Source organism: Oryctolagus cuniculus, chromosome Y (assembly GCF_051225735.1).
Source record: "Oryctolagus cuniculus isolate XC-2025 breed Fujian yellow rabbit chromosome Y, ASM5122573v1, whole genome shotgun sequence".
NCBI classification, from domain to species: Eukaryota; Metazoa; Chordata; class Mammalia; order Lagomorpha; family Leporidae; genus Oryctolagus; species Oryctolagus cuniculus.
Genome location: NC_142889.1, coordinates 5,997,263 through 6,573,978, shown reverse-complemented (window position 1 = coordinate 6,573,978; position 576,716 = coordinate 5,997,263). Strand labels below are relative to the sequence as shown.

The 576,716-nt window shown below is 42.2% G+C and overlaps 10 protein-coding genes, 3 long non-coding RNA genes and 4 pseudogenes across 27 annotated transcripts; 9 read left to right on the top strand and 8 right to left on the bottom strand.

Moving 5' to 3' along the window:
* Window positions 1–15,008: 15,008 nt before the first annotated feature.
* Window positions 15,009–52,566, bottom strand: LOC149119170 (ubiquitin-like modifier-activating enzyme 1). The gene is made up of 26 exons (XM_089325123.1): window positions 52,375–52,566; window positions 49,032–49,148; window positions 48,845–48,900; window positions 48,589–48,757; window positions 48,365–48,502; window positions 46,694–46,800; window positions 46,347–46,437; window positions 46,107–46,239; window positions 26,358–26,455; window positions 26,131–26,277; window positions 25,832–26,008; window positions 25,639–25,743; window positions 25,155–25,235; window positions 24,661–24,816; window positions 22,040–22,205; window positions 21,723–21,919; window positions 20,200–20,264; window positions 19,795–19,990; window positions 19,104–19,178; window positions 18,805–18,994; window positions 16,829–16,917; window positions 16,518–16,610; window positions 16,201–16,392; window positions 15,602–15,703; window positions 15,395–15,495; window positions 15,009–15,220 (listed from the first exon to the last, which is right to left on the bottom strand). The coding sequence occupies exons 2-26, from the start codon at window positions 49,146–49,148 to the stop codon at window positions 15,085–15,087; spliced, it is 3,177 nt and encodes a 1,058-aa protein (XP_089181249.1). The 5' UTR covers window positions 52,375–52,566; the 3' UTR covers window positions 15,009–15,084.
* Window positions 52,567–62,904: 10,338 nt separating this feature from the next.
* LOC149119169 (RNA-binding motif protein, X chromosome-like) lies at window positions 62,905–93,651 on the bottom strand. Its single transcript, XM_089325291.1, has 7 exons — window positions 93,634–93,651; window positions 92,500–92,560; window positions 70,154–70,306; window positions 65,578–65,692; window positions 64,062–64,181; window positions 63,898–63,980; window positions 62,905–63,468 (listed from the first exon to the last, which is right to left on the bottom strand). The coding sequence occupies exons 1-7, from the start codon at window positions 93,649–93,651 to the stop codon at window positions 63,164–63,166; spliced, it is 855 nt and encodes a 284-aa protein (XP_089181417.1). The 3' UTR covers window positions 62,905–63,163.
* Window positions 93,652–94,772: 1,121 nt separating this feature from the next.
* Window positions 94,773–95,615, bottom strand: LOC149119168 (PRKR-interacting protein 1 pseudogene; annotated as a pseudogene).
* A 41,035-nt stretch (window positions 95,616–136,650) lies between these two features.
* LOC149119167 (ubiquitin-like modifier-activating enzyme 1) lies at window positions 136,651–174,237 on the bottom strand. 4 transcript variants are annotated; one of them, XM_089325118.1, is made up of 26 exons: window positions 174,008–174,236; window positions 170,662–170,778; window positions 170,475–170,530; window positions 170,219–170,387; window positions 169,995–170,132; window positions 168,321–168,427; window positions 167,974–168,064; window positions 167,734–167,866; window positions 147,984–148,081; window positions 147,757–147,903; window positions 147,458–147,634; window positions 147,265–147,369; window positions 146,751–146,831; window positions 146,257–146,412; window positions 143,685–143,850; window positions 143,368–143,564; window positions 141,847–141,911; window positions 141,442–141,637; window positions 140,751–140,825; window positions 140,452–140,641; window positions 138,478–138,566; window positions 138,167–138,259; window positions 137,850–138,041; window positions 137,253–137,354; window positions 137,046–137,146; window positions 136,651–136,871 (listed from the first exon to the last, which is right to left on the bottom strand). In XM_089325118.1, exons 2-26 carry the CDS (start codon window positions 170,776–170,778, stop codon window positions 136,736–136,738), a joined length of 3,177 nt encoding a protein of 1,058 aa, XP_089181244.1. In that variant the 5' UTR covers window positions 174,008–174,236; the 3' UTR covers window positions 136,651–136,735. The 4 variants fall into 4 exon arrangements, with proteins under 4 accessions (XP_089181244.1, XP_089181247.1, XP_089181246.1 ...); XM_089325121.1 differs by lacking the exon at window positions 137,046–137,146 and having other exon boundaries at window positions 174,008–174,237; XM_089325120.1 differs by lacking the exon at window positions 170,662–170,778 and having other exon boundaries at window positions 174,008–174,237.
* A 10,294-nt stretch (window positions 174,238–184,531) lies between these two features.
* On the bottom strand, window positions 184,532–214,311 carry LOC149119166 (RNA-binding motif protein, X chromosome-like). The gene is made up of 8 exons (XM_089325122.1): window positions 214,203–214,311; window positions 213,316–213,422; window positions 201,415–201,631; window positions 191,794–191,946; window positions 187,207–187,321; window positions 185,689–185,808; window positions 185,525–185,607; window positions 184,532–185,095 (listed from the first exon to the last, which is right to left on the bottom strand). The coding sequence occupies exons 1-8, from the start codon at window positions 214,309–214,311 to the stop codon at window positions 184,791–184,793; spliced, it is 1,209 nt and encodes a 402-aa protein (XP_089181248.1). The 3' UTR covers window positions 184,532–184,790.
* A 938-nt stretch (window positions 214,312–215,249) lies between these two features.
* LOC149119165 (RNA-binding motif protein, X chromosome-like) lies at window positions 215,250–249,277 on the top strand. Its single transcript, XM_089325131.1, has 9 exons — window positions 215,250–215,369; window positions 219,505–219,617; window positions 220,398–220,504; window positions 232,191–232,407; window positions 241,876–242,028; window positions 246,488–246,602; window positions 248,001–248,120; window positions 248,202–248,284; window positions 248,714–249,277. The coding sequence occupies exons 2-9, from the start codon at window positions 219,509–219,511 to the stop codon at window positions 249,016–249,018; spliced, it is 1,209 nt and encodes a 402-aa protein (XP_089181257.1). The 5' UTR covers window positions 215,250–215,369; window positions 219,505–219,508; the 3' UTR covers window positions 249,019–249,277.
* A 7,850-nt stretch (window positions 249,278–257,127) lies between these two features.
* On the bottom strand, window positions 257,128–259,651 carry LOC149119164 (uncharacterized). Its single transcript, XR_016228641.1, has 2 exons — window positions 258,418–259,651; window positions 257,128–258,302 (listed from the first exon to the last, which is right to left on the bottom strand). It is a non-coding gene; the product is annotated as an uncharacterized LOC149119164 (long non-coding RNA).
* On the top strand, window positions 258,301–296,187 carry LOC149119163 (ubiquitin-like modifier-activating enzyme 1). Its single transcript, XM_089325132.1, has 26 exons — window positions 258,301–258,469; window positions 261,706–261,822; window positions 261,954–262,009; window positions 262,097–262,265; window positions 262,352–262,489; window positions 264,056–264,162; window positions 264,419–264,509; window positions 264,617–264,749; window positions 284,769–284,866; window positions 284,947–285,093; window positions 285,216–285,392; window positions 285,481–285,585; window positions 285,992–286,072; window positions 286,411–286,566; window positions 288,991–289,156; window positions 289,277–289,473; window positions 290,930–290,994; window positions 291,204–291,399; window positions 292,016–292,090; window positions 292,200–292,389; window positions 294,280–294,368; window positions 294,587–294,679; window positions 294,805–294,996; window positions 295,494–295,595; window positions 295,702–295,802; window positions 295,977–296,187. The coding sequence occupies exons 2-26, from the start codon at window positions 261,706–261,708 to the stop codon at window positions 296,110–296,112; spliced, it is 3,177 nt and encodes a 1,058-aa protein (XP_089181258.1). The 5' UTR covers window positions 258,301–258,469; the 3' UTR covers window positions 296,113–296,187.
* A 40,998-nt stretch (window positions 296,188–337,185) lies between these two features.
* LOC149119162 (PRKR-interacting protein 1 pseudogene) lies at window positions 337,186–338,031 on the top strand (annotated as a pseudogene).
* A 1,121-nt stretch (window positions 338,032–339,152) lies between these two features.
* LOC149119161 (RNA-binding motif protein, X chromosome-like) lies at window positions 339,153–371,551 on the top strand. Its single transcript, XM_089325290.1, has 7 exons — window positions 339,153–339,170; window positions 340,244–340,304; window positions 364,146–364,298; window positions 368,763–368,877; window positions 370,275–370,394; window positions 370,476–370,558; window positions 370,988–371,551. Exons 1-7 carry the CDS (start codon window positions 339,153–339,155, stop codon window positions 371,290–371,292), a joined length of 855 nt encoding a protein of 284 aa, XP_089181416.1. The 3' UTR covers window positions 371,293–371,551.
* A 7,873-nt stretch (window positions 371,552–379,424) lies between these two features.
* LOC149119160 (uncharacterized) lies at window positions 379,425–381,018 on the bottom strand. Its single transcript, XR_016228640.1, has 2 exons — window positions 380,710–381,018; window positions 379,425–380,594 (listed from the first exon to the last, which is right to left on the bottom strand). It is a non-coding gene; the product is annotated as an uncharacterized LOC149119160 (long non-coding RNA).
* On the top strand, window positions 380,569–414,309 carry LOC149119159 (ubiquitin-like modifier-activating enzyme 1). 7 transcript variants are annotated; one of them, XM_089325125.1, is made up of 26 exons: window positions 380,569–380,761; window positions 383,757–383,873; window positions 384,005–384,060; window positions 384,148–384,316; window positions 384,403–384,540; window positions 386,108–386,214; window positions 386,471–386,561; window positions 386,669–386,801; window positions 402,831–402,928; window positions 403,009–403,155; window positions 403,278–403,454; window positions 403,543–403,647; window positions 404,065–404,139; window positions 404,478–404,633; window positions 407,098–407,263; window positions 407,384–407,580; window positions 409,039–409,103; window positions 409,313–409,508; window positions 410,125–410,199; window positions 410,309–410,498; window positions 412,392–412,480; window positions 412,699–412,791; window positions 412,917–413,108; window positions 413,606–413,707; window positions 413,814–413,914; window positions 414,089–414,309. In XM_089325125.1, the coding sequence occupies exons 2-26, from the start codon at window positions 383,757–383,759 to the stop codon at window positions 414,222–414,224; spliced, it is 3,171 nt and encodes a 1,056-aa protein (XP_089181251.1). In that variant the 5' UTR covers window positions 380,569–380,761; the 3' UTR covers window positions 414,225–414,309. The 7 variants fall into 7 exon arrangements, with proteins under 7 accessions (XP_089181251.1, XP_089181250.1, XP_089181253.1 ...); XM_089325124.1 differs by having other exon boundaries at window positions 404,059–404,139; XM_089325127.1 differs by lacking the exon at window positions 404,065–404,139.
* A 41,003-nt stretch (window positions 414,310–455,312) lies between these two features.
* On the top strand, window positions 455,313–456,158 carry LOC149119158 (PRKR-interacting protein 1 pseudogene; annotated as a pseudogene).
* Window positions 456,159–457,279: 1,121 nt separating this feature from the next.
* Window positions 457,280–489,674, top strand: LOC149119157 (RNA-binding motif protein, X chromosome-like). The gene is made up of 7 exons (XM_089325289.1): window positions 457,280–457,297; window positions 458,371–458,431; window positions 482,273–482,425; window positions 486,886–487,000; window positions 488,398–488,517; window positions 488,599–488,681; window positions 489,111–489,674. Exons 1-7 carry the CDS (start codon window positions 457,280–457,282, stop codon window positions 489,413–489,415), a joined length of 855 nt encoding a protein of 284 aa, XP_089181415.1. The 3' UTR covers window positions 489,416–489,674.
* Window positions 489,675–497,520: 7,846 nt separating this feature from the next.
* LOC149119156 (uncharacterized) lies at window positions 497,521–499,114 on the bottom strand. The gene is made up of 2 exons (XR_016228671.1): window positions 498,806–499,114; window positions 497,521–498,690 (listed from the first exon to the last, which is right to left on the bottom strand). It is a non-coding gene; the product is annotated as an uncharacterized LOC149119156 (long non-coding RNA).
* LOC149119155 (ubiquitin-like modifier-activating enzyme 1) lies at window positions 498,660–532,419 on the top strand. 6 transcript variants are annotated; one of them, XM_089325152.1, is made up of 26 exons: window positions 498,660–498,857; window positions 501,853–501,969; window positions 502,101–502,156; window positions 502,244–502,412; window positions 502,499–502,636; window positions 504,204–504,310; window positions 504,567–504,657; window positions 504,765–504,897; window positions 520,927–521,024; window positions 521,105–521,251; window positions 521,374–521,550; window positions 521,639–521,743; window positions 522,176–522,250; window positions 522,589–522,744; window positions 525,214–525,379; window positions 525,500–525,696; window positions 527,155–527,219; window positions 527,429–527,624; window positions 528,241–528,315; window positions 528,425–528,614; window positions 530,507–530,595; window positions 530,814–530,906; window positions 531,032–531,223; window positions 531,721–531,822; window positions 531,929–532,029; window positions 532,204–532,419. In XM_089325152.1, the coding sequence occupies exons 2-26, from the start codon at window positions 501,853–501,855 to the stop codon at window positions 532,337–532,339; spliced, it is 3,171 nt and encodes a 1,056-aa protein (XP_089181278.1). In that variant the 5' UTR covers window positions 498,660–498,857; the 3' UTR covers window positions 532,340–532,419. The 6 variants fall into 6 exon arrangements, with proteins under 6 accessions (XP_089181278.1, XP_089181277.1, XP_089181279.1 ...); XM_089325151.1 differs by having other exon boundaries at window positions 522,170–522,250; XM_089325153.1 differs by lacking the exon at window positions 522,176–522,250.
* A 41,003-nt stretch (window positions 532,420–573,422) lies between these two features.
* Window positions 573,423–574,268, top strand: LOC149119154 (PRKR-interacting protein 1 pseudogene; annotated as a pseudogene).
* Window positions 574,269–576,716: the final 2,448 nt, after the last annotated feature.

The window sequence follows — 576,716 nt, the reverse complement described above, 5'->3', positions numbered from 1 at the left end:
AAATGTCCTGCCCATTTGTTCTCTATGGCTGTAACTGATGCAAAGAATTTAGCACCTCTCTTATTCTATGTGAATGGTTGCTGATCTGTCCCTGTCCTGGATGAGAGGTGGCCTTTCCCTGTCTCTCTAAGAACCTGTGTGTATTCAGTACCCAGAACCCAATGCCTCCAAGTCCAGTCCAGAAGCATGTTGAAGGGCAATTTGTTGGGGGAGGGTTCCAAGGTGGCAGAGGAGGGAGGAAGCTTACTGATCTAGTCCAGAAGATAGTTTTAAAAAGTGGAGGTAGTGTAGTCTCAGAAAAGAGTTCAGAAAAAAATGGCAAAGGAAACTCTACTTAAATTAGAGGGACACGGTGGACCTACATGGAGGGCATGTGCACCCATGGTTTGGGACTCTGATAGCTGAGAGCCTACACACAAGTGCTAGAAAATGAGGTGAGATGAGACTGCAGTATCCTGAGGCACTGACAAAAAAAGTGTCAGCAAGAGCCTAGAGGGAATAAGGCTCAAAGACCTGTGGGATAAAGTGTATCAGCCTAACTAGAGGAGAGAGAAAAAAATGATGGTATGGACACATTTATCTCTCCCTCTGATCACCTCACAAAGGCATACAAGATGATAGATCACCCACATTTTGTACATATGTTAACAGCTGTGCAAGCCTGTGTCTGTACCTGCAATCAGCTGAGTGGAGACTCCTGACTCTGGTGGGGAGAAATAACATGGGACTAGGAGCTTGTGACTGTGAAGCTTCTGAACTGAGACTGTGAAAAAAAGAAAAAAAAAACTGAGGGTGTGTGGGAGAACTTACAGTGCGGCTGAGATTTTGAGCAGTCTTAGTGGGAGGTGCCACAAGCTAGGGAGTCCTGGTTACCTGGTGAGAGACATTGCAAGGGAATCTTAACTTACACTGAAGACTGAACAGATCCTTTCTGTGGTCCTTAGGACAGAGCAGGCACAGCTCCAGCTGTTGTGGCTGGCTAGAGAGTGAACCAGCAGGTGGAAGACCTCTTTTTCTTTCTCTTTCTTTTCTTTCTTTCTTTCTTTCTTTCTTTCTTTCTTTCTTTCTTTCTTTCTTTCTTTCTTTCTTTCTTTCTTTCTTTCTTTCTCTCTTTCTCTCTCTCTCTCTTTCTTTCTCTCTCTCTCTCTCTCTCTCTTTTCCTCTCCTTCTATGTGTAACTTTGCCTTTCAAATACATACATAATCTTTAAAAAAACACAGAGCATTGTAATTCATGTACTTCTTCAGTCCTCTCTGTAGAATGCACAGTGAAAAATATCACAGGTTCAAGCCCACATTTAGTTTTTGAGCATATGAGTAGGTGTGGCAGATATGACTTCTACACAAATGGCTGGATTCTGGTTCTCAGAAAGTGGGAAAAAATCCTGGCTATTTTCCTCCCAGACTAGATCTGCAAGAAGACTTTGCATGTGGATGAACTTCACTATGGGTCTGCCATCAGCAGCTGCCTCCCCAAATATAGTCTGGCTTCCACCTGTCCTGCCCATCTTCAATAATCACATCAGAACCCTCCCTGGCTTATATACCCTCTCCTTTGTCTGCAGTGAAGTTCCTGTGCTCACAGAACAAGGCTTGTCCCTGAAGCCATTTGGCTCTGTCCCTCCACCCATGTTTCCTCACAAATCCCACCAATGCCAAGGACTCTATAAACCCTGGCTTCAGGACTGTCATATTTTTTTGACTTTTATTTAATAAATATAAATTTCTAAACTACAGCTTTTGGATAATAGTGGCTTTCTGCTGGGATCTCACTCGCAGCAATATTTCATTTAGGTCTTTTTTATTTTTGCCAGAGTGTCTAGGCTTTCCATGCCTAAAATATTCTCATGGCTCTTCAGCCAGATCCAAATGCCTTAAGGGCTGATTCTGAGGCCAGAGTGCTGTTTAGGACATCTGCCATTCTATGAATCTGCTGGGTATCCCACTTCCCATGCTGGATCATTCTCTCCTTTTTAATTCTATCTGTTAGTATTAGCAGACACTACTCTTGTTTACGTGATCCCTTTGACTCTTAATCCTATCATTATGATCAATTGCGAGCTGAAACTGATCACTTGGACTAGTGAGATGGCACTGGTACATGCCACCTTGATGGGATTGTATTGGAATCCCCTGGCACGTTTCTAACTCTACCACTAGGGGCAAGTCAGATTGAGCATGTCCCACATTGTATACCTCCTGCCTCTCTTATTCCCACTGTTATATTTAACAGGGATCACTTTTCAGTTAAATTTAAACAACTAAGAATAATTGTGTGTTAATTAAAGAGTTCAACCAATAGTATTAAGTAAAATTAAAAAAATACTACAAGGGATAAAGTAGCAAGTTTTCATCAACAGTCAGGGCAAGGGCTAATCAAGTCACTATTCCTCATAGTGTCCCTCTCACTTCAACAGGTTTCCTTTTTTGTGCTTGGTTAGTTGTCATCATTCAGGGAGAACATATGATATTTGTCCCTTTGGGACTGGCTCAATTCACTCAGCATGATGTTTTCCAGATTCCTCCATTTTGTTGCAAATGACCGGGTTCCATTTTTTTTTTACTGCTGTATAGTATTCTATAGAGTACATGCCCCATAATTTCTTTATCCAGTCCACTGGTGATGGGCATTTAGGTTGATTCCAGGTCTTAGCTATTGTGAATTGAACTGCAATAAGCATTGAGGTGCAGACAGCCTTTTTATTTGTCAATATAATTTCCTTTGGGTAAATTCCAAGGAGTGGGATGGCTGGGTTGTATGGTAGGGTTATATTCAGGTTTCTGAAGAATCTCCAGACTGAATTCCATAGAGGCTTAACCAGTTTGCATTCCCACCAACAGTGGGTAGGTGTCCCTTTTTCCCCACATCCTCACCAGCATCTGTTGTTGGTAGATTTCTGAATGTGAGCCATTCTAACCGGGGTGAGGTGAAGCCTCATTGTGGTTCTGATTTGCATTTCCCTGAGTGCTAATGATCCTGAACATTTTTTCATGTGCCTGTTGGGCCATTTGGATTTCCTCTTTTGAAAATGTCTATTGAGGTCCTTGGCCCTTCTCGTAAGTGTGTTGTTTGTTTTATTTTTGTGGAGTTTCTTGATCTCTTTGTAGGTTCTGGTTACTAATCTTTTGTCTGCTGCAGAGTTTGCAAATATTTTTTCCCATTCTGTCAGTTGCCTCTTCACTCGCCTGACTGTTTCTTTTGCAGTACAGAAACTTCTCAATCTGAAGTAATCCGAATAGTTGATTTTGGCTTTGACTGCCTGTGCCTCCAGAGTCTTTTCCAAGAAGTCTTTGCCGGTTCCAATATCTTGCAGGGTTTCTCCAATGTTCTCTAATAATTTGATGGTGTTGGGTCATGGATTTAGGTCTTTAATCCGTGTTGAGTGGATTTTTGTGTAAGGTGAAAGGTAAGGGTCTTGCTTCATGCTTCTGCACGTGGAAATCCAATTTTCCCAGCACCATTTGTTGAATTGACTGTCCTTGCTCCAGGAATTGGTTTTAGCTCCTTGATCAAATATGAGTTGGCTGTAGATGTTTGGGTTGATTTCTGGTGTTTCAATTCTGTTCCATTGGTCTATCCATCTGTTTCTGTACCAGTACCATGCTGTTTTGATTACAACTGCCCTGTAGTATGTCCTGAAATCTGGTATTGTGATGCCTCCGGCTTTGTTTTTGTTGTACAAGATTGTGTTAGCTATTCGAGGTCTCCTGTGTCTCCATATGAATTTCAGCATCATTTTATCCAGATCTGAGAAGAAGGTCTTTGGTATCTTGATTGGTATCGCATTGAATCTATAAATTGCTTTTGGGAGAATGGACATTTTGCAGATATTGATTCTTCCAATACTGGGACTTTTTTTTCCAATTTACTGGGAGGTTTTCTTCCTTTACCTTCTTTTGTATTGATATCCATGTTTCTGTGTTTCTGTGTGCAACACATCTTTAAGCATCTTTTGCAGGGCTGGACGAGTGGCGACAAATTCTTTCAATTTCTGTTTGCTATGAAAGGTCTTTATTTCACCTTCATTCACAAATGAGTGATTTGCAGGATATAATATTCTGGGCTGGCAGTTTTTCTCTCTTTGTACCTGTGCTATGTCTCGCCATTCCCTCCTAGCCTGTAGTGTTTCTGATGAGAAGTCAGCTGTGAGTCTGATTGGAGATCCTCTGAGAGTAATCTGACATTTCTGTCTTGCACATTTTAGAATCTTTTCTTTATGTTTCTCTGTGGTGCGTTTGATTACAATGTGTCATGGTGAGGATCTCTTAGGTCATGTTAACTAGGGGTTCTGTGAGCTTCCTGTACTAGGATGTCTCTGTCCTTCTCCAAACCTGGGAAGTTCTCTGCTGGTAGCTCACTGAAAAGGCCTTCTAATCCTTTCTCTCTCTCTCTCCATGCTCCAGGAATTCCTAGACCCAAATGTTGGGTTTTTTGATTCCAACCATTATTTTTTAGATTTCTACTTTCCTCTTTTTTTCTTTGGTTTGACTCTATACTTTCCTGTGCTGTCTTCTAAGTCCTATATTCTCTCTTCTGCTTCACTCATTCTGTTTCTAAGGCTCTTAAATGTGTTTGTCATCTGTTCCATTGCATTCTTCATTTCATTTTGATTTATCTTCGTTGTTTCAATTTCATGTTCTACTAAATCCTGCATTTCATTATGATTCCTCCTTAAGATTTCCTTTCCACGAGAGAGATTTTCTATCCTGTCCAGTATGGATTTCTTTAGCTCATGAATTTGTTTTTGATAACTTCTTAATGTTCTTATTATACATTTTTTGAAATGCGTATCTTGAATTTCTTGCATCCCATCATCTTCATAATCTTGAATTGGAGTGTCATGTTCATTTGGGGGCGTCATAGTGTCTTCCTTGTTCTTGTTTCCTCAGTTTCTGCATTTGTTGCTTGGCCTTGTGGAGATATTCTTTGGTTTCTTCTTTTTTTTTTTTCCTCACTGTGGTGGCTTCTCTCATTATACTGTGACTCCAGATTAAGTGGACTGTCTGCTTTTGGCGGCTCTCTAGAGGCTTGAGCTGGGTGTGGCCAGAGAGCTCTGTTCAGTTCTTCAGGGTTAGGGGTATGCCAAAGGTGACACACCCAGGTTTGGTATGGGAAATTTTCTCTCTCTCTCTCTCTCTCTCTCTCTCTCTCTCTCTCTCTCTCTCTCTCTCTCTCTTCAGAAGGGAAGTAATTCTGCCCAGCTGAGCTCTTCTCTTTGATGGCAATCAGTGCCTGAGCACTAGCCCCAGTGGTTACAATATTCATCTGCTCTGTCCCAAGGACCATGCAAAGGATCTGTGCAGTCCTCAGTGTAAGCTCAGATTCCCCTGCAATGTCTCCCACTGGGTTGCCACAGTTATCGATTTTTTGGTGTCTCCCACAGAGAGTACTCACGTCTCAGGCACACTGTGAGTTCTCCCACACACCCTCAGGTTTGTTTGTTTGTTTGTTTTTTTCACAGTCCCAAATCATAAGCTCCACACTTTCACTAGGTCTTAATCTCCTGTTATTTCTCCTCACCACAGTCCGGTTTTTCTGCTTGGCTGAGGGAGGGCACAGCCCTGAGCTGGTGCAGCTATTATGTATGTCCAAAATGGCACCTGCTGTATTATTTTCCCCACTTTTATAAGAGGAGGGAAAGAGAGAATCATGTCTATACCGGTCTCTTATTTTATTTATTTATTTTTCTCTCCTCTAGTTAGCCTGGTGAACTTTCTCCCATGGGGCTTCAAGCTTCGTTCCCTCTAGGCACTTCTTGCTGCTTTTCCATCAGTGTCTCTGGCTACTGCAGTTTCGCCTCACCTCCCTTTTCAGCGCTGGTATGTAGACTCGGCGGCTGGGGTCCTGAGCCATGGGTGCCCATGCCACCCACGTAGGTCCACTGTGTCCCACTAGTTCCAGAAGAGTTTCTTCTGCAGTTTTTCCCTAACTCTTCCCTGAGACTTCACTATCTCCACTTTTACTAAACCATCTTTTCCTGGACTTTCAGTGTGCCCCCTCCCTATTCTGCCATCTTGGAGTACCTTGGACTGTCATATTTTTGCTGGAAACTTCCATGGTTTGTCCAAGTCTGACATGCAGCTACAAATTCCTGAATGAGGCCAGCTATGGATCTATGCATGACAATGTCCTGTCCATCAGGAGCACACACCAATCCTGACCAGTCATCCTTTGGCACTTCATGTGTGGCCTCAGTAGTCTTACTGAGTCTTGGAAGCCTCCACTCCCTGAACTCTTATTGTATAAAGCCTGTGGAGTCATGTCTTATTTTGTTGCTCATTTTTAAAAAGTTTTTCATGTACTTGAGAGGAGAGAGGATGGGTGGGGGGAGAGGAAGGGAGAGAGAGACAGAGAGAGAGACTGAGATGGAGTGAATCTGTATGTCTGTTTAAATCCCCAAATGTCCACAATGGCTGGAAATGTGTCTGGTTAAAGTCTGGAGACAGATTCTCAATCCAAGTTTTCCACATGGGTAACTGGGACCCAGGTACCTCCCAGGGTGCATTAGTAGGAAGCTGGAATCTTCATTCAGGCACTCCAACGTGAGATGCAGGCGTGTCTGTTTTTTGTTGTTTTGTTTTGTTTTTGAAGAAGTATTTTATTTATTTGAAAGACAGAGAGGTAGAGACAGGAAGAGAGCAAGGTCTTCCTTTCCACTGGTTCACTCCCCAAATGACTGCAATGGCCAGAGCTGAGTTGATCTGAAGCCGAGAGCCTGGAGCTTCTTCCAGGTCTCCACACGGGTGCAGGGACCCAAGGACTTGGGCCATCTTCTCCTGCTTTCCCAGGCCATAGCAGAGAGCTGGATCAGAAAAGGAGCAGCAGGGGCTCAAACTGGTTTCCATATGGGATGCTCGTGCTGCAGGCTGAGGCTCTACCCACTATGCCACAGAACTGGCCCAAGATGCAGGTGTTTTACCCAGTGTCTTCCTCATGCAAAACATTTGCCGGCTATGTTATTTTCAATGATGCAAGTAATTGTATATATTTACAGGGGCAATGTGACCCTTTGATACATGTACAAAGGACATTTTAAAAAAATTAATGGAAATGTCTAGGCATGAATTGCAAAAAATGTTTACACCAGAAAACACTTAAGTTTTTTATTACATTTTGCACAAGCTTTGAGAAGTACCCTTTTATGCAGTGTTAAGTAATGATAAAATCACATGCAGAAAGCACTGAGCCATCCCCACCATCTCCTTCTGAGTTTCCCACATCAGTACATCAGGTGTACAAGGCAGTGACCTTCCTCAAGAGGTCCATCCAGGTTTCCCTATTACTTCAGCAGGTGCACAATGCTCTGAACCATCCCTAGCAGCTTCAACAGCCTCATCTGGATCTCCCAGGCAGGTATAACAGGTGCATAGTAAGAGCCTGTGACATCTGTGCTGGAAACACAGGTGGCGCTCCTGGACACGGGTCAGCTTCCTGTCCTCCTGCTGCACCTCTGTGGAGTCCCCTGTGCAGCTTTGGCGATGGCTCAACGCCTTGTGCACCTGCTACGTACACATATCTTTGAAGCACGAGAGGTAATCAGAAGGCGCACAGCCCATCCCAAGACTTTACCCCATCTCGCATGTTGGACGTAAGAGACAGGCCCCTGACCGGTCGAGGGACCTGCCATTCTCTGCCCCAAACCTGCCTTGCTCAGCCCTCCGAATGAACCTGAGCAGCGCGAGTCTGCGTGCGGGACCCCGCCTGCAGCCAGTTCCTGCCCCGTGATGGACTGGGGACCTGCCGGCCTGCACCCAGAAGCGTCCCCACGGCCCTCCGGCTTTGCCCTGAGTGCTCAGCAGACCTCTCCGTCTGCTCCTAGAGATCGCCCACTTCCAGTCATGAGGACAGCTGTGCCTTGTTCCCGCCCCCTGCCTGCTCCTGATTAGACAGAGGACCTGACCGTCTGCACCCAGAGGCCCTCCGCTTCCTCGACCGCGGTCCGCCCCTGAGGAGAGGAGGGCACTGGCTGGCTGCGCCCAGAACCCCGCCTCGTACCGTGACCCTCCCTGTCCAAGACCACCTGGGGGAATTGCCCGTCTGCCCCAAGAACTCCCACCACGTCCCCTCTCCTGACTGGACAGACCACCAGCCGGTCGGAGCCCACACCCTGCCTTCTTCCCCACCCTGCTTGTCCCTGACCAGAGGGCAGACCTGTCATAGGCCGGCCAAAGCCCGCCACCTTCTCCCCTGGCAGGGCCCGACTGGACGAGGGTGTGCCAGCAGCGAGCACTCCGAAACCGGCTTCGCTCCCTCCCCTGCCTTCCCTGATTGGGCAGCGTGCGTGTCACTCGGCCACGGGGCCAGTAGTCATTGCCCCTTTCATCCCCACCCCCCGCCTTCGTCACTGAGTGCCCTCAGAGGACAGTGGCCCTGCCAATCTGCTCCCGGGACTTAGGAGTCCTCGGAACCCCCTTCCCAGCACCCTGCGGGAGAGAGAGCTGCCTGACGAGCTTGTCTTCACACGGCACCGCCCTCTTCTGCGTCTCTGCTCGCCCTTGATTGGAAGAGGCCCTGCCAATCTGCGCGAGGTCCAGCCCTCCTCCGTCGGCCCCTCCTCTCAGTGCCCCTGACTGGCTGAGACAGCAGCCAGTCTCGGCGCCTCGAGCCACGCCCCTCGCGGCTCCTGACTGGACAGCGGGAAGTGACGTCTGCGCGCACAACGCGGCAGTCGTCCCGCCCATGTCCAGCTCGGAACGGACCGGGCAGCTTCGGGTCTGTGTCCCGCACGTCCCTGGCAGCCCCTGAGCGGGCGCGTACCCTCCTGTCCGTCCGCCAGAACCTCGCCCTGGAGCTTGGCCCTGCCTGCCCTTGTCTGGGAGGAGGAACGCGCAGTAGGAGCCCAGAACCTGTCTTCTGCCACGCTGCCTGCCCGCGCCCAGCACGGGCGGGACAGGCCGCACTGTTCCTCCTCATCCAGCAGAGCCACTCAGGGCCGGGCAGAGGGCGAGGTTCTGAACCTAGACCTGCGCCTCACTCGTCCAGGGAGGCCAGGCAGCCACCGGCGAGGAAGGAGGTGGCGTTCTGCGCGCGCACTGGAAAAAGTCATTAGCGGCAGTGCAGAGGGCGGCAGGAGGCGCACTCGGGCGGCTTCCGGGTCGTGTTAGGGGCAGCAGGAGCGCTGAGGGGCTGGGGTGCTGGCGGGAGACTGACAGATTCTCGGTCCAGTCAGGGGCAGAAGGAGCGCCAAGGGGGTGGGGTTTAGGCGGGAGACTGACAGGTTCCCCGTCCAGTCAGGGGCAGGCAGGGGAGAGAATGAGGTGGGTTTCTTGCAACAGACTGACAGGTTCCCCGTCCAGTCAAGAGCAGGCAGTGGAGCCTAAAGGGGTGGGGTTCTTGCGGCAGACTGACAGTAGGACAGGCAGGGGAAGCAAGGAGGTGGGGTTCTGGCGGGAGACTGACAGGTTCCCGGTCCCGTCAGGGGCAGTCAGGGCAGCCTCAGGGGGTGGGGTTCTAGGCGCAGACAGGCAGGTTCCAGGTCCAGTGAGGGACAGGCAGGGGGTGGACGTTGGGGAGGGGGCGGAAGTTTTGTGGGCTTTATTATCTGGCTGGCATGTTGCCCGTCCACTCACTGGCAGGCATGGGCGGGCCGAGCCCAAACTGGCATCTCCGTCGTCCAATCAAGGGCAGGGAGGGCGGTGAACAGGACAGGACTTCTGGGTCCAGGTTGGCCAGAGCAGCGTCCATTCATGGCGGGCAGGGGAAAAGAGTGGAGGTGTTGTGTGCCAAAATGTGCAGTCAGGGAGACTGCGACTAGGGCCGGGGGAAGAGGGCGGGCTTCATGTTCTGCATGAAAGATCTGTGAGTGAGATCCCAGTGGAAAGAGCAGGTCATCAAAGAAGGAGGTACCTTTCTCTGAAGGGAGGAGAGAACCTCCACTTTGACTACGACCTTGTCTAAATAGGATCAGAGTCGGTGAACTCAAAAGGCTTCCATAGCCTTGGAAACTCATGACAAGAGCCTCGAGTGGTCACTGACGTCAAAAATAAGAGTGTCCGTTTTTAGATCAACAACAGGAATTCACTGTGCAGTTACCCGCATGTTGGACCTCTGTCATTCATGAGGTGTAGTATGAGAATTAACAGTACACCTTCAGACTGCACTTTATGTATTTGTGTGGGTGTAAACAGTTGAAATCTCTACTTAGTATTGAGTTGGTCTTGTGCATATTAAACTCAATTAAAAACTTACCTTAATGAAAAATGGAACCGGAAAAGGTGTAGGAGGTGGGATGGGAGTGGGGTGGAAGGGTGGGAATTGGGGGAAAAACACTATATTCCTAAAAGCTGTACATATGAAATTTGTATTCATTGGAAAAAAAGTCTTCTAAAAAAAAGACAAAAAATATAGCTACGTGAGACTGAATGAGTTAGTGACATTTATGGGCTTCTATGAAGTCATTTACTTAAAATACTGTTGGTTCTGTACCTGAATATTTCAGAGTGTATATTCCAAAGATCGTTTATGCTAATGTTATGGCTTTCAGTGCTTTGCAAAGTATAATTTTGAAAACAGAAATGGAGGCCGGCGCCGCGGCTCACTAGGCTAATCCTCCGCCTTGCAGCACCGGCACACTGGGTTCTAATCCCGGTCTGGGCGCCGGATTCTGTCCCGGTTGCCCCTCTTCCAGGCCAGCTCTCTGCTGTGGCCTGGGAGTGCAGTGGAGGATGGCCCAAGTGCTTGGGCCCTGCACCCCATGGGAGACCAGGAGAAGCACCTGGCTCCTGGCTTTGGATCAGTGTGGTGCACTGTGGCCATTGGAGGGTGAACCAATGGTAAAGGAAGACCTTTCTCTCTCTCTCTCTCTCTCTCACTGTCCACTCTGCCTGTCAAAAAAAAAGAAAAAAAAAAAAAAAGCTGGCGCCGTGGCTCAATAGGCTAATCCTCCACCTTGCGGCGCCGGCACATCGGGTTCTAGTCCCGGTTGGGGCGCCGGATTCTGTCCCGGTTGCCCCTCTTCCAGGCCAGCTCTCTGCTATGGCCAGGGAGTGCAGTGGAGGATGGCCCAGGTGCTTGGGCCCTGCACCCCATGGGAGACCAGGAAAAGCACCTGGCTCCTGGCTCCTGCCATCAGATCAGCGCGGTGCGCCAGCTGCAGCGGCGGCCATTGGAGGGTGAACCAACGGCAAAAGGAAGACCTTTCTCTCTGTCTCTCTCTCACTGTCCACTCTGCCTGTCAAAAATTAAAAAAAAAAAAAAAGAAAAAAAAAAAAAAGAAAGAAAGAAAACAGAAATGGAAATGCTTGCCTTTTGCACCCTACTTAATTCTTCCAAAACTAAAAAAAAATAAAATAAAAATTTAATTATTTTGGTTTTGTGGCAATGTCATTGTTCACATGACTTCAGTAAAAACATGTTCTACCTGCCTGCACCGTGGCTCACTAGGCTAATCCTCCGCCTGTGGCACCAGCAGCCTGGGTTCTAGTCCTGGTCGGGGTGCCGGATCCTGTCCCGGTTGCTCCTCTGCCAGTCCAGCTCTCTGCTGTGGCCCGGGAGGGCAGTGGAGGATGGCCCAAGTGCTTGGGTCCCTGCACCCACATGGGAGACAGGGAGGAAGTACCCGGCTCCTGGCTCCGGATCGGCACAGCGCAAAGTCAACCAACCAACCGACTATAATATGTTTGCGGTTACATTTTAACTCTTGGTTTTTAAGCTGCAAACTTAATGTTGCATTCTTGTTGGCTTTGTTTTATATTTTCATGTTTGAATTGTGTGCTACAAAGTACAATTTTCCAGAATAATGCTGGTCTGACATTTTGGCATAACTTTTACCTACAGAACACACAAAATTAACAGTACCCTCTAGGAAAACTCACTCTAAGCAACCCTATGTTGTGGGAAAACTGGGAAGATGAGTCCAAATTGGTGTTCTAGTATCAGTGAGATATGAGACCAGACAAAATGTTGAAAAGAGAAGCAAAGTTTGAGTAGAGGACAGAGAATCTCTGAGCAAGTGGAGATGGCTTGCTGTCAGGGGTTAGGGTGAGAACTTCTTTGACTTCTGCAAGCTGAGAAGGGGCAGAGTAAGAACCCATCCTCAAACCAGGGTTCCAGCAAAAGGTGGCGTCTGAATGCGATGTGGAAAACTCAAGATAAATAGCTAATTTGTGGGCAGGAGATCACACTTCCCCCTACCCTAATGTAATGTAATGTAAAAATTTCCTCCTCTTTTCTTCTCATCTTGGGAAGGCCTCTACCACAATTTTAAAGTCAGTTAGAAACAAGTCTAATTAGAACATAAAGGACTCTGCCACAGTCCACATGGGAATTACTCTTTCACATGACAAAGAATTAAGATAATCTCTGTCTGCCACATATTCACCTGTAACACCCTCAATAATAGCGGTTACTCTAAACGCTGTAGAGGTTTTCTATCTGCAACAGTTGGGCTGGGCCAAACCTAAGTCACAAGATAGAAATCCCTTCAGAGTAACTGCTATATTCAAATACTTGAACCTTCTTGCAGCTGCCTCCTATAAGTTGCGTCTAAAGCATAGGCAAGACCAACAGGAAGCAGAATTAAATCCTACTCTGATATGGAATGCTGGCAAAAGGTTAGCTGTTTGTGCCACCATTTTTTGGACAATGATGTAGTTTTGGAGGAGATGAGTGTACTCTCCTTGACAGATAGTAGGTTAAATCTCCACTTACAACACCTGCATCCTATATGGGCACCACTTCACATCCCAGCAGTTCTTCTTCCATCCAGCTGCCTGATTTGGCACAGAAAAGTAGTGGAGGATGTCCCAAGAGTTTAGGCCCCTGCGCCTGCCTGGGGAACCTGGAAAAAGCTCCTGGTTCCTGGTTTTTGGATCAAGCTCAGCTCTGGTCGTCACAACCACTTGGGGAACCAGTGGAAACAAGACTTCACTTGTCTCTCCCTCTGTCTATAGCTCTGCCTCTCAAATGAATAAACACACTTACCACGTATCACCATTCATCAGATTGGCCATAAACTGATCACTCAATAAGGGAGAATTTCTTGTCGAACGGCAATCGTACATCATAGCACTTGTTCCTAGGCCCTTTCATACATTTTAATTATATCATCAGTGCTGGTTCTCTAGCTTGTTCCCTGCCAGCTGCAGGGCTTGATCTTATCTACCTATCTCTCCATACTTATTTCCATATATACGTATGGATCCAACTTTCTAGAGAATCCAGACTAACAGTACATCCCCAGCTCTATCATACCAGCTCAGTGTACTAATGGTCTATAAGATGGCTATGAAATACCATCACAGGTTTCTCTTGGGTCAATCTGATATAAGTGCACGCTCATGTGCAGAAAATACAGAAATAAATCCGTGGTACAGAAAATCTAGCAGTGATAACAGAACATTATTTCAGAGCAGACAACAGCAGTAATCATTGAGGGCAAGTAGAGTGAAAATGAAATTTGCACGTGTCTGGGCCTGACGTGAAATTCAATTTCAGAGATGATGATGTCAAACATGGTTATGGGAGTTTGTTGGACTTGGCAACTACAGCAAAGAAATTATGCCACTTGAATGCAAGCCTCAGACACTGTATGTTCAGTGGGCAGAGGCTAGCATCTGTACTGCAGAGCATTAAGTATACAAAAGCACCTATGAGGGGGGCCAGCAGCGTGGCACAGAAGGTTAAAGCCCTGGCCGGGAGCGCTGGCATCCCACATGGGCACTGGTTCTATCGGGCTGCTCCCCTTCCAATCCAGCCCTCTGCTATGGCCTGGGAAAGCCCAAGGGCCCAAGTCGTTGGGGCCCTTTACCTGCGTGGGAGACCTGGAAGGAGCTCCTGGCTCCTGGCTTTGGATTGGTACAGCTCCGGCTGTTGTGGCCATCTGGGGAGTGAACCAGCGGATGGAAGACCTCTCTCTACCTCTGTCTCTACCTCTGTAACTCTTTCAAATAAATAAAAAAATTTAAAAAGCACCTGTGACAAGGAAAAGCTTTCTCCTTGCTAGATCATTGCCTCAATCAAGTTTTTAAAGCACTCCTACCCGGTATCTCTGTGCTGTAAGGAAAACGACATTTAGGGGGAAAAAAGGACATCTAGAACTACAAAGTCAATGAAAGACCAATAATATAATTTACAGGCAAGCACATTATGCTGAGGCCATCGAGCTCGCCCCAAGTTTGTTGATTCAGTTATAGTTTAGAAATGAGACATCATTTTAGAAGCTGTCTGAGGTTTGGGAATACAAATGGAAACTTTGGATAACCTGGGTGGGTGAACAATGTGAAAGTAGTCAAAACTATTGGTTCTTTGAGGATTTTGTAGAATTGTCAAGACGAAAGGGAAAGATTAGGGTTCTTGTGAGGCCAGTGATGAGTCCTGCTGCTACAGATCATCCTAACACAGCTTCATGCTGCCCTGAATGAAGGAAGTCTGGAGATCCTGAAAACAAAACGGTGTTGAGGGAAGTAGGGTACTGGTTCTTCGTATTTCACCAGATTTACACCCTCCTTACATAAGGAAACCATGGTTACACAGGTTTCACTAAGAGTCGACCCATCAAGTACAATGAGGGTAGGATGAAACCTGCATGGCAAAGGCACAGGTGTCAAAGACTTAAAAGGCACATCATATTACAATAGTAAATCCATGTGTAACACATACAAATGTACTTTATTCCTAACAACTTGTTGTCCCTTTGTTACGGATGAGAAATATGGAATATGGGTTACAACCAAAGATTGAGGTGTGATAACCTCTAAATATAATTTATATGTGGTAAACCAGGTGTAAAATCTCTACCTTAGAATCAACAGGGAAGAGGGATTAGATCCTCAGATTTAACCCTGTTAATGGCTTTGCTGGTGTCACCATTTATTTTAGCAGATATGCCAAAATAAAGTTAACATACCGCACACTTCAATCAGTTGTACTTAGTCTGTCCTGTATCTTTGAATTTTCAGAAATTTCCATGTTGTGAGGGTGGAGCTGGACTCTGGATTATTACTTTAACATATGGAAATATGGAGAGAACAAGCATTGGCCCTTACCAAAACAAAGACATATCACATCTGGATCACTTTTTTATTATGAATGCCAATTTCAAACAGTAGAAAGCAGCAAAGAAAAAAAAGGTTCTTTGATCAAAGCTCAAGGAATGATGTAGCGTACATAAGGGACCTCAACGTCCTCGCCACTCTCACTGTTGCAACACAGTTCAAGCACCAGAGCCCGCACATGGTGGCCCAGTTTTCTCTTCGACACACAGCTCACCATTTCTGTCATTCTGAGACAAAAACAAAACAAAACAAAACAAAAACAGAAGGTTAAGGAGGTGAAACAGAAGAGAAGCACATATCGTAGGCAAAGACAAGATGAGAGTCAACTATTGCTTGATACAGCTGGAAATTTAAGACCCCACTGAGCAGGACACCTCCACCCTCCCTAGCTACCAACTCACGGCTGATCTAGCCGTTCCTTCAGCTTGGAGGCAGGCATAAAGAATGAGTAGAGCATGGACACACCCTGGGACAGCATGGTTATTTCCAGTTTGTGCTCTGTCTACAGAGGATGAGAAGGAGGAAGGGGAACGACCATCTGTAAGATTCTGAATTTATACAACTACCAACCCCGTGGGTAGGGGAAATGAAGAAGAAAAGCATCTTACCTTGAAGTATTCTAGGAACTGCCTGAGGGTCATCTCCTCACCATTAGGCTGTAATCCATGTACATCAAAGCGATCCCACAAAGTCCATTCTTGGTTATAATACTTGGAAACAAAGAACAGGGGGAAGGATAGTTGTTATTCCAGATGGTCTGGCCACTATCAGCCAACTTGACATGTTAGGTCAGAGCCACTGAAGTTCTTTATTCCAAGTAGTCTGATAGCCACATCTCAATTTAAGTAACTGTAATTCTTATAATGACCAAATAGTCACATATGACTGAGACCTTGTTACCTCTTCCACTCATTTTCCATCTCGTTTACTTTCCTCCTTTTAATTTCTTACAAGTACCTTGGCAATCTGTTGTTTTTTTTTTTTTTCAAAATGTGTGTCGTGCTCCTACCTTATACACTGAATGAATAAACCAGGGAACACAAAAAGCAGATACCTAGTAACAGAAACTTACATGTGCCATAAGGAATACGGATGACTGCACACACATACACACACACACATACACACTCACACACACATTTTTCACTCATATACATAGTTGGGGTAACATGACATCTCCATACAGGCAGGCCATTACCCTTCTCACCTGGTGATGTGGTGGGGCAACGGGCTCAGAGAAGCTGAAGAATGGCAGAGCCAAGTTCATGAAGCTGTTCTTATAGGACGCAAGCTGTTGGTGTCCCTGCACTACCTTGTACAGCTCCAGACACACAAGGCCAACTACAGCTGATGTGGTTGTCGCAATGGCTGGGATGATCTTTCCTGCAATAAGCTTGCTCTGTGAATCAAGTGTGCCATAGATGTTATTTTTAGAGAAGGCTGAAATCTACACAAGAAGCTAAGTTCAAATTCTAGACTTAGTTAAGCTTGCAAGGGGTGGAAGATTGATCAGACCGCCATTACCTTATGACGGTCTGCAGGGGATATATCATAGTTCTCTGCTCTGAGGTTGGATGCAGCAACAATGAAATCCATATGAAAGTTGCTATCATCATCCTGTTGTGAATGAGGAGGAGGGGGGAGAGGGGAAAGAATAAGCATGAAAAGGATTCTTGGCTACATGGGAGAAGTACATTTCCCACTCCAACTACCTGCTAACCTCCACACCACAAAGGATGACTGGGCCCTGTTGTAGATCCATAATGCTGACAAAGCCTGAGAGCTGAGCCACTGTCAACCTATTTCCCTACCCAGATCAGGGCCCCACCAACAACCTTCTCAAAATTGATGGGATACATCTTGAATCCGCAGAGTTTGTCTGGACTGGGAAGCACGGCCTTGAGCTCCTCTAGATGGCTGTCATCTGCACGAAAAGAGGAGACATGCTTAGTCCCTCTGATCCTAACCCTGTTTCTGAGGTAAAATCAGTAGCCCAGGGTACACAAAGTGTTCATGCATATGATGGACACTTTGGGAAATAGTGAAACAAGAAAAATAGGAGGGAATATTCCCCCAGAGAAAGAGGTACAAAGATGTAGGAAGCATGATAGGAAAATTATCCAGCATAGCCAAGAGGCAGAAGCAACCCAAATTTCTGTCAACAAAATGAAATAATCCATGTAACAGACTCAGTCTTAAAGAGGAAGGAAATTTTGACACATACTTTTAACACACATTAACCTCCTAGGTGTTTTGTCTGTCCATGCATTACTGAAGACATCACAGCCATAAAATAAATAAGACACAAAAGAAAAATAGTATGATTCTACTTTTTATATTCCTAGAATAATAATTTGTGGAAACAGAAAACAGGTATGCTGCCTGAGACAGTGAGGAAGGGGAAAATGAGGAGAAACTGTAACAGGACTTGAATTTTTAGTTAACATTAAAAAGTCTTAGAAAGTGGTTGTACAACAAGAACACATTTAGCATCACTGAACACTCATCATAAACAGGTAATAGTCTCATCAGACTTTGACCATATTAAAAAAAGAGGGAGTGGATAGGATCTTCACAGAAGACAGAAAAGATAAACCATGGATATCGAGGTCTTAAGGAAGAATAACACACACAGATGAGGAGATACAGGGAGGAAACACGAGACTGGAGTTAAAAAAGAAAATGAGTAAGGGAAGGAAGGAAAACTTCCAGACAGTAACAAAGAAGGGAACTATCAAGTCGGATTAATATCAAGAAATTTGAAGGGCAAGATTCAGTGGAAGAATACTAATAGAGATAGGTAACGTACATAAGGCGAGTCAAAAACAAATACATGGAAGGCAGACATGCATGAGAGATACAGATAAATACGTGCACAGAGGAACATAAAGAGGTGGCAATTATAAAGGAAAATAGGGCAGCTGATCTTAAGTCGTGAGATATGTAAAATGGAAGAAACACATTCAGGGTAAGATACTACAGAGAGGGGCCGGCGCCGTGGCTCAATAGGCTAATCCTCCGCCTGCGGCGCCGGCACCCCAGGTTCTAGTCCTGGTCGGGGTGCCGGATTCTGTCCCGGTTGCCCCTCTTCCAGGCCAGCTCTCTGCTGTGGCCCAGGAGTGCAGTGGAGGATGGCCCAAGTGCTTGGGCCCTGCACCCGCATGGGAGACCAGGAGAAGCACCTGGCTGCTGCCTTCGGATCAGCGTGATGTGCTGGCCGCAGCGGCCATTGGAGGGTGAACCAACGGCAAAGGAAGACCTTTCTCTCTGTCTCTCTCTCTCTCTCTCACTGTCCACTCTGCCTATCAAAAATTAAAAAAAAAAAAAGATACTACAGAGAGGAAGACACACAGCATGAGCCACACTGTAGACAGATGGAGATGGGAACTTGAGAATGAGGTGAGAAGACATATGGAGGACAACGTGATAAGGAGGAAAACAGAGAACAAAAAGTTTGGGGTAAATATTTACATGGGGATACAAGAGAAATTGAAGAGATAAAGCAGGTAAGGTATCAAGAAAAGATAACACTGGTTCAGATCATATAGAGAAGCAAAGAACAAAGGCAAACAAAAACCAGAAAAGGGATGATGAACAGCTATTTCTGACATCTATTGTGGTAGGAAGAAAAGAAATGAGACCTCCAACCAGTCATCCTTATTTCACACAGAATAAAAGTAACACCCAAAAAGATGATATGTTAGTAAACCCTATGCCTATAGTCACAGAGAAGGGCCAAGTGGTAAGGCTAGTGAGGAGACATGGGTGGAGAAAGTAGAGTGCAACTCCTGGCCAGCTGGCCAAAACTCACCAAGAGAGACACTGGCACTCTGCAGCTCCTGGTCAGAAACATGAATCCTGACACCAGACTTGGGGATGAATTCAGGTACCTGTAGAGACTGCAGGAGTGTGGCCACAGCAGGTCGGTCTTGAGAGCCCATCAGCCCATACATCTGGGCAAACAGGTTAGCAGCAGCCATCACATAGTCCAGATGTAGGGTCTATGAGAAGGCAAACACACAAAGTCAGTTCTCAGTGGGGAAATCTGCCTGTTTCCTATCTATGCAACTTCCCCTTGACCCAAAGAGATCCCAGGAAGTTGAGACTTACATTGTTGACATCAAATGTAAGTGGATGTGGACAGCGTTTGGGTCCAGACCAGAATGGGGCTCCTGAGCTTGTCAGCTAGGAGAGGAAAGATTTTGGAGGAGTAGAACCTGAGTGTAGAAGACCAGCTGGCAATGCTACCACCTTACTTTGTTCCTGTGAGTCTAGACACTATTCTGGGAAACTTTTTATCAGAATAACAAAAAAATCATAAACTTGTCAATCTGGCAGGCACTATACAAACTAAAGCTTAACATTTATATGTTAACCCTGAAAAAACCCCCATTATATGAGTTATTATTTCTTCTTTACAGATAAAGTTACTGAAATACAAAGAGGAAAATAAATGGCTTGCTCTAATGTCAAGTCCATTGGGTTTCAAACCAACAATGGCTGTTAAACTTGAAACTATGTTAACTATAAAACTTTAGAACTATAAAGCTTTCCCTGATAGTATCTACAATGTGAGATCAGAAACAATACTCCACACCATCAGCCAGGGAAACAGAAATGAAAAACCCCTTTCCTGGTGGAAAAGGAATGAGGCAGAACACGTTTGCAGAACTGCAGCTTGTTTTTCTGAGATACCAATCCTTGGGTTGCCTGTGACTGCTGGATTATCAAAAACCTAGGAGAATTCTCTTGTTTCCCAGAAATGTACTCTGCCCAAAGGTCCAGGAAAGTGCAATAATACCTGGTTGGGAGGGAAGTTGTGGAGTAGCTGCCGGATGTTGTTAGAATACTGGGTGTGCCAGTGGTAGCAAGCCCAAGTCACACAGTCAGCCCATGTATGTGGTCGCTGCAGTACCAGGCTACGCTGTAAGGCCTCCAGCACCTCCACTGGTTGGGTGCCTCCCAGCTGCAAAGTCCGTTCCACAAACTTTGGGTCTCTATAGGGAAGAAGCAAACAGCAAAATTATTCAACAGACCCAGAAGCAGGCTTCTTGAAAATCCCACACTCTCCATGCAAAGCCAGACGTGATTCCCAAAAGGTGTCAAGAGGCTCAAACATAATAAGGTACAGATGTGAGGGAAGCAGACACAAGATTTTTAGGCTGCTGGGCAGGGGCAAGCATCACAGTTCATTTAGGTTACACACGTGAGATACTGGTTGACATTTTCTGCAGGGTGCTTGAAGAGGCCTTCAAATTCATCCCGGGCCCACTGCAGACAAAGCAAACATTACACAGGGACAATGAATAACACAGAGGTTTCTAAATGTATTCGAAAGATTAATCAATGAATCAAGCAAGTTGAAAGAAGCACTTTTGCTCTGTGAGTGCGCAACAGTGAAGTTTCTTAAATGTGGCTCCCCAAATTTACCAACTTCACACCGCTACTTTTTCAATGGCTTATCTATATAGTGGTAATGCAGGTGCTTAGGCATTAAAAGTTACTTGTCACGTCTGTGTACATTACTAGAATACGGGTGTTTTTCCTCAAAAAAAAAAAAAAAAAGGAAAATTCACAGCTAAATATAACAACAACAATCCTCATACAGACCCTGGGACTGGCAAAAAACAAAGCACTTCTGCATATGTACTGCCATTTTATACTTTAAATACGAAATATTTATATAAGACCAGTAAGTACAATCACTTGCAAAGTCATCTGGATCTCTAGCGCCGGAGATTCACTGGAGACTGTAGCTCTTTCCTACTGCCTACTTCATCATTCTAGATAGTAATTTCTATGCTCCATGGACTTGCTACAAAGAAACAACCAAATACATATATATCTAAAGCTTATTCAAAATAGCAAATGCATGTTAAATGTTATAGAAAGGATGAGATACTAATTGTCATGGAAGTTTTATGGATAAGGAATCCGAGGCATGTGGAAGTTTCACAGAAGTCTGAGGTCATATAATGAAAATGTTTTAAAACCTTTCTCATAGATTTCCCTGCATGTTGGACACAAAAGAAAACGTGACCTACTAGAGGTTATATAAACATATAAATACACATGAGAGCCAAAAACTGACAGTCATGAGTACATAAATAAGTATATCCACTCATGCTGAAAGTGCTAAGTTGGGAAGGCAACTTTTTTTTTTCCACAAATAATTCCTCCTAAACAAAGTCTCAAATATTACAGTAAGAAACACTCTAAACACACAATGGTGTGGTTCTTGGGTTGCAGATTAGCATTAGATTATGTGTATCAGTTACTCAGGTGTATTTATTTTCTTCAACTAAATATGCCCTGTTCTATATGTATGGCCATTATGTCAATAGAAACTATTCTGATAAACTAACTGTTGAAACATTTTGAGCAGCAGTTATAGAAATATAAACATATACTTTAACACAAATTTTTCTGTAATAACTTTGTTAACTTTGAAATAACAAAGTTAACAATGAAGTCAATTTTGCTCAGAAACACATTAGTGTTTACACATTCTCACTTTTCAGACGTTTACTGAAACTGTAGTCTTTAACAGAAGATTTTTTAAAGTTAAAAAAAGTTTTAAAAATGAAGTTATTGGTACACATGAAAACTGATTAGCAGAAAGATTTGCTGCACTGAGCCTTACAGTTCTGGAATGTCAAGGGCTTCAAAATCCAGAGGCTATGTCTGAACCTGTCTCTTTTACCTCCCAAAGTCCCCAAGGCTAGTCACCTGCAGAGTGTGTTCAATGGCATTGGGGAAGTTCTTCAGTGTGCAGATGGGGATGGACTTCTCAGGTGGGTCCTGGCTAGAGCTGTAAGATTCCGTCAGGAAGGGAATAACCACTTGCACACTGCCCTTGGTGCCCAGTGTCCCTGACTCCAACAATGGTTTACGGTAGTACACGCAGCGGCGGTCCATGTACAGGCCTTCATGGAGGTAAAGAGGATGTTTCATGAGAACTGGGAGAGGAGTATTAGGACAGGTACACCCCACCCTAATATGCACAATGATGGCTGTGCCCTATCCTCATGTGCCTAGAAACTCACGGGCATCTACATCGTCCAGGGCATTGGCTACACCATCCAGGTTTTCATAGAAGTCGTCGTTGTAGATACACTCAGTGTCAGGGCCTACACGATTCTGGTGGCTTATTACTCTGACGTATGGATTTATCTGACGCACAGATGCCGCAGCTACATCAGACTTTAACTTCTGAATGGGAATGGAGGGAGAAAGCTGTTTGTCATACATTCACACACAACCTTTTAAACAGCTAACCTAACAACTGAGTAAGTGAAGAAAAGCCTTGACTCCAAATTCAAGAACATCACCTGATGTTCTGTGACAATGCCACATGTGACAAATGTGAAATGAGACCAAGAGGGCCCAAAATATATGCCACAAATAGGAAAAAAATTCCTTAGTTTTACATTATTTTACCAACTAATTCCACTTTTTTTTTTCATTTAATGAGACCCAGAATAGAGATGACATCACCTAAATAAAAACAAAGACACACAGGATCTTTTCAAAGCCAAAGCCAAAACCAAGACCTTTTCTTATTTAAAACCCAACACTGGATGATGCAACACTGTGGTGAAGTGTTTTAAAACTGTGGCCTGCAGTGCCAGCATCCCAAATGGGTGCTGGTTCAAGTCCTGGCTGCTCCATTTCCTATACAGCTCTCTGCCATGGCACAGGAAAGCAGGAGAAGGATGACTCAAGTCTCTCGGCCCCTGCAGACCCGGAAGTAGCTCCTGGCCCCTGGGTTCAGATCAGCTCAGCACTGGCCACTGCAGCCATTTGTGGAGTGAACCAGTGGATGAAGGACCCTCTTCTCTCAAACTCTTTCAAATAAACAAAACTAAATCTTTAAAAAAAAAAAACCCTCCACTGGTAATACATTTTTCCTTAGAGAAAAATGAGCTGTCTCTATCATTGCACACCATAAAGTACAGTTTTGCTCAGGTTTTTACCTTTATCTGTTGGCACACTATTATGCTAGACATTCTAATCTACATCCTTCGAGTATCTGAAAAAAATTTCACTTTTTTTAAAGATTTTTTTATTTATTTGAAAGTCAGAGTTACACAGAGAGATGAGAAGGAGAGGGAGAGGGAGAGGGAGAGGGAGAGGGGGAGGGGGAGGGGGAGGGGGAGGGGGAGAGGGAGAGGGAGAGAGAGAGAGAGAGAGAGAGAGAGAGAGAGAGAGAGAGAGAGAGGTGTCTTCCATCCGCTGGTTCACTCCCCAATTGGCCGCAAGGACTGGAGCTGTGCTGATCCAAAGCCAGGAACCAGGAGCTTCCTCCAGGCCTCCCATGGTGGGTGCAGGGGCCCAAGGACTTGGGCCATCTTCTATTGCTTTCCCAGGCCACAGCAGAGAGCTGGATCGGAAGTGGAACAGAGCCGGGTCTTGAACTGGCAACCATATGGGATGCTGGCACTTCAGGCCAGGGTGTTAACACACTGTACCACAGCGCCAGCCCCAAAAATGTCATCTTTCTCATGAAAGATACCTTTGTTTACACTGTAAACCTTCCAAAGACACCTTTGTTTCTTACCACGTCCATACCCTACCTTTTCACGTGTTAATGATATTCTCTGTGACTGTATTTGTTTTTTTAAGTTATCAAACCAAGAAACTTTTTCTATACATTTTCGTATCACATATTTAACTAGAAAGTAGAAAAAAATTAGACCATTTTAAAATCCTTAATAAATCCTACACATAATCTGAATCATCATAAAAATATTTTCCAATGCAAACTTCAGTAACAGGAGCTAAACTCCATTTACCTTTTGGTCAAATATCTTTATGTACTTCTTAATGACAGCTAGATTCTCATTTCTAATGCATTCAACCTGGTATTTTGTTTGAAGGAAAAGGCAGCACAGAAAAATAGTTTGACAGCCTATCAGCATAACTTGCAGGAGTTTAAAACTATATAGCAAACTTAACAAGTCAAAGTGTTTATAAGTTTGGTTTTAAGTAAATCTGGAATCCATATTCAATCAACTTCCATTTTGAATGGATATTTACAACTAGTACATATTCTGTCTCACGATACAGTGGTCATTTGGAAAAGTGTTTCATTGAATTAAAGGAGGATTTCCTGTAGAAGATTAGAAAGTTCCATTCTTTGATAAAATAAGAGTAAAAAAGTCAAATAATGGTCTTAGTGTTCTTAAAATGACTATTATAATCTTGTGGATTCCAAGAGTATTTTACTATTAATTTTCCTATTAGAAAAGGGCAGGAACTTCTTTTTAACATATATTTCAATGTCTAGAACCTACTATGTGGACTGTAAAGTTATAAGACTCTGAGCAGGCAGTAAAATTACTGACTTTCACAACGGCCTTCCATAACCCCAATTTACAGTACCGTATTCAAAATGGCCCAAAACCAACAACGCAGGAGTGGAGAAATTATGAAAACCTATCAATGAAATGACCTAAGTGCTTGATAAATGTTTGCTGAGGTGAAGACTGACCGGCAGACAATTAAATTTGGACACAGGTATGAGGGTATGAGACACACAGAGAGAGGTGTTCTAAGCCACTAGGATGAGAAGAGAGAGAGAGAGAGAGAGAGAGAGAGAGAGAGAGAGAGAGAGAGAGAGAGAGAGAGAGATATGACAGAAACTCATAAACCCCATTCAACTCACTGTGACATCCCAGGGCCGGAAGAGAAACTGTCGGTTCAGATTGGACTTTTCAATGGTATCCATGTCTGTCACTGTAATATTCCCACCCTCCCCACAGCCTAGTCCAATCATGGCAAAGTTCTTGAGCAACTCACAGCCAATGGCACCTGCACCCACCTGGAAGATGGGAAAGAGAGTCTGGTCAAGGTGACTGCAGATAGCAGGAAGCCATTTACCGCTCTGTACTTCCCGTAGAGGTACAAAGATGAAAGAAAGTCATCTATGCCACATATTTAAACCCCCAAATCACAAAAATCTATCATCATCTTAAAAATGGAAGCACTTGAGACCCAAAACAAAGAATATATCATGTTTTCCTTCAATTCACAGAAAGTGAAAAAGTGAATGTGATCAAGCCACAAAAGATCAGAAAGACCCAACTTCTAGAGACAAAAGAAAATCTAAGAGGGGTCAGAAGCTAGTAAGGAAGGTGAAGGTAGTGGGTGTCTACTCACCAGAAAGTACTTCTGCTTGCCTAGTTTCTCTTGTAGGTCTGAGCCAAATACTGCCACCTGCCCATCATAACGGTTCTGATGCTATCAAAAAAGGCAGGAAGGCAGGAAGGCAGGAAGGCAGGAAGGCAGGAAGGCAGGAAGGCAGGCAGGCAGGCAGGCAGGCAGGCAGGCAGGCAGGAAGGAAGACAGAAGGCAGGAAGGAAGGCAGGAAGGCGGGAAGGAAGGCAGAAGGCGGGAAGGCGGGAAGGAGGGAAGGAGGGAGGGAGGGAGGGAGGGAAGGAGGGAGGGAGGGAGGGAGGGAGAGAGGGAGGGAGGGAGGGAGGGAAAGAAAAGAGAAAAGAAAAGAAAAGAAAAGAAAAGAAAAGAAAAGAAAAGAAAAGAAAAGAAAAGAAAAGAAAAGAAAAGAAAAGAACAGAACAGGAAGGTTAAGGAAGAGTGGCTTTAGAGATGCTCACAATGAAGTCGTCACAGAGGACCCACATACCGGGAGACATTTGTCTTCCATGAAGGCTTCTTTGTTTTCAGGAAGGCATTCTAAAGCATCAAAGTACAACCACTGCATGATAGGCATAAACTTGCCAGAGCAGGCCTGGGGAGAAAAGGTTGTCAGTAGTTGAGGCTTGACAAGTGACAAGTAGAGGACACTTCTGGCCATGCCCTTAACCATCCATGCTGACCTTCATGACCTCCTGGGCGGCCAGGCCCCCAATGAAGGCATTTATAGGTGCCAGATTCCCAGCAGCTACATATGCCAACTTGCGAATGAGGTCTTCATCCAGGATGCCCTGCTGTCCTGGGGGCAAGGCTTCAGAATTCACAGTCTGTGCTAAGATCACCAGTTCTGCTGCATCTTCCTGACGAGTCAAAAAAGAACATTTCAGACCACCATAGGAGGATAAGGAGGAAGGAAATTGTAGGCAAATGGAAAAATGACCGCTTTGGTCCAATCCACTGGTTATCTCCCCATCTCATTTACCTCATTATGTGGTCGAGGAGATCGATTGTATTGAGAACAAAACCGATGCAGGGCCTGGAAGCCAATGTGCAGCTGAGCAGGGTGAGAATACTTGGCAAAGTCCATTATCACAAAATCTGGCTCTGCCAATGACGCTACTAAGGATTTCTGTGGAAAGTGGGACATCAGGATCAGAGGCCGGAAAAAACTAGAAAACGCCCAGAAACCTACCATCAACTCATACTCACAAAACTAATCTTCTTAGGTACTTTGACCTGACTGACAATGCCTCCACGAATATACTCAGAGAAGCTGGAGGTATCACATATGCTGAAGGTGTAAGGCCCTAAGGGAAACAAAAAAAGGTGGAGGGGAATATGTTAAGTCATGTAACAACTCTCCCATCTTGCCATCTAGCACCATTAAATTTATTTATTTTTTTTAACTTTTATTTAATGAATGTAAATTTCCAAAGTACGACTGATGGATTACAATGGCTTCCCCCCCATACCGTCCCTCCCACCCACAACCCTCCCCTTTCCCACTCCCTCTCCCCTTCCATTCACATCAAGATTCATTTTCGATTATCTTAATATACAGAAGATCAGCTTAGTATACATTAAGTAAGGATTTCAACGGTTTGCTCCCACACACAAACATAGAGTGAAAAATAATAGATGATTTTTTTAAATGATGATGAAATCAGATCAGACCTATTGTCATGTTTAATCCCAGTGAGAGTCAAGCTGGGAATTGATAATTTCTTTTTTCTTTTCTTTTTTTTTTTACAGAAGATCAGTTTAGTATGCATTAAGTAAAAATTTCAGCAGTTTGCACGCCCATAGAAACACAAAGTGAAATATACTGTTTGAGTACTCATTATAGCATTAAATCTCAATGTACAGCACATTAAGGACAGAGATCCTACATGAGGAGTAAGTGCACAGTGACTCCTGTTGTTGACTTTACCAACTGACACTCCTGTCTATGGCATCAGTAATCTCCCTATGCACCAGTCATGAGTTTCCAAGGCTATGGAAGCCCTCTGAGTTCTCCGACTCTGATCTTGTTTAGACAAGGTCATAGTCAAAGTGGAGGTTCTCTCCTCCCTTCAGAGAAAGGTACCTCCTTCTTTGATGACCTGTTCTTTCCACTGGGATCTCACTCACAGAGATCTTTTGCCAGAGTGTCTTGGCTTTCCATGCCTGAAATACTCTCATGGGCTTTTCAGCCAGATCCGAAAGCCTTTAGGGCTGATTCTGAGGCCAGAGTGCTATTTAGGACATCTGCCATTCTATGAGTCTGCTGAGTATCTCCCTTCCCATGTTGGATCACTCTCCCCTTTATTTATTCTATCGGTTAGTATTAGCAGGTACTAGACTTGTTTATGTGCTCCCTTTGACTCTTAGTCCTTTCATTATGATCAATTGTGAACTCAAATTGATCACTTGGACCAGTGAGATGGCATTGGTACATGCCACCTTCATGGGATTGAATTGCAATCCCCTGGTATGTTTCTAACTCTACCATTTGGGGCAAGTCAGCTTGAGCATGTCCCAAATTATACATCTCTTCCCTCTCGTATTCCCACTCTCATGTTTAACAGGGATCACATTTCAGTTAATTTTCAACACTTAAGAATAACTGTGTGATAATTACAGAATTAAACCAGTCATATTAAGTAGAACAGACCAAAAAAATACTAAGAGGATAATGTATTAAGTTGTTCATTAACAGTCAGGGCTATGCTGATCAAGTCACCGTTTCTCATAGTGTCCATTTCACTTCAGGAGGTTTCCTTTTTGGTGTTCAGTCAGTTGTCACCGATCAGGGAGAACATATGGTATTTGTCCCTTTGGGACTGGCTTACTTCACTCAGCATGATGTGTTCCAGATTCCTCCATTTTGTTGCAAATGACTGGATTTCGTTGTTTCTTACTGCAGTATAGTATTCTAAAGAGTACATATCCCATAATTTCTTTATCCAGTCTACCGTTGATGGGCATTTAGGTTGGTTCCAGGTCCTGGCTATTGTGAATTGTAGCACCATTCAATTTAAAATTAAAAACCAAAATACTTGTAGCGCAGACACTGTAAGCCTCTATTCTTACATTCAGGTATCTAAAACTGTTCCTCTCCTGCCCCAGGTTTAGCTCAACCCCCTCAATGACTCTACTTCTAAATACGATTCTAAAAAAAGCCATGTTTATAGCTCTTCCTTTTCAATTAAAAATTGTGAATACCTTCTATCCTTTTTGTCTACTTGAGTGTAGGAGACTGCAAGCACTCAGATACAAAGAATGAAATCTGTCTTTGATCTCCAGGGGTCTGCTCAGGCTCCTGAGACTCAGAACGTATGAAAGAGATGTCTCTCTCTCCTTCTCCAAACTCTAAGAAAGTGTCATCAACTCTCCACCTGAAACTAGGTAATCTGTTTACCTTTAACCCAGATCCTTGGGAGAGTCACAACAATTAGGAGAGACCTCTCCTTCACACAACTCAAATCTTGAGGACGTGTCTCGACCATGTCTCACACATGTCTCTGACTTTGGGGCTCAACTCAGAATTTTGCCTCTAGTCCAGTCCTCAGACAACTAAAAGGTTTCAGTTCTGATTAATTTAACTTTCTATAATAATTAACGAAGAAACCACGGAAATCAGTTTTTAACCATGAGAAAAGGCAGTACAAAAAAATGATTCCTGTTAAAATAACAAATGCAATTAGCTGCCTGATTATTCCAGCTTGTTGCCAAAGCACAAGAAGTAGGAAGGATCACAGAAACCAGCAAACACCCTCATTTGACAATGAGTTCAGAATTCAGAGACAAGAACATATTGACTTCACAGGACACAGTTCTTGAGGACAGGGAAGCAAATTAAAGAACACCAGCCTTAGAAATATACTACAGACCTGAGTATAAAGCATAAAAAATTAACAAACAAAAAAACTATCAAAGGCCAGGAAAACAACTATAAAAACACTAAGATCTCTTTGTAACTGAAGAATGGTTCTAGGAACTCGATGGATACAAAACTCCCACAGATGTTCAAGTTCTTCATACAAAATGCTGATCATACTTGCACACAAACTCTAACTCACATTAGGACATTAGGACTGCAATATCTAATGCAACACAAGTAGATAGTTACATGTGTTCCTGTATATGCTCAATATACATGCAATTTTTATCATTCACATATTTTTGATCTCTAATCGTTCAATCATGGATGCAGAGGGACAGGACCTTAAAACAGGGGGCAAGCATTTGAAATGGTGGTTGGCCGGCACCGCGGCTCCCTAGGCTAATCCTCTGGAGGCCTTGCGGCGCCGGCACACCGGGTTCTAGTCCCGGTCGGGGCGCCGGATTCTGTCCCGGTTGCCCCTCTTCCAGGCCAGCTCTCTGCTGTGGCCAGGGAGTGCAGTGGAGGATGGCCCAAGTGCTCGGGCCCTGCACCCCATGGGAGACCAGGAAAAGCACCTGGCTCCTGCCATCGGATCAGCACGGTGTGCCGGCCGCAGTGCGCCGTCCGCGGTGGCTATTGGAGGGTGAACCAATGGCAAAGGAAGACCTTTCTCTCTCTCTCTCTCTCTCTCTCTCACTGTCCACTCCGCCTGTCAAAAAAATAAAAATAAAAATAAATAAAAATGAAATGGTGGTTAAGACTGTGCTTCATTAGCCAGCACCTCAAGTTGGCATGCCTACTATGAATTCCAGCTATTACAGTTCTACTCCAGCTTCCTGTTATTGCGCACCGCAGGAGGCAGCAGAAGTGGCTCAAGTCCTCAGGTTCTTGATACATATGAGGGAGTTCCAGACTGAGTTCTAGGATCCTAGCATTAGCCTGGCCCAGGACAGCGGCTGCAGCTGTTTATGGAGTGAAACAGCAGATGAAGTTTGTGTCTGTGGAGGTGGAGGCAAGACGGTGGTATAGCAGTGGGATGTTCCAAGTTGCACAGGGAAAAATGGATAATTAACAAGAAGGAGGAATACAAGCAAGCACAGCAATAATAAAAAGTTTACGCAGAGTGGCTCAGGAGTTCACCAGAGTGTGCACAGGCCCACGTTGCAAAGACAGACAGGTGCCCAAAGTGCAGAAAGGGAACAGTGAGGAGACAGCCACCACTCCCTCAGTGACTCAGGTGAGAGGTTGTGAGCCCACAGAGATGCATACACAGATGAGTGTGGAAATTTGGTGAACAGTAATCGGTGCTCTAAGTGGGAAGAAGGAGAAATTCTGGGGGACGGGCAGAAAGGGTGAACATGCCACGATTCCTCGGTGTCTTACCCCGCCCCCTAACTGGAACTGCAGCTGGCAGGGATAGGCCACATTGGTTGCTTACATTTTCCAGTGTAGGCAGCGGGCTGCACTTTTGCCTCCTGTGCCATGAACCCAAAAATTGTGGGGGCCACCTCATAACACACCCCACCAGAGAACAACAATCACAACAATTCAGAGTGACTTCTCTCCCATCACGCAAGTTACACAGCAAAAAATAAATCTGAAAAACAAACACAAGCTCTTTTTAGTGAACAAAGGAGCAGGGAGACCAGCCCTAGTAGGTGGGGCTTAGTACATCAAAGCCTGGCTACTCTCCTCTTTAAGCTGCCAGAAATAAACAGAGCTCCAGGAGGTGGAGCTGCTTGCTTACACTGGCAACCAGCACAGACACATAGCAGCTCACAGCAGAGGAAAAACAATCTAAAAATTAAATCAATCAGAACACAAACAAATGCCAAAGAACAAAGGAAAAATTCTGAATAAGAGTAAGAAAGAACCAATGAACTTGCCAATGGAGCAATCTAAGTCTTCACAAATAGACAGAAGAAAAAGAAATTGAAGTCATGCTAGGAAAAGAGTTCAGAAAATTGATAAGATTACTTAAGAGCAATCAAAAACAAATTCAAGATCTGAATGAGAAGCACTCCCAAGGAACTGAGATTCTAAAGAGAAGCCAAAATGAAATACTGGAAATGAAAGCTTCAAATTGACCAAATAAAAAATGTCGTGGAATCTCTCAGAAATCAAACATATGAAATAGAAGAGTGAATATGAGAACTGGAAGACAAACTTCTGCAATTAATGCAGTAATACTAAATTAACACAGTAATACTAAACATAAGAAGAACAATTAGAAAATTAAAAATCACAGTTTTAGATTTACAAGACTATATCAAGCAATGTAATGTACAGATAATGAGAGCCCTGGAATGTGTGGAAAGAGAGAATGGATTAAAGGCCTTCTTAATGAAATCCTATCTGGCTGGCACCATGGCTCACTTGACTAATCCTCCACCTGCAGTGCTGGCACCCTGGGTTCTAGTCCCAGTCGGGACGCCGGATTCTGTCCCGGTTCCTCCTCTTCCAGTCCAGCTCTCTGTTGTGGCCCAGGAAGGCAGTGCAAGGATGGCCCAGGTCCTTGGGCCCTGCACCCGCATGGGAGACCAGGAGGAAGCACCTGGCTCCTGGCTTCAGATCGGCGCAGCACGCCAGCCATAGCGGCCATTTGGGGGGTGAACCAATGGAAAAGGAAGACCTTTCTCTCTGTCTCTCTCTCTCACTGTCTAAATCTGCCTGTCAAAAAATAAAGAAATACTATTAGCAAACTCCCACAACATCCAAGTACAAGAAATACATAGAACCCCCAACAGACATGACCAGAAAAAGTATTCACCACGACACACTGTAGCAACACTCAGCTCAGTGAAAGAACAGATCTTTTCTTTTTTTTTTTGACAGGCAGAGTGGACAGTGAGAGAGAGACAGAGAGAAAGGTCTTCCTTTTGCCGTTGGTTCACCCTCCAATGGCCGCTGCGGCCGGTGCATCACGCTGATCCGAAGCCAGGAGCCAGGTGCTTCTCCTGGTCTCCCATGCGGGTGCAGGGCCCAAGGACTTGGGCCATCCTCCACTGCACTCCCGGGCCACAGCAGAGAGCTGGCCTGGAAGAGGGGCAACCAGGACAGAATCCGGCACCCCGACCGGGACTAGAACCCGGGGTGCCGGTGCCGCAAGGCGGAGGATTAGCCTAGGGAGCCGCGGTGCCAGCCAAGAACAGATCTTAAAATGTGCCATAGAGAAACTGATAGATGACACTCTGAGGAATCCAATCAGACTCACCCCCGACTTCTCATCACAAACCTTACAGGCAAGGAGAAGTGGCATGATATATTCCAAGTTTTAAAAGAAAAATACTTCCACCTGAGAATACCGTACCTTGCAAAGCCACCATTTACAGATGAAGGGGAAGTAAAGATTTTCACAACAAACAGAAACTGAAAGAATTTTTATGTTCATGTGCAGCCCTTACAACACTGGCTCAAGTATGTGCTGCACAGAAACACAAAAAAAGGAACTTCACTACAAAGAAGATGAATGTGGAAAACGACCTAGCTAGAATACAAAGAAAAACCAAAATACATAAACAGCTCTACTTAAGGAAAGGTGACAGGAAAAAAGACAGTATTTAACAATAGTCACACTGAATGTAAATGGTATCAACTCTACAGTCAAAAGACACAGACTAGCTGAATGGATTAAAAAGAAAACCCATCTACAGAGAGCGGCAAGATGGCGGAATAGGAAGGGAGCACACTGACAGTCTGGGAAGAGACAGTTTAATAAAAGTGGAGATACTGCAGGTTCAAGGAAGAGTAGGGGAAGAAACAGCAGAGGAAACTCTTCCGGAACTAGTGATTCACGTGGACCTGCGTGGAGGGTGTGGGAGCCCACGGCTCGGGACACCAGCGGCAGAATCAACACACCAGCGCTGGAACACGAGGTGAGCTGAATCTCAATAGCCCGAGACACCTGTGGGAGAGCAGAAGGAGGAGACTAGAGGGAACGAGGCTTGAAACCCCGTGGGAGAAAGTTCACTAGGCAAACTAAACTAAGCAGAAAAACCTAACTCTGGGAGTGGGGTGGGGGGGTGAAATAACAGGAAATTGGGACCTAGTGAATGTGTGGTGCTGATGAACTGAGACTGTGAAACAAGAGATGGTGGGTGAGAGAACTCATGGAATTCACGTGAGTACTCTCCAGAGACACAACAATTTGGTAACCTTGGCAACCCAGTGGGAGACTGCAAGAGAATTTGAGCCCACACTGAGTGCAGAACAGATTCCCTGTGTGGTCCTTGGGAAACAGCTTCCGATCTATGGCTCCTGTGGGTACATCATTCGCCTGCTAACTACCTTCAATTCCACTCAGCTGTGCAGAATTACTTCCCTTCTGAATCCAAAAAAAAAAAAAAGAAAGAAAAGAAAGAGAGATTTACCATGCCTAACCTGGGAGTGTCACCTTTGGCACACCCTTAACCCTGAGGAACAAACAGAGCTCTCAGGCCACACCCAGCTCAAGCCTCTAAGGCTCCATCAAAAGCAGACAGTCCACTTAATACAGTCATAGTATAACAAGAAAAAAACACCACAGCAAGGGAAGAAGAATCCAAAGAGCATCCACAATGCCAAGCAACAAATGCAGAAACTGAGGAAACAAGAACAAGGAAGACATTATGGCACCCCCAAAATGAACAAGACACCCCAATTCAAGATTATGAAGATGATGAGATAGAAGAAATGCAAGATACGGATTTCAAAACATTTATGATAAGAACAATAAGAAGTTTTCAAAAACAACTTCTCGACCTACAGAAATCCTTACTGGACAGGATAGAAAATCTCCTTCGAGAAAATGAAATCTTAAGGAGGAATCAAAATGAAACGAAGCAACTAGTAGAACATGAAATGCTGATAGTGAAGAGAAATCATAATGAAATGAAGAACTCAATAGATCAAACGACAAACACATTAGAGAGCCTTAAAAACAGAGTCAGTGAAACAGAAGAGAGAATATCGGATTTAGAAGACAGAGCACAGGAAAGCATACAGTCAAACCAAAGAAAAGAAAAAATATTGTTGGGAATCTACAGGATACTATTAAAAAAACCAACATTTGGGTTCTAGGAGTTCCTGAAGGCATGGAGAGAGAGAAAGGATTAGAAGGCCTTTTTAGTGAGATACTTGCAGAGAACTTCCCAGGTTTGGAGAAGGTCAGAGACATCTGAGTACAGGAAGCTCACAGAACCCCCAATAAACATGACCAAAAAGAGATCCTCACCATGACACATTGTAATTAAACTCACCACAGTGAAACATAAAGAAATATTCTAAAATGTGCAAGAGAGAAAAAAAAGAATCATCAGAAATTACTACAAGGACTTGTATGCCAGCAAACACGGAAACCTATCAGAAATAGATAGATTCCTGGACACATGCAACCTACCTACATTGAACCATGAGGACATCGAAAACCTAAACAGACCTGTAACAGAGAAAGAAATTGAAACAGTAATAAAGGCCCTCCCAACAAAGCAAAGCCCAGGACCAGATGGATTCACTGCTGAATTCTACCAGACATTTAAAGAAGAACTAACTCCAATTCTTCTCGAACTATTCAGAACACTCGAAAAAGAGGGAATCCTCCCAAATTCTTTCTATGAAGCCAGCAACACCTTAATCCGTAAGCCGGACAAAGATGCAGCATTGAAAGAGAATTACAGACCAATATCCCTGATGAACATAGACGCAAAAATCCTCAATAAAATTCTGGCCAATAGAATGCAACAACACATCAGATAGATCATCCACCCAGACCAAGTGGGATTTATCCCTGGTATGCAGGGATGGTTCAATGTTCGCAAAAACAATCAATGCGATATACCACATTAACAGACTGCAGAAGAAAAACCATATGATTATCTCTAATGACGCAGAGAAAGCATCTGATAAAATACAACGTCCATTCATGATGAAAACTCTAAGCAAATTGGGAATAAAAGGAACATACATCAATACAATCATAGCAATTTATGAAAAACCCACGGCCAGCATCCTATTGAATGGGGAAAAGTTGGAAGCATTTCCACTGAGATCTGGTACCACACAGCGATGCCCACTCTCACCACTGCTATTCAATATAGTTCTGAAAGTTTTAGCCAGAGCCATTAGGTAAGAAAAAGAAATTAAAGGGATACAAATCGGGAAGGAAGAAGTCAAACTATCCCTCTTTGCAGATGATATGATTCTTTATTTAGGGGATCTCTACTAAGAGACTATTGGAACTCATAGAAGAGTTTGGCAGAATAGCAGGATATAAAGTCAATGCACAAAAATCAACAGCCTTTGTATACACAGGCAATGCCACGGCTGAGAAAGAACTTCTAAGATCAATCCCATTCACAATAGCCACAAAAACAATCAAATACCTTGGAATAAGCTTAACCAAGGACGTTAAAGATCTCTACGATGAGAATTACAAAACCTTAAAGAAAGAAATAGAAGAGGATACCAAGAAATGGAAAAATCTTCCATGCTCATGGATTGGAAGAGTCAACATCATCAAAATGTCCCTTCTCCCAAAAGCAATTTATAGATTCAATGCAGTACCAATCAAGATACCAAAGACCTTCTTCTCGGATCTGGAAAAAATGAAGCTGAAATTCATATGGAGACAGTGGAGACCTCGATTAGCTAAAGCAATCTTGTACAACAAAAACAAAGCCAGAGGCATCACAATACCAGACTTCAGGACATACTACAGGGCAGTTGTAATCAAAACAGCATGGTACTGGTTACAACAGCATGGTACTGGTTCAGAAACAGATGGGTAGACCAATGGAACAGAATAGAAACACCAGAAATCAACCCAAACAACTACAGCCAACTTATAGTTGATCAAGGATCTAAAACCAATCCCTGTAGTAAGGACAGTCTATTCAATAAATGATGCTGGGACAACTGGATTTCCACGTGCAGAAGCATGAAGCAAGACCCCTACCTTTCACCTTACAGAAAAATCCACTCAGCATGGATTAAAGACCTAAATCCACGACCCGACACCATCAAATTATTAGAGAACATCGGAGAAACCCTGCAAGATATAGGTACCGGCAAAGGCTTCTTAGAAAAGACCCCGGATGCACGTGCAGTCAAAACCAAAGAATGGGAAAAAATACTTGCAAGCTATGCAACAGATAAAGGATTAGTAACCAGAATCTACAAAGAAATCCAGAAACTCCACAACATCAAAACAAACAACCCACTTAAGAGATGGGCCAAGGACCTAAACACACATTTTTCAAAAGAGGAAATCCAAGTGGCCAACAGGCACATGAAGAAATGTTCAGGATCACTAGCACTCAGGGAAATGCAAATCAGAACCACAATGAGGCTTCACCTCACCCCGGTTAGAATGGCTCACATTCAGAAATCTACCAGCAATAGATGCTGGAGAGGATGTGGGGAAAAGGGACACCTACCCACTGTTGGTGGGAATGCAAACTGGTTAAGCCTCTATGGAAGTCAGTCTGGAGATTCCTCAGAAACCTGAATATAACCCTACCATACAACCCAGCTATCACACTCCTTGGAATTTACCCAAAGGAAATGAAATTGGCAAACTAAAAAGCTGTCTGCAACTTAATGTTTATTGCAGCTCAATTCACAACAGCTAAGATCTAGAATCAACCCAAATGCCCATCAACAGTAGACTGGATAAAGAAATTATGGGACATGTACTCTATAGAATACTATACAGCAGTCAAAACCAATGAAACCCAGTCATTTGCAACAAAATGGAGGAATCTGGAAAACATCATGCTGAGTGAAATAAGCCAGTCCCAAAGGGACAAATATCATATGTTCTCCCTGATCGGCGACAACTGAGCACCAAAAGGGAAACCTGCTGAAGTGAAATGGACACTGTGAGAAACGGTGACTTGAACAGCCCTTGCCCTGACTGTTGATGTACAATGTAATACTTTATCCCTTTTAGTATTTTTTTTTGTTCTAGTACTATTGGTTGAACTCTGTAATTAACACACAATTATTCTTAGGTGTTTAAATTTAACTGAAAAGTGATCCCTGTTAAATATAACAGTGGGAATAAGAGAGGGAGGAGATGTACAATGCGGGACATGCTTAAGCTGACTTGCCCCAAATAGTGGAGTTAGAAATGTGCCAGGGGATTCCAATTCAATCCCATGAAGGTTGCACATACCAATGCCATCTCACTAGTCCAAGTAATCAATTTCAGTTCACAATTGATCACACTGATAAATCTAAGAGTCAAAGGGATCACACAAACAAGGCTAGTGTCTGCTAATACTAACTGATAGAATAAAAAAGGGAGAGAACGATCCAACATGGGAAGTGGGATACCCAGCTGACTCATAGAATGGCAGATGTCCTAAATAGCACTCTGGCCTCAGAATCAATCCTTAAGGTAGTCGGATCTTGCTGAAGAGCCCATGAGAATATTTTAGGTATGGAAAGCCAAACACTCTGGCAAAAAAAAAAAAAAAAAAAAACAAGAAAGAGAGACCTAAATGAAAGATCTCTGCGAGTGAGATCCCAGTGGAAAGAACAGGTCTTCAAAGAAGGAGGTACCTTTCTCGAAGGGAGGAGAAAACTTCCACTTTGACTATGACCCTATCTGAATAAGATCGAAGTCGGCGAACTCAAAGGGCTTCCATAGCCTTGGCAACTCATGACTAGAGCCTAGGGTGATTACTGACGCCATAAACAAGAGTGTCAAATTGTTAAGTCAACAACAGGTGTCACTGTGTACTTACTCCTCATGTGGGATCTCTTTCCTTAATGTGTGTCCAATGTGAAGTAATGTTATAACTAGTACTCAAACAGTATTTTACACTTTCTGTTTCTGTGTGGGCGCAAACTGATGAACTCTTTACTTAACATATACTAAATCAATCTTCTGTATATAAAGAGAATTGAAAATGAATCTTGATATGAACGAAATGGGAGAGGGAGCGGGAGATGGGAGGGTTGTGAGTGGGAGGGAAGTTATGGGGCGGGGGAAGCCATTGTAATCCATAAGCTGTACTCTGGAAATTTATATTGACTAAATAAAGATAAAAAGAAAATGAAAGGCAACCCATCTATCTGTTTTCTTCAGCAATCACACCTCACCAGCAAAGATGCTTGTAGACTGAAAGGGAAAAAAGGTATTCCAAGCTAACAGAAACGAAAAAAGTGGCCATCCTAATATCAGACAAAATAGACTTTAGCACACCAACTATTAAAAAGAGACAAAGAATGACACTACATAATGATTAAAGGATCAATCCAACACAAAGACATTACTATTATAAATCTGTATGCATCTAATTACTGGGCGCCTGGCTATTTGAAAGAATTATTATGGGATCTAAAAGAAGATACAGACTCAAATATCATAGAAATAGGGGACTTCAATACCCCACCTTCAGCAAGGGACAGATCAAACAGACAGAAAATCAACAGGATGGCCGGCGCTGCGGCTCACTAAGGCTAATCCTATGCCTGAGGCGCCAACATCCCGGGTTCTAGTCCCGGTTGGGGCACCGGATTCTGTCCCAGCTGCTCCTCTTCCAGTCCAGCTCTCTGCTGTGGCCTGGGAAGGCAGCAGAAGGTGTCCCAAGTTTTTGGGCCCTGCACCCGCATGGGGGACCAGGAGGAAGCACCTGCCTTCTGGCTTCGGATCGGCGCAGCGTGCCGGCCGTAGAGGCCATTTTGGGGGGTGAACCAATGGAAGGAAGACCTTTCTTTCTGTCTCTCTCTCACTGTCTAACTCTGCCTGTCAAAAAAGGAAAGGAGAGGGGAGGGGAGGGGAGGGGAGGGAAGGAAATCAACAGGGCAACAAACAGAGCTATTTGATACTACAGATCAAACAGACCTAGCAGATATTTACAGAGCCTTCCACCCCACAGCTACAGAGTACACATATTTCTCCCCTGTGCATGCAACTTTCTCTAGGATTGACCATATGCTAGGTCATAAAGCGAGTCTCAGCTAATTCAAAAAAGTTTAAATCGCACCATGTATCTTCTCAGACCACAATGCAATGAAGCTGGAAATCAACAACTTGGGAATCTCTAAAGCATATACAAACACGTGGAGACTGAACAAGATGCTCCTGAACAAACAGTGGGTCGTAGAAGAAATCAAAAGAGAAATCAAAAAATTTCAGGAAGCAAGAAGACAATACAACCTATCTATATTTGTGGGATACAGCAAACGGTAAGAGAAACGTTTATAGCAATAGGTGTCTACTTTAAGAAACTGGAAAGTCACAAAATAAATGAACTCTCTAAGTACCTCAAGGATCTAGAAAAACTACAGCAAACCAAATGCAAAGCTAGTAGGTGAAAAGAAACTATAAAATTAAAGAAGAAATCAACAAAATTGAAACAAAAAATAAGCAAAATGAAGATTTGGTTTTTTGGAAAAATAAACAAAATTGACACAACATAGGCCCAACTAACTGAAAAAGGTGATAAGACTCAAATCGATAAAATTAGAGATGGTAATGGAAATTTAACAACAGACACACCATAAATAAAACCTAAACAGACCCATAACCAGACAGAAATTGAATCAGTAATAAACGCCCTCCCAACAAAGAAGAGCCCAGGGCCAGATAGCTTCATTGCTGAATTCTACCATAAATTTAAAGAAGAACTAAACCCAGTTCTTCTCAAATTATTCAAAACAATTTAAGGGGAAGGAATCCACCCAATAAGCCAATATCACCTTAATTCCTAAACCTAGAAAAGATGCAACAGAGAAAGAAAACTATAGACCAAGCTCCCTGATGAATACAGAAGAAAAAATACTCAATAAAATCCTGGTCAAGGCTGGTGCCGCGGCTCACTAGGCTAGTCCTCCGCCTTGCGGCGCCAGCACACCGGGTTCTAGTCCCAGTCGGGGCGCCGGTTCTGTCCCAGTTGCCGCTCTTCCAGGCCAGCTCTCTGCTGTGGCCAGGGAGTGCAGTGGAGGATGGCCCAAGTCCTTGGGCCCTGCACCCCATGGGAGACCAGGAGAAGCACCTGGCTCCTGGCTTCAGATCAGCGCGGCGCGCCGGCCACAGCACGCCGGCCGCGGCGGCCATTGGAGGGTGAACCAACGGCAAAGGAAGACCTTTCTCTCTGTCTCTCTCTCTCACTGTCCACTCTGCCTGTCCAAAAAAAAAAAAATACTGGTCAAATGAATCCAACTACACATCAGAAAGATCACTCACCCAGACCAAATGGGATTTATCCCTGGTATGCAGGGATGGTTGCACATTTGAAAATCAACCAATATGATAAATCACATTAACAAACTGAGGAACAAAAGCCATTTGATTATCTCAACAGATGCAGAGAAAGCATCTGACAAAATACAACACCCTTTCACGATGAAAGCTGTAAGCAAATTGGGTTTATAAGGAACATTCCTCAACACAAGCAAGGTAATTTATGACAAACCCATGGCCAGCATCACATTGAGGGGGGAATATTTGTAAGCATTCCCACAGAATTCTAGGATGAGAGAGAGATGCCCACTCTCACCACTGCTATTCAATATAACTCTGGAAATTTTAGCCAGAGCTATTAGGCAAGAAAAATTAATCAAGCCGGCGCCATGACTCAATAGGCTAATCCTCCGCCTGTGGCGCCAGCACCCCGGGTTCTAGTCCCAGTTGGGGCGCCGGATTCTGTCCCGGTTGCCCCTCTTCCAGGCCAGCTCTCTGCTGTGGCCCGGGAGTGCAGTGGAGGATGGCCCAAGTCCTTGGGCCCTGCACCGCACGGGAGACCAGGATAAGCAGCTGGCTCCTGCCTTCGGATCAGCGCGGTGTGCCAGCCGCAGCGCGCCAGCCACAGCGGCCACTGGGGGGTGAACCAACCAAAAAGGAAGATCTTTCTCTCTCTCTCACTGTCCACTCTGCCTGTCAAACAAACAAACAAAAAGAAATCGAACAGAAGTTGGGAAGGAGGAAGTCAAACTATCTCTATTTGCAGATAACATGATTCTGTATTTAGGGGATAAGAGACCTTTGGAACTCATAATAGAGTTTTGTAAAGTAGCAGGATACAAAAACAACACCCAGAAATCAACAGCTTTTGTATACACAGACAATGCCATGGCTCAGAAAGAATTTCCAAGGACAACCCTACAAAAGCAATCAAGTACCTTGGAATAAATTTAACCAAGTATTTCAAAGATCTCTACAATGAGAATTACAAAACATTAAAGAACAAAATAGAAGAAGATATAAAAAAAGGAAAAATCTGCCATTCTCGCGTATTGGAAGAGTCAATATCATCAAAATGTCCATTCTGCCAAAAAGCAATTTATATATTCAATGCGATAACCAATCAAAATACCAAAGACATTCTTCTCAGATCTAGAAAAAATAATGCTGAAATCAAATGGGGGAACAGGAGACCTCAAATAGCTAAAGCAATCTTATACAACAAAAACAAAGCTGGAGGCATCACACTACCTGACATCAAGATATGCTACAGGGTAGTTATAATCAAAACAGCCTGGTACTAGACAAAATTGCAACAGAATAGAAACCCCAGAAATCAATCCAAACTTCTACAACCAACTGATATTTGACAAAGGAGCTAAAACTAACCCCTAGTGCAGGGACACTGTCTTCAACAAATGGTGCTGAGAAAACTGGATGCCCACATACAGAAGTATGAAGACCCCTACCTTACACCCTACACAAAAACCCACTCGACATGGATTAAAGATCTAAATCTATGCCACGACACTGTAAAATTAATCAAGAACACTGGGGAAACCCTTCAAGACATTGCAACAGGCAAAGAATTCCTGAAAAAGACCTCAGAGGCACAGGTAGTGAAAGCAAAAATGAACAAATGAGATTACCTCAAATTGAGAAGCTTCTGAACAGCAAAAGAAACAGTCAGGAAAGTGCAGAACAGGAGAAACTATTTGCAGACTATGCAACCAAAAAACAATTAATAAACAGTATCTACAAAGAGATCAAGAAACTCCACAAGAACAAAACAAACACCACAGTTAAGAGAAGGGCCAAGGACTTTAACAGGCATTTTTCAAAATATGAAAATCAAATGGCCAACAGACACAAGAAAAAATGTTCAGGATCTCTAGCTGTCAAGGAAATGCAAATCAAAACCATAATGAGGTTTCACCTCACCCTGTTAGATTGGCTCATGTACAGAAATCAACAAGCAACAATAGGAATGTAAACTGGTAAAGCCACCGTGGAAAACAGTACGGAGATACCTCAAAAATCTGAACACAGACCTACCATATGACCCAGCCATCCCACTCCTGGGAGTTTACCCAAGGACATGAAATCAGTAAACAAAGAGCTATCTGCACCTCCATGTTTATTGCAGCTCAATTCACCATAGCTATGTCATGGAAGCAACCTAAATGTCCATCAACCAAAGTGTGGATAAAGAAATTGTGGGATATGTACACTATGGAATGCATGGCAGTTAAAAAAAAAAAAAAAGGATGAAATCCGTTCCTTTGCAACAAAATGGAGCAAGTTGGGAAACCTCATACTTAGTGAAATAACCCAGTCCCAAAGAAAGGGACAAATACCATATGGTCTCCTTTACTTGGGAGAACAGAACTTCTAAAATAAAAGCTAAAGAAGCAAAAATGACACTTTTAGAATCAGTGACTTGAATAGTCCTTGACCTGACTGTCGAGGGAGAGTTTATTATTTTCACTTTTTATTTTGTGTATTTTTCCTCTGTTTTCTTTCTTTTCCTTTTCTCTTCTTCATACTATCTACTGAACTCTTTATGTAACATAAGAGTTAATCATATGTATTTTAATTCAATTGGAAAAAGATACATGTTAAAAACAAGAGAGGGAATAAGAGAGGGAGGAGGTAGTCTATAATTGTAAAGCAGTACAGTTCTGCATACAGTCATGCAGACTTAACTCCAAGGGTACAGCCTAAAAAATGGACATGGGACTCCAAACACATAAAAATTGGTGGTACAAATGCCATCTTTACTGTTAAAGTGGTCATATTAAATGTTAAAGTCAACATATGGATAGGTTTAAGTGTAAAAGTGATCATATTTGTAACATCAAGTGCCTGGTAATAATCATAGAATTAAAAAGGAAAGAAAGGCAAATATGGGAAGCAGTTCACACAGCAGACTCCTAGAATGACATTCACAGTAAATAACATTGACCTCAGAATCAACCCTTAAGGCTCCCTTGTCTGGCTGAAAGGCCTGTGAGAGAATTTCAGGCATGGAAAGCCAAGACTTTGGCAAAAAACATCCTATATGGAGGATCTCTGTGAAATCTCAGAGGAAAGAAAGGACCATCAAAGAAGGATGTAGGGATGAGAGAACATCCACTTTGCTTATGGCCATGTCCAGATAACGATGTAGTCTATGGTCACAAAAGGCTTCCATAGTCTTGGCAGCCCATGGCAAGAACTTCAGGTGATCACTGATGTCATAAATAAGAGTGTTAATTGTTAAAGGAACGACAGAAGTCACTATGCACTTAATCCCCATGTAGGACCTCTGTCCTTTTTGAGTTGTACTATGAGAATCGGCTGCAAATCTTTTCTCAAACTGTACTCTCTATGCTGTGTGTATGTGTGTGGATGCAACCTGTTGAAATCTATGCTTAACGTGGAGTTGGTCCACTGTATATAAAATCAAACTAAAAATGAACCATAATGAAGAAGTAGATGGGAGACAGAGAGGTGGCGGGATGGGAGTTGGGGTGGGAAGCAGGGGTATAGGGGAGAAGAACCATTATATTCCTGAAGTTCTGTGAAAAAATTCATTCTTTAAATAAAACCTTAAAAAAGATTGCTGTCTGCCTGTCTTTAGCTTTCAACTAAAATGAAATAATTAAAAGCAGTCAGGAAAACTGATTGTTTTTTTTTTCCCTCAATGATAGGATAACTTTTTTTTTTCTTTCTCAATGATAGGATCACATCAAGTTTTCACTAAATGTAAAAGCTCACCTTAGGTGATTCAGTGGAAATGAGATTATCTCTATAAAAATTACAAAATTACTGTAGAAATAAACATATACAAAATTCTACCAAAAGTATGTAATCTTCACAACTGTTTATCAAATGCCATTGTTACCTAATTTCACTGAGTCTTATGACCTGTGACCTTACCATTCATTAAATTTTAAAATTTTGGCCATAAATTCTTTCAGAAACCTTTTTTTGGTCATATTCCACTGTACTGAGCCACAAGTATTTTTCATATGTAGAAATGAAATTTATGTCTCTTTGGTATCTTCCAAGTCTCAACATATTCATTTGTTTTCTAGAGCTTCGTGAATATATAGGATTTATAACACTAACATTAATCTTTTTTAATAAATTTATTGAGAAAATTAATCATATTTAGACCACTAACAGACTGGTAAATGACACAGTAAAATAAAAGAAAAGGAATAAACCAAGAATAAGTGAACTGTGCAGCATGAGATAGTTTAAAAAGGCATTTCTAAAAGTTTCTGGAAAACCAGAATTACCTACTGCATTACAGAGCTCTTTGAAGATAAAAACATTTTAGTTTCAATTACCATGAGATTCTGACATGCTCTTATACACATTTTATCCAAGTCTTTAAGAAGGGATGATGGGGAGCTGGTGTTGTGGCAAACTCAGCTCTCTTCTATGACCTGACCAAAGCAGGGGAAGATGGCACAAGTGCTTCAGCCCTGGCACCTGTGTGGGAGACTTGGAAGAAGCTCCTGGCTCCTGGCTTCGGATCAGCTCAGCTCTGGCCACTGTGGCTATATGGGGCATTAACCAGCAGACAGAAGACGCCCCCACCCACCCACCCATGGCCTTCTGTAACTCTTCCTTTCAAATAAGTACATACATATATTTTTTTTACAGGCAAAGTGGACAGTGAGAGAGAGAGACAAAGACAAAAGTCTTCCTTTTGCCGTTGGTTCACCCTCCAATGGCCGCCGTGGCCAGCTTGCTGCGGCTGGCACACTGCGCTGATCCGAAGGCAGGAGCCAGCTGCTTATCCTGCTCTCCCATGGGGTGCAGGGCCCAAGCACTTGGGCCATCCTCCACTGCACTCCCGGGCCATAGCAGAGAGCTGGCCTGGAAGAGGGGCAACCGGGACAGAATCCGGTGCCCCGACCGGGACTAGAACCCCGTGTGCCGGTGCCACAAGGCGGAGGATTAGCCTATTGAGCCGTGGTGCTGGCTCATACATATTTTTTTAAAATGGGATGATGGATGAAGGGCAGTGAGAAAGCATTATTTTGAAAAACAGAAAAGGCTAGCATTTTTCCAAACATGGCACACAGCAAAAAACTCAGAGATCAATTCAGCAAGTCCCAGGGAAATGACTCATGAAGAAACACATAAAGGTAAATTACCATCATAATGCTTATAATCAGTGGTAGAAAATACAGGCATACTACAAAGGGAAGAAAAGTATGAACAAGAATTACTGAGGAAAACAATGCAGTCAAGTAACCCAGAACAGTTGTTCTGGGTTGAAGCAAAACGACTGTCAACGTACACTTTAAACTCATAAGAAAATTCTTTAAAAAATAACTAAGATAATGGCAATTTCTGACACGAAAAATAATGATCACGTACACATAAATGTTAAAAGGCATTCTTTAGGCATAAAGAAAATATTACCTGATGAAAATATGGGCCCAAAGACAGGCAGGATGAAAACTAAAAATTCTGAGAATTTGGGTGATTTTATTCATTATATTTCTTTGTAAATAATGTATTGCAAAGTTTATGGTACATATAAACAAAAATATTTGATACAAAGATGATAAAAATCAAAGTATTTTAAGGTTCTGTGAATCAACAAAATATCGTAAGCTACACTAAGCACATATTAAGGATATACTACAAATTTAAAGTCAACAATTTAAAAGCAAATGGAATCAAACACTAGTGGCATGCACTCCAAAGTCTCTCGGTAACTTTATAACTTCCTTTTTCTATGATCTCATAGACACCTCTCTAAGTCCCAGCTAAGATTCCAGACTCATTCTTGGCTTTTATTTTAGTTTGAAGTGCAGACATGTTACTACATAGCTTTTGCATTGGCTCACCTACTTTCCCTTTGTTCCAAGCAACCACTTCTCACTTGTGGCCCACCCCTGTGATGGCTATGACATACCCAGAACTTTGATCTCAACAGGATGAATGCCATTCAGTTCACTCATGCCCTGAACTTCCGTGAAGGAGACAAAGTCTCCACTCTCAAATCCATGTCGGGTCTCATCCAGGCATGTAACAATCCCAGGGTTGTCCTATATGGAGAAAGAGTTAAACTTCAGAAGCAGGCTCAACTGCCAGCACAAAGAATGATTTGGTACCGTCCTGCTTATTCTGGAACCCCTAGGATTGGTCTCCTTACCTTCGTGACCATAGAAACCATAGCACTGAGTGGCTGCTCCCCATTAGAATCCATAACAATCATTTCCTTTCCAAAGTCACAGAACAGCTGCCTGTAGAGGGAACCAAAAGGACTGGTGCATGACACCCACGAAAACAGACACTGCAGGTTCTTCAATATACAGTAAGTACTGGCCAAGCAAACTCGGTACACTGGTGACAATTAGGTGGCACCGAATCATGCCATACTGGGAGAATGAATATGTGAAACTGAAAATTCAGATGTCTAAATGGAATCTGAAGGCAATACACGCCTCCCAGTGTGAGTCTGGCAAGTGTTGGAGGAAGGAAGGAAAGATAAAAACTCACCCAAACAGGCCACGTGTGTCTGCTACCACAAGCTTGATGCCATGGTTGTGGCAGAACTCACCCACCTGCAGCTGATCCTCCAAGGGAGTGTTAGTAAGGACCACTACCTGTAAAAAATCATAGGACTGGGCTAAAAACCTGACACTGTAAGTAACAGAGAGAATAAGCACTAAGTTTTCCTCTGGTTAAACTCTCTTCCTCAAACTGTTGTATACTTCCTGTGTGTGTCAGATTCGGGAGGGTAAGAACTGGTGAAACAATATGAACTCTCAGAGACTATGACAAAAAATCAAAGATGACCTGTAAAGAATCTGATGAACAACTATTTCATTTCTTTAACTAATACTCACTACTGCCTGTATTTTTTTGTGCTTGAGGGGTCAAAAAAAAAAAAAAAGCAACAACACTATTCCAGTGAAAACATCTTGCGTTTATCTCCACCAAACCCTATTGCTCCAATACTTAAGAAAATAGTTGTAGGGGCCACTGCCTGTGGTGTTGTAGGTTAAGCCTATGCCTGTGGTGCTGGAATCCCATATGGGCACAGTACGAATCCTAGCTGCTACACTTCTAATCCAGCTCCCAGGCTACGGCCTGGAAAAGAGGTGGAATATAGCTCGAGTGCATGGGCCCCATACCCACACGGGAGACCTGGATGAAACTCCTGGCTTCTGGTTTTGGATCAGCCCAGCTTTGGCAGCTTAAGCCATCGGGGGAGTGAATTAGTGGATGGATAACCTCTCTGTGTGTCCCTCTCTCTCTGTAACTCTGCCTTTCAAACAAATAAATGAATTCTTAAAATACTTATTCAGCCACAATCTATAGGATTTGTTTTTTATTGCCATCATTTATTCACCAGGATAAATTCCAACTCCTACATCAGGGATCCTTGTGCCCTAGTCCTCTAGTATAGAAAATCAGCTATTTAATTTTACTAAAAATTAGGCGCACTATTAAGCCTAAGTCTCATAAATACTCTGTAAGGCCCACATTTCTGTGTATTCACAGGAAATAATAAGGCAGAAGAAGTCAAATGACTTTCTCTAGACCATACTCTAGGCTGGCGCTGCGGCTCACTAGGCTAATCCTCTGCCTTGCAGCGCCGGCACACCGGGTTCTAGTTCCGGTCGGGGCACCGGATTCTGTCCCGGTTGCCCCTCTTCCAGGCCAGCTCTCTGCTATGGCCTGGGAGTGCAGTGGAGGATGGCCCAAGTGCTTGGGCCCTGCACCCCATGGGAGACCAGGAGAAGTACCTGGCTCCTGCCATCGGATCAGCACGGTGTGCCGGCCACAGAGCACCAGCCGCGGCGGCCATTGGAGGGTGAACCAACTGCAAAAGGAAGACTTTTGTCTTTGTCTCTCTCTCTCACTGTCCACTCTGCCTGTCAAAATAAATAAATAAATAAATAAAAATAAAAAAAAATAGACCATACACTAGAAGAGTTCAAGACTTAAACAGTAGCAGTTGAACTACAAAGTTCTACTACAATAATCCACGTACCACAATGTATGGCCATATCTTCCTTTAAATAGATGAAAAAGGACAGCTCGGCTTCTCTTTGCAATAAACCTAAGCAATAAACCTAAGATACCAGGTCACCCTGCTAGGTAAATATTTACTAAAGGAATCAGAACTAACATCTGGAAAAAAGATAAAGGCCTGCATATTACCTGGAAATCTCTAAGGAAGTCCTCAACAAACAGCGGTCCTGTATAGGTGCTGACAGGCACGTAGCTGTTGAGTTCAGCAAGGCGGGGTTGGGATACTTCAGCTCGGTTTTTACCAATATCTTCTTCCCGTAGGTAGTACTACAGTATTAAAAAAGAGAACTGAACTACATGAGGAGTCTAAGGAGTTTGTCTTTCCAATGGTTAAGAAAGCAGAAATGAGGTACCTGAGAAGAGAGATCAGCCCACTGGGCAGTGCCCTGGTCATGCAGGGTAACAGCTTTCACCCCACCAAGGATGATGTTCTTGGCGATCTCAACACCCAGGCCCTGCAGGCCTGACACTAGCACACTGGATGTCTGAAGACGCTTCATTGCTTCATGACCCAGCACATACCTGCCAGATTCAGAGAGGCCTCTGGGTCAAACCATAATCTTGCTGCACCTATTTTCAACACTCATCATTAGCTCTGGACCCACTTACAGCTGGCGGGAGTAAAGACCTTCATCTATGTCTGTTTCAATACTTTTCTGCATTCCCTATGGATGGAGGAGAGAAAAACAGAGTTGGGAAAACAGGCATTAATGGAACATGGAGAGATGGATAAAGGCACTTTCTTCAGATCATGCTACATACCCACTTCTCAGATTTCCATGGAGAAAACACTTACGTTGGTTGGTTCTGAGGGCACTTCCAACGTCACAGGGTAGGTAGGGAAACAGTGAGACTCTAGTGTTGAATCAGGCCCAGAAACACGGCGTTTCTTAGATGAGAGTGAGCTAGACATCTACCAGAAAGCCAGCATAAAACATAAGGTACTTAAGGATGGGATTTTTTGTCAGAAGCAATTCTGGGAAAGAACAGAGCTTTAGTATTAATATACCATCTTTAAAGAAACACAGGACACGCTACTGAGGTTATCCTGAAGGAAAACTGAGGCTGAGTTTAAACAGTGTAGGGCCCAAATTATTAGATTCAAACTTGCTAGATGGAAAGTGAGGCTCAGGGGCCTGCATGGTGGCGCACTAGGTTAATCCTCCACCTGCAGCACCAGCATCTCATGCGGGCGCCAGGTTCTGGTCCCACTTGCTCTTCCTCCAGTTCAGCTCTCTGCTGTGGCCCCGGAGGCCAGTGGAGGATGGCCCAAGTGCTTGGGCCCCTGCGCCCACATGGGAGACCAGGAGAAGCACCTGGCTCCTGGCTTCGGATCTGCGCAGCGTCGGCTGTTGCGGCCGTTTGGGGAGTGAACCAACGGAAGGAAGACCTTTCTCTCTGTCTCTCTCTGTCTCTCTCACTGTCTGTAACTCTACCTGCCAAATAAATAAATAAAAATCTTAAAAAAAAAAGTGAGGCTCAGTTTCACCACTCAGTAATACTGAACCCCATTTTGACTTTTTTAAATTGTTTTTACAAATTTTATTTGAATGTCAGTGAAAGAGAAACATAGAAAATGAGTCTCATGAATGTGAGATATCTCCCTTCCAGTGGTTCCCTTCCCAAATCCCCAAAACAGCCAGAGATGTGCCATGCCAAAGCCAGGAGGCTGAATTGCAATCACAATGACCAGGATTTCAAACAGGCACTCTACTAAGGAATTTGGGTATCCCAAGTAGCAACTAATAATTGTCTCACATGCTGACCAGAAACATAATTTTTTTTTTATTTTTTTTTTATTTTTTTGACAGGCAGAGTGGACAGTGAGAGAGAGAGAGAGAAAGGTCTTCCTTTGCCGTTGGTTCACCCTCCAATGGCCGCCGCGGCCAGCGCGCTGCGGCCGGCGCACCGCGCTGATCCGATGGCAGGAGCCAGGAGCCAGGTGCTTTTCCTGGTCTCCCATGGGGTGCAGGGCCCAAGCACCTGGGCCATCCTCCACTGCACTCCCGGGCCACAGCAGAGAGCTGGCCTGGAAGAGGGGCAACCGGGACAGAATCCGGCACCCCAACCGGGACTAGAACCCGGTGTGCCGGCGCCGCTAGGCGGAGGATTAGCCTAGTGAGCTGCGGCGCCGGCCCCAGAAACATAATTTTAAACTCTGATTTTTAAAGCGATTTATTTATTTATTTTATTTATTCACTTGAAAATCATACTTATAAGCAGGGGAGACAGGGAGAGAGACAGACACATTCTCCATCTGCTGGCTCACTCCCCTCATGCCCCAATGGGAACGGGGCTAGCACAAAGCCAGGAGCTTTATCCATTTCTCCCATATTGTAGCTGGGGCCCAAACACTTGCGCTACCATCTCCTGCTTCTCCAAGGCCATTAACAGGGAGCTGGATTTGAAGTGCAGCAACCTGCACATGGACAAGCATGCACAGGGGATGCCAGCTTTGCAGGTACCAGCTTCTACACCCTTTTAAGAGAACACAGGTGAGGCCGGCGCCGCGGCTCACTAGGCTAATCCTCCGCCTAGCGGCGCCGGCACACCGGGTTCTAGTCCCGGTCGGGGTGCCGGATTCTGTCCCGGTTGCCCCTCTTCCAGGCCAGCTCTCTGCGTGTGGCCAGGGAGTGCAGTGGAGGATGGCCCAGGTGCTTGGGCCCTGCACCCCATGGGAGACCAGGAAAAGCACCTGGCTCCTGGCTCCTGCCATCGGATCAGCGCGGTGCGCCGGTTGCAGCGCAGCGGCCGCGGCGGCCCTTGGAGGGTGAACCAACGGCAAAGGAAGACCTTTCTCTCTGTCTCTCTTTCTCACTGTCCACTCTGCCTGTCAAAAAAATTAAAAAAAAAAAAAAAAAGAGAACACAGGTGGACATCCAGCAGGGGAGCTGAAGGGGGGGGGGGTCTCACAATTAATAACAAATTTGATAGGATCTGTGAGGGAAAAATACTAGTGGGAATGGTATAGACTTCTGATAACTATGAGTCCAAACATGTATTTCTTTGATGTACGGTCTTTGGGGTACATCTTAGGGGAGACACTGAGAGTTTTCTGAAAAGAATTCTGACACCCTGCGGAGAATAGTATTCCATAAAAGTATATCCTGGAAGTGTGCCTCTAAATGGCTAGTGAAGAAGAGTTTCCATTGGAAGGTGATGTAATTTGCATTGTGGAGGTGGGGCCAATATTGGGTGTAGGGGTCTTCCTAACGGTCAGTTCATGGAAGTCTCCAAAGGCAGATTTTGGATTTGACAACTTTCTAAAAACTAATTTAAACGATCCAAATAGAATTTCTGGGCTACACAGAAAGTACAACCAAAAATGAGATCTCAGAGGCAAAGTAAATACGGTCTGCCACAGAGCCTGGTCCTGCTTTAGCTCCTAAGTTAATCTGGGGGTCAAACAGCAAGGGAAGAGATATATCTGAAGGAAAATGTCATATAAAGTTCTACATTGGGGGGAAGCTAAAAAGCAAACTAATCTTCCTTAGAATTTGGTCTCTGTTAGAAGCTGTGGGACAAATACGGGAGGGTCAGGGCGCCTAAGGATTTTAAAGACCCTACAGAGGAAGTAAAGACCACGAAGATTCAAAAGTGAAACGCTACAGGAAACATTCAGATATCAGACGCTAGGACCGGCAGAATATGGTTCCAGGCTCAGAGCAGTAAAGCCTGATACACTAAAACATGAGCCCTGGTATGTGGGTTGATTAAATGCGTGTCAGCTAAATCCCAGAATCAGTTGTGTTTGGGCGCCCCCTCTCCAAAACCTGCTTTCCTTTTCCCCTCCCCCAGTCTGCATTTCCAGGCTCTGTTCCTCCTTTCCAAACTGAACTTCCTCTCCCCCACCTCTGTGGGCACGCCTCCCTGCCTCTCCTCCCCCATTCCCTGCCGCCTGTTCTACTCGTCATTTCCCTCCTCGCTTCCCTCTGCATCTTCTAATTCCTCTACTCCCACTGTTTCTGCTTGTAAGCCCCCTCTCCACGCTGTCCTCCACTCCCTCCCGATTCTCGCTTTCCAACCTGCCCTCAAAAAAGCGTTTGCGCCACAACAGCCCGGCTCAGCGACTACGCAGGCCCTTTCAATGCCCCAACACATCTACTAGCAGTGATAAAGCAAGAAAGGCTGTAAGTTACCAGATGCCGTTTTCTGATTCTTCCGCTGTGGTGGACACCTCAACGAGCCAAGGTCAGTCACACGCTGCCGCCGTCTCCCTACTGCTCCCTGCTGGCTTGACCAGCTAGACTTGGGGCTGTCGCCTTCCACTCCCAAAGCCGTTGAAATTGTTGTCCTCCTTCACTAGGCGCTGAAGAAAGATGGCGACCGCCAAACCGGAAGCTGAGCAATATGTTTGTTGGATTCGGTGACCAGGATGTAGGAGGACCACGCCTCCTTATGAATTATGCATGACGTCATCAACGCCTGCCTAACATTTTTTTTTTATCTTTTATTTAATGACTATAAATTTCCAAAGTACGACTGATGGGTTACAATGGCTTCCCCCCCCCCATACCGTCCCTCCCACCCACAACCCTCCCCTTTCCCACTCCCTCTCCCCTTCCATTCACATCAAGATTCATTTTCGATTATCTTAATATACAGAAGATCAGCTTAGTATACCTTAAGTAAGGATTTCAACAGTTTGCTCCCACACAGAAACATAAAGTGAAAAATAATAGATGATTTTTTTTAAATGATGATGAAATCAGATCAGACCTATTGTCATGTTTAATCCCAGTGAGAGTCAAGTTGGGAATTGATAATTTCTTTCTTTTTTTTTTTTTTTTTTTTTTTTTTACAGAAGATCAGTTTAGTGTACATTAAGTAAAGATTTCAGTCGTTTGCACCCCCATAGAAACACAAAGTGAAATATACTGTTTGAGTACTCGTTATAGCATTAAGCCTCAGTGTACAGCACGTTAAGGACAGAGATCCTACATGAGGAGTAAGTGTACAGTGACTCCTGTTGTTGACTTTACCAATTGACACTCCTGTTTATGGCATCAGTAATCTCCCTATGCACCAGTTATGAGTTTCCAAGGCTATGGAAGCCCCTTGAGTTCTCCGACTCTTATCTTGTTTAGACACGGTCATAGTCAAAGTGGAGGTTCTCTCCTCCCTTCAGAGAAAGGCACCTCCCTCTTTGAAGACCTGTTCTTTCCACTGGGATCTCACTCACAGAGATCTTTTTGCCAGAGTGTCTTGGCTTTCCATGCCTGAAATACTCTCATGGGCTTTTCAGCCAGATCCGAGTGCCTTTAGGGCTGATTCTGAGGCCAGAGTGCTATTTAGGACATCCGCCATTCTATGAGTCTGCTGAGTATCTCACTTCCCATGTTGGATCACTCTCCCCTTTATTTATTCTATCGGTTGGTGTTAGCAGATACTAGACTTGTTTATGTGCTCCCTTTGATTCTTAGTCCTTTCATTATGATCAATTGTGAACTGAAATTGATCCCTTGGAGTAGTGAGATGGCATTGGCACATGCCACCTTGATGGGATTGAATTGGAATCCCCTGGTATGTTTCCAACTCTACCAATTGGGGCAAGTCAGCCCGAGCATGCCCCAAATTATACATCTCTTCCCTCTCTTAGTCCCACTCTTATGTTTAACAGGGATCACATTTCAGTTAATTTTCAACACTTAAGAATAACTGTGTGATAATTACAGAATTAAACCAGTCATATTAAGTAGAACAGACAAAAAAAAATACTATGAGGGATAATGTATTAAGTTGTCCATTAGCAACGCCTAACTAACATAAAAGTGAGAACGAGGATAGCGGTTCTGCCTCATGGCTGGAGTTACTAAAATTGTTAAGACTTAGATATAAATGTATGTTCAGTGACTAACGATAAGATGGTAAGACATAAATAGGTTTTTGGTCACAAATCGTACATCACAGTGGGTAGTAGGGAACTCAGAAATTCAATTTTTAAAAAAAGACAACAAAGGCAAATGGCAAGTAAAGCGGAAGAGATCGACATTTTCCAGAACTGAAAAGCAGTTATTTCTAAATTTTAATTAATAATCTCTGGCCAGGGATTCACGATTTCTTTCAGACTCCTAAAATTATACTTGAGGAGAAACCAATGCCTCATTTCCTCTTCTGTAAAGCTGATAACAGGATGAATTATGGAGTTTGAGATTTAAATGTTGAATGTCATTTATGGAAATAAGAAAATAAAAAGCACATGCATTCTGTGTTGCAAACTCCAAATGTCAAATTTAAAATAATAGTTGATATAAATGTTACATTATTAGATAAGTTATGTGCTAATATAATTTTGAATTAGACATCATGCAAATCTGCAACTTCAGGCTTTTAAGTCACAAAGAATGGGCACACTGATGCAAGACCAGTGTTGTAGTGCAGTGGGTTAACCTGTTGCTTGTAACATTGGCATCCCTGTAACACCAGTGTGTCTCTTTGCTACTTCACACCTACCTTCCTGCTAATGTGCCATTGAGTATATTGTTGTAAAGTTCACCTATGTTGCAGCACTGATTAGTATGTTGTTCATTTACCCATGAAATGATTGCTGAACATCTGGATCCTTTCATCACTTACCTATGGGGAATATTGCTGCTTAAAAATACACTTGCACATGGATCTCTTTAGATAGCTGTTTCCAATTTTTCTATTGATAGAAGTGGAGCTTCTGGGACACATGATAATTTCTATTTTTTACATTGGAGGAACAGCAAAACTATTTTCCACAGAAGGAACCCTACTGGCAATTCCCACTGTTTTTCATACCTTTGTCAGTAATTGTCATTTCTGATTAAAAATGTATATCTATCTGTTATATATTAATGTCAGCCATCGCAAAAAACACCAAACACCTGAGTAAGGGAAAGGGTTTACTGGGGAACACCCTACAGACCGGAGTGAAGGGGCAGCAAAGGAAAAAGAGAGAAAGAGAGTATAAGAGAGAGACAGAGGAGAGAAGATAGAGTAGAGAGATGAGCCAAGAGAGAGGAGAGAGCGCAGGAGAGAAGAGCCAGGAGTGCAGGAGAGCAGAGCCAAGAGAACATGTGTGCAGGAACAGGCCCTTTTAAAACTTTGCCTGAGGGCGGGCAGGGAAGCAGGAGCAGCGAATCCCATTAGGATGGGGGTGGAGCCTGGCTCAGGTAGCTGGGCCATGCGGCCACCTGGCTACAACTGCGCCAGTTTCCTAACACTATCCAATATGTGTGAGGTAATAAAATGGTACTTATTTATAGTTTCCTAATAACTAATGAAAATGACCATTTTTCATATATTTTTCATCACTTTCTTTGTAAAAAAAAAACCTGTATGTCATTTTTTAACTTTTTAAAAAAAAATACTTACTTGTTTATTTGAAAGGCAGAGCCACAGAAAGAGAGACAGAGAGATAAAGAGATCTTCCATCCACTGGCTCACTCACCAAATGGCCACAATGGCTAGGGCTGGGCCAAGCTGAAGCCAGGAGCTGGGAGCTTCTTCTAGGTCTCCCATGTGGGTGCAGGGGCCCAATGACTTGGGTCATCCTCTACTGCTTTCCTAAGAATATTAGATCATAAGTAGAATACCTAGGTCATGAACTGCTGGTTGTACAGTAAGAACACATTTAATATTACTGAACAAACGTAAATGAATATGGGGAAAACATATGGTATCTATCTTTTGGGTACTGGCTTATTTCACTAAGTATAATGCTTTCCAGTTGCATCCATTTTGTTACAAAAGACAGGATTTCAATTTTATGGCTGTGTAGTATTCCATAGTGTATATATACCACATTTTCTTTATCACTGCAGTTTCTGAAGGCCTGTTTCTATAAAGCATTTGAAATAAAAATAGGCCGGCGCTGTGGCTCACTAGGCTAATCCTCCACCTGCAGCGCCGGCACCCTGGGTTCTAGTCCCGGTCAGGGCGCGGGATTCTGTCCCGGTTGCTCCTCTTTCAGTCCAGCCCTCTGCTGTGGCCTGGGAGTGCAGTGGAGGATGGCCCAGGTCCTTGGGCCCTGCACCCACATGGGAGACCAGGAGAAGCACCTGGCTCCTGGCTTTGGATCAGCACGGTGTGCCGGCCACAGCACGCCAGCCGCAGCGGCCACTGGGGGGTGAACCAACCAAAAAGGAAGACCTTTCTCTTCTCTCTGTCTCTCTCTCTCTCTCTCACTGTCCACTCTGCCTGTCAAAAAAAAAAAAAGTACTACAAAAAAAAAAAGAAATAAAAATAAAAATATAGTTATAATATGGGATAAGACAGGTAGTTAGATTAGGGCCATAAACTGGAAAACACACTCCCCACCACACCCTGTGTAACACTACCTTCGTGCCTAAGTCAAATCACTCCCTTCCCAGGATGTACCTCCTTTCACCTGGGACCTGGTAGAGGTGCTAGTTAACCACTCCCCTTTAAACTTTATAAGACAGGGTGTCTAGCTGCAATAAACATGGGGGTGCAGATCACTTTACATTTAAGCACATTTATCTCAATTGCTTTATAAAATTTGCATTTAGAAATTATACCTGGATGACTGAAGGTGCTGGTATTTTATCATACCTCTATCTAAATTAAGGTCAAAATTGCATCTATTCAATATTGAATTCTACTTCTTTTTATGAAACTCTAGCTTTAAATCAGCAACATGAAAACAGACATTGGAAAGTCCACCTTAGGGGCTGTATACTTATTATCCATTGCCATATAATGGGAAAGCTGTTAAAACCAAATTGCAAACCATGTTTGGCAAGTTACAAAACAATATTTTTAAAGGCAGTGATTTTCCTAGATTCAAGAAATTCTTTTAAAACCAATGTCCAGCTACAGCTGAACGAAATTTTCATGTACAAGATTGTTATTTACCTAACACATGTTTTTAGAGTTTAATTGAATTTGAGTTTAGTGTTCCACTGGAGATTGTTCATCATGTTAGGTTTAATAGGGGAGAGCATTCATCAGAGTAGAAGGATACCCCTCTGGTTGGAGAGATTTTTAAAGGGAAGAATCTGATAGGTGACAGAGTAAGGGGCAACTAGGGAAAAGGAGACATGTCTGAAAATAGTAATTAACCAGGTAGGCATGCTGGTTTGAAGGGCTAGTAGTCATTATTATTTCACAGAGATTGGAAGATACCTTAAGAGTAATGTTGTCTTTGAAGGGGGACCTTAGAGCTGAGTCTGCCCATACAGAGAGCAGGGCGTGTTTGAAATTAAGTTTAAAGAGCAGAGCTGCTTGTTGGGGCACTTGTAGAGCACTGCAAGGACTCTGATAAGGAAGGCAGAAGATGCAAGGAAGGCTCTTTGGTGAGGTTTACTGTGTATTTTTTAGCAGTTTAGGCTTTTACGCAGGAGAGAGTGTCAGAACGGAGGAGGGGGGTTTAGGAAGAGAGAGGTAGTTTTCGCTGTTAACCCAGTGCTAATAAATGAAATGTCTAGGAAATGCTCACTACTAGGACCAGGAAATTGAGTTTGTAGGAATTGAGGAGACCTGGCAAGGCCAACTTGACATTCAATTAGGGATAAAACCTATCAAAAGATCTGATAATCACACCTGGCTTGCTCATGACAAAGCAACGAGCTATTAGAAGGGTGAAGATAGGTGATTTGATTACAGTAGATTGTTAGCTCAAGAGGATGGACTCACCACTCCCTTGCTATTCTTATGGTAAAATTGGAACAGAGGGAGGAGTGAAGGTTATTTGGAGGACCTGGGCTAGAGGGTGATGGCATGGAGACAACCTGTTCCTGAACTTGCCTTTGCTTATCCAGGAGGGTGTTAGAGAGGATCATAGATAAGGCAAAGGGAGTAGACAAGGTGGGCAGTAGACCTAAAGGGCTGGTTCTGAGATAAGGTTGGGATTCTTAGGTGGGAGAAAGGAGGTATGGTGAATGAGACAGTGAAGAGCTAGAAAGGGGCTTGGCTAGTAAGGGCTTTGGAAGTAAATAGAACTTGAGCTGAAGAACGTGAGGTATGAAGAGAAGGTTTAGACAGCACGCTTGCCTCAGAATCAGCCCTTACGGCATTCGGACCTGGCTAAAAAGCCCATGAGAGTTTCCCAGGCATGGAAAGACAAGACACTGCAAAAATGACCTAATTGAAAGATCTCTGTGAGTGAGATCCCAGTGGAAAAAACGGGCCATCAAAGAAGGAGGTACCTTCCTCTGAAGGGAGGAGAGAACTTCCACTTTGACTATGGCCTTGTCTAAATAAGGTCACAATTGTGGACTCAAGAGGCTTCCACAGCCTTGGCAGCTCGTGACAAGAGCCTCGGGTGATTACTGACATCACAAATAAGAGTGTCAATTGTTAAATCAAGAACAGGAGTCACTGTGCACTTATTCCCCACATAGGATCTCTGTCCTTAATGTGTCGTACTGAGAATTAACGGTAAAATTAGTCTTCAAACAGTACCCTACACTTTGTGTGTCTGTGTGGGTGCAGTCTGTTGAAATCTTTACCTAGTATATACTAAATTGATGTTCTCTATATAAAGATAATTGAAATGAATCTGATGAAGAATGGGATGGGAGAGGGAGTGGGAGATGGGATGGTTGCGGATGGGACAGTGGTTATGGGGGGGAAAACCACTATAATCCAAAAGTTTTACTTTTCTTTTTTTTTTTTTTTTTTGACAGGCAGAGTGGACAGTGAGAGAGAGAGAGACAGAGAGAAAGGTCTTCCTTTGCCGTTGGTTCACCCTCCAATGGCCGCCGCGGCCAGCGCGATGCGGCCGGCGCACCGTGCTGATGCGATGGCAGGAGCCAGGAGCCAGGTGCTTTTCCTGGTCTCCCATGGGGTGCAGGGCCCAAGCACCTGGGCCATCCTCCACTGCACTCCCGGGCCACAGCAGAGGGCTGGCCTGGAAGAGGGGCAACCGGGACAGAATCCGGCGCCCCGACCGGGACTAGAACCCGGTGTGCCGGCGCCGCTAGGCGGAGGATTAGCCTAGTGAGCCGCGGCGCCGGCCTAAGTTTTACTTTTGAAATTTATATTTATTAAATAAAAGTTTTCTAAAATAAAAAATTATAAAAAAAGGTTTAGAGAAGAGATAGGAGAAAGCTTAGATATACGGAATCTACTTTCACTTTCCCAAACACCCACAGATTCCCGAGTGTCAGAGTCAAATGTGCCATTAAGTGGCCATTTTAACTGGCTGTTGAGGTCATACATGGGCCTCGCCTGATACCAAAAAGAGGCAATGACATTTGAGATTTGGAGGCAATTTAAGAGGGGCTAAATTGTTTAGGAGACAACTGAGAGGAGAATCAGATGGAATGTGGGATGAGGAAGCTCCCATGGCGACCTGTGAGTCAGACTGGTGGTTATCAGGTATCCACAAGATCATGGCTGTCTGAAAGGGAGGGTACAGGAACAGAGAGTTGGGATCATCACCCGTGTAGCCATTGGCGCCTATGGCCTAAAGCCCATGGAAGGCCTACAGTCCATGGATGGCTTAAAGTCCGTGGAAAGGCATAAAGCCCGTGGAGAGGCATAAAGCCTTGGGAGTTGTGGTGCCTGGTACCAGGACTTCAAGACAACACAGAGCAAAACCACAATCCGTGGTAAAAGTCACAGTGGGAGAATTCCCCATTCCCCATCTTTCTTGAGGATTCTGAATGGCAAGTGTGCGGATGGAAATCACAGAACATTTGGTAATGAAGGTAGCCCAAGGAGTGAGTTTTGTGGTTGGCAACAGGCCAGGATCCCAAAGCCTCCCAAATCACCAAGGGGAGAACGAGGTCCACAGAGAACTTGGATCCAAGTCACAGAAGCAATGGAGGGCCACCACAAAACACCAAACATTAAAGTTAAAGGAAAGGTATGTTGCTGGGTGGGAAACAGGCTGGAGGAAGAGGCAGAAAAGGGAGAACGATCAGGAGCACGTGTATGGGCAGCAGGTTTTGTTATAGCCTTAGAGAAGGTAGGCAAATGGAAGCAATGAATCTCATTAGGGTGGAGGTGGAGCTGATGCTTGTGGTTGGGCCATTTGGTCACCTGACATTTAGCAAGCCAGGCTGGGCTTAGGACCAAAGTTTACTATACAAGATGGCAATGGGGTCATAGCCTAAGATGGTGCCTGGGGCTTAGATGGTGCCACGCATAAGACTGCACCATTTTACTAACACCACTTGATGCTCTAATCTGTCATTTAACAATTTTTAAACCTAAGTAGTGTATTAAATTTCTTTTTTTTAATTTTTTTGACAGGCAGAGTGGACAGTGAGAGAGAGAGAGAGAAAGGTCTTCCTTTGCCGTTGGTTCACCCTCCAGTGGCCACCACGGCCGGCGCACCGCGCTGATCTGAAGCCAGGAGCCAGGTGCTTCTCCTGGTCTCCCATGGGGTGCAGGGCCCAAGGACTTGGGCCATCCTCCACTGCACTCCCTGGCCACAGCAGAGAGCTGGCCTGGAAGAGGGGCAACTGGGACAGAATCTGGCACCCCGACCGGGACTAGAACCCGGTGTGCCAGTGCCACAAGGCGGAGGATTAGCCTAGTGAGCCGCGGCGCTGGCCTTAAATTTCTTATATGCTATATGCTTTTTGAGTTTTTACACAAAGAACTGGTATTATGGGGTAGAAGATAGAATTGCTGCCTGCAAAGCCAGCATCCTATAATGGGCACTGATTATTCTATCAGCTGCACCATTTCCAATCCAGTCCCCTGCTAATTAACCTGGAACAACAGCAGAAGATGGTCCAAGTAGTTGAGCACATTTAGTCAAGTGAGAGACCCCTATAAGCTTCCTGGCTTCAACCTGGCCCAGCCCCAGCCATTGTGGACAGTTGGGAAGTTAACTAACAGATGGAAGATCCCTCTCTCTCATTTTCTCCTCCTCTAATTCTGGCTTTTAAATCAATAAACCTTAAAGGAAGTTTTTACATGAATTTCAAATGTTGAAGCCTCTTTATTTCCTATTCATGATCTTCAGCTGAATTTGCTAAAAACCCTAACTGTGCCACATTATTACCAATTTTAAGAACATAAATTTTTATTTAAAATCATTTTCAACTATTTCAAGAATTAATTTGAACTCCTAAATAGCCTTGTACTCCAATATTTCTAAACCTGGCAATACTTATTTTATTAAGAAATGTATTAAACTGAGTTAGTTCAGATTTGATTTAAATGGAAATTAAGGGTTCCAGTAACTCTCATTTCAGTCATTTAGTTCTCTAATTTGGATACAAAAAATATTTTTTTCCAGTTTGTTCAATTTCAGTATGAGTCTTTCCTTTCCTAGCATAGCAGTTAATTGCCTATAACCATCACCCAATTGTCTGGGAAACATTACTGTATCTTTCAATTCCATTTTCCTGCCATGTATCAGGACACACACACACACACAAAAACTTAGTATTAGGACAGTGATTATTTTTTAAGATTTATTTACTTTACTTGAAAGTTAGAGTTACACAGGGAGAGGAGAAGCAGAGAGAGGTCCCCCATCTTCTGGTTCACTCCCCAATTGGCTGCAATGGCCAGAGCTGCACTGATCTGAAGCTCCACCAGGTGCTTCTCCCAGGTCTCCCACATGGGTGCAGGGGCCCAAGGACTTGGGCCATCTTCCACAGCTTTCCCAGGCCACAGCAGAGAGCTGGCTGGGAAGTGGAGCAGCCGGTCTCAATCCAGCTCCTGTATGAGATGCTGGCACTGCAGGCAGCAGCTTTACTTGCTACACCACAGTGCTGGTCCATGGACAATGAGTTTTAAAGCCATTCTGGAGACTTCTCAAACCTTTTTACATGTTTCACTTTTTAAAAAGAGCAACTTAATGATTTGCTTATCCTGCTTAATTAAGGCCATCTTGCCATGAAGAAATTTAATGACACAAATGAAATTTCAAATACAAGGGTACTTTTAAAAAACTCATTAGTTTAGAGTTGGCATTGTAGTACAGGAGGTAGAGCCGCCTCCTGCGATGGCAGGCACCTAATATGGGTGCTGGTTTGAGTCCTGGCTGCTCCACTTCCAGTCCAGCTCCCTGCTCACACATCTGGGAAATCGGCAGAAGATGGTCCAAGTGCTTAGGCCTCTTGCCACCCATGTGGGATACCAAGGTGAAGCTCCGGTTCAGTCCAGCCCGGGTTATTATGGCCACTTGGAGAGTAAATCAGTGGATGTAAAACAGTCTCACCCTCTTTCTTTTCTTTCTTTCTTTCTTTCTTTCTTTCTTTCTTTCTTTCTTTCTTTCTTTCTTTCTTTCTTTCTTTCTTTCTTTCTTTCTGACAGGCAGAGTGTGGACAGTGAGAGAGAAAGAGAGAGAGAGAGACAGACAGAGAGACAGACAGAGAGAGACAGAGAGAAAGGTCTTCCTTTTTGGTTGGTTCGCCCCCCAGTAGCCACTGCGGCCAGAGCGCTGCGGCCGGCACACCGCGCTGATCCGAAGCCAGGAGCCACTCGCCTCTCCTGGTCTCCCAAGGACTTGGGCCATCCTCCATTGCACTCCCAGGCCACAGCAGAGAGCTGGACTGGAAGAAAGGAGCAACCGGGACAGAATCCAGCACCCCAACCGGGTCTAGAACCTGGGGTGCTGGCGCCGCACGTGGAGGATTAGCCTATTGAGCCACGGTGCCGGCTCACCCTCTTTCAAGTAATTATTTCTTTATAATATAAAGATAGTTTAAGGGCTGGTGTAGTGACATACATGCAACAAAGAACAATGCAACGGGACACAGGGTTTTGTGCAAACTTTTATTCTAAGAACTTTTAACAGTACAAACACTCTCAAGAAGAAACGTTTATTTCTCAACAGCGACACTGACATTACTTTAAACAAATCTATCTATATATTGTAAAAGGGAAAAGTCACAGAAGAGAAGTTAATATATGCCCCCTCCTCCAAAACCAAGGTATTTCTTTTAATAGCTAGTACTTACAACACAAGAAAAGTAGCATTTAAATTTTCTGTCTGCAAAGGAAGTTTGGCAAACAAGTGTAATTTTTGTTTTAGTACCTTCTTCGTCCTCCTCTTTCAGACTGGCCTCTCCCCTGACTGCCTCTAGAAGCCCCACAACTTGAACTACCATATGATCCATGAGGAACATAGTACACCCTGTCCAGAGAAGGTGGGAACCCTCGTTCCCGTCTGCTACCACGTGCACGACCAGTTGGATACATGTCACTTCGACTGCTTGAGTAACTGTCCCGATTTCCACCATATCCATCTCGTGTACTGTTACAATCTTCGTAACGATTGTTTCCACTGTAAGTCAGTGGAGGCCCTCGTGCAGATAGTACGCCACGGGAATTCCCTGCAGTTCAATGATCAGAAAGCAAAACTTCAACACTTTTTGGGTATCATTACACCATGATACTGGTTATTAAACAGTTGAGAAAACATTGCTTTTATCTGCCTCTAATGACATCAATTAAGCTGAAGTAGGCAGGGGTCTTAAGTTGAAAGTAACAAATATTTACTTCCTCTGAAAACAGAGTGAATTTTAATGTTTCATGCAGATCCTATACATAACATTGTCACACTCATTATTTTAAAATGTAAAGATTAAACTTCCCAATGGGAGGAAAGATTAACTTTCATTAATAGCAAACTGTTTGGCTCAATATTCTCAATCTAGTCAAGAGACCATAATAGACAATTTACATTTTGTGAGTAAAATTATATTCACCATGTGGCTGGTTTAGCTGAATCTATACTACACAAATCAAAATTGGACACTTACCATAATTGTCAAATGCATCTCTATAAAAGCCTCTACTTGGATGCTCAGAATAATCTCTATTGCGACCATAGCCACCACGGTCACTAGATTTAGGAAAGATTTAATTAATTTAAAAATTACCAATTTCAGTAACATAATTGATAAGCACAGAATTTTCAAGGTACCTATATCCTCTAGAGAAATGTTCATCCCGAGGACTAGAATGGCCATAATCATGGTACACAACGTCTCTAGTTGGAGGACCATAATCCTTGCCTTCTTGGGAACCTGGATAATCTCTGTAACTTAAAAGCAGTGGGTTTTAAAATATTAATTTCTAAAGTACAAAACACAAAAACACTATCTCTTAAACACACACAAAAAATCAGCGAAGTTATTGAACAGTATTCCTTCAAATACTACATACAAATGGGCTAAAAGTACATGACACAACTCCGTAATTCATTAGGAAAATGAAAATGATGACCAAATAAAGACATGTTTCCTATCTACTACAAAGTCTATACTAAAAAAAAAAAATTTGAAAAAGGGGCCAGCTCTGCGGCACAGTGAGTTGTTCCTCTGCCAGTGGCACCGGCATCCCATATAGGTGCCAGTTCTAGTCCCTGCTGCCCCTCTTCCAATCCAGCTCTCTGACATGGCCTGGGATAGCAGTAGAGGATGGTCCAAGTCCTTGGGCCCCTGCACCTGCACAGGAGACCGGCAGGAAACACCTGGCTCCTGGCTTCGGATCAGCCCAGCTCTGGCCACTGCAGCCATCTGGGGAGTGAACCAACAGAAGGAAGACCTTTCTCTTTCTATCTCTCCCTCTCACTGTCTGTAATGCTATCTTTCAAATAAATAAATAAAATCTTTTTAAAAATGGAAAAAAGAGAGGATATAAACACACTGGGATCCTAGAGTATTGGTAATATAAAATAAACTGGTGCAACTGCTATGTTGTAATTTAATGACTCATCAAAAAATTAAACCTAATTATTACTTCCCTCAATAATTGCAGTTATTTATGTATATATCCAAAGTAACTGGAAACAGATACTCAAATATGATTTGAATGATCCTAGGAATATTATGTTAGAAAAGAACTTAAATAGGGTGAGGCTGTGGCACAGAAGGTAAGACCACCGCCTGCAGTGCTGGCATCCCATATGTTAGCACTGCTTTGAGTCCTGGCTGCTCCACTTCTGATCCAGCTCTCTGCTATAGCCTGGCAAAGCAGTAGAAGATGATCCACTTTCTTGGGCCCCTGCATCCAAGAGGGAGACTCAGAATAAGCTTTTGTTCCTGGCTGTGGACCAGCTCAGCTCCGGCTGTTCCAGACATTTGGGGATTGAAACAGTGAATGAGAGATCTCTGTTTCTACTTGTCTGTAACTCTTTCAAATAAATAAAAGAAATAAAATAACATAAGTACCAAATACATGCTATAATGTCAGCGAATCTTAAAAACATGCTAAGGAAAAGGAGACACAAAAGATCACATGAACTATCCTCTATAGATCATACAGATAAAATAAACATGCTATTTGTCAGGGGTTGAGAGGGGGGGGAACTTTGGGATGTAATGTTTAATTGGTAAAGATTTTCTCTGGTGTAAGGCAATATTTTGAGGTCTAAATGGAAGTGGCTCTTACATAATACCAAACTGTTAATTTTAAAATTAAAAACTGATTTCCTTTACCTATCTTTTGCAGCATAACCACCACCTCTTGGTGACACATAGTAATCTCTCCGGGAAGACACTGGCTTTCTACGCGGTAGATCTCCATAATTCTCTCTCCCGCGTGATTCAGGACCTTTAGTTTCAACATCATAACATTAAGTACCTCAAAGAACATTTTTTCCTCTTTACAGAAGTCAAAAATTATTCCAAGACTCCATCAATGCTTTTCTGTTTACCGCTTAAACGTTATTCACATTTTTTTCTTGTTATGTTCCCTCTCTACACAGAAAGTTTAAAATAATGTTACCTTATGTAGACAAAACCTCAAAAATAAGATTACTTACACATTTTCCTTCATTGAATGTCTCCTTCTGTTCCTTTTGCACTTGACTATCCTTCCCTTGCATGTGTCATCATTTCAGTTATCTATCCCTTCTCATCACATCAAATTATTCTTAAAAACTTGTCTTCACTCTTACTGCTTATAATTGTTCATCATACTGGTCCATTATTCCTGTTCTTTTTACTATTCAAATTTCAAACACAAAATTAAACCAAGTAATTACAATTTAGTGTAAAGACTAGTTGAAACAAATCTGTCACTATCCTTTCAACCTGTTTTCTTTTTTTAAAAAGCCTCAGTATACTCCAGTCTTCTTGCTGTTTAACTCATTTGTTTTTACATACCAGCATTGGCAACTTAGTGCAACAAAACCTTTTTGTAAATACAGATGCTTCTCATAATTTAGTTCTAAGTCAAAATCCTCCTTAAGTTAAATATGAATTTAATATATTATATCTCCTGAACATCGCAGCCAGTTACTAACACAACATACTTCTACAGAAATATAAGATCACAGGGGTTACTGGGAACTGCAGCTTACTTTCACTACCCCGTATCAGAGGAGAGTAAAAGATCACCTATCACCAGCCAGGAAAATAGCAAAATTCAAAATTTGAAGTACATAGTTCTTTCACATTATGGTAGAGTGGAAAAATCTGAATTCAGGCTACTGTAAACTTTGGAACTATTTCTTATTTTGTTTTACATAACTGCCTCATTTTCAAAAATTTCACTTTTTTCTGTAGCCACCTCAGTTTTTAAAGGACCTAAGTTATCCTTAACATACTTCTTTCTTTTTTCTTTAGAGTCTTTCAAAATAAAGTTCTGTTATCAATTAATCCTCTTTCCCATTCATTCTCCTAACAAGACTTTGTTATATTTTATGTTTTATACTATATATTCTCTTTGCCTTTGCATATTTTTAAAAGATTTATTTGTCATTTGAAAGAGTTACACAGAGAGAAAAGGAGAGTCAGAGAGAGAGAGAGAGAGAGAGAGAGAGAGAGAGAGAGAGAAAGGTCTTCCATCTGCTGGTTCATTTCCCAACTGGCTGCAATGGCCAAAGCCGCGCTGATGCGAAGCCAGGAGCCGGGAGCTTCTTCCAGGTCTCCCATGTGGGTGCAGGGGCCCAAGGACTTGGGCCATCCTCTACTGCTTTCCCAGGCCATAGCAGAGAGCTGGATTGGAAGTGGAGCAGGCCGGGTCTCGAACCAGCACCACATGAGATGCCAGCACTGCCGGCAGCGGCTTTACCCGCTACGCTACAGTGCCAGCCCCTGCCTTTGCATATTTCTAATGTCTCCCCCTGCCCTGCCCTACCCTGAATGGCTAAAAGTATGTAACTCAGGAAAATTTCTCATAGTTGTATGTATCTTAATATGCCTTCAGGACCAATGATTCTCATAAACAAGCAGCAAATGAAACACCAATTTTAGTGCTTAAAAACTTCTTTAGAAAAGACTTTCTGGGGGCCAACATTGTCTCACAGCACATTTATCTACCACCTGCAAAGTCTGGTTCCCATGTCAGAAAACCAGCTCAATTCCTGGCTACTCTGTTTTTTAATCAGTTTCTTGCTAACGTATCTAGAGAGAAAGCAGAGGATGGCCCGTATTTAGCACCTTGTCACCTATTGTGAGAGATCAGGATGGAGTTTCCTGTTCCTGAATTCTTTCTGGCCCAGCCCTTACTGTTGCAGCCCTTTGGGAAATGAACCACCAGATGGTAATTTGCTACTCTGCCTTTCCAATAAATTATATTAAAATCCAGGGCCGGTGCTATAGATCAGTATGTTAATCCTCCGCCTGCAGTGCTGGCAAGCCATATGGACACCAGTTCTAGTCCCGGCTGCTTCTCTCCCAATCTAGTTCTCTGCTATGGCCTGGGAAAGCAGGAGAAGATGGCCCAATTCCTTTGGGCCCTGCACCTGCATGGGAGAAGACCTGGAAGAAGCTCCTGCTCCTGGCTTCGGATCAGTGCAGCTCCGGCCATTTCAGCCATTTGGGGAGCGAACCAACGGAAGGAAGACCTTTCTCTCTGTCTTTCCCTCTCACTGCCTGTAACTCTACCTCTCCAATAAGTAAATAAAATCTTTAAAAAACATTTTTGCATCTTCATTTATTCCTTTACATATGAAATATATTTTAAATGCTTGTTTTTAAATTAAAAATAAACAATTTTGAAGCAAAAGAACAAACTCTCATCCCCCTCTCCAAATGCCCCACAAAAGCCACAGAGGAAGTTGAAAGAGAGATCTGAATCCAGGTTCCCTACTGTTTGGCAGGAACTCCATTACTTATCAGTCAGCACTACCTTCTGCAGTCTGCATTAACAGGAGGGTGGGACCTGAACTGAAAAATGAACTTAAGTAGTACAATGTGGGACACTATCTTCATTTGCATCTTAACTGTTAGGGTAAATAAGAGCTCCCTACTAATGAATATTAATGACAAAAATGTAAACATTCAAACTATTTACTTCATAGAGTTCATTTTTTATTTTTTATTTCTTAGCTAAGAAAGCCATCTTGCTATTCAATCCATCTTACATACACAAACTCTGCTACCTTTTAACTGAAAAATTATTACAAGCTAAATTTTTTTATTTCCTAAATTATTACCAAGTGGCTAGTTTTATTTTACTGCTAATGAACTAGCTTACCCTTGCATATTAGTAATGTAATGGAATATTCATTTGGGGAAAACTGTACCTTTTAAAGCAAGCAATTTTCTCAAATCTTGTCTTGTGTTAATTCTTATTCCTCAATTCCTAGAGATCAGCGTTTCATGTTTTAAGCACTCACTGGCTAATCCTCTAATGGAAATAGGTTTGCTCCGTATGTATTCTGAAGATGCAGATATCTGTATTCACTGATAACTGTATTCAAGGTAAACTGGATAATGGCAGCATCAAGAACCCACTGTACCAAAGTTTAAAAACAGAACTAGAGATTATACTTCTCTCTTTACATGAAGTAAGATATTATGTTGTTAAGCCTCTTTACTAATAAATGTTCTTACTTCTGCTTTGTAATCCAGGACCTTATTTTAAATCTCCTCCTAAACGTTATCTGTTTTATTTGTTCTCACACCTTTTTTGTGTGCTTTCCTGCTTTTAGTTCACTTCAAATCTCTTCATTAGTCCACCAGTGACAATTACATTAAAGTTCAATCTTTCCGGCTGGCGCCGCGGCTCACTAGGCTAATCCTCCACCTTGCGGCGCCGGCACACCGGGTTCTAGTCCCGGTCGGGGCGCCGGATTCTGTCCCGGTAGCCCCTCTTCCAGACCAGCTCTCTGCTGTGGCCAGGAGTGCAGTGGAGGATGGCCCAAGTGCTTGGGCCCTTCACCCCATGGGAGACCAGGATAAGTACCTGGCTCCTGCCATCGGATCAGCGCGGTGCGCCGGCCGCAGCGCGCAAGCCGCGGCGGCCATTGGAGTGTGAACCAACGGCAAAGGAAGACCTTTCTCTCTGTCTCTCTCTCTCACTGTCCACTCTGCCTGTCCAAAAAAAAAAAAAAAAAAAAGTTCAATCTTTCCTGCACTATTAGATCTTCCATACATTTCACAACTATGCAAGTGACATGAACTGACTCCTTCCTTAACTATTATGTAAATGTTACATAAAATGTCTTCTATTGATTTCTCTGTATTTCCTTGCCATAAGAAATAAATTATCGTTCATGTTTTTCTGTGTTTATTACTAGCCTCACAATCAAAAAGGATGCCTTGAACAGAAATAGTTCTGTGATCTTAGCACTAACAATGTTATGATTGCCAAGTTTCAGTTATTTTATAATTACTTTAAGAACATAAAACCAGCTGTTAAAATATACAACCCAAAGTTAAACATGTGAGACAATTCTCACAGGACATAATTTTCAAGAGAATCTTGAGGAAAAGCAGCCTTACAATCAAAGAATGTTGGAGGGGACTTTTAATAAAATGTAATAGATTCTGTAATGAATTAATGAAGGAATGGTTTTACTACTATGGTCATTAATTACCTATTACATCTATTATGGGTAACTGAATTTATCTCTTCATCCTGAATTTCCAAATTCCAAATTGCAATTCCAATTCCAAATTCCAAATAATAAGATGCAGAAATACATAGGCAAGTAGATAGGCAGATTTACTATTTCTATGTTGCTTCTTAGGTTTAAACATTAATCCAATTTAACTCATTTTCATTCATAAGAAAACAACTTTAGTTCTAAGGAAAGAAAACTTGTTGTTGCATAATATTTACCTCGTCCTCTCACTGCACTATTGCTTCTTGCTGGAACAGAAGGAGCAGATCTTTTAGGAGGAGGACCTCCACTTCTTGAAGATGGACCTCTTTTAACTGCAAAGGGTCCCCTAGAAGAACTCATGTTGACATTATAAGTGTAGCCTCCATCATCTGCATTTAAGCAAAAAAATCTTTTTTATTAAGCAATATCAACATTCTAATGGCCAAATTTGTTGCTTAAAAATGCCTACTAAATAGTATCATAGTCTTGAGAAGTATTCAACTGTCAAAATTTAGTATTTATAGGATAAATTCTGCTTATGGTGGATTAGCTTGAAAATTCTAGAAAAAAAAGTTCAAGTAGCATTTTATACTGGTGTGGAAAAGATTGGGAGAGAATAAGAGAGTGAAAGAAGAGGGCAAAGTCTTACAAACAAAATCCAGTTAAAGTGAAGGTTTTTTGGTATATTAGGAAGAAAATAATTGATCTTTTGCCTGGTATAAAGGAAGTGTTTTCAAAATAGATCAGCATATAAACCAAAACATCCAAACAGAAACCCAGGTCATTCACAAAATCAAAAGATGATGTGTCAGAAAAAAATGCGGCTTTTACACTAATATAACATTATACAATTCTTACAGTTAATTTATGAAACACTCCTACAATCAATCAATTTGGACTTTGCTAAGTTTTAAAGAAATGAACATTAAAATGTAAAAACTTTATCTAACTGGAATCACTCTTAAATATATTCTAATTCCCTGCTATTATCAAATAAATAAATGTATAGTCTCCTGTAAGGTGGTAAAGTTGATTTTCAAGATCAATTTACTTAGAGAAAAAAAAAATCCCAAACTATGGAACTGAAATTTCACATGAAACATCTTCAGTCTTTCATACATCTGATTATAAATATTGGTAGGGTTTTTTTTTTTGGTTTATAATGAATATATTCCTTTTGAGTGTAAAACAACATTTTTTAAATGTAAGGTATACAAACCATGCATTTCATACACACAAATATAGGAACATAATGACTGTTTGCAAACCTAACTGCTCTCACACCCATACTCCTGCTCTTCTTCCTCCTCCTTCTCCTAGTCCCATTCTTATTTTTTGCTAAGATCTATTTTCAATTAACTTTATTCACATAAGATTAACAAATAGTATGAAAAAAACTGTTCCTTAACAGTGAAGACAAGAGCTATTGAAAGTCATTGCAACTGAGAGTGTCAATTTCACCTCTATATATTACTTTCAGGTATTCTATTTGTTACCACAGATCAGGAAAAACATAAGGTACTTATCTTTTTGGGACTGGCTTATTTTACTAAGTATAATGGTTTCCAGTTCTATCCATTTTGTTGCAAACAACAGGATTTCATTTTTATTTTTCCACTGTGTAGTATCCTACAGTGTACATATAGCATTAATTCTTTTTCCAGTCTTCAGCTGACAGACATCTGGCTTGATGCCATATCTTAGCTACTGTGAACTGACCTGCATTGAACATTCTCCAAACTGTCTTCCACTGTGGCTGTACAGTTTTATATTCCCAGCAGTAGTGGATTAGGGCAACTTTTTTCCCCCCACATCCTTAATCAACATTTGTTATTTGTTGATTTTTGAATGAAAGCCTTTGTAACGGGTGAGTTGAAGCACCATTGTGGTTTTGATTTGCATTTTGCTAATGGCCACTGATCCTGAGCACTTTTTCTTCTGTGTGTTGGCTATTTGGATTTCTTCTTCTTTCAAGATTTATTTATTTGAAAGGCAGAGTTACAGAGAAGCACAGGCATAGAGACACAGAGATCTCCCAGCTGCTGGTTCACCCCCTAAATGGCCCCAATATCCAGAGCTTTGGCAATCCAAAGTCAGGATCCAGGTGATTCCACTGGGTCTCCTAAGGCGGCCCAAGGATTTGGACCAACCATCTTCTACTGCTATCCCAGGCCATAGCAGAGAGCTGGATCAGAAGTGGGTCTTGAACCGGCACCCATATAGGATTCCAGCACTGCAGGATGCTTCTTTACCTGTTAACACACAGTGCTGGCCCCTGGATTTTCCCTATTGAGAAGTGTACATTCAAGTTCTTTGCCCATTTCTTAACTAGACTGTTTTACTGTTGTACAGTTTATTGATTTCTCTATATATTCTGGATATTAATCCTTTATCAGCTGCATAGTTTGTAAATATCTTCTCCCATTCTGTCAGTTGCCTCTTCACTTTGCTGGATGTTTCTTTTGCAGTGCAGAAGCTTCTCAATTTGAGCAATTCCATTTATCAATTTGTCTTTGTATTTCTGTGCTTCTGGGGTCATTCCCAAGAAAACTTCACCCATCCCAGGGTCTTTCAGGGTTTCCCCAAGGTTATCTAATAATTTCACAGTACTATGTCATAGATTTAGGTCTTTGAACCATTTTGAGTGTATTTTTGTGTAAGGTGGAAGGTAGGGGTCTTACTTCATACTTCAGCATGTGGAGATCCAGTTTTTCCAACATCAATTGTGTGAGACATTGTTCTCACTCCAGGGATAGATTTTAGCTCCTCTGTCAAAGATAAGTTGGTTGTAGATGTGTGAATTGATTTCTGGAGTTTCTATTCTATTCAATTATCTTATTCATCTGTTTTTATGCCTGTACTAGGCTGTTGTGATTATAAATGCTCTTTATTATGTTTTGAAATCTGGGAATGTGATGCCTCCAGCTTTGTTTTTTGAGATTTCTTGTGTTTCCAAATGAATTCAGCATCGTATTTTTTCTGTATCTGAAAAGAATGCCCTTGTTATCTTGACTGGGATTATGAGAGTCCTAAATCCACACAGGTCCAAGATATCTCCCATACTCTTTCCTGGCATCAAGAAAATAAAAACATTGGTGGCACACTCCTAGAGAGCTTCACCATTCTCATAATCTGTCCTAGCTACAAATCAGGCCTGAGAGACTTTCTGAGCTTCACCATTCCCGCAACTGCTCCCAGTTACAAGTCAGAGATCCTGTGCTTCCAGGTCCCTATTACTGCCACAGCTATAAATGAGGCAGCCCTGATGACTCCTTGTGTCAGGAACACCATCTCATGGTATCTAGTATCCTCTCCAGATGCTCCAGCCCGAATCCCACCTTGTTTTGTTTGGCCACTTCAACTCTCCTCCCACCTAACTCTGAACTCCCTTGACACAAGTTCCCTATAAAACTCCAGCTCTACACATGCACTCTGAGCTCCTCTCCCTCTGATGCTGCTCCTGGAAGTTCTTTGCCCTAATGGAACTTATTGAGGCTCAGCGTGGTCTTGGTTGTCGTTCTTGGTCATGGCTGAAAACACTAACAGGGACACACTGAATCTGTAAATGGCTTTTGGTAGTATGGATATTTTAATGATGTTCATTCTTCCAATCCATGAACATGGTAGTTTCCATTTTTTGTGTCTTTTTCTATTTATTTCTTTAATATTTTGTATTTTTCATTGTAGATATCTTTGATGTCCTTGTTTAAACTTATTCCAAGGTGTTTAATTTATTGTGAATCCATTGTGAATGGTTTTGATCTGAGAAGTTCTTTCTCAGCCATGGCATTATCTGTGTACACAAAGGCTATTTCATTGTATGTCCTGCTACTTTACCAAATAGTTTTTTGCCTTTCAATAGTCTCTTAGTGCAGTCTTTTGAATTCCTTATTTATTGAATCATGTCTGTAAATAAGGATAATTTGACTTCCTCATTCCCAATTTGTATCTCTTTCATGTATTTTTCCTTCCTAAAAGTTCTGGCTAAAACTTCTAGGCCTATATTGAACAGCAACAGAGAGAGTGGGTGCCCTTGTCTGGTTCCAGATCTCAGTGTTGCTTCCAACTTTTCCCCATTCAATAAAATCGCTGGCCCAGGGTTTGTCATAAATTGCCTTGCTTGTGTTGAGGAGTGTTCCCTCTATAAACAACTTGCTTAAGGTGCTTTCTCGACATCTACTGAGATTTTTTTTTTTGTTCTAAGTTTGTTAATGTGTTGTATCATGTTGATTGATTTGTGAATGTGGAACCATCCATGCATTCTGGGGATAAATCCCACTTGGTCTGTGTGAATGGTATTTATGATGTGTTGCTGGATTCAACTGGCTATTATTTTGTTGAGGATTTTTGCATATGTGTTCATCAGGGAAACTGGTATGTAGTTCTCTTTATCTTCTGCAGGTACTGGAATTAAAATGATGTAGGCTGAATGTTTGGGAAGATTCGCTCCCTTTCAATTGTTTTGTATAGCTTGAAAAGAATTCTAGTTAGTTCCACTTTAAATGTTTGGTGGAATTCAGCAGTGAAGCCAACCTATTCTGAGCTTTTCTTTGTTGGGAGGGTATTTATTATTGATTGGATTTTTGTCTTGGTTACTGGTCTGTTTAGGTTTTGTGTATCTTCATGAATCAATTTTGTTAGGTTGTGCATGTCCAGGAATCTATCCATTTCTTCTAGTGGCAAGGCCAAGGCACTTTCAGCTAGCTGACAAGGTCACAGCAGAAGGTCTGTCTCAGCAAGGCATGAGAACAACAGCTAAGGTCCTCTTGGTGGTTTTAGGTTTGTTGGGAATTGCACTCTGTATAAGAAGCTAGAACTTCCTGGTGGTCCTGCTAATGATAGCTGTATTTCTAATGTTAGGGAAGAGCGCTTGGTCTCGTAATCCCCAAAATGTCCATTGCTTTGTAAAATTTTAATCAAGAAGAATGTTGGTATAGGAGAAGGGGTTGATGCTTTATGCAAAGTTGAGTTGTTTGTGGAAAAGAATTAAAAGGCAATAGGCTCCTGGTGTATACTTCCCACTAAAATAAAGGTAAATGTTATTAAAGCTTTAATTCAATACGTGCTACAAATACCAGTATGGTTAGGATGTCAAAACTGAGGAATAGATCTAAGTGAACCTTTAGAAAAGCACAATAAATAAAGAGTTACGGAAAGAACTGCAAAAGAAGGGATACATTTTAAAAAGGGCCTGCTTTGAACACTAGTACTTCAGTAAAGATTAGATTAGGAAGGTAATATTCTAGCTGTGTAGCCAATTTCTGCATAACTTGACAGCACTCGAGGCCTTGGCTCATATGCGCAGCCCATTATCTTGCATCTGTCTGATAGTAACCCATGCTCTGAATATGCCCTTGAAAATCAAAGAAATTGTTACTACATGAGAATGGGTAACAGACTTGTTACTGTAAGGAAAATCATTATGTGACTTATGATATAAAAATAAAGCCTGGTGCTCAAGCGCCAGAGCCATGCCATCAGCCTTGCTGTCCATTTGTCTCTCATTTCTTCCTGTGCTGACCCTATCACACCTTTGGGAACCCCTGGACTGGCTGGTGCAGGACTCCAACTTTCTAGGTTTCCCAATTTGTTGGCATGAAGCTCTTTGTAGTGATTCCTGATTAATGTTTTTTATTTCTGTGGTAATCTGTTATATTTCCTTTTTCTTTTCTAATGTTATTGATTTGGGTCTTCTCTTTTTCTGGTGGGTCAATGGTGTATCAATTTTTATGTTTTCAGTAAAACAGATCTTTATTTTGCTATCTTTTGTAGGTTTGGGTTTCTATTTTTAAAATTTCTTATTTCTTTTCTCATAATTTTGGATTTGCTTTGCTGTTGTTTTTCTAGTCCTTGAGATACACTGATAGCTCATTTATTGGTGCCTTTCCACTTTCATGATGTAGGCACCAATTGCTACAAACTTTCCTCCTCTTAACACTACTTTAGTTATACCCATAATTTCTGATATGTTGTACTGTTGTCTTTTGTTTCCAGAAATTTTTTTGATTTCTCTTTTGATTTCTTCAGTGTTCATTCAGGAACATGTTGTTCAGTCTCCATATTTTTGCATATGGTCTAGAAATTCTTAAGTTGCTGACTTCCAGCTTGATTCCGTTTTGGTCAGAGAAGATGCATGGTAAGACTTCGATTTTTTTTTAATTTGCTGAGACTTGCTTTATGGCCTAGAATATGATCTGTCCTAGAGAAACTTCCTTGTACTGGTGAGACTCTGTATTCTGCAATTGTAGGATGAGAAGTTCTGAAGATAGCCATTAGGTCCATTTGGTTTGTAGTGTCATTAAACTCTACTATTTCATTTCTGATTTTTCTGTCTGATTTCTCTGTCCTTTGCTGAAAATGGGGTACTATAAGTCCCCCATTACTACTGTATTACAGTCTATGCCTCTTTAAATCCATTAATATTTCCTTGTAAAATCCACTTTCCCTGCAGTTGGGTGCATATTACATTTATTATAGTCACATCTCCTGTTGAATTGATCCACCAGTCATTTCATAGTGCCCTTCTTTGTCTCTCTTTTATGTCAAAGCCTACTTTGTCTGATACTAGGATGGCTACACCAGCTCTTTTTTGATTTCTGTTAGCATGAAGTATCTTTTCCTTTCTTTCAGTCTGTTGTATCTTTGTTGGTGTGATGTCTTCTTTGGAGGCAGCAAACAGACGAATGTTATTTTTTAACCATTCAGCCGGTCTATACAAATATTTTATTTATTATTTGAAAGAGTTACAGAGAGGTACAGGCAGAGAGAGACAGACATACAGACAGACAGGTCTTCCATCTGCTGGTCCATCCCAAATGGCTGCAACAGGCAAAGCTGTGCCGATCCAAACCCAAGAGCCAGGAGCTTCTTCTGGGTCTCCCAAGTGGGTGCAGGGGCCGAAAGGCTTGGACAGTCTTCTACTGCTTTTCCAGGCTATAGCAGATAGTTGGCTTGGAAGTGGAGCCACCAGGACTTGAACTAGTGCCCATATAGAATGCTGGCACTGCAGGTAGCAGCTTTGCCTGTTATACCTCAGCAGCAGCTTATAACTGGAGACTTGACGCCTTTTAAATGCAGTGTTAACTATTGGTAAGTATCAATTTTGTCCTCCATTTTGCGTATTCCTACTGTTTAACTTGGATTTTCCTTGGGCTTTAACTGGGAAATATTTTGCCTTCACATTCTTTCACAGTGGTGACCATGTTTCTGTGTTTCTGAGTGTAGCAAATCTCCAAGCATTTTTTTTTTAAGGCTGGGCAGGTGGTGACAAATTTTTCCAATTTCTGTCATGGAAGTCTTTATTATTTCACCTTCATTCATAAGTAAGACCTTTTCAGGGTACAGTACTCTAGGTTGACTTTTTTTTTTTTCTCTTAAGACTTGATTATATCTTGCCATGCTCTCCTGGACTGAAGATTTTCTGATAAGTCAGCTGTGAGTTTTGTGAGTTTAACTGGAGATCATCAAACTAATATGGTATTTCTCGCTTGCAAATTTTAGAATCTTTTCTTTATGTTTTACTTGGAAAGTTCACTACAACACGTCATGCTGAAGATCTTTCTGATTATTTCTATTAGGAGTCTATGTGCTCCCTTTACCTGGACATTTCTTTCTCCTAATTTGGGAAGTTTTCTGTATTTATTTCACTAAAAATGCCTTCTAATTCATTCTCTTTTCATGCCTTCCAAAACTCCAAAGACTTGTATGTTGGGCTATTTCAGAGCATCCCATAAACCTCCAACTTTAATTTTTCTAATTTCTCCTTTTGGTCTTATGTAAAATTTTTAAGAACCTATTGTTAATGCCATTTTTAATGCCTTATTGAATTCTTCTTTGCCAGTACTTCACTTTTTCTTTAATATCTCTGTTTCATGAGAAAATTTTCATTCACATCATATATGGATTTATATAATTCTGGGATTTGCTTCTGATTACATCTGAGTAATCCTTTGACTTTTAAATTCCATTTCTGGCATTTAATCTCTTCATCTTCATTCTAGTACTGAAGTGCTAGTGTTTCCTTGGGGTATCATGTTGTCTTCCTAATTCCTGTTTCTTGAATTGCTGCATTTATGTTCAGGCATTTGTGGAAATACTTGTTGAGTTTTTTTCCTCCTTCTGATGGCTTTTATCTTTGGACTACGCCTCTGTGTGCTTTTTCAGTGCATGCCCAGGGGAGTATGCTGGGTGTGGCCAGGAAGCTCTGTTCAGTGCTCCAGGGTAAAGGGAGCATCCAAAATGACATCCATATTGGGCATGTCAAATCTTTTTCTTTAATCAGGGGGGAAGTTTAATCAGCTCTGTTGGCATAGTCTCATACTCAGCTCCTCTATTCCAAGACCCAGGCTCTAGGCCCAGTGGGTACAATAGTCATCCATGCTGCCACAAGATCCAAATGATCTGTGCAGTCCTCATATTGAGCACAGATCCCACAGGAATGACCCATCAAAGGCAATCAGGGAGCCCTAAGCATATGGAGCCACATACAGCTACTGCCCAGAAACTTAGCCACACCCTACACCCTCCCATACAAACACACTGTTTCCACTGTCCCAGCACAAAAGGCTCCCAGTCATTGGATCCACTCCGCTTTGTTAGTCTATCCCATCCATGGAGAGGTGAAGACACTCCCACAGCCAGCTGCCTATCAGCGTTCTGCCCAGGCTGCCAGAGCCCCAGAGCTTGTGACATGCTGGGAGGCTGGAGCAGCCCACAATCCTAAGTGGGCACCCAGTCCGCATCAGTCCTTCTAGCCAGCCTCAGATGTCTCCTCTGGGCTGGTCCGTGGACTTGTGAACACAAGCTGCTGTAACCGTTACCTACATCTCAAAATGGTGTCTCCCCTCTCTCAGTTAGTTGCAGGGTACTTCTGCTGGGTAGTCAGGTTGGCAGGTATACTGTCCCCCAAATGGCTCTAAGCCAGACTCACACAGGCTCTCCCCACAACTTTATTGCTAGTAGCTCGGACTGCCGCAGTCCAGTCACACCTCACTATCCAAAAAGATGGTGCTGAGGCTCTTGGCTGTTGGTGTCTTGTGTTGTGTCTATTTTCCTGCTTCAGGTCTATAACCCCCATAAAGATCCACTACATGCTATTTCCACCACAGTTTTCTCCATAGCTGTTCCCTGAGATTGCACTCTCTCCACTTTTATTTTTACAACCCTCCCCTATCCTAGAGCAACAAGCTCCCTCCCTGTTCTGCCATTTTGGAATCTCTATTCAATACTGGTTATTAAATCCTTTCTTTTTGAAGAGCAATAAATAAGTAAAACAATAAAACCTGATAATACAGATTTTTTTTAGCACATGGGTAATTTTTAAAATGTTCACGACCCTCCCTTGACTGTGAAAATAAGGCATCTCTGAAAATAGCTTAGGTACCATTTTCAATGATTCAGCCTCTAAAATTAATGAAAGTGTTTTCACTTTTCCAGAGTTAAAGTCACTCCGAGAACTACAGCCCTGGATGCAAACTTCCTCACAACAGACCAACACACAATTCCCTCTATAAAAATGACCATGTATCGGAGCCAAGATGGCGGAATAGTGAGGGCGCGCACCGATAGTCCGGGAAAATTTAGTTTAATAAAAGGGGAGTTACGGTAGCCACAGAAAAAAGAACCAGGAAAAAATTGCACGGGAATCGTGTATCGGAGGACCTACTGGGAGAACAAGGTCGCCCACCGCGCGGAAGCCAAGTCGCGGGACTGAGCCGCAGAAGCCCCAGTGCTCCAAGGGGAGTGCATGCCACACAGACAACAGCGGGGAGACTTGGGACGCTCAGGGCTCCGAGTCCACACATCGGCGCTGGAAGGGGAGGTGAGCTCAATAACCCAAGACATTGGTGGGGAAATGGGGGTCAGAATCTAGAGGGGGGCCGGAAAGTGCAGCAAACTCACTACCGGAAAGAAGGAAAAAAAAAAAGCTTCGGGGGTTTCTCTTCCCCCTAACCTTGCAAAGGTTACAAGGCTGCAAGGCTAGAATTCCCAAGAGACAAAGAGCAGGCCTGCTCTCTGGATTTACATATCAATGGGGGAGAGCTAAGGAACTGAGTCACTACAATTCAGTAGCCTAGGCAACCCAGTGGGAGTCCAGAGGAGCCAAAGACTGGAAGCTAAATACCATCAATTCTGCACAGCCGTGCCCTGCGGTGTTACTTACCCCCTGAATAAATAAAATAAATAAATAAATAAAAAGAGAGAGATTTACCACGCATAACCTGAGGGTGTCACCTTTGCACACCCTTAACCTGGAAGAACCAGGCAGAGCTCTCAGGCCGCACCCATCTCAAGCCTCCAAGGCTCCTCCAACAGCAGGCAGTCCACTTAACACGGACACAGTATAAAAAAAAAAAAAAAGAAAGAAAAAAAAACGCACAGTGACGCAAGAAGAATTAACTATGCCGAGTAACAAACACAGAAATAGAGGGAGCAAGATCAACGATGACACTATGATGCCTCCAAATAAGCAAAACACCCCAAGCCAAGAGTATGAAGATGATGAGATAGAAGAAATGCAAGATACGGATTTCAAAAAATTTATGATAAGAACATTTAGAAGTTTTCAAAAGCAAATCCTTGAACTACAGAAATCCTTAATGGACAAGATTGAAAATCTCTCTCATGAAAACGAAATTTTAAGGAAGAGTCAAAATGAAACTCAGAAACTAGTAGAACAGGAAAGTGTTATAGTGAAGAGAAATCAAAATGAAATGAAGAGCTCAATAGATCAAATGACAAACACATTAGAAAGCCTTAAAAACAGAATGGGTGAAGCAGAAGAGAGAATATCGGACTTAGAAGATAGAGCACAGGAAAACATACAGTCAAACCAAAGAAAAGAAGAGGAAATTAGAAACCTAAAAAATATTGTTGGGAATCTACAGGATACTATTAAAAAAACCAACATTCGAGTTCTAGGAGTTCCTGAAGGCATGGAGAGAGAGAAAGGATTGGAAGGCCTTTTTAGTGAGATACTAGCAGAGAACTTTCCAGGTTTGGAGAAGGACAGAGATATCCTAGTACAGGAAGCTCATAGAACCCCCAATAAACATGACCAAAAGAGATCCTCACCACGACACGTGGTAATTAAACTTACCACAGTGAAACATAAAGAAAAGATCCTAAAATGTGCAAGAGAGAAACGTCAGATTACTCTCAGAGGATCTCCAATCAGACTCACAGCTGACTTCTCATCAGAAACCCTACAAGCTAGGAGGGAATGGCGAGACATAGCACAGGTGCTAAGAGAGAAAAATTGCCAGCCCAGAATATTATATCCTGCCAAGCTCTCATTTGTGAATGAAGGTGAAATAAAGACCTTTCATAGCAAACAGAAATTGAAAGACTTTGTGGCCACTCGTCCGGCCCTGCAAAAGATACTTAAAGATGTGCTACACTCAGAAACACAGAAACACGGTCATCAATATGAAAGAAGGGAAAGGAAGAACACCTACCAGTAAAAGAGCATGGGAAGCTCAAAGCATATACTAGAAAATATTTCCGGGAAAATGGCAGGGCAAAGTCACTACGTATCAATAGTCACATTGAACATTAATGGTCTGAATTCTTCAGTTAAAAGACACCGTTTAGCTGACTGGCTCACAGAACACAACCCAACTATTTGTTGCCTACAAGAAACACATCTCTCTAACAAAGAGGCATGCAGACTGAAAGTGAAAGGTTGGAAAAAGATATTCCATGCCAACAGAAACCAAAAAAAAGCAGGTGTAGCCATATTAATATCAGACAAAATAAACTTTAATACAAAAACTGTTAAGAGAGACAAAGAGGGACACTATATAATGATTAAGGGTTCAATTCAACAGGAAGATGTAACTATTGTAAATGTATATGCACCTAATTACAGGGCACCGGTCTATTTAAAAGATATGTTAAGGGACTTAAAGGGAGATTTAGATTCCAATACAATAGTACTGGGGGACTTCAATACTCCACTCTCAGAAATAGACAGATCATCCGGACAGAAGATCAACAAGGAAACAGCAGATTTAATTGACACTATTGCCCAAATGGATCTAACAGATATCTACAGAACTTTCAACCCTACATCTACAGACTTCACATTCTTCTCAGCAGCGCATGGAACCTTCTCTAGGATTGACCACATACTAGGCCATAAAGCAAGTCTCAGCAAATTTAAAAGAATTAGAATCATACCATGCAGCTTCTCAGACCACAGCGGGATGAAGTTGGAAATTAGCAACTCAGGAAACCCCAGAAAGTATGCAAACACATGGAGATTGAACAACATGCTCCTGAATGAACACTGGGTCATTCAAGAAATCAAAAGAGAAATCAAAAACTTTCTGGAAGTAAATGAAGACAACAACACAACATATCAAAACTTATGGGATACAGCAAAAGCAGTATTGAGAGGCAAATTTATAGCAATAGGTGCCTATACCAAGAAATTGGAAAGGTACCAAATAAATGAGCTTTCAGCGCACCTCAAGGACCTAGAAAAACTGCAGCAAACCAAACCCAAATCTAGTAGGAGAAGAGAAATAATTAAAACCAGAGAAGAAATCAACAGGATTGAATCAAGAAAAACATTACAAAAAATCAGCCAAACGAGGCGCTGGTTTTTTGAAAAAATACACAAAATTGACACCCCACTGGCCCAACTAACTAAAAAAAAGAAGAGAAAAGACCCAAATCAATAAAATCAGAGATGAAAAAGGAAACGTAACAAAAGACACCACAGAAATAAAAAGAATCATCAGAAATTACTACAAGGACTTGTATGCCAGCAAACACGGAAACCTATCAGAAATGGATAGATTCCTGGACACATGCAACCTACCTACATTGAACCATGAGGACATCGAAAACCTAAACAGACCCATAACTGAGACAGAAATTGAAACAGTCATAAAGGCCCTCCCAACAAAGAAAAGCCCAGGACCAGACGGATTCACTGCTGAATTCTACCAGACATTTAAAGAAGAACTAACTCCAATTCTTCTCAAACTATTCAGAACAATTGAAAAAGAGGGAATCCTCCCAAATTCTTTCTATGAAGCCAGCATCACCTTAATCCCTAAGCCAGAGAAAGATGCAGCACTGAAAGAAAATTACAGACCAATATCCCTGATGAACATAGACGCAAAAATCCTCAATAAAATTCTGGCCAATAGAATACAACACCACATCAGGAAAATCATCCACCCAGACCAAGTGGGATTCATCCCTGGTATGCAGGGATGGTTCAACATACGCAAATCAATCAATGTGATTCACCACATTAACAGACTGCAGAAGAAAAACCATATGATTATCTCAATTGATGCAGAGAAAGCATTTGATAAAATTCAACACCCTTTCATGATGAAAACTCTAAGCAAATTGGGTATAGAAGGAACATTCCTCAATATAATCAAAGCAATTTATAAAAAACCCACAGCCAGCATCCTATTGAATGGGGAAAAGTTGGAAGCATTTCCACTGAAATCTGGCACCAGGCAGGGATGCCCACTCTCACCACTGCTATTTAACATAGTTCTGGAAGTTTTAGCCAGAGCCATCAGACAAGAAAAAGAAATCACAGGAATACAAATCAAGAAGGAAGAAGTCAAACCATCCCTCTTTGCAGACGATATGATTCTGTACTTAGAGGATCGAAAGAACTCTACTAAGAGACTATTGGAACTCATAGAGGAGTTTGGCAAAGTGGCAGGATATAAAATCAATGAACAAAAATCAACAGCCTTTGTATACACAAGCAATGCCATGACTGAGAAAGAGCTGCTAAGATCAATCCCATTCACAATAGCTACAAAAACAATCAGATACCTTGGAATAAACTTAACCAAGGACGTTAAAGATCTCTACGATGAAAACTACAAAACCTTAAAGAAAGAAATAGAAGAGGATACCAAAAAATGGAAAAATCTTCCATGCTCATGGATTGGAAGAATCAACATCATCAAAATGTCCATTCTCCCAAAAGCAATTTATAGATTCAATGCAATCCCAATCAAGATACCAAAGACATTCTTCGCAGATCTAGAAAAAATGATGCTGAAATTCATATGCAGACACTGGAGACCTCGAATAGCTAAAGCAATCTTGTACAACAAAAACAAAGCCAGAGGCATCACAATACCAGACTTCAGGACATACTACAGGGCAGTTGTAATCAAAACAGCATGGTACTGGTACAGAAACAGATGGATAGACCAATGCAACAGAATTGAAACACCAGAAATCAACCCAAACATCTACAGCCAACTTATAGTTGATCAAGGATCTAAAACTAATTCCTGGAGCAAGGACAGTCTATTCAATAAATGGTGCTGGGAAAACTGGATTTCCACGTGCAGAAGCATGAAGCAAGACCCCTACCTTACACCTTACACAAAAATCCACTCAGCATGGATTAAAGACCTAAATCTACGTCCTGACACCATTAAGTTATTAGAGAACATTGGAGAAACCCTTCAAGATATTGGCACAGGCAAAGAGTTTCTGGAAAAGACCCAGGAGGCACAGGCAGTCAAAGCCAAAATCAACTATTCGGATTACTTCAGATTGAGAAGTTTCTGTACTGCAAAAGAAACAGTCAGGAGAGTGAAGAGACAACCGACAGAATGGGAAAAACTATTTGCAAACTATGCAACAGATAAAGGGTTAATAACCAGAATCTACAAAGAGATCAAGAAACTCCACAAAAACAAAACCAACAACCCACTTAAGAGATGGGCCAAGGACCTCAATAGACATTTTTCAAAAGAGGAAATCCAAATGGCCAACAGGCACATGAAAAAATGTTCAAGGTCACTAGCAATCAGGGAAATGCAAATCAAAAGCACAATGAGGTTTCACCTCACCCCGGTTAGAATGGCTCACATACAGAAATCTACCAACAACAGATGCTGGCGAGGATGTTGGGAAAAAGGGACACTAACCCACTGTTGGTGGGAATGCAAACTGGTCAAGCCACTATGGAAATCAGTCTGGAGATTCCTCAGAAACCTGAATATAACCCTACCGTTCGACCCAGCCATCCCACTCCTTGGAATTTACCCAAAGGAGTTTAAATTGATAAACAAAAAAGCGGTCTGCACCCTAATGTTTATTGCAGCACAATTCACAATAGCCAAGACCTGGAACCAACCTAAATGCCCATCAACGGTAGACTGGATAAAGAAATTATGGGATATGTATTCTTTAGAGTACTATACCACAGTAAGAAACAACGAAATCCAGTCATTTGCAACAAAATGGAGGAATCTGGAACACATCATGCTGAGTGAAGTAAGCCAGTCCCAAAGGGACAAATACCATATGTTCTCCCTGATCGGTGACAACTGACTGAACACCAAAAAGGAAACCTCCTGAAGTGAAATGGACACTATGAGAAATGGTGACTTGATCAGCATAGCCCTGACTGCTAATGGACAACTTAATACATTATCCCTCATAGTATTTTTTTTGTCTGTTCTACTTAATATGACTGGTTTAATTCTGTAATTATCACACAGTTATTCTTAAGTGTTGAAAATTAACTGAAATGTGATCCCTGTTAAACATAAGAGTGGGAATAAGAGAGGGAAGAGATGTATAATTTGGGGCATGCTCGGGCTGACTTGCCCCAATTGGTAGAGTTGGAAACATACCAGGGGATTCCAATTCAATCCCATCAAGGTGGCATGTGCCAATGCCATCTCACTACTCCAAGTGATCAATTTGAGTTCACAATTGATCATAATGAAAGGACTAAGAGTCAAAGGGAGCACATAAACAAGTCTAGTATCTGCTAACACCAACCGATAGAATAAATAAAGGGGAGAGTGATCCAACATGGGAAGTGAGATACTCAGCAGACTCATAGAATGGCGGATGTCCTAAATAGCACTCTGGCCTCAGAATCAGCCCTAAAGGCACTCGGATCTGGCTGAAAAGCCCATGAGAGTATTTCAGGCATGGAAAGCCAAGACACTCTGGCAAAAAGATCTCTGTGAGTGAGATCCCAGTGGAAAGAACAGGTCTTCAAAGAGGAGGTGCCTTTCTCTGAAGGGAGGAGAGAACCTCCACTTTGACTATGACCGTGTCTAAACAAGATAAGAGTCGGAGAACTCAAGGGGCTTCCATAGCCTTGGAAACTCATAACTGGTGCATAGGGAGATTACTGATGCCATAAACAGGAGTGTCAATTGGTAAAGTCAACAACAGGAGTCACTGTGCACTTACTCCTCATGTAGGATCTCTGTCCTTAACGTGCTGTACACTGAGGCTTAATGCTAAAACGAGTACTCAAACAGTATATTTCACTTTGTGTTTCTATGGGCGTGCAAACGACTGAAATCTTTACTTAATGTACACTAAACTGATCTTCTGTAAAAAAAAAAAAAAAAAAAAAAAGAAAGAAAGAAATTATCAATTCCCAACTTGACTCTCACTGGGATTAAACATGACAATAGGTCTGATCTGATTTCATCATCATTTAAAAAAAATCATCTATTATTTTTCACTTTATGTTTCTGTGTGGGAGCAAACTGTTGAAATCCTTACTTAAGGTATACTAAGCTGATCTTCTGTATATTAAGATAATCGAAAATGAATCTTGATGTGAATGGAAGGGGAGAGGGAGTGGGAAAGGGGAGGGTTGTGGGTGGGAGGGACGGTATGGGGGGGGAAGCCATTGTAATACATGAGACGTACTTTGGAAATTTATATTCATTAAATAAAAGATTAAATAATAATAATAATAATAAAGCCATACAAAGGCAAAAAAAATAAATTAAAAAAAAAGAAGATGATGAGATAGAACAAATGCAAGAAGCAGATCTCAAAAAATTGATAAGAACATTAAGAAGTTCTCAAAAACAAATTCTTGAACTACAGAAATCCTTAATGGACAAGATAGAAAATCTCTCTCGTGAAAATGAAATATTAAGGAGGAATCAAAATGAAACGAAACAACTAGTACAACAGGAAACTGTGATAGTGACTGAAGTGAAGAATTCAATAGATCAAATGAAAAACACAATAGAGAGCCGTACAAACAGAATGGGTGAAGCAGAAGAGAGAATATCGGACTTAGAAGACAGAGCACAGGAAAGGAGACAGTCAGACCAAAGAAAAGAAGAGGAAATTAGAAACCTAAAACATATTGTCGGGAATCTTCAGGATACTATTAAAAAACCCAACATTTGGGTTCTAGGAGTTCCTGAAGGCATGGAGAGGGAGAAAGGATTAGAAGGCCTTTTTAGTGAGATATTAACAGAAAATTTCCCAGGTTTGGAGAAGGACAGAGACATCCTAGTACAGGAAGCTCACAGAACCCCTAATAAACACGACCAAAAGAGATCCTCACCAGGACACGTTGTAATTAAACTCTCCACAGTGAAACATAAAGAAAAGATCCTAAAATGTGCAAGAGAGAAACGTCAGATTACTCTCAGAGGATCTCCAATCAGACTCACAGCTGACTTCTCATCAGAAACTCTACAAGCTAGGAGGGAATGGCGAGATATAGCCCAGGTACTAAGAGAGAACAACTGCCAGCCCAGAATATTATATCCTGCAAATCACTCATTTGTGAATGAAGGTGAAATAAAGACTTTTCATAGCAAACAGAAATTGAAAGAATTTGTTGCCACTCGTCCAGCCCTGCAAAAGATGCTTAAAGATGTGTTACACACAGAAACACAGAAACACGGTCATCAATATGAAAGAAGGTAAAGGAAGGAAACCAAGGAAGGAAACCTCACAGCAAAAGATCACAGGGAATTCAAAGCATATATTAGAACTTATCTTTGGCAAATGGCAGGGCAAAGTTACCACTTATCATTAGTCACATTGAACGTGAATGGCCTGAACTGTCCAGTTAAAAGACACCGATTGGCTGATTGGGTTAAGGAACAAAACCCATCTATTTGCTGCTTACAAGAAACACATCTTTCCAACTAAGATCCATACAGACTGAAAGTGAAAGGCTGGAAAAAGATATACCATGCCAACAGAAATGAAAAAAGAGCGGGCGTAGCCACCTTAATATCGGACAACATAAACTTTACCACAAAAACTGTTAAGAGAGACAAAGAGGGGCACTATATAATGATTAAGGGATCAATACAACAAGAAGATATAACAATTATCAATGTATATGCACCTAACTACAGGGCACCAGTTTATCTAAAAGATTTATTAATGGACTTAAAGGGAGACTTAGACCCCAATACAATAGTACTGGGGGACTTCAATACTCCACTCTCAGAAATAGACAGATCAATAGGACAGAAGATCAACAAGGATACAATAGATTTAAACGACACTATAGCCCACATGGATCTAACAGATATATACAGAACTTTCAATCCTACAGCTAAAGATTTTACATTCTTCTCAGCAGTACATGGAACCTTCTCTAGGATTGACCACATACTAGGCCATAAAGCAAGTCTCAGCAAATTCAAAAGAATTAGAATCATACCATGCAGTTTCTCAAACCATAAAGGAATGAAGTTGGAAATTAGCAACTCAGGAATCCCTAGAGCATACGCAAACACATGGAGATTGAACAACATGCTCCTGAATGAACAATGGGTCATTCAAGAAATCAAAAGAGAAATCAAAAACTTTCTGGAAGTAAATGAGGATAACAGCACAACATACCAAAACTTATGAGACGCAGCAAAAGCAGTGTTAAGAGGAAAGTTTATATCAATAGGTGCCTACATCAAGAATTTGGAAAGGCACCAAATAGATGAGCTTTCAATTCACCTCAAGGATCTAGAAAACCTACAGCAAACCAGACCCAAATCTAGTAGGAGAAGAGAAATAATTAAAATCAGAGAAGAAATCAACAGGATTGAATCAAGAAAAACATTACAAAAAATCAGCCAAACGAGGCGCTGGTTTTTTGAAAAAATACACAAAATTGACACCCCACTGGCCCAACTAACTAAAAAAAGAAGAGAAAAGACCCAAATCAATAAAATCAGAGATGAAAAAGGAAACGTAACAAAAGACACCACAGAAATAAAAAGAATCATCAGAAATTACTACAAGGACTTGTATGCCAGCAAACACGGAAACCTATCAGAAATGGATAGATTCCTGGACACATGCAACCTACCTACATTGAACCATGAGGACATCGAAAACCTAAACAGACCCATAACTGAGACAGAAATTGAAACAGTAATAAAGGCCCTCCCAACAAAGAAAAGCCCAGGACCAGACGGATTCACTGCTGAATTCTACCAGACATTTAAAGAAGAACTAACTCCAATTCTTCTCAAGCTATTCAGAACACTCGAAAAAGAGGGAGTCCTCCCAAATTCTTTCTATGAAGCCAGCATCACCTTAATTCCTAAGCCGGAAAAAGATGCAGCACTGAAAGAGAATTACAGACCAATATCCCTGATGAACATAGATGCAAAACTCCTCAATAAAATTCTCGCCAATAGAATGCAACAACACATCAGAAAGATCATCCACCCAGACCAAGTGGGATTTATCCCTGGTATGCAGGGATGGTTTAATGTGCGCAAGACAATCAATGTGATACACCACATTAACAGACTGCAGAAAAAAAACCATATGATTATCTCAATAGATGCAGAGAAAACATTTGATAAAATGCAACACCCGTTCATGATGAAAACTCTAAGCAAACTGGGTTTGGAAGGAACATTCCTCAATACAATCAAAGCAATCTATGAAAAACCCACAGCCAGCATCCTATTGAATGGGGAAAAGTTGGAAGCATTTCCACTGAGATCTGGTACCAGACAGGGATGTCCACTCTCACCACTGCTATTCAATATAGTACTGGAGGTTCTAGCCAGAGCTATTAGGCAAGAAAAAGAAATTAAAGGGATACAAATTGGGAAGGAAGAACTCAAACTATCCCTCTTTGCAGATGACATGATTCTTTATTTAGGGGACCCAAAGAACTCTACTAAGAGACTATTGGAACTCATAGAAGAGTTTGGCAAAGTAGCAGGGTATAAAATCAATGCACAAAAATCAACAGCCTTTGTATACACAGACAATGCCATGGCTGAGGAAGGACTTCTAAGATCAATCCCATTCACAATAGCTACAAAAACAATCAAATACCTTGGAATAAACTTAACCAAGGACGTTAAAGATCTCTACGATGAAAATTACAAAACCTTAAAGAAAGAAATAGAAGAGGATACCAAGAAATGGAAAAATCTTCCATGCTCATGGATTGGAAGAGTCAACATCATCAAAATGTCCATTCTCCCAAAAGCAATTTATAGATTCAATGCGATACCAATCAAGATACCAAAGACCTTCTTCTCGGATCTGGAAGAAATGGTGCTGAAATTCATATGCAGACACTGGAGACCTCGAATAGCTAAAGCAATCTTGTACAACAAAAACAAAGCCAGAGGCATCACAATACCAGACTTCAGGACATACTACAGGGCAGTTGTAATCAAAACAGCATGGTACTGGTACAGAAACAGATGGATAGACCAATGGAACAGAATTGAAACACCAGAAATCAATCCAAACATCTATAGCCAACTTATAGTTGATCAAGGATCTAAAACTAATTCCTGGAGCAAGGACAGTCTATTCAATAAATGGTGCTGGGAAAACTGGATTTCCACGTGCAGAAGCATGAATCAAGACCCTTACCTTTCACCTTATACAAAAATCCACTCAGCATGGATTAAAGACCTAAATCTATGACCTGACACCATCAAGATACTAGAGAACATTGGAGAAACCCTTCAAGATATTGGCACAGGCAAAGAGTTTCTGGAAAAGACCCGGGAGGCACAGGCAGTCAAAGCCAAAATCAACTATTCGGATTACTTCAGATTGAGAAGTTTCTGTACTGCAAAAGAAACAGTCAGGAGAGTGAAGAGACAACCGACAGAATGGGAAAAACTATTTGCAAACTATGCAACAGATAAAGGGTTAATAACCAGAATCTACAAAGAGATCAAGAAACTCCACAAAAACAAAACCAACAACCCACTTAAGAGATGGGCCAAGGACCTCAATAGACATTTTTCAAAAGAGGAAATCCAAATGGCCAACAGGCACATGAAAAAATGTTCAAGGTCACTAGCAATCAGGGAAATGCAAATCAAAAGCACAATGAGGTTTCACCTCACCCCAGCTAGAATGGCTCACATACTGAAATCTACCAACAACAGATGCTGGCAAGGATGTGGGGGAAAAGGGACACTAACCCACTGTTGGTGGGAATGCAAACTGGTTAAGCCACTATGGAAGTCAGTCTGGAGATTCCTCAGAAACCTGAAGATAATCCTACCATACAACGCAGCCATCCCACTCCTTGGAATTTACCCAAAGGAATTTAAATTGGCAAACAAACAAGCGGTCTGCACCCTAATGTTTATTGCAGCTCAATTCACAATAGCTAAGACCTGGAACCAACCTAAATGCCCATCAACGGTAGACTGGATAAAGAAATTATGGGATATGTACTCTTTAGAATACTATACTGCAGTAAGAAACAACGAAACTTTGGAAATTTATATTCATTAAATAAAAGATAAAAAAAAATCAACAACAGGAGTCACTGTGCACTTACTCCCCATGTAGAACCTCTATCTTTAATGGGTTGCACTATGAGGATTAATGGTAAAACTAGTCTTCAAACAACACTTTATACTATGTGTCTGCAAACTGTTGAAACCTTTATTCAGTATAGAGTTGATCTCCTGTATATAAAGTAAATTTAAAAAGAATCTTAATGAAGAATGGGATGGGAGAGGGAGTAGTAGATGGGATGGTTTGTGAGTGAGAGGATGGTTATGGGGAAGAACCGCTGTAATCGAAAAGTTGTATTTTTGAAATTTATATTTTCTATATAAAATTTTCTATTTAAAAAATCCCTATGCTCAGGCTAAATGGTTTTATAGTCTGCATAAGGAGCCTATCTCCACATACTATCTGGGAGTCTATGAAATGTATTATTTCCATCTTAAAGTGCACTCTAGTTGCTACTTGCTTTCTTTTAGCTTTCTGAGAGTAATGATGATAATGTGGGAGACGCAGCCATTGGCAGTGTCTGAGATCATGAAATGAACTCTTTAGAAGAGATTTCCACTCCCAGGATAGGCAGGGCCTGCATCCATGATCAACAGGAGTAGATACAGAAGATATGATGAGTCTATGCTCTTTAGCATCCCCATAAGATTAAGGCTCATGAATCTCTGAGAGGGAAATTATATGGGAGTGGGCAGGGAGAAAAGATTAGGCTCACAAGCCACACCTCTTACCCCTCATGTACTCTCCCCTATAGCCACCCACTTGTCAACCAGACTATGTAACCACTCCCCTATTGGAAGTGAAGAAGAGCCCTGGTGAGCATTGTGCCCAGCCCTCTCCTGCCGGCCCCATGTTCCATGTTTCTCTTTTCTGCCCTCTCGCTTGCACTCTCTCGCCTGCATGCCCTCTCACTTGCAGACTCTGGTCTGACCCCTGGAAACAACTGATACGGAAATCTCTATTTACCCTTTCTGGCCCACTCCCCCTTTATAAAGACCTCATGTTCCTGTGTATTCTTCTCACTTTACGGATACATCCTAAACCTCACCACGCTGCATGTCTTGCTTGAGCCAGTGCTTGGAATTCATCTCTAAGTAAATGGCAAGAACCTGAAACGTTAAATTTTGGTTAACAGCCCATAACACTTCTGTGGTCTGCTTAATAGAGACCAAGAGGAAGAGGGGTGATCTAGACAGCAGGATCAATGTAGGGTTAGGTGGCAGGCCAATTAATAACTGCTTTACACAGTGATCTCCCATCAAGGAGACCCAACAAGGGCCAGTCAATGTGGAAAGCCCAGGATTTGGACAGTAGGCAGTCCAAACAAAAACCAGCATCTAAAGAGGCCTTTTGGCTCTACCAGGAGCTGGGCCACTGAAAACGGAACTGCCCCTAGGATTGAAGGAATCCGGGATTGCTGCAGACCCTGTTGGCCCTCCCTAAGCTGACAAAGCCCTTCTCTCTGCCCAGCCTTCAAAGTAACCACTGCCATCAGGGAAGGCAGCCTGAGGTTAGTAACATTACATGCAAAACTGACAATTTCCTTTTAGAGATCCTGCTTATTCTATACTGACCTATTCAGGACAGCTCTGTTCCCAGGCCAGCTAGAAAATCAGAATCAACAGAGTGCCTTCCCTGAAAAGGGTCACACTTCCTTTATGATGTGACTTCCAGGACTGCAGGTGAACACCTTTAGCCAACTCTACACCTTCCTCCCAGTCCTCCGGGAAGATCTCTAGATGACATCACTCCAAAGCTCATTTGATTACCTCTGACAACAGGTCATCATCAATCTCTAGCTCTGAAGAGTGTTCATCTGCTTCACTCCAGACCAGACTGACTTCTTCACTCTCACTTTATATCCCAAACTTCGACCAAAAACAGGAGAGTCATCGGTACTAGACTCCACCAGTCTACCTCTGATCTCATCACAGGTTGCTGACTCTGGAGTGATGTATGAAACCTCACACCCACACAGATACCCTTTTTAACTTTCTGTTTGTACTCCATTTTGTAATGCATTGTCACCTCTTGCTAGTGTCTGCGTAGTCCTGGCTCTAATCTTCACCAACCCATACTGGCTGCACTTGTGGTGAAAACTTTCTTAACACTTGTATCTCTTTTGGGCAGGATGCTTTTCTGCTGTCTCCCATGGGAAGTGGGCATGGTTAGCTCCTCTTACCAGGTCTGTCACAGTCATCCCTATAGCCCTGCTATTCACACCATGCCTATTTAATTTGTTCCAAAGTTTCTTACAGAATCACATCAAAGCCATCTCTCAAGATCAGGTTAAGACCATGATGCTAGTCCACCACCTTCTCTCAAAACCCAAAGAGAATTCCAGGAGAGGTGCTAGAGGAAAAACCCCATGGCTCTTCTCAGCAGTAAGTAGCCAGATAGAATCAATGTTCCTCTTCCCTTTTTTACCTTGAGGGTCTGGGATAAAGGACAATAAGGCTCACAAGAATGTCACCCTTCCCTAGTCCCCTTCACGGGAAATCTACTTTCAGTCTCTCTCTCTCTCTGCCCACCCAGAAAATGCCTGGCAAAACTAGATATGCCAAAGGCCTCCAATGCTTCTGGAGAGCCCCTCAGCAACCAGACCAGATAAAAGCTTGGCCCTACATGCACGCTATACATCGTCTCTTCAGAAACCTTCATCACCTCTTTGCTTCAATAAAGCAAGCTGTCTCTGTTGAAGTCAATCTCATTTCTGGGCACACAAAAGCCAGAATCCCAAGTTTTTAAACCTATTAGGTGGCACAGCAAGTTAAACCAGGATCCCATTTAAGTGCAGGGTTGAATCCTCTTTTCATGCTCCTGACCCGTCTCCCTGCCAATACATCCAGGAAAGCAGTGGAAACTGGTCAAAGTCCTCGGGCCCCTGCCACCCACATAGGAGAGCTGGATGCATGCAGTTCCTGGCTCCTTCTGGCTCATCTCTTGCAGTTGTGTCTCATGTGCTGGCATTTAATTTTTTAAGGTTTTCTATTCTTTACCAAATAAGTGCTCCCTTCATGCATATCAGCCTCAATGTCATTGCTGTTCACATGTGAAAAACTTGCCAGCAACAAGTTAGGTGCTTTCTCCTTTCTACAGGAATATAGATCAACTCTGTGAGGTAGTGCCTGAGTATCCCAGAGATAGTTCTCGTCCCAGAGGCTGTAAGCCCATGAAGGCTGGGGGCAGAGCAGTGCTTCCAGTGCTCCCCAACCCGTGAGTCTTCAGGAGAGAGGCTGAGAGGAAGGCCTCCTATCCCTGCTCACTTGGATTTTCTGAACTCTAGTCAGGAATAAGCCGTCCAAGATAGCTACATTGTCATCATCCCATGATGAAGCTTGGCTCATCTTCTTTCTCATCTTTTGTTCCAGAAGCCTCCTCACACAACTAGACTGCAGCTTCTGGGCCCGACTAGCTCATTCTTTTAGATTTTTTCTGCTAAATTTTCATCTTCTTTGCCAATAATTTCTTACCCTTTTAACTTCTGGAGCTTTGTCCAATGCTTTGTTATCTGCTCCGTGGCAGCGATGATATCCTCTTCCACGCTCGCCTGAAACTGCATCTAGTAGTCTTTGCTTCTCAGCCATGGCATCCATGTAGTCGTGTTATTGGTACTCTCTCTAGCATAGATACCTGTACACATAGAACTCTCCACTTCTGGCCTCAGCACTTGGACCCATTACATCTCAGACAAATTCTGGGGAAGGTCGAGGCAATCATTCACTGTTTTTTCTGGAAAGGGGACTGTTCTATTCAGGTTCTGCATGAACTGTTCCAGCCTGAGCTTCTGCTCTTCTGTCACATTCCTGGTGACATCTGGGGCTCTTTCTTGGGCCTTGGTGATCACAGCAAGTAGGCAATTTAGCTCTTCATGACAGCTTTTCCACATGACCCTGAATAAATAAATCTCAAACAAAAATAAAGAACAATTCAAGGCATTTAGTACACCAGGCATGCCATGTAACTGTCCCTTCTGTCTGGTTACAGAGAACTCTCGACCTCCCCAAAAAGGGATTCCACTGCCATGGGAAGTCACCTTCTTTTCCCCAGTCCCTGCCAATCACTAGCCCTGTCTTTGTAGATTTACCTGTTCTGGACATTTCCTATCAAAGGGATCACACAGTAAGGGACCTTTTGTGTCTGACATCTTTCACTGAACATCATGTTTTCAAATATGCCCACACAGTAGTGTGTCGGTGTATACTATTTCACTGCAGGGATGGAACACATTGCACTTACATATGCATACCTGCATGCTTTGGTTGTTCTGTATCTTAGATATTACAAATAAAGCTTTTCATGTCTTAACACTCAATTCTAGAAAACCCTCCATGAAGCTGAAGATTGAAGTAGTATTCCTTTTGGTCTTCATTGCTGTTGAACTCGCAGAAGTCAAATGAGGACAAGACACCAAGCAGCAGCAGTTGTATCCTGGCAACTGAAATTGGTTGATGATCATGGTCTTCTCACAACAAGCCACATTCTGTGGGTCCTGAGTTATGTCCTGGGAGCTGCCACATAGCTGGGTAATGAGAAGGACCCAGGAGGCAGGAGCCAGCCCTTGTCTCCTAGGCTGGTTTCCTGGGATTTGGATTACCCTGTTACTGGCATGCTGTTATGTGTGTCCAGGGTACACCAAGTGTCACTGTGGTAGAGATGAGCTGGGAGAAGGAACTTGGAGAGATGATGGTTTTGGTTATGTTGAGGCAAAACATCTGCGCTCTGGAGCATCTTTAAAGGGGAACTGGGCCCAGCCATACATTTCTCACACTCGGGTGGCTAATGTCCCCCAGAAGTTATTCAGGGACTCAGCATGACTGGCTGAGCTGAATGGAGCTCACAGCCAATTCAAGAAGCCCTGGGCAACTGCATGATATGGGCCAGAGGACTGTGCTGCTCCCAGCTAAGGGTGGGGCCTGGGTCCACCTTTCTTGACCCTCAGTTTCCTCATCTGCCATATTAGGGCATCAGTTGTCTCAGGTTTCTCTCCTACCGCAGGATCCAGAAGATCTTTGGTGATTCTTCCAGTGCCTGGTGGTTTCAGGCATCCTTTGCTCATGACTTCATCACTCCAGTCTCTGACTTACTTCATGTGGGTTCTCCTCTGTGTCCATGTCTCCTTTCTCTTAGGACACTATCATGGGTCTTAAGGACCACCCAAACCCTGGATGACCTCATATAAAGATTATCCAGTCAATTAAGTCTTCAAAGAAGCTGTTTGCAAATAAGTTGCCTTGCATATACACTAAGGATTAGGACATCGAAATCTCCTTTGTGGAATATATCAGTCACTTCAGTTGTCAAAGAGAATATTCCTAAGAGATCTTTAGAGAGATTTCCAGATCCTTCATCTTCAACATCTAGTTGGGAGAACTGTCTTAGATGTAAGCATGCATCACGGCTGGATCTTCCTCAGATTCCCCTTACCTACCCACCAGCATGATAGGGAACTCCCAAGACCTTCCTTCTGATCAACTAATGTTGTCCCTTAATGCACCTGAGGGTGAGGTGTCCAGTGTCAGCTCTGGGCCCACCAGTTTTAAGTGACATTTCTGGGGACACTTGTCCTATGATAGCCAGAAGAAGCATGAACATCCTTACATAATTATACCAGGCATTCTGGACAAGTGCAACTGAGTCTGGAACCCACAGAAACTGTGATCTCTCTTTTTGTACATGTGTGAGTCCTTCGTTTGCCCATAGATTAAGAGGACAGAGAAGTGCCTGACAGTGCAACCCAACCCAGAAGAGGAAGCTGTGTTTGATTTCCTCACCCACTATGGAAACTCACAAATATAAGAGAAACTCCTCTTGCTGTGGCTGAATTGTGTCTTCTTCAAAACTTGTGCATGCAAAACCTAGCCCCCAATACCTTAGGATAAAAACTTAATTGGAAATAGTATTTTTGCAGATTGATAAGATAGAATGAGATCATTTGGAGTTGGGCCAATCCCTAATACAACTTGTTTGGTCTCCTTATCAGAAGAGGAAATTTGGGTACAGGTGAGAATGCCATGGAAGGATAATAGCAGATGGGAGTGGGTGGATGCTTCTATCAGCCAAAGAATGCTAGTGGTTTCCAGAAAAGAAAAAAAAACACACACACAAGAAGCTAGAGAGAGATGTGGAAATAGTCCCTCAGAGTCTCCAGATAGTTGCAACCTGAGAACTCCTTGATCTCATTTTTTCGGTCTCCAGAGTTGTGAGGGAACACATTTCTACTGCACAAGCCAGCTAGGGTGGGTAAACATTTGTCATGACAGTCCCACAGAGTAAAAGCACCAGAAAATGAAGGAAAAATTTCACCAGTGGAACACATAAAGAGGATGAGATTAGAGAAACCATGGGTGTGCTACAACAAAGGTAAGAAGAACCTGGCAGACAAGATGCAACATTCAGAAGATGATATTGTGATAGAAAGAGATGAGGAATTGGCCAATGGGTTCATAAACTCAGTGGGAGAGAGGGAGGGAGGGAGGGAGGGAGGGAGGGAGGGAGGGAGGGAGGGAGGGAGGGAGGGAGAGAGATACAGATGCTCTGCAATTTATGATGGGGTTACACCCTGGTTAAAGCCATTATTAGTTGAAAATATAGGAAGTTGAAGCTTCATTGGATACATTTCACCTACAAAAAATCCCAGTTTGGCCTCCCTTAAATGTGCTCAGAACATAACCTTGTGGTTGGGTAACAACACTGCATGCAGATAGGTATATACATAAGTAGACATCCTATATATGCATCTGTCTATGTACCTATCTGCCTTCCTATCATCTATGAACTACCCACCAATAATTTCCCTACTTACTAATATATTTGCCTATCATCTATGATTTACTCATCTCTATCCACTATTTACCTAGCTGACAATCACACATCTCCTATCATCTATTAATTATTTATCAATCATCTGTCTCTTTACTACTTGTCAATCATCTATCATTAGTTAATTAACAATAAGTTTTCTAATTATTTTACCACCTATTCATCCCTCCATCCCTTTCTACCAATTACCCATCAATCATCTCTCTATCTGCCATTTACCTGTCATTCAACTCTTTATCATCTGATATACCAATCATCTCTCTCCACAATCTACTTATCATTTTTCATCAGTCTACCAACAAATTATGTAGTTATCTATCTTTGATATTTCTATCCATACAATGGGTTTCAAACTTAGATATTCTACCCACTGGGAACACTTGGGAATCCCTGGAAACATTTTTGGTGTCATGCTAGATGAAGGGAAACTTCCAATATCTGGTAGGTGGAGCCCAGGATGGTTGCTTAACACCCTATGCTGCCCAGGATGGTCCCACTACAGAGACACATTTTGTCCTAAATGTCAGCGTTGATGACCTAGAACAACTTTTGGCAAGGACAGCCTTCATTGAACACAAGGAGCTCAGGATTTCATTCAACGAGAGTACATGGAAAGTTCTTGGGGAGAAAATATCACAAGAGAGAAAGATATTCATTGCAAGGAATGGTGATTGTGTAAAAGCAAGTAGTTGTCATTTTCATGGGATGTTGAACAACTCAGGCTGAAAAACATTTTCTTAAAATCACCTGTGCATCCCCCATTGCTTTTTCTCATTGGCTTCTCACCCATGTGACAGATAGGGGGACCTGTCATGGAGGTGGAGATTTTGTCTTGAAGAAGGCTGAGTGAGACATAAGCAGTGACATCCCTAGGGGTCCTGGGCTGAGGTGAAGACAGGGGTCAGATTCAAAGCTAAGGATAGAAGCAAGGACCAGAAGAACTTCCTGATTCATCTAGAACTCTCCTGCTGGTGTCTTCTATTTCTAATCTTATAGATCTCACCAATGGGTTTGGCAATGATCCTTTTGGTAGGACACCCAAGATACCACACCTAAGCTCCATTTCATTCAAATTAACCACTCCAATTCTACCAGAGAAATTGTTGAAGAAATGAGAACACAAGCCACAGACTTGGAAAAGGCATTTGCAAAACACATTTGGATGAAGGTTGTATGCAAAATATACAAAGAGCTCTTGGAATTTACCACCAAAATGAAAGAGCTCAATGCAAAAATGGGTCAAGCACCTCACTAGAAAAGAGATGGGAAAATAAGCATGTGAAATCACATCCTACGCCATACGTCACCACAGAGTTGCTATTCCAGGCCACAGCAGAAAGCTGGATTGGAAGAGGAGCAGCCTGGGCTAGAACCGGCACCCACGGGGGATGCCACGCTTCAGGCCAGGGCGTTAACCCGCTGTGCCACAGTGCCAGCTTGAGCCTGTATCTTTTTAACTGGTGAGTTGAGGCCATTTACATTAAGGTGACTGGATTAGTAACACCTTGGCCCTGTCCTTTTCCTATAAAGATTCCTATTGCTTACTTTTATTTCTTTTGTAATTTTAGGAGGATTTTCTTTCTTTACTTTCTTTCATAATGATGACTCTCTGTGTCTGTGTATAGCGCATACTTAAGCATCTTTGAAGACTGGACAAGTGGTGACAAATTCTTTTAATTTCTATTTGTTCTGGAAGGTCTTTATTTCATTTTCACTCATAAATGAGAGCTTTGCAGGATACAGTTGACAGTTTTTTTTTTCTCTTAAGACTTGCATTATGTCTTGCCAGTCTCTTTTAGCCTGTAGGGATTCTGATGAGAAGTCAGCTATGAGTCTAATTGCAGACTCTCTGAAAGTAATCTGGCATTTCTCTTTTTCACATTCTCTAATTCATGAATTGAAATTTCATTCCGATTGGGAACTCTTGAGATGATTGAAATGTAATCCAACTGTGGTATGTAGACATGGGATCTTTGGGAGGTGAGTGGGATTAAACAAGGTCACCATGTTAGAGGCCCCACAGTTGAATTCTGGTAACTTATGAAGAAAAGGAACCGAAATCAGAAGACACACTCCCTTGCTGAATCTCTACCAGAAGAGTCATTCAGTTTCACTGGGAAAATATTAAATTGAGGGTCAGAGTAGCAGCTGATTCCAAGGTTAGGCCAGGAACTACTATGAATTTGGGACTTCTTGCTGGGCTACAATATAAAGATTATGGTTGGGGGCAGGAAATAGGGACACAGGAGCCAATTTCAAGAGCCTCTGTGGGAATAATATGGGCAATACAGGCTCCAGAGTGATTTAACAAGCCACAGATGATAAAGTATAAGGATATTTACTTGCATATGAATAACCATAGAGGCATCAGTAAGTGGTAGAAATTGAAGGGCTCTTGCTTGTAATAGAATGCAGAGTACCATTTGGTCACAAGGGATTTACAATGCTCCAGGGTTAAAGAGAAGTAGTCAGTATGTGTACCAGTCTCCAAGGGATGCCTTAAATAATTGCTCCAACTTGAGTGACAAAAAGCAAAAGAAATAAATTCCCTCTCCTGCTCAGGAGAGCAGAACTATGAGGTCAAGGTGTGTTCAGGGATATAGTCCCTCGGGAGGGTCCATGGGAAGATCCTTTCTGCTCTTGGATTTTTCAGCTCTTGGTGGCTCCAGGAATCCTTCACTTGTGGCCGGGTGACTAGTCTCCACATTTATCTCATATGACATCTCGTCTGTTTTATGTCTCCTCTTTGTCTTTTTTAACGGCACTGCCACTAGGTTTAGGGCTACCCTAATCCATGATGGCCTCATTTGAAGACCCTAACGCATTTGAGTAATCACTCTATCTAAACTTTGAATAAATCAGAGCTCAGTGCCCAAATGGCTGCCACAATTGCAATTTCCATCTCTTCATGGGCTGCAAGTGACTGTTTTCCTCTGCAGCCTTTCAATGATCAAGGGAGTTGACTGAGTGCTTCCCGGGACTCAGATTAAATGTCTCAGTCCTGGATTTTCAAAATGGATGAAGGACACAAATCTTACCTGATTCCATCAAATTACTAGAGGAGAACATTGGGAAAACTCTGCAAGATGTTGGCATAGGTAAAGACTTTTTGGACAATACCCTAGAAACACAAGCAATCAAAAGAAAAATAGGGTAAGTAGAGTATATCAAGCTAAGAATCTTCTATACTACAAAGGAAACACTCAACAAAGTGCAGAGGCAACTGAAAAATGAGAGAAATTGCAAACTGATAAGCAATTAATATACAGAATCTATAAAAAATTCAAGAAATTCAACAACAATAAAGCAAACAATCCAGTGAGAAATGAGCAAAGAACATGAATTGGCATTTTCCAAAGGATACAATTCACATGCCAAGCAGAAACACAAACACAGAAATGCTCAGGATTACTAGATATCAGCAAAATGCAAATAAAACCAGACTCCAGTTAGAATGACAAAGACAAATAAATGCTGGCTGGGCTGTGAGGAAAAAGGTTTGCTAATCCACTGCCAGTAGGAATAAAAACTAGTACTACCTTTGTCTAAGACAGTATGGAGACTCCCCAGAAAGCTGAAAATAGTTCTACTATATGACGAAGCCATCCCTGTTAGGTCTGGAACAGTTTGGGGTTCTGACCTTTCATACCCCCAGAAAGGAGAGAAGGAAAAAGGAGTGGGAGACTGACCTCAATGGAGACAGTTTGCTTTATTGGAAGCAAAGAGGTTGGTGACAGTCTGTTCTTGTGAAGAGACTGCACCCTGGGCATATTTGGAACTCGGGTTTTATTGGGTTAGCAGAGAATTTGCCACAGAGTGGGGTGTGTGAAGAAGGCAGCTGGTGGAAGAGAAGGGGCTGTTGAAAGTTTCCAAGAATTTCTCCCTTATCAGTTTCATAGCTGCCCTGTGAAGCTTATCTGTGTTTTCATTTGCATTGCAAGGGGTTGAGAAGGGTCTGGTTAGGCATAAAGAATCTCGATAAAACAGAGGAAGTGGGGTGGAGAGGTGAGGAGGAAGAAAGGGAGGAAGGGAAAGGTGCAATAAGTTCTTTATTCCAGCCCCAAGAGGCAAAAAGGAAAAGGGACTTTGATTCCATATGGCTACTTGCTGCTGAGCAGGGGCATTGCGAGTGCTGGGGTTTGCCTCTAGAGCCTGGAATTCTCCTCAAGTGTTGAGGCAAGGGGCTGGCATCCATGAGTGAGGTGGTGGAGTAGCATCATGGTCTTAACTTTGTTTCTAGAGGCAGCTTTGATGTGGTTTTGTAAGAAATTTTGGAACAGGTTAAATAGGTATGGTCTGAATAGCAGAGCCTGTGGGGCCTGGTTAATATGTTGCCATAGAGATGATCTGGGACCTGAAAGGAAGGGAGAGGGCAAGTTGGAGGCAAGGGGGGAGGTGAGATCTCGAGCCTCAGAATGGTTCTGGTTCTTCCAAACATGACTTCAAGGAGACTGAATTGTAGGGGTTTCTGTGGCAGAGCTCTAAGCTTTACGAGGGCTAAGAGTAGTTTTGTCCAATCTAAACTGAGTTTGATGGAAAGTTTGATGAGAGTTTGTTTTAAAGATGATTGAGGCCTATAAGGGAATACGAAATTTCTAAGGGATATTGTAAACCCCCAATGACTTGTGAACCTGGGGGTGGGGGTGAATTTGGGGCCATTATGTGACTGGGGGGATGTGCCAGTTACCATGGAGAGCTGGATGCTCAATGGCCACTTCATGGTCCCCACCCCAGTTGCCACAAAAAGAAGGAAAGTAGGGAGGGGGAGGTTAAGACACACAAAGACCCATTCTCTGTATGGGCCACCAAATGTTAGGAGGTATGGAATAGCTCGGGGTTCTGGCCTTTCATGCCTCCAGAAAGGAGAGATGAAAAAAGGAATTGGAGACTGACCTCAACAGCGACGGGTTTCTTTATTAGAAGCAAAGAGGTTGGGGACAATCTGTTCTTGTGAAAAGACTGTTCTCTGGGTGCATTTGGAACACAGGTTTTACCTGGTTAGCAGGGAATTTGCCACAGGGTGCAGGGTGTGTAGGAGGCAGCTGGCAGAAGGGTAGGGGGCTCTTTGTAGTCTCCAAGAATTACTGCTTATCAGTTTCATAGCTGCCCTGTGAGGCTTATCTGTTTTTCCGTTTGCATTGCAAGGGGTTGAGAAGGGTCTGTTTAGGCACCAAGGACCTCAATAAACCAGACGAAGTGTGTGGTGGGGGGAGCAGAGGAAGAAAAAGAGGAAGGGAAAGGTGTGACAAATCCTTTAGTCCCACTCCTGGGAATCTACCAAAATAGGGTGATATCAGCATATAGAAAGGTTATCTGTACTCCCAACTTTATTGCAGCTTAATTCACAATAGCTAAGAGATGGAATCAACCCAGATGCCCATTACCTGATGACTTAAAAAGAAAATGTGGTATATATACACTATGGACTACTACTCAGCCATAAAAAAAGAATGGAATACTTGAATAGTCTCCGGGAAGAGTTATGGAAAAAATGGCAGAGGAAACTTCCATAATTAGCAGGACATGAAGGACCTACGAGGAGGGAGTGAATGCTCACAGCTTGGGGCTTGAATAGCCGAGAGCCTGAACACCAGCAAGGAAGGAGAGGTGAGATGAGACTGCAGTTGCCCAAGACTCTGGTGGAAAAGCAGTAGGAAGAGCCAGAAGAAATGAGGCGTGAAGCCCCATGGGGGAAAGCGCACTAGCCTAAATAGAGGAGAGAGAAAATATAAAAGGGCCAGTACAGACCCCATTCTCTCTCTCTCCAATCACCTTACAAAGATGTACAAGCTGATAGAGCAGGTGCCATTTTGGACATACATAACAGCTGCACCAGCATGGGGCTGCGCCTGGCAATCAGCCAGAGAGAAAAACCTGACTCTGGTGGGGAATAATAACAGGAGACTAAAAGCAGTGAATGTGGAGAGTGTATGAAATGGGACTGTGAAAAAAAACAGGATGTGTGGGAGAACTCACATTATGGCTGAAATGCGAATAGTCTTGGCAGGAGACACCACAAGCTTGGGTGGCTTCGGCTACCTGGTGAGAGACACTGCAGGGGAATCTGAACTTACACTGAGGACTGCACAGATCCTTTCTGTGGTCCTTGAGACAGAGCAGACGAATATTATACCACTGGGGCTAGCACTCAGGCACTCATTGCCAAAGGAGAGAGAGAGAGAGAGAGAGAGAGAGAGAGAGAGAGAGAGAGAGAGAGAGGAATTTACCATGCCAAACCTGGGTGTGTCACCTTAGGCACACCCTTAAACCTGGAAAACTGAACAGAGATCTCTGGCCTCACCCACCACAAGCCTCTAGAGATTCACGGTAAGCAGACAGACCACTTATCTACAGAGTCATAATACAATGAAAAAAGCAGCAATAGCAGAAAAAAGGAAGAAACCAATGAGCATCTCCATAAATGCCAAACAACGAAAGAAATGACCCAAGAAACAAGAATAAGGAAGCAACATGATGGTCCCAAAAGAACATGACACTTCAATTAAGGATTATGAAGATGATGAGATTGAAGAAATGCAAGAAATGGAACTCAGATATTGATGATAAGAATACTTAGAAGTAATCAGAAGCAAACACACGAACTACTGAAATCCATGCATGACATGAAAAAATTCTCTCATGAAAATGAAATCTTAAGTAGGAACAAAATGAAATGCAGAATTCAATAGAATATGAAATTGAGATATTGAAGAGAAATTGAAAGGAAAAGAAGAATTCAATAGAACAAATAAAAATGCAGTTGAGATTCTTAAAAACAGAATCAGTGAGGCAGAAGACAGAATCTCAGACTTAGAAGACAGAGCACAGGAAAGTATACAGTCAAACCAAAGAGAAGAAGAGGAAATTAGAAATCTAAAAAATAATGTTGAGATTCTATAGGGTACTATTAAAAACCCAACATTTGAGTTCTAGGATTTCCTGAAGGCATGGGAGAGAGAAAGAGTTAGAAGGCCTTTTTAGTGAGATACTAGCAGAGAACTTCCCAGGTTTGGAGAAAGACACGTCCAAGTACAGGAAGCTCCAGAACTCCAAATAGACATGACCAGAAATGATCCTCGCCAGGACACACTGTAATCAAACTCACCACAGTGAAACATAAAGAAAAAGTTTCTAAAATGAGCAAGAATGAAATACCAGATAACTCTCAGAAGATCTTTAATTGGACTCATAGAAACCCTACAGCCTAGGAGGGAGTAGTGAAATACAGCCCACGTCCTAAGAGAAAAAACCTGCCATCCCAGAATATTATACCCTGCAAAGCTCTGATTTGTGAATGAAGGTGAAATAAAGACCTTTCATAGCAAACAGAAATTGAAAGAATTTGTTACCACTCATCCAGCCAGGCAAAAGATGCTTAAAGATGTATTACGCACAGAAACACAGAAACACGGCCATCAGTACGAAAGAATGTAAAGGAAGAAAGTCTCTCAGTAAAAGATCACAGTAAGTTCAATGCATGTATTAGAAATATCTTTGGAAAAAATGCAGGGCAAAGACACTACTTATCAATAGTGACTTTGAATGAAATTTGCCTCATGTCTCCAGTTAAAAGACACAGACTGGCTGAATTCATTAAAAAATAAAACCCATTATTTGCTGCTTATAAGAAACACATCTTTCTAACAAAGGTGATTGCAGACTGGAAGTGAAAGATTTTAAAAAGATGTTCCATGCCAATAGAAACCAAAAAAGAGCTGGTTTAGCCATCTTAATATCAAAAAATCAGACTTTAAGACAAAAACTGTTAAGAGAGACAAAGAGCGTACTATATAGTGATTAAGGGATCAATTCAACAGGAAGATGCAACTATTATAAATGTATATGTACCTAATTACAGGTCACTGGGCTATATAAAAGACATCTTAAGGGGCTTACAGCAAGACTAGACTCTAATACAATAGTATTGGGGGACATCAATACTCCACTATCAGCAATGGGCAGATCAACTGGACTGAAAATCAACAAGGAAACAGCAGATTTAATCAACACTATAGCCCAAATGGATCTAATAGATATCCATAGAACTTTTCATCCTACAGAGAATACACATTCTTCTCAGCAGTACATAAAACTTTCTGTTGGATTGACCATAATGGGATTGACCATCTCTAGGACTGACATACTAGGTCATAAAGAAAGTCTCATCAACTTCAAAAGAATCAAAATCGTAGCATGCATCTTTTCACACCACAATGGGTGAAGCTGGAAATCAACAACTCAGGAATCTCTAGAGCATATGCAGACACATTGAGACTGAACAACATGCTCCTGAATGAACTGTGGGTCATAGAAGAAACCAAAAGAGAAATAAAAAACTTTCTCGAGGCAAATGATGGTAAGAACACAACATATCAAAACTTATGGGATACAGCAAAAGCAGTGTTACAGAGAAAGTAAATAGCAAAAGGTGCCTTAGAGATGGGGCCAGCACCATGGTGCAGTAGCTTAATCCTTGACCTGTGGCACCAGCATGCCATATGGGTGCTGGTTGTAGTCCTGGATGCTTCTCTTCCAATCCAGCTCTCTGCTATGGCATGGGAAAGTAGGAGAAGAAGGCCCAAGTCCTTGGGCTCTGCACCCACATGGGAGACTGGGAAGAAGCACCTGGCTCTTGGCTTCAGATTCGGATAAGTGCAGCTCCAGCCATTGTGGCCACTTGGGGAGTGAATCAACAGAAGGAAGACCTTTCTCTCTGTCTCTCCCACTCACTGTCTGTAATTCTACATCTCAAATAAATAAACAAAATCTTTTCAAAAATTAGAGATGAAAGCGGGAATGTAACAAGAGACACCACTGAAACAAATAGCCATCAGAAACTATTAGGAAGAGTTGTTGCCAACAAACTGGGAAATATAGCAGAAATGGATAGATTGCTGGGTGCATACAACCTACCTAAACTGAACCATGAATAAACAGAAAACATAAACAGACCATTAAACAAGTAAGAAATTGAATCAGTAATAATGGCCCTCCCAACAAAAAAAGCCCAGGAGCGGATGGATTCACTGCTGAAATCTACCAGACATTTAAAGAAGAACTAACTCAAAATCTTCTCCAACTATTCAAAACAATTGAAAGAGACGCTATCCTCCCAAATTCGTTCTATCCCAATTCCTGAACATAAAAAAGATGCAGCAGAGAAAGAGAATTATAGACCAATGTCTCTGATGAACATAGACCCAAAAATCCTCAGAAATTTCTGGCCAACACATTTAACAACAAATCCAGAAAGATCATCCACCAGATGAAATGGGATTCATCCATGGTGTGCATGGATAGTTCAACATTCACGAATCATATTTCTGATACACCACATTAACAGACTGCAGAATAAAAACTATTTGATTATCTCAACAGATGAAGAGAACGCATTTGATAAAATACAACACCATTTCATGATGAAAACTCTAAGCAAATTGGGTTTATAAGGAATATTCCTCAACACAATCAAGGCAATTTATGATAAACTCACGTCCAGCATCGTATTGAATAGGAAAATGTTGGAAGCATTTCCACTGAGATCTGGTACAGACAGGAATGTCTTCTTTCACCATTGCTATTCAATATAGTTCTGGAAGTTTTGGCCAGAGCCATTAGGCAAGAAAAGGAAATTAAAGGGATACAAACTGGGAAGGAAGAAGTCAAACTATCCCTCTTTGCAGGTGATATGATTCTTTACTTAGGGGATCCAAAGAACTCCACTAGGAGAATATTGGAACTCATAGAAAAATTTGGCAAAGTAGTAGGACACAAAATCAATGCACAAAAAACCAACAGTCTTTGTATGCACAGCACTGGTTTATTAAAAGAAATATTAAGGGACTCAAAGGGGGACTTAGATGCCAACACAATAGTACTCGGGGACTTCAACACTCCACTCTCAGAAATAGACAGATCAACAAGACAGAAGATCAACAAGGAAACACCAGATTTAATCGAACAATAGCCCAAATGCATCTTACAGAAATCTATAGAACTTTCAATCGTACTTTTAAAGAATTTATATTCTTCTCAGCAGTGCATGGAACCTATTTTAGGATTGACCACATACTAGGCCATAAAGCAAGTCGCAGCAAAGTCAAAAGAATTAGTATCATACCATGCAGTTTCTCAGACCACAGTGGAATGAAGGTGGAAATTAGAAACTCAGGAATCCCTAGAGAGTATGCAAACACATGAAGACTGAACAACATGCTCCTGAATGAACACTGGGTCATAGAAAAAATCAAAAGAGAATTCCAAAAGTTTCTGGAAGTAAATGAGGATAACAACACAACATATCAAAACTTGTGGGACACAGTGAAAGCAGTGTTGAGAGGAAAGTTTATAGCAATAGGTGCCTACATCAAGAAATTGGAAAATTGGAAAGGCACCAAGTAAATGAGCTTTCAACGGATCTCAAGGATCTGCAAAAACAGCAGCAAAACAGACCCAAATGCAGCAGAAGAGGAATAATTAAAACCAGAGAAGAAATCCACAGGATTGAATCCAAGAAAAATTACAAAAGATCAGCCAGACGAGGAGCTGGTTTTTTGAAAAAATACACAAAATTGACACCCCATTGGCCCAACTAACTAAAAAAAGAAGAGAAAAGACCCAAATCAATAAAATCAGAGATGAAAAAGGAAACATAAAAACAGACACCACAGAAATAAAAAGAATCATCAGAAATTACTACAAGGACTTGTATGCCAGCAAACACGGAAACCTATCAGAAATGGATAGATTCCTGGACACATGCAACCTACCTACATTGAACCATGAGGACATCAAAAACCTAAACAGACCCATACCTGAGACAGAAATTGCAACAGTAATAAAGGACATCCCAACAAAGAAAAGCCCAGGACCAGACGGATTCACTGCTGAATTCTACCAGACATTTAAAGAAGAACTAACTCCAATTCTTCTCAAGCTATTCAGAACACTCAAAAAAGAGGGAGTCCTCCCAAATTCTTTCTATGAAGCCAGCATCTCCTTAATCCGTAAGCCGGACAAAGCTGCAGCATCGAAAGAGAATTACAGACCAATATCCCTGATGAACATAGATGCAAAAATCCTCAATAAAATTCTGGCCAATAGAATGCAACAACACATCAGAAAGATCATCCACCCAGACCAAGTGGGATTTATCCCTGGAATGCAGGGATGGTTTAATGTGCGCAAAACAATCAATGTGACACACCACATTAACAGACTGCAGAAGAAAAACCATATGACTATCTCAATAGATGCCAAGAAAGCATTTGATAAAATGCAACACCCGTTCATGATGAAAACTCTAAGCAGACTGGGTAGGGAAGGAACATTCCTCAAGACAATCATAGCAATTTATGAAAAACCCACAGCCAGCATCCTATTCAATGTGGAATAGTTGGAAGCATTTCCACTGTGATGTGGTACCAGAGAGGGATGCCCACTCCCACCACCGCTATTCAATATAATTCTGGATGTTTTTTCCAGTGCCATTAGGCAAGAAAAAGAAATTAAAGGGATACAAATTGGGAAGGAAGAACTCAAACTATCCCTCTTTGCAGATGATATGATTCTTTATTTAGGGGATCCACAGAAATCTACTAAGAGACTATTGGAACTCATCGAAGAGTTTGGCAAAGTAGCAGGGTATGAAATCAATGCACAAAAATCAACAGCCTTTGTATACACAAGGAATGCCACAGCTGAGAAAGAACTGCTAAGATCAATCCCATTCACAATAGCTACAAAAACAATCAAATACCTTGGAATAAACTTAACCAAGGACGTTAAAGATCTCTACTATGAGAATTAGAATATCTTAAAGGAATAGAAGAGGATACCAAGAAATGGAAAAATCTTCCATGCTCATGGATTGGAAGAATCAATATCATCAAAATGTCCATTCTCCCAAAAGTAATTTGTAGATTCATTGCCATACCAAACAAAATACCAAAGACATATTTCTCAGATCTGGATAAAATGATGGTGAAATTCACATTGAGGCACAGGAGACCTCAAATAACTAAAGCAATCCTGTACAATAAAAACAGATCAGGAGGGCCGGCGCCGCGGCTCACTAGGCTAATCCTCCGCCTTGCGGCGCTGGTACACCGGGTTCTAGTCCCGGTCGGGGCACCAGATTCTGTCCCGGTTGCCCCTCTTCCAGGCCAGCTCTCTGCTGTGGCCAGGGAGTGCAGTGGAGGATGGCCCAGGTGCTTGGGCCCTGCACCCCACGGGAGACCAGGAAAAAAGCACCTGGCTCCTGGCTCCTGCCATCGGATCAGCGCGGTGCACTGGCCGCAGCGTGCCGGCCGTGGCGGCCATTGGAGGGTGAACCAACGGCAAAAGGAAGACCTTTCTCTCTGTCTCTCTCTCACACTGTCCACTCTGCCTGTCAAAAAAAAAAAATAGATCAGGAGGCATCACCATACCACATTTCAAATCTTACTACAGGGCAGTATAATGGTACTGGTACAAAAACAGCAGGGATAGACCAAGGGAACAGGATAGAAACACGAGAAATCAATAAACATCTACAACCAACTTATATTTGATCAAGCAGCTAAAACCAATGCCTGGAGCAATGACAGTTTATTCAACAAATTGTGCTGGGAAAACTGGATTTCCACATGCAGTCATATGAAGCAAGACCCCTACCTTACACTTTACACACACACACACACACACACACACACACACACACACACACCAGTCAACATGGATTAAAGATCTAAAGCTATGACCTGACACCATTAATTTATTAGAGAACATCAGAGAGACCCTGCAAGATACAGGCATAGGCAAATATTACTTGGAAATGTCCACAGAGGGACTGGCAGTCAAAGCCAAAATTAACAACTGGGATTACTTCAAATTGAGAAGTTTCTGTACTGCAAAACAAACTGTCAGTATAGTGCAGGGGTAACATACAGTATGAGAAAAAAGCTTGCAAATTATACAAGTGATAAAGGATTAATAACCAGAATCTACAAAGAGATTAAGAAACTCCTTAACAACAAAACAAACAACCCACTTACGAGATGGGCCAAGGACCTAAATACACATTTTTCTTTTTTCTTTTTTTTTTTTTTGACTGGCAGAGTGGACAGTGAGAGAGAGAGACAGAGAGAAAGGTCTTCCTTTGCCGTTGGTTCACCCTCCAATGGCCGCCGCGGCCGGCGCACCGCGCTGATCCGATGGCAGGAGCCAGGAGCCAGGTGCTTTTCCTGGTCTCCCATGGGGTGCAGGGCCCAAGCACCTGGGCCATCCTCCACTGCACTCCCGGGCCACAGCAGAGGGCTGGCCTGGAAGAGGGGCAACCGGGACAGAATCCGGCGCCCCGACCGGGACTAGAACCTGGTGTGCCGGCACCGCTAGGTGGAGGATTAGCCTAGTGAGCCACGGCGCCGGCCAAAATACACATTTTTCAAAAGAGGAAATCTAAATGGCCAATAGACACATGAAAGAATGCTCAGGATCAGTAGCCATCACGGAAATGCAAATCAAAACCACCATGAGGTTTCACCTCACCCTGGTTAGAATGGCTCACATTCAGAAATCTACCAACAGCAGATGCTGGTGAGGATGTGGGGAAAAAGGGACACCTACCCACTGTTGGTAGGAATGCAAACTGGTTAAGCCATTGTGGAATTCAGATTGGAGATTCCTCAGAAACCTGAATACAGTCCTACCACTGACTGAGAAATCCCATTTTTCAGAGTTTACCCAAAAGAACTTAAGTTGGCAAATAAAATAGCTATCTGTACCCTAATGTTTATTGCAGTCCAATTCACAATAGCTAAGACATGGAATCAACCTAAATGCCTATCAAAGAAGAGTGGATAAAGAAATTATGGGATATGTACTCAATAGAATACTATACAGCGGTAATGAAAAAAATTAAAACCGGGCATTTGCAACAATATGAGTGAATCTGGAAAACATCATGCTGAGTGAAATAAGCCAGTCCCAAAGGGACAAATATATGTTCTCCCTGATCTGTGACAACTGAGCACTAAAAGGAAACTTGTAGAAGTGAAACTGACACTATGAGACACAATTACTTGATCAACTCTTGTCCTGACTGTTGAGGACTTCTTACTATTTTATTCTTTTTAGTATTTTCTCTTCTATTTAATACCATTGTTTGATTCTTTAATTAGCACACAATTATTCTTAGGAGCTTTACTCTAACTGAAAATTAAATCCTGTTAAAAATAAATATGGAGAAGAGAGGAAAGAAATGTAGAGTTCAGCACATGCTCACTCAGACTTACCGCTAATGATAGAGCTACAAACATGCCATTGGACTCCACATCCCATTAAGTTGGCATGTACCAATGCCATCTCACTAGATAAACTGATCATTTTAAATTCTTTTTTTTTTAACAGGCAGAGTGGACAGTGAGAGAGAGAGACAGAGAGAAAGGTCTTCCTTTGCTGTTGGTTCACCCTCCAATGGCTGCCGCGGCCAGCACGCTGTGACTGGCACACCTTCTGATCGATGGCAGGAGCCAGGTATTTATCCTGGTCTCCCATGGGGTGCAGGACCCAAGGACTTGGGCCATCCTCCACTGCACTCCCTGGCCACAGCAAAGAGCTGGCCTGAAAGAGGGGAACCGGGACAGAATCTGGCGCCCCGACTGGGACTAGAACCCGGTGTGCCAGCACCGCACGGCGGAGGATTAGCCTAGTGAGCTGCGGCGCTGGCCTTAAATTCTTAATTGATCATAAAGATAGGATTAAGTATCAAAGGGATTACATAAATAACACCAGTGTCTGCTAATATTAATTGATAGAATTAAAAAGGAGAGAATGATCCAACATAGGAAGCGGGATACCCAGCAGACTCACAGGATGGCAAATGCCCTAAACAGCACACTGGACTCAGAATCAGCCCTTAAGGCATTCAGATCTGGAAAGAGCCCATGAGAGTTTCTCAGGCATGGAAAGCCAAGACACTCTGGCAAAAAAAATGACCTCAATGAAAGATCTGAGTGAGGTCCCAGCAGAAAGAATGGGCCATCAAAGAAGGAGGTACCTTTCTCTGAAGGGAGGAGAGAACTTCCACTTTGATTATGACCTTGTCTAAATAAGGTCAGAGTTGGTGAACTCAAGGGGCTTCCATAGCCTTGGCAGCTCATGACAAGAGCCTCGGGTGATTACTGACATCACAAATAAGATTGTCAATTGTTAAATCAACAACAGTTTACACTGTGCATTTATTCCCAATGTAGAATCTCCATATTTGATGTGTCCTACTATGATAATTAATGGTAAAACTAGTATTCAAACAGTACTGTATACTTTGTGTATCTGTGTGGGTGCAATCTGTTGAAATCTTTACTTAGTATACAGTAAGTTGATCTTCTGTATATAAAGATAGTTAAAAATGAATCCAAATAAGAATGGGATGGGTGAGGTTGTAGGAGAAGGAGTGGTTTTGAGTGGGAAGGTAGTTAAGGGGGGAAAATCTGATATAATCCAAAAGTTATACTTTTGAAACTTATTTTTATTAAATAAAAGTTCCTCTCCAAAAAAAATAAAGAAATTCAAAACACACACAAATACACTTATTCTGTGAAGTACTAAGCCTTTTTGCAGTAATGGAAATTTAAAATATATTATGTCAAAAACTAAAAAAAAAAAAAAAACAGAAAGAAAGAGAGAAGGAAGGATGGTGGGAGATAGAGTATAAGGGAGGATTTATTTTCATAGACTTTTATCTCAAACTCATTTTGAATCTCATAAAAATCAATTATTAAAATTTAAAAAGGGATTGAAGCGGCAAGATGTCCGAATAGGAAGGGAGCACACTGATAGTCCGGGGAGAGACAGTTTAATAAAAGTGGAGATACTGCAGGTTCAAGGAAGAGTAGGGGAAGAAAAAGCAGAAGAAACTCTTCCAGAACGAGTGATTCACAGTGGACCTGCATGGAGAGCGTGGGAGCCCACAGTTCGGGACACCAGCGGCAGACTCAACACACCAGTGCTGGAACATGAGGTGAGCCAAACCTCAATAGCCCGAGACACCGGCAGGCAAGTGGAAAGAGGAGACTAGAGGGAACAACCCCGGGGGGAAAGTTCACCAGGCTAACTAGAAGAGAGAGAGAGAGAGAAAGAGAGAGAGAGAGAGAGAGAGAAAAGTGACTGATATGGACACGGGTTTCTCTCTCTCTGCTCACCTCTCAAAGGCGAGCAAGACAAAGAGCAGGCGACATCTTGGACATACGTCATAGGCAGAGTGACCTCAGGTCTGCACTGGCCCTGAGCCTGGCAGAAAAACCTGACTCTGGGCGGGGTGAATTAACAGATCAGGACCTAGTGAATGTGTGGTGCTACTGAACTGAGACAGTGAAAAAAGAGACTGTGGGGGAGAGAACTCACAGAATTCACGTGAGTACTCTCCAGAGATGCTGCAATTCCGTAACTTTGGCAACCCAGTGGGAGACTGAAGGAGAATTTGAGCCCACTCTGAGGGCAGAACAGATTCCCTGTGTGGTCCTTGGGAAAGAGCTTCCAATCTCTGGCTCCTGTGGGTATATCATTTGCCTGCTAACTACCTCCAACTTCGTTCAGCTCTGTGGAATTATTTCCCTTTTGAATCAAAAAAAGAAAGAAAGAAAGAGAGAGAGAACTACCATGCCTAACCTGGGAGTGTCACCTTTAGCAAACCAGAGCTCTCAGGCCACACCCATCTCAAGCCTCTAAGGCTCTATCAAAAACAGTCCACTTAATCTAGAGTCATAGTATAACAAGAAAAAGCACCACAGTGAAGAAACCAAATATCTCCAATATGCCAAATAACAAATGCAAAAACCAAGGTAATAAAAACAAGGAAGTCACTATGACGCCCCCAAATGAAAAAGACACCCCAATTCAAGATTATGAAGATGATGACATAGAAGAAATGCAAGAAGCAGATCTCAAAAAATTGATAAGAACATTAAGAAGTTCTCAAAAACAAATTCTTGAACTACAGAAATCCTTAATGGACAAGATAGAAAATCTCTCTCATGAAAATGAAATATTAAGGAGGAATCAAAATGAAACGAAACAACTAGTACAACAGGAAACTGTGATAGTGATGAGAAATCATAATGAAATGAAGAATTCAATAGATCAAATGACAAACACATTAGAGAGTCTTAAAAACAGAATGGGTGAAGCAGAAGAATGTCAGACTTAGAAGACAGAGCACAGGAAAGGATACAGTCAGACCAAAGAAAAGAAGAGGAAATTAGAAATCTAAAACATATTGTCGGGAATTTTCAGGATACTATTAAAAAAACCAACATTCGGGTTCTAGGAGTTCCTGAAGGCATGGAGAGAGAGAAAGGATTAGACGGCCTTTTTAGTGAGATACTTGCAGAGAACTTCCCGGGTTTGGAGAAGGACAGAGACATCCGAGTACAGGAAGCTCATAGAACCCCTAGTAAACATGACCAAAAGAGATCCTCACCACGACATATTGTAATTAAACTCACCACAGTGAAACATAAAGAAAAGAACCTAAAATGTGCAAGAGAGAAATGTCAGATTACTCTCAGAGGATCTACAATCAGACTAAAAAAAAAAAAAAAGAAATATCCAATATCCCTGATGAACATAGATGCAAAAATCCTCAATAAAATTCTGGCCAATAGAATGCAACAACACATCAGAAAGATCATCCACCCAGACCAAGTGGGATTTATCCTTGGAATGCAGGGATGGTTTAATGTGCGCAAAACAATCAATGTGACACACCACATTAACAGATTGCAGAAGAAAAACCATATGATTATCTCTAATGACGCAGAGAAAGCATTTGATAAAATACAACACCCTTTCATGATGAAAACTCTAAGCTAACTAGGTATGGAAAGAACATTCCTCAAGACAATCAAAGCAATCTAAGAAAAACCCACAGCCAGCATCATATTCAATGGGGAAAAGTTGGAAGCATTTTCCACTGTGATCTGGCACCAGAAAGGGATGCCCACTCTCACCCCCTGCTATTCAATATAGTTCTGGAATTTCTAGCCAGAGCTATTAGGCAAGAAAAAGAAATTAAAGGGATACAAATTGGGAAGGAAGAACTCAAACCATCCCTCTTTGCAGATGATATGATTCTTTATTTAGGGGACCCAAGGGACTCTACTAAGAGACTATTGGAACTCATAGATGATTTGGCAAAGTAGCAGGGTATAAAATCAATGCACAAAAATCAACAGCTTTTGTGTACACTGGCAATGCCACAGCTGAGGAAGAACTTCTAAGATCAATCCCATTCACAATAGCTACAAAAACAATCAAATACCTTGGAATAATTTTCACCAAGGACGTTAAAGATCTCTACGATGAAAATTACACAACGTTAAAGAAAGAAATAGAAGATGATACTAAAAAATGGAAAAATTTTTCCATGCTCATGGATTGGAAGAATCAATATCATCAAAATGACCCTTCTCCCAAAAGCAATTTATAGATTCAATGCAATACCAATCAAGATACCAAAGACCTTCTTCTCAGATCTGGAAAAAATGATGCTGAAATTCATATGGAGACACAGGAGACCTCGAATAGCTAAAGCAATCTTGTACAACAAAAACAAAGCCGGAGACATCTCAATACCAGATTTCAGGACATACTACAGGGCAGTTGTAATCAAAACAGCATGGTACTGGTACAGAAACAGATCAATAGAACAATGGAACAGAATAGAAAATCCAGAAATCAATCCAAACATCTACAGCCAACTTATATTTGATCAACGATCTAAAACCAATTCCTGGAGCAAGGACAGTCTATTCAATAAATGGTGCTGGGAAATCTGGATTTCCACATGCAGAATCATGAAGCAAGACCCTTACCTTTCACCTTACACAAAAATTCACTCAACATGGATTAAAGACTTAAATCTAAAATATACGACCTGACACCATCAAATTATTAGAGAGCCTTGAAAAAACCCTGCAAGATATAGGTACCGGCAATGACTTCTTTGAAAACACCCCAGAAGCACAGGCAGTCAAAGCCAAAATTAACATTTGGGATTGCATCAAATTGAGAAGTTTCTGTACTGCAAAAGAAACAGTCAGGAAAGTGAAGAGGCAACCGACAGAATGGGACAAAATATTTGCAAACTATGCAACTGATAAAGGGTTGATAACCAGAATCTACAAAGAGATCAAGAAACTCCACAACATCAAAACAAACAACCCACTTAAGAGATGGGCCAAGAACCTCAATAGACATTTTTCAAAAGAGGAAATCCAAATGGCCAACAGACACATGAAAAAATGTTCAAGATCACTAGCAATCAGGGAAATGCAAATCAAAACCACAATGAGGCTTCACCTCACCCCAGTTAGAATGGCTCACCTACAGAAATCTACCAACAATAGATGCTGGAGAGGATGTGGGGAAAAAGGGACACCTACCCACTGTTGGTGGGAATGCAAATTGGTTAAGCCACTATGGAAGTCAGTTTGGAGATTCCTCAGAAACCTGAATATAACCCTACCATTCAACCCAGCCATCCCACTACTTGGAATTTACCCAAAGGAAATGAAATTGGCAAACAAAAAAGCTGTCTGCACATTAATGTTTATTGCAGCTCAATTCACAATAGCTAAGACCTGGAACCAACCCAAATGCCCATCAACAGTAGACTGGATAAAGAAATTATGGGACATGTACTCTATAGAATACTATACAGCAGTCAAAAACAACAAAACCTGGTCATTTGCAACAAGATGGAGGAATCTGGAAAACATCATGCTGAGTGAATTGAGCCAGTCCCAAAGGGACAAATATCATATGTTCTCCCTGATCGGCGACAACTAACTGAGCACCAAAGGGGAAACGTGTTGAAGTGAAATGGACACTATGAGAAACAGTGACTTGATTAGCTCTTGTCCTGACGGTTGATGTACAATGTAATACTTTATCCATTTTAGTATTTTTTTGTTCTAGTACCATTGGTTGAACTCTGTAATTAACACACAATTATTCTTAGGTGTTTAAATTTTAACTGAAAAGTGATCTCTGTTAGGAATTTGGAAAGCATTAAGCTGAGAGAAATAAGCCAGTCCCAAAGGGCCAAATCCCATATGTTCTCCCTGATTGGTGACAACTGACTGTACACCAAAAAGGAAACCTGTTAAAGTGAAACAAACACTATGAGAAACAGTGACTTGATCAGCATAGCCCTGACTGTTGATGAACAACTTAATACGTTATCCCTCTTAGATTTTTTTTGTTCTACTTAATACTTTTGGTTGAATACTGTAATCAATACACAGTTATTCTCAAGTGTTGAAACTTAACTGAAAAGTGATCGCTGTTAAATATAAGAGTGGGAATAAGAAAGGGAGGAGATGTGCAATTTGGGACATGCTCAAACTGACTTACTTCAAACGGTAGAGTTAGAAACATGCCAGGGGATTCCAATTCAATCCCATCAAGGTGGCATGTACCAATGCCATCTCACTAGTCCAAGTGATCAATTTCTGTTCACAATTGATCATAATGAAAGGACTAAGAGCCAAAGGGATCACATAAACAAGAATAGTATCTGTAAATACTAGCTGATAGAATAAAAATGGAGAGAATGATCCAACATGGGAAGCGAGATACACAGCAGACCTATAGAATGGCAGATGTCCTAAACAGCACTCTGGCCTCAGAATCAGCCCTTAAGGCATGTGGATCCAGCTGAAAAGCCCATGAGAGTATTTCAGGCATGGAAAGCCAAGACACTCTGGGGGAAAAACAAAAACCTAAATGAAAGATCTCCACGAGTGAGATCCCAGGGGAAAGAATGAGTCATCAAAGAAGGAGGGACCTTTCTCTGAAGGGAGGAGAGAACTTCCACTTTAATCAAGGCCTTGTCTAAATATGATCAGAGTCGGTGAACTCAGGGGCTTCCATAGCCTTGGCAGCTCATGACAAGAGCCTAGGGTGATTACTGAGGCCATAAACAAGAGTGTCAATTTGTTAAGTCAACAACAGGAGTCACTGTGCACTTACTCCTCATGTAGGATCTCTGTCCTTAATGTGCTGTACATTGAGATTTAATGCTATAACTAGTACTCAAACAGTATTTTTCACTTTATATTTCTGTGTGGGAGCAAACTGTTGAAATCTTTAATTAATGTATGCTAAACTGATCTGTATATAAAGAGAATCGAAAATGAAACTTGATGTGAATGGAAGGGGAGAGGGAGTGGGAAAGGGGAGGGTGGTGGGTGGGATGGACGTTATGGGGGGGAAGCCATTGTAATCCATAAGCTGTACTTTGGAAATTTATATTCATTAAATAAAAGTTAAAAATAAAAAATAAAAAAATTTAAAAAATAAAAAACATTTAAAAAGCACCCACCAGAGGAGACATGAGATTTATTTTCTCCATGACTCAGGTGGTGGGTGGTACTCAAGTCCCCAAGTATAAGGTGGGACTTGAGAGCCTAGTTCTCCACCACCTAGCCACCTTATCTACCCCATGGTGAGGATACAGAATTGTGTCTCTCATGGTCCTCGTAAGGATTGCCTGACATGGAGGAGGAACATTAGAAATGTCCCATGTGCACAGTAGTTTTGTCCCATACTGGCTATTTATCCCCAGTCTGTTGGAAGAATTGGAAAAGGCTGGAAATGTGCCGGTGCTCGAGAATGTTTACTCAAAGATGGCATCATTCTGTACAGGATTTGTAGCCAGCTCTGTGACCTAGTGAGGGACTCTGGGTGTCTATCAGAACGAGGACTCCAGGACCCACAGATATTGCCTCTTTTGGTTAGTATAAGGACCTTAGTCTTGGGAAAAGTTGGAATGCTCTGGGTTGAATTGTGTCCTTCCCAAAGGACACCTTAAAGTCCTCACTCCCACTGCTTATGAGCAGGGTTTTATTTGGAAATAGGATCTTTGCAGATGGAACTAAAATGCAAGGTTAGGATGATGTAAATCTGGCATACAGTGGGATTCTAATCCAAATACTGATGTCTGGCTAAGAAGAGGAGAGTAGGACACAGACACATAGACACAAAAGAGAAGAGACTACCAGACAAGTAATACCAAAGACTGTGGGCAAACACCAGAAGCTGAAGAGGCGTAAGAGAGGGGCTTTCTCAGACTCTGAGAGAAAGCATAGCTTTGCCAACAGTTTGGTTTCAGCCTCCAGAAATGAGAGAGAATACATTTCTGTTGTTTTAAGCCCTCCTCAGCTCTCTGGAGAAATATTAGGAAACACTTTGACTTTTTGTTTCTTCTGTCCATCAATAAGTCAATGTACTCATCCACCTACCCACCCATTCACCAATCCATCCATTCATTCATCCATCTACTCTCCCCATCGATCTGTACACAGCTCACTTATTCACATGTCCTTTCATTTATTCGCCCATTTTTATTTGTTCATTCTCCTACCCACCAATCCATCCACTCATCCATCCATTTACCCACCCCATCCATCCATCCCTTATTCATTCTTCTATCCATTCATTTATTCACTCACCTTTTCATCCATCCTTCCATCCATCCATTTATTCATCTATCCACATACTCATGTACCCATCCATTTCCATGCAGTTATCCACTTAACTATTCAATTATCTATTCACTAATTTCTTCATTATCCATCCACACACAATCAATTCTCACCCATTCCTTCCATTTATTTGACTGTCCATTTATTTATCCATCCAATGATTCATCTATCCAGGCATTATTTATCCATCCACTCAGCCATTCATTTATGAAATTATCTGTTCATTATTTATGTGTATGCATTCATTTCCTAGTCATCTGTCCATGTATTCATTCATCCACCCATTTATTCATCTATCCAGGTATCCATTTATCCATCTATGTATCCTTTCATCCATCCACTCTTTTATTCAATTATCTATTTTTCATTCGTTCATTATTCACCCACACATTTAATTCTTACACAACTAGTCATCCACCTATTTATCTGTCCATTTATCCATCCATCCATTAACCACCCACACATCCATTCATTTATTCCTTATCCAGCCACTCACCCATCCTTCCATCTTCTATTATCCATTCATTCATCCATCCAGCTACTCATTTTCTATGCCAACCACTCATTCACTCATTCATTCATTCATTCATTCATTCATTCATTCATTCATTCATTCATCTATCCCTTTATTATCTCATCCCTGTAATCAGTTACTCATTTATTCATCCATTTAACTCATCTATTCATTCATTAACTATCTATCAATCCATTCATCTATATACCCATCCCTTTATCCACTCATGCACCACTTATTAATTCCTCATTCATTCATTTGTTCATTCACTTATGCATTCATCCATGCAACTAACCATTCAACAAACAGTATGGATCCACAGTAGTTTTTTCTAGTCTCTTACCGACAAAACCACACAAATGTCCTGCCCATTTGTTCTCTATGGCTGTAACTGATGCAAAGAATTTAGCACCTCTCTTATTCTATGTGAATGGTTGCTGATCTGTCCCTGTCCTGGATGAGAGGTGGCCTTTCCCTGTCTCTCTAAGAACCTGTGTGTATTCAGTACCCAGAACCCAATGCCTCCAAGTCCAGTCCAGAAGCATGTTGAAGGGCAATTTGTTGGGGGAGGGTTCCAAGGTGGCAGAGGGGGGAGGAAGCTTACTGATCTAGTCCAGAAGATAGTTTTAAAAAGTGGAGGTAGTGTAGTCTCAGAAAAGAGTTCAGAAAAAAATGGCAAAGGAAACTCTACTTAAATTAGAGGGACACGGTGGACCTACATGGAGGGCATGTGCACCCATGGTTTGGGACTCTGATAGCTGAGAGCCTACACACAAGTGCTAGAAAATGAGGTGAGATGAGACTGCAGTATCCTGAGGCACTGACAAAAAAAGTGTCAGCAAGAGCCTAGAGGGAATAAGGCTCAAAGACCTGTGGGATAAAGTGTACCAGCCTAACTAGAGGAGAGAGAAAAAAATGATGGTATGGACACATTTATCTCTCCCTCTGATCACCTCACAAAGGCATACAAGATGATAGATCACCCACATTTTGTACATATGTTAACAGCTGTGCAAGCCTGTGTCTGTACCTGCAATCAGCTGAGTGGAGACTCCTGACTCTGGTGGGGAGAAATAACATGGGACTAGGAGCTTATGACTGTGAAGCTTCTGAACTGAGACTGTGAAAAAAAGAAAAAAAAAACTGAGGGTGTGTGGGAGAACTTACAGTGCGGCTGAGATTTTGAGCAGTCTTAGTGGGAGGTGCCACAAGCTAGGGAGTCCTGGTTACCTGGTAAGAGACATTGCAAGGGAATCTTAACTTACACTGAAGACTGAACAGATCCTTTCTGTGGTCCTTAGGACAGAGCAGGCACAGCTCCAGCTGTTGTGGCTGGCTAGAGAGTGAACCAGCAGGTGGAAGACCTCTTTTTCTTTCTCTTTCTTTTCTTTCTTTCTTTCTTTCTTTCTTTCTTTCTTTCTTTCTTTCTCTCTTTCTCTCTCTCTCTTTCTCTCTCTCTCTCTCTCTCTCTCTCTCTCTCTCTCTCTCTCTCTCTCTCTCTCTTTTCCTCTCCTTCTATGTGTAACTTTGCCTTTCAAATACATACATAATCTTTAAAAAAACACAGAGCATTGTAATTCATGTACTTCTTCAGTCCTCTCTGTAGAATGCACAGTGAAAAATATCACAGGTTCAAGCCCACATTTAGTTTTTGAGCATATGAGTAGGTGTGGCAGATATGACTTCTACACAAATGGCTGGATTCTGGTTCTCAGAAAGTGGGAAAAAATCCTGGCTATTTTCCTCCCAGACTAGATCTGCAAGAAGACTTTGCATGTGGATGAACTTCACTATGGGTCTGCCATCAGCAGTTGCCTCCCCAAATATAGTCTGGCTTCCACCTGTCCTGCCCATCTTCAATAATCACATCAGAACCCTCCCTGGCTTATATACCCTCTCCTTTGTCTGCAGTGAAGTTCCTGTGCTCACAGAACAAGGCTTGTCCCTGAAGCCATTTGGCTCTGTCCCTCCACCCATGTTTCCTCACAAATCCCACCAATGCCAAGGACTCTATAAACCCTGGCTTCAGGACTGTCATATTTTTTTGACTTTTATTTAATAAATATAAATTTCTAAACTACAGCTTTTGGATAATAGTGGCTTTCTGCTGGGATCTCACTCGCAGCAATATTTCATTTAGGTCTTTTTTATTTTTGCCAGAGTGTCTAGGCTTTCCATGCCTAAAATATTCTCATGGCTCTTCAGCCAGATCCAAATGCCTTAAGGGCTGATTCTGAGGCCAGAGTGCTGTTTAGGACATCTGCCATTCTATGAATCTGCTGGGTATCCCACTTCCCATGCTGGATCATTCTCTCCTTTTTAATTCTATCTGTTAGTATTAGCAGACACTACTCTTGTTTACGTGATCCCTTTGACTCTTAATCCTATCATTATGATCAATTGCGAGCTGAAACTGATCACTTGGACTAGTGAGATGGCACTGGTACATGCCACCTTGATGGGATTGTATTGGAATCCCCTGGCACGTTTCTAACTCTACCACTAGGGGCAAGTCAGATTGAGCATGTCCCACATTGTATACCTCCTGCCTCTCTTATTCCCACTGTTATATTTAACAGGGATCACTTTTCAGTTAAATTTAAACAACTAAGAATAATTGTGTGTTAATTAAAGAGTTCAACCAATAGTATTAAGTAAAATTAAAAAAATACTACAAGGGATAAAGTAGCAAGTTTTCATCAACAGTCAGGGCAAGGGCTAATCAAGTCACTATTCCTCATAGTGTCCCTCTCACTTCAACAGGTTTCCTTTTTTGTGCTTGGTTAGTTGTCATCATTCAGGGAGAACATATGATATTTGTCCCTTTGGGACTGGCTCAATTCACTCAGCATGATGTTTTCCAGATTCCTCCATTTTGTTGCAAATGACCGGGTTCCATTTTTTTTTTTACTGCTGTATAGTATTCTATAGAGTACATGCCCCATAATTTCTTTATCCAGTCCACTGGTGATGGGCATTTAGGTTGATTCCAGGTCTTAGCTATTGTGAATTGAACTGCAATAAGCATTGAGGTGCAGACAGCCTTTTTATTTGTCAATATAATTTCCTTTGGGTAAATTCCAAGGAGTGGGATGGCTGGGTTGTATGGTAGGGTTATATTCAGGTTTCTGAAGAATCTCCAGACTGAATTCCATAGAGGCTTAACCAGTTTGCATTCCCACCAACAGTGGGTAGGTGTCCCTTTTTCCCCACATCCTCACCAGCATCTGTTGTTGGTAGATTTCTGAATGTGAGCCATTCTAACCGGGGTGAGGTGAAGCCTCATTGTGGTTCTGATTTGCATTTCCCTGAGTGCTAATGATCCTGAACATTTTTTCATGTGCCTGTTGGGCCATTTGGATTTCCTCTTTTGAAAATGTCTATTGAGGTCCTTGGCCCTTCTCGTAAGTGTGTTGTTTGTTTTATTTTTGTGGAGTTTCTTGATCTCTTTGTAGGTTCTGGTTACTAATCTTTTGTCTGCTGCAGAGTTTGCAAATATTTTTTCCCATTCTGTCAGTTGCCTCTTCACTCGCCTGACTGTTTCTTTTGCAGTACAGAAACTTCTCAATCTGAAGTAATCCAAATAGTTGATTTTGGCTTTGACTGCCTGTGCCTCCAGAGTCTTTTCCAAGAAGTCTTTGCCGGTTCCAATATCTTGCAGGGTTTCTCCAATGTTCTCTAATAATTTGATGGTGTTGGGTCATGGATTTAGGTCTTTAATCCGTGTTGAGTGGATTTTTGTGTAAGGTGAAAGGTAAGGGTCTTGCTTCATGCTTCTGCACGTGGAAATCCAATTTTCCCAGCACCATTTGTTGAATTGACTGTCCTTGCTCCAGGAATTGGTTTTAGCTCCTTGATCAAATATGAGTTGGCTGTAGATGTTTGGGTTGATTTCTGGTGTTTCAATTCTGTTCCATTGGTCTATCCATCTGTTTCTGTACCAGTACCATGCTGTTTTGATTACAACTGCCCTGTAGTATGTCCTGAAATCTGGTATTGTGATGCCTCCGGCTTTGTTTTTGTTGTACAAGATTGTGTTAGCTATTCGAGGTCTCCTGTGTCTCCATATGAATTTCAGCATCATTTTATCCAGATCTGAGAAGAAGGTCTTTGGTATCTTGATTGGTATCGCATTGAATCTATAAATTGCTTTTGGGAGAATGGACATTTTGCAGATATTGATTCTTCCAATACTGGGACTTTTTTTTCCAATTTACTGGGAGGTTTTCTTCCTTTACCTTCTTTTGTATTGATATCCATGTTTCTGTGTTTCTGTGTGCAACACATCTTTAAGCATCTTTTGCAGGGCTGGACGAGTGGCGACAAATTCTTTCAATTTCTGTTTGCTATGAAAGGTCTTTATTTCACCTTCATTCACAAATGAGTGATTTGCAGGATATAATATTCTGGGCTGGCAGTTTTTCTCTCTTTGTACCTGTGCTATGTCTCGCCATTCCCTCCTAGCCTGTAGTGTTTCTGATGAGAAGTCAGCTGTGAGTCTGATTGGAGATCCTCTGAGAGTAATCTGACATTTCTGTCTTGCACATTTTAGAATCTTTTCTTTATGTTTCTCTGTGGTGAGTTTGATTACAATGTGTCATGGTGAGGATCTCTTAGGTCATGTTAACTAGGGGTTCTGTGAGCTTCCTGTACTAGGATGTCTCTGTCCTTCTCCAAACCTGGGAAGTTCTCTGCTGGTAGCTCACTGAAAAGGCCTTCTAATCCTTTCTCTCTCTCTCTCCATGCTCCAGGAATTCCTAGACCCAAATGTTGGGTTTTTTGATTCCAACCATTATTTTTTAGATTTCTACTTTCCTCTTTTTTTCTTTGGTTTGACTCTATACTTTCCTGTGCTGTCTTCTAAGTCCTATATTCTCTCTTCTGCTTCACTCATTCTGTTTCTAAGGCTCTTAAATGTGTTTGTCATCTGTTCCATTGCATTCTTCATTTCATTTTGATTTATCTTCGTTGTTTCAATTTCATGTTCTACTAAATCCTGCATTTCATTATGATTCCTCCTTAAGATTTCCTTTCCACGAGAGAGATTTTCTATCCTGTCCAGTATGGATTTCTTTAGCTCATGAATTTGTTTTTGATAACTTCTTAATGTTCTTATTATACATTTTTTGAAATGCGTATCTTGAATTTCTTGCATCCCATCATCTTCATAATCTTGAATTGGAGTGTCATGTTCATTTGGGGGCGTCATAGTGTCTTCCTTGTTCTTGTTTCCTCAGTTTCTGCATTTGTTGCTTGGCCTTGTGGAGATATTCTTTGGTTTCTTCTTTTTTTTTTTTTCCTCACTGTGGTGGCTTCTCTCATTATACTGTGACTCCAGATTAAGTGGACTGTCTGCTTTTGGTGGCTCTCTAGAGGCTTGAGCTGGGTGTGGCCAGAGAGCTCTGTTCAGTTCTTCAGGGTTAGGGGTATGCCAAAGGTGACACACCCAGGTTTGGTATGGGAAATTTTCTCTCTCTCTCTCTCTCTCTCTCTCTCTCTCTCTCTCTCTCTCTTCAGAAGGGAAGTAATTCTGCCCAGCTGAGCTCTTCTCTTTGATGGCAATCAGTGCCTGAGCACTAGCCCCAGTGGTTACAATATTCATCTGCTCTGTCCCAAGGACCATGCAAAGGATCTGTGCAGTCCTCAGTGTAAGCTCAGATTCCCCTGCAATGTCTCCCACTGGGTTGCCACAGTTATCGATTTTTTGGTGTCTCCCACAGAGAGTACTCACGTCTCAGGCACACTGTGAGTTCTCCCACACACCCTCAGGTTTGTTTGTTTGTTTGTTTTTTTCACAGTCCCAAATCATAAGCTCCACACTTTCACTAGGTCTTAATCTCCTGTTATTTCTCCTCACCACAGTCCGGTTTTTCTGCTTGGCTGAGGGAGGGCACAGCCCTGAGCTGGTGCAGCTATTATGTATGTCCAAAATGGCACCTGCTGTATTATTTTCCCCACTTTTATAAGAGGAGGGAAAGAGAGAATCATGTCTATACCGGTCTCTTATTTTATTTATTTATTTTTCTCTCCTCTAGTTAGCCTGGTGAACTTTCTCCCATGGGGCTTCAAGCTTCGTTCCCTCTAGGCACTTCTTGCTGCTTTTCCATCAGTGTCTCTGGCTACTGCAGTTTCGCCTCACCTCCCTTTTCAGCGCTGGTATGTAGACTCGGCGGCTGGGGTCCTGAGCCATGGGTGCCCATGCCACCCACGTAGGTCCACTGTGTCCCACTAGTTCCAGAAGAGTTTCTTCTGCAGTTTTTCCCTAACTCTTCCCTGAGACTTCACTATCTCCACTTTTACTAAACCATCTTTTCCTGGACTTTCAGTGTGCCCCCTCCCTATTCTGCCATCTTGGAGTACCTTGGACTGTCATATTTTTGCTGGAAACTTCCATGGTTTGTCCAAGTCTGACATGCAGCTACAAATTCCTGAATGAGGCCAGCTATGGATCTATGCATGACAATGTCCTGTCCATCAGGAGCACACACCAATCCTGACCAGTCATCCTTTGGCACTTCATGTGTGGCCTCAGTAGTCTTACTGAGTCTTGGAAGCCTCCACTCCCTGAACTCTTATTGTATAAAGCCTGTGGAGTCATGTCTTATTTTGTTGCTCATTTTTAAAAAGTTTTTCATGTACTTGAGAGGAGAGAGGATGGGTGGGGGGAGAGGGAGGGAGAGAGAGACAGAGAGAGAGACTGAGATGGAGTGAATCTGTATGTCTGTTTAAATCCCCAAATGTCCACAATGGCTGGAAATGTGTCTGGTTAAAGTCTGGAGACAGATTCTCAATCCAAGTTTTCCACATGGGTAACTGGGACCCAGGTACCTCCCAGGGTGCATTAGTAGGAAGCTGGAATCTTCATTCAGGCACTCCAACGTGAGATGCAGGCGTGTCTGTTTTTTGTTGTTTTGTTTTGTTTTTGAAGAAGTATTTTATTTATTTGAAAGACAGAGAGGTAGAGACAGGAAGAGAGCAAGGTCTTCCTTTCCACTGGTTCACTCCCCAAATGACTGCAATGGCCAGAGCTGAGTTGATCTGAAGCCGAGAGCCTGGAGCTTCTTCCAGGTCTCCACACGGGTGCAGGGACCCAAGGACTTGGGCCATCTTCTCCTGCTTTCCCAGGCCATAGCAGAGAGCTGGATCAGAAAAGGAGCAGCAGGGGCTCAAACTGGTTTCCATATGGGATGCTCGTGCTGCAGGCTGAGGCTCTACCCACTATGCCACAGAACTGGCCCAAGATGCAGGTGTTTTACCCAGTGTCTTCCTCATGCAAAACATTTGCCGGCTATGTTATTTTCAATGATGCAAGTAATTGTATATATTTACAGGGGCAATGTGACCCTTTGATACATGTACAAAGGACATTTTAAAAAAATTAATGGAAATGTCTAGGCATGAATTGCAAAAAATGTTTACACCAGAAAACACTTAAGTTTTTTATTACATTTTGCACAAGCTTTGAGAAGTACCCTTTTATGCAGTGTTAAGTAATGATAAAATCACATGCAGAAAGCACTGAGCCATCCCCACCATCTCCTTCTGAGTTTCCCACATCAGTACATCAGGTGTACAAGGCAGTGACCTTCCTCAAGAGGTCCATCCAGGTTTCCCTATTACTTCAGCAGGTGCACAATGCTCTGAACCATCCCTAGCAGCTTCAACAGCCTCATCTGGATCTCCCAGGCAGGTATAACAGGTGCATAGTAAGAGCCTGTGACATCTGTGCTGGAAACACAGGTGGCGCTCCTGGACACGGGTCAGCTTCCTGTCCTCCTGCTGCACCTCTGTGGAGTCCCCTGTGCAGCTTTGGCGATGGCTCAACGCCTTGTGCACCTGCTACGTACACATATCTTTGAAGCACGAGAGGTAATCAGAAGGCGCACAGCCCATCCCAAGACTTTACCCCATCTCGCATGTTGGACGTAAGAGACAGGCCCCTGACCGGTCGAGGGACCTGCCATTCTCTGCCCCAAACCTGCCTTGCTCAGCCCTCCGAATGAACCTGAGCAGCGCGAGTCTGCGTGCGGGACCCCGCCTGCAGCCAGTTCCTGCCCCGTGATGGACTGGGGACCTGCCGGCCTGCACCCAGAAGCGTCCCCACGGCCCTCCGGCTTTGCCCTGAGTGCTCAGCAGACCTCTCCGTCTGCTCCTAGAGATCGCCCACTTCCAGTCATGAGGACAGCTGTGCCTTGTTCCCGCCCCCTGCCTGCTCCTGATTAGACAGAGGACCTGACCGTCTGCACCCAGAGGCCCTCCGCTTCCTCGACCGCGGTCCGCCCCTGAGGAGAGGAGGGCACTGGCTGGCTGCGCCCAGAACCCCGCCTCGTACCGTGACCCTCCCTGTCCAAGACCACCTGGGGGAATTGCCCGTCTGCCCCAAGAACTCCCACCACGTCCCCTCTCCTGACTGGACAGACCACCAGCCGGTCGGAGCCCACACCCTGCCTTCTTCCCCACCCTGCTTGTCCCTGACCAGAGGGCAGACCTGTCATAGGCCGGCCAAAGCCCGCCACCTTCTCCCCTGGCAGGGCCCGACTGGACGAGGGTGTGCCAGCAGCGAGCACTCCGAAACCGGCTTCGCTCCCTCCCCTGCCTTCCCTGATTGGGCAGCGTGCGTGTCACTCGGCCACGGGGCCAGTAGTCATTGCCCCTTTCATCCCCACCCCCCGCCTTCGTCACTGAGTGCCCTCAGAGGACAGTGGCCCTGCCAATCTGCTCCCGGGACTTAGGAGTCCTCGGAACCCCCTTCCCAGCACCCTGCGGGAGAGAGAGCTGCCTGACGAGCTTGTCTTCACACGGCACCGCCCTCTTCTGCGTCTCTGCTCGCCCTTGATTGGAAGAGGCCCTGCCAATCTGCGCGAGGTCCAGCCCTCCTCCGTCGGCCCCTCCTCTCAGTGCCCCTGACTGGCTGAGACAGCAGCCAGTCTCGGCGCCTCGAGCCACGCCCCTCGCGGCTCCTGACTGGACAGCGGGAAGTGACGTCTGCGCGCACAACGCGGCAGTCGTCCCGCCCATGTCCAGCTCGGAACGGACCGGGCAGCTTCGGGTCTGTGTCCCGCACGTCCCTGGCAGCCCCTGAGCGGGCGCGTACCCTCCTGTCCGTCCGCCAGAACCTCGCCCTGGAGCTTGGCCCTGCCTGCCCTTGTCTGGGAGGAGGAACGCGCAGTAGGAGCCCAGAACCTGTCTTCTGCCACGCTGCCTGCCCGCGCCCAGCACGGGCGGGACAGGCCGCACTGTTCCTCCTCATCCAGCAGAGCCACTCAGGGCCGGGCAGAGGGCGAGGTTCTGAACCTAGACCTGCGCCTCACTCGTCCAGGGAGGCCAGGCAGCCACCGGCGAGGAAGGAGGTGGCGTTCTGCGCGCGCACTGGAAAAAGTCATTAGCGGCAGTGCAGAGGGCGGCAGGAGGCGCACTCGGGCGGCTTCCGGGTCGTGTTAGGGGCAGCAGGAGCGCTGAGGGGCTGGGGTGCTGGCGGGAGACTGACAGATTCTCGGTCCAGTCAGGGGCAGAAGGAGCGCCAAGGGGGTGGGGTTTAGGCGGGAGACTGACAGGTTCCCCGTCCAGTCAGGGGCAGGCAGGGGAGAGAATGAGGTGGGTTTCTTGCAACAGACTGACAGGTTCCCCGTCCAGTCAAGAGCAGGCAGTGGAGCCTAAAGGGGTGGGGTTCTTGCGGCAGACTGACAGTAGGACAGGCAGGGGAAGCAAGGAGGTGGGGTTCTGGCGGGAGACTGACAGGTTCCCGGTCCCGTCAGGGGCAGTCAGGGCAGCCTCAGGGGGTGGGGTTCTAGGCGCAGACAGGCAGGTTCCAGGTCCAGTGAGGGACAGGCAGGGGGTGGACGTTGGGGAGGGGGCGGAAGTTTTGTGGGCTTTATTATCTGGCTGGCATGTTGCCCGTCCACTCACTGGCAGGCATGGGCGGGCCGAGCCCAAACTGGCATCTCCGTCGTCCAATCAAGGGCAGGGAGGGCGGTGAACAGGACAGGACTTCTGGGTCCAGGTTGGCCAGAGCAGCGTCCATTCATGGCGGGCAGGGGAAAAGAGTGGAGGTGTTGTGTGCCAAAATGTGCAGTCAGGGAGACTGCGACTAGGGCCGGGGGAAGAGGGCGGGCTTCATGTTCTGCATGAAAGATCTGTGAGTGAGATCCCAGTGGAAAGAGCAGGTCATCAAAGAAGGAGGTACCTTTCTCTGAAGGGAGGAGAGAACCTCCACTTTGACTACGACCTTGTCTAAATAGGATCAGAGTCGGTGAACTCAAAAGGCTTCCATAGCCTTGGAAACTCATGACAAGAGCCTCGAGTGGTCACTGACGTCAAAAATAAGAGTGTCCGTTTTTAGATCAACAACAGGAATTCACTGTGCAGTTACCCGCATGTTGGACCTCTGTCATTCATGAGGTGTAGTATGAGAATTAACAGTACACCTTCAGACTGCACTTTATGTATTTGTGTGGGTGTAAACAGTTGAAATCTCTACTTAGTATTGAGTTGGTCTTGTGCATATTAAACTCAATTAAAAACTTACCTTAATGAAAAATGGAACCGGAAAAGGTGTAGGAGGTGGGATGGGAGTGGGGTGGAAGGGTGGGAATTGGGGGAAAAACACTATATTCCTAAAAGCTGTACATATGAAATTTGTATTCATTGGAAAAAAAGTCTTCTAAAAAAAAGACAAAAAATATAGCTACGTGAGACTGAATGAGTTAGTGACATTTATGGGCTTCTATGAAGTCATTTACTTAAAATACTGTTGGTTCTGTACCTGAATATTTCAGAGTGTATATTCCAAAGATCGTTTATGCTAATGTTATGGCTTTCAGTGCTTTGCAAAGTATAATTTTGAAAACAGAAATGGAGGCCGGCGCCGCGGCTCACTAGGCTAATCCTCCGCCTTGCAGCACCGGCACACTGGGTTCTAATCCCGGTCTGGGCGCCGGATTCTGTCCCGGTTGCCCCTCTTCCAGGCCAGCTCTCTGCTGTGGCCTGGGAGTGCAGTGGAGGATGGCCCAAGTGCTTGGGCCCTGCACCCCATGGGAGACCAGGAGAAGCACCTGGCTCCTGGCTTTGGATCAGTGTGGTGCACTGTGGCCATTGGAGGGTGAACCAATGGTAAAGGAAGACCTTTCTCTCTCTCTCTCTCTCTCTCACTGTCCACTCTGCCTGTCAAAAAAAAAGAAAAAAAAAAAAAAAGCTGGCGCCGTGGCTCAATAGGCTAATCCTCCACCTTGCGGCGCCGGCACATCGGGTTCTAGTCCCGGTTGGGGCGCCGGATTCTGTCCCGGTTGCCCCTCTTCCAGGCCAGCTCTCTGCTATGGCCAGGGAGTGCAGTGGAGGATGGCCCAGGTGCTTGGGCCCTGCACCCCATGGGAGACCAGGAAAAGCACCTGGCTCCTGGCTCCTGCCATCAGATCAGCGCGGTGCGCCAGCTGCAGCGGCGGCCATTGGAGGGTGAACCAACGGCAAAAGGAAGACCTTTCTCTCTGTCTCTCTCTCACTGTCCACTCTGCCTGTCAAAAATTAAAAAAAAAAAAAAGAAAAAAAAAAAAAAAAGAAAGAAAGAAAACAGAAATGGAAATGCTTGCCTTTTGCACCCTACTTAATTCTTCCAAAACTAAAAAAAAATAAAATAAAAATTTAATTATTTTGGTTTTGTGGCAATGTCATTGTTCACATGACTTCAGTAAAAACATGTTCTACCTGCCTGCACCGTGGCTCACTAGGCTAATCCTCCGCCTGTGGCACCAGCAGCCTGGGTTCTAGTCCTGGTCGGGGTGCCGGATCCTGTCCCGGTTGCTCCTCTGCCAGTCCAGCTCTCTGCTGTGGCCCGGGAGGGCAGTGGAGGATGGCCCAAGTGCTTGGGTCCCTGCACCCACATGGGAGACAGGGAGGAAGTACCCGGCTCCTGGCTCCGGATCGGCACAGCGCAAAGTCAACCAACCAACCGACTATAATATGTTTGCGGTTACATTTTAACTCTTGGTTTTTAAGCTGCAAACTTAATGTTGCATTCTTGTTGGCTTTGTTTTATATTTTCATGTTTGAATTGTGTGCTACAAAGTACAATTTTCCAGAATAATGCTGGTCTGACATTTTGGCATAACTTTTACCTACAGAACACACAAAATTAACAGTACCCTCTAGGAAAACTCACTCTAAGCAACCCTATGTTGTGGGAAAACTGGGAAGATGAGTCCAAATTGGTGTTCTAGTATCAGTGAGATATGAGACCAGACAAAATGTTGAAAAGAGAAGCAAAGTTTGAGTAGAGGACAGAGAATCTCTGAGCAAGTGGAGATGGCTTGCTGTCAGGGGTTAGGGTGAGAACTTCTTTGACTTCTGCAAGCTGAGAAGGGGCAGAGTAAGAACCCATCCTCAAACCAGGGTTCCAGCAAAAGGTGGCGTCTGAATGCGATGTGGAAAACTCAAGATAAATAGCTAATTTGTGGGCAGGAGATCACACTTCCCCCTACCCTAATGTAATGTAATGTAAAAATTTCCTCCTCTTTTCTTCTCATCTTGGGAAGGCCTCTACCACAATTTTAAAGTCAGTTAGAAACAAGTCTAATTAGAACATAAAGGACTCTGCCACAGTCCACATGGGAATTACTCTTTCACATGACAAAGAATTAAGATAATCTCTGTCTGCCACATATTCACCTGTAACACCCTCAATAATAGCGGTTACTCTAAACGCTGTAGAGGTTTTCTATCTGCAACAGTTGGGCTGGGCCAAACCTAAGTCACAAGATAGAAATCCCTTCAGAGTAACTGCTATATTCAAATACTTGAACCTTCTTGCAGCTGCCTCCTATAAGTTGCGTCTAAAGCATAGGCAAGACCAACAGGAAGCAGAATTAAATCCTACTCTGATATGGAATGCTGGCAAAAGGTTAGCTGTTTGTGCCACCATTTTTTGGACAATGATGTAGTTTTGGAGGAGATGAGTGTACTCTCCTTGACAGATAGTAGGTTAAATCTCCACTTACAACACCTGCATCCTATATGGGCACCACTTCACATCCCAGCAGTTCTTCTTCCATCCAGCTGCCTGATTTGGCACAGAAAAGTAGTGGAGGATGTCCCAAGAGTTTAGGCCCCTGCGCCTGCCTGGGGAACCTGGAAAAAGCTCCTGGTTCCTGGTTTTTGGATCAAGCTCAGCTCTGGTCGTCACAACCACTTGGGGAACCAGTGGAAACAAGACTTCACTTGTCTCTCCCTCTGTCTATAGCTCTGCCTCTCAAATGAATAAACACACTTACCACGTATCACCATTCATCAGATTGGCCATAAACTGATCACTCAATAAGGGAGAATTTCTTGTCGAACGGCAATCGTACATCATAGCACTTGTTCCTAGGCCCTTTCATACATTTTAATTATATCATCAGTGCTGGTTCTCTAGCTTGTTCCCTGCCAGCTGCAGGGCTTGATCTTATCTACCTATCTCTCCATACTTATTTCCATATATACGTATGGATCCAACTTTCTAGAGAATCCAGACTAACAGTACATCCCCAGCTCTATCATACCAGCTCAGTGTACTAATGGTCTATAAGATGGCTATGAAATACCATCACAGGTTTCTCTTGGGTCAATCTGATATAAGTGCACGCTCATGTGCAGAAAATACAGAAATAAATCCGTGGTACAGAAAATCTAGCAGTGATAACAGAACATTATTTCAGAGCAGACAACAGCAGTAATCATTGAGGGCAAGTAGAGTGAAAATGAAATTTGCACGTGTCTGGGCCTGACGTGAAATTCAATTTCAGAGATGATGATGTCAAACATGGTTATGGGAGTTTGTTGGACTTGGCAACTACAGCAAAGAAATTATGCCACTTGAATGCAAGCCTCAGACACTGTATGTTCAGTGGGCAGAGGCTAGCATCTGTACTGCAGAGCATTAAGTATACAAAAGCACCTATGAGGGGGGCCAGCAGCGTGGCACAGAAGGTTAAAGCCCTGGCCGGGAGCGCTGGCATCCCACATGGGCACTGGTTCTATCGGGCTGCTCCCCTTCCAATCCAGCCCTCTGCTATGGCCTGGGAAAGCCCAAGGGCCCAAGTCGTTGGAGCCCTTTACCTGCGTGGGAGACCTGGAAGGAGCTCCTGGCTCCTGGCTTTGGATTGGTACAGCTCCGGCTGTTGTGGCCATCTGGGGAGTGAACCAGCGGATGGAAGACCTCTCTCTACCTCTGTCTCTACCTCTGTAACTCTTTCAAATAAATAAAAAAATTTAAAAAGCACCTGTGACAAGGAAAAGCTTTCTCCTTGCTAGATCATTGCCTCAATCAAGTTTTTAAAGCACTCCTACCCGGTATCTCTGTGCTGTAAGGAAAACGACATTTAGGGGGAAAAAAGGACATCTAGAACTACAAAGTCAATGAAAGACCAATAATATAATTTACAGGCAAGCACATTATGCTGAGGCCATCGAGCTCGCCCCAAGTTTGTTGATTCAGTTATAGTTTAGAAATGAGACATCATTTTAGAAGCTGTCTGAGGTTTGGGAATACAAATGGAAACTTTGGATAACCTGGGTGGGTGAACAATGTGAAAGTAGTCAAAACTATTGGTTCTTTGAGGATTTTGTAGAATTGTCAAGACGAAAGGGAAAGATTAGGGTTCTTGTGAGGCCAGTGATGAGTCCTGCTGCTACAGATCATCCTAACACAGCTCCATGCTGCCCTGAATGAAGGAAGTCTGGAGATCCTGAAAACAAAACGGTGTTGAGGGAAGTAGGGTACTGGTTCTTCGTATTTCACCAGATTTACACCCTCCTTACATAAGGAAACCATGGTTACACAGGTTTCACTAAGAGTCGACCCATCAAGTACAATGAGGGTAGGATGAAACCTGCATGGCAAAGGCACAGGTGTCAAAGACTTAAAAGGCACATCATATTACAATAGTAAATCCATGTGTAACACATACAAATGTACTTTATTCCTAACAACTTGTTGTCCCTTTGTTACGGATGAGAAATATGGAATATGGGTTACAACCAAAGATTGAGGTGTGATAACCTCTAAATATAATTTATATGTGGTAAACCAGGTGTAAAATCTCTACCTTAGAATCAACAGGGAAGAGGGATTAGATCCTCAGATTTAACCCTGTTAATGGCTTTGCTGGTGTCACCATTTATTTTAGCAGATATGCCAAAATAAAGTTAACATACCGCACACTTCAATCAGTTGTACTTAGTCTGTCCTGTATCTTTGAATTTTCAGAAATTTCCATGTTGTGAGGGTGGAGCTGGACTCTGGATTATTACTTTAACATATGGAAATATGGAGAGAACAAGCATTGGCCCTTACCAAAACAAAGACATATCACATCTGGATCACTTTTTTATTATGAATGCCAATTTCAAACAGTAGAAAGCAGCAAAGAAAAAAAAGGTTCTTTGATCAAAGCTCAAGGAATGATGTAGCGTACATAAGGGACCTCAACGTCCTCGCCACTCTCACTGTTGCAACACAGTTCAAGCACCAGAGCCCGCACATGGTGGCCCAGTTTTCTCTTCGACACACAGCTCACAATTTCTGTCATTCTGAGACAAAAACAAAACAAAACAAAACAAAAACAGAAGGTTAAGGAGGTGAAACAGAAGAGAAGCACATATCGTAGGCAAAGACAAGATGAGAGTCAACTATTGCTTGATACAGCTGGAAATTTAAGACCCCACTGAGCAGGACACCTCCACCCTCCCTAGCTACCAACTCACGGCTGATCTAGCCGTTCCTTCAGCTTGGAGGCAGGCATAAAGAATGAGTAGAGCATGGACACACCCTGGGACAGCATGGTTATTTCCAGTTTGTGCTCTGTCTACAGAGGATGAGAAGGAGGAAGGGGAACGACCATCTGTAAGATTCTGAATTTATACAACTACCAACCCCGTGGGTAGGGGAAATGAAGAAGAAAAGCATCTTACCTTGAAGTATTCTAGGAACTGCCTGAGGGTCATCTCCTCACCATTAGGCTGTAATCCATGTACATCAAAGCGATCCCACAAAGTCCATTCTTGGTTATAATACTTGGAAACAAAGAACAGGGGGAAGGATAGTTGTTATTCCAGATGGTCTGGCCACTATCAGCCAACTTGACATGTTAGGTCAGAGCCACTGAAGTTCTTTATTCCAAGTAGTCTGATAGCCACATCTCAATTTAAGTAACTGTAATTCTTATAATGACCAAATAGTCACATATGACTGAGACCTTGTTACCTCTTCCACTCATTTTCCATCTCGTTTACTTTCCTCCTTTTAATTTCTTACAAGTACCTTGGCAATCTGTTGTTTTTTTTTTTTCAAAATGTGTGTCGTGCTCCTACCTTGTACACTGAATGAATAAACCAGGGAACACAAAAAGCAGATACCTAGTAACAGAAACTTACATGTGCCATAAGGAATACGGATGACTGCACACACATACACACACACACATACACACTCACACACACATTTTTCACTCATATACATAGTTGGGGTAACATGACATCTCCATACAGGCAGGCCATTACCCTTCTCACCTGGTGATGTGGTGGGGCAACGGGCTCAGAGAAGCTGAAGAATGGCAGAGCCAAGTTCATGAAGCTGTTCTTATAGGACGCAAGCTGTTGGTGTCCCTGCACTACCTTGTACAGCTCCAGACACACAAGGCCAACTACAGCTGATGTGGTTGTCGCAATGGCTGGGATGATCTTTCCTGCAATAAGCTTGCTCTGTGAATCAAGTGTGCCATAGATGTTATTTTTAGAGAAGGCTGAAATCTACACAAGAAGCTAAGTTCAAATTCTAGACTTAAGTAAGCTTGCAAGGGGTGGAAGATTGATCAGACCGCCATTACCTTATGACGGTCTGCAGGGGATATATCATAGTTCTCTGCTCTGAGGTTGGATGCAGCAACAATGAAATCCATATGAAAGTTGCTATCATCATCCTGTTGTGAATGAGGAGGAGGGGGGAGAGGGGAAAGAATAAGCATGAAAAGGATTCTTGGCTACATGGGAGAAGTACATTTCCCACTCCAACTACCTGCTAACCTCCACACCACAAAGGATGACTGGGCCCTGTTGTAGATCCATAATGCTGACAAAGCCTGAGAGCTGAGCCACTGTCAACCTATTTCCCTACCCAGATCAGGGCCCCACCAACAACCTTCTCAAAATTGATGGGATACATCTTGAATCCGCAGAGTTTGTCTGGACTGGGAAGCACGGCCTTGAGCTCCTCTAGATGGCTGTCATCTGCACGAAAAGAGGAGACATGCTTAGTCCCTCTGATCCTAACCGTTTCTGAGGTAAAATCAGTAGCCCAGGGTACACAAAGTGTTCATGCATATGATGGACACTTTGGGAAATAGTGAAACAAGAAAAATAGGAGGGAATATTCCCCCAGAGAAAGAGGTACAAAGATGTAGGAAGCATGATAGGAAAATTATCCAGCATAGCCAAGAGGCAGAAGCAACCCAAATTTCTGTCAACAAAATGAAATAATCCATGTAACAGACTCAGTCTTAAAGAGGAAGGAAATTTTGACACATACTTTTAACACACATTAACCTCCTAGGTGTTTTGTCTGTCCATGCATTACTGAAGACATCACAGCCATAAAATAAATAAGACACAAAAGAAAAATAGTATGATTCTACTTTTTATATTCCTAGAATAATAACTTGTGGAAACAGAAAACAGGTATGCTGCCTGAGACAGTGAGGAAGGGGAAAATGAGGAGAAACTGTAACAGGACTTGAATTTTTAGTTAACATTAAAAAGTCTTAGAAAGTGGTTGTACAACAAGAACACATTTAGCATCACTGAACACTCATCATAAACAGGTAATAGTCTCATCAGACTTTGACCATATTAAAAAAAGAGGGAGTGGATAGGATCTTCACAGAAGACAGAAAAGATAAACCATGGATATCGAGGTCTTAAGGAAGAATAACACACACAGATGAGGAGATACAGGGAGGAAACACGAGACTGGAGTTAAAAAAGAAAATGAGTAAGGGAAGGAAGGAAAACTTCCAGACAGTAACAAAGAAGGGAACTATCAAGTCGGATTAATATCAAGAAATTTGAAGGGCAAGATTCAGTGGAAGAATACTAATAGAGATAGGTAACGTACATAAGGCGAGTCAAAAACAAATACATGGAAGGCAGACATGCATGAGAGATACAGATAAATACGTGCACAGAGGAACATAAAGAGGTGGCAATTATAAAGGAAAATAGGGCAGCTGATCTTAAGTCGTGAGATATGTAAAATGGAAGAAACACATTCAGGGTAAGATACTACAGAGAGGGGCCGGCGCCGTGGCTCAATAGGCTAATCCTCCGCCTGCGGCGCCGGCACCCCAGGTTCTAGTCCTGGTCGGGGTGCCGGATTCTGTCCCGGTTGCCCCTCTTCCAGGCCAGCTCTCTGCTGTGGCCCAGGAGTGCAGTGGAGGATGGCCCAAGTGCTTGGGCCCTGCACCCGCATGGGAGACCAGGAGAAGCACCTGGCTGCTGCCTTCGGATCAGCGTGATGTGCTGGCCGCAGCGGCCATTGGAGGGTGAACCAACGGCAAAGGAAGACCTTTCTCTCTGTCTCTCTCTCTCTCTCTCACTGTCCACTCTGCCTATCAAAAATTAAAAAAAAAAAAAGATACTACAGAGAGGAAGACACACAGCATGAGCCACACTGTAGACAGATGGAGATGGGAACTTGAGAATGAGGTGAGAAGACATATGGAGGACAACGTGATAAGGAGGAAAACAGAGAACAAAAAGTTTGGGGTAAATATTTACATGGGGATACAAGAGAAATTGAAGAGATAAAGCAGGTAAGGTATCAAGAAAAGATAACACTGGTTCAGATCATATAGAGAAGCAAAGAACAAAGGCAAACAAAAACCAGAAAAGGGATGATGAACAGCTATTTCTGACATCTATTGTGGTAGGAAGAAAAGAAATGAGACCTCCAACCAGTCATCCTTATTTCACACAGAATAAAAGTAACACCCAAAAAGATGATATGTTAGTAAACCCTATGCCTATAGTCACAGAGAAGGGCCAAGTGGTAAGGCTAGTGAGGAGACATGGGTGGAGAAAGTAGAGTGCAACTCCTGGCCAGCTGGCCAAAACTCACCAAGAGAGACACTGGCACTCTGCAGCTCCTGGTCAGAAACATGAATCCTGACACCAGACTTGGGGATGAATTCAGGTACCTGTAGAGACTGCAGGAGTGTGGCCACAGCAGGTCGGTCTTGAGAGCCCATCAGCCCATACATCTGGGCAAACAGGTTAGCAGCAGCCATCACATAGTCCAGATGTAGGGTCTATGAGAAGGCAAACACACAAAGTCAGTTCTCAGTGGGGAAATCTGCCTGTTTCCTATCTATGCAACTTCCCCTTGACCCAAAGAGATCCCAGGAAGTTGAGACTTACATTGTTGACATCAAATGTAAGTGGATGTGGACAGCGTTTGGGTCCAGACCAGAATGGGGCTCCTGAGCTTGTCAGCTAGGAGAGGAAAGATTTTGGAGGAGTAGAACCTGAGTGTAGAAGACCAGCTGGCAATGCTACCACCTTACTTTGTTCCTGTGAGTCTAGACACTATTCTGGGAAACTTTTTATCAGAATAACAAAAAAATCATAAACTTGTCAATCTGGCAGGCACTATACAAACTAAAGCTTAACATTTATATGTTAACCCTGAAAAAACCCCCATTATATGAGTTATTATTTCTTCTTTACAGATAAAGTTACTGAAATACAAAGAGGAAAATAAATGGCTTGCTCTAATGTCAAGTCCATTGGGTTTCAAACCAACAATGGCTGTTAAACTTGAAACTATGTTAACTATAAAACTTTAGAACTATAAAGCTTTCCCTGATAGTATCTACAATGTGAGATCAGAAACAATACTCCACACCATCAGCCAGGGAAACAGAAATGAAAAACCCCTTTCCTGGTGGAAAAGGAATGAGGCAGAACACGTTTGCAGAACTGCAGCTTGTTTTTCTGAGATACCAATCCTTGGGTTGCCTGTGACTGCTGGATTATCAAAAACCTAGGAGAATTCTCTTGTTTCCCAGAAATGTACTCTGCCCAAAGGTCCAGGAAAGTGCAATAATACCTGGTTGGGAGGGAAGTTGTGGAGTAGCTGCCGGATGTTGTTAGAATACTGGGTGTGCCAGTGGTAGCAAGCCCAAGTCACACAGTCAGCCCATGTATGTGGTCGCTGCAGTACCAGGCTACGCTGTAAGGCCTCCAGCACCTCCACTGGTTGGGTGCCTCCCAGCTGCAAAGTCCGTTCCACAAACTTTGGGTCTCTATAGGGAAGAAGCAAACAGCAAAATTATTCAACAGACCCAGAAGCAGGCTTCTTGAAAATCCCACACTCTCCATGCAAAGCCAGACGTGATTCCCAAAAGGTGTCAAGAGGCTCAAACATAATAAGGTACAGATGTGAGGGAAGCAGACACAAGATTTTTAGGCTGCTGGGCAGGGGCAAGCATCACAGTTCATTTAGGTTACACACGTGAGATACTGGTTGACATTTTCTGCAGGGTGCTTGAAGAGGCCTTCAAATTCATCCCGGGCCCACTGCAGACAAAGCAAACATTACACAGGGACAATGAATAACACAGAGGTTTCTAAATGTATTCGAAAGATTAATCAATGAATCAAGCAAGTTGAAAGAAGCACTTTTGCTCTGTGAGTGCGCAACAGTGAAGTTTCTTAAATGTGGCTCCCCAAATTTACCAACTTCACACCGCTACTTTTTCAATGGCTTATCTATATAGTGGTAATGCAGGTGCTTAGGCATTAAAAGTTACTTGTCACGTCTGTGTACATTACTAGAATACGGGTGTTTTTCCTCAAAAAAAAAAAAAAAAGGAAAATTCACAGCTAAATATAACAACAACAATCCTCATACAGACCCTGGGACTGGCAAAAAACAAAGCACTTCTGCATATGTACTGCCATTTTATACTTTAAATACGAAATATTTATATAAGACCAGTAAGTACAATCACTTGCAAAGTCATCTGGATCTCTAGCGCCGGAGATTCACTGGAGACTGTAGCTCTTTCCTACTGCCTACTTCATCATTCTAGATAGTAATTTCTATGCTCCATGGACTTGCTACAAAGAAACAACCAAATACATATATATCTAAAGCTTATTCAAAATAGCAAATGCATGTTAAATGTTATAGAAAGGATGAGATACTAATTGTCATGGAAGTTTTATGGATAAGGAATCCGAGGCATGTGGAAGTTTCACAGAAGTCTGAGGTCATATAATGAAAATGTTTTAAAACCTTTCTCATAGATTTCCCTGCATGTTGGACACAAAAGAAAACGTGACCTACTAGAGGTTATATAAACATATAAATACACATGAGAGCCAAAAACTGACAGTCATGAGTACATAAATAAGTATATCCACTCATGCTGAAAGTGCTAAGTTGGGAAGGCAACTTTTTTTTTCCACAAATAATTCCTCCTAAACAAAGTCTCAAATATTACAGTAAGAAACACTCTAAACACACAATGGTGTGGTTCTTGGGTTGCAGATTAGCATTAGATTATGTGTATCAGTTACTCAGGTGTATTTATTTTCTTCAACTAAATATGCCCTGTTCTATATGTATGGCCATTATGTCAATAGAAACTATTCTGATAAACTAACTGTTGAAACATTTTGAGCAGCAGTTATAGAAATATAAATATATACTTTAACACAAATTTTTCTGTAATAACTTTGTTAACTTTGAAATAACAAAGTTAACAATGAAGTCAATTTTGCTCAGAAACACATTAGTGTTTACACATTCTCACTTTTCAGACGTTTACTGAAACTGTAGTCTTTAACAGAAGATTTTTTAAAGTTAAAAAAAGTTTTAAAAATGAAGTTATTGGTACACATGAAAACTGATTAGCAGAAAGATTTGCTGCACTGAGCCTTACAGTTCTGGAATGTCAAGGGCTTCAAAATCCAGAGGCTATGTCTGAACCTGTCTCTTTTACCTCCCAAAGTCCCCAAGGCTAGTCACCTGCAGAGTGTGTTCAATGGCATTGGGGAAGTTCTTCAGTGTGCAGATGGGGATGGACTTCTCAGGTGGGTCCTGGCTAGAGCTGTAAGATTCCGTCAGGAAGGGAATAACCACTTGCACACTGCCCTTGGTGCCCAGTGTCCCTGACTCCAACAATGGTTTACGGTAGTACACGCAGCGGCGGTCCATGTACAGGCCTTCATGGAGGTAAAGAGGATGTTTCATGAGAACTGGGAGAGGAGTATTAGGACAGGTACACCCCACCCTAATATGCACAATGATGGCTGTGCCCTATCCTCATGTGCCTAGAAACTCACGGGCATCTACATTGTCCAGGGCATTGGCTACACCATCCAGGTTTTCATAGAAGTCGTCGTTGTAGATACACTCAGTGTCAGGGCCTACACGATTCTGGTGGCTTATTACTCTGACGTATGGATTTATCTGACGCACAGATGCCGCAGCTACATCAGACTTTAACTTCTGAATGGGAATGGAGGGAGAAAGCTGTTTGTCATACATTCACACACAACCTTTTAAACAGCTAACCTAACAACTGAGTAAGTGAAGAAAAGCCTTGACTCCAAATTCAAGAACATCACCTGATGTTCTGTGACAATGCCACATGTGACAAATGTGAAATGAGACCAAGAGGGCCCAAAATATATGCCACAAATAGGAAAAAAATTCCTTAGTTTTACATTATTTTACCAACTAATTCCACTTTTTTTTTTTCATTTAATGAGACCCAGAATAGAGATGACATCACCTAAATAAAAACAAAGACACACAGGATCTTTTCAAAGCCAAAGCCAAAACCAAGACCTTTTCTTATTTAAAACCCAACACTGGATGATGCAACACTGTGGTGAAGTGTTTTAAAACTGTGGCCTGCAGTGCCAGCATCCCAAATGGGTGCTGGTTCAAGTCCTGGCTGCTCCATTTCCTATACAGCTCTCTGCCATGGCACAGGAAAGCAGGAGAAGGATGACTCAAGTCTCTCGGCCCCTGCAGACCCGGAAGTAGCTCCTGGCCCCTGGGTTCAGATCAGCTCAGCACTGGCCACTGCAGCCATTTGTGGAGTGAACCAGTGGATGAAGGACCCTCTTCTCTCAAACTCTTTCAAATAAACAAAACTAAATCTTTAAAAAAAAAAAACCCTCCACTGGTAATACATTTTTCCTTAGAGAAAAATGAGCTGTCTCTATCATTGCACACCATAAAGTACAGTTTTGCTCAGGTTTTTACCTTTATCTGTTGGCACACTATTATGCTAGACATTCTAATCTACATCCTTCGAGTATCTGAAAAAAATTTCACTTTTTTTAAAGATTTTTTTATTTATTTGAAAGTCAGAGTTACACAGAGAGATGAGAAAGAGAGGGAGAGGGAGAGGGAGAGGGAGAGGGAGAGGGAGAGGGAGAGGGAGAGGGAGAGGGAGAGGGAGAGGGAGAGAGAGAGAGAGAGAGAGGTGTCTTCCATCCGCTGGTTCACTCCCCAATTGGCCGCAAGGACTGGAGCTGTGCTGATCCAAAGCCAGGAACCAGGAGCTTCCTCCAGGCCTCCCATGGTGGGTGCAGGGGCCCAAGGACTTGGGCCATCTTCTATTGCTTTCCCAGGCCACAGCAGAGAGCTGGATCGGAAGTGGAACAGAGCCGGGTCTTGAACTGGCAACCATATGGGATGCTGGCACTTCAGGCCAGGGTGTTAACACACTGTACCACAGCGCCAGCCCCAAAAATGTCATCTTTCTCATGAAAGATACCTTTGTTTACACTGTAAACCTTCCAAAGACACCTTTGTTTCTTACCACGTCCATACCCTACCTTTTCACGTGTTAATGATATTCTCTGTGACTGTATTTGTTTTTTTAAGTTATCAAACCAAGAAACTTTTTCTATACATTTTCATATCACATATTTAACTAGAAAGTAGAAAAAAATTAGACCATTTTAAAATCCTTAATAAATCCTACACATAATCTGAATCATCATAAAAATATTTTCCAATGCAAACTTCAGTAACAGGAGCTAAACTCCATTTACCTTTTGGTCAAATATCTTTATGTACTTCTTAATGACAGCTAGATTCTCATTTCTAATGCATTCAACCTGGTATTTTGTTTGAAGGAAAAGGCAGCACAGAAAAATAGTTTGACAGCCTATCAGCATAACTTGCAGGAGTTTAAAACTATATAGCAAACTTAACAAGTCAAAGTGTTTATAAGTTTGGTTTTAAGTAAATCTGGAATCCATATTCAATCAACTTCCATTTTGAATGGATATTTACAACTAGTACATATTCTGTCTCACGATACAGTGGTCATTTGGAAAAGTGTTTCATTGAATTAAAGGAGGATTTCCTGTAGAAGATTAGAAAGTTCCATTCTTTGATAAAATAAGAGTAAAAAAGTCAAATAATGGTCTTAGTGTTCTTAAAATGACTATTATAATCTTGTGGATTCCAAGAGTATTTTACTATTAATTTTCCTATTAGAAAAGGGCAGGAACTTCTTTTTAACATATATTTCAATGTCTAGAACCTACTATGTGGACTGTAAAGTTATAAGACTCTGAGCAGGCAGTAAAATTACTGACTTTCACAACGGCCTTCCATAACCCCAATTTACAGTACCGTATTCAAAATGGCCCAAAACCAACAACGCAGGAGTGGAGAAATTATGAAAACCTATCAATGAAATGACCTAAGTGCTTGATAAATGTTTGCTGAGGTGAAGACTGACTGGCAGACAATTAAATTTGGACACAGGTATGAGGGTATGAGACACACAGAGAGAGGTGTTCTAAGCCACTAGGATGAGAAGAGAGAGAGAGAGAGAGAGAGAGAGAGAGAGAGATGACAGAAACTCATAAACCCCATTCAACTCACTGTGACATCCCAGGGCCGGAAGAGAAACTGTCGGTTCAGATTGGACTTTTCAATGGTATCCATGTCTGTCACTGTAATATTCCCACCCTCCCCACAGCCTAGTCCAATCATGGCAAAGTTCTTGAGCAACTCACAGCCAATGGCACCTGCACCCACCTGGAAGATGGGAAAGAGAGTCTGGTCAAGGTGACTGCAGATAGCAGGAAGCCATTTACCGCTCTGTACTTCCCGTAGAGGTACAAAGATGAAAGAAAGTCATCTATGCCACATATTTAAACCCCCAAATCACAAAAATCTATCATCATCTTAAAAATGGAAGCACTTGAGACCCAAAACAAAGAATATATCATGTTTTCCTTCAATTCACAGAAAGTGAAAAAGTGAATGTGATCAAGCCACAAAAGATCAGAAAGACCCAACTTCTAGAGACAAAAGAAAATCTAAGAGGGGTCAGAAGCTAGTAAGGAAGGTGAAGGTAGTGGGTGTCTACTCACCAGAAAGTACTTCTGCTTGCCTAGTTTCTCTTGTAGGTCTGAGCCAAATACTGCCACCTGCCCATCATAACGGTTCTGATGCTATCAAAAAAGGCAGGAAGGCAGGAAGGCAGGAAGGCAGGAAGGCAGGAAGGCAGGAAGGCAGGCAGGCAGGCAGGCAGGCAGGCAGGCAGGCAGGAAGGAAGACAGAAGGCAGGAAGGAAGGCAGGAAGGCGGGAAGGAAGGCAGAAGGCGGGAAGGCGGGAAGGAGGGAAGGAGGGAGGGAGGGAGGGAGGGAAGGAGGGAGGGAGGGAGGGAGGGAGAGAGGGAGGGAGGGAGGGAGGGAAAGAAAAGAGAAAAGAAAAGAAAAGAAAAGAAAAGAAAAGAAAAGAAAAGAAAAGAAAAGAAAAGAAAAGAAAAGAAAAGAAAAGAAAAGAAAAGAAAAGAAAAGAAAAGAACAGAACAGAACAGGAAGGTTAAGGAAGAGTGGCTTTAGAGATGCTCACAATGAAGTCGTCACAGAGGACCCACATACCGGGAGACATTTGTCTTCCATGAAGGCTTCTTTGTTTTCAGGAAGGCATTCTAAAGCATCAAAGTACAACCACTGCATGATAGGCATAAACTTGCCAGAGCAGGCCTGGGGAGAAAAGGTTGTCAGTAGTTGAGGCTTGACAAGTGACAAGTAGAGGACACTTCTGGCCATGCCCTTAACCATCCATGCTGACCTTCATGACCTCCTGGGCGGCCAGGCCCCCAATGAAGGCATTTATAGGTGCCAGATTCCCAGCAGCTACATATGCCAACTTGCGAATGAGGTCTTCATCCAGGATGCCCTGCTGTCCTGGGGGCAAGGCTTCAGAATTCACAGTCTGTGCTAAGATCACCAGTTCTGCTGCATCTTCCTGACGAGTCAAAAAAGAACATTTCAGACCACCATAGGAGGATAAGGAGGAAGGAAATTGTAGGCAAATGGAAAAATGACCGCTTTGGTCCAATCCACTGGTTATCTCCCCATCTCATTTACCTCATTATGTGGTCGAGGAGATCGATTGTATTGAGAACAAAACCGATGCAGGGCCTGGAAGCCAATGTGCAGCTGAGCAGGGTGAGAATACTTGGCAAAGTCCATTATCACAAAATCTGGCTCTGCCAATGACGCTACTAAGGATTTCTGTGGAAAGTGGGACATCAGGATCAGAGGCCGGAAAAAACTAGAAAACGCCCAGAAACCTACCATCAACTCATACTCACAAAACTAATCTTCTTAGGTACTTTGACCTGACTGACAATGCCTCCACGAATATACTCAGAGAAGCTGGAGGTATCACATATGCTGAAGGTGTAAGGCCCTAAGGGAAACAAAAAAAGGTGGAGGGGAATATGTTAAGTCATGTAACAACTCTCCCATCTTGCCATCTAGCACCATTAAATTTATTTATTTTTTTTTAACTTTTATTTAATGAATGTAAATTTCCAAAGTACGACTGATGGATTACAATGGCTTCCCCCCCATACCGTCCCTCCCACCCACAACCCTCCCCTTTCCCACTCCCTCTCCCCTTCCATTCACATCAAGATTCATTTTTGATTATCTTAATATACAGAAGATCAGCTTAGTATACATTAAGTAAGGATTTCAACGGTTTGCTCCCACACACAAACATAGAGTGAAAAATAATAGATGATTTTTTTAAATGATGATGAAATCAGATCAGACCTATTGTCATGTTTAATCCCAGTGAGAGTCAAGCTGGGAATTGATAATTTCTTTTTTCTTTTCTTTTTTTTTTTTTACAGAAGATCAGTTTAGTATGCATTAAGTAAAAATTTCAGCAGTTTGCACGCCCATAGAAACACAAAGTGAAATATATTGTTTGAGTACTCATTATAGCATTAAATCTCAATGTACAGCACATTAAGGACAGAGATCCTACATGAGGAGTAAGTGCACAGTGACTCCTGTTGTTGACTTTACCAACTGACACTCCTGTCTATGGCATCAGTAATCTCCCTATGCACCAGTCATGAGTTTCCAAGGCTATGGAAGCCCTCTGAGTTCTCCGACTCTGATCTTGTTTAGACAAGGTCATAGTCAAAGTGGAGGTTCTCTCCTCCCTTCAGAGAAAGGTACCTCCTTCTTTGATGACCTGTTCTTTCCACTGGGATCTCACTCACAGAGATCTTTTGCCAGAGTGTCTTGGCTTTCCATGCCTGAAATACTCTCATGGGCTTTTCAGCCAGATCCGAAAGCCTTTAGGGCTGATTCTGAGGCCAGAGTGCTATTTAGGACATCTGCCATTCTATGAGTCTGCTGAGTATCTCCCTTCCCATGTTGGATCACTCTCCCCTTTATTTATTCTATCGGTTAGTATTAGCAGGTACTAGACTTGTTTATGTGCTCCCTTTGACTCTTAGTCCTTTCATTATGATCAATTGTGAACTCAAATTGATCACTTGGACCAGTGAGATGGCATTGGTACATGCCACCTTCATGGGATTGAATTGCAATCCCCTGGTATGTTTCTAACTCTACCATTTGGGGCAAGTCAGCTTGAGCATGTCCCAAATTATACATCTCTTCCCTCTCGTATTCCCACTCTCATGTTTAACAGGGATCACATTTCAGTTAATTTTCAACACTTAAGAATAACTGTGTGATAATTACAGAATTAAACCAGTCATATTAAGTAGAACAGACCAAAAAAATACTAAGAGGATAATGTATTAAGTTGTTCATTAACAGTCAGGGCTATGCTGATCAAGTCACCGTTTCTCATAGTGTCCATTTCACTTCAGGAGGTTTCCTTTTTGGTGTTCAGTCAGTTGTCACCGATCAGGGAGAACATATGGTATTTGTCCCTTTGGGACTGGCTTACTTCACTCAGCATGATGTGTTCCAGATTCCTCCATTTTGTTGCAAATGACTGGATTTCGTTGTTTCTTACTGCAGTATAGTATTCTAAAGAGTACATATCCCATAATTTCTTTATCCAGTCTACCGCTGATGGGCATTTAGGTTGGTTCCAGGTCCTGGCTATTGTGAATTGTAGCACCATTCAATTTAAAATTAAAAACCAAAATACTTGTAGCGCAGACACTGTAAGCCTCTATTCTTACATTCAGGTATCTAAAACTGTTCCTCTCCTGCCCCAGGTTTAGCTCAACCCCCTCAATGACTCTACTTCTAAATACGATTCTAAAAAAAGCCATGTTTATAGCTCTTCCTTTTCAATTAAAAATTGTGAATACCTTCTATCCTTTTTGTCTACTTGAGTGTAGGAGACTGCAAGCACTCAGATATAAAGAATGAAATCTGTCTTTGATCTCCAGGGGTCTGCTCAGGCTCCTGAGACTCAGAACGTATGAAAGAGATGTCTCTCTCTCCTTCTCCAAACTCTAAGAAAGTGTCATCAACTCTCCACCTGAAACTAGGTAATCTGTATACCTTTAACCCAGATCCTTGGGAGAGTCACAACAATTAGGAGAGACCTCTCCTTCACACAACTCAAATCTTGAGGACGTGTCTCGACCATGTCTCACACATGTCTCTGACTTTGGGGCTCAACTCAGAATTTTGCCTCTAGTCCAGTCCTCAGACAACTAAAAGGTTTCAGTTCTGATTAATTTAACTTTCTATAATAATTAACGAAGAAACCACGGAAATCAGTTTTTAACCATGAGAAAAGGCAGTACAAAAAAATGATTCCTGTTAAAATAACAAATGCAATTAGCTGCCTGATTATTCCAGCTTGTTGCCAAAGCACAAGAAGTAGGAAGGATCACAGAAACCAGCAAACACCCTCATTTGACAATGAGTTCAGAATTCAGAGACAAGAACATATTGACTTCACAGGACACAGTTCTTGAGGACAGGGAAGCAAATTAAAGAACACCAGCCTTAGAAATATACTGCAGACCTGAGTATAAAGCATAAAAAATTAACAAACAAAAAAACTATCAAAGGCCAGGAAAACAACTATAAAAACACTAAGATCTCTTTGTAACTGAAGAATGGTTCTAGGAACTCGATGGATACAAAACTCCCACAGATGTTCAAGTTCTTCATACAAAATGCTGATCATACTTGCACACAAACTCTAACTCACATTAGGACATTAGGACTGCAATATCTAATGCAACACAAGTAGATAGTTACATGTGTTCCTGTATATGCTCAATATACATGCAATTTTTATCATTCACATATTTTTGATCTCTAATCGTTCAATCATGGATGCAGAGGGACAGGACCTTAAAACAGGGGGCAAGCATTTGAAATGGTGGTTGGCCGGCACCGCGGCTCCCTAGGCTAATCCTCTGGAGGCCTTGCGGCGCCGGCACACCGGGTTCTAGTCCCGGTCGGGGCGCCGGATTCTGTCCCGGTTGCCCCTCTTCCAGGCCAGCTCTCTGCTGTGGCCAGGGAGTGCAGTGGAGGATGGCCCAAGTGCTCGGGCCCTGCACCCCATGGGAGACCAGGAAAAGCACCTGGCTCCTGCCATCGGATCAGCACGGTGTGCCGGCCGCAGTGCGCCGTCCGCGGTGGCTATTGGAGGGTGAACCAATGGCAAAGGAAGACCTTTCTCTCTCTCTCTCTCTCTCTCTCACTGTCCACTCCGCCTGTCAAAAAAATAAAAATAAAAATAAATAAAAATGAAATGGTGGTTAAGACTGTGCTTCATTAGCCAGCACCTCAAGTTGGCATGCCTACTATGAATTCCAGCTATTACAGTTCTACTCCAGCTTCCTGTTATTGCGCACCGCAGGAGGCAGCAGAAGTGGCTCAAGTCCTCAGGTTCTTGATACATATGAGGGAGTTCCAGACTGAGTTCTAGGATCCTAGCATTAGCCTGGCCCAGGACAGCGGCTGCAGCTGTTTATGGAGTGAAACAGCAGATGAAGTTTGTGTCTGTGGAGGTGGAGGCAAGACGGTGGTATAGCAGTGGGATGTTCCAAGTTGCACAGGGAAAAATGGATAATTAACAAGAAGGAGGAATACAAGCAAGCACAGCAATAATAAAAAGTTTACGCAGAGTGGCTCAGGAGTTCACCAGAGTGTGCACAGGCCCACGTTGCAAAGACAGACAGGTGCCCAAAGTGCAGAAAGGGAACAGTGAGGAGACAGCCACCACTCCCTCAGTGACTCAGGTGAGAGGTTGTGAGCCCACAGAGATGCATACACAGATGAGTGTGGAAATTTGGTGAACAGTAATCGGTGCTCTAAGTGGGAAGAAGGAGAAATTCTGGGGGACGGGCAGAAAGGGTGAACATGCCACGATTCCTCGGTGTCTTACCCCGCCCCCTAACTGGAACTGCAGCTGGCAGGGATAGGCCACATTGGTTGCTTACATTTTCCAGTGTAGGCAGCGGGCTGCACTTTTGCCTCCTGTGCCATGAACCCAAAAATTGTGGGGGCCACCTCATAACACACCCCACCAGAGAACAACAATCACAACAATTCAGAGTGACTTCTCTCCCATCACGCAAGTTACACAGCAAAAAATAAATCTGAAAAACAAACACAAGCTCTTTTTAGTGAACAAAGGAGCAGGGAGACCAGCCCTAGTAGGTGGGGCTTAGTACATCAAAGCCTGGCTACTCTCCTCTTTAAGCTGCCAGAAATAAACAGAGCTCCAGGAGGTGGAGCTGCTTGCTTACACTGGCAACCAGCACAGACACATAGCAGCTCACAGCAGAGGAAAAACAATCTAAAAATTAAATCAATCAGAACACAAACAAATGCCAAAGAACAAAGGAAAAATTCTGAATAAGAGTAAGAAAGAACCAATGAACTTGCCAATGGAGCAATCTAAGTCTTCACAAATAGACAGAAGAAAAAGAAATTGAAGTCATGCTAGGAAAAGAGTTCAGAAAATTGATAAGATTACTTAAGAGCAATCAAAAACAAATTCAAGATCTGAATGAGAAGCACTCCCAAGGAACTGAGATTCTAAAGAGAAGCCAAAATGAAATACTGGAAATGAAAGCTTCAAATTGACCAAATAAAAAATGTCGTGGAATCTCTCAGAAATCAAACATATGAAATAGAAGAGTGAATATGAGAACTGGAAGACAAACTTCTGCAATTAATGCAGTAATACTAAATTAACACAGTAATACTAAACATAAGAAGAACAATTAGAAAATTAAAAATCACAGTTTTAGATTTACAAGACTATATCAAGCAATGTAATGTACAGATAATGAGAGCCCTGGAATGTGTGGAAAGAGAGAATGGATTAAAGGCCTTCTTAATGAAATCCTATCTGGCTGGCACCATGGCTCACTTGACTAATCCTCCACCTGCAGTGCTGGCACCCTGGGTTCTAGTCCCAGTCGGGACGCCGGATTCTGTCCCGGTTCCTCCTCTTCCAGTCCAGCTCTCTGTTGTGGCCCAGGAAGGCAGTGCAAGGATGGCCCAGGTCCTTGGGCCCTGCACCCGCATGGGAGACCAGGAGGAAGCACCTGGCTCCTGGCTTCAGATCGGCGCAGCACGCCAGCCATAGCGGCCATTTGGGGGGTGAACCAATGGAAAAGGAAGACCTTTCTCTCTGTCTCTCTCTCTCACTGTCTAAATCTGCCTGTCAAAAAATAAAGAAATACTATTAGCAAACTCCCACAACATCCAAGTACAAGAAATACATAGAACCCCCAACAGACATGACCAGAAAAAGTATTCACCACGACACACTGTAGCAACACTCAGCTCAGTGAAAGAACAGATCTTTTCTTTTTTTTTGACAGGCAGAGTGGACAGTGAGAGAGAGACAGAGAGAAAGGTCTTCCTTTTGCCGTTGGTTCACCCTCCAATGGCCGCTGCGGCCGGTGCATCACGCTGATCCGAAGCCAGGAGCCAGGTGCTTCTCCTGGTCTCCCATGCGGGTGCAGGGCCCAAGGACTTGGGCCATCCTCCACTGCACTCCCGGGCCACAGCAGAGAGCTGGCCTGGAAGAGGGGCAACCAGGACAGAATCCGGCACCCCGACCGGGACTAGAACCCGGGGTGCCGGTGCCGCAAGGCGGAGGATTAGCCTAGGGAGCCGCGGTGCCAGCCAAGAACAGATCTTAAAATGTGCCATAGAGAAACTGATAGATGACACTCTGAGGAATCCAATCAGACTCACCCCCGACTTCTCATCACAAACCTTACAGGCAAGGAGAAGTGGCATGATATATTCCAAGTTTTAAAAGAAAAATACTTCCACCTGAGAATACCGTACCTTGCAAAGCCACCATTTACAGATGAAGGGGAAGTAAAGATTTTCACAACAAACAGAAACTGAAAGAATTTTTATGTTCATGTGCAGCCCTTACAACACTGGCTCAAGTATGTGCTGCACAGAAACACAAAAAAAGGAACTTCACTACAAAGAAGATGAATGTGGAAAACGACCTAGCTAGAATACAAAGAAAAACCAAAATACATAAACAGCTCTACTTAAGGAAAGGTGACAGGAAAAAAGACAGTATTTAACAATAGTCACACTGAATGTAAATGGTATCAACTCTACAGTCAAAAGACACAGACTAGCTGAATGGATTAAAAAGAAAACCCATCTACAGAGAGCGGCAAGATGGCGGAATAGGAAGGGAGCACACTGACAGTCTGGGAAGAGACAGTTTAATAAAAGTGGAGATACTGCAGGTTCAAGGAAGAGTAGGGGAAGAAACAGCAGAGGAAACTCTTCCGGAACTAGTGATTCACGTGGACCTGCGTGGAGGGTGTGGGAGCCCACGGCTCGGGACACCAGCGGCAGAATCAACACACCAGCGCTGGAACACGAGGTGAGCTGAATCTCAATAGCCCGAGACACCTGTGGGAGAGCAGAAGGAGGAGACTAGAGGGAACGAGGCTTGAAACCCCGTGGGAGAAAGTTCACTAGGCAAACTAAACTAAGCAGAAAAACCTAACTCTGGGAGTGGGGTGGGGGGGTGAAATAACAGGAAATTGGGACCTAGTGAATGTGTGGTGCTGATGAACTGAGACTGTGAAACAAGAGATGGTGGGTGAGAGAACTCATGGAATTCACGTGAGTACTCTCCAGAGACACAACAATTTGGTAACCTTGGCAACCCAGTGGGAGACTGCAAGAGAATTTGAGCCCACACTGAGTGCAGAACAGATTCCCTGTGTGGTCCTTGGGAAACAGCTTCCGATCTATGGCTCCTGTGGGTACATCATTCGCCTGCTAACTACCTTCAATTCCACTCAGCTGTGCAGAATTACTTCCCTTCTGAATCCAAAAAAAAAAAGAAAGAAAGAAAAGAAAGAGAGATTTACCATGCCTAACCTGGGAGTGTCACCTTTGGCACACCCTTAACCCTGAGGAACAAACAGAGCTCTCAGGCCACACCCAGCTCAAGCCTCTAAGGCTCCATCAAAAGCAGACAGTCCACTTAATACAGTCATAGTATAACAAGAAAAAAACACCACAGCAAGGGAAGAAGAATCCAAAGAGCATCCACAATGCCAAGCAACAAATGCAGAAACTGAGGAAACAAGAACAAGGAAGACATTATGGCACCCCCAAAATGAACAAGACACCCCAATTCAAGATTATGAAGATGATGAGATAGAAGAAATGCAAGATACGGATTTCAAAACATTTATGATAAGAACAATAAGAAGTTTTCAAAAACAACTTCTCGACCTACAGAAATCCTTACTGGACAGGATAGAAAATCTCCTTCGAGAAAATGAAATCTTAAGGAGGAATCAAAATGAAACGAAGCAACTAGTAGAACATGAAATGCTGATAGTGAAGAGAAATCATAATGAAATGAAGAACTCAATAGATCAAACGACAAACACATTAGAGAGCCTTAAAAACAGAGTCAGTGAAGCAGAAGAGAGAATATCGGATTTAGAAGACAGAGCACAGGAAAGCATACAGTCAAACCAAAGAAAAGAAAAAATATTGTTGGGAATCTACAGGATACTATTAAAAAAACCAACATTTGGGTTCTAGGAGTTCCTGAAGGCATGGAGAGAGAGAAAGGATTAGAAGGCCTTTTTAGTGAGATACTTGCAGAGAACTTCCCAGGTTTGGAGAAGGTCAGAGACATCTGAGTACAGGAAGCTCACAGAACCCCCAATAAACATGACCAAAAAGAGATCCTCACCATGACACATTGTAATTAAACTCACCACAGTGAAACATAAAGAAATATTCTAAAATGTGCAAGAGAGAAAAAAAAGAATCATCAGAAATTACTACAAGGACTTGTATGCCAGCAAACACGGAAACCTATCAGAAATAGATAGATTCCTGGACACATGCAACCTACCTACATTGAACCATGAGGACATCGAAAACCTAAACAGACCTGTAACAGAGAAAGAAATTGAAACAGTAATAAAGGCCCTCCCAACAAAGCAAAGCCCAGGACCAGATGGATTCACTGCTGAATTCTACCAGACATTTAAAGAAGAACTAACTCCAATTCTTCTCGAACTATTCAGAACACTCGAAAAAGAGGGAATCCTCCCAAATTCTTTCTATGAAGCCAGCAACACCTTAATCCGTAAGCCGGACAAAGATGCAGCATCGAAAGAGAATTACAGACCAATATCCCTGATGAACATAGACGCAAAAATCCTCAATAAAATTCTGGCCAATAAAATGCAACAACACATCACATAGATCATCCACCCAGACCAAGTGGGATTTATCCCTGGTATGCAGGGATGGTTCAATGTTCGCAAAAACAATCAATGCGATATACCACATTAACAGACTGCAGAAGAAAAACCATATGATTATCTCTAATGACGCAGAGAAAGCATCTGATAAAATACAACGTCCATTCATGATGAAAACTCTAAGCAAATTGGGAATAAAAGGAACATACATCAATACAATCATAGCAATTTATGAAAAACCCACGGCCAGCATCCTATTGAATGGGGAAAAGTTGGAAGCATTTCCACTGAGATCTGGTACCACACAGCGATGCCCACTCTCACCACTGCTATTCAATATAGTTCTGAAAGTTTTAGCCAGAGCCATTAGGTAAGAAAAAGAAATTAAAGGGATACAAATCGGGAAGGAAGAAGTCAAACTATCCCTCTTTGCAGATGATATGATTCTTTATTTAGGGGATCTCTACTAAGAGACTATTGGAACTCATAGAAGAGTTTGGCAGAATAGCAGGATATAAAGTCAATGCACAAAAATCAACAGCCTTTGTATACACAGGCAATGCCACGGCTGAGAAAGAACTGCTAAGATCAATCCCATTCACAATAGCCACAAAAACAATCAAATACCTTGGAATAAGCTTAACCAAGGACGTTAAAGATCTCTACGATGAGAATTACAAAACCTTAAAGAAAGAAATAGAAGAGGATACCAAGAAATGGAAAAATCTTCCATGCTCATGGATTGGAAGAGTCAACATCATCAAAATGTCCCTTCTCCCAAAAGCAATTTATAGATTCAATGCAGTACCAATCAAGATACCAAAGACCTTCTTCTCGGATCTGGAAAAAATGAAGCTGAAATTCATATGGAGACAGTGGAGACCTCGATTAGCTAAAGCAATCTTGTACAACAAAAACAAAGCCAGAGGCATCACAATACCAGACTTCAGGACATACTACAGGGCAGTTGTAATCAAAACAGCATGGTACTGGTTACAACAGCATGGTACTGGTTCAGAAACAGATGGGTAGACCAATGGAACAGAATAGAAACACCAGAAATCAACCCAAACAACTACAGCCAACTTATAGTTGATCAAGGATCTAAAACCAATCCCTGTAGTAAGGACAGTCTATTCAATAAATGATGCTGGGACAACTGGATTTCCACGTGCAGAAGCATGAAGCAAGACCCCTACCTTTCACCTTACAGAAAAATCCACTCAGCATGGATTAAAGACCTAAATCCACGACCCGACACCATCAAATTATTAGAGAACATCGGAGAAACCCTGCAAGATATAGGTACCGGCAAAGGCTTCTTAGAAAAGACCCCGGATGCACGTGCAGTCAAAACCAAAGAATGGGAAAAAATACTTGCAAGCTATGCAACAGATAAAGGATTAGTAACCAGAATCTACAAAGAAATCCAGAAACTCCACAACATCAAAACAAACAACCCACTTAAGAGATGGGCCAAGGACCTAAACACACATTTTTCAAAAGAGGAAATCCAAGTGGCCAACAGGCACATGAAGAAATGTTCAGGATCACTAGCACTCAGGGAAATGCAAATCAGAACCACAATGAGGCTTCACCTCACCCCGGTTAGAATGGCTCACATTCAGAAATCTACCAGCAATAGATGCTGGAGAGGATGTGGGGAAAAGGGACACCTACCCACTGTTGGTGGGAATGCAAACTGGTTAAGCCTCTATGGAAGTCAGTCTGGAGATTCCTCAGAAACCTGAATATAACCCTACCATACAACCCAGCTATCACACTCCTTGGAATTTACCCAAAGGAAATGAAATTGGCAAACTAAAAAGCTGTCTGCAACTTAATGTTTATTGCAGCTCAATTCACAACAGCTAAGATCTAGAATCAACCCAAATGCCCATCAACAGTAGACTGGATAAAGAAATTATGGGACATGTACTCTATAGAATACTATACAGCAGTCAAAACCAATGAAACCCAGTCATTTGCAACAAAATGGAGGAATCTGGAAAACATCATGCTGAGTGAAATAAGCCAGTCCCAAAGGGACAAATATCATATGTTCTCCCTGATCGGCGACAACTGAGCACCAAAAGGGAAACCTGCTGAAGTGAAATGGACACTGTGAGAAACGGTGACTTGAACAGCCCTTGCCCTGACTGTTGATGTACAATGTAATACTTTATCCCTTTTAGTATTTTTTTTTGTTCTAGTACTATTGGTTGAACTCTGTAATTAACACACAATTATTCTTAGGTGTTTAAATTTAACTGAAAAGTGATCCCTGTTAAATATAACAGTGGGAATAAGAGAGGGAGGAGATGTACAATGCGGGACATGCTTAAGCTGACTTGCCCCAAATGGTGGAGTTAGAAATGTGCCAGGGGATTCCAATTCAATCCCATGAAGGTTGCACGTACCAATGCCATCTCACTAGTCCAAGTAATCAATTTCAGTTCACAATTGATCACACTGATAAGTCTAAGAGTCAAAGGGATCACACAAACAAGGCTAGTGTCTGCTAATACTAACTGATAGAATAAAAAAGGGAGAGAACGATCCAACATGGGAAGTGGGATACCCAGCTGACTCATAGAATGGCAGATGTCCTAAATAGCACTCTGGCCTCAGAATCAATCCTTAAGGTAGTCGGATCTTGCTGAAGAGCCCATGAGAATATTTTAGGTATGGAAAGCCAAACACTCTGGCAAAAAAAAAAAAAAAAAAAAAAACAAGAAAGAGAGACCTAAATGAAAGATCTCTGCGAGTGAGATCCCAGTGGAAAGAACAGGTCTTCAAAGAAGGAGGTACCTTTCTCGAAGGGAGGAGAAAACTTCCACTTTGACTATGACCCTATCTGAATAAGATCGAAGTCGGCGAACTCAAAGGGCTTCCATAGCCTTGGCAACTCATGACTAGAGCCTAGGGTGATTACTGACGCCATAAACAAGAGTGTCAAATTGTTAAGTCAACAACAGGTGTCACTGTGTACTTACTCCTCATGTGGGATCTCTTTCCTTAATGTGTGTCCAATGTGAAGTAATGTTATAACTAGTACTCAAACAGTATTTTACACTTTCTGTTTCTGTGTGGGCGCAAACTGATGAACTCTTTACTTAACATATACTAAATCAATCTTCTGTATATAAAGAGAATTGAAAATGAATCTTGATATGAACGAAATGGGAGAGGGAGCGGGAGATGGGAGGGTTGTGAGTGGGAGGGAAGTTATGGGGCGGGGGAAGCCATTGTAATCCATAAGCTGTACTCTGGAAATTTATATTGACTAAATAAAGATAAAAAGAAAATGAAAGGCAACCCATCTATCTGTTTTCTTCAGCAATCACACCTCATCAGCAAAGATGCTTGTAGACTGAAAGGGAAAAAAGGTATTCCAAGCTAACAGAAATGAAAAAAGTGGCCATCCTAATATCAGACAAAATAGACTTTAGCACACCAACTATTAAAAAGAGACAAAGAATGACACTACATAATGATTAAAGGATCAATCCAACACAAAGACATTACTATTATAAATCTGTATGCATCTAATTACTGGGCGCCTGGCTATTTGAAAGAATTATTATGGGATCTAAAAGAAGATACAGACTCAAATATCATAGAAATAGGGGACTTCAATACCCCACCTTCAGCAAGGGACAGATCAAACAGAAAATCAACAGGATGGCCGGCGCTGCGGCTCACTAAGGCTAATCCTATGCCTGAGGCGCCAACATCCCGGGTTCTAGTCCCGGTTGGGGCACCGGATTCTGTCCCAGCTGCTCCTCTTCCAGTCCAGCTCTCTGCTGTGGCCTGGGAAGGCAGCAGAAGGTGTCCCAAGTTTTTGGGCCCTGCACCCGCATGGGGGACCAGGAGGAAGCACCTGCCTTCTGGCTTCGGATCGGCGCAGCGTGCCGGCCGTAGAGGCCATTTTGGGGGGTGAACCAATGGAAGGAAGACCTTTCTTTCTGTCTCTCTCTCACTGTCTAACTCTGCCTGTCAAAAAAGGAAAGGAGAGGGGAGGGGAGGGGAGGGGAGGGAAGGAAATCAACAGGGCAACAAACAGAGCTATTTGATACTACAGATCAAACAGACCTAGCAGATATTTACAGAGCCTTCCACCCCACAGCTACAGAGTACACATATTTCTCCCCTGTGCATGCAACTTTCTCTAGGATTGACCATATGCTAGGTCATAAAGCGAGTCTCAGCTAATTCAAAAAAGTTTAAATCGCACCATGTATCTTCTCAGACCACAATGCAATGAAGCTGGAAATCAACAACTTGGGAATCTCTAAAGCATATACAAACACGTGGAGACTGAACAAGATGCTCCTGAACAAACAGTGGGTCGTAGAAGAAATCAAAAGAGAAATCAAAAAATTTCAGGAAGCAAGAAGACAATACAACCTATCTATATTTGTGGGATACAGCAAACGGTAAGAGAAACGTTTATAGCAATAGGTGTCTACTTTAAGAAACTGGAAAGTCACAAAATAAATGAACTCTCTAAGTACCTCAAGGATCTAGAAAAACTACAGCAAACCAAATGCAAAGCTAGTAGGTGAAAAGAAACTATAAAATTAAAGAAGAAATCAACAAAATTGAAACAAAAAATAAGCAAAATGAAGATTTGGTTTTTTGGAAAAATAAACAAAATTGACACAACATAGGCCCAACTAACTGAAAAAGGTGATAAGACTCAAATCGATAAAATTAGAGATGGTAATGGAAATTTAACAACAGACACACCATAAATAAAACCTAAACAGACCCATAACCAGACAGAAATTGAATCAGTAATAAACGCCCTCCCAACAAAGAAGAGCCCAGGGCCAGATAGCTTCATTGCTGAATTCTACCATAAATTTAAAGAAGAACTAAACCCAGTTCTTCTCAAATTATTCAAAACAATTTAAGGGGAAGGAATCCACCCAATAAGCCAATATCACCTTAATTCCTAAACCTAGAAAAGATGCAACAGAGAAAGAAAACTATAGACCAAGCTCCCTGATGAATACAGAAGAAAAAATACTCAATAAAATCCTGGTCAAGGCTGGTGCCGCGGCTCACTAGGCTAGTCCTCCGCCTTGCGGCGCCAGCACACCGGGTTCTAGTCCCAGTCGGGGCGCCGGTTCTGTCCCAGTTGCCGCTCTTCCAGGCCAGCTCTCTGCTGTGGCCAGGGAGTGCAGTGGAGGATGGCCCAAGTGCTTGGGCCCTGCACCCCATGGGAGACCAGGAGAAGCACCTGGCTCCTGGCTTCAGATCAGCGCGGCGCGCCGGCCACAGCACGCCGGCCGTGGCGGCCATTGGAGGGTGAACCAACGGCAAAGGAAGACCTTTCTCTCTGTCTCTCTCTCTCACTGTCCACTCTGCCTGTCCAAAAAAAAAAAAAAATACTGGTCAAATGAATCCAACTACACATCAGAAAGATCACTCACCCAGACCAAATGGGATTTATCCCTGGTATGCAGGGATGGTTGCACATTTGAAAATCAACCAATATGATAAATCACATTAACAAACTGAGGAACAAAAGCCATTTGATTATCTCAACAGATGCAGAGAAAGCATCTGACAAAATACAACACCCTTTCACGATGAAAGCTGTAAGCAAATTGGGTTTATAAGGAACATTCCTCAACACAAGCAAGGTAATTTATGACAAACCCATGGCCAGCATCACATTGAGGGGGGAATATTTGTAAGCATTCCCACAGAATTCTAGGATGAGAGAGAGATGCCCACTCTCACCACTGCTATTCAATATAACTCTGGAAATTTTAGCCAGAGCTATTAGGCAAGAAAAATTAATCAAGCCGGCGCCATGACTCAATAGGCTAATCCTCCGCCTGTGGCGCCAGCACCCCGGGTTCTAGTCCCAGTTGGGGCGCCGGATTCTGTCCCGGTTGCCCCTCTTCCAGGCCAGCTCTCTGCTGTGGCCCGGGAGTGCAGTGGAGGATGGCCCAAGTCCTTGGGCCCTGCACCGCACGGGAGACCAGGATAAGCAGCTGGCTCCTGCCTTCGGATCAGCGCGGTGTGCCAGCCGCAGCGCGCCAGCCACAGCAGCCACTGGGGGGTGAACCAACCAAAAAGGAAGATCTTTCTCTCTCTCTCACTGTCCACTCTGCCTGTCAAACAAACAAACAAAAAGAAATCGAACAGAAGTTGGGAAGGAGGAAGTCAAACTATCTCTATTTGCAGATAACATGATTCTGTATTTAGGGGATAAGAGACCTTTGGAACTCATAATAGAGTTTTGTAAAGTAGCAGGATACAAAAACAACACCCAGAAATCAACAGCTTTTGTATACACAGACAATGCCATGGCTCAGAAAGAATTTCCAAGGACAACCCTACAAAAGCAATCAAGTACCTTGGAATAAATTTAACCAAGTATTTCAAAGATCTCTACAATGAGAATTACAAAACATTAAAGAACAAAATAGAAGAAGATATAAAAAAAGGAAAAATCTGCCATTCTCGCGTATTGGAAGAGTCAATATCATCAAAATGTCCATTCTGCCAAAAAGCAATTTATATATTCAATGCGATAACCAATCAAAATACCAAAGACATTCTTCTCAGATCTAGAAAAAATAATGCTGAAATCAAATGGGGGAACAGGAGACCTCAAATAGCTAAAGCAATCTTATACAACAAAAACAAAGCTGGAGGCATCACACTACCTGACATCAAGATATGCTACAGGGTAGTTATAATCAAAACAGCCTGGTACTAGACAAAATTGCAACAGAATAGAAACCCCAGAAATCAATCCAAACTTCTACAACCAACTGATATTTGACAAAGGAGCTAAAACTAACCCCTAGTGCAGGGACACTGTCTTCAACAAATGGTGCTGAGAAAACTGGATGCCCACATACAGAAGTATGAAGACCCCTACCTTACACCCTACACAAAAACCCACTCGACATGGATTAAAGATCTAAATCTATGCCACGACACTGTAAAATTAATCAAGAACACTGGGGAAACCCTTCAAGACATTGCATCAGGCAAAGAATTCCTGAAAAAGACCTCAGAGGCACAGGTAGTGAAAGCAAAAATGAACAAATGAGATTACCTCAAATTGAGAAGCTTCTGAACAGCAAAAGAAACAGTCAGGAAAGTGCAGAACAGGAGAAACTATTTGCAGACTATGCAACCAAAAAACAATTAATAAACAGTATCTACAAAGAGATCAAGAAACTCCACAAGAACAAAACAAACACCACAGTTAAGAGAAGGGCCAAGGACTTTAACAGGCATTTTTCAAAATATGAAAATCAAATGGCCAACAGACACAAGAAAAAATGTTCAGGATCTCTAGCTGTCAAGGAAATGCAAATCAAAACCATAATGAGGTTTCACCTCACCCTGTTAGATTGGCTCATGTACAGAAATCAACAAACAACAATAGGAATGTAAACTGGTAAAGCCACCGTGGAAAACAGTACGGAGATACCTCAAAAATCTGAACACAGACCTACCATATGACCCAGCCATCCCACTCCTGGGAGTTTACCCAAGGACATGAAATCAGTAAACAAAGAGCTATCTGCACCTCCATGTTTATTGCAGCTCAATTCACCATAGCTATGTCATGGAAGCAACCTAAATGTCCATCAACCAAAGTGTGCATAAAGAAATTGTGGGATATGTACACTATGGAATGCATGGCAGTTAAAAAAAAAAAAAAAGGATGAAATCCGTTCCTTTGCAACAAAATGGAGCAAGTTGGGAAACCTCATACTTAGTGAAATAACCCAGTCCCAAAGAAAGGGACAAATACCATATGGTCTCCTTTACTTGGGAGAACAGAACTTCTAAAATAAAAGCTAAAGAAGCAAAAATGACACTTTTAGAATCAGTGACTTGAATAGTCCTTGACCTGACTGTCGAGGGAGAGTTTATTATTTTCACTTTTTATTTTGTGTATTTTTCCTCTGTTTTCTTTCTTTTCCTTTTCTCTTCTTCATACTATCTACTGAACTCTTTATGTAACATAAGAGTTAATCATATGTATTTTAATTCAATTGGAAAAAGATACATGTTAAAAACAAGAGAGGGAATAAGAGAGGGAGGAGGTAGTCTATAATTGTAAAGCAGTACAGTTCTGCATACAGTCATGCAGACTTAACTCCAAGGGTACAGCCTAAAAAATGGACATGGGACTCCAAACACATAAAAATTGGTGGTACAAATGCCATCTTTACTGTTAAAGTGGTCATATTAAATGTTAAAGTCAACATATGGATAGGTTTAAGTGTAAAAGTGATCATATTTGTAACATCAAGTGCCTGGTAATAATCATAGAATTAAAAAGGAAAGAAAGGCAAATATGGGAAGCAGTTCACACAGCAGACTCCTAGAATGACATTCACAGTAAATAACATTGACCTCAGAATCAACCCTTAAGGCTCCCTTGTCTGGCTGAAAGGCCTGTGAGAGAATTTCAGGCATGGAAAGCCAAGACTTTGGCAAAAAACATCCTATATGGAGGATCTCTGTGAAATCTCAGAGGAAAGAAAGGACCATCAAAGAAGGATGTAGGGATGAGAGAACATCCACTTTGCTTATGGCCATGTCCAGATAACGATGTAGTCTATGGTCACAAAAGGCTTCCATAGTCTTGGCAGCCCATGGCAAGAACTTCAGGTGATCACTGATGTCATAAATAAGAGTGTTAATTGTTAAAGGAACGACAGAAGTCACTATGCACTTAATCCCCATGTAGGACCTCTGTCCTTTTTGAGTTGTACTATGAGAATCGGCTGCAAATCTTTTCTCAAACTGTACTCTCTATGCTGTGTGTATGTGTGTGGATGCAACCTGTTGAAATCTATGCTTAACGTGGAGTTGGTCCACTGTATATAAAATCAAACTAAAAATGAACCATAATGAAGAAGTAGATGGGAGACAGAGAGGTGGCGGGATGGGAGTTGGGGTGGGAAGCAGGGGTATAGGGGAGAAGAACCATTATATTCCTGAAGTTCTGTGAAAAAATTCATTCTTTAAATAAAACCTTAAAAAAGATTGCTGTCTGCCTGTCTTTAGCTTTCAACTAAAATGAAATAATTAAAAGCAGTCAGGAAAACTGATTGTTTTTTTTTTCCCTCAATGATAGGATAACTTTTTTTTTTTCTTTCTCAATGATAGGATCACATCAAGTTTTCACTAAATGTAAAAGCTCACCTTAGGTGATTCAGTGGAAATGAGATTATCTCTATAAAAATTACAAAATTACTGTAGAAATAAACATATACAAAATTCTACCAAAAGTATGTAATCTTCACAACTGTTTATCAAATGCCATTGTTACCTAATTTCACTGAGTCTTATGACCTGTGACCTTACCATTCATTAAATTTTAAAATTTTGGCCATAAATTCTTTCAGAAACCTTTTTTTGGTCATATTCCACTGTACTGAGCCACAAGTATTTTTCATATGTAGAAATGAAATTTATGTCTCTTTGGTATCTTCCAAGTCTCAACATATTCATTTGTTTTCTAGAGCTTCGTGAATATATAGGATTTATAACACTAACATTAATCTTTTTTAATAAATTTATTGAGAAAATTAATCATATTTAGACCACTAACAGACTGGTAAATGACACAGTAAAATAAAAGAAAAGGAATAAACCAAGAATAAGTGAACTGTGCAGCATGAGATAGTTTAAAAAGGCATTTCTAAAAGTTTCTGGAAAACCAGAATTACCTACTGCATTACAGAGCTCTTTGAAGATAAAAACATTTTAGTTTCAATTACCATGAGATTCTGACATGCTCTTATACACATTTTATCCAAGTCTTTAAGAAGGGATGATGGGGAGCTGGTGTTGTGGCAAACTCAGCTCTCTTCTATGACCTGACCAAAGCAGGGGAAGATGGCACAAGTGCTTCAGCCCTGGCACCTGTGTGGGAGACTTGGAAGAAGCTCCTGGCTCCTGGCTTCGGATCAGCTCAGCTCTGGCCACTGTGGCTATATGGGGCATTAACCAGCAGACAGAAGACGCCCCCACCCACCCACCCATGGCCTTCTGTAACTCTTCCTTTCAAATAAGTACATACATATATTTTTTTTACAGGCAAAGTGGACAGTGAGAGAGAGAGACAAAGACAAAAGTCTTCCTTTTGCCGTTGGTTCACCCTCCAATGGCCGCCGTGGCCAGCTTGCTGCGGCCGGCACACTGCGCTGATCCGAAGGCAGGAGCCAGCTGCTTATCCTGCTCTCCCATGGGGTGCAGGGCCCAAGCACTTGGGCCATCCTCCACTGCACTCCCGGGCCATAGCAGAGAGCTGGCCTGGAAGAGGGGCAACCGGGACAGAATCCGGTGCCCCGACCGGGACTAGAACCCCGTGTGCCGGTGCCACAAGGCGGAGGATTAGCCTATTGAGCCGTGGTGCTGGCTCATACATATTTTTTTAAAATGGGATGATGGATGAAGGGCAGTGAGAAAGCATTATTTTGAAAAACAGAAAAGGCTAGCATTTTTCCAAACATGGCACACAGCAAAAAACTCAGAGATCAATTCAGCAAGTCCCAGGGAAATGACTCATGAAGAAACACATAAAGGTAAATTACCATCATAATGCTTATAATCAGTGGTAGAAAATACAGGCATACTACAAAGGGAAGAAAAGTATGAACAAGAATTACTGAGGAAAACAATGCAGTCAAGTAACCCAGAACAGTTGTTCTGGGTTGAAGCAAAACGACTGTCAACGTACACTTTAAACTCATAAGAAAATTCTTTAAAAAATAACTAAGATAATGGCAATTTCTGACACGAAAAATAATGATCACGTACACATAAATGTTAAAAGGCATTCTTTAGGCATAAAGAAAATATTACCTGATGAAAATATGGGCCCAAAGACAGGCAGGATGAAAACTAAAAATTCTGAGAATTTGGGTGATTTTATTCATTATATTTCTTTGTAAATAATGTATTGCAAAGTTTATGGTACATATAAACAAAAATATTTGATACAAAGATGATAAAAATGAAAGTATTTTAAGGTTCTGTGAATCAACAAAATATCGTAAGCTACACTAAGCACATATTAAGGATATACTACAAATTTAAAGTCAACAATTTAAAAGCAAATGGAATCAAACACTAGTGGCATGCACTCCAAAGTCTCTCGGTAACTTTATAACTTCCTTTTTCTATGATCTCACAGACACCTCTCTAAGTCCCAGCTAAGATTCCAGACTCATTCTTGGCTTTTATTTTAGTTTGAAGTGCAGACATGTTACTACATAGCTTTTGCATTGGCTCACCTACTTTCCCTTTGTTCCAAGCAACCACTTCTCACTTGTGGCCCACCCCTGTGATGGCTATGACATACCCAGAACTTTGATCTCAACAGGATGAATGCCATTCAGTTCACTCATGCCCTGAACTTCCGTGAAGGAGACAAAGTCTCCACTCTCAAATCCATGTCGGGTCTCATCCAGGCATGTAACAATCCCAGGGTTGTCCTATATGGAGAAAGAGTTAAACTTCAGAAGCAGGCTCAACTGCCAGCACAAAGAATGATTTGGTACCGTCCTGCTTATTCTGGAACCCCTAGGATTGGTCTCCTTACCTTCGTGACCATAGAAACCATAGCACTGAGTGGCTGCTCCCCATTAGAATCCCTAACAATCATTTCCTTTCCAAAGTCACAGAACAGCTGCCTGTAGAGGGAACCAAAAGGACTGGTGCATGACACCCACGAAAACAGACACTGCAGGTTCTTCAATATACAGTAAGTACTGGCCAAGCAAACTCGGTACACTGGTGACAATTAGGTGGCACCGAATCATGCCATACTGGGAGAATGAATATGTGAAACTGAAAATTCAGATGTCTAAATGGAATCTGAAGGCAATACACGCCTCCCAGTGTGAGTCTGGCAAGTGTTGGAGGAAGGAAGGAAAGATAAAAACTCACCCAAACAGGCCACGTGTGTCTGCTACCACAAGCTTGATGCCATGGTTGTGGCAGAACTCACCCACCTGCAGCTGATCCTCCAAGGGAGTGTTAGTAAGGACCACTACCTGTAAAAAATCATAGGACTGGGCTAAAAACCTGACACTGTAAGTAACAGAGAGAATAAGCACTAAGTTTTCCTCTGGTTAAACTCTCTTCCTCAAACTGTTGTATACTTCCTGTGTGTGTCAGATTCGGGAGGGTAAGAACTGGTGAAACAATATGAACTCTCAGAGACTATGACAAAAAATCAAAGATGACCTGTAAAGAATCTGATGAACAACTATTTCATTTCTTTAACTAATACTCACTACTGCCTGTATTTTTTTGTGCTTGAGGGGTCAAAAAAAAAAAAAAAAAAGCAACAACACTATTCCAGTGAAAACATCTTGCGTTTATCTCCACCAAACCCTATTGCTCCAATACTTAAGAAAATAGTTGTAGGGGCCACTGCCTGTGGTGTTGTAGGTTAAGCCTATGCCTGTGGTGCTGGAATCCCATATGGGCACAGTACGAATCCTAGCTGCTACACTTCTAATCCAGCTCCCAGGCTACGGCCTGGAAAAGAGGTGGAATATAGCTCGAGTGCATGGGCCCCATACCCACACGGGAGACCTGGATGAAACTCCTGGCTTCTGGTTTTGGATCAGCCCAGCTTTGGCAGCTTAAGCCATCGGGGGAGTGAATTAGTGGATGGATAACCTCTCTGTGTGTCCCTCTCTCTCTGTAACTCTGCCTTTCAAACAAATAAATGAATTCTTAAAATACTTATTCAGCCACAATCTATAGGATTTGTTTTTTATTGCCATCATTTATTCACCAGGATAAATTCCAACTCCTACATCAGGGATCCTTGTGCCCTAGTCCTCTAGTATAGAAAATCAGCTATTTAATTTTACTAAAAATTAGGCGCACTATTAAGCCTAAGTCTCATAAATACTCTGTAAGGCCCACATTTCTGTGTATTCACAGGAAATAATAAGGCAGAAGAAGTCAAATGACTTTCTCTAGACCATACTCTAGGCTGGCGCTGCGGCTCACTAGGCTAATCCTCTGCCTTGCAGCGCCGGCACACCGGGTTCTAGTTCCGGTCGGGGCACCAGATTCTGTCCCGGTTGCCCCTCTTCCAGGCCAGCTCTCTGCTATGGCCTGGGAGTGCAGTGGAGGATGGCCCAAGTGCTTGGGCCCTGCACCCCATGGGAGACCAGGAGAAGTACCTGGCTCCTGCCATCGGATCAGCACGGTGTGCCGGCCACAGAGCACCAGCCGCGGCGGCCATTGGAGGGTGAACCAACTGCAAAAGGAAGACTTTTGTCTTTGTCTCTCTCTCTCACTGTCCACTCTGCCTGTCAAAATAAATAAATAAATAAATAAAAATAAAAAAAAATAGACCATACACTAGAAGAGTTCAAGACTTAAACAGTAGCAGTTGAACTACAAAGTTCTACTACAATAATCCACGTACCACAATGTATGGCCATATCTTCCTTTAAATAGATGAAAAAGGACAGCTCGGCTTCTCTTTGCAATAAACCTAAGCAATAAACCTAAGATACCAGGTCACCCTGCTAGGTAAATATTTACTAAAGGAATCAGAACTAACATCTGGAAAAAAGATAAAGGCCTGCATATTACCTGGAAATCTCTAAGGAAGTCCTCAACAAACAGCGGTCCTGTATAGGTGCTGACAGGCACGTAGCTGTTGAGTTCAGCAAGGCGGGGTTGGGATACTTCAGCTCGGTTTTTACCAATATCTTCTTCCCGTAGGTAGTACTACAGTATTAAAAAAGAGAACTGAACTACATGAGGAGTCTAAGGAGTTTGTCTTTCCAATGGTTAAGAAAGCAGAAATGAGGTACCTGAGAAGAGAGATCAGCCCACTGGGCAGTGCCCTGGTCATGCAGGGTAACAGCTTTCACCCCACCAAGGATGATGTTCTTGGCGATCTCAACACCCAGGCCCTGCAGGCCTGACACTAGCACACTGGATGTCTGAAGACGCTTCATTGCTTCATGACCCAGCACATACCTGCCAGATTCAGAGAGGCCTCTGGGTCAAACCATAATCTTGCTGCACCTATTTTCAACACTCATCATTAGCTCTGGACCCACTTACAGCTGGCGGGAGTAAAGACCTTCATCTATGTCTGTTTCAATACTTTTCTGCATTCCCTATGGATGGAGGAGAGAAAAACAGAGTTGGGAAAACAGGCATTAATGGAACATGGAGAGATGGATAAAGGCACTTTCTTCAGATCATGCTACATACCCACTTCTCAGATTTCCATGGAGAAAACACTTACGTTGGTTGGTTCTGAGGGCACTTCCAACGTCACAGGGTAGGTAGGGAAACAGTGAGACTCTAGTGTTGAATCAGGCCCAGAAACACGGCGTTTCTTAGATGAGAGTGAGCTAGACATCTACCAGAAAGCCAGCATAAAACATAAGGTACTTAAGGATGGGATTTTTTGTCAGAAGCAATTCTGGGAAAGAACAGAGCTTTAGTATTAATATACCATCTTTAAAGAAACACAGGACACGCTACTGAGGTTATCCTGAAGGAAAACTGAGGCTGAGTTTAAACAGTGTAGGGCCCAAATTATTAGATTCAAACTTGCTAGATGGAAAGTGAGGCTCAGGGGCCTGCATGGTGGCGCACTAGGTTAATCCTCCACCTGCAGCACCAGCATCTCATGCGGGCGCCAGGTTCTGGTCCCACTTGCTCTTCCTCCAGTTCAGCTCTCTGCTGTGGCCCCGGAGGCCAGTGGAGGATGGCCCAAGTGCTTGGGCCCCTGCGCCCACATGGGAGACCAGGAGAAGCACCTGGCTCCTGGCTTCGGATCTGCGCAGCGTCGGCTGTTGCGGCCGTTTGGGGAGTGAACCAACGGAAGGAAGACCTTTCTCTCTGTCTCTCTCTGTCTCTCTCACTGTCTTTAGTAACTCTACCTGCCAAATAAATAAATAAAAATCTTAAAAAAAAAAGTGAGGCTCAGTTTCACCACTCAGTAATACTGAACCCCATTTTGACTTTTTTAAATTGTTTTTACAAATTTTATTTGAATGTCAGTGAAAGAGAAACATAGAAAATGAGTCTCATGAATGTGAGATATCTCCCTTCCAGTGGTTCCCTTCCCAAATCCCCAAAACAGCCAGAGATGTGCCATGCCAAAGCCAGGAGGCTGAATTGCAATCACAATGACCAGGATTTCAAACAGGCACTCTACTAAGGAATTTGGGTATCCCAAGTAGCAACTAATAATTGTCTCACATGCTGACCAGAAACATAATTTTTTTTTTATTTTTTTTTATTTTTTTGACAGGCAGAGTGGACAGTGAGAGAGAGAGAGAGAAAGGTCTTCCTTTGCCGTTGGTTCACCCTCCAATGGCCGCCGCGGCCAGCGCGCTGCGGCCGGCGCACCGCGCTGATCCGATGGCAGGAGCCAGGAGCCAGGTGCTTTTCCTGGTCTCCCATGGGGTGCAGGGCCCAAGCACCTGGGCCATCCTCCACTGCACTCCCGGGCCACAGCAGAGAGCTGGCCTGGAAGAGGGGCAACCGGGACAGAATCCGGCGCCCCAACCGGGACTAGAACCCGGTGTGCCGGCGCCGCTAGGCGGAGGATTAGCCTAGTGAGCTGCGGCGCCGGCCCCAGAAACATAATTTTAAACTCTGATTTTTAAAGCGATTTATTTATTTATTTTATTTATTCACTTGAAAATCATACTTATAAGCAGGGGAGACAGGGAGAGAGACAGACACATTCTCCATCTGCTGGCTCACTCCCCTCATGCCCCAATGGGAACGGGGCTAGCACAAAGCCAGGAGCTTTATCCATTTCTCCCATATTGTAGCTGGGGCCCAAACACTTGCGCTACCATCTCCTGCTTCTCCAAGGCCATTAACAGGGAGCTGGATTTGAAGTGCAGCAACCTGCACATGGACAAGCATGCACAGGGGATGCCAGCTTTGCAGGTACCAGCTTCTACACCCTTTTAAGAGAACACAGGTGAGGCCGGCGCCGCGGCTCACTAGGCTAATCCTCCGCCTAGCGGCGCCGGCACACCGGGTTCTAGTCCCGGTCGGGGTGCCGGATTCTGTCCCGGTTGCCCCTCTTCCAGGCCAGCTCTCTGCGTGTGGCCAGGGAGTGCAGTGGAGGATGGCCCAGGTGCTTGGGCCCTGCACCCCATGGGAGACCAGGAAAAGCACCTGGCTCCTGGCTCCTGCCATCGGATCAGCGCGGTGCGCCGGTTGCAGCGCAGCGGCCGCGGCGGCCCTTGGAGGGTGAACCAACGGCAAAGGAAGACCTTTCTCTCTGTCTCTCTTTCTCACTGTCCACTCTGCCTGTCAAAAAAATTAAAAAAAAAAAAAAAAAAGAGAACACAGGTGGACATCCAGCAGGGGAGCTGAAGGGGGGGGGGGTCTCACAATTAATAACAAATTTGATAGGATCTGTGAGGGAAAAATACTAGTGGGAATGGTATAGACTTCTGATAACTATGAGTCCAAACATGTATTTCTTTGATGTACGGTCTTTGGGGTACATCTTAGGGGAGACACTGAGAGTTTTCTGAAAAGAATTCTGACACCCTGCGGAGAATAGTATTCCATAAAAGTATATCCTGGAAGTGTGCCTCTAAATGGCTAGTGAAGAAGAGTTTCCATTGGAAGGTGATGTAATTTGCATTGTGGAGGTGGGGCCAATATTGGGTGTAGGGGTCTTCCTAACGGTCAGTTCATGGAAGTCTCCAAAGGCAGATTTTGGATTTGACAACTTTCTAAAAACTAATTTAAACGATCCAAATAGAATTTCTGGGCTACACAGAAAGTACAACCAAAAATGAGATCTCAGAGGCAAAGTAAATACGGTCTGCCACAGAGCCTGGTCCTGCTTTAGCTCCTAAGTTAATCTGGGGGTCAAACAGCAAGGGAAGAGATATATCTGAAGGAAAATGTCATATAAAGTTCTACATTGGGGGGAAGCTAAAAAGCAAACTAATCTTCCTTAGAATTTGGTCTCTGTTAGAAGCTGTGGGACAAATACGGGAGGGTCAGGGCGCCTAAGGATTTTAAAGACCCTACAGAGGAAGTAAAGACCACGAAGATTCAAAAGTGAAACGCTACAGGAAACATTCAGATATCAGACGCTAGGACCGGCAGAATATGGTTCCAGGCTCAGAGCAGTAAAGCCTGATACACTAAAACATGAGCCCTGGTATGTGGGTTGATTAAATGCGTGTCAGCTAAATCCCAGAATCAGTTGTGTTTGGGCGCCCCCTCTCCAAAACCTGCTTTCCTTTTCCCCTCCCCCAGTCTGCATTTCCAGGCTCTGTTCCTCCTTTCCAAACTGAACTTCCTCTCCCCCACCTCTGTGGGCACGCCTCCCTGCCTCTCCTCCCCCATTCCCTGCCGCCTGTTCTACTCGTCATTTCCCTCCTCGCTTCCCTCTGCATCTTCTAATTCCTCTACTCCCACTGTTTCTGCTTGTAAGCCCCCTCTCCACGCTGTCCTCCACTCCCTCCCGATTCTCGCTTTCCAACCTGCCCTCAAAAAAGCGTTTGCGCCACAACAGCCCGGCTCAGCGACTACGCAGGCCCTTTCAATGCCCCAACACATCTACTAGCAGTGATAAAGCAAGAAAGGCTGTAAGTTACCAGATGCCGTTTTCTGATTCTTCCGCTGTGGTGGACACCTCAACGAGCCAAGGTCAGTCACACGCTGCCGCCGTCTCCCTACTGCTCCCTGCTGGCTTGACCAGCTAGACTTGGGGCTGTCGCCTTCCACTCCCAAAGCCGTTGAAATTGTTGTCCTCCTTCACTAGGCGCTGAAGAAAGATGGCGACCGCCAAACCGGAAGCTGAGCAATATGTTTGTTGGATTCGGTGACCAGGATGTAGGAGGACCACGCCTCCTTATGAATTATGCATGACGTCATCAACGCCTGCCTAACATTTTTTTTTTATCTTTTATTTAATGACTATAAATTTCCAAAGTACGACTCATGGGTTACAATGGCTTCCCCCCCCCCATACCGTCCCTCCCACCCACAACCCTCCCCTTTCCCACTCCCTCTCCCCTTCCATTCACATCAAGATTCATTTTCGATTATCTTAATATACAGAAGATCAGCTTAGTATACCTTAAGTAAGGATTTCAACAGTTTGCTCCCACACAGAAACATAAAGTGAAAAATAATAGATGATTTTTTTTAAATGATGATGAAATCAGATCAGACCTATTGTCATGTTTAATCCCAGTGAGAGTCAAGTTGGGAATTGATAATTTCTTTCTTTTTTTTTTTTTTTTTTTTTTACAGAAGATCAGTTTAGTGTACATTAAGTAAAGATTTCAGTCGTTTGCACCCCCATAGAAACACAAAGTGAAATATACTGTTTGAGTACTCGTTATAGCATTAAGCCTCAGTGTACAGCACGTTAAGGACAGAGATCCTACATGAGGAGTAAGTGCACAGTGACTCCTGTTGTTGACTTTACCAATTGACACTCCTGTTTATGGCATCAGTAATCTCCCTATGCACCAGTTATGAGTTTCCAAGGCTATGGAAGCCCCTTGAGTTCTCCGACTCTTATCTTGTTTAGACACGGTCATAGTCAAAGTGGAGGTTCTCTCCTCCCTTCAGAGAAAGGCACCTCCCTCTTTGAAGACCTGTTCTTTCCACTGGGATCTCACTCACAGAGATCTTTTTGCCAGAGTGTCTTGGCTTTCCATGCCTGAAATACTCTCATGGGCTTTTCAGCCAGATCCGAGTGCCTTTAGGGCTGATTCTGAGGCCAGAGTGCTATTTAGGACATCCGCCATTCTATGAGTCTGCTGAGTATCTCACTTCCCATGTTGGATCACTCTCCCCTTTATTTATTCTATCGGTTGGTGTTAGCAGATACTAGACTTGTTTATGTGCTCCCTTTGATTCTTAGTCCTTTCATTATGATCAATTGTGAACTGAAATTGATCCCTTGGAGTAGTGAGATGGCATTGGCACATGCCACCTTGATGGGATTGAATTGGAATCCCCTGGTATGTTTCCAACTCTACCAATTGGGGCAAGTCAGCCCGAGCATGCCCCAAATTATACATCTCTTCCCTCTCTTAGTCCCACTCTTATGTTTAACAGGGATCACATTTCAGTTAATTTTCAACACTTAAGAATAACTGTGTGATAATTACAGAATTAAACCAGTCATATTAAGTAGAACAGACAAAAAAAAATACTATGAGGGATAATGTATTAAGTTGTCCATTAGCAACGCCTAACTAACATAAAAGTGAGAACGAGGATAGCGGTTCTGCCTCATGGCTGGAGTTACTAAAATTGTTAAGACTTAGATATAAATGTATGTTCAGTGACTAACGATAAGATGGTAAGACATAAATAGGTTTTTGGTCACAAATCGTACATCACAGTGGGTAGTAGGGAACTCAGAAATTCAATTTTTAAAAAAAGACAACAAAGGCAAATGGCAAGTAAAGCGGAAGAGATCGACATTTTCCAGAACTGAAAAGCAGTTATTTCTAAATTTTAATTAATAATCTCTGGCCAGGGATTCACGATTTCTTTCAGACTCCTAAAATTATACTTGAGGAGAAACCAATGCCTCATTTCCTCTTCTGTAAAGCTGATAACAGGATGAATTATGGAGTTTGAGATTTAAATGTTGAATGTCATTTATGGAAATAAGAAAATAAAAAGCACATGCATTCTGTGTTGCAAACTCCAAATGTCAAATTTAAAATAATAGTTGATATAAATGTTACATTATTAGATAAGTTATGTGCTAATATAATTTTGAATTAGACATCATGCAAATCTGCAACTTCAGGCTTTTAAGTCACAAAGAATGGGCACACTGATGCAAGACCAGTGTTGTAGTGCAGTGGGTTAACCTGTTGCTTGTAACATTGGCATCCCTGTAACACCAGTGTGTCTCTTTGCTACTTCACACCTACCTTCCTGCTAATGTGCCATTGAGTATATTGTTGTAAAGTTCACCTATGTTGCAGCACTGATTAGTATGTTGTTCATTTACCCATGAAATGATTGCTGAACATCTGGATCCTTTTCATCACTTACCTATGGGGAATATTGCTGCTTAAAAATACACTTGCACATGGATCTCTTTAGATAGCTGTTTCCAATTTTTCTATTGATAGAAGTGGAGCTTCTGGGACACATGATAATTTCTATTTTTTACATTGGAGGAACAGCAAAACTATTTTCCACAGAAGGAACCCTACTGGCAATTCCCACTGTTTTTCATACCTTTGTCAGTAATTGTCATTTCTGATTAAAAATGTATATCTATCTGTTATATATTAATGTCAGCCATCGCAAAACACACCAAACACCTGAGTAAGGGAAAGGGTTTACTGGGGAACACCCTACAGACCGGAGTGAAGGGGCAGCAAAGGAAAAAGAGAGAAAGAGAGTATAAGAGAGAGACAGAGGAGAGAAGATAGAGTAGAGAGATGAGCCAAGAGAGAGGAGAGAGCGCAGGAGAGAAGAGCCAGGAGTGCAGGAGAGCAGAGCCAAGAGAACATGTGTGCAGGAACAGGCCCTTTTAAAACTTTGCCTGAGGGCGGGCAGGGAAGCAGGAGCAGCGAATCCCATTAGGATGGGGGTGGAGCCTGGCTCAGGTAGCTGGGCCATGCGGCCACCTGGCTACAACTGCGCCAGTTTCCTAACACTATCCAATATGTGTGAGGTAATAAAATGGTACTTATTTATAGTTTCCTAATAACTAATGAAAATGACCATTTTTCATATATTTTTCATCACTTTCTTTGTAAAAAAAAAACCTGTATGTCATTTTTTAACTTTTTAAAAAAAAATACTTACTTGTTTATTTGAAAGGCAGAGCCACAGAAAGAGAGACAGAGAGATAAAGAGATCTTCCATCCACTGGCTCACTCACCAAATGGCCACAATGGCTAGGGCTGGGCCAAGCTGAAGCCAGGAGCTGGGAGCTTCTTCTAGGTCTCCCATGTGGGTGCAGGGGCCCAATGACTTGGGTCATCCTCTACTGCTTTCCTAAGAATATTAGATCATAAGTAGAATACCTAGGTCATGAACTGCTGGTTGTACAGTAAGAACACATTTAATATTACTGAACAAACGTAAATGAATATGGAGAAAACATATGGTATCTATCTTTTGGGTACTGGCTTATTTCACTAAGTATAATGCTTTCCAGTTGCATCCATTTTGTTACAAAAGACAGGATTTCAATTTTATGGCTGTGTAGTATTCCATAGTGTATATATACCACATTTTCTTTATCACTGCAGTTTCTGAAGGCCTGTTTCTATAAAGCATTTGAAATAAAAATAGGCCGGCGCTGTGGCTCACTAGGCTAATCCTCCACCTGCAGCGCCGGCACCCTGGGTTCTAGTCCCGGTCAGGGCGCGGGATTCTGTCCCGGTTGCTCCTCTTTCAGTCCAGCCCTCTGCTGTGGCCTGGGAGTGCAGTGGAGGATGGCCCAGGTCCTTGGGCCCTGCACCCACATGGGAGACCAGGAGAAGCACCTGGCTCCTGGCTTTGGATCAGCACGGTGTGCCGGCCACAGCACGCCAGCCGCAGCGGCCACTGGGGGGTGAACCAACCAAAAAGGAAGACCTTTCTCTTCTCTCTGTCTCTCTCTCTCTCTCTCACTGTCCACTCTGCCTGTCAAAAAAAAAAAAAGTACTACAAAAAAAAAAAGAAATAAAAATAAAAATATAGTTATAATATGGGATAAGACAGGTAGTTAGATTAGGGCCATAAACTGGAAAACACACTCCCCACCACACCCTGTGTAACACTACCTTCGTGCCTAAGTCAAATCACTCCCTTCCCAGGATGTACCTCCTTTCACCTGGGACCTGGTAGAGGTGCTAGTTAACCACTCCCCTTTAAACTTTATAAGACAGGGTGTCTAGCTGCAATAAACATGGGGGTGCAGATCACTTTACATTTAAGCACATTTATCTCAATTGCTTTATAAAATTTGCATTTAGAAATTATACCTGGATGACTGAAGGTGCTGGTATTTTATCATACCTCTATCTAAATTAAGGTCAAAATTGCATCTATTCAATATTGAATTCTACTTCTTTTTATGAAACTCTAGCTTTAAATCAGCAACATGAAAACAGACATTGGAAAGTCCACCTTAGGGGCTGTATACTTATTATCCATTGCCATATAATGGGAAAGCTGTTAAAACCAAATTGCAAACCATGTTTGGCAAGTTACAAAACAATATTTTTAAAGGCAGTGATTTTCCTAGATTCAAGAAATTCTTTTAAAACCAATGTCCAGCTACAGCTGAACGAAATTTTCATGTACAAGATTGTTATTTACCTAACACATGTTTTTAGAGTTTAATTGAATTTGAGTTTAGTGTTCCACTGGAGATTGTTCATCATGTTAGGTTTAATAGGGGAGAGCATTCATCAGAGTAGAAGGATACCCCTCTGGTTGGAGAGATTTTTAAAGGGAAGAATCTGATAGGTGACAGAGTAAGGGGCAACTAGGGAAAAGGAGACATGTCTGAAAATAGTAATTAACCAGGTAGGCATGCTGGTTTGAAGGGCTAGTAGTCATTATTATTTCACAGAGATTGGAAGATACCTTAAGAGTAATGTTGTCTTTGAAGGGGGACCTTAGAGCTGAGTCTGCCCATACAGAGAGCAGGGCGTGTTTGAAATTAAGTTTAAAGAGCAGAGCTGCTTGTTGGGGCACTTGTAGAGCACTGCAAGGACTCTGATAAGGAAGGCAGAAGATGCAAGGAAGGCTCTTTGGTGAGGTTTACTGTGTATTTTTTAGCAGTTTAGGCTTTTACGCAGGAGAGAGTGTCAGAACGGAGGAGGGGGGTTTAGGAAGAGAGAGGTAGTTTTCGCTGTTAACCCAGTGCTAATAAATGAAATGTCTAGGAAATGCTCACTACTAGGACCAGGAAATTGAGTTTGTAGGAATTGAGGAGACCTGGCAAGGCCAACTTGACATTCAATTAGGGATAAAACCTATCAAAAGATCTGATAATCACACCTGGCTTGCTCATGACAAAGCAACGAGCTATTAGAAGGGTGAAGATAGGTGATTTGATTACAGTAGATTGTTAGCTCAAGAGGATGGACTCACCACTCCCTTGCTATTCTTATGGTAAAATTGGAACAGAGGGAGGAGTGAAGGTTATTTGGAGGACCTGGGCTAGAGGGTGATGGCATGGAGACAACCTGTTCCTGAACTTGCCTTTGCTTATCCAGGAGGGTGTTAGAGAGGATCATAGATAAGGCAAAGGGAGTAGACAAGGTGGGCAGTAGACCTAAAGGGCTGGTTCTGAGATAAGGTTGGGATTCTTAGGTGGGAGAAAGGAGGTATGGTGAATGAGACAGTGAAGAGCTAGAAAGGGGCTTGGCTAGTAAGGGCTTTGGAAGTAAATAGAACTTGAGCTGAAGAACGTGAGGTATGAAGAGAAGGTTTAGACAGCACGCTTGCCTCAGAATCAGCCCTTACGGCATTCGGACCTGGCTAAAAAGCCCATGAGAGTTTCCCAGGCATGGAAAGACAAGACACTGCAAAAATGACCTAATTGAAAGATCTCTGTGAGTGAGATCCCAGTGGAAAAAACGGGCCATCAAAGAAGGAGGTACCTTCCTCTGAAGGGAGGAGAGAACTTCCACTTTGACTATGGCCTTGTCTAAATAAGGTCACAATTGTGGACTCAAGAGGCTTCCACAGCCTTGGCAGCTCGTGACAAGAGCCTCGGGTGATTACTGACATCACAAATAAGAGTGTCAATTGTTAAATCAAGAACAGGAGTCACTGTGCACTTATTCCCCACATAGGATCTCTGTCCTTAATGTGTCGTACTGAGAATTAACGGTAAAATTAGTCTTCAAACAGTACCCTACACTTTGTGTGTCTGTGTGGGTGCAGTCTGTTGAAATCTTTACCTAGTATATACTAAATTGATGTTCTCTATATAAAGATAATTGAAATGAATCTGATGAAGAATGGGATGGGAGAGGGAGTGGGAGATGGGATGGTTGCGGATGGGACAGTGGTTATGGGGGGGAAAACCACTATAATCCAAAAGTTTTACTTTTCTTTTTTTTTTTTTTTTTTTTTTGACAGGCAGAGTGGACAGTGAGAGAGAGAGAGACAGAGAGAAAGGTCTTCCTTTGCCGTTGGTTCACCCTCCAATGGCCGCCGCGGCCGGCGCGCTGCGGCCGGCGCACCGCGCTGATCCGATGGCAGGAGCCAGGAGCCAGGTGCTTTTCCTGGTCTCCCATGGGGTGCAGGGCCCAAGCACCTGGGCCATCCTCCACTGCACTCCCGGGCCACAGCAGAGGGCTGGCCTGGAAGAGGGGCAACCGGGACAGAATCCGGCGCCCCGACCGGGACTAGAACCCGGTGTGCCGGCGCCGCTAGGCGGAGGATTAGCCTAGTGAGCCGCGGCGCCGGCCTAAGTTTTACTTTTGAAATTTATATTTATTAAATAAAAGTTTTCTAAAATAAAAAATTATAAAAAAAAGGTTTAGAGAAGAGATAGGAGAAAGCTTAGATATACGGAATCTACTTTCACTTTCCCAAACACCCACAGATTCCCGAGTGTCAGAGTCAAATGTGCCATTAAGTGGCCATTTTAACTGGCTGTTGAGGTCATACATGGGCCTCGCCTGATACCAAAAAGAGGCAATGACATTTGAGATTTGGAGGCAATTTAAGAGGGGCTAAATTGTTTAGGAGACAACTGAGAGGAGAATCAGATGGAATGTGGGATGAGGAAGCTCCCATGGCGACCTGTGAGTCAGACTGGTGGTTATCAGGTATCCACAAGATCATGGCTGTCTGAAAGGGAGGGTACAGGAACAGAGAGTTGGGATCATCACCCGTGTAGCCATTGGCGCCTATGGCCTAAAGCCCATGGAAGGCCTACAGTCCATGGATGGCTTAAAGTCCGTGGAAAGGCATAAAGCCCGTGGAGAGGCATAAAGCCTTGGGAGTTGTGGTGCCTGGTACCAGGACTTCAAGACAACACAGAGCAAAACCACAATCCGTGGTAAAAGTCACAGTGGGAGAATTCCCCATTCCCCATCTTTCTTGAGGATTCTGAATGGCAAGTGTGCGGATGGAAATCACAGAACATTTGGTAATGAAGGTAGCCCAAGGAGTGAGTTTTGTGGTTGGCAACAGGCCAGGATCCCAAAGCCTCCCAAATCACCAAGGGGAGAACGAGGTCCACAGAGAACTTGGATCCAAGTCACAGAAGCAATGGAGGGCCACCACAAAACACCAAACATTAAAGTTAAAGGAAAGGTATGTTGCTGGGTGGGAAACAGGCTGGAGGAAGAGGCAGAAAAGGGAGAACGATCAGGAGCACGTGTATGGGCAGCAGGTTTTGTTATAGCCTTAGAGAAGGTAGGCAAATGGAAGCAATGAATCTCATTAGGGTGGAGGTGGAGCTGATGCTTGTGGTTGGGCCATTTGGTCACCTGACATTTAGCAAGCCAGGCTGGGCTTAGGACCAAAGTTTACTATACAAGATGGCAATGGGGTCATAGCCTAAGATGGTGCCTGGGGCTTAGATGGTGCCACGCATAAGACTGCACCATTTTACTAACACCACTTGATGCTCTAATCTGTCATTTAACAATTTTTAAACCTAAGTAGTGTATTAAATTTCTTTTTTTTAATTTTTTTGACAGGCAGAGTGGACAGTGAGAGAGAGAGAGAGAAAGGTCTTCCTTTGCCGTTGGTTCACCCTCCAGTGGCCACCACGGCCGGCGCACCGCGCTGATCTGAAGCCAGGAGCCAGGTGCTTCTCCTGGTCTCCCATGGGGTGCAGGGCCCAAGGACTTGGGCCATCCTCCACTGCACTCCCTGGCCACAGCAGAGAGCTGGCCTGGAAGAGGGGCAACTGGGACAGAATCTGGCACCCCGACCGGGACTAGAACCCGGTGTGCCAGTGCCACAAGGCGGAGGATTAGCCTAGTGAGCCGCGGCGCTGGCCTTAAATTTCTTATATGCTATATGCTTTTTGAGTTTTTACACAAAGAACTGGTATTATGGGGTAGAAGATAGAATTGCTGCCTGCAAAGCCAGCATCCTATAATGGGCACTGATTATTCTATCAGCTGCACCATTTCCAATCCAGTCCCCTGCTAATTAACCTGGAACAACAGCAGAAGATGGTCCAAGTAGTTGAGCACATTTAGTCAAGTGAGAGACCCCTATAAGCTTCCTGGCTTCAACCTGGCCCAGCCCCAGCCATTGTGGACAGTTGGGAAGTTAACTAACAGATGGAAGATCCCTCTCTCTCATTTTCTCCTCCTCTAATTCTGGCTTTTAAATCAATAAACCTTAAAGGAAGTTTTTACATGAATTTCAAATGTTGAAGCCTCTTTATTTCCTATTCATGATCTTCAGCTGAATTTGCTAAAAACCCTAACTGTGCCACATTATTACCAATTTTAAGAACATAAATTTTTATTTAAAATCATTTTCAACTATTTCAAGAATTAATTTGAACTCCTAAATAGCCTTGTACTCCAATATTTCTAAACCTGGCAATACTTATTTTATTAAGAAATGTATTAAACTGAGTTAGTTCAGATTTGATTTAAATGGAAATTAAGGGTTCCAGTAACTCTCATTTCAGTCATTTAGTTCTCTAATTTGGATACAAAAAATATTTTTTTCCAGTTTGTTCAATTTCAGTATGAGTCTTTCCTTTCCTAGCATAGCAGTTAATTGCCTATAACCATCACCCAATTGTCTGGGAAACATTACTGTATCTTTCAATTCCATTTTCCTGCCATGTATCAGGACACACACACACACACAAAAACTTAGTATTAGGACAGTGATTATTTTTTAAGATTTATTTACTTTACTTGAAAGTTAGAGTTACACAGGGAGAGGAGAAGCAGAGAGAGGTCCCCCATCTTCTGGTTCACTCCCCAATTGGCTGCAATGGCCAGAGCTGCACTGATCTGAAGCTCCACCAGGTGCTTCTCCCAGGTCTCCCACATGGGTGCAGGGGCCCAAGGACTTGGGCCATCTTCCACAGCTTTCCCAGGCCACAGCAGAGAGCTGGCTGGGAAGTGGAGCAGCCGGTCTCAATCCAGCTCCTGTATGAGATGCTGGCACTGCAGGCAGCAGCTTTACTTGCTACACCACAGTGCTGGTCCATGGACAATGAGTTTTAAAGCCATTCTGGAGACTTCTCAAACCTTTTTACATGTTTCACTTTTTAAAAAGAGCAACTTAATGATTTGCTTATCCTGCTTAATTAAGGCCATCTTGCCATGAAGAAATTTAATGACACAAATGAAATTTCAAATACAAGGGTACTTTTAAAAAACTCATTAGTTTAGAGTTGGCATTGTAGTACAGGAGGTAGAGCCGCCTCCTGCGATGGCAGGCACCTAATATGGGTGCTGGTTTGAGTCCTGGCTGCTCCACTTCCAGTCCAGCTCCCTGCTCACACATCTGGGAAATCGGCAGAAGATGGTCCAAGTGCTTAGGCCTCTTGCCACCCATGTGGGATACCAAGGTGAAGCTCCGGTTCAGTCCAGCCCGGGTTATTATGGCCACTTGGAGAGTAAATCAGTGGATGTAAAACAGTCTCACCCTCTTTCTTTTCTTTCTTTCTTTCTTTCTTTCTTTCTTTCTTTCTTTCTTTCTTTCTTTCTTTCTTTCTTTCTTTCTTTCTGACAGGCAGAGTGTGGACAGTGAGAGAGAAAGAGAGAGAGAGAGACAGACAGAGAGACAGACAGAGAGAGACAGAGAGAAAGGTCTTCCTTTTTGGTTGGTTCGCCCCCCAGTAGCCACTGCGGCCAGAGCGCTGCGGCCGGCACACCGCGCTGATCCGAAGCCAGGAGCCACTCGCCTCTCCTGGTCTCCCAAGGACTTGGGCCATCCTCCATTGCACTCCCAGGCCACAGCAGAGAGCTGGACTGGAAGAAAGGAGCAACCGGGACAGAATCCAGCACCCCAACCGGGTCTAGAACCTGGGGTGCTGGCGCCGCACGTGGAGGATTAGCCTATTGAGCCACGGTGCCGGCTCACCCTCTTTCAAGTAATTATTTCTTTATAATATAAAGATAGTTTAAGGGCTGGTGTAGTGACATACATGCAACAAAGAACAATGCAACGGGACACAGGGTTTTGTGCAAACTTTTATTCTAAGAACTTTTAACAGTACAAACACTCTCAAGAAGAAACGTTTATTTCTCAACAGCGACACTGACATTACTTTAAACAAATCTATCTATATATTGTAAAAGGGAAAAGTCACAGAAGAGAAGTTAATATATGCCCCCTCCTCCAAAACCAAGGTATTTCTTTTAATAGCTAGTACTTACAACACAAGAAAAGTAGCATTTAAATTTTCTGTCTGCAAAGGAAGTTTGGCAAACAAGTGTAATTTTTGTTTTAGTACCTTCTTCGTCCTCCTCTTTCAGACTGGCCTCTCCCCTGACTGCCTCTAGAAGCCCCACAACTTGAACTACCATATGATCCATGAGGAACATAGTACACCCTGTCCAGAGAAGGTGGGAACCCTCGTTCCCGTCTGCTACCACGTGCACGACCAGTTGGATACATGTCACTTCGACTGCTTGAGTAACTGTCCCGATTTCCACCATATCCATCTCGTGTACTGTTACAATCTTCGTAACGATTGTTTCCACTGTAAGTCAGTGGAGGCCCTCGTGCAGATAGTACGCCACGGGAATTCCCTGCAGTTCAATGATCAGAAAGCAAAACTTCAACACTTTTTGGGTATCATTACACCATGATACTGGTTATTAAACAGTTGAGAAAACATTGCTTTTATCTGCCTCTAATGACATCAATTAAGCTGAAGTAGGCAGGGGTCTTAAGTTGAAAGTAACAAATATTTACTTCCTCTGAAAACAGAGTGAATTTTAATGTTTCATGCAGATCCTATACATAACATTGTCACACTCATTATTTTAAAATGTAAAGATTAAACTTCCCAATGGGAGGAAAGATTAACTTTCATTAATAGCAAACTGTTTGGCTCAATATTCTCAATCTAGTCAAGAGACCATAATAGACAATTTACATTTTGTGAGTAAAATTATATTCACCATGTGGCTGGTTTAGCTGAATCTATACTACACAAATCAAAATTGGACACTTACCATAATTGTCAAATGCATCTCTATAAAAGCCTCTACTTGGATGCTCAGAATAATCTCTATTGCGACCATAGCCACCACGGTCACTAGATTTAGGAAAGATTTAATTAATTTAAAAATTACCAATTTCAGTAACATAATTGATAAGCACAGAATTTTCAAGGTACCTATATCCTCTAGAGAAATGTTCATCCCGAGGACTAGAATGGCCATAATCATGGTACACAACGTCTCTAGTTGGAGGACCATAATCCTTGCCTTCTTGGGAACCTGGATAATCTCTGTAACTTAAAAGCAGTGGGTTTTAAAATATTAATTTCTAAAGTACAAAACACAAAAACACTATCTCTTAAACACACACAAAAAATCAGCGAAGTTATTGAACAGTATTCCTTCAAATACTACATACAAATGGGCTAAAAGTACATGACACAACTCCGTAATTCATTAGGAAAATGAAAATGATGACCAAATAAAGACATGTTTCCTATCTACTACAAAGTCTATACTAAAAAAAAAAAAAAATTGAAAAAGGGGCCAGCTCTGCGGCACAGTGAGTTGTTCCTCTGCCAGTGGCACCGGCATCCCATATAGGTGCCAGTTCTAGTCCCTGCTGCCCCTCTTCCAATCCAGCTCTCTGACATGGCCTGGGATAGCAGTAGAGGATGGTCCAAGTCCTTGGGCCCCTGCACCTGCACAGGAGACCGGCAGGAAACACCTGGCTCCTGGCTTCGGATCAGCCCAGCTCTGGCCACTGCAGCCATCTGGGGAGTGAACCAACAGAAGGAAGACCTTTCTCTTTCTATCTCTCCCTCTCACTGTCTGTAATGCTATCTTTCAAATAAATAAATAAAATCTTTTTAAAAATGGAAAAAAGAGAGGATATAAACACACTGGGATCCTAGAGTATTGGTAATATAAAATAAACTGGTGCAACTGCTATGTTGTAATTTAATGACTCATCAAAAAATTAAACCTAATTATTACTTCCCTCAATAATTGCAGTTATTTATGTATATATCCAAAGTAACTGGAAACAGATACTCAAATATGATTTGAATGATCCTAGGAATATTATGTTAGAAAAGAACTTAAATAGGGTGAGGCTGTGGCACAGAAGGTAAGACCACCGCCTGCAGTGCTGGCATCCCATATGTTAGCACTGCTTTGAGTCCTGGCTGCTCCACTTCTGATCCAGCTCTCTGCTATAGCCTGGCAAAGCAGTAGAAGATGATCCACTTTCTTGGGCCCCTGCATCCAAGAGGGAGACTCAGAATAAGCTTTTGTTCCTGGCTGTGGACCAGCTCAGCTCCGGCTGTTCCAGACATTTGGGGATTGAAACAGTGAATGAGAGATCTCTGTTTCTACTTGTCTGTAACTCTTTCAAATAAATAAAAGAAATAAAATAACATAAGTACCAAATACATGCTATAATGTCAGCGAATCTTAAAAACATGCTAAGGAAAAGGAGACACAAAAGATCACATGAACTATCCTCTATAGATCATACAGATAAAATAAACATGCTATTTGTCAGGGGTTGAGAGGGGGGGGAACTTTGGGATGTAATGTTTAATTGGTAAAGATTTTCTCTGGTGTAAGGCAATATTTTGAGGTCTAAATGGAAGTGGCTCTTACATAATACCAAACTGTTAATTTTAAAATTAAAAACTGATTTCCTTTACCTATCTTTTGCAGCATAACCACCACCTCTTGGTGACACATAGTAATCTCTCCGGGAAGACACTGGCTTTCTACGCGGTAGATCTCCATAATTCTCTCTCCCGCGTGATTCAGGACCTTTAGTTTCAACATCATAACATTAAGTACCTCAAAGAACATTTTTTCCTCTTTACAGAAGTCAAAAATTATTCCAAGACTCCATCAATGCTTTTCTGTTTACCGCTTAAACGTTATTCACATTTTTTTCTTGTTATGTTCCCTCTCTACACAGAAAGTTTAAAATAATGTTACCTTATGTAGACAAAACCTCAAAAATAAGATTACTTACACATTTTCCTTCATTGAATGTCTCCTTCTGTTCCTTTTGCACTTGACTATCCTTCCCTTGCATGTGTCATCATTTCAGTTATCTATCCCTTCTCATCACATCAAATTATTCTTAAAAACTTGTCTTCACTCTTACTGCTTATAATTGTTCATCATACTGGTCCATTATTCCTGTTCTTTTTACTATTCAAATTTCAAACACAAAATTAAACCAAGTAATTACAATTTAGTGTAAAGACTAGTTGAAACAAATCTGTCACTATCCTTTCAACCTGTTTTCTTTTTTTAAAAAGCCTCAGTATACTCCAGTCTTCTTGCTGTTTAACTCATTTGTTTTTACATACCAGCATTGGCAACTTAGTGCAACAAAACCTTTTTGTAAATACAGATGCTTCTCATAATTTAGTTCTAAGTCAAAATCCTCCTTAAGTTAAATATGAATTTAATATATTATATCTCCTGAACATCGCAGCCAGTTACTAACACAACATACTTCTACAGAAATATAAGATCACAGGGGTTACTGGGAACTGCAGCTTACTTTCACTACCCCGTATCAGAGGAGAGTAAAAGATCACCTATCACCAGCCAGGAAAATAGCAAAATTCAAAATTTGAAGTACATAGTTCTTTCACATTATGGTAGAGTGGAAAAATCTGAATTCAGGCTACTGTAAACTTTGGAACTATTTCTTATTTTGTTTTACATAACTGCCTCATTTTCAAAAATTTCACTTTTTTCTGTAGCCACCTCAGTTTTTAAAGGACCTAAGTTATCCTTAACATACTTCTTTCTTTTTCCTTTAGAGTCTTTCAAAATAAAGTTCTGTTATCAATTAATCCTCTTTCCCATTCATTCTCCTAACAAGACTTTGTTATATTTTATGTTTTATACTATATATTCTCTTTGCCTTTGCATATTTTTAAAAGATTTATTTGTCATTTGAAAGAGTTACACAGAGAGAAAAGGAGAGTCAGAGAGAGAGAGAGAGAGAGAGAGAGAGAGAGAGAGAGAGAGAGAGAGAGAGAAAGGTCTTCCATCTGCTGGTTCATTTCCCAACTGGCTGCAATGGCCAAAGCCGCGCTGATGCGAAGCCAGGAGCCGGGAGCTTCTTCCAGGTCTCCCATGTGGGTGCAGGGGCCCAAGGACTTGGGCCATCCTCTACTGCTTTCCCAGGCCATAGCAGAGAGCTGGATTGGAAGTGGAGCAGGCCGGGTCTCGAACCAGCACCACATGAGATGCCAGCACTGCCGGCAGCGGCTTTACCCGCTACGCTACAGTGCCAGCCCCTGCCTTTGCATATTTCTAATGTCTCCCCCTGCCCTGCCCTACCCTGAATGGCTAAAAGTATGTAACTCAGGAAAATTTCTCATAGTTGTATGTATCTTAATATGCCTTCAGGACCAATGATTCTCATAAACAAGCAGCAAATGAAACACCAATTTTAGTGCTTAAAAACTTCTTTAGAAAAGACTTTCTGGGGGCCAACGTTGTCTCACAGCACATTTATCTACCACCTGCAAAGTCTGGTTCCCATGTCAGAAAACCAGCTCAATTCCTGGCTACTCTGTTTTTTAATCAGTTTCTTGCTAACGTATCTAGAGAGAAAGCAGAGGATGGCCCGTATTTAGCACCTTGTCACCTATTGTGAGAGATCAGGATGGAGTTTCCTGTTCCTGAATTCTTTCTGGCCCAGCCCTTACTGTTGCAGCCCTTTGGGAAATGAACCACCAGATGGTAATTTGCTACTCTGCCTTTCCAATAAATTATATTAAAATCCAGGGCCGGTGCTATAGATCAGTATGTTAATCCTCCGCCTGCAGTGCTGGCAAGCCATATGGACACCAGTTCTAGTCCCGGCTGCTTCTCTCCCAATCTAGTTCTCTGCTATGGCCTGGGAAAGCAGGAGAAGATGGCCCAATTCCTTTGGGCCCTGCACCTGCATGGGAGAAGACCTGGAAGAAGCTCCTGCTCCTGGCTTCGGATCAGTGCAGCTCCGGCCATTTCAGCCATTTGGGGAGCGAACCAACGGAAGGAAGACCTTTCTCTCTGTCTTTCCCTCTCACTGCCTGTAACTCTACCTCTCCAATAAGTAAATAAAATCTTTAAAAAACATTTTTGCATCTTCATTTATTCCTTTACATATGAAATATATTTTAAATGCTTGTTTTTAAATTAAAAATAAACAATTTTGAAGCAAAAGAACAAACTCTCATCCCCCTCTCCAAATGCCCCACAAAAGCCACAGAGGAAGTTGAAAGAGAGATCTGAATCCAGGTTCCCTACTGTTTGGCAGGAACTCCATTACTTATCAGTCAGCACTACCTTCTGCAGTCTGCATTAACAGGAGGGTGGGACCTGAACTGAAAAATGAACTTAAGTAGTACAATGTGGGACACTATCTTCATTTGCATCTTAACTGTTAGGGTAAATAAGAGCTCCCTACTAATGAATATTAATGACAAAAATGTAAACATTCAAACTATTTACTTCATAGAGTTCATTTTTTATTTTTTATTTCTTAGCTAAGAAAGCCATCTTGCTATTCAATCCATCTTACATACACAAACTCTGCTACCTTTTAACTGAAAAATTATTACAAGCTAAATTTTTTTATTTCCTAAATTATTACCAAGTGGCTAGTTTTATTTTACTGCTAATGAACTAGCTTACCCTTGCATATTAGTAATGTAATGGAATATTCATTTGGGGAAAACTGTACCTTTTAAAGCAAGCAATTTTCTCAAATCTTGTCTTGTGTTAATTCTTATTCCTCAATTCCTAGAGATCAGCGTTTCATGTTTTAAGCACTCACTGGCTAATCCTCTAATGGAAATAGGTTTGCTCCGTATGTATTCTGAAGATGCAGATATCTGTATTCACTGATAACTGTATTCAAGGTAAACTGGATAATGGCAGCATCAAGAACCCACTGTACCAAAGTTTAAAAACAGAACTAGAGATTATACTTCTCTCTTTACATGAAGTAAGATATTATGTTGTTAAGCCTCTTTACTAATAAATGTTCTTACTTCTGCTTTGTAATCCAGGACCTTATTTTACATCTCCTCCTAAACGTTATCTGTTTTATTTGTTCTCACACCTTTTTTGTGTGCTTTCCTGCTTTTAGTTCACTTCAAATCTCTTCATTAGTCCACCAGTGACAATTACATTAAAGTTCAATCTTTCCGGCTGGCGCCGCGGCTCACTAGGCTAATCCTCCACCTTGCGGCGCCGGCACACCGGGTTCTAGTCCCGGTCGGGGCGCCGGATTCTGTCCCGGTAGCCCCTCTTCCAGACCAGCTCTCTGCTGTGGCCAGGAGTGCAGTGGAGGATGGCCCAAGTGCTTGGGCCCTTCACCCCATGGGAGACCAGGATAAGTACCTGGCTCCTGCCATCGGATCAGCGCGGTGCGCCGGCCGCAGCGCGCAAGCCGCGGCGGCCATTGGAGGGTGAACCAACGGCAAAGGAAGACCTTTCTCTCTGTCTCTCTCTCTCACTGTCCACTCTGCCTGTCCAAAAAAAAAAAAAAAAAAAGTTCAATCTTTCCTGCACTATTAGATCTTCCATACATTTCACAACTATGCAAGTGACATGAACTGACTCCTTCCTTAACTATTATGTAAATGTTACATAAAATGTCTTCTATTGATTTCTCTGTATTTCCTTGCCATAAGAAATAAATTATCGTTCATGTTTTTCTGTGTTTATTACTAGCCTCACAATCAAAAAGGATGCCTTGAACAGAAATAGTTCTGTGATCTTAGCACTAACAATGTTATGATTGCCAAGTTTCAGTTATTTTATAATTACTTTAAGAACATAAAACCAGCTGTTAAAATATACAACCCAAAGTTAAACATGTGAGACAATTCTCACAGGACATAATTTTCAAGAGAATCTTGAGGAAAAGCAGCCTTACAATCAAAGAATGTTGGAGGGGACTTTTAATAAAATGTAATAGATTCTGTAATGAATTAATGAAGGAATGGTTTTACTACTATGGTCATTAATTACCTATTACATCTATTATGGGTAACTGAATTTATCTCTTCATCCTGAATTTCCAAATTCCAAATTGCAATTCCAATTCCAAATTCCAAATAATAAGATGCAGAAATACATAGGCAAGTAGATAGGCAGATTTACTATTTCTATGTTGCTTCTTAGGTTTAAACATTAATCCAATTTAACTCATTTTCATTCATAAGAAAACAACTTTAGTTCTAAGGAAAGAAAACTTGTTGTTGCATAATATTTACCTCGTCCTCTCACTGCACTATTGCTTCTTGCTGGAACAGAAGGAGCAGATCTTTTAGGAGGAGGACCTCCACTTCTTGAAGATGGACCTCTTTTAACTGCAAAGGGTCCCCTAGAAGAACTCATGTTGACATTATAAGTGTAGCCTCCATCATCTGCATTTAAGCAAAAAAATCTTTTTTATTAAGCAATATCAACATTCTAATGGCCAAATTTGTTGCTTAAAAATGCCTACTAAATAGTATCATAGTCTTGAGAAGTATTCAACTGTCAAAATTTAGTATTTATAGGATAAATTCTGCTTATGGTGGATTAGCTTGAAAATTCTAGAAAAAAAAGTTCAAGTAGCATTTTATACTGGTGTGGAAAAGATTGGGAGAGAATAAGAGAGTGAAAGAAGAGGGCAAAGTCTTACAAACAAAATCCAGTTAAAGTGAAGGTTTTTTGGTATATTAGGAAGAAAATAATTGATCTTTTGCCTGGTATAAAGGAAGTGTTTTCAAAATAGATCAGCATATAAACCAAAACATCCAAACAGAAACCCAGGTCATTCACAAAATCAAAAGATGATGTGTCAGAAAAAAATGCGGCTTTTACACTAATATAACATTATACAATTCTTACAGTTAATTTATGAAACACTCCTACAATCAATCAATTTGGACTTTGCTAAGTTTTAAAGAAATGAACATTAAAATGTAAAAACTTTATCTAACTGGAATCACTCTTAAATATATTCTAATTCCCTGCTATTATCAAATAAATAAATGTATAGTCTCCTGTAAGGTGGTAAAGTTGATTTTCAAGATCAATTTACTTAGAGAAAAAAAAAATCCCAAACTATGGAACTGAAATTTCACATGAAACATCTTCAGTCTTTCATACATCTGATTATAAATATTGGTAGGGTTTTTTTTTTTGGTTTATAATGAATATATTCCTTTTGAGTGTAAAACAACATTTTTTAAATGTAAGGTATACAAACCATGCATTTCATACACACAAATATAGGAACATAATGACTGTTTGCAAACCTAACTGCTCTCACACCCATACTCCTGCTCTTCTTCCTCCTCCTTCTCCTAGTCCCATTCTTATTTTTTGCTAAGATCTATTTTCAATTAACTTTATTCACATAAGATTAACAAATAGTATGAAAAAAACTGTTCCTTAACAGTGAAGACAAGAGCTATTGAAAGTCATTGCAACTGAGAGTGTCAATTTCACCTCTATATATTACTTTCAGGTATTCTATTTGTTACCACAGATCAGGAAAAACATAAGGTACTTATCTTTTTGGGACTGGCTTATTTTACTAAGTATAATGGTTTCCAGTTCTATCCATTTTGTTGCAAACAACAGGATTTCATTTTTATTTTTCCACTGTGTAGTATCCTACAGTGTACATATAGCATTAATTCTTTTTCCAGTCTTCAGCTGACAGACATCTGGCTTGATGCCATATCTTAGCTACTGTGAACTGACCTGCATTGAACATTCTCCAAACTGTCTTCCACTGTGGCTGTACAGTTTTATATTCCCAGCAGTAGTGGATTAGGGCAACTTTTTTCCCCCCACATCCTTAATCAACATTTGTTATTTGTTGATTTTTGAATGAAAGCCTTTGTAACGGGTGAGTTGAAGCACCATTGTGGTTTTGATTTGCATTTTGCTAATGGCCACTGATCCTGAGCACTTTTTCTTCTGTGTGTTGGCTATTTGGATTTCTTCTTCTTTCAAGATTTATTTATTTGAAAGGCAGAGTTACAGAGAAGCACAGGCATAGAGACACAGAGATCTCCCAGCTGCTGGTTCACCCCCTAAATGGCCCCAATATCCAGAGCTTTGGCAATCCAAAGTCAGGATCCAGGTGATTCCACTGGGTCTCCTAAGGCGGCCCAAGGATTTGGACCAACCATCTTCTACTGCTATCCCAGGCCATAGCAGAGAGCTGGATCAGAAGTGGGTCTTGAACCGGCACCCATATAGGATTCCAGCACTGCAGGATGCTTCTTTACCTGTTAACACACAGTGCTGGCCCCTGGATTTTCCCTATTGAGAAGTGTACATTCAAGTTCTTTGCCCATTTCTTAACTAGACTGTTTTACTGTTGTACAGTTTATTGATTTCTCTATATATTCTGGATATTAATCCTTTATCAGCTGCATAGTTTGTAAATATCTTCTCCCATTCTGTCAGTTGCCTCTTCACTTTGCTGGATGTTTCTTTTGCAGTGCAGAAGCTTCTCAATTTGAGCAATTCCATTTATCAATTTGTCTTTGTATTTCTGTGCTTCTGGGGTCATTCCGAAGAAAACTTCACCCATCCCAGGGTCTTTCAGGGTTTCCCCAAGGTTATCTAATAATTTCACAGTACTATGTCATAGATTTAGGTCTTTGAACCATTTTGAGTGTATTTTTGTGTAAGGTGGAAGGTAGGGGTCTTACTTCATACTTCAGCATGTGGAGATCCAGTTTTTCCAACATCAATTGTGTGAGACATTGTTCTCACTCCAGGGATAGATTTTAGCTCCTCTGTCAAAGATAAGTTGGTTGTAGATGTGTGAATTGATTTCTGGAGTTTCTATTCTATTCAATTGTCTTATTCATCTGTTTTTATGCCTGTACTAGGCTGTTGTGATTATAAATGCTCTTTATTATGTTTTGAAATCTGGGAATGTGATGCCTCCAGCTTTGTTTTTTGAGATTTCTTGTGTTTCCAAATGAATTCAGCATCGTATTTTTTCTGTATCTGAAAAGAATGCCCTTGTTATCTTGACTGGGATTATGAGAGTCCTAAATCCACACAGGTCCAAGATATCTCCCATACTCTTTCCTGGCATCAAGAAAATAAAAACATTGGTGCCACACTCCTAGAGAGCTTCACCATTCTCATAATCTGTCCTAGCTACAAATCAGGCCTGAGAGACTTTCTGAGCTTCACCATTCCCGCAACTGCTCCCAGTTACAAGTCAGAGATCCTGTGCTTCCAGGTCCCTATTACTGCCACAGCTATAAATGAGGCAGCCCTGATGACTCCTTGTGTCAGGAACACCATCTCATGGTATCTAGTATCCTCTCCAGATGCTCCAGCCCGAATCCCACCTTGTTTTGTTTGGCCACTTCAACTCTCCTCCCACCTAACTCTGAACTCCCTTGACACAAGTTCCCTATAAAACTCCAGCTCTACACATGCACTCTGAGCTCCTCTCCCTCTGATGCTGCTCCTGGAAGTTCTTTGCCCTAATGGAACTTATTGAGGCTCAGCGTGGTCTTGGTTGTCGTTCTTGGTCATGGCTGAAAACACTAACAGGGACACACTGAATCTGTAAATGGCTTTTGGTAGTATGGATATTTTAATGATGTTCATTCTTCCAATCCATGAACATGGTAGTTTCCATTTTTTGTGTCTTTTTCTATTTATTTCTTTAATATTTTGTATTTTTCATTGTAGATATCTTTGATGTCCTTGTTTAAACTTATTCCAAGGTGTTTAATTTATTGTGAATCCATTGTGAATGGTTTTGATCTGAGAAGTTCTTTCTCAGCCATGGCATTATCTGTGTACACAAAGGCTATTTCATTGTATGTCCTGCTACTTTACCAAATAGTTTTTTGCCTTTCAATAGTCTCTTAGTGCAGTCTTTTGAATTCCTTATTTATTGAATCATGTCTGTAAATAAGGATAATTTGACTTCCTCATTCCCAATTTGTATCTCTTTCATGTATTTTTCCTTCCTAAAAGTTCTGGCTAAAACTTCTAGGCCTATATTGAACAGCAACAGAGAGAGTGGGTGCCCTTGTCTGGTTCCAGATCTCAGTGTTGCTTCCAACTTTTCCCCATTCAATAAAATCGCTGGCCCAGGGTTTGTCATAAATTGCCTTGCTTGTGTTGAGGAGTGTTCCCTCTATAAACAACTTGCTTAAGGTGCTTTCTCGACATCTACTGAGATTTTTTTTTTTGTTCTAAGTTTGTTAATGTGTTGTATCATGTTGATTGATTTGTGAATGTGGAACCATCCATGCATTCTGGGGATAAATCCCACTTGGCCTGTGTGAATGGTATTTATGATGTGTTGCTGGATTCAACTGGCTATTATTTTGTTGAGGATTTTTGCATATGTGTTCATCAGGGAAACTGGTATGTAGTTCTCTTTATCTTCTGCAGGTACTGGAATTAAAATGATGTAGGCTGAATGTTTGGGAAGATTCGCTCCCTTTCAATTGTTTTGTATAGCTTGAAAAGAATTCTAGTTAGTTCCACTTTAAATGTTTGGTGGAATTCAGCAGTGAAGCCAACCTATTCTGAGCTTTTCTTTGTTGGGAGGGTATTTATTATTGATTGGATTTTTGTCTTGGTTACTGGTCTGTTTAGGTTTTGTGTATCTTCATGAATCAATTTTGTTAGGTTGTGCATGTCCAGGAATCTATCCATTTCTTCTAGTGGCAAGGCCAAGGCACTTTCAGCTAGCTGACAAGGTCACAGCAGAAGGTCTGTCTCAGCAAGGCATGAGAACAACAGCTAAGGTCCTCTTGGTGGTTTTAGGTTTGTTGGGAATTGCACTCTGTATAAGAAGCTAGAACTTCCTGGTGGTCCTGCTAATGATAGCTGTATTTCTAATGTTAGGGAAGAGCGCTTGGTCTCGTAATCCCCAAAATGTCCATTGCTTTGTAAAATTTTAATCAAGAAGAATGTTGGTATAGGAGAAGGGGTTGATGCTTTATGCAAAGTTGAGTTGTTTGTGGAAAAGAATTAAAAGGCAATAGGCTCCTGGTGTATACTTCCCACTAAAATAAAGGTAAATGTTATTAAAGCTTTAATTCAATACGTGCTACAAATACCAGTATGGTTAGGATGTCAAAACTGAGGAATAGATCTAAGTGAACCTTTAGAAAAGCACAATAAATAAAGAGTTACGGAAAGAACTGCAAAAGAAGGGATACATTTTAAAAAGGGCCTGCTTTGAACACTAGTACTTCAGTAAAGATTAGATTAGGAAGGTAATATTCTAGCTGTGTAGCCAATTTCTGCATAACTTGACAGCACTCGAGGCCTTGGCTCATATGCGCAGCCCATTATCTTGCATCTGTCTGATAGTAACCCATGCTCTGAATATGCCCTTGAAAATCAAAGAAATTGTTACTACATGAGAATGGATAACAGACTTGTTACTGTAAGGAAAATCATTATGTGACTTATGATATAAAAATAAAGCCTGGTGCTCAAGCGCCAGAGCCATGCCATCAGCCTTGCTGTCCATTTGTCTCTCATTTCTTCCTGTGCTGACCCTATCACACCTTTGGGAACCCCTGGACTGGCTGGTGCAGGACTCCAACTTTCTAGGTTTCCCAATTTGTTGGCATGAAGCTCTTTGTAGTGATTCCTGATTAATGTTTTTTATTTCTGTGGTAATCTGTTATATTTCCTTTTTCTTTTCTAATGTTATTGATTTGGGTCTTCTCTTTTTCTGGTGGGTCAATGGTGTATCAATTTTTATGTTTTCAGTAAAACAGATCTTTATTTTGCTATCTTTTGTAGGTTTGGGTTTCTATTTTTAAAATTTCTTATTTCTTTTCTCATAATTTTGGATTTGCTTTGCTGTTGTTTTTCTAGTCCTTGAGATACACTGATAGCTCATTTATTGGTGCCTTTCCACTTTCATGATGTAGGCACCAATTGCTACAAACTTTCCTCCTCTTAACACTACTTTAGTTATACCCATAATTTCTGATATGTTGTACTGTTGTCTTTTGTTTCCAGAAATTTTTTTGATTTCTCTTTTGATTTCTTCAGTGTTCATTCAGGAACATGTTGTTCAGTCTCCATATTTTTGCATATGGTCTAGAAATTCTTAAGTTGCTGACTTCCAGCTTGATTCCGTTTTGGTCAGAGAAGATGCATGGTAAGACTTCGATTTTTTTTTAATTTGCTGAGACTTGCTTTATGGCCTAGAATATGATCTGTCCTAGAGAAACTTCCTTGTACTGGTGAGACTCTGTATTCTGCAATTGTAGGATGAGAAGTTCTGAAGATAGCCATTAGGTCCATTTGGTTTGTAGTGTCATTAAACTCTACTATTTCATTTCTGATTTTTCTGTCTGATTTCTCTGTCCTTTGCTGAAAATGGGGTACTATAAGTCCCCCATTACTACTGTATTACAGTCTATGCCTCTTTAAATCCATTAATATTTCCTTGTAAAATCCACTTTCCCTGCAGTTGGGTGCATATTACATTTATTATAGTCACATCTCCTGTTGAATTGATCCACCAGTCATTTCATAGTGCCCTTCTTTGTCTCTCTTTTATGTCAAAGCCTACTTTGTCTGATACTAGGATGGCTACACCAGCTCTTTTTTGATTTCTGTTAGCATGAAGTATCTTTTCCTTTCTTTCAGTCTGTTGTATCTTTGTTGGTGTGATGTCTTCTTTGGAGGCAGCAAACAGACGAATGTTATTTTTTAACCATTCAGCCGGTCTATACAAATATTTTATTTATTATTTGAAAGAGTTACAGAGAGGTACAGGCAGAGAGAGACAGACATACAGACAGACAGGTCTTCCATCTGCTGGTCCATCCCAAATGGCTGCAACAGGCAAAGCTGTGCCGATCCAAACCCAAGAGCCAGGAGCTTCTTCTGGGTCTCCCAAGTGGGTGCAGGGGCCGAAAGGCTTGGACAGTCTTCTACTGCTTTTCCAGGCTATAGCAGATAGTTGGCTTGGAAGTGGAGCCACCAGGACTTGAACTAGTGCCCATATAGAATGCTGGCACTGCAGGTAGCAGCTTTGCCTGTTATACCTCAGCAGCAGCTTATAACTGGAGACTTGACGCCTTTTAAATGCAGTGTTAACTATTGGTAAGTATCAATTTTGTCCTCCATTTTGCGTATTCCTACTGTTTAACTTGGATTTTCCTTGGGCTTTAACTGGGAAATATTTTGCCTTCACATTCTTTCACAGTGGTGACCATGTTTCTGTGTTTCTGAGTGTAGCAAATCTCCAAGCATTTTTTTTTTAAGGCTGGGCAGGTGGTGACAAATTTTTCCAATTTCTGTTATGGAAGTCTTTATTATTTCACCTTCATTCATAAGTAAGACCTTTTCAGGGTACAGTACTCTAGGTTGACTTTTTTTTTTCTCTTAAGACTTGATTATATCTTGCCATGCTCTCCTGGACTGAAGATTTTCTGATAAGTCAGCTGTGAGTTTTGTGAGTTTAACTGGAGATCATCAAACTAATATGGTATTTCTCGCTTGCAAATTTTAGAATCTTTTCTTTATGTTTTACTTGGAAAGTTCACTACAACACGTCATGCTGAAGATCTTTCTGATTATTTCTATTAGGAGTCTATGTGCTCCCTTTACCTGGACATTTCTTTCTCCTAATTTGGGAAGTTTTCTGTATTTATTTCACTAAAAATGCCTTCTAATTCATTCTCTTTTCATGCCTTCCAAAACTCCAAAGACTTGTATGTTGGGCTATTTCAGAGCATCCCATAAACCTCCAACTTTAATTTTTCTAATTTCTCCTTTTGGTCTTATGTAAAATTTTTAAGAACCTATTGTTAATGCCATTTTTAATGCCTTATTGAATTCTTCTTTGCCAGTACTTCACTTTTTCTTTAATATCTCTGTTTCATGAGAAAATTTTCATTCACATCATATATGGATTTATATAATTCCGGGATTTGCTTCTGATTACATCTGAGTAATCCTTTGACTTTTAAATTCCATTTCTGGCATTTAATCTCTTCATCTTCATTCTAGTACTGAAGTGCTAGTGTTTCCTTGGGGTATCATGTTGTCTTCCTAATTCCTGTTTCTTGAATTGCTGCATTTATGTTCAGGCATTTGTGGAAATACTTGTTGAGTTTTTTTCCTCCTTCTGATGGCTTTTATCTTTGGACTACGCCTCTGTGTGCTTTTTCAGTGCATGCCCAGGGGAGTATGCTGGGTGTGGCCAGGAAGCTCTGTTCAGTGCTCCAGGGTAAAGGGAGCATCCAAAATGACATCCATATTGGGCATGTCAAATCTTTTTCTTTAATCAGGGGGGAAGTTTAATCAGCTCTGTTGGCATAGTCTCATACTCAGCTCCTCTATTCCAAGACCCAGGCTCTAGGCCCAGTGGGTACAATAGTCATCCATGCTGCCACAAGATCCAAATGATCTGTGCAGTCCTCATATTGAGCACAGATCCCACAGGAATGACCCATCAAAGGCAATCAGGGAGCCCTAAGCATATGGAGCCACATACAGCTACTGCCCAGAAACTTAGCCACACCCTACACCCTCCCATACAAACACACTGTTTCCACTGTCCCAGCACAAAAGGCTCCCAGTCATTGGATCCACTCCGCTTTGTTAGTCTATCCCATCCATGGAGAGGTGAAGACACTCCCACAGCCAGCTGCCTATCAGCGTTCTGTCCAGGCTGCCAGAGCCCCAGAGCTTGTGACATGCTGGGAGGCTGGAGCAGCCCACAATCCTAAATGGGCACCCAGTCCGCATCAATCCTTCTAGCCAGCCTCAGATGTCTCCTCTGGGCTGGTCCGTGGACTTGTGAACACAAGCTGCTGTAACCGTTACCTACATCTCAAAATGGTGTCTCCCCTCTCTCAGTTAGTTGCAGGGTACTTCTGCTGGGTAGTCAGGTTGGCAGGTATACTGTCCCCCAAATGGCTCTAAGCCAGACTCACACAGGCTCTCCCCACAACTTTATTGCTAGTAGCTCGGACTGCCGCAGTCCAGTCACACCTCACCTCACTATCCAAAAAGATGGTGCTGAGGCTCTTGGCTGTTGGTGTCTTGTGTTGTGTCTATTTTCCTGCTTCAGGTCTATAACCCCCATAAAGATCCACTACATGCTATTTCCACCACAGTTTTCTCCATAGCTGTTCCCTGAGATTGCACTCTCTCCACTTTTATTTTTACAACCCTCCCCTATCCTAGAGCAACAAGCTCCCTCCCTGTTCTGCCATTTTGGAATCTCTATTCAATACTGGTTATTAAATCCTTTCTTTTTGAAGAGCAATAAATAAGTAAAACAATAAAACCTGATAATACAGATTTTTTTTAGCACATGGGTAATTTTTAAAATGTTCACGACCCTCCCTTGACTGTGAAAATAAGGCATCTCTGAAAATAGCTTAGGTACCATTTTCAATGATTCAGCCTCTAAAATTAATGAAAGTGTTTTCACTTTTCCAGAGTTAAAGTCACTCCGAGAACTACAGCCCTGGATGCAAACTTCCTCACAACAGACCAACACACAATTCCCTCTATAAAAATGACCATGTATTATTATATTTACATAGATGGTTACATACATATACCTAATAAAAAAAACCTGCTAAATTAATTTTTACATGGAGTTGTTGATCCCAATGTATAAAACTATATGTTTATTTGATCAACAGAAATAAGTTCTGCCAGAAAATTTGGAATCAATTAGCACTTACAATAAACTGAGCTTAGTATGAAATTTATAAAGCTTTTCTGAAAATAATCACAATATTAAAATAATATTTCAGTCACTATTTAATCTTTCTTAGATTTCTATACCATTTAGTAATTTATAAATAATTTTGGTCAAAAAGAAAACAGATTTTCTATAGATTCAAACTTACTGCTTTTCAGTCCCATGGTTGTATCCTTATATTTTAAAACTTTATCCAAGTGTCCTCTATATGATGGATGCCATCTTGTTCCTCCACTTGTTCCCTTTCCATTTTTCATATTTCTTACAGGACCTCTGTTTCTAGGAGGTTGTGGTCTTCGTGTCCCAACACTTTCAAAAGATGGTTTGTTGGCTTGTTCTACTTTAATAGTTTTTCCATCGAAAGACTAAAAAGATCATATATATTATGTATAATATCACACAAATTTTAACATAAATGCTAATTTTATGAATTCACTTCTACTCCAACTCCAGTAACATAACTAGTATCCATCCCATAAGTCATTTTTGCAAACCAAACATTTTCTTCTGAAATGATCATGTACCTCACAAAGCTTACTTGTAAGACATTTTATTAGGACACACATTCTACAAAGTCATCCAAAACATAAATTTGTTATTGAAAATTCTTGAATTTCTCTAGCATTTTAAGACATTTAACACTCTGAAAAGATTAACACCTCAGATATTCTGTAGGTGACAATCCTACATTCTACAGTGCTAAATCACTTTGTCCTTACATTCCCACCAAATAAAAATTTTCAGCGTCCCAGGATAAGCTGTCATTTTCAGTTAACAATTCAAAGTTATTACTTGGTTATGTAACTCACATGCAACATTAATTTTAATTATTTATTGTGTTGAAAAAGTTGAAGGATGATAAATCTCCCAACATTATCTGTAATTCTGTGTTTATAGTTCTTTAATTTTTTCTATAAATGGATCTTGTTTCATCTCATTTCCAATCTTTGCCTCATCCGTTTCACATTAGGTTTTAGAAGTTTCCCTGAAGAAATTCTCGGCAGAGCCAAGATGGCGGAATAGTGAGGGTGCGCAATGACAGTCCGGGAAAAGATAGTTTAATAAAAATGCAATTACTGTAGTTTCAGGGAAAGGCTCGGGAAAAAAAATTGCAGAGGAAACTCTTCTGGATCTAGTGGATGTGACACGGAGGACCTATGAGGAGAGCAAGGATGCCCATGGCTCGGGAGCTCAGCCACAGAGTCTGCGCACCAGCGCTGGAAGGGGAGGTGAGGCGAAACCTCAGTAGCCCAAGACATTGGCAGGGAAAATGGCAGAAAGAGCCTAGAGGGAATGAGGCTTGAAGCCCCGCTGGGGAAAGTTCACCAGGCTAACTGGAGGAGAGAAAAAAATAAATAAATAAAAGGGACCGGCATGGACACGAGCCTCTCTCTCCACTCAGCTTACAAAGCCAAGCAAGACAAAGAGCAGGCGCCATTTTGGACATACGTAAAGCAGCGCCAGCTATCAGCCAAGCAGAAAAACCTGACTCTGGTGGGGAGAAATAACAGGAGGTTAGGACCTAGTGAAGGTATGGAGCTAATGAACTGGGAGTGTGAAAATCTGAGGGTATGGGAGAGAACTCATGGAGTACACAAACTCGGTAACCTTGGCAGCCCAGTGGGAGACTGCCAAGAAATTTGAGAGCACACTGAGGACTGTATAGACCCTTTCTGTTGTCCTTGGGGCAGAGCAGACGAATATTATACCCACAGGGGCCAGATTTCATACATTGACTAGCCTCAGTTCCACTCAGCTGTGCGGAATTACTTCCCTTCTGAGTTAAAAAGAGGGAGGAAGGGAGGGAGAAAGAGAGAGAGAGAAAGCTGAGTGAGTCACCTTTGGCACACCAAACAGAGCTCTCAGGCCACACCCATCTCAAGCCCTAAGGCTCCATCAAAAACAGATAGTCCACTTAATCTAGAGTCATAGTATAACAAGAAAAAGCACCACAGTGAAGAAACCAAATATCTCCAATATGCCAAATAACAAACGCAAAAACCAAGGTAATAAAAACAAGGAAGTCACCATGATGCCCTCAAATGAAAAAGACACCCCAATTCAAGATTATGAAGATGATGAGATAGAACAAATGCAAGAAGCAGATCTCAAAAAATTGATAAGAACATTAAGAAGTTCTCAAAAACAAATTCTTGAACTACAGAAATCCTTAATGGACAAGATAGAAAATCTCTCTCGTGAAAATGAAATATTAAGGAGGAATCAAAATGAAACGAAACAACTAGTACAACAGGAAACTGTGATAGTGACTGAAGTGAAGAATTCAATAGATCAAATGAAAAACACAATAGAGAGCCGTACAAACAGAATGGGTGAAGCAGAAGAGAGAATATCGGACTTAGAAGACAGAGCACAGGAAAGGAGACAGTCAGACCAAAGAAAAGAAGAGGAAATTAGAAACCTAAAACATATTGTCGGGAATCTTCAGGATACTATTAAAAAACCCAACATTTGGGTTCTAGGAGTTCCTGAAGGCATGGAGAGGGAGAAAGGATTAGAAGGCCTTTTTAGTGAGATATTAACAGAAAATTTCCCAGGTTTGGAGAAGGACAGAGACATCCTAGTACAGGAAGCTCACAGAACCCCTAATAAACACGACCAAAAGAGATCCTCACCAGGACACGTTGTAATTAAACTCTCCACAGTGAAACATAAAGAAAAGATCCTAAAATGTGCAAGAGAGAAACGTCAGATTACTCTCAGAGGATCTCCAATCAGACTCACAGCTGACTTCTCATCAGAAACTCTACAAGCTAGGAGGGAATGGCGAGATATAGCCCAGGTACTAAGAGAGAACAACTGCCAGCCCAGAATATTATATCCTGCAAATCACTCATTTGTGAATGAAGGTGAAATAAAGACTTTTCATAGCAAACAGAAATTGAAAGAATTTGTTGCCACTCGTCCAGCCCTGCAAAAGATGCTTAAAGATGTGTTACACACAGAAACACAGAAACACGGTCATCAATATGAAAGAAGGTAAAGGAAGGAAACCAAGGAAGGAAACCTCACAGCAAAAGATCACAGGGAATTCAAAGCATATATTAGAACTTATCTTTGGCAAATGGCAGGGCAAAGTTACCACTTATCATTAGTCACATTGAACGTGAATGGCCTGAACTGTCCAGTTAAAAGACACCGATTGGCTGATTGGGTTAAGGAACAAAACCCTTCTATTTGCTGCTTACAAGAAACACATCTTTCCAACTAAGATCCATACAGACTGAAAGTGAAAGGCTGGAAAAAGATATACCATGCCAACAGAAATGAAAAAAGAGCGGGCGTAGCCACCTTAATATCGGACAACATAAACTTTACCACAAAAACTGTTAAGAGAGACAAAGAGGGGCACTATATAATGATTAAGGGATCAATACAACAAGAAGATATAACAATTATCAATGTATATGCACCTAACTACAGGGCACCAGTTTATCTAAAAGATTTATTAATGGACTTAAAGGGAGACTTAGACCCCAATACAATAGTACTGGGGGACTTCAATACTCCACTCTCAGAAATAGACAGATCAATAGGACAGAAGATCAACAAGGATACAATAGATTTAAACGACACTATAGCCCAAATGGATCTAACAGATATATACAGAACTTTCAATCCTACAGCTAAAGATTTTACATTCTTCTCAGCAGTACATGGAACCTTCTCTAGGATTGACCACATACTAGGCCATAAAGCAAGTCTCAGCAAATTCAAAAGAATTAGAATCATACCATGCAGTTTCTCAAACCATAAAGGAATGAAGTTGGAAATTAGCAACTCAGGAATCCCTAGAGCATACGCAAACACATGGAGATTGAACAACATGCTCCTGAATGAACAATGGGTCATAGAAGAAATCAAAAGAGAAATCAAAAACTTTCTGGAAGTAAATGAGGATAACAGCACAACATACCAAAACTTATGAGACGCAGCAAAAGCAGTGTTAAGAGGAAAGTTTGTATCAATAGGTGCCTACATCAAGAATTTGGAAAGGCACCAAATAGATGAGCTTTCAATTCACCTCAAGGATCTAGAAAACCTACAGCAAACCAGACCCAAATCTAGTAGGAGAAGAGAAATAATTAAAATCAGAGAAGAAATCAACAGGATTGAATCAAGAAAAACATTACAAAAAATCAGCCAAACGAGGCGCTGGTTTTTTGAAAAAATACACAAAATTGACACCCCACTGGCCCAACTAACTAAAAAAAAGAAGAGAAAAGACCCAAATCAATAAAATCAGAGATGAAAAAGGAAACGTAACAAAAGACACCACAGAAATAAAAAGAATCATCAGAAATTACTACAAGGACTTGTATGCCAGCAAACACGGAAACCTATCAGAAATGGATAGATTCCTGGACACATGCAACCTACCTACATTGAACCATGAGGACATCGAAAACCTAAACAGACCCATAACTGAGACAGAAATTGAAACAGTCATAAAGGCCCTCCCAACAAAGAAAAGCCCAGGACCAGACGGATTCACTGCTGAATTCTACCAGACATTTAAAGAACTACTAACTCCAATTCTTCTCAAGCTATTCAGAACACTCGAAAAAGAGGGAGTCCTCCCAAATTCTTTCTATGAAGCCAGCATCACCTTAATTCCTAAGCCGGAAAAAGATGCAGCACTGAAAGAGAATTACAGACCAATATCCCTGATGAACATAGACGCAAAACTCCTCAATAAAATTCTCGCCAATAGAATGCAACAACACATCAGAAAGATCATCCACCCAGACCAAGTGGGATTTATCCCTGGTATGCAGGGATGGTTTAATGTGCGCAAGACAATCAATGTGATACACCACATTAACAGACTGCAGAGGAAAAACCATATGATTATCTCAATAGATGCAGAGAAAACATTTGATAAAATGCAACACCCGTTCATGATGAAAACTCTAAGCAAACTGGGTTTGGAAGGAACATTCCTCAATACAATCAAAGCAATCTATGAAAAACCCACAGCCAACATCCTATTGAATGGGGAAAAGTTGGAAGCATTTCCACTGAGATCTGGTACCAGACAGGGATGTCCACTCTCACCACTGCTATTCAATATAGTACTGGAGGTTCTAGCCAGAGCTATTAGGCAAGAAAAAGAAATTAAAGGGATACAAATTGGGAAGGAAGAACTCAAACTATCCCTCTTCGCAGATGACATGATTCTTTATTTAGGGGACCCAAAGAACTCTACTAAGAGACTATTGGAACTCATAGAAGAGTTTGGCAAAGTAGCAGGGTATAAAATCAATGCACAAAAATCAACAGCCTTTGTATACACAGACAATGCCATGGCTGAGGAAGAACTTCTAAGATCAATCACATTCACAATAGCTACAAAAACAATCAAATACCTTGGAATAAACTTAACCAAGGACGTTAAAGATCTCTACAATGAAAATTACAAAACCTTAAAGAAAGAAATAGAAGAGGTTACCAAGAAATGGAAAAATCTTCCATGCTCATGGATTGGAAGAGTCAACATCATCAAAATGTCCCTTCTCCCAAAAGCAATTTATAGATTCAATGCGATACCAATCAAGATACCAAAGACCTTCTTCTCAGATCTGGAAAAAATGGTGCTGAAATTCATATGCAGACACTGGAGACCTCGAATAGCTAAAGCAATCTTGTACAACAAAAACAAAGCCAGAGGCATCACAATACCAGATTTCAGGACATACTACAGGGCAGTTGTAATCAAAACAGCATGGTACTGGTACAGAAACAGATGGATAGACCAATGGAACAGAATTGAAACACCAGAAATCAATCCAAACATCTACAGCCAACTTATAGTTGATCAAGGATCTAAAACTAATTCCTGGAGCAAGGACAGTCTATTCAATAAATGGTGCTGGGAAAACTGGATTTCCACGTGCAGAAGCATGAATCAAGACCCTTACCTTTCACCTTACACAAAAATCCACTCAGCATGGATTAAAGACCTAAATCTACGACCTGACACCATCAAGATACTAGAGAACATTGGAGAAACCCTTCAAGATATTGGCACAGGCAAAGAGTTTCTGGAAAAGACCCGGGAGGCACAGGCAGTCAAAGCCAAAATCAACTATTCGGATTACTTCAGATTGAGAAGTTTCTGTACTGCAAAAGAAACAGTCAGGAGAGTGAAGAGACAACCAACAGAATGGGAAAAAATATTTGCAAACTCTGCAGCAGACAAAAGATTAGTAACCAGAACCTACAAAGATATCAAGAAACTCCACAAAAACAAAACCAACAACCCACTTAAGAGATGGGCCAAGGACCTCAATAGACATTTTTCAAAAGAGGAAATCCAAATGGCCAACAGACACATGAAAAAATGTTCAAGGTCATTAGCAATCAGGGAAATGCAAATCAAAACCACAATGAGGTTTCACCTCACCCCAGCTAGAATGGCTCACATACTGAAATCTACCAACAACAGATGCTGGCAAGGATGTGGGGAAAAAGGGACACTAACCCACTGTTGGTGGGAATGCAAACTGGTTAAGCCACTATGGAAGTCAGTCTGGAGATTCCTCAGAAACCTGAAGATAATCCTACCATACAACGCAGCCATCCCACTCCTTGGAATTTACCCAAAGGAATTTAAATTGGCAAACAAACAAGCGGTCTGCACCCTAATGTTTATTGCAGCTCAATTCACAATAGCTAAGACCTGGAACCAACCTAAATGCCCATCAACGGCAGACTGGATAAAGAAATTATGGGATATGTACTCTTTAGAATACTATACTGCAGTAAGAAACAACGAAATCCAGTCATTTGCAACAAAATGGAGGAATCTGGAACACATCATGCTGAGTGAAATAAGCCAGTCCCAAAGGGACAAATACCATATGTTCTCCCTGATTGGTGACAACTGACTGAACACCAAAAAGGAAACCTGTTGAAGTGAAATGGACACTATGGGAAACGGTGACTTGATCAGCATAGCCCTGACTGTTAATGAACAACTTAATACATTATCCTTCTTAGTAGTTTTTTTGTCTGTTCTACTTAATATGACTGGTTTAATTCTGTAATTAATACACAGTTATTCTTAAGTGTTGAAAATTAACTGAAATGTGATCCCTGTTAAACATAAGAGTGGGAATACGAGAGGGAAGAGATGTATAATTTGGGACATGCTCAAGCTGACTTGCCCCAAATGGTAGAGTTAGAAACATACCAGGGCATTCCAATTCAATCCCATCAAGGTGGCATGTGCCAATGCCATCTCACTATTCCAAGTGATCAATTTCAGTTCACAATTGATCATAATGAAAGGACTAAGAGTCAAAGGGAGCACATAAACAAGTCTAGTACCTGCTAACACTAACCGATAGAATAAATAAAGGGGAGAGTGATCCAACATGGGAAGGGAGATACTCAGCAGACTCATAGAATGGCAGATGTCCTAAATAGCACTCTGGCCTCAGAATCAGCCCTAAAGGCATTCGGATCTGGCTGAAAAGCCCATGAGAGTATTTCAGGCATGGAAAGCCAAGACACTCCGGCAAAAGATCTCTGTGAGTGAGATCCCAGTGGAAAGAACAGGTCATCAAAGAAGGAGGTACCTTTCTCTGAAGGGAGGAGAGAACCTCCACTTTGACTATGACCTTGTCTAAACAAGATCAGAGTCGGAGAACTCAGAGGGCTTCCATAGCCTTGGAAACTCATGACTGGTGCATAGGGAGATTACTGATGCCATAAACAGGAGTGTCAATTGGTAAAGTCAACAACAGGAGTCACTGTGCACTTACTCCTCATGTAGGATCTCTGTCCTTAATGTGCTGTGCATTGAGATTTAATGCTATAACGAGTACTCAAACAATATATTTCACTTTGTGTTTCTATGGGCGTGCAAACTGCTGAAATTTTTACTTAATGCATACTAAACTGATCTTCTGTAAAAAAAAAAAAGAAAAGAAAAAAGAAATTATCAATTCCCAACTTGACTCTCACTGGGTTTAAACATGACAATAGGTCTGATCTGATTTCATCATCATTTAAAAAAAATCATCTATTATTTTTCACTTTATGTTTCTGTGTGGGAGCAAACTGTTGAAATCCTTACTTAATGTATGCTAAGCTGATCTTCTGTATATTAAGATAATCGAAAATGAATCTTGATGTGAATGGAAGGGGAGAGGTAGTGGGAAAGGGGAGGGTTGTGGGTGGGAGGGACGGTATGGGGGGGAAGCCATTGTAATCCATAAGTCGTACTTTGGAAATTTATATTTGTTAAATAAAAGTTAAAAAAAAAAAACAGAAAGAAAGAAAAATGAAACCCGCTGAAGTGAAATGGACACTATGAGAAACGGTGACTTGATCAGCCCTTGCCCTGACTGTTGATGAACAACTTAATACTTTATGCCTCTCAGTATTTTTTTGTTTGTGCTACTTAATACTATTGGTTTTACTCTGTAATTAATACACAATTATTCTTAAGTGATGGAACTTAACTGAAAAGTGATCCCTGTTAAATATAAGAGTGGGAATAAGAGAGGGAGGAGATGTACAATGTGGGACATGCTCAATCGGACTTGCCCGAAATGGTAGAGTTAGAAATGTGCCAGGGGATTCCAATTCAATACCATCAAGGCGGCATGTACCAATGCCATCTCACTAGTCCAAGTGATCAAGTTTTTTTTTTTTTTTTTTTGACAGGCAGACTAGACAGTGAGAGAGAGAGAGACAGAGAGAAAGGTCTTCCTTTGCCGTTGGTTCACCCTAAAATGGCCGCCGGGCCGGCGCACTGCAGCCGGCGCACCGTGCTGATCCGAAGGCAGGAGCCAGGTGCTTCTCCTGGTCTCCCATGGGGTGCAGGGACCAAGCACTTGGGCCATCCTCCACTGCACTCCCGGGCCATAGCAGAGAGCTGGCCTGGAAGAGGGGCAACCAGGACAGAATCCGGTGCCCCGACCAGGACTAGAACCTGGTGTGCCGGTGTCGCAGGCGGAGGATTAGCCTGTTGGGCCACGGCCCCGGCCCCCAAGTGATCAATTTCTGTTCACAATTGATCATAATGATAGGACTAAGAGTCAAAGGGAGCACATAAACAAGGCTAGTGTCTGAAAATACTAACTGCTAGAATAAAAAAGGGAGAAGACGATCCAACATGGGAAGCAGGATACACAGCAGACTCATAGAATGGCAGATGTCCTAAACAGCACTCTGGCCTCAAAATCAGCCCTTAAGGCATTCAGATCTGGCTCTAGAGCCCATGAGAGTATTTTAGGCATGGAAAGCCTAGACACTGTGGCAAAAAAAAAAAAAACAAAAAAACAAAAAAACAAAAAAACACCTAAATGAAAGATCTCTGCGAGTGAGATCCTAGTGGAATGAACAGGTCATCAAAGAAGGATGTACCTTTCTCTGAAGGGAGGAGAGAACTTCCACTTTGACTATGACCTTGTGTAAATATGATCAGAGTTGGCAAACTCAAAAGGCCTCCATAGCCTTGGCAACTCATGACAAGAGCCGAGGGAGATTACTGACGCCATAAACAAGAGTGTCAATTTGTTAAGTCAACAACAGGAGTCACTGTGCACTTACTCCTCATGTAGGATCTCTGTCCTTAATGTGCTGTACATTGTGATTTAATGTTACACCTAGTACTCAAACAGTATTTTTCACTTTGTGTTTCTGTGTGGGTGCAAACTGTTGAAAGTTTTACTTAATATATGCTAAATCGATCTTCTGTATATAAAGAGAATTGAAAATGAATCTTGATGTGAATGGAAGGGGAGAGTTAGCAGGAGAGGGGAGGGTTGAGGGTGGGAGGGAAGTTATGGGAGGGGAAAAAGCCATTGTTATCCGTAAGCTGTACTCTGGAAAATTATATTCATTAAATAAAAGTTAAAAAAAGAAGTTTCCCTAAAAGATAAATCTTTAATAGTACTTACTTTAATAGTTCTTATAACTCAGAAATGCTTAAATGTCATAATTAATATTGTTATCACTTTCTAGTAATATATTTTTAATGTTTTGGGAATATAATCCTGGTTTTAAATCTGATGGATGGGCCATTATACAGTATTTTTAAGTATTTTTTAAAAGATTTATTTCATTTATTTGAAAGACAGAGTTACAGAGAGAGGTAGAGACAGAGAGAGAGGTCCTGCACCCCCCCTAGTTCACTCCCCAGATGGCTGCAACAGCAGGAGCTACGCCGATCTGAAGCCAGGAGCCAGGAGCTTCTTCTGGGTCACTCACATGTGTGTGGCGCCCAAGGACTTGGGCCATATTCACTGCTATCCTAGGCCATAGCAGAGGGCTAGATCAGAAGAGGAGCAGCCGGGACTCAAACCAGCGCCCATATGGGATGCTGGCGCTTCAGACCGGGGCATCAACTCGCTGCACCACAGCACCACCTCCCCATAATACAGTATTAACAGTTACACAGGCAAGCTTTGGCTTCACTTGCTATATCTATGACCAAATTTCTCCCTAAATTTGTAAATGACTGCTTCCTTCCTAACATTGGGGCCAACTGAATATGGGCACCAGTTTGAGATCCGGCTGCTCTATTTCCAATCCAGCTCTCTACTATGGCCTGGCAAAGCAGTAGAAAAAAGCTGAAGTCTTTGGGCCCCTGCACCAGCTTAGGAGTCCCAGACGAAGCTCCTGGCTCCCGGCTTTGGATCGGCACAGTTCTGGCCATTGCAGCCAACTGGGGAGTGAACCAGTGGATGGAAGACCTCTCTCTCTGTCTCTCTCTCTCTCTCTCTCTCTCTGTCTCTCTGTCTCTCTCTCTCTCCTTCCCTCTCTGTGTAACTCTAACTTTCAAATAAATAAATAAATATTTTAAAAAATAATTCAGTTGAATTTTATCATTTTCTACATAAAAAGTCTTCTCTCCCTTCAAACTCTGAATAATCTATTTTATCATTAACTTTAAATTATACATAAAGTTTATTTTTACTTTAATATTTCTTTTTATTAGCTCTTGTTAGTATCTCTTACTTACTGAAAAATATTTCTCAGTTATTATAATGTTGCCTGACACACAGCGAACAATGTCTGCCTGTTCTTATGCTTGAACACTGAGGGAAAGCATTATCATCAATCATTCACAAATCAAATTTAATTCTATACGTAACAAAATGCCACAAGCCAAATTCAATTTCTGGAATCTACCAATTATCTTATTATGAAATAAAGAAGTTAAAAAGAATACATTGTGAAATAGCTGGAGCTGAACTGTGTATTGTAAGAATAAAACATGCAACATGGAGAAATTCTTACCTGTGATGCAAAAACAAGAGACAAAAATCCTTGTAAATGTAAAAAAGTGGGATTAGGACATAGTATTGTATACTGGGGAAATCTTAAAAGAATACCACAAAACAAGTTGGAGAAAATAATTAAGACAAAAAGGGTCCAGAAGAGAGTAATCTTGATTGCAATATTAATGAAATCATCATTTAATAAAATAACTGATTAGGTCACAAGCTATAGTAGACAACACAATTCCTAGAATTTAAGATTTACAATACAGACTACTGGATCAACCATTACTAAAAATGAATATTTGGGTAAGTCATTTTACAAATGTAATCTAGTTACAGGATTAAGTCTTTTAAGGAAAGAAAAGTCAGGGAGAAGAATTTGAGTGATTTAATCTGGTATCCATGTTAAGAATGACATTACATCCGAATGCCAAGGTCCCGCTCAAACATTGTGTTGGTATTTTTTGCCCACAATGATGGGAAGTAATTTTCCCTGTTAAGATTTTATGCAACAGTAATAGCTTATAAGTGACAACAGTTTTCTATTAACATTAGAGTTTGTTTAATTTTCAGTTTAGGGGCTTTTTGAAGTCTAAAAGGCCTACTCCCATTTATTAGAAATGTTAACATTAAATTAGATTATACGTTGTGTGATACAATATTTCAGATTCCTACTAGCCATACTCCTGAGTATTTAGCTCATACAGCATTATACTACCTTAAAATATTTTTTGTAAATCTAGAAATCCAACACACTAAAGAACAAAACTAAGATATTAGACTCTCACCTTTCCATTCATGTCTTTGGAAGCATCCTTAGCATCTGCAGGGTTTTCAAAAGTAATGAAAGCAAAGCCTCTGGACTTGCTAGTTTCTCGATCCTTGATCAAAAGAACTGCAATATTTATGTAAGTTGTAAGCCTTTTACATGTATATAATTACATACTTTTTGAAATTTTCGTATTTCCAAATTTGTCAATCTTCAGCTTCTCTCAGTTTTATTAATCTGATCTACCAGATACAACATGGTCTCAATTATCTGAAAGTTGTATTTAAAAAAGTGAATGCTTTTAACAGCATTATTTTCTCTTCTAAATATCAACAATTCCTCTGTAGTCCCTCCAATTCATTTCATGCCTTCTCTCAACAGCCTGTATCCTCTTTTTTAAACAGATCTTTTAGAGCAAAATTTCACCTAGTGCAATGGTTAATAGCTTTCCCCATAAAAACAAAAATTTTAAGAAAAAAGAGTCATGTAAGTTTTAAGAACAGTGGAACATAGTTAGTACATACTGACTTTTGGACAGATGGGTATATACGTTGGCTGGCACTGTGGCGTGGCGGGTAAAGCTGCCGCCTGCAGTGCTTGCATCCCCTTATTAGCACTGGTTCAAGTCCTGGCTGCTCCACTTCTGATCCAGCTCTTTGGTATGGCCTGGGAAAAGCAGTAGAAAATGGCCCAAGTGCTTGGGCCCCTAAACTCGTATGGGAGACCTGGAAGAATCTCTTGGCTCCTGGCTTGAAATCTGCATAGCTCTGACCATAGCAGCCATATGGAGAGTGAGCCAGCAGATAGAAGACCTCTCTCCCTGTCTGTCTGTCTGTCTCTCTGCCTCTCTTTCTCTGTGTAACTCTGACTTTCAAGTACATAAATAAATCTTTCAAAAATAGTTACCTTCTGCTATAGGGCCATATTTCCCAAACATCGCTTCAAGAATCTTTTCATTGATGGTTACATTGAGGCCTCCTACAAATAGCTTCCCTGGACGATCTGCTTCCACCATTTTTCTGTAAGTGGTTAAAAACATATATACAGCAAAAATTAAACCAAAAGATCAAATTTTATTCCACAAAGTGATTAAAAAGTGTGCACACTGACATCTTTACTGTTTCTTTTTTTTTTCATTTTCAATTATCTCCTCAGTTGAAAAGCATTCAGCCACAACTCAACTGCAGTAGAACACTAGGAGGCTCCATTTTCCATTTATGAGACCCAAATTAACCTGAGAGCTGTATATTCATACTTTTTATAAAAGCATTTATTTATTTATTTATTTATTTATTTATTTATTTGAAAGTCAGAGTTCCACAGAGAGTAGGAGAGGTAGAGACAGAGAGAGAGGTCTTCCATCCACTGGTTCACTCCACAGATGGAGTGAACAACAACTGGAGCTGTGCTGATCTGAAGTCAGGAGCCAGGAGTTTCTTCCGGATTTCCCACTTGGATGCAGGGGTCCAGAGACCTGGGCTATCTTCTAATCTTTTCTGGACCATAGCAGAGAGCTTGATCATAAGTGGAGCAGCCAGGGCTCAAACCGGCGCCCATATGGGATGGCAGCACGGTAGGTCAGGCGTTAACCCACTATGCCACAGTGTGTGCCCTAAAGTAATAAGCTTTTAAATATTTATATTATAAAGAAACATAAATAAGGATTCCTAAACATTTTATTACATCTGTTCTTTTAATGTTTTCCATTCTTCTTACCAATTATTATTGCACTGAAAGAAAGGAAAAGAAAGGAAAAAACAAAAACAGAAGTAGAGAAAACACTTTAGTGTTCAAATTTTCTTTACCGTTTTTTAAAAAAAATAGAGTTTGGCCCACCATTCTCGTAAGACTCTGCACTCTGCTTTGCCTGCCTTTGCCTGCGGTCTGTACAACGTCTTAGCTGGTCACATCTATTACGCTTCACGGGTCACATCCGGGTTACAAAGAGTCACATCCTGGTTACGCATCTTGCGTTTATGCTTTGCACAGTCGCATTAGACGGTTACTTTCGCTGTGGGTGCTGGTAGCTGAGGAGGAGTCGAAAGCGTTATCGTAGAAAATCAGGACGAGAAGGTAAAAGGTGTAGACAATTATATACAAATCGCAAACTTAAACTTCAGGAGAAAAGAATTCATATCTAAATCACTTGTGAGTAGCTGAAATGTGAAATACAGGCTTTAATTTTTGTCAGTTTTGTTGGAAAATTTTTAGTGTTTTACATTTGTGGATATATGTAGATATACACGTTTGGAAGAGTTTGGTATCAGTCATTTCTTGAAAAATTCTATTTGGAGGTTTTTGTCTAGGCAGTATGATAAATTTAGCGAAATTGCTGATTAGAAAAAGTCGATGTTGGAGTGGATGTGGGTATGGAACGTTTCTGTAGCACTTGGAAATTAATCTTTGTCAGAACTCTGCGATCTTCAAGGCTTTCATTTTTGTTTTTCCCATTATGGAGAAAAGTCGCGAGTGGTTCGCCAGTTTTAAAACGAAGCCGCCATTTTGTCTCATGTATAGTGGGCGGCTTTTCTTTGTGACTAAGAAAGCACGAGCTACATACTTAAAACCTGCGGTTAGCAATTAATAGCTATTTGCCTTGCACATTTCCCCTTCTCTGTAAGTTACATCAATTATTTTAGCCGATATGTGTTTAGGTCTGTGGCCAAAATTAATGTTTGCTTCTGTATGAGTGGTTAACAGTTAAGACGCCATGTATGAAACATGTGAACTAGATATACCATATAGGAATGCCTGTATTTTAACACTGGTCGTGCTTACTTCCCTATTTTAAAGTTTTACGAGGTAGTGCATGACGACTCAGCTAATGGTGACCCTACCTGGACACCCAGAAGCAGTTCTTAGATGCCACCTGACCAGCCCCACCTATTACATTATTTATAATATTAGTTACCATTTCGCTGTTCCCTAGATTTTTTTTTTTTTGACAGGCAGAGTGGACAGTGAGAGAGAGAGACAGAGAGAAAGGTCTTCCTTTGCCGTTGGTTCACCCTCCAATGGCCGCCGCGGCCGGCGCGCTGCGGCCGGCGCGCTGCGGCCGGCGCACCGCGCCGATCCGATGGCAGGAGCCAGGAGCCAGGTGCTTTTCCTGGTCTCCCATGGGGTGCAGGGCCCAAGCACCTGGGCCATCCTCCACTGCACTCCCTGGCCACAGCAGAGGGCTGGCCTGGAAGAGGGGCAACCGGGACAGAATCCAGCGCCCCGACTGGGACTAGAACCCGGTGTGCCGGCGCCGCTAGGCGGAGGATTAGCCTAGTGAGCCGCGGCGCCGGCCTTGTTCCCTAGATTTTTTACATTCCCTTTCTCTGCCTTGCACCTCACGGATTTTTGTAGGATTTTCTGTCTTCTTCCTCCTCCCGATCCTATGGGAGTTCTCTCCGCAACTCCATTACCTAGCCACAGTCCATCTGCCCGCAACCCACTACTCCATAGTTCCCTCTCCTGCTCATGCACATGCCTTCCTCGTGCCCGTCTTTGTCCTGCTCTCAGGCCCCTGCCCCTCATGTGGCTGTCTTGCTCTGAGTTTCCCTCTATCCTTGTTTGCGCATTCCTGCTGTATGTGGTGCTATTCTTTGTTAACTGGTCCCTTCTCATCCCCCACCATCCTCATTGAGCTCATTGAGTAACTCTTTTAGCCTTTGTAAGCTGTACCCATCCCCCACTCCTTTTTTTGCGCGGTAAACTTTCACGTGCTCTGCGGCCTGCGCAGACGTTCTGCCTCCCCGCCCCCTTGCCTTACTTGTTGGTGTACACTGCACCCACACTTCCGGGCACTCTAGCTCACTTGCATACCCACACGTGGTTACTGGGCTGTGCGTGTCTTTACCAGTCGTTACAGTCTTGGCACTATGTCCCCCTCCGTTACTTCTCTCTTACACCTCCCTTCCTGGCCTGAGAATTTGGGCTGTCGCTTTCCCTCTTTCTTGGCCTGCATTTTCAACATTTCTCCCTCCTTGCAGTCTCCCCTCACTCTCCACCCTCCACCGCGTTTTTAAATGGTCTTGCGTGCATTACATTGTCTTGCAGCCATGCACATACTCTTTGTCTCATTCTTTCCTTATGGACCTGTTTGTACACTTTCCCTCTTCCTCACCAGCTCCTTTCCCCTTTGTCTTCTCCCCTTTCATTGGTGTGCACACAATCACATTCTCCCTCCTTCCTAAGTTGTTCACTAACCTTGCTCTCTATTTTCACTCCCTGTTCCTCTCCCTTTCTGTCCTGAGGCACACTCTTCTCATCTCACCTTCCTTGCTCTCCTGCACCATGAGCCTGCTGTCTCATTACTCTTCCATTTTCTTAGCCTTTCCTCCCTAACGCCTTTCTTCCCCCCAATCCTTCTGTTTCCCTCTTCTCTTGTCGTTTGCCTGCATAGGTGTTCTCTTCATCACCCTTATCCCACAGTGCAATAGTGCTTTCTCCTTCTCTCTGTCTCTCTTCATGTGTTGATCTCTATTTCATTTCAGGCCTTTGCCTTCTCACCCTGCTCCATTGCTTGTTCACTGGCACATGCCACTTACCCCCAGACTTCACCTGCCCTTTTGGCTGCTGCTCACACCTTTGCATTTTCTCACAGCCTACCCTCTACCCTGGAGTCTTGCCCACATTCTTCTCCCAGCCCCAGGCCTGTTTTCTTACCCACCTGTTTGATGTCTTTCATTCCCCTTCTGTCCTTCCCTCTTCCTTCTGTACTCCTTGTTTTCCCTTTCCTACTCTCTTTAAGAGGCCTGCACATATGCCTGTTGTGACTCTTTGCCTCTCCTCCTTCTGTTGCTAGCTTATCTGCCTTTATAAAATAACATTTGCTTTAGTAAAAATTTCTCCATTTTGTAACTTAACGTTTAATGTATTGTAAATATTTGGTAAAGAAAATACAAATATAAACCAAATTATTGTGTAACCAAGAAAAATAAAAGTGGATGGGAAAAAATTTGTACAGGGCCTAAGATATTTTTGTGTACCTTTTGTGAAGTTTAGAATATTGTTACATATGTTTACTCTTTTAGAAATCTGTTTTTTTTTTAATTTATTTGATAGAGTTAGACAGTGAGAGAGAGAGAGAGAGAGAAAGGTCTTCCTTCCATTGGTTCACCCCCCAAAAAGCAACTATTGCCAGAGTTACGCTAGTCTGAAGCCAGGAGCTAGGTGCGTCCTCCTGGTCTCCCATGCAGGCGCAGGGGCCCAAGTACTTGGGCCATCCTCCACTGCACTCCCGGCCACAGCAGAGAGCTGGACTGGAAGAGGGGCAACCAGGACCAGAACCTGGTGCCCATATGGGATGCCGGTGCCGCAGGCAGAGGATTAAACAAGCGAACCATGGCCCCAGCCCTTAGAAACCTGGTTGTTTGAAAAATTCTAAATTTCAAAATATTTTTTGAAAAAATGAATATTGTGCCATTTTATACTTGCTTAAAATTAGTTTTCAAAGTATGAGATAATAAATTTATATTCAGATTATTTTATTTTAAATTTTATTTATTTACTTGAAAGAACTACAAGAGAGAGGAGAGACAAAGAGAAAGAGAGGTTTTCCATCTGATGGGTCACTCCCCAATTGGCCACAACAGCCAGAGCCAGGAGCCAGGACCTGCTTCTGGATCTCACACACAGGTGCAGGAGCCCAAGGACTTGGGCCATTTTCCACTGCTTTCCCAGGCCACAGCAAAGAGATGGATGGGAAGTGGAGCAGCTGGGTCTCTAACTAGCACCCATAGGGGATGACAGCCAATCAAGCCTGGGTGTTAACCTGCTGTGCCACAGCGCCAGCCCCTATTCAGATTATTTTAAAACATATATCGACATCATTTGCAGCCTGTGTACCTAGGCTAGTTAAAATTTTTAAACTGACATACCGTGTATTGTAGCTCAAAGCTTTTTTCCATATATTTTTTCACATATATTGTTATTGTTCACTTAAAAATAGCTCAGTCTTCCTTTCCCTGTTGAGCAAATTTCATATTTTAAAGTAAGAAACAGTAAAGATACTCAAACAGTACTTTGTGTTTCTGTGTGGGTGCAAACTGTTGAAATCTTTACTTAATATATACTAAATTGATCTTTATATAAAGATAATTGAAAATAAAAAAAAGAAACAGTAAAGATGTCAGTGTGCACACTTTTTAATCACTTTGTGGAATAAAATTTGATCTTTTGGTTTAATTTTTGCTGTATATATGTTTTTAACCACTTACAGAAAAATGGTGGAAGCAGATCGTCCAGGGAAGCTATTTGTAGGAGGCCTCAATGTAACCATCAATGAAAAGATTCTTGAAGCGATGTTTGGGAAATATGGCCCTATAGCAGAAGGTAACTATTTTTGAAAGATTTATTTATGTACTTGAAAGTCAGAGTTACACAGAGAAAGAGAGGCAGAGAGACAGACAGACAGACAGGGAGAGAGGTCTTCTATCTGCTGGCTCACTCTCCATATGGCTGCTATGGTCAGAGCTATGCAGATTTCAAGCCAGGAGCCAAGAGATTCTTCCAGGTCTCCCATACGAGTTTAGGGGCCCAAGCACTTGGGCCATTTTCTACTGCTTTTCCCAGGCCATACCAAAGAGCTGGATCAGAAGTGGAGCAGCCAGGACTTGAACCAGTGCTAATAAGGGGATGCAAGCACTGCAGGCGGCAGCTTTACCCGCCACGCCACAGTGCCAGCCAACGTATATACCCATCTGTCCAAAAGTCAGTATGTACTAACTATGTTCCACTGTTCTTAAAACTTACATGACTCTTTTTTCTTAAAATTTTTGTTTTTATGGGGAAAGCTATTAACCATTGCACTAGGTGAAATTTTGCTCTAAAAGATCTGTTTAAAAAAGAGGATACAGGCTGTTGAGAGAAGGCATGAAATGAATTGGAGGGACTACAGAGGAATTGTTGATATTTAGAAGAGAAAATAATGCTGTTAAAAGCATTCACTTTTTTAAATACAACTTTCAGATAATTGAGACCATGTTGTATCTGGTAGATCAGATTAATAAAACTGAGAGAAGCTGAAGATTGACAAATTTGGAAATACGAAAATTTCAAAAAGTATGTAATTATATACATGTAAAAGGCTTACAACTTACATAAATATTGCAGTTCTTTTGATCAAGGATCGAGAAACTAGCAAGTCCAGAGGCTTTGCTTTCATTACTTTTGAAAACCCTGCAGATGCTAAGGATGCTTCCAAAGACATGAATGGAAAGGTGAGAGTCTAATATCTTAGTTTTGTTCTTTAGTGTGTTGGATTTCTAGATTTACAAAAAATATTTTAAGGTAGTATAATGCTGTATGAGCTAAATACTCAGGAGTATGGCTAGTAGGAATCTGAAATATTGTATCACACAACGTATAATCTAATTTAATGTTAACATTTCTAATAAATGGGAGTAGGCCTTTTAGACTTCAAAAAGCCCCTAAACTGAAAATTAAACAAACTCTAATGTTAATAGAAAACTGTTGTCACTTATAAGCTATTACTGTTGCATAAAATCTTAACAGGGAAAATTACTTCCCATCATTGTGGGCAAAAAATACCAACACAATGTTTGAGCGGGACCTTGGCATTCGGATGTAATGTCATTCTTAACATGGATACCAGATTAAATCACTCAAATTCTTCTCCCTGACTTTTCTTTCCTTAAAAGACTTAATCCTGTAACTAGATTACATTTGTAAAATGACTTACCCAAATATTCATTTTTAGTAATGGTTGATCCAGTAGTCTGTATTGTAAATCTTAAATTCTAGGAATTGTGTTGTCTACTATAGCTTGTGACCTAATCAGTTATTTTATTAAATGATGATTTCATTAATATTGCAATCAAGATTACTCTCTTCTGGACCCTTTTTGTCTTAATTATTTTCTCCAACTTGTTTTGTGGTATTCTTTTAAGATTTCCCCAGTATACAATACTATGTCCTAATCCCACTTTTTTACATTTACAAGGATTTTTGTCTCTTGTTTTTGCATCACAGGTAAGAATTTCTCCATGTTGCATGTTTTATTCTTACAATACACAGTTCAGCTCCAGCTATTTCACAATGTATTCTTTTTAACTTCTTTATTTCATAATAAGATAATTGGTAGATTCCAGAAATTGAATTTGGCTTGTGGCATTTTGTTACGTATAGAATTAAATTTGATTTGTGAATGATTGATGATAATGCTTTCCCTCAGTGTTCAAGCATAAGAACAGGCAGACATTGTTCGCTGTGTGTCAGGCAACATTATAATAACTGAGAAATATTTTTCAGTAAGTAAGAGATACTAACAAGAGCTAATAAAAAGAAATATTAAAGTAAAAATAAACTTTATGTATAATTTAAAGTTAATGATAAAATAGATTATTCAGAGTTTGAAGGGAGAGAAGACTTTTTATGTAGAAAATGATAAAATTCAACTGAATTATTTTTTAAAATATTTATTTATTTATTTGAAAGTTAGAGTTACACAGAGAGGGAAGGAGAGAGAGAGAGACAGAGAGACAGAGAGAGAGAGAGAGAGAGAGAGAGACAGAGAGAGAGGTCTTCCATCCACTGGTTCACTCCCCAGTTGGCTGCAATGGCCAGAACTGTGCCGATCCAAAGCCGGGAGCCAGGAGCTTCGTCTGGGACTCCTAAGCTGGTGCAGGGGCCCAAAGACTTCAGCTTTTTTCTACTGCTTTGCCAGGCCATAGTAGAGAGCTGGATTGGAAATAGAGCAGCCGGATCTCAAACTGGTGCCCATATTCAGTTGGCCCCAATGTTAGGAAGGAAGCAGTCATTTACAAATTTAGGGAGAAATTTGGTCATAGATATAGCAAGTGAAGCCAAAGCTTGCCTGTGTAACTGTTAATACTGTATTATGGGGAGGTGGTGCTGTGGTGCAGCGAGTTGATGCCCCGGTCTGAAGCGCCAGCATCCCATATGGGCGCTGGTTTGAGTCCCGGCTGCTCCTCTTCTGATCTAGCCCTCTGCTATGGCCTAGGATAGCAGTGAATATGGCCCAAGTCCTTGGGCGCCACACACATGTGAGTGACCCAGAAGAAGCTCCTGGCTCCTGGCTTCAGATCGGCGTAGCTCCTGCTGTTGCAGCCATCTGGGGAGTGAACTAGGGGGGGTGCAGGACCTCTCTCTCTGTCTCTACCTCTCTCTGTAACTCTGTCTTTCAAATAAATGAAATAAATCTTTTAAAAAATACTTAAAAATACTGTATAATGGCCCATCCATCAGATTTAAAACCAGGATTATATTCCCAAAACATTAAAAATATATTACTAGAAAGTGATAACAATATTAATTATGACATTTAAGCATTTCTGAGTTATAAGAACTATTAAAGTAAGTACTATTAAAGATTTATCTTTTAGGGAAACTTCTTTTTTTAACTTTTATTTAATGAATATAATTTTCCAGAGTACAGCTTACGGATAACAATGGCTTTTTCCCCTCCCATAACTTCCCTCCCACCCTCAACCCTCCCCTCTCCTGCTAACTCTCCCCTTCCATTCACATCAAGATTCATTTTCAATTCTCTTTATATACAGAAGATCGATTTAGCATATATTAAGTAAAACTTTCAACAGTTTGCACCCACACAGAAACACAAAGTGAAAAATACTGTTTGAGTACTAGGTGTAACATTAAATCACAATGTACAGCACATTAAGGACAGAGATCCTACATGAGGAGTAAGTGCACAGTGACTCCTGTTGTTGACTTAACAAATTGACACTCTTGTTTATGGCGTCAGTAATCTCCCTCGGCTCTTGTCATGAGTTGCCAAGGCTATGGAGGCCTTTTGAGTTTGCCAACTCTGATCATATTTACACAAGGTCATAGTCAAAGTGGAAGTTCTCTCCTCCCTTCAGAGAAAGGTACATCCTTCTTTGATGACCTGTTCATTCCACTAGGATCTCACTCGCAGAGATCTTTCATTTAGGTGTTTTTTTGTTTTTTTGTTTTTTTGTTTTTTTTTTTTTTGCCACAGTGTCTAGGCTTTCCATGCCTAAAATACTCTCATGGGCTCTAGAGCCAGATCTGAATGCCTTAAGGGCTGATTTTGAGGCCAGAGTGCTGTTTAGGACATCTGCCATTCTATGAGTCTGCTGTGTATCCTGCTTCCCATGTTGGATCGTCTTCTCCCTTTTTTATTCTAGCAGTTAGTATTTTCAGACACTAGCCTTGTTTATGTGCTCCCTTTGACTCTTAGTCCTATCATTATGATCAATTGTGAACAGAAATTGATCACTTGGGGGCCGGGGCCGTGGCCCAACAGGCTAATCCTCCGCCTGCGACACCGGCACACCAGGTTCTAGTCCTGGTCGGGGCACCGGATTCTGTCCCGGTTGCCCCTCTTCCAGGCCAGCTCTCTGCTATGGCCCGGGAGTGCAGTGGAGGATGGCCCAAGTGCTTGGTCCCTGCACCCCATGGGAGACCAGGAGAAGCACCTGGCTCCTGCCTTCGGATCAGCACGGTGCGCCGGCTGCAGTGCGCCGGCCCGGCGGCCATTTTAGGGTGAACCAACGGCAAAGGAAGACCTTTCTCTCTGTCTCTCTCTCTCTCACTGTCTAGTCTGCCTGTCAAAAAAAAAAAAAAAAAAACTTGATCACTTGGACTAGTGAGATGGCATTGGTACATGCCGCCTTGATGGTATTGAATTGGAATCCCCTGGCACATTTCTAACTCTACCATTTCGGGCAAGTCCGATTGAGCATGTCCCACATTGTACATCTCCTCCCTCTCTTATTCCCACTCTTATATTTAACAGGGATCACTTTTCAGTTAAGTTCCATCACTTAAGAATAATTGTGTATTAATTACAGAGTAAAACCAATAGTATTAAGTAGCACAAACAAAAAAATACTGAGAGGCATAAAGTATTAAGTTGTTCATCAACAGTCAGGGCAAGGGCTGATCAAGTCACCGTTTCTCATAGTGTCCATTTCACTTCAGCGGGTTTCATTTTTCTTTCTTTCTGTTTTTTTTTTTTAACTTTTATTTAACAAATATAAATTTCCAAAGTACGACTTATGGATTACAATGGCTTCCCCCCCATACCGTCCCTCCCACCCACAACCCTCCCCTTTCCCACTACCTCTCCCCTTCCATTCACATCAAGATTCATTTTCGATTATCTTAATATACAGAAGATCAGCTTAGCATACATTAAGTAAGGATTTCAACAGTTTGCTCCCACACAGAAACATAAAGTGAAAAATAATAGATGATTTTTTTTAAATGATGATGAAATCAGATCAGACCTATTGTCATGTTTAAACCCAGTGAGAGTCAAGTTGGGAATTGATAATTTCTTTTTTCTTTTCTTTTTTTTTTTTACAGAAGATCAGTTTAGTATGCATTAAGTAAAAATTTCAGCAGTTTGCACGCCCATAGAAACACAAAGTGAAATATATTGTTTGAGTACTCGTTATAGCATTAAATCTCAATGCACAGCACATTAAGGACAGAGATCCTACATGAGGAGTAAGTGCACAGTGACTCCTGTTGTTGACTTTACCAATTGACACTCCTGTTTATGGCATCAGTAATCTCCCTATGCACCAGTCATGAGTTTCCAAGGCTATGGAAGCCCTCTGAGTTCTCCGACTCTGATCTTGTTTAGACAAGGTCATAGTCAAAGTGGAGGTTCTCTCCTCCCTTCAGAGAAAGGTACCTCCTTCTTTGATGACCTGTTCTTTCCACTGGGATCTCACTCACAGAGATCTTTTGCCGGAGTGTCTTGGCTTTCCATGCCTGAAATACTCTCATGGGCTTTTCAGCCAGATCCGAATGCCTTTAGGGCTGATTCTGAGGCCAGAGTGCTATTTAGGACATCTGCCATTCTATGAGTCTGCTGAGTATCTCCCTTCCCATGTTGGATCACTCTCCCCTTTATTTATTCTATCGGTTAGTGTTAGCAGGTACTAGACTTGTTTATGTGCTCCCTTTGACTCTTAGTCCTTTCATTATGATCAATTGTGAACTGAAATTGATCACTTGGAATAGTGAGATGGCATTGGCACATGCCACCTTGATGGGATTGAATTGGAATGCCCTGGTATGTTTCTAACTCTACCATTTGGGGCAAGTCAGCTTGAGCATGTCCCAAATTATACATCTCTTCCCTCTCGTATTCCCACTCTTATGTTTAACAGGGATCACATTTCAGTTAATTTTCAACACTTAAGAATAACTGTGTATTAATTACAGAATTAAACCAGTCATATTAAGTAGAACAGACAAAAAAACTACTAAGAAGGATAATGTATTAAGTTGTTCATTAACAGTCAGGGCTATGCTGATCAAGTCACCGTTTCCCATAGTGTCCATTTCACTTCAACAGGTTTCCTTTTTGGTGTTCAGTCAGTTGTCACCAATCAGGGAGAACATATGGTATTTGTCCCTTTGGGACTGGCTTATTTCACTCAGCATGATGTGTTCCAGATTCCTCCATTTTGTTGCAAATGACTGGATTTCGTTGTTTCTTACTGCAGTATAGTATTCTAAAGAGTACATATCCCATAATTTCTTTATCCAGTCTGCCGTTGATGGGCATTTAGGTTGGTTCCAGGTCTTAGCTATTGTGAATTGAGCTGCAATAAACATTAGGGTGCAGACCGCTTGTTTGTTTGCCAATTTAAATTCCTTTGGGTAAATTCCAAGGAGTGGGATGGCTGCGTTGTATGGTAGGATTATCTTCAGGTTTCTGAGGAATCTCCAGACTGACTTCCATAGTGGCTTAACCAGTTTGCATTCCCACCAACAGTGGGTTAGTGTCCCTTTTTCCCCACATCCTTGCCAGCATCTGTTGTTGGTAGATTTCAGTATGTGAGCCATTCTAGCTGGGGTGAGGTGAAACCTCATTGTGGTTTTGATTTGCATTTCCCTGATTGCTAATGACCTTGAACATTTTTTCATGTGTCTGTTGGCCATTTGGATTTCCTCTTTTGAAAAATGTCTATTGAGGTCCTTGGCCCATCTCTTAAGTGGGTTGTTGGTTTTGTTTTTGTGGAGTTTCTTGATATCTTTGTAGGTTCTGGTTACTAATCTTTTGTCTGCTGCAGAGTTTGCAAATATTTTTTCCCATTCTGTTGGTTGTCTCTTCACTCTCCTGACTGTTTCTTTTGCAGTACAGAAACTTCTCAATCTGAAGTAATCCGAATAGTTGATTTTGGCTTTGACTGCCTGTGCCTCCCGGGTCTTTTCCAGAAACTCTTTGCCTGTGCCAATATCTTGAAGGGTTTCTCCAATGTTCTCTAGTATCTTGATGGTGTCAGGTCGTAGATTTAGGTCTTTAATCCATGCTGAGTGGATTTTTGTGTAAGGTGAAAGGTAAGGGTCTTGATTCATGCTTCTGCACGTGGAAATCCAGTTTTCCCAGCACCATTTATTGAATAGACTGTCCTTGCTCCAGGAATTAGTTTTAGATCCTTGATCAACTATAAGTTGGCTGTAGATGTTTGGATTGATTTCTGGTGTTTCAATTCTGTTCCATTGGTCTATCCATCTGTTTCTGTACCAGTACCATGCTGTTTTGATTACAACTGCCCTGTAGTATGTCCTGAAATCTGGTATTGTGATGCCTCTGGCTTTGTTTTTGTTGTACAAGATTGCTTTAGCTATTCGAGGTCTCCAGTGTCTGCATATGAATTTCAGCACCATTTTTTCCAGATCTGAGAAGAAGGTCTTTGGTATCTTGATTGGTATCGCATTGAATCTATAAATTGCTTTTGGGAGAAGGGACATTTTGATGATGTTGACTCTTCCAATCCATGAGCATGGAAGATTTTTCCATTTCTTGGTAACCTCTTCTATTTCTTTCTTTAAGGTTTTGTAATTTTCATTGTAGAGATCTTTAACGTCCTTGGTTAAGTTTATTCCAAGGTATTTGATTGTTTTTGTAGCTATTGTGAATGTGATTGATCTTAGAAGTTCTTCCTCAGCCATGGCATTGTCTGTGTATACAAAGGCTGTTGATTTTTGTGCATTGATTTTATACCCTGCTACTTTGCCAAACTCTTCTATGAGTTCCAATAGTCTCTTAGTAGAGTTCTTTGGGTCCCCTAAATAAAGAATCATGTCATCTGCGAAGAGGGATAGTTTGAGTTCTTCCTTCCCAATTTGTATCCCTTTAATTTCTTTTTCTTGCCTAATAGCTCTGGCTAGAACCTCCAGTACTATATTGAATAGCAGTGGTGAGAGTGGACATCCCTGTCTGGTACCAGATCTCAGTGGAAATGCTTCCAACTTTTCCCCATTCAATAGGATGTTGGCTGTGGGTTTTTCATAGATTGCTTTGATTGTATTGAGGAATGTTCCTTCCAAACCCAGTTTGCTTAGAGTTTTCATCATGAACGGGTGTTGCATTTTATCAAATGTTTTCTCTGCATCTATTGAGATAATCATATGGTTTTTCCTCTGCAGTCTGTTAATGTGGTGTATCACATTGATTGTCTTGCGCACATTAAACCATCCCTGCATACCAGGGATAAATCCCACTTGGTCTGGGTGGATGATCTTTCTGATGTGTTGTTGCATTCTATTGGCGAGAATTTTATTGAGGAGTTTTGCGTCTATGTTCATCAGGGATATTGGTCTGTAATTCTCTTTCAGTGCTGCATCTTTTTCCGGCTTAGGAATTAAGGTGATGCTGGCTTCATAGAAAGAATTTGGGAGGACTCCCTCTTTTTCGAGTGTTCTGAATAGCTTGAGAAGAATTGGAGTTAGTAGTTCTTTAAATGTCTGGTAGAATTCAGCAGTGAATCCGTCTGGTCCTGGGCTTTTCTTTGTTGGGAGGGCCTTTATGACTGTTTCAATTTCTGTCTCAGTTATGGGTCTGTTTAGGTTTTCGATGTCCTCATGGTTCAATGTAGGTAGGTTGCATGTGTCCAGGAATCTATCCATTTCTGATAGGTTTCCGTGTTTGCTGGCATACAAGTCCTTGTAGTAATTTCTGATGATTCTTTTTATTTCTGTGGTGTCTTTTGTTACGTTTCCTTTTTCATCTCTGATTTTATTGATTTGGGTCTTTTCTCTTCTTTTTTTTAGTTAGTTGGGCCAGTGGGGTGTCAATTTTGTGTATTTTTTCAAAAAACCAGCGCCTCGTTTGGCTGATTTTTTGTAATGTTTTTCTTGATTCAATCCTGTTGATTTCTTCTCTGATTTTAATTATTTCTCTTCTCCTACTAGATTTGGGTCTGGTTTGCTGTAGGTTTTCTAGATCCTTGAGGTGAATTGAAAGCTCATCTATTTGGTGCCTTTCCAAATTCTTGATGTAGGCACCTATTGATACAAACTTTCCTCTTAACACTGCTTTTGCTGCGTCTCATAAGTTTTGGTATGTTGTGCTGTTATCCTCATTTACTTCCAGAAAGTTTTTGATTTCTCTTTTGATTTCTTCTATGACCCATTGTTCATTCAGGAGCATGTTGTTCAATCTCCATGTGTTTGCGTATGCTCTAGGGATTCCTGAGTTGCTAATTTCCAACTTCATTCCTTTATGGTTTGAGAAACTGCATGGTATGATTCTAATTCTTTTGAATTTGCTGAGACTTGCTTTATGGCCTAGTATGTGGTCAATCCTAGAGAAGGTTCCATGTACTGCTGAGAAGAATGTAAAATCTTTAGCTGTAGGATTGAAAGTTCTGTATATATCTGTTAGATCCATTTGGGCTATAGTGTCGTTTAAATCTATTGTATCCTTGTTGATCTTCTGTCCTATTGATCTGTCTATTTCTGAGAGTGGAGTATTGAAGTCCCCCAGTACTATTGTATTGGGGTCTAAGTCTCCCTTTAAGTCCATTAATAAATCTTTTAGATAAACTGGTGCCCTGTAGTTAGGTGCATATACATTGATAATTGTTATATCTTCTTGTTGTATTGATCCCTTAATCATTATATAGTGCCCCTCTTTGTCTCTCTTAACAGTTTTTGTGGTAAAGTTTATGTTGTCCGATATTAAGGTGGCTACGCCCGCTCTTTTTTCATTTCTGTTGGCATGGTATATCTTTTTCCAGCCTTTCACTTTCAGTCTGTATGGATCTTAGTTGGAAAGATGTGTTTCTTGTAAGCAGCAAATAGAAGGGTTTTGTTCCTTAACCCAATCAGCCAATCGGTGTCTTTTAACTGGACAGTTCAGGCCATTCACGTTCAATGTGACTAATGATAAGTGGTAACTTTGCCCTGCCATTTGCCAAAGATAAGTTCTAATATATGCTTTGAATTCCCTGTGATCTTTTGCTGTGAGGTTTCCTTCCTTGGTTTCCTTCCTTTACCTTCTTTCATATTGATGACCGTGTTTCTGTGTTTCTGTGTGTAACACATCTTTAAGCATCTTTTGCAGGGCTGGACGAGTGGCAACAAATTCTTTCAATTTCTGTTTGCTATGAAAAGTCTTTATTTCACCTTCATTCACAAATGAGTGATTTGCAGGATATAATATTCTGGGCTGGCAGTTGTTCTCTCTTAGTACCTGGGCTATATCTCGCCATTCCCTCCTAGCTTGTAGAGTTTCTGATGAGAAGTCAGCTGTGAGTCTGATTGGAGATCCTCTGAGAGTAATCTGACGTTTCTCTCTTGCACATTTTAGGATCTTTTCTTTATGTTTCACTGTGGAGAGTTTAATTACAACGTGTCCTGGTGAGGATCTCTTTTGGTCGTGTTTATTAGGGGTTCTGTGAGCTTCCTGTACTAGGATGTCTCTGTCCTTCTCCAAACCTGGGAAATTTTCTGTTAATATCTCACTAAAAAGGCCTTCTAATCCTTTCTCCCTCTCCATGCCTTCAGGAACTCCTAGAACCCAAATGTTGGGTTTTTTAATAGTATCCTGAAGATTCCCGACAATATGTTTTAGGTTTCTAATTTCCTCTTCTTTTCTTTGGTCTGACTGTCTCCTTTCCTGTGCTCTGTCTTCTAAGTCCGATATTCTCTCTTCTGCTTCACCCATTCTGTTTGTACGGCTCTCTATTGTGTTTTTCATTTGATCTATTGAATTCTTCACTTCAGTCACTATCACAGTTTCCTGTTGTACTAGTTGTTTCGTTTCATTTTGATTCCTCCTTAATATTTCATTTTCACGAGAGAGATTTTCTATCTTGTCCATTAAGGATTTCTGTAGTTCAAGAATTTGTTTTTGAGAACTTCTTAATGTTCTTATCAATTTTTTGAGATCTGCTTCTTGCATTTGTTCTATCTCATCATCTTCATAATCTTGAATTGGGGTGTCTTTTTCATTTGAGGGCATCATGGTGACTTCCTTGTTTTTATTACCTTGGTTTTTGCGTTTGTTATTTGGCATATTGGAGATATTTGGTTTCTTCACTGTGGTGCTTTTTCTTGTTATACTATGACTCTAGATTAAGTGGACTATCTGTTTTTGATGGAGCCTTAGGGCTTGAGATGGGTGTGGCCTGAGAGCTCTGTTTGGTGTGCCAAAGGTGACTCACTCAGCTTTCTCTCTCTCTCTTTCTCCCTCCCTTCCTCCCTCTTTTTAACTCAGAAGGGAAGTAATTCCGCACAGCTGAGTGGAACTGAGGCTAGTCAATGTATGAAATCTGGCCCCTGTGGGTATAATATTCGTCTGCTCTGCCCCAAGGACAACAGAAAGGGTCTATACAGTCCTCAGTGTGCTCTCAAATTTCTTGGCAGTCTCCCACTGGGCTGCCAAGGTTACCGAGTTTGTGTACTCCATGAGTTCTCTCCCATACCCTCAGATTTTCACACTCCCAGTTCATTAGCTCCATACCTTCACTAGGTCCTAACCTCCTGTTATTTCTCCCCACCAGAGTCAGGTTTTTCTGCTTGGCTGATAGCTGGCGCTGCTTTACGTATGTCCAAAATGGCGCCTGCTCTTTGTCTTGCTTGGCTTTGTAAGCTGAGTGGAGAGAGAGGCTCGTGTCCATGCCGGTCCCTTTTATTTATTTATTTTTTTCTCTCCTCCAGTTAGCCTGGTGAACTTTCCCCAGCGGGGCTTCAAGCCTCATTCCCTCTAGGCTCTTTCTGCCATTTTCCCTGCCAATGTCTTGGGCTACTGAGGTTTCGCCTCACCTCCCCTTCCAGCGCTGGTGCGCAGACTCTGTGGCTGAGCTCCCGAGCCATGGGCATCCTTGCTCTCCTCATAGGTCCTCCGTGTCACATCCACTAGATCCAGAAGAGTTTCCTCTGCAATTTTTTTTCCCGAGCCTTTCCCTGAAACTACAGTAATTGCATTTTTATTAAACTATCTTTTCCCGGACTGTCATTGCGCACCCTCACTATTCCGCCATCTTGGCTCTGCCGAGAATTTCTTCAGGGAAACTTCTAAAACCTAATGTGAAACGGATGAGGCAAAGATTGGAAATGAGATGAAACAAGATCCATTTATAGAAAAAATTAAAGAACTATAAACACAGAATTACAGATAATGTTGGGAGATTTATCATCCTTCAACTTTTTCAACACAATAAATAATTAAAATTAATGTTGCATGTGAGTTACATAACCAAGTAATAACTTTGAATTGTTAACTGAAAATGACAGCTTATCCTGGGACGCTGAAAATTTTTATTTGGTGGGAATGTAAGGACAAAGTGATTTAGCACTGTAGAATGTAGGATTGTCACCTACAGAATATCTGAGGTGTTAATCTTTTCAGAGTGTTAAATGTCTTAAAATGCTAGAGAAATTCAAGAATTTTCAATAACAAATTTATGTTTTGGATGACTTTGTAGAATGTGTGTCCTAATAAAATGTCTTACAAGTAAGCTTTGTGAGGTACATGATCATTTCAGAAGAAAATGTTTGGTTTGCAAAAATGACTTATGGGATGGATACTAGTTATGTTACTGGAGTTGGAGTAGAAGTGAATTCATAAAATTAGCATTTATGTTAAAATTTGTGTGATATTATACATAATATATATGATCTTTTTAGTCTTTCGATGGAAAAACTATTAAAGTAGAACAAGCCAACAAACCATCTTTTGAAAGTGTTGGGACACGAAGACCACAACCTCCTAGAAACAGAGGTCCTGTAAGAAATATGAAAAATGGAAAGGGAACAAGTGGAGGAACAAGATGGCATCCATCATATAGAGGACACTTGGATAAAGTTTTAAAATATAAGGATACAACCATGGGACTGAAAAGCAGTAAGTTTGAATCTATAGAAAATCTGTTTTCTTTTTGACCAAAATTATTTATAAATTACTAAATGGTATAGAAATCTAAGAAAGATTAAATAGTGACTGAAATATTATTTTAATATTGTGATTATTTTCAGAAAAGCTTTATAAATTTCATACTAAGCTCAGTTTATTGTAAGTGCTAATTGATTCCAAATTTTCTGGCAGAACTTATTTCTGTTGATCAAATAAACATATAGTTTTATACATTGGGATCAACAACTCCATGTAAAAATTAATTTAGCAGGTTTTTTTTATTAGGTATATGTATGTAACCATCTATGTAAATATAATAATACATGGTCATTTTTATAGAGGGAATTGTGTGTTGGTCTGTTGTGAGGAAGTTTGCATCCAGGGCTGTAGTTCTCGGAGTGACTTTAACTCTGGAAAAGTGAAAACACTTTCATTAATTTTAGAGGCTGAATCATTGAAAATGGTACCTAAGCTATTTTCAGAGATGCCTTATTTTCACAGTCAAGGGAGGGTCGTGAACATTTTAAAAATTACCCATGTGCTAAAAAAAATCTGTATTATCAGGTTTTATTGTTTTACTTATTTATTGCTCTTCAAAAAGAAAGGATTTAATAACCAGTATTGAATAGAGATTCCAAAATGGCAGAACAGGGAGGGAGCTTGTTGCTCTAGGATAGGGGAGGGTTGTAAAAATAAAAGTGGAGAGAGTGCAATCTCAGGGAACAGCTATGGAGAAAACTGTGGTGGAAATAGCATGTAGTGGATCTTTATGGGGGTTATAGACCTGAAGCAGGAAAATAGACACAACACAAGACACCAACAGCCAAGAGCCTCAGCACCATCTTTTTGGATAGTGAGGTGAGGTGTGACTGGACTGCGGCAGTCCGAGCTACTAGCAATAAAGTTGTGGGGAGAGCCTGTGTGAGTCTGGCTTAGAGCCATTTGGGGGACAGTATACCTGCCAACCTGACTACCCAGCAGAAGTACCCTGCAACTAACTGAGAGAGGGGAGACACCATTTTGAGATGTAGGTAACGGTTACAGCAGCTTGTGTTCACAAGTCCACGGACCAGCCCAGAGGAGACATCTGAGGCTGGCTAGAAGGATTGATGCGGACTGGGTGCCCATTTAGGATTGTGGGCTGCTCCAGCCTCCCAGCATGTCACAAGCTCTGGGGCTCTGGCAGCCTGGACAGAACGCTGATAGGCAGCTGGCTGTGGGAGTGTCTTCACCTCTCCATGGATGGGATAGACTAACAAAGCGGAGTGGATCCAATGACTGGGAGCCTTTTGTGCTGGGACAGTGGAAACAGTGTGTTTGTATGGGAGGGTGTAGGGTGTGGCTAAGTTTCTGGGCAGTAGCTGTATGTGGCTCCATATGCTTAGGGCTCCCTGATTGCCTTTGATGGGTCATTCCTGTGGGATCTGTGCTCAATATGAGGACTGCACAGATCATTTGGATCTTGTGGCAGCATGGATGACTATTGTACCCACTGGGCCTAGAGCCTGGGTCTTGGAATAGAGGAGCTGAGTATGAGACTATGCCAACAGAGCTGATTAAACTTCCCCCCTGATTAAAGAAAAAGATTTGACATGCCCAATATGGATGTCATTTTGGATGCTCCCTTTACCCTGGAGCACTGAACAGAGCTTCCTGGCCACACCCAGCATACTCCCCTGGGCATGCACTGAAAAAGCACACAGAGGCGTAGTCCAAAGATAAAAGCCATCAGAAGGAGGAAAAAAACTCAACAAGTATTTCCACAAATGCCTGAACATAAATGCAGCAATTCAAGAAACAGGAATTAGGAAGACAACATGATACCCCAAGGAAACACTAGCACTTCAGTACTAGAATGAAGATGAAGAGATTAAATGCCAGAAATGGAATTTAAAAGTCAAAGGATTACTCAGATGTAATCAGAAGCAAATCCCGGAATTATATAAATCCATATATGATGTGAATGAAAATTTTCTCATGAAACAGAGATATTAAAGAAAAAGTGAAGTACTGGCAAAGAAGAATTCAATAAGGCATTAAAAATGGCATTAACAATAGGTTCTTAAAAATTTTACATAAGACCAAAAGGAGAAATTAGAAAAATTAAAGTTGGAGGTTTATGGGATGCTCTGAAATAGCCCAACATACAAGTCTTTGGAGTTTTGGAAGGCATGAAAAGAGAATGAATTAGAAGGCATTTTTAGTGAAATAAATACAGAAAACTTCCCAAATTAGGAGAAAGAAATGTCCAGGTAAAGGGAGCACATAGACTCCTAATAGAAATAATCAGAAAGATCTTCAGCATGACGTGTTGTAGTGAACTTTCCAAGTAAAACATAAAGAAAAGATTCTAAAATTTGCAAGCGAGAAATACCATATTAGTTTGATGATCTCCAGTTAAACTCACAAAACTCACAGCTGACTTATCAGAAAATCTTCAGTCCAGGAGAGCATGGCAAGATATAATCAAGTCTTAAGAGAAAAAAAAAAGTCAACCTAGAGTACTGTACCCTGAAAAGGTCTTACTTATGAATGAAGGTGAAATAATAAAGACTTCCATAACAGAAATTGGAAAAATTTGTCACCACCTGCCCAGCCTTAAAAAAAAAATGCTTGGAGATTTGCTACACTCAGAAACACAGAAACATGGTCACCACTGTGAAAGAATGTGAAGGCAAAATATTTCCCAGTTAAAGCCCAAGGAAAATCCAAGTTAAACAGTAGGAATACGCAAAATGGAGGACAAAATTGATACTTACCAATAGTTAACACTGCATTTAAAAGGCGTCAAGTCTCCAGTTATAAGCTGCTGCTGAGGTATAACAGGCAAAGCTGCTACCTGCAGTGCCAGCATTCTATATGGGCACTAGTTCAAGTCCTGGTGGCTCCACTTCCAAGCCAACTATCTGCTATAGCCTGGAAAAGCAGTAGAAGACTGTCCAAGCCTTTCGGCCCCTGCACCCACTTGGGAGACCCAGAAGAAGCTCCTGGCTCTTGGGTTTGGATCGGCACAGCTTTGCCTGTTGCAGCCATTTGGGATGGACCAGCAGATGGAAGACCTGTCTGTCTGTATGTCTGTCTCTCTCTGCCTGTACCTCTCTGTAACTCTTTCAAATAATAAATAAAATATTTGTATAGACCGGCTGAATGGTTAAAAAATAACATTCGTCTGTTTGCTGCCTCCAAAGAAGACATCACACCAACAAAGATACAACAGACTGAAAGAAAGGAAAAGATACTTCATGCTAACAGAAATCAAAAAAGAGCTGGTGTAGCCATCCTAGTATCAGACAAAGTAGGCTTTGACATAAAAGAGAGACAAAGAAGGGCACTATGAAATGACTGGTGGATCAATTCAACAGGAGATGTGACTATAATAAATGTAATATGCACCCAACTGCAGGGAAAGTGGATTTTACAAGGAAATATTAATGGATTTAAAGAGGCATAGACTGTAATACAGTAGTAATGGGGGACTTATAGTACCCCATTTTCAGCAAAGGACAGAGAAATCAGACAGAAAAATCAGAAATGAAATAGTAGAGTTTAATGACACTACAAACCAAATGGACCTAATGGCTATCTTCAGAACTTCTCATCCTACAATTGCAGAATACAGAGTCTCACCAGTACAAGGAAGTTTCTCTAGGACAGATCATATTCTAGGCCATAAAGCAAGTCTCAGCAAATTAAAAAAAAATCGAAGTCTTACCATGCATCTTCTCTGACCAAAACGGAATCAAGCTGGAAGTCAGCAACTTAAGAATTTCTAGACCATATGCAAAAATATGGAGACTGAACAACATGTTCCTGAATGAACACTGAAGAAATCAAAAGAGAAATCAAAAAAATTTCTGGAAACAAAAGACAACAGTACAACATATCAGAAATTATGGGTATAACTAAAGTAGTGTTAAGAGGAGGAAAGTTTGTAGCAATTGGTGCCTACATCATGAAAGTGGAAAGGCACCAATAAATGAGCTATCAGTGTATCTCAAGGACTAGAAAAACAACAGCAAAGCAAATCCAAAATTATGAGAAAAGAAATAAGAAATTTTAAAAATAGAAACCCAAACCTACAAAAGATAGCAAAATAAAGATCTGTTTTACTGAAAACATAAAAATTGATACACCATTGACCCACCAGAAAAAGAGAAGACCCAAATCAATAACATTAGAAAAGAAAAAGGAAATATAACAGATTACCACAGAAATAAAAAACATTAATCAGGAATCACTACAAAGAGCTTCATGCCAACAAATTGGGAAACCTAGAAAGTTGGAGTCCTGCACCAGCCAGTCCAGGGGTTCCCAAAGGTGTGATAGGGTCAGCACAGGAAGAAATGAGAGACAAATGGACAGCAAGGCTGATGGCATGGCTCTGGCGCTTGAGCACCAGGCTTTATTTTTATATCATAAGTCACATAATGATTTTCCTTACAGTAACAAGTCTGTTATCCATTCTCATGTAGTAACAATTTCTTTGATTTTCAAGGGCATATTCAGAGCATGGGTTACTATCAGACAGATGCAAGATAATGGGCTGCGCATATGAGCCAAGGCCTCGAGTGCTGTCAAGTTATGCAGAAATTGGCTACACAGCTAGAATATTACCTTCCTAATCTAATCTTTACTGAAGTACTAGTGTTCAAAGCAGGCCCTTTTTAAAATGTATCCCTTCTTTTGCAGTTCTTTCCGTAACTCTTTATTTATTGTGCTTTTCTAAAGGTTCACTTAGATCTATTCCTCAGTTTTGACATCCTAACCATACTGGTATTTGTAGCACGTATTGAATTAAAGCTTTAATAACATTTACCTTTATTTTAGTGGGAAGTATACACCAGGAGCCTATTGCCTTTTAATTCTTTTCCACAAACAACTCAACTTTGCATAAAGCATCAACCCCTTCTCCTATACCAACATTCTTCTTGATTAAAATTTTACAAAGCAATGGACATTTTGGGGATTACGAGACCAAGCGCTCTTCCCTAACATTAGAAATACAGCTATCATTAGCAGGACCACCAGGAAGTTCTAGCTTCTTATACAGAGTGCAATTCCCAACAAACCTAAAACCACCAAGAGGACCTTAGCTGTTGTTCTCATGCCTTGCTGAGACAGACCTTCTGCTGTGACCTTGTCAGCTAGCTGAAAGTGCCTTGGCCTTGCCACTAGAAGAAATGGATAGATTCCTGGACATGCACAACCTAACAAAATTGATTCATGAAGATACACAAAACCTAAACAGACCAGTAACCAAGACAAAAATCCAATCAATAATAAATACCCTCCCAACAAAGAAAAGCTCAGAATAGGTTGGCTTCACTGCTGAATTCCACCAAACATTTAAAGTGGAACTAACTAGAATTCTTTTCAAGCTATACAAAACAATTGAAAGGGAGCGAATCTTCCCAAACATTCAGCCTACATCATTTTAATTCCAGTACCTGCAGAAGATAAAGAGAACTACATACCAGTTTCCCTGATGAACACATATGCAAAAATCCTCAACAAAATAATAGCCAGTTGAATCCAGCAACACATCATAAATACCATTCACACAGGCCAAGTGGGATTTATCCCCAGAATGCATGGATGGTTCCACATTCACAAATCAATCAACATGATACAACACATTAACAAACTTAGAACAAAAAAAAAAATCTCAGTAGATGTCGAGAAAGCACCTTAAGCAAGTTGTTTATAGAGGGAACACTCCTCAACACAAGCAAGGCAATTTATGACAAACCCTGGGCCAGCGATTTTATTGAATGGGGAAAAGTTGGAAGCAACACTGAGATCTGGAACCAGACAAGGGCACCCACTCTCTCTGTTGCTGTTCAATATAGGCCTAGAAGTTTTAGCCAGAACTTTTAGGAAGGAAAAATACATGAAAGAGATACAAATTGGGAATGAGGAAGTCAAATTATCCTTATTTACAGACATGATTCAATAAATAAGGAATTCAAAAGACTGCACTAAGAGACTATTGAAAGGCAAAAAACTATTTGGTAAAGTAGCAGGACATACAATGAAATAGCCTTTGTGTACACAGATAATGCCATGGCTGAGAAAGAACTTCTCAGATCAAAACCATTCACAATGGATTCACAATAAATTAAACACCTTGGAATAAGTTTAAACAAGGACATCAAAGATATCTACAATGAAAAATACAAAATATTAAAGAAATAAATAGAAAAAGACACAAAAAATGGAAACTACCATGTTCATGGATTGGAAGAATGAACATCATTAAAATATCCATACTACCAAAAGCCATTTACAGATTCAGTGTGTCCCTGTTAGTGTTTTCAGCCATGACCAAGAACGACAACCAAGACCACGCTGAGCCTCAATAAGTTCCATTAGGGCAAAGAACTTCCAGGAGCAGCATCAGAGGGAGAGGAGCTCAGAGTGCATGTGTAGAGCTGGAGTTTTATAGGGAACTTGTGTCAAGGGAGTTCAGAGTTAGGTGGGAGGAGAGTTGAAGTGGCCAAACAAAACAAGGTGGGATTCGGGCTGGAGCATCTGGAGAGGATACTAGATACCATGAGATGGTGTTCCTGACACAAGGAGTCATCAGGGCTGCCTCATTTATAGCTGTGGCAGTAATAGGGACCTGGAAGCACAGGATCTCTGACTTGTAACTGGGAGCAGTTGCGGGAATGGTGAAGCTCAGAAAGTCTCTCAGGCCTGATTTGTAGCTAGGACAGATTATGAGAATGGTGAAGCTCTCTAGGAGTGTGGCACCAATGTTTTTATTTTCTTGATGCCAGGAAAGAGTATGGGAGATATCTTGGACCTGTGTGGATTTAGGACTCTCATAATCCCAGTCAAGATAACAAGGGCATTCTTTTCAGATACAGAAAAAATACGATGCTGAATTCATTTGGAAACACAAGAAATCTCAAAAAACAAAGCTGGAGGCATCACATTCCCAGATTTCAAAACATAATAAAGAGCATTTATAATCACAACAGCCTAGTACAGGCATAAAAACAGATGAATAAGACAATTGAATAGAATAGAAACTCCAGAAATCAATTCACACATCTACAACCAACTTATCTTTGACAGAGGAGCTAAAATCTATCCCTGGAGTGAGAACAATGTCTCACACAATTGATGTTGGAAAAACTGGATCTCCACATGCTGAAGTATGAAGTAAGACCCCTACCTTCCACCTTACACAAAAATACACTCAAAATGGTTCAAAGACCTAAATCTATGACATAGTACTGTGAAATTATTAGATAACCTTGGGGAAACCCTGAAAGACCCTGGGATGGGTGAAGTTTTCTTGGGAATGACCCCAGAAGCACAGAAATACAAAGACAAATTGATAAATGGAATTGCTCAAATTGAGAAGCTTCTGCACTGCAAAAGAAACATCCAGCAAAGTGAAGAGGCAACTGACAGAATGGGAGAAGATATTTACAAACTATGCAGCTGATAAAGGATTAATATCCAGAATATATAGAGAAATCAATAAACTGTACAACAGTAAAACAGTCTAGTTAAGAAATGGGCAAAGAACTTGAATGTACACTTCTCAATAGGGAAAATCCAGGGGCCAGCACTGTGTGTTAACAGGTAAAGAAGCATCCTGCAGTGCTGGAATCCTATATGGGTGCCGGTTCAAGACCCACTTCTGATCCAGCTCTCTGCTATGGCCTGGGATAGCAGTAGAAGATGGTTGGTCCAAATCCTTGGGCCGCCTTAGGAGACCCAGTGGAATCACCTGGATCCTGACTTTGGATTGCCAAAGCTCTGGATATTGGGGCCATTTAGGGGGTGAACCAGCAGCTGGGAGATCTCTGTGTCTCTATGCCTGTGCTTCTCTGTAACTCTGCCTTTCAAATAAATAAATCTTGAAAGAAGAAGAAATCCAAATAGCCAACACACAGAAGAAAAAGTGCTCAGGATCAGTGGCCATTAGCAAAATGCAAATCAAAACCACAATGGTGCTTCAACTCACCCGTTACAAAGGCTTTCATTCAAAAATCAACAAATAACAAATGTTGATTAAGGATGTGGGGGGAAAAAAGTTGCCCTAATCCACTACTGCTGGGAATATAAAACTGTACAGCCACAGTGGAAGACAGTTTGGAGAATGTTCAATGCAGGTCAGTTCACAGTAGCTAAGATATGGCATCAAGCCAGATGTCTGTCAGCTGAAGACTGGAAAAAGAATTAATGCTATATGTACACTGTAGGATACTACACAGTGGAAAAATAAAAATGAAATCCTGTTGTTTGCAACAAAATGGATAGAACTGGAAACCATTATACTTAGTAAAATAAGCCAGTCCCAAAAAGATAAGTACCTTATGTTTTTCCTGATCTGTGGTAACAAATAGAATACCTGAAAGTAATATATAGAGGTGAAATTGACACTCTCAGTTGCAATGACTTTCAATAGCTCTTGTCTTCACTGTTAAGGAACAGTTTTTTTCATACTATTTGTTAATCTTATGTGAATAAAGTTAATTGAAAATAGATCTTAGCAAAAAATAAGAATGGGACTAGGAGAAGGAGGAGGAAGAAGAGCAGGAGTATGGGTGTGAGAGCAGTTAGGTTTGCAAACAGTCATTATGTTCCTATATTTGTGTGTATGAAATGCATGGTTTGTATACCTTACATTTAAAAAATGTTGTTTTACACTCAAAAGGAATATATTCATTATAAACCAAAAAAAAAAACCCTACCAATATTTATAATCAGATGTATGAAAGACTGAAGATGTTTCATGTGAAATTTCAGTTCCATAGTTTGGGATTTTTTTTTTCTCTAAGTAAATTGATCTTGAAAATCAACTTTACCACCTTACAGGAGACTATACATTTATTTATTTGATAATAGCAGGGAATTAGAATATATTTAAGAGTGATTCCAGTTAGATAAAGTTTTTACATTTTAATGTTCATTTCTTTAAAACTTAGCAAAGTCCAAATTGATTGATTGTAGGAGTGTTTCATAAATTAACTGTAAGAATTGTATAATGTTATATTAGTGTAAAAGCCGCATTTTTTTCTGACACATCATCTTTTGATTTTGTGAATGACCTGGGTTTCTGTTTGGATGTTTTGGTTTATATGCTGATCTATTTTGAAAACACTTCCTTTATACCAGGCAAAAGATCAATTATTTTCTTCCTAATATACCAAAAAACCTTCACTTTAACTGGATTTTGTTTGTAAGACTTTGCCCTCTTCTTTCACTCTCTTATTCTCTCCCAATCTTTTCCACACCAGTATAAAATGCTACTTGAACTTTTTTTTCTAGAATTTTCAAGCTAATCCACCATAAGCAGAATTTATCCTATAAATACTAAATTTTGACAGTTGAATACTTCTCAAGACTATGATACTATTTAGTAGGCATTTTTAAGCAACAAATTTGGCCATTAGAATGTTGATATTGCTTAATAAAAAAGATTTTTTTGCTTAAATGCAGATGATGGAGGCTACACTTATAATGTCAACATGAGTTCTTCTAGGGGACCCTTTGCAGTTAAAAGAGGTCCATCTTCAAGAAGTGGAGGTCCTCCTCCTAAAAGATCTGCTCCTTCTGTTCCAGCAAGAAGCAATAGTGCAGTGAGAGGACGAGGTAAATATTATGCAACAACAAGTTTTCTTTCCTTAGAACTAAAGTTGTTTTCTTATGAATGAAAATGAGTTAAATTGGATTAATGTTTAAACCTAAGAAGCAACATAGAAATAGTAAATCTGCCTATCTACTTGCCTATGTATTTCTGCATCTTATTATTTGGAATTTGGAATTGGAATTGCAATTTGGAATTTGGAAATTCAGGATGAAGAGATAAATTCAGTTACCCATAATAGATGTAATAGGTAATTAATGACCATAGTAGTAAAACCATTCCTTCATTAATTCATTACAGAATCTATTACATTTTATTAAAAGTCCCCTCCAACATTCTTTGATTGTAAGGCTGCTTTTCCTCAAGATTCTCTTGAAAATTATGTCCTGTGAGAATTGTCTCACATGTTTAACTTTGGGTTGTATATTTTAACAGCTGGTTTTATGTTCTTAAAGTAATTATAAAATAACTGAAACTTGGCAATCATAACATTGTTAGTGCTAAGATCACAGAACTATTTCTGTTCAAGGCATCCTTTTTGATTGTGAGGCTAGTAATAAACACAGAAAAACATGAACGATAATTTATTTCTTATGGCAAGGAAATACAGAGAAATCAATAGAAGACATTTTATGTAACATTTACATAATAGTTAAGGAAGGAGTCAGTTCATGTCACTTGCATAGTTGTGAAATGTATGGAAGATCTAATAGTGCAGGAAAGATTGAACTTTTTTTTTTTTTTTTTTTTGGACAGGCAGAGTGGACAGTGAGAGAGAGAGACAGAGAGAAAGGTCTTCCTTTGCCGTTGGTTCACCCTCCAATGGCCGCCGCGGCTTGCGCGCTGCGGCCGGCGCACCGCGCTGATCCGATGGCAGGAGCCAGGTACTTATCCTGGTCTCCCATGGGGTGAAGGGCCCAAGCACTTGGGCCATCCTCCACTGCACTCCTGGCCACAGCAGAGAGCTGGTCTGGAAGAGGGGCTACCGGGACAGAATCCGGCGCCCCGACCGGGACTAGAACCCGGTGTGCCGGCGCCGCAAGGTGGAGGATTAGCCTAGTGAGCCGCGGCGCCAGCCGGAAAGATTGAACTTTAATGTAATTGTCACTGGTGGACTAATGAAGAGATTTGAAGTGAACTAAAAGCAGGAAAGCACACAAAAAAGGTGTGAGAACAAATAAAACAGATAACGTTTAGGAGGAGATTTAAAATAAGGTCCTGGATTACAAAGCAGAAGTAAGAACATTTATTAGTAAAGAGGCTTAACAACATAATATCTTACTTCATGTAAAGAGAGAAGTATAATCTCTAGTTCTGTTTTTAAACTTTGGTACAGTGGGTTCTTGATGCTGCCATTATCCAGTTTACCTTGAATACAGTTATCAGTGAATACAGATATCTGCATCTTCAGAATACATACGGAGCAAACCTATTTCCATTAGAGGATTAGCCAGTGAGTGCTTAAAACATGAAACGCTGATCTCTAGGAATTGAGGAATAAGAATTAACACAAGACAAGATTTGAGAAAATTGCTTGCTTTAAAAGGTACAGTTTTCCCCAAATGAATATTCCATTACATTACTAATATGCAAGGGTAAGCTAGTTCATTAGCAGTAAAATAAAACTAGCCACTTGGTAATAATTTAGGAAATAAAAAAATTTAGCTTGTAATAATTTTTCAGTTAAAAGGTAGCAGAGTTTGTGTATGTAAGATGGATTGAATAGCAAGATGGCTTTCTTAGCTAAGAAATAAAAAATAAAAAATGAACTCTATGAAGTAAATAGTTTGAATGTTTACATTTTTGTCATTAATATTCATTAGTAGGGAGCTCTTATTTACCCTAACAGTTAAGATGCAAATGAAGATAGTGTCCCACATTGTACTACTTAAGTTCATTTTTCAGTTCAGGTCCCACCCTCCTGTTAATGCAGACTGCAGAAGGTAGTGCTGACTGATAAGTAATGGAGTTCCTGCCAAACAGTAGGGAACCTGGATTCAGATCTCTCTTTCAACTTCCTCTGTGGCTTTTGTGGGGCATTTGGAGAGGGGGATGAGAGTTTGTTCTTTTGCTTCAAAATTGTTTATTTTTAATTTAAAAACAAGCATTTAAAATATATTTCATATGTAAAGGAATAAATGAAGATGCAAAAATGTTTTTTAAAGATTTTATTTACTTATTGGAGAGGTAGAGTTACAGGCAGTGAGAGGGAAAGACAGAGAGAAAGGTCTTCCTTCCGTTGGTTCGCTCCCCAAATGGCTGAAATGGCCGGAGCTGCACTGATCCGAAGCCAGGAGCAGGAGCTTCTTCCAGGTCTTCTCCCATGCAGGTGCAGGGCCCAAAGGAATTGGGCCATCTTCTCCTGCTTTCCCAGGCCATAGCAGAGAACTAGATTGGGAGAGAAGCAGCCGGGACTAGAACTGGTGTCCATATGGCTTGCCAGCACTGCAGGCGGAGGATTAACATACTGATCTATAGCACCGGCCCTGGATTTTAATATAATTTATTGGAAAGGCAGAGTAGCAAATTACCATCTGGTGGTTCATTTCCCAAAGGGCTGCAACAGTAAGGGCTGGGCCAGAAAGAATTCAGGAACAGGAAACTCCATCCTGATCTCTCACAATAGGTGACAAGGTGCTAAATACGGGCCATCCTCTGCTTTCTCTCTAGATACGTTAGCAAGAAACTGATTAAAAAACAGAGTAGCCAGGAATTGAGCTGGTTTTCTGACATGGGAACCAGACTTTGCAGGTGGTAGATAAATGTGCTGTGAGACAACGTTGGCCCCCAGAAAGTCTTTTCTAAAGAAGTTTTTAAGCACTAAAATTGGTGTTTCATTTGCTGCTTGTTTATGAGAATCATTGGTCCTGAAGGCATATTAAGATACATACAACTATGAGAAATTTTCCTGAGTTACATACTTTTAGCCATTCAGGGTAGGGCAGGGCAGGGGGAGACATTAGAAATATGCAAAGGCAGGGGCTGGCACTGTAGCGTAGCGGGTAAAGCCGCTGCCGGCAGTGCTGGCATCTCATGTGGTGCTGGTTCGAGACCCGGCCTGCTCCACTTCCAATCCAGCTCTCTGCTATGGCCTGGGAAAGCAGTAGAGGATGGCCCAAGTCCTTGGGCCCCTGCACCCACATGGGAGACCTGGAAGAAGCTCCCGGCTCCTGGCTTCGCATCAGCGCGGCTTTGGCCATTGCAGCCAGTTGGGAAATGAACCAGCAGATGGAAGACCTTTCTCTCTCTCTCTCTCTCTCTCTCTCTCTCTCTCTCTCTGACTCTCCTTTTCTCTCTGTGTAACTCTTTCAAATGACAAATAAATCTTTTAAAAATATGCAAAGGCAAAGAGAATATATAGTATAAAACATAAAATATAACAAAGTCTTGTTAGGAGAATGAATGGGAAAGAGGATTAATTGATAACAGAACTTTATTTTGAAAGACTCTAAAGGAAAAAGAAAGAAGTATGTTAAGGATAACTTAGGTCCTTTAAAAACTGAGGTGGCTACAGAAAAAAGTGAAATTTTTGAAAATGAGGCAGTTATGTAAAACAAAATAAGAAATAGTTCCAAAGTTTACAGTAGCCTGAATTCAGATTTTTCCACTCTACCATAATGTGAAAGAACTATGTACTTCAAATTTTGAATTTTGCTATTTTCCTGGCTGGTGATAGGTGATCTTTTACTCTCCTCTGATACGGGGTAGTGAAAGTAAGCTGCAGTTCCCAGTAACCCCTGTGATCTTATATTTCTGTAGAAGTATGTTGTGTTAGTAACTGGCTGCGATGTTCAGGAGATATAATATATTAAATTCATATTTAACTTAAGGAGGATTTTGACTTAGAACTAAATTATGAGAAGCATCTGTATTTACAAAAAGGTTTTGTTGCACTAAGTTGCCAATGCTGGTATGTAAAAACAAATGAGTTAAACAGCAAGAAGACTGGAGTATACTGAGGCTTTTTAAAAAAAGAAAACAGGTTGAAAGGATAGTGACAGATTTGTTTCAACTAGTCTTTACACTAAATTGTAATTACTTGGTTTAATTTTGTGTTTGAAATTTGAATAGTAAAAAGAACAGGAATAATGGACCAGTATGATGAACAATTATAAGCAGTAAGAGTGAAGACAAGTTTTTAAGAATAATTTGATGTGATGAGAAGGGATAGATAACTGAAATGATGACACATGCAAGGGAAGGATAGTCAAGTGCAAAAGGAACAGAAGGAGACATTCAATGAAGGAAAATGTGTAAGTAATCTTATTTTTGAGGTTTTGTCTACATAAGGTAACATTATTTTAAACTTTCTGTGTAGAGAGGGAACATAACAAGAAAAAAATGTGAATAACGTTTAAGCGGTAAACAGAAAAGCATTGATGGAGTCTTGGAATAATTTTTGACTTCTGTAAAGAGGAAAAAATGTTCTTTGAGGTACTTAATGTTATGATGTTGAAACTAAAGGTCCTGAATCACGCGGGAGAGAGAATTATGGAGATCTACCGCGTAGAAAGCCAGTGTCTTCCCGGAGAGATTACTATGTGTCACCAAGAGGTGGTGGTTATGCTGCAAAAGATAGGTAAAGGAAATCAGTTTTTAATTTTAAAATTAACAGTTTGGTATTATGTAAGAGCCACTTCCATTTAGACCTCAAAATATTGCCTTACACCAGAGAAAATCTTTACCAATTAAACATTACATTCCAAAGTTCCCCCTCCTCTCAACCCCTGACAAATAGCATGTTTATTTTATCTGTATGATCTATAGAGGATAGTTCATGTGATCTTTTGTGTCTCCTTTTCCTTAGCATGTTTTTAAGATTCGCTGACATTATAGCATGTATTTGGTACTTATGTTATTTTATTTCTTTTATTTATTTGAAAGAGTTACAGACAAGTAGAAACAGAGATCTCTCATTCACTGTTTCAATCCCCAAATGTCTGGAACAGCCGGAGCTGAGCTGGTCCACAGCCAGGAACAAAAGCTTATTCTGAGTCTCCCTCTTGGATGCAGGGGCCCAAGAAAGTGGATCATCTTCTACTGCTTTGCCAGGCTATAGCAGAGAGCTGGATCAGAAGTGGAGCAGCCAGGACTCAAAGCAGTGCTAACATATGGGATGCCAGCACTGCAGGCGGTGGTCTTACCTTCTGTGCCACAGCCTCACCCTATTTAAGTTCTTTTCTAACATAATATTCCTAGGATCATTCAAATCATATTTGAGTATCTGTTTCCAGTTACTTTGGATATATACATAAATAACTGCAATTATTGAGGGAAGTAATAATTAGGTTTAATTTTTTGATGAGTCATTAAATTACAACATAGCAGTTGCACCAGTTTATTTTATATTACCAATACTCTAGGATCCCAGTGTGTTTATATCCTCTCTTTTTTCCATTTTTAAAAAGATTTTATTTATTTATTTGAAAGATAGCATTACAGACAGTGAGAGGGAGAGATAGAAAGAGAAAGGTCTTCCTTCTGTTGGTTCACTCCCCAGATGGCTGCAGTGGCCAGAGCTGGGCTGATCCGAAGCCAGGAGCCAGGTGTTTCCTGCCGGTCTCCTGTGCAGGTGCAGGGGCCCAAGGACTTGGACCATCCTCTACTGCTATCCCAGGCCATGTCAGAGAGCTGGATTGGAAGAGGGGCAGCAGGGACTAGAACTGGCACCTATATGGGATGCCGGTGCCACTGGCAGAGGAACAACTCACTGTGCCGCAGAGCTGGCCCCTTTTTCAATTTTTTTTTTTTTTTAGTATAGACTTTGTAGTAGATAGGAAACATGTCTTTATTTGGTCATCATTTTCATTTTCCTAATGAATTACGGAGTTGTGTCATGTACTTTTAGCCCATTTGTATGTAGTATTTGAAGGAATACTGTTCAATAACTTCGCTGATTTTTTGTGTGTGTTTAAGAGATAGTGTTTTTGTGTTTTGTACTTTAGAAATTAATATTTTAAAACCCACTGCTTTTAAGTTACAGAGATTATCCAGGTTCCCAAGAAGGCAAGGATTATGGTCCTCCAACTAGAGACGTTGTGTACCATGATTATGGCCATTCTAGTCCTCGGGATGAACATTTCTCTAGAGGATATAGGTACCTTGAAAATTCTGTGCTTATCAATTATGTTACTGAAATTGGTAATTTTTAAATTAATTAAATCTTTCCTAAATCTAGTGACCGTGGTGGCTATGGTCGCAATAGAGATTATTCTGAGCATCCAAGTAGAGGCTTTTATAGAGATGCATTTGACAATTATGGTAAGTGTCCAATTTTGATTTGTGTAGTATAGATTCAGCTAAACCAGCCACATGGTGAATATAATTTTACTCACAAAATGTAAATTGTCTATTATGGTCTCTTGACTAGATTGAGAATATTGAGCCAAACAGTTTGCTATTAATGAAAGTTAATCTTTCCTCCCATTGGGAAGTTTAATCTTTACATTTTAAAATAATGAGTGTGACAATGTTATGTATAGGATCTGCATGAAACATTAAAATTCACTCTGTTTTCAGAGGAAGTAAATATTTGTTACTTTCAACTTAAGACCCCTGCCTACTTCAGCTTAATTGATGTTATTAGAGGCAGATAAAAGCAATGTTTTCTCAACTGTTTAATAACCAGTATCATGGTGTAATGATACCCAAAAAGTGTTGAAGTTTTGCTTTCTGATCATTGAACTGCAGGGAATTCCCGTGGCGTACTATCTGCACGAGGGCCTCCACTGACTTACAGTGGAAACAATCGTTACGAAGATTGTAACAGTACACGAGATGGATATGGTGGAAATCGGGACAGTTACTCAAGCAGTCGAAGTGACATGTATCCAACTGGTCGTGCACGTGGTAGCAGACGGGAACGAGGGTTCCCACCTTCTCTGGACAGGGTGTACTATGTTCCTCATGGATCATATGGTAGTTCAAGTTGTGGGGCTTCTAGAGGCAGTCAGGGGAGAGGCCAGTCTGAAAGAGGAGGACGAAGAAGGTACTAAAACAAAAATTACACTTGTTTGCCAAACTTCCTTTGCAGACAGAAAATTTAAATGCTACTTTTCTTGTGTTGTAAGTACTAGCTATTAAAAGAAATACCTTGGTTTTGGAGGAGGGGGCATATATTAACTTCTCTTCTGTGACTTTTCCCTTTTACAATATATAGATAGATTTGTTTAAAGTAATGTCAGTGTCGCTGTTGAGAAATAAACGTTTCTTCTTGAGAGTGTTTGTACTGTTAAAAGTTCTTAGAATAAAAGTTTGCACAAAACCCTGTGTCCCGTTGCATTGTTCTTTGTTGCATGTATGTCACTACACCAGCCCTTAAACTATCTTTATATTATAAAGAAATAATTACTTGAAAGAGGGTGAGCCGGCACCGTGGCTCAATAGGCTAATCCTCCACGTGCGGCGCCAGCACCCCAGGTTCTAGACCCGGTTGGGGTGCTGGATTCTGTCCCGGTTGCTCCTTTCTTCCAGTCCAGCTCTCTGCTGTGGCCTGGGAGTGCAATGGAGGATGGCCCAAGTCCTTGGGAGACCAGGAGAGGCGAGTGGCTCCTGGCTTCGGATCAGCGCGGTGTGCCGGCCGCAGCGCTCTGGCCGCAGTGGCTACTGGGGGGCGAACCAACCAAAAAGGAAGACCTTTCTCTCTGTCTCTCTCTGTCTGTCTCTCTGTCTGTCTCTCTCTCTCTCTTTCTCTCTCACTGTCCACACTCTGCCTGTCAGAAAGAAAGAAAGAAAGAAAGAAAGAAAGAAAGAAAGAAAGAAAGAAAGAAAGAAAGAAAGAAAGAAAGAAAGAAAAGAAAGAGGGTGAGACTGTTTTACATCCACTGATTTACTCTCCAAGTGGCCATAATAACCCGGGCTGGACTGAACCGGAGCTTCACCTTGGTATCCCACATGGGTGGCAAGAGGCCTAAGCACTTGGACCATCTTCTGCCGATTTCCCAGATGTGTGAGCAGGGAGCTGGACTGGAAGTGGAGCAGCCAGGACTCAAACCAGCACCCATATTAGGTGCCTGCCATCGCAGGAGGCGGCTCTACCTCCTGTACTACAATGCCAACTCTAAACTAATGAGTTTTTTAAAAGTACCCTTGTATTTGAAATTTCATTTGTGTCATTAAATTTCTTCATGGCAAGATGGCCTTAATTAAGCAGGATAAGCAAATCATTAAGTTGCTCTTTTTAAAAAGTGAAACATGTAAAAAGGTTTGAGAAGTCTCCAGAATGGCTTTAAAACTCATTGTCCATGGACCAGCACTGTGGTGTAGCAAGTAAAGCTGCTGCCTGCAGTGCCAGCATCTCATACAGGAGCTGGATTGAGACCGGCTGCTCCACTTCCCAGCCAGCTCTCTGCTGTGGCCTGGGAAAGCTGTGGAAGATGGCCCAAGTCCTTGGGCCCCTGCACCCATGTGGGAGACCTGGGAGAAGCACCTGGTGGAGCTTCAGATCAGTGCAGCTCTGGCCATTGCAGCCAATTGGGGAGTGAACCAGAAGATGGGGGACCTCTCTCTGCTTCTCCTCTCCCTGTGTAACTCTAACTTTCAAGTAAAGTAAATAAATCTTAAAAAATAATCACTGTCCTAATACTAAGTTTTTGTGTGTGTGTGTGTGTCCTGATACATGGCAGGAAAATGGAATTGAAAGATACAGTAATGTTTCCCAGACAATTGGGTGATGGTTATAGGCAATTAACTGCTATGCTAGGAAAGGAAAGACTCATACTGAAATTGAACAAACTGGAAAAAAATATTTTTTGTATCCAAATTAGAGAACTAAATGACTGAAATGAGAGTTACTGGAACCCTTAATTTCCATTTAAATCAAATCTGAACTAACTCAGTTTAATACATTTCTTAATAAAATAAGTATTGCCAGGTTTAGAAATATTGGAGTACAAGGCTATTTAGGAGTTCAAATTAATTCTTGAAATAGTTGAAAATGATTTTAAATAAAAATTTATGTTCTTAAAATTGGTAATAATGTGGCACAGTTAGGGTTTTTAGCAAATTCAGCTGAAGATCATGAATAGGAAATAAAGAGGCTTCAACATTTGAAATTCATGTAAAAACTTCCTTTAAGGTTTATTGATTTAAAAGCCAGAATTAGAGGAGGAGAAAATGAGAGAGAGGGATCTTCCATCTGTTAGTTAACTTCCCAACTGTCCACAATGGCTGGGGCTGGGCCAGGTTGAAGCCAGGAAGCTTATAGGGGTCTCTCACTTGACTAAATGTGCTCAACTACTTGGACCATCTTCTGCTGTTGTTCCAGGTTAATTAGCAGGGGACTGGATTGGAAATGGTGCAGCTGATAGAATAATCAGTGCCCATTATAGGATGCTGGCTTTGCAGGCAGCAATTCTATCTTCTACCCCATAATACCAGTTCTTTGTGTAAAAACTCAAAAAGCATATAGCATATAAGAAATTTAAGGCCAGCGCCGCGGCTCACTAGGCTAATCCTCCGCCTTGTGGCACTGGCACACCGGGTTCTAGTCCCGGTCGGGGTGCCAGATTCTGTCCCAGTTGCCCCTCTTCCAGGCCAGCTCTCTGCTGTGGCCAGGGAGTGCAGTGGAGGATGGCCCAAGTCCTTGGGCCCTGCACCCCATGGGAGACCAGGAGAAGCACCTGGCTCCTGGCTTCAGATCAGCGCGGTGCGCCGGCCGTGGTGGCCACTGGAGGGTGAACCAACGGCAAAGGAAGACCTTTCTCTCTCTCTCTCTCACTGTCCACTCTGCCTGTCAAAAAAATTAAAAAAAAGAAATTTAATACACTACTTAGGTTTAAAAATTGTTAAATGACAGATTAGAGCATCAAGTGGTGTTAGTAAAATGGTGCAGTCTTATGCGTGGCACCATCTAAGCCCCAGGCACCATCTTAGGCTATGACCCCATTGCCATCTTGTATAGTAAACTTTGGTCCTAAGCCCAGCCTGGCTTGCTAAATGTCAGGTGACCAAATGGCCCAACCACAAGCATCAGCTCCACCTCCACCCTAATGAGATTCATTGCTTCCATTTGCCTACCTTCTCTAAGGCTATAACAAAACCTGCTGCCCATACACGTGCTCCTGATCGTTCTCCCTTTTCTGCCTCTTCCTCCAGCCTGTTTCCCACCCAGCAACATACCTTTCCTTTAACTTTAATGTTTGGTGTTTTGTGGTGGCCCTCCATTGCTTCTGTGACTTGGATCCAAGTTCTCTGTGGACCTCGTTCTCCCCTTGGTGATTTGGGAGGCTTTGGGATCCTGGCCTGTTGCCAACCACAAAACTCACTCCTTGGGCTACCTTCATTACCAAATGTTCTGTGATTTCCATCCGCACACTTGCCATTCAGAATCCTCAAGAAAGATGGGGAATGGGGAATTCTCCCACTGTGACTTTTACCACGGATTGTGGTTTTGCTCTGTGTTGTCTTGAAGTCCTGGTACCAGGCACCACAACTCCCAAGGCTTTATGCCTCTCCACGGGCTTTATGCCTTTCCACGGACTTTAAGCCATCCATGGACTGTAGGCCTTCCATGGGCTTTAGGCCATAGGCGCCAATGGCTACATGGGTGATGATCCCAACTCTCTGTTCCTGTACCCTCCCTTTCAGACAGCCATGATCTTGTGGATACCTGATAACCACCAGTCTGACTCACAGGTCGCCATGGGAGCTTCCTCATCCCACATTCCATCTGATTCTCCTCTCAGTTGTCTCCTAAACAATTTAGCCCCTCTTAAATTGCCTCCAAATCTCAAATGTCATTGCCTCTTTTTGGTATCAGGCGAGGCCCATGTATGACCTCAACAGCCAGTTAAAATGGCCACTTAATGGCACATTTGACTCTGACACTCGGGAATCTGTGGGTGTTTGGGAAAGTGAAAGTAGATTCCGTATATCTAAGCTTTCTCCTATCTCTTCTCTAAACCTTTTTTTATAATTTTTTATTTTAGAAAACTTTTATTTAATAAATATAAATTTCAAAAGTAAAACTTAGGCCGGCGCCGCGGCTCACTAGGCTAATCCTCCGCCTAGCGGCGCCGGCACACCGGGTTCTAGTCCCGGTCGGGGCGCCGGATTCTGTCCCGGTTGCCCCTCTTCCAGGCCAGCCCTCTGCTGTGGCCCGGGAGTGCAGTGGAGGATGGCCCAGGTGCTTGGGCCCTGCACCCCATGGGAGACCAGGAAAAGCACCTGGCTCCTGGCTCCTGCCATCGGATCAGCGCGGTGCACCGGCCGCATCGCGCTGGCCGCGGCGGCCATTGGAGGGTGAACCAACGGCAAAGGAAGACCTTTCTCTCTGTCTCTCTCTCTCTCACTGTCCACTCTGCCTGTCAAAAAAAAAAAAAAAAAAGAAAAGTAAAACTTTTGGATTATAGTGGTTTTCCCCCCCATAACCACTGTCCCATCCGCAACCATCCCATCTCCCACTCCCTCTCCCATCCCATTCTTCATCAGATTCATTTCAATTATCTTTATATAGAGAACATCAATTTAGTATATACTAGGTAAAGATTTCAACAGACTGCACCCACACAGACACACAAAGTGTAGGGTACTGTTTGAAGACTAATTTTACCGTTAATTCTCAGTACGACACATTAAGGACAGAGATCCTATGTGGGGAATAAGTGCACAGTGACTCCTGTTCTTGATTTAACAATTGACACTCTTATTTGTGATGTCAGTAATCACCCGAGGCTCTTGTCACGAGCTGCCAAGGCTGTGGAAGCCTCTTGAGTCCACAATTGTGACCTTATTTAGACAAGGCCATAGTCAAAGTGGAAGTTCTCTCCTCCCTTCAGAGGAAGGTACCTCCTTCTTTGATGGCCCGTTTTTTCCACTGGGATCTCACTCACAGAGATCTTTCAATTAGGTCATTTTTGCAGTGTCTTGTCTTTCCATGCCTGGGAAACTCTCATGGGCTTTTTAGCCAGGTCCGAATGCCGTAAGGGCTGATTCTGAGGCAAGCGTGCTGTCTAAACCTTCTCTTCATACCTCACGTTCTTCAGCTCAAGTTCTATTTACTTCCAAAGCCCTTACTAGCCAAGCCCCTTTCTAGCTCTTCACTGTCTCATTCACCATACCTCCTTTCTCCCACCTAAGAATCCCAACCTTATCTCAGAACCAGCCCTTTAGGTCTACTGCCCACCTTGTCTACTCCCTTTGCCTTATCTATGATCCTCTCTAACACCCTCCTGGATAAGCAAAGGCAAGTTCAGGAACAGGTTGTCTCCATGCCATCACCCTCTAGCCCAGGTCCTCCAAATAACCTTCACTCCTCCCTCTGTTCCAATTTTACCATAAGAATAGCAAGGGAGTGGTGAGTCCATCCTCTTGAGCTAACAATCTACTGTAATCAAATCACCTATCTTCACCCTTCTAATAGCTCGTTGCTTTGTCATGAGCAAGCCAGGTGTGATTATCAGATCTTTTGATAGGTTTTATCCCTAATTGAATGTCAAGTTGGCCTTGCCAGGTCTCCTCAATTCCTACAAACTCAATTTCCTGGTCCTAGTAGTGAGCATTTCCTAGACATTTCATTTATTAGCACTGGGTTAACAGCGAAAACTACCTCTCTCTTCCTAAACCCCCCTCCTCCGTTCTGACACTCTCTCCTGCGTAAAAGCCTAAACTGCTAAAAAATACACAGTAAACCTCACCAAAGAGCCTTCCTTGCATCTTCTGCCTTCCTTATCAGAGTCCTTGCAGTGCTCTACAAGTGCCCCAACAAGCAGCTCTGCTCTTTAAACTTAATTTCAAACACGCCCTGCTCTCTGTATGGGCAGACTCAGCTCTAAGGTCCCCCTTCAAAGACAACATTACTCTTAAGGTATCTTCCAATCTCTGTGAAATAATAATGACTACTAGCCCTTCAAACCAGCATGCCTACCTGGTTAATTACTATTTTCAGACATGTCTCCTTTTCCCTAGTTGCCCCTTACTCTGTCACCTATCAGATTCTTCCCTTTAAAAATCTCTCCAACCAGAGGGGTATCCTTCTACTCTGATGAATGCTCTCCCCTATTAAACCTAACATGATGAACAATCTCCAGTGGAACACTAAACTCAAATTCAATTAAACTCTAAAAACATGTGTTAGGTAAATAACAATCTTGTACATGAAAATTTCGTTCAGCTGTAGCTGGACATTGGTTTTAAAAGAATTTCTTGAATCTAGGAAAATCACTGCCTTTAAAAATATTGTTTTGTAACTTGCCAAACATGGTTTGCAATTTGGTTTTAACAGCTTTCCCATTATATAGCAATGGATAATAAGTATACAGCCCCTAAGGTGGACTTTCCAATGTCTGTTTTCATGTTGCTGATTTAAAGCTAGAGTTTCATAAAAAGAAGTAGAATTCAATATTGAATAGATGCAATTTTGACCTTAATTTAGATAGAGGTATGATAAAATACCAGCACCTTCAGTCATCCAGGTATAATTTCTAAATGCAAATTTTATAAAGCAATTGAGATAAATGTGCTTAAATGTAAAGTGATCTGCACCCCCATGTTTATTGCAGCTAGACACCCTGTCTTATAAAGTTTAAAGGGGAGTGGTTAACTAGCACCTCTACCAGGTCCCAGGTGAAAGGAGGTACATCCTGGGAAGGGAGTGATTTGACTTAGGCACGAAGGTAGTGTTACACAGGGTGTGGTGGGGAGTGTGTTTTCCAGTTTATGGCCCTAATCTAACTACCTGTCTTATCCCATATTATAACTATATTTTTATTTTTATTTCTTTTTTTTTTTGTAGTACTTTTTTTTTTTTTTGACAGGCAGAGTGGACAGTGAGAGAGAGAGAGAGAGACAGAGAGAAGAGAAAGGTCTTCCTTTTTGGTTGGTTCACCCCCCAGTGGCCGCTGCGGCTGGCGTGCTGTGGCCGGCACACCGTGCTGATCCAAAGCCAGGAGCCAGGTGCTTCTCCTGGTCTCCCATGTGGGTGCAGGGCCCAAGGACCTGGGCCATCCTCCACTGCACTCCCAGGCCACAGCAGAGGGCTGGACTGAAAGAGGAGCAACCGGGACAGAATCCCGCGCCCTGACCGGGACTAGAACCCAGGGTGCCGGCGCTGCAGGTGGAGGATTAGCCTAGTGAGCCACAGCGCCGGCCTATTTTTATTTCAAATGCTTTATAGAAACAGGCCTTCAGAAACTGCAGTGATAAAGAAAATGTGGTATATATACACTATGGAATACTACACAGCCATAAAATTGAAATCCTGTCTTTTGTAACAAAATGGATGCAACTGGAAAGCATTATACTTAGTGAAATAAGCCAGTACCCAAAAGATAGATACCATATGTTTTCTCCATATTCATTTACGTTTGTTCAGTAATATTAAATGTGTTCTTACTGTACAACCAGCAGTTCATGACCTAGGTATTCTACTTATGATCTAATATTCTTAGGAAAGCAGTAGAGGATGACCCAAGTCATTGGGCCCCTGCACCCACATGGGAGACCTAGAAGAAGCTCCCAGCTCCTGGCTTCAGCTTGGCCCAGCCCTAGCCATTGTGGCCATTTGGTGAGTGAGCCAGTGGATGGAAGATCTCTTTATCTCTCTGTCTCTCTTTCTGTGGCTCTGCCTTTCAAATAAACAAGTAAGTATTTTTTTTTAAAAAGTTAAAAAATGACATACAGGTTTTTTTTTTACAAAGAAAGTGATGAAAAATATATGAAAAATGGTCATTTTCATTAGTTATTAGGAAACTATAAATAAGTACCATTTTATTACCTCACACATATTGGATAGTGTTAGGAAACTGGCGCAGTTGTAGCCAGGTGGCCGCATGGCCCAGCTACCTGAGCCAGGCTCCACCCCCATCCTAATGGGATTCGCTGCTCCTGCTTCCCTGCCCGCCCTCAGGCAAAGTTTTAAAAGGGCCTGTTCCTGCACACATGTTCTCTTGGCTCTGCTCTCCTGCACTCCTGGCTCTTCTCTCCTGCGCTCTCTCCTCTCTCTTGGCTCATCTCTCTATCTTCTCTCCTCTGTCTCTCTCTTATACTCTCTTTCTCTCTTTTTCCTTTGCTGCCCCTTCACTCCGGTCTGTAGGGTGTTCCCCAGTAAACCCTTTCCCTTACTCAGGTGTTTGGTGTGTTTTGCGACGGCTGACATTAATATATAACAGATAGATATACATTTTTAATCAGAAATGACAATTACTGACAAAGGTATGAAAAACAGTGGGAATTGCCAGTAGGGTTCCTTCTGTGGAAAATAGTTTTGCTGTTCCTCCAATGTAAAAAATAGAAATTATCATGTGTCCCAGAAGCTCCACTTCTATCAATAGAAAAATTGGAAACAGCTATCTAAAGAGATCCATGTGCAAGTGTATTTTTAAGCAGCAATATTCCCCATAGGTAAGTGATGAAAAGGATCCAGATGTTCAGCAATCATTTCATGGGTAAATGAACAACATACTAATCAGTGCTGCAACATAGGTGAACTTTACAACAATATACTCAATGGCACATTAGCAGGAAGGTAGGTGTGAAGTAGCAAAGAGACACACTGGTGTTACAGGGATGCCAATGTTACAAGCAACAGGTTAACCCACTGCACTACAACACTGGTCTTGCATCAGTGTGCCCATTCTTTGTGACTTAAAAGCCTGAAGTTGCAGATTTGCATGATGTCTAATTCAAAATTATATTAGCACATAACTTATCTAATAATGTAACATTTATATCAACTATTATTTTAAATTTGACATTTGGAGTTTGCAACACAGAATGCATGTGCTTTTTATTTTCTTATTTCCATAAATGACATTCAACATTTAAATCTCAAACTCCATAATTCATCCTGTTATCAGCTTTACAGAAGAGGAAATGAGGCATTGGTTTCTCCTCAAGTATAATTTTAGGAGTCTGAAAGAAATCGTGAATCCCTGGCCAGAGATTATTAATTAAAATTTAGAAATAACTGCTTTTCAGTTCTGGAAAATGTCGATCTCTTCCGCTTTACTTGCCATTTGCCTTTGTTGTCTTTTTTTAAAAATTGAATTTCTGAGTTCCCTACTACCCACTGTGATGTACGATTTGTGACCAAAAACCTATTTATGTCTTACCATCTTATCGTTAGTCACTGAACATACATTTATATCTAAGTCTTAACAATTTTAGTAACTCCAGCCATGAGGCAGAACCGCTATCCTCGTTCTCACTTTTATGTTAGTTAGGCGTTGATGACGTCATGCATAATTCATAAGGAGGCGTGGTCCTCCTACATCCTGGTCACCGAATCCAACAAACATATTGCTCAGCTTCCGGTTTGGCGGTCGCCATCTTTCTTCAGCGCCTAGTGAAGGAGGACAACAATTTCAACGGCTTTGGGAGTGGAAGGCGACAGCCCCAAGTCTAGCTGGTCAAGCCAGCAGGGAGCAGTAGGGAGACGGCGGCAGCGTGTGACTGACCTTGGCTCGTTGAGGTGTCCACCACAGCGGAAGAATCAGAAAACGGCATCTGGTAACTTACAGCCTTTCTTGCTTTATCACTGCTAGTAGATGTGTTGGGGCATTGAAAGGGCCTGCGTAGTCGCTGAGCCGGGCTGTTGTGGCGCAAACGCTTTTTTGAGGGCAGGTTGGAAAGCGAGAATCGGGAGGGAGTGGAGGACAGCGTGGAGAGGGGGCTTACAAGCAGAAACAGTGGGAGTAGAGGAATTAGAAGATGCAGAGGGAAGCGAGGAGGGAAATGACGAGTAGAACAGGCGGCAGGGAATGGGGGAGGAGAGGCAGGGAGGCGTGCCCACAGAGGTGGGGGAGAGGAAGTTCAGTTTGGAAAGGAGGAACAGAGCCTGGAAATGCAGACTGGGGGAGGGGAAAAGGAAAGCAGGTTTTGGAGAGGGGGCGCCCAAACACAACTGATTCTGGGATTTAGCTGACACGCATTTAATCAACCCACATACCAGGGCTCATGTTTTAGTGTATCAGGCTTTACTGCTCTGAGCCTGGAACCATATTCTGCCGGTCCTAGCGTCTGATATCTGAATGTTTCCTGTAGCGTTTCACTTTTGAATCTTCGTGGTCTTTACTTCCTCTGTAGGGTCTTTAAAATCCTTAGGCGCCCTGACCCTCCCGTATTTGTCCCACAGCTTCTAACAGAGACCAAATTCTAAGGAAGATTAGTTTGCTTTTTAGCTTCCCCCCAATGTAGAACTTTATATGACATTTTCCTTCAGATATATCTCTTCCCTTGCTGTTTGACCCCCAGATTAACTTAGGAGCTAAAGCAGGACCAGGCTCTGTGGCAGACCGTATTTACTTTGCCTCTGAGATCTCATTTTTGGTTGTACTTTCTGTGTAGCCCAGAAATTCTATTTGGATCGTTTAAATTAGTTTTTAGAAAGTTGTCAAATCCAAAATCTGCCTTTGGAGACTTCCATGAACTGACCGTTAGGAAGACCCCTACACCCAATATTGGCCCCACCTCCACAATGCAAATTACATCACCTTCCAATGGAAACTCTTCTTCACTAGCCATTTAGAGGCACACTTCCAGGATATACTTTTATGGAATACTATTCTCCGCAGGGTGTCAGAATTCTTTTCAGAAAACTCTCAGTGTCTCCCCTAAGATGTACCCCAAAGACCGTACATCAAAGAAATACATGTTTGGACTCATAGTTATCAGAAGTCTATACCATTCCCACTAGTATTTTTCCCTCACAGATCCTATCAAATTTGTTATTAATTGTGAGACCCCCCCCCCTTCAGCTCCCCTGCTGGATGTCCACCTGTGTTCTCTTTTTTTTTTTTTTTTTTTTAATTTTTTTGACAGGCAGAGTGGACAGTGAGAAAGAGAGACAGAGAGAAAGGTCTTCCTTTGCCGTTGGTTCACCCTCCAAGGGCCGCCGCGGCCGCTGCGCTGCAACCGGCGCACCGCGCTGATCCGATGGCAGGAGCCAGGAGCCAGGTGCTTTTCCTGGTCTCCCATGGGGTGCAGGGCCCAAGCACCTGGGCCATCCTCCACTGCACTCCCTGGCCACACGCAGAGAGCTGGCCTGGAAGAGGGGCAACCGGGACAGAATCCGGCACCCCGACCGGGACTAGAACCCGGTGTGCCGGCGCCGCTAGGCGGAGGATTAGCCTAGTGAGCCGCGGCGCCGGCCTCACCTGTGTTCTCTTAAAAGGGTGTAGAAGCTGGTACCTGCAAAGCTGGCATCCCCTGTGCATGCTTGTCCATGTGCAGGTTGCTGCACTTCAAATCCAGCTCCCTGTTAATGGCCTTGGAGAAGCAGGAGATGGTAGCGCAAGTGTTTGGGCCCCAGCTACAATATGGGAGAAATGGATAAAGCTCCTGGCTTTGTGCTAGCCCCGTTCCCATTGGGGCATGAGGGGAGTGAGCCAGCAGATGGAGAATGTGTCTGTCTCTCTCCCTGTCTCCCCTGCTTATAAGTATGATTTTCAAGTGAATAAATAAAATAAATAAATAAATCGCTTTAAAAATCAGAGTTTAAAATTATGTTTCTGGGGCCGGCGCCGCAGCTCACTAGGCTAATCCTCCGCCTAGCGGCGCCGGCACACCGGGTTCTAGTCCCGGTTGGGGCGCCGGATTCTGTCCCGGTTGCCCCTCTTCCAGGCCAGCTCTCTGCGTGTGGCCAGGGAGTGCAGTGGAGGATGGCCCAGGTGCTTGGGCCCTGCACCCCATGGGAGACCAGGAAAAGCACCTGGCTCCTGGCTCCTGCCATCGGATCAGCGCGGTGCGCCGGCCGCAGCGCGCTGGCCGCGGCGGCCATTGGAGGGTGAACCAACGGCAAAGGAAGACCTTTCTCTCTGTCTCTCTCTCTCACTGTCCACTCTGCCTGTCAAAAAAATAAAAAAAAAATTAAAAAAAAATTATGTTTCTGGTCAACATGTGAGACAATTATTAGTTGCTACTTGGGATACCCAAATTCCTTAGTAGAGTGCCTGTTTGAAATCCTGGTCATTGTGATTGCAATTCAGCCTCCTGGCTTTGGCATGGCACATCTCTGGCTGTTTTGGGGATTTGGGAAGGGAACCACTGGAAGGGAGATATCTCACATTCATGAGACTCATTTTCTATGTTTCTCTTTCACTGACATTCAAATAAAATTTGTAAAAACAATTTAAAAAAGTCAAAATGGGGTTCAGTATTACTGAGTGGTGAAACTGAGCCTCACTTTTTTTTTTAAGATTTTTATTTATTTATTTGGCAGGTAGAGTTACTAAAGACAGTGAGAGAGACAGAGAGAGACAGAGAGAAAGGTCTTCCTTCCGTTGGTTCACTCCCCAAACGGCCGCAACAGCCGACGCTGCGCAGATCCGAAGCCAGGAGCCAGGTGCTTCTCCTGGTCTCCCATGTGGGCGCAGGGGCCCAAGCACTTGGGCCATCCTCCACTGCCCTCCGGGGCCACAGCAGAGAGCTGAACTGGAGGAAGAGCAAGTGGGACCAGAACCTGGCGCCCGCATGAGATGCTGGTGCTGCAGGTGGAGGATTAACCTAGTGCGCCACCATGCAGGCCCCTGAGCCTCACTTTCCATCTAGCAAGTTTGAATCTAATAATTTGGGCCCTACACTGTTTAAACTCAGCCTCAGTTTTCCTTCAGGATAACCTCAGTAGCGTGTCCTGTGTTTCTTTAAAGATGGTATATTAATACTAAAGCTCTGTTCTTTCCCAGAATTGCTTCTGACAAAAAATCCCATCCTTAAGTACCTTATGTTTTATGCTGGCTTTCTGGTAGATGTCTAGCTCACTCTCATCTAAGAAACGCCGTGTTTCTGGGCCTGATTCAACACTAGAGTCTCACTGTTTCCCTACCTACCCTGTGACGTTGGAAGTGCCCTCAGAACCAACCAACGTAAGTGTTTTCTCCATGGAAATCTGAGAAGTGGGTATGTAGCATGATCTGAAGAAAGTGCCTTTATCCATCTCTCCATGTTCCATTAATGCCTGTTTTCCCAACTCTGTTTTTCTCTCCTCCATCCATAGGGAATGCAGAAAAGTATTGAAACAGACATAGATGAAGGTCTTTACTCCCGCCAGCTGTAAGTGGGTCCAGAGCTAATGATGAGTGTTGAAAATAGGTGCAGCAAGATTATGGTTTGACCCAGAGGCCTCTCTGAATCTGGCAGGTATGTGCTGGGTCATGAAGCAATGAAGCGTCTTCAGACATCCAGTGTGCTAGTGTCAGGCCTGCAGGGCCTGGGTGTTGAGATCGCCAAGAACATCATCCTTGGTGGGGTGAAAGCTGTTACCCTGCATGACCAGGGCACTGCCCAGTGGGCTGATCTCTCTTCTCAGGTACCTCATTTCTGCTTTCTTAACCATTGGAAAGACAAACTCCTTAGACTCCTCATGTAGTTCAGTTCTCTTTTTTAATACTGTAGTACTACCTACGGGAAGAAGATATTGGTAAAAACCGAGCTGAAGTATCCCAACCCCGCCTTGCTGAACTCAACAGCTACGTGCCTGTCAGCACCTATACAGGACCGCTGTTTGTTGAGGACTTCCTTAGAGATTTCCAGGTAATATGCAGGCCTTTATCTTTTTTCCAGATGTTAGTTCTGATTCCTTTAGTAAATATTTACCTAGCAGGGTGACCTGGTATCTTAGGTTTATTGCTTAGGTTTATTGCAAAGAGAAGCCGAGCTGTCCTTTTTCATCTATTTAAAGGAAGATATGGCCATACATTGTGGTACGTGGATTATTGTAGTAGAACTTTGTAGTTCAACTGCTACTGTTTAAGTCTTGAACTCTTCTAGTGTATGGTCTATTTTTTTTTATTTTTATTTATTTATTTATTTATTTTGACAGGCAGAGTGGACAGTGAGAGAGAGAGACAAAGACAAAAGTCTTCCTTTTGCAGTTGGTTCACCCTCCAATGGCCGCCGCGGCTGGTGCTCTGTGGCCGGCACACCGTGCTGATCCGATGGCAGGAGCCAGGTACTTCTCCTGGTCTCCCATGGGGTGCAGGGCCCAAGCACTTGGGCCATCCTCCACTGCACTCCCAGGCCATAGCAGAGAGCTGGCCTGGAAGAGGGGCAACCGGGACAGAATCCGGTGCCCCGACCGGAACTAGAACCCGGTGTGCCGGCGCTGCAAGGCAGAGGATTAGCCTAGTGAGCCGCAGCGCCAGCCTAGAGTATGGTCTAGAGAAAGTCATTTGACTTCTTCTGCCTTATTATTTCCTGTGAATACACAGAAATGTGGGCCTTACAGAGTATTTATGAGACTTAGGCTTAATAGTGCGCCTAATTTTTAGTAAAATTAAATAGCTGATTTTCTATACTAGAGGACTAGGGCACAAGGATCCCTGATGTAGGAGTTGGAATTTATCCTGGTGAATAAATGATGGCAATAAAAAACAAATCCTATAGATTGTGGCTGAATAAGTATTTTAAGAATTCATTTATTTGTTTGAAAGGCAGAGTTACAGAGAGAGAGGGACACACAGAGAGGTTATCCATCCACTAATTCACTCCCCCGATGGCTTAAGCTGCCAAAGCTGGGCTGATCCAAAACCAGAAGCCAGGAGTTTCATCCAGGTCTCCCGTGTGGGTATGGGGCCCATGCACTCGAGCTATATTCCACCTCTTTTCCAGGCCGTAGCCTGGGAGCTGGATTAGAAGTGTAGCAGCTAGGATTCGTACTGTGCCCATATGGGATTCCAGCACCACAGGCATAGGCTTAACCTACAACACCACAGGCAGTGGCCCCTACAACTATTTTCTTAAGTATTGGAGCAATAGGGTTTGGTGGAGATAAACGCAAGATGTTTTCACTGGAATAGTGTTGTTGCTTTTTTTTTTTTTTTTTGACCCCTCAAGCACAAAAAAATACAGGCAGTAGTGAGTATTAGTTAAAGAAATGAAATAGTTGTTCATCAGATTCTTTACAGGTCATCTTTGATTTTTTGTCATAGTCTCTGAGAGTTCATATTGTTTCACCAGTTCTTACCCTCCCGAATCTGACACACACAGGAAGTATACAACAGTTTGAGGAAGAGAGTTTAACCAGAGGAAAACTTAGTGCTTATTCTCTCTGTTACTTACAGTGTCAGGTTTTTAGCCCAGTCCTATGATTTTTTACAGGTAGTGGTCCTTACTAACACTCCCTTGGAGGATCAGCTGCAGGTGGGTGAGTTCTGCCACAACCATGGCATCAAGCTTGTGGTAGCAGACACACGTGGCCTGTTTGGGTGAGTTTTTATCTTTCCTTCCTTCCTCCAACACTTGCCAGACTCACACTGGGAGGCGTGTATTGCCTTCAGATTCCATTTAGACATCTGAATTTTCAGTTTCACATATTCATTCTCCCAGTATGGCATGATTCGGTGCCACCTAATTGTCACCAGTGTACCGAGTTTGCTTGGCCAGTACTTACTGTATATTGAAGAACCTGCAGTGTCTGTTTTCGTGGGTGTCATGCACCAGTCCTTTTGGTTCCCTCTACAGGCAGCTGTTCTGTGACTTTGGAAAGGAAATGATTGTTATGGATTCTAATGGGGAGCAGCCACTCAGTGCTATGGTTTCTATGGTCACGAAGGTAAGGAGACCAATCCTAGGGGTTCCAGAATAAGCAGGACGGTACCAAATCATTCTTTGTGCTGGCAGTTGAGCCTGCTTCTGAAGTTTAACTCTTTCTCCATATAGGACAACCCTGGGATTGTTACATGCCTGGATGAGACCCGACATGGATTTGAGAGTGGAGACTTTGTCTCCTTCACGGAAGTTCAGGGCATGAGTGAACTGAATGGCATTCATCCTGTTGAGATCAAAGTTCTGGGTATGTCATAGCCATCACAGGGGTGGGCCACAAGTGAGAAGTGGTTGCTTGGAACAAAGGGAAAGTAGGTGAGCCAATGCAAAAGCTATGTAGTAACATGTCTGCACTTCAAACTAAAATAAAAGCCAAGAATGAGTCTGGAATCTTAGCTGGGACTTAGAGAGGTGTCTGTGAGATCATAGAAAAAGGAAGTTATAAAGTTACCGAGAGACTTTGGAGTGCATGCCACTAGTGTTTGATTCCATTTGCTTTTAAATTGTTGACTTTAAATTTGTAGTATATCCTTAATATGTGCTTAGTGTAGCTTACGATATTTTGTTGATTCACAGAACCTTAAAATACTTTCATTTTTATCATCTTTGTATCAAATATTTTTGTTTATATGTACCATAAACTTTGCAATACATTATTTACAAAGAAATATAATGAATAAAATCACCCAAATTCTCAGAATTTTTAGTTTTCATCCTGCCTGTCTTTGGGCCCATATTTTCATCAGGTAATATTTTCTTTATGCCTAAAGAATGCCTTTTAACATTTATGTGTACGTGATCATTATTTTTCGTGTCAGAAATTGCCATTATCTTAGTTATTTTTTAAAGAATTTTCTTATGAGTTTAAAGTGTACGTTGACAGTCGTTTTGCTTCAACCCAGAACAACTGTTCTGGGTTACTTGACTGCATTGTTTTCCTCAGTAATTCTTGTTCATACTTTTCTTCCCTTTGTAGTATGCCTGTATTTTCTACCACTGATTATAAGCATTATGATGGTAATTTACCTTTATGTGTTTCTTCATGAGTCATTTCCCTGGGACTTGCTGAATTGATCTCTGAGTTTTTTGCTGTGTGCCATGTTTGGAAAAATGCTAGCCTTTTCTGTTTTTCAAAATAATGCTTTCTCACTGCCCTTCATCCATCATCCCATTTTAAAAAAATATGTATGAGCCAGCACCACGGCTCAATAGGCTAATCCTCCGCCTTGTGGCACCGGCACACGGGGTTCTAGTCCCGGTCGGGGCACCGGATTCTGTCCCGGTTGCCCCTCTTCCAGGCCAGCTCTCTGCTATGGCCCGGGAGTGCAGTGGAGGATGGCCCAAGTGCTTGGGCCCTGCACCCCATGGGAGAGCAGGATAAGCAGCTGGCTCCTGCCTTCGGATCAGCGCAGTGTGCCGGCCGCAGCAAGCTGGCCACGGCGGCCATTGGAGGGTGAACCAACGGCAAAAGGAAGACTTTTGTCTTTGTCTCTCTCTCTCACTGTCCACTTTGCCTGTAAAAAAAATATATGTATGTACTTATTTGAAAGGAAGAGTTACAGAAGGCCATGGGTGGGTGGGTGGGGGCGTCTTCTGTCTGCTGGTTAATGCCCCATATAGCCACAGTGGCCAGAGCTGAGCTGATCCGAAGCCAGGAGCCAGGAGCTTCTTCCAAGTCTCCCACACAGGTGCCAGGGCTGAAGCACTTGTGCCATCTTCCCCTGCTTTGGTCAGGTCATAGAAGAGAGCTGAGTTTGCCACAACACCAGCTCCCCATCATCCCTTCTTAAAGACTTGGATAAAATGTGTATAAGAGCATGTCAGAATCTCATGGTAATTGAAACTAAAATGTTTTTATCTTCAAAGAGCTCTGTAATGCAGTAGGTAATTCTGGTTTTCCAGAAACTTTTAGAAATGCCTTTTTAAACTATCTCATGCTGCACAGTTCACTTATTCTTGGTTTATTCCTTTTCTTTTATTTTACTGTGTCATTTACCAGTCTGTTAGTGGTCTAAATATGATTAATTTTCTCAATAAATTTATTAAAAAAGATTAATGTTAGTGTTATAAATCCTATATATTCACGAAGCTCTAGAAAACAAATGAATATGTTGAGACTTGGAAGATACCAAAGAGACATAAATTTCATTTCTACATATGAAAAATACTTGTGGCTCAGTACAGTGGAATATGACCAAAAAAAGGTTTCTGAAAGAATTTATGGCCAAAATTTTAAAATTTAATGAATGGTAAGGTCACAGGTCATAAGACTCAGTGAAATTAGGTAACAATGGCATTTGATAAACAGTTGTGAAGATTACATACTTTTGGTAGAATTTTGTATATGTTTATTTCTACAGTAATTTTGTAATTTTTATAGAGATAATCTCATTTCCACTGAATCACCTAAGGTGAGCTTTTACATTTAGTGAAAACTTGATGTGATCCTATCATTGAGAAAGAAAAAAAAAAAGTTATCCTATCATTGAGGGAAAAAAAAAACAATCAGTTTTCCTGACTGCTTTTAATTATTTCATTTTAGTTGAAAGCTAAAGACAGGCAGACAGCAATCTTTTTTAAGGTTTTATTTAAAGAATGAATTTTTTCACAGAACTTCAGGAATATAATGGTTCTTCTCCCCTATACCCCTGCTTCCCACCCCAACTCCCATCCCGCCACCTCTCTGTCTCCCATCTACTTCTTCATTATGGTTCATTTTTAGTTTGATTTTATATACAGTGGACCAACTCCACGTTAAGCATAGATTTCAACAGGTTGCATCCACACACATACACACAGCATAGAGAGTACAGTTTGAGAAAAGATTTGCAGCCGATTCTCATAGTACAACTCAAAAAGGACAGAGGTCCTACATGGGGATTAAGTGCATAGTGACTTCTGTCGTTCCTTTAACAATTAACACTCTTATTTATGACATCAGTGATCACCTGAAGTTCTTGCCATGGGCTGCCAAGACTATGGAAGCCTTTTGTGACCATAGACTACATCGTTATCTGGACATGGCCATAAGCAAAGTGGATGTTCTCTCATCCCTACATCCTTCTTTGATGGTCCTTTCTTTCCTCTGAGATTTCACAGAGATCCTCCATATAGGATGTTTTTTGCCAAAGTCTTGGCTTTCCATGCCTGAAATTCTCTCACAGGCCTTTCAGCCAGACAAGGGAGCCTTAAGGGTTGATTCTGAGGTCAATGTTATTTACTGTGAATGTCATTCTAGGAGTCTGCTGTGTGAACTGCTTCCCATATTTGCCTTTCTTTCCTTTTTAATTCTATGATTATTACCAGGCACTTGATGTTACAAATATGATCACTTTTACACTTAAACCTATCCATATGTTGACTTTAACATTTAATATGACCACTTTAACAGTAAAGATGGCATTTGTACCACCAATTTTTATGTGTTTGGAGTCCCATGTCCATTTTTTAGGCTGTACCCTTGGAGTTAAGTCTGCATGACTGTATGCAGAACTGTACTGCTTTACAATTATAGACTACCTCCTCCCTCTCTTATTCCCTCTCTTGTTTTTAACATGTATCTTTTTCCAATTGAATTAAAATACATATGATTAACTCTTATGTTACATAAAGAGTTCAGTAGATAGTATGAAGAAGAGAAAAGGAAAAGAAAGAAAACAGAGGAAAAATACACAAAATAAAAAGTGAAAATAATAAACTCTCCCTCGACAGTCAGGTCAAGGACTATTCAAGTCACTGATTCTAAAAGTGTCATTTTTGCTTCTTTAGCTTTTATTTTAGAAGTTCTGTTCTCCCAAGTAAAGGAGACCATATGGTATTTGTCCCTTTCTTTGGGACTGGGTTATTTCACTAAGTATGAGGTTTCCCAACTTGCTCCATTTTGTTGCAAAGGAACGGATTTCATCCTTTTTTTTTTTTTTTAACTGCCATGCATTCCATAGTGTACATATCCCACAATTTCTTTATCCACACTTTGGTTGATGGACATTTAGGTTGCTTCCATGACATAGCTATGGTGAATTGAGCTGCAATAAACATGGAGGTGCAGATAGCTCTTTGTTTACTGATTTCATGTCCTTGGGTAAACTCCCAGGAGTAGGATGGCTGGGTCATATGGTAGGTCTGTGTTCAGATTTTTGAGGTATCTCCGTACTGTTTTCCACGGTGGCTTTACCAGTTTACATTCCTATTGTTGCTTGTTGATTTCTGTACATGAGCCAATCTAACAGGGTGAGGTGAAACCTCATTATGGTTTTGATTTGCATTTCCTTGACAGCTAGAGATCCTGAACATTTTTTCTTGTGTCTGTTGGCCATTTGATTTTCATATTTTGAAAAATGCCTGTTAAAGTCCTTGGCCCTTCTCTTTTTTTTTTTTTTTTTTGACAGGCAGAGTGCACAGTGAGAGAGAGAGACAGAGAGAGAAAGGTCTTCCTTTGCCGCTGGTTCACCCTCCAATGGCCGCCGCTGCAGCCGGCGCACCGCGCTGATCCTGGCAGGAGCCAGGAGCCAGGTGCTTTTTCCTGGTCTCCCATGGGGTGCAGGGCCCAAGCACCTGGGCCATCCTCCACTGCACTCCTTGGCCATAGCAGAGAGCTGGCCTGGAAGAGGGGCAACCGGGACAGAATCCGGCGCCCCAACCGGGACTAGAACCTGGTGTGCCGGCGCCGCAAGGTGGAGGATTAGCCTATTGAGCCACGGCGCTGGCTCATTGGCCCTTCTCTTAACTGTGGTGTTTGTTTTGTTCTTGTGGAGTTTCTTGATCTCTTTGTAGATACTGTTTATTAATTGTTTTTTGGTTGCATAGTCTGCAAATAGTTTCTCCTGTTCTGCACTTTCCTGACTGTTTCTTTTGCTGTTCAGAAGCTTCTCAATTTGAGGTAATCTCATTTGTTCATTTTTGCTTTCACTACCTGTGCCTCTGAGGTCTTTTTCAGGAATTCTTTGCCTGTTGCAATGTCTTGAAGGGTTTCCCCAGTGTTCTTGATTAATTTTACAGTGTCGTGGCATAGATTTAGATCTTTAATCCATGTCGAGTGGGTTTTTGTGTAGGGTGTAAGGTAGGGGTCTTCATACTTCTGTATGTGGGCATCCAGTTTTCTCAGCACCATTTGTTGAAGACAGTGTCCCTGCACTAGGGGTTAGTTTTAGCTCCTTTGTCAAATATCAGTTGGTTGTAGAAGTTTGGATTGATTTCTGGGGTTTCTATTCTGTTGCAATTTTGTCTAGTACCAGGCTGTTTTGATTATAACTACCCTGTAGCATATCTTGATGTCAGGTAGTGTGATGCCTCCAGCTTTGTTTTTGTTGTATAAGATTGCTTTAGCTATTTGAGGTCTCCTGTTCCCCCATTTGATTTCAGCATTATTTTTTCTAGATCTGAGAAGAATGTCTTTGGTATTTTGATTGGTTATCGCATTGAATATATAAATTGCTTTTTGGCAGAATGGACATTTTGATGATATTGACTCTTCCAATACGCGAGAATGGCAGATTTTTCCTTTTTTTATATCTTCTTCTATTTTGTTCTTTAATGTTTTGTAATTCTCATTGTAGAGATCTTTGAAATACTTGGTTAAATTTATTCCAAGGTACTTGATTGCTTTTGTAGGGTTGTCCTTGGAAATTCTTTCTGAGCCATGGCATTGTCTGTGTATACAAAAGCTGTTGATTTCTGGGTGTTGTTTTTGTATCCTGCTACTTTACAAAACTCTATTATGAGTTCCAAAGGTCTCTTATCCCCTAAATACAGAATCATGTTATCTGCAAATAGAGATAGTTTGACTTCCTCCTTCCCAACTTCTGTTCGATTTCTTTTTGTTTGTTTGTTTGACAGGCAGAGTGGACAGTGAGAGAGAGAGAAAGATCTTCCTTTTTGGTTGGTTCACCCCCCAGTGGCCGCTGTGGCTGGCGCGCTGCGGCTGGCACACCGCGCTGATCCGAAGGCAGGAGCCAGCTGCTTATCCTGGTCTCCCGTGCGGTGCAGGGCCCAAGGACTTGGGCCATCCTCCACTGCACTCCCGGGCCACAGCAGAGAGCTGGCCTGGAAGAGGGGCAACCGGGACAGAATCCGGCGCCCCAACTGGGACTAGAACCCGGGGTGCTGGCGCCACAGGCGGAGGATTAGCCTATTGAGTCATGGCGCCGGCTTGATTAATTTTTCTTGCCTAATAGCTCTGGCTAAAATTTCCAGAGTTATATTGAATAGCAGTGGTGAGAGTGGGCATCTCTCTCTCATCCTAGAATTCTGTGGGAATGCTTACAAATATTCCCCCCTCAATGTGATGCTGGCCATGGGTTTGTCATAAATTACCTTGCTTGTGTTGAGGAATGTTCCTTATAAACCCAATTTGCTTACAGCTTTCATCGTGAAAGGGTGTTGTATTTTGTCAGATGCTTTCTCTGCATCTGTTGAGATAATCAAATGGCTTTTGTTCCTCAGTTTGTTAATGTGATTTATCATATTGGTTGATTTTCAAATGTGCAACCATCCCTGCATACCAGGGATAAATCCCATTTGGTCTGGGTGAGTGATCTTTCTGATGTGTAGTTGGATTCATTTGACCAGTATTTTTTTTTTTTTTGGACAGGCAGAGTGGACAGTGAGAGAGAGAGACAGAGAGAAAGGTCTTCCTTTACCGTTGGTTCACCCTCCAATGGCCGCCACGGCCGGCGTGCTGTGGCCGGCGCGCCGCGCTGATCTGAAGCCAGGAGCCAGGTGCTTCTCCTGGTCTCCCATGGGGTGCAGGGCCCAAGCACTTGGGCCATCCTCCACTGCACTCCCTGGCCACAGCAGAGAGCTGGCCTGGAAGAGCGGCAACTGGGACAGAACCGGCGCCCCGACTGGGACTAGAACCCGGTGTGCTGGCGCCGCAAGGCGGAGGACTAGCCTAGTGAGCCGCGGCACCAGCCTTGACCAGGATTTTATTGAGTATTTTTTCTTCTGTATTCATCAGGGAGCTTGGTCTATAGTTTTCTTTCTCTGTTGCATCTTTTCTAGGTTTAGGAATTAAGGTGATATTGGCTTATTGGGTGGATTCCTTCCCCTTAAATTGTTTTGAATAATTTGAGAAGAACTGGGTTTAGTTCTTCTTTAAATTTATGGTAGAATTCAGCAATGAAGCTATCTGGCCCTGGGCTCTTCTTTGTTGGGAGGGCGTTTATTACTGATTCAATTTCTGTCTGGTTATGGGTCTGTTTAGGTTTTATTTATGGTGTGTCTGTTGTTAAATTTCCATTACCATCTCTAATTTTATCGATTTGAGTCTTATCACCTTTTTCAGTTAGTTGGGCCTATGTTGTGTCAATTTTGTTTATTTTTCCAAAAAACCAAATCTTCATTTTGCTTATTTTTTGTTTCAATTTTGTTGATTTCTTCTTTAATTTTATAGTTTCTTTTCACCTACTAGCTTTGCATTTGGTTTGCTGTAGTTTTTCTAGATCCTTGAGGTACTTAGAGAGTTCATTTATTTTGTGACTTTCCAGTTTCTTAAAGTAGACACCTATTGCTATAAACGTTTCTCTTACCGTTTGCTGTATCCCACAAATATAGATAGGTTGTATTGTCTTCTTGCTTCCTGAAATTTTTTGATTTCTCTTTTGATTTCTTCTACGACCCACTGTTTGTTCAGGAGCATCTTGTTCAGTCTCCACGTGTTTGTATATGCTTTAGAGATTCCCAAGTTGTTGATTTCCAGCTTCATTGCATTGTGGTCTGAGAAGATACATGGTGCGATTTAAACTTTTTTGAATTAGCTGAGACTCGCTTTATGACCTAGCATATGGTCAATCCTAGAGAAAGTTGCATGCACAGGGGAGAAATATGTGTACTCTGTAGCTGTGGGGTGGAAGGCTCTGTAAATATCTGCTAGGTCTGTTTGATCTGTAGTATCAAATAGCTCTGTTTGTTGCCCTGTTGATTTCCTTCCCTCCCCTCCCCTCCCCTCCCCTCTCCTTTCCTTTTTTGACAGGCAGAGTTAGACAGTGAGAGAGAGACAGAAAGAAAGGTCTTCCTTCCATTGGTTCACCCCCCAAAATGGCCTCTACGGCCGGCACGCTGCGCCGATCCGAAGCCAGAAGGCAGGTGCTTCCTCCTGGTCCCCCATGCGGGTGCAGGGCCCAAAAACTTGGGACACCTTCTGCTGCCTTCCCAGGCCACAGCAGAGAGCTGGACTGGAAGAGGAGCAGCTGGGACAGAATCCGGTGCCCCAACCGGGACTAGAACCCGGGATGTTGGCGCCTCAGGCATAGGATTAGCCTTAGTGAGCCGCAGCGCCGGCCATCCTGTTGATTTTCTGTCTGTTTGATCTGTCCCTTGCTGAAGGTGGGGTATTGAAGTCCCCTATTTCTATGATATTTGAGTCTGTATCTTCTTTTAGATCCCATAATAATTCTTTCAAATAGCCAGGCGCCCAGTAATTAGATGCATATAGATTTATAATAGTAATGTCTTTGTGTTGGATTGATCCTTTAATCATTATGTAGTGTCATTCTTTGTCTCTTTTTAATAGTTGGTGTGCTAAAGTCTATTTTGTCTGATATTAGGATGGCCACTTTTTTCGTTTCTGTTAGCTTGGAATACCTTTTTTCCCTTTTTTCCCTTTCAGTCTACAAGCATCTTTGCTGGTGAGGTGTGATTCCTGAAGAAAACAGATAGATGGGTTGCCTTTCATTTCCTTTTTATCTTTATTTAGTCAATATAAATTTCCAGAGTACAGCTTATGGATTACAATGGCTTCCCCCGCCCCATAACTTCCCTCCCACTCACAACCCTCCCATCTCCCGCTCCCTCTCCCATTTCGTTCATATCAAGATTCATTTTCAATTCTCTTTATATACAGAAGATTGATTTAGTATATGTTAAGTAAAGAGTTCATCAGTTTGCGCCCACACAAAAACAGAAAGTGTAAAATACTGTTTGAGTACTAGTTATAGCATTACTTCACATTGGACACACATTAAGGAAAGAGATCCCACATGAGGAGTAAGTACACAGTGACACCTGTTGTTGACTTAACAATTTGACACTCTTGTTTATGGCGTCAGTAATCACCCTAGGCTCTAGTCATGAGTTGCCAAGGCTATGGAAGCCTTTTGAGTTCGCCGACTTCGATCTTATTCAGATAGGGTCATAGTCAAAGTGGAAGTTTTCTCCTCCCTTCGAGAAAGGTACCTCCTTCTTTGAAGACCTGTTCTTTCCACTGGGATCTCATTCGCAGAGATCTTTCATTTAGGTCTCTCTTTCTTGTTTTTTTTTTTTTTTTTTTTTTTTTGCCAGAGTGTTTGGCTTTCCATACCTAAAATATTCTCATGGGCTCTTCAGCAAGATCCGACTACCTTAAGGATTGATTCTGAGGCCAGAGTGCTATTTAGGACATCTGCCATTCTATGAGTCAGCTGGGTATCCCACTTCCCATGTTGGATCGTTCTCTCCCTTTTTTATTCTATCAGTTAGTATTAGCAGACACTAGCCTTGTTTGTGTGATCCCTTTGACTCTTAGACTTATCAGTGTGATCAATTGTGAACTGAAATTGATTACTTGGACTAGTGAGATGGCATTGGTACGTGCAACCTTCATGGGATTGAATTGGAATCCCCTGGCACATTTCTAACTCCACCATTTGGGGCAAGTCAGCTTAAGCATGTCCCGCATTGTACATCTCCTCCCTCTCTTATTCCCACTGTTATATTTAACAGGGATCACTTTTCAGTTAAATTTAAACACCTAAGAATAATTGTGTGTTAATTACAGAGTTCAACCAATAGTACTAGAACAAAAAAAAATACTAAAAGGGATAAAGTATTACATTGTACATCAACAGTCAGGGCAAGGGCTGTTCAAGTCACCGTTTCTCACAGTGTCCATTTCACTTCAGCAGGTTTCCCTTTTGGTGCTCAGTTGTCGCCGATCAGGGAGAACATATGATATTTGTCCCTTTGGGACTGGCTTATTTCACTCAGCATGATGTTTTCCAGATTCCTCCATTTTGTTGCAAATGACTGGGTTTCATTGGTTTTGACTGCTGTATAGTATTCTATAGAGTACATGTCCCATAATTTCTTTATCCAGTCTACTGTTGATGGGCATTTGGGTTGATTCTAGATCTTAGCTGTTGTGAATTGAGCTGCAATAAACATTAAGTTGCAGACAGCTTTTTAGTTTGCCAATTTCATTTCCTTTGGGTAAATTCCAAGGAGTGTGATAGCTGGGTTGTATGGTAGGGTTATATTCAGGTTTCTGAGGAATCTCCAGACTGACTTCCATAGAGGCTTAACCAGTTTGCATTCCCACCAACAGTGGGTAGGTGTCCCTTTTCCCCACATCCTCTCCAGCATCTATTGCTGGTAGATTTCTGAATGTGAGCCATTCTAACCGGGGTGAGGTGAAGCCTCATTGTGGTTCTGATTTGCATTTCCCTGAGTGCTAGTGATCCTGAACATTTCTTCATGTGCCTGTTGGCCACTTGGATTTCCTCTTTTGAAAAATGTGTGTTTAGGTCCTTGGCCCATCTCTTAAGTGGGTTGTTTGTTTTGATGTTGTGGAGTTTCTGGATTTCTTTGTAGATTCTGGTTACTAATCCTTTATCTGTTGCATAGCTTGCAAGTATTTTTTCCCATTCTTTGGTTTTGACTGCACGTGCATCCGGGGTCTTTTCTAAGAAGCCTTTGCCGGTACCTATATCTTGCAGGGTTTCTCCGATGTTCTCTAATAATTTGATGGTGTCGGGTCGTGGATTTAGGTCTTTAATCCATGCTGAGTGGATTTTTCTGTAAGGTGAAAGGTAGGGGTCTTGCTTCATGCTTCTGCACGTGGAAATCCAGTTGTCCCAGCATCATTTATTGAATAGACTGTCCTTACTACAGGGATTGGTTTTAGATCCTTGATCAACTATAAGTTGGCTGTAGTTGTTTGGGTTGATTTCTGGTGTTTCTATTCTGTTCCATTGGTCTACCCATCTGTTTCTGAACCAGTACCATGCTGTTGTAACCAGTACCATGCTGTTTTGATTACAACTGCCCTGTAGTATGTCCTGAAGTCTGGTATTGTGATGCCTCTGGCTTTGTTTTTGTTGTACAAGATTGCTTTAGCTAATCGAGGTCTCCACTGTCTCCATATGAATTTCAGCTTCATTTTTTCCAGATCCGAGAAGAAGGTCTTTGGTATCTTGATTGGTACTGCATTGAATCTATAAATTGCTTTTGGGAGAAGGGACATTTTGATGATGTTGACTCTTCCAATCCATGAGCATGGAAGATTTTTCCATTTCTTGGTATCCTCTTCTATTTCTTTCTTTAAGGTTTTGTAATTCTCATCGTAGAGATCTTTAACGTCCTTGGTTAAGCTTATTCCAAGGTATTTGATTGTTTTTGTGGCTATTGTGAATGGGATTGATCTTAGCAGTTCTTTCTCAGCCGTGGCATTGCCTGTGTATACAAAGGCTGTTGATTTTTGTGCATTGACTTTATATCCTGCTATTCTGCCAAACTCTTCTATGAGTTCCAATAGTCTCTTAGTAGAGATCCCCTAAATAAAGAATCATATCATCTGCAAAGAGGGATAGTTTGACTTCTTCCATCCCGATTTGTATCCCTTTAATTTCTTTTTCTTACCTAATGGCTCTGGCTAAAACTTTCAGAACTATATTGAATAGCAGTGGTGAGAGTGGGCATCGCTGTGTGGTACCAGATCTCAGTGGAAATGCTTCCAACTTTTCCCCATTCAATAGGATGCTGGCCGTGGGTTTTTCATAAATTGCTATGATTGTATTGATGTATGTTCCTTTTATTCCCAATTTGCTTAGAGTTTTCATCATGAATGGACGTTGTATTTTATCAGATGCTTTCTCTGCGTCATTAGAGATAATCATATGGTTTTTCTTCTGCAGTCTGTTAATGTGGTATATCGCATTGATTGTTTTTGCGAACATTGAACCATCCCTGCATACCAGGGATAAATCCCACTTGGTCTGGGTGGATGATCTATCTGATGTGTTGTTGCATTCTATTGGCCAGAATTTTATTGAGGATTTTTGCGTCTATGTTCATCAGGGATATTGGTCTGTAATTCTCTTTCAATGCTGCATCTTTGTCCGGCTTACGGATTAAGGAGATGCTGGCTTCATAGAAAGAATTTGGGAGGATTCCCTCTTTTTCGAGTGTTCTGAATAGTTCGAGAAGAATTGGAGTTAGTTCTTCTTTAAATGTCTGGTAGAATTCAGCAGTGAATCCATCTGGTCCTGGGCTTTGCTTTGTTGGGAGGGCCTTTATTACTGTTTCAATTTCTTTCTCTGTTACAGGTCTGTTTAGGTTTTCGATGTCCTCATGGTTCAATGTAGGTAGGTTGCATGTGTCCAGGAATCTATCTATTTCTGATAGGTTTCCGTGTTTGCTGGCATACAAGTCCTTGTAGTAATTTCTGATGATTCTTTTTTTTCTCTCTTGCACATTTTAGAATATTTCTTTATGTTTCACTGTGGTGAGTTTAATTACAATGTGTCATGGTGAGGATCTCTTTTGGTCATGTTTATTGGGGGTTCTGTGAGCTTCCTGTACTCAGATGTCTCTGACCTTCTCCAAACCTGGGAAGTTCTCTGCAAGTATCTCACTAAAAAGGCCTTCTAATCCTTTCTCTCTCTCCATGCCTTCAGGAACTCCTAGAACCCAAATGTTGGTTTTTTTAATAGTATCCTGTAGATTCCCAACAATATTTTTTCTTTTCTTTGGTTTGACTGTATGCTTTCCTGTGCTCTGTCTTCTAAATCCGATATTCTCTCTTCTGCTTCACTGACTCTGTTTTTAAGGCTCTCTAATGTGTTTGTCGTTTGATCTATTGAGTTCTTCATTTCATTATGATTTCTCTTCACTATCAGCATTTCATGTTCTACTAGTTGCTTCGTTTCATTTTGATTCCTCCTTAAGATTTCATTTTCTCGAAGGAGATTTTCTATCCTGTCCAGTAAGGATTTCTGTAGGTCGAGAAGTTGTTTTTGAAAACTTCTTATTGTTCTTATCATAAATGTTTTGAAATCCGTATCTTGCATTTCTTCTATCTCATCATCTTCATAATCTTGAATTGGGGTGTCTTGTTCATTTTGGGGGTGCCATAATGTCTTCCTTGTTCTTGTTTCCTCAGTTTCTGCATTTGTTGCTTGGCATTGTGGATGCTCTTTGGATTCTTCTTCCCTTGCTGTGGTGTTTTTTTCTTGTTATACTATGACTGTATTAAGTGGACTGTCTGCTTTTGATGGAGCCTTAGAGGCTTGAGCTGGGTGTGGCCTGAGAGCTCTGTTTGTTCCTCAGGGTTAAGGGTGTGCCAAAGGTGACACTCCCAGGTTAGGCATGGTAAATCTCTCTTTCTTTTCTTTCTTTTTTTTTTTTTTGGATTCAGAAGGGAAGTAATTCTGCACAGCTGAGTGGAATTGAAGGTAGTTAGCAGGCGAATGATGTACCCACAGGAGCCATAGATCGGAAGCTGTTTCCCAAGGACCACACAGGGAATCTGTTCTGCACTCAGTGTGGGCTCAAATTCTCTTGCAGTCTCCCACTGGGTTGCCAAGGTTACCAAATTGTTGTGTCTCTGGAGAGTACTCACGTGAATTCCATGAGTTCTCTCACCCACCATCTCTTGTTTCACAGTCTCAGTTCATCAGCACCACACATTCACTAGGTCCCAATTTCCTGTTATTTCACCCCCCCACCCCACTCCCAGAGTTAGGTTTTTCTGCTTAGTTTAGTTTGCCTAGTGAACTTTCTCCCACGGGGTTTCAAGCCTCGTTCCCTCTAGTCTCCTCCTTCTGCTCTCCCACAGGTGTCTCGGGCTATTGAGATTCAGCTCACCTCGTGTTCCAGCGCTGGTGTGTTGATTCTGCCGCTGGTGTCCCGAGCCGTGGGCTCCCACACCCTCCACGCAGGTCCACGTGAATCACTAGTTCCGGAAGAGTTTCCTCTGCTGTTTCTTCCCCTACTCTTCCTTGAACCTGCAGTATCTCCACTTTTATTAAACTGTCTCTTCCCAGACTGTCAGTGTGCTCCCTTCCTATTCCGCCATCTTGCCGCTCTCTGTAGATGGGTTTTCTTTTTAATCCATTCAGCTAGTCTGTGTCTTTTGACTGTAGAGTTGATACCATTTACATTCAGTGTGACTATTGTTAAATACTGTCTTTTTTCCTGTCACCTTTCCTTAAGTAGAGCTGTTTATGTATTTTGGTTTTTCTTTGTATTCTAGCTAGGTCGTTTTCCACATTCATCTTCTTTGTAGTGAAGTTCCTTTTTTTGTGTTTCTGTGCAGCACATACTTGAGCCAGTGTTGTAAGGGCTGCACATGAACATAAAAATTCTTTCAGTTTCTGTTTGTTGTGAAAATCTTTACTTCCCCTTCATCTGTAAATGGTGGCTTTGCAAGGTACGGTATTCTCAGGTGGAAGTATTTTTCTTTTAAAACTTGGAATATATCATGCCACTTCTCCTTGCCTGTAAGGTTTGTGATGAGAAGTCGGGGGTGAGTCTGATTGGATTCCTCAGAGTGTCATCTATCAGTTTCTCTATGGCACATTTTAAGATCTGTTCTTGGCTGGCACCGCGGCTCCCTAGGCTAATCCTCCGCCTTGCGGCACCGGCACCCCGGGTTCTAGTCCCGGTCGGGGTGCCGGATTCTGTCCTGGTTGCCCCTCTTCCAGGCCAGCTCTCTGCTGTGGCCCGGGAGTGCAGTGGAGGATGGCCCAAGTCCTTGGGCCCTGCACCCGCATGGGAGACCAGGAGAAGCACCTGGCTCCTGGCTTCGGATCAGCGTGATGCACCGGCCGCAGCGGCCATTGGAGGGTGAACCAACGGCAAAAGGAAGACCTTTCTCTCTGTCTCTCTCTCACTGTCCACTCTGCCTGTCAAAAAAAAAGAAAAGATCTGTTCTTTCACTGAGCTGAGTGTTGCTACAGTGTGTCGTGGTGAATACTTTTTCTGGTCATGTCTGTTGGGGGTTCTATGTATTTCTTGTACTTGGATGTTGTGGGAGTTTGCTAATAGTATTTCTTTATTTTTTGACAGGCAGATTTAGACAGTGAGAGAGAGAGACAGAGAGAAAGGTCTTCCTTTTCCATTGGTTCACCCCCCAAATGGCCGCTATGGCTGGCGTGCTGCGCCGATCTGAAGCCAGGAGCCAGGTGCTTCCTCCTGGTCTCCCATGCGGGTGCAGGGCCCAAGGACCTGGGCCATCCTTGCACTGCCTTCCTGGGCCACAACAGAGAGCTGGACTGGAAGAGGAGGAACCGGGACAGAATCCGGCGTCCCGACTGGGACTAGAACCCAGGGTGCCAGCACTGCAGGTGGAGGATTAGTCAAGTGAGCCATGGTGCCAGCCAGATAGGATTTCATTAAGAAGGCCTTTAATCCATTCTCTCTTTCCACACATTCCAGGGCTCTCATTATCTGTACATTACATTGCTTGATATAGTCTTGTAAATCTAAAACTGTGATTTTTAATTTTCTAATTGTTCTTCTTATGTTTAGTATTACTGTGTTAATTTAGTATTACTGCATTAATTGCAGAAGTTTGTCTTCCAGTTCTCATATTCACTCTTCTATTTCATATGTTTGATTTCTGAGAGATTCCACGACATTTTTTATTTGGTCAATTTGAAGCTTTCATTTCCAGTATTTCATTTTGGCTTCTCTTTAGAATCTCAGTTCCTTGGGAGTGCTTCTCATTCAGATCTTGAATTTGTTTTTGATTGCTCTTAAGTAATCTTATCAATTTTCTGAACTCTTTTCCTAGCATGACTTCAATTTCTTTTTCTTCTGTCTATTTGTGAAGACTTAGATTGCTCCATTGGCAAGTTCATTGGTTCTTTCTTACTCTTATTCAGAATTTTTCCTTTGTTCTTTGGCATTTGTTTGTGTTCTGATTGATTTAATTTTTAGATTGTTTTTCCTCTGCTGTGAGCTGCTATGTGTCTGTGCTGGTTGCCAGTGTAAGCAAGCAGCTCCACCTCCTGGAGCTCTGTTTTATTTCTGGCAGCTTAAAGAGGAGAGTAGCCAGGCTTTGATGTACTAAGCCCCACCTACTAGGGCTGGTCTCCCTGCTCCTTTGTTCACTAAAAAGAGCTTGTGTTTGTTTTTCAGATTTATTTTTTGCTGTGTAACTTGCGTGATGGGAGAGAAGTCACTCTGAATTGTTGTGATTGTTGTTCTCTGGTGGGGTGTGTTATGAGGTGGCCCCCACAATTTTTGGGTTCATGGCACAGGAGGCAAAAGTGCAGCCCGCTGCCTACACTGGAAAATGTAAGCAACCAATGTGGCCTATCCCTGCCAGCTGCAGTTCCAGTTAGGGGGCGGGGTAAGACACCGAGGAATCGTGGCATGTTCACCCTTTCTGCCCGTCCCCCAGAATTTCTCCTTCTTCCCACTTAGAGCACCGATTACTGTTCACCAAATTTCCACACTCATCTGTGTATGCATCTCTGTGGGCTCACAACCTCTCACCTGAGTCACTGAGGGAGTGGTGGCTGTCTCCTCACTGTTCCCTTTCTGCACTTTGGGCACCTGTCTGTCTTTGCAACGTGGGCCTGTGCACACTCTGGTGAACTCCTGAGCCACTCTGCGTAAACTTTTTATTATTGCTGTGCTTGCTTGTATTCCTCCTTCTTGTTAATTATCCATTTTTCCCTGTGCAACTTGGAACATCCCACTGCTATACCACCGTCTTGCCTCCACCTCCACAGACACAAACTTCATCTGCTGTTTCACTCCATAAACAGCTGCAGCCGCTGTCCTGGGCCAGGCTAATGCTAGGATCCTAGAACTCAGTCTGGAACTCCCTCATATGTATCAAGAACCTGAGGACTTGAGCCACTTCTGCTGCCTCCTGCGGTGCGCAATAACAGGAAGCTGGAGTAGAACTGTAATAGCTGGAATTCATAGTAGGCATGCCAACTTGAGGTGCTGGCTAATGAAGCACAGTCTTAACCACCATTTCATTTTTATTTATTTTTATTTTTATTTTTTTGACAGGCGGAGTGGACAGTGAGAGAGAGAGAGAGAGAGAGAGAAAGGTCTTCCTTTGCCATTGGTTCACCCTCCAATAGCCACCGCGGACGGCGCACTGCGGCCGGCACACCGTGCTGATCCGATGGCAGGAGCCAGGTGCTTTTCCTGGTCTCCCATGGGGTGCAGGGCCCGAGCACTTGGGCCATCCTCCACTGCACTCCCTGGCCACAGCAGAGAGCTGGCCTGGAAGAGGGGCAACCGGGACAGAATCCGGCGCCCCGACCGGGACTAGAACCCGGTGTGCCGGCGCCGCAAGGCCTCCAGAGGATTAGCCTAGGGAGCCGCGGTGCTGGCCAACCACCATTTCAAATGCTTGCCCCCTGTTTTAAGGTCCTGTCCCTCTGCATCCATGATTGAACAATTAGAGATCAAAAATATGTGAATGATAAAAATTGCATGTATATTGAGCATATACAGGAACACATGTAACTATCTACTTGTGTTGCATTAGATATTGCAGTCCTAATGTCCTAATGTGAGTTAGAGTTTGTGTGCAAGTATGATCAGCATTTTGTATGAAGAACTTGAACATCTGTGGGAGTTTTGTATCCATCGAGTTCCTAGAACCATTCTTCAGTTACAAAGAGATCTTAGTGTTTTTATAGTTGTTTTCCTGGCCTTTGATAGTTTTTTTGTTTGTTAATTTTTTATGCTTTATACTCAGGTCTGCAGTATATTTCTAAGGCTGGTGTTCTTTAATTTGCTTCCCTGTCCTCAAGAACTGTGTCCTGTGAAGTCAATATGTTCTTGTCTCTGAATTCTGAACTCATTGTCAAATGAGGGTGTTTGCTGGTTTCTGTGATCCTTCCTACTTCTTGTGCTTTGGCAACAAGCTGGAATAATCAGGCAGCTAATTGCATTTGTTATTTTAACAGGAATCATTTTTTTGTACTGCCTTTTCTCATGGTTAAAAACTGATTTCCGTGGTTTCTTCGTTAATTATTATAGAAAGTTAAATTAATCAGAACTGAAACCTTTTAGTTGTCTGAGGACTGGACTAGAGGCAAAATTCTGAGTTGAGCCCCAAAGTCAGAGACATGTGTGAGACATGGTCGAGACACGTCCTCAAGATTTGAGTTGTGTGAAGGAGAGGTCTCTCCTAATTGTTGTGACTCTCCCAAGGATCTGGGTTAAAGGTATACAGATTACCTAGTTTCAGGTGGAGAGTTGATGACACTTTCTTAGAGTTTGGAGAAGGAGAGAGAGACATCTCTTTCATACGTTCTGAGTCTCAGGAGCCTGAGCAGACCCCTGGAGATCAAAGACAGATTTCATTCTTTGTATCTGAGTGCTTGCAGTCTCCTACACTCAAGTAGACAAAAAGGATAGAAGGTATTCACAATTTTTAATTGAAAAGGAAGAGCTATAAACATGGCTTTTTTTAGAATCGTATTTAGAAGTAGAGTCATTGAGGGGGTTGAGCTAAACCTGGGGCAGGAGAGGAACAGTTTTAGATACCTGAATGTAAGAATAGAGGCTTACAGTGTCTGCGCTACAAGTATTTTGGTTTTTAATTTTAAATTGAATGGTGCTACAATTCACAATAGCCAGGACCTGGAACCAACCTAAATGCCCATCAACGGTAGACTGGATAAAGAAATTATGGGATATGTACTCTTTAGAATACTATACTGCAGTAAGAAACAACGAAATCCAGTCATTTGCAACAAAATGGAGGAATCTGGAACACATCATGCTGAGTGAAGTAAGCCAGTCCCAAAGGGACAAATACCATATGTTCTCCCTGATCGGTGACAACTGACTGAACACCAAAAAGGAAACCTCCTGAAGTGAAATGGACACTATGAGAAACGGTGACTTGATCAGCATAGCCCTGACTGTTAATGAACAACTTAATACATTATCCTCTTAGTATTTTTTTGGTCTGTTCTACTTAATATGACTGGTTTAATTCTGTAATTATCACACAGTTATTCTTAAGTGTTGAAAATTAACTGAAATGTGATCCCTGTTAAACATGAGAGTGGGAATACGAGAGGGAAGAGATGTATAATTTGGGACATGCTCAAGCTGACTTGCCCCAAATGGTAGAGTTAGAAACATACCAGGGGATTGCAATTCAATCCCATGAAGGTGGCATGTACCAATGCCATCTCACTGGTCCAAGTGATCAATTTGAGTTCACAATTGATCATAATGAAAGGACTAAGAGTCAAAGGGAGCACATAAACAAGTCTAGTACCTGCTAATACTAACCGATAGAATAAATAAAGGGGAGAGTGATCCAACATGGGAAGGGAGATACTCAGCAGACTCATAGAATGGCAGATGTCCTAAATAGCACTCTGGCCTCAGAATCAGCCCTAAAGGCTTTCGGATCTGGCTGAAAAGCCCATGAGAATATTTTAGGCATGGAAAGCCAAGACACTCTGGCAAAAGATCTCTGTGAGTGAGATCCCAGTGGAAAGAACAGGTCATCAAAGAAGGAGGTACCTTTCTCTGAAGGGAGGAGAGAACCTCCACTTTGACTATGACCTTGTCTAAACAAGATCAGAGTCGGAGAACTCAGAGGGCTTCCATAGCCTTGGAAACTCATGACTGGTGCATAGGGAGATTACTGATGCCATAGACAGGAGTGTCAGTTGGTAAAGTCAACAACAGGAGTCACTGTGCACTTACTCCTCATGTAGGATCTCTGTCCTTAATGTGCTGTACATTGAGATTTAATGCTATAATGAGTACTCAAACAATATATTTCACTTTGTGTTTCTATGGGCGTGCAAACTGCTGAAATTTTTACTTAATGCATACTAAACTGATCTTCTGTAAAAAAAAAAAGAAAAGAAAAAAGAAATTATCAATTCCCAGCTTGACTCTCACTGGGATTAAACATGACAATAGGTCTGATCTGATTTCATCATCATTTAAAAAAATCATCTATTATTTTTCACTCTATGTTTGTGTGTGGGAGCAAACCGTTGAAATCCTTACTTAATGTATACTAAGCTGATCTTCTGTATATTAAGATAATCGAAAATGAATCTTGATGTGAATGGAAGGGGAGAGGGAGTGGGAAAGGGGAGGGTTGTGGGTGGGAGGGACGGTATGGGGGGGCAGCCATTGTAATCCATCAGTCGTACTTTGGAAATTTACATTCATTAAATAAAAGTTAAAAAAAATAAATAAATTTAATGGTGCTAGATGGCAAGATGGGAGAGTTGTTACATGACTTAACATATTCCCCTCCACCTTTTTTTGTTTCCCTTAGGGCCTTACACCTTCAGCATATGTGATACCTCCAGCTTCTCTGAGTATATTCGTGGAGGCATTGTCAGTCAGGTCAAAGTACCTAAGAAGATTAGTTTTGTGAGTATGAGTTGATGGTAGGTTTCTGGGCGTTTTCTAGTTTTTTCCGGCCTCTGATCCTGATGTCCCACTTTCCACAGAAATCCTTAGTAGCGTCATTGGCAGAGCCAGATTTTGTGATAATGGACTTTGCCAAGTATTCTCACCCTGCTCAGCTGCACATTGGCTTCCAGGCCCTGCATCGGTTTTGTTCTCAATACAATCGATCTCCTCGACCACATAATGAGGTAAATGAGATGGGGAGATAACCAGTGGATTGGACCAAAGCGGTCATTTTTCCATTTGCCTACAATTTCCTTCCTCCTTATCCTCCTATGGTGGTCTGAAATGTTCTTTTTTGACTCGTCAGGAAGATGCAGCAGAACTGGTGATCTTAGCACAGACTGTGAATTCTGAAGCCTTGCCCCCAGGACAGCAGGGCATCCTGGATGAAGACCTCATTCGCAAGTTGGCATATGTAGCTGCTGGGAATCTGGCACCTATAAATGCCTTCATTGGGGGCCTGGCCACCCAGGAGGTCATGAAGGTCAGCATGGATGGTTAAGGGCATGGCCAGAAGTGTCCTCTACTTGTCACTTGTCAAGCCTCAACTACTGACAACCTTTTCTCCCCAGGCCTGCTCTGGCAAGTTTATGCCTATCATGCAGTGGTTGTACTTTGATGCTTTAGAATGCCTTCCTGAAAACAAAGAAGCCTTCATGGAAGACAAATGTCTCCCGGTATGTGGGTCCTCTGTGACGACTTCATTGTGAGCATCTCTAAAGCCACTCTTCCTTAACCTTCCTGTTCTTTTCTTTTCTTTTCTTTTCTTTTCTTTTCTTTTCTTTTCTTTTCTTTTCTTTTCTTTTCTTTTCTTTTCTTTTCTTTTCTTTTCTTTTCTCTTTTCTTTCCCTCCCTCCCTCCCTCCCTCTCTCCCTCCCTCCCTCCCTCCCTCCTTCCCTCCCTCCCTCCCTCCCTCCTTCCCTCCTTCCCGCCTTCCCGCCTTCCTGCCTTCCTTCCCGCCTTCCTGCCTTCCTTCCTGCCTTCTGTCTTCCTTCCTGCCTGCCTGCCTTCCTGCCTGCCTGCCTGCCTGCCTTCCTGCCTTCCTGCCTTCCTGCCTTCCTGCCTTCCTTCCTTTTTTGATAGCATCAGAACCGTTATGATGGGCAGGTGGCAGTATTTGGCTCAGACCTACAAGAGAAACTAGGCAAGCAGAAGTACTTTCTGGTGAGTAGACACCCACTACCTTCACCTTCCTTACTAGCTTCTGACCCCTCTTAGATTTTCTTTTGTCTCTAGAAGTTGGGTCTTTCTGATCTTTTGTGGCTTGATCACATTCACTTTTTCACTTTCTGTGAATTGAAGGAAAACATGATATATTCTTTGTTTTGGGTCTCAAGTGCTTCCATTTTTAAGATGATGATAGATTTTTGTGATTTGGGGGTTTAAATATGTGGCATAGATGACTTTCTTTCATCTTTGTACCTCTACGGGAAGTACAGAGCGGTAAATGGCTTCCTGCTATCTGCAGTCACCTTGACCAGACTCTCTTTCCCATCTTCCAGGTGGGTGCAGGTGCCATTGGCTGTGAGTTGCTCAAGAACTTTGCCATGATTGGACTAGGCTGTGGGGAGGGTGGGAATATTACAGTGACAGACATGGATACCATTGAAAAGTCCAATCTGAACCGACAGTTTCTCTTCCGGCCCTGGGATGTCACAGTGAGTTGAATGGGGTTTATGAGTTTCTGTCATATCTCTCTCTCTCTCTCTCTCTCTCTCTCTCTCTCTCTCTCTCTTCTCATCCTAGTGGCTTAGAACACCTCTCTCTGTGTGTCTCATACCCTCATACCTGTGTCCAAATTTAATTGTCTGCTGGTCAGTCTTCACCTCAGCAAACATTTATCAAGCACTTAGGTCATTTCATTGATAGGTTTTCATAATTTCTCCACTCCTGCGTTGTTGGTTTTGGGCCATTTTGAATACGGTACTGTAAATTGGGGTTATGGAAGGCCGTTGTGAAAGTCAGTAATTTTACTGCCTGCTCAGAGTCTTATAACTTTACAGTCCACATAGTAGGTTCTAGACATTGAAATATATGTTAAAAAGAAGTTCCTGCCCTTTTCTAATAGGAAAATTAATAGTAAAATACTCTTGGAATCCACAAGATTATAATAGTCATTTTAAGAACACTAAGACCATTATTTGACTTTTTTACTCTTATTTTATCAAAGAATGGAACTTTCTAATCTTCTACAGGAAATCCTCCTTTAATTCAATGAAACACTTTTCCAAATGACCACTGTATCGTGAGACAGAATATGTACTAGTTGTAAATATCCATTCAAAATGGAAGTTGATTGAATATGGATTCCAGATTTACTTAAAACCAAACTTATAAACACTTTGACTTGTTAAGTTTGCTATATAGTTTTAAACTCCTGCAAGTTATGCTGATAGGCTGTCAAACTATTTTTCTGTGCTGCCTTTTCCTTCAAACAAAATACCAGGTTGAATGCATTAGAAATGAGAATCTAGCTGTCATTAAGAAGTACATAAAGATATTTGACCAAAAGGTAAATGGAGTTTAGCTCCTGTTACTGAAGTTTGCATTGGAAAATATTTTTATGATGATTCAGATTATGTGTAGGATTTATTAAGGATTTTAAAATGGTCTAATTTTTTTCTACTTTCTAGTTAAATATGTGATATGAAAATGTATAGAAAAAGTTTCTTGGTTTGATAACTTAAAAAAACAAATACAGTCACAGAGAATATCATTAACACGTGAAAAGGTAGGGTATGGACGTGGTAAGAAACAAAGGTGTCTTTGGAAGGTTTACAGTGTAAACAAAGGTATCTTTCATGAGAAAGATGACATTTTTGGGGCTGGCGCTGTGGTACAGTGTGTTAACACCCTGGCCTGAAGTGCCAGCATCCCATATGGTTGCCAGTTCAAGACCCGGCTCTGTTCCACTTCCGATCCAGCTCTCTGCTGTGGCCTGGGAAAGCAATAGAAGATGGCCCAAGTCCTTGGGCCCCTGCACCCACCATGGGAGGCCTGGAGGAAGCTCCTGGTTCCTGGCTTTGGATCAGCACAGCTCCAGTCCTTGCGGCCAATTGGGGAGTGAACCAGCGGATGGAAGACACCTCTCTCTCTCTCTCTCCCTCTCCCTCTCCCTCTCCCTCTCCCTCTCCCTCTCCCTCTCCCTCTCCCTCTCCCTCTCCCTCTCCCTCTCCCTCTCCCTCTCCTTCTCATCTCTCTGTGTAACTCTGACTTTCAAATAAATAAAAAAATCTTTAAAAAAAGTGAAATTTTTTTCAGATACTCGAAGGATGTAGATTAGAATGTCTAGCATAATAGTGTGCCAACAGATAAAGGTAAAAACCTGAGCAAAACTGTACTTTATGGTGTGCAATGATAGAGACAGCTCATTTTTCTCTAAGGAAAAATGTATTACCAGTGGAGGGTTTTTTTTTTTTAAAGATTTAGTTTTGTTTATTTGAAAGAGTTTGAGAGAAGAGGGTCCTTCATCCACTGGTTCACTCCACAAATGGCTGCAGTGGCCAGTGCTGAGCTGATCTGAACCCAGGGGCCAGGAGCTACTTCCGGGTCTGCAGGGGCCGAGAGACTTGAGTCATCCTTCTCCTGCTTTCCTGTGCCATGGCAGAGAGCTGTATAGGAAATGGAGCAGCCAGGACTTGAACCAGCACCCATTTGGGATGCTGGCACTGCAGGCCACAGTTTTAAAACACTTCACCACAGTGTTGCATCATCCAGTGTTGGGTTTTAAATAAGAAAAGGTCTTGGTTTTGGCTTTGGCTTTGAAAAGATCCTGTGTGTCTTTGTTTTTATTTAGGTGATGTCATCTCTATTCTGGGTCTCATTAAATGAAAAAAAAAAAGTGGAATTAGTTGGTAAAATAATGTAAAACTAAGGAATTTTTTTCCTATTTGTGGCATATATTTTGGGCCCTCTTGGTCTCATTTCACATTTGTCACATGTGGCATTGTCACAGAACATCAGGTGATGTTCTTGAATTTGGAGTCAAGGCTTTTCTTCACTTACTCAGTTGTTAGGTTAGCTGTTTAAAAGGTTGTGTGTGAATGTATGACAAACAGCTTTCTCCCTCCATTCCCATTCAGAAGTTAAAGTCTGATGTAGCTGCGGCATCTGTGCGTCAGATAAATCCATACGTCAGAGTAATAAGCCACCAGAATCGTGTAGGCCCTGACACTGAGTGTATCTACAACGACGACTTCTATGAAAACCTGGATGGTGTAGCCAATGCCCTGGACAATGTAGATGCCCGTGAGTTTCTAGGCACATGAGGATAGGGCACAGCCATCATTGTGCATATTAGGGTGGGGTGTACCTGTCCTAATACTCCTCTCCCAGTTCTCATGAAACATCCTCTTTACCTCCATGAAGGCCTGTACATGGACCGCCGCTGCGTGTACTACCGTAAACCATTGTTGGAGTCAGGGACACTGGGCACCAAGGGCAGTGTGCAAGTGGTTATTCCCTTCCTGACGGAATCTTACAGCTCTAGCCAGGACCCACCTGAGAAGTCCATCCCCATCTGCACACTGAAGAACTTCCCCAATGCCATTGAACACACTCTGCAGGTGACTAGCCTTGGGGACTTTGGGAGGTAAAAGAGACAGGTTCAGACATAGCCTCTGGATTTTGAAGCCCTTGACATTCCAGAACTGTAAGGCTCAGTGCAGCAAATCTTTCTGCTAATCAGTTTTCATGTGTACCAATAACTTCATTTTTAAAACTTTTTTTAACTTTAAAAAATCTTCTGTTAAAGACTACAGTTTCAGTAAACGTCTGAAAAGTGAGAATGTGTAAACACTAATGTGTTTCTGAGCAAAATTGACTTCATTGTTAACTTTGTTATTTCAAAGTTAACAAAGTTATTACAGAAAAATTTGTGTTAAAGTATATGTTTATATTTCTATAACTGCTGCTCAAAATGTTTCAACAGTTAGTTTATCAGAATAGTTTCTATTGACATAATGGCCATACATATAGAACAGGGCATATTTAGTTGAAGAAAATAAATACACCTGAGTAACTGATACACATAATCTAATGCTAATCTGCAACCCAAGAACCACACCATTGTGTGTTTAGAGTGTTTCTTACTGTAATATTTGAGACTTTGTTTAGGAGGAATTATTTGTGGAAAAAAAAAGTTGCCTTCCCAACTTAGCACTTTCAGCATGAGTGGATATACTTATTTATGTACTCATGACTGTCAGTTTTTGGCTCTCATGTGTATTTATATGTTTATATAACCTCTAGTAGGTCACGTTTTCTTTTGTGTCCAACATGCAGGGAAATCTATGAGAAAGGTTTTAAAACATTTTCATTATATGACCTCAGACTTCTGTGAAACTTCCACATGCCTCGGATTCCTTATCCATAAAACTTCCATGACAATTAGTATCTCATCCTTTCTATAACATTTAACATGCATTTGCTATTTTGAATAAGCTTTAGATATATATGTATTTGGTTGTTTCTTTGTAGCAAGTCCATGGAGCATAGAAATTACTATCTAGAATGATGAAGTAGGCAGTAGGAAAGAGCTACAGTCTCCAGTGAATCTCCGGCGCTAGAGATCCAGATGACTTTGCAAGTGATTGTACTTACTGGTCTTATATAAATATTTCGTATTTAAAGTATAAAATGGCAGTACATATGCAGAAGTGCTTTGTTTTTTGCCAGTCCCAGGGTCTGTATGAGGATTGTTGTTGTTATATTTAGCTGTGAATTTTCCTTTTTTTTTTTTTTTTGAGGAAAAACACCCGTATTCTAGTAATGTACACAGACGTGACAAGTAACTTTTAATGCCTAAGCACCTGCATTACCACTATATAGATAAGCCATTGAAAAAGTAGCGGTGTGAAGTTGGTAAATTTGGGGAGCCACATTTAAGAAACTTCACTGTTGCGCACTCACAGAGCAAAAGTGCTTCTTTCAACTTGCTTGATTCATTGATTAATCTTTCGAATACATTTAGAAACCTCTGTGTTATTCATTGTCCCTGTGTAATGTTTGCTTTGTCTGCAGTGGGCCCGGGATGAATTTGAAGGCCTCTTCAAGCACCCTGCAGAAAATGTCAACCAGTATCTCACGTGTGTAACCTAAATGAACTGTGATGCTTGCCCCTGCCCAGCAGCCTAAAAATCTTGTGTCTGCTTCCCTCACATCTGTACCTTATTATGTTTGAGCCTCTTGACACCTTTTGGGAATCACGTCTGGCTTTGCATGGAGAGTGTGGGATTTTCAAGAAGCCTGCTTCTGGGTCTGTTGAATAATTTTGCTGTTTGCTTCTTCCCTATAGAGACCCAAAGTTTGTGGAACGGACTTTGCAGCTGGGAGGCACCCAACCAGTGGAGGTGCTGGAGGCCTTACAGCGTAGCCTGGTACTGCAGCGACCACATACATGGGCTGACTGTGTGACTTGGGCTTGCTACCACTGGCACACCCAGTATTCTAACAACATCCGGCAGCTACTCCACAACTTCCCTCCCAACCAGGTATTATTGCACTTTCCTGGACCTTTGGGCAGAGTACATTTCTGGGAAACAAGAGAATTCTCCTAGGTTTTTGATAATCCAGCAGTCACAGGCAACCCAAGGATTGGTATCTCAGAAAAACAAGCTGCAGTTCTGCAAACGTGTTCTGCCTCATTCCTTTTCCACCAGGAAAGGGGTTTTTCATTTCTGTTTCCCTGGCTGATGGTGTGGAGTATTGTTTCTGATCTCACATTGTAGATACTATCAGGGAAAGCTTTATAGTTCTAAAGTTTTATAGTTAACATAGTTTCAAGTTTAACAGCCATTGTTGGTTTGAAACCCAATGGACTTGACATTAGAGCAAGCCATTTATTTTCCTCTTTGTATTTCAGTAACTTTATCTGTAAAGAAGAAATAATAACTCATATAATGGGGGTTTTTTCAGGGTTAACATATAAATGTTAAGCTTTAGTTTGTATAGTGCCTGCCAGATTGACAAGTTTATGATTTTTTTGTTATTCTGATAAAAAGTTTCCCAGAATAGTGTCTAGACTCACAGGAACAAAGTAAGGTGGTAGCATTGCCAGCTGGTCTTCTACACTCAGGTTCTACTCCTCCAAAATCTTTCCTCTCCTAGCTGACAAGCTCAGGAGCCCCATTCTGGTCTGGACCCAAACGCTGTCCACATCCACTTACATTTGATGTCAACAATGTAAGTCTCAACTTCCTGGGATCTCTTTGGGTCAAGGGGAAGTTGCATAGATAGGAAACAGGCAGATTTCCCCACTGAGAACTGACTTTGTGTGTTTGCCTTCTCATAGACCCTACATCTGGACTATGTGATGGCTGCTGCTAACCTGTTTGCCCAGATGTATGGGCTGATGGGCTCTCAAGACCGACCTGCTGTGGCCACACTCCTGCAGTCTCTACAGGTACCTGAATTCATCCCCAAGTCTGGTGTCAGGATTCATGTTTCTGACCAGGAGCTGCAGAGTGCCAGTGTCTCTCTTGGTGAGTTTTGGCCAGCTGGCCAGGAGTTGCACTCTACTTTCTCCACCCATGTCTCCTCACTAGCCTTACCACTTGGCCCTTCTCTGTGACTATAGGCATAGGGTTTACTAACATATCATCTTTTTGGGTGTTACTTTTATTCTGTGTGAAATAAGGATGACTGGTTGGAGGTCTCATTTCTTTTCTTCCTACCACAATAGATGTCAGAAATAGCTGTTCATCATCCCTTTTCTGGTTTTTGTTTGCCTTTGTTCTTTGCTTCTCTATATGATCTGAACCAGTGTTATCTTTTCTTGATACCATACCTGCTTTATCTCTTCAATTTCTCTTGTATCCCCATGTAAATATTTACCCCAAACTTTTTGTTCTCTGTTTTCCTCCTTATCACGTTGTCCTCCATATGTCTTCTCACCTCATTCTCAAGTTCCCATCTCCATCTGTCTACAGTGTGGCTCATGCTGTGTGTCTTCCTCTCTGTAGTATCTTTTTTTTTTTTTTTAATTTTTGATAGGCAGAGTGGACAGTGAGAGAGAGAGAGAGAGACAGAGAGAAAGGTCTTCCTTTGCCGTTGGTTCACCCTCCAATGGCCGCTGCGGCCAGCACATCACGCTGATCCGAAGGCAGCAGCCAGGTGCTTCTCCTGGTCTCCCAAGCGGGTGCAGGGCCCAAGCACTTGGGCCATCCTCCACTGCACTCCTGGGCCACAGCAGAGAGCTGGCCTGGAAGAGGGGCAACCGGGACAGAATCCGGCACCCCGACCAGGACTAGAACCTGGGGTGCCGGCGCCGCAGGCGGAGGATTAGCCTATTGAGCCACGGCGCCGGCCCCTCTCTGTAGTATCTTACCCTGAATGTGTTTCTTCCATTTTACATATCTCACGACTTAAGATCAGCTGCCCTATTTTCCTTTATAATTGCCACCTCTTTATGTTCCTCTGTGCACGTATTTATCTGTATCTCTCATGCATGTCTGCCTTCCATGTATTTGTTTTTGACTCGCCTTATGTACGTTACCTATCTCTATTAGTATTCTTCCACTGAATCTTGCCCTTCAAATTTCTTGATATTAATCCGACTTGATAGTTCCCTTCTTTGTTACTGTCTGGAAGTTTTCCTTCCTTCCCTTACTCATTTTCTTTTTTAACTCCAGTCTCGTGTTTCCTCCCCTGTATCTCCTCATCTGTGTGTGTTATTCTTCCTTAAGACCTCGATATCCATGGTTTATCTTTTCTGTCTTCTGTGAAGATCCTATCCACTCCCTCTTTTTTTAATATGGTCAAAGTCTGATGAGACTATTACCTGTTTATGATGAGTGTTCAGTGATGCTAAATGTGTTCTTGTTGTACAACCACTTTCTAAGACTTTTTAATGTTAACTAAAAATTCAAGTCCTGTTACAGTTTCTCCTCATTTTCCCCTTCCTCACTGTCTCAGGCAGCATACCTGTTTTCTGTTTCCACAAGTTATTATTCTAGGAATATAAAAAGTAGAATCATACTATTTTTCTTTTGTGTCTTATTTATTTTATGGCTGTGATGTCTTCAGTAATGCATGGACAGACAAAACACCTAGGAGGTTAATGTGTGTTAAAAGTATGTGTCAAAATTTCCTTCCTCTTTAAGACTGAGTCTGTTACATGGATTATTTCATTTTGTTGACAGAAATTTGGGTTGCTTCTGCCTCTTGGCTATGCTGGATAATTTTCCTATCATGCTTCCTACATCTTTGTACCTCTTTCTCTGGGGGAATATTCCCTCCTATTTTTCTTGTTTCACTATTTCCCAAAGTGTCCATCATATGCATGAACACTTTGTGTACCCTGGGCTACTGATTTTACCTCAGAAACAGGGTTAGGATCAGAGGGACTAAGCATGTCTCCTCTTTTCGTGCAGATGACAGCCATCTAGAGGAGCTCAAGGCCGTGCTTCCCAGTCCAGACAAACTCTGCGGATTCAAGATGTATCCCATCAATTTTGAGAAGGTTGTTGGTGGGGCCCTGATCTGGGTAGGGAAATAGGTTGACAGTGGCTCAGCTCTCAGGCTTTGTCAGCATTATGGATCTACAACAGGGCCCAGTCATCCTTTGTGGTGTGGAGGTTAGCAGGTAGTTGGAGTGGGAAATGTACTTCTCCCATGTAGCCAAGAATCCTTTTCATGCTTATTCTTTCCCCTCTCCCCCCTCCTCCTCATTCACAACAGGATGATGATAGCAACTTTCATATGGATTTCATTGTTGCTGCATCCAACCTCAGAGCAGAGAACTATGATATATCCCCTGCAGACCGTCATAAGGTAATGGCGGTCTGATCAATCTTCCACCCCTTGCAAGCTTACTTAAGTCTGGAATTTGAACTTAGCTTCTTGTGTAGATTTCAGCCTTCTCTAAAAATAACATCTATGGCACACTTGATTCACAGAGCAAGCTTATTGCAGGAAAGATCATCCCAGCCATTGCGACAACCACATCAGCTGTAGTTGGCCTTGTGTGTCTGGAGCTGTACAAGGTAGTGCAGGGACACCAACAGCTTGCGTCCTATAAGAACAGCTTCATGAACTTGGCTCTGCCATTCTTCAGCTTCTCTGAGCCCGTTGCCCCACCGCATCACCAGGTGAGAAGGGTAATGGCCTGCCTGTATGGAGATGTCATGTTACCCCAACTATGTATATGAGTGAAAAATGTGTGTGTGAGTGTGTATGTGTGTGTGTGTATGTGTGTGCAGTCATCCGTATTCCTTATGGCACATGTAAGTTTCTGTTACTAGGTATCTGCTTTTTGTGTTCCCTGGTTTATTCATTCAGTGTACAAGGTAGGAGCACGACACACATTTTGAAAAAAAAAAAAAACAACAGATTGCCAAGGTACTTGTAAGAAATTAAAAGGAGGAAAGTAAACGAGATGGAAAATGAGTGGAAGAGGTAACAAGGTCTCAGTCATATGTGACTATTTGGTCATTATAAGAATTACAGTTACTTAAATTGAGATGTGGCTATCAGACTACTTGGAATAAAGAACTTCAGTGGCTCTGACCTAACATGTCAAGTTGGCTGATAGTGGCCAGACCATCTGGAATAACAACTATCCTTCCCCCTGTTCTTTGTTTCCAAGTATTATAACCAAGAATGGACTTTGTGGGATCGCTTTGATGTACATGGATTACAGCCTAATGGTGAGGAGATGACCCTCAGGCAGTTCCTAGAATACTTCAAGGTAAGATGCTTTTCTTCTTCATTTCCCCTACCCACGGGGTTGGTAGTTGTATAAATTCAGAATCTTACAGATGGTCGTTCCCCTTCCTCCTTCTCATCCTCTGTAGACAGAGCACAAACTGGAAATAACCATGCTGTCCCAGGGTGTGTCCATGCTCTACTCATTCTTTATGCCTGCCTCCAAGCTGAAGGAACGGCTAGATCAGCCGTGAGTTGGTAGCTAGGGAGGGTGGAGGTGTCCTGCTCAGTGGGGTCTTAAATTTCCAGCTGTATCAAGCAATAGTTGACTCTCATCTTGTCTTTGCCTACGATATGTGCTTCTCTTCTGTTTCACCTCCTTAACCTTCTGTTTTTGTTTTGTTTTGTTTTGTTTTTGTCTCAGAATGACAGAAATGGTGAGCTGTGTGTCGAAGAGAAAACTGGGCCACCATGTGCGGGCTCTGGTGCTTGAACTGTGTTGCAACAGTGAGAGTGGCGAGGACGTTGAGGTCCCTTATGTACGCTACATCATTCCTTGAGCTTTGATCAAAGAACCTTTTTTTTCTTTGCTGCTTTCTACTGTTTGAAATTGGCATTCATAATAAAAAAGTGATCCAGATGTGATATGTCTTTGTTTTGGTAAGGGCCAATGCTTGTTCTCTCCATATTTCCATATGTTAAAGTAATAATCCAGAGTCCAGCTCCACCCTCACAACATGGAAATTTCTGAAAATTCAAAGATACAGGACAGACTAAGTACAACTGATTGAAGTGTGCGGTATGTTAACTTTATTTTGGCATATCTGCTAAAATAAATGGTGACACCAGCAAAGCCATTAACAGGGTTAAATCTGAGGATCTAATCCCTCTTCCCTGTTGATTCTAAGGTAGAGATTTTACACCTGGTTTACCACATATAAATTATATTTAGAGGTTATCACACCTCAATCTTTGGTTGTAACCCATATTCCATATTTCTCATCCGTAACAAAGGGACAACAAGTTGTTAGGAATAAAGTACATTTGTATGTGTTACACATGGATTTACTATTGTAATATGATGTGCCTTTTAAGTCTTTGACACCTGTGCCTTTGCCATGCAGGTTTCATCCTACCCTCATTGTACTTGATGGGTCGACTCTTAGTGAAACCTGTGTAACCATGGTTTCCTTATGTAAGGAGGGTGTAAATCTGGTGAAATACGAAGAACCAGTACCCTACTTCCCTCAACACCGTTTTGTTTTCAGGATCTCCAGACTTCCTTCATTCAGGGCAGCATGGAGCTGTGTTAGGATGATCTGTAGCAGCAGGACTCATCACTGGCCTCACAAGAACCCTAATCTTTCCCTTTCGTCTTGACAATTCTACAAAATCCTCAAAGAACCAATAGTTTTGACTACTTTCACATTGTTCACCCACCCAGGTTATCCAAAGTTTCCATTTGTATTCCCAAACCTCAGACAGCTTCTAAAATGATGTCTCATTTCTAAACTATAACTGAATCAACAAACTTGGGGCGAGCTCGATGGCCTCAGCATAATGTGCTTGCCTGTAAATTATATTATTGGTCTTTCATTGACTTTGTAGTTCTAGATGTCCTTTTTTCCCCCTAAATGTCGTTTTCCTTACAGCACAGAGATACCGGGTAGGAGTGCTTTAAAAACTTGATTGAGGCAATGATCTAGCAAGGAGAAAGCTTTTCCTTGTCACAGGTGCTTTTTAAATTTTTTTATTTATTTGAAAGAGTTACAGAGGTAGAGACAGAGGTAGAGAGAGGTCTTCCATCCGCTGGTTCACTCCCCAGATGGCCACAACAGCCGGAGCTGTACCAATCCAAAGCCAGGAGCCAGGAGCTCCTTCCAGGTCTCCCACGCAGGTAAAGGGCCCCAACGACTTGGGCCCTTGGGCTTTCCCAGGCCATAGCAGAGGGCTGGATTGGAAGGGGAGCAGCCCGATAGAACCAGTGCCCATGTGGGATGCCAGCGCTCCCGGCCAGGGCTTTAACCTTCTGTGCCACGCTGCTGGCCCCCCTCATAGGTGCTTTTGTATACTTAATGCTCTGCAGTACAGATGCTAGCCTCTGCCCACTGAACATACAGTGTCTGAGGCTTGCATTCAAGTGGCATAATTTCTTTGCTGTAGTTGCCAAGTCCAACAAACTCCCATAACCATGTTTGACATCATCATCTCTGAAATTGAATTTCACGTCAGGCCCAGACACGTGCAAATTTCATTTTCACTCTACTTGCCCTCAATGATTACTGCTGTTGTCTGCTCTGAAATAATGTTCTGTTATCACTGCTAGATTTTCTGTACCACGGATTTATTTCTGTATTTTCTGCACATGAGCGTGCACTTATATCAGATTGACCCAAGAGAAACCTGTGATGGTATTTCATAGCCATCTTATAGACCATTAGTACACTGAGCTGGTATGATAGAGCTGGGGATGTACTGTTAGTCTGGATTCTCTAGAAAGTTGGATCCATACGTATATATGGAAATAAGTATGGAGAGATAGGTAGATAAGATCAAGCCCTGCAGCTGGCAGGGAACAAGCTAGAGAACCAGCACTGATGATATAATTAAAATGTATGAAAGGGCCTAGGAACAAGTGCTATGATGTACGATTGCCGTTCGACAAGAAATTCTCCCTTATTGAGTGATCAGTTTATGGCCAATCTGATGAATGGTGATACGTGGTAAGTGTGTTTATTCATTTGAGAGGCAGAGCTATAGACAGAGGGAGAGACAAGTGAAGTCTTGTTTCCACTGGTTCCCCAAGTGGTTGTGACGACCAGAGCTGAGCTTGATCCAAAAACCAGGAACCAGGAGCTTTTTCCAGGTTCCCCAGGCAGGCGCAGGGGCCTAAACTCTTGGGACATCCTCCACTACTTTTCTGTGCCAAATCAGGCAGCTGGATGGAAGAAGAACTGCTGGGATGTGAAGTGGTGCCCATATAGGATGCAGGTGTTGTAAGTGGAGATTTAACCTACTATCTGTCAAGGAGAGTACACTCATCTCCTCCAAAACTACATCATTGTCCAAAAAATGGTGGCACAAACAGCTAACCTTTTGCCAGCATTCCATATCAGAGTAGGATTTAATTCTGCTTCCTGTTGGTCTTGCCTATGCTTTAGACGCAACTTATAGGAGGCAGCTGCAAGAAGGTTCAAGTATTTGAATATAGCAGTTACTCTGAAGGGATTTCTATCTTGTGACTTAGGTTTGGCCCAGCCCAACTGTTGCAGATAGAAAACCTCTACAGCGTTTAGAGTAACCGCTATTATTGAGGGTGTTACAGGTGAATATGTGGCAGACAGAGATTATCTTAATTCTTTGTCATGTGAAAGAGTAATTCCCATGTGGACTGTGGCAGAGTCCTTTATGTTCTAATTAGACTTGTTTCTAACTGACTTTAAAATTGTGGTAGAGGCCTTCCCAAGATGAGAAGAAAAGAGGAGGAAATTTTTACATTACATTACATTAGGGTAGGGGGAAGTGTGATCTCCTGCCCACAAATTAGCTATTTATCTTGAGTTTTCCACATCGCATTCAGACGCCACCTTTTGCTGGAACCCTGGTTTGAGGATGGGTTCTTACTCTGCCCCTTCTCAGCTTGCAGAAGTCAAAGAAGTTCTCACCCTAACCCCTGACAGCAAGCCATCTCCACTTGCTCAGAGATTCTCTGTCCTCTACTCAAACTTTGCTTCTCTTTTCAACATTTTGTCTGGTCTCATATCTCACTGATACTAGAACACCAATTTGGACTCATCTTCCCAGTTTTCCCACAACATAGGGTTGCTTAGAGTGAGTTTTCCTAGAGGGTACTGTTAATTTTGTGTGTTCTGTAGGTAAAAGTTATGCCAAAATGTCAGACCAGCATTATTCTGGAAAATTGTACTTTGTAGCACACAATTCAAACATGAAAATATAAAACAAAGCCAACAAGAATGCAACATTAAGTTTGCAGCTTAAAAACCAAGAGTTAAAATGTAACCGCAAACATATTATAGTCGGTTGGTTGGTTGACTTTGCGCTGTGCCGATCCGGAGCCAGGAGCCGGGTACTTCCTCCCTGTCTCCCATGTGGGTGCAGGGACCCAAGCACTTGGGCCATCCTCCACTGCCCTCCCGGGCCACAGCAGAGAGCTGGACTGGCAGAGGAGCAACCGGGACAGGATCCGGCACCCCGACCAGGACTAGAACCCAGGCTGCTGGTGCCACAGGCGGAGGATTAGCCTAGTGAGCCACGGTGCAGGCAGGTAGAACATGTTTTTACTGAAGTCATGTGAACAATGACATTGCCACAAAACCAAAATAATTAAATTTTTATTTTATTTTTTTTAGTTTTGGAAGAATTAAGTAGGGTGCAAAAGGCAAGCATTTCCATTTCTGTTTTCTTTCTTTCTTTTTTTTTCTTTTTTTTTTTTTTTTAAATTTTTGACAGGCAGAGTGGACAGTGAGAGAGAGACAGAGAGAAAGGTCTTCCTTTTGCCGTTGGTTCACCCTCCAATGGCCGCCGCTGCAGCTGGCGCACCGCGCTGATCTGATGGCAGGAGCCAGGAGCCAGGTGCTTTTCCTGGTCTCCCATGGGGTGCAGGGCCCAAGCACCTGGGCCATCCTCCACTGCACTCCCAGGCCATAGCAGAGAGCTGGCCTGGAAGAGGGGCAACCGGGACAGAATCCGGCGCCCCAACCGGGACTAGAACCCGATGTGCCGGCGCCGCAAGGTGGAGGATTAGCCTATTGAGCCACGGCGCCGGCTTTTTTTTTTTTTTTCTTTTTTTTTGACAGGCAGAGTGGACAGTGAGAGAGAGAGAGAGAGAGAGAAAGGTCTTCCTTTACCATTGGTTCACCCTCCAATGGCCACAGTGCACCACACTGATCCAAAGCCAGGAGCCAGGTGCTTCTCCTGGTCTCCCATGGGGTGCAGGGCCCAAGCACTTGGGCCATCCTCCACTGCACTCCCAGGCCACAGCAGAGAGCTGGCCTGGAAGAGGGGCAACCGGGACAGAATCCGGCGCCCAGACCGGGATTAGAACCCAGTGTGCCGGTGCTGCAAGGCGGAGGATTAGCCTAGTGAGCCGCGGCGCCGGCCTCCATTTCTGTTTTCAAAATTATACTTTGCAAAGCACTGAAAGCCATAACATTAGCATAAACGATCTTTGGAATATACACTCTGAAATATTCAGGTACAGAACCAACAGTATTTTAAGTAAATGACTTCATAGAAGCCCATAAATGTCACTAACTCATTCAGTCTCACGTAGCTATATTTTTTGTCTTTTTTTTAGAAGACTTTTTTTCCAATGAATACAAATTTCATATGTACAGCTTTTAGGAATATAGTGTTTTTCCCCCAATTCCCACCCTTCCACCCCACTCCCATCCCACCTCCTACACCTTTTCCGGTTCCATTTTTCATTAAGGTAAGTTTTTAATTGAGTTTAATATGCACAAGACCAACTCAATACTAAGTAGAGATTTCAACTGTTTACACCCACACAAATACATAAAGTGCAGTCTGAAGGTGTACTGTTAATTCTCATACTACACCTCATGAATGACAGAGGTCCAACATGCGGGTAACTGCACAGTGAATTCCTGTTGTTGATCTAAAAACGGACACTCTTATTTTTGACGTCAGTGACCACTCGAGGCTCTTGTCATGAGTTTCCAAGGCTATGGAAGCCTTTTGAGTTCACCGACTCTGATCCTATTTAGACAAGGTCGTAGTCAAAGTGGAGGTTCTCTCCTCCCTTCAGAGAAAGGTACCTCCTTCTTTGATGACCTGCTCTTTCCACTGGGATCTCACTCACAGATCTTTCATGCAGAACATGAAGCCCGCCCTCTTCCCCCGGCCCTAGTCGCAGTCTCCCTGACTGCACATTTTGGCACACAACACCTCCACTCTTTTCCCCTGCCCGCCATGAATGGACGCTGCTCTGGCCAACCTGGACCCAGAAGTCCTGTCCTGTTCACCGCCCTCCCTGCCCTTGATTGGACGACGGAGATGCCAGTTTGGGCTCGGCCCGCCCATGCCTGCCAGTGAGTGGACGGGCAACATGCCAGCCAGATAATAAAGCCCACAAAACTTCCGCCCCCTCCCCAACGTCCACCCCCTGCCTGTCCCTCACTGGACCTGGAACCTGCCTGTCTGCGCCTAGAACCCCACCCCCTGAGGCTGCCCTGACTGCCCCTGACGGGACCGGGAACCTGTCAGTCTCCCGCCAGAACCCCACCTCCTTGCTTCCCCTGCCTGTCCTACTGTCAGTCTGCCGCAAGAACCCCACCCCTTTAGGCTCCACTGCCTGCTCTTGACTGGACGGGGAACCTGTCAGTCTGTTGCAAGAAACCCACCTCATTCTCTCCCCTGCCTGCCCCTGACTGGACGGGGAACCTGTCAGTCTCCCGCCTAAACCCCACCCCCTTGGCGCTCCTTCTGCCCCTGACTGGACCGAGAATCTGTCAGTCTCCCGCCAGCACCCCAGCCCCTCAGCGCTCCTGCTGCCCCTAACACGACCCGGAAGCCGCCCGAGTGCGCCTCCTGCCGCCCTCTGCACTGCCGCTAATGACTTTTTCCAGTGCGCGCGCAGAACGCCACCTCCTTCCTCGCCGGTGGCTGCCTGGCCTCCCTGGACGAGTGAGGCGCAGGTCTAGGTTCAGAACCTCGCCCTCTGCCCGGCCCTGAGTGGCTCTGCTGGATGAGGAGGAACAGTCCGGCCTGTCCCGCCCGTGCTGGGCGCGGGCAGGCAGCGTGGCAGAAGACAGGTTCTGGGCTCCTACTGCGCGTTCCTCCTCCCAGACAAGGGCAGGCAGGGCCAAGCTCCAGGGCGAGGTTCTGGCGGACGGACAGGAGGGTACGCGCCCGCTCAGGGGCTGCCAGGGACGTGCGGGACACAGACCCGAAGCTGCCCGGTCCGTTCCGAGCTGGACATGGGCGGGACGACTGCCGCGTTGTGCGCGCAGACGTCACTTCCCGCGTCCAGTCAGGAGCCGCGAGGGGCGTGGCTCGAGGCGCCGAGACTGGCTGCTGTCTCAGCCAGTCAGGGGCACTGAGAGGAGGGGCCGACGGAGGAGGGCTGGACCTCGCGCAGATTGGCAGGGCCTCTTCCAATCAAGGGCGAGCAGAGACGCAGAAGAGGGCGGTGCCGTGTGAAGACAAGCTCGTCAGGCAGCTCTCTCTCCCGCAGGGTGCTGGGAAGGGGGTTCCGAGGACTCCTAAGTCCCGGGAGCAGATTGGCAGGGCCACTGTCCTCTGAGGGCACTCAGTGACGAAGGCGGGGGGTGGGGATGAAAGGGGCAATGACTACTGGCCCCGTGGCCGAGTGACACGCACGCTGCCCAATCAGGGAAGGCAGGGGAGGGAGCGAAGCCGGTTTCGGAGTGCTCGCTGCTGGCACACCCTCGTCCAGTCGGGCCCTGCCAGGGGAGAAGGTGGCGGGCTTTGGCCGGCCTATGACAGGTCTGCCCTCTGGTCAGGGACAAGCAGGGTGGGGAAGAAGGCAGGGTGTGGGCTCCGACCGGCTGGTGGTCTGTCCAGTCAGGAGAGGGGACGTGGTGGGAGTTCTTGGGGCAGACGGGCAATTCCCCCAGGTGGTCTTGGACAGGGAGGGTCACGGTACGAGGCGGGGTTCTGGGCGCAGCCAGCCAGTGCCCTCCTCTCCTCAGGGGCGGACCGCGGTCGAGGAAGCGGAGGGCCTCTGGGTGCAGACGGTCAGGTCCTCTGTCTAATCAGGAGCAGGCAGGGGGCGGGAACAAGGCACAGCTGTCCTCATGACTGGAAGTGGGCGATCTCTAGGAGCAGACGGAGAGGTCTGCTGAGCACTCAGGGCAAAGCCGGAGGGCCGTGGGGACGCTTCTGGGTGCAGGCCGGCAGGTCCCCAGTCCATCACGGGGCAGGAACTGGCTGCAGGCGGGGTCCCGCACGCAGACTCGCGCTGCTCAGGTTCATTCGGAGGGCTGAGCAAGGCAGGTTTGGGGCAGAGAATGGCAGGTCCCTCGACCGGTCAGGGGCCTGTCTCTTACGTCCAACATGCGAGATGGGGTAAAGTCTTGGGATGGGCTGTGCGCCTTCTGATTACCTCTCGTGCTTCAAAGATATGTGTACGTAGCAGGTGCACAAGGCGTTGAGCCATCGCCAAAGCTGCACAGGGGACTCCACAGAGGTGCAGCAGGAGGACAGGAAGCTGACCCGTGTCCAGGAGCGCCACCTGTGTTTCCAGCACAGATGTCACAGGCTCTTACTATGCACCTGTTATACCTGCCTGGGAGATCCAGATGAGGCTGTTGAAGCTGCTAGGGATGGTTCAGAGCATTGTGCACCTGCTGAAGTAATAGGGAAACCTGGATGGACCTCTTGAGGAAGGTCACTGCCTTGTACACCTGATGTACTGATGTGGGAAACTCAGAAGGAGATGCTGGGGATGGCTCAGTGCTTTCTGCATGTGATTTTATCATTACTTAACACTGCATAAAAGGGTACTTCTCAAAGCTTGTGCAAAATGTAATAAAAAACTTAAGTGTTTTCTGGTGTAAACATTTTTTGCAATTCATGCCTAGACATTTCCATTAATTTTTTTAAAATGTCCTTTGTACATGTATCAAAGGGTCACATTGCCCCTGTAAATATATACAATTACTTGCATCATTGAAAATAACATAGCCGGCAAATGTTTTGCATGAGGAAGACACTGGGTAAAACACCTGCATCTTGGGCCAGTTCTGTGGCATAGTGGGTAGAGCCTCAGCCTGCAGCACGAGCATCCCATATGGAAACCAGTTTGAGCCCCTGCTGCTCCTTTTCTGATCCAGCTCTCTGCTATGGCCTGGGAAAGCAGGAGAAGATGGCCCAAGTCCTTGGGTCCCTGCACCCGTGTGGAGACCTGGAAGAAGCTCCAGGCTCTCGGCTTCAGATCAACTCAGCTCTGGCCATTGCAGTCATTTGGGGAGTGAACCAGTGGAAAGGAAGACCTTGCTCTCTTCCTGTCTCTACCTCTCTGTCTTTCAAATAAATAAAATACTTCTTCAAAAACAAAACAAAACAACAAAAAACAGACACGCCTGCATCTCACGTTGGAGTGCCTGAATGAAGATTCCAGCTTCCTACTAATGCACCCTGGGAGGTACCTGGGTCCCAGTTACCCATGTGGAAAACTTGGATTGAGAATCTGTCTCCAGACTTTAACCAGACACATTTCCAGCCATTGTGGACATTTGGGGATTTAAACAGACATACAGATTCACTCCATCTCAGTCTCTCTCTCTGTCTCTCTCTCCCTCCCTCTCCCCCCACCCATCCTCTCTCCTCTCAAGTACATGAAAAACTTTTTAAAAATGAGCAACAAAATAAGACATGACTCCACAGGCTTTATACAATAAGAGTTCAGGGAGTGGAGGCTTCCAAGACTCAGTAAGACTACTGAGGCCACACATGAAGTGCCAAAGGATGACTGGTCAGGATTGGTGTGTGCTCCTGATGGACAGGACATTGTCATGCATAGATCCATAGCTGGCCTCATTCAGGAATTTGTAGCTGCATGTCAGACTTGGACAAACCATGGAAGTTTCCAGCAAAAATATGACAGTCCAAGGTACTCCAAGATGGCAGAATAGGGAGGGGGCACACTGAAAGTCCAGGAAAAGATGGTTTAGTAAAAGTGGAGATAGTGAAGTCTCAGGGAAGAGTTAGGGAAAAACTGCAGAAGAAACTCTTCTGGAACTAGTGGGACACAGTGGACCTACGTGGGTGGCATGGGCACCCATGGCTCAGGACCCCAGCCGCCGAGTCTACATACCAGCGCTGAAAAGGGAGGTGAGGCGAAACTGCAGTAGCCAGAGACACTGATGGAAAAGCAGCAAGAAGTGCCTAGAGGGAACGAAGCTTGAAGCCCCATGGGAGAAAGTTCACCAGGCTAACTAGAGGAGAGAAAAATAAATAAATAAAATAAGAGACCGGTATAGACATGATTCTCTCTTTCCCTCCTCTTATAAAAGTGGGGAAAATAATACAGCAGGTGCCATTTTGGACATACATAATAGCTGCACCAGCTCAGGGCTGTGCCCTCCCTCAGCCAAGCAGAAAAACCGGACTGTGGTGAGGAGAAATAACAGGAGATTAAGACCTAGTGAAAGTGTGGAGCTTATGATTTGGGACTGTGAAAAAAACAAACAAACAAACAAACCTGAGGGTGTGTGGGAGAACTCACAGTGTGCCTGAGACGTGAGTACTCTCTGTGGGAGACACCAAAAAATCGATAACTGTGGCAACCCAGTGGGAGACATTGCAGGGGAATCTGAGCTTACACTGAGGACTGCACAGATCCTTTGCATGGTCCTTGGGACAGAGCAGATGAATATTGTAACCACTGGGGCTAGTGCTCAGGCACTGATTGCCATCAAAGAGAAGAGCTCAGCTGGGCAGAATTACTTCCCTTCTGAAGAGAGAGAGAGAGAGAGAGAGAGAGAGAGAGAGAGAGAGAGAGAGAAAATTTCCCATACCAAACCTGGGTGTGTCACCTTTGGCATACCCCTAACCCTGAAGAACTGAACAGAGCTCTCTGGCCACACCCAGCTCAAGCCTCTAGAGAGCCGCCAAAAGCAGACAGTCCACTTAATCTGGAGTCACAGTATAATGAGAGAAGCCACCACAGTGAGGAAAAAAAAAAAAAAGAAGAAACCAAAGAATATCTCCACAAGGCCAAGCAACAAATGCAGAAACTGAGGAAACAAGAACAAGGAAGACACTATGACGCCCCCAAATGAACATGACACTCCAATTCAAGATTATGAAGATGATGGGATGCAAGAAATTCAAGATACGCATTTCAAAAAATGTATAATAAGAACATTAAGAAGTTATCAAAAACAAATTCATGAGCTAAAGAAATCCATACTGGACAGGATAGAAAATCTCTCTCGTGGAAAGGAAATCTTAAGGAGGAATCATAATGAAATGCAGGATTTAGTAGAACATGAAATTGAAACAACGAAGATAAATCAAAATGAAATGAAGAATGCAATGGAACAGATGACAAACACATTTAAGAGCCTTAGAAACAGAATGAGTGAAGCAGAAGAGAGAATATAGGACTTAGAAGACAGCACAGGAAAGTATAGAGTCAAACCAAAGAAAAAAAGAGGAAAGTAGAAATCTAAAAAATAATGGTTGGAATCAAAAAACCCAACATTTGGGTCTAGGAATTCCTGGAGCATGGAGAGAGAGAGAGAAAGGATTAGAAGGCCTTTTCAGTGAGCTACCAGCAGAGAACTTCCCAGGTTTGGAGAAGGACAGAGACATCCTAGTACAGGAAGCTCACAGAACCCCTAGTTAACATGACCTAAGAGATCCTCACCATGACACATTGTAATCAAACTCACCACAGAGAAACATAAAGAAAAGATTCTAAAATGTGCAAGACAGAAATGTCAGATTACTCTCAGAGGATCTCCAATCAGACTCACAGCTGACTTCTCATCAGAAACACTACAGGCTAGGAGGGAATGGCGAGACATAGCACAGGTACAAAGAGAGAAAAACTGCCAGCCCAGAATATTATATCCTGCAAATCACTCATTTGTGAATGAAGGTGAAATAAAGACCTTTCATAGCAAACAGAAATTGAAAGAATTTGTCGCCACTCGTCCAGCCCTGCAAAAGATGCTTAAAGATGTGTTGCACACAGAAACACAGAAACATGGATATCAATACAAAAGAAGGTAAAGGAAGAAAACCTCCCAGTAAATTGGAAAAAAAAGTCCCAGTATTGGAAGAATCAATATCTGCAAAATGTCCATTCTCCCAAAAGCAATTTATAGATTCAATGCGATACCAATCAAGATACCAAAGACCTTCTTCTCAGATCTGGATAAAATGATGCTGAAATTCATATGGAGACACAGGAGACCTCGAATAGCTAACACAATCTTGTACAACAAAAACAAAGCCGGAGGCATCACAATACCAGATTTCAGGACATACTACAGGGCAGTTGTAATCAAAACAGCATGGTACTGGTACAGAAACAGATGGATAGACCAATGGAACAGAATTGAAACACCAGAAATCAACCCAAACATCTACAGCCAACTCATATTTGATCAAGGAGCTAAAACCAATTCCTGGAGCAAGGACAGTCAATTCAACAAATGGTGCTGGGAAAATTGGATTTCCACGTGCAGAAGCATGAAGCAAGACCCTTACCTTTCACCTTACACAAAAATCCACTCAACACGGATTAAAGACCTAAATCCATGACCCAACACCATCAAATTATTAGAGAACATTGGAGAAACCCTGCAAGATATTGGAACCGGCAAAGACTTCTTGGAAAAGACTCTGGAGGCACAGGCAGTCAAAGCCAAAATCAACTATTTGGATTACTTCAGATTGAGAAGTTTCTGTACTGCAAAAGAAACAGTCAGGCGAGTGAAGAGGCAACTGACAGAATGGGAAAAAATATTTGCAAACTCTGCAGCAGACAAAAGATTAGTAACCAGAACCTACAAAGAGATCAAGAAACTCCACAAAAATAAAACAAACAACACACTTACGAGAAGGGCCAAGGACCTCAATAGACATTTTCAAAAGAGGAAATCCAAATGGCCCAACAGGCACATGAAAAAATGTTCAGGATCATTAGCACTCAGGGAAATGCAAATCAGAACCACAATGAGGCTTCACCTCACCCCGGTTAGAATGGCTCACATTCAGAAATCTACCAACAACAGATGCTGGTGAGGATGTGGGGAAAAAGGGACACCTACCCACTGTTGGTGGGAATGCAAACTGGTTAAGCCTCTATGGAATTCAGTCTGGAGATTCTTCAGAAACCTGAATATAACCCTACCATACAACCCAGCCATCCCACTCCTTGGAATTTACCCAAAGGAAATTATATTGACAAATAAAAAGGCTGTCTGCACCTCAATGCTTATTGCAGTTCAATTCACAATAGCTAAGACCTGGAATCAACCTAAATGCCCATCACCAGTGGACTGGATAAAGAAATTATGGGGCATGTACTCTATAGAATACTATACAGCAGTAAAAAAAAAATGGAACCCGGTCATTTGCAACAAAATGGAGGAATCTGGAAAACATCATGCTGAGTGAATTGAGCCAGTCCCAAAGGGACAAATATCATATGTTCTCCCTGAATGATGACAACTAACCAAGCACAAAAAAGGAAACCTGTTGAAGTGAGAGGGACACTATGAGGAATAGTGACTTGATTAGCCCTTGCCCTGACTGTTGATGAAAACTTGCTACTTTATCCCTTGTAGTATTTTTTTAATTTTACTTAATACTATTGGTTGAACTCTTTAATTAACACACAATTATTCTTAGTTGTTTAAATTTAACTGAAAAGTGATCCCTGTTAAATATAACAGTGGGAATAAGAGAGGCAGGAGGTATACAATGTGGGACATGCTCAATCTGACTTGCCCCTAGTGGTAGAGTTAGAAACGTGCCAGGGGATTCCAATACAATCCCATCAAGGTGGCATGTACCAGTGCCATCTCACTAGTCCAAGTGATCAGTTTCAGCTCGCAATTGATCATAATGATAGGATTAAGAGTCAAAGGGATCACGTAAACAAGAGTAGTGTCTGCTAATACTAACAGATAGAATTAAAAAGGAGAGAATGATCCAGCATGGGAAGTGGGATACCCAGCAGATTCATAGAATGGCAGATGTCCTAAACAGCACTCTGGCCTCAGAATCAGCCCTTAAGGCATTTGGATCTGGCTGAAGAGCCATGAGAATATTTTAGGCATGGAAAGCCTAGACACTCTGGCAAAAATAAAAAAGACCTAAATGAAATATTGCTGCGAGTGAGATCCCAGCAGAAAGCCACTATTATCCAAAAGCTGTAGTTTAGAAATTTATATTTATTAAATAAAAGTCAAAAAAATATGACAGTCCTGAAGCCAGGGTTTATAGAGTCCTTGGCATTGGTGGGATTTGTGAGGAAACATGGGTGGAGGGACAGAGCCAAATGGCTTCAGGGACAAGCCTTGTTCTGTGAGCACAGGAACTTCACTGCAGACAAAGGAGAGGGTATATAAGCCAGGGAGGGTTCTGATGTGATTATTGAAGATGGGCAGGACAGGTGGAAGCCAGACTATATTTGGGGAGGCAACTGCTGATGGCAGACCCATAGTGAAGTTCATCCACATGCAAAGTCTTCTTGCAGATCTAGTCTGGGAGGAAAATAGCCAGGATTTTTTCCCACTTTCTGAGAACCAGAATCCAGCCATTTGTGTAGAAGTCATATCTGCCACACCTACTCATATGCTCAAAAACTAAATGTGGGCTTGAACCTGTGATATTTTTCACTGTGCATTCTACAGAGAGGACTGAAGAAGTACATGAATTACAATGCTCTGTGTTTTTTTAAAGATTATTTATGTATTTGAAAGGCAAAGTTACACATAGAAGGAGAGGAAAAGAGAGAGAGAGAGAGAGAGAGAGAGAGAAAGAAAGAGAGAGAGAGAAAGAGAGAAAGAAAGAAAGAAAGAAAGAAAGAAAGAAAGAAAGAAAGAAAGAAAAGAAAGAGAAAGAAAAAGAGGTCTTCCACCTGCTGGTTCACTCTCTAGCCAGCCACAACAGCTGGAGCTGTGCCTGCTCTGTCCTAAGGACCACAGAAAGGATCTGTTCAGTCTTCAGTGTAAGTTAAGATTCCCTTGCAATGTCTCTTACCAGGTAACCAGGACTCCCTAGCTTGTGGCACCTCCCACTAAGACTGCTCAAAATCTCAGCCGCACTGTAAGTTCTCCCACACACCCTCAGTTTTTTTTTTTCTTTTTTTCACAGTCTCAGTTCAGAAGCTTCACAGTCATAAGCTCCTAGTCCCATGTTATTTCTCCCCACCAGAGTCAGGAGTCTCCACTCAGCTGATTGCAGGTACAGACACAGGCTTGCACAGCTGTTAACATATGTACAAAATGTGGGTGATCTATCATCTTGTATGCCTTTGTGAGGTGATCAGAGGGAGAGATAAATGTGTCCATACCATCATTTTTTTCTCTCTCCTCTAGTTAGGCTGGTACACTTTATCCCACAGGTCTTTGAGCCTTATTCCCTCTAGGCTCTTGCTGACACTTTTTTTGTCAGTGCCTCAGGATACTGCAGTCTCATCTCACCTCATTTTCTAGCACTTGTGTGTAGGCTCTCAGCTATCAGAGTCCCAAACCATGGGTGCACATGCCCTCCATGTAGGTCCACCGTGTCCCTCTAATTTAAGTAGAGTTTCCTTTGCCATTTTTTTCTGAACTCTTTTCTGAGACTACACTACCTCCACTTTTTAAAACTATCTTCTGGACTAGATCAGTAAGCTTCCTCCCCCCTCTGCCACCTTGGAACCCTCCCCCAACAAATTGCCCTTCAACATGCTTCTGGACTGGACTTGGAGGCATTGGGTTCTGGGTACTGAATACACACAGGTTCTTAGAGAGACAGGGAAAGGCCACCTCTCATCCAGGACAGGGACAGATCAGCAACCATTCACATAGAATAAGAGAGGTGCTAAATTCTTTGCATCAGTTACAGCCATAGAGAACAAATGGGCAGGACATTTGTGTGGTTTTGTCGGTAAGAGACTAGAAAAAACTACTGTGGATCCATACTGTTTGTTGAATGGTTAGTTGCATGGATGAATGCATAAGTGAATGAACAAATGAATGAATGAGGAATTAATAAGTGGTGCATGAGTGGATAAAGGGATGGGTATATAGATGAATGGATTGATAGATAGTTAATGAATGAATAGATGAGTTAAATGGATGAATAAATGAGTAACTGATTACAGGGATGAGATAATAAAGGGATAGATGAATGAATGAATGAATGAATGAATGAATGAGTGAATGAGTGGTTGGCATAGAAAATGAGTAGCTGGATGGATGAATGAATGGATAATAGAAGATGGAAGGATGGGTGAGTGGCTGGATAAGGAATAAATGAATGGATGTGTGGGTGGTTAATGGATGGATGGATAAATGGACAGATAAATAGGTGGATGACTAGTTGTGTAAGAATTAAATGTGTGGGTGAATAATGAACGAATGAAAAATAGATAATTGAATAAAAGAGTGGATGGATGAAAGGATACATAGATGGATAAATGGATACCTGGATAGATGAATAAATGGGTGGATGAATGAATACATGGACAGATGACTAGGAAATGAATGCATACACATAAATAATGAACAGATAATTTCATAAATGAATGGCTGAGTGGATGGATAAATAATGCCTGGATAGATGAATCATTGGATGGATAAATAAATGGACAGTCAAATAAATGGAAGGAATGGGTGAGAATTGATTGTGTGTGGATGGATAATGAAGAAATTAGTGAATAGATAATTGAATAGTTAAGTGGATAACTGCATGGAAATGGATGGGTACATGAGTATGTGGATAGATGAATAAATGGATGGATGGAAGGATGGATGAAAAGGTGAGTGAATAAATGAATGGATAGAAGAATGAATAAGGGATGGATGGATGGGGTGGGTAAATGGATGGATGAGTGGATGGATTGGTGGGTAGGAGAATGAACAAATAAAAATGGGCGAATAAATGAAAGGACATGTGAATAAGTGAGCTGTGTACAGATCGATGGGGAGAGTAGATGGATGAATGAATGGATGGATTGGTGAATGGGTGGGTAGGTGGATGAGTACATTGACTTATTGATGGACAGAAGAAACAAAAAGTCAAAGTGTTTCCTAATATTTCTCCAGAGAGCTGAGGAGGGCTTAAAACAACAGAAATGTATTCTCTCTCATTTCTGGAGGCTGAAACCAAACTGTTGGCAAAGCTATGCTTTCTCTCAGAGTCTGAGAAAGCCCCTCTCTTACGCCTCTTCAGCTTCTGGTGTTTGCCCACAGTCTTTGGTATTACTTGTCTGGTAGTCTCTTCTCTTTTGTGTCTATGTGTCTGTGTCCTACTCTCCTCTTCTTAGCCAGACATCAGTATTTGGATTAGAATCCCACTGTATGCCAGATTTACATCATCCTAACCTTGCATTTTAGTTCCATCTGCAAAGATCCTATTTCCAAATAAAACCCTGCTCATAAGCAGTGGGAGTGAGGACTTTAAGGTGTCCTTTGGGAAGGACACAATTCAACCCAGAGCATTCCAACTTTTCCCAAGACTAAGGTCCTTATACTAACCAAAAGAGGCAATATCTGTGGGTCCTGGAGTCCTCGTTCTGATAGACACCCAGAGTCCCTCACTAGGTCACAGAGCTGGCTACAAATCCTGTACAGAATGATGCCATCTTTGAGTAAACATTCTCGAGCACCGGCACATTTCCAGCCTTTTCCAATTCTTCCAACAGACTGGGGATAAATAGCCAGTATGGGACAAAACTACTGTGCACATGGGACATTTCTAATGTTCCTCCTCCATGTCAGGCAATCCTTACGAGGACCATGAGAGACACAATTCTGTATCCTCACCATGGGGTAGATAAGGTGGCTAGGTGGTGGAGAACTAGGCTCTCAAGTCCCACCTTATACTTGGGGACTTGAGTACCACCCACCACCTGAGTCATGGAGAAAATAAATCTCATGTCTCCTCTGGTGGGTGCTTTTTAAATGTTTTTTATTTTTTAAATTTTTTTATTTTTTATTTTTAACTTTTATTTAATGAATATAAATTTCCAAAGTACAGCTTATGGATTACAATGGCTTCCCCCCCATAACGTCCATCCCACCCACCACCCTCCCCTTTCCCACTCCCTCTCCCCTTCCATTCACATCAAGTTTCATTTTCGATTCTCTTTATATACAGATCAGTTTAGCATACATTAATTAAAGATTTCAACAGTTTGCTCCCACACAGAAATATAAAGTGAAAAATACTGTTTGAGTACTAGTTATAGCATTAAATCTCAATGTACAGCACATTAAGGACAGAGATCCTACATGAGGAGTAAGTGCACAGTGACTCTTGTTGTTGACTTAACAAATTGACACTCTTGTTTATGGCCTCAGTAATCACCCTAGGCTCTTGTCATGAGCTGCCAAGGCTATGGAAGCCCCTGAGTTCACCGACTCTGATCATATTTAGACAAGGCCTTGATCAAAGTGGAAGTTCTCTCCTCCCTTCAGAGAAAGGTACCTCCTTCTTTGATGACTCATTCTTTCCCCTGGGATCTCACTCGTGGAGATCTTTCATTTAGGTTTTTGTTTTTCCCCCAGAGTGTCTTGGCTTTCCATGCCTGAAATACTCTCATGGGCTTTTCAGCCGGACCCACATGCCTTAAGGGCTGATTCTGAGGCCAGAGTGCTGTTTAGGACATCTGCCATTCTATAGGTCTGCTGTGTATCTCGCTTCCCATGTTGGATCATTCTCTCCATTTTTATTCTATCAGCTAGTATTTACAGATACTATTCTTGTTTATGTGATCCCTTTGGCTCTTAGTCCTTTCATTATGATCAATTGTGAACAGAAATTGATCACTTGGACTAGTGAGATGGCATTGGTACATGCCACCTTGATGGGATTGAATTGGAATCCCCTGGCATGTTTCTAACTCTACCGTTTGAAGTAAGTCAGTTTGAGCATGTCCCAAATTGCACATCTCCTCCCTTTCTTATTCCCACTCTTATATTTAACAGCGATCACTTTTCAGTTAAGTTTCAACACTTGAGAATAACTGTGTATTGATTACAGTATTCAACCAAAAGTATTAAGTAGAACAAAAAAAATCTAAGAGGGATAACGTATTAAGTTGTTCATCAACAGTCAGGGCTATGCTGATCAAGTCACTGTTTCTCATAGTGTTTGTTTCACTTTAACAGGTTTCCTTTTTGGTGTACAGTCAGTTGTCACCAATCAGGGAGAACATATGGGATTTGGCCCTTTGGGACTGGCTTATTTCTCTCAGCTTAATGCTTTCCAAATTCCTAACAGAGATCACTTTTCAGTTAAAATTTAAACACCTAAGAATAATTGTGTGTTAATTACAGAGTTCAACCAATGGTACTAGAACAAAAAAATACTAAAATGGATAAAGTATTACATTGTACATCAACTGTCAGGACAAGAGCTAATCAAGTCACTGTTTCTCATAGTGTCCATTTCACTTCAACACGTTTCCCCTTTGGTGCTCAGTTAGTTGTCGCCGATCAGGGAAAACATATGATATTTGTCCCTTTGGGACTGGCTCAATTCACTCAGCATGATGTTTTCCAGATTCCTCCATCTTGTTGCAAATGACCAGGTTTTGTTGTTTTTGACTGCTGTATAGTATTCTATAGAGTACATGTCCCATAATTTCTTTATCCAGTCTACTGTTGATGGGCATTTGGGTTGGTTCCAGGTCTTAGCTATTGTGAATTGAGCTGCAATAAACATTAATGTGCAGACAGCTTTTTTGTTTGCCAATTTCATTTCCTTTGGGTAAATTCCAAGTAGTGGGATGGCTGGGTTGAATGGTAGGGTTATATTCAGGTTTCTGAGGAATCTCCAAACTGACTTCCATAGTGGCTTAACCAATTTGCATTCCCACCAACAGTGGGTAGGTGTCCCTTTTTCCCCACATCCTCTCCAGCATCTATTGTTGGTAGATTTCTGTAGGTGAGCCATTCTAACTGGGGTGAGGTGAAGCCTCATTGTGGTTTTGATTTGCATTTCCCTGATTGCTAGTGATCTTGAACATTTTTTCATGTGTCTGTTGGCCATTTGGATTTCCTCTTTTGAAAAATGTCTATTGAGGTTCTTGGCCCATCTCTTAAGTGGGTTGTTTGTTTTGATGTTGTGGAGTTTCTTGATTTCTTTGTGGATTCTGGTTATCAACCCTTTATCAGTTGCATAGTTTGCAAATATTTTGTCCCATTCTGTCGGTTGCCTCTTCACTTTCCTGACTGTTTCTTTTGCAGTACAGAAACTTCTCAATTTGATGCAATCCCAAATGTTAATTTTGGCTTTGACTGCCTGTGCTTCTGGGGTGTTTTCAAAGAAGTCATTGCCGGTACCTATATCTTGCAGGGTTTTTTCAAGGCTCTCTAATAATTTGATGGTGTCAGGTCGTATATTTTAGATTTAAGTCTTTAATCCATGTTGAGTGAATTTTTGTGTAAGGTGAAAGGTAAGGGTCTTGCTTCATGATTCTGCATGTGGAAATCCAGATTTCCCAGCACCATTTATTGAATAGACTGTCCTTGCTCCAGGAATTGGTTTTAGATCGTTGATCAAATATAAGTTGGCTGTAGATGTTTGGATTGATTTCTGGATTTTCTATTCTGTTCCATTGTTCTATTGATCTGTTTCTGTACCAGTACCATGCTGTTTTGATTACAACTGCCCTGTAGTATGTCCTGAAATCTGGTATTGAGATGTCTCCGGCTTTGTTTTTGTTGTACAAGATTGCTTTAGCTATTCGAGGTCTCCTGTGTCTCCATATGAATTTCAGCATCATTTTTTCCAGATCTGAGAAGAAGGTCTTTGGTATCTTGATTGGTATTGCATTGAATCTATAAATTGCTTTTGGGAGAAGGGTCATTTTGATGATATTGATTCTTCCAATCCATGAGCATGGAAAAATTTTTCCATTTTTTAGTATCCTCTTCTATTTCTTTCTTTAACGTTGTGTAATTTTCATCGTAGAGATCTTTAACGTCCTTGGTGAAAATTATTCCAAGGTATTTGATTGTTTTTGTAGCTATTGTGAATGGGATTGATCTTAGAAGTTCTTCCTCAGCTGTGGCATTGCCAGTGTATACAAAAGCTGTTGATTTTTGTGCATTGATTTTATACCCTGCTACTTTGCCAAATCATCTATGAGTTCCAATAGTCTCTTAGTAGAGTCCCTTGGGTCCCCTAAATAAAGAATCATATCATCTGCAAAGAGGGATGGTTTGAGTTCTTCCTTCCCAATTTGTATCCCTTTAATTTCTTTTTCTTGCCTAATAGCTCTGGCTAGAAATTCCAGAACTATATTGAATAGCAGGGGGTGAGAGTGGGCATCCCTTTCTGGTGCCAGATCACAGTGGAAAATGCTTCCAACTTTTCCCCATTGAATATGATGCTGGCTGTGGGTTTTTCTTAGATTGCTTTGATTGTCTTGAGGAATGTTCTTTCCATACCTAGTTAGCTTAGAGTTTTCATCATGAAAGGGTGTTGTATTTTATCAAATGCTTTCTCTGCGTCATTAGAGATAATCATATGGTTTTTCTTCTGCAATCTGTTAATGTGGTGTGTCACATTGATTGTTTTGCGCACATTAAACCATCCCTGCATTCCAAGGATAAATCCCACTTGGTCTGGGTGGATGATCTTTCTGATGTGTTGTTGCATTCTATTGGCCAGAATTTTATTGAGGATTTTTGCATCTATGTTCATCAGGGATATTGGATATTTCTTTTTTTTTTTTTTTAGTCTGATTGTAGATCCTCTGAGAGTAATCTGACATTTCTCTCTTGCACATTTTAGGTTCTTTTCTTTATGTTTCACTGTGGTGAGTTTAATTACAATATGTCGTGGTGAGGATCTCTTTTGGTCATGTTTACTAGGGGTTCTATGAGCTTCCTGTACTCGGATGTCTCTGTCCTTCTCCAAACCCGGGAAGTTCTCTGCAAGTATCTCACTAAAAAGGCCGTCTAATCCTTTCTCTCTCTCCATGCCTTCAGGAACTCCTAGAACCCGAATGTTGGTTTTTTTAATAGTATCCTGAAAATTCCCGACAATATGTTTTAGATTTCTAATTTCCTCTTCTTTTCTTTGGTCTGACTGTATCCTTTCCTGTGCTCTGTCTTCTAAGTCTGACATTCTTCTGCTTCACCCATTCTGTTTTTAAGACTCTCTAATGTGTTTGTCATTTGATCTATTGAATTCTTCATTTCATTATGATTTCTCATCACTATCACAGTTTCCTGTTGTACTAGTTGTTTCGTTTCATTTTGATTCCTCCTTAATATTTCATTTTCATGAGAGAGATTTTCTATCTTGTCCATTAAGGATTTCTGTAGTTCAAGAATTTGTTTTTGAGAACTTCTTAATGTTCTTATCAATTTTTTGAGATCTGCTTCTTGCATTTCTTCTATGTCATCATCTTCATAATCTTGAATTGGGGTGTCTTTTTCATTTGGGGGCATCATAGTGACTTCCTTGTTTTTATTACCTTGGTTTTTGCATTTGTTATTTGGCATATTGGAGATATTTGGTTTCTTCACTGTGGTGCTTTTTCTTGTTATACTATGACTCTAGATTAAGTGGACTGTTTTTGATAGAGCCTTAGAGGCTTGAGATGGGTGTGGCCTGAGAGCTCTGGTTTGCTAAAGGTGACACTCCCAGGTTAGGCATGGTAGTTCTCTCTCTCTTTCTTTCTTTTTTTGATTCAAAAGGGAAATAATTCCACACAGCTGAACAAAGTTGGAGGTAGTTAGCAGGAAAATGATATACCCACAGGAGCCAGAGATTGGAAGCTCTTTCCCAAGGACCACACAGGGAATCTGTTCTGCCCTCAGAGTGGGCTCAAATTCTCCTTCAGTCTCCCACTGGGTTGCCAAAGTTACGGAATTGCAGCATCTCTGGAGAGTACTCACGTGAATTCCGTGTGTTCTCTCCCCCACAGTCTCTTTTTTCACTGTCTCAGTTCAGTAGCACCACACATTCACTAGGTCCTGATCTGTTAATTCACCCCGCCCAGAGTCAGGTTTTTCTGCCAGGCTCAGGGCCAGTGCAGACCTGAGGTCACTCTGCCTATGACGTATGTCCAAGATGTCGCCTGCTCTTTGTCTTGCTCGCCTTTGAGAGGTGAGCAGAGAGAGAGAAACCCGTGTCCATATCAGTCACTTTTCTCTCTCTCTCTCTCTCTCTCTCTCTCTCTCTCTCTCTCTTCTAGTTAGCCTGGTGAACTTTCCCCCCGGGGTTGTTCCCTCTAGTCTCCTCTTTCCACTTGCCTGCCGGTGTCTCGGGCTATTGAGGTTTGGCTCACCTCATGTTCCAGCACTGGTGTGTTGAGTCTGCCGCTGGTGTCCCGAACTGTGGGCTCCCACGCTCTCCATGCAGGTCCACTGTGAATCACTCGTTCTGGAAGAGTTTCTTCTGCTTTTTCTTCCCCTACTCTTCCTTGAACCTGCAGTATCTCCACTTTTATTAAACTGTCTCTCCCCGGACTATCAGTGTGCTCCCTTCCTATTCGGACATCTTGCCGCTTCAATCCCTTTTTAAATTTTAATAATTGATTTTTATGAGATTCAAAATGAGTTTGAGATAAAAGTCTATGAAAATAAATCCTCCCTTATACTCTATCTCCCACCATCCTTCCTTCTCTCTTTCTTTCTGTTTTTTTTTTTTTTTTTTAGTTTTTGACATAATATATTTTAAATTTCCATTACTGCAAAAAGGCTTAGTACTTCACAGAATAAGTGTATTTGTGTGTGTTTTGAATTTCTTTATTTTTTTTGGAGAGGAACTTTTATTTAATAAAAATAAGTTTCAAAAGTATAACTTTTGGATTATATCAGATTTTCCCCCCTTAACTACCTTCCCACTCAAAACCACTCCTTCTCCTACAACCTCACCCATCCCATTCTTATTTGGATTCATTTTTAACTATCTTTATATACAGAAGATCAACTTACTGTATACTAAGTAAAGATTTCAACAGATTGCACCCACACAGATACACAAAGTATACAGTACTGTTTGAATACTAGTTTTACCATTAATTATCATAGTAGGACACATCAAATATGGAGATTCTACATTGGGAATAAATGCACAGTGTAAACTGTTGTTGATTTAACAATTGACAATCTTATTTGTGATGTCAGTAATCACCCGAGGCTCTTGTCATGAGCTGCCAAGGCTATGGAAGCCCCTTGAGTTCACCAACTCTGACCTTATTTAGACAAGGTCATAATCAAAGTGGAAGTTCTCTCCTCCCTTCAGAGAAAGGTACCTCCTTCTTTGATGGCCCATTCTTTCTGCTGGGACCTCACTCAGATCTTTCATTGAGGTCATTTTTTTTGCCAGAGTGTCTTGGCTTTCCATGCCTGAGAAACTCTTATGGGCTCTTTCCAGATCTGAATGCCTTAAGGGCTGATTCTGAGTCCAGTGTGCTGTTTAGGGCATTTGCCATCCTATGAGTCTGCTGGGTATCCCGCTTCCTATGTTGGATCATTCTCTCCTTTTTAATTCTATCAATTAATATTAGCAGACACTGGTGTTATTTATGTAATCCCTTTGATACTTAATCCTATCTTTATGATCAATTAAGAATTTAAGGCCAGCGCCGCAGCTCACTAGGCTAATCCTCTGCCGTGCGGTGCTGGCACACCGGGTTCTAGTCCCAGTCGGGGCGCCAGATTCTGTCCCGGTTCCCCTCTTTCAGGCCAGCTCTTTGCTGTGGCCAGGGAGTGCAGTGGAGGATGGCCCAAGTCCTTGGGTCCTGCACCCCATGGGAGACCAGGATAAATACCTGGCTCCTGCCATCGATCAGAAGGTGTGCCAGTCACAGCGTGCTGGCCGCGGCAGCCATTGGAGGGTGAACCAACAGCAAAGGAAGACCTTTCTCTCTGTCTCTCTCTCTCACTGTCCACTCTGCCTGTTAAAAAAAAAAAGAATTTAAAATGATCAGTTTATCTAGTGAGATGGCATTGGTACATGCCAACTTAATGGGATGTGGAGTCCAATGGCATGTTTGTAGCTCTATCATTAGCGGTAAGTCTGAGTGAGCATGTGCTGAACTCTACATTTCTTTCCTCTCTTCTCCATATTTATTTTTAACAGGATTTAATTTTCAGTTAGAGTAAAGCTCCTAAGAATAATTGTGTGCTAATTAAAGAATCAAACAATGGTATTAAATAGAAGAGAAAATACTAAAAAGAATAAAATAGTAAGAAGTCCTCAACAGTCAGGACAAGAGTTGATCAAGTAATTGTGTCTCATAGTGTCAGTTTCACTTCTACAAGTTTCCTTTTAGTGCTCAGTTGTCACAGATCAGGGAGAACATATATTTGTCCCTTTGGGACTGGCTTATTTCACTCAGCATGATGTTTTCCAGATTCACTCATATTGTTGCAAATGCCCGGTTTTAATTTTTTTCATTACCGCTGTATAGTATTCTATTGAGTACATATCCCATAATTTCTTTATCCACTCTTCTTTGATAGGCATTTAGGTTGATTCCATGTCTTAGCTATTGTGAATTGGACTGCAATAAACATTAGGGTACAGACAGCTATTTTATTTGCCAACTTAAGTTCTTTTGGGTAAACTCTGAAAAATGGGATTTCTCAGTCAGTGGTAGGACTGTATTCAGGTTTCTGAGGAATCTCCAATCTGAATTCCACAATGGCTTAACCAGTTTGCATTCCTACCAACAGTGGGTAGGTGTCCCTTTTTCCCCACATCCTCACCAGCATCTGTTGTTGGTAGATTTCTGAATGTGAGCCATTCTAACCAGGGTGAGGTGAAACCTCATGGTGGTTTTGATTTGCATTTCCGTGATGGCTACTGATCCTGAGCATTCTTTCATGTGTCTATTGGCCATTTAGATTTCCTCTTTTGAAAAATGTGTATTTTGGCCGGCGCCGTGGCTCACTAGGCTAATCCTCCGCCTAGCGGCGCCGGCACACCGGGTTCTAGTCCCGGTCGGGGCGCCGGATTCTGTCCCGGTTGCCCCTCTTCCAGGCCAGCCCTCTGCTGTGGCCCGGGAGTGCAGTGGAGGATGGCCCAGGTGCTTGGGCCCTGCACCCCATGGGAGACCAGGAAAAGCACCTGGCTCCTGGCTCCTGCCATCGGATCAGCGCGGTGCGCCGGCCGCGGCGGCCATTGGAGGGTGAACCAACGGCAAAGGAAGACCTTTCTCTCTGTCTCTCTCTCTCACTGTCCACTCTGCCAGTCAAAAAAAAAAAAAAAAAAAGAAAAAAGAAAAATGTGTATTTAGGTCCTTGGCCCATCTCGTAAGTGGGTTGTTTGTTTTGTTGTTAAGGAGTTTCTTAATCTCTTTGTAGATTCTGGTTATTAATCCTTTATCACTTGTATAATTTGCAAGCTTTTTTCTCATACTGTATGTTACCCCTGCACTATACTGACAGTTTGTTTTGCAGTACAGAAACTTCTCAATTTGAAGTAATCCCAGTTGTTAATTTTGGCTTTGACTGCCAGTCCCTCTGTGGACATTTCCAAGTAATATTTGCCTATGCCTGTATCTTGCAGGGTCTCTCTGATGTTCTCTAATAAATTAATGGTGTCAGGTCATAGCTTTAGATCTTTAATCCATGTTGACTGGTGTGTGTGTGTGTGTGTGTGTGTGTGTGTGTGTGTGTGTGTGTGTAAAGTGTAAGGTAGGGGTCTTGCTTCATATGACTGCATGTGGAAATCCAGTTTTCCCAGCACAATTTGTTGAATAAACTGTCATTGCTCCAGGCATTGGTTTTAGCTGCTTGATCAAATATAAGTTGGTTGTAGATGTTTATTGATTTCTCGTGTTTCTATCCTGTTCCCTTGGTCTATCCCTGCTGTTTTTGTACCAGTACCATTATACTGCCCTGTAGTAAGATTTGAAATGTGGTATGGTGATGCCTCCTGATCTATTTTTTTTTTTGACAGGCAGAGTGGACAGTGTGAGAGAGAGACAGAGAGAAAGGTCTTCCTTTTTGCCGTTGGTTCACCCTCCAATGGCCGCCACGGCCGGCACGCTGCGGCCGGCGCACCGCGCTGATCCGATGGCAGGAGCCAGGAGCCAGGTGCTTTTTTCCTGGTCTCCCGTGGGGTGCAGGGCCCAAGCACCTGGGCCATCCTCCACTGCACTCCCTGGCCACAGCAGAGAGCTGGCCTGGAAGAGAGGCAACCGGGACAGAATCCGGTGCCCCGACCGGGACTAGAACCCGGTGTACCAGCGCCGCAAGGCGGAGGATTAGCCTAGTGAGCCGCGGCGCCGGCCCTCCTGATCTGTTTTTATTGTACAGGATTGCTTTAGTTATTTGAGGTCTCCTGTGCCTCAATGTGAATTTCACCATCATTTTATCCAGATCTGAGAAATATGTCTTTGGTATTTTGTTTGGTATGGCAATGAATCTACAAATTACTTTTGGGAGAATGGACATTTTGATGATATTGATTCTTCCAATCCATGAGCATGGAAGATTTTTCCATTTCTTGGTATCCTCTTCTATTCCTTTAAGATATTCTAATTCTCATAGTAGAGATCTTTAACGTCCTTGGTTAAGTTTATTCCAAGGTATTTGATTGTTTTTGTAGCTATTGTGAATGGGATTGATCTTAGCAGTTCTTTCTCAGCTGTGGCATTCCTTGTGTATACAAAGGCTGTTGATTTTTGTGCATTGATTTCATACCCTGCTACTTTGCCAAACTCTTCGATGAGTTCCAATAGTCTCTTAGTAGATTTCTGTGGATCCCCTAAATAAAGAATCATATCATCTGCAAAGAGGGATAGTTTGAGTTCTTCCTTCCCAATTTGTATCCCTTTAATTTCTTTTTCTTGCCTAATGGCACTGGAAAAAACATCCAGAATTATATTGAATAGCGGTGGTGGGAGTGGGCATCCCTCTCTGGTACCACATCACAGTGGAAATGCTTCCAACTATTCCACATTGAATAGGATGCTGGCTGTGGGTTTTTCATAAATTGCTATGATTGTCTTGAGGAATGTTCCTTCCCTACCCAGTCTGCTTAGAGTTTTCATCATGAACGGGTGTTGCATTTTATCAAATGCTTTCTTGGCATCTATTGAGATAGTCATATGGTTTTTCTTCTGCAGTCTGTTAATGTGGTGTGTCACATTGATTGTTTTGCGCACATTAAACCATCCCTGCATTCCAGGGATAAATCCCACTTGGTCTGGGTGGATGATCTTTCTGATGTGTTGTTGCATTCTATTGGCCAGAATTTTATTGAGGATTTTTGCATCTATGTTCATCAGGGATATTGGTCTGTAATTCTCTTTCGATGCTGCAGCTTTGTCCGGCTTACGGATTAAGGAGATGCTGGCTTCATAGAAAGAATTTGGGAGGACTCCCTCTTTTTTGAGTGCTCTGAATAGCTTGAGAAGAATTGGAGTTAGTTCTTCTTTAAATGTCTGGTAGAATTCAGCAGTGAATCCGTCTGGTCCTGGGCTTTTCTTTGTTGGGATGTCCTTTATTACTGTTGCAATTTCTGTCTCAGGTATGGGTCTGTTTAGGTTTTTGATGTCCTCATGGTTCAATGTAGGTAGGTTGCATGTGTCCAGGAATCTATCCATTTCTGATAGGTTTCCGTGTTTGCTGGCATACAAGTCCTTGTAGTAATTTCTGATGATTCTTTTTATTTCTGTGGTGTCTGTTTTTATGTTTCCTTTTTCATCTCTGATTTTATTGATTTGGGTCTTTTCTCTTCTTTTTTTAGTTAGTTGGGCCAATGGGGTGTCAATTTTGTGTATTTTTTCAAAAAACCAGCTCCTCGTCTGGCTGATCTTTTGTAATTTTTCTTGGATTCAATCCTGTGGATTTCTTCTCTGGTTTTAATTATTCCTCTTCTGCTGCATTTGGGTCTGTTTTGCTGCTGTTTTTGCAGATCCTTGAGATCCGTTGAAAGCTCATTTACTTGGTGCCTTTCCAATTTTCCAATTTCTTGATGTAGGCACCTATTGCTATAAACTTTCCTCTCAACACTGCTTTCACTGTGTCCCACAAGTTTTGATATGTTGTGTTGTTATCCTCATTTACTTCCAGAAACTTTTGGAATTCTCTTTTGATTTTTTCTATGACCCAGTGTTCATTCAGGAGCATGTTGTTCAGTCTTCATGTGTTTGCATACTCTCTAGGGATTCCTGAGTTTCTAATTTCCACCTTCATTCCACTGTGGTCTGAGAAACTGCATGGTATGATACTAATTCTTTTGACTTTGCTGCGACTTGCTTTATGGCCTAGTATGTGGTCAATCCTAAAATAGGTTCCATGCACTGCTGAGAAGAATATAAATTCTTTAAAAGTACGATTGAAAGTTCTATAGATTTCTGTAAGATGCATTTGGGCTATTGTTCGATTAAATCTGGTGTTTCCTTGTTGATCTTCTGTCTTGTTGATCTGTCTATTTCTGAGAGTGGAGTGTTGAAGTCCCCGAGTACTATTGTGTTGGCATCTAAGTCCCCCTTTGAGTCCCTTAATATTTCTTTTAATAAACCAGTGCTGTGCATACAAAGACTGTTGGTTTTTTGTGCATTGATTTTGTGTCCTACTACTTTGCCAAATTTTTCTATGAGTTCCAATATTCTCCTAGTGGAGTTCTTTGGATCCCCTAAGTAAAGAATCATATCACCTGCAAAGAGGGATAGTTTGACTTCTTCCTTCCCAGTTTGTATCCCTTTAATTTCCTTTTCTTGCCTAATGGCTCTGGCCAAAACTTCCAGAACTATATTGAATAGCAATGGTGAAAGAAGACATTCCTGTCTGTACCAGATCTCAGTGGAAATGCTTCCAACATTTTCCTATTCAATACGATGCTGGACGTGAGTTTATCATAAATTGCCTTGATTGTGTTGAGGAATATTCCTTATAAACCCAATTTGCTTAGAGTTTTCATCATGAAATGGTGTTGTATTTTATCAAATGCGTTCTCTTCATCTGTTGAGATAATCAAATAGTTTTTATTCTGCAGTCTGTTAATGTGGTGTATCAGAAATATGATTCGTGAATGTTGAACTATCCATGCACACCATGGATGAATCCCATTTCATCTGGTGGATGATCTTTCTGGATTTGTTGTTAAATGTGTTGGCCAGAAATTTCTGAGGATTTTTGGGTCTATGTTCATCAGAGACATTGGTCTATAATTCTCTTTCTCTGCTGCATCTTTTTTATGTTCAGGAATTGGGATAGAACGAATTTGGGAGGATAGCGTCTCTTTCAATTGTTTTGAATAGTTGGAGAAGATTTTGAGTTAGTTCTTCTTTAAATGTCTGGTAGATTTCAGCAGTGAATCCATCCGCTCCTGGGCTTTTTTTGTTGGGAGGGCCATTATTACTGATTCAATTTCTTACTTGTTTAATGGTCTGTTTATGTTTTCTGTTTATTCATGGTTCAGTTTAGGTAGGTTGTATGCACCCAGCAATCTATCCATTTCTGCTATATTTCCCAGTTTGTTGGCAACAACTCTTCCTAATAGTTTCTGATGGCTATTTGTTTCAGTGGTGTCTCTTGTTACATTCCCGCTTTCATCTCTAATTTTTGAAAAGATTTTGTTTATTTATTTGAGATGTAGAATTACAGACAGTGAGTGGGAGAGACAGAGAGAAAGGTCTTCCTTCTGTTGATTCACTCCCCAAGTGGCCACAATGGCTGGAGCTGCACTTATCCGAATCTGAAGCCAAGAGCCAGGTGCTTCTTCCCAGTCTCCCATGTGGGTGCAGAGCCCAAGGACTTGGGCCTTCTTCTCCTACTTTCCCATGCCATAGCAGAGAGCTGGATTGGAAGAGAAGCATCCAGGACTACAACCAGCACCCATATGGCATGCTGGTGCCACAGGTCAAGGATTAAGCTACTGCACCATGGTGCTGGCCCCATCTCTAAGGCACCTTTTGCTATTTACTTTCTCTGTAACACTGCTTTTGCTGTATCCCATAAGTTTTGATATGTTGTGTTCTTACCATCATTTGCCTCGAGAAAGTTTTTTATTTCTCTTTTGGTTTCTTCTATGACCCACAGTTCATTCAGGAGCATGTTGTTCAGTCTCAATGTGTCTGCATATGCTCTAGAGATTCCTGAGTTGTTGATTTCCAGCTTCACCCATTGTGGTGTGAAAAGATGCATGCTACGATTTTGATTCTTTTGAAGTTGATGAGACTTTCTTAATGACCTAGTATGTCAGTCCTAGAGATGGTCAATCCCATTATGGTCAATCCAACAGAAAGTTTTATGTACTGCTGAGAAGAATGTGTATTCTCTGTAGGATGAAAAGTTCTATGGATATCTATTAGATCCATTTGGGCTATAGTGTTGATTAAATCTGCTGTTTCCTTGTTGATTTTCAGTCCAGTTGATCTGCCCATTGCTGATAGTGGAGTATTGATGTCCCCCAATACTATTGTATTAGAGTCTAGTCTTGCTGTAAGCCCCTTAAGATGTCTTTTATATAGCCCAGTGACCTGTAATTAGGTACATATACATTTATAATAGTTGCATCTTCCTGTTGAATTGATCCCTTAATCACTATATAGTACGCTCTTTGTCTCTCTTAACAGTTTTTGTCTTAAAGTCTGATTTTTTGATATTAAGATGGCTAAACCAGCTCTTTTTTGGTTTCTATTGGCATGGAACATCTTTTTAAAACCTTTCACTTCCAGTCTGCAATCACCTTTGTTAGAAAGATGTGTTTCTTATAAGCAGCAAATAATGGGTTTTATTTTTTAATGAATTCAGCCAGTCTGTGTCTTTTAACTGGAGACATGAGGCAAATTTCATTCAAAGTCACTATTGATAAGTAGTGTCTTTGCCCTGCATTTTTTCCAAAGATATTTCTAATACATGCATTGAACTTACTGTGATCTTTTACTGAGAGACTTTCTTCCTTTACATTCTTTCGTACTGATGGCCGTGTTTCTGTGTTTCTGTGTGTAATACATCTTTAAGCATCTTTTGCCCAGCTGGATGAGTGGTAACAAATTCTTTCAATTTCTGTTTGCTATGAAAGGTTTTTATTTCACCTTCATTCACAAATCAGAGCTTTGCAGGGTATAATATTCTGGGATGGCAGGTTTTTTCTCTTAGGACGTGGGCTGTATTTCACTACTCCCTCCTAGGCTGTAGGGTTTCTATGAGTCCAATTAAAGATCTTCTGAGAGTTATCTGGTATTTCATTCTTGCTCATTTTAGAAACTTTTTCTTTATGTTTCACTGTAGTGAGTTTGATTACAGTGTGTCCTGGCGAGGATCATTTCTGGTCATGTCTATTTGGAGTTCTGGAGCTTCCTGTACTTGGACGTGTCTTTCTCCAAACCTGGGAAGTTCTCTGCTAGTATCTCACTAAAAAGGCCTTCTAACTCTTTCTCTCTCCCATGCCTTCAGGAAATCCTAGAACTCAAATGTTGGGTTTTTAATAGTACCCTATAGAATCTCAACATTATTTTTTAGATTTCTAATTTCCTCTTCTTTTCTTTGGTTTGACTGTATACTTTCCTGTGCTCTGTCTTCTAAGTCTGATATTCTGTCTTCTGCCTCACTGATTCTGTTTTTAAGAATCTCAACTGCATTTTTATTTGTTCTATTGAATTCTTCTTTTCCTTTCAATTTCTCTTCAATATCTCAATTTCATATTCTATTGAATTCTGCATTTCATTTTGTTCCTACTTAAGATTTCATTTTCATGAGAGAATTTTTTCATGTCATGCATGGATTTCAGTAGTTCGTGTGTTTGCTTCTGATTACTTCTAAGTATTCTTATCATCAATATCTGAGTTCCATTTCTTGCATTTCTTCAATCTCATCATCTTCATAATCCTTAATTGAAGTGTCATGTTCTTTTGGGACCATCATGTTGCTTCCTTATTCTTGTTTCTTGGGTCATTTCTTTCGTTGTTTGGCATTTATGGAGATGCTCATTGGTTTCTTCCTTTTTTCTGCTATTAGCTGCTTTTTTCATTGTATTATGACTCTGTAGATAAGTGGTCTGTCTGCTTACCGTGAATCTCTAGAGGCTTGTGGTGGGTGAGGCCAGAGATCTCTGTTCAGTTTTCCAGGTTTAAGGGTGTGCCTAAGGTGACACACCCAGGTTTGGCATGGTAAATTCCTCTCTCTCTCTCTCTCTCTCTCTCTCTCTCTCTCCTTTGGCAATGAGTGCCTGAGTGCTAGCCCCAGTGGTATAATATTCGTCTGCTCTGTCTCAAGGACCACAGAAAGGATCTGTGCAGTCCTCAGTGTAAGTTCAGATTCCCCTGCAGTGTCTCTCACCAGGTAGCCGAAGCCACCCAAGCTTGTGGTGTCTCCTGCCAAGACTATTCGCATTTCAGCCATAATGTGAGTTCTCCCACACATCCTGTTTTTTTTCACAGTCCCATTTCATACACTCTCCACATTCACTGCTTTTAGTCTCCTGTTATTATTCCCCACCAGAGTCAGGTTTTTCTCTCTGGCTGATTGCCAGGTGCAGCCCCATGCTGGTGCAGCTGTTATGTATGTCCAAAATGGCACCTGCTCTATCAGCTTGTACATCTTTGTAAGGTGATTGGAGAGAGAATGGGGTCTGTACTGGCCCTTTTATATTTTCTCTCTCCTCTATTTAGGCTAGTGCGCTTTCCCCCATGGGGCTTCACGCCTCATTTCTTCTGGCTCTTCCTACTGCTTTTCCACCAGAGTCTTGGGCAACTGCAGTCTCATCTCACCTCTCCTTCCTGTGCTGGTGTTCAGGCTCTCGGCTATTCAAGCCCCAAGCTGTGAGCATTCACTCCCTCCTCGTAGGTCCTTCATGTCCTGCTAATTATGGAAGTTTCCTCTGCCATTTTTTCCATAACTCTTCCCGGAGACTATTCAAGTATTCCATTCTTTTTTTATGGCTGAGTAGTAGTCCATAGTGTATATATACCACATTTTCTTTTTAAGTCATCAGGTAATGGGCATCTGGGTTGATTCCATCTCTTAGCTATTGTGAATTAAGCTGCAATAAAGTTGGGAGTACAGATAACCTTTCTATATGCTGATATCACCCTATTTTGGTAGATTCCCAGGAGTGGGACTAAAGGATTTGTCACACCTTTCCCTTCCTCTTTTTCTTCCTCTGCTCCCCCCACCACACACTTCGTCTGGTTTATTGAGGTCCTTGGTGCCTAAACAGACCCTTCTCAACCCCTTGCAATGCAAACGGAAAAACAGATAAGCCTCACAGGGCAGCTATGAAACTGATAAGCAGTAATTCTTGGAGACTACAAAGAGCCCCCTACCCTTCTGCCAGCTGCCTCCTACACACCCTGCACCCTGTGGCAAATTCCCTGCTAACCAGGTAAAACCTGTGTTCCAAATGCACCCAGAGAACAGTCTTTTCACAAGAACAGATTGTCCCCAACCTCTTTGCTTCTAATAAAGAAACCCGTCGCTGTTGAGGTCAGTCTCCAATTCCTTTTTTCATCTCTCCTTTCTGGAGGCATGAAAGGCCAGAACCCCGAGCTATTCCATACCTCCTAACATTTGGTGGCCCATACAGAGAATGGGTCTTTGTGTGTCTTAACCTCCCCCTCCCTACTTTCCTTCTTTTTGTGGCAACTGGGGTGGGGACCATGAAGTGGCCATTGAGCATCCAGCTCTCCATGGTAACTGGCACATCCCCCCAGTCACATAATGGCCCCAAATTCACCCCCACCCCCAGGTTCACAAGTCATTGGGGGTTTACAATATCCCTTAGAAATTTCGTATTCCCTTATAGGCCTCAATCATCTTTAAAACAAACTCTCATCAAACTTTCCATCAAACTCAGTTTAGATTGGACAAAACTACTCTTAGCCCTCGTAAAGCTTAGAGCTCTGCCACAGAAACCCCTACAATTCAGTCTCCTTGAAGTCATGTTTGGAAGAACCAGTGCCATTCTGGGGCTCGAGATCTCACCTCCCCCCTTGCCTCCAACTTGCCTCTCCCTTCCTTTCAGGTCCCAGATCATCTCTATGGCAACATATTAACCAGGCCCCACAGGCTCTGCTATTCAGACCATACCTATTTAACCTGTTCCAAAATTTCTTACAAAACCACATCAAAGCTGCCTCTAGAAACAAAGTTAAGACCATGATGCTACTCCACCACCTCACTCATGGATGCCAGCCCCTTGCCTCAACACTTGAGGAGAATTCCAGGCTCTAGAGGCAAACCCCAGCACTCGCAATGCCCCTGCTCAGCAGCAAGTAGCCATATGGAATCAAAGTCCCTTTTCCTTTTTGCCTCTTGGGGCTGGAATAAAGAACTTATTGCACCTTTCCCTTCCTCCCTTTCTTCCTCCTCACCTCTCCACCCCACTTCCTCTGTTTTATCGAGATTCTTTATGCCTAACCAGACCCTTCTCAACCCCTTGCAATGCAAATGAAAAAACAGATAAGCTTCACAGGGCAGCTATGAAACTGATAAGGGAGAAATTCTTGGAAACTTTCAACAGCCCCTTCTCTTCCACCAGCTGCCTTCTTCACACACCCCACTCTGTGGCAAATTCTCTGCTAACCCAATAAAACCCGAGTTCCAAATATGCCCAGGGTGCAGTCTCTTCACAAGAACAGACTGTCACCAACCTCTTTGCTTCCAATAAAGCAAACTGTCTCCGTTGAGGTCAGTCTCCCACTCCTTTTTCCTTCTCTCCTTTCTGGGGGTATGAAAGGTCAGAACCCCAAACTGTTCCAGACCTAACAGGGATGGCTTCGTCATATAGTAGAACTATTTTCAGCTTTCTGGGGAGTCTCCATACTGTCTTAGACAAAGGTAGTACTAGTTTTTATTCCTACTGGCAGTGGATTAGCAAACCTTTTTCCTCACAGCCCAGCCAGCATTTATTTGTCTTTGTCATTCTAACTGGAGTCTGGTTTTATTTGCATTTTGCTGATATCTAGTAATCCTGAGCATTTCTGTGTTTGTGTTTCTGCTTGGCATGTGAATTGTATCCTTTGGAAAATGCCAATTCATGTTCTTTGCTCATTTCTCACTGGATTGTTTGCTTTATTGTTGTTGAATTTCTTGAATTTTTTATAGATTCTGTATATTAATTGCTTATCAGTTTGCAATTTCTCTCATTTTTCAGTTGCCTCTGCACTTTGTTGAGTGCTTCCTTTGTAGTATAGAAGATTCTTAGCTTGATATACTCTACTTACCCTATTTTTCTTTTGATTGCTTGTGTTTCTAGGGTATTGTCCAAAAAGTCTTTACCTATGCCAACATCTTGCAGAGTTTTCCCAATGTTCTCCTCTAGTAATTTGATGGAATCAGGTAAGATTTGTGTCCTTCATCCATTTTGAAAATCCAGGACTGAGACATTTAATCTGAGTCCCGGGAAGCACTCAGTCAACTCCCTTGATCATTGAAAGGCTGCAGAGGAAAACAGTCACTTGCAGCCCATGAAGAGATGGAAATTGCAATTGTGGCAGCCATTTGGGCACTGAGCTCTGATTTATTCAAAGTTTAGATAGAGTGATTACTCAAATGCGTTAGGGTCTTCAAATGAGGCCATCATGGATTAGGGTAGCCCTAAACCTAGTGGCAGTGCCGTTAAAAAAGACAAAGAGGAGACATAAAACAGACGAGATGTCATATGAGATAAATGTGGAGACTAGTCACCCGGCCACAAGTGAAGGATTCCTGGAGCCACCAAGAGCTGAAAAATCCAAGAGCAGAAAGGATCTTCCCATGGACCCTCCCGAGGGACTATATCCCTGAACACATCTTGACCTCATAGTTCTGCTCTCCTGAGCAGGAGAGGGAATTTATTTCTTTTGCTTTTTGTCACTCAAGTTGGAGCAATTATTTAAGGCATCCCTTGGAGACTGGTACACATACTGACTACTTCTCTTTAACCCTGGAGCATTGTAAATCCCTTGTGACCAAATGGTACTCTGCATTCTATTACAAGCAAGAGCCCTTCAATTTCTACCACTTACTGATGCCTCTATGGTTATTCATATGCAAGTAAATATCCTTATACTTTATCATCTGTGGCTTGTTAAATCACTCTGGAGCCTGTATTGCCCATATTATTCCCACAGAGGCTCTTGAAATTGGCTCCTGTGTCCCTATTTCCTGCCCCCAACCATAATCTTTATATTGTAGCCCAGCAAGAAGTCCCAAATTCATAGTAGTTCCTGGCCTAACCTTGGAATCAGCTGCTACTCTGACCCTCAATTTAATATTTTCCCAGTGAAACTGAATGACTCTTCTGGTAGAGATTCAGCAAGGGAGTGTGTCTTCTGATTTCGGTTCCTTTTCTTCATAAGTTACCAGAATTCAACTGTGGGGCCTCTAACATGGTGACCTTGTTTAATCCCACTCACCTCCCAAAGATCCCATGTCTACATACCACAGTTGGATTACATTTCAATCATCTCAAGAGTTCCCAATCGGAATGAAATTTCAATTCATGAATTAGAGAATGTGAAAAAGAGAAATGCCAGATTACTTTCAGAGAGTCTGCAATTAGACTCATAGCTGACTTCTCATCAGAATCCCTACAGGCTAAAAGAGACTGGCAAGACATAATGCAAGTCTTAAGAGAAAAAAAAACTGTCAACTGTATCCTGCAAAGCTCTCATTTATGAGTGAAAATGAAATAAAGACCTTCCAGAACAAATAGAAATTAAAAGAATTTGTCACCACTTGTCCAGTCTTCAAAGATGCTTAAGTATGCGCTATACACAGACACAGAGAGTCATCATTATGAAAGAAAGTAAAGAAAGAAAATCCTCCTAAAATTACAAAAGAAATAAAAGTAAGCAATAGGAATCTTTATAGGAAAAGGACAGGGCCAAGGTGTTACTAATCCAGTCACCTTAATGTAAATGGCCTCAACTCACCAGTTAAAAAGATACAGGCTCAAGCTGGCACTGTGGCACAGCGGGTTAACGCCCTGGCCTGAAGCGTGGCATCCCCCGTGGGTGCCGGTTCTAGCCCAGGCTGCTCCTCTTCCAATCCAGCTTTCTGCTGTGGCCTGGAATAGCAACTCTGTGGTGACGTATGGCGTAGGATGTGATTTCACATGCTTATTTTCCCATCTCTTTTCTAGTGAGGTGCTTGACCCATTTTTGCATTGAGCTCTTTCATTTTGGTGGTAAATTCCAAGAGCTCTTTGTATATTTTGCATACAACCTTCATCCAAATGTGTTTTGCAAATGCCTTTTCCAAGTCTGTGGCTTGTGTTCTCATTTCTTCAACAATTTCTCTGGTAGAATTGGAGTGGTTAATTTGAATGAAATGGAGCTTAGGTGTGGTATCTTGGGTGTCCTACCAAAAGGATCATTGCCAAACCCATTGGTGAGATCTATAAGATTAGAAATAGAAGACACCAGCAGGAGAGTTCTAGATGAATCAGGAAGTTCTTCTGGTCCTTGCTTCTATCCTTAGCTTTGAATCTGACCCCTGTCTTCACCTCAGCCCAGGACCCCTAGGGATGTCACTGCTTATGTCTCACTCAGCCTTCTTCAAGACAAAATCTCCACCTCCATGACAGGTCCCCCTATCTGTCACATGGGTGAGAAGCCAATGAGAAAAAGCAATGGGGGATGCACAGGTGATTTTAAGAAAATGTTTTTCAGCCTGAGTTGTTCAACATCCCATGAAAATGACAACTACTTGCTTTTACACAATCACCATTCCTTGCAATGAATATCTTTCTCTCTTGTGATATTTTCTCCCCAAGAACTTTCCATGTACTCTCGTTGAATGAAATCCTGAGCTCCTTGTGTTCAATGAAGGCTGTCCTTGCCAAAAGTTGTTCTAGGTCATCAACGCTGACATTTAGGACAAAATGTGTCTCTGTAGTGGGACCATCCTGGGCAGCATAGGGTGTTAAGCAACCATCCTGGGCTCCACCTACCAGATATTGGAAGTTTCCCTTCATCTAGCATGACACCAAAAATGTTTCCAGGGATTCCCAAGTGTTCCCAGTGGGTAGAATATCTAAGTTTGAAACCCATTGTATGGATAGAAATATCAAAGATAGATAACTACATAATTTGTTGGTAGACTGATGAAAAATGATAAGTAGATTGTGGAGAGAGATGATTGGTATATCAGATGATAAAGAGTTGAATGACAGGTAAATGGCAGATAGAGAGATGATTGATGGGTAATTGGTAGAAAGGGATGGAGGGATGAATAGGTGGTAAAATAATTAGAAAACTTATTGTTAATTAACTAATGATAGATGATTGACAAGTAGTAAAGAGACAGATGATTGATAAATAATTAATAGATGATAGGAGATGTGTGATTGTCAGCTAGGTAAATAGTGGATAGAGATGAGTAAATCATAGATGATAGGCAAATATATTAGTAAGTAGGGAAATTATTGGTGGGTAGTTCATAGATGATAGGAAGGCAGATAGGTACATAGACAGATGCATATATAGGATGTCTACTTATGTATATACCTATCTGCATGCAGTGTTGTTACCCAACCACAAGGTTATGTTCTGAGCACATTTAAGGGAGGCCAAACTGGGATTTTTTGTAGGTGAAATGTATCCAATGAAGCTTCAACTTCCTATATTTTCAACTAATAATGGCTTTAACCAGGGTGTAACCCCATCATAAATTGCAGAGCATCTGTATCTCTCCCTCCCTCCCTCCCTCCCTCCCTCCCTCCCTCCCTCCCTCCCTCCCTCCCTCCCTCCCTCTCTCCCACTGAGTTTATGAACCCATTGGCCAATTCCTCATCTCTTTCTATCACAATATCATCTTCTGAATGTTGCATCTTGTCTGCCAGGTTCTTCTTACCTTTGTTGTAGCACACCCATGGTTTCTCTAATCTCATCCTCTTTATGTGTTCCACTGGTGAAATTTTTCCTTCATTTTCTGGTGCTTTTACTCTGTGGGACTGTCATGACAAATGTTTACCCACCCTAGCTGGCTTGTGCAGTAGAAATGTGTTCCCTCACAACTCTGGAGACCGAAAAAATGAGATCAAGGAGTTCTCAGGTTGCAACTATCTGGAGACTCTGAGGGACTATTTCCACATCTCTCTCTAGCTTCTTGTGTGTGTGTTTTTTTTTCTTTTCTGGAAACCACTAGCATTCTTTGGCTGATAGAAGCATCCACCCACTCCCATCTGCTATTATCCTTCCATGGCATTCTCACCTGTACCCAAATTTCCTCTTCTGATAAGGAGACCAAACAAGTTGTATTAGGGATTGGCCCAACTCCAAATGATCTCATTCTATCTTATCAATCTGCAAAAATACTATTTCCAATTAAGTTTTTATCCTAAGGTATTGGGGGCTAGGTTTTGCATGCACAAGTTTTGAAGAAGACACAATTCAGCCACAGCAAGAGGAGTTTCTCTTATATTTGTGAGTTTCCATAGTGGGTGAGGAAATCAAACACAGCTTCCTCTTCTGGGTTGGGTTGCACTGTCAGGCACTTCTCTGTCCTCTTAATCTATGGGCAAACGAAGGACTCACACATGTACAAAAAGAGAGATCACAGTTTCTGTGGGTTCCAGACTCAGTTGCACTTGTCCAGAATGCCTGGTATAATTATGTAAGGATGTTCATGCTTCTTCTGGCTATCATAGGACAAGTGTCCCCAGAAATGTCACTTAAAACTGGTGGGCCCAGAGCTGACACTGGACACCTCACCCTCAGGTGCATTAAGGGACAACATTAGTTGATCAGAAGGAAGGTCTTGGGAGTTCCCTATCATGCTGGTGGGTAGGTAAGGGGAATCTGAGGAAGATCCAGCCGTGATGCATGCTTACATCTAAGACAGTTCTCCCAACTAGATGTTGAAGATGAAGGATCTGGAAATCTCTCTAAAGATCTCTTAGGAATATTCTCTTTGACAACTGAAGTGACTGATATATTCCACAAAGGAGATTTCGATGTCCTAATCCTTAGTGTATATGCAAGGCAACTTATTTGCAAACAGCTTCTTTGAAGACTTAATTGACTGGATAATCTTTATATGAGGTCATCCAGGGTTTGGGTGGTCCTTAAGACCCATGATAGTGTCCTAAGAGAAAGGAGACATGGACACAGAGGAGAACCCACATGAAGTAAGTCAGAGACTGGAGTGATGAAGTCATGAGCAAAGGATGCCTGAAACCACCAGGCACTGGAAGAATCACCAAAGATCTTCTGGATCCTGCGGTAGGAGAGAAACCTGAGACAACTGATGCCCTAATATGGCAGATGAGGAAACTGAGGGTCAAGAAAGGTGGACCCAGGCCCCACCCTTAGCTGGGAGCAGCACAGTCCTCTGGCCCATATCATGCAGTTGCCCAGGGCTTCTTGAATTGGCTGTGAGCTCCATTCAGCTCAGCCAGTCATGCTGAGTCCCTGAATAACTTCTGGGGGACATTAGCCACCCGAGTGTGAGAAATGTATGGCTGGGCCCAGTTCCCCTTTAAAGATGCTCCAGAGCGCAGATGTTTTGCCTCAACATAACCAAAACCATCATCTCTCCAAGTTCCTTCTCCCAGCTCATCTCTACCACAGTGACACTTGGTGTACCCTGGACACACATAACAGCATGCCAGTAACAGGGTAATCCAAATCCCAGGAAACCAGCCTAGGAGACAAGGGCTGGCTCCTGCCTCCTGGGTCCTTCTCATTACCCAGCTATGTGGCAGCTCCCAGGACATAACTCAGGACCCACAGAATGTGGCTTGTTGTGAGAAGACCATGATCATCAACCAATTTCAGTTGCCAGGATACAACTGCTGCTGCTTGGTGTCTTGTCCTCATTTGACTTCTGCGAGTTCAACAGCAATGAAGACCAAAAGGAATACTACTTCAATCTTCAGCTTCATGGAGGGTTTTCTAGAATTGAGTGTTAAGACATGAAAAGCTTTATTTGTAATATCTAAGATACAGAACAACCAAAGCATGCAGGTATGAATATGTAAGCGCAATGTGTTCCATCCCTGCAGTGAAATAGTATACACCGACACACTACTGTGTGGGCATATTTGAAAACATGATGTTCAGTGAAAGATGTCAGACACAAAAGGTCCCTTACTGTGTGATCCCTTTGATAGGAAATGTCCAGAACAGGTAAATCTACAAAGACAGGGCTAGTGATTGGCAGGGACTGGGGAAAAGAAGGTGACTTCCCATGGCAGTGGAATCCCTTTTTGGGGAGGTCGAGAGTTCTCTGTAACCAGACAGAAGGGACAGTTACATGGCATGCCTGGTGTACTAAATGCCTTGAATTGTTCTTTATTTTTGTTTGAGATTTATTTATTCAGGGTCATGTGGAAAAGCTGTCATGAAGAGCTAAATTGCCTACTTGCTGTGATCACCAAGGCCCAAGAAAGAGCCCCAGATGTCACCAGGAATGTGACAGAAGAGCAGAAGCTCAGGCTGGAACAGTTCATGCAGAACCTGAATAGAACAGTCCCCTTTCCAGAAAAAACAGTGAATGATTGCCTCGACCTTCCCCAGAATTTGTCTGAGATGTAATGGGTCCAAGTGCTGAGGCCAGAAGTGGAGAGTTCTATGTGTACAGGTATCTATGCTAGAGAGAGTACCAATAACACGACTACATGGATGCCATGGCTGAGAAGCAAAGACTACTAGATGCAGTTTCAGGCGAGCGTGGAAGAGGATATCATCGCTGCCACGGAGCAGATAACAAAGCATTGGACAAAGCTCCAGAAGTTAAAAGAGTAAGAAATTATTGGCAAAGAAGATGAAAATTTAGCAGAAAAAATCTAAAAGAATGAGCTAGTCGGGCCCAGAAACCGCAGTCTAGTTGTGTGAGGAGGCTTCTGGAACAAAAGATGAGAAAGAAGAAGATGAGCCAAGCTTCATCATGGGATGATGACAATGTAGCTATCTTGGACGGCTTATTCCTGACTAGAGTTCAGAAAACCCAAGTGAGCAGGGATAGGAGGCCTTCCTCTCAGCCTCTCTCCTGAAGACTCACGGGTTGGGGAGCACTGGAAGCACTGCTCTGCCCCCAGCCTTCATGGGCTTACAGCCTCTGGGACGAGAACTATCTCTGGGATACTCAGGCACTACCTCACAGAGTTGATCTATATTCCTGTAGAAAGGAGAAAGCACCTAACTTGTTGCTGGCAAGTTTTTCACATGTGAACAGCAATGACATTGAGGCTGATATGCATGAAGGGAGCACTTATTTGGTAAAGAATAGAAAACCTTAAAAAATTAAATGCTAGCACATGAGACACAACTGCAAGAGATGAGCCAGAAGGAGCCAGGAACTGCATGCATCCAGCTCTCCTATGTGGGTGGCAGGGGCCCGAGGACTTTGACCAGTTTCCACTGCTTTCCTGGATGTATTGGCAGGGAGACGGGTCAGGAGCATGAAAAGAGGATTCAACCCTGCACTTAAATGGGATCCTGGTTTAACTTGCTGTGCCACCTAATAGGTTTAAAAACTTGGGATTCTGGCTTTTGTGTGCCCAGAAATGAGATTGACTTCAACAGAGACAGCTTGCTTTATTGAAGCAAAGAGGTGATGAAGGTTTCTGAAGAGACGATGTATAGCGTGCATGTAGGGCCAAGCTTTTATCTGGTCTGGTTGCTGAGGGGCTCTCCAGAAGCATTGGAGGCCTTTGGCATATCTAGTTTTGCCAGGCATTTTCTGGGTGGGCAGAGAGAGAGAGAGACTGAAAGTAGATTTCCCGTGAAGGGGACTAGGGAAGGGTGACATTCTTGTGAGCCTTATTGTCCTTTATCCCAGACCCTCAAGGTAAAAAAGGGAAGAGGAACATTGATTCTATCTGGCTACTTACTGCTGAGAAGAGCCATGGGGTTTTTCCTCTAGCACCTCTCCTGGAATTCTCTTTGGGTTTTGAGAGAAGGTGGTGGACTAGCATCATGGTCTTAACCTGATCTTGAGAGATGGCTTTGATGTGATTCTGTAAGAAACTTTGGAACAAATTAAATAGGCATGGTGTGAATAGCAGGGCTATAGGGATGACTGTGACAGACCTGGTAAGAGGAGCTAACCATGCCCACTTCCCATGGGAGACAGCAGAAAAGCATCCTGCCCAAAAGAGATACAAGTGTTAAGAAAGTTTTCACCACAAGTGCAGCCAGTATGGGTTGGTGAAGATTAGAGCCAGGACTACGCAGACACTAGCAAGAGGTGACAATGCATTACAAAATGGAGTACAAACAGAAAGTTAAAAAGGGTATCTGTGTGGGTGTGAGGTTTCATACATCACTCCAGAGTCAGCAACCTGTGATGAGATCAGAGGTAGACTGGTGGAGTCTAGTACCGATGACTCTCCTGTTTTTGGTCGAAGTTTGGGATATAAAGTGAGAGTGAAGAAGTCAGTCTGGTCTGGAGTGAAGCAGATGAACACTCTTCAGAGCTAGAGATTGATGATGACCTGTTGTCAGAGGTAATCAAATGAGCTTTGGAGTGATGTCATCTAGAGATCTTCCCGGAGGACTGGGAGGAAGGTGTAGAGTTGGCTAAAGGTGTTCACCTGCAGTCCTGGAAGTCACATCATAAAGGAAGTGTGACCCTTTTCAGGGAAGGCACTCTGTTGATTCTGATTTTCTAGCTGGCCTGGGAACAGAGCTGTCCTGAATAGGTCAGTATAGAATAAGCAGGATCTCTAAAAGGAAATTGTCAGTTTTGCATGTAATGTTACTAACCTCAGGCTGCCTTCCCTGATGGCAGTGGTTACTTTGAAGGCTGGGCAGAGAGAAGGGCTTTGTCAGCTTAGGGAGGGCCAACAGGGTCTGCAGCAATCCCGGATTCCTTCAATCCTAGGGGCAGTTCCGTTTTCAGTGGCCCAGCTCCTGGTAGAGCCAAAAGGCCTCTTTAGATGCTGGTTTTTGTTTGGACTGCCTACTGTCCAAATCCTGGGCTTTCCACATTGACTGGCCCTTGTTGGGTCTCCTTGATGGGAGATCACTGTGTAAAGCAGTTATTAATTGGCCTGCCACCTAACCCTACATTGATCCTGCTGTCTAGATCACCCCTCTTCCTCTTGGTCTCTATTAAGCAGACCACAGAAGTGTTATGGGCTGTTAACCAAAATTTAACGTTTCAGGTTCTTGCCATTTACTTAGAGATGAATTCCAAGCACTGGCTCAAGCAAGACATGCAGCGTGGTGAGGTTTAGGATGTATCCGTAAAGTGAGAAGAATACACAGGAACATGAGGTCTTTATAAAGGGGGAGTGGGCCAGAAAGGGTAAATAGAGATTTCCGTATCAGTTGTTTCCAGGGGTCAGACCAGAGTCTGCAAGTGAGAGGGCATGCAGGCGAGAGAGTGCAAGCGAGAGGGCAGAAAAGAGAAACATGGAACATGGGGCCGGCAGGAGAGGGCTGGGCACATGCTCACCAGGGCTCTTCTTCACTTCCAATAGGGGAGTGGTTACATAGTCTGGTTGACAAGTGGGTGGCTATAGGGGAGAGTACATGAGGGGTAAGGGGTGTGGCTTGTGAGCCTAATCTTTTCTCCCTGCCCACTCCCATATAATTTCCCTCTCAGAGATTCATGAGCCTTAATCTTATGGGGATGCTAAAGAGCATAGACTCATCATATCTTCTGTATCTACTCCTGTTGATCATGGATGCAGGCCCTGCCTATCCTGGGAGTGGAAATCTCTTCTAAAGAGTTCATTTCATGATCTCAGACACTGCCAATGGCTGCGTCTCCCACATTATCATCATTACTCTCAGAAAGCTAAAAGAAAGCAAGTAGCAACTAGAGTGCACTTTAAGATGGAAATAATACATTTCATAGACTCCCAGATAGTATGTGGAGATAGGCTCCTTATGCAGACTATAAAACCATTTAGCCTGAGCATAGGGATTTTTTAAATAGAAAATTTTATATAGAAAATATAAATTTCAAAAATACAACTTTTCGATTACAGCGGTTCTTCCCCATAACCATCCTCTCACTCACAAACCATCCCATCTACTACTCCCTCTCCCATCCCATTCTTCATTAAGATTCTTTTTAAATTTACTTTATATACAGGAGATCAACTCTATACTGAATAAAGGTTTCAACAGTTTGCAGACACATAGTATAAAGTGTTGTTTGAAGACTAGTTTTACCATTAATCCTCATAGTGCAACCCATTAAAGATAGAGGTTCTACATGGGGAGTAAGTGCACAGTGACTCCTGTTGTTGATTTTTTTTTATCTTTTATTTAATGAATATAAATTTCCAAAGTTTCGTTGTTTCTTACTGCAGTATAGTATTCTAAAGAGTACATATCCCATAATTTCTTTATCCAGTCTACCGTTGATGGGCATTTAGGTTGGTTCCAGGTCTTAGCTATTGTGAATTGAGCTGCAATAAACATTAGGGTGCAGACCGCTTGTTTGTTTGCCAATTTAAATTCCTTTGGGTAAATTCCAAGGAGTGGGATGGCTGCGTTGTATGGTAGGATTATCTTCAGGTTTCTGAGGAATCTCCAGACTGACTTCCATAGTGGCTTAACCAGTTTGCATTCCCACCAACAGTGGGTTAGTGTCCCTTTTTCCCCACATCCTCGCCAGCATCTGTTGTTGGTAGATTTCAGTATGTGAGCCATTCTAGCTGGGGTGAGGTGAAACCTCATTGTGGTTTTGATTTGCATTTCCCTGATTGCTAATGACCTTGAACATTTTTTCATGTGTCTGTTGGCCATTTGGATTTCCTCTTTTGAAAAATGTCTATTGAGGTCCTTGGCCCATCTCTTAAGTGGGTTGTTGGTTTTGTTTTTGTGGAGTTTCTTGATCTCTTTGTAGATTCTGGTTATTAACCCTTTATCTGTTGCATAGTTTGCAAATAGTTTTTCCCATTCTGTCGGTTGTCTCTTCACTCTCCTGACTGTTTCTTTTGCAGTACAGAAACTTCTCAATCTGAAGTAATCCGAATAGTTGATTTTGGCTTTGACTGCCTGTGCCTCCCGGGTCTTTTCCAGAAACTCTTTGCCTGTGCCAATATCTTGAAGGGTTTCTCCAGTGTTCTCTAGTATCTTGATGGTGTCAGGTCATAGATTTAGGTCTTTAATCCATGCTGAGTGGATTTTTGTATAAGGTGAAAGGTAAGGGTCTTGCTTCATGATTCTGCATGTGGAAATCCAGTTTTCCCAGCACCATTTATTGAATAGACTGTCCTTGCTCCAGGAATTAGTTTTAGATCCTTGATCAACTATAAGTTGGCTATAGATGTTTGGATTGATTTCTGGTGTTTCAATTCTGTTCCATTGGTCTATCCATCTGTTTCTGTACCAGTACCATGCTGTTTTGATTACAACTGCCCTGTAGTATGTCCTGAAATCTGGTATTGTGATGCCTCTGGCTTTGTTTTTGTTGTACAAGATTGCTTTAGCATTTCGAGGTCTCCAGTGTCTGCATATGAATTTCAGCACCATTTCTTCCAGATCCGAGAAGAAGGTCTTTGGTATCTTGATTGGTACTGCATTGAATCTATAAATTGCTTTTGGGAGAATGGACATTTTGATGATGTTGACTCTTCCAATCCATGAGCATGGAAGATTTTTCCATTTCTTGGTATCCTCTTCTATTTCTTTCTTTAAGGTTTTGTAATTTTCATCGTAGAGATCTTTAACGTCCTTGGTTAAGTTTATTCCAAGGTATTTGATTGTTTTTGTAGCTATTGTGAATGGGATTGATCTTAGAAGTCCTTCCTCAGCCATGGCATTGTCTGTGTATACAAAGGCTGTTGATTTTTGTGCATTGATTTTATACCCTGCTACTTTGCCAAACTCTTCTATGAGTTCCAATAGTCTCTTAGTAGAGTTCTTTGGGTCCCCTAAATAAAGAATCATGTCATCTGCAAAGAGGGATAGTTTGAGTTCTTCCTTCCCAATTTGTATCCCTTTAATTTCTTTTTCTTGCCTAATAGCTCTGGCTAGAACCTCCAGTACTATATTGAATAGCAGTGGTGAGAGTGGACATCCCTGTCTGGTACCAGATCTCAGTGGAAATGCTTCCAACTTTTCCCCATTCAATAGGATGTTGGCTGTGGGTTTTTCATAGATTGCTTTGATTGTATTGAGGAATGTTCCTTCCAAACCCAGTTTGCTTAGAGTTTTCATCATGAACGGGTGTTGCATTTTATCAAATGTTTTCTCTGCATCTATTGAGATAATCATATGGTTTTTTTTCTGCAGTCTGTTAATGTGGTGTATCACATTGATTGTCTTGCGCACATTAAACCATCCCTGCATACCAGGGATAAATCCCACTTGGTCTGGGTGGATGATCTTTCTGATGTGTTGTTGCATTCTATTGGCCAGAATTTTATTGAGGAGTTTTGCATCTATGTTCATCAGGGATATTGGTCTGTAATTCTCTTTCAGTGCTGCATCTTTTTTCCGGCTTAGGAATTAAGGTGATGCTGGCTTCATAGAAAGAATTTGGGAGGACTCCCTCTTTTTCGAGTGTTCTGAATAGCTTGAGAAGAATTGGAGTTAGTTCTTCTTTAAATGTCTGGTAGAATTCAGCAGTGAATCCGTCTGGTCCTGGGCTTTTCTTTGTTGGGAGGGCCTTTATTACTGTTTCAATTTCTGTCTCAGAAATGGGTCTGTTTAGGTTTTCGATGTCCTCATGGTTCAATGTAGGTAGGTTGCATGTGTCCAGGAATCTATCCATTTCTGATAGGTTTCCGTGTTTGCTGGCATACAAGTCCTTGTAGTAATTTCTGATGATTCTTTTTATTTCTGTGGTGTCTTTTGTTACGTTTCCTTTTTCATCTCTGATTTTATTGATTTGGGTCTTTTCTCTTCTTTTTTTTAGTTAGTTGGGCCAGTGGGGTGTCAATTTTGTGTATTTTTTCAAAAAACCAGCGCCTCGTTTGGCTGATTTTTTGTAATGTTTTTCTTGATTCAATCCTGTTGATTTCTTCTCTGATTTTAATTATTTCTCTTCTCCTACTAGATTTGGGTCTGGTTTGCTGTAGGTTTTCTAGATCCTTGAGGTGAATTGAAAGCTCATCTATTTGGTGCCTTTCCAAATTCTTGATGTAGGCACCTATTGATATAAACTTTCCTCTTAACACTGCTTTTGCTGCGTCTCATAAGTTTTGGTATGTTGTGCTGTTATCCTCATTTACTTCCAGAAAGTTTTTGATTTCTCTTTTGATTTCTTGAATGACCCATTGTTCATTCAGGAGCATGTTGTTCAATCTCCATGTGTTTGCGTATGCTCTAGGGATTCCTGAGTTGCTAATTTCCAACTTCATTCCTTTATGGTTTGAGAAACTGCATGGTATGATTCTAATTCTTTTGAATTTGCTGAGACTTGCTTTATGGCCTAGTATGTGGTCAATCCTAGAGAAGGTTCCATGTACTGCTGAGAAGAATGTAAAATCTTTAGCTGTAGGATTGAAAGTTCTGTATATATCTGTTAGATCCATGTGGGCTATAGTGTCGTTTAAATCTATTGTATCCTTGTTGATCTTCTGTCCTATTGATCTGTCTATTTCTGAGAGTGGAGTATTGAAGTCCCCCAGTACTATTGTATTGGGGTCTAAGTCTCCCTTTAAGTCCATTAATAAATCTTTTAGATAAACTGGTGCCCTGTAGTTAGGTGCATATACATTGATAATTGTTATATCTTCTTGTTGTATTGATCCCTTAATCATTATATAGTGCCCCTCTTTGTCTCTCTTAACAGTTTTTGTGGTAAAGTTTATGTTGTCCGATATTAAGGTGGCTACGCCCGCTCTTTTTTCATTTCTGTTGGCATGGTATATCTTTTTCCAGCCTTTCACTTTCAGTCTGTATGGATCTTAGTTGGAAAGATGTGTTTCTTGTAAGCAGCAAATAGATGGGTTTTGTTCCTTAACCCAATCAGCCAATCGGTGTCTTTTAACTGGACAGTTCAGGCCATTCACGTTCAATGTGACTAATGATAAGTGGTAACTTTGCCCTGCCATTTGCCAAAGATAAGTTCTAATATATGCTTTGAATTCCCTGTGATCTTTTGCTGTGAGGTTTCCTTCCTTGGTTTCCTTCCTTTACCTTCTTTCATATTGATGACCGTGTTTCTGTGTTTCTGTGTGTAACACATCTTTAAGCATCTTTTGCAGGGCTGGACGAGTGGCAACAAATTCTTTCAATTTCTGTTTGCTATGAAAAGTCTTTATTTCACCTTCATTCACAAATGAGTGATTTGCAGGATATAATATTCTGGGCTGGCAGTTGTTCTCTCTTAGTACCTGGGCTATATCTCGCCATTCCCTCCTAGCTTGTAGAGTTTCTGATGAGAAGTCAGCTGTGAGTCTGATTGGAGATCCTCTGAGAGTAATCTGACGTTTCTCTCTTGCACATTTTAGGATCTTTTCTTTATGTTTCACTGTGGAGAGTTTAATTACAACGTGTCCTGGTGAGGATCTCTTTTGGTCGTGTTTATTAGGGGTTCTGTGAGCTTCCTGTACTAGGATGTCTCTGTCCTTCTCCAAACCTGGGAAATTTTCTGTTAATATCTCACTAAAAAGGCCTTCTAATCCTTTCTCCCTCTCCATGCCTTCAGGAACTCCTAGAACCCAAATGTTGGGTTTTTTAATAGTATCCTGAAGATTCCCGACAATATGTTTTAGGTTTCTAATTTCCTCTTCTTTTCTTTGGTCTGACTGTCTCCTTTCCTGTGCTCTGTCTTCTAAGTCCGATATTCTCTCTTCTGCTTCACCCATTCTGTTTGTACGGCTCTCTATTGTGTTTTTCATTTGATCTATTGAATTCTTCACTTCAGTCACTATCACAGTTTCCTGTTGTACTAGTTGTTTCGTTTCATTTTGATTCCTCCTTAATATTTCATTTTCACGAGAGAGATTTTCTATCTTGTCCATTAAGGATTTCTGTAGTTCAAGAATTTGTTTTTGAGAACTTCTTAATGTTCTTATCAATTTTTTGAGATCTGCTTCTTGCATTTGTTCTATCTCATCATCTTCTTTTTTTTTAATTTATTTTTTTTTGCCTTTGTATAACTTTATTATTATTATTATTATTTAATCTTTTATTTAATGAATATAAATTTCCAAAGTACGACTCATGTGTTACAATGGCTTCCCCCCCCATACCGTCCCTCCCACCGACAACCCTCCCCTTTCCCACTCCCTCTCCCCTTCCATTCACATCAAGATTCATTTTCGATTATCTTAATATACAGAAGATCAGCTTAGTATACCTTAAGTAAGGATTTCAACAGTTTGCTCCCACACAGAAACATAAAGTGAAAAATAATAGATGATTTTTTTTTAAATGATGATGAAATCAGATCAGACCTATTGTCATGTTTAATCCCAGTGAGAGTCAAGTTGGGAATTGATAATTTCTTTCTTTCTTTTTTTTTTTTTTTTTTTTTTTTTACAGAAGATCAGTTTAGTGTACATTAAGTAAAGATTTCAGTCGTTTGCACCCCCATAGAAACACAAAGTGAAATATACTGTTTGAGTACTCGTTTTAGCATTAAGCCTCAGTGTACAGCACGTTAAGGACAGAGATCCTACATGAGGAGTAAGTGCACAGTGACTCCTGTTGTTGACTTTACCAATTGACACTCCTGTTTATGGCATCAGTAATCTCCCTATGCACCAGTTATGAGTTTCCAAGGCTATGGAAGCCCCTTGAGTTCTCCGACTCTTATCTTGTTTAGACACGGTCATAGTCAAAGTGGAGGTTCTCTCCTCCCTTCAGAGAAAGGCACCTCCTCTTTGAAGACCTGTTCTTTCCACTGGGATCTCACTCACAGAGATCTTTTTGCCAGAGTGTCTTGGCTTTCCATGCCTGAAATACTCTCATGGGCTTTTCAGCCAGATCCGAGTGCCTTTAGGGCTGATTCTGAGGCCAGAGTGCTATTTAGGACATCCGCCATTCTATGAGTCTGCTGAGTATCTCACTTCCCATGTTGGATCACTCTCCCCTTTATTTATTCTATCGGTTGGTGTTAGCAGGTACTAGACTTGTTTATGTGCTCCCTTTGACTCTTAGTCCTTTCATTATGATCAATTGTGAACTGAAATTGATCCCTTGGAGTAGTGAGATGGCATTGGCACATGCCACCTTGATGGGATTGAATTGGAATCCCCTGGTATGTTTCCAACTCTACCAATTGGGGCAAGTCAGCCCGAGCATGCCCCAAATTATACATCTCTTCCCTCTCTTATTCCCACTCTTATGTTTAACAGGGATCACATTTCAGTTAATTTTCAACACTTAAGAATAACTGTGTGATAATTACAGAATTAAACCAGTCATATTAAGTAGAACAGACAAAAAAAATACTATGAGGGATAATGTATTAAGTTGTCCATTAGCAGTCAGGGCTATGCTGATCAAGTCACCATTTCTCATAGTGTCCATTTCACTTCAGGAGGTTTCCTTTTTGGTGTTCAGTCAGTTGTCACCGATCAGGGAGAACATATGGTATTTGTCCCTTTGGGACTGGCTTACTTCACTCAGCATGATGTGTTCCAGATTCCTCCATTTCGTTGCAAATGACTGGATTTCATTGTTTCTTACTGCGGTATAGTACTCTAAAGAATACATATCCCATAATTTCTTTATCCAGTCTACCGTTGATGGGCATTTAGGTTGGTTCCAGGTCTTGGCTATTGTGAATTGTGCTGCAATAAACATTAGGGTGCAGACCGCTTTTTTTTTTTTTTTATCTTTTATTTAATGAATATAAATTTCCAAAGTACGACTCATGGGTTACAATGGCTTCCCCCCCCATACCGTCCCTCCCACCGACAACCCTCCCCTTTCCCACTCCCTCTCCCCTTCCATTCACATCAAGATTCATTTTCGATTATCTTAATATACAGAAGATCAGCTTAGTATACCTTAAGTAAGTATTTCAACAGTTTGCTCCCACACAGAAACATAAAGTGAAAAATAATAGATGATTTTTTTTAAATGATGATGAAATCAGATCAGACCTATTGTCATGTTTAATCCCAGTGAGAGTCAAGTTGGGAATTGAAAATTTCTTTCTTTTTTTTTTTTTTTTTTTTTTTACAGAAGATCAGTTTAGTGTACATTAAGTAAAGATTTCAGTCGTTTGCACCCCCATAGAAACACAAAGTGAAATATACTGTTTGAGTACTCGTTATAGCATTAAGCCTCAGTGTACAGCACGTTAAGGACAGAGATCCTACATGAGGAGTAAGTGCACAGTGACTCCTGTTGTTGACTTTACCAATTGACACTCCTGTTTATGGCATCAGTAATCTCCCTATGCACCAGTTATGAGTTTCCAAGGCTATGGAAGCCCCTTGAGTTCTCCGACTCTTATCTTGTTTAGACACGGTCATAGTCAAAGTGGAGGTTCTCTCCTCCCTTCAGAGAAAGGCACCTCCCTCTTTGAAGACCTGTTCTTTCCACTGGGATCTCACTCACAGAGATCTTTTTGCCAGAGTGTCTTGGCTTTCCATGCCTGAAATACTCTCATGGGCTTTTCAGCCAGATCCGAGTGCCTTTAGGGCTGATTCTGAGGCCAGAGTGCTATTTAGGACATCCGCCATTCTATGAGTCTGCTGAGTATCTCACTTCCCATGTTGGATCACTCTCCCCTTTATTTATTCTATCGGTTGGTGTTAGCAGATACTAGACTTGTTTATGTGCTCCCTTTGACTCTTAGTCCTTTCATTATGATCAATTGTGAACTGAAATTGATCCCTTGGAGTAGTGAGATGGCATTGGCACATGCCACCTTGATGGGATTGAATTGGAATCCCCTGGTATGTTTCCAACTCTACCAATTGGGGCAAGTCAGCCCGAGCATGCCCCAAATTATACATCTCTTCCCTCTCTTATTCCCACTCTTATGTTTAACAGGGATCACATTTCAGTTAATTTTCAACACTTAAGAATAACTGTGTGATAATTACAGAATTAAACCAGTCATATTAAGTAGAACAGACAAAAAAAATACTATGAGGGATAATGTATTAAGTTGTCCATTAGCAGTCAGGGCTATGCTGATCAAGTCACCATTTCTCATAGTGTCCATTTCACTTCAGGAGGTTTCCTTTTTGGTGTTCAGTCAGTTGTCACCGATCAGGGAGAACATATGGTATTTGTCCCTTTGGGACTGGCTTACTTCACTCAGCATGATGTGTTCCAGATTCCTCCATTTCGTTGCAAATGACTGGATTTCGTTGTTTCTTACTGCGGTATAGTACTCTAAAGAATACATATCCCATAATTTCTTTATCCAGTCTACCGTTGATGGGCATTTAGGTTGGTTCCAGGTCTTGGCTATTGTGAATTGTGCTGCAATAAACATTAGGGTGCAGACCGCTTTTTTGTTTATCAATTTAAACTCCTTTGGGTAAATTCCAAGGAGTGGGATGGCTGGGTCGAACGGTAGGGTTATATTCAGGTTTCTGAGGAATCTCCAGACTGATTTCCATAGTGGCTTGACCAGTTTGCATTCCCACCAACAGTGGGTTAGTGTCCCTTTTTCCCCACATCCTCGCCAGCATCTGTTGTTGGTAGATTTCTGTATGTGAGCCATTCTAACCGGGGTGAGGTGAAACCTCATTGTGCTTTTGATTTGCATTTCCCTGATTGCTAGTGACCTTGAACATTTTTTCATGTGCCTGTTGGCCATTTGGATTTCCTCTTTTGAAAAATGTCTATTGAGGTCCTTGGCCCATCTCTTAAGTGGGTTGTTGGTTTTGTTTTTGTGGAGTTTCTTGATCTCTTTGTAGATTCTGGTTATTAACCCTTTATCTGTTGCATAGTTTGCAAATAGTTTTTCCCATTCTGTCGGTTGTCTCTTCACTCTCCTGACTGTTTCTTTTGCAGTACAGAAACTTCTCAATTTGATGCAATCCCAATAGTTGATTTTGGCTTTGACTGTCTGTGCCTCCCGGATCTTTTCCAGAAATTCTTTGCCTGTGCCAATATCTTGAAGGGTTTCTCCAATGTTCTCTAATAACTTAATGGTGTCAGGACGTAGATTTAGGTCTTTAATCCACGTTGAGTGGATTTTTGTGTAAGGTGTAAGGTAGGGGTCTTGCTTCATGCTTCTGCACGTGGAAATCCAGTTTTCCCAGCACCATTTATTGAATAGACTGTCCTTGCTCCAGGAATTAGTTTTAGATCCTTGATCAACTATAAGTTGGCTGTAGATGTTTGGGTTGATTTCTGGTGTTTCAATTCTGTTGCATTGGTCTATCCATCTGTTTCTGTACCAGTACCATGCTGTTTTGATTACAACTGCCCTGTAGTATGTCCTGAAGTCTGGTATTGTGATGCCTCTGGCTTTGTTTTTGTTGTACAAGATTGCTTTAGCTATTCGAGGTCTCTTGTGCCTCCATATGAATTTCAGCATCATTTTTTCTAGATCTGCGAAGAATGTCTTTGGTATCTTGATTGGGATTGCATTGAATCTATAAATTGCTTTTGGGAGAATGGACATTTTGATGATGTTGATTCTTCCAATCCATGAGCATGGAAGATTTTTCCATTTTTTGGTATCCTCTTCTATTTCTTTCTTTAAGGTTTTGTAGTTTTCATCGTAGAGATCTTTAACGTCCTTGGTTAAGTTTATTCCAAGGTATCTGATTGTTTTTGTAGCTATTGTGAATGGGATTGATCTTAGCAGCTCTTTCTCAGTCATGGCATTGCTTGTGTATACAAAGGCTGTTGATTTTTGTTCATTGATTTTATATCCTGCCACTTTGCCAAACTCCTCTATGAGTTCCAATAGTCTCTTAGTAGAGTTCTTTGGATCCTCTAAGTACAGAATCATATCGTCTGCAAAGAGGGATAGTTTGACTTCTTCCTTCTTGATTTGTATTCCTTTGATTTCTTTTTCTTGTCTGATGGCTCTGGCTGAAACTTCCAGAACTATGTTAAATAGCAGTGGTGAGAGTGGGCATCCCTGCCTGGTGCCAGATTTCAGTGGAAATGCTTCCAACTTTTCCCCATTCAATAGGATGCTGGCTGTGGGTTTTTTATAAATTGCTTTGATTATATTGAGGAATGTTCCTTCTATACCCAATTTGCTTAGAGTTTTCATCATGAAAGGGTGTTGAATTTTATCAAATGCTTTCTCTGCATCAATTGAGATAATCATATGGTTTTTCTTCTGCAGTCTGTTAATGTGGTGAATCACATTGATTGATTTGCGTATGTTGAACCATCCCTGCATACCAGGGATGAATCCCACTTGGTCTGGGTGGATGATTTTCCTGATGTGGTGTTGTATTCTATTGGCCAGAATTTTATTGAGGATTTTTGCGTCTATGTTCATCAGGGATATTGGTCTGTAATTTTCTTTCAGTGCTGCATCTTTCTCTGGCTTAGGGATTAAGGTGATGCTGGCTTCATAGAAAGAATTTGGGAGGATTCCCTCTTTTTCAATTGTTCTGAATAGTTTGAGAAGAATTGGAGTTAGTTCTTCTTTAAATGTCTGGTAGAATTCAGCAGTGAATCCATCTGGTCCTGGGCTTTTCTTTGTTGGGAGGGCCTTTATTACTGTTTCAATTTCTGTTTCAGTTATGGGTCTATTTAGGTTTTCGATGTCTTCATGGTTCAATTTTGGTAGATTGCATGTGTCCAGGAATCTATCCATTTCTGATAGGTTTTCCTGTTTGCTGGCATACAGGTCCTTGTAGTAATTTCTGATGATTCTTTTTATTTCTGTGGTGTCTGTTGTTACGTTTCCTTTTTCATCTCTGATTTTATTGATTTGGGTCTTTTCTCTTCTTTTTTTAGTTAGTTGGGCCAATGGGGTGTCAATTTTGTTTATTTTTTCAAAAAACCAGCTTCTCGCTTGGCTGATTTTTTGTAATGTTTTTTTGGATTCAATCCTGTTAATTTCTTCTCTGGTTTTAATTATTTCTCTTCTCCTACTAGATTTGGGTTTGGTTTGCTGCAGTTTTTCTAGGTCCTTGAGGTGCGCTGAAAGCTCATTTATTTGGTACCTTTCCAATTTCTTGGTATAGGCACCTATTGCTATAAATTTGCCTCTCAATACTGCTTTTGCTGTATCCCATAAGTTTTGATATGTTGTGTTGTTGTCTTCATTTACTTCCAGAAAGTTTTTGATTTCTCTTTTGATTTCTTGAATGACCCAGTGTTCATTCAGGAGCATGTTGTTCAATCTCCATGTGTTTGCATACTTTCTGGGGTTTCCTGAGTTGCTAATTTCCAACTTCATCCCGCTGTGGTCTGAGAAGCTGCATGGTATGATTCTAATTCTTTTAAATTTGCTGAGACTTGCTTTATGGCCTAGTATGTGGTCAATCCTAGAGAAGGTTCCATGCGCTGCTGAGAAGAATGTGAAGTCTGTAGATGTAGGGTTGAAAGTTCTGTAGATATCTGTTAGATCCATTTGGGCAATAGTGTCAATTAAATCTGCTGTTTCCTTGTTGATCTTCTGTCCGGATGATCTGTCTATTTCTGAGAGTGGAGTATTGAAGTCCCCCAGTACTATTGTATTGGAATCTAAATCTCCCTTTAAGTCCCTTAACATATCTTTTAAATAGACCGGTGCCCTGTAATTAGGTGCATATACATTTATAATAGTTACATCTTCCTGTTGAATTGAACCCTTAATCATTATATAGTGTCCCTCTTTGTCTCTCTTAACAGTTTTTGTATTAAAGTTTATTTTGTCTGATATTAATATGGCTACACCTGCTTTTTTTTGGTTTCTGTTGGCATGGAATATCTTTTTCCAACCTTTCACTTTCAGTCTGCATGCCTCTTTGTTAGAGAGATGTGTTTCTTGTAGGCAACAAATAGTTGGGTTGTGTTCTGTGAGCCAGTCAGCTAAACGGTGTCTTTTAACTGAAGAATTCAGACCATTAATGTTCAATGTGACTATTGATACGTAGTGACTTTGCCCTGCCATTTTCCCGGAAATATTTTCTAGTATATGCTTTGAGCTTCCCATGCTCTTTTACTGGTAGGTGTTCTTCCTTTCCCTTCTTTCATATTGATGACCGTGTTTCTGTGTTTCTGAGTGTAGCACATCTTTAAGTATCTTTTGCAGGGCCGGACGAGTGGCCACAAAGTCTTTCAATTTCTGTTTGCTATGAAAGGTCTTTATTTCACCTTCATTCACAAATGAGAGCTTGGCAGGATATAATATTCTGGGCTGGCAATTTTTCTCTCTTAGCACCTGTGCTATGTCTCGCCATTCCCTCCTAGCTTGTAGGGTTTCTGATGAGAAGTCAGCTGTGAGTCTGATTGGAGATCCTCTGAGAGTAATCTGACGTTTCTCTCTTGCACATTTTAGGATCTTTTCTTTATGTTTCACTGTGGTAAGTTTAATTACCACGTGTCGTGGTGAGGATCTCTTTTGGTCATGTTTATTGGGGGTTCTATGAGCTTCCTGTACTAGGATATCTCTGTCCTTCTCCAAACCTGGAAAGTTCTCTGCTAGTATCTCACTAAAAAGGCCTTCCAATCCTTTCTCTCTCTCCATGCCTTCAGGAACTCCTAGAACTCGAATGTTGGTTTTTTTAATAGTATCCTGTAGATTCCCAACAATATTTTTTAGGTTTCTAATTTCCTCTTCTTTTCTTTGGTTTGACTGTATGTTTTCCTGTGCTCTATCTTCTAAGTCCGATATTCTCTCTTCTGCTTCACCCATTCTGTTTTTAAGGCTTTCTAATGTGTTTGTCATTTGATCTATTGAGCTCTTCATTTCATTTTGATTTCTCTTCACTATAACACTTTCCTGTTCTACTAGTTTCTGAGTTTCATTTTGACTCTTCCTTAAAATTTCGTTTTCATGAGAGAGATTTTCAATCTTGTCCATTAAGGATTTCTGTAGTTCAAGGATTTGCTTTTGAAAACTTCTAAATGTTCTTATCATAAATTTTTTGAAATCCGTATCTTGCATTTCTTCTATCTCATCATCTTCATACTCTTGGCTTGGGGTGTTTTGCTTATTTGGAGGCATCATAGTGTCATCGTTGATCTTGCTCCCTCTATTTCTGTGTTTGTTACTCGGCATAGTTAATTCTTCTTGCGTCACTGTGCGTTTTTTTTTCTTTCTTTTTTTTTTTTATACTGTGTCCGTGTTAAGTGGACTGCCTGCTGTTGGAGGAGCCTTGGAGGCTTGAGATGGGTGCGGCCTGAGAGCTCTGCCTGGTTCTTCCAGGTTAAGGGTGTGCAAAGGTGACACCCTCAGGTTATGCGTGGTAAATCTCTCTCTTTTTATTTATTTATTTATTTTATTTATTCAGGGGGTAAGTAACACCGCAGGGCACGGCTGTGCAGAATTGATGGTATTTAGCTTCCAGTCTTTGGCTCCTCTGGACTCCCACTGGGTTGCCTAGGCTACTGAATTGTAGTGACTCAGTTCCTTAGCTCTCCCCCATTGATATGTAAATCCAGAGAGCAGGCCTGCTCTTTGTCTCTTGGGAATTCTAGCCTTGCAGCCTTGTAACCTTTGCAAGGTTAGGGGGAAGAGAAACCCCCGAAGCTTTTTTTTTTCCTTCTTTCCGGTAGTGAGTTTGCTGCACTTTCCGGCCCCCCTCTAGATTCTGACCCCCATTTCCCCACCAATGTCTTGGGTTATTGAGCTCACCTCCCCTTCCAGCGCCGATGTGTGGACTCGGAGCCCTGAGCGTCCCAAGTCTCCCCGCTGTTGTCTGTGTGGCATGCACTCCCCTTGGAGCACTGGGGCTTCTGCGGCTCAGTCCCGCGACTTGGCTTCCGCGCGGTGGGCGACCTTGTTCTCCCAGTAGGTCCTCTGATACACGATTCCCGTGCAATTTTTTCCTGGTTCTTTTTTCTGTGGCTACCGTAACTCCCCTTTTATTAAACTAAATTTTCCCGGACTATCGGTGCGCGCCCTCACTATTCCGCCATCTTGGCTCCGATACATGGTCATTTTTATAGAGGGAATTGTGTGTTGGTCTGTTGTGAGGAAGTTTGCATCCAGGGCTGTAGTTCTCGGAGTGACTTTAACTCTGGAAAAGTGAAAACACTTTCATTAATTTTAGAGGCTGAATCATTGAAAATGGTACCTAAGCTATTTTCAGAGATGCCTTATTTTCACAGTCAAGGGAGGGTCGTGAACATTTTAAAAATTACCCATGTGCTAAAAAAAATCTGTATTATCAGGTTTTATTGTTTTACTTATTTATTGCTCTTCAAAAAGAAAGGATTTAATAACCAGTATTGAATAGAGATTCCAAAATGGCAGAACAGGGAGGGAGCTTGTTGCTCTAGGATAGGGGAGGGTTGTAAAAATAAAAGTGGAGAGAGTGCAATCTCAGGGAACAGCTATGGAGAAAACTGTGGTGGAAATAGCATGTAGTGGATCTTTATGGGGGTTATAGACCTGAAGCAGGAAAATAGACACAACACAAGACACCAACAGCCAAGAGCCTCAGCACCATCTTTTTGGATAGTGAGGTGTGACTGGACTGCGGCAGTCCGAGCTACTAGCAATAAAGTTGTGGGGAGAGCCTGTGTGAGTCTGGCTTAGAGCCATTTGGGGGACAGTATACCTGCCAACCTGACTACCCAGCAGAAGTACCCTGCAACTAACTGAGAGAGGGGAGACACCATTTTGAGATGTAGGTAACGGTTACAGCAGCTTGTGTTCACAAGTCCACGGACCAGCCCAGAGGAGACATCTGAGGCTGGCTAGAAGGATTGATGCGGACTGGGTGCCCACTTAGGATTGTGGGCTGCTCCAGCCTCCCAGCATGTCACAAGCTCTGGGGCTCTGGCAGCCTGGGCAGAACGCTGATAGGCAGCTGGCTGTGGGAGTGTCTTCACCTCTCCATGGATGGGATAGACTAACAAAGCGGAGTGGATCCAATGACTGGGAGCCTTTTGTGCTGGGACAGTGGAAACAGTGTGTTTGTATGGGAGGGTGTAGGGTGTGGCTAAGTTTCTGGGCAGTAGCTGTATGTGGCTCCATATGCTTAGGGCTCCCTGATTGCCTTTGATGGGTCATTCCTGTGGGATCTGTGCTCAATATGAGGACTGCACAGATCATTTGGATCTTGTGGCAGCATGGATGACTATTGTACCCACTGGGCCTAGAGCCTGGGTCTTGGAATAGAGGAGCTGAGTATGAGACTATGCCAACAGAGCTGATTAAACTTCCCCCCTGATTAAAGAAAAAGATTTGACATGCCCAATATGGATGTCATTTTGGATGCTCCCTTTACCCTGGAGCACTGAACAGAGCTTCCTGGCCACACCCAGCATACTCCCCTGGGCATGCACTGAAAAAGCACACAGAGGCGTAGTCCAAAGATAAAAGCCATCAGAAGGAGGAAAAAAACTCAACAAGTATTTCCACAAATGCCTGAACATAAATGCAGCAATTCAAGAAACAGGAATTAGGAAGACAACATGATACCCCAAGGAAACACTAGCACTTCAGTACTAGAATGAAGATGAAGAGATTAAATGCCAGAAATGGAATTTAAAAGTCAAAGGATTACTCAGATGTAATCAGAAGCAAATCCCGGAATTATATAAATCCATATATGATGTGAATGAAAATTTTCTCATGAAACAGAGATATTAAAGAAAAAGTGAAGTACTGGCAAAGAAGAATTCAATAAGGCATTAAAAATGGCATTAACAATAGGTTCTTAAAAATTTTACATAAGACCAAAAGGAGAAATTAGAAAAATTAAAGTTGGAGGTTTATGGGATGCTCTGAAATAGCCCAACATACAAGTCTTTGGAGTTTTGGAAGGCATGAAAAGAGAATGAATTAGAAGGCATTTTTAGTGAAATAAATACAGAAAACTTCCCAAATTAGGAGAAAGAAATGTCCAGGTAAAGGGAGCACATAGACTCCTAATAGAAATAATCAGAAAGATCTTCAGCATGACGTGTTGTAGTGAACTTTCCAAGTAAAACATAAAGAAAAGATTCTAAAATTTGCAAGCGAGAAATACCATATTAGTTTGATGATCTCCAGTTAAACTCACAAAACTCACAGCTGACTTATCAGAAAATCTTCAGTCCAGGAGAGCATGGCAAGATATAATCAAGTCTTAAGAGAAAAAAAAAAAGTCAACCTAGAGTACTGTACCCTGAAAAGGTCTTACTTATGAATGAAGGTGAAATAATAAAGACTTCCATGACAGAAATTGGAAAAATTTGTCACCACCTGCCCAGCCTTAAAAAAAAAATGCTTGGAGATTTGCTACACTCAGAAACACAGAAACATGGTCACCACTGTGAAAGAATGTGAAGGCAAAATATTTCCCAGTTAAAGCCCAAGGAAAATCCAAGTTAAACAGTAGGAATACGCAAAATGGAGGACAAAATTGATACTTACCAATAGTTAACACTGCATTTAAAAGGCGTCAAGTCTCCAGTTATAAGCTGCTGCTGAGGTATAACAGGCAAAGCTGCTACCTGCAGTGCCAGCATTCTATATGGGCACTAGTTCAAGTCCTGGTGGCTCCACTTCCAAGCCAACTATCTGCTATAGCCTGGAAAAGCAGTAGAAGACTGTCCAAGCCTTTCGGCCCCTGCACCCACTTGGGAGACCCAGAAGAAGCTCCTGGCTCTTGGGTTTGGATCGGCACAGCTTTGCCTGTTGCAGCCATTTGGGATGGACCAGCAGATGGAAGACCTGTCTGTCTGTATGTCTGTCTCTCTCTGCCTGTACCTCTCTGTAACTCTTTCAAATAATAAATAAAATATTTGTATAGACCGGCTGAATGGTTAAAAAATAACATTCGTCTGTTTGCTGCCTCCAAAGAAGACATCACACCAACAAAGATACAACAGACTGAAAGAAAGGAAAAGATACTTCATGCTAACAGAAATCAAAAAAGAGCTGGTGTAGCCATCCTAGTATCAGACAAAGTAGGCTTTGACATAAAAGAGAGACAAAGAAGGGCACTATGAAATGACTGGTGGATCAATTCAACAGGAGATGTGACTATAATAAATGTAATATGCACCCAACTGCAGGGAAAGTGGATTTTACAAGGAAATATTAATGGATTTAAAGAGGCATAGACTGTAATACAGTAGTAATGGGGGACTTATAGTACCCCATTTTCAGCAAAGGACAGAGAAATCAGACAGAAAAATCAGAAATGAAATAGTAGAGTTTAATGACACTACAAACCAAATGGACCTAATGGCTATCTTCAGAACTTCTCATCCTACAATTGCAGAATACAGAGTCTCACCAGTACAAGGAAGTTTCTCTAGGACAGATCATATTCTAGGCCATAAAGCAAGTCTCAGCAAATTAAAAAAAAATCGAAGTCTTACCATGCATCTTCTCTGACCAAAACGGAATCAAGCTGGAAGTCAGCAACTTAAGAATTTCTAGACCATATGCAAAAATATGGAGACTGAACAACATGTTCCTGAATGAACACTGAAGAAATCAAAAGAGAAATCAAAAAAATTTCTGGAAACAAAAGACAACAGTACAACATATCAGAAATTATGGGTATAACTAAAGTAGTGTTAAGAGGAGGAAAGTTTGTAGCAATTGGTGCCTACATCATGAAAGTGGAAAGGCACCAATAAATGAGCTATCAGTGTATCTCAAGGACTAGAAAAACAACAGCAAAGCAAATCCAAAATTATGAGAAAAGAAATAAGAAATTTTAAAAATAGAAACCCAAACCTACAAAAGATAGCAAAATAAAGATCTGTTTTACTGAAAACATAAAAATTGATACACCATTGACCCACCAGAAAAAGAGAAGACCCAAATCAATAACATTAGAAAAGAAAAAGGAAATATAACAGATTACCACAGAAATAAAAAACATTAATCAGGAATCACTACAAAGAGCTTCATGCCAACAAATTGGGAAACCTAGAAAGTTGGAGTCCTGCACCAGCCAGTCCAGGGGTTCCCAAAGGTGTGATAGGGTCAGCACAGGAAGAAATGAGAGACAAATGGACAGCAAGGCTGATGGCATGGCTCTGGCGCTTGAGCACCAGGCTTTATTTTTATATCATAAGTCACATAATGATTTTCCTTACAGTAACAAGTCTGTTACCCATTCTCATGTAGTAACAATTTCTTTGATTTTCAAGGGCATATTCAGAGCATGGGTTACTATCAGACAGATGCAAGATAATGGGCTGCGCATATGAGCCAAGGCCTCGAGTGCTGTCAAGTTATGCAGAAATTGGCTACACAGCTAGAATATTACCTTCCTAATCTAATCTTTACTGAAGTACTAGTGTTCAAAGCAGGCCCTTTTTAAAATGTATCCCTTCTTTTGCAGTTCTTTCCGTAACTCTTTATTTATTGTGCTTTTCTAAAGGTTCACTTAGATCTATTCCTCAGTTTTGACATCCTAACCATACTGGTATTTGTAGCACGTATTGAATTAAAGCTTTAATAACATTTACCTTTATTTTAGTGGGAAGTATATACCAGGAGCCTATTGCCTTTTAATTCTTTTCCACAAACAACTCAACTTTGCATAAAGCATCAACCCCTTCTCCTATACCAACATTCTTCTTGATTAAAATTTTACAAAGCAATGGACATTTTGGGGATTACGAGACCAAGCGCTCTTCCCTAACATTAGAAATACAGCTATCATTAGCAGGACCACCAGGAAGTTCTAGCTTCTTATACAGAGTGCAATTCCCAACAAACCTAAAACCACCAAGAGGACCTTAGCTGTTGTTCTCATGCCTTGCTGAGACAGACCTTCTGCTGTGACCTTGTCAGCTAGCTGAAAGTGCCTTGGCCTTGCCACTAGAAGAAATGGATAGATTCCTGGACATGCACAACCTAACAAAATTGATTCATGAAGATACACAAAACCTAAACAGACCAGTAACCAAGACAAAAATCCAATCAATAATAAATACCCTCCCAACAAAGAAAAGCTCAGAATAGGTTGGCTTCACTGCTGAATTCCACCAAACATTTAAAGTGGAACTAACTAGAATTCTTTTCAAGCTATACAAAACAATTGAAAGGGAGCGAATCTTCCCAAACATTCAGCCTACATCATTTTAATTCCAGTACCTGCAGAAGATAAAGAGAACTACATACCAGTTTCCCTGATGAACACATATGCAAAAATCCTCAACAAAATAATAGCCAGTTGAATCCAGCAACACATCATAAATACCATTCACACAGACCAAGTGGGATTTATCCCCAGAATGCATGGATGGTTCCACATTCACAAATCAATCAACATGATACAACACATTAACAAACTTAGAACAAAAAAAAAATCTCAGTAGATGTCGAGAAAGCACCTTAAGCAAGTTGTTTATAGAGGGAACACTCCTCAACACAAGCAAGGCAATTTATGACAAACCCTGGGCCAGCGATTTTATTGAATGGGGAAAAGTTGGAAGCAACACTGAGATCTGGAACCAGACAAGGGCACCCACTCTCTCTGTTGCTGTTCAATATAGGCCTAGAAGTTTTAGCCAGAACTTTTAGGAAGGAAAAATACATGAAAGAGATACAAATTGGGAATGAGGAAGTCAAATTATCCTTATTTACAGACATGATTCAATAAATAAGGAATTCAAAAGACTGCACTAAGAGACTATTGAAAGGCAAAAAACTATTTGGTAAAGTAGCAGGACATACAATGAAATAGCCTTTGTGTACACAGATAATGCCATGGCTGAGAAAGAACTTCTCAGATCAAAACCATTCACAATGGATTCACAATAAATTAAACACCTTGGAATAAGTTTAAACAAGGACATCAAAGATATCTACAATGAAAAATACAAAATATTAAAGAAATAAATAGAAAAAGACACAAAAAATGGAAACTACCATGTTCATGGATTGGAAGAATGAACATCATTAAAATATCCATACTACCAAAAGCCATTTACAGATTCAGTGTGTCCCTGTTAGTGTTTTCAGCCATGACCAAGAACGACAACCAAGACCACGCTGAGCCTCAATAAGTTCCATTAGGGCAAAGAACTTCCAGGAGCAGCATCAGAGGGAGAGGAGCTCAGAGTGCATGTGTAGAGCTGGAGTTTTATAGGGAACTTGTGTCAAGGGAGTTCAGAGTTAGGTGGGAGGAGAGTTGAAGTGGCCAAACAAAACAAGGTGGGATTCGGGCTGGAGCATCTGGAGAGGATACTAGATACCGTGAGATGGTGTTCCTGACACAAGGAGTCATCAGGGCTGCCTCATTTATAGCTGTGGCAGTAATAGGGACCTGGAAGCACAGGATCTCTGACTTGTAACTGGGAGCAGTTGCGGGAATGGTGAAGCTCAGAAAGTCTCTCAGGCCTGATTTGTAGCTAGGACAGATTATGAGAATGGTGAAGCTCTCTAGGAGTGTGCCACCAATGTTTTTATTTTCTTGATGCCAGGAAAGAGTATGGGAGATATCTTGGACCTGTGTGGATTTAGGACTCTCATAATCCCAGTCAAGATAACAAGGGCATTCTTTTCAGATACAGAAAAAATACGATGCTGAATTCATTTGGAAACACAAGAAATCTCAAAAAACAAAGCTGGAGGCATCACATTCCCAGATTTCAAAACATAATAAAGAGCATTTATAATCACAACAGCCTAGTACTGGCATAAAAACAGATGAATAAAACAATTGAATAGAATAGAAACTCCAGAAATCAATTCACACATCTACAACCAACTTATCTTTGACAGAGGAGCTAAAATCTATCCCTGGAGTGAGAACAATGTCTCACACAATTGATGTTGGAAAAACTGGATCTCCACATGCTGAAGTATGAAGTAAGACCCCTACCTTCCACCTTACACAAAAATACACTCAAAATGGTTCAAAGACCTAAATCTATGACATAGTACTGTGAAATTATTAGATAACCTTGGGGAAACCCTGAAAGACCCTGGGATGGGTGAAGTTTTCTTGGGAATGACCCCAGAAGCACAGAAATACAAAGACAAATTGATAAATGGAATTGCTCAAGTTGAGAAGCTTCTGCACTGCAAAAGAAACATCCAGCAAAGTGAAGAGGCAACTGACAGAATGGGAGAAGATATTTACAAACTATGCAGCTGATAAAGGATTAATATCCAGAATATATAGAGAAATCAATAAACTGTACAACAGTAAAACAGTCTAGTTAAGAAATGGGCAAAGAACTTGAATGTACACTTCTCAATAGGGAAAATCCAGGGGCCAGCACTGTGTGTTAACAGGTAAAGAAGCATCCTGCAGTGCTGGAATCCTATATGGGTGCCGGTTCAAGACCCACTTCTGATCCAGCTCTCTGCTATGGCCTGGGATAGCAGTAGAAGATGGTTGGTCCAAATCCTTGGGCCGCCTTAGGAGACCCAGTGGAATCACCTGGATCCTGACTTTGGATTGCCAAAGCTCTGGATATTGGGGCCATTTAGGGGGTGAACCAGCAGCTGGGAGATCTCTGTGTCTCTATGCCTGTGCTTCTCTGTAACTCTGCCTTTCAAATAAATAAATCTTGAAAGAAGAAGAAATCCAAATAGCCAACACACAGAAGAAAAAGTGCTCAGGATCAGTGGCCATTAGCAAAATGCAAATCAAAACCACAATGGTGCTTCAACTCACCCGTTACAAAGGCTTTCATTCAAAAATCAACAAATAACAAATGTTGATTAAGGATGTGGGGGGAAAAAAGTTGCCCTAATCCACTACTGCTGGGAATATAAAACTGTACAGCCACAGTGGAAGACAGTTTGGAGAATGTTCAATGCAGGTCAGTTCACAGTAGCTAAGATATGGCATCAAGCCAGATGTCTGTCAGCTGAAGACTGGAAAAAGAATTAATGCTATATGTACACTGTAGGATACTACACAGTGGAAAAATAAAAATGAAATCCTGTTGTTTGCAACAAAATGGATAGAACTGGAAACCATTATACTTAGTAAAATAAGCCAGTCCCAAAAAGATAAGTACCTTATGTTTTTCCTGATCTGTGGTAACAAATAGAATACCTGAAAGTAATATATAGAGGTGAAATTGACACTCTCAGTTGCAATGACTTTCAATAGCTCTTGTCTTCACTGTTAAGGAACAGTTTTTTTCATACTATTTGTTAATCTTATGTGAATAAAGTTAATTGAAAATAAATCTTAGCAAAAAATAAGAATGGGACTAGGAGAAGGAGGAGGAAGAAGAGCAGGAGTATGGGTGTGAGAGCAGTTAGGTTTGCAAACAGTCATTATGTTCCTATATTTGTGTGTATGAAATGCATGGTTTGTATACCTTACATTTAAAAAATGTTGTTTTACACTCAAAAGGAATATATTCATTATAAACCAAAAAAAAAACCCTACCAATATTTATAATCAGATGTATGAAAGACTGAAGATGTTTCATGTGAAATTTCAGTTCCATAGTTTGGGATTTTTTTTTTCTCTAAGTAAATTGATCTTGAAAATCAACTTTACCACCTTACAGGAGACTATACATTTATTTATTTGATAATAGCAGGGAATTAGAATATATTTAAGAGTGATTCCAGTTAGATAAAGTTTTTACATTTTAATGTTCATTTCTTTAAAACTTAGCAAAGTCCAAATTGATTGATTGTAGGAGTGTTTCATAAATTAACTGTAAGAATTGTATAATGTTATATTAGTGTAAAAGCCGCATTTTTTTCTGACACATCATCTTTTGATTTTGTGAATGACCTGGGTTTCTGTTTGGATGTTTTGGTTTATATGCTGATCTATTTTGAAAACACTTCCTTTATACCAGGCAAAAGATCAATTATTTTCTTCCTAATATACCAAAAAACCTTCACTTTAACTGGATTTTGTTTGTAAGACTTTGCCCTCTTCTTTCACTCTCTTATTCTCTCCCAATCTTTTCCACACCAGTATAAAATGCTACTTGAACTTTTTTTTCTAGAATTTTCAAGCTAATCCACCATAAGCAGAATTTATCCTATAAATACTAAATTTTGACAGTTGAATACTTCTCAAGACTATGATACTATTTAGTAGGCATTTTTAAGCAACAAATTTGGCCATTAGAATGTTGATATTGCTTAATAAAAAAGATTTTTTTGCTTAAATGCAGATGATGGAGGCTACACTTATAATGTCAACATGAGTTCTTCTAGGGGACCCTTTGCAGTTAAAAGAGGTCCATCTTCAAGAAGTGGAGGTCCTCCTCCTAAAAGATCTGCTCCTTCTGTTCCAGCAAGAAGCAATAGTGCAGTGAGAGGACGAGGTAAATATTATGCAACAACAAGTTTTCTTTCCTTAGAACTAAAGTTGTTTTCTTATGAATGAAAATGAGTTAAATTGGATTAATGTTTAAACCTAAGAAGCAACATAGAAATAGTAAATCTGCCTATCTACTTGCCTATGTATTTCTGCATCTTATTATTTGGAATTTGGAATTGGAATTGCAATTTGGAATTTGGAAATTCAGGATGAAGAGATAAATTCAGTTACCCATAATAGATGTAATAGGTAATTAATGACCATAGTAGTAAAACCATTCCTTCATTAATTCATTACAGAATCTATTACATTTTATTAAAAGTCCCCTCCAACATTCTTTGATTGTAAGGCTGCTTTTCCTCAAGATTCTCTTGAAAATTATGTCCTGTGAGAATTGTCTCACATGTTTAACTTTGGGTTGTATATTTTAACAGCTGGTTTTATGTTCTTAAAGTAATTATAAAATAACTGAAACTTGGCAATCATAACATTGTTAGTGCTAAGATCACAGAACTATTTCTGTTCAAGGCATCCTTTTTGATTGTGAGGCTAGTAATAAACACAGAAAAACATGAACGATAATTTATTTCTTATGGCAAGGAAATACAGAGAAATCAATAGAAGACATTTTATGTAACATTTACATAATAGTTAAGGAAGGAGTCAGTTCATGTCACTTGCATAGTTGTGAAACGTATGGAAGATCTAATAGTGCAGGAAAGATTGAACTTTTTTTTTTTTTTTTTTTTTGGACAGGCAGAGTGGACAGTGAGAGAGAGAGACAGAGAGAAAGGTCTTCCTTTGCCGTTGGTTCACCCTCCAATGGCCGCCGCGGCTTGCGCGCTGCGGCCGGCGCACCGCGCTGATCCGATGGCAGGAGCCAGGTACTTATCCTGGTCTCCCATGGGGTGAAGGGCCCAAGCACTTGGGCCATCCTCCACTGCACTCCTGGCCACAGCAGAGAGCTGGTCTGGAAGAGGGGCTACCGGGACAGAATCCGGCGCCCCGACCGGGACTAGAACCCGGTGTGCCGGCGCCGCAAGGTGGAGGATTAGCCTAGTGAGCCGCGGCGCCAGCCGGAAAGATTGAACTTTAATGTAATTGTCACTGGTGGACTAATGAAGAGATTTGAAGTGAACTAAAAGCAGGAAAGCACACAAAAAAGGTGTGAGAACAAATAAAACAGATAACGTTTAGGAGGAGATTTAAAATAAGGTCCTGGATTACAAAGCAGAAGTAAGAACATTTATTAGTAAAGAGGCTTAACAACATAATATCTTACTTCATGTAAAGAGAGAAGTATAATCTCTAGTTCTGTTTTTAAACTTTGGTACAGTGGGTTCTTGATGCTGCCATTATCCAGTTTACCTTGAATACAGTTATCAGTGAATACAGATATCTGCATCTTCAGAATACATACGGAGCAAACCTATTTCCATTAGAGGATTAGCCAGTGAGTGCTTAAAACATGAAACGCTGATCTCTAGGAATTGAGGAATAAGAATTAACACAAGACAAGATTTGAGAAAATTGCTTGCTTTAAAAGGTACAGTTTTCCCCAAATGAATATTCCATTACATTACTAATATGCAAGGGTAAGCTAGTTCATTAGCAGTAAAATAAAACTAGCCACTTGGTAATAATTTAGGAAATAAAAAAATTTAGCTTGTAATAATTTTTCAGTTAAAAGGTAGCAGAGTTTGTGTATGTAAGATGGATTGAATAGCAAGATGGCTTTCTTAGCTAAGAAATAAAAAATAAAAAATGAACTCTATGAAGTAAATAGTTTGAATGTTTACATTTTTGTCATTAATATTCATTAGTAGGGAGCTCTTATTTACCCTAACAGTTAAGATGCAAATGAAGATAGTGTCCCACATTGTACTACTTAAGTTCATTTTTCAGTTCAGGTCCCACCCTCCTGTTAATGCAGACTGCAGAAGGTAGTGCTGACTGATAAGTAATGGAGTTCCTGCCAAACAGTAGGGAACCTGGATTCAGATCTCTCTTTCAACTTCCTCTGTGGCTTTTGTGGGGCATTTGGAGAGGGGGATGAGAGTTTGTTCTTTTGCTTCAAAATTGTTTATTTTTAATTTAAAAACAAGCATTTAAAATATATTTCATATGTAAAGGAATAAATGAAGATGCAAAAATGTTTTTTAAAGATTTTATTTACTTATTGGAGAGGTAGAGTTACAGGCAGTGAGAGGGAAAGACAGAGAGAAAGGTCTTCCTTCCGTTGGTTCGCTCCCCAAATGGCTGAAATGGCCGGAGCTGCACTGATCCGAAGCCAGGAGCAGGAGCTTCTTCCAGGTCTTCTCCCATGCAGGTGCAGGGCCCAAAGGAATTGGGCCATCTTCTCCTGCTTTCCCAGGCCATAGCAGAGAACTAGATTGGGAGAGAAGCAGCCGGGACTAGAACTGGTGTCCATATGGCTTGCCAGCACTGCAGGCGGAGGATTAACATACTGATCTATAGCACCGGCCCTGGATTTTAATATAATTTATTGGAAAGGCAGAGTAGCAAATTACCATCTGGTGGTTCATTTCCCAAAGGGCTGCAACAGTAAGGGCTGGGCCAGAAAGAATTCAGGAACAGGAAACTCCATCCTGATCTCTCACAATAGGTGACAAGGTGCTAAATACGGGCCATCCTCTGCTTTCTCTCTAGATACGTTAGCAAGAAACTGATTAAAAAACAGAGTAGCCAGGAATTGAGCTGGTTTTCTGACATGGGAACCAGACTTTGCAGGTGGTAGATAAATGTGCTGTGAGACAACGTTGGCCCCCAGAAAGTCTTTTCTAAAGAAGTTTTTAAGCACTAAAATTGGTGTTTCATTTGCTGCTTGTTTATGAGAATCATTGGTCCTGAAGGCATATTAAGATACATACAACTATGAGAAATTTTCCTGAGTTACATACTTTTAGCCATTCAGGGTAGGGCAGGGCAGGGGGAGACATTAGAAATATGCAAAGGCAGGGGCTGGCACTGTAGCGTAGCGGGTAAAGCCGCTGCCGGCAGTGCTGGCATCTCATGTGGTGCTGGTTCGAGACCCGGCCTGCTCCACTTCCAATCCAGCTCTCTGCTATGGCCTGGGAAAGCAGTAGAGGATGGCCCAAGTCCTTGGGCCCCTGCACCCACATGGGAGACCTGGAAGAAGCTCCCGGCTCCTGGCTTCGCATCAGCGCGGCTTTGGCCATTGCAGCCAGTTGGGAAATGAACCAGCAGATGGAAGACCTTTCTCTCTCTCTCTCTCTCTCTCTCTCTCTCTCTCTCTCTCTCTGACTCTCCTTTTCTCTCTGTGTAACTCTTTCAAATGACAAATAAATCTTTTAAAAATATGCAAAGGCAAAGAGAATATATAGTATAAAACATAAAATATAACAAAGTCTTGTTAGGAGAATGAATGGGAAAGAGGATTAATTGATAACAGAACTTTATTTTGAAAGACTCTAAAGGAAAAAGAAAGAAGTATGTTAAGGATAACTTAGGTCCTTTAAAAACTGAGGTGGCTACAGAAAAAAGTGAAATTTTTGAAAATGAGGCAGTTATGTAAAACAAAATAAGAAATAGTTCCAAAGTTTACAGTAGCCTGAATTCAGATTTTTCCACTCTACCATAATGTGAAAGAACTATGTACTTCAAATTTTGAATTTTGCTATTTTCCTGGCTGGTGATAGGTGATCTTTTACTCTCCTCTGATACGGGGTAGTGAAAGTAAGCTGCAGTTCCCAGTAAACCCTGTGATCTTATATTTCTGTAGAAGTATGTTGTGTTAGTAACTGGCTGCGATGTTCAGGAGATATAATATATTAAATTCATATTTAACTTAAGGAGGATTTTGACTTAGAACTAAATTATGAGAAGCATCTGTATTTACAAAAAGGTTTTGTTGCACTAAGTTGCCAATGCTGGTATGTAAAAACAAATGAGTTAAACAGCAAGAAGACTGGAGTATACTGAGGCTTTTTAAAAAAAGAAAACAGGTTGAAAGGATAGTGACAGATTTGTTTCAACTAGTCTTTACACTAAATTGTAATTACTTGGTTTAATTTTGTGTTTGAAATTTGAATAGTAAAAAGAACAGGAATAATGGACCAGTATGATGAACAATTATAAGCAGTAAGAGTGAAGACAAGTTTTTAAGAATAATTTGATGTGATGAGAAGGGATAGATAACTGAAATGATGACACATGCAAGGGAAGGATAGTCAAGTGCAAAAGGAACAGAAGGAGACATTCAATGAAGGAAAATGTGTAAGTAATCTTATTTTTGAGGTTTTGTCTACATAAGGTAACATTATTTTAAACTTTCTGTGTAGAGAGGGAACATAACAAGAAAAAAATGTGAATAACGTTTAAGCGGTAAACAGAAAAGCATTGATGGAGTCTTGGAATAATTTTTGACTTCTGTAAAGAGGAAAAAATGTTCTTTGAGGTACTTAATGTTATGATGTTGAAACTAAAGGTCCTGAATCACGCGGGAGAGAGAATTATGGAGATCTACCGCGTAGAAAGCCAGTGTCTTCCCGGAGAGATTACTATGTGTCACCAAGAGGTGGTGGTTATGCTGCAAAAGATAGGTAAAGGAAATCAGTTTTTAATTTTAAAATTAACAGTTTGGTATTATGTAAGAGCCACTTCCATTTAGACCTCAAAATATTGCCTTACACCAGAGAAAATCTTTACCAATTAAACATTACATCCCAAAGTTCCCCCCCCTCTCAACCCCTGACAAATAGCATGTTTATTTTATCTGTATGATCTATAGAGGATAGTTCATGTGATCTTTTGTGTCTCCTTTTCCTTAGCATGTTTTTAAGATTCGCTGACATTATAGCATGTATTTGGTACTTATGTTATTTTATTTCTTTTATTTATTTGAAAGAGTTACAGACAAGTAGAAACAGAGATCTCTCATTCACTGTTTCAATCCCCAAATGTCTGGAACAGCCGGAGCTGAGCTGGTCCACAGCCAGGAACAAAAGCTTATTCTGAGTCTCCCTCTTGGATGCAGGGGCCCAAGAAAGTGGATCATCTTCTACTGCTTTGCCAGGCTATAGCAGAGAGCTGGATCAGAAGTGGAGCAGCCAGGACTCAAAGCAGTGCTAACATATGGGATGCCAGCACTGCAGGCGGTGGTCTTACCTTCTGTGCCACAGCCTCACCCTATTTAAGTTCTTTTCTAACATAATATTCCTAGGATCATTCAAATCATATTTGAGTATCTGTTTCCAGTTACTTTGGATATATACATAAATAACTGCAATTATTGAGGGAAGTAATAATTAGGTTTAATTTTTTGATGAGTCATTAAATTACAACATAGCAGTTGCACCAGTTTATTTTATATTACCAATACTCTAGGATCCCAGTGTGTTTATATCCTCTCTTTTTTCCATTTTTAAAAAGATTTTATTTATTTATTTGAAAGATAGCATTACAGACAGTGAGAGGGAGAGATAGAAAGAGAAAGGTCTTCCTTCTGTTGGTTCACTCCCCAGATGGCTGCAGTGGCCAGAGCTGGGCTGATCCGAAGCCAGGAGCCAGGTGTTTCCTGCCGGTCTCCTGTGCAGGTGCAGGGGCCCAAGGACTTGGACCATCCTCTACTGCTATCCCAGGCCATGTCAGAGAGCTGGATTGGAAGAGGGGCAGCAGGGACTAGAACTGGCACCTATATGGGATGCCGGTGCCACTGGCAGAGGAACAACTCACTGTGCCGCAGAGCTGGCCCCTTTTTCAATTTTTTTTTTTTTTAGTATAGACTTTGTAGTAGATAGGAAACATGTCTTTATTTGGTCATCATTTTCATTTTCCTAATGAATTACGGAGTTGTGTCATGTACTTTTAGCCCATTTGTATGTAGTATTTGAAGGAATACTGTTCAATAACTTCGCTGATTTTTTGTGTGTGTTTAAGAGATAGTGTTTTTGTGTTTTGTACTTTAGAAATTAATATTTTAAAACCCACTGCTTTTAAGTTACAGAGATTATCCAGGTTCCCAAGAAGGCAAGGATTATGGTCCTCCAACTAGAGACGTTGTGTACCATGATTATGGCCATTCTAGTCCTCGGGATGAACATTTCTCTAGAGGATATAGGTACCTTGAAAATTCTGTGCTTATCAATTATGTTACTGAAATTGGTAATTTTTAAATTAATTAAATCTTTCCTAAATCTAGTGACCGTGGTGGCTATGGTCGCAATAGAGATTATTCTGAGCATCCAAGTAGAGGCTTTTATAGAGATGCATTTGACAATTATGGTAAGTGTCCAATTTTGATTTGTGTAGTATAGATTCAGCTAAACCAGCCACATGGTGAATATAATTTTACTCACAAAATGTAAATTGTCTATTATGGTCTCTTGACTAGATTGAGAATATTGAGCCAAACAGTTTGCTATTAATGAAAGTTAATCTTTCCTCCCATTGGGAAGTTTAATCTTTACATTTTAAAATAATGAGTGTGACAATGTTATGTATAGGATCTGCATGAAACATTAAAATTCACTCTGTTTTCAGAGGAAGTAAATATTTGTTACTTTCAACTTAAGACCCCTGCCTACTTCAGCTTAATTGATGTCATTAGAGGCAGATAAAAGCAATGTTTTCTCAACTGTTTAATAACCAGTATCATGGTGTAATGATACCCAAAAAGTGTTGAAGTTTTGCTTTCTGATCATTGAACTGCAGGGAATTCCCGTGGCGTACTATCTGCACGAGGGCCTCCACTGACTTACAGTGGAAACAATCGTTACGAAGATTGTAACAGTACACGAGATGGATATGGTGGAAATCGGGACAGTTACTCAAGCAGTCGAAGTGACATGTATCCAACTGGTCGTGCACGTGGTAGCAGACGGGAACGAGGGTTCCCACCTTCTCTGGACAGGGTGTACTATGTTCCTCATGGATCATATGGTAGTTCAAGTTGTGGGGCTTCTAGAGGCAGTCAGGGGAGAGGCCAGTCTGAAAGAGGAGGACGAAGAAGGTACTAAAACAAAAATTACACTTGTTTGCCAAACTTCCTTTGCAGACAGAAAATTTAAATGCTACTTTTCTTGTGTTGTAAGTACTAGCTATTAAAAGAAATACCTTGGTTTTGGAGGAGGGGGCATATATTAACTTCTCTTCTGTGACTTTTCCCTTTTACAATATATAGATAGATTTGTTTAAAGTAATGTCAGTGTCGCTGTTGAGAAATAAACGTTTCTTCTTGAGAGTGTTTGTACTGTTAAAAGTTCTTAGAATAAAAGTTTGCACAAAACCCTGTGTCCCGTTGCATTGTTCTTTGTTGCATGTATGTCACTACACCAGCCCTTAAACTATCTTTATATTATAAAGAAATAATTACTTGAAAGAGGGTGAGCCGGCACCGTGGCTCAATAGGCTAATCCTCCACGTGCGGCGCCAGCACCCCAGGTTCTAGACCCGGTTGGGGTGCTGGATTCTGTCCCGGTTGCTCCTTTCTTCCAGTCCAGCTCTCTGCTGTGGCCTGGGAGTGCAATGGAGGATGGCCCAAGTCCTTGGGAGACCAGGAGAGGCGAGTGGCTCCTGGCTTCGGATCAGCGCGGTGTGCCGGCCGCAGCGCTCTGGCCGCAGTGGCTACTGGGGGGCGAACCAACCAAAAAGGAAGACCTTTCTCTCTGTCTCTCTCTGTCTGTCTCTCTGTCTGTCTCTCTCTCTCTCTTTCTCTCTCACTGTCCACACTCTGCCTGTCAGAAAGAAAGAAAGAAAGAAAGAAAGAAAGAAAGAAAGAAAGAAAGAAAGAAAGAAAGAAAGAAAGAAAGAAAGAAAGAAAGAAAGAAAAGAAAGAGGGTGAGACTGTTTTACATCCACTGATTTACTCTCCAAGTGGCCATAATAACCCGGGCTGGACTGAACCGGAGCTTCACCTTGGTATCCCACATGGGTGGCAAGAGGCCTAAGCACTTGGACCATCTTCTGCCGATTTCCCAGATGTGTGAGCAGGGAGCTGGACTGGAAGTGGAGCAGCCAGGACTCAAACCAGCACCCATATTAGGTGCCTGCCATCGCAGGAGGCGGCTCTACCTCCTGTACTACAATGCCAACTCTAAACTAATGAGTTTTTTAAAAGTACCCTTGTATTTGAAATTTCATTTGTGTCATTAAATTTCTTCATGGCAAGATGGCCTTAATTAAGCAGGATAAGCAAATCATTAAGTTGCTCTTTTTAAAAAGTGAAACATGTAAAAAGGTTTGAGAAGTCTCCAGAATGGCTTTAAAACTCATTGTCCATGGACCAGCACTGTGGTGTAGCAAGTAAAGCTGCTGCCTGCAGTGCCAGCATCTCATACAGGAGCTGGATTGAGACCGGCTGCTCCACTTCCCAGCCAGCTCTCTGCTGTGGCCTGGGAAAGCTGTGGAAGATGGCCCAAGTCCTTGGGCCCCTGCACCCATGTGGGAGACCTGGGAGAAGCACCTGGTGGAGCTTCAGATCAGTGCAGCTCTGGCCATTGCAGCCAATTGGGGAGTGAACCAGAAGATGGGGGACCTCTCTCTGCTTCTCCTCTCCCTGTGTAACTCTAACTTTCAAGTAAAGTAAATAAATCTTAAAAAATAATCACTGTCCTAATACTAAGTTTTTGTGTGTGTGTGTGTGTCCTGATACATGGCAGGAAAATGGAATTGAAAGATACAGTAATGTTTCCCAGACAATTGGGTGATGGTTATAGGCAATTAACTGCTATGCTAGGAAAGGAAAGACTCATACTGAAATTGAACAAACTGGAAAAAAATATTTTTTGTATCCAAATTAGAGAACTAAATGACTGAAATGAGAGTTACTGGAACCCTTAATTTCCATTTAAATCAAATCTGAACTAACTCAGTTTAATACATTTCTTAATAAAATAAGTATTGCCAGGTTTAGAAATATTGGAGTACAAGGCTATTTAGGAGTTCAAATTAATTCTTGAAATAGTTGAAAATGATTTTAAATAAAAATTTATGTTCTTAAAATTGGTAATAATGTGGCACAGTTAGGGTTTTTAGCAAATTCAGCTGAAGATCATGAATAGGAAATAAAGAGGCTTCAACATTTGAAATTCATGTAAAAACTTCCTTTAAGGTTTATTGATTTAAAAGCCAGAATTAGAGGAGGAGAAAATGAGAGAGAGGGATCTTCCATCTGTTAGTTAACTTCCCAACTGTCCACAATGGCTGGGGCTGGGCCAGGTTGAAGCCAGGAAGCTTATAGGGGTCTCTCACTTGACTAAATGTGCTCAACTACTTGGACCATCTTCTGCTGTTGTTCCAGGTTAATTAGCAGGGGACTGGATTGGAAATGGTGCAGCTGATAGAATAATCAGTGCCCATTATAGGATGCTGGCTTTGCAGGCAGCAATTCTATCTTCTACCCCATAATACCAGTTCTTTGTGTAAAAACTCAAAAAGCATATAGCATATAAGAAATTTAAGGCCAGCGCCGCGGCTCACTAGGCTAATCCTCCGCCTTGTGGCACTGGCACACCGGGTTCTAGTCCCGGTCGGGGTGCCAGATTCTGTCCCAGTTGCCCCTCTTCCAGGCCAGCTCTCTGCTGTGGCCAGGGAGTGCAGTGGAGGATGGCCCAAGTCCTTGGGCCCTGCACCCCATGGGAGACCAGGAGAAGCACCTGGCTCCTGGCTTCAGATCAGCGCGGTGCGCCGGCCGTGGTGGCCACTGGAGGGTGAACCAACGGCAAAGGAAGACCTTTCTCTCTCTCTCTCTCACTGTCCACTCTGCCTGTCAAAAAAATTAAAAAAAAGAAATTTAATACACTACTTAGGTTTAAAAATTGTTAAATGACAGATTAGAGCATCAAGTGGTGTTAGTAAAATGGTGCAGTCTTATGCGTGGCACCATCTAAGCCCCAGGCACCATCTTAGGCTATGACCCCATTGCCATCTTGTATAGTAAACTTTGGTCCTAAGCCCAGCCTGGCTTGCTAAATGTCAGGTGACCAAATGGCCCAACCACAAGCATCAGCTCCACCTCCACCCTAATGAGATTCATTGCTTCCATTTGCCTACCTTCTCTAAGGCTATAACAAAACCTGCTGCCCATACACGTGCTCCTGATCGTTCTCCCTTTTCTGCCTCTTCCTCCAGCCTGTTTCCCACCCAGCAACATACCTTTCCTTTAACTTTAATGTTTGGTGTTTTGTGGTGGCCCTCCATTGCTTCTGTGACTTGGATCCAAGTTCTCTGTGGACCTCGTTCTCCCCTTGGTGATTTGGGAGGCTTTGGGATCCTGGCCTGTTGCCAACCACAAAACTCACTCCTTGGGCTACCTTCATTACCAAATGTTCTGTGATTTCCATCCGCACACTTGCCATTCAGAATCCTCAAGAAAGATGGGGAATGGGGAATTCTCCCACTGTGACTTTTACCACGGATTGTGGTTTTGCTCTGTGTTGTCTTGAAGTCCTGGTACCAGGCACCACAACTCCCAAGGCTTTATGCCTCTCCACGGGCTTTATGCCTTTCCACGGACTTTAAGCCATCCATGGACTGTAGGCCTTCCATGGGCTTTAGGCCATAGGCGCCAATGGCTACATGGGTGATGATCCCAACTCTCTGTTCCTGTACCCTCCCTTTCAGACAGCCATGATCTTGTGGATACCTGATAACCACCAGTCTGACTCACAGGTCGCCATGGGAGCTTCCTCATCCCACATTCCATCTGATTCTCCTCTCAGTTGTCTCCTAAACAATTTAGCCCCTCTTAAATTGCCTCCAAATCTCAAATGTCATTGCCTCTTTTTGGTATCAGGCGAGGCCCATGTATGACCTCAACAGCCAGTTAAAATGGCCACTTAATGGCACATTTGACTCTGACACTCGGGAATCTGTGGGTGTTTGGGAAAGTGAAAGTAGATTCCGTATATCTAAGCTTTCTCCTATCTCTTCTCTAAACCTTTTTTTATAATTTTTTATTTTAGAAAACTTTTATTTAATAAATATAAATTTCAAAAGTAAAACTTAGGCCGGCGCCGCGGCTCACTAGGCTAATCCTCCGCCTAGCGGCGCCGGCACACCGGGTTCTAGTCCCGGTCGGGGCGCCGGATTCTGTCCCGGTTGCCCCTCTTCCAGGCCAGCCCTCTGCTGTGGCCCGGGAGTGCAGTGGAGGATGGCCCAGGTGCTTGGGCCCTGCACCCCATGGGAGACCAGGAAAAGCACCTGGCTCCTGGCTCCTGCCATCGGATCAGCGCGGTGCGCCGGCCGCAGCGCGCCGGCCGCGGCGGCCATTGGAGGGTGAACCAACGGCAAAGGAAGACCTTTCTCTCTGTCTCTCTCTCTCTCACTGTCCACTCTGCCTGTCAAAAAAAAAAAAAAAAAAAAAAGAAAAGTAAAACTTTTGGATTATAGTGGTTTTCCCCCCCATAACCACTGTCCCATCCGCAACCATCCCATCTCCCACTCCCTCTCCCATCCCATTCTTCATCAGATTCATTTCAATTATCTTTATATAGAGAACATCAATTTAGTATATACTAGGTAAAGATTTCAACAGACTGCACCCACACAGACACACAAAGTGTAGGGTACTGTTTGAAGACTAATTTTACCGTTAATTCTCAGTACGACACATTAAGGACAGAGATCCTATGTGGGGAATAAGTGCACAGTGACTCCTGTTCTTGATTTAACAATTGACACTCTTATTTGTGATGTCAGTAATCACCCGAGGCTCTTGTCACGAGCTGCCAAGGCTGTGGAAGCCTCTTGAGTCCACAATTGTGACCTTATTTAGACAAGGCCATAGTCAAAGTGGAAGTTCTCTCCTCCCTTCAGAGGAAGGTACCTCCTTCTTTGATGGCCCGTTTTTTCCACTGGGATCTCACTCACAGAGATCTTTCAATTAGGTCATTTTTGCAGTGTCTTGTCTTTCCATGCCTGGGAAACTCTCATGGGCTTTTTAGCCAGGTCCGAATGCCGTAAGGGCTGATTCTGAGGCAAGCGTGCTGTCTAAACCTTCTCTTCATACCTCACGTTCTTCAGCTCAAGTTCTATTTACTTCCAAAGCCCTTACTAGCCAAGCCCCTTTCTAGCTCTTCACTGTCTCATTCACCATACCTCCTTTCTCCCACCTAAGAATCCCAACCTTATCTCAGAACCAGCCCTTTAGGTCTACTGCCCACCTTGTCTACTCCCTTTGCCTTATCTATGATCCTCTCTAACACCCTCCTGGATAAGCAAAGGCAAGTTCAGGAACAGGTTGTCTCCATGCCATCACCCTCTAGCCCAGGTCCTCCAAATAACCTTCACTCCTCCCTCTGTTCCAATTTTACCATAAGAATAGCAAGGGAGTGGTGAGTCCATCCTCTTGAGCTAACAATCTACTGTAATCAAATCACCTATCTTCACCCTTCTAATAGCTCGTTGCTTTGTCATGAGCAAGCCAGGTGTGATTATCAGATCTTTTGATAGGTTTTATCCCTAATTGAATGTCAAGTTGGCCTTGCCAGGTCTCCTCAATTCCTACAAACTCAATTTCCTGGTCCTAGTAGTGAGCATTTCCTAGACATTTCATTTATTAGCACTGGGTTAACAGCGAAAACTACCTCTCTCTTCCTAAACCCCCCTCCTCCGTTCTGACACTCTCTCCTGCGTAAAAGCCTAAACTGCTAAAAAATACACAGTAAACCTCACCAAAGAGCCTTCCTTGCATCTTCTGCCTTCCTTATCAGAGTCCTTGCAGTGCTCTACAAGTGCCCCAACAAGCAGCTCTGCTCTTTAAACTTAATTTCAAACACGCCCTGCTCTCTGTATGGGCAGACTCAGCTCTAAGGTCCCCCTTCAAAGACAACATTACTCTTAAGGTATCTTCCAATCTCTGTGAAATAATAATGACTACTAGCCCTTCAAACCAGCATGCCTACCTGGTTAATTACTATTTTCAGACATGTCTCCTTTTCCCTAGTTGCCCCTTACTCTGTCACCTATCAGATTCTTCCCTTTAAAAATCTCTCCAACCAGAGGGGTATCCTTCTACTCTGATGAATGCTCTCCCCTATTAAACCTAACATGATGAACAATCTCCAGTGGAACACTAAACTCAAATTCAATTAAACTCTAAAAACATGTGTTAGGTAAATAACAATCTTGTACATGAAAATTTCGTTCAGCTGTAGCTGGACATTGGTTTTAAAAGAATTTCTTGAATCTAGGAAAATCACTGCCTTTAAAAATATTGTTTTGTAACTTGCCAAACATGGTTTGCAATTTGGTTTTAACAGCTTTCCCATTATATAGCAATGGATAATAAGTATACAGCCCCTAAGGTGGACTTTCCAATGTCTGTTTTCATGTTGCTGATTTAAAGCTAGAGTTTCATAAAAAGAAGTAGAATTCAATATTGAATAGATGCAATTTTGACCTTAATTTAGATAGAGGTATGATAAAATACCAGCACCTTCAGTCATCCAGGTATAATTTCTAAATGCAAATTTTATAAAGCAATTGAGATAAATGTGCTTAAATGTAAAGTGATCTGCACCCCCATGTTTATTGCAGCTAGACACCCTGTCTTATAAAGTTTAAAGGGGAGTGGTTAACTAGCACCTCTACCAGGTCCCAGGTGAAAGGAGGTACATCCTGGGAAGGGAGTGATTTGACTTAGGCACGAAGGTAGTGTTACACAGGGTGTGGTGGGGAGTGTGTTTTCCAGTTTATGGCCCTAATCTAACTACCTGTCTTATCCCATATTATAACTATATTTTTATTTTTATTTCTTTTTTTTTTTGTAGTACTTTTTTTTTTTTTGACAGGCAGAGTGGACAGTGAGAGAGAGAGAGAGAGACAGAGAGAAGAGAAAGGTCTTCCTTTTTGGTTGGTTCACCCCCCAGTGGCCGCTGCGGCTGGCGTGCTGTGGCCGGCACACCGTGCTGATCCAAAGCCAGGAGCCAGGTGCTTCTCCTGGTCTCCCATGTGGGTGCAGGGCCCAAGGACCTGGGCCATCCTCCACTGCACTCCCAGGCCACAGCAGAGGGCTGGACTGAAAGAGGAGCAACCGGGACAGAATCCCGCGCCCTGACCGGGACTAGAACCCAGGGTGCCGGCGCTGCAGGTGGAGGATTAGCCTAGTGAGCCACAGCGCCGGCCTATTTTTATTTCAAATGCTTTATAGAAACAGGCCTTCAGAAACTGCAGTGATAAAGAAAATGTGGTATATATACACTATGGAATACTACACAGCCATAAAATTGAAATCCTGTCTTTTGTAACAAAATGGATGCAACTGGAAAGCATTATACTTAGTGAAATAAGCCAGTACCCAAAAGATAGATACCATATGTTTTCTCCATATTCATTTACGTTTGTTCAGTAATATTAAATGTGTTCTTACTGTACAACCAGCAGTTCATGACCTAGGTATTCTACTTATGATCTAATATTCTTAGGAAAGCAGTAGAGGATGACCCAAGTCATTGGGCCCCTGCACCCACATGGGAGACCTAGAAGAAGCTCCCAGCTCCTGGCTTCAGCTTGGCCCAGCCCTAGCCATTGTGGCCATTTGGTGAGTGAGCCAGTGGATGGAAGATCTCTTTATCTCTCTGTCTCTCTTTCTGTGGCTCTGCCTTTCAAATAAACAAGTAAGTATTTTTTTTAAAAAAGTTAAAAAATGACATACAGGTTTTTTTTTACAAAGAAAGTGATGAAAAATATATGAAAAATGGTCATTTTCATTAGTTATTAGGAAACTATAAATAAGTACCATTTTATTACCTCACACATATTGGATAGTGTTAGGAAACTGGCGCAGTTGTAGCCAGGTGGCCGCATGGCCCAGCTACCTGAGCCAGGCTCCACCCCCATCCTAATGGGATTCGCTGCTCCTGCTTCCCTGCCCGCCCTCAGGCAAAGTTTTAAAAGGGCCTGTTCCTGCACACATGTTCTCTTGGCTCTGCTCTCCTGCACTCCTGGCTCTTCTCTCCTGCGCTCTCTCCTCTCTCTTGGCTCATCTCTCTACTCTATCTTCTCTCCTCTGTCTCTCTCTTATACTCTCTTTCTCTCTTTTTCCTTTGCTGCCCCTTCACTCCGGTCTGTAGGGTGTTCCCCAGTAAACCCTTTCCCTTACTCAGGTGTTTGGTGTGTTTTGCGACGGCTGACATTAATATATAACAGATAGATATACATTTTTAATCAGAAATGACAATTACTGACAAAGGTATGAAAAACAGTGGGAATTGCCAGTAGGGTTCCTTCTGTGGAAAATAGTTTTGCTGTTCCTCCAATGTAAAAAATAGAAATTATCATGTGTCCCAGAAGCTCCACTTCTATCAATAGAAAAATTGGAAACAGCTATCTAAAGAGATCCATGTGCAAGTGTATTTTTAAGCAGCAATATTCCCCATAGGTAAGTGATGAAAGGATCCAGATGTTCAGCAATCATTTCATGGGTAAATGAACAACATACTAATCAGTGCTGCAACATAGGTGAACTTTACAACAATATACTCAATGGCACATTAGCAGGAAGGTAGGTGTGAAGTAGCAAAGCGACACATTGGTGTTACAGGGATGCCAATGTTACAAGCAACAGGTTAACCCACTGCACTACAGCACTGGTCTTGCATCAGTGTGCCCATTCTTTGTGACTTAAAAGCCTGAAGTTGCAGATTTGCATGATGTCTAATTCAAAATTATATTAGCACATAACTTATCTAATAATGTAACATTTATATCAACTATTATTTTAAATTTGACATTTGGAGTTTGCAACACAGAATGCATGTGCTTTTTATTTTCTTATTTCCATAAATGACATTCAACATTTAAATCTCAAACTCCATAATTCATCCTGTTATCAGCTTTACAGAAGAGGAAATGAGGCATTGGTTTCTCCTCAAGTATAATTTTAGGAGTCTGAAAGAAATCGTGAATCCCTGGCCAGAGATTATTAATTAAAATTTAGAAATAACTGCTTTTCAGTTCTGGAAAATGTCGATCTCTTCCGCTTTACTTGCCATTTGCCTTTGTTGTCTTTTTTTAAAAATTGAATTTCTGAGTTCCCTACTACCCACTGTGATGTACGATTTGTGACCAAAAACCTATTTATGTCTTACCATCTTATCGTTAGTCACTGAACATACATTTATATCTAAGTCTTAACAATTTTAGTAACTCCAGCCATGAGGCAGAACCGCTATCCTCGTTCTCACTTTTATGTTAGTTAGGCGTTGATGACGTCATGCATAATTCATAAGGAGGCGTGGTCCTCCTACATCCTGGTCACCGAATCCAACAAACATATTGCTCAGCTTCCGGTTTGGCGGTCGCCATCTTTCTTCAGCGCCTAGTGAAGGAGGACAACAATTTCAACGGCTTTGGGAGTGGAAGGCGACAGCCCCAAGTCTAGCTGGTCAAGCCAGCAGGGAGCAGTAGGGAGACGGCGGCAGCGTGTGACTGACCTTGGCTCGTTGAGGTGTCCACCACAGCGGAAGAATCAGAAAACGGCATCTGGTAACTTACAGCCTTTCTTGCTTTATCACTGCTAGTAGATGTGTTGGGGCATTGAAAGGGCCTGCGTAGTCGCTGAGCCGGGCTGTTGTGGCGCAAACGCTTTTTTGAGGGCAGGTTGGAAAGCGAGAATCGGGAGGGAGTGGAGGACAGCGTGGAGAGGGGGCTTACAAGCAGAAACAGTGGGAGTAGAGGAATTAGAAGATGCAGAGGGAAGCGAGGAGGGAAATGACGAGTAGAACAGGCGGCAGGGAATGGGGGAGGAGAGGCAGGGAGGCGTGCCCACAGAGGTGGGGGAGAGGAAGTTCAGTTTGGAAAGGAGGAACAGAGCCTGGAAATGCAGACTGGGGGAGGGGAAAAGGAAAGCAGGTTTTGGAGAGGGGGCGCCCAAACACAACTGATTCTGGGATTTAGCTGACACGCATTTAATCAACCCACATACCAGGGCTCATGTTTTAGTGTATCAGGCTTTACTGCTCTGAGCCTGGAACCATATTCTGCCGGTCCTAGCGTCTGATATCTGAATGTTTCCTGTAGCGTTTCACTTTTGAATCTTCGTGGTCTTTACTTCCTCTGTAGGGTCTTTAAAATCCTTAGGCGCCCTGACCCTCCCGTATTTGTCCCACAGCTTCTAACAGAGACCAAATTCTAAGGAAGATTAGTTTGCTTTTTAGCTTCCCCCCAATGTAGAACTTTATATGACATTTTCCTTCAGATATATCTCTTCCCTTGCTGTTTGACCCCCAGATTAACTTAGGAGCTAAAGCAGGACCAGGCTCTGTGGCAGACCGTATTTACTTTGCCTCTGAGATCTCATTTTTGGTTGTACTTTCTGTGTAGCCCAGAAATTCTATTTGGATCGTTTAAATTAGTTTTTAGAAAGTTGTCAAATCCAAAATCTGCCTTTGGAGACTTCCATGAACTGACCGTTAGGAAGACCCCTACACCCAATATTGGCCCCACCTCCACAATGCAAATTACATCACCTTCCAATGGAAACTCTTCTTCACTAGCCATTTAGAGGCACACTTCCAGGATATACTTTTATGGAATACTATTCTCCGCAGGGTGTCAGAATTCTTTTCAGAAAACTCTCAGTGTCTCCCCTAAGATGTACCCCAAAGACCGTACATCAAAGAAATACATGTTTGGACTCATAGTTATCAGAAGTCTATACCATTCCCACTAGTATTTTTCCCTCACAGATCCTATCAAATTTGTTATTAATTGTGAGACCCCCCCCCCCCTTCAGCTCCCCTGCTGGATGTCCACCTGTGTTCTCTTTTTTTTTTTTTTTTTTTTAATTTTTTTGACAGGCAGAGTGGACAGTGAGAAAGAGAGACAGAGAGAAAGGTCTTCCTTTGCCGTTGGTTCACCCTCCAAGGGCCGCCGCGGCCGCTGCGCTGCAACCGGCGCACCGCGCTGATCCGATGGCAGGAGCCAGGAGCCAGGTGCTTTTCCTGGTCTCCCATGGGGTGCAGGGCCCAAGCACCTGGGCCATCCTCCACTGCACTCCCTGGCCACACGCAGAGAGCTGGCCTGGAAGAGGGGCAACCGGGACAGAATCCGGCACCCCGACCGGGACTAGAACCCGGTGTGCCGGCGCCGCTAGGCGGAGGATTAGCCTAGTGAGCCGCGGCGCCGGCCTCACCTGTGTTCTCTTAAAAGGGTGTAGAAGCTGGTACCTGCAAAGCTGGCATCCCCTGTGCATGCTTGTCCATGTGCAGGTTGCTGCACTTCAAATCCAGCTCCCTGTTAATGGCCTTGGAGAAGCAGGAGATGGTAGCGCAAGTGTTTGGGCCCCAGCTACAATATGGGAGAAATGGATAAAGCTCCTGGCTTTGTGCTAGCCCCGTTCCCATTGGGGCATGAGGGGAGTGAGCCAGCAGATGGAGAATGTGTCTGTCTCTCTCCCTGTCTCCCCTGCTTATAAGTATGATTTTCAAGTGAATAAATAAAATAAATAAATAAATCGCTTTAAAAATCAGAGTTTAAAATTATGTTTCTGGGGCCGGTGCCGCAGCTCACTAGGCTAACCAACGGCAAAGGAAGACCTTTCTCTCTGTCTCTCTCTCTCACTGTCCACTCTGCCTGTCAAAAAAATAAAAAAAAAAATTAAAAAAAAATTATGTTTCTGGTCAACATGTGAGACAATTATTAGTTGCTACTTGGGATACCCAAATTCCTTAGTAGAGTGCCTGTTTGAAATCCTGGTCATTGTGATTGCAATTCAGCCTCCTGGCTTTGGCATGGCACATCTCTGGCTGTTTTGGGGATTTGGGAAGGGAACCACTGGAAGGGAGATATCTCACATTCATGAGACTCATTTTCTATGTTTCTCTTTCACTGACATTCAAATAAAATTTGTAAAAACAATTTAAAAAAGTCAAAATGGGGTTCAGTATTACTGAGTGGTGAAACTGAGCCTCACTTTTTTTTTTTAAGATTTTTATTTATTTATTTGGCAGGTAGAGTTACTAAAGACAGTGAGAGAGAGAGAGAGAGAGAGACAGAGAGAAAGGTCTTCCTTCCGTTGGTTCACTCCCCAAACGGCCGCAACAGCCGACGCTGCGCAGATCCGAAGCCAGGAGCCAGGTGCTTCTCCTGGTCTCCCATGTGGGCGCAGGGGCCCAAGCACTTGGGCCATCCTCCACTGGCCTCCGGGGCCACAGCAGAGAGCTGAACTGGAGGAAGAGCAAGTGGGACCAGAACCTGGCGCCCGCATGAGATGCTGGTGCTGCAGGTGGAGGATTAACCTAGTGCGCCACCATGCAGGCCCCTGAGCCTCACTTTCCATCTAGCAAGTTTGAATCTAATAATTTGGGCCCTACACTGTTTAAACTCAGCCTCAGTTTTCCTTCAGGATAACCTCAGTAGCGTGTCCTGTGTTTCTTTAAAGATGGTATATTAATACTAAAGCTCTGTTCTTTCCCAGAATTGCTTCTGACAAAAAATCCCATCCTTAAGTACCTTATGTTTTATGCTGGCTTTCTGGTAGATGTCTAGCTCACTCTCATCTAAGAAACGCCGTGTTTCTGGGCCTGATTCAACACTAGAGTCTCACTGTTTCCCTACCTACCCTGTGACGTTGGAAGTGCCCTCAGAACCAACCAACGTAAGTGTTTTCTCCATGGAAATCTGAGAAGTGGGTATGTAGCATGATCTGAAGAAAGTGCCTTTATCCATCTCTCCATGTTCCATTAATGCCTGTTTTCCCAACTCTGTTTTTCTCTCCTCCATCCATAGGGAATGCAGAAAAGTATTGAAACAGACATAGATGAAGGTCTTTACTCCCGCCAGCTGTAAGTGGGTCCAGAGCTAATGATGAGTGTTGAAAATAGGTGCAGCAAGATTATGGTTTGACCCAGAGGCCTCTCTGAATCTGGCAGGTATGTGCTGGGTCATGAAGCAATGAAGCGTCTTCAGACATCCAGTGTGCTAGTGTCAGGCCTGCAGGGCCTGGGTGTTGAGATCGCCAAGAACATCATCCTTGGTGGGGTGAAAGCTGTTACCCTGCATGACCAGGGCACTGCCCAGTGGGCTGATCTCTCTTCTCAGGTACCTCATTTCTGCTTTCTTAACCATTGGAAAGACAAACTCCTTAGACTCCTCATGTAGTTCAGTTCTCTTTTTTAATACTGTAGTACTACCTACGGGAAGAAGATATTGGTAAAAACCGAGCTGAAGTATCCCAACCCCGCCTTGCTGAACTCAACAGCTACGTGCCTGTCAGCACCTATACAGGACCGCTGTTTGTTGAGGACTTCCTTAGAGATTTCCAGGTAATATGCAGGCCTTTATCTTTTTTCCAGATGTTAGTTCTGATTCCTTTAGTAAATATTTACCTAGCAGGGTGACCTGGTATCTTAGGTTTATTGCTTAGGTTTATTGCAAAGAGAAGCCGAGCTGTCCTTTTTCATCTATTTAAAGGAAGATATGGCCATACATTGTGGTACGTGGATTATTGTAGTAGAACTTTGTAGTTCAACTGCTACTGTTTAAGTCTTGAACTCTTCTAGTGTATGGTCTATTTTTTTTTATTTTTATTTATTTATTTATTTATTTTGACAGGCAGAGTGGACAGTGAGAGAGAGAGACAAAGACAAAAGTCTTCCTTTTGCAGTTGGTTCACCCTCCAATGGCCGCCGCGGCTGGTGCTCTGTGGCCGGCACACCGTGCTGATCCGATGGCAGGAGCCAGGTACTTCTCCTGGTCTCCCATGGGGTGCAGGGCCCAAGCACTTGGGCCATCCTCCACTGCACTCCCAGGCCATAGCAGAGAGCTGGCCTGGAAGAGGGGCAACCGGGACAGAATCCGGTGCCCCGACCGGAACTAGAACCCGGTGTGCCGGCGCTGCAAGGCAGAGGATTAGCCTAGTGAGCCGCAGCGCCAGCCTAGAGTATGGTCTAGAGAAAGTCATTTGACTTCTTCTGCCTTATTATTTCCTGTGAATACACAGAAATGTGGGCCTTACAGAGTATTTATGAGACTTAGGCTTAATAGTGCGCCTAATTTTTAGTAAAATTAAATAGCTGATTTTCTATACTAGAGGACTAGGGCACAAGGATCCCTGATGTAGGAGTTGGAATTTATCCTGGTGAATAAATGATGGCAATAAAAAACAAATCCTATAGATTGTGGCTGAATAAGTATTTTAAGAATTCATTTATTTGTTTGAAAGGCAGAGTTACAGAGAGAGAGGGACACACAGAGAGGTTATCCATCCACTAATTCACTCCCCCGATGGCTTAAGCTGCCAAAGCTGGGCTGATCCAAAACCAGAAGCCAGGAGTTTCATCCAGGTCTCCCGTGTGGGTATGGGGCCCATGCACTCGAGCTATATTCCACCTCTTTTCCAGGCCGTAGCCTGGGAGCTGGATTAGAAGTGTAGCAGCTAGGATTCGTACTGTGCCCATATGGGATTCCAGCACCACAGGCATAGGCTTAACCTACAACACCACAGGCAGTGGCCCCTACAACTATTTTCTTAAGTATTGGAGCAATAGGGTTTGGTGGAGATAAACGCAAGATGTTTTCACTGGAATAGTGTTGTTGCTTTTTTTTTTTTTTTTTTTGACCCCTCAAGCACAAAAAATACAGGCAGTAGTGAGTATTAGTTAAAGAAATGAAATAGTTGTTCATCAGATTCTTTACAGGTCATCTTTGATTTTTTGTCATAGTCTCTGAGAGTTCATATTGTTTCACCAGTTCTTACCCTCCCGAATCTGACACACACAGGAAGTATACAACAGTTTGAGGAAGAGAGTTTAACCAGAGGAAAACTTAGTGCTTATTCTCTCTGTTACTTACAGTGTCAGGTTTTTAGCCCAGTCCTATGATTTTTTACAGGTAGTGGTCCTTACTAACACTCCCTTGGAGGATCAGCTGCAGGTGGGTGAGTTCTGCCACAACCATGGCATCAAGCTTGTGGTAGCAGACACACGTGGCCTGTTTGGGTGAGTTTTTATCTTTCCTTCCTTCCTCCAACACTTGCCAGACTCACACTGGGAGGCGTGTATTGCCTTCAGATTCCATTTAGACATCTGAATTTTCAGTTTCACATATTCATTCTCCCAGTATGGCATGATTCGGTGCCACCTAATTGTCACCAGTGTACCGAGTTTGCTTGGCCAGTACTTACTGTATATTGAAGAACCTGCAGTGTCTGTTTTCGTGGGTGTCATGCACCAGTCCTTTTGGTTCCCTCTACAGGCAGCTGTTCTGTGACTTTGGAAAGGAAATGATTGTTAGGGATTCTAATGGGGAGCAGCCACTCAGTGCTATGGTTTCTATGGTCACGAAGGTAAGGAGACCAATCCTAGGGGTTCCAGAATAAGCAGGACGGTACCAAATCATTCTTTGTGCTGGCAGTTGAGCCTGCTTCTGAAGTTTAACTCTTTCTCCATATAGGACAACCCTGGGATTGTTACATGCCTGGATGAGACCCGACATGGATTTGAGAGTGGAGACTTTGTCTCCTTCACGGAAGTTCAGGGCATGAGTGAACTGAATGGCATTCATCCTGTTGAGATCAAAGTTCTGGGTATGTCATAGCCATCACAGGGGTGGGCCACAAGTGAGAAGTGGTTGCTTGGAACAAAGGGAAAGTAGGTGAGCCAATGCAAAAGCTATGTAGTAACATGTCTGCACTTCAAACTAAAATAAAAGCCAAGAATGAGTCTGGAATCTTAGCTGGGACTTAGAGAGGTGTCTGTGAGATCATAGAAAAAGGAAGTTATAAAGTTACCGAGAGACTTTGGAGTGCATGCCACTAGTGTTTGATTCCATTTGCTTTTAAATTGTTGACTTTAAATTTGTAGTATATCCTTAATATGTGCTTAGTGTAGCTTACGATATTTTGTTGATTCACAGAACCTTAAAATACTTTCATTTTTATCATCTTTGTATCAAATATTTTTGTTTATATGTACCATAAACTTTGCAATAAATTATTTACAAAGAAATATAATGAATAAAATCACCCAAATTCTCAGAATTTTTAGTTTTCATCCTGCCTGTCTTTGGGCCCATATTTTCATCAGGTAATATTTTCTTTATGCCTAAAGAATGCCTTTTAACATTTATGTGTACGTGATCATTATTTTTCGTGTCAGAAATTGCCATTATCTTAGTTATTTTTTAAAGAATTTTCTTATGAGTTTAAAGTGTACGTTGACAGTCGTTTTGCTTCAACCCAGAACAACTGTTCTGGGTTACTTGACTGCATTGTTTTCCTCAGTAATTCTTGTTCATACTTTTCTTCCCTTTGTAGTATGCCTGTATTTTCTACCACTGATTATAAGCATTATGATGGTAATTTACCTTTATGTGTTTCTTCATGAGTCATTTCCCTGGGACTTGCTGAATTGATCTCTGAGTTTTTTGCTGTGTGCCATGTTTGGAAAAATGCTAGCCTTTTCTGTTTTTCAAAATAATGCTTTCTCACTGCCCTTCATCCATCATCCCATTTTAAAAAAATATGTATGAGCCAGCACCACGGCTCAATAGGCTAATCCTCCGCCTTGTGGCACCGGCACACGGGGTTCTAGTCCCGGTCGGGGCACCGGATTCTGTCCCGGTTGCCCCTCTTCCAGGCCAGCTCTCTGCTATGGCCCGGAAGTGCAGTGGAGGATGGCCCAAGTGCTTGGGCCCTGCACCCCATGGGAGAGCAGGATAAGCAGCTGGCTCCTGCCTTCGGATCAGCGCAGTGTGCCGGCCGCAGCAAGCTGGCCACGGCGGCCATTGGAGGGTGAACCAACGGCAAAAGGAAGACTTTTGTCTTTGTCTCTCTCTCTCACTGTCCACTTTGCCTGTAAAAAAAATATATGTATGTACTTATTTGAAAGGAAGAGTTACAGAAGGCCATGGGTGGGTGGGTGGGGGCGTCTTCTGTCTGCTGGTTAATGCCCCATATAGCCACAGTGGCCAGAGCTGAGCTGATCCGAAGCCAGGAGCCAGGAGCTTCTTCCAAGTCTCCCACACAGGTGCCAGGGCTGAAGCACTTGTGCCATCTTCCCCTGCTTTGGTCAGGTCATAGAAGAGAGCTGAGTTTGCCACAACACCAGCTCCCCATCATCCCTTCTTAAAGACTTGGATAAAATGTGTATAAGAGCATGTCAGAATCTCATGGTAATTGAAACTAAAATGTTTTTATCTTCAAAGAGCTCTGTAATGCAGTAGGTAATTCTGGTTTTCCAGAAACTTTTAGAAATGCCTTTTTAAACTATCTCATGCTGCACGGTTCACTTATTCTTGGTTTATTCCTTTTCTTTTATTTTACTGTGTCATTTACCAGTCTGTTAGTGGTCTAAATATGATTAATTTTCTCAATAAATTTACTAAAAAAGATTAATGTTAGTGTTATAAATCCTATATATTCACGAAGCTCTAGAAAACAAATGAATATGTTGAGACTTGGAAGATACCAAAGAGACATAAATTTCATTTCTACATATGAAAAATACTTGTGGCTCAGTACAGTGGAATATGACCAAAAAAAGGTTTCTGAAAGAATTTATGGCCAAAATTTTAAAATTTAATGAATGGTAAGGTCACAGGTCATAAGACTCAGTGAAATTAGGTAACAATGGCATTTGATAAACAGTTGTGAAGATTACATACTTTTGGTAGAATTTTGTATATGTTTATTTCTACAGTAATTTTGTAATTTTTATAGAGATAATCTCATTTCCACTGAATCACCTAAGGTGAGCTTTTACATTTAGTGAAAACTTGATGTGATCCTATCATTGAGAAAGAAAAAAAAAAAGTTATCCTATCATTGAGGGAAAAAAAAAACAATCAGTTTTCCTGACTGCTTTTAATTATTTCATTTTAGTTGAAAGCTAAAGACAGGCAGACAGCAATCTTTTTTAAGGTTTTATTTAAAGAATGAATTTTTTCACAGAACTTCAGGAATATAATGGTTCTTCTCCCCTATACCCCTGCTTCCCACCCCAACTCCCATCCCGCCACCTCTCTGTCTCCCATCTACTTCTTCATCAGCCGCGCTGATCTGAAGCCAGGAGCCAGGTGCTTCTCCTGGTCTCCCATGGGGTGCAGGGCCCAAGCACTTGGGCCATCCTCCACTGCACTCCCTGGCCACAGCAGAGAGCTGGCCTGGAAGAGGGGCAACTGGGACAGAACCGGCGCCCCGACTGGGACTAGAACCCGGTGTGCTGGCGCCGCAAGGCGGAGGACTAGCCTAGTGAGCCGCGGCACCAGCCTTGACCAGGATTTTATTGAGTATTTTTTCTTCTGTATTCATCAGGGAGCTTGGTCTATAGTTTTCTTTCTCTGTTGCATCTTTTCTAGGTTTAGGAATTAAGGTGATATTGGCTTATTGGGTGGATTCCTTCCCCTTAAATTGTTTTGAATAATTTGAGAAGAACTGGGTTTAGTTCTTCTTTAAATTTATGGTAGAATTCAGCAATGAAGCTATCTGGCCCTGGGCTCTTCTTTGTTGGGAGGGCGTTTATTACTGATTCAATTTCTGTCTGGTTATGGGTCTGTTTAGGTTTTATTTATGGTGTGTCTGTTGTTAAATTTCCATTACCATCTCTAATTTTATCGATTTGAGTCTTATCACCTTTTTCAGTTAGTTGGGCCTATGTTGTGTCAATTTTGTTTATTTTTCCAAAAAACCAAATCTTCATTTTGCTTATTTTTTGTTTCAATTTTGTTGATTTCTTCTTTAATTTTATAGTTTCTTTTCACCTACTAGCTTTGCATTTGGTTTGCTGTAGTTTTTCTAGATCCTTGAGGTACTTAGAGAGTTCATTTATTTTGTGACTTTCCAGTTTCTTAAAGTAGACACCTATTGCTATAAACGTTTCTCTTACCGTTTGCTGTATCCCACAAATATAGATAGGTTGTATTGTCTTCTTGCTTCCTGAAATTTTTTGATTTCTCTTTTGATTTCTTCTACGACCCACTGTTTGTTCAGGAGCATCTTGTTCAGTCTCCACGTGTTTGTATATGCTTTAGAGATTCCCAAGTTGTTGATTTCCAGCTTCATTGCATTGTGGTCTGAGAAGATACATGGTGCGATTTAAACTTTTTCGAATTAGCTGAGACTCGCTTTATGACCTAGCATATGGCCAATCCTAGAGAAAGTTGCATGCACAGGGGAGAAATATGTGTACTCTGTAGCTGTGGGGTGGAAGGCTCTGTAAATATCTGCTAGGTCTGTTTGATCTGTAGTATCAAATAGCTCTGTTTGTTGCCCTGTTGATTTCCTTCCCTCCCCTCCCCTCCCCTCCCCTCTCCTTTCCTTTTTTGACAGGCAGAGTTAGACAGTGAGAGAGAGACAGAAAGAAAGGTCTTCCTTCCATTGGTTCACCCCCCAAAATGGCCTCTACGGCCGGCACGCTGCGCCGATCCGAAGCCAGAAGGCAGGTGCTTCCTCCTGGTCCCCCATGCGGGTGCAGGGCCCAAAAACTTGGGACACCTTCTGCTGCCTTCCCAGGCCACAGCAGAGAGCTGGACTGGAAGAGGAGCAGCTGGGACAGAATCCGGTGCCCCAACCGGGACTAGAACCCGGGATGTTGGCGCCTCAGGCATAGGATTAGCCTTAGTGAGCCGCAGCGCCGGCCATCCTGTTGATTTTCTGTCTGTTTGATCTGTCCCTTGCTGAAGGTGGGGTATTGAAGTCCCCTATTTCTATGATATTTGAGTCTGTATCTTCTTTTAGATCCCATAATAATTCTTTCAAATAGCCAGGCGCCCAGTAATTAGATGCATATAGATTTATAATAGTAATGTCTTTGTGTTGGATTGATCCTTTAATCATTATGTAGTGTCATTCTTTGTCTCTTTTTAATAGTTGGTGTGCTAAAGTCTATTTTGTCTGATATTAGGATGGCCACTTTTTTCGTTTCTGTTAGCTTGGAATACCTTTTTTCCCTTTCAGTCTACAAGCATCTTTGCTGGTGAGGTGTGATTGCTGAAGAAAACAGATAGATGGGTTGCCTTTCATTTTCTTTTTATCTTTATTTAGTCAATATAAATTTCCAGAGTACAGCTTATGGATTACAATGGCTTCCCCCGCCCCATAACTTCCCTCCCACTCACAACCCTCCCATCTCCCGCTCCCTCTCCCATTTCGTTCATATCAAGATTCATTTTCAATTCTCTTTATATACAGAAGATTGATTTAGTATATGTTAAGTAAAGAGTTCATCAGTTTGCGCCCACACAGAAACAGAAAGTGTAAAATACTGTTTGAGTACTAGTTATAACATTACTTCACATTGGACACACATTAAGGAAAGAGATCCCACATGAGGAGTAAGTACACAGTGACACCTGTTGTTGACTTAACAATTTGACACTCTTGTTTATGGCGTCAGTAATCACCCTAGGCTCTAGTCATGAGTTGCCAAGGCTATGGAAGCCCTTTGAGTTCGCCGACTTCGATCTTATTCAGATAGGGTCATAGTCAAAGTGGAAGTTTTCTCCTCCCTTCGAGAAAGGTACCTCCTTCTTTGAAGACCTGTTCTTTCCACTGGGATCTCACTCGCAGAGATCTTTCATTTAGGTCTCTCTTTCTTGTTTTTTTTTTTTTTTTTTTTTTGCCAGAGTGTTTGGCTTTCCATACCTAAAATATTCTCATGGGCTCTTCAGCAAGATCCGACTACCTTAAGGATTGATTCTGAGGCCAGAGTGCTATTTAGGACATCTGCCATTCTATGAGTCAGCTGGGTATCCCACTTCCCATGTTGGATCGTTCTCTCCCTTTTTTATTCTATCAGTTAGTATTAGCAGACACTAGCCTTGTTTGTGTGATCCCTTTGACTCTTAGACTTATCAGTGTGATCAATTGTGAACTGAAATTGATTACTTGGACTAGTGAGATGGCATTGGTACGTGCAACCTTCATGGGATTGAATTGGAATCCCCTGGCACATTTCTAACTCCACCATTTGGGGCAAGTCAGCTTAAGCATGTCCCGCATTGTACATCTCCTCCCTCTCTTATTCCCACTGTTATATTTAACAGGGATCACTTTTCAGTTAAATTTAAACACCTAAGAATAATTGTGTGTTAATTACAGAGTTCAACCAATAGTACTAGAACAAAAAAAAATACTAAAAGGGATAAAGTATTACATTGTACATCAACAGTCAGGGCAAGGGCTGTTCAAGTCACCGTTTCTCACAGTGTCCATTTCACTTCAGCAGGTTTCCCTTTTGGTGCTCAGTTGTCGCCGATCAGGGAGAACATATGATATTTGTCCCTTTGGGACTGGCTTATTTCACTCAGCATGATGTTTTCCAGATTCCTCCATTTTGTTGCAAATGACTGGGTTTCATTGGTTTTGACTGCTGTATAGTATTCTATAGAGTACATGTCCCATAATTTCTTTATCCAGTCTACTGTTGATGGGCATTTGGGTTGATTCTAGATCTTAGCTGTTGTGAATTGAGCTGCAATAAACATTAAGTTGCAGACAGCTTTTTAGTTTGCCAATTTCATTTCCTTTGGGTAAATTCCAAGGAGTGTGATAGCTGGGTTGTATGGTAGGGTTATATTCAGGTTTCTGAGGAATCTCCAGACTGACTTCCATAGAGGCTTAACCAGTTTGCATTCCCACCAACAGTGGGTAGGTGTCCCTTTTCCCCACATCCTCTCCAGCATCTATTGCTGGTAGATTTCTGAATGTGAGCCATTCTAACCGGGGTGAGGTGAAGCCTCATTGTGGTTCTGATTTGCATTTCCCTGAGTGCTAGTGATCCTGAACATTTCTTCATGTGCCTGTTGGCCACTTGGATTTCCTCTTTTGAAAAATGTGTGTTTAGGTCCTTGGCCCATCTCTTAAGTGGGTTGTTTGTTTTGATGTTGTGGAGTTTCTGGATTTCTTTGTAGATTCTGGTTACTAATCCTTTATCTGTTGCATAGCTTGCAAGTATTTTTTCCCATTCTTTGGTTTTGACTGCACGTGCATCCGGGGTCTTTTCTAAGAAGCCTTTGCCGGTACCTATATCTTGCAGGGTTTCTCCGATGTTCTCTAATAATTTGATGGTGTCGGGTCGTGGATTTAGGTCTTTAATCCATGCTGAGTGGATTTTTCTGTAAGGTGAAAGGTAGGGGTCTTGCTTCATGCTTCTGCACGTGGAAATCCAGTTGTCCCAGCATCATTTATTGAATAGACTGTCCTTACTACAGGGATTGGTTTTAGATCCTTGATCAACTATAAGTTGGCTGTAGTTGTTTGGGTTGATTTCTGGTGTTTCTATTCTGTTCCATTGGTCTACCCATCTGTTTCTGAACCAGTACCATGCTGTTGTAACCAGTACCATGCTGTTTTGATTACAACTGCCCTGTAGTATGTCCTGAAGTCTGGTATTGTGATGCCTCTGGCTTTGTTTTTGTTGTACAAGATTGCTTTAGCTAATCGAGGTCTCCACTGTCTCCATATGAATTTCAGCTTCATTTTTTCCAGATCCGAGAAGAAGGTCTTTGGTATCTTGATTGGTACTGCATTGAATCTATAAATTGCTTTTGGGAGAAGGGACATTTTGATGATGTTGACTCTTCCAATCCATGAGCATGGAAGATTTTTCCATTTCTTGGTATCCTCTTCTATTTCTTTCTTTAAGGTTTTGTAATTCTCATCGTAGAGATCTTTAACGTCCTTGGTTAAGCTTATTCCAAGGTATTTGATTGTTTTTGTGGCTATTGTGAATGGGATTGATCTTAGCAGTTCTTTCTCAGCCGTGGCATTGCCTGTGTATACAAAGGCTGTTGATTTTTGTGCATTGACTTTATATCCTGCTATTCTGCCAAACTCTTCTATGAGTTCCAATAGTCTCTTAGTAGAGATCCCCTAAATAAAGAATCATATCATCTGCAAAGAGGGATAGTTTGACTTCTTCCTTCCCGATTTGTATCCCTTTAATTTCTTTTTCTTACCTAATGGCTCTGGCTAAAACTTTCAGAACTATATTGAATAGCAGTGGTGAGAGTGGGCATCGCTGTGTGGTACCAGATCTCAGTGGAAATGCTTCCAACTTTTCCCCATTCAATAGGATGCTGGCCGTGGGTTTTTCATAAATTGCTATGATTGTATTGATGTATGTTCCTTTTATTCCCAATTTGCTTAGAGTTTTCATCATGAATGGACGTTGTATTTTATCAGATGCTTTCTCTGCGTCATTAGAGATAATCATATGGTTTTTCTTCTGCAGTCTGTTAATGTGGTATATCGCATTGATTGTTTTTGCGAACATTGAACCATCCCTGCATACCAGGGATAAATCCCACTTGGTCTGGGTGGATGATCTATCTGATGTGTTGTTGCATTCTATTGGCCAGAATTTTATTGAGGATTTTTGCGTCTATGTTCATCAGGGATATTGGTCTGTAATTCTCTTTCAATGCTGCATCTTTGTCCGGCTTACGGATTAAGGTGTTGCTGGCTTCATAGAAAGAATTTGGGAGGATTCCCTCTTTTTCGAGTGTTCTGAATAGTTCGAGAAGAATTGGAGTTAGTTCTTCTTTAAATGTCTGGTAGAATTCAGCAGTGAATCCATCTGGTCCTGGGCTTTGCTTTGTTGGGAGGGCCTTTATTACTGTTTCAATTTCTTTCTCTGTTACAGGTCTGTTTAGGTTTTCGATGTCCTCATGGTTCAATGTAGGTAGGTTGCATGTGTCCAGGAATCTATCTATTTCTGATAGGTTTCCGTGTTTGCTGGCATACAAGTCCTTGTAGTAATTTCTGATGATTCTTTTTTTTCTCTCTTGCACATTTTAGAATATTTCTTTATGTTTCACTGTGGTGAGTTTAATTACAATGTGTCATGGTGAGGATCTCTTTTTGGTCATGTTTATTGGGGGTTCTGTGAGCTTCCTGTACTCAGATGTCTCTGACCTTCTCCAAACCTGGGAAGTTCTCTGCAAGTATCTCACTAAAAAGGCCTTCTAATCCTTTCTCTCTCTCCATGCCTTCAGGAACTCCTAGAACCCAAATGTTGGTTTTTTTAATAGTATCCTGTAGATTCCCAACAATATTTTTTCTTTTCTTTGGTTTGACTGTATGCTTTCCTGTGCTCTGTCTTCTAAATCCGATATTCTCTCTTCTGTTTCACTGACTCTGTTTTTAAGGCTCTCTAATGTGTTTGTCGTTTGATCTATTGAGTTCTTCATTTCATTATGATTTCTCTTCACTATCAGCATTTCATGTTCTACTAGTTGCTTCGTTTCATTTTGATTCCTCCTTAAGATTTCATTTTCTCGAAGGAGATTTTCTATCCTGTCCAGTAAGGATTTCTGTAGGTCGAGAAGTTGTTTTTGAAAACTTCTTATTGTTCTTATCATAAATGTTTTGAAATCCGTATCTTGCATTTCTTCTATCTCATCATCTTCATAATCTTGAATTGGGGTGTCTTGTTCATTTTGGGGGTGCCATAATGTCTTCCTTGTTCTTGTTTCCTCAGTTTCTGCATTTGTTGCTTGGCATTGTGGATGCTCTTTGGATTCTTCTTCCCTTGCTGTGGTGTTTTTTTCTTGTTATACTATGACTGTATTAAGTGGACTGTCTGCTTTTGATGGAGCCTTAGAGGCTTGAGCTGGGTGTGGCCTGAGAGCTCTGTTTGTTCCTCAGGGTTAAGGGTGTGCCAAAGGTGACACTCCCAGGTTAGGCATGGTAAATCTCTCTTTCTTTTCTTTCTTTTTTTTTTTTTTTTGGATTCAGAAGGGAAGTAATTCTGCACAGCTGAGTGGAATTGAAGGTAGTTAGCAGGCGAATGATGTACCCACAGGAGCCATAGATCGGAAGCTGTTTCCCAAGGACCACACAGGGAATCTGTTCTGCACTCAGTGTGGGCTCAAATTCTCTTGCAGTCTCCCACTGGGTTGCCAAGGTTACCAAATTGTTGTGTCTCTGGAGAGTACTCACGTGAATTCCATGAGTTCTCTCACCCACCATCTCTTGTTTCACAGTCTCAGTTCATCAGCACCACACATTCACTAGGTCCCAATTTCCTGTTATTTCACCCCCCCACCCCACTCCCAGAGTTAGGTTTTTCTGCTTAGTTTAGTTTGCCTAGTGAACTTTCTCCCACGGGGTTTCAAGCCTCGTTCCCTCTAGTCTCCTCCTTCTGCTCTCCCACAGGTGTCTCGGGCTATTGAGATTCAGCTCACCTCGTGTTCCAGCGCTGGTGTGTTGATTCTGCCGCTGGTGTCCCGAGCCGTGGGCTCCCACACCCTCCACGCAGGTCCACGTGAATCACTAGTTCCGGAAGAGTTTCCTCTGCTGTTTCTTCCCCTACTCTTCCTTGAACCTGCAGTATCTCCACTTTTATTAAACTGTCTCTTCCCAGACTGTCAGTGTGCTCCCTTCCTATTCCGCCATCTTGCCGCTCTCTGTAGATGGGTTTTCTTTTTAATCCATTCAGCTAGTCTGTGTCTTTTGACTGTAGAGTTGATACCATTTACATTCAGTGTGACTATTGTTAAATACTGTCTTTTTTCCTGTCACCTTTCCTTAAGTAGAGCTGTTTATGTATTTTGGTTTTTCTTTGTATTCTAGCTAGGTCGTTTTCCACATTCATCTTCTTTGTAGTGAAGTTCCTTTTTTGTGTTTCTGTGCAGCACATACTTGAGCCAGTGTTGTAAGGGCTGCACATGAACATAAAAATTCTTTCAGTTTCTGTTTGTTGTGAAAATCTTTACTTCCCCTTCATCTGTAAATGGTGGCTTTGCAAGGTACGGTATTCTCAGGTGGAAGTATTTTTCTTTTAAAACTTGGAATATATCATGCCACTTCTCCTTGCCTGTAAGGTTTGTGATGAGAAGTCGGGGGTGAGTCTGATTGGATTCCTCAGAGTGTCATCTATCAGTTTCTCTATGGCACATTTTAAGATCTGTTCTTGGCTGGCACCGCGGCTCCCTAGGCTAATCCTCCGCCTTGCGGCACCGGCACCCCGGGTTCTAGTCCCGGTCGGGGTGCCGGATTCTGTCCTGGTTGCCCCTCTTCCAGGCCAGCTCTCTGCTGTGGCCCGGGAGTGCAGTGGAGGATGGCCCAAGTCCTTGGGCCCTGCACCCGCATGGGAGACCAGGAGAAGCACCTGGCTCCTGGCTTCGGATCAGCGTGATGCACCGGCCGCAGCGGCCATTGGAGGGTGAACCAACGGCAAAAGGAAGACCTTTCTCTCTGTCTCTCTCTCACTGTCCACTCTGCCTGTCAAAAAAAAAGAAAAGATCTGTTCTTTCACTGAGCTGAGTGTTGCTACAGTGTGTCGTGGTGAATACTTTTTCTGGTCATGTCTGTTGGGGGTTCTATGTATTTCTTGTACTTGGATGTTGTGGGAGTTTGCTAATAGTATTTCTTTATTTTTTGACAGGCAGATTTAGACAGTGAGAGAGAGAGACAGAGAGAAAGGTCTTCCTTTTCCATTGGTTCACCCCCCAAATGGCCGCTATGGCTGGCGTGCTGCGCCGATCTGAAGCCAGGAGCCAGGTGCTTCCTCCTGGTCTCCCATGCGGGTGCAGGGCCCAAGGACCTGGGCCATCCTTGCACTGCCTTCCTGGGCCACAACAGAGAGCTGGACTGGAAGAGGAGGAACCGGGACAGAATCCGGCGTCCCGACTGGGACTAGAACCCAGGGTGCCAGCACTGCAGGTGGAGGATTAGTCAAGTGAGCCATGGTGCCAGCCAGATAGGATTTCATTAAGAAGGCCTTTAATCCATTCTCTCTTTCCACACATTCCAGGGCTCTCATTATCTGTACATTACATTGCTTGATATAGTCTTGTAAATCTAAAACTGTGATTTTTAATTTTCTAATTGTTCTTCTTATGTTTAGTATTACTGTGTTAATTTAGTATTACTGCATTAATTGCAGAAGTTTGTCTTCCAGTTCTCATATTCACTCTTCTATTTCATATGTTTGATTTCTGAGAGATTCCACGACATTTTTTATTTGGTCAATTTGAAGCTTTCATTTCCAGTATTTCATTTTGGCTTCTCTTTAGAATCTCAGTTCCTTGGGAGTGCTTCTCATTCAGATCTTGAATTTGTTTTTGATTGCTCTTAAGTAATCTTATCAATTTTCTGAACTCTTTTCCTAGCATGACTTCAATTTCTTTTTCTTCTGTCTATTTGTGAAGACTTAGATTGCTCCATTGGCAAGTTCATTGGTTCTTTCTTACTCTTATTCAGAATTTTTCCTTTGTTCTTTGGCATTTGTTTGTGTTCTGATTGATTTAATTTTTAGATTGTTTTTCCTCTGCTGTGAGCTGCTATGTGTCTGTGCTGGTTGCCAGTGTAAGCAAGCAGCTCCACCTCCTGGAGCTCTGTTTATTTCTGGCAGCTTAAAGAGGAGAGTAGCCAGGCTTTGATGTACTAAGCCCCACCTACTAGGGCTGGTCTCCCTGCTCCTTTGTTCACTAAAAAGAGCTTGTGTTTGTTTTTCAGATTTATTTTTTGCTGTGTAACTTGCGTGATGGGAGAGAAGTCACTCTGAATTGTTGTGATTGTTGTTCTCTGGTGGGGTGTGTTATGAGGTGGCCCCCACAATTTTTGGGTTCATGGCACAGGAGGCAAAAGTGCAGCCCGCTGCCTACACTGGAAAATGTAAGCAACCAATGTGGCCTATCCCTGCCAGCTGCAGTTCCAGTTAGGGGGCGGGGTAAGACACCGAGGAATCGTGGCATGTTCACCCTTTCTGCCCGTCCCCCAGAATTTCTCCTTCTTCCCACTTAGAGCACCGATTACTGTTCACCAAATTTCCACACTCATCTGTGTATGCATCTCTGTGGGCTCACAACCTCTCACCTGAGTCACTGAGGGAGTGGTGGCTGTCTCCTCACTGTTCCCTTTCTGCACTTTGGGCACCTGTCTGTCTTTGCAACGTGGGCCTGTGCACACTCTGGTGAACTCCTGAGCCACTCTGCGTAAACTTTTTATTATTGCTGTGCTTGCTTGTATTCCTCCTTCTTGTTAATTATCCATTTTTCCCTGTGCAACTTGGAACATCCCACTGCTATACCACCGTCTTGCCTCCACCTCCACAGACACAAACTTCATCTGCTGTTTCACTCCATAAACAGCTGCAGCCGCTGTCCTGGGCCAGGCTAATGCTAGGATCCTAGAACTCAGTCTGGAACTCCCTCATATGTATCAAGAACCTGAGGACTTGAGCCACTTCTGCTGCCTCCTGCGGTGCGCAATAACAGGAAGCTGGAGTAGAACTGTAATAGCTGGAATTCATAGTAGGCATGCCAACTTGAGGTGCTGGCTAATGAAGCACAGTCTTAACCACCATTTCATTTTTATTTATTTTTATTTTTATTTTTTTGACAGGCGGAGTGGACAGTGAGAGAGAGAGAGAGAGAGAGAGAGAAAGGTCTTCCTTTGCCATTGGTTCACCCTCCAATAGCCACCGCGGACGGCGCACTGCGGCCGGCACACCGTGCTGATCCGATGGCAGGAGCCAGGTGCTTTTCCTGGTCTCCCATGGGGTGCAGGGCCCGAGCACTTGGGCCATCCTCCACTGCACTCCCTGGCCACAGCAGAGAGCTGGCCTGGAAGAGGGGCAACCGGGACAGAATCCGGCGCCCCGACCGGGACTAGAACCCGGTGTGCCGGCGCCGCAAGGCCTCCAGAGGATTAGCCTAGGGAGCCGCGGTGCCGGCCAACCACCATTTCAAATGCTTGCCCCCTGTTTTAAGGTCCTGTCCCTCTGCATCCATGATTGAACGATTAGAGATCAAAAATATGTGAATGATAAAAATTGCATGTATATTGAGCATATACAGGAACACATGTAACTATCTACTTGTGTTGCATTAGATATTGCAGTCCTAATGTCCTAATGTGAGTTAGAGTTTGTGTGCAAGTATGATCAGCATTTTGTATGAAGAACTTGAACATCTGTGGGAGTTTTGTATCCATCGAGTTCCTAGAACCATTCTTCAGTTACAAAGAGATCTTAGTGTTTTTATAGTTGTTTTCCTGGCCTTTGATAGTTTTTTTGTTTGTTAATTTTTTATGCTTTATACTCAGGTCTGTAGTATATTTCTAAGGCTGGTGTTCTTTAATTTGCTTCCCTGTCCTCAAGAACTGTGTCCTGTGAAGTCAATATGTTCTTGTCTCTGAATTCTGAACTCATTGTCAAATGAGGGTGTTTGCTGGTTTCTGTGATCCTTCCTACTTCTTGTGCTTTGGCAACAAGCTGGAATAATCAGGCAGCTAATTGCATTTGTTATTTTAACAGGAATCATTTTTTTGTACTGCCTTTTCTCATGGTTAAAAACTGATTTCCGTGGTTTCTTCGTTAATTATTATAGAAAGTTAAATTAATCAGAACTGAAACCTTTTAGTTGTCTGAGGACTGGACTAGAGGCAAAATTCTGAGTTGAGCCCCAAAGTCAGAGACATGTGTGAGACATGGTCGAGACACGTCCTCAAGATTTGAGTTGTGTGAAGGAGAGGTCTCTCCTAATTGTTGTGACTCTCCCAAGGATCTGGGTTAAAGGTAAACAGATTACCTAGTTTCAGGTGGAGAGTTGATGACACTTTCTTAGAGTTTGGAGAAGGAGAGAGAGACATCTCTTTCATACGTTCTGAGTCTCAGGAGCCTGAGCAGACCCCTGGAGATCAAAGACAGATTTCATTCTTTGTATCTGAGTGCTTGCAGTCTCCTACACTCAAGTAGACAAAAAGGATAGAAGGTATTCACAATTTTTAATTGAAAAGGAAGAGCTATAAACATGGCTTTTTTTAGAATCGTATTTAGAAGTAGAGTCATTGAGGGGGTTGAGCTAAACCTGGGGCAGGAGAGGAACAGTTTTAGATACCTGAATGTAAGAATAGAGGCTTACAGTGTCTGCGCTACAAGTATTTTGGTTTTTAATTTTAAATTGAATGGTGCTACAATTCACAATAGCCAGGACCTGGAACCAACCTAAATGCCCATCAACGGTAGACTGGATAAAGAAATTATGGGATATGTACTCTTTAGAATACTATACTGCAGTAAGAAACAACGAAATCCAGTCATTTGCAACAAAATGGAGGAATCTGGAACACATCATGCTGAGTGAAGTAAGCCAGTCCCAAAGGGACAAATACCATATGTTCTCCCTGATCGGTGACAACTGACTGAACACCAAAAAGGAAACCTCCTGAAGTGAAATGGACACTATGAGAAACGGTGACTTGATCAGCATAGCCCTGACTGTTAATGAACAACTTAATACATTATCCTCTTAGTATTTTTTTGGTCTGTTCTACTTAATATGACTGGTTTAATTCTGTAATTATCACACAGTTATTCTTAAGTGTTGAAAATTAACTGAAATGTGATCCCTGTTAAACATGAGAGTGGGAATACGAGAGGGAAGAGATGTATAATTTGGGACATGCTCAAGCTGACTTGCCCCAAATGGTAGAGTTAGAAACATACCAGGGGATTGCAATTCAATCCCATGAAGGTGGCATGTACCAATGCCATCTCACTGGTCCAAGTGATCAATTTGAGTTCACAATTGATCATAATGAAAGGACTAAGAGTCAAAGGGAGCACATAAACAAGTCTAGTACCTGCTAATACTAACCGATAGAATAAATAAAGGGGAGAGTGATCCAACATGGGAAGTGAGATACTCAGCAGACTCATAGAATGGCAGATGTCCTAAATAGCACTCTGGCCTCAGAATCAGCCCTAAAGGCTTTCGGATCTGGCTGAAAAGCCCATGAGAGTATTTCAGGCATGGAAAGCCAAGACACTCTGGCAAAAGATCTCTGTGAGTGAGATCCCAGTGGAAAGAACAGGTCATCAAAGAAGGAGGTACCTTTCTCTGAAGGGAGGAGAGAACCTCCACTTTGACTATGACCGTGTCTAAACAAGATCAGAGTCGGAGAACTCAGAGGGCTTCCATAGCCTTGGAAACTCATGACTGGTGCATAGGGAGATTACTGATGCCATAGACAGGAGTGTCAGTTGGTAAAGTCAACAACAGGAGTCACTGTGCACTTACTCCTCATGTAGGATCTCTGTCCTTAATGTGCTGTACATTGAGATTTAATGCTATAATGAGTACTCAAACAATATATTTCACTTTGTGTTTCTATGGGCGTGCAAACTGCTGAAATTTTTACTTAATGCATACTAAACTGATCTTCTGTAAAAAAAAAAAGAAAAGAAAAAAGAAATTATCAATTCCCAGCTTGACTCTCACTGGGATTAAACATGACAATAGGTCTGATCTGATTTCATCATCATTTAAAAAAATCATCTATTATTTTTCACTCTATGTTTGTGTGTGGGAGCAAACCGTTGAAATCCTTACTTAATGTATACTAAGCTGATCTTCTGTATATTAAGATAATCGAAAATGAATCTTGATGTGAATGGAAGGGGAGAGGGAGTGGGAAAGGGGAGGGTTGTGGGTGGGAGGGACGGTATGGGGGGGCAGCCATTGTAATCCATCAGTCGTACTTTGGAAATTTACATTCATTAAATAAAAGTTAAAAAAAATAAATAAATTTAATGGTGCTAGATGGCAAGATGGGAGAGTTGTTACATGACTTAACATATTCCCCTCCACCTTTTTTTGTTTCCCTTAGGGCCTTACACCTTCAGCATATGTGATACCTCCAGCTTCTCTGAGTATATTCGTGGAGGCATTGTCAGTCAGGTCAAAGTACCTAAGAAGATTAGTTTTGTGAGTATGAGTTGATGGTAGGTTTCTGGGCGTTTTCTAGTTTTTTCCGGCCTCTGATCCTGATGTCCCACTTTCCACAGAAATCCTTAGTAGCGTCATTGGCAGAGCCAGATTTTGTGATAATGGACTTTGCCAAGTATTCTCACCCTGCTCAGCTGCACATTGGCTTCCAGGCCCTGCATCGGTTTTGTTCTCAATACAATCGATCTCCTCGACCACATAATGAGGTAAATGAGATGGGGAGATAACCAGTGGATTGGACCAAAGCGGTCATTTTTCCATTTGCCTACAATTTCCTTCCTCCTTATCCTCCTATGGTGGTCTGAAATGTTCTTTTTTGACTCGTCAGGAAGATGCAGCAGAACTGGTGATCTTAGCACAGACTGTGAATTCTGAAGCCTTGCCCCCAGGACAGCAGGGCATCCTGGATGAAGACCTCATTCGCAAGTTGGCATATGTAGCTGCTGGGAATCTGGCACCTATAAATGCCTTCATTGGGGGCCTGGCCGCCCAGGAGGTCATGAAGGTCAGCATGGATGGTTAAGGGCATGGCCAGAAGTGTCCTCTACTTGTCACTTGTCAAGCCTCAACTACTGACAACCTTTTCTCCCCAGGCCTGCTCTGGCAAGTTTATGCCTATCATGCAGTGGTTGTACTTTGATGCTTTAGAATGCCTTCCTGAAAACAAAGAAGCCTTCATGGAAGACAAATGTCTCCCGGTATGTGGGTCCTCTGTGACGACTTCATTGTGAGCATCTCTAAAGCCACTCTTCCTTAACCTTCCTGTTCTTTTCTTTTCTTTTCTTTTCTTTTCTTTTCTTTTCTTTTCTTTTCTTTTCTTTTCTTTTCTTTTCTTTTCTTTTCTCTTTTCTTTCCCTCCCTCCCTCCCTCCCTCTCTCCCTCCCTCCCTCCCTCCCTCCTTCCCTCCCTCCCTCCCTCCTTCCCTCCTTCCCGCCTTCCCGCCTTCCTGCCTTCCTTCCCGCCTTCCTGCCTTCCTTCCTGCCTTCTGTCTTCCTTCCTGCCTGCCTGCCTTCCTGCCTGCCTGCCTGCCTGCCTTCCTGCCTTCCTGCCTTCCTGCCTTCCTGCCTTCCTGCCTTCCTGCCTTCCTGCCTTCCTTCCTTTTTTGATAGCATCAGAACCGTTATGATGGGCAGGTGGCAGTATTTGGCTCAGACCTACAAGAGAAACTAGGCAAGCAGAAGTACTTTCTGGTGAGTAGACACCCACTACCTTCACCTTCCTTACTAGCTTCTGACCCCTCTTAGATTTTCTTTTGTCTCTAGAAGTTGGGTCTTTCTGATCTTTTGTGGCTTGATCACATTCACTTTTTCACTTTCTGTGAATTGAAGGAAAACATGATATATTCTTTGTTTTGGGTCTCAAGTGCTTCCATTTTTAAGATGATGATAGATTTTTGTGATTTGGGGGTTTAAATATGTGGCATAGATGACTTTCTTTCATCTTTGTACCTCTACGGGAAGTACAGAGCGGTAAATGGCTTCCTGCTATCTGCAGTCACCTTGACCAGACTCTCTTTCCCATCTTCCAGGTGGGTGCAGGTGCCATTGGCTGTGAGTTGCTCAAGAACTTTGCCATGATTGGACTAGGCTGTGGGGAGGGTGGGAATATTACAGTGACAGACATGGATACCATTGAAAAGTCCAATCTGAACCGACAGTTTCTCTTCCGGCCCTGGGATGTCACAGTGAGTTGAATGGGGTTTATGAGTTTCTGTCATATCTCTCTCTCTCTCTCTCTCTCTCTCTCTCTCTCTCTCTCTCTCTCTCTCTCTCTCTCTCTTCTCATCCTAGTGGCTTAGAACACCTCTCTCTGTGTGTCTCATACCCTCATACCTGTGTCCAAATTTAATTGTCTGCCAGTCAGTCTTCACCTCAGCAAACATTTATCAAGCACTTAGGTCATTTCATTGATAGGTTTTCATAATTTCTCCACTCCTGCGTTGTTGGTTTTGGGCCATTTTGAATACGGTACTGTAAATTGGGGTTATGGAAGGCCGTTGTGAAAGTCAGTAATTTTACTGCCTGCTCAGAGTCTTATAACTTTACAGTCCACATAGTAGGTTCTAGACATTGAAATATATGTTAAAAAGAAGTTCCTGCCCTTTTCTAATAGGAAAATTAATAGTAAAATACTCTTGGAATCCACAAGATTATAATAGTCATTTTAAGAACACTAAGACCATTATTTGACTTTTTTACTCTTATTTTATCAAAGAATGGAACTTTCTAATCTTCTACAGGAAATCCTCCTTTAATTCAATGAAACACTTTTCCAAATGACCACTGTATCGTGAGACAGAATATGTACTAGTTGTAAATATCCATTCAAAATGGAAGTTGATTGAATATGGATTCCAGATTTACTTAAAACCAAACTTATAAACACTTTGACTTGTTAAGTTTGCTATATAGTTTTAAACTCCTGCAAGTTATGCTGATAGGCTGTCAAACTATTTTTCTGTGCTGCCTTTTCCTTCAAACAAAATACCAGGTTGAATGCATTAGAAATGAGAATCTAGCTGTCATTAAGAAGTACATAAAGATATTTGACCAAAAGGTAAATGGAGTTTAGCTCCTGTTACTGAAGTTTGCATTGGAAAATATTTTTATGATGATTCAGATTATGTGTAGGATTTATTAAGGATTTTAAAATGGTCTAATTTTTTTCTACTTTCTAGTTAAATATGTGATACGAAAATGTATAGAAAAAGTTTCTTGGTTTGATAACTTAAAAAAACAAATACAGTCACAGAGAATATCATTAACACGTGAAAAGGTAGGGTATGGACGTGGTAAGAAACAAAGGTGTCTTTGGAAGGTTTACAGTGTAAACAAAGGTATCTTTCATGAGAAAGATGACATTTTTGGGGCTGGCGCTGTGGTACAGTGTGTTAACACCCTGGCCTGAAGTGCCAGCATCCCATATGGTTGCCAGTTCAAGACCCGGCTCTGTTCCACTTCCGATCCAGCTCTCTGCTGTGGCCTGGGAAAGCAATAGAAGATGGCCCAAGTCCTTGGGCCCCTGCACCCACCATGGGAGGCCTGGAGGAAGCTCCTGGTTCCTGGCTTTGGATCAGCACAGCTCCAGTCCTTGCGGCCAATTGGGGAGTGAACCAGCGGATGGAAGACACCTCTCTCTCTCTCTCTCTCTCTCTCTCTCTCTCTCTCTCTCTCTCCCTCTCCCTCTCCCTCTCCCTCTCCCCCTCCCCCTCCCCCTCCCCCTCCCCCTCTCCCTCTCCCTCTCCCTCTCCCTCTCCTTCTCATCTCTCTGTGTAACTCTGACTTTCAAATAAATAAAAAAATCTTTAAAAAAAGTGAAATTTTTTTCAGATACTCGAAGGATGTAGATTAGAATGTCTAGCATAATAGTGTGCCAACAGATAAAGGTAAAAACCTGAGCAAAACTGTACTTTATGGTGTGCAATGATAGAGACAGCTCATTTTTCTCTAAGGAAAAATGTATTACCAGTGGAGGGTTTTTTTTTTTAAAGATTTAGTTTTGTTTATTTGAAAGAGTTTGAGAGAAGAGGGTCCTTCATCCACTGGTTCACTCCACAAATGGCTGCAGTGGCCAGTGCTGAGCTGATCTGAACCCAGGGGCCAGGAGCTACTTCCGGGTCTGCAGGGGCCGAGAGACTTGAGTCATCCTTCTCCTGCTTTCCTGTGCCATGGCAGAGAGCTGTATAGGAAATGGAGCAGCCAGGACTTGAACCAGCACCCATTTGGGATGCTGGCACTGCAGGCCACAGTTTTAAAACACTTCACCACAGTGTTGCATCATCCAGTGTTGGGTTTTAAATAAGAAAAGGTCTTGGTTTTGGCTTTGGCTTTGAAAAGATCCTGTGTGTCTTTGTTTTTATTTAGGTGATGTCATCTCTATTCTGGGTCTCATTAAATGAAAAAAAAAAGTGGAATTAGTTGGTAAAATAATGTAAAACTAAGGAATTTTTTTCCTATTTGTGGCATATATTTTGGGCCCTCTTGGTCTCATTTCACATTTGTCACATGTGGCATTGTCACAGAACATCAGGTGATGTTCTTGAATTTGGAGTCAAGGCTTTTCTTCACTTACTCAGTTGTTAGGTTAGCTGTTTAAAAGGTTGTGTGTGAATGTATGACAAACAGCTTTCTCCCTCCATTCCCATTCAGAAGTTAAAGTCTGATGTAGCTGCGGCATCTGTGCGTCAGATAAATCCATACGTCAGAGTAATAAGCCACCAGAATCGTGTAGGCCCTGACACTGAGTGTATCTACAACGACGACTTCTATGAAAACCTGGATGGTGTAGCCAATGCCCTGGACAATGTAGATGCCCGTGAGTTTCTAGGCACATGAGGATAGGGCACAGCCATCATTGTGCATATTAGGGTGGGGTGTACCTGTCCTAATACTCCTCTCCCAGTTCTCATGAAACATCCTCTTTACCTCCATGAAGGCCTGTACATGGACCGCCGCTGCGTGTACTACCGTAAACCATTGTTGGAGTCAGGGACACTGGGCACCAAGGGCAGTGTGCAAGTGGTTATTCCCTTCCTGACGGAATCTTACAGCTCTAGCCAGGACCCACCTGAGAAGTCCATCCCCATCTGCACACTGAAGAACTTCCCCAATGCCATTGAACACACTCTGCAGGTGACTAGCCTTGGGGACTTTGGGAGGTAAAAGAGACAGGTTCAGACATAGCCTCTGGATTTTGAAGCCCTTGACATTCCAGAACTGTAAGGCTCAGTGCAGCAAATCTTTCTGCTAATCAGTTTTCATGTGTACCAATAACTTCATTTTTAAAACTTTTTTTAACTTTAAAAAATCTTCTGTTAAAGACTACAGTTTCAGTAAACGTCTGAAAAGTGAGAATGTGTAAACACTAATGTGTTTCTGAGCAAAATTGACTTCATTGTTAACTTTGTTATTTCAAAGTTAACAAAGTTATTACAGAAAAATTTGTGTTAAAGTATATATTTATATTTCTATAACTGCTGCTCAAAATGTTTCAACAGTTAGTTTATCAGAATAGTTTCTATTGACATAATGGCCATACATATAGAACAGGGCATATTTAGTTGAAGAAAATAAATACACCTGAGTAACTGATACACATAATCTAATGCTAATCTGCAACCCAAGAACCACACCATTGTGTGTTTAGAGTGTTTCTTACTGTAATATTTGAGACTTTGTTTAGGAGGAATTATTTGTGGAAAAAAAAAAGTTGCCTTCCCAACTTAGCACTTTCAGCATGAGTGGATATACTTATTTATGTACTCATGACTGTCAGTTTTTGGCTCTCATGTGTATTTATATGTTTATATAACCTCTAGTAGGTCACGTTTTCTTTTGTGTCCAACATGCAGGGAAATCTATGAGAAAGGTTTTAAAACATTTTCATTATATGACCTCAGACTTCTGTGAAACTTCCACATGCCTCGGATTCCTTATCCATAAAACTTCCATGACAATTAGTATCTCATCCTTTCTATAACATTTAACATGCATTTGCTATTTTGAATAAGCTTTAGATATATATGTATTTGGTTGTTTCTTTGTAGCAAGTCCATGGAGCATAGAAATTACTATCTAGAATGATGAAGTAGGCAGTAGGAAAGAGCTACAGTCTCCAGTGAATCTCCGGCGCTAGAGATCCAGATGACTTTGCAAGTGATTGTACTTACTGGTCTTATATAAATATTTCGTATTTAAAGTATAAAATGGCAGTACATATGCAGAAGTGCTTTGTTTTTTGCCAGTCCCAGGGTCTGTATGAGGATTGTTGTTGTTATATTTAGCTGTGAATTTTCCTTTTTTTTTTTTTTTTTGAGGAAAAACACCCGTATTCTAGTAATGTACACAGACGTGACAAGTAACTTTTAATGCCTAAGCACCTGCATTACCACTATATAGATAAGCCATTGAAAAAGTAGCGGTGTGAAGTTGGTAAATTTGGGGAGCCACATTTAAGAAACTTCACTGTTGCGCACTCACAGAGCAAAAGTGCTTCTTTCAACTTGCTTGATTCATTGATTAATCTTTCGAATACATTTAGAAACCTCTGTGTTATTCATTGTCCCTGTGTAATGTTTGCTTTGTCTGCAGTGGGCCCGGGATGAATTTGAAGGCCTCTTCAAGCACCCTGCAGAAAATGTCAACCAGTATCTCACGTGTGTAACCTAAATGAACTGTGATGCTTGCCCCTGCCCAGCAGCCTAAAAATCTTGTGTCTGCTTCCCTCACATCTGTACCTTATTATGTTTGAGCCTCTTGACACCTTTTGGGAATCACGTCTGGCTTTGCATGGAGAGTGTGGGATTTTCAAGAAGCCTGCTTCTGGGTCTGTTGAATAATTTTGCTGTTTGCTTCTTCCCTATAGAGACCCAAAGTTTGTGGAACGGACTTTGCAGCTGGGAGGCACCCAACCAGTGGAGGTGCTGGAGGCCTTACAGCGTAGCCTGGTACTGCAGCGACCACATACATGGGCTGACTGTGTGACTTGGGCTTGCTACCACTGGCACACCCAGTATTCTAACAACATCCGGCAGCTACTCCACAACTTCCCTCCCAACCAGGTATTATTGCACTTTCCTGGACCTTTGGGCAGAGTACATTTCTGGGAAACAAGAGAATTCTCCTAGGTTTTTGATAATCCAGCAGTCACAGGCAACCCAAGGATTGGTATCTCAGAAAAACAAGCTGCAGTTCTGCAAACGTGTTCTGCCTCATTCCTTTTCCACCAGGAAAGGGGTTTTTCATTTCTGTTTCCCTGGCTGATGGTGTGGAGTATTGTTTCTGATCTCACATTGTAGATACTATCAGGGAAAGCTTTATAGTTCTAAAGTTTTATAGTTAACATAGTTTCAAGTTTAACAGCCATTGTTGGTTTGAAACCCAATGGACTTGACATTAGAGCAAGCCATTTATTTTCCTCTTTGTATTTCAGTAACTTTATCTGTAAAGAAGAAATAATAACTCATATAATGGGGGTTTTTTCAGGGTTAACATATAAATGTTAAGCTTTAGTTTGTATAGTGCCTGCCAGATTGACAAGTTTATGATTTTTTTGTTATTCTGATAAAAAGTTTCCCAGAATAGTGTCTAGACTCACAGGAACAAAGTAAGGTGGTAGCATTGCCAGCTGGTCTTCTACACTCAGGTTCTACTCCTCCAAAATCTTTCCTCTCCTAGCTGACAAGCTCAGGAGCCCCATTCTGGTCTGGACCCAAACGCTGTCCACATCCACTTATATTTGATGTCAACAATGTAAGTCTCAACTTCCTGGGATCTCTTTGGGTCAAGGGGAAGTTGCATAGATAGGAAACAGGCAGATTTCCCCACTGAGAACTGACTTTGTGTGTTTGCCTTCTCATAGACCCTACATCTGGACTATGTGATGGCTGCTGCTAACCTGTTTGCCCAGATGTATGGGCTGATGGGCTCTCAAGACCGACCTGCTGTGGCCACACTCCTGCAGTCTCTACAGGTACCTGAATTCATCCCCAAGTCTGGTGTCAGGATTCATGTTTCTGACCAGGAGCTGCAGAGTGCCAGTGTCTCTCTTGGTGAGTTTTGGCCAGCTGGCCAGGAGTTGCACTCTACTTTCTCCACCCATGTCTCCTCACTAGCCTTACCACTTGGCCCTTCTCTGTGACTATAGGCATAGGGTTTACTAACATATCATCTTTTTGGGTGTTACTTTTATTCTGTGTGAAATAAGGATGACTGGTTGGAGGTCTCATTTCTTTTCTTCCTACCACAATAGATGTCAGAAATAGCTGTTCATCATCCCTTTTCTGGTTTTTGTTTGCCTTTGTTCTTTGCTTCTCTATATGATCTGAACCAGTGTTATCTTTTCTTGATACCTTACCTGCTTTATCTCTTCAATTTCTCTTGTATCCCCATGTAAATATTTACCCCAAACTTTTTGTTCTCTGTTTTCCTCCTTATCACGTTGTCCTCCATATGTCTTCTCACCTCATTCTCAAGTTCCCATCTCCATCTGTCTACAGTGTGGCTCATGCTGTGTGTCTTCCTCTCTGTAGTATCTTTTTTTTTTTTTTTTTTAATTTTTGATAGGCAGAGTGGACAGTGAGAGAGAGAGAGAGAGACAGAGAGAAAGGTCTTCCTTTGCCGTTGGTTCACCCTCCAATGGCCGCTGCGGCCAGCACATCACGCTGATCCGAAGGCAGCAGCCAGGTGCTTCTCCTGGTCTCCCATGCGGGTGCAGGGCCCAAGCACTTGGGCCATCCTCCACTGCACTCCTGGGCCACAGCAGAGAGCTGGCCTGGAAGAGGGGCAACCGGGACAGAATCCGGCACCCCGACCAGGACTAGAACCTGGGGTGCCGGCGCCGCAGGCGGAGGATTAGCCTATTGAGCCACGGCGCCGGCCCCTCTCTGTAGTATCTTACCCTGAATGTGTTTCTTCCATTTTACATATCTCACGACTTAAGATCAGCTGCCCTATTTTCCTTTATAATTGCCACCTCTTTATGTTCCTCTGTGCACGTATTTATCTGTATCTCTCATGCATGTCTGCCTTCCATGTATTTGTTTTTGACTCGCCTTATGTACGTTACCTATCTCTATTAGTATTCTTCCACTGAATCTTGCCCTTCAAATTTCTTGATATTAATCCGACTTGATAGTTCCCTTCTTTGTTACTGTCTGGAAGTTTTCCTTCCTTCCCTTACTCATTTTCTTTTTTAACTCCAGTCTCGTGTTTCCTCCCCTGTATCTCCTCATCTGTGTGTGTTATTCTTCCTTAAGACCTCGATATCCATGGTTTATCTTTTCTGTCTTCTGTGAAGATCCTATCCACTCCCTCTTTTTTTAATATGGTCAAAGTCTGATGAGACTATTACCTGTTTATGATGAGTGTTCAGTGATGCTAAATGTGTTCTTGTTGTACAACCACTTTCTAAGACTTTTTAATGTTAACTAAAAATTCAAGTCCTGTTACAGTTTCTCCTCATTTTCCCCTTCCTCACTGTCTCAGGCAGCATACCTGTTTTCTGTTTCCACAAGTTATTATTCTAGGAATATAAAAAGTAGAATCATACTATTTTTCTTTTGTGTCTTATTTATTTTATGGCTGTGATGTCTTCAGTAATGCATGGACAGACAAAACACCTAGGAGGTTAATGTGTGTTAAAAGTATGTGTCAAAATTTCCTTCCTCTTTAAGACTGAGTCTGTTACATGGATTATTTCATTTTGTTGACAGAAATTTGGGTTGCTTCTGCCTCTTGGCTATGCTGGATAATTTTCCTATCATGCTTCCTACATCTTTGTACCTCTTTCTCTGGGGGAATATTCCCTCCTATTTTTCTTGTTTCACTATTTCCCAAAGTGTCCATCATATGCATGAACACTTTGTGTACCCTGGGCTACTGATTTTACCTCAGAAACAGGGTTAGGATCAGAGGGACTAAGCATGTCTCCTCTTTTCGTGCAGATGACAGCCATCTAGAGGAGCTCAAGGCCGTGCTTCCCAGTCCAGACAAACTCTGCGGATTCAAGATGTATCCCATCAATTTTGAGAAGGTTGTTGGTGGGGCCCTGATCTGGGTAGGGAAATAGGTTGACAGTGGCTCAGCTCTCAGGCTTTGTCAGCATTATGGATCTACAACAGGGCCCAGTCATCCTTTGTGGTGTGGAGGTTAGCAGGTAGTTGGAGTGGGAAATGTACTTCTCCCATGTAGCCAAGAATCCTTTTCATGCTTATTCTTTCCCCTCTCCCCCCTCCTCCTCATTCACAACAGGATGATGATAGCAACTTTCATATGGATTTCATTGTTGCTGCATCCAACCTCAGAGCAGAGAACTATGATATATCCCCTGCAGACCGTCATAAGGTAATGGCGGTCTGATCAATCTTCCACCCCTTGCAAGCTTACTTAAGTCTAGAATTTGAACTTAGCTTCTTGTGTAGATTTCAGCCTTCTCTAAAAATAACATCTATGGCACACTTGATTCACAGAGCAAGCTTATTGCAGGAAAGATCATCCCAGCCATTGCGACAACCACATCAGCTGTAGTTGGCCTTGTGTGTCTGGAGCTGTACAAGGTAGTGCAGGGACACCAACAGCTTGCGTCCTATAAGAACAGCTTCATGAACTTGGCTCTGCCATTCTTCAGCTTCTCTGAGCCCGTTGCCCCACCACATCACCAGGTGAGAAGGGTAATGGCCTGCCTGTATGGAGATGTCATGTTACCCCAACTATGTATATGAGTGAAAAATGTGTGTGTGAGTGTGTATGTGTGTGTGTGTATGTGTGTGCAGTCATCCGTATTCCTTATGGCACATGTAAGTTTCTGTTACTAGGTATCTGCTTTTTGTGTTCCCTGGTTTATTCATTCAGTGTACAAGGTAGGAGCACGACACACATTTTGAAAAAAAAAAAAAACAACAGATTGCCAAGGTACTTGTAAGAAATTAAAAGGAGGAAAGTAAACGAGATGGAAAATGAGTGGAAGAGGTAACAAGGTCTCAGTCATATGTGACTATTTGGTCATTATAAGAATTACAGTTACTTAAATTGAGATGTGGCTATCAGACTACTTGGAATAAAGAACTTCAGTGGCTCTGACCTAACATGTCAAGTTGGCTGATAGTGGCCAGACCATCTGGAATAACAACTATCCTTCCCCCTGTTCTTTGTTTCCAAGTATTATAACCAAGAATGGACTTTGTGGGATCGCTTTGATGTACATGGATTACAGCCTAATGGTGAGGAGATGACCCTCAGGCAGTTCCTAGAATACTTCAAGGTAAGATGCTTTTCTTCTTCATTTCCCCTACCCACGGGGTTGGTAGTTGTATAAATTCAGAATCTTACAGATGGTCGTTCCCCTTCCTCCTTCTCATCCTCTGTAGACAGAGCACAAACTGGAAATAACCATGCTGTCCCAGGGTGTGTCCATGCTCTACTCATTCTTTATGCCTGCCTCCAAGCTGAAGGAACGGCTAGATCAGCCGTGAGTTGGTAGCTAGGGAGGGTGGAGGTGTCCTGCTCAGTGGGGTCTTAAATTTCCAGCTGTATCAAGCAATAGTTGACTCTCATCTTGTCTTTGCCTACGATATGTGCTTCTCTTCTGTTTCACCTCCTTAACCTTCTGTTTTTGTTTTGTTTTGTTTTGTTTTTGTCTCAGAATGACAGAAATTGTGAGCTGTGTGTCGAAGAGAAAACTGGGCCACCATGTGCGGGCTCTGGTGCTTGAACTGTGTTGCAACAGTGAGAGTGGCGAGGACGTTGAGGTCCCTTATGTACGCTACATCATTCCTTGAGCTTTGATCAAAGAACCTTTTTTTTCTTTGCTGCTTTCTACTGTTTGAAATTGGCATTCATAATAAAAAAGTGATCCAGATGTGATATGTCTTTGTTTTGGTAAGGGCCAATGCTTGTTCTCTCCATATTTCCATATGTTAAAGTAATAATCCAGAGTCCAGCTCCACCCTCACAACATGGAAATTTCTGAAAATTCAAAGATACAGGACAGACTAAGTACAACTGATTGAAGTGTGCGGTATGTTAACTTTATTTTGGCATATCTGCTAAAATAAATGGTGACACCAGCAAAGCCATTAACAGGGTTAAATCTGAGGATCTAATCCCTCTTCCCTGTTGATTCTAAGGTAGAGATTTTACACCTGGTTTACCACATATAAATTATATTTAGAGGTTATCACACCTCAATCTTTGGTTGTAACCCATATTCCATATTTCTCATCCGTAACAAAGGGACAACAAGTTGTTAGGAATAAAGTACATTTGTATGTGTTACACATGGATTTACTATTGTAATATGATGTGCCTTTTAAGTCTTTGACACCTGTGCCTTTGCCATGCAGGTTTCATCCTACCCTCATTGTACTTGATGGGTCGACTCTTAGTGAAACCTGTGTAACCATGGTTTCCTTATGTAAGGAGGGTGTAAATCTGGTGAAATACGAAGAACCAGTACCCTACTTCCCTCAACACCGTTTTGTTTTCAGGATCTCCAGACTTCCTTCATTCAGGGCAGCATGGAGCTGTGTTAGGATGATCTGTAGCAGCAGGACTCATCACTGGCCTCACAAGAACCCTAATCTTTCCCTTTCGTCTTGACAATTCTACAAAATCCTCAAAGAACCAATAGTTTTGACTACTTTCACATTGTTCACCCACCCAGGTTATCCAAAGTTTCCATTTGTATTCCCAAACCTCAGACAGCTTCTAAAATGATGTCTCATTTCTAAACTATAACTGAATCAACAAACTTGGGGCGAGCTCGATGGCCTCAGCATAATGTGCTTGCCTGTAAATTATATTATTGGTCTTTCATTGACTTTGTAGTTCTAGATGTCCTTTTTTCCCCCTAAATGTCGTTTTCCTTACAGCACAGAGATACCGGGTAGGAGTGCTTTAAAAACTTGATTGAGGCAATGATCTAGCAAGGAGAAAGCTTTTCCTTGTCACAGGTGCTTTTTAAATTTTTTTATTTATTTGAAAGAGTTACAGAGGTAGAGACAGAGGTAGAGAGAGGTCTTCCATCCGCTGGTTCACTCCCCAGATGGCCACAACAGCCGGAGCTGTACCAATCCAAAGCCAGGAGCCAGGAGCTCCTTCCAGGTCTCCCACGCAGGTAAAGGGCCCCAACGACTTGGGCCCTTGGGCTTTCCCAGGCCATAGCAGAGGGCTGGATTGGAAGGGGAGCAGCCCGATAGAACCAGTGCCCATGTGGGATGCCAGCGCTCCCGGCCAGGGCTTTAACCTTCTGTGCCACGCTGCTGGCCCCCCTCATAGGTGCTTTTGTATACTTAATGCTCTGCAGTACAGATGCTAGCCTCTGCCCACTGAACATACAGTGTCTGAGGCTTGCATTCAAGTGGCATAATTTCTTTGCTGTAGTTGCCAAGTCCAACAAACTCCCATAACCATGTTTGACATCATCATCTCTGAAATTGAATTTCACGTCAGGCCCAGACACGTGCAAATTTCATTTTCACTCTACTTGCCCTCAATGATTACTGCTGTTGTCTGCTCTGAAATAATGTTCTGTTATCACTGCTAGATTTTCTGTACCACGGATTTATTTCTGTATTTTCTGCACATGAGCGTGCACTTATATCAGATTGACCCAAGAGAAACCTGTGATGGTATTTCATAGCCATCTTATAGACCATTAGTACACTGAGCTGGTATGATAGAGCTGGGGATGTACTGTTAGTCTGGATTCTCTAGAAAGTTGGATCCATACGTATATATGGAAATAAGTATGGAGAGATAGGTAGATAAGATCAAGCCCTGCAGCTGGCAGGGAACAAGCTAGAGAACCAGCACTGATGATATAATTAAAATGTATGAAAGGGCCTAGGAACAAGTGCTATGATGTACGATTGCCGTTCGACAAGAAATTCTCCCTTATTGAGTGATCAGTTTATGGCCAATCTGATGAATGGTGATACGTGGTAAGTGTGTTTATTCATTTGAGAGGCAGAGCTATAGACAGAGGGAGAGACAAGTGAAGTCTTGTTTCCACTGGTTCCCCAAGTGGTTGTGACGACCAGAGCTGAGCTTGATCCAAAAACCAGGAACCAGGAGCTTTTTCCAGGTTCCCCAGGCAGGCGCAGGGGCCTAAACTCTTGGGACATCCTCCACTACTTTTCTGTGCCAAATCAGGCAGCTGGATGGAAGAAGAACTGCTGGGATGTGAAGTGGTGCCCATATAGGATGCAGGTGTTGTAAGTGGAGATTTAACCTACTATCTGTCAAGGAGAGTACACTCATCTCCTCCAAAACTACATCATTGTCCAAAAAATGGTGGCACAAACAGCTAACCTTTTGCCAGCATTCCATATCAGAGTAGGATTTAATTCTGCTTCCTGTTGGTCTTGCCTATGCTTTAGACGCAACTTATAGGAGGCAGCTGCAAGAAGGTTCAAGTATTTGAATATAGCAGTTACTCTGAAGGGATTTCTATCTTGTGACTTAGGTTTGGCCCAGCCCAACTGTTGCAGATAGAAAACCTCTACAGCGTTTAGAGTAACCGCTATTATTGAGGGTGTTACAGGTGAATATGTGGCAGACAGAGATTATCTTAATTCTTTGTCATGTGAAAGAGTAATTCCCATGTGGACTGTGGCAGAGTCCTTTATGTTCTAATTAGACTTGTTTCTAACTGACTTTAAAATTGTGGTAGAGGCCTTCCCAAGATGAGAAGAAAAGAGGAGGAAATTTTTACATTACATTACATTAGGGTAGGGGGAAGTGTGATCTCCTGCCCACAAATTAGCTATTTATCTTGAGTTTTCCACATCACATTCAGACGCCACCTTTTGCTGGAACCCTGGTTTGAGGATGGGTTCTTACTCTGCCCCTTCTCAGCTTGCAGAAGTCAAAGAAGTTCTCACCCTAACCCCTGACAGCAAGCCATCTCCACTTGCTCAGAGATTCTCTGTCCTCTACTCAAACTTTGCTTCTCTTTTCAACATTTTGTCTGGTCTCATATCTCACTGATACTAGAACACCAATTTGGACTCATCTTCCCAGTTTTCCCACAACATAGGGTTGCTTAGAGTGAGTTTTCCTAGAGGGTACTGTTAATTTTGTGTGTTCTGTAGGTAAAAGTTATGCCAAAATGTCAGACCAGCATTATTCTGGAAAATTGTACTTTGTAGCACACAATTCAAACATGAAAATATAAAACAAAGCCAACAAGAATGCAACATTAAGTTTGCAGCTTAAAAACCAAGAGTTAAAATGTAACCGCAAACATATTATAGTCGGTTGGTTGGTTGACTTTGCGCTGTGCCGATCCGGAGCCAGGAGCCGGGTACTTCCTCCCTGTCTCCCATGTGGGTGCAGGGACCCAAGCACTTGGGCCATCCTCCACTGCCCTCCCGGGCCACAGCAGAGAGCTGGACTGGCAGAGGAGCAACCGGGACAGGATCCGGCACCCCGACCAGGACTAGAACCCAGGCTGCTGGTGCCACAGGCGGAGGATTAGCCTAGTGAGCCACGGTGCAGGCAGGTAGAACATGTTTTTACTGAAGTCATGTGAACAATGACATTGCCACAAAACCAAAATAATTAAATTTTTATTTTATTTTTTTTAGTTTTGGAAGAATTAAGTAGGGTGCAAAAGGCAAGCATTTCCATTTCTGTTTTCTTTCTTTCTTTTTTTTTTTTCTTTTTTTTTTTTTTAAATTTTTGACAGGCAGAGTGGACAGTGAGAGAGAGACAGAGAGAAAGGTCTTCCTTTTGCCGTTGGTTCACCCTCCAAGGGCCGCCGCTGCAGCTGGCGCACCGCGCTGATCTGATGGCAGGAGCCAGGAGCCAGGTGCTTTTCCTGGTCTCCCATGGGGTGCAGGGCCCAAGCACTTGGGCCATCCTCCACTGCACTCCCTGGCCATAGCAGAGAGCTGGCCTGGAAGAGGGGCAACCGGGACAGAATCCGGCGCCCCAACCGGGACTAGAACCCGATGTGCCGGCGCCGCAAGGTGGAGGATTAGCCTATTGAGCCACGGCGCCCGCTTCTTTTTTTTTTTTTTTCTTTTTTTTTTGACAGGCAGAGTGGACAGTGAGAGAGAGAGACAGAGAGAAAGGTCTTCCTTTACCATTGGTTCACCCTCCAATGGCCACAGTGCACCACACTGATCCAAAGCCAGGAGCCAGGTGCTTCTCCTGGTCTCCCATGGGGTGCAGGGCCCAAGCACTTGGGCCATCCTCCACTGCACTCCCAGGCCACAGCAGAGAGCTGGCCTGGAAGAGGGGCAACCGGGACAGAATCCGGCGCCCAGACCGGGATTAGAACCCAGTGTGCCGGTGCTGCAAGGCGGAGGATTAGCCTAGTGAGCCGCGGCGCCGGCCTCCATTTCTGTTTTCAAAATTATACTTTGCAAAGCACTGAAAGCCATAACATTAGCATAAACGATCTTTGGAATATACACTCTGAAATATTCAGGTACAGAACCAACAGTATTTTAAGTAAATGACTTCATAGAAGCCCATAAATGTCACTAACTCATTCAGTCTCACGTAGCTATATTTTTTGTCTTTTTTTTAGAAGACTTTTTTTCCAATGAATACAAATTTCATATGTACAGCTTTTAGGAATATAGTGTTTTTCCCCCAATTCCCACCCTTCCACCCCACTCCCATCCCACCTCCTACACCTTTTCCGGTTCCATTTTTCATTAAGGTAAGTTTTTAATTGAGTTTAATATGCACAAGACCAACTCAATACTAAGTAGAGATTTCAACTGTTTACACCCACACAAATACATAAAGTGCAGTCTGAAGGTGTACTGTTAATTCTCATACTACACCTCATGAATGACAGAGGTCCAACATGCGGGTAACTGCACAGTGAATTCCTGTTGTTGATCTAAAAACGGACACTCTTATTTTTGACGTCAGTGACCACTCGAGGCTCTTGTCATGAGTTTCCAAGGCTATGGAAGCCTTTTGAGTTCACCGACTCTGATCCTATTTAGACAAGGTCGTAGTCAAAGTGGAGGTTCTCTCCTCCCTTCAGAGAAAGGTACCTCCTTCTTTGATGACCTGCTCTTTCCACTGGGATCTCACTCACAGATCTTTCATGCAGAACATGAAGCCCGCCCTCTTCCCCCGGCCCTAGTCGCAGTCTCCCTGACTGCACATTTTGGCACACAACACCTCCACTCTTTTCCCCTGCCCGCCATGAATGGACGCTGCTCTGGCCAACCTGGACCCAGAAGTCCTGTCCTGTTCACCGCCCTCCCTGCCCTTGATTGGACGACGGAGATGCCAGTTTGGGCTCGGCCCGCCCATGCCTGCCAGTGAGTGGACGGGCAACATGCCAGCCAGATAATAAAGCCCACAAAACTTCCGCCCCCTCCCCAACGTCCACCCCCTGCCTGTCCCTCACTGGACCTGGAACCTGCCTGTCTGCGCCTAGAACCCCACCCCCTGAGGCTGCCCTGACTGCCCCTGACGGGACCGGGAACCTGTCAGTCTCCCGCCAGAACCCCACCTCCTTGCTTCCCCTGCCTGTCCTACTGTCAGTCTGCCGCAAGAACCCCACCCCTTTAGGCTCCACTGCCTGCTCTTGACTGGACGGGGAACCTGTCAGTCTGTTGCAAGAAACCCACCTCATTCTCTCCCCTGCCTGCCCCTGACTGGACGGGGAACCTGTCAGTCTCCCGCCTAAACCCCACCCCCTTGGCGCTCCTTCTGCCCCTGACTGGACCGAGAATCTGTCAGTCTCCCGCCAGCACCCCAGCCCCTCAGCGCTCCTGCTGCCCCTAACACGACCCGGAAGCCGCCCGAGTGCGCCTCCTGCCGCCCTCTGCACTGCCGCTAATGACTTTTTCCAGTGCGCGCGCAGAACGCCACCTCCTTCCTCGCCGGTGGCTGCCTGGCCTCCCTGGACGAGTGAGGCGCAGGTCTAGGTTCAGAACCTCGCCCTCTGCCCGGCCCTGAGTGGCTCTGCTGGATGAGGAGGAACAGTGCGGCCTGTCCCGCCCGTGCTGGGCGCGGGCAGGCAGCGTGGCAGAAGACAGGTTCTGGGCTCCTACTGCGCGTTCCTCCTCCCAGACAAGGGCAGGCAGGGCCAAGCTCCAGGGCGAGGTTCTGGCGGACGGACAGGCGGGTACGCGCCCGCTCAGGGGCTGCCAGGGACGTGCGGGACACAGACCCGAAGCTGCCCGGTCCGTTCCGAGCTGGACATGGGCGGGACGACTGCCGCGTTGTGCGCGCAGACGTCACTTCCCGCTGTCCAGTCAGGAGCCGCGAGGGGCGTGGCTCGAGGCGCCGAGACTGGCTGCTGTCTCAGCCAGTCAGGGGCACTGAGAGGAGGGGCCGACGGAGGAGGGCTGGACCTCGCGCAGATTGGCAGGGCCTCTTCCAATCAAGGGCGAGCAGAGACGCAGAAGAGGGCGGTGCCGTGTGAAGACAAGCTCGTCAGGCAGCTCTCTCTCCCGCAGGGTGCTGGGAAGGGGGTTCCGAGGACTCCTAAGTCCCGGGAGCAGATTGGCAGGGCCACTGTCCTCTGAGGGCACTCAGTGACGAAGGCGGGGGGTGGGGATGAAAGGGGCAATGACTACTGGCCCCGTGGCCGAGTGACACGCACGCTGCCCAATCAGGGAAGGCAGGGGAGGGAGCGAAGCCGGTTTCGGAGTGCTCGCTGCTGGCACACCCTCGTCCAGTCGGGCCCTGCCAGGGGAGAAGGTGGCGGGCTTTGGCCGGCCTATGACAGGTCTGCCCTCTGGTCAGGGACAAGCAGGGTGGGGAAGAAGGCAGGGTGTGGGCTCCGACCGGCTGGTGGTCTGTCCAGTCAGGAGAGGGGACGTGGTGGGAGTTCTTGGGGCAGACGGGCAATTCCCCCAGGTGGTCTTGGACAGGGAGGGTCACGGTACGAGGCGGGGTTCTGGGCGCAGCCAGCCAGTGCCCTCCTCTCCTCAGGGGCGGACCGCGGTCGAGGAAGCGGAGGGCCTCTGGGTGCAGACGGTCAGGTCCTCTGTCTAATCAGGAGCAGGCAGGGGGCGGGAACAAGGCACAGCTGTCCTCATGACTGGAAGTGGGCGATCTCTAGGAGCAGACGGAGAGGTCTGCTGAGCACTCAGGGCAAAGCCGGAGGGCCGTGGGGACGCTTCTGGGTGCAGGCCGGCAGGTCCCCAGTCCATCACGGGGCAGGAACTGGCTGCAGGCGGGGTCCCGCACGCAGACTCGCGCTGCTCAGGTTCATTCGGAGGGCTGAGCAAGGCAGGTTTGGGGCAGAGAATGGCAGGTCCCTCGACCGGTCAGGGGCCTGTCTCTTACGTCCAACATGCGAGATGGGGTAAAGTCTTGGGATGGGCTGTGCGCCTTCTGATTACCTCTCGTGCTTCAAAGATATGTGTACGTAGCAGGTGCACAAGGCGTTGAGCCATCGCCAAAGCTGCACAGGGGACTCCACAGAGGTGCAGCAGGAGGACAGGAAGCTGACCCGTGTCCAGGAGCGCCACCTGTGTTTCCAGCACAGATGTCACAGGCTCTTACTATGCACCTGTTATACCTGCCTGGGAGATCCAGATGAGGCTGTTGAAGCTGCTAGGGATGGTTCAGAGCATTGTGCACCTGCTGAAGTAATAGGGAAACCTGGATGGACCTCTTGAGGAAGGTCACTGCCTTGTACACCTGATGTACTGATGTGGGAAACTCAGAAGGAGATGCTGGGGATGGCTCAGTGCTTTCTGCATGTGATTTTATCATTACTTAACACTGCATAAAAGGGTACTTCTCAAAGCTTGTGCAAAATGTAATAAAAAACTTAAGTGTTTTCTGGTGTAAACATTTTTTGCAATTCATGCCTAGACATTTCCATTAATTTTTTTAAAATGTCCTTTGTACATGTATCAAAGGGTCACATTGCCCCTGTAAATATATACAATTACTTGCATCATTGAAAATAACATAGCCGGCAAATGTTTTGCATGAGGAAGACACTGGGTAAAACACCTGCATCTTGGGCCAGTTCTGTGGCATAGTGGGTAGAGCCTCAGCCTGCAGCACGAGCATCCCATATGGAAACCAGTTTGAGCCCCTGCTGCTCCTTTTCTGATCCAGCTCTCTGCTATGGCCTGGGAAAGCAGGAGAAGATGGCCCAAGTCCTTGGGTCCCTGCACCCGTGTGGAGACCTGGAAGAAGCTCCAGGCTCTCGGCTTCAGATCAACTCAGCTCTGGCCATTGCAGTCATTTGGGGAGTGAACCAGTGGAAAGGAAGACCTTGCTCTCTTCCTGTCTCTACCTCTCTGTCTTTCAAATAAATAAAATACTTCTTCAAAAACAAAACAAAACAACAAAAAACAGACACGCCTGCATCTCACGTTGGAGTGCCTGAATGAAGATTCCAGCTTCCTACTAATGCACCCTGGGAGGTACCTGGGTCCCAGTTACCCATGTGGAAAACTTGGATTGAGAATCTGTCTCCAGACTTTAACCAGACACATTTCCAGCCATTGTGGACATTTGGGGATTTAAACAGACATACAGATTCACTCCATCTCAGTCTCTCTCTCTGTCTCTCTCTCCCTCCCTCTCCCCCCACCCATCCTCTCTCCTCTCAAGTACATGAAAAACTTTTTAAAAATGAGCAACAAAATAAGACATGACTCCACAGGCTTTATACAATAAGAGTTCAGGGAGTGGAGGCTTCCAAGACTCAGTAAGACTACTGAGGCCACACATGAAGTGCCAAAGGATGACTGGTCAGGATTGGTGTGTGCTCCTGATGGACAGGACATTGTCATGCATAGATCCATAGCTGGCCTCATTCAGGAATTTGTAGCTGCATGTCAGACTTGGACAAACCATGGAAGTTTCCAGCAAAAATATGACAGTCCAAGGTACTCCAAGATGGCAGAATAGGGAGGGGGCACACTGAAAGTCCAGGAAAAGATGGTTTAGTAAAAGTGGAGATAGTGAAGTCTCAGGGAAGAGTTAGGGAAAAACTGCAGAAGAAACTCTTCTGGAACTAGTGGGACACAGTGGACCTACGTGGGTGGCATGGGCACCCATGGCTCAGGACCCCAGCCGCCGAGTCTACATACCAGCGCTGAAAAGGGAGGTGAGGCGAAACTGCAGTAGCCAGAGACACTGATGGAAAAGCAGCAAGAAGTGCCTAGAGGGAACGAAGCTTGAAGCCCCATGGGAGAAAGTTCACCAGGCTAACTAGAGGAGAGAAAAATAAATAAATAAAATAAGAGACCGGTATAGACATGATTCTCTCTTTCCCTCCTCTTATAAAAGTGGGGAAAATAATACAGCAGGTGCAATTTTGGACATACATAATAGCTGCACCAGCTCAGGGCTGTGCCCTCCCTCAGCCAAGCAGAAAAACCGGACTGTGGTGAGGAGAAATAACAGGAGATTAAGACCTAGTGAAAGTGTGGAGCTTATGATTTGGGACTGTGAAAAAAACAAACAAACAAACAAACCTGAGGGTGTGTGGGAGAACTCACAGTGTGCCTGAGACGTGAGTACTCTCTGTGGGAGACACCAAAAAATCGATAACTGTGGCAACCCAGTGGGAGACATTGCAGGGGAATCTGAGCTTACACTGAGGACTGCACAGATCCTTTGCATGGTCCTTGGGACAGAGCAGATGAATATTGTAACCACTGGGGCTAGTGCTCAGGCACTGATTGCCATCAAAGAGAAGAGCTCAGCTGGGCAGAATTACTTCCCTTCTGAAGAGAGAGAGAGAGAGAGAGAGAGAGAGAGAGAGAGAGAGAGAGAGAGAAAATTTCCCATACCAAACCTGGGTGTGTCACCTTTGGCATACCCCTAACCCTGAAGAACTGAACAGAGCTCTCTGGCCACACCCAGCTCAAGCCTCTAGAGAGCCGCCAAAAGCAGACAGTCCACTTAATCTGGAGTCACAGTATAATGAGAGAAGCCACCACAGTGAGGAAAAAAAAAAAAAAAAGAAACCAAAGAATATCTCCACAAGGCCAAGCAACAAATGCAGAAACTGAGGAAACAAGAACAAGGAAGACACTATGACGCCCCCAAATGAACATGACACTCCAATTCAAGATTATGAAGATGATGGGATGCAAGAAATTCAAGATACGCATTTCAAAAAATGTATAATAAGAACATTAAGAAGTTATCAAAAACAAATTCATGAGCTAAAGAAATCCATACTGGACAGGATAGAAAATCTCTCTCGTGGAAAGGAAATCTTAAGGAGGAATCATAATGAAATGCAGGATTTAGTAGAACATGAAATTGAAACAATGAAGATAAATCAAAATGAAATGAAGAATGCAATGGAACAGATGACAAACACATTTAAGAGCCTTAGAAACAGAATGAGTGAAGCAGAAGAGAGAATATAGGACTTAGAAGACAGCACAGGAAAGTATAGAGTCAAACCAAAGAAAAAAAGAGGAAAGTAGAAATCTAAAAAATAATGGTTGGAATCAAAAAACCCAACATTTGGGTCTAGGAATTCCTGGAGCATGGAGAGAGAGAGAGAAAGGATTAGAAGGCCTTTTCAGTGAGCTACCAGCAGAGAACTTCCCAGGTTTGGAGAAGGACAGAGACATCCTAGTACAGGAAGCTCACAGAACCCCTAGTTAACATGACCTAAGAGATCCTCACCATGACACATTGTAATCAAACTCACCACAGAGAAACATAAAGAAAAGATTCTAAAATGTGCAAGACAGAAATGTCAGATTACTCTCAGAGGATCTCCAATCAGACTCACAGCTGACTTCTCATCAGAAACACTACAGGCTAGGAGGGAATGGCGAGACATAGCACAGGTACAAAGAGAGAAAAACTGCCAGCCCAGAATATTATATCCTGCAAATCACTCATTTGTGAATGAAGGTGAAATAAAGACCTTTCATAGCAAACAGAAATTGAAAGAATTTGTCGCCACTCGTCCAGCCCTGCAAAAGATGCTTAAAGATGTGTTGCACACAGAAACACAGAAACATGGATATCAATACAAAAGAAGGTAAAGGAAGAAAACCTCCCAGTAAATTGGAAAAAAAAGTCCCAGTATTGGAAGAATCAATATCTGCAAAATGTCCATTCTCCCAAAAGCAATTTATAGATTCAATGCGATACCAATCAAGATACCAAAGACCTTCTTCTCAGATCTGGATAAAATGATGCTGAAATTCATATGGAGACACAGGAGACCTCGAATAGCTAACACAATCTTGTACAACAAAAACAAAGCCGGAGGCATCACAATACCAGATTTCAGGACATACTACAGGGCAGTTGTAATCAAAACAGCATGGTACTGGTACAGAAACAGATGGATAGACCAATGCAACAGAATTGAAACACCAGAAATCAACCCAAACATCTACAGCCAACTCATATTTGATCAAGGAGCTAAAACCAATTCCTGGAGCAAGGACAGTCAATTCAACAAATGGTGCTGGGAAAATTGGATTTCCACGTGCAGAAGCATGAAGCAAGACCCTTACCTTTCACCTTACACAAAAATCCACTCAACATGGATTAAAGACCTAAATCCATGACCCAACACCATCAAATTATTAGAGAACATTGGAGAAACCCTGCAAGATATTGGAACCGGCAAAGACTTCTTGGAAAAGACTCTGGAGGCACAGGCAGTCAAAGCCAAAATCAACTATTTGGATTACTTCAGATTGAGAAGTTTCTGTACTGCAAAAGAAACAGTCAGGCGAGTGAAGAGGCAACTGACAGAATGGGAAAAAATATTTGCAAACTCTGCAGCAGACAAAAGATTAGTAACCAGAACCTACAAAGAGATCAAGAAACTCCACAAAAATAAAACAAACAACACACTTACGAGAAGGGCCAAGGACCTCAATAGACATTTTCAAAAGAGGAAATCCAAATGGCCCAACAGGCACATGAAAAAATGTTCAGGATCATTAGCACTCAGGGAAATGCAAATCAGAACCACAATGAGGCTTCACCTCACCCCGGTTAGAATGGCTCACATTCAGAAATCTACCAACAACAGATGCTGGTGAGGATGTGGGGAAAAAGGGACACCTACCCACTGTTGGTGGGAATGCAAACTGGTTAAGCCTCTATGGAATTCAGTCTGGAGATTCTTCAGAAACCTGAATATAACCCTACCATACAACCCAGCCATCCCACTCCTTGGAATTTACCCAAAGGAAATTATATTGACAAATAAAAAGGCTGTCTGCACCTCAATGCTTATTGCAGTTCAATTCACAATAGCTAAGACCTGGAATCAACCTAAATGCCCATCACCAGTGGACTGGATAAAGAAATTATGGGGCATGTACTCTATAGAATACTATACAGCAGTAAAAAAAAAAAAATGGAACCCGGTCATTTGCAACAAAATGGAGGAATCTGGAAAACATCATGCTGAGTGAATTGAGCCAGTCCCAAAGGGACAAATATCATATGTTCTCCCTGAATGATGACAACTAACCAAGCACAAAAAAGGAAACCTGTTGAAGTGAGAGGGACACTATGAGGAATAGTGACTTGATTAGCCCTTGCCCTGACTGTTGATGAAAACTTGCTACTTTATCCCTTGTAGTATTTTTTTAATTTTACTTAATACTATTGGTTGAACTCTTTAATTAACACACAATTATTCTTAGTTGTTTAAATTTAACTGAAAAGTGATCCCTGTTAAATATAACAGTGGGAATAAGAGAGGCAGGAGGTATACAATGTGGGACATGCTCAATCTGACTTGCCCCTAGTGGTAGAGTTAGAAACGTGCCAGGGGATTCCAATACAATCCCATCAAGGTGGCATGTACCAGTGCCATCTCACTAGTCCAAGTGATCAGTTTCAGCTCGCAATTGATCATAATGATAGGATTAAGAGTCAAAGGGATCACGTAAACAAGAGTAGTGTCTGCTAATACTAACAGATAGAATTAAAAAGGAGAGAATGATCCAGCATGGGAAGTGGGATACCCAGCAGATTCATAGAATGGCAGATGTCCTAAACAGCACTCTGGCCTCAGAATCAGCCCTTAAGGCATTTGGATCTGGCTGAAGAGCCATGAGAATATTTTAGGCATGGAAAGCCTAGACACTCTGGCAAAAATAAAAAAGACCTAAATGAAATATTGCTGCGAGTGAGATCCCAGCAGAAAGCCACTATTATCCAAAAGCTGTAGTTTAGAAATTTATATTTATTAAATAAAAGTCAAAAAAATATGACAGTCCTGAAGCCAGGGTTTATAGAGTCCTTGGCATTGGTGGGATTTGTGAGGAAACATGGGTGGAGGGACAGAGCCAAATGGCTTCAGGGACAAGCCTTGTTCTGTGAGCACAGGAACTTCACTGCAGACAAAGGAGAGGGTATATAAGCCAGGGAGGGTTCTGATGTGATTATTGAAGATGGGCAGGACAGGTGGAAGCCAGACTATATTTGGGGAGGCAACTGCTGATGGCAGACCCATAGTGAAGTTCATCCACATGCAAAGTCTTCTTGCAGATCTAGTCTGGGAGGAAAATAGCCAGGATTTTTTCCCACTTTCTGAGAACCAGAATCCAGCCATTTGTGTAGAAGTCATATCTGCCACACCTACTCATATGCTCAAAAACTAAATGTGGGCTTGAACCTGTGATATTTTTCACTGTGCATTCTACAGAGAGGCCTGAAGAAGTACATGAATTACAATGCTCTGTGTTTTTTTAAAGATTATGTATGTATTTGAAAGGCAAAGTTACACATAGAAGGAGAGGAAAAGAGAGAGAGAGAGAGAGAGAAAGAAAGAGAGAGAGAGAGAAAGAGAGAAAGAAAGAAAGAAAGAAAGAAAGAAAGAAAGAAAGAAAGAAAGAAAGAAAGAAAGAAAGAAAGAAAAGAAAGAGAAAGAAAAAGAGGTCTTCCACCTGCTGGTTCACTCTCTAGCCAGCCACAACAGCTGGAGCTGTGCCTGCTCTGTCCTAAGGACCACAGAAAGGATCTGTTCAGTCTTCAGTGTAAGTTAAGATTCCCTTGCAATGTCTCTCACCAGGTAACCAGGACTCCCTAGCTTGTGGCACCTCCCACTAAGACTGCTCAAAATCTCAGCCGCACTGTAAGTTCTCCCACACACCCTCAGTTTTTTTTTTCTTTTTTTCACAGTCTCAGTTCAGAAGCTTCACAGTCACAAGCTCCTAGTCCCATGTTATTTCTCCCCACCAGAGTCAGGAGTCTCCACTCAGCTGATTGCAGGTACAGACACAGGCTTGCACAGCTGTTAACATATGTACAAAATGTGGGTGATCTATCATCTTGTATGCCTTTGTGAGGTGATCAGAGGGAGAGATAAATGTGTCCATACCATCATTTTTTTCTCTCTCCTCTAGTTAGGCTGATACACTTTATCCCACAGGTCTTTGAGCCTTATTCCCTCTAGGCTCTTGCTGACACTTTTTTTGTCAGTGCCTCAGGATACTGCAGTCTCATCTCACCTCATTTTCTAGCACTTGTGTGTAGGCTCTCAGCTATCAGAGTCCCAAACCATGGGTGCACATGCCCTCCATGTAGGTCCACCGTGTCCCTCTAATTTAAGTAGAGTTTCCTTTGCCATTTTTTTCTGAACTCTTTTCTGAGACTACACTACCTCCACTTTTTAAAACTATCTTCTGGACTAGATCAGTAAGCTTCCTCCCTCCTCTGCCACCTTGGAACCCTCCCCCAACAAATTGCCCTTCAACATGCTTCTGGACTGGACTTGGAGGCATTGGGTTCTGGGTACTGAATACACACAGGTTCTTAGAGAGACAGGGAAAGGCCACCTCTCATCCAGGACAGGGACAGATCAGCAACCATTCACATAGAATAAGAGAGGTGCTAAATTCTTTGCATCAGTTACAGCCATAGAGAACAAATGGGCAGGACATTTGTGTGGTTTTGTCGGTAAGAGACTAGAAAAAACTACTGTGGATCCATACTGTTTGTTGAATGGTTAGTTGCATGGATGAATGCATAAGTGAATGAACAAATGAATGAATGAGGAATTAATAAGTGGTGCATGAGTGGATAAAGGGATGGGTATATAGATGAATGGATTGATAGATAGTTAATGAATGAATAGATGAGTTAAATGGATGAATAAATGAGTAACTGATTACAGGGATGAGATAATAAAGGGATAGATGAATGAATGAATGAATGAATGAATGAATGAGTGAATGAGTGGTTGGCATAGAAAATGAGTAGCTGGATGGATGAATGAATGGATAATAGAAGATGGAAGGATGGGTGAGTGGCTGGATAAGGAATAAATGAATGGATGTGTGGGTGGTTAATGGATGGATGGATAAATGGACAGATAAATAGGTGGATGACTAGTTGTGTAAGAATTAAATGTGTGGGTGAATAATGAACGAATGAAAAATAGATAATTGAATAAAAGAGTGGATGGATGAAAGGATACATAGATGGATAAATGGATACCTGGATAGATGAATAAATGGGTGGATGAATGAATACATGGACAGATGACTAGGAAATGAATGCATACACATAAATAATGAACAGATAATTTCATAAATGAATGGCTGAGTGGATGGATAAATAATGCCTGGATAGATGAATCATTGGATGGATAAATAAATGGACAGTCAAATAAATGGAAGGAATGGGTGAGAATTGATTGTGTGTGGATGGATAATGAAGAAATTAGTGAATAGATAATTGAATAGTTAAGTGGATAACTGCATGGAAATGGATGGGTACATGAGTATGTGGATAGATGAATAAATGGATGGATGGAAGGATGGATGAAAAGGTGAGTGAATAAATGAATGGATAGAAGAATGAATAAGGGATGGATGGATGGGGTGGGTAAATGGATGGATGAGTGGATGGATTGGTGGGTAGGAGAATGAACAAATAAAAATGGGCGAATAAATGAAAGGACATGTGAATAAGTGAGCTGTGTACAGATCGATGGGGAGAGTAGATGGATGAATGAATGGATGGATTGGTGAATGGGTGGGTAGGTGGATGAGTACATTGACTTATTGATGGACAGAAGAAACAAAAAGTCAAAGTGTTTCCTAATATTTCTCCAGAGAGCTGAGGAGGGCTTAAAACAACAGAAATGTATTCTCTCTCATTTCTGGAGGCTGAAACCAAACTGTTGGCAAAGCTATGCTTTCTCTCAGAGTCTGAGAAAGCCCCTCTCTTACGCCTCTTCAGCTTCTGGTGTTTGCCCACAGTCTTTGGTATTACTTGTCTGGTAGTCTCTTCTCTTTTGTGTCTATGTGTCTGTGTCCTACTCTCCTCTTCTTAGCCAGACATCAGTATTTGGATTAGAATCCCACTGTATGCCAGATTTACATCATCCTAACCTTGCATTTTAGTTCCATCTGCAAAGATCCTATTTCCAAGTAAAACCCTGCTCATAAGCAGTGGGAGTGAGGACTTTAAGGTGTCCTTTGGGAAGGACACAATTCAACCCAGAGCATTCCAACTTTTCCCAAGACTAAGGTCCTTATACTAACCAAAAGAGGCAATATCTGTGGGTCCTGGAGTCCTCGTTCTGATAGACACCCAGAGTCCCTCACTAGGTCACAGAGCTGGCTACAAATCCTGTACAGAATGATGCCATCTTTGAGTAAACATTCTCGAGCACCGGCACATTTCCAGCCTTTTCCAATTCTTCCAACAGACTGGGGATAAATAGCCAGTATGGGACAAAACTACTGTGCACATGGGACATTTCTAATGTTCCTCCTCCATGTCAGGCAATCCTTACGAGGACCATGAGAGACACAATTCTGTATCCTCACCATGGGGTAGATAAGGTGGCTAGGTGGTGGAGAACTAGGCTCTCAAGTCCCACCTTATACTTGGGGACTTGAGTACCACCCACCACCTGAGTCATGGAGAAAATAAATCTCATGTCTCCTCTGGTGGGTGCTTTTTAAATGTTTTTTATTTTTTAAATTTTTTTATTTTTTATTTTTAACTTTTATTTAATGAATATAAATTTCCAAAGTACAGCTTATGGATTACAATGGCTTCCCCCCCATAACGTCCATCCCACCCACCACCCTCCCCTTTCCCACTCCCTCTCCCCTTCCATTCACATCAAGTTTCATTTTCGATTCTCTTTATATACAGATCAGTTTAGCATACATTAATTAAAGATTTCAACAGTTTGCTCCCACACAGAAATATAAAGTGAAAAATACTGTTTGAGTACTAGTTATAGCATTAAATCTCAATGTACAGCACATTAAGGACAGAGATCCTACATGAGGAGTAAGTGCACAGTGACTCCTGTTGTTGACTTAACAAATTGACACTCTTGTTTATGGCCTCAGTAATCACCCTAGGCTCTTGTCATGAGCTGCCAAGGCTATGGAAGCCCCTGAGTTCACCGACTCTGATCATATTTAGACAACGCCTTGATCAAAGTGGAAGTTCTCTCCTCCCTTCAGAGAAAGGTCCCTCCTTCTTTGATGACTCATTCTTTCCCCTGGGATCTCACTCGTGGAGATCTTTCATTTAGGTTTTTGTTTTTCCCCCAGAGTGTCTTGGCTTTCCATGCCTGAAATACTCTCATGGGCTTTTCAGCTGGATCCACATGCCTTAAGGGCTGATTCTGAGGCCAGAGTGCTGTTTAGGACATCTGCCATTCTATAGGTCTGCTGTGTATCTCGCTTCCCATGTTGGATCATTCTCTCCATTTTTATTCTATCAGCTAGTATTTACAGATACTATTCTTGTTTATGTGATCCCTTTGGCTCTTAGTCCTTTCATTATGATCAATTGTGAACAGAAATTGATCACTTGGACTAGTGAGATGGCATTGGTACATGCCACCTTGATGGGATTGAATTGGAATCCCCTGGCATGTTTCTAACTCTACCGTTTGAAGTAAGTCAGTTTGAGCATGTCCCAAATTGCACATCTCCTCCCTTTCTTATTCCCACTCTTATATTTAACAGCGATCACTTTTCAGTTAAGTTTCAACACTTGAGAATAACTGTGTATTGATTACAGTATTCAACCAAAAGTATTAAGTAGAACAAAAAAAATCTAAGAGGGATAACGTATTAAGTTGTTCATCAACAGTCAGGGCTATGCTGATCAAGTCACTGTTTCTCATAGTGTTTGTTTCACTTTAACAGGTTTCCTTTTTGGTGTACAGTCAGTTGTCACCAATCAGGGAGAACATATGGGATTTGGCCCTTTGGGACTGGCTTATTTCTCTCAGCTTAATGCTTTCCAAATTCCTAACAGAGATCACTTTTCAGTTAAAATTTAAACACCTAAGAATAATTGTGTGTTAATTACAGAGTTCAACCAATGGTACTAGAACAAAAAAATACTAAAATGGATAAAGTATTACATTGTACATCAACCGTCAGGACAAGAGCTAATCAAGTCACTGTTTCTCATAGTGTCCATTTCACTTCAACACGTTTCCCCTTTGGTGCTCAGTTAGTTGTCGCCGATCAGGGAGAACATATGATATTTGTCCCTTTGGGACTGGCTCAATTCACTCAGCATGATGTTTTCCAGATTCCTCCATCTTGTTGCAAATGACCAGGTTTTGTTGTTTTTGACTGCTGTATAGTATTCTATAGAGTACATGTCCCATAATTTCTTTATCCAGTCTACTGTTGATGGGCATTTGGGTTGGTTCCAGGTCTTAGCTATTGTGAATTGAGCTGCAATAAACATTAATGTGCAGACAGCTTTTTTGTTTGCCAATTTCATTTCCTTTGGGTAAATTCCAAGTAGTGGGATGGCTGGGTTGAATGGTAGGGTTATATTCAGGTTTCTGAGGAATCTCCAAACTGACTTCCATAGTGGCTTAACCAATTTGCATTCCCACCAACAGTGGGTAGGTGTCCCTTTTTCCCCACATCCTCTCCAGCATCTATTGTTGGTAGATTTCTGTAGGTGAGCCATTCTAACTGGGGTGAGGTGAAGCCTCATTGTGGTTTTGATTTGCATTTCCCTGATTGCTAGTGATCTTGAACATTTTTTCATGTGTCTGTTGGCCATTTGGATTTCCTCTTTTGAAAAATGTCTATTGAGGTTCTTGGCCCATCTCTTAAGTGGGTTGTTTGTTTTGATGTTGTGGAGTTTCTTGATCTCTTTGTAGATTCTGGTTATCAACCCTTTATCAGTTGCATAGTTTGCAAATATTTTGTCCCATTCTGTCGGTTGTCTCTTCACTTTCCTGACTGTTTCTTTTGCAGTACAGAAACTTCTCAATTTGATGCAATCCCAAATGTTAATTTTGGCTTTGACTGCCTGTGCTTCTGGGGTGTTTTCAAAGAAGTCATTGCCGGTACCTATATCTTGCAGGGTTTTTTCAAGGCTCTCTAATAATTTGATGGTGTCAGGTCGTATATTTTAGATTTAAGTCTTTAATCCATGTTGAGTGAATTTTTGTGTAAGGTGAAAGGTAAGGGTCTTGCTTCATGATTCTGCATGTGGAAATCCAGATTTCCCAGCACCATTTATTGAATAGACTGTCCTTGCTCCAGGAATTGGTTTTAGATCGTTGATCAAATATAAGTTGGCTGTAGATGTTTGGATTGATTTCTGGATTTTCTATTCTGTTCCATTGTTCTGTTGATCTGTTTCTGTACCAGTACCATGCTGTTTTGATTACAACTGCCCTGTAGTATGTCCTGAAATCTGGTATTGAGATGTCTCCGGCTTTGTTTTTGTTGTACAAGATTGCTTTAGCTATTCGAGGTCTCCTGTGTCTCCATATGAATTTCAGCATCATTTTTTCCAGATCTGAGAAGAAGGTCTTTGGTATCTTGATTGGTATTGCATTGAATCTATAAATTGCTTTTGGGAGAAGGGTCATTTTGATGATATTGATTCTTCCAATCCATGAGCATGGAAAAATTTTTCCATTTTTTAGTATCCTCTTCTATTTCTTTCTTTAACGTTGTGTAATTTTCATCGTAGAGATCTTTAACGTCCTTGGTGAAAATTATTCCAAGGTATTTGATTGTTTTTGTAGCTATTGTGAATGGGATTGATCTTAGAAGTTCTTCCTCAGCTGTGGCATTGCCAGTGTATACAAAAGCTGTTGATTTTTGTGCATTGATTTTATACCCTGCTACTTTGCCAAATCATCTATGAGTTCCAATAGTCTCTTAGTAGAGTCCCTTGGGTCCCCTAAATAAAGAATCATATCATCTGCAAAGAGGGATGGTTTGAGTTCTTCCTTCCCAATTTGTATCCCTTTAATTTCTTTTTCTTGCCTAATAGCTCTGGCTAGAAATTCCAGAACTATATTGAATAGCAGGGGGTGAGAGTGGGCATCCCTTTCTGGTGCCAGATCACAGTGGAAAATGCTTCCAACTTTTCCCCATTGAATATGATGCTGGCTGTGGGTTTTTCTTAGATTGCTTTGATTGTCTTGAGGAATGTTCTTTCCATACCTAGTTAGCTTAGAGTTTTCATCATGAAAGGGTGTTGTATTTTAGCAAATGCTTTCTCTGCGTCATTAGAGATAATCATATGGTTTTTCTTCTGCAATCTGTTAATGTGGTGTGTCACATTGATTGTTTTGCGCACATTAAACCATCCCTGCATTCCAAGGATAAATCCCACTTGGTCTGGGTGGATGATCTTTCTGATGTGTTGTTGCATTCTATTGGCCAGAATTTTATTGAGGATTTTTGCATCTATGTTCATCAGGGATATTGGATATTTCTTTTTTTTTTTTTTTAGTCTGATTGTAGATCCTCTGAGAGTAATCTGACATTTCTCTCTTGCACATTTTAGGTTCTTTTCTTTATGTTTCACTGTGGTGAGTTTAATTACAATATGTCGTGGTGAGGATCTCTTTTGGTCATGTTTACTAGGGGTTCTATGAGCTTCCTGTACTCGGATGTCTCTGTCCTTCTCCAAACCCGGGAAGTTCTCTGCAAGTATCTCACTAAAAAGGCCGTCTAATCCTTTCTCTCTCTCCATGCCTTCAGGAACTCCTAGAACCCGAATGTTGGTTTTTTTAATAGTATCCTGAAAATTCCCGACAATATGTTTTAGATTTCTAATTTCCTCTTCTTTTCTTTGGTCTGACTGTATCCTTTCCTGTGCTCTGTCTTCTAAGTCTGACATTCTTCTGCTTCACCCATTCTGTTTTTAAGACTCTCTAATGTGTTTGTCATTTGATCTATTGAATTCTTCATTTCATTATGATTTCTCATCACTATCACAGTTTCCTGTTGTACTAGTTGTTTCGTTTCATTTTGATTCCTCCTTAATATTTCATTTTCATGAGAGAGATTTTCTATCTTGTCCATTAAGGATTTCTGTAGTTCAAGAATTTGTTTTTGAGAACTTCTTAATGTTCTTATCAATTTTTTGAGATCTGCTTCTTGCATTTCTTCTATGTCATCATCTTCATAATCTTGAATTGGGGTGTCTTTTTCATTTGGGGGCGTCATAGTGACTTCCTTGTTTTTATTACCTTGGTTTTTGCATTTGTTATTTGGCATATTGGAGATATTTGGTTTCTTCACTGTGGTGCTTTTTCTTGTTATACTATGACTCTAGATTAAGTGGACTGTTTTTGATAGAGCCTTAGAGGCTTGAGATGGGTGTGGCCTGAGAGCTCTGGTTTGCTAAAGGTGACACTCCCAGGTTAGGCATGGTAGTTCTCTCTCTCTTTCTTTCTTTCTTTTTTTGATTCAAAAGGGAAATAATTCCACAGAGCTGAACGAAGTTGGAGGTAGTTAGCAGGCAAATGATATACCCACAGGAGCCAGAGATTGGAAGCTCTTTCCCAAGGACCACACAGGGAATCTGTTCTGCCCTCAGAGTGGGCTCAAATTCTCCTTCAGTCTCCCACTGGGTTGCCAAAGTTACGGAATTGCAGCATCTCTGGAGAGTACTCACGTGAATTCTGTGAGTTCTCTCCCCCACAGTCTCTTTTTTCACTGTCTCAGTTCAGTAGCACCACACATTCACTAGGTCCTGATCTGTTAATTCACCCCGCCCAGAGTCAGGTTTTTCTGCCAGGCTCAGGGCCAGTGCAGACCTGAGGTCACTCTGCCTATGACGTATGTCCAAGATGTCGCCTGCTCTTTGTCTTGCTCGCCTTTGAGAGGTGAGCAGAGAGAGAGAAACCCGTGTCCATATCAGTCACTTTTCTCTCTCTCTCTCTCTCTCTCTCTTTCTCTCTCTCTCTCTCTTCTAGTTAGCCTGGTGAACTTTCCCCCCGGGGTTGTTCCCTCTAGTCTCCTCTTTCCACTTGCCTGCCGGTGTCTCGGGCTATTGAGGTTTGGCTCACCTCATGTTCCAGCACTGGTGTGTTGAGTCTGCCGCTGGTGTCCCGAACTGTGGGCTCCCACGCTCTCCATGCAGGTCCACTGTGAATCACTCGTTCTGGAAGAGTTTCTTCTGCTTTTTCTTCCCCTACTCTTCCTTGAACCTGCAGTATCTCCACTTTTATTAAACTGTCTCTCCCCGGACTATCAGTGTGCTCCCTTCCTATTCGGACATCTTGCCGCTTCAATCCCTTTTTAAATTTTAATAATTGATTTTTATGAGATTCAAAATGAGTTTGAGATAAAAGTCTATGAAAATAAATCCTCCCTTATACTCTATCTCCCACCATCCTTCCTTCTCTCTTTCTTTCTGTTTTTTTTTTTTTTTTTTTAGTTTTTGACATAATATATTTTAAATTTCCATTACTGCAAAAAGGCTTAGTACTTCACAGAATAAGTGTATTTGTGTGTGTTTTGAATTTCTTTATTTTTTTTGGAGAGGAACTTTTATTTAATAAAAATAAGTTTCAAAAGTATAACTTTTGGATTATATCAGATTTTCCCCCCTTAACTACCTTCCCACTCAAAACCACTCCTTCTCCTACAACCTCACCCATCCCATTCTTATTTGGATTCATTTTTAACTATCTTTATATACAGAAGATCAACTTACTGTATACTAAGTAAAGATTTCAACAGATTGCACCCACACAGATACACAAAGTATACAGTACTGTTTGAATACTAGTTTTACCATTAATTATCATAGTAGGACACATCAAATATGGAGATTCTACATTGGGAATAAATGCACAGTGTAAACTGTTGTTGATTTAACAATTGACAATCTTATTTGTGATGTCAGTAATCACCCGAGGCTCTTGTCATGAGCTGCCAAGGCTATGGAAGCCCCTTGAGTTCACCAACTCTGACCTTATTTAGACAAGGTCATAATCAAAGTGGAAGTTCTCTCCTCCCTTCAGAGAAAGGTACCTCCTTCTTTGATGGCCCATTCTTTCTGCTGGGACCTCACTCAGATCTTTCATTGAGGTCATTTTTTTTGCCAGAGTGTCTTGGCTTTCCATGCCTGAGAAACTCTCATGGGCTCTTTCCAGATCTGAATGCCTTAAGGGCTGATTCTGAGTCCAGTGTGCTGTTTAGGGCATTTGCCATCCTGTGAGTCTGCTGGGTATCCCGCTTCCTATGTTGGATCATTCTCTCCTTTTTAATTCTATCAATTAATATTAGCAGACACTGGTGTTATTTATGTAATCCCTTTGATACTTAATCCTATCTTTATGATCAATTAAGAATTTAAGGCCAGCGCCGCAGCTCACTAGGCTAATCCTCCGCCGTGCGGTGCTGGCACACCGGGTTCTAGTCCCAGTCGGGGCGCCAGATTCTGTCCCGGTTCCCCTCTTTCAGGCCAGCTCTTTGCTGTGGCCAGGGAGTGCAGTGGAGGATGGCCCAAGTCCTTGGGTCCTGCACCCCATGGGAGACCAGGATAAATACCTGGCTCCTGCCATCGATCAGAAGGTGTGCCAGTCACAGCGTGCTGGCCGCGGCAGCCATTGGAGGGTGAACCAACAGCAAAGGAAGACCTTTCTCTCTGTCTCTCTCTCTCACTGTCCACTCTGCCTGTTAAAAAAAAAGAATTTAAAATGATCAGTTTATCTAGTGAGATGGCATTGGTACATGCCAACTTAATGGGATGTGGAGTCCAATGGCATGTTTGTAGCTCTATCATTAGCGGTAAGTCTGAGTGAGCATGTGCTGAACTTTACATTTCTTTCCTCTCTTCTCCATATTTATTTTTAACAGGATTTAATTTTCAGTTAGAGTAAAGCTCCTAAGAATAATTGTGTGCTAATTAAAGAATCAAACAATGGTATTAAATAGAAGAGAAAATACTAAAAAGAATAAAATAGTAAGAAGTCCTCAACAGTCAGGACAAGAGTTGATCAAGTAATTGTGTCTCATAGTGTCAGTTTCACTTCTACAAGTTTCCTTTTAGTGCTCAGTTGTCACAGATCAGGGAGAACATATATTTGTCCCTTTGGGACTGGCTTATTTCACTCAGCATGATGTTTTCCAGATTCACTCATATTGTTGCAAATGCCCGGTTTTAATTTTTTTCATTACCGCTGTATAGTATTCTATTGAGTACATATCCCATAATTTCTTTATCCACTCTTCTTTGATAGGCATTTAGGTTGATTCCATGTCTTAGCTATTGTGAATTGGACTGCAATAAACATTAGGGTACAGACAGCTATTTTATTTGCCAACTTAAGTTCTTTTGGGTAAACTCTGAAAAATGGGATTTCTCAGTCAGTGGTAGGACTGTATTCAGGTTTCTGAGGAATCTCCAATCTGAATTCCACAATGGCTTAACCAGTTTGCATTCCTACCAACAGTGGGTAGGTGTCCCTTTTTCCCCACATCCTCACCAGCATCTGTTGTTGGTAGATTTCTGAATGTGAGCCATTCTAACCAGGGTGAGGTGAAACCTCATGGTGGTTTTGATTTGCATTTCCGTGATGGCTACTGATCCTGAGCATTCTTTCATGTGTCTATTGGCCATTTAGATTTCCTCTTTTGAAAAATGTGTATTTTGGCCGGCGCCGTGGCTCACTAGGCTAATCCTCCGCCTAGCGGCGCCGGCACACCGGGTTCTAGTCCCGGTCGGGGCGCCGGATTCTGTCCCGGTTGCCCCTCTTCCAGGCCAGCCCTCTGCTGTGGCCCGGGAGTGCAGTGGAGGATGGCCCAGGTGCTTGGGCCCTGCACCCCATGGGAGACCAGGAAAAGCACCTGGCTCCTGGCTCCTGCCATCGGATCAGCGCGGTGCGCCGGCCGCGGCGGCCATTGGAGGGTGAACCAATGGCAAAGGAAGACCTTTCTCTCTGTCTCTCTCTCTCACTGTCCACTCTGCCAGTCAAAAAAAAAAAAAAAAAGAAAAAAGAAAAATGTGTATTTAGGTCCTTGGCCCATCTCGTAAGTGGGTTGTTTGTTTTGTTGTTAAGGAGTTTCTTAATCTCTTTGTAGATTCTGGTTATTAATCCTTTATCACTTGTATAATTTGCAAGCTTTTTTCTCATACTGTATGTTACCCCTGCACTATACTGACAGTTTGTTTTGCAGTACAGAAACTTCTCAATTTGAAGTAATCCCAGTTGTTAATTTTGGCTTTGACTGCCAGTCCCTCTGTGGACATTTCCAAGTAATATTTGCCTATGCCTGTATCTTGCAGGGTCTCTCTGATGTTCTCTAATAAATTAATGGTGTCAGGTCATAGCTTTAGATCTTTAATCCATGTTGACTGGTGTGTGTGTGTGTGTGTGTGTGTGTGTGTGTGTGTAAAGTGTAAGGTAGGGGTCTTGCTTCATATGACTGCATGTGGAAATCCAGTTTTCCCAGCACAATTTGTTGAATAAACTGTCATTGCTCCAGGCATTGGTTTTAGCTGCTTGATCAAATATAAGTTGGTTGTAGATGTTTATTGATTTCTCGTGTTTCTATCCTGTTCCCTTGGTCTATCCCTGCTGTTTTTGTACCAGTACCATTATACTGCCCTGTAGTAAGATTTGAAATGTGGTATGGTGATGCCTCCTGATCTATTTTTTTTTTTGACAGGCAGAGTGGACAGTGTGAGAGAGAGACAGAGAGAAAGGTCTTCCTTTTGCTGTTGGTTCACCCTCCAATGGCCGCCACGGCCGGCACGCTGCGGCCAGTGCACCGCGCTGATCCGATGGCAGGAGCCAGGAGCCAGGTGCTTTTTTCCTGGTCTCCCATGGGGTGCAGGGCCCAAGCACCTGGGCCATCCTCCACTGCACTCCCTGGCCACAGCAGAGAGCTGGCCTGGAAGAGGGGCAACCGGGACAGAATCCGGTGCCCCGACCGGGACTAGAACCCGGTGTACCAGCGCCGCAAGGCGGAGGATTAGCCTAGTGAGCCGCGGCGCCGGCCCTCCTGATCTGTTTTTATTGTACAGGATTGCTTTAGTTATTTGAGGTCTCCTGTGCCTCAATGTGAATTTCACCATCATTTTATCCAGATCTGAGAAATATGTCTTTGGTATTTTGTTTGGTATGGCAATGAATCTACAAATTACTTTTGGGAGAATGGACATTTTGATGATATTGATTCTTCCAATCCATGAGCATGGAAGATTTTTCCATTTCTTGGTATCCTCTTCTATTCCTTTAAGATATTCTAATTCTCATAGTAGAGATCTTTAACGTCCTTGGTTAAGTTTATTCCAAGGTATTTGATTGTTTTTGTAGCTATTGTGAATGGGATTGATCTTAGCAGTTCTTTCTCAGCTGTGGCATTCCTTGTGTATACAAAGGCTGTTGATTTTTGTGCATTGATTTCATACCCTGCTACTTTGCCAAACTCTTCGATGAGTTCCAATAGTCTCTTAGTAGATTTCTGTGGATCCCCTAAATAAAGAATCATATCATCTGCAAAGAGGGATAGTTTGAGTTCTTCCTTCCCAATTTGTATCCCTTTAATTTCTTTTTCTTGCCTAATGGCACTGGAAAAAACATCCAGAATTATATTGAATAGCGGTGGTGGGAGTGGGCATCCCTCTCTGGTACCACATCACAGTGGAAATGCTTCCAACTATTCCACATTGAATAGGATGCTGGCTGTGGGTTTTTCATAAATTGCTATGATTGTCTTGAGGAATGTTCCTTCCCTACCCAGTCTGCTTAGAGTTTTCATCATGAACGGGTGTTGCATTTTATCAAATGCTTTCTTGGCATCTATTGAGATAGTCATATGGTTTTTCTTCTGCAGTCTGTTAATGTGGTGTGTCACATTGATTGTTTTGCGCACATTAAACCATCCCTGCATTCCAGGGATAAATCCCACTTGGTCTGGGTGGATGATCTTTCTGATGTGTTGTTGCATTCTATTGGCCAGAATTTTATTGAGGATTTTTGCATCTATGTTCATCAGGGATATTGGTCTGTAATTCTCTTTTGATGCTGCAGCTTTGTCCGGCTTACGGATTAAGGAGATGCTGGCTTCATAGAAAGAATTTGGGAGGACTCCCTCTTTTTCGAGTGTTCTGAATAGCTTGAGAAGAATTGGAGTTAGTTCTTCTTTAAATGTCTGGTAGAATTCAGCAGTGAATCCGTCTGGTCCTGGACTTTTCTTTGTTGGGATGTCCTTTATTACTGTTGCAATTTCTGTCTCAGGTATGGGTCTGTTTAGGTTTTCGATGTCCTCATGGTTCAATGTAGGTAGGTTGCATGTGTCCAGGAATCTATCCATTTCTGATAGGTTTCCGTGTTTGCTGGCATACAAGTCCTTGTAGTAATTTCTGATGATTCTTTTTATTTCTGTGGTGTCTGTTTTTATGTTTCCTTTTTCATCTCTGATTTTATTGATTTGAGTCTTTTCTCTTCTTTTTTTAGTTAGTTGGGCCAATGGGGTGTCAATTTTGTGTATTTTTTCAAAAAACCAGCTCCTCGTCTGGCTGATCTTTTGTAATTTTTCTTGGATTCAATCCTGTGGATTTCTTCTCTGGTTTTAATTATTCCTCTTCTGCTGCATTTGGGTCTGTTTTGCTGCTGTTTTTGCAGATCCTTGAGATCCGTTGAAAGCTCATTTACTTGGTGCCTTTCCAATTTTCCAATTTCTTGATGTAGGCACCTATTGCTATAAACTTTCCTCTCAACACTGCTTTCACTGTGTCCCACAAGTTTTGATATGTTGTGTTGTTATCCTCATTTACTTCCAGAAACTTTTGGAATTCTCTTTTGATTTTTTCTATGACCCAGTGTTCATTCAGGAGCATGTTGTTCAGTCTTCATGTGTTTGCATACTCTCTAGGGATTCCTGAGTTTCTAATTTCCACCTTCATTCCACTGTGGTCTGAGAAACTGCATGGTATGATACTAATTCTTTTGACTTTGCTGCGACTTGCTTTATGGCCTAGTATGTGGTCAATCCTAAAATAGGTTCCATGCACTGCTGAGAAGAATATAAATTCTTTAAAAGTACGATTGAAAGTTCTATAGATTTCTGTAAGATGCATTTGGGCTATTGTTCGATTAAATCTGGTGTTTCCTTGTTGATCTTCTGTCTTGTTGATCTGTCTATTTCTGAGAGTGGAGTGTTGAAGTCCCCGAGTACTATTGTGTTGGCATCTAAGTCCCCCTTTGAGTCCCTTAATATTTCTTTTAATAAACCAGTGCTGTGCATACAAAGACTGTTGGTTTTTTGTGCATTGATTTTGTGTCCTACTACTTTGCCAAATTTTTCTATGAGTTCCAATATTCTCCTAGTGGAGTTCTTTGGATCCCCTAAGTAAAGAATCATATCACCTGCAAAGAGGGATAGTTTGACTTCTTCCTTCCCAGTTTGTATCCCTTTAATTTCCTTTTCTTGCCTAATGGCTCTGGCCAAAACTTCCAGAACTATATTGAATAGCAATGGTGAAAGAAGACATTCCTGTCTGTACCAGATCTCAGTGGAAATGCTTCCAACATTTTCCTATTCAATACGATGCTGGACGTGAGTTTATCATAAATTGCCTTGATTGTGTTGAGGAATATTCCTTATAAACCCAATTTGCTTAGAGTTTTCATCATGAAATGGTGTTGTATTTTATCAAATGCGTTCTCTTCATCTGTTGAGATAATCAAATAGTTTTTATTCTGCAGTCTGTTAATGTGGTGTATCAGAAATATGATTCGTGAATGTTGAACTATCCATGCACACCATGGATGAATCCCATTTCATCTGGTGGATGATCTTTCTGGATTTGTTGTTAAATGTGTTGGCCAGAAATTTCTGAGGATTTTTGGGTCTATGTTCATCAGAGACATTGGTCTATAATTCTCTTTCTCTGCTGCATCTTTTTTATGTTCAGGAATTGGGATAGAACGAATTTGGGAGGATAGCGTCTCTTTCAATTGTTTTGAATAGTTGGAGAAGATTTTGAGTTAGTTCTTCTTTAAATGTCTGGTAGATTTCAGCAGTGAATCCATCCGCTCCTGGGCTTTTTTTGTTGGGAGGGCCATTATTACTGATTCAATTTCTTACTTGTTTAATGGTCTGTTTATGTTTTCTGTTTATTCATGGTTCAGTTTAGGTAGGTTGTATGCACCCAGCAATCTATCCATTTCTGCTATATTTCCCAGTTTGTTGGCAACAACTCTTCCTAATAGTTTCTGATGGCTATTTGTTTCAGTGGTGTCTCTTGTTACATTCCCGCTTTCATCTCTAATTTTTGAAAAGATTTTGTTTATTTATTTGAGATGTAGAATTACAGACAGTGAGTGGGAGAGACAGAGAGAAAGGTCTTCCTTCTGTTGATTCACTCCCCAAGTGGCCACAATGGCTGGAGCTGCACTTATCCGAATCTGAAGCCAAGAGCCAGGTGCTTCTTCCCAGTCTCCCATGTGGGTGCAGAGCCCAAGGACTTGGGCCTTCTTCTCCTACTTTCCCATGCCATAGCAGAGAGCTGGATTGGAAGAGAAGCATCCAGGACTACAACCAGCACCCATATGGCATGCTGGTGCCACAGGTCAAGGATTAAGCTACTGCACCATGGTGCTGGCCCCATCTCTAAGGCACCTTTTGCTATTTACTTTCTCTGTAACACTGCTTTTGCTGTATCCCATAAGTTTTGATATGTTGTGTTCTTACCATCATTTGCCTCGAGAAAGTTTTTTATTTCTCTTTTGGTTTCTTCTATGACCCACAGTTCATTCAGGAGCATGTTGTTCAGTCTCAATGTGTCTGCATATGCTCTAGAGATTCCTGAGTTGTTGATTTCCAGCTTCACCCATTGTGGTGTGAAAAGATGCATGCTACGATTTTGATTCTTTTGAAGTTGATGAGACTTTCTTAATGACCTAGTATGTCAGTCCTAGAGATGGTCAATCCCATTATGGTCAATCCAACAGAAAGTTTTATGTACTGCTGAGAAGAATGTGTATTCTCTGTAGGATGAAAAGTTCTATGGATATCTATTAGATCCATTTGGGCTATAGTGTTGATTAAATCTGCTGTTTCCTTGTTGATTTTCAGTCCAGTTGATCTGCCCATTGCTGATAGTGGAGTATTGATGTCCCCCAATACTATTGTATTAGAGTCTAGTCTTGCTGTAAGCCCCTTAAGATGTCTTTTATATAGCCCAGTGACCTGTAATTAGGTACATATACATTTATAATAGTTGCATCTTCCTGTTGAATTGATCCCTTAATCACTATATAGTACGCTCTTTGTCTCTCTTAACAGTTTTTGTCTTAAAGTCTGATTTTTTGATATTAAGATGGCTAAACCAGCTCTTTTTTGGTTTCTATTGGCATGGAACATCTTTTTAAAACCTTTCACTTCCAGTCTGCAATCACCTTTGTTAGAAAGATGTGTTTCTTATAAGCAGCAAATAATGGGTTTTATTTTTTAATGAATTCAGCCAGTCTGTGTCTTTTAACTGGAGACATGAGGCAAATTTCATTCAAAGTCACTATTGATAAGTAGTGTCTTTGCCCTGCATTTTTTCCAAAGATATTTCTAATACATGCATTGAACTTACTGTGATCTTTTACTGAGAGACTTTCTTCCTTTACATTCTTTCGTACTGATGGCCGTGTTTCTGTGTTTCTGTGTGTAATACATCTTTAAGCATCTTTTGCCCAGCTGGATGAGTGGTAACAAATTCTTTCAATTTCTGTTTGCTATGAAAGGTTTTTATTTCACCTTCATTCACAAATCAGAGCTTTGCAGGGTATAATATTCTGGGATGGCAGGTTTTTTCTCTTAGGACGTGGGCTGTATTTCACTACTCCCTCCTAGGCTGTAGGGTTTCTATGAGTCCAATTAAAGATCTTCTGAGAGTTATCTGGTATTTCATTCTTGCTCATTTTAGAAACTTTTTCTTTATGTTTCACTGTAGTGAGTTTGATTACAGTGTGTCCTGGCGAGGATCATTTCTGGTCATGTCTATTTGGAGTTCTGGAGCTTCCTGTACTTGGACGTGTCTTTCTCCAAACCTGGGAAGTTCTCTGCTAGTATCTCACTAAAAAGGCCTTCTAACTCTTTCTCTCTCCCATGCCTTCAGGAAATCCTAGAACTCAAATGTTGGGTTTTTAATAGTACCCTATAGAATCTCAACATTATTTTTTAGATTTCTAATTTCCTCTTCTTTTCTTTGGTTTGACTGTATACTTTCCTGTGCTCTGTCTTCTAAGTCTGATATTCTGTCTTCTGCCTCACTGATTCTGTTTTTAAGAATCTCAACTGCATTTTTATTTGTTCTATTGAATTCTTCTTTTCCTTTCAATTTCTCTTCAATATCTCAATTTCATATTCTATTGAATTCTGCATTTCATTTTGTTCCTACTTAAGATTTCATTTTCATGAGAGAATTTTTTCATGTCATGCATGGATTTCAGTAGTTCGTGTGTTTGCTTCTGATTACTTCTAAGTATTCTTATCATCAATATCTGAGTTCCATTTCTTGCATTTCTTCAATCTCATCATCTTCATAATCCTTAATTGAAGTGTCATGTTCTTTTGGGACCATCATGTTGCTTCCTTATTCTTGTTTCTTGGGTCATTTCTTTCGTTGTTTGGCATTTATGGAGATGCTCATTGGTTTCTTCCTTTTTTCTGCTATTGCTGCTTTTTTCATTGTATTATGACTCTGTAGATAAGTGGTCTGTCTGCTTACCGTGAATCTCTAGAGGCTTGTGGTGGGTGAGGCCAGAGATCTCTGTTCAGTTTTCCAGGTTTAAGGGTGTGCCTAAGGTGACACACCCAGGTTTGGCATGGTAAATTCCTCTCTCTCTCTCTCTCTCTCTCTCTCTCTCTCTCTCTCTCTCTCCTTTGGCAATGAGTGCCTGAGTGCTAGCCCCAGTGGTATAATATTCGTCTGCTCTGTCTCAAGGACCACAGAAAGGATCTGTGCAGTCCTCAGTGTAAGTTCAGATTCCCCTGCAGTGTCTCTCACCAGGTAGCCGAAGCCACCCAAGCTTGTGGTGTCTCCTGCCAAGACTATTCGCATTTCAGCCATAATGTGAGTTCTCCCACACATCCTGTTTTTTTTCACAGTCCCATTTCATACACTCTCCACATTCACTGCTTTTAGTCTCCTGTTATTATTCCCCACCAGAGTCAGGTTTTTCTCTCTGGCTGATTGCCAGGTGCAGCCCCATGCTGGTGCAGCTGTTATGTATGTCCAAAATGGCACCTGCTCTATCAGCTTGTACATCTTTGTAAGGTGATTGGAGAGAGAATGGGGTCTGTACTGGCCCTTTTATATTTTCTCTCTCCTCTATTTAGGCTAGTGCGCTTTCCCCCATGGGGCTTCACGCCTCATTTCTTCTGGCTCTTCCTACTGCTTTTCCACCAGAGTCTTGGGCAACTGCAGTCTCATCTCACCTCTCCTTCCTGTGCTGGTGTTCAGGCTCTCGGCTATTCAAGCCCCAAGCTGTGAGCATTCACTCCCTCCTCGTAGGTCCTTCATGTCCTGCTAATTATGGAAGTTTCCTCTGCCATTTTTTCCATAACTCTTCCCGGAGACTATTCAAGTATTCCATTCTTTTTTTATGGCTGAGTAGTAGTCCATAGTGTATATATACCACATTTTCTTTTTAAGTCATCAGGTAATGGGCATCTGGGTTGATTCCATCTCTTAGCTATTGTGAATTAAGCTGCAATAAAGTTGGGAGTACAGATAACCTTTCTATATGCTGACATCACCCTATTTTGGTAGATTCCCAGGAGTGGGACTAAAGGATTTGTCACACCTTTCCCTTCCTCTTTTTCTTCCTCTGCTCCCCCCACCACACACTTCGTCTGGTTTATTGAGGTCCTTGGTGCCTAAACAGACCCTTCTCAACCCCTTGCAATGCAAACGGAAAAACAGATAAGCCTCACAGGGCAGCTATGAAACTGATAAGCAGTAATTCTTGGAGACTACAAAGAGCCCCCTACCCTTCTGCCAGCTGCCTCCTACACACCCTGCACCCTGTGGCAAATTCCCTGCTAACCAGGTAAAACCTGTGTTCCAAATGCACCCAGAGAACAGTCTTTTCACAAGAACAGATTGTCCCCAACCTCTTTGCTTCTAATAAAGAAACCCGTCGCTGTTGAGGTCAGTCTCCAATTCCTTTTTTCATCTCTCCTTTCTGGAGGCATGAAAGGCCAGAACCCCGAGCTATTCCATACCTCCTAACATTTGGTGGCCCATACAGAGAATGGGTCTTTGTGTGTCTTAACCTCCCCCTCCCTACTTTCCTTCTTTTTGTGGCAACTGGGGTGGGGACCATGAAGTGGCCATTGAGCATCCAGCTCTCCATGGTAACTGGCACATCCCCCCAGTCACATAATGGCCCCAAATTCACCCCCACCCCCAGGTTCACAAGTCATTGGGGGTTTACAATATCCCTTAGAAATTTCGTATTCCCTTATAGGCCTCAATCATCTTTAAAACAAACTCTCATCAAACTTTCCATCAAACTCAGTTTAGATTGGACAAAACTACTCTTAGCCCTCGTAAAGCTTAGAGCTCTGCCACAGAAACCCCTACAATTCAGTCTCCTTGAAGTCATGTTTGGAAGAACCAGTGCCATTCTGGGGCTCGAGATCTCACCTCCCCCCTTGCCTCCAACTTGCCTCTCCCTTCCTTTCAGGTCCCAGATCATCTCTATGGCAACATATTAACCAGGCCCCACAGGCTCTGCTATTCAGACCATACCTATTTAACCTGTTCCAAAATTTCTTACAAAACCACATCAAAGCTGCCTCTAGAAACAAAGTTAAGACCATGATGCTACTCCACCACCTCACTCATGGATGCCAGCCCCTTGCCTCAACACTTGAGGAGAATTCCAGGCTCTAGAGGCAAACCCCAGCACTCGCAATGCCCCTGCTCAGCAGCAAGTAGCCATATGGAATCAAAGTCCCTTTTCCTTTTTGCCTCTTGGGGCTGGAATAAAGAACTTATTGCACCTTTCCCTTCCTCCCTTTCTTCCTCCTCACCTCTCCACCCCACTTCCTCTGTTTTATCGAGATTCTTTATGCCTAACCAGACCCTTCTCAACCCCTTGCAATGCAAATGAAAAAACAGATAAGCTTCACAGGGCAGCTATGAAACTGATAAGGGAGAAATTCTTGGAAACTTTCAACAGCCCCTTCTCTTCCACCAGCTGCCTTCTTCACACACCCCACTCTGTGGCAAATTCTCTGCTAACCCAATAAAACCCGAGTTCCAAATATGCCCAGGGTGCAGTCTCTTCACAAGAACAGACTGTCACCAACCTCTTTGCTTCCAATAAAGCAAACTGTCTCCGTTGAGGTCAGTCTCCCACTCCTTTTTCCTTCTCTCCTTTCTGGGGGTATGAAAGGTCAGAACCCCAAACTGTTCCAGACCTAACAGGGATGGCTTCGTCATATAGTAGAACTATTTTCAGCTTTCTGGGGAGTCTCCATACTGTCTTAGACAAAGGTAGTACTAGTTTTTATTCCTACTGGCAGTGGATTAGCAAACCTTTTTCCTCACAGCCCAGCCAGCATTTATTTGTCTTTGTCATTCTAACTGGAGTCTGGTTTTATTTGCATTTTGCTGATATCTAGTAATCCTGAGCATTTCTGTGTTTGTGTTTCTGCTTGGCATGTGAATTGTATCCTTTGGAAAATGCCAATTCATGTTCTTTGCTCATTTCTCACTGGATTGTTTGCTTTATTGTTGTTGAATTTCTTGAATTTTTTATAGATTCTGTATATTAATTGCTTATCAGTTTGCAATTTCTCTCATTTTTCAGTTGCCTCTGCACTTTGTTGAGTGTTTCCTTTGTAGTATAGAAGATTCTTAGCTTGATATACTCTACTTACCCTATTTTTCTTTTGATTGCTTGTGTTTCTAGGGTATTGTCCAAAAAGTCTTTACCTATGCCAACATCTTGCAGAGTTTTCCCAATGTTCTCCTCTAGTAATTTGATGGAATCAGGTAAGATTTGTGTCCTTCATCCATTTTGAAAATCCAGGACTGAGACATTTAATCTGAGTCCCGGGAAGCACTCAGTCAACTCCCTTGATCATTGAAAGGCTGCAGAGGAAAACAGTCACTTGCAGCCCATGAAGAGATGGAAATTGCAATTGTGGCAGCCATTTGGGCACTGAGCTCTGATTTATTCAAAGTTTAGATAGAGTGATTACTCAAATGCGTTAGGGTCTTCAAATGAGGCCATCATGGATTAGGGTAGCCCTAAACCTAGTGGCAGTGCCGTTAAAAAAGACAAAGAGGAGACATAAAACAGACGAGATGTCATATGAGATAAATGTGGAGACTAGTCACCCGGCCACAAGTGAAGGATTCCTGGAGCCACCAAGAGCTGAAAAATCCAAGAGCAGAAAGGATCTTCCCATGGACCCTCCCGAGGGACTATATCCCTGAACACATCTTGACCTCATAGTTCTGCTCTCCTGAGCAGGAGAGGGAATTTATTTCTTTTGCTTTTTGTCACTCAAGTTGGAGCAATTATTTAAGGCATCCCTTGGAGACTGGTACACATACTGACTACTTCTCTTTAACCCTGGAGCATTGTAAATCCCTTGTGACCAAATGGTACTCTGCATTCTATTACAAGCAAGAGCCCTTCAATTTCTACCACTTACTGATGCCTCTATGGTTATTCATATGCAAGTAAATATCCTTATACTTTATCATCTGTGGCTTGTTAAATCACTCTGGAGCCTGTATTGCCCATATTATTCCCACAGAGGCTCTTGAAATTGGCTCCTGTGTCCCTATTTCCTGCCCCCAACCATAATCTTTATATTGTAGCCCAGCAAGAAGTCCCAAATTCATAGTAGTTCCTGGCCTAACCTTGGAATCAGCTGCTACTCTGACCCTCAATTTAATATTTTCCCAGTGAAACTGAATGACTCTTCTGGTAGAGATTCAGCAAGGGAGTGTGTCTTCTGATTTCGGTTCCTTTTCTTCATAAGTTACCAGAATTCAACTGTGGGGCCTCTAACATGGTGACCTTGTTTAATCCCACTCACCTCCCAAAGATCCCATGTCTACATACCACAGTTGGATTACATTTCAATCATCTCAAGAGTTCCCAATCGGAATGAAATTTCAATTCATGAATTAGAGAATGTGAAAAAGAGAAATGCCAGATTACTTTCAGAGAGTCTGCAATTAGACTCATAGCTGACTTCTCATCAGAATCCCTACAGGCTAAAAGAGACTGGCAAGACATAATGCAAGTCTTAAGAGAAAAAAAAAACTGTCAACTGTATCCTGCAAAGCTCTCATTTATGAGTGAAAATGAAATAAAGACCTTCCAGAACAAATAGAAATTAAAAGAATTTGTCACCACTTGTCCAGTCTTCAAAGATGCTTAAGTATGCGCTATACACAGACACAGAGAGTCATCATTATGAAAGAAAGTAAAGAAAGAAAATCCTCCTAAAATTACAAAAGAAATAAAAGTAAGCAATAGGAATCTTTATAGGAAAAGGACAGGGCCAAGGTGTTACTAATCCAGTCACCTTAATGTAAATGGCCTCAACTCACCAGTTAAAAAGATACAGGCTCAAGCTGGCACTGTGGCACAGCGGGTTAACGCCCTGGCCTGAAGCGTGGCATCCCCCGTGGGTGCCGGTTCTAGCCCAGGCTGCTCCTCTTCCAATCCAGCTTTCTGCTGTGGCCTGGAATAGCAACTCTGTGGTGACGTATGGCGTAGGATGTGATTTCACATGCTTATTTTCCCATCTCTTTTCTAGTGAGGTGCTTGACCCATTTTTGCATTGAGCTCTTTCATTTTGGTGGTAAATTCCAAGAGCTCTTTGTATATTTTGCATACAACCTTCATCCAAATGTGTTTTGCAAATGCCTTTTCCAAGTCTGTGGCTTGTGTTCTCATTTCTTCAACAATTTCTCTGGTAGAATTGGAGTGGTTAATTTGAATGAAATGGAGCTTAGGTGTGGTATCTTGGGTGTCCTACCAAAAGGATCATTGCCAAACCCATTGGTGAGATCTATAAGATTAGAAATAGAAGACACCAGCAGGAGAGTTCTAGATGAATCAGGAAGTTCTTCTGGTCCTTGCTTCTATCCTTAGCTTTGAATCTGACCCCTGTCTTCACCTCAGCCCAGGACCCCTAGGGATGTCACTGCTTATGTCTCACTCAGCCTTCTTCAAGACAAAATCTCCACCTCCATGACAGGTCCCCCTATCTGTCACATGGGTGAGAAGCCAATGAGAAAAAGCAATGGGGGATGCACAGGTGATTTTAAGAAAATGTTTTTCAGCCTGAGTTGTTCAACATCCCATGAAAATGACAACTACTTGCTTTTACACAATCACCATTCCTTGCAATGAATATCTTTCTCTCTTGTGATATTTTCTCCCCAAGAACTTTTCATGTACTCTCGTTGAATGAAATCCTGAGCTCCTTGTGTTCAATGAAGGCTGTCCTTGCCAAAAGTTGTTCTAGGTCATCAACGCTGACATTTAGGACAAAATGTGTCTCTGTAGTGGGACCATCCTGGGCAGCATAGGGTGTTAAGCAACCATCCTGGGCTCCACCTACCAGATATTGGAAGTTTCCCTTCATCTAGCATGACACCAAAAATGTTTCCAGGGATTCCCAAGTGTTCCCAGTGGGTAGAATATCTAAGTTTGAAACCCATTGTATGGATAGAAATATCAAAGATAGATAACTACATAATTTGTTGGTAGACTGATGAAAAATGATAAGTAGATTGTGGAGAGAGATGATTGGTATATCAGATGATAAAGAGTTGAATGACAGGTAAATGGCAGATAGAGAGATGATTGATGGGTAATTGGTAGAAAGGGATGGAGGGATGAATAGGTGGTAAAATAATTAGAAAACTTATTGTTAATTAACTAATGATAGATGATTGACAAGTAGTAAAGAGACAGATGATTGATAAATAATTAATAGATGATAGGAGATGTGTGATTGTCAGCTAGGTAAATAGTGGATAGAGATGAGTAAATCATAGATGATAGGCAAATATATTAGTAAGTAGGGAAATTATTGGTGGGTAGTTCATAGATGATAGGAAGGCAGATAGGTACATAGACAGATGCATATATAGGATGTCTACTTATGTATATACCTATCTGCATGCAGTGTTGTTACCCAACCACAAGGTTATGTTCTGAGCACATTTAAGGGAGGCCAAACTGGGATTTTTTGTAGGTGAAATGTATCCAATGAAGCTTCAACTTCCTATATTTTCAACTAATAATGGCTTTAACCAGGGTGTAACCCCATCATAAATTGCAGAGCATCTGTATCTCTCTCTCTCTCCCTCCCTCCCTCCCTCCCTCCCTCCCTCCCTCCCTCCCTCCCTCTCTCCCACTGAGTTTATGAACCCATTGGCCAATTCCTCATCTCTTTCTATCACAATATCATCTTCTGAATGTTGCATCTTGTCTGCCAGGTTCTTCTTACCTTTGTTGTAGCACACCCATGGTTTCTCTAATCTCATCCTCTTTATGTGTTCCACTGGTGAAATTTTTCCTTCATTTTCTGGTGCTTTTACTCTGTGGGACTGTCATGACAAATGTTTACCCACCCTAGCTGGCTTGTGCAGTAGAAATGTGTTCCCTCACAACTCTGGAGACCGAAAAAATGAGATCAAGGAGTTCTCAGGTTGCAACTATCTGGAGACTCTGAGGGACTATTTCCACATCTCTCTCTAGCTTCTTGTGTGTGTGTTTTTTTTTCTTTTCTGGAAACCACTAGCATTCTTTGGCTGATAGAAGCATCCACCCACTCCCATCTGCTATTATCCTTCCATGGCATTCTCACCTGTACCCAAATTTCCTCTTCTGATAAGGAGACCAAACAAGTTGTATTAGGGATTGGCCCAACTCCAAATGATCTCATTCTATCTTATCAATCTGCAAAAATACTATTTCCAATTAAGTTTTTATCCTAAGGTATTGGGGGCTAGGTTTTGCATGCACAAGTTTTGAAGAAGACACAATTCAGCCACAGCAAGAGGAGTTTCTCTTATATTTGTGAGTTTCCATAGTGGGTGAGGAAATCAAACACAGCTTCCTCTTCTGGGTTGGGTTGCACTGTCAGGCACTTCTCTGTCCTCTTAATCTATGGGCAAACGAAGGACTCACACATGTACAAAAAGAGAGATCACAGTTTCTGTGGGTTCCAGACTCAGTTGCACTTGTCCAGAATGCCTGGTATAATTATGTAAGGATGTTCATGCTTCTTCTGGCTATCATAGGACAAGTGTCCCCAGAAATGTCACTTAAAACTGGTGGGCCCAGAGCTGACACTGGACACCTCACCCTCAGGTGCATTAAGGGACAACATTAGTTGATCAGAAGGAAGGTCTTGGGAGTTCCCTATCATGCTGGTGGGTAGGTAAGGGGAATCTGAGGAAGATCCAGCCGTGATGCATGCTTACATCTAAGACAGTTCTCCCAACTAGATGTTGAAGATGAAGGATCTGGAAATCTCTCTAAAGATCTCTTAGGAATATTCTCTTTGACAACTGAAGTGACTGATATATTCCACAAAGGAGATTTCGATGTCCTAATCCTTAGTGTATATGCAAGGCAACTTATTTGCAAACAGCTTCTTTGAAGACTTAATTGACTGGATAATCTTTATATGAGGTCATCCAGGGTTTGGGTGGTCCTTAAGACCCATGATAGTGTCCTAAGAGAAAGGAGACATGGACACAGAGGAGAACCCACATGAAGTAAGTCAGAGACTGGAGTGATGAAGTCATGAGCAAAGGATGCCTGAAACCACCAGGCACTGGAAGAATCACCAAAGATCTTCTGGATCCTGCGGTAGGAGAGAAACCTGAGACAACTGATGCCCTAATATGGCAGATGAGGAAACTGAGGGTCAAGAAAGGTGGACCCAGGCCCCACCCTTAGCTGGGAGCAGCACAGTCCTCTGGCCCATATCATGCAGTTGCCCAGGGCTTCTTGAATTGGCTGTGAGCTCCATTCAGCTCAGCCAGTCATGCTGAGTCCCTGAATAACTTCTGGGGGACATTAGCCACCCGAGTGTGAGAAATGTATGGCTGGGCCCAGTTCCCCTTTAAAGATGCTCCAGAGCGCAGATGTTTTGCCTCAACATAACCAAAACCATCATCTCTCCAAGTTCCTTCTCCCAGCTCATCTCTACCACAGTGACACTTGGTGTACCCTGGACACACATAACAGCATGCCAGTAACAGGGTAATCCAAATCCCAGGAAACCAGCCTAGGAGACAAGGGCTGGCTCCTGCCTCCTGGGTCCTTCTCATTACCCAGCTATGTGGCAGCTCCCAGGACATAACTCAGGACCCACAGAATGTGGCTTGTTGTGAGAAGACCATGATCATCAACCAATTTCAGTTGCCAGGATACAACTGCTGCTGCTTGGTGTCTTGTCCTCATTTGACTTCTGCGAGTTCAACAGCAATGAAGACCAAAAGGAATACTACTTCAATCTTCAGCTTCATGGAGGGTTTTCTAGAATTGAGTGTTAAGACATGAAAAGCTTTATTTGTAATATCTAAGATACAGAACAACCAAAGCATGCAGGTATGAATATGTAAGCGCAATGTGTTCCATCCCTGCAGTGAAATAGTATACACCGACACACTACTGTGTGGGCATATTTGAAAACATGATGTTCAGTGAAAGATGTCAGACACAAAAGGTCCCTTACTGTGTGATCCCTTTGATAGGAAATGTCCAGAACAGGTAAATCTACAAAGACAGGGCTAGTGATTGGCAGGGACTGGGGAAAAGAAGGTGACTTCCCATGGCAGTGGAATCCCTTTTTGGGGAGGTCGAGAGTTCTCTGTAACCAGACAGAAGGGACAGTTACATGGCATGCCTGGTGTACTAAATGCCTTGAATTGTTCTTTATTTTTGTTTGAGATTTATTTATTCAGGGTCATGTGGAAAAGCTGTCATGAAGAGCTAAATTGCCTACTTGCTGTGATCACCAAGGCCCAAGAAAGAGCCCCAGATGTCACCAGGAATGTGACAGAAGAGCAGAAGCTCAGGCTGGAACAGTTCATGCAGAACCTGAATAGAACAGTCCCCTTTCCAGAAAAAACAGTGAATGATTGCCTCGACCTTCCCCAGAATTTGTCTGAGATGTAATGGGTCCAAGTGCTGAGGCCAGAAGTGGAGAGTTCTATGTGTACAGGTATCTATGCTAGAGAGAGTACCAATAACACGACTACATGGATGCCATGGCTGAGAAGCAAAGACTACTAGATGCAGTTTCAGGCGAGCGTGGAAGAGGATATCATTGCTGCCACGGAGCAGATAACAAAGCATTGGACAAAGCTCCAGAAGTTAAAAGAGTAAGAAATTATTGGCAAAGAAGATGAAAATTTAGCAGAAAAAATCTAAAAGAATGAGCTAGTCGGGCCCAGAAGCCGCAGTCTAGTTGTGTGAGGAGGCTTCTGGAACAAAAGATGAGAAAGAAGAAGATGAGCCAAGCTTCATCATGGGATGATGACAATGTAGCTATCTTGGACGGCTTATTCCTGACTAGAGTTCAGAAAACCCAAGTGAGCAGGGATAGGAGGCCTTCCTCTCAGCCTCTCTCCTGAAGACTCACGGGTTGGGGAGCACTGGAAGCACTGCTCTGCCCCCAGCCTTCATGGGCTTACAGCCTCTGGGATGAGAACTATCTCTGGGATACTCAGGCACTACCTCACAGAGTTGATCTATATTCCTGTAGAAAGGAGAAAGCACCTAACTTGTTGCTGGCAAGTTTTTCACATGTGAACAGCAATGACATTGAGGCTGATATGCATGAAGGGAGCACTTATTTGGTAAAGAATAGAAAACCTTAAAAAATTAAATGCCAGCACATGAGACACAACTGCAAGAGATGAGCCAGAAGGAGCCAGGAACTGCATGCATCCAGCTCTCCTATGTGGGTGGCAGGGGCCCGAGGACTTTGACCAGTTTCCACTGCTTTCCTGGATGTATTGGCGGGGAGACGGGTCAGGAGCATGAAAAGAGGATTCAACCCTGCACTTAAATGGGATCCTGGTTTAACTTGCTGTGCCACCTAATAGGTTTAAAAACTTGGGATTCTGGCTTTTGTGTGCCCAGAAATGAGATTGACTTCAACAGAGACAGCTTGCTTTATTGAAGCAAAGAGGTGATGAAGGTTTCTGAAGAGACGATGTATAGCGTGCATGTAGGGCCAAGCTTTTATCTGGTCTGGTTGCTGAGGGGCTCTCCAGAAGCATTGGAGGCCTTTGGCATATCTAGTTTTGCCAGGCATTTTCTGGGTGGGCAGAGAGAGAGAGAGACTGAAAGTAGATTTCCCGTGAAGGGGACTAGGGAAGGGTGACATTCTTGTGAGCCTTATTGTCCTTTATCCCAGACCCTCAAGGTAAAAAAGGGAAGAGGAACATTGATTCTATCTGGCTACTTACTGCTGAGAAGAGCCATGGGGTTTTTCCTCTAGCACCTCTCCTGGAATTCTCTTTGGGTTTTGAGAGAAGGTGGTGGACTAGCATCATGGTCTTAACCTGATCTTGAGAGATGGCTTTGATGTGATTCTGTAAGAAACTTTGGAACAAATTAAATAGGCATGGTGTGAATAGCAGGGCTATAGGGATGACTGTGACAGACCTGGTAAGAGGAGCTAACCATGCCCACTTCCCATGGGAGACAGCAGAAAAGCATCCTGCCCAAAAGAGATACAAGTGTTAAGAAAGTTTTCACCACAAGTGCAGCCAGTATGGGTTGGTGAAGATTAGAGCCAGGACTACGCAGACACTAGCAAGAGGTGACAATGCATTACAAAATGGAGTACAAACAGAAAGTTAAAAAGGGTATCTGTGTGGGTGTGAGGTTTCATACATCACTCCAGAGTCAGCAACCTGTGATGAGATCAGAGGTAGACTGGTGGAGTCTAGTACCGATGACTCTCCTGTTTTTGGTCGAAGTTTGGGATATAAAGTGAGAGTGAAGAAGTCAGTCTGGTCTGGAGTGAAGCAGATGAACACTCTTCAGAGCTAGAGATTGATGATGACCTGTTGTCAGAGGTAATCAAATGAGCTTTGGAGTGGTGTCATCTAGAGATCTTCCCGGAGGACTGGGAGGAAGGTGTAGAGTTGGCTAAAGGTGTTCACCTGCAGTCCTGGAAGTCACATCATAAAGGAAGTGTGACCCTTTTCAGGGAAGGCACTCTGTTGATTCTGATTTTCTAGCTGGCCTGGGAACAGAGCTGTCCTGAATAGGTCAGTATAGAATAAGCAGGATCTCTAAAAGGAAATTGTCAGTTTTGCATGTAATGTTACTAACCTCAGGCTGCCTTCCCTGATGGCAGTGGTTACTTTGAAGGCTGGGCAGAGAGAAGGGCTTTGTCAGCTTAGGGAGGGCCAACAGGGTCTGCAGCAATCCCGGATTCCTTCAATCCTAGGGGCAGTTCCGTTTTCAGTGGCCCAGCTCCTGGTAGAGCCAAAAGGCCTCTTTAGATGCTGGTTTTTGTTTGGACTGCCTACTGTCCAAATCCTGGGCTTTCCACATTGACTGGCCCTTGTTGGGTCTCCTTGATGGGAGATCACTGTGTAAAGCAGTTATTAATTGGCCTGCCACCTAACCCTACATTGATCCTGCTGTCTAGATCACCCCTCTTCCTCTTGGTCTCTATTAAGCAGACCACAGAAGTGTTATGGGCTGTTAACCAAAATTTAACGTTTCAGGTTCTTGCCATTTACTTAGAGATGAATTCCAAGCACTGGCTCAAGCAAGACATGCAGCGTGGTGAGGTTTAGGATGTATCCGTAAAGTGAGAAGAATACACAGGAACATGAGGTCTTTATAAAGGGGGAGTGGGCCAGAAAGGGTAAATAGAGATTTCCGTATCAGTTGTTTCCAGGGGTCAGACCAGAGTCTGCAAGTGAGAGGGCATGCAGGCGAGAGAGTGCAAGCGAGAGGGCAGAAAAGAGAAACATGGAACATGGGGCCGGCAGGAGAGGGCTGGGCACATGCTCACCAGGGCTCTTCTTCACTTCCAATAGGGGAGTGGTTACATAGTCTGGTTGACAAGTGGGTGGCTATAGGGGAGAGTACATGAGGGGTAAGGGGTGTGGCTTGTGAGCCTAATCTTTTCTCCCTGCCCACTCCCATATAATTTCCCTCTCAGAGATTCATGAGCCTTAATCTTATGGGGATGCTAAAGAGCATAGACTCATCATATCTTCTGTATCTACTCCTGTTGATCATGGATGCAGGCCCTGCCTATCCTGGGAGTGGAAATCTCTTCTAAAGAGTTCATTTCATGATCTCAGACACTGCCAATGGCTGCGTCTCCCACATTATCATCATTACTCTCAGAAAGCTAAAAGAAAGCAAGTAGCAACTAGAGTGCACTTTAAGATGGAAATAATACATTTCATAGACTCCCAGATAGTATGTGGAGATAGGCTCCTTATGCAGACTATAAAACCATTTAGCCTGAGCATAGGGATTTTTTAAATAGAAAATTTTATATAGAAAATATAAATTTCAAAAATACAACTTTTCGATTACAGCGGTTCTTCCCCATAACCATCCTCTCACTCACAAACCATCCCATCTACTACTCCCTCTCCCATCCCATTCTTCATTAAGATTCTTTTTAAATTTACTTTATATACAGGAGATCAACTCTATACTGAATAAAGGTTTCAACAGTTTGCAGACACATAGTATAAAGTGTTGTTTGAAGACTAGTTTTACCATTAATCCTCATAGTGCAACCCATTAAAGATAGAGGTTCTACATGGGGAGTAAGTGCACAGTGACTCCTGTTGTTGATTTTTTTTTATCTTTTATTTAATGAATATAAATTTCCAAAGTTTCGTTGTTTCTTACTGCAGTATAGTATTCTAAAGAGTACATATCCCATAATTTCTTTATCCAGTCTACCGTTGATGGGCATTTAGGTTGGTTCCAGGTCTTAGCTATTGTGAATTGAGCTGCAATAAACATTAGGGTGCAGACCGCTTGTTTGTTTGCCAATTTAAATTCCTTTGGGTAAATTCCAAGGAGTGGGATGGCTGCGTTGTATGGTAGGATTATCTTCAGGTTTCTGAGGAATCTCCAGACTGACTTCCATAGTGGCTTAACCAGTTTGCATTCCCACCAACAGTGGGTTAGTGTCCCTTTTTCCCCACATCCTCGCCAGCATCTGTTGTTGGTAGATTTCAGTATGTGAGCCATTCTAGCTGGGGTGAGGTGAAACCTCATTGTGGTTTTGATTTGCATTTCCCTGATTGCTAATGACCTTGAACATTTTTTCATGTGTCTGTTGGCCATTTGGATTTCCTCTTTTGAAAAATGTCTATTGAGGTCCTTGGCCCATCTCTTAAGTGGGTTGTTGGTTTTGTTTTTGTGGAGTTTCTTGATCTCTTTGTAGATTCTGGTTATTAACCCTTTATCTGTTGCATAGTTTGCAAATAGTTTTTCCCATTCTGTCGGTTGTCTCTTCACTCTCCTGACTGTTTCTTTTGCAGTACAGAAACTTCTCAATCTGAAGTAATCCGAATAGTTGATTTTGGCTTTGACTGCCTGTGCCTCCCGGGTCTTTTCCAGAAACTCTTTGCCTGTGCCAATATCTTGAAGGGTTTCTCCAGTGTTCTCTAGTATCTTGATGGTGTCAGGTCATAGATTTAGGTCTTTAATCCATGCTGAGTGGATTTTTGTATAAGGTGAAAGGTAAGGGTCTTGCTTCATGATTCTGCATGTGGAAATCCAGTTTTCCCAGCACCATTTATTGAATAGACTGTCCTTGCTCCAGGAATTAGTTTTAGATCCTTGATCAACTATAAGTTGGCTATAGATGTTTGGATTGATTTCTGGTGTTTCAATTCTGTTCCATTGGTCTATCCATCTGTTTCTGTACCAGTACCATGCTGTTTTGATTACAACTGCCCTGTAGTATGTCCTGAAATCTGGTATTGTGATGCCTCTGGCTTTGTTTTTGTTGTACAAGATTGCTTTAGCATTTCGAGGTCTCCAGTGTCTGCATATGAATTTCAGCACCATTTCTTCCAGATCCGAGAAGAAGGTCTTTGGTATCTTGATTGGTACTGCATTGAATCTATAAATTGCTTTTGGGAGAATGGACATTTTGATGATGTTGACTCTTCCAATCCATGAGCATGGAAGATTTTTCCATTTCTTGGTATCCTCTTCTATTTCTTTCTTTAAGGTTTTGTAATTTTCATCGTAGAGATCTTTAACGTCCTTGGTTAAGTTTATTCCAAGGTATTTGATTGTTTTTGTAGCTATTGTGAATGGGATTGATCTTAGAAGTCCTTCCTCAGCCATGGCATTGTCTGTGTATACAAAGGCTGTTGATTTTTGTGCATTGATTTTATACCCTGCTACTTTGCCAAACTCTTCTATGAGTTCCAATAGTCTCTTAGTAGAGTTCTTTGGGTCCCCTAAATAAAGAATCATGTCATCTGCAAAGAGGGATAGTTTGAGTTCTTCCTTCCCAATTTGTATCCCTTTAATTTCTTTTTCTTGCCTAATAGCTCTGGCTAGAACCTCCAGTACTATATTGAATAGCAGTGGTGAGAGTGGACATCCCTGTCTGGTACCAGATCTCAGTGGAAATGCTTCCAACTTTTCCCCATTCAATAGGATGTTGGCTGTGGGTTTTTCATAGATTGCTTTGATTGTATTGAGGAATGTTCCTTCCAAACCCAGTTTGCTTAGAGTTTTCATCATGAACGGGTGTTGCATTTTATCAAATGTTTTCTCTGCATCTATTGAGATAATCATATGGTTTTTTTTCTGCAGTCTGTTAATGTGGTGTATCACATTGATTGTCTTGCGCACATTAAACCATCCCTGCATACCAGGGATAAATCCCACTTGGTCTGGGTGGATGATCTTTCTGATGTGTTGTTGCATTCTATTGGCCAGAATTTTATTGAGGAGTTTTGCATCTATGTTCATCAGGGATATTGGTCTGTAATTCTCTTTCAGTGCTGCATCTTTTTTCCGGCTTAGGAATTAAGGTGATGCTGGCTTCATAGAAAGAATTTGGGAGGACTCCCTCTTTTTCGAGTGTTCTGAATAGCTTGAGAAGAATTGGAGTTAGTTCTTCTTTAAATGTCTGGTAGAATTCAGCAGTGAATCCGTCTGGTCCTGGGCTTTTCTTTGTTGGGAGGGCCTTTATTACTGTTTCAATTTCTGTCTCAGAAATGGGTCTGTTTAGGTTTTCGATGTCCTCATGGTTCAATGTAGGTAGGTTGCATGTGTCCAGGAATCTATCCATTTCTGATAGGTTTCCGTGTTTGCTGGCATACAAGTCCTTGTAGTAATTTCTGATGATTCTTTTTATTTCTGTGGTGTCTTTTGTTACGTTTCCTTTTTCATCTCTGATTTTATTGATTTGGGTCTTTTCTCTTCTTTTTTTTAGTTAGTTGGGCCAGTGGGGTGTCAATTTTGTGTATTTTTTCAAAAAACCAGCGCCTCGTTTGGCTGATTTTTTGTAATGTTTTTCTTGATTCAATCCTGTTGATTTCTTCTCTGATTTTAATTATTTCTCTTCTCCTACTAGATTTGGGTCTGGTTTGCTGTAGGTTTTCTAGATCCTTGAGGTGAATTGAAAGCTCATCTATTTGGTGCCTTTCCAAATTCTTGATGTAGGCACCTATTGATATAAACTTTCCTCTTAACACTGCTTTTGCTGCGTCTCATAAGTTTTGGTATGTTGTGCTGTTATCCTCATTTACTTCCAGAAAGTTTTTGATTTCTCTTTTGATTTCTTGAATGACCCATTGTTCATTCAGGAGCATGTTGTTCAATCTCCATGTGTTTGCGTATGCTCTAGGGATTCCTGAGTTGCTAATTTCCAACTTCATTCCTTTATGGTTTGAGAAACTGCATGGTATGATTCTAATTCTTTTGAATTTGCTGAGACTTGCTTTATGGCCTAGTATGTGGTCAATCCTAGAGAAGGTTCCATGTACTGCTGAGAAGAATGTAAAATCTTTAGCTGTAGGATTGAAAGTTCTGTATATATCTGTTAGATCCATGTGGGCTATAGTGTCGTTTAAATCTATTGTATCCTTGTTGATCTTCTGTCCTATTGATCTGTCTATTTCTGAGAGTGGAGTATTGAAGTCCCCCAGTACTATTGTATTGGGGTCTAAGTCTCCCTTTAAGTCCATTAATAAATCTTTTAGATAAACTGGTGCCCTGTAGTTAGGTGCATATACATTGATAATTGTTATATCTTCTTGTTGTATTGATCCCTTAATCATTATATAGTGCCCCTCTTTGTCTCTCTTAACAGTTTTTGTGGTAAAGTTTATGTTGTCCGATATTAAGGTGGCTACGCCCGCTCTTTTTTCATTTCTGTTGGCATGGTATATCTTTTTCCAGCCTTTCACTTTCAGTCTGTATGGATCTTAGTTGGAAAGATGTGTTTCTTGTAAGCAGCAAATAGATGGGTTTTGTTCCTTAACCCAATCAGCCAATCGGTGTCTTTTAACTGGACAGTTCAGGCCATTCACGTTCAATGTGACTAATGATAAGTGGTAACTTTGCCCTGCCATTTGCCAAAGATAAGTTCTAATATATGCTTTGAATTCCCTGTGATCTTTTGCTGTGAGGTTTCCTTCCTTGGTTTCCTTCCTTTACCTTCTTTCATATTGATGACCGTGTTTCTGTGTTTCTGTGTGTAACACATCTTTAAGCATCTTTTGCAGGGCTGGACGAGTGGCAACAAATTCTTTCAATTTCTGTTTGCTATGAAAAGTCTTTATTTCACCTTCATTCACAAATGAGTGATTTGCAGGATATAATATTCTGGGCTGGCAGTTGTTCTCTCTTAGTACCTGGGCTATATCTCGCCATTCCCTCCTAGCTTGTAGAGTTTCTGATGAGAAGTCAGCTGTGAGTCTGATTGGAGATCCTCTGAGAGTAATCTGACGTTTCTCTCTTGCACATTTTAGGATCTTTTCTTTATGTTTCACTGTGGAGAGTTTAATTACAACGTGTCCTGGTGAGGATCTCTTTTGGTCGTGTTTATTAGGGGTTCTGTGAGCTTCCTGTACTAGGATGTCTCTGTCCTTCTCCAAACCTGGGAAATTTTCTGTTAATATCTCACTAAAAAGGCCTTCTAATCCTTTCTCCCTCTCCATGCCTTCAGGAACTCCTAGAACCCAAATGTTGGGTTTTTTAATAGTATCCTGAAGATTCCCGACAATATGTTTTAGGTTTCTAATTTCCTCTTCTTTTCTTTGGTCTGACTGTCTCCTTTCCTGTGCTCTGTCTTCTAAGTCCGATATTCTCTCTTCTGCTTCACCCATTCTGTTTGTACGGCTCTCTATTGTGTTTTTCATTTGATCTATTGAATTCTTCACTTCAGTCACTATCACAGTTTCCTGTTGTACTAGTTGTTTCGTTTCATTTTGATTCCTCCTTAATATTTCATTTTCACGAGAGAGATTTTCTATCTTGTCCATTAAGGATTTCTGTAGTTCAAGAATTTGTTTTTGAGAACTTCTTAATGTTCTTATCAATTTTTTGAGATCTGCTTCTTGCATTTGTTCTATCTCATCATCTTCTTTTTTTTTAATTTATTTTTTTTTGCCTTTGTATAACTTTATTATTATTATTATTATTTAATCTTTTATTTAATGAATATAAATTTCCAAAGTACGACTCATGTGTTACAATGGCTTCCCCCCCCATACCGTCCCTCCCACCGACAACCCTCCCCTTTCCCACTCCCTCTCCCCTTCCATTCACATCAAGATTCATTTTCGATTATCTTAATATACAGAAGATCAGCTTAGTATACCTTAAGTAAGGATTTCAACAGTTTGCTCCCACACAGAAACATAAAGTGAAAAATAATAGATGATTTTTTTTTAAATGATGATGAAATCAGATCAGACCTATTGTCATGTTTAATCCCAGTGAGAGTCAAGTTGGGAATTGATAATTTCTTTCTTTCTTTTTTTTTTTTTTTTTTTTTTTTTACAGAAGATCAGTTTAGTGTACATTAAGTAAAGATTTCAGTCGTTTGCACCCCCATAGAAACACAAAGTGAAATATACTGTTTGAGTACTCGTTTTAGCATTAAGCCTCAGTGTACAGCACGTTAAGGACAGAGATCCTACATGAGGAGTAAGTGCACAGTGACTCCTGTTGTTGACTTTACCAATTGACACTCCTGTTTATGGCATCAGTAATCTCCCTATGCACCAGTTATGAGTTTCCAAGGCTATGGAAGCCCCTTGAGTTCTCCGACTCTTATCTTGTTTAGACACGGTCATAGTCAAAGTGGAGGTTCTCTCCTCCCTTCAGAGAAAGGCACCTCCTCTTTGAAGACCTGTTCTTTCCACTGGGATCTCACTCACAGAGATCTTTTTGCCAGAGTGTCTTGGCTTTCCATGCCTGAAATACTCTCATGGGCTTTTCAGCCAGATCCGAGTGCCTTTAGGGCTGATTCTGAGGCCAGAGTGCTATTTAGGACATCCGCCATTCTATGAGTCTGCTGAGTATCTCACTTCCCATGTTGGATCACTCTCCCCTTTATTTATTCTATCGGTTGGTGTTAGCAGGTACTAGACTTGTTTATGTGCTCCCTTTGACTCTTAGTCCTTTCATTATGATCAATTGTGAACTGAAATTGATCCCTTGGAGTAGTGAGATGGCATTGGCACATGCCACCTTGATGGGATTGAATTGGAATCCCCTGGTATGTTTCCAACTCTACCAATTGGGGCAAGTCAGCCCGAGCATGCCCCAAATTATACATCTCTTCCCTCTCTTATTCCCACTCTTATGTTTAACAGGGATCACATTTCAGTTAATTTTCAACACTTAAGAATAACTGTGTGATAATTACAGAATTAAACCAGTCATATTAAGTAGAACAGACAAAAAAAATACTATGAGGGATAATGTATTAAGTTGTCCATTAGCAGTCAGGGCTATGCTGATCAAGTCACCATTTCTCATAGTGTCCATTTCACTTCAGGAGGTTTCCTTTTTGGTGTTCAGTCAGTTGTCACCGATCAGGGAGAACATATGGTATTTGTCCCTTTGGGACTGGCTTACTTCACTCAGCATGATGTGTTCCAGATTCCTCCATTTCGTTGCAAATGACTGGATTTCATTGTTTCTTACTGCGGTATAGTACTCTAAAGAATACATATCCCATAATTTCTTTATCCAGTCTACCGTTGATGGGCATTTAGGTTGGTTCCAGGTCTTGGCTATTGTGAATTGTGCTGCAATAAACATTAGGGTGCAGACCGCTTTTTTTTTTTTTTTATCTTTTATTTAATGAATATAAATTTCCAAAGTACGACTCATGGGTTACAATGGCTTCCCCCCCCATACCGTCCCTCCCACCGACAACCCTCCCCTTTCCCACTCCCTCTCCCCTTCCATTCACATCAAGATTCATTTTCGATTATCTTAATATACAGAAGATCAGCTTAGTATACCTTAAGTAAGTATTTCAACAGTTTGCTCCCACACAGAAACATAAAGTGAAAAATAATAGATGATTTTTTTTAAATGATGATGAAATCAGATCAGACCTATTGTCATGTTTAATCCCAGTGAGAGTCAAGTTGGGAATTGAAAATTTCTTTCTTTTTTTTTTTTTTTTTTTTTTTACAGAAGATCAGTTTAGTGTACATTAAGTAAAGATTTCAGTCGTTTGCACCCCCATAGAAACACAAAGTGAAATATACTGTTTGAGTACTCGTTATAGCATTAAGCCTCAGTGTACAGCACGTTAAGGACAGAGATCCTACATGAGGAGTAAGTGCACAGTGACTCCTGTTGTTGACTTTACCAATTGACACTCCTGTTTATGGCATCAGTAATCTCCCTATGCACCAGTTATGAGTTTCCAAGGCTATGGAAGCCCCTTGAGTTCTCCGACTCTTATCTTGTTTAGACACGGTCATAGTCAAAGTGGAGGTTCTCTCCTCCCTTCAGAGAAAGGCACCTCCCTCTTTGAAGACCTGTTCTTTCCACTGGGATCTCACTCACAGAGATCTTTTTGCCAGAGTGTCTTGGCTTTCCATGCCTGAAATACTCTCATGGGCTTTTCAGCCAGATCCGAGTGCCTTTAGGGCTGATTCTGAGGCCAGAGTGCTATTTAGGACATCCGCCATTCTATGAGTCTGCTGAGTATCTCACTTCCCATGTTGGATCACTCTCCCCTTTATTTATTCTATCGGTTGGTGTTAGCAGATACTAGACTTGTTTATGTGCTCCCTTTGACTCTTAGTCCTTTCATTATGATCAATTGTGAACTGAAATTGATCCCTTGGAGTAGTGAGATGGCATTGGCACATGCCACCTTGATGGGATTGAATTGGAATCCCCTGGTATGTTTCCAACTCTACCAATTGGGGCAAGTCAGCCCGAGCATGCCCCAAATTATACATCTCTTCCCTCTCTTATTCCCACTCTTATGTTTAACAGGGATCACATTTCAGTTAATTTTCAACACTTAAGAATAACTGTGTGATAATTACAGAATTAAACCAGTCATATTAAGTAGAACAGACAAAAAAAATACTATGAGGGATAATGTATTAAGTTGTCCATTAGCAGTCAGGGCTATGCTGATCAAGTCACCATTTCTCATAGTGTCCATTTCACTTCAGGAGGTTTCCTTTTTGGTGTTCAGTCAGTTGTCACCGATCAGGGAGAACATATGGTATTTGTCCCTTTGGGACTGGCTTACTTCACTCAGCATGATGTGTTCCAGATTCCTCCATTTCGTTGCAAATGACTGGATTTCGTTGTTTCTTACTGCGGTATAGTACTCTAAAGAATACATATCCCATAATTTCTTTATCCAGTCTACCGTTGATGGGCATTTAGGTTGGTTCCAGGTCTTGGCTATTGTGAATTGTGCTGCAATAAACATTAGGGTGCAGACCGCTTTTTTGTTTATCAATTTAAACTCCTTTGGGTAAATTCCAAGGAGTGGGATGGCTGGGTCGAACGGTAGGGTTATATTCAGGTTTCTGAGGAATCTCCAGACTGATTTCCATAGTGGCTTGACCAGTTTGCATTCCCACCAACAGTGGGTTAGTGTCCCTTTTTCCCCACATCCTCGCCAGCATCTGTTGTTGGTAGATTTCTGTATGTGAGCCATTCTAACCGGGGTGAGGTGAAACCTCATTGTGCTTTTGATTTGCATTTCCCTGATTGCTAGTGACCTTGAACATTTTTTCATGTGCCTGTTGGCCATTTGGATTTCCTCTTTTGAAAAATGTCTATTGAGGTCCTTGGCCCATCTCTTAAGTGGGTTGTTGGTTTTGTTTTTGTGGAGTTTCTTGATCTCTTTGTAGATTCTGGTTATTAACCCTTTATCTGTTGCATAGTTTGCAAATAGTTTTTCCCATTCTGTCGGTTGTCTCTTCACTCTCCTGACTGTTTCTTTTGCAGTACAGAAACTTCTCAATTTGATGCAATCCCAATAGTTGATTTTGGCTTTGACTGTCTGTGCCTCCCGGATCTTTTCCAGAAATTCTTTGCCTGTGCCAATATCTTGAAGGGTTTCTCCAATGTTCTCTAATAACTTAATGGTGTCAGGACGTAGATTTAGGTCTTTAATCCACGTTGAGTGGATTTTTGTGTAAGGTGTAAGGTAGGGGTCTTGCTTCATGCTTCTGCACGTGGAAATCCAGTTTTCCCAGCACCATTTATTGAATAGACTGTCCTTGCTCCAGGAATTAGTTTTAGATCCTTGATCAACTATAAGTTGGCTGTAGATGTTTGGGTTGATTTCTGGTGTTTCAATTCTGTTGCATTGGTCTATCCATCTGTTTCTGTACCAGTACCATGCTGTTTTGATTACAACTGCCCTGTAGTATGTCCTGAAGTCTGGTATTGTGATGCCTCTGGCTTTGTTTTTGTTGTACAAGATTGCTTTAGCTATTCGAGGTCTCTTGTGCCTCCATATGAATTTCAGCATCATTTTTTCTAGATCTGCGAAGAATGTCTTTGGTATCTTGATTGGGATTGCATTGAATCTATAAATTGCTTTTGGGAGAATGGACATTTTGATGATGTTGATTCTTCCAATCCATGAGCATGGAAGATTTTTCCATTTTTTGGTATCCTCTTCTATTTCTTTCTTTAAGGTTTTGTAGTTTTCATCGTAGAGATCTTTAACGTCCTTGGTTAAGTTTATTCCAAGGTATCTGATTGTTTTTGTAGCTATTGTGAATGGGATTGATCTTAGCAGCTCTTTCTCAGTCATGGCATTGCTTGTGTATACAAAGGCTGTTGATTTTTGTTCATTGATTTTATATCCTGCCACTTTGCCAAACTCCTCTATGAGTTCCAATAGTCTCTTAGTAGAGTTCTTTGGATCCTCTAAGTACAGAATCATATCGTCTGCAAAGAGGGATAGTTTGACTTCTTCCTTCTTGATTTGTATTCCTTTGATTTCTTTTTCTTGTCTGATGGCTCTGGCTGAAACTTCCAGAACTATGTTAAATAGCAGTGGTGAGAGTGGGCATCCCTGCCTGGTGCCAGATTTCAGTGGAAATGCTTCCAACTTTTCCCCATTCAATAGGATGCTGGCTGTGGGTTTTTTATAAATTGCTTTGATTATATTGAGGAATGTTCCTTCTATACCCAATTTGCTTAGAGTTTTCATCATGAAAGGGTGTTGAATTTTATCAAATGCTTTCTCTGCATCAATTGAGATAATCATATGGTTTTTCTTCTGCAGTCTGTTAATGTGGTGAATCACATTGATTGATTTGCGTATGTTGAACCATCCCTGCATACCAGGGATGAATCCCACTTGGTCTGGGTGGATGATTTTCCTGATGTGGTGTTGTATTCTATTGGCCAGAATTTTATTGAGGATTTTTGCGTCTATGTTCATCAGGGATATTGGTCTGTAATTTTCTTTCAGTGCTGCATCTTTCTCTGGCTTAGGGATTAAGGTGATGCTGGCTTCATAGAAAGAATTTGGGAGGATTCCCTCTTTTTCAATTGTTCTGAATAGTTTGAGAAGAATTGGAGTTAGTTCTTCTTTAAATGTCTGGTAGAATTCAGCAGTGAATCCATCTGGTCCTGGGCTTTTCTTTGTTGGGAGGGCCTTTATTACTGTTTCAATTTCTGTTTCAGTTATGGGTCTATTTAGGTTTTCGATGTCTTCATGGTTCAATTTTGGTAGATTGCATGTGTCCAGGAATCTATCCATTTCTGATAGGTTTTCCTGTTTGCTGGCATACAGGTCCTTGTAGTAATTTCTGATGATTCTTTTTATTTCTGTGGTGTCTGTTGTTACGTTTCCTTTTTCATCTCTGATTTTATTGATTTGGGTCTTTTCTCTTCTTTTTTTAGTTAGTTGGGCCAATGGGGTGTCAATTTTGTTTATTTTTTCAAAAAACCAGCTTCTCGCTTGGCTGATTTTTTGTAATGTTTTTTTGGATTCAATCCTGTTAATTTCTTCTCTGGTTTTAATTATTTCTCTTCTCCTACTAGATTTGGGTTTGGTTTGCTGCAGTTTTTCTAGGTCCTTGAGGTGCGCTGAAAGCTCATTTATTTGGTACCTTTCCAATTTCTTGGTATAGGCACCTATTGCTATAAATTTGCCTCTCAATACTGCTTTTGCTGTATCCCATAAGTTTTGATATGTTGTGTTGTTGTCTTCATTTACTTCCAGAAAGTTTTTGATTTCTCTTTTGATTTCTTGAATGACCCAGTGTTCATTCAGGAGCATGTTGTTCAATCTCCATGTGTTTGCATACTTTCTGGGGTTTCCTGAGTTGCTAATTTCCAACTTCATCCCGCTGTGGTCTGAGAAGCTGCATGGTATGATTCTAATTCTTTTAAATTTGCTGAGACTTGCTTTATGGCCTAGTATGTGGTCAATCCTAGAGAAGGTTCCATGCGCTGCTGAGAAGAATGTGAAGTCTGTAGATGTAGGGTTGAAAGTTCTGTAGATATCTGTTAGATCCATTTGGGCAATAGTGTCAATTAAATCTGCTGTTTCCTTGTTGATCTTCTGTCCGGATGATCTGTCTATTTCTGAGAGTGGAGTATTGAAGTCCCCCAGTACTATTGTATTGGAATCTAAATCTCCCTTTAAGTCCCTTAACATATCTTTTAAATAGACCGGTGCCCTGTAATTAGGTGCATATACATTTATAATAGTTACATCTTCCTGTTGAATTGAACCCTTAATCATTATATAGTGTCCCTCTTTGTCTCTCTTAACAGTTTTTGTATTAAAGTTTATTTTGTCTGATATTAATATGGCTACACCTGCTTTTTTTTGGTTTCTGTTGGCATGGAATATCTTTTTCCAACCTTTCACTTTCAGTCTGCATGCCTCTTTGTTAGAGAGATGTGTTTCTTGTAGGCAACAAATAGTTGGGTTGTGTTCTGTGAGCCAGTCAGCTAAACGGTGTCTTTTAACTGAAGAATTCAGACCATTAATGTTCAATGTGACTATTGATACGTAGTGACTTTGCCCTGCCATTTTCCCGGAAATATTTTCTAGTATATGCTTTGAGCTTCCCATGCTCTTTTACTGGTAGGTGTTCTTCCTTTCCCTTCTTTCATATTGATGACCGTGTTTCTGTGTTTCTGAGTGTAGCACATCTTTAAGTATCTTTTGCAGGGCCGGACGAGTGGCCACAAAGTCTTTCAATTTCTGTTTGCTATGAAAGGTCTTTATTTCACCTTCATTCACAAATGAGAGCTTGGCAGGATATAATATTCTGGGCTGGCAATTTTTCTCTCTTAGCACCTGTGCTATGTCTCGCCATTCCCTCCTAGCTTGTAGGGTTTCTGATGAGAAGTCAGCTGTGAGTCTGATTGGAGATCCTCTGAGAGTAATCTGACGTTTCTCTCTTGCACATTTTAGGATCTTTTCTTTATGTTTCACTGTGGTAAGTTTAATTACCACGTGTCGTGGTGAGGATCTCTTTTGGTCATGTTTATTGGGGGTTCTATGAGCTTCCTGTACTAGGATATCTCTGTCCTTCTCCAAACCTGGAAAGTTCTCTGCTAGTATCTCACTAAAAAGGCCTTCCAATCCTTTCTCTCTCTCCATGCCTTCAGGAACTCCTAGAACTCGAATGTTGGTTTTTTTAATAGTATCCTGTAGATTCCCAACAATATTTTTTAGGTTTCTAATTTCCTCTTCTTTTCTTTGGTTTGACTGTATGTTTTCCTGTGCTCTATCTTCTAAGTCCGATATTCTCTCTTCTGCTTCACCCATTCTGTTTTTAAGGCTTTCTAATGTGTTTGTCATTTGATCTATTGAGCTCTTCATTTCATTTTGATTTCTCTTCACTATAACACTTTCCTGTTCTACTAGTTTCTGAGTTTCATTTTGACTCTTCCTTAAAATTTCGTTTTCATGAGAGAGATTTTCAATCTTGTCCATTAAGGATTTCTGTAGTTCAAGGATTTGCTTTTGAAAACTTCTAAATGTTCTTATCATAAATTTTTTGAAATCCGTATCTTGCATTTCTTCTATCTCATCATCTTCATACTCTTGGCTTGGGGTGTTTTGCTTATTTGGAGGCATCATAGTGTCATCGTTGATCTTGCTCCCTCTATTTCTGTGTTTGTTACTCGGCATAGTTAATTCTTCTTGCGTCACTGTGCGTTTTTTTTTCTTTCTTTTTTTTTTTTATACTGTGTCCGTGTTAAGTGGACTGCCTGCTGTTGGAGGAGCCTTGGAGGCTTGAGATGGGTGCGGCCTGAGAGCTCTGCCTGGTTCTTCCAGGTTAAGGGTGTGCAAAGGTGACACCCTCAGGTTATGCGTGGTAAATCTCTCTCTTTTTATTTATTTATTTATTTTATTTATTCAGGGGGTAAGTAACACCGCAGGGCACGGCTGTGCAGAATTGATGGTATTTAGCTTCCAGTCTTTGGCTCCTCTGGACTCCCACTGGGTTGCCTAGGCTACTGAATTGTAGTGACTCAGTTCCTTAGCTCTCCCCCATTGATATGTAAATCCAGAGAGCAGGCCTGCTCTTTGTCTCTTGGGAATTCTAGCCTTGCAGCCTTGTAACCTTTGCAAGGTTAGGGGGAAGAGAAACCCCCGAAGCTTTTTTTTTTCCTTCTTTCCGGTAGTGAGTTTGCTGCACTTTCCGGCCCCCCTCTAGATTCTGACCCCCATTTCCCCACCAATGTCTTGGGTTATTGAGCTCACCTCCCCTTCCAGCGCCGATGTGTGGACTCGGAGCCCTGAGCGTCCCAAGTCTCCCCGCTGTTGTCTGTGTGGCATGCACTCCCCTTGGAGCACTGGGGCTTCTGCGGCTCAGTCCCGCGACTTGGCTTCCGCGCGGTGGGCGACCTTGTTCTCCCAGTAGGTCCTCTGATACACGATTCCCGTGCAATTTTTTCCTGGTTCTTTTTTCTGTGGCTACCGTAACTCCCCTTTTATTAAACTAAATTTTCCCGGACTATCGGTGCGCGCCCTCACTATTCCGCCATCTTGGCTCCGATACATGGTCATTTTTATAGAGGGAATTGTGTGTTGGTCTGTTGTGAGGAAGTTTGCATCCAGGGCTGTAGTTCTCGGAGTGACTTTAACTCTGGAAAAGTGAAAACACTTTCATTAATTTTAGAGGCTGAATCATTGAAAATGGTACCTAAGCTATTTTCAGAGATGCCTTATTTTCACAGTCAAGGGAGGGTCGTGAACATTTTAAAAATTACCCATGTGCTAAAAAAAATCTGTATTATCAGGTTTTATTGTTTTACTTATTTATTGCTCTTCAAAAAGAAAGGATTTAATAACCAGTATTGAATAGAGATTCCAAAATGGCAGAACAGGGAGGGAGCTTGTTGCTCTAGGATAGGGGAGGGTTGTAAAAATAAAAGTGGAGAGAGTGCAATCTCAGGGAACAGCTATGGAGAAAACTGTGGTGGAAATAGCATGTAGTGGATCTTTATGGGGGTTATAGACCTGAAGCAGGAAAATAGACACAACACAAGACACCAACAGCCAAGAGCCTCAGCACCATCTTTTTGGATAGTGAGGTGTGACTGGACTGCGGCAGTCCGAGCTACTAGCAATAAAGTTGTGGGGAGAGCCTGTGTGAGTCTGGCTTAGAGCCATTTGGGGGACAGTATACCTGCCAACCTGACTACCCAGCAGAAGTACCCTGCAACTAACTGAGAGAGGGGAGACACCATTTTGAGATGTAGGTAACGGTTACAGCAGCTTGTGTTCACAAGTCCACGGACCAGCCCAGAGGAGACATCTGAGGCTGGCTAGAAGGATTGATGCGGACTGGGTGCCCACTTAGGATTGTGGGCTGCTCCAGCCTCCCAGCATGTCACAAGCTCTGGGGCTCTGGCAGCCTGGGCAGAACGCTGATAGGCAGCTGGCTGTGGGAGTGTCTTCACCTCTCCATGGATGGGATAGACTAACAAAGCGGAGTGGATCCAATGACTGGGAGCCTTTTGTGCTGGGACAGTGGAAACAGTGTGTTTGTATGGGAGGGTGTAGGGTGTGGCTAAGTTTCTGGGCAGTAGCTGTATGTGGCTCCATATGCTTAGGGCTCCCTGATTGCCTTTGATGGGTCATTCCTGTGGGATCTGTGCTCAATATGAGGACTGCACAGATCATTTGGATCTTGTGGCAGCATGGATGACTATTGTACCCACTGGGCCTAGAGCCTGGGTCTTGGAATAGAGGAGCTGAGTATGAGACTATGCCAACAGAGCTGATTAAACTTCCCCCCTGATTAAAGAAAAAGATTTGACATGCCCAATATGGATGTCATTTTGGATGCTCCCTTTACCCTGGAGCACTGAACAGAGCTTCCTGGCCACACCCAGCATACTCCCCTGGGCATGCACTGAAAAAGCACACAGAGGCGTAGTCCAAAGATAAAAGCCATCAGAAGGAGGAAAAAAACTCAACAAGTATTTCCACAAATGCCTGAACATAAATGCAGCAATTCAAGAAACAGGAATTAGGAAGACAACATGATACCCCAAGGAAACACTAGCACTTCAGTACTAGAATGAAGATGAAGAGATTAAATGCCAGAAATGGAATTTAAAAGTCAAAGGATTACTCAGATGTAATCAGAAGCAAATCCCGGAATTATATAAATCCATATATGATGTGAATGAAAATTTTCTCATGAAACAGAGATATTAAAGAAAAAGTGAAGTACTGGCAAAGAAGAATTCAATAAGGCATTAAAAATGGCATTAACAATAGGTTCTTAAAAATTTTACATAAGACCAAAAGGAGAAATTAGAAAAATTAAAGTTGGAGGTTTATGGGATGCTCTGAAATAGCCCAACATACAAGTCTTTGGAGTTTTGGAAGGCATGAAAAGAGAATGAATTAGAAGGCATTTTTAGTGAAATAAATACAGAAAACTTCCCAAATTAGGAGAAAGAAATGTCCAGGTAAAGGGAGCACATAGACTCCTAATAGAAATAATCAGAAAGATCTTCAGCATGACGTGTTGTAGTGAACTTTCCAAGTAAAACATAAAGAAAAGATTCTAAAATTTGCAAGCGAGAAATACCATATTAGTTTGATGATCTCCAGTTAAACTCACAAAACTCACAGCTGACTTATCAGAAAATCTTCAGTCCAGGAGAGCATGGCAAGATATAATCAAGTCTTAAGAGAAAAAAAAAAAGTCAACCTAGAGTACTGTACCCTGAAAAGGTCTTACTTATGAATGAAGGTGAAATAATAAAGACTTCCATGACAGAAATTGGAAAAATTTGTCACCACCTGCCCAGCCTTAAAAAAAAAATGCTTGGAGATTTGCTACACTCAGAAACACAGAAACATGGTCACCACTGTGAAAGAATGTGAAGGCAAAATATTTCCCAGTTAAAGCCCAAGGAAAATCCAAGTTAAACAGTAGGAATACGCAAAATGGAGGACAAAATTGATACTTACCAATAGTTAACACTGCATTTAAAAGGCGTCAAGTCTCCAGTTATAAGCTGCTGCTGAGGTATAACAGGCAAAGCTGCTACCTGCAGTGCCAGCATTCTATATGGGCACTAGTTCAAGTCCTGGTGGCTCCACTTCCAAGCCAACTATCTGCTATAGCCTGGAAAAGCAGTAGAAGACTGTCCAAGCCTTTCGGCCCCTGCACCCACTTGGGAGACCCAGAAGAAGCTCCTGGCTCTTGGGTTTGGATCGGCACAGCTTTGCCTGTTGCAGCCATTTGGGATGGACCAGCAGATGGAAGACCTGTCTGTCTGTATGTCTGTCTCTCTCTGCCTGTACCTCTCTGTAACTCTTTCAAATAATAAATAAAATATTTGTATAGACCGGCTGAATGGTTAAAAAATAACATTCGTCTGTTTGCTGCCTCCAAAGAAGACATCACACCAACAAAGATACAACAGACTGAAAGAAAGGAAAAGATACTTCATGCTAACAGAAATCAAAAAAGAGCTGGTGTAGCCATCCTAGTATCAGACAAAGTAGGCTTTGACATAAAAGAGAGACAAAGAAGGGCACTATGAAATGACTGGTGGATCAATTCAACAGGAGATGTGACTATAATAAATGTAATATGCACCCAACTGCAGGGAAAGTGGATTTTACAAGGAAATATTAATGGATTTAAAGAGGCATAGACTGTAATACAGTAGTAATGGGGGACTTATAGTACCCCATTTTCAGCAAAGGACAGAGAAATCAGACAGAAAAATCAGAAATGAAATAGTAGAGTTTAATGACACTACAAACCAAATGGACCTAATGGCTATCTTCAGAACTTCTCATCCTACAATTGCAGAATACAGAGTCTCACCAGTACAAGGAAGTTTCTCTAGGACAGATCATATTCTAGGCCATAAAGCAAGTCTCAGCAAATTAAAAAAAAATCGAAGTCTTACCATGCATCTTCTCTGACCAAAACGGAATCAAGCTGGAAGTCAGCAACTTAAGAATTTCTAGACCATATGCAAAAATATGGAGACTGAACAACATGTTCCTGAATGAACACTGAAGAAATCAAAAGAGAAATCAAAAAAATTTCTGGAAACAAAAGACAACAGTACAACATATCAGAAATTATGGGTATAACTAAAGTAGTGTTAAGAGGAGGAAAGTTTGTAGCAATTGGTGCCTACATCATGAAAGTGGAAAGGCACCAATAAATGAGCTATCAGTGTATCTCAAGGACTAGAAAAACAACAGCAAAGCAAATCCAAAATTATGAGAAAAGAAATAAGAAATTTTAAAAATAGAAACCCAAACCTACAAAAGATAGCAAAATAAAGATCTGTTTTACTGAAAACATAAAAATTGATACACCATTGACCCACCAGAAAAAGAGAAGACCCAAATCAATAACATTAGAAAAGAAAAAGGAAATATAACAGATTACCACAGAAATAAAAAACATTAATCAGGAATCACTACAAAGAGCTTCATGCCAACAAATTGGGAAACCTAGAAAGTTGGAGTCCTGCACCAGCCAGTCCAGGGGTTCCCAAAGGTGTGATAGGGTCAGCACAGGAAGAAATGAGAGACAAATGGACAGCAAGGCTGATGGCATGGCTCTGGCGCTTGAGCACCAGGCTTTATTTTTATATCATAAGTCACATAATGATTTTCCTTACAGTAACAAGTCTGTTACCCATTCTCATGTAGTAACAATTTCTTTGATTTTCAAGGGCATATTCAGAGCATGGGTTACTATCAGACAGATGCAAGATAATGGGCTGCGCATATGAGCCAAGGCCTCGAGTGCTGTCAAGTTATGCAGAAATTGGCTACACAGCTAGAATATTACCTTCCTAATCTAATCTTTACTGAAGTACTAGTGTTCAAAGCAGGCCCTTTTTAAAATGTATCCCTTCTTTTGCAGTTCTTTCCGTAACTCTTTATTTATTGTGCTTTTCTAAAGGTTCACTTAGATCTATTCCTCAGTTTTGACATCCTAACCATACTGGTATTTGTAGCACGTATTGAATTAAAGCTTTAATAACATTTACCTTTATTTTAGTGGGAAGTATACACCAGGAGCCTATTGCCTTTTAATTCTTTTCCACAAACAACTCAACTTTGCATAAAGCATCAACCCCTTCTCCTATACCAACATTCTTCTTGATTAAAATTTTACAAAGCAATGGACATTTTGGGGATTACGAGACCAAGCGCTCTTCCCTAACATTAGAAATACAGCTATCATTAGCAGGACCACCAGGAAGTTCTAGCTTCTTATACAGAGTGCAATTCCCAACAAACCTAAAACCACCAAGAGGACCTTAGCTGTTGTTCTCATGCCTTGCTGAGACAGACCTTCTGCTGTGACCTTGTCAGCTAGCTGAAAGTGCCTTGGCCTTGCCACTAGAAGAAATGGATAGATTCCTGGACATGCACAACCTAACAAAATTGATTCATGAAGATACACAAAACCTAAACAGACCAGTAACCAAGACAAAAATCCAATCAATAATAAATACCCTCCCAACAAAGAAAAGCTCAGAATAGGTTGGCTTCACTGCTGAATTCCACCAAACATTTAAAGTGGAACTAACTAGAATTCTTTTCAAGCTATACAAAACAATTGAAAGGGAGCGAATCTTCCCAAACATTCAGCCTACATCATTTTAATTCCAGTACCTGCAGAAGATAAAGAGAACTACATACCAGTTTCCCTGATGAACACATATGCAAAAATCCTCAACAAAATAATAGCCAGTTGAATCCAGCAACACATCATAAATACCATTCACACAGACCAAGTGGGATTTATCCCCAGAATGCATGGATGGTTCCACATTCACAAATCAATCAACATGATACAACACATTAACAAACTTAGAACAAAAAAAAAATCTCAGTAGATGTCGAGAAAGCACCTTAAGCAAGTTGTTTATAGAGGGAACACTCCTCAACACAAGCAAGGCAATTTATGACAAACCCTGGGCCAGCGATTTTATTGAATGGGGAAAAGTTGGAAGCAACACTGAGATCTGGAACCAGACAAGGGCACCCACTCTCTCTGTTGCTGTTCAATATAGGCCTAGAAGTTTTAGCCAGAACTTTTAGGAAGGAAAAATACATGAAAGAGATACAAATTGGGAATGAGGAAGTCAAATTATCCTTATTTACAGACATGATTCAATAAATAAGGAATTCAAAAGACTGCACTAAGAGACTATTGAAAGGCAAAAAACTATTTGGTAAAGTAGCAGGACATACAATGAAATAGCCTTTGTGTACACAGATAATGCCATGGCTGAGAAAGAACTTCTCAGATCAAAACCATTCACAATGGATTCACAATAAATTAAACACCTTGGAATAAGTTTAAACAAGGACATCAAAGATATCTACAATGAAAAATACAAAATATTAAAGAAATAAATAGAAAAAGACACAAAAAATGGAAACTACCATGTTCATGGATTGGAAGAATGAACATCATTAAAATATCCATACTACCAAAAGCCATTTACAGATTCAGTGTGTCCCTGTTAGTGTTTTCAGCCATGACCAAGAACGACAACCAAGACCACGCTGAGCCTCAATAAGTTCCATTAGGGCAAAGAACTTCCAGGAGCAGCATCAGAGGGAGAGGAGCTCAGAGTGCATGTGTAGAGCTGGAGTTTTATAGGGAACTTGTGTCAAGGGAGTTCAGAGTTAGGTGGGAGGAGAGTTGAAGTGGCCAAACAAAACAAGGTGGGATTCGGGCTGGAGCATCTGGAGAGGATACTAGATACCGTGAGATGGTGTTCCTGACACAAGGAGTCATCAGGGCTGCCTCATTTATAGCTGTGGCAGTAATAGGGACCTGGAAGCACAGGATCTCTGACTTGTAACTGGGAGCAGTTGCGGGAATGGTGAAGCTCAGAAAGTCTCTCAGGCCTGATTTGTAGCTAGGACAGATTATGAGAATGGTGAAGCTCTCTAGGAGTGTGCCACCAATGTTTTTATTTTCTTGATGCCAGGAAAGAGTATGGGAGATATCTTGGACCTGTGTGGATTTAGGACTCTCATAATCCCAGTCAAGATAACAAGGGCATTCTTTTCAGATACAGAAAAAATACGATGCTGAATTCATTTGGAAACACAAGAAATCTCAAAAAACAAAGCTGGAGGCATCACATTCCCAGATTTCAAAACATAATAAAGAGCATTTATAATCACAACAGCCTAGTACTGGCATAAAAACAGATGAATAAAACAATTGAATAGAATAGAAACTCCAGAAATCAATTCACACATCTACAACCAACTTATCTTTGACAGAGGAGCTAAAATCTATCCCTGGAGTGAGAACAATGTCTCACACAATTGATGTTGGAAAAACTGGATCTCCACATGCTGAAGTATGAAGTAAGACCCCTACCTTCCACCTTACACAAAAATACACTCAAAATGGTTCAAAGACCTAAATCTATGACATAGTACTGTGAAATTATTAGATAACCTTGGGGAAACCCTGAAAGACCCTGGGATGGGTGAAGTTTTCTTGGGAATGACCCCAGAAGCACAGAAATACAAAGACAAATTGATAAATGGAATTGCTCAAGTTGAGAAGCTTCTGCACTGCAAAAGAAACATCCAGCAAAGTGAAGAGGCAACTGACAGAATGGGAGAAGATATTTACAAACTATGCAGCTGATAAAGGATTAATATCCAGAATATATAGAGAAATCAATAAACTGTACAACAGTAAAACAGTCTAGTTAAGAAATGGGCAAAGAACTTGAATGTACACTTCTCAATAGGGAAAATCCAGGGGCCAGCACTGTGTGTTAACAGGTAAAGAAGCATCCTGCAGTGCTGGAATCCTATATGGGTGCCGGTTCAAGACCCACTTCTGATCCAGCTCTCTGCTATGGCCTGGGATAGCAGTAGAAGATGGTTGGTCCAAATCCTTGGGCCGCCTTAGGAGACCCAGTGGAATCACCTGGATCCTGACTTTGGATTGCCAAAGCTCTGGATATTGGGGCCATTTAGGGGGTGAACCAGCAGCTGGGAGATCTCTGTGTCTCTATGCCTGTGCTTCTCTGTAACTCTGCCTTTCAAATAAATAAATCTTGAAAGAAGAAGAAATCCAAATAGCCAACACACAGAAGAAAAAGTGCTCAGGATCAGTGGCCATTAGCAAAATGCAAATCAAAACCACAATGGTGCTTCAACTCACCCGTTACAAAGGCTTTCATTCAAAAATCAACAAATAACAAATGTTGATTAAGGATGTGGGGGGAAAAAAGTTGCCCTAATCCACTACTGCTGGGAATATAAAACTGTACAGCCACAGTGGAAGACAGTTTGGAGAATGTTCAATGCAGGTCAGTTCACAGTAGCTAAGATATGGCATCAAGCCAGATGTCTGTCAGCTGAAGACTGGAAAAAGAATTAATGCTATATGTACACTGTAGGATACTACACAGTGGAAAAATAAAAATGAAATCCTGTTGTTTGCAACAAAATGGATAGAACTGGAAACCATTATACTTAGTAAAATAAGCCAGTCCCAAAAAGATAAGTACCTTATGTTTTTCCTGATCTGTGGTAACAAATAGAATACCTGAAAGTAATATATAGAGGTGAAATTGACACTCTCAGTTGCAATGACTTTCAATAGCTCTTGTCTTCACTGTTAAGGAACAGTTTTTTTCATACTATTTGTTAATCTTATGTGAATAAAGTTAATTGAAAATAAATCTTAGCAAAAAATAAGAATGGGACTAGGAGAAGGAGGAGGAAGAAGAGCAGGAGTATGGGTGTGAGAGCAGTTAGGTTTGCAAACAGTCATTATGTTCCTATATTTGTGTGTATGAAATGCATGGTTTGTATACCTTACATTTAAAAAATGTTGTTTTACACTCAAAAGGAATATATTCATTATAAACCAAAAAAAAAACCCTACCAATATTTATAATCAGATGTATGAAAGACTGAAGATGTTTCATGTGAAATTTCAGTTCCATAGTTTGGGATTTTTTTTTTCTCTAAGTAAATTGATCTTGAAAATCAACTTTACCACCTTACAGGAGACTATACATTTATTTATTTGATAATAGCAGGGAATTAGAATATATTTAAGAGTGATTCCAGTTAGATAAAGTTTTTACATTTTAATGTTCATTTCTTTAAAACTTAGCAAAGTCCAAATTGATTGATTGTAGGAGTGTTTCATAAATTAACTGTAAGAATTGTATAATGTTATATTAGTGTAAAAGCCGCATTTTTTTCTGACACATCATCTTTTGATTTTGTGAATGACCTGGGTTTCTGTTTGGATGTTTTGGTTTATATGCTGATCTATTTTGAAAACACTTCCTTTATACCAGGCAAAAGATCAATTATTTTCTTCCTAATATACCAAAAAACCTTCACTTTAACTGGATTTTGTTTGTAAGACTTTGCCCTCTTCTTTCACTCTCTTATTCTCTCCCAATCTTTTCCACACCAGTATAAAATGCTACTTGAACTTTTTTTTCTAGAATTTTCAAGCTAATCCACCATAAGCAGAATTTATCCTATAAATACTAAATTTTGACAGTTGAATACTTCTCAAGACTATGATACTATTTAGTAGGCATTTTTAAGCAACAAATTTGGCCATTAGAATGTTGATATTGCTTAATAAAAAAGATTTTTTTGCTTAAATGCAGATGATGGAGGCTACACTTATAATGTCAACATGAGTTCTTCTAGGGGACCCTTTGCAGTTAAAAGAGGTCCATCTTCAAGAAGTGGAGGTCCTCCTCCTAAAAGATCTGCTCCTTCTGTTCCAGCAAGAAGCAATAGTGCAGTGAGAGGACGAGGTAAATATTATGCAACAACAAGTTTTCTTTCCTTAGAACTAAAGTTGTTTTCTTATGAATGAAAATGAGTTAAATTGGATTAATGTTTAAACCTAAGAAGCAACATAGAAATAGTAAATCTGCCTATCTACTTGCCTATGTATTTCTGCATCTTATTATTTGGAATTTGGAATTGGAATTGCAATTTGGAATTTGGAAATTCAGGATGAAGAGATAAATTCAGTTACCCATAATAGATGTAATAGGTAATTAATGACCATAGTAGTAAAACCATTCCTTCATTAATTCATTACAGAATCTATTACATTTTATTAAAAGTCCCCTCCAACATTCTTTGATTGTAAGGCTGCTTTTCCTCAAGATTCTCTTGAAAATTATGTCCTGTGAGAATTGTCTCACATGTTTAACTTTGGGTTGTATATTTTAACAGCTGGTTTTATGTTCTTAAAGTAATTATAAAATAACTGAAACTTGGCAATCATAACATTGTTAGTGCTAAGATCACAGAACTATTTCTGTTCAAGGCATCCTTTTTGATTGTGAGGCTAGTAATAAACACAGAAAAACATGAACGATAATTTATTTCTTATGGCAAGGAAATACAGAGAAATCAATAGAAGACATTTTATGTAACATTTACATAATAGTTAAGGAAGGAGTCAGTTCATGTCACTTGCATAGTTGTGAAACGTATGGAAGATCTAATAGTGCAGGAAAGATTGAACTTTTTTTTTTTTTTTTTTTTTGGACAGGCAGAGTGGACAGTGAGAGAGAGAGACAGAGAGAAAGGTCTTCCTTTGCCGTTGGTTCACCCTCCAATGGCCGCCGCGGCTTGCGCGCTGCGGCCGGCGCACCGCGCTGATCCGATGGCAGGAGCCAGGTACTTATCCTGGTCTCCCATGGGGTGAAGGGCCCAAGCACTTGGGCCATCCTCCACTGCACTCCTGGCCACAGCAGAGAGCTGGTCTGGAAGAGGGGCTACCGGGACAGAATCCGGCGCCCCGACCGGGACTAGAACCCGGTGTGCCGGCGCCGCAAGGTGGAGGATTAGCCTAGTGAGCCGCGGCGCCAGCCGGAAAGATTGAACTTTAATGTAATTGTCACTGGTGGACTAATGAAGAGATTTGAAGTGAACTAAAAGCAGGAAAGCACACAAAAAAGGTGTGAGAACAAATAAAACAGATAACGTTTAGGAGGAGATTTAAAATAAGGTCCTGGATTACAAAGCAGAAGTAAGAACATTTATTAGTAAAGAGGCTTAACAACATAATATCTTACTTCATGTAAAGAGAGAAGTATAATCTCTAGTTCTGTTTTTAAACTTTGGTACAGTGGGTTCTTGATGCTGCCATTATCCAGTTTACCTTGAATACAGTTATCAGTGAATACAGATATCTGCATCTTCAGAATACATACGGAGCAAACCTATTTCCATTAGAGGATTAGCCAGTGAGTGCTTAAAACATGAAACGCTGATCTCTAGGAATTGAGGAATAAGAATTAACACAAGACAAGATTTGAGAAAATTGCTTGCTTTAAAAGGTACAGTTTTCCCCAAATGAATATTCCATTACATTACTAATATGCAAGGGTAAGCTAGTTCATTAGCAGTAAAATAAAACTAGCCACTTGGTAATAATTTAGGAAATAAAAAAATTTAGCTTGTAATAATTTTTCAGTTAAAAGGTAGCAGAGTTTGTGTATGTAAGATGGATTGAATAGCAAGATGGCTTTCTTAGCTAAGAAATAAAAAATAAAAAATGAACTCTATGAAGTAAATAGTTTGAATGTTTACATTTTTGTCATTAATATTCATTAGTAGGGAGCTCTTATTTACCCTAACAGTTAAGATGCAAATGAAGATAGTGTCCCACATTGTACTACTTAAGTTCATTTTTCAGTTCAGGTCCCACCCTCCTGTTAATGCAGACTGCAGAAGGTAGTGCTGACTGATAAGTAATGGAGTTCCTGCCAAACAGTAGGGAACCTGGATTCAGATCTCTCTTTCAACTTCCTCTGTGGCTTTTGTGGGGCATTTGGAGAGGGGGATGAGAGTTTGTTCTTTTGCTTCAAAATTGTTTATTTTTAATTTAAAAACAAGCATTTAAAATATATTTCATATGTAAAGGAATAAATGAAGATGCAAAAATGTTTTTTAAAGATTTTATTTACTTATTGGAGAGGTAGAGTTACAGGCAGTGAGAGGGAAAGACAGAGAGAAAGGTCTTCCTTCCGTTGGTTCGCTCCCCAAATGGCTGAAATGGCCGGAGCTGCACTGATCCGAAGCCAGGAGCAGGAGCTTCTTCCAGGTCTTCTCCCATGCAGGTGCAGGGCCCAAAGGAATTGGGCCATCTTCTCCTGCTTTCCCAGGCCATAGCAGAGAACTAGATTGGGAGAGAAGCAGCCGGGACTAGAACTGGTGTCCATATGGCTTGCCAGCACTGCAGGCGGAGGATTAACATACTGATCTATAGCACCGGCCCTGGATTTTAATATAATTTATTGGAAAGGCAGAGTAGCAAATTACCATCTGGTGGTTCATTTCCCAAAGGGCTGCAACAGTAAGGGCTGGGCCAGAAAGAATTCAGGAACAGGAAACTCCATCCTGATCTCTCACAATAGGTGACAAGGTGCTAAATACGGGCCATCCTCTGCTTTCTCTCTAGATACGTTAGCAAGAAACTGATTAAAAAACAGAGTAGCCAGGAATTGAGCTGGTTTTCTGACATGGGAACCAGACTTTGCAGGTGGTAGATAAATGTGCTGTGAGACAACGTTGGCCCCCAGAAAGTCTTTTCTAAAGAAGTTTTTAAGCACTAAAATTGGTGTTTCATTTGCTGCTTGTTTATGAGAATCATTGGTCCTGAAGGCATATTAAGATACATACAACTATGAGAAATTTTCCTGAGTTACATACTTTTAGCCATTCAGGGTAGGGCAGGGCAGGGGGAGACATTAGAAATATGCAAAGGCAGGGGCTGGCACTGTAGCGTAGCGGGTAAAGCCGCTGCCGGCAGTGCTGGCATCTCATGTGGTGCTGGTTCGAGACCCGGCCTGCTCCACTTCCAATCCAGCTCTCTGCTATGGCCTGGGAAAGCAGTAGAGGATGGCCCAAGTCCTTGGGCCCCTGCACCCACATGGGAGACCTGGAAGAAGCTCCCGGCTCCTGGCTTCGCATCAGCGCGGCTTTGGCCATTGCAGCCAGTTGGGAAATGAACCAGCAGATGGAAGACCTTTCTCTCTCTCTCTCTCTCTCTCTCTCTCTCTCTCTCTCTGACTCTCCTTTTCTCTCTGTGTAACTCTTTCAAATGACAAATAAATCTTTTAAAAATATGCAAAGGCAAAGAGAATATATAGTATAAAACATAAAATATAACAAAGTCTTGTTAGGAGAATGAATGGGAAAGAGGATTAATTGATAACAGAACTTTATTTTGAAAGACTCTAAAGGAAAAAGAAAGAAGTATGTTAAGGATAACTTAGGTCCTTTAAAAACTGAGGTGGCTACAGAAAAAAGTGAAATTTTTGAAAATGAGGCAGTTATGTAAAACAAAATAAGAAATAGTTCCAAAGTTTACAGTAGCCTGAATTCAGATTTTTCCACTCTACCATAATGTGAAAGAACTATGTACTTCAAATTTTGAATTTTGCTATTTTCCTGGCTGGTGATAGGTGATCTTTTACTCTCCTCTGATACGGGGTAGTGAAAGTAAGCTGCAGTTCCCAGTAAACCCTGTGATCTTATATTTCTGTAGAAGTATGTTGTGTTAGTAACTGGCTGCGATGTTCAGGAGATATAATATATTAAATTCATATTTAACTTAAGGAGGATTTTGACTTAGAACTAAATTATGAGAAGCATCTGTATTTACAAAAAGGTTTTGTTGCACTAAGTTGCCAATGCTGGTATGTAAAAACAAATGAGTTAAACAGCAAGAAGACTGGAGTATACTGAGGCTTTTTAAAAAAAGAAAACAGGTTGAAAGGATAGTGACAGATTTGTTTCAACTAGTCTTTACACTAAATTGTAATTACTTGGTTTAATTTTGTGTTTGAAATTTGAATAGTAAAAAGAACAGGAATAATGGACCAGTATGATGAACAATTATAAGCAGTAAGAGTGAAGACAAGTTTTTAAGAATAATTTGATGTGATGAGAAGGGATAGATAACTGAAATGATGACACATGCAAGGGAAGGATAGTCAAGTGCAAAAGGAACAGAAGGAGACATTCAATGAAGGAAAATGTGTAAGTAATCTTATTTTTGAGGTTTTGTCTACATAAGGTAACATTATTTTAAACTTTCTGTGTAGAGAGGGAACATAACAAGAAAAAAATGTGAATAACGTTTAAGCGGTAAACAGAAAAGCATTGATGGAGTCTTGGAATAATTTTTGACTTCTGTAAAGAGGAAAAAATGTTCTTTGAGGTACTTAATGTTATGATGTTGAAACTAAAGGTCCTGAATCACGCGGGAGAGAGAATTATGGAGATCTACCGCGTAGAAAGCCAGTGTCTTCCCGGAGAGATTACTATGTGTCACCAAGAGGTGGTGGTTATGCTGCAAAAGATAGGTAAAGGAAATCAGTTTTTAATTTTAAAATTAACAGTTTGGTATTATGTAAGAGCCACTTCCATTTAGACCTCAAAATATTGCCTTACACCAGAGAAAATCTTTACCAATTAAACATTACATCCCAAAGTTCCCCCCCCTCTCAACCCCTGACAAATAGCATGTTTATTTTATCTGTATGATCTATAGAGGATAGTTCATGTGATCTTTTGTGTCTCCTTTTCCTTAGCATGTTTTTAAGATTCGCTGACATTATAGCATGTATTTGGTACTTATGTTATTTTATTTCTTTTATTTATTTGAAAGAGTTACAGACAAGTAGAAACAGAGATCTCTCATTCACTGTTTCAATCCCCAAATGTCTGGAACAGCCGGAGCTGAGCTGGTCCACAGCCAGGAACAAAAGCTTATTCTGAGTCTCCCTCTTGGATGCAGGGGCCCAAGAAAGTGGATCATCTTCTACTGCTTTGCCAGGCTATAGCAGAGAGCTGGATCAGAAGTGGAGCAGCCAGGACTCAAAGCAGTGCTAACATATGGGATGCCAGCACTGCAGGCGGTGGTCTTACCTTCTGTGCCACAGCCTCACCCTATTTAAGTTCTTTTCTAACATAATATTCCTAGGATCATTCAAATCATATTTGAGTATCTGTTTCCAGTTACTTTGGATATATACATAAATAACTGCAATTATTGAGGGAAGTAATAATTAGGTTTAATTTTTTGATGAGTCATTAAATTACAACATAGCAGTTGCACCAGTTTATTTTATATTACCAATACTCTAGGATCCCAGTGTGTTTATATCCTCTCTTTTTTCCATTTTTAAAAAGATTTTATTTATTTATTTGAAAGATAGCATTACAGACAGTGAGAGGGAGAGATAGAAAGAGAAAGGTCTTCCTTCTGTTGGTTCACTCCCCAGATGGCTGCAGTGGCCAGAGCTGGGCTGATCCGAAGCCAGGAGCCAGGTGTTTCCTGCCGGTCTCCTGTGCAGGTGCAGGGGCCCAAGGACTTGGACCATCCTCTACTGCTATCCCAGGCCATGTCAGAGAGCTGGATTGGAAGAGGGGCAGCAGGGACTAGAACTGGCACCTATATGGGATGCCGGTGCCACTGGCAGAGGAACAACTCACTGTGCCGCAGAGCTGGCCCCTTTTTCAATTTTTTTTTTTTTTAGTATAGACTTTGTAGTAGATAGGAAACATGTCTTTATTTGGTCATCATTTTCATTTTCCTAATGAATTACGGAGTTGTGTCATGTACTTTTAGCCCATTTGTATGTAGTATTTGAAGGAATACTGTTCAATAACTTCGCTGATTTTTTGTGTGTGTTTAAGAGATAGTGTTTTTGTGTTTTGTACTTTAGAAATTAATATTTTAAAACCCACTGCTTTTAAGTTACAGAGATTATCCAGGTTCCCAAGAAGGCAAGGATTATGGTCCTCCAACTAGAGACGTTGTGTACCATGATTATGGCCATTCTAGTCCTCGGGATGAACATTTCTCTAGAGGATATAGGTACCTTGAAAATTCTGTGCTTATCAATTATGTTACTGAAATTGGTAATTTTTAAATTAATTAAATCTTTCCTAAATCTAGTGACCGTGGTGGCTATGGTCGCAATAGAGATTATTCTGAGCATCCAAGTAGAGGCTTTTATAGAGATGCATTTGACAATTATGGTAAGTGTCCAATTTTGATTTGTGTAGTATAGATTCAGCTAAACCAGCCACATGGTGAATATAATTTTACTCACAAAATGTAAATTGTCTATTATGGTCTCTTGACTAGATTGAGAATATTGAGCCAAACAGTTTGCTATTAATGAAAGTTAATCTTTCCTCCCATTGGGAAGTTTAATCTTTACATTTTAAAATAATGAGTGTGACAATGTTATGTATAGGATCTGCATGAAACATTAAAATTCACTCTGTTTTCAGAGGAAGTAAATATTTGTTACTTTCAACTTAAGACCCCTGCCTACTTCAGCTTAATTGATGTCATTAGAGGCAGATAAAAGCAATGTTTTCTCAACTGTTTAATAACCAGTATCATGGTGTAATGATACCCAAAAAGTGTTGAAGTTTTGCTTTCTGATCATTGAACTGCAGGGAATTCCCGTGGCGTACTATCTGCACGAGGGCCTCCACTGACTTACAGTGGAAACAATCGTTACGAAGATTGTAACAGTACACGAGATGGATATGGTGGAAATCGGGACAGTTACTCAAGCAGTCGAAGTGACATGTATCCAACTGGTCGTGCACGTGGTAGCAGACGGGAACGAGGGTTCCCACCTTCTCTGGACAGGGTGTACTATGTTCCTCATGGATCATATGGTAGTTCAAGTTGTGGGGCTTCTAGAGGCAGTCAGGGGAGAGGCCAGTCTGAAAGAGGAGGACGAAGAAGGTACTAAAACAAAAATTACACTTGTTTGCCAAACTTCCTTTGCAGACAGAAAATTTAAATGCTACTTTTCTTGTGTTGTAAGTACTAGCTATTAAAAGAAATACCTTGGTTTTGGAGGAGGGGGCATATATTAACTTCTCTTCTGTGACTTTTCCCTTTTACAATATATAGATAGATTTGTTTAAAGTAATGTCAGTGTCGCTGTTGAGAAATAAACGTTTCTTCTTGAGAGTGTTTGTACTGTTAAAAGTTCTTAGAATAAAAGTTTGCACAAAACCCTGTGTCCCGTTGCATTGTTCTTTGTTGCATGTATGTCACTACACCAGCCCTTAAACTATCTTTATATTATAAAGAAATAATTACTTGAAAGAGGGTGAGCCGGCACCGTGGCTCAATAGGCTAATCCTCCACGTGCGGCGCCAGCACCCCAGGTTCTAGACCCGGTTGGGGTGCTGGATTCTGTCCCGGTTGCTCCTTTCTTCCAGTCCAGCTCTCTGCTGTGGCCTGGGAGTGCAATGGAGGATGGCCCAAGTCCTTGGGAGACCAGGAGAGGCGAGTGGCTCCTGGCTTCGGATCAGCGCGGTGTGCCGGCCGCAGCGCTCTGGCCGCAGTGGCTACTGGGGGGCGAACCAACCAAAAAGGAAGACCTTTCTCTCTGTCTCTCTCTGTCTGTCTCTCTGTCTGTCTCTCTCTCTCTCTTTCTCTCTCACTGTCCACACTCTGCCTGTCAGAAAGAAAGAAAGAAAGAAAGAAAGAAAGAAAGAAAGAAAGAAAGAAAGAAAGAAAGAAAAGAAAGAGGGTGAGACTGTTTTACATCCACTGATTTACTCTCCAAGTGGCCATAATAACCCGGGCTGGACTGAACCGGAGCTTCACCTTGGTATCCCACATGGGTGGCAAGAGGCCTAAGCACTTGGACCATCTTCTGCCGATTTCCCAGATGTGTGAGCAGGGAGCTGGACTGGAAGTGGAGCAGCCAGGACTCAAACCAGCACCCATATTAGGTGCCTGCCATCGCAGGAGGCGGCTCTACCTCCTGTACTACAATGCCAACTCTAAACTAATGAGTTTTTTAAAAGTACCCTTGTATTTGAAATTTCATTTGTGTCATTAAATTTCTTCATGGCAAGATGGCCTTAATTAAGCAGGATAAGCAAATCATTAAGTTGCTCTTTTTAAAAAGTGAAACATGTAAAAAGGTTTGAGAAGTCTCCAGAATGGCTTTAAAACTCATTGTCCATGGACCAGCACTGTGGTGTAGCAAGTAAAGCTGCTGCCTGCAGTGCCAGCATCTCATACAGGAGCTGGATTGAGACCGGCTGCTCCACTTCCCAGCCAGCTCTCTGCTGTGGCCTGGGAAAGCTGTGGAAGATGGCCCAAGTCCTTGGGCCCCTGCACCCATGTGGGAGACCTGGGAGAAGCACCTGGTGGAGCTTCAGATCAGTGCAGCTCTGGCCATTGCAGCCAATTGGGGAGTGAACCAGAAGATGGGGGACCTCTCTCTGCTTCTCCTCTCCCTGTGTAACTCTAACTTTCAAGTAAAGTAAATAAATCTTAAAAAATAATCACTGTCCTAATACTAAGTTTTTGTGTGTGTGTGTGTGTCCTGATACATGGCAGGAAAATGGAATTGAAAGATACAGTAATGTTTCCCAGACAATTGGGTGATGGTTATAGGCAATTAACTGCTATGCTAGGAAAGGAAAGACTCATACTGAAATTGAACAAACTGGAAAAAAATATTTTTTGTATCCAAATTAGAGAACTAAATGACTGAAATGAGAGTTACTGGAACCCTTAATTTCCATTTAAATCAAATCTGAACTAACTCAGTTTAATACATTTCTTAATAAAATAAGTATTGCCAGGTTTAGAAATATTGGAGTACAAGGCTATTTAGGAGTTCAAATTAATTCTTGAAATAGTTGAAAATGATTTTAAATAAAAATTTATGTTCTTAAAATTGGTAATAATGTGGCACAGTTAGGGTTTTTAGCAAATTCAGCTGAAGATCATGAATAGGAAATAAAGAGGCTTCAACATTTGAAATTCATGTAAAAACTTCCTTTAAGGTTTATTGATTTAAAAGCCAGAATTAGAGGAGGAGAAAATGAGAGAGAGGGATCTTCCATCTGTTAGTTAACTTCCCAACTGTCCACAATGGCTGGGGCTGGGCCAGGTTGAAGCCAGGAAGCTTATAGGGGTCTCTCACTTGACTAAATGTGCTCAACTACTTGGACCATCTTCTGCTGTTGTTCCAGGTTAATTAGCAGGGGACTGGATTGGAAATGGTGCAGCTGATAGAATAATCAGTGCCCATTATAGGATGCTGGCTTTGCAGGCAGCAATTCTATCTTCTACCCCATAATACCAGTTCTTTGTGTAAAAACTCAAAAAGCATATAGCATATAAGAAATTTAAGGCCAGCGCCGCGGCTCACTAGGCTAATCCTCCGCCTTGTGGCACTGGCACACCGGGTTCTAGTCCCGGTCGGGGTGCCAGATTCTGTCCCAGTTGCCCCTCTTCCAGGCCAGCTCTCTGCTGTGGCCAGGGAGTGCAGTGGAGGATGGCCCAAGTCCTTGGGCCCTGCACCCCATGGGAGACCAGGAGAAGCACCTGGCTCCTGGCTTCAGATCAGCGCGGTGCGCCGGCCGTGGTGGCCACTGGAGGGTGAACCAACGGCAAAGGAAGACCTTTCTCTCTCTCTCTCTCACTGTCCACTCTGCCTGTCAAAAAAATTAAAAAAAAGAAATTTAATACACTACTTAGGTTTAAAAATTGTTAAATGACAGATTAGAGCATCAAGTGGTGTTAGTAAAATGGTGCAGTCTTATGCGTGGCACCATCTAAGCCCCAGGCACCATCTTAGGCTATGACCCCATTGCCATCTTGTATAGTAAACTTTGGTCCTAAGCCCAGCCTGGCTTGCTAAATGTCAGGTGACCAAATGGCCCAACCACAAGCATCAGCTCCACCTCCACCCTAATGAGATTCATTGCTTCCATTTGCCTACCTTCTCTAAGGCTATAACAAAACCTGCTGCCCATACACGTGCTCCTGATCGTTCTCCCTTTTCTGCCTCTTCCTCCAGCCTGTTTCCCACCCAGCAACATACCTTTCCTTTAACTTTAATGTTTGGTGTTTTGTGGTGGCCCTCCATTGCTTCTGTGACTTGGATCCAAGTTCTCTGTGGACCTCGTTCTCCCCTTGGTGATTTGGGAGGCTTTGGGATCCTGGCCTGTTGCCAACCACAAAACTCACTCCTTGGGCTACCTTCATTACCAAATGTTCTGTGATTTCCATCCGCACACTTGCCATTCAGAATCCTCAAGAAAGATGGGGAATGGGGAATTCTCCCACTGTGACTTTTACCACGGATTGTGGTTTTGCTCTGTGTTGTCTTGAAGTCCTGGTACCAGGCACCACAACTCCCAAGGCTTTATGCCTCTCCACGGGCTTTATGCCTTTCCACGGACTTTAAGCCATCCATGGACTGTAGGCCTTCCATGGGCTTTAGGCCATAGGCGCCAATGGCTACATGGGTGATGATCCCAACTCTCTGTTCCTGTACCCTCCCTTTCAGACAGCCATGATCTTGTGGATACCTGATAACCACCAGTCTGACTCACAGGTCGCCATGGGAGCTTCCTCATCCCACATTCCATCTGATTCTCCTCTCAGTTGTCTCCTAAACAATTTAGCCCCTCTTAAATTGCCTCCAAATCTCAAATGTCATTGCCTCTTTTTGGTATCAGGCGAGGCCCATGTATGACCTCAACAGCCAGTTAAAATGGCCACTTAATGGCACATTTGACTCTGACACTCGGGAATCTGTGGGTGTTTGGGAAAGTGAAAGTAGATTCCGTATATCTAAGCTTTCTCCTATCTCTTCTCTAAACCTTTTTTTATAATTTTTTATTTTAGAAAACTTTTATTTAATAAATATAAATTTCAAAAGTAAAACTTAGGCCGGCGCCGCGGCTCACTAGGCTAATCCTCCGCCTAGCGGCGCCGGCACACCGGGTTCTAGTCCCGGTCGGGGCGCCGGATTCTGTCCCGGTTGCCCCTCTTCCAGGCCAGCCCTCTGCTGTGGCCCGGGAGTGCAGTGGAGGATGGCCCAGGTGCTTGGGCCCTGCACCCCATGGGAGACCAGGAAAAGCACCTGGCTCCTGGCTCCTGCCATCGGATCAGCGCGGTGCGCCGGCCGCAGCGCGCCGGCCGCGGCGGCCATTGGAGGGTGAACCAACGGCAAAGGAAGACCTTTCTCTCTGTCTCTCTCTCTCTCACTGTCCACTCTGCCTGTCAAAAAAAAAAAAAAAAAAAAAAGAAAAGTAAAACTTTTGGATTATAGTGGTTTTCCCCCCCATAACCACTGTCCCATCCGCAACCATCCCATCTCCCACTCCCTCTCCCATCCCATTCTTCATCAGATTCATTTCAATTATCTTTATATAGAGAACATCAATTTAGTATATACTAGGTAAAGATTTCAACAGACTGCACCCACACAGACACACAAAGTGTAGGGTACTGTTTGAAGACTAATTTTACCGTTAATTCTCAGTACGACACATTAAGGACAGAGATCCTATGTGGGGAATAAGTGCACAGTGACTCCTGTTCTTGATTTAACAATTGACACTCTTATTTGTGATGTCAGTAATCACCCGAGGCTCTTGTCACGAGCTGCCAAGGCTGTGGAAGCCTCTTGAGTCCACAATTGTGACCTTATTTAGACAAGGCCATAGTCAAAGTGGAAGTTCTCTCCTCCCTTCAGAGGAAGGTACCTCCTTCTTTGATGGCCCGTTTTTTCCACTGGGATCTCACTCACAGAGATCTTTCAATTAGGTCATTTTTGCAGTGTCTTGTCTTTCCATGCCTGGGAAACTCTCATGGGCTTTTTAGCCAGGTCCGAATGCCGTAAGGGCTGATTCTGAGGCAAGCGTGCTGTCTAAACCTTCTCTTCATACCTCACGTTCTTCAGCTCAAGTTCTATTTACTTCCAAAGCCCTTACTAGCCAAGCCCCTTTCTAGCTCTTCACTGTCTCATTCACCATACCTCCTTTCTCCCACCTAAGAATCCCAACCTTATCTCAGAACCAGCCCTTTAGGTCTACTGCCCACCTTGTCTACTCCCTTTGCCTTATCTATGATCCTCTCTAACACCCTCCTGGATAAGCAAAGGCAAGTTCAGGAACAGGTTGTCTCCATGCCATCACCCTCTAGCCCAGGTTCTCCAAATAACCTTCACTCCTCCCTCTGTTCCAATTTTACCATAAGAATAGCAAGGGAGTGGTGAGTCCATCCTCTTGAGCTAACAATCTACTGTAATCAAATCACCTATCTTCACCCTTCTAATAGCTCGTTGCTTTGTCATGAGCAAGCCAGGTGTGATTATCAGATCTTTTGATAGGTTTTATCCCTAATTGAATGTCAAGTTGGCCTTGCCAGGTCTCCTCAATTCCTACAAACTCAATTTCCTGGTCCTAGTAGTGAGCATTTCCTAGACATTTCATTTATTAGCACTGGGTTAACAGCGAAAACTACCTCTCTCTTCCTAAACCCCCCTCCTCCGTTCTGACACTCTCTCCTGCGTAAAAGCCTAAACTGCTAAAAAATACACAGTAAACCTCACCAAAGAGCCTTCCTTGCATCTTCTGCCTTCCTTATCAGAGTCCTTGCAGTGCTCTACAAGTGCCCCAACAAGCAGCTCTGCTCTTTAAACTTAATTTCAAACACGCCCTGCTCTCTGTATGGGCAGACTCAGCTCTAAGGTCCCCCTTCAAAGACAACATTACTCTTAAGGTATCTTCCAATCTCTGTGAAATAATAATGACTACTAGCCCTTCAAACCAGCATGCCTACCTGGTTAATTACTATTTTCAGACATGTCTCCTTTTCCCTAGTTGCCCCTTACTCTGTCACCTATCAGATTCTTCCCTTTAAAAATCTCTCCAACCAGAGGGGTATCCTTCTACTCTGATGAATGCTCTCCCCTATTAAACCTAACATGATGAACAATCTCCAGTGGAACACTAAACTCAAATTCAATTAAACTCTAAAAACATGTGTTAGGTAAATAACAATCTTGTACATGAAAATTTCGTTCAGCTGTAGCTGGACATTGGTTTTAAAAGAATTTCTTGAATCTAGGAAAATCACTGCCTTTAAAAATATTGTTTTGTAACTTGCCAAACATGGTTTGCAATTTGGTTTTAACAGCTTTCCCATTATATAGCAATGGATAATAAGTATACAGCCCCTAAGGTGGACTTTCCAATGTCTGTTTTCATGTTGCTGATTTAAAGCTAGAGTTTCATAAAAAGAAGTAGAATTCAATATTGAATAGATGCAATTTTGACCTTAATTTAGATAGAGGTATGATAAAATACCAGCACCTTCAGTCATCCAGGTATAATTTCTAAATGCAAATTTTATAAAGCAATTGAGATAAATGTGCTTAAATGTAAAGTGATCTGCACCCCCATGTTTATTGCAGCTAGACACCCTGTCTTATAAAGTTTAAAGGGGAGTGGTTAACTAGCACCTCTACCAGGTCCCAGGTGAAAGGAGGTACATCCTGGGAAGGGAGTGATTTGACTTAGGCACGAAGGTAGTGTTACACAGGGTGTGGTGGGGAGTGTGTTTTCCAGTTTATGGCCCTAATCTAACTACCTGTCTTATCCCATATTATAACTATATTTTTATTTTTATTTCTTTTTTTTTTTTGTAGTACTTTTTTTTTTTTTGACAGGCAGAGTGGACAGTGAGAGAGAGAGAGAGAGACAGAGAGAAGAGAAAGGTCTTCCTTTTTGGTTGGTTCACCCCCCAGTGGCCGCTGCGGCTGGCGTGCTGTGGCCGGCACACCGTGCTGATCCAAAGCCAGGAGCCAGGTGCTTCTCCTGGTCTCCCATGTGGGTGCAGGGCCCAAGGACCTGGGCCATCCTCCACTGCACTCCCAGGCCACAGCAGAGGGCTGGACTGAAAGAGGAGCAACCGGGACAGAATCCCGCGCCCTGACCGGGACTAGAACCCAGGGTGCCGGCGCTGCAGGTGGAGGATTAGCCTAGTGAGCCACAGCGCCGGCCTATTTTTATTTCAAATGCTTTATAGAAACAGGCCTTCAGAAACTGCAGTGATAAAGAAAATGTGGTATATATACACTATGGAATACTACACAGCCATAAAATTGAAATCCTGTCTTTTGTAACAAAATGGATGCAACTGGAAAGCATTATACTTAGTGAAATAAGCCAGTACCCAAAAGATAGATACCATATGTTTTCTCCATATTCATTTACGTTTGTTCAGTAATATTAAATGTGTTCTTACTGTACAACCAGCAGTTCATGACCTAGGTATTCTACTTATGATCTAATATTCTTAGGAAAGCAGTAGAGGATGACCCAAGTCATTGGGCCCCTGCACCCACATGGGAGACCTAGAAGAAGCTCCCAGCTCCTGGCTTCAGCTTGGCCCAGCCCTAGCCATTGTGGCCATTTGGTGAGTGAGCCAGTGGATGGAAGATCTCTTTATCTCTCTGTCTCTCTTTCTGTGGCTCTGCCTTTCAAATAAACAAGTAAGTATTTTTTTTTAAAAAGTTAAAAAATGACATACAGGTTTTTTTTTACAAAGAAAGTGATGAAAAATATATGAAAAATGGTCATTTTCATTAGTTATTAGGAAACTATAAATAAGTACCATTTTATTACCTCACACATATTGGATAGTGTTAGGAAACTGGCGCAGTTGTAGCCAGGTGGCCGCATGGCCCAGCTACCTGAGCCAGGCTCCACCCCCATCCTAATGGGATTCGCTGCTCCTGCTTCCCTGCCCGCCCTCAGGCAAAGTTTTAAAAGGGCCTGTTCCTGCACACATGTTCTCTTGGCTCTGCTCTCCTGCACTCCTGGCTCTTCTCTCCTGCGCTCTCTCCTCTCTCTTGGCTCATCTCTCTACTCTATCTTCTCTCCTCTGTCTCTCTCTTATACTCTCTTTCTCTCTTTTTCCTTTGCTGCCCCTTCACTCCGGTCTGTAGGGTGTTCCCCAGTAAACCCTTTCCCTTACTCAGGTGTTTGGTGTGTTTTGCGACGGCTGACATTAATATATAACAGATAGATATACATTTTTAATCAGAAATGACAATTACTGACAAAGGTATGAAAAACAGTGGGAATTGCCAGTAGGGTTCCTTCTGTGGAAAATAGTTTTGCTGTTCCTCCAATGTAAAAAATAGAAATTATCATGTGTCCCAGAAGCTCCACTTCTATCAATAGAAAAATTGGAAACAGCTATCTAAAGAGATCCATGTGCAAGTGTATTTTTAAGCAGCAATATTCCCCATAGGTAAGTGATGAAAGGATCCAGATGTTCAGCAATCATTTCATGGGTAAATGAACAACATACTAATCAGTGCTGCAACATAGGTGAACTTTACAACAATATACTCAATGGCACATTAGCAGGAAGGTAGGTGTGAAGTAGCAAAGCGACACATTGGTGTTACAGGGATGCCAATGTTACAAGCAACAGGTTAACCCACTGCACTACAGCACTGGTCTTGCATCAGTGTGCCCATTCTTTGTGACTTAAAAGCCTGAAGTTGCAGATTTGCATGATGTCTAATTCAAAATTATATTAGCACATAACTTATCTAATAATGTAACATTTATATCAACTATTATTTTAAATTTGACATTTGGAGTTTGCAACACAGAATGCATGTGCTTTTTATTTTCTTATTTCCATAAATGACATTCAACATTTAAATCTCAAACTCCATAATTCATCCTGTTATCAGCTTTACAGAAGAGGAAATGAGGCATTGGTTTCTCCTCAAGTATAATTTTAGGAGTCTGAAAGAAATCGTGAATCCCTGGCCAGAGATTATTAATTAAAATTTAGAAATAACTGCTTTTCAGTTCTGGAAAATGTCGATCTCTTCCGCTTTACTTGCCATTTGCCTTTGTTGTCTTTTTTTAAAAATTGAATTTCTGAGTTCCCTACTACCCACTGTGATGTACGATTTGTGACCAAAAACCTATTTATGTCTTACCATCTTATCGTTAGTCACTGAACATACATTTATATCTAAGTCTTAACAATTTTAGTAACTCCAGCCATGAGGCAGAACCGCTATCCTCGTTCTCACTTTTATGTTAGTTAGGCGTTGATGACGTCATGCATAATTCATAAGGAGGCGTGGTCCTCCTACATCCTGGTCACCGAATCCAACAAACATATTGCTCAGCTTCCGGTTTGGCGGTCGCCATCTTTCTTCAGCGCCTAGTGAAGGAGGACAACAATTTCAACGGCTTTGGGAGTGGAAGGCGACAGCCCCAAGTCTAGCTGGTCAAGCCAGCAGGGAGCAGTAGGGAGACGGCGGCAGCGTGTGACTGACCTTGGCTCGTTGAGGTGTCCACCACAGCGGAAGAATCAGAAAACGGCATCTGGTAACTTACAGCCTTTCTTGCTTTATCACTGCTAGTAGATGTGTTGGGGCATTGAAAGGGCCTGCGTAGTCGCTGAGCCGGGCTGTTGTGGCGCAAACGCTTTTTTGAGGGCAGGTTGGAAAGCGAGAATCGGGAGGGAGTGGAGGACAGCGTGGAGAGGGGGCTTACAAGCAGAAACAGTGGGAGTAGAGGAATTAGAAGATGCAGAGGGAAGCGAGGAGGGAAATGACGAGTAGAACAGGCGGCAGGGAATGGGGGAGGAGAGGCAGGGAGGCGTGCCCACAGAGGTGGGGGAGAGGAAGTTCAGTTTGGAAAGGAGGAACAGAGCCTGGAAATGCAGACTGGGGGAGGGGAAAAGGAAAGCAGGTTTTGGAGAGGGGGCGCCCAAACACAACTGATTCTGGGATTTAGCTGACACGCATTTAATCAACCCACATACCAGGGCTCATGTTTTAGTGTATCAGGCTTTACTGCTCTGAGCCTGGAACCATATTCTGCCGGTCCTAGCGTCTGATATCTGAATGTTTCCTGTAGCGTTTCACTTTTGAATCTTCGTGGTCTTTACTTCCTCTGTAGGGTCTTTAAAATCCTTAGGCGCCCTGACCCTCCCGTATTTGTCCCACAGCTTCTAACAGAGACCAAATTCTAAGGAAGATTAGTTTGCTTTTTAGCTTCCCCCCAATGTAGAACTTTATATGACATTTTCCTTCAGATATATCTCTTCCCTTGCTGTTTGACCCCCAGATTAACTTAGGAGCTAAAGCAGGACCAGGCTCTGTGGCAGACCGTATTTACTTTGCCTCTGAGATCTCATTTTTGGTTGTACTTTCTGTGTAGCCCAGAAATTCTATTTGGATCGTTTAAATTAGTTTTTAGAAAGTTGTCAAATCCAAAATCTGCCTTTGGAGACTTCCATGAACTGACCGTTAGGAAGACCCCTACACCCAATATTGGCCCCACCTCCACAATGCAAATTACATCACCTTCCAATGGAAACTCTTCTTCACTAGCCATTTAGAGGCACACTTCCAGGATATACTTTTATGGAATACTATTCTCCGCAGGGTGTCAGAATTCTTTTCAGAAAACTCTCAGTGTCTCCCCTAAGATGTACCCCAAAGACCGTACATCAAAGAAATACATGTTTGGACTCATAGTTATCAGAAGTCTATACCATTCCCACTAGTATTTTTCCCTCACAGATCCTATCAAATTTGTTATTAATTGTGAGACCCCCCCCCCCTTCAGCTCCCCTGCTGGATGTCCACCTGTGTTCTCTTTTTTTTTTTTTTTTTTTTAATTTTTTTGACAGGCAGAGTGGACAGTGAGAAAGAGAGACAGAGAGAAAGGTCTTCCTTTGCCGTTGGTTCACCCTCCAAGGGCCGCCGCGGCCGCTGCGCTGCAACCGGCGCACCGCGCTGATCCGATGGCAGGAGCCAGGAGCCAGGTGCTTTTCCTGGTCTCCCATGGGGTGCAGGGCCCAAGCACCTGGGCCATCCTCCACTGCACTCCCTGGCCACACGCAGAGAGCTGGCCTGGAAGAGGGGCAACCGGGACAGAATCCGGCACCCCGACCGGGACTAGAACCCGGTGTGCCGGCGCCGCTAGGCGGAGGATTAGCCTAGTGAGCCGCGGCGCCGGCCTCACCTGTGTTCTCTTAAAAGGGTGTAGAAGCTGGTACCTGCAAAGCTGGCATCCCCTGTGCATGCTTGTCCATGTGCAGGTTGCTGCACTTCAAATCCAGCTCCCTGTTAATGGCCTTGGAGAAGCAGGAGATGGTAGCGCAAGTGTTTGGGCCCCAGCTACAATATGGGAGAAATGGATAAAGCTCCTGGCTTTGTGCTAGCCCCGTTCCCATTGGGGCATGAGGGGAGTGAGCCAGCAGATGGAGAATGTGTCTGTCTCTCTCCCTGTCTCCCCTGCTTATAAGTATGATTTTCAAGTGAATAAATAAAATAAATAAATAAATCGCTTTAAAAATCAGAGTTTAAAATTATGTTTCTGGGGCCGGTGCCGCAGCTCACTAGGCTAACCAACGGCAAAGGAAGACCTTTCTCTCTGTCTCTCTCTCTCACTGTCCACTCTGCCTGTCAAAAAAATAAAAAAAAAAAATTAAAAAAAAATTATGTTTCTGGTCAACATGTGAGACAATTATTAGTTGCTACTTGGGATACCCAAATTCCTTAGTAGAGTGCCTGTTTGAAATCCTGGTCATTGTGATTGCAATTCAGCCTCCTGGCTTTGGCATGGCACATCTCTGGCTGTTTTGGGGATTTGGGAAGGGAACCACTGGAAGGGAGATATCTCACATTCATGAGACTCATTTTCTATGTTTCTCTTTCACTGACATTCAAATAAAATTTGTAAAAACAATTTAAAAAAGTCAAAATGGGGTTCAGTATTACTGAGTGGTGAAACTGAGCCTCACTTTTTTTTTTTAAGATTTTTATTTATTTATTTGGCAGGTAGAGTTACTAAAGACAGTGAGAGAGAGAGAGAGAGAGAGACAGAGAGAAAGGTCTTCCTTCCGTTGGTTCACTCCCCAAACGGCCGCAACAGCCGACGCTGCGCAGATCCGAAGCCAGGAGCCAGGTGCTTCTCCTGGTCTCCCATGTGGGCGCAGGGGCCCAAGCACTTGGGCCATCCTCCACTGGCCTCCGGGGCCACAGCAGAGAGCTGAACTGGAGGAAGAGCAAGTGGGACCAGAACCTGGCGCCCGCATGAGATGCTGGTGCTGCAGGTGGAGGATTAACCTAGTGCGCCACCATGCAGGCCCCTGAGCCTCACTTTCCATCTAGCAAGTTTGAATCTAATAATTTGGGCCCTACACTGTTTAAACTCAGCCTCAGTTTTCCTTCAGGATAACCTCAGTAGCGTGTCCTGTGTTTCTTTAAAGATGGTATATTAATACTAAAGCTCTGTTCTTTCCCAGAATTGCTTCTGACAAAAAATCCCATCCTTAAGTACCTTATGTTTTATGCTGGCTTTCTGGTAGATGTCTAGCTCACTCTCATCTAAGAAACGCCGTGTTTCTGGGCCTGATTCAACACTAGAGTCTCACTGTTTCCCTACCTACCCTGTGACGTTGGAAGTGCCCTCAGAACCAACCAACGTAAGTGTTTTCTCCATGGAAATCTGAGAAGTGGGTATGTAGCATGATCTGAAGAAAGTGCCTTTATCCATCTCTCCATGTTCCATTAATGCCTGTTTTCCCAACTCTGTTTTTCTCTCCTCCATCCATAGGGAATGCAGAAAAGTATTGAAACAGACATAGATGAAGGTCTTTACTCCCGCCAGCTGTAAGTGGGTCCAGAGCTAATGATGAGTGTTGAAAATAGGTGCAGCAAGATTATGGTTTGACCCAGAGGCCTCTCTGAATCTGGCAGGTATGTGCTGGGTCATGAAGCAATGAAGCGTCTTCAGACATCCAGTGTGCTAGTGTCAGGCCTGCAGGGCCTGGGTGTTGAGATCGCCAAGAACATCATCCTTGGTGGGGTGAAAGCTGTTACCCTGCATGACCAGGGCACTGCCCAGTGGGCTGATCTCTCTTCTCAGGTACCTCATTTCTGCTTTCTTAACCATTGGAAAGACAAACTCCTTAGACTCCTCATGTAGTTCAGTTCTCTTTTTTAATACTGTAGTACTACCTACGGGAAGAAGATATTGGTAAAAACCGAGCTGAAGTATCCCAACCCCGCCTTGCTGAACTCAACAGCTACGTGCCTGTCAGCACCTATACAGGACCGCTGTTTGTTGAGGACTTCCTTAGAGATTTCCAGGTAATATGCAGGCCTTTATCTTTTTTCCAGATGTTAGTTCTGATTCCTTTAGTAAATATTTACCTAGCAGGGTGACCTGGTATCTTAGGTTTATTGCTTAGGTTTATTGCAAAGAGAAGCCGAGCTGTCCTTTTTCATCTATTTAAAGGAAGATATGGCCATACATTGTGGTACGTGGATTATTGTAGTAGAACTTTGTAGTTCAACTGCTACTGTTTAAGTCTTGAACTCTTCTAGTGTATGGTCTATTTTTTTTTATTTTTATTTATTTATTTATTTATTTTGACAGGCAGAGTGGACAGTGAGAGAGAGAGACAAAGACAAAAGTCTTCCTTTTGCAGTTGGTTCACCCTCCAATGGCCGCCGCGGCTGGTGCTCTGTGGCCGGCACACCGTGCTGATCCGATGGCAGGAGCCAGGTACTTCTCCTGGTCTCCCATGGGGTGCAGGGCCCAAGCACTTGGGCCATCCTCCACTGCACTCCCAGGCCATAGCAGAGAGCTGGCCTGGAAGAGGGGCAACCGGGACAGAATCCGGTGCCCCGACCGGAACTAGAACCCGGTGTGCCGGCGCTGCAAGGCAGAGGATTAGCCTAGTGAGCCGCAGCGCCAGCCTAGAGTATGGTCTAGAGAAAGTCATTTGACTTCTTCTGCCTTATTATTTCCTGTGAATACACAGAAATGTGGGCCTTACAGAGTATTTATGAGACTTAGGCTTAATAGTGCGCCTAATTTTTAGTAAAATTAAATAGCTGATTTTCTATACTAGAGGACTAGGGCACAAGGATCCCTGATGTAGGAGTTGGAATTTATCCTGGTGAATAAATGATGGCAATAAAAAACAAATCCTATAGATTGTGGCTGAATAAGTATTTTAAGAATTCATTTATTTGTTTGAAAGGCAGAGTTACAGAGAGAGAGGGACACACAGAGAGGTTATCCATCCACTAATTCACTCCCCCGATGGCTTAAGCTGCCAAAGCTGGGCTGATCCAAAACCAGAAGCCAGGAGTTTCATCCAGGTCTCCCGTGTGGGTATGGGGCCCATGCACTCGAGCTATATTCCACCTCTTTTCCAGGCCGTAGCCTGGGAGCTGGATTAGAAGTGTAGCAGCTAGGATTCGTACTGTGCCCATATGGGATTCCAGCACCACAGGCATAGGCTTAACCTACAACACCACAGGCAGTGGCCCCTACAACTATTTTCTTAAGTATTGGAGCAATAGGGTTTGGTGGAGATAAACGCAAGATGTTTTCACTGGAATAGTGTTGTTGCTTTTTTTTTTTTTTTTTTTGACCCCTCAAGCACAAAAAATACAGGCAGTAGTGAGTATTAGTTAAAGAAATGAAATAGTTGTTCATCAGATTCTTTACAGGTCATCTTTGATTTTTTGTCATAGTCTCTGAGAGTTCATATTGTTTCACCAGTTCTTACCCTCCCGAATCTGACACACACAGGAAGTATACAACAGTTTGAGGAAGAGAGTTTAACCAGAGGAAAACTTAGTGCTTATTCTCTCTGTTACTTACAGTGTCAGGTTTTTAGCCCAGTCCTATGATTTTTTACAGGTAGTGGTCCTTACTAACACTCCCTTGGAGGATCAGCTGCAGGTGGGTGAGTTCTGCCACAACCATGGCATCAAGCTTGTGGTAGCAGACACACGTGGCCTGTTTGGGTGAGTTTTTATCTTTCCTTCCTTCCTCCAACACTTGCCAGACTCACACTGGGAGGCGTGTATTGCCTTCAGATTCCATTTAGACATCTGAATTTTCAGTTTCACATATTCATTCTCCCAGTATGGCATGATTCGGTGCCACCTAATTGTCACCAGTGTACCGAGTTTGCTTGGCCAGTACTTACTGTATATTGAAGAACCTGCAGTGTCTGTTTTCGTGGGTGTCATGCACCAGTCCTTTTGGTTCCCTCTACAGGCAGCTGTTCTGTGACTTTGGAAAGGAAATGATTGTTAGGGATTCTAATGGGGAGCAGCCACTCAGTGCTATGGTTTCTATGGTCACGAAGGTAAGGAGACCAATCCTAGGGGTTCCAGAATAAGCAGGACGGTACCAAATCATTCTTTGTGCTGGCAGTTGAGCCTGCTTCTGAAGTTTAACTCTTTCTCCATATAGGACAACCCTGGGATTGTTACATGCCTGGATGAGACCCGACATGGATTTGAGAGTGGAGACTTTGTCTCCTTCACGGAAGTTCAGGGCATGAGTGAACTGAATGGCATTCATCCTGTTGAGATCAAAGTTCTGGGTATGTCATAGCCATCACAGGGGTGGGCCACAAGTGAGAAGTGGTTGCTTGGAACAAAGGGAAAGTAGGTGAGCCAATGCAAAAGCTATGTAGTAACATGTCTGCACTTCAAACTAAAATAAAAGCCAAGAATGAGTCTGGAATCTTAGCTGGGACTTAGAGAGGTGTCTGTGAGATCATAGAAAAAGGAAGTTATAAAGTTACCGAGAGACTTTGGAGTGCATGCCACTAGTGTTTGATTCCATTTGCTTTTAAATTGTTGACTTTAAATTTGTAGTATATCCTTAATATGTGCTTAGTGTAGCTTACGATATTTTGTTGATTCACAGAACCTTAAAATACTTTCATTTTTATCATCTTTGTATCAAATATTTTTGTTTATATGTACCATAAACTTTGCAATAAATTATTTACAAAGAAATATAATGAATAAAATCACCCAAATTCTCAGAATTTTTAGTTTTCATCCTGCCTGTCTTTGGGCCCATATTTTCATCAGGTAATATTTTCTTTATGCCTAAAGAATGCCTTTTAACATTTATGTGTACGTGATCATTATTTTTCGTGTCAGAAATTGCCATTATCTTAGTTATTTTTTAAAGAATTTTCTTATGAGTTTAAAGTGTACGTTGACAGTCGTTTTGCTTCAACCCAGAACAACTGTTCTGGGTTACTTGACTGCATTGTTTTCCTCAGTAATTCTTGTTCATACTTTTCTTCCCTTTGTAGTATGCCTGTATTTTCTACCACTGATTATAAGCATTATGATGGTAATTTACCTTTATGTGTTTCTTCATGAGTCATTTCCCTGGGACTTGCTGAATTGATCTCTGAGTTTTTTGCTGTGTGCCATGTTTGGAAAAATGCTAGCCTTTTCTGTTTTTCAAAATAATGCTTTCTCACTGCCCTTCATCCATCATCCCATTTTAAAAAAATATGTATGAGCCAGCACCACGGCTCAATAGGCTAATCCTCCGCCTTGTGGCACCGGCACACGGGGTTCTAGTCCCGGTCGGGGCACCGGATTCTGTCCCGGTTGCCCCTCTTCCAGGCCAGCTCTCTGCTATGGCCCGGAAGTGCAGTGGAGGATGGCCCAAGTGCTTGGGCCCTGCACCCCATGGGAGAGCAGGATAAGCAGCTGGCTCCTGCCTTCGGATCAGCGCAGTGTGCCGGCCGCAGCAAGCTGGCCACGGCGGCCATTGGAGGGTGAACCAACGGCAAAAGGAAGACTTTTGTCTTTGTCTCTCTCTCTCACTGTCCACTTTGCCTGTAAAAAAAATATATGTATGTACTTATTTGAAAGGAAGAGTTACAGAAGGCCATGGGTGGGTGGGTGGGGGCGTCTTCTGTCTGCTGGTTAATGCCCCATATAGCCACAGTGGCCAGAGCTGAGCTGATCCGAAGCCAGGAGCCAGGAGCTTCTTCCAAGTCTCCCACACAGGTGCCAGGGCTGAAGCACTTGTGCCATCTTCCCCTGCTTTGGTCAGGTCATAGAAGAGAGCTGAGTTTGCCACAACACCAGCTCCCCATCATCCCTTCTTAAAGACTTGGATAAAATGTGTATAAGAGCATGTCAGAATCTCATGGTAATTGAAACTAAAATGTTTTTATCTTCAAAGAGCTCTGTAATGCAGTAGGTAATTCTGGTTTTCCAGAAACTTTTAGAAATGCCTTTTTAAACTATCTCATGCTGCACGGTTCACTTATTCTTGGTTTATTCCTTTTCTTTTATTTTACTGTGTCATTTACCAGTCTGTTAGTGGTCTAAATATGATTAATTTTCTCAATAAATTTACTAAAAAAGATTAATGTTAGTGTTATAAATCCTATATATTCACGAAGCTCTAGAAAACAAATGAATATGTTGAGACTTGGAAGATACCAAAGAGACATAAATTTCATTTCTACATATGAAAAATACTTGTGGCTCAGTACAGTGGAATATGACCAAAAAAAGGTTTCTGAAAGAATTTATGGCCAAAATTTTAAAATTTAATGAATGGTAAGGTCACAGGTCATAAGACTCAGTGAAATTAGGTAACAATGGCATTTGATAAACAGTTGTGAAGATTACATACTTTTGGTAGAATTTTGTATATGTTTATTTCTACAGTAATTTTGTAATTTTTATAGAGATAATCTCATTTCCACTGAATCACCTAAGGTGAGCTTTTACATTTAGTGAAAACTTGATGTGATCCTATCATTGAGAAAGAAAAAAAAAAAGTTATCCTATCATTGAGGGAAAAAAAAAACAATCAGTTTTCCTGACTGCTTTTAATTATTTCATTTTAGTTGAAAGCTAAAGACAGGCAGACAGCAATCTTTTTTAAGGTTTTATTTAAAGAATGAATTTTTTCACAGAACTTCAGGAATATAATGGTTCTTCTCCCCTATACCCCTGCTTCCCACCCCAACTCCCATCCCGCCACCTCTCTGTCTCCCATCTACTTCTTCATCAGCCGCGCTGATCTGAAGCCAGGAGCCAGGTGCTTCTCCTGGTCTCCCATGGGGTGCAGGGCCCAAGCACTTGGGCCATCCTCCACTGCACTCCCTGGCCACAGCAGAGAGCTGGCCTGGAAGAGGGGCAACTGGGACAGAACCGGCGCCCCGACTGGGACTAGAACCCGGTGTGCTGGCGCCGCAAGGCGGAGGACTAGCCTAGTGAGCCGCGGCACCAGCCTTGACCAGGATTTTATTGAGTATTTTTTCTTCTGTATTCATCAGGGAGCTTGGTCTATAGTTTTCTTTCTCTGTTGCATCTTTTCTAGGTTTAGGAATTAAGGTGATATTGGCTTATTGGGTGGATTCCTTCCCCTTAAATTGTTTTGAATAATTTGAGAAGAACTGGGTTTAGTTCTTCTTTAAATTTATGGTAGAATTCAGCAATGAAGCTATCTGGCCCTGGGCTCTTCTTTGTTGGGAGGGCGTTTATTACTGATTCAATTTCTGTCTGGTTATGGGTCTGTTTAGGTTTTATTTATGGTGTGTCTGTTGTTAAATTTCCATTACCATCTCTAATTTTATCGATTTGAGTCTTATCACCTTTTTCAGTTAGTTGGGCCTATGTTGTGTCAATTTTGTTTATTTTTCCAAAAAACCAAATCTTCATTTTGCTTATTTTTTGTTTCAATTTTGTTGATTTCTTCTTTAATTTTATAGTTTCTTTTCACCTACTAGCTTTGCATTTGGTTTGCTGTAGTTTTTCTAGATCCTTGAGGTACTTAGAGAGTTCATTTATTTTGTGACTTTCCAGTTTCTTAAAGTAGACACCTATTGCTATAAACGTTTCTCTTACCGTTTGCTGTATCCCACAAATATAGATAGGTTGTATTGTCTTCTTGCTTCCTGAAATTTTTTGATTTCTCTTTTGATTTCTTCTACGACCCACTGTTTGTTCAGGAGCATCTTGTTCAGTCTCCACGTGTTTGTATATGCTTTAGAGATTCCCAAGTTGTTGATTTCCAGCTTCATTGCATTGTGGTCTGAGAAGATACATGGTGCGATTTAAACTTTTTCGAATTAGCTGAGACTCGCTTTATGACCTAGCATATGGCCAATCCTAGAGAAAGTTGCATGCACAGGGGAGAAATATGTGTACTCTGTAGCTGTGGGGTGGAAGGCTCTGTAAATATCTGCTAGGTCTGTTTGATCTGTAGTATCAAATAGCTCTGTTTGTTGCCCTGTTGATTTCCTTCCCTCCCCTCCCCTCCCCTCCCCTCTCCTTTCCTTTTTTGACAGGCAGAGTTAGACAGTGAGAGAGAGACAGAAAGAAAGGTCTTCCTTCCATTGGTTCACCCCCCAAAATGGCCTCTACGGCCGGCACGCTGCGCCGATCCGAAGCCAGAAGGCAGGTGCTTCCTCCTGGTCCCCCATGCGGGTGCAGGGCCCAAAAACTTGGGACACCTTCTGCTGCCTTCCCAGGCCACAGCAGAGAGCTGGACTGGAAGAGGAGCAGCTGGGACAGAATCCGGTGCCCCAACCGGGACTAGAACCCGGGATGTTGGCGCCTCAGGCATAGGATTAGCCTTAGTGAGCCGCAGCGCCGGCCATCCTGTTGATTTTCTGTCTGTTTGATCTGTCCCTTGCTGAAGGTGGGGTATTGAAGTCCCCTATTTCTATGATATTTGAGTCTGTATCTTCTTTTAGATCCCATAATAATTCTTTCAAATAGCCAGGCGCCCAGTAATTAGATGCATATAGATTTATAATAGTAATGTCTTTGTGTTGGATTGATCCTTTAATCATTATGTAGTGTCATTCTTTGTCTCTTTTTAATAGTTGGTGTGCTAAAGTCTATTTTGTCTGATATTAGGATGGCCACTTTTTTCGTTTCTGTTAGCTTGGAATACCTTTTTTCCCTTTCAGTCTACAAGCATCTTTGCTGGTGAGGTGTGATTGCTGAAGAAAACAGATAGATGGGTTGCCTTTCATTTTCTTTTTATCTTTATTTAGTCAATATAAATTTCCAGAGTACAGCTTATGGATTACAATGGCTTCCCCCGCCCCATAACTTCCCTCCCACTCACAACCCTCCCATCTCCCGCTCCCTCTCCCATTTCGTTCATATCAAGATTCATTTTCAATTCTCTTTATATACAGAAGATTGATTTAGTATATGTTAAGTAAAGAGTTCATCAGTTTGCGCCCACACAGAAACAGAAAGTGTAAAATACTGTTTGAGTACTAGTTATAACATTACTTCACATTGGACACACATTAAGGAAAGAGATCCCACATGAGGAGTAAGTACACAGTGACACCTGTTGTTGACTTAACAATTTGACACTCTTGTTTATGGCGTCAGTAATCACCCTAGGCTCTAGTCATGAGTTGCCAAGGCTATGGAAGCCCTTTGAGTTCGCCGACTTCGATCTTATTCAGATAGGGTCATAGTCAAAGTGGAAGTTTTCTCCTCCCTTCGAGAAAGGTACCTCCTTCTTTGAAGACCTGTTCTTTCCACTGGGATCTCACTCGCAGAGATCTTTCATTTAGGTCTCTCTTTCTTGTTTTTTTTTTTTTTTTTTTTTTGCCAGAGTGTTTGGCTTTCCATACCTAAAATATTCTCATGGGCTCTTCAGCAAGATCCGACTACCTTAAGGATTGATTCTGAGGCCAGAGTGCTATTTAGGACATCTGCCATTCTATGAGTCAGCTGGGTATCCCACTTCCCATGTTGGATCGTTCTCTCCCTTTTTTATTCTATCAGTTAGTATTAGCAGACACTAGCCTTGTTTGTGTGATCCCTTTGACTCTTAGACTTATCAGTGTGATCAATTGTGAACTGAAATTGATTACTTGGACTAGTGAGATGGCATTGGTACGTGCAACCTTCATGGGATTGAATTGGAATCCCCTGGCACATTTCTAACTCCACCATTTGGGGCAAGTCAGCTTAAGCATGTCCCGCATTGTACATCTCCTCCCTCTCTTATTCCCACTGTTATATTTAACAGGGATCACTTTTCAGTTAAATTTAAACACCTAAGAATAATTGTGTGTTAATTACAGAGTTCAACCAATAGTACTAGAACAAAAAAAAATACTAAAAGGGATAAAGTATTACATTGTACATCAACAGTCAGGGCAAGGGCTGTTCAAGTCACCGTTTCTCACAGTGTCCATTTCACTTCAGCAGGTTTCCCTTTTGGTGCTCAGTTGTCGCCAATCAGGGAGAACATATGATATTTGTCCCTTTGGGACTGGCTTATTTCACTCAGCATGATGTTTTCCAGATTCCTCCATTTTGTTGCAAATGACTGGGTTTCATTGGTTTTGACTGCTGTATAGTATTCTATAGAGTACATGTCCCATAATTTCTTTATCCAGTCTACTGTTGATGGGCATTTGGGTTGATTCTAGATCTTAGCTGTTGTGAATTGAGCTGCAATAAACATTAAGTTGCAGACAGCTTTTTAGTTTGCCAATTTCATTTCCTTTGGGTAAATTCCAAGGAGTGTGATAGCTGGGTTGTATGGTAGGGTTATATTCAGGTTTCTGAGGAATCTCCAGACTGACTTCCATAGAGGCTTAACCAGTTTGCATTCCCACCAACAGTGGGTAGGTGTCCCTTTTCCCCACATCCTCTCCAGCATCTATTGCTGGTAGATTTCTGAATGTGAGCCATTCTAACCGGGGTGAGGTGAAGCCTCATTGTGGTTCTGATTTGCATTTCCCTGAGTGCTAGTGATCCTGAACATTTCTTCATGTGCCTGTTGGCCACTTGGATTTCCTCTTTTGAAAAATGTGTGTTTAGGTCCTTGGCCCATCTCTTAAGTGGGTTGTTTGTTTTGATGTTGTGGAGTTTCTGGATTTCTTTGTAGATTCTGGTTACTAATCCTTTATCTGTTGCATAGCTTGCAAGTATTTTTTCCCATTCTTTGGTTTTGACTGCACGTGCATCCGGGGTCTTTTCTAAGAAGCCTTTGCCGGTACCTATATCTTGCAGGGTTTCTCCGATGTTCTCTAATAATTTGATGGTGTCGGGTCGTGGATTTAGGTCTTTAATCCATGCTGAGTGGATTTTTCTGTAAGGTGAAAGGTAGGGGTCTTGCTTCATGCTTCTGCACGTGGAAATCCAGTTGTCCCAGCATCATTTATTGAATAGACTGTCCTTACTACAGGGATTGGTTTTAGATCCTTGATCAACTATAAGTTGGCTGTAGTTGTTTGGGTTGATTTCTGGTGTTTCTATTCTGTTCCATTGGTCTACCCATCTGTTTCTGAACCAGTACCATGCTGTTGTAACCAGTACCATGCTGTTTTGATTACAACTGCCCTGTAGTATGTCCTGAAGTCTGGTATTGTGATGCCTCTGGCTTTGTTTTTGTTGTACAAGATTGCTTTAGCTAATCGAGGTCTCCACTGTCTCCATATGAATTTCAGCTTCATTTTTTCCAGATCCGAGAAGAAGGTCTTTGGTATCTTGATTGGTACTGCATTGAATCTATAAATTGCTTTTGGGAGAAGGGACATTTTGATGATGTTGACTCTTCCAATCCATGAGCATGGAAGATTTTTCCATTTCTTGGTATCCTCTTCTATTTCTTTCTTTAAGGTTTTGTAATTCTCATCGTAGAGATCTTTAACGTCCTTGGTTAAGCTTATTCCAAGGTATTTGATTGTTTTTGTGGCTATTGTGAATGGGATTGATCTTAGCAGTTCTTTCTCAGCCGTGGCATTGCCTGTGTATACAAAGGCTGTTGATTTTTGTGCATTGACTTTATATCCTGCTATTCTGCCAAACTCTTCTATGAGTTCCAATAGTCTCTTAGTAGAGATCCCCTAAATAAAGAATCATATCATCTGCAAAGAGGGATAGTTTGACTTCTTCCTTCCCGATTTGTATCCCTTTAATTTCTTTTTCTTACCTAATGGCTCTGGCTAAAACTTTCAGAACTATATTGAATAGCAGTGGTGAGAGTGGGCATCGCTGTGTGGTACCAGATCTCAGTGGAAATGCTTCCAACTTTTCCCCATTCAATAGGATGCTGGCCGTGGGTTTTTCATAAATTGCTATGATTGTATTGATGTATGTTCCTTTTATTCCCAATTTGCTTAGAGTTTTCATCATGAATGGACGTTGTATTTTATCAGATGCTTTCTCTGCGTCATTAGAGATAATCATATGGTTTTTCTTCTGCAGTCTGTTAATGTGGTATATCGCATTGATTGTTTTTGCGAACATTGAACCATCCCTGCATACCAGGGATAAATCCCACTTGGTCTGGGTGGATGATCTATCTGATGTGTTGTTGCATTCTATTGGCCAGAATTTTATTGAGGATTTTTGCGTCTATGTTCATCAGGGATATTGGTCTGTAATTCTCTTTCAATGCTGCATCTTTGTCCGGCTTACGGATTAAGGTGTTGCTGGCTTCATAGAAAGAATTTGGGAGGATTCCCTCTTTTTCGAGTGTTCTGAATAGTTCGAGAAGAATTGGAGTTAGTTCTTCTTTAAATGTCTGGTAGAATTCAGCAGTGAATCCATCTGGTCCTGGGCTTTGCTTTGTTGGGAGGGCCTTTATTACTGTTTCAATTTCTTTCTCTGTTACAGGTCTGTTTAGGTTTTCGATGTCCTCATGGTTCAATGTAGGTAGGTTGCATGTGTCCAGGAATCTATCTATTTCTGATAGGTTTCCGTGTTTGCTGGCATACAAGTCCTTGTAGTAATTTCTGATGATTCTTTTTTTTCTCTCTTGCACATTTTAGAATATTTCTTTATGTTTCACTGTGGTGAGTTTAATTACAATGTGTCATGGTGAGGATCTCTTTTTGGTCATGTTTATTGGGGGTTCTGTGAGCTTCCTGTACTCAGATGTCTCTGACCTTCTCCAAACCTGGGAAGTTCTCTGCAAGTATCTCACTAAAAAGGCCTTCTAATCCTTTCTCTCTCTCCATGCCTTCAGGAACTCCTAGAACCCAAATGTTGGTTTTTTTAATAGTATCCTGTAGATTCCCAACAATATTTTTTCTTTTCTTTGGTTTGACTGTATGCTTTCCTGTGCTCTGTCTTCTAAATCCGATATTCTCTCTTCTGTTTCACTGACTCTGTTTTTAAGGCTCTCTAATGTGTTTGTCGTTTGATCTATTGAGTTCTTCATTTCATTATGATTTCTCTTCACTATCAGCATTTCATGTTCTACTAGTTGCTTCGTTTCATTTTGATTCCTCCTTAAGATTTCATTTTCTCGAAGGAGATTTTCTATCCTGTCCAGTAAGGATTTCTGTAGGTCGAGAAGTTGTTTTTGAAAACTTCTTATTGTTCTTATCATAAATGTTTTGAAATCCGTATCTTGCATTTCTTCTATCTCATCATCTTCATAATCTTGAATTGGGGTGTCTTGTTCATTTTGGGGGTGCCATAATGTCTTCCTTGTTCTTGTTTCCTCAGTTTCTGCATTTGTTGCTTGGCATTGTGGATGCTCTTTGGATTCTTCTTCCCTTGCTGTGGTGTTTTTTTCTTGTTATACTATGACTGTATTAAGTGGACTGTCTGCTTTTGATGGAGCCTTAGAGGCTTGAGCTGGGTGTGGCCTGAGAGCTCTGTTTGTTCCTCAGGGTTAAGGGTGTGCCAAAGGTGACACTCCCAGGTTAGGCATGGTAAATCTCTCTTTCTTTTCTTTCTTTTTTTTTTTTTTTTGGATTCAGAAGGGAAGTAATTCTGCACAGCTGAGTGGAATTGAAGGTAGTTAGCAGGCGAATGATGTACCCACAGGAGCCATAGATCGGAAGCTGTTTCCCAAGGACCACACAGGGAATCTGTTCTGCACTCAGTGTGGGCTCAAATTCTCTTGCAGTCTCCCACTGGGTTGCCAAGGTTACCAAATTGTTGTGTCTCTGGAGAGTACTCACGTGAATTCCATGAGTTCTCTCACCCACCATCTCTTGTTTCACAGTCTCAGTTCATCAGCACCACACATTCACTAGGTCCCAATTTCCTGTTATTTCACCCCCCCACCCCACTCCCAGAGTTAGGTTTTTCTGCTTAGTTTAGTTTGCCTAGTGAACTTTCTCCCACGGGGTTTCAAGCCTCGTTCCCTCTAGTCTCCTCCTTCTGCTCTCCCACAGGTGTCTCGGGCTATTGAGATTCAGCTCACCTCGTGTTCCAGCGCTGGTGTGTTGATTCTGCCGCTGGTGTCCCGAGCCGTGGGCTCCCACACCCTCCACGCAGGTCCACGTGAATCACTAGTTCCGGAAGAGTTTCCTCTGCTGTTTCTTCCCCTACTCTTCCTTGAACCTGCAGTATCTCCACTTTTATTAAACTGTCTCTTCCCAGACTGTCAGTGTGCTCCCTTCCTATTCCGCCATCTTGCCGCTCTCTGTAGATGGGTTTTCTTTTTAATCCATTCAGCTAGTCTGTGTCTTTTGACTGTAGAGTTGATACCATTTACATTCAGTGTGACTATTGTTAAATACTGTCTTTTTTCCTGTCACCTTTCCTTAAGTAGAGCTGTTTATGTATTTTGGTTTTTCTTTGTATTCTAGCTAGGTCGTTTTCCACATTCATCTTCTTTGTAGTGAAGTTCCTTTTTTGTGTTTCTGTGCAGCACATACTTGAGCCAGTGTTGTAAGGGCTGCACATGAACATAAAAATTCTTTCAGTTTCTGTTTGTTGTGAAAATCTTTACTTCCCCTTCATCTGTAAATGGTGGCTTTGCAAGGTACGGTATTCTCAGGTGGAAGTATTTTTCTTTTAAAACTTGGAATATATCATGCCACTTCTCCTTGCCTGTAAGGTTTGTGATGAGAAGTCGGGGGTGAGTCTGATTGGATTCCTCAGAGTGTCATCTATCAGTTTCTCTATGGCACATTTTAAGATCTGTTCTTGGCTGGCACCGCGGCTCCCTAGGCTAATCCTCCGCCTTGCGGCACCGGCACCCCGGGTTCTAGTCCCGGTCGGGGTGCCGGATTCTGTCCTGGTTGCCCCTCTTCCAGGCCAGCTCTCTGCTGTGGCCCGGGAGTGCAGTGGAGGATGGCCCAAGTCCTTGGGCCCTGCACCCGCATGGGAGACCAGGAGAAGCACCTGGCTCCTGGCTTCGGATCAGCGTGATGCACCGGCCGCAGCGGCCATTGGAGGGTGAACCAACGGCAAAAGGAAGACCTTTCTCTCTGTCTCTCTCTCACTGTCCACTCTGCCTGTCAAAAAAAAAGAAAAGATCTGTTCTTTCACTGAGCTGAGTGTTGCTACAGTGTGTCGTGGTGAATACTTTTTCTGGTCATGTCTGTTGGGGGTTCTATGTATTTCTTGTACTTGGATGTTGTGGGAGTTTGCTAATAGTATTTCTTTATTTTTTGACAGGCAGATTTAGACAGTGAGAGAGAGAGACAGAGAGAAAGGTCTTCCTTTTCCATTGGTTCACCCCCCAAATGGCCGCTATGGCTGGCGTGCTGCGCCGATCTGAAGCCAGGAGCCAGGTGCTTCCTCCTGGTCTCCCATGCGGGTGCAGGGCCCAAGGACCTGGGCCATCCTTGCACTGCCTTCCTGGGCCACAACAGAGAGCTGGACTGGAAGAGGAGGAACCGGGACAGAATCCGGCGTCCCGACTGGGACTAGAACCCAGGGTGCCAGCACTGCAGGTGGAGGATTAGTCAAGTGAGCCATGGTGCCAGCCAGATAGGATTTCATTAAGAAGGCCTTTAATCCATTCTCTCTTTCCACACATTCCAGGGCTCTCATTATCTGTACATTACATTGCTTGATATAGTCTTGTAAATCTAAAACTGTGATTTTTAATTTTCTAATTGTTCTTCTTATGTTTAGTATTACTGTGTTAATTTAGTATTACTGCATTAATTGCAGAAGTTTGTCTTCCAGTTCTCATATTCACTCTTCTATTTCATATGTTTGATTTCTGAGAGATTCCACGACATTTTTTATTTGGTCAATTTGAAGCTTTCATTTCCAGTATTTCATTTTGGCTTCTCTTTAGAATCTCAGTTCCTTGGGAGTGCTTCTCATTCAGATCTTGAATTTGTTTTTGATTGCTCTTAAGTAATCTTATCAATTTTCTGAACTCTTTTCCTAGCATGACTTCAATTTCTTTTTCTTCTGTCTATTTGTGAAGACTTAGATTGCTCCATTGGCAAGTTCATTGGTTCTTTCTTACTCTTATTCAGAATTTTTCCTTTGTTCTTTGGCATTTGTTTGTGTTCTGATTGATTTAATTTTTAGATTGTTTTTCCTCTGCTGTGAGCTGCTATGTGTCTGTGCTGGTTGCCAGTGTAAGCAAGCAGCTCCACCTCCTGGAGCTCTGTTTATTTCTGGCAGCTTAAAGAGGAGAGTAGCCAGGCTTTGATGTACTAAGCCCCACCTACTAGGGCTGGTCTCCCTGCTCCTTTGTTCACTAAAAAGAGCTTGTGTTTGTTTTTCAGATTTATTTTTTGCTGTGTAACTTGCGTGATGGGAGAGAAGTCACTCTGAATTGTTGTGATTGTTGTTCTCTGGTGGGGTGTGTTATGAGGTGGCCCCCACAATTTTTGGGTTCATGGCACAGGAGGCAAAAGTGCAGCCCGCTGCCTACACTGGAAAATGTAAGCAACCAATGTGGCCTATCCCTGCCAGCTGCAGTTCCAGTTAGGGGGCGGGGTAAGACACCGAGGAATCGTGGCATGTTCACCCTTTCTGCCCGTCCCCCAGAATTTCTCCTTCTTCCCACTTAGAGCACCGATTACTGTTCACCAAATTTCCACACTCATCTGTGTATGCATCTCTGTGGGCTCACAACCTCTCACCTGAGTCACTGAGGGAGTGGTGGCTGTCTCCTCACTGTTCCCTTTCTGCACTTTGGGCACCTGTCTGTCTTCGCAACGTGGGCCTGTGCACACTCTGGTGAACTCCTGAGCCACTCTGCGTAAACTTTTTATTATTGCTGTGCTTGCTTGTATTCCTCCTTCTTGTTAATTATCCATTTTTCCCTGTGCAACTTGGAACATCCCACTGCTATACCACCGTCTTGCCTCCACCTCCACAGACACAAACTTCATCTGCTGTTTCACTCCATAAACAGCTGCAGCCGCTGTCCTGGGCCAGGCTAATGCTAGGATCCTAGAACTCAGTCTGGAACTCCCTCATATGTATCAAGAACCTGAGGACTTGAGCCACTTCTGCTGCCTCCTGCGGTGCGCAATAACAGGAAGCTGGAGTAGAACTGTAATAGCTGGAATTCATAGTAGGCATGCCAACTTGAGGTGCTGGCTAATGAAGCACAGTCTTAACCACCATTTCATTTTTATTTATTTTTATTTTTATTTTTTTGACAGGCGGAGTGGACAGTGAGAGAGAGAGAGAGAGAGAGAGAGAAAGGTCTTCCTTTGCCATTGGTTCACCCTCCAATAGCCACCGCGGACGGCGCACTGCGGCCGGCACACCGTGCTGATCCGATGGCAGGAGCCAGGTGCTTTTCCTGGTCTCCCATGGGGTGCAGGGCCCGAGCACTTGGGCCATCCTCCACTGCACTCCCTGGCCACAGCAGAGAGCTGGCCTGGAAGAGGGGCAACCGGGACAGAATCCGGCGCCCCGACCGGGACTAGAACCCGGTGTGCCGGCGCCGCAAGGCCTCCAGAGGATTAGCCTAGGGAGCCGCGGTGCCGGCCAACCACCATTTCAAATGCTTGCCCCCTGTTTTAAGGTCCTGTCCCTCTGCATCCATGATTGAACGATTAGAGATCAAAAATATGTGAATGATAAAAATTGCATGTATATTGAGCATATACAGGAACACATGTAACTATCTACTTGTGTTGCATTAGATATTGCAGTCCTAATGTCCTAATGTGAGTTAGAGTTTGTGTGCAAGTATGATCAGCATTTTGTATGAAGAACTTGAACATCTGTGGGAGTTTTGTATCCATCGAGTTCCTAGAACCATTCTTCAGTTACAAAGAGATCTTAGTGTTTTTATAGTTGTTTTCCTGGCCTTTGATAGTTTTTTTGTTTGTTAATTTTTTATGCTTTATACTCAGGTCTGTAGTATATTTCTAAGGCTGGTGTTCTTTAATTTGCTTCCCTGTCCTCAAGAACTGTGTCCTGTGAAGTCAATATGTTCTTGTCTCTGAATTCTGAACTCATTGTCAAATGAGGGTGTTTGCTGGTTTCTGTGATCCTTCCTACTTCTTGTGCTTTGGCAACAAGCTGGAATAATCAGGCAGCTAATTGCATTTGTTATTTTAACAGGAATCATTTTTTTGTACTGCCTTTTCTCATGGTTAAAAACTGATTTCCGTGGTTTCTTCGTTAATTATTATAGAAAGTTAAATTAATCAGAACTGAAACCTTTTAGTTGTCTGAGGACTGGACTAGAGGCAAAATTCTGAGTTGAGCCCCAAAGTCAGAGACATGTGTGAGACATGGTCGAGACACGTCCTCAAGATTTGAGTTGTGTGAAGGAGAGGTCTCTCCTAATTGTTGTGACTCTCCCAAGGATCTGGGTTAAAGGTAAACAGATTACCTAGTTTCAGGTGGAGAGTTGATGACACTTTCTTAGAGTTTGGAGAAGGAGAGAGAGACATCTCTTTCATACGTTCTGAGTCTCAGGAGCCTGAGCAGACCCCTGGAGATCAAAGACAGATTTCATTCTTTGTATCTGAGTGCTTGCAGTCTCCTACACTCAAGTAGACAAAAAGGATAGAAGGTATTCACAATTTTTAATTGAAAAGGAAGAGCTATAAACATGGCTTTTTTTAGAATCGTATTTAGAAGTAGAGTCATTGAGGGGGTTGAGCTAAACCTGGGGCAGGAGAGGAACAGTTTTAGATACCTGAATGTAAGAATAGAGGCTTACAGTGTCTGCGCTACAAGTATTTTGGTTTTTAATTTTAAATTGAATGGTGCTACAATTCACAATAGCCAGGACCTGGAACCAACCTAAATGCCCATCAACGGTAGACTGGATAAAGAAATTATGGGATATGTACTCTTTAGAATACTATACTGCAGTAAGAAACAACGAAATCCAGTCATTTGCAACAAAATGGAGGAATCTGGAACACATCATGCTGAGTGAAGTAAGCCAGTCCCAAAGGGACAAATACCATATGTTCTCCCTGATCGGTGACAACTGACTGAACACCAAAAAGGAAACCTCCTGAAGTGAAATGGACACTATGAGAAACGGTGACTTGATCAGCATAGCCCTGACTGTTAATGAACAACTTAATACATTATCCTCTTAGTATTTTTTTGGTCTGTTCTACTTAATATGACTGGTTTAATTCTGTAATTATCACACAGTTATTCTTAAGTGTTGAAAATTAACTGAAATGTGATCCCTGTTAAACATGAGAGTGGGAATACGAGAGGGAAGAGATGTATAATTTGGGACATGCTCAAGCTGACTTGCCCCAAATGGTAGAGTTAGAAACATACCAGGGGATTGCAATTCAATCCCATGAAGGTGGCATGTACCAATGCCATCTCACTGGTCCAAGTGATCAATTTGAGTTCACAATTGATCATAATGAAAGGACTAAGAGTCAAAGGGAGCACATAAACAAGTCTAGTACCTGCTAATACTAACCGATAGAATAAATAAAGGGGAGAGTGATCCAACATGGGAAGTGAGATACTCAGCAGACTCATAGAATGGCAGATGTCCTAAATAGCACTCTGGCCTCAGAATCAGCCCTAAAGGCTTTCGGATCTGGCTGAAAAGCCCATGAGAGTATTTCAGGCATGGAAAGCCAAGACACTCTGGCAAAAGATCTCTGTGAGTGAGATCCCAGTGGAAAGAACAGGTCATCAAAGAAGGAGGTACCTTTCTCTGAAGGGAGGAGAGAACCTCCACTTTGACTATGACCGTGTCTAAACAAGATCAGAGTCGGAGAACTCAGAGGGCTTCCATAGCCTTGGAAACTCATGACTGGTGCATAGGGAGATTACTGATGCCATAGACAGGAGTGTCAGTTGGTAAAGTCAACAACAGGAGTCACTGTGCACTTACTCCTCATGTAGGATCTCTGTCCTTAATGTGCTGTACATTGAGATTTAATGCTATAATGAGTACTCAAACAATATATTTCACTTTGTGTTTCTATGGGCGTGCAAACTGCTGAAATTTTTACTTAATGCATACTAAACTGATCTTCTGTAAAAAAAAAAAGAAAAGAAAAAAGAAATTATCAATTCCCAGCTTGACTCTCCCTGGGATTAAACATGACAATAGGTCTGATCTGATTTCATCATCATTTAAAAAAATCATCTATTATTTTTCACTCTATGTTTGTGTGTGGGAGCAAACCGTTGAAATCCTTACTTAATGTATACTAAGCTGATCTTCTGTATATTAAGATAATCGAAAATGAATCTTGATGTGAATGGAAGGGGAGAGGGAGTGGGAAAGGGGAGGGTTGTGGGTGGGAGGGACGGTATGGGGGGGCAGCCATTGTAATCCATCAGTCGTACTTTGGAAATTTACATTCATTAAATAAAAGTTAAAAAAAATAAATAAATTTAATGGTGCTAGATGGCAAGATGGGAGAGTTGTTACATGACTTAACATATTCCCCTCCACCTTTTTTTGTTTCCCTTAGGGCCTTACACCTTCAGCATATGTGATACCTCCAGCTTCTCTGAGTATATTCGTGGAGGCATTGTCAGTCAGGTCAAAGTACCTAAGAAGATTAGTTTTGTGAGTATGAGTTGATGGTAGGTTTCTGGGCGTTTTCTAGTTTTTTCCGGCCTCTGATCCTGATGTCCCACTTTCCACAGAAATCCTTAGTAGCGTCATTGGCAGAGCCAGATTTTGTGATAATGGACTTTGCCAAGTATTCTCACCCTGCTCAGCTGCACATTGGCTTCCAGGCCCTGCATCGGTTTTGTTCTCAATACAATCGATCTCCTCGACCACATAATGAGGTAAATGAGATGGGGAGATAACCAGTGGATTGGACCAAAGCGGTCATTTTTCCATTTGCCTACAATTTCCTTCCTCCTTATCCTCCTATGGTGGTCTGAAATGTTCTTTTTTGACTCGTCAGGAAGATGCAGCAGAACTGGTGATCTTAGCACAGACTGTGAATTCTGAAGCCTTGCCCCCAGGACAGCAGGGCATCCTGGATGAAGACCTCATTCGCAAGTTGGCATATGTAGCTGCTGGGAATCTGGCACCTATAAATGCCTTCATTGGGGGCCTGGCCGCCCAGGAGGTCATGAAGGTCAGCATGGATGGTTAAGGGCATGGCCAGAAGTGTCCTCTACTTGTCACTTGTCAAGCCTCAACTACTGACAACCTTTTCTCCCCAGGCCTGCTCTGGCAAGTTTATGCCTATCATGCAGTGGTTGTACTTTGATGCTTTAGAATGCCTTCCTGAAAACAAAGAAGCCTTCATGGAAGACAAATGTCTCCCGGTATGTGGGTCCTCTGTGACGACTTCATTGTGAGCATCTCTAAAGCCACTCTTCCTTAACCTTCCTGTTCTTTTCTTTTCTTTTCTTTTCTTTTCTTTTCTTTTCTTTTCTTTTCTTTTCTTTTCTTTTCTTTTCTTTTCTTTTCTTTTCTTTTCTTTTCTCTTTTCTTTCCCTCCCTCCCTCCCTCCCTCTCTCCCTCCCTCCCTCCCTCCCTCCTTCCCTCCCTCCCTCCCTCCTTCCCTCCTTCCCGCCTTCCCGCCTTCCTGCCTTCCTTCCCGCCTTCCTGCCTTCCTTCCTGCCTTCTGTCTTCCTTCCTGCCTGCCTGCCTTCCTGCCTGCCTGCCTGCCTGCCTTCCTGCCTTCCTGCCTTCCTGCCTTCCTGCCTTCCTGCCTTCCTGCCTTCCTGCCTTCCTTCCTTTTTTGATAGCATCAGAACCGTTATGATGGGCAGGTGGCAGTATTTGGCTCAGACCTACAAGAGAAACTAGGCAAGCAGAAGTACTTTCTGGTGAGTAGACACCCACTACCTTCACCTTCCTTACTAGCTTCTGACCCCTCTTAGATTTTCTTTTGTCTCTAGAAGTTGGGTCTTTCTGATCTTTTGTGGCTTGATCACATTCACTTTTTCACTTTCTGTGAATTGAAGGAAAACATGATATATTCTTTGTTTTGGGTCTCAAGTGCTTCCATTTTTAAGATGATGATAGATTTTTGTGATTTGGGGGTTTAAATATGTGGCATAGATGACTTTCTTTCATCTTTGTACCTCTACGGGAAGTACAGAGCGGTAAATGGCTTCCTGCTATCTGCAGTCACCTTGACCAGACTCTCTTTCCCATCTTCCAGGTGGGTGCAGGTGCCATTGGCTGTGAGTTGCTCAAGAACTTTGCCATGATTGGACTAGGCTGTGGGGAGGGTGGGAATATTACAGTGACAGACATGGATACCATTGAAAAGTCCAATCTGAACCGACAGTTTCTCTTCCGGCCCTGGGATGTCACAGTGAGTTGAATGGGGTTTATGAGTTTCTGTCATATCTCTCTCTCTCTCTCTCTCTCTCTCTCTCTCTCTCTCTCTCTCTCTCTCTCTCTCTCTCTCTCTTCTCATCCTAGTGGCTTAGAACACCTCTCTCTGTGTGTCTCATACCCTCATACCTGTGTCCAAATTTAATTGTCTGCCAGTCAGTCTTCACCTCAGCAAACATTTATCAAGCACTTAGGTCATTTCATTGATAGGTTTTCATAATTTCTCCACTCCTGCGTTGTTGGTTTTGGGCCATTTTGAATACGGTACTGTAAATTGGGGTTATGGAAGGCCGTTGTGAAAGTCAGTAATTTTACTGCCTGCTCAGAGTCTTATAACTTTACAGTCCACATAGTAGGTTCTAGACATTGAAATATATGTTAAAAAGAAGTTCCTGCCCTTTTCTAATAGGAAAATTAATAGTAAAATACTCTTGGAATCCACAAGATTATAATAGTCATTTTAAGAACACTAAGACCATTATTTGACTTTTTTACTCTTATTTTATCAAAGAATGGAACTTTCTAATCTTCTACAGGAAATCCTCCTTTAATTCAATGAAACACTTTTCCAAATGACCACTGTATCGTGAGACAGAATATGTACTAGTTGTAAATATCCATTCAAAATGGAAGTTGATTGAATATGGATTCCAGATTTACTTAAAACCAAACTTATAAACACTTTGACTTGTTAAGTTTGCTATATAGTTTTAAACTCCTGCAAGTTATGCTGATAGGCTGTCAAACTATTTTTCTGTGCTGCCTTTTCCTTCAAACAAAATACCAGGTTGAATGCATTAGAAATGAGAATCTAGCTGTCATTAAGAAGTACATAAAGATATTTGACCAAAAGGTAAATGGAGTTTAGCTCCTGTTACTGAAGTTTGCATTGGAAAATATTTTTATGATGATTCAGATTATGTGTAGGATTTATTAAGGATTTTAAAATGGTCTAATTTTTTTCTACTTTCTAGTTAAATATGTGATACGAAAATGTATAGAAAAAGTTTCTTGGTTTGATAACTTAAAAAAACAAATACAGTCACAGAGAATATCATTAACACGTGAAAAGGTAGGGTATGGACGTGGTAAGAAACAAAGGTGTCTTTGGAAGGTTTACAGTGTAAACAAAGGTATCTTTCATGAGAAAGATGACATTTTTGGGGCTGGCGCTGTGGTACAGTGTGTTAACACCCTGGCCTGAAGTGCCAGCATCCCATATGGTTGCCAGTTCAAGACCCGGCTCTGTTCCACTTCCGATCCAGCTCTCTGCTGTGGCCTGGGAAAGCAATAGAAGATGGCCCAAGTCCTTGGGCCCCTGCACCCACCATGGGAGGCCTGGAGGAAGCTCCTGGTTCCTGGCTTTGGATCAGCACAGCTCCAGTCCTTGCGGCCAATTGGGGAGTGAACCAGCGGATGGAAGACACCTCTCTCTCTCTCTCTCTCTCTCTCTCTCTCTCTCTCTCTCTCTCTCCTCTCCCTCTCCCTCTCCCTCTCCCCCTCCCCCTCCCCCTCCCCCTCCCCCTCTCCCTCTCCCTCTCCCTCTCCCTCTCCTTCTCATCTCTCTGTGTAACTCTGACTTTCAAATAAATAAAAAAATCTTTAAAAAAAGTGAAATTTTTTTCAGATACTCGAAGGATGTAGATTAGAATGTCTAGCATAATAGTGTGCCAACAGATAAAGGTAAAAACCTGAGCAAAACTGTACTTTATGGTGTGCAATGATAGAGACAGCTCATTTTTCTCTAAGGAAAAATGTATTACCAGTGGAGGGTTTTTTTTTTTAAAGATTTAGTTTTGTTTATTTGAAAGAGTTTGAGAGAAGAGGGTCCTTCATCCACTGGTTCACTCCACAAATGGCTGCAGTGGCCAGTGCTGAGCTGATCTGAACCCAGGGGCCAGGAGCTACTTCCGGGTCTGCAGGGGCCGAGAGACTTGAGTCATCCTTCTCCTGCTTTCCTGTGCCATGGCAGAGAGCTGTATAGGAAATGGAGCAGCCAGGACTTGAACCAGCACCCATTTGGGATGCTGGCACTGCAGGCCACAGTTTTAAAACACTTCACCACAGTGTTGCATCATCCAGTGTTGGGTTTTAAATAAGAAAAGGTCTTGGTTTTGGCTTTGGCTTTGAAAAGATCCTGTGTGTCTTTGTTTTTATTTAGGTGATGTCATCTCTATTCTGGGTCTCATTAAATGAAAAAAAAAAGTGGAATTAGTTGGTAAAATAATGTAAAACTAAGGAATTTTTTTCCTATTTGTGGCATATATTTTGGGCCCTCTTGGTCTCATTTCACATTTGTCACATGTGGCATTGTCACAGAACATCAGGTGATGTTCTTGAATTTGGAGTCAAGGCTTTTCTTCACTTACTCAGTTGTTAGGTTAGCTGTTTAAAAGGTTGTGTGTGAATGTATGACAAACAGCTTTCTCCCTCCATTCCCATTCAGAAGTTAAAGTCTGATGTAGCTGCGGCATCTGTGCGTCAGATAAATCCATACGTCAGAGTAATAAGCCACCAGAATCGTGTAGGCCCTGACACTGAGTGTATCTACAACGACGACTTCTATGAAAACCTGGATGGTGTAGCCAATGCCCTGGACGATGTAGATGCCCGTGAGTTTCTAGGCACATGAGGATAGGGCACAGCCATCATTGTGCATATTAGGGTGGGGTGTACCTGTCCTAATACTCCTCTCCCAGTTCTCATGAAACATCCTCTTTACCTCCATGAAGGCCTGTACATGGACCGCCGCTGCGTGTACTACCGTAAACCATTGTTGGAGTCAGGGACACTGGGCACCAAGGGCAGTGTGCAAGTGGTTATTCCCTTCCTGACGGAATCTTACAGCTCTAGCCAGGACCCACCTGAGAAGTCCATCCCCATCTGCACACTGAAGAACTTCCCCAATGCCATTGAACACACTCTGCAGGTGACTAGCCTTGGGGACTTTGGGAGGTAAAAGAGACAGGTTCAGACATAGCCTCTGGATTTTGAAGCCCTTGACATTCCAGAACTGTAAGGCTCAGTGCAGCAAATCTTTCTGCTAATCAGTTTTCATGTGTACCAATAACTTCATTTTTAAAACTTTTTTTAACTTTAAAAAATCTTCTGTTAAAGACTACAGTTTCAGTAAACGTCTGAAAAGTGAGAATGTGTAAACACTAATGTGTTTCTGAGCAAAATTGACTTCATTGTTAACTTTGTTATTTCAAAGTTAACAAAGTTATTACAGAAAAATTTGTGTTAAAGTATATATTTATATTTCTATAACTGCTGCTCAAAATGTTTCAACAGTTAGTTTATCAGAATAGTTTCTATTGACATAATGGCCATACATATAGAACAGGGCATATTTAGTTGAAGAAAATAAATACACCTGAGTAACTGATACACATAATCTAATGCTAATCTGCAACCCAAGAACCACACCATTGTGTGTTTAGAGTGTTTCTTACTGTAATATTTGAGACTTTGTTTAGGAGGAATTATTTGTGGAAAAAAAAAAGTTGCCTTCCCAACTTAGCACTTTCAGCATGAGTGGATATACTTATTTATGTACTCATGACTGTCAGTTTTTGGCTCTCATGTGTATTTATATGTTTATATAACCTCTAGTAGGTCACGTTTTCTTTTGTGTCCAACATGCAGGGAAATCTATGAGAAAGGTTTTAAAACATTTTCATTATATGACCTCAGACTTCTGTGAAACTTCCACATGCCTCGGATTCCTTATCCATAAAACTTCCATGACAATTAGTATCTCATCCTTTCTATAACATTTAACATGCATTTGCTATTTTGAATAAGCTTTAGATATATATGTATTTGGTTGTTTCTTTGTAGCAAGTCCATGGAGCATAGAAATTACTATCTAGAATGATGAAGTAGGCAGTAGGAAAGAGCTACAGTCTCCAGTGAATCTCCGGCGCTAGAGATCCAGATGACTTTGCAAGTGATTGTACTTACTGGTCTTATATAAATATTTCGTATTTAAAGTATAAAATGGCAGTACATATGCAGAAGTGCTTTGTTTTTTGCCAGTCCCAGGGTCTGTATGAGGATTGTTGTTGTTATATTTAGCTGTGAATTTTCCTTTTTTTTTTTTTTTTTGAGGAAAAACACCCGTATTCTAGTAATGTACACAGACGTGACAAGTAACTTTTAATGCCTAAGCACCTGCATTACCACTATATAGATAAGCCATTGAAAAAGTAGCGGTGTGAAGTTGGTAAATTTGGGGAGCCACATTTAAGAAACTTCACTGTTGCGCACTCACAGAGCAAAAGTGCTTCTTTCAACTTGCTTGATTCATTGATTAATCTTTCGAATACATTTAGAAACCTCTGTGTTATTCATTGTCCCTGTGTAATGTTTGCTTTGTCTGCAGTGGGCCCGGGATGAATTTGAAGGCCTCTTCAAGCACCCTGCAGAAAATGTCAACCAGTATCTCACGTGTGTAACCTAAATGAACTGTGATGCTTGCCCCTGCCCAGCAGCCTAAAAATCTTGTGTCTGCTTCCCTCACATCTGTACCTTATTATGTTTGAGCCTCTTGACACCTTTTGGGAATCACGTCTGGCTTTGCATGGAGAGTGTGGGATTTTCAAGAAGCCTGCTTCTGGGTCTGTTGAATAATTTTGCTGTTTGCTTCTTCCCTATAGAGACCCAAAGTTTGTGGAACGGACTTTGCAGCTGGGAGGCACCCAACCAGTGGAGGTGCTGGAGGCCTTACAGCGTAGCCTGGTACTGCAGCGACCACATACATGGGCTGACTGTGTGACTTGGGCTTGCTACCACTGGCACACCCAGTATTCTAACAACATCCGGCAGCTACTCCACAACTTCCCTCCCAACCAGGTATTATTGCACTTTCCTGGACCTTTGGGCAGAGTACATTTCTGGGAAACAAGAGAATTCTCCTAGGTTTTTGATAATCCAGCAGTCACAGGCAACCCAAGGATTGGTATCTCAGAAAAACAAGCTGCAGTTCTGCAAACGTGTTCTGCCTCATTCCTTTTCCACCAGGAAAGGGGTTTTTCATTTCTGTTTCCCTGGCTGATGGTGTGGAGTATTGTTTCTGATCTCACATTGTAGATACTATCAGGGAAAGCTTTATAGTTCTAAAGTTTTATAGTTAACATAGTTTCAAGTTTAACAGCCATTGTTGGTTTGAAACCCAATGGACTTGACATTAGAGCAAGCCATTTATTTTCCTCTTTGTATTTCAGTAACTTTATCTGTAAAGAAGAAATAATAACTCATATAATGGGGGTTTTTTCAGGGTTAACATATAAATGTTAAGCTTTAGTTTGTATAGTGCCTGCCAGATTGACAAGTTTATGATTTTTTTGTTATTCTGATAAAAAGTTTCCCAGAATAGTGTCTAGACTCACAGGAACAAAGTAAGGTGGTAGCATTGCCAGCTGGTCTTCTACACTCAGGTTCTACTCCTCCAAAATCTTTCCTCTCCTAGCTGACAAGCTCAGGAGCCCCATTCTGGTCTGGACCCAAACGCTGTCCACATCCACTTACATTTGATGTCAACAATGTAAGTCTCAACTTCCTGGGATCTCTTTGGGTCAAGGGGAAGTTGCATAGATAGGAAACAGGCAGATTTCCCCACTGAGAACTGACTTTGTGTGTTTGCCTTCTCATAGACCCTACATCTGGACTATGTGATGGCTGCTGCTAACCTGTTTGCCCAGATGTATGGGCTGATGGGCTCTCAAGACCGACCTGCTGTGGCCACACTCCTGCAGTCTCTACAGGTACCTGAATTCATCCCCAAGTCTGGTGTCAGGATTCATGTTTCTGACCAGGAGCTGCAGAGTGCCAGTGTCTCTCTTGGTGAGTTTTGGCCAGCTGGCCAGGAGTTGCACTCTACTTTCTCCACCCATGTCTCCTCACTAGCCTTACCACTTGGCCCTTCTCTGTGACTATAGGCATAGGGTTTACTAACATATCATCTTTTTGGGTGTTACTTTTATTCTGTGTGAAATAAGGATGACTGGTTGGAGGTCTCATTTCTTTTCTTCCTACCACAATAGATGTCAGAAATAGCTGTTCATCATCCCTTTTCTGGTTTTTGTTTGCCTTTGTTCTTTGCTTCTCTATATGATCTGAACCAGTGTTATCTTTTCTTGATACCTTACCTGCTTTATCTCTTCAATTTCTCTTGTATCCCCATGTAAATATTTACCCCAAACTTTTTGTTCTCTGTTTTCCTCCTTATCACGTTGTCCTCCATATGTCTTCTCACCTCATTCTCAAGTTCCCATCTCCATCTGTCTACAGTGTGGCTCATGCTGTGTGTCTTCCTCTCTGTAGTATCTTTTTTTTTTTTTTTTTAATTTTTGATAGGCAGAGTGGACAGTGAGAGAGAGAGAGAGAGACAGAGAGAAAGGTCTTCCTTTGCCGTTGGTTCACCCTCCAATGGCCGCTGCGGCCAGCACATCACGCTGATCCGAAGGCAGCAGCCAGGTGCTTCTCCTGGTCTCCCATGCGGGTGCAGGGCCCAAGCACTTGGGCCATCCTCCACTGCACTCCTGGGCCACAGCAGAGAGCTGGCCTGGAAGAGGGGCAACCGGGACAGAATCCGGCACCCCGACCAGGACTAGAACCTGGGGTGCCGGCGCCGCAGGCGGAGGATTAGCCTATTGAGCCACGGCGCCGGCCCCTCTCTGTAGTATCTTACCCTGAATGTGTTTCTTCCATTTTACATATCTCACGACTTAAGATCAGCTGCCCTATTTTCCTTTATAATTGCCACCTCTTTATGTTCCTCTGTGCACGTATTTATCTGTATCTCTCATGCATGTCTGCCTTCCATGTATTTGTTTTTGACTCGCCTTATGTACGTTACCTATCTCTATTAGTATTCTTCCACTGAATCTTGCCCTTCAAATTTCTTGATATTAATCCGACTTGATAGTTCCCTTCTTTGTTACTGTCTGGAAGTTTTCCTTCCTTCCCTTACTCATTTTCTTTTTTAACTCCAGTCTCGTGTTTCCTCCCCTGTATCTCCTCATCTGTGTGTGTTATTCTTCCTTAAGACCTCGATATCCATGGTTTATCTTTTCTGTCTTCTGTGAAGATCCTATCCACTCCCTCTTTTTTTAATATGGTCAAAGTCTGATGAGACTATTACCTGTTTATGATGAGTGTTCAGTGATGCTAAATGTGTTCTTGTTGTACAACCACTTTCTAAGACTTTTTAATGTTAACTAAAAATTCAAGTCCTGTTACAGTTTCTCCTCATTTTCCCCTTCCTCACTGTCTCAGGCAGCATACCTGTTTTCTGTTTCCACAAGTTATTATTCTAGGAATATAAAAAGTAGAATCATACTATTTTTCTTTTGTGTCTTATTTATTTTATGGCTGTGATGTCTTCAGTAATGCATGGACAGACAAAACACCTAGGAGGTTAATGTGTGTTAAAAGTATGTGTCAAAATTTCCTTCCTCTTTAAGACTGAGTCTGTTACATGGATTATTTCATTTTGTTGACAGAAATTTGGGTTGCTTCTGCCTCTTGGCTATGCTGGATAATTTTCCTATCATGCTTCCTACATCTTTGTACCTCTTTCTCTGGGGGAATATTCCCTCCTATTTTTCTTGTTTCACTATTTCCCAAAGTGTCCATCATATGCATGAACACTTTGTGTACCCTGGGCTACTGATTTTACCTCAGAAACAGGGTTAGGATCAGAGGGACTAAGCATGTCTCCTCTTTTCGTGCAGATGACAGCCATCTAGAGGAGCTCAAGGCCGTGCTTCCCAGTCCAGACAAACTCTGCGGATTCAAGATGTATCCCATCAATTTTGAGAAGGTTGTTGGTGGGGCCCTGATCTGGGTAGGGAAATAGGTTGACAGTGGCTCAGCTCTCAGGCTTTGTCAGCATTATGGATCTACAACAGGGCCCAGTCATCCTTTGTGGTGTGGAGGTTAGCAGGTAGTTGGAGTGGGAAATGTACTTCTCCCATGTAGCCAAGAATCCTTTTCATGCTTATTCTTTCCCCTCTCCCCCCTCCTCCTCATTCACAACAGGATGATGATAGCAACTTTCATATGGATTTCATTGTTGCTGCATCCAACCTCAGAGCAGAGAACTATGATATATCCCCTGCAGACCGTCATAAGGTAATGGCGGTCTGATCAATCTTCCACCCCTTGCAAGCTTACTTAAGTCTAGAATTTGAACTTAGCTTCTTGTGTAGATTTCAGCCTTCTCTAAAAATAACATCTATGGCACACTTGATTCACAGAGCAAGCTTATTGCAGGAAAGATCATCCCAGCCATTGCGACAACCACATCAGCTGTAGTTGGCCTTGTGTGTCTGGAGCTGTACAAGGTAGTGCAGGGACACCAACAGCTTGCGTCCTATAAGAACAGCTTCATGAACTTGGCTCTGCCATTCTTCAGCTTCTCTGAGCCCGTTGCCCCACCACATCACCAGGTGAGAAGGGTAATGGCCTGCCTGTATGGAGATGTCATGTTACCCCAACTATGTATATGAGTGAAAAATGTGTGTGTGAGTGTGTATGTGTGTGTGTGTATGTGTGTGCAGTCATCCGTATTCCTTATGGCACATGTAAGTTTCTGTTACTAGGTATCTGCTTTTTGTGTTCCCTGGTTTATTCATTCAGTGTACAAGGTAGGAGCACGACACACATTTTGAAAAAAAAAAAAAACAACAGATTGCCAAGGTACTTGTAAGAAATTAAAAGGAGGAAAGTAAACGAGATGGAAAATGAGTGGAAGAGGTAACAAGGTCTCAGTCATATGTGACTATTTGGTCATTATAAGAATTACAGTTACTTAAATTGAGATGTGGCTATCAGACTACTTGGAATAAAGAACTTCAGTGGCTCTGACCTAACATGTCAAGTTGGCTGATAGTGGCCAGACCATCTGGAATAACAACTATCCTTCCCCCTGTTCTTTGTTTCCAAGTATTATAACCAAGAATGGACTTTGTGGGATCGCTTTGATGTACATGGATTACAGCCTAATGGTGAGGAGATGACCCTCAGGCAGTTCCTAGAATACTTCAAGGTAAGATGCTTTTCTTCTTCATTTCCCCTACCCACGGGGTTGGTAGTTGTATAAATTCAGAATCTTACAGATGGTCGTTCCCCTTCCTCCTTCTCATCCTCTGTAGACAGAGCACAAACTGGAAATAACCATGCTGTCCCAGGGTGTGTCCATGCTCTACTCATTCTTTATGCCTGCCTCCAAGCTGAAGGAACGGCTAGATCAGCCGTGAGTTGGTAGCTAGGGAGGGTGGAGGTGTCCTGCTCAGTGGGGTCTTAAATTTCCAGCTGTATCAAGCAATAGTTGACTCTCATCTTGTCTTTGCCTACGATATGTGCTTCTCTTCTGTTTCACCTCCTTAACCTTCTGTTTTTGTTTTGTTTTGTTTTGTTTTTGTCTCAGAATGACAGAAATTGTGAGCTGTGTGTCGAAGAGAAAACTGGGCCACCATGTGCGGGCTCTGGTGCTTGAACTGTGTTGCAACAGTGAGAGTGGCGAGGACGTTGAGGTCCCTTATGTACGCTACATCATTCCTTGAGCTTTGATCAAAGAACCTTTTTTTTCTTTGCTGCTTTCTACTGTTTGAAATTGGCATTCATAATAAAAAAGTGATCCAGATGTGATATGTCTTTGTTTTGGTAAGGGCCAATGCTTGTTCTCTCCATATTTCCATATGTTAAAGTAATAATCCAGAGTCCAGCTCCACCCTCACAACATGGAAATTTCTGAAAATTCAAAGATACAGGACAGACTAAGTACAACTGATTGAAGTGTGCGGTATGTTAACTTTATTTTGGCATATCTGCTAAAATAAATGGTGACACCAGCAAAGCCATTAACAGGGTTAAATCTGAGGATCTAATCCCTCTTCCCTGTTGATTCTAAGGTAGAGATTTTACACCTGGTTTACCACATATAAATTATATTTAGAGGTTATCACACCTCAATCTTTGGTTGTAACCCATATTCCATATTTCTCATCCGTAACAAAGGGACAACAAGTTGTTAGGAATAAAGTACATTTGTATGTGTTACACATGGATTTACTATTGTAATATGATGTGCCTTTTAAGTCTTTGACACCTGTGCCTTTGCCATGCAGGTTTCATCCTACCCTCATTGTACTTGATGGGTCGACTCTTAGTGAAACCTGTGTAACCATGGTTTCCTTATGTAAGGAGGGTGTAAATCTGGTGAAATACGAAGAACCAGTACCCTACTTCCCTCAACACCGTTTTGTTTTCAGGATCTCCAGACTTCCTTCATTCAGGGCAGCATGGAGCTGTGTTAGGATGATCTGTAGCAGCAGGACTCATCACTGGCCTCACAAGAACCCTAATCTTTCCCTTTCGTCTTGACAATTCTACAAAATCCTCAAAGAACCAATAGTTTTGACTACTTTCACATTGTTCACCCACCCAGGTTATCCAAAGTTTCCATTTGTATTCCCAAACCTCAGACAGCTTCTAAAATGATGTCTCATTTCTAAACTATAACTGAATCAACAAACTTGGGGCGAGCTCGATGGCCTCAGCATAATGTGCTTGCCTGTAAATTATATTATTGGTCTTTCATTGACTTTGTAGTTCTAGATGTCCTTTTTTCCCCCTAAATGTCGTTTTCCTTACAGCACAGAGATACCGGGTAGGAGTGCTTTAAAAACTTGATTGAGGCAATGATCTAGCAAGGAGAAAGCTTTTCCTTGTCACAGGTGCTTTTTAAATTTTTTTATTTATTTGAAAGAGTTACAGAGGTAGAGACAGAGGTAGAGAGAGGTCTTCCATCCGCTGGTTCACTCCCCAGATGGCCACAACAGCCGGAGCTGTACCAATCCAAAGCCAGGAGCCAGGAGCTCCTTCCAGGTCTCCCACGCAGGTAAAGGGCCCCAACGACTTGGGCCCTTGGGCTTTCCCAGGCCATAGCAGAGGGCTGGATTGGAAGGGGAGCAGCCCGATAGAACCAGTGCCCATGTGGGATGCCAGCGCTCCCGGCCAGGGCTTTAACCTTCTGTGCCACGCTGCTGGCCCCCCTCATAGGTGCTTTTGTATACTTAATGCTCTGCAGTACAGATGCTAGCCTCTGCCCACTGAACATACAGTGTCTGAGGCTTGCATTCAAGTGGCATAATTTCTTTGCTGTAGTTGCCAAGTCCAACAAACTCCCATAACCATGTTTGACATCATCATCTCTGAAATTGAATTTCACGTCAGGCCCAGACACGTGCAAATTTCATTTTCACTCTACTTGCCCTCAATGATTACTGCTGTTGTCTGCTCTGAAATAATGTTCTGTTATCACTGCTAGATTTTCTGTACCACGGATTTATTTCTGTATTTTCTGCACATGAGCGTGCACTTATATCAGATTGACCCAAGAGAAACCTGTGATGGTATTTCATAGCCATCTTATAGACCATTAGTACACTGAGCTGGTATGATAGAGCTGGGGATGTACTGTTAGTCTGGATTCTCTAGAAAGTTGGATCCATACGTATATATGGAAATAAGTATGGAGAGATAGGTAGATAAGATCAAGCCCTGCAGCTGGCAGGGAACAAGCTAGAGAACCAGCACTGATGATATAATTAAAATGTATGAAAGGGCCTAGGAACAAGTGCTATGATGTACGATTGCCGTTCGACAAGAAATTCTCCCTTATTGAGTGATCAGTTTATGGCCAATCTGATGAATGGTGATACGTGGTAAGTGTGTTTATTCATTTGAGAGGCAGAGCTATAGACAGAGGGAGAGACAAGTGAAGTCTTGTTTCCACTGGTTCCCCAAGTGGTTGTGACGACCAGAGCTGAGCTTGATCCAAAAACCAGGAACCAGGAGCTTTTTCCAGGTTCCCCAGGCAGGCGCAGGGGCCTAAACTCTTGGGACATCCTCCACTACTTTTCTGTGCCAAATCAGGCAGCTGGATGGAAGAAGAACTGCTGGGATGTGAAGTGGTGCCCATATAGGATGCAGGTGTTGTAAGTGGAGATTTAACCTACTATCTGTCAAGGAGAGTACACTCATCTCCTCCAAAACTACATCATTGTCCAAAAAATGGTGGCACAAACAGCTAACCTTTTGCCAGCATTCCATATCAGAGTAGGATTTAATTCTGCTTCCTGTTGGTCTTGCCTATGCTTTAGACGCAACTTATAGGAGGCAGCTGCAAGAAGGTTCAAGTATTTGAATATAGCAGTTACTCTGAAGGGATTTCTATCTTGTGACTTAGGTTTGGCCCAGCCCAACTGTTGCAGATAGAAAACCTCTACAGCGTTTAGAGTAACCGCTATTATTGAGGGTGTTACAGGTGAATATGTGGCAGACAGAGATTATCTTAATTCTTTGTCATGTGAAAGAGTAATTCCCATGTGGACTGTGGCAGAGTCCTTTATGTTCTAATTAGACTTGTTTCTAACTGACTTTAAAATTGTGGTAGAGGCCTTCCCAAGATGAGAAGAAAAGAGGAGGAAATTTTTACATTACATTACATTAGGGTAGGGGGAAGTGTGATCTCCTGCCCACAAATTAGCTATTTATCTTGAGTTTTCCACATCACATTCAGACGCCACCTTTTGCTGGAACCCTGGTTTGAGGATGGGTTCTTACTCTGCCCCTTCTCAGCTTGCAGAAGTCAAAGAAGTTCTCACCCTAACCCCTGACAGCAAGCCATCTCCACTTGCTCAGAGATTCTCTGTCCTCTACTCAAACTTTGCTTCTCTTTTCAACATTTTGTCTGGTCTCATATCTCACTGATACTAGAACACCAATTTGGACTCATCTTCCCAGTTTTCCCACAACATAGGGTTGCTTAGAGTGAGTTTTCCTAGAGGGTACTGTTAATTTTGTGTGTTCTGTAGGTAAAAGTTATGCCAAAATGTCAGACCAGCATTATTCTGGAAAATTGTACTTTGTAGCACACAATTCAAACATGAAAATATAAAACAAAGCCAACAAGAATGCAACATTAAGTTTGCAGCTTAAAAACCAAGAGTTAAAATGTAACCGCAAACATATTATAGTCGGTTGGTTGGTTGACTTTGCGCTGTGCCGATCCGGAGCCAGGAGCCGGGTACTTCCTCCCTGTCTCCCATGTGGGTGCAGGGACCCAAGCACTTGGGCCATCCTCCACTGCCCTCCCGGGCCACAGCAGAGAGCTGGACTGGCAGAGGAGCAACCGGGACAGGATCCGGCACCCCGACCAGGACTAGAACCCAGGCTGCTGGTGCCACAGGCGGAGGATTAGCCTAGTGAGCCACGGTGCAGGCAGGTAGAACATGTTTTTACTGAAGTCATGTGAACAATGACATTGCCACAAAACCAAAATAATTAAATTTTTATTTTATTTTTTTTAGTTTTGGAAGAATTAAGTAGGGTGCAAAAGGCAAGCATTTCCATTTCTGTTTTCTTTCTTTCTTTTTTTTTTTTCTTTTTTTTTTTTTTAAATTTTTGACAGGCAGAGTGGACAGTGAGAGAGAGACAGAGAGAAAGGTCTTCCTTTTGCCGTTGGTTCACCCTCCAAGGGCCGCCGCTGCAGCTGGCGCACCGCGCTGATCTGATGGCAGGAGCCAGGAGCCAGGTGCTTTTCCTGGTCTCCCATGGGGTGCAGGGCCCAAGCACTTGGGCCATCCTCCACTGCACTCCCTGGCCATAGCAGAGAGCTGGCCTGGAAGAGGGGCAACCGGGACAGAATCCGGCGCCCCAACCGGGACTAGAACCCGATGTGCCGGCGCCGCAAGGTGGAGGATTAGCCTATTGAGCCACGGCGCCCGCTTCTTTTTTTTTTTTTTTCTTTTTTTTTTGACAGGCAGAGTGGACAGTGAGAGAGAGAGACAGAGAGAAAGGTCTTCCTTTACCATTGGTTCACCCTCCAATGGCCACAGTGCACCACACTGATCCAAAGCCAGGAGCCAGGTGCTTCTCCTGGTCTCCCATGGGGTGCAGGGCCCAAGCACTTGGGCCATCCTCCACTGCACTCCCAGGCCACAGCAGAGAGCTGGCCTGGAAGAGGGGCAACCGGGACAGAATCCGGCGCCCAGACCGGGATTAGAACCCAGTGTGCCGGTGCTGCAAGGCGGAGGATTAGCCTAGTGAGCCGCGGCGCCGGCCTCCATTTCTGTTTTCAAAATTATACTTTGCAAAGCACTGAAAGCCATAACATTAGCATAAACGATCTTTGGAATATACACTCTGAAATATTCAGGTACAGAACCAACAGTATTTTAAGTAAATGACTTCATAGAAGCCCATAAATGTCACTAACTCATTCAGTCTCACGTAGCTATATTTTTTGTCTTTTTTTTAGAAGACTTTTTTTCCAATGAATACAAATTTCATATGTACAGCTTTTAGGAATATAGTGTTTTTCCCCCAATTCCCACCCTTCCACCCCACTCCCATCCCACCTCCTACACCTTTTCCGGTTCCATTTTTCATTAAGGTAAGTTTTTAATTGAGTTTAATATGCACAAGACCAACTCAATACTAAGTAGAGATTTCAACTGTTTACACCCACACAAATACATAAAGTGCAGTCTGAAGGTGTACTGTTAATTCTCATACTACACCTCATGAATGACAGAGGTCCAACATGCGGGTAACTGCACAGTGAATTCCTGTTGTTGATCTAAAAACGGACACTCTTATTTTTGACGTCAGTGACCACTCGAGGCTCTTGTCATGAGTTTCCAAGGCTATGGAAGCCTTTTGAGTTCACCGACTCTGATCCTATTTAGACAAGGTCGTAGTCAAAGTGGAGGTTCTCTCCTCCCTTCAGAGAAAGGTACCTCCTTCTTTGATGACCTGCTCTTTCCACTGGGATCTCACTCACAGATCTTTCATGCAGAACATGAAGCCCGCCCTCTTCCCCCGGCCCTAGTCGCAGTCTCCCTGACTGCACATTTTGGCACACAACACCTCCACTCTTTTCCCCTGCCCGCCATGAATGGACGCTGCTCTGGCCAACCTGGACCCAGAAGTCCTGTCCTGTTCACCGCCCTCCCTGCCCTTGATTGGACGACGGAGATGCCAGTTTGGGCTCGGCCCGCCCATGCCTGCCAGTGAGTGGACGGGCAACATGCCAGCCAGATAATAAAGCCCACAAAACTTCCGCCCCCTCCCCAACGTCCACCCCCTGCCTGTCCCTCACTGGACCTGGAACCTGCCTGTCTGCGCCTAGAACCCCACCCCCTGAGGCTGCCCTGACTGCCCCTGACGGGACCGGGAACCTGTCAGTCTCCCGCCAGAACCCCACCTCCTTGCTTCCCCTGCCTGTCCTACTGTCAGTCTGCCGCAAGAACCCCACCCCTTTAGGCTCCACTGCCTGCTCTTGACTGGACGGGGAACCTGTCAGTCTGTTGCAAGAAACCCACCTCATTCTCTCCCCTGCCTGCCCCTGACTGGACGGGGAACCTGTCAGTCTCCCGCCTAAACCCCACCCCCTTGGCGCTCCTTCTGCCCCTGACTGGACCGAGAATCTGTCAGTCTCCCGCCAGCACCCCAGCCCCTCAGCGCTCCTGCTGCCCCTAACACGACCCGGAAGCCGCCCGAGTGCGCCTCCTGCCGCCCTCTGCACTGCCGCTAATGACTTTTTCCAGTGCGCGCGCAGAACGCCACCTCCTTCCTCGCCGGTGGCTGCCTGGCCTCCCTGGACGAGTGAGGCGCAGGTCTAGGTTCAGAACCTCGCCCTCTGCCCGGCCCTGAGTGGCTCTGCTGGATGAGGAGGAACAGTGCGGCCTGTCCCGCCCGTGCTGGGCGCGGGCAGGCAGCGTGGCAGAAGACAGGTTCTGGGCTCCTACTGCGCGTTCCTCCTCCCAGACAAGGGCAGGCAGGGCCAAGCTCCAGGGCGAGGTTCTGGCGGACGGACAGGCGGGTACGCGCCCGCTCAGGGGCTGCCAGGGACGTGCGGGACACAGACCCGAAGCTGCCCGGTCCGTTCCGAGCTGGACATGGGCGGGACGACTGCCGCGTTGTGCGCGCAGACGTCACTTCCCGCTGTCCAGTCAGGAGCCGCGAGGGGCGTGGCTCGAGGCGCCGAGACTGGCTGCTGTCTCAGCCAGTCAGGGGCACTGAGAGGAGGGGCCGACGGAGGAGGGCTGGACCTCGCGCAGATTGGCAGGGCCTCTTCCAATCAAGGGCGAGCAGAGACGCAGAAGAGGGCGGTGCCGTGTGAAGACAAGCTCGTCAGGCAGCTCTCTCTCCCGCAGGGTGCTGGGAAGGGGGTTCCGAGGACTCCTAAGTCCCGGGAGCAGATTGGCAGGGCCACTGTCCTCTGAGGGCACTCAGTGACGAAGGCGGGGGGTGGGGATGAAAGGGGCAATGACTACTGGCCCCGTGGCCGAGTGACACGCACGCTGCCCAATCAGGGAAGGCAGGGGAGGGAGCGAAGCCGGTTTCGGAGTGCTCGCTGCTGGCACACCCTCGTCCAGTCGGGCCCTGCCAGGGGAGAAGGTGGCGGGCTTTGGCCGGCCTATGACAGGTCTGCCCTCTGGTCAGGGACAAGCAGGGTGGGGAAGAAGGCAGGGTGTGGGCTCCGACCGGCTGGTGGTCTGTCCAGTCAGGAGAGGGGACGTGGTGGGAGTTCTTGGGGCAGACGGGCAATTCCCCCAGGTGGTCTTGGACAGGGAGGGTCACGGTACGAGGCGGGGTTCTGGGCGCAGCCAGCCAGTGCCCTCCTCTCCTCAGGGGCGGACCGCGGTCGAGGAAGCGGAGGGCCTCTGGGTGCAGACGGTCAGGTCCTCTGTCTAATCAGGAGCAGGCAGGGGGCGGGAACAAGGCACAGCTGTCCTCATGACTGGAAGTGGGCGATCTCTAGGAGCAGACGGAGAGGTCTGCTGAGCACTCAGGGCAAAGCCGGAGGGCCGTGGGGACGCTTCTGGGTGCAGGCCGGCAGGTCCCCAGTCCATCACGGGGCAGGAACTGGCTGCAGGCGGGGTCCCGCACGCAGACTCGCGCTGCTCAGGTTCATTCGGAGGGCTGAGCAAGGCAGGTTTGGGGCAGAGAATGGCAGGTCCCTCGACCGGTCAGGGGCCTGTCTCTTACGTCCAACATGCGAGATGGGGTAAAGTCTTGGGATGGGCTGTGCGCCTTCTGATTACCTCTCGTGCTTCAAAGATATGTGTACGTAGCAGGTGCACAAGGCGTTGAGCCATCGCCAAAGCTGCACAGGGGACTCCACAGAGGTGCAGCAGGAGGACAGGAAGCTGACCCGTGTCCAGGAGCGCCACCTGTGTTTCCAGCACAGATGTCACAGGCTCTTACTATGCACCTGTTATACCTGCCTGGGAGATCCAGATGAGGCTGTTGAAGCTGCTAGGGATGGTTCAGAGCATTGTGCACCTGCTGAAGTAATAGGGAAACCTGGATGGACCTCTTGAGGAAGGTCACTGCCTTGTACACCTGATGTACTGATGTGGGAAACTCAGAAGGAGATGCTGGGGATGGCTCAGTGCTTTCTGCATGTGATTTTATCATTACTTAACACTGCATAAAAGGGTACTTCTCAAAGCTTGTGCAAAATGTAATAAAAAACTTAAGTGTTTTCTGGTGTAAACATTTTTTGCAATTCATGCCTAGACATTTCCATTAATTTTTTTAAAATGTCCTTTGTACATGTATCAAAGGGTCACATTGCCCCTGTAAATATATACAATTACTTGCATCATTGAAAATAACATAGCCGGCAAATGTTTTGCATGAGGAAGACACTGGGTAAAACACCTGCATCTTGGGCCAGTTCTGTGGCATAGTGGGTAGAGCCTCAGCCTGCAGCACGAGCATCCCATATGGAAACCAGTTTGAGCCCCTGCTGCTCCTTTTCTGATCCAGCTCTCTGCTATGGCCTGGGAAAGCAGGAGAAGATGGCCCAAGTCCTTGGGTCCCTGCACCCGTGTGGAGACCTGGAAGAAGCTCCAGGCTCTCGGCTTCAGATCAACTCAGCTCTGGCCATTGCAGTCATTTGGGGAGTGAACCAGTGGAAAGGAAGACCTTGCTCTCTTCCTGTCTCTACCTCTCTGTCTTTCAAATAAATAAAATACTTCTTCAAAAACAAAACAAAACAACAAAAAACAGACACGCCTGCATCTCACGTTGGAGTGCCTGAATGAAGATTCCAGCTTCCTACTAATGCACCCTGGGAGGTACCTGGGTCCCAGTTACCCATGTGGAAAACTTGGATTGAGAATCTGTCTCCAGACTTTAACCAGACACATTTCCAGCCATTGTGGACATTTGGGGATTTAAACAGACATACAGATTCACTCCATCTCAGTCTCTCTCTCTGTCTCTCTCTCCCTCCCTCTCCCCCCACCCATCCTCTCTCCTCTCAAGTACATGAAAAACTTTTTAAAAATGAGCAACAAAATAAGACATGACTCCACAGGCTTTATACAATAAGAGTTCAGGGAGTGGAGGCTTCCAAGACTCAGTAAGACTACTGAGGCCACACATGAAGTGCCAAAGGATGACTGGTCAGGATTGGTGTGTGCTCCTGATGGACAGGACATTGTCATGCATAGATCCATAGCTGGCCTCATTCAGGAATTTGTAGCTGCATGTCAGACTTGGACAAACCATGGAAGTTTCCAGCAAAAATATGACAGTCCAAGGTACTCCAAGATGGCAGAATAGGGAGGGGGCACACTGAAAGTCCAGGAAAAGATGGTTTAGTAAAAGTGGAGATAGTGAAGTCTCAGGGAAGAGTTAGGGAAAAACTGCAGAAGAAACTCTTCTGGAACTAGTGGGACACAGTGGACCTACGTGGGTGGCATGGGCACCCATGGCTCAGGACCCCAGCCGCCGAGTCTACATACCAGCGCTGAAAAGGGAGGTGAGGCGAAACTGCAGTAGCCAGAGACACTGATGGAAAAGCAGCAAGAAGTGCCTAGAGGGAACGAAGCTTGAAGCCCCATGGGAGAAAGTTCACCAGGCTAACTAGAGGAGAGAAAAATAAATAAATAAAATAAGAGACCGGTATAGACATGATTCTCTCTTTCCCTCCTCTTATAAAAGTGGGGAAAATAATACAGCAGGTGCAATTTTGGACATACATAATAGCTGCACCAGCTCAGGGCTGTGCCCTCCCTCAGCCAAGCAGAAAAACCGGACTGTGGTGAGGAGAAATAACAGGAGATTAAGACCTAGTGAAAGTGTGGAGCTTATGATTTGGGACTGTGAAAAAAACAAACAAACAAACAAACCTGAGGGTGTGTGGGAGAACTCACAGTGTGCCTGAGACGTGAGTACTCTCTGTGGGAGACACCAAAAAATCGATAACTGTGGCAACCCAGTGGGAGACATTGCAGGGGAATCTGAGCTTACACTGAGGACTGCACAGATCCTTTGCATGGTCCTTGGGACAGAGCAGATGAATATTGTAACCACTGGGGCTAGTGCTCAGGCACTGATTGCCATCAAAGAGAAGAGCTCAGCTGGGCAGAATTACTTCCCTTCTGAAGAGAGAGAGAGAGAGAGAGAGAGAGAGAGAGAGAGAGAGAGAGAGAGAAAATTTCCCATACCAAACCTGGGTGTGTCACCTTTGGCATACCCCTAACCCTGAAGAACTGAACAGAGCTCTCTGGCCACACCCAGCTCAAGCCTCTAGAGAGCCGCCAAAAGCAGACAGTCCACTTAATCTGGAGTCACAGTATAATGAGAGAAGCCACCACAGTGAGGAAAAAAAAAAAAAAAAGAAACCAAAGAATATCTCCACAAGGCCAAGCAACAAATGCAGAAACTGAGGAAACAAGAACAAGGAAGACACTATGACGCCCCCAAATGAACATGACACTCCAATTCAAGATTATGAAGATGATGGGATGCAAGAAATTCAAGATACGCATTTCAAAAAATGTATAATAAGAACATTAAGAAGTTATCAAAAACAAATTCATGAGCTAAAGAAATCCATACTGGACAGGATAGAAAATCTCTCTCGTGGAAAGGAAATCTTAAGGAGGAATCATAATGAAATGCAGGATTTAGTAGAACATGAAATTGAAACAATGAAGATAAATCAAAATGAAATGAAGAATGCAATGGAACAGATGACAAACACATTTAAGAGCCTTAGAAACAGAATGAGTGAAGCAGAAGAGAGAATATAGGACTTAGAAGACAGCACAGGAAAGTATAGAGTCAAACCAAAGAAAAAAAGAGGAAAGTAGAAATCTAAAAAATAATGGTTGGAATCAAAAAACCCAACATTTGGGTCTAGGAATTCCTGGAGCATGGAGAGAGAGAGAGAAAGGATTAGAAGGCCTTTTCAGTGAGCTACCAGCAGAGAACTTCCCAGGTTTGGAGAAGGACAGAGACATCCTAGTACAGGAAGCTCACAGAACCCCTAGTTAACATGACCTAAGAGATCCTCACCATGACACATTGTAATCAAACTCACCACAGAGAAACATAAAGAAAAGATTCTAAAATGTGCAAGACAGAAATGTCAGATTACTCTCAGAGGATCTCCAATCAGACTCACAGCTGACTTCTCATCAGAAACACTACAGGCTAGGAGGGAATGGCGAGACATAGCACAGGTACAAAGAGAGAAAAACTGCCAGCCCAGAATATTATATCCTGCAAATCACTCATTTGTGAATGAAGGTGAAATAAAGACCTTTCATAGCAAACAGAAATTGAAAGAATTTGTCGCCACTCGTCCAGCCCTGCAAAAGATGCTTAAAGATGTGTTGCACACAGAAACACAGAAACATGGATATCAATACAAAAGAAGGTAAAGGAAGAAAACCTCCCAGTAAATTGGAAAAAAAAGTCCCAGTATTGGAAGAATCAATATCTGCAAAATGTCCATTCTCCCAAAAGCAATTTATAGATTCAATGCGATACCAATCAAGATACCAAAGACCTTCTTCTCAGATCTGGATAAAATGATGCTGAAATTCATATGGAGACACAGGAGACCTCGAATAGCTAACACAATCTTGTACAACAAAAACAAAGCCGGAGGCATCACAATACCAGATTTCAGGACATACTACAGGGCAGTTGTAATCAAAACAGCATGGTACTGGTACAGAAACAGATGGATAGACCAATGCAACAGAATTGAAACACCAGAAATCAACCCAAACATCTACAGCCAACTCATATTTGATCAAGGAGCTAAAACCAATTCCTGGAGCAAGGACAGTCAATTCAACAAATGGTGCTGGGAAAATTGGATTTCCACGTGCAGAAGCATGAAGCAAGACCCTTACCTTTCACCTTACACAAAAATCCACTCAACATGGATTAAAGACCTAAATCCATGACCCAACACCATCAAATTATTAGAGAACATTGGAGAAACCCTGCAAGATATTGGAACCGGCAAAGACTTCTTGGAAAAGACTCTGGAGGCACAGGCAGTCAAAGCCAAAATCAACTATTTGGATTACTTCAGATTGAGAAGTTTCTGTACTGCAAAAGAAACAGTCAGGCGAGTGAAGAGGCAACTGACAGAATGGGAAAAAATATTTGCAAACTCTGCAGCAGACAAAAGATTAGTAACCAGAACCTACAAAGAGATCAAGAAACTCCACAAAAATAAAACAAACAACACACTTACGAGAAGGGCCAAGGACCTCAATAGACATTTTCAAAAGAGGAAATCCAAATGGCCCAACAGGCACATGAAAAAATGTTCAGGATCATTAGCACTCAGGGAAATGCAAATCAGAACCACAATGAGGCTTCACCTCACCCCGGTTAGAATGGCTCACATTCAGAAATCTACCAACAACAGATGCTGGTGAGGATGTGGGGAAAAAGGGACACCTACCCACTGTTGGTGGGAATGCAAACTGGTTAAGCCTCTATGGAATTCAGTCTGGAGATTCTTCAGAAACCTGAATATAACCCTACCATACAACCCAGCCATCCCACTCCTTGGAATTTACCCAAAGGAAATTATATTGACAAATAAAAAGGCTGTCTGCACCTCAATGCTTATTGCAGTTCAATTCACAATAGCTAAGACCTGGAATCAACCTAAATGCCCATCACCAGTGGACTGGATAAAGAAATTATGGGGCATGTACTCTATAGAATACTATACAGCAGTAAAAAAAAAAAAATGGAACCCGGTCATTTGCAACAAAATGGAGGAATCTGGAAAACATCATGCTGAGTGAATTGAGCCAGTCCCAAAGGGACAAATATCATATGTTCTCCCTGAATGATGACAACTAACCAAGCACAAAAAAGGAAACCTGTTGAAGTGAGAGGGACACTATGAGGAATAGTGACTTGATTAGCCCTTGCCCTGACTGTTGATGAAAACTTGCTACTTTATCCCTTGTAGTATTTTTTTAATTTTACTTAATACTATTGGTTGAACTCTTTAATTAACACACAATTATTCTTAGTTGTTTAAATTTAACTGAAAAGTGATCCCTGTTAAATATAACAGTGGGAATAAGAGAGGCAGGAGGTATACAATGTGGGACATGCTCAATCTGACTTGCCCCTAGTGGTAGAGTTAGAAACGTGCCAGGGGATTCCAATACAATCCCATCAAGGTGGCATGTACCAGTGCCATCTCACTAGTCCAAGTGATCAGTTTCAGCTCGCAATTGATCATAATGATAGGATTAAGAGTCAAAGGGATCACGTAAACAAGAGTAGTGTCTGCTAATACTAACAGATAGAATTAAAAAGGAGAGAATGATCCAGCATGGGAAGTGGGATACCCAGCAGATTCATAGAATGGCAGATGTCCTAAACAGCACTCTGGCCTCAGAATCAGCCCTTAAGGCATTTGGATCTGGCTGAAGAGCCATGAGAATATTTTAGGCATGGAAAGCCTAGACACTCTGGCAAAAATAAAAAAGACCTAAATGAAATATTGCTGCGAGTGAGATCCCAGCAGAAAGCCACTATTATCCAAAAGCTGTAGTTTAGAAATTTATATTTATTAAATAAAAGTCAAAAAAATATGACAGTCCTGAAGCCAGGGTTTATAGAGTCCTTGGCATTGGTGGGATTTGTGAGGAAACATGGGTGGAGGGACAGAGCCAAATGGCTTCAGGGACAAGCCTTGTTCTGTGAGCACAGGAACTTCACTGCAGACAAAGGAGAGGGTATATAAGCCAGGGAGGGTTCTGATGTGATTATTGAAGATGGGCAGGACAGGTGGAAGCCAGACTATATTTGGGGAGGCAACTGCTGATGGCAGACCCATAGTGAAGTTCATCCACATGCAAAGTCTTCTTGCAGATCTAGTCTGGGAGGAAAATAGCCAGGATTTTTTCCCACTTTCTGAGAACCAGAATCCAGCCATTTGTGTAGAAGTCATATCTGCCACACCTACTCATATGCTCAAAAACTAAATGTGGGCTTGAACCTGTGATATTTTTCACTGTGCATTCTACAGAGAGGCCTGAAGAAGTACATGAATTACAATGCTCTGTGTTTTTTTAAAGATTATGTATGTATTTGAAAGGCAAAGTTACACATAGAAGGAGAGGAAAAGAGAGAGAGAGAGAGAGAGAGAAAGAAAGAGAGAGAGAGAGAAAGAGAGAAAGAAAGAAAGAAAGAAAGAAAGAAAGAAAGAAAGAAAGAAAGAAAGAAAGAAAGAAAGAAAGAAAAGAAAGAGAAAGAAAAAGAGGTCTTCCACCTGCTGGTTCACTCTCTAGCCAGCCACAACAGCTGGAGCTGTGCCTGCTCTGTCCTAAGGACCACAGAAAGGATCTGTTCAGTCTTCAGTGTAAGTTAAGATTCCCTTGCAATGTCTCTCACCAGGTAACCAGGACTCCCTAGCTTGTGGCACCTCCCACTAAGACTGCTCAAAATCTCAGCCGCACTGTAAGTTCTCCCACACACCCTCAGTTTTTTTTTTCTTTTTTTCACAGTCTCAGTTCAGAAGCTTCACAGTCACAAGCTCCTAGTCCCATGTTATTTCTCCCCACCAGAGTCAGGAGTCTCCACTCAGCTGATTGCAGGTACAGACACAGGCTTGCACAGCTGTTAACATATGTACAAAATGTGGGTGATCTATCATCTTGTATGCCTTTGTGAGGTGATCAGAGGGAGAGATAAATGTGTCCATACCATCATTTTTTTCTCTCTCCTCTAGTTAGGCTGATACACTTTATCCCACAGGTCTTTGAGCCTTATTCCCTCTAGGCTCTTGCTGACACTTTTTTTGTCAGTGCCTCAGGATACTGCAGTCTCATCTCACCTCATTTTCTAGCACTTGTGTGTAGGCTCTCAGCTATCAGAGTCCCAAACCATGGGTGCACATGCCCTCCATGTAGGTCCACCGTGTCCCTCTAATTTAAGTAGAGTTTCCTTTGCCATTTTTTTCTGAACTCTTTTCTGAGACTACACTACCTCCACTTTTTAAAACTATCTTCTGGACTAGATCAGTAAGCTTCCTCCCTCCTCTGCCACCTTGGAACCCTCCCCCAACAAATTGCCCTTCAACATGCTTCTGGACTGGACTTGGAGGCATTGGGTTCTGGGTACTGAATACACACAGGTTCTTAGAGAGACAGGGAAAGGCCACCTCTCATCCAGGACAGGGACAGATCAGCAACCATTCACATAGAATAAGAGAGGTGCTAAATTCTTTGCATCAGTTACAGCCATAGAGAACAAATGGGCAGGACATTTGTGTGGTTTTGTCGGTAAGAGACTAGAAAAAACTACTGTGGATCCATACTGTTTGTTGAATGGTTAGTTGCATGGATGAATGCATAAGTGAATGAACAAATGAATGAATGAGGAATTAATAAGTGGTGCATGAGTGGATAAAGGGATGGGTATATAGATGAATGGATTGATAGATAGTTAATGAATGAATAGATGAGTTAAATGGATGAATAAATGAGTAACTGATTACAGGGATGAGATAATAAAGGGATAGATGAATGAATGAATGAATGAATGAATGAATGAGTGAATGAGTGGTTGGCATAGAAAATGAGTAGCTGGATGGATGAATGAATGGATAATAGAAGATGGAAGGATGGGTGAGTGGCTGGATAAGGAATAAATGAATGGATGTGTGGGTGGTTAATGGATGGATGGATAAATGGACAGATAAATAGGTGGATGACTAGTTGTGTAAGAATTAAATGTGTGGGTGAATAATGAACGAATGAAAAATAGATAATTGAATAAAAGAGTGGATGGATGAAAGGATACATAGATGGATAAATGGATACCTGGATAGATGAATAAATGGGTGGATGAATGAATACATGGACAGATGACTAGGAAATGAATGCATACACATAAATAATGAACAGATAATTTCATAAATGAATGGCTGAGTGGATGGATAAATAATGCCTGGATAGATGAATCATTGGATGGATAAATAAATGGACAGTCAAATAAATGGAAGGAATGGGTGAGAATTGATTGTGTGTGGATGGATAATGAAGAAATTAGTGAATAGATAATTGAATAGTTAAGTGGATAACTGCATGGAAATGGATGGGTACATGAGTATGTGGATAGATGAATAAATGGATGGATGGAAGGATGGATGAAAAGGTGAGTGAATAAATGAATGGATAGAAGAATGAATAAGGGATGGATGGATGGGGTGGGTAAATGGATGGATGAGTGGATGGATTGGTGGGTAGGAGAATGAACAAATAAAAATGGGCGAATAAATGAAAGGATATGTGAATAAGTGAGCTGTGTACAGATCGATGGGGAGAGTAGATGGATGAATGAATGGATGGATTGGTGAATGGGTGGGTAGGTGGATGAGTACATTGACTTATTGATGGACAGAAGAAACAAAAAGTCAAAGTGTTTCCTAATATTTCTCCAGAGAGCTGAGGAGGGCTTAAAACAACAGAAATGTATTCTCTCTCATTTCTGGAGGCTGAAACCAAACTGTTGGCAAAGCTATGCTTTCTCTCAGAGTCTGAGAAAGCCCCTCTCTTACGCCTCTTCAGCTTCTGGTGTTTGCCCACAGTCTTTGGTATTACTTGTCTGGTAGTCTCTTCTCTTTTGTGTCTATGTGTCTGTGTCCTACTCTCCTCTTCTTAGCCAGACATCAGTATTTGGATTAGAATCCCACTGTATGCCAGATTTACATCATCCTAACCTTGCATTTTAGTTCCATCTGCAAAGATCCTATTTCCAAGTAAAACCCTGCTCATAAGCAGTGGGAGTGAGGACTTTAAGGTGTCCTTTGGGAAGGACACAATTCAACCCAGAGCATTCCAACTTTTCCCAAGACTAAGGTCCTTATACTAACCAAAAGAGGCAATATCTGTGGGTCCTGGAGTCCTCGTTCTGATAGACACCCAGAGTCCCTCACTAGGTCACAGAGCTGGCTACAAATCCTGTACAGAATGATGCCATCTTTGAGTAAACATTCTCGAGCACCGGCACATTTCCAGCCTTTTCCAATTCTTCCAACAGACTGGGGATAAATAGCCAGTATGGGACAAAACTACTGTGCACATGGGACATTTCTAATGTTCCTCCTCCATGTCAGGCAATCCTTACGAGGACCATGAGAGACACAATTCTGTATCCTCACCATGGGGTAGATAAGGTGGCTAGGTGGTGGAGAACTAGGCTCTCAAGTCCCACCTTATACTTGGGGACTTGAGTACCACCCACCACCTGAGTCATGGAGAAAATAAATCTCATGTCTCCTCTGGTGGGTGCTTTTTAAATGTTTTTTATTTTTTAAATTTTTTTATTTTTTATTTTTAACTTTTATTTAATGAATATAAATTTCCAAAGTACAGCTTATGGATTACAATGGCTTCCCCCCCATAACGTCCATCCCACCCACCACCCTCCCCTTTCCCACTCCCTCTCCCCTTCCATTCACATCAAGTTTCATTTTCGATTCTCTTTATATACAGATCAGTTTAGCATACATTAATTAAAGATTTCAACAGTTTGCTCCCACACAGAAATATAAAGTGAAAAATACTGTTTGAGTACTAGTTATAGCATTAAATCTCAATGTACAGCACATTAAGGACAGAGATCCTACATGAGGAGTAAGTGCACAGTGACTCCTGTTGTTGACTTAACAAATTGACACTCTTGTTTATGGCCTCAGTAATCACCCTAGGCTCTTGTCATGAGCTGCCAAGGCTATGGAAGCCCCTGAGTTCACCGACTCTGATCATATTTAGACAACGCCTTGATCAAAGTGGAAGTTCTCTCCTCCCTTCAGAGAAAGGTCCCTCCTTCTTTGATGACTCATTCTTTCCCCTGGGATCTCACTCGTGGAGATCTTTCATTTAGGTTTTTGTTTTTCCCCCAGAGTGTCTTGGCTTTCCATGCCTGAAATACTCTCATGGGCTTTTCAGCTGGATCCACATGCCTTAAGGGCTGATTCTGAGGCCAGAGTGCTGTTTAGGACATCTGCCATTCTATAGGTCTGCTGTGTATCTCGCTTCCCATGTTGGATCATTCTCTCCATTTTTATTCTATCAGCTAGTATTTACAGATACTATTCTTGTTTATGTGATCCCTTTGGCTCTTAGTCCTTTCATTATGATCAATTGTGAACAGAAATTGATCACTTGGACTAGTGAGATGGCATTGGTACATGCCACCTTGATGGGATTGAATTGGAATCCCCTGGCATGTTTGTAACTCTACCGTTTGAAGTAAGTCAGTTTGAGCATGTCCCAAATTGCACATCTCCTCCCTTTCTTATTCCCACTCTTATATTTAACAGCGATCACTTTTCAGTTAAGTTTCAACACTTGAGAATAACTGTGTATTGATTACAGTATTCAACCAAAAGTATTAAGTAGAACAAAAAAAATCTAAGAGGGATAACGTATTAAGTTGTTCATCAACAGTCAGGGCTATGCTGATCAAGTCACTGTTTCTCATAGTGTTTGTTTCACTTTAACAGGTTTCCTTTTTGGTGTACAGTCAGTTGTCACCAATCAGGGAGAACATATGGGATTTGGCCCTTTGGGACTGGCTTATTTCTCTCAGCTTAATGCTTTCCAAATTCCTAACAGAGATCACTTTTCAGTTAAAATTTAAACACCTAAGAATAATTGTGTGTTAATTACAGAGTTCAACCAATGGTACTAGAACAAAAAAATACTAAAATGGATAAAGTATTACATTGTACATCAACCGTCAGGACAAGAGCTAATCAAGTCACTGTTTCTCATAGTGTCCATTTCACTTCAACACGTTTCCCCTTTGGTGCTCAGTTAGTTGTCGCCGATCAGGGAGAACATATGATATTTGTCCCTTTGGGACTGGCTCAATTCACTCAGCATGATGTTTTCCAGATTCCTCCATCTTGTTGCAAATGACCAGGTTTTGTTGTTTTTGACTGCTGTATAGTATTCTATAGAGTACATGTCCCATAATTTCTTTATCCAGTCTACTGTTGATGGGCATTTGGGTTGGTTCCAGGTCTTAGCTATTGTGAATTGAGCTGCAATAAACATTAATGTGCAGACAGCTTTTTTGTTTGCCAATTTCATTTCCTTTGGGTAAATTCCAAGTAGTGGGATGGCTGGGTTGAATGGTAGGGTTATATTCAGGTTTCTGAGGAATCTCCAAACTGACTTCCATAGTGGCTTAACCAATTTGCATTCCCACCAACAGTGGGTAGGTGTCCCTTTTTCCCCACATCCTCTCCAGCATCTATTGTTGGTAGATTTCTGTAGGTGAGCCATTCTAACTGGGGTGAGGTGAAGCCTCATTGTGGTTTTGATTTGCATTTCCCTGATTGCTAGTGATCTTGAACATTTTTTCATGTGTCTGTTGGCCATTTGGATTTCCTCTTTTGAAAAATGTCTATTGAGGTTCTTGGCCCATCTCTTAAGTGGGTTGTTTGTTTTGATGTTGTGGAGTTTCTTGATCTCTTTGTAGATTCTGGTTATCAACCCTTTATCAGTTGCATAGTTTGCAAATATTTTGTCCCATTCTGTCGGTTGTCTCTTCACTTTCCTGACTGTTTCTTTTGCAGTACAGAAACTTCTCAATTTGATGCAATCCCAAATGTTAATTTTGGCTTTGACTGCCTGTGCTTCTGGGGTGTTTTCAAAGAAGTCATTGCCGGTACCTATATCTTGCAGGGTTTTTTCAAGGCTCTCTAATAATTTGATGGTGTCAGGTCGTATATTTTAGATTTAAGTCTTTAATCCATGTTGAGTGAATTTTTGTGTAAGGTGAAAGGTAAGGGTCTTGCTTCATGATTCTGCATGTGGAAATCCAGATTTCCCAGCACCATTTATTGAATAGACTGTCCTTGCTCCAGGAATTGGTTTTAGATCGTTGATCAAATATAAGTTGGCTGTAGATGTTTGGATTGATTTCTGGATTTTCTATTCTGTTCCATTGTTCTGTTGATCTGTTTCTGTACCAGTACCATGCTGTTTTGATTACAACTGCCCTGTAGTATGTCCTGAAATCTGGTATTGAGATGTCTCCGGCTTTGTTTTTGTTGTACAAGATTGCTTTAGCTATTCGAGGTCTCCTGTGTCTCCATATGAATTTCAGCATCATTTTTTCCAGATCTGAGAAGAAGGTCTTTGGTATCTTGATTGGTATTGCATTGAATCTATAAATTGCTTTTGGGAGAAGGGTCATTTTGATGATATTGATTCTTCCAATCCATGAGCATGGAAAAATTTTTCCATTTTTTAGTATCCTCTTCTATTTCTTTCTTTAACGTTGTGTAATTTTCATCGTAGAGATCTTTAACGTCCTTGGTGAAAATTATTCCAAGGTATTTGATTGTTTTTGTAGCTATTGTGAATGGGATTGATCTTAGAAGTTCTTCCTCAGCTGTGGCATTGCCAGTGTATACAAAAGCTGTTGATTTTTGTGCATTGATTTTATACCCTGCTACTTTGCCAAATCATCTATGAGTTCCAATAGTCTCTTAGTAGAGTCCCTTGGGTCCCCTAAATAAAGAATCATATCATCTGCAAAGAGGGATGGTTTGAGTTCTTCCTTCCCAATTTGTATCCCTTTAATTTCTTTTTCTTGCCTAATAGCTCTGGCTAGAAATTCCAGAACTATATTGAATAGCAGGGGGTGAGAGTGGGCATCCCTTTCTGGTGCCAGATCACAGTGGAAAATGCTTCCAACTTTTCCCCATTGAATATGATGCTGGCTGTGGGTTTTTCTTAGATTGCTTTGATTGTCTTGAGGAATGTTCTTTCCATACCTAGTTAGCTTAGAGTTTTCATCATGAAAGGGTGTTGTATTTTAGCAAATGCTTTCTCTGCGTCATTAGAGATAATCATATGGTTTTTCTTCTGCAATCTGTTAATGTGGTGTGTCACATTGATTGTTTTGCGCACATTAAACCATCCCTGCATTCCAAGGATAAATCCCACTTGGTCTGGGTGGATGATCTTTCTGATGTGTTGTTGCATTCTATTGGCCAGAATTTTATTGAGGATTTTTGCATCTATGTTCATCAGGGATATTGGATATTTCTTTTTTTTTTTTTTTAGTCTGATTGTAGATCCTCTGAGAGTAATCTGACATTTCTCTCTTGCACATTTTAGGTTCTTTTCTTTATGTTTCACTGTGGTGAGTTTAATTACAATATGTCGTGGTGAGGATCTCTTTTGGTCATGTTTACTAGGGGTTCTATGAGCTTCCTGTACTCGGATGTCTCTGTCCTTCTCCAAACCCGGGAAGTTCTCTGCAAGTATCTCACTAAAAAGGCCGTCTAATCCTTTCTCTCTCTCCATGCCTTCAGGAACTCCTAGAACCCGAATGTTGGTTTTTTTAATAGTATCCTGAAAATTCCCGACAATATGTTTTAGATTTCTAATTTCCTCTTCTTTTCTTTGGTCTGACTGTATCCTTTCCTGTGCTCTGTCTTCTAAGTCTGACATTCTTCTGCTTCACCCATTCTGTTTTTAAGACTCTCTAATGTGTTTGTCATTTGATCTATTGAATTCTTCATTTCATTATGATTTCTCATCACTATCACAGTTTCCTGTTGTACTAGTTGTTTCGTTTCATTTTGATTCCTCCTTAATATTTCATTTTCATGAGAGAGATTTTCTATCTTGTCCATTAAGGATTTCTGTAGTTCAAGAATTTGTTTTTGAGAACTTCTTAATGTTCTTATCAATTTTTTGAGATCTGCTTCTTGCATTTCTTCTATGTCATCATCTTCATAATCTTGAATTGGGGTGTCTTTTTCATTTGGGGGCGTCATAGTGACTTCCTTGTTTTTATTACCTTGGTTTTTGCATTTGTTATTTGGCATATTGGAGATATTTGGTTTCTTCACTGTGGTGCTTTTTCTTGTTATACTATGACTCTAGATTAAGTGGACTGTTTTTGATAGAGCCTTAGAGGCTTGAGATGGGTGTGGCCTGAGAGCTCTGGTTTGCTAAAGGTGACACTCCCAGGTTAGGCATGGTAGTTCTCTCTCTCTTTCTTTCTTTCTTTTTTTGATTCAAAAGGGAAATAATTCCACAGAGCTGAACGAAGTTGGAGGTAGTTAGCAGGCAAATGATATACCCACAGGAGCCAGAGATTGGAAGCTCTTTCCCAAGGACCACACAGGGAATCTGTTCTGCCCTCAGAGTGGGCTCAAATTCTCCTTCAGTCTCCCACTGGGTTGCCAAAGTTACGGAATTGCAGCATCTCTGGAGAGTACTCACGTGAATTCTGTGAGTTCTCTCCCCCACAGTCTCTTTTTTCACTGTCTCAGTTCAGTAGCACCACACATTCACTAGGTCCTGATCTGTTAATTCACCCCGCCCAGAGTCAGGTTTTTCTGCCAGGCTCAGGGCCAGTGCAGACCTGAGGTCACTCTGCCTATGACGTATGTCCAAGATGTCGCCTGCTCTTTGTCTTGCTCGCCTTTGAGAGGTGAGCAGAGAGAGAGAAACCCGTGTCCATATCAGTCACTTTTCTCTCTCTCTCTCTCTCTCTCTCTTTCTCTCTCTCTCTCTCTTCTAGTTAGCCTGGTGAACTTTCCCCCCGGGGTTGTTCCCTCTAGTCTCCTCTTTCCACTTGCCTGCCGGTGTCTCGGGCTATTGAGGTTTGGCTCACCTCATGTTCCAGCACTGGTGTGTTGAGTCTGCCGCTGGTGTCCCGAACTGTGGGCTCCCACGCTCTCCATGCAGGTCCACTGTGAATCACTCGTTCTGGAAGAGTTTCTTCTGCTTTTTCTTCCCCTACTCTTCCTTGAACCTGCAGTATCTCCACTTTTATTAAACTGTCTCTCCCCGGACTATCAGTGTGCTCCCTTCCTATTCGGACATCTTGCCGCTTCAATCCCTTTTTAAATTTTAATAATTGATTTTTATGAGATTCAAAATGAGTTTGAGATAAAAGTCTATGAAAATAAATCCTCCCTTATACTCTATCTCCCACCATCCTTCCTTCTCTCTTTCTTTCTGTTTTTTTTTTTTTTTTTTTAGTTTTTGACATAATATATTTTAAATTTCCATTACTGCAAAAAGGCTTAGTACTTCACAGAATAAGTGTATTTGTGTGTGTTTTGAATTTCTTTATTTTTTTTGGAGAGGAACTTTTATTTAATAAAAATAAGTTTCAAAAGTATAACTTTTGGATTATATCAGATTTTCCCCCCTTAACTACCTTCCCACTCAAAACCACTCCTTCTCCTACAACCTCACCCATCCCATTCTTATTTGGATTCATTTTTAACTATCTTTATATACAGAAGATCAACTTACTGTATACTAAGTAAAGATTTCAACAGATTGCACCCACACAGATACACAAAGTATACAGTACTGTTTGAATACTAGTTTTACCATTAATTATCATAGTAGGACACATCAAATATGGAGATTCTACATTGGGAATAAATGCACAGTGTAAACTGTTGTTGATTTAACAATTGACAATCTTATTTGTGATGTCAGTAATCACCCGAGGCTCTTGTCATGAGCTGCCAAGGCTATGGAAGCCCCTTGAGTTCACCAACTCTGACCTTATTTAGACAAGGTCATAATCAAAGTGGAAGTTCTCTCCTCCCTTCAGAGAAAGGTACCTCCTTCTTTGATGGCCCATTCTTTCTGCTGGGACCTCACTCAGATCTTTCATTGAGGTCATTTTTTTTGCCAGAGTGTCTTGGCTTTCCATGCCTGAGAAACTCTCATGGGCTCTTTCCAGATCTGAATGCCTTAAGGGCTGATTCTGAGTCCAGTGTGCTGTTTAGGGCATTTGCCATCCTGTGAGTCTGCTGGGTATCCCGCTTCCTATGTTGGATCATTCTCTCCTTTTTAATTCTATCAATTAATATTAGCAGACACTGGTGTTATTTATGTAATCCCTTTGATACTTAATCCTATCTTTATGATCAATTAAGAATTTAAGGCCAGCGCCGCAGCTCACTAGGCTAATCCTCCGCCGTGCGGTGCTGGCACACCGGGTTCTAGTCCCAGTCGGGGCGCCAGATTCTGTCCCGGTTCCCCTCTTTCAGGCCAGCTCTTTGCTGTGGCCAGGGAGTGCAGTGGAGGATGGCCCAAGTCCTTGGGTCCTGCACCCCATGGGAGACCAGGATAAATACCTGGCTCCTGCCATCGATCAGAAGGTGTGCCAGTCACAGCGTGCTGGCCGCGGCAGCCATTGGAGGGTGAACCAACAGCAAAGGAAGACCTTTCTCTCTGTCTCTCTCTCTCACTGTCCACTCTGCCTGTTAAAAAAAAAGAATTTAAAATGATCAGTTTATCTAGTGAGATGGCATTGGTACATGCCAACTTAATGGGATGTGGAGTCCAATGGCATGTTTGTAGCTCTATCATTAGCGGTAAGTCTGAGTGAGCATGTGCTGAACTTTACATTTCTTTCCTCTCTTCTCCATATTTATTTTTAACAGGATTTAATTTTCAGTTAGAGTAAAGCTCCTAAGAATAATTGTGTGCTAATTAAAGAATCAAACAATGGTATTAAATAGAAGAGAAAATACTAAAAAGAATAAAATAGTAAGAAGTCCTCAACAGTCAGGACAAGAGTTGATCAAGTAATTGTGTCTCATAGTGTCAGTTTCACTTCTACAAGTTTCCTTTTAGTGCTCAGTTGTCACAGATCAGGGAGAACATATATTTGTCCCTTTGGGACTGGCTTATTTCACTCAGCATGATGTTTTCCAGATTCACTCATATTGTTGCAAATGCCCGGTTTTAATTTTTTTCATTACCGCTGTATAGTATTCTATTGAGTACATATCCCATAATTTCTTTATCCACTCTTCTTTGATAGGCATTTAGGTTGATTCCATGTCTTAGCTATTGTGAATTGGACTGCAATAAACATTAGGGTACAGACAGCTATTTTATTTGCCAACTTAAGTTCTTTTGGGTAAACTCTGAAAAATGGGATTTCTCAGTCAGTGGTAGGACTGTATTCAGGTTTCTGAGGAATCTCCAATCTGAATTCCACAATGGCTTAACCAGTTTGCATTCCTACCAACAGTGGGTAGGTGTCCCTTTTTCCCCACATCCTCACCAGCATCTGTTGTTGGTAGATTTCTGAATGTGAGCCATTCTAACCAGGGTGAGGTGAAACCTCATGGTGGTTTTGATTTGCATTTCCGTGATGGCTACTGATCCTGAGCATTCTTTCATGTGTCTATTGGCCATTTAGATTTCCTCTTTTGAAAAATGTGTATTTTGGCCGGCGCCGTGGCTCACTAGGCTAATCCTCCGCCTAGCGGCGCCGGCACACCGGGTTCTAGTCCCGGTCGGGGCGCCGGATTCTGTCCCGGTTGCCCCTCTTCCAGGCCAGCCCTCTGCTGTGGCCCGGGAGTGCAGTGGAGGATGGCCCAGGTGCTTGGGCCCTGCACCCCATGGGAGACCAGGAAAAGCACCTGGCTCCTGGCTCCTGCCATCGGATCAGCGCGGTGCGCCGGCCGCGGCGGCCATTGGAGGGTGAACCAATGGCAAAGGAAGACCTTTCTCTCTGTCTCTCTCTCTCACTGTCCACTCTGCCAGTCAAAAAAAAAAAAAAAAAGAAAAAAGAAAAATGTGTATTTAGGTCCTTGGCCCATCTCGTAAGTGGGTTGTTTGTTTTGTTGTTAAGGAGTTTCTTAATCTCTTTGTAGATTCTGGTTATTAATCCTTTATCACTTGTATAATTTGCAAGCTTTTTTCTCATACTGTATGTTACCCCTGCACTATACTGACAGTTTGTTTTGCAGTACAGAAACTTCTCAATTTGAAGTAATCCCAGTTGTTAATTTTGGCTTTGACTGCCAGTCCCTCTGTGGACATTTCCAAGTAATATTTGCCTATGCCTGTATCTTGCAGGGTCTCTCTGATGTTCTCTAATAAATTAATGGTGTCAGGTCATAGCTTTAGATCTTTAATCCATGTTGACTGGTGTGTGTGTGTGTGTGTGTGTGTGTGTGTGTGTGTGTAAAGTGTAAGGTAGGGGTCTTGCTTCATATGACTGCATGTGGAAATCCAGTTTTCCCAGCACAATTTGTTGAATAAACTGTCATTGCTCCAGGCATTGGTTTTAGCTGCTTGATCAAATATAAGTTGGTTGTAGATGTTTATTGATTTCTCGTGTTTCTATCCTGTTCCCTTGGTCTATCCCTGCTGTTTTTGTACCAGTACCATTATACTGCCCTGTAGTAAGATTTGAAATGTGGTATGGTGATGCCTCCTGATCTATTTTTTTTTTTGACAGGCAGAGTGGACAGTGTGAGAGAGAGACAGAGAGAAAGGTCTTCCTTTTGCTGTTGGTTCACCCTCCAATGGCCGCCACGGCCGGCACGCTGCGGCCAGTGCACCGCGCTGATCCGATGGCAGGAGCCAGGAGCCAGGTGCTTTTTTCCTGGTCTCCCATGGGGTGCAGGGCCCAAGCACCTGGGCCATCCTCCACTGCACTCCCTGGCCACAGCAGAGAGCTGGCCTGGAAGAGGGGCAACCGGGACAGAATCCGGTGCCCCGACCGGGACTAGAACCCGGTGTACCAGCGCCGCAAGGCGGAGGATTAGCCTAGTGAGCCGCGGCGCCGGCCCTCCTGATCTGTTTTTATTGTACAGGATTGCTTTAGTTATTTGAGGTCTCCTGTGCCTCAATGTGAATTTCACCATCATTTTATCCAGATCTGAGAAATATGTCTTTGGTATTTTGTTTGGTATGGCAATGAATCTACAAATTACTTTTGGGAGAATGGACATTTTGATGATATTGATTCTTCCAATCCATGAGCATGGAAGATTTTTCCATTTCTTGGTATCCTCTTCTATTCCTTTAAGATATTCTAATTCTCATAGTAGAGATCTTTAACGTCCTTGGTTAAGTTTATTCCAAGGTATTTGATTGTTTTTGTAGCTATTGTGAATGGGATTGATCTTAGCAGTTCTTTCTCAGCTGTGGCATTCCTTGTGTATACAAAGGCTGTTGATTTTTGTGCATTGATTTCATACCCTGCTACTTTGCCAAACTCTTCGATGAGTTCCAATAGTCTCTTAGTAGATTTCTGTGGATCCCCTAAATAAAGAATCATATCATCTGCAAAGAGGGATAGTTTGAGTTCTTCCTTCCCAATTTGTATCCCTTTAATTTCTTTTTCTTGCCTAATGGCACTGGAAAAAACATCCAGAATTATATTGAATAGCGGTGGTGGGAGTGGGCATCCCTCTCTGGTACCACATCACAGTGGAAATGCTTCCAACTATTCCACATTGAATAGGATGCTGGCTGTGGGTTTTTCATAAATTGCTATGATTGTCTTGAGGAATGTTCCTTCCCTACCCAGTCTGCTTAGAGTTTTCATCATGAACGGGTGTTGCATTTTATCAAATGCTTTCTTGGCATCTATTGAGATAGTCATATGGTTTTTCTTCTGCAGTCTGTTAATGTGGTGTGTCACATTGATTGTTTTGCGCACATTAAACCATCCCTGCATTCCAGGGATAAATCCCACTTGGTCTGGGTGGATGATCTTTCTGATGTGTTGTTGCATTCTATTGGCCAGAATTTTATTGAGGATTTTTGCATCTATGTTCATCAGGGATATTGGTCTGTAATTCTCTTTTGATGCTGCAGCTTTGTCCGGCTTACGGATTAAGGAGATGCTGGCTTCATAGAAAGAATTTGGGAGGACTCCCTCTTTTTCGAGTGTTCTGAATAGCTTGAGAAGAATTGGAGTTAGTTCTTCTTTAAATGTCTGGTAGAATTCAGCAGTGAATCCGTCTGGTCCTGGACTTTTCTTTGTTGGGATGTCCTTTATTACTGTTGCAATTTCTGTCTCAGGTATGGGTCTGTTTAGGTTTTCGATGTCCTCATGGTTCAATGTAGGTAGGTTGCATGTGTCCAGGAATCTATCCATTTCTGATAGGTTTCCGTGTTTGCTGGCATACAAGTCCTTGTAGTAATTTCTGATGATTCTTTTTATTTCTGTGGTGTCTGTTTTTATGTTTCCTTTTTCATCTCTGATTTTATTGATTTGAGTCTTTTCTCTTCTTTTTTTAGTTAGTTGGGCCAATGGGGTGTCAATTTTGTGTATTTTTTCAAAAAACCAGCTCCTCGTCTGGCTGATCTTTTGTAATTTTTCTTGGATTCAATCCTGTGGATTTCTTCTCTGGTTTTAATTATTCCTCTTCTGCTGCATTTGGGTCTGTTTTGCTGCTGTTTTTGCAGATCCTTGAGATCCGTTGAAAGCTCATTTACTTGGTGCCTTTCCAATTTTCCAATTTCTTGATGTAGGCACCTATTGCTATAAACTTTCCTCTCAACACTGCTTTCACTGTGTCCCACAAGTTTTGATATGTTGTGTTGTTATCCTCATTTACTTCCAGAAACTTTTGGAATTCTCTTTTGATTTTTTCTATGACCCAGTGTTCATTCAGGAGCATGTTGTTCAGTCTTCATGTGTTTGCATACTCTCTAGGGATTCCTGAGTTTCTAATTTCCACCTTCATTCCACTGTGGTCTGAGAAACTGCATGGTATGATACTAATTCTTTTGACTTTGCTGCGACTTGCTTTATGGCCTAGTATGTGGTCAATCCTAAAATAGGTTCCATGCACTGCTGAGAAGAATATAAATTCTTTAAAAGTACGATTGAAAGTTCTATAGATTTCTGTAAGATGCATTTGGGCTATTGTTCGATTAAATCTGGTGTTTCCTTGTTGATCTTCTGTCTTGTTGATCTGTCTATTTCTGAGAGTGGAGTGTTGAAGTCCCCGAGTACTATTGTGTTGGCATCTAAGTCCCCCTTTGAGTCCCTTAATATTTCTTTTAATAAACCAGTGCTGTGCATACAAAGACTGTTGGTTTTTTGTGCATTGATTTTGTGTCCTACTACTTTGCCAAATTTTTCTATGAGTTCCAATATTCTCCTAGTGGAGTTCTTTGGATCCCCTAAGTAAAGAATCATATCACCTGCAAAGAGGGATAGTTTGACTTCTTCCTTCCCAGTTTGTATCCCTTTAATTTCCTTTTCTTGCCTAATGGCTCTGGCCAAAACTTCCAGAACTATATTGAATAGCAATGGTGAAAGAAGACATTCCTGTCTGTACCAGATCTCAGTGGAAATGCTTCCAACATTTTCCTATTCAATACGATGCTGGACGTGAGTTTATCATAAATTGCCTTGATTGTGTTGAGGAATATTCCTTATAAACCCAATTTGCTTAGAGTTTTCATCATGAAATGGTGTTGTATTTTATCAAATGCGTTCTCTTCATCTGTTGAGATAATCAAATAGTTTTTATTCTGCAGTCTGTTAATGTGGTGTATCAGAAATATGATTCGTGAATGTTGAACTATCCATGCACACCATGGATGAATCCCATTTCATCTGGTGGATGATCTTTCTGGATTTGTTGTTAAATGTGTTGGCCAGAAATTTCTGAGGATTTTTGGGTCTATGTTCATCAGAGACATTGGTCTATAATTCTCTTTCTCTGCTGCATCTTTTTTATGTTCAGGAATTGGGATAGAACGAATTTGGGAGGATAGCGTCTCTTTCAATTGTTTTGAATAGTTGGAGAAGATTTTGAGTTAGTTCTTCTTTAAATGTCTGGTAGATTTCAGCAGTGAATCCATCCGCTCCTGGGCTTTTTTTGTTGGGAGGGCCATTATTACTGATTCAATTTCTTACTTGTTTAATGGTCTGTTTATGTTTTCTGTTTATTCATGGTTCAGTTTAGGTAGGTTGTATGCACCCAGCAATCTATCCATTTCTGCTATATTTCCCAGTTTGTTGGCAACAACTCTTCCTAATAGTTTCTGATGGCTATTTGTTTCAGTGGTGTCTCTTGTTACATTCCCGCTTTCATCTCTAATTTTTGAAAAGATTTTGTTTATTTATTTGAGATGTAGAATTACAGACAGTGAGTGGGAGAGACAGAGAGAAAGGTCTTCCTTCTGTTGATTCACTCCCCAAGTGGCCACAATGGCTGGAGCTGCACTTATCCGAATCTGAAGCCAAGAGCCAGGTGCTTCTTCCCAGTCTCCCATGTGGGTGCAGAGCCCAAGGACTTGGGCCTTCTTCTCCTACTTTCCCATGCCATAGCAGAGAGCTGGATTGGAAGAGAAGCATCCAGGACTACAACCAGCACCCATATGGCATGCTGGTGCCACAGGTCAAGGATTAAGCTACTGCACCATGGTGCTGGCCCCATCTCTAAGGCACCTTTTGCTATTTACTTTCTCTGTAACACTGCTTTTGCTGTATCCCATAAGTTTTGATATGTTGTGTTCTTACCATCATTTGCCTCGAGAAAGTTTTTTATTTCTCTTTTGGTTTCTTCTATGACCCACAGTTCATTCAGGAGCATGTTGTTCAGTCTCAATGTGTCTGCATATGCTCTAGAGATTCCTGAGTTGTTGATTTCCAGCTTCACCCATTGTGGTGTGAAAAGATGCATGCTACGATTTTGATTCTTTTGAAGTTGATGAGACTTTCTTAATGACCTAGTATGTCAGTCCTAGAGATGGTCAATCCCATTATGGTCAATCCAACAGAAAGTTTTATGTACTGCTGAGAAGAATGTGTATTCTCTGTAGGATGAAAAGTTCTATGGATATCTATTAGATCCATTTGGGCTATAGTGTTGATTAAATCTGCTGTTTCCTTGTTGATTTTCAGTCCAGTTGATCTGCCCATTGCTGATAGTGGAGTATTGATGTCCCCCAATACTATTGTATTAGAGTCTAGTCTTGCTGTAAGCCCCTTAAGATGTCTTTTATATAGCCCAGTGACCTGTAATTAGGTACATATACATTTATAATAGTTGCATCTTCCTGTTGAATTGATCCCTTAATCACTATATAGTACGCTCTTTGTCTCTCTTAACAGTTTTTGTCTTAAAGTCTGATTTTTTGATATTAAGATGGCTAAACCAGCTCTTTTTTGGTTTCTATTGGCATGGAACATCTTTTTAAAACCTTTCACTTCCAGTCTGCAATCACCTTTGTTAGAAAGATGTGTTTCTTATAAGCAGCAAATAATGGGTTTTATTTTTTAATGAATTCAGCCAGTCTGTGTCTTTTAACTGGAGACATGAGGCAAATTTCATTCAAAGTCACTATTGATAAGTAGTGTCTTTGCCCTGCATTTTTTCCAAAGATATTTCTAATACATGCATTGAACTTACTGTGATCTTTTACTGAGAGACTTTCTTCCTTTACATTCTTTCGTACTGATGGCCGTGTTTCTGTGTTTCTGTGTGTAATACATCTTTAAGCATCTTTTGCCCAGCTGGATGAGTGGTAACAAATTCTTTCAATTTCTGTTTGCTATGAAAGGTTTTTATTTCACCTTCATTCACAAATCAGAGCTTTGCAGGGTATAATATTCTGGGATGGCAGGTTTTTTCTCTTAGGACGTGGGCTGTATTTCACTACTCCCTCCTAGGCTGTAGGGTTTCTATGAGTCCAATTAAAGATCTTCTGAGAGTTATCTGGTATTTCATTCTTGCTCATTTTAGAAACTTTTTCTTTATGTTTCACTGTAGTGAGTTTGATTACAGTGTGTCCTGGCGAGGATCATTTCTGGTCATGTCTATTTGGAGTTCTGGAGCTTCCTGTACTTGGACGTGTCTTTCTCCAAACCTGGGAAGTTCTCTGCTAGTATCTCACTAAAAAGGCCTTCTAACTCTTTCTCTCTCCCATGCCTTCAGGAAATCCTAGAACTCAAATGTTGGGTTTTTAATAGTACCCTATAGAATCTCAACATTATTTTTTAGATTTCTAATTTCCTCTTCTTTTCTTTGGTTTGACTGTATACTTTCCTGTGCTCTGTCTTCTAAGTCTGATATTCTGTCTTCTGCCTCACTGATTCTGTTTTTAAGAATCTCAACTGCATTTTTATTTGTTCTATTGAATTCTTCTTTTCCTTTCAATTTCTCTTCAATATCTCAATTTCATATTCTATTGAATTCTGCATTTCATTTTGTTCCTACTTAAGATTTCATTTTCATGAGAGAATTTTTTCATGTCATGCATGGATTTCAGTAGTTCGTGTGTTTGCTTCTGATTACTTCTAAGTATTCTTATCATCAATATCTGAGTTCCATTTCTTGCATTTCTTCAATCTCATCATCTTCATAATCCTTAATTGAAGTGTCATGTTCTTTTGGGACCATCATGTTGCTTCCTTATTCTTGTTTCTTGGGTCATTTCTTTCGTTGTTTGGCATTTATGGAGATGCTCATTGGTTTCTTCCTTTTTTCTGCTATTAGCTGCTTTTTTCATTGTATTATGACTCTGTAGATAAGTGGTCTGTCTGCTTACCGTGAATCTCTAGAGGCTTGTGGTGGGTGAGGCCAGAGATCTCTGTTCAGTTTTCCAGGTTTAAGGGTGTGCCTAAGGTGACACACCCAGGTTTGGCATGGTAAATTCCTCTCTCTCTCTCTCTCTCTCTCTCTCTCTCTCTCCTTTGGCAATGAGTGCCTGAGTGCTAGCCCCAGTGGTATAATATTCGTCTGCTCTGTCTCAAGGACCACAGAAAGGATCTGTGCAGTCCTCAGTGTAAGTTCAGATTCCCCTGCAGTGTCTCTCACCAGGTAGCCGAAGCCACCCAAGCTTGTGGTGTCTCCTGCCAAGACTATTCGCATTTCAGCCATAATGTGAGTTCTCCCACACATCCTGTTTTTTTTCACAGTCCCATTTCATACACTCTCCACATTCACTGCTTTTAGTCTCCTGTTATTATTCCCCACCAGAGTCAGGTTTTTCTCTCTGGCTGATTGCCAGGTGCAGCCCCATGCTGGTGCAGCTGTTATGTATGTCCAAAATGGCACCTGCTCTATCAGCTTGTACATCTTTGTAAGGTGATTGGAGAGAGAATGGGGTCTGTACTGGCCCTTTTATATTTTCTCTCTCCTCTATTTAGGCTAGTGCGCTTTCCCCCATGGGGCTTCACGCCTCATTTCTTCTGGCTCTTCCTACTGCTTTTCCACCAGAGTCTTGGGCAACTGCAGTCTCATCTCACCTCTCCTTCCTGTGCTGGTGTTCAGGCTCTCGGCTATTCAAGCCCCAAGCTGTGAGCATTCACTCCCTCCTCGTAGGTCCTTCATGTCCTGCTAATTATGGAAGTTTCCTCTGCCATTTTTTCCATAACTCTTCCCGGAGACTATTCAAGTATTCCATTCTTTTTTTATGGCTGAGTAGTAGTCCATAGTGTATATATACCACATTTTCTTTTTAAGTCATCAGGTAATGGGCATCTGGGTTGATTCCATCTCTTAGCTATTGTGAATTAAGCTGCAATAAAGTTGGGAGTACAGATAACCTTTCTATATGCTGATATCACCCTATTTTGGTAGATTCCCAGGAGTGGGACTAAAGGATTTGTCACACCTTTCCCTTCCTCTTTTTCTTCCTCTGCTCCCCCCACCACACACTTCGTCTGGTTTATTGAGGTCCTTGGTGCCTAAACAGACCCTTCTCAACCCCTTGCAATGCAAACGGAAAAACAGATAAGCCTCACAGGGCAGCTATGAAACTGATAAGCAGTAATTCTTGGAGACTACAAAGAGCCCCCTACCCTTCTGCCAGCTGCCTCCTACACACCCTGCACCCTGTGGCAAATTCCCTGCTAACCAGGTAAAACCTGTGTTCCAAATGCACCCAGAGAACAGTCTTTTCACAAGAACAGATTGTCCCCAACCTCTTTGCTTCTAATAAAGAAACCCGTCGCTGTTGAGGTCAGTCTCCAATTCCTTTTTTCATCTCTCCTTTCTGGAGGCATGAAAGGCCAGAACCCCGAGCTATTCCATACCTCCTAACATTTGGTGGCCCATACAGAGAATGGGTCTTTGTGTGTCTTAACCTCCCCCTCCCTACTTTCCTTCTTTTTGTGGCAACTGGGGTGGGGACCATGAAGTGGCCATTGAGCATCCAGCTCTCCATGGTAACTGGCACATCCCCCCAGTCACATAATGGCCCCAAATTCACCCCCACCCCCAGGTTCACAAGTCATTGGGGGTTTACAATATCCCTTAGAAATTTCGTATTCCCTTATAGGCCTCAATCATCTTTAAAACAAACTCTCATCAAACTTTCCATCAAACTCAGTTTAGATTGGACAAAACTACTCTTAGCCCTCGTAAAGCTTAGAGCTCTGCCACAGAAACCCCTACAATTCAGTCTCCTTGAAGTCATGTTTGGAAGAACCAGTGCCATTCTGGGGCTCGAGATCTCACCTCCCCCCTTGCCTCCAACTTGCCTCTCCCTTCCTTTCAGGTCCCAGATCATCTCTATGGCAACATATTAACCAGGCCCCACAGGCTCTGCTATTCAGACCATACCTATTTAACCTGTTCCAAAATTTCTTACAAAACCACATCAAAGCTGCCTCTAGAAACAAAGTTAAGACCATGATGCTACTCCACCACCTCACTCATGGATGCCAGCCCCTTGCCTCAACACTTGAGGAGAATTCCAGGCTCTAGAGGCAAACCCCAGCACTCGCAATGCCCCTGCTCAGCAGCAAGTAGCCATATGGAATCAAAGTCCCTTTTCCTTTTTGCCTCTTGGGGCTGGAATAAAGAACTTATTGCACCTTTCCCTTCCTCCCTTTCTTCCTCCTCACCTCTCCACCCCACTTCCTCTGTTTTATCGAGATTCTTTATGCCTAACCAGACCCTTCTCAACCCCTTGCAATGCAAATGAAAAAACAGATAAGCTTCACAGGGCAGCTATGAAACTGATAAGGGAGAAATTCTTGGAAACTTTCAACAGCCCCTTCTCTTCCACCAGCTGCCTTCTTCACACACCCCACTCTGTGGCAAATTCTCTGCTAACCCAATAAAACCCGAGTTCCAAATATGCCCAGGGTGCAGTCTCTTCACAAGAACAGACTGTCACCAACCTCTTTGCTTCCAATAAAGCAAACTGTCTCCGTTGAGGTCAGTCTCCCACTCCTTTTTCCTTCTCTCCTTTCTGGGGGTATGAAAGGTCAGAACCCCAAACTGTTCCAGACCTAACAGGGATGGCTTCGTCATATAGTAGAACTATTTTCAGCTTTCTGGGGAGTCTCCATACTGTCTTAGACAAAGGTAGTACTAGTTTTTATTCCTACTGGCAGTGGATTAGCAAACCTTTTTCCTCACAGCCCAGCCAGCATTTATTTGTCTTTGTCATTCTAACTGGAGTCTGGTTTTATTTGCATTTTGCTGATATCTAGTAATCCTGAGCATTTCTGTGTTTGTGTTTCTGCTTGGCATGTGAATTGTATCCTTTGGAAAATGCCAATTCATGTTCTTTGCTCATTTCTCACTGGATTGTTTGCTTTATTGTTGTTGAATTTCTTGAATTTTTTATAGATTCTGTATATTAATTGCTTATCAGTTTGCAATTTCTCTCATTTTTCAGTTGCCTCTGCACTTTGTTGAGTGTTTCCTTTGTAGTATAGAAGATTCTTAGCTTGATATACTCTACTTACCCTATTTTTCTTTTGATTGCTTGTGTTTCTAGGGTATTGTCCAAAAAGTCTTTACCTATGCCAACATCTTGCAGAGTTTTCCCAATGTTCTCCTCTAGTAATTTGATGGAATCAGGTAAGATTTGTGTCCTTCATCCATTTTGAAAATCCAGGACTGAGACATTTAATCTGAGTCCCGGGAAGCACTCAGTCAACTCCCTTGATCATTGAAAGGCTGCAGAGGAAAACAGTCACTTGCAGCCCATGAAGAGATGGAAATTGCAATTGTGGCAGCCATTTGGGCACTGAGCTCTGATTTATTCAAAGTTTAGATAGAGTGATTACTCAAATGCGTTAGGGTCTTCAAATGAGGCCATCATGGATTAGGGTAGCCCTAAACCTAGTGGCAGTGCCGTTAAAAAAGACAAAGAGGAGACATAAAACAGACGAGATGTCATATGAGATAAATGTGGAGACTAGTCACCCGGCCACAAGTGAAGGATTCCTGGAGCCACCAAGAGCTGAAAAATCCAAGAGCAGAAAGGATCTTCCCATGGACCCTCCCGAGGGACTATATCCCTGAACACATCTTGACCTCATAGTTCTGCTCTCCTGAGCAGGAGAGGGAATTTATTTCTTTTGCTTTTTGTCACTCAAGTTGGAGCAATTATTTAAGGCATCCCTTGGAGACTGGTACACATACTGACTACTTCTCTTTAACCCTGGAGCATTGTAAATCCCTTGTGACCAAATGGTACTCTGCATTCTATTACAAGCAAGAGCCCTTCAATTTCTACCACTTACTGATGCCTCTATGGTTATTCATATGCAAGTAAATATCCTTATACTTTATCATCTGTGGCTTGTTAAATCACTCTGGAGCCTGTATTGCCCATATTATTCCCACAGAGGCTCTTGAAATTGGCTCCTGTGTCCCTATTTCCTGCCCCCAACCATAATCTTTATATTGTAGCCCAGCAAGAAGTCCCAAATTCATAGTAGTTCCTGGCCTAACCTTGGAATCAGCTGCTACTCTGACCCTCAATTTAATATTTTCCCAGTGAAACTGAATGACTCTTCTGGTAGAGATTCAGCAAGGGAGTGTGTCTTCTGATTTCGGTTCCTTTTCTTCATAAGTTACCAGAATTCAACTGTGGGGCCTCTAACATGGTGACCTTGTTTAATCCCACTCACCTCCCAAAGATCCCATGTCTACATACCACAGTTGGATTACATTTCAATCATCTCAAGAGTTCCCAATCGGAATGAAATTTCAATTCATGAATTAGAGAATGTGAAAAAGAGAAATGCCAGATTACTTTCAGAGAGTCTGCAATTAGACTCATAGCTGACTTCTCATCAGAATCCCTACAGGCTAAAAGAGACTGGCAAGACATAATGCAAGTCTTAAGAGAAAAAAAAAACTGTCAACTGTATCCTGCAAAGCTCTCATTTATGAGTGAAAATGAAATAAAGACCTTCCAGAACAAATAGAAATTAAAAGAATTTGTCACCACTTGTCCAGTCTTCAAAGATGCTTAAGTATGCGCTATACACAGACACAGAGAGTCATCATTATGAAAGAAAGTAAAGAAAGAAAATCCTCCTAAAATTACAAAAGAAATAAAAGTAAGCAATAGGAATCTTTATAGGAAAAGGACAGGGCCAAGGTGTTACTAATCCAGTCACCTTAATGTAAATGGCCTCAACTCACCAGTTAAAAAGATACAGGCTCAAGCTGGCACTGTGGCACAGCGGGTTAACGCCCTGGCCTGAAGCGTGGCATCCCCCGTGGGTGCCGGTTCTAGCCCAGGCTGCTCCTCTTCCAATCCAGCTTTCTGCTGTGGCCTGGAATAGCAACTCTGTGGTGACGTATGGCGTAGGATGTGATTTCACATGCTTATTTTCCCATCTCTTTTCTAGTGAGGTGCTTGACCCATTTTTGCATTGAGCTCTTTCATTTTGGTGGTAAATTCCAAGAGCTCTTTGTATATTTTGCATACAACCTTCATCCAAATGTGTTTTGCAAATGCCTTTTCCAAGTCTGTGGCTTGTGTTCTCATTTCTTCAACAATTTCTCTGGTAGAATTGGAGTGGTTAATTTGAATGAAATGGAGCTTAGGTGTGGTATCTTGGGTGTCCTACCAAAAGGATCATTGCCAAACCCATTGGTGAGATCTATAAGATTAGAAATAGAAGACACCAGCAGGAGAGTTCTAGATGAATCAGGAAGTTCTTCTGGTCCTTGCTTCTATCCTTAGCTTTGAATCTGACCCCTGTCTTCACCTCAGCCCAGGACCCCTAGGGATGTCACTGCTTATGTCTCACTCAGCCTTCTTCAAGACAAAATCTCCACCTCCATGACAGGTCCCCCTATCTGTCACATGGGTGAGAAGCCAATGAGAAAAAGCAATGGGGGATGCACAGGTGATTTTAAGAAAATGTTTTTCAGCCTGAGTTGTTCAACATCCCATGAAAATGACAACTACTTGCTTTTACACAATCACCATTCCTTGCAATGAATATCTTTCTCTCTTGTGATATTTTCTCCCCAAGAACTTTCCATGTACTCTCGTTGAATGAAATCCTGAGCTCCTTGTGTTCAATGAAGGCTGTCCTTGCCAAAAGTTGTTCTAGGTCATCAACGCTGACATTTAGGACAAAATGTGTCTCTGTAGTGGGACCATCCTGGGCAGCATAGGGTGTTAAGCAACCATCCTGGGCTCCACCTACCAGATATTGGAAGTTTCCCTTCATCTAGCATGACACCAAAAATGTTTCCAGGGATTCCCAAGTGTTCCCAGTGGGTAGAATATCTAAGTTTGAAACCCATTGTATGGATAGAAATATCAAAGATAGATAACTACATAATTTGTTGGTAGACTGATGAAAAATGATAAGTAGATTGTGGAGAGAGATGATTGGTATATCAGATGATAAAGAGTTGAATGACAGGTAAATGGCAGATAGAGAGATGATTGATGGGTAATTGGTAGAAAGGGATGGAGGGATGAATAGGTGGTAAAATAATTAGAAAACTTATTGTTAATTAACTAATGATAGATGATTGACAAGTAGTAAAGAGACAGATGATTGATAAATAATTAATAGATGATAGGAGATGTGTGATTGTCAGCTAGGTAAATAGTGGATAGAGATGAGTAAATCATAGATGATAGGCAAATATATTAGTAAGTAGGGAAATTATTGGTGGGTAGTTCATAGATGATAGGAAGGCAGATAGGTACATAGACAGATGCATATATAGGATGTCTACTTATGTATATACCTATCTGCATGCAGTGTTGTTACCCAACCACAAGGTTATGTTCTGAGCACATTTAAGGGAGGCCAAACTGGGATTTTTTGTAGGTGAAATGTATCCAATGAAGCTTCAACTTCCTATATTTTCAACTAATAATGGCTTTAACCAGGGTGTAACCCCATCATAAATTGCAGAGCATCTGTATCTCTCTCTCTCTCCCTCCCTCCCTCCCTCCCTCCCTCCCTCCCTCCCTCCCTCCCTCTCTCCCACTGAGTTTATGAACCCATTGGCCAATTCCTCATCTCTTTCTATCACAATATCATCTTCTGAATGTTGCATCTTGTCTGCCAGGTTCTTCTTACCTTTGTTGTAGCACACCCATGGTTTCTCTAATCTCATCCTCTTTATGTGTTCCACTGGTGAAATTTTTCCTTCATTTTCTGGTGCTTTTACTCTGTGGGACTGTCATGACAAATGTTTACCCACCCTAGCTGGCTTGTGCAGTAGAAATGTGTTCCCTCACAACTCTGGAGACCGAAAAAATGAGATCAAGGAGTTCTCAGGTTGCAACTATCTGGAGACTCTGAGGGACTATTTCCACATCTCTCTCTAGCTTCTTGTGTGTGTGTTTTTTTTTCTTTTCTGGAAACCACTAGCATTCTTTGGCTGATAGAAGCATCCACCCACTCCCATCTGCTATTATCCTTCCATGGCATTCTCACCTGTACCCAAATTTCCTCTTCTGATAAGGAGACCAAACAAGTTGTATTAGGGATTGGCCCAACTCCAAATGATCTCATTCTATCTTATCAATCTGCAAAAATACTATTTCCAATTAAGTTTTTATCCTAAGGTATTGGGGGCTAGGTTTTGCATGCACAAGTTTTGAAGAAGACACAATTCAGCCACAGCAAGAGGAGTTTCTCTTATATTTGTGAGTTTCCATAGTGGGTGAGGAAATCAAACACAGCTTCCTCTTCTGGGTTGGGTTGCACTGTCAGGCACTTCTCTGTCCTCTTAATCTATGGGCAAACGAAGGACTCACACATGTACAAAAAGAGAGATCACAGTTTCTGTGGGTTCCAGACTCAGTTGCACTTGTCCAGAATGCCTGGTATAATTATGTAAGGATGTTCATGCTTCTTCTGGCTATCATAGGACAAGTGTCCCCAGAAATGTCACTTAAAACTGGTGGGCCCAGAGCTGACACTGGACACCTCACCCTCAGGTGCATTAAGGGACAACATTAGTTGATCAGAAGGAAGGTCTTGGGAGTTCCCTATCATGCTGGTGGGTAGGTAAGGGGAATCTGAGGAAGATCCAGCCGTGATGCATGCTTACATCTAAGACAGTTCTCCCAACTAGATGTTGAAGATGAAGGATCTGGAAATCTCTCTAAAGATCTCTTAGGAATATTCTCTTTGACAACTGAAGTGACTGATATATTCCACAAAGGAGATTTCGATGTCCTAATCCTTAGTGTATATGCAAGGCAACTTATTTGCAAACAGCTTCTTTGAAGACTTAATTGACTGGATAATCTTTATATGAGGTCATCCAGGGTTTGGGTGGTCCTTAAGACCCATGATAGTGTCCTAAGAGAAAGGAGACATGGACACAGAGGAGAACCCACATGAAGTAAGTCAGAGACTGGAGTGATGAAGTCATGAGCAAAGGATGCCTGAAACCACCAGGCACTGGAAGAATCACCAAAGATCTTCTGGATCCTGCGGTAGGAGAGAAACCTGAGACAACTGATGCCCTAATATGGCAGATGAGGAAACTGAGGGTCAAGAAAGGTGGACCCAGGCCCCACCCTTAGCTGGGAGCAGCACAGTCCTCTGGCCCATATCATGCAGTTGCCCAGGGCTTCTTGAATTGGCTGTGAGCTCCATTCAGCTCAGCCAGTCATGCTGAGTCCCTGAATAACTTCTGGGGGACATTAGCCACCCGAGTGTGAGAAATGTATGGCTGGGCCCAGTTCCCCTTTAAAGATGCTCCAGAGCGCAGATGTTTTGCCTCAACATAACCAAAACCATCATCTCTCCAAGTTCCTTCTCCCAGCTCATCTCTACCACAGTGACACTTGGTGTACCCTGGACACACATAACAGCATGCCAGTAACAGGGTAATCCAAATCCCAGGAAACCAGCCTAGGAGACAAGGGCTGGCTCCTGCCTCCTGGGTCCTTCTCATTACCCAGCTATGTGGCAGCTCCCAGGACATAACTCAGGACCCACAGAATGTGGCTTGTTGTGAGAAGACCATGATCATCAACCAATTTCAGTTGCCAGGATACAACTGCTGCTGCTTGGTGTCTTGTCCTCATTTGACTTCTGCGAGTTCAACAGCAATGAAGACCAAAAGGAATACTACTTCAATCTTCAGCTTCATGGAGGGTTTTCTAGAATTGAGTGTTAAGACATGAAAAGCTTTATTTGTAATATCTAAGATACAGAACAACCAAAGCATGCAGGTATGAATATGTAAGCGCAATGTGTTCCATCCCTGCAGTGAAATAGTATACACCGACACACTACTGTGTGGGCATATTTGAAAACATGATGTTCAGTGAAAGATGTCAGACACAAAAGGTCCCTTACTGTGTGATCCCTTTGATAGGAAATGTCCAGAACAGGTAAATCTACAAAGACAGGGCTAGTGATTGGCAGGGACTGGGGAAAAGAAGGTGACTTCCCATGGCAGTGGAATCCCTTTTTGGGGAGGTCGAGAGTTCTCTGTAACCAGACAGAAGGGACAGTTACATGGCATGCCTGGTGTACTAAATGCCTTGAATTGTTCTTTATTTTTGTTTGAGATTTATTTATTCAGGGTCATGTGGAAAAGCTGTCATGAAGAGCTAAATTGCCTACTTGCTGTGATCACCAAGGCCCAAGAAAGAGCCCCAGATGTCACCAGGAATGTGACAGAAGAGCAGAAGCTCAGGCTGGAACAGTTCATGCAGAACCTGAATAGAACAGTCCCCTTTCCAGAAAAAACAGTGAATGATTGCCTCGACCTTCCCCAGAATTTGTCTGAGATGTAATGGGTCCAAGTGCTGAGGCCAGAAGTGGAGAGTTCTATGTGTACAGGTATCTATGCTAGAGAGAGTACCAATAACACGACTACATGGATGCCATGGCTGAGAAGCAAAGACTACTAGATGCAGTTTCAGGCGAGCATGGAAGAGGATATCATCGCTGCCACGGAGCAGATAACAAAGCATTGGACAAAGCTCCAGAAGTTAAAAGAGTAAGAAATTATTGGCAAAGAAGATGAAAATTTAGCAGAAAAAATCTAAAAGAATGAGCTAGTCGGGCCCAGAAGCCGCAGTCTAGTTGTGTGAGGAGGCTTCTGGAACAAAAGATGAGAAAGAAGAAGATGAGCCAAGCTTCATCATGGGATGATGACAATGTAGCTATCTTGGACGGCTTATTCCTGACTAGAGTTCAGAAAACCCAAGTGAGCAGGGATAGGAGGCCTTCCTCTCAGCCTCTCTCCTGAAGACTCACGGGTTGGGGAGCACTGGAAGCACTGCTCTGCCCCCAGCCTTCATGGGCTTACAGCCTCTGGGACGAGAACTATCTCTGGGATACTCAGGCACTACCTCACAGAGTTGATCTATATTCCTGTAGAAAGGAGAAAGCACCTAACTTGTTGCTGGCAAGTTTTTCACATGTGAACAGCAATGACATTGAGGCTGATATGCATGAAGGGAGCACTTATTTGGTAAAGAATAGAAAACCTTAAAAAATTAAATGCCAGCACATGAGACACAACTGCAAGAGATGAGCCAGAAGGAGCCAGGAACTGCATGCATCCAGCTCTCCTATGTGGGTGGCAGGGGCCCGAGGACTTTGACCAGTTTCCACTGCTTTCCTGGATGTATTGGCGGGGAGACGGGTCAGGAGCATGAAAAGAGGATTCAACCCTGCACTTAAATGGGATCCTGGTTTAACTTGCTGTGCCACCTAATAGGTTTAAAAACTTGGGATTCTGGCTTTTGTGTGCCCAGAAATGAGATTGACTTCAACAGAGACAGCTTGCTTTATTGAAGCAAAGAGGTGATGAAGGTTTCTGAAGAGACGATGTATAGCGTGCATGTAGGGCCAAGCTTTTATCTGGTCTGGTTGCTGAGGGGCTCTCCAGAAGCATTGGAGGCCTTTGGCATATCTAGTTTTGCCAGGCATTTTCTGGGTGGGCAGAGAGAGAGAGAGACTGAAAGTAGATTTCCCGTGAAGGGGACTAGGGAAGGGTGACATTCTTGTGAGCCTTATTGTCCTTTATCCCAGACCCTCAAGGTAAAAAAGGGAAGAGGAACATTGATTCTATCTGGCTACTTACTGCTGAGAAGAGCCATGGGGTTTTTCCTCTAGCACCTCTCCTGGAATTCTCTTTGGGTTTTGAGAGAAGGTGGTGGACTAGCATCATGGTCTTAACCTGATCTTGAGAGATGGCTTTGATGTGATTCTGTAAGAAACTTTGGAACAAATTAAATAGGCATGGTGTGAATAGCAGGGCTATAGGGATGACTGTGACAGACCTGGTAAGAGGAGCTAACCATGCCCACTTCCCATGGGAGACAGCAGAAAAGCATCCTGCCCAAAAGAGATACAAGTGTTAAGAAAGTTTTCACCACAAGTGCAGCCAGTATGGGTTGGTGAAGATTAGAGCCAGGACTACGCAGACACTAGCAAGAGGTGACAATGCATTACAAAATGGAGTACAAACAGAAAGTTAAAAAGGGTATCTGTGTGGGTGTGAGGTTTCATACATCACTCCAGAGTCAGCAACCTGTGATGAGATCAGAGGTAGACTGGTGGAGTCTAGTACCGATGACTCTCCTGTTTTTGGTCGAAGTTTGGGATATAAAGTGAGAGTGAAGAAGTCAGTCTGGTCTGGAGTGAAGCAGATGAACACTCTTCAGAGCTAGAGATTGATGATGACCTGTTGTCAGAGGTAATCAAATGAGCTTTGGAGTGGTGTCATCTAGAGATCTTCCCGGAGGACTGGGAGGAAGGTGTAGAGTTGGCTAAAGGTGTTCACCTGCAGTCCTGGAAGTCACATCATAAAGGAAGTGTGACCCTTTTCAGGGAAGGCACTCTGTTGATTCTGATTTTCTAGCTGGCCTGGGAACAGAGCTGTCCTGAATAGGTCAGTATAGAATAAGCAGGATCTCTAAAAGGAAATTGTCAGTTTTGCATGTAATGTTACTAACCTCAGGCTGCCTTCCCTGATGGCAGTGGTTACTTTGAAGGCTGGGCAGAGAGAAGGGCTTTGTCAGCTTAGGGAGGGCCAACAGGGTCTGCAGCAATCCCGGATTCCTTCAATCCTAGGGGCAGTTCCGTTTTCAGTGGCCCAGCTCCTGGTAGAGCCAAAAGGCCTCTTTAGATGCTGGTTTTTGTTTGGACTGCCTACTGTCCAAATCCTGGGCTTTCCACATTGACTGGCCCTTGTTGGGTCTCCTTGATGGGAGATCACTGTGTAAAGCAGTTATTAATTGGCCTGCCACCTAACCCTACATTGATCCTGCTGTCTAGATCACCCCTCTTCCTCTTGGTCTCTATTAAGCAGACCACAGAAGTGTTATGGGCTGTTAACCAAAATTTAACGTTTCAGGTTCTTGCCATTTACTTAGAGATGAATTCCAAGCACTGGCTCAAGCAAGACATGCAGCGTGGTGAGGTTTAGGATGTATCCGTAAAGTGAGAAGAATACACAGGAACATGAGGTCTTTATAAAGGGGGAGTGGGCCAGAAAGGGTAAATAGAGATTTCCGTATCAGTTGTTTCCAGGGGTCAGACCAGAGTCTGCAAGTGAGAGGGCATGCAGGCGAGAGAGTGCAAGCGAGAGGG

Excerpts from the sequence above, each read along its gene's own strand:
- LOC149119170 (XM_089325123.1), bottom strand. The coding sequence starts at position 49,148 with ATGTCTAGCTCACTCTCATCTAAGAAACGCCGTGTTTCTGGGCCTGAT. Across the intron at positions 48,901-49,031 it reads TGCCCTCAGAACCAACCAAC|GGAATGCAGAAAAGTATTGA; the intron begins GTAAGTGTTTTC and ends CTCCATCCATAG. Across the intron at positions 15,221-15,394 it reads AAGGAACGGCTAGATCAGCC|AATGACAGAAATGGTGAGCT; the intron begins GTGAGTTGGTAG and ends TTTTTGTCTCAG.
- LOC149119169 (XM_089325291.1), bottom strand. Across the intron at positions 70,307-92,499 it reads CAAGCAAGACATGCAGCGTG|ATGATGGAGGCTACACTTAT; the intron begins GTGAGGTTTAGG and ends GCTTAAATGCAG. Across the intron at positions 63,469-63,897 it reads AGATGCATTTGACAATTATG|GGAATTCCCGTGGCGTACTA; the intron begins GTAAGTGTCCAA and ends ATTGAACTGCAG.
- LOC149119167 (XM_089325118.1), bottom strand. The coding sequence starts at position 170,778 with ATGTCTAGCTCACTCTCATCTAAGAAACGCCGTGTTTCTGGGCCTGAT. Across the intron at positions 140,826-141,441 it reads ACAACTTCCCTCCCAACCAG|CTGACAAGCTCAGGAGCCCC; the intron begins GTATTATTGCAC and ends TTCCTCTCCTAG. Across the intron at positions 138,260-138,477 it reads ATCCCATCAATTTTGAGAAG|GATGATGATAGCAACTTTCA; the intron begins GTTGTTGGTGGG and ends CATTCACAACAG.
- LOC149119166 (XM_089325122.1), bottom strand. The coding sequence starts at position 214,311 with ATGGTGGAAGCAGATCGTCCAGGGAAGCTATTTGTAGGAGGCCTCAAT. Across the intron at positions 185,608-185,688 it reads CATTTCTCTAGAGGATATAG|TGACCGTGGTGGCTATGGTC; the intron begins GTACCTTGAAAA and ends TCCTAAATCTAG. Across the intron at positions 185,096-185,524 it reads AGATGCATTTGACAATTATG|GGAATTCCCGTGGCGTACTA; the intron begins GTAAGTGTCCAA and ends ATTGAACTGCAG.
- LOC149119165 (XM_089325131.1), top strand. The coding sequence starts at position 219,509 with ATGGTGGAAGCAGATCGTCCAGGGAAGCTATTTGTAGGAGGCCTCAAT. Across the intron at positions 220,505-232,190 it reads CCAAAGACATGAATGGAAAG|TCTTTCGATGGAAAAACTAT; the intron begins GTGAGAGTCTAA and ends TGATCTTTTTAG. Across the intron at positions 248,121-248,201 it reads CATTTCTCTAGAGGATATAG|TGACCGTGGTGGCTATGGTC; the intron begins GTACCTTGAAAA and ends TCCTAAATCTAG.
- LOC149119163 (XM_089325132.1), top strand. The coding sequence starts at position 261,706 with ATGTCTAGCTCACTCTCATCTAAGAAACGCCGTGTTTCTGGGCCTGAT. Across the intron at positions 264,163-264,418 it reads GACACACGTGGCCTGTTTGG|GCAGCTGTTCTGTGACTTTG; the intron begins GTGAGTTTTTAT and ends TTCCCTCTACAG. Across the intron at positions 285,094-285,215 it reads CTCCTCGACCACATAATGAG|GAAGATGCAGCAGAACTGGT; the intron begins GTAAATGAGATG and ends TTGACTCGTCAG.
- LOC149119161 (XM_089325290.1), top strand. Across the intron at positions 364,299-368,762 it reads TAGTGCAGTGAGAGGACGAG|GTCCTGAATCACGCGGGAGA; the intron begins GTAAATATTATG and ends TTGAAACTAAAG. Across the intron at positions 370,395-370,475 it reads CATTTCTCTAGAGGATATAG|TGACCGTGGTGGCTATGGTC; the intron begins GTACCTTGAAAA and ends TCCTAAATCTAG.
- LOC149119159 (XM_089325124.1), top strand. The coding sequence starts at position 383,757 with ATGTCTAGCTCACTCTCATCTAAGAAACGCCGTGTTTCTGGGCCTGAT. Across the intron at positions 386,562-386,668 it reads TGGTTTCTATGGTCACGAAG|GACAACCCTGGGATTGTTAC; the intron begins GTAAGGAGACCA and ends TTCTCCATATAG. Across the intron at positions 403,455-403,542 it reads CCGCCCAGGAGGTCATGAAG|GCCTGCTCTGGCAAGTTTAT; the intron begins GTCAGCATGGAT and ends TTTTCTCCCCAG.
- LOC149119157 (XM_089325289.1), top strand. Across the intron at positions 458,432-482,272 it reads CAAGCAAGACATGCAGCGTG|ATGATGGAGGCTACACTTAT; the intron begins GTGAGGTTTAGG and ends GCTTAAATGCAG. Across the intron at positions 487,001-488,397 it reads GGTTATGCTGCAAAAGATAG|TTACAGAGATTATCCAGGTT; the intron begins GTAAAGGAAATC and ends ACTGCTTTTAAG.
- LOC149119155 (XM_089325151.1), top strand. The coding sequence starts at position 501,853 with ATGTCTAGCTCACTCTCATCTAAGAAACGCCGTGTTTCTGGGCCTGAT. Across the intron at positions 502,637-504,203 it reads ACTTCCTTAGAGATTTCCAG|GTAGTGGTCCTTACTAACAC; the intron begins GTAATATGCAGG and ends GATTTTTTACAG. Across the intron at positions 525,380-525,499 it reads CCTGGACGATGTAGATGCCC|GCCTGTACATGGACCGCCGC; the intron begins GTGAGTTTCTAG and ends ACCTCCATGAAG.